Below are 576716 nucleotides of genomic sequence, written 5' to 3' on the forward strand. Positions count from 1 at the left end.
GAATCGAGAATAAATGTGTCAGTCAAATACCCCTAGTACATATAACAAAAAACAGGATACTTTCTTCCCTTACTCTGATGATAGGAAAAGTGAGAGACAAGTGCTCAATGCTGTGTGACCATGAGTGGAATTCATACATGCAGCATGTTTAGGCAGTCTATTTTTATAGATCTCGACAACCAGCAAAATATGCTTGCCACTGTGAATACACGTCTTGTGACTGGTGCTTTAAGAGAGCCCTTTACAGCAGAAAAGACCGACAAGGGGGAAGAAACAGTATAGAACACATGCCATACAATACTGAAGCAGCAGGCCAGCTGTCATGCTATTGACTGTAAGCTTTTCACTGGAGAGGAGAATGGATCTTGCTGTACAGGTACTGTCTCGGTTCATTTTTCAAGAAGCACTCCTTCTCATTCACTAAAGAACTATACAAGGTGACAGCTACTGTCTGTGAGACTGTTGAAGCCGGACAGCACAAGATGTGCTCTATAGGGCGGATGAGATTTGAGGAGCACAAACACAAAACCCAGCCATTTTAAAACATAGTGAGAAAATAAAAAAGACATATGAAGTCAATTATCATTGTATCAAATGGGTATCGCACTATGTTCAGTACATTATAGAAAGTACATCCCATATTCTGGCGAGGCTGAATATCCATGCTGCTACCAATAAATTACTGCCATGTAACATCTCATAATTAAAGGAAGTGAGTTTGGTAGGAAAAAAAAAAACGTTTTTTTATTAAGACAAGAGCAGAATATTATAATATAACATAAGACATATTTTAATATTTATATACATCATATAAATTAAACTATTTTGGAATTGCATTCATGAAGTCTTAAGATTCATAATTAGTTACTGTTGTTTAAACAATTATGTCAACCTTCTCAGGCTAATTTGTTCTACAGAAACTAGCAAAACTACTAAAACAGTTATAAAGTGAAAAAACTTCCACTTATTATTATTTAAATCTATGTAATATTTGAATGAACAAAAGTGCATTGTGTACATGATCTTGAGATTCTTGAGAAACTTTCTCCAATCCCACCAACACCAAATACTTCTTTAAGAGAATGTAGTAATAATACGGAGGTAGATACTTCTCCTTGCAAACTACAACAAACTATTTTTCCTTATTCTATAGGTTACAGCGCTACCCTGTAAAACCTCCATTAAAAACTAAATAAAAAGCATGTGCTTTACAATTCCTTTAAAACATAAAAAACAATATACTATGCTGATGACTTCCATATTTGAGCATGGCATCTGTCAGACTGTTCAGAGTTTGCAGCTGTTCAGATACAGTACATTCTTTCTAAGGCGGTTTTCAGCGTTTTTATGCCTTTTCCTCTTGGGCTTTATCTTTTCGGCCTCAGGGTCAGGTCTCCTGAATAAAGGGCAAGTGCTCCTTCCTTTGTGGAGAAAGTCTTCAATACAGGAACAGCTCTGGGTTTTTGCTCTGATGTTACGCAATATATTGGTGCTAAAGAGGAAGAATAAACCACTTTTTTAAAAAACATTAATCCTTTGAAGTTGACATTGTTCACAAAACAACAAAAACATGCATCTCCTTTTAGAGTAAGAAAAATATCACTGGGCAACAAACTATGGTAATTTTTTCTCCAAGAGAAATTTCTAATTTTGGTAGCACTTAACAATAAGGTTACAATATTAAAGTTAATTAAAGATGCTATATAAAATAAAAGTTATCTTTACTACTAGATAACACTAGTAGTATTATCTTTATAATAGTGTTATATTATATTTATGTATTTTGTTTATTTGATATTTAAATGCAGCATCTAGACCTACAGTGTGAAATAAAATAGACACATACAGTATAAATGTCATGTCAAATGTCAAAAGACATCTTCAAAAGTCAAATATCATCATGAAGGGGCTCAAATTCTACATCCTTTGTAAATGTGATGCCTGCACAATATAATAACCCCCACCCACATTTTGAGGTGAATGTATGTTTCCCAAAAGGAATTATAAGAAATATTAGAATTATAGTTGGACAAAGAAATAAGATTGAATTGCTACCAATTGCCACAAAATTCAGATGTAACACAACTAAACAATCCAGTCATCCACAGATTTCCTTCTTGTGCTGAATGTAACAATATTCTACCATGGGAAAGTGAAAACATTAAAATAGCTGATTAGAATTTAAAAAAAATATACTTGCCTTATGTTAAATAGATACACAGCTACAGTAGTAGTCAGTTTAAGGTAATAAATCAATTTGGGCAAAGCTAAGGGAAATTATTATTAATTAATTTGTTGCTTAACATATTGTGACTAATTAAAGGGATGCAGTAATACCGAGTAAGTGATATGAATTAATGCACATACTTCCAAAGCTGGAGTACTGCCAGCATTTTAATACCATTTTCACAAACATGAGGAAGTGAGTCCAAACATAACATCAGTCATCCGAGCCTCTTAATTAATGGGCAACCACATCAATGTTATTAGACTGGTTAGCGTCCAGGCACTGAATGTTAGTGAAAAACATTACATCTATAGCAGTCAAAATATTTTATGTATCGCAAACAATTTTTCCTAAAATTCCAATGGGCAAACATGCACAATCTCTGCATGTTTGTTTCCCCAAGTGTTTCCTTTAGTGGTACTTTACAGTACCTAAACATCCCTTCCGCAACTTGAAGAAGTAACTGTCCTGAATGCATTCTTCCTCTGTCATTTTTAGGCTTTTCTTGAGATCAGCCATATTGTAACATGGGATTCCCTAATCAGACATGCTGTCACCTGAATTTAAAAAAACACTGAATGGGTCATTTAAAAGTTGTGTGTACAGGAGGTGTACCATCATCAACTGAAATATACTTCTCTCTGCACAAGCTCTCAGTCTTGTAATTACATGATTTATTTAAATACTTTCCAAACCTACAACAACATTTTATCCAGAAACAGATGTACTGCACTGCTTGTTTGATCCAAGTAACTTAATGTCTTGGTTTCTACTAATGGCTTCTCAATGAGTCACCATAGTATCGATTTCTAGCCAAAATCACTATCAATCTCATGGCTTAGCTTTTCTTCAGATACAAAGAGGAAAAGAAAATCCTTGTCTCTAATGTTTTCACATGACTTCGACTCTCTGGGATAAGAAGTAACTATGGCTGAGAGCCACTGTGATCTTTGAACAGGCAGGATTCTCAGACGTGGCTACCTGTTACAGATTTCTCACAGAGAATTTGCTGCAGCTCCCTGAGGAACCAACTTTTCCACAGTTTTTTTGACACTCATACATGTTTCTCGTTTGTAAAACAATAAAATAAAATACTTACCTATATTTAGAACTTTGGTTGGTGAAATGTCTACGTGTGCCATCAATTTATACTTTTGTTTGGACAAAAAGAGTCCTTCCATATAAAAAGGATCAAATCATGTCATTTCAACTGTAAGCAACAGCACCAAGGGTAACTTCTTCTGTGTTTGCAGCAGTAAATGAAAGCACAGAGCAAACTAATTTCATGTCCCTAATGTGATCAAGAAGGAAAATTGTGTTACATGACAAGTAAAACCAACAGACTTCCTGATGCAAATACTAGTGTCAAGCAATCCGATGATATGGAAAAAAGGAATTTTCAGATGCACAGTGTGACTTCATAAATCTGACATTTCATGGACAGTTTACAGCTCTATGTTGGATTAGTAAGATCCGAATACTAATATACCCCATCGAACAATGCTGGTTTACTAGTAGTGAATGTATTTTTACAATTTAATATAAGCAAATGGACTTGTGTTTTAATTTGGTATTGTGTTGCCAAACTTAATTTGATAGAAATCTCATTTTACGTTGGTGTACTGGTGTGCCAAGGAAGAATTTTGGGTACTGTCATGATATTTTAGTTGGGTAAAAACTTTTAATTTTACATTTAATTACAAAAAATAAGGTAAGCGAAGTTTCGTAGTTGGAATTAGTAGAAAATGCAATGTGAAAGTGCAGGAGGAATTATGACAGCTACATTTTACTCCAGCTGTAACTTGCTATCATTCCTGACGTCATTTCTTATGAAGTTTATAGTACATATAGTATAAGGCTCTTAAAAGGTTATACGTACAGTCTATACCATAGGTTAACCACCCAAAAAGAAGCACATTTAATATTTTTTGAAGATTCCTAGAGACACTGTTTCCATAACATTGTCTGGTATGTGTTGTATACACCCACGTTCTATATCACCCACCTCATCTAACTAACTCAGTCTAACTTCGCACCAGAGAATGAACCTCCTCTTCTCAGTAACCATGTGCCAAACAGCAATAATGCAGTTCAGAAGGAACTCAGTTTTTTTCAGATTGTGTTAATGTCTGTTTATTACATACAGAATGTGAATCCACCATTGAATTTAGTAACTCTTTTAAAAGAACAGTGGTAATATATGCAAGTATTATGTACTGAATAGAGGTTTTTACTACAGAGCTTTTTCCAATAAATTCCCACTTCGAATTTAATTATAATGGAGTCTTTGCTATACAGATAAGGAAGCCACAAACATTTCTCAGGAAAACGCTGCTAGCAGCAGCGGAGTTAGAATATACTGTATATATGTGGGAGTGTACAGGAGATGGAGAATGACAAAAACAAGCAGAAGTTGAGGGAAAGAAAAAAGCAACATTTCAGCCTGCAGCCGGCTCCACAGCCAAGACATCATGTCTTTTTTCTGTTTCGTCTTATTTTTCAGTGTGGGACTAACCTCCACTTGACCCTTTGCAGCTTGCATGCTGACACAATTCCCCACTCCACCAACATACAGCAAGCCCGGATTTTCCTCGTCTCCTTGCCCCAGCATTCTGTTACCCAAAATAACTCCAAAATACATCAGGTTCCAGAAAGACACCGGTTTGTCCTGCCTGTTGTTCAGAACTTGCCCAGTGCCTCTCTTGGACACTAGAGGATACTGGAAACCTTTTTCTCCCTGAGGCCGTACTGATCTAATCCTGGATTCGATGTTTTCTGCTTCATAAAAAAACACAAAGATAGCTGATGTCTGTGGTGCAGTCATTGCTGAGCAGTAGTGTTCAGATACTGTATACCGTTCAGGTATGTTTATTAAAAGCAAAGTATGAAGTAAGGCATTCCGACAGTCACTGTAATCTATTTTCTGAAAGGTCACTTAACACTGTCACAAGCATTTAGCCACCCAAAGACATTTTAAAAGACACTTTTTATTAGTTAGTACAACTGTATTTTGTCAGAATTATATGTGATACAGAAAAAATGTAAACCAGGGATTGAGTATGAATACCTAAACATGAAATCAGAGATTTACCCGTAAATAAGAAAAAACACCGGTTCCCTTTCAATACACAGTGTGATCATCCTGGGTCATGAAGGGCCTTATTACTAAGCTCCAGGACCAGATTTCAGTATTTACCAGTCAGTTAAAATATATGGTTCAATATTTACAAAGTACTGCTATTTTATTTGGCTGACACTTATACAAAGTGACCTACGTTTGCACCCATTTATACAGCAGGGTATTTTACTGGAAGTAAATTTTGGGTGAAGTGCTTAGGGGTACAGCAGTGGTGTCTTAGCTGGGATTTTAACCCACATACTTGCTGTTTGTAAATCCAGAACCCTTTGCTTATGTACGTATTCTTATAAATATCATCATCAGCCCATTTCAGCCACTGTTTAATGAAGGTACATTCAAGGCTGGAATTCTGTTTCTTTATTGTGTGTGTTTTGAACACTTACCAACAACGCTGCAGTGCTCCCTGTGTCGTAGTTAAGACATTAAAAATATATTTCTGTTGTTGAAGTCAATCACACTGGAGCTTCTAATTATGTCCGGCACAATTATCAGTACTCCAAACTGATGGCTCACAAGTTCTGTTGGGCATTCTGTAGCTGATGAGAGCTGTCACTTGATACAGGAAAAATGAATGTACAGTGAGAATTCCAAGGCTATCGGGCTGTTGAAAACGATGCTGTAATGAGATCTTGCCATCATGCTAAAATGTTTTTGACAGTACTATAATCCAGTGCAGAGCTGCAAATAATCCATGATGGGTTATTCTATTATGTTTACTGACACACAGCACAGAACTAAAACCCTCAAGAGGGGAAAAGAGTTAAATAGCTGATTTATTTTTATCAAATGGTGACCTTGGGCTGGAGTTGAGAAATGTGAAAATATACATTATATGAATTTTGGAAATATTTATCTTTGAAAAAATATTAAAGTTTATTATAAGTAGTATTTATTTTAAAGAAGGTCCATTTTTTATTTAATCCCCCTCTTTTGGACATTTCCCAAAAATATATTGTATTCGTGTAACATGGAGACATTTTTAAACATTCAGCAGTGCCCAACGTACTGATTACAATCACTAAAAAATTGAGAAAGCTTCAAAAAAGTTGGACTTATATATCAGTATTAACGGAGGTGGACAATAGAAGCTCGAGCTTGGTTTAGCAAAACATGTCCAGTTGATTTGACATTACCAGCTTTGACATTGACAGGCAAAATGCTCTTTTAATTAATACAATCGGAATAATAATAATAAAGGAAGAACAGCTTTGTGGATTCTGTTCAGATGCTAATTTTGTTCAGTGCCATTCCTTGTGTGTGACAACAGCTTGTAACACTCTAATTAGAAAGAAAATCAATTAGCACACAGGCATCACAGAAAGAAGTTAAAACTTTTCTTGTTTCCTTTCGGTGTAAAAAGTTAAAGGTGGCTGTAAACTGTTTTACTTTTCACTGGAAATATCAGGTGGTAGTCAGGAGGGAGACAAAATGAAGGAATGAAGAGGAACTAAAAGTATACACAAGTTGCATACATTTTATTGCCCACTTTTTATGCCTTGTTTGTTCTTTTTAATGGGCGATGGAAATGTTAAGTGCTTACCTGAGTGAGCTGTCAGAAAGCCTTTTCCTGGTGTGTCAAAGAGAAGTCACCATATCTCTTCCTGGAGAAATGGTTTCAGACAACATAAAAATAGCTTTGGGAAAATAAGTCTATATCCAAAACTCAGCATAGATAATTACGTGGAGAAAGTGAAATTTTACAGATGAACAAATGTGACCTCATATGCCAAAAGGATTTGCAGCTGTGCATGCCCTTTCTCAGAGTACGACAGATGAGCTATGAAGACAGGTTTCTCCTGGGGAATGAGTGAAAGAAAATAAGAGAAAGAGTTTAAATTAAATTATTCTCCAAATTATCCACAGAGCCTGTCTTTGTGCCAGTTGTGAATGAGAATATGTGACCATGAAATTTTTTAATGGAAACAGTGTGTTTTCACCATTAGCCATTATTAGTAATGCAGATAAGGGGAGAAGGGAGAAATGAAAATGAATTTGTGGTGTCCTGAGTCACAAAAGGAGAAGTATGAATCAGAATTCCATAATGAATATCAATTGTGTATCTTAGATCAAACTTCAGAATTATGCATTTCCTTATATTTAAGGTTGTAAAGTTTAAAAGTAAATGTTTTTTTAACTGAGATGTGCAGAACAAAATACTTTTTCCCACAGGATACTCGTTGCCATCAATAATTACCTTCACTCCAGAACTGAAATTTTACATTTCTCTTTTTTTTCATGGAAAGCAACAAGGTCATACTAGCTAGTTCAGAATTCACTCTTTATCTCTGCCTTGAAAGAAGAGAGCTCAGTGTGGGTCAGAGTCAGAATTCCAGGAGTAATGTCCTAGTACCGAGGGAAAAAAGGCGAAGCACTGTATGTCCATTCCGAATGTATATAGTATAGGAAGAAATGTTAATGTTAAGTAAAAGCTTTGTATCTTATCTCTCACACATAGCGGTTTGTACTAGTTGTTCATGTATTTGTGTAGAGTACATTTAAGTGTAACCTGTGTAACATTTCTGTATTTTACACACAGGTAAACTTTTCCACACGTCAGAATACTGAAAGCAGAAAAAAAAAAGTATCTTGATAACTGGGAGAAAAACTAAAACTTGATGAAGAATTAGTTCCATGTAAAGTGAAAAAAAATACTTGAATTTTCCTTTTAATTTCTTCCATGTGTGTCAGCTCAGGTGGTCAAATTACAGCATTGCTGTGATGTCAGTGTAACGGAGTGTGCTAGAGAGCAGCAGCTTTGCATGCAATCTGCTAAACTTAGTCTACAGCTTTGAGGAACACAGAAGCACACGGAGCGAGGCAGGGGAGCACAGCTGATGTAAAAGCACAGTGTGAAGAGAGCAAAACGGAAACCTCTAGAATTTCAGGGGTTTCTGCTGATGACTTTGGGGATTGGAATGTTCAAACTTAATGTTTAATCAGTTTAATCTTCATCTTCGATTCCAGTCATTCAGTTGTCAATAGATGTCCATTTTAATAAGAATCTGCTGAGGAAAGCTTTTGAAAACGTCCCAGGATAAGGCCAAGATCAGCATTGCAACAAGCACAGGTACTAAAATTAGCAAAATGTCTCCTTTATGCTGTAAGCTTTTTTATTCTCCTCTAGAACAGATTCTAGTATTCAATACCTACTAGCAACTAAATGAACTTGATAGGCTGGAAGCTGTAATATTTCTCATGTTCCTGACTTTGTTGACTGTTCCCACTATGGAAATGCAAAATAACTGCCTCTCAAATGAAATATTAATGAGCAAGTTTCCATCTGCCTTTCCCATTAATTAACTTTTTTGCAGCAGGAGATGAGAAAGTATTCCACAGTAGCACGACCTTCTGTGCAGAATGCTTCTCTAATTGGCTCTAGACACTCTCCCCTAGCACCAATTTGTTTCCCCACTACTCTCTTCTTATGATTTTAGGAAGTCCTTTCATGAGCCATCTCTTTGCTGGAACTATGAGTTGGCAAGAAAAAGACACAAATGGTTGTGGCAGCCTATTTTGAGTTAAGCAAAATCAGATATTTATCAATAGGCTTATCATGGTTGGAGTATCAGCTTTGATATAGGACAACAATATTCAGTACAATAGGAGTTTCAGGGTCAGGGTCTAGAATCTATTTTATCAGAAAGATCTGATTTTAATGACAGCAAGAATAGCCTCCTCTTCTTTTCACCTTTCTCATTTTCTTGTAATGAACGTCACCTGGTTACAATTGGCATGTTTGTAGGTGACCTGTAAAGTTACCAGGAGAATGAAAGGATTGTGCTTCAACAACCAGTAGACCTTGAAAGCAGCTTTCTGAGAGATAGGAAGGGATTCTTCTTTATCAGAATCAGTCTTTTTACCTTTAAGTACAGATTGAGAGCAACCTTACTGCTTAATCGCATATTGTATAAAATAGTGTATCAAATCTTACTGCAAGCGAATCCAGAATTACCATTTTTCTGATAGGACAATGCGAGATCACACAGTGCTAGGATTACAATAGCACAACTTTGAGAAAACAATGTTTTCTCTTGCTATGGCCAGCTTGTCCTCCTGATCCGAATTCAATTCTGGGGAGCCCTCTCCACTGCTGTCAACAGGAGACAACAGCAACCGGCTCACTGCAGCTCTGCAGGAGGAGAAGCAGAACCTCCCACAGCAGTCTGTGCAGGGGCTGATCAGGTCTGTGCATCAATGCTATCAGGAAGCCATACCTGGAATTAACCTTCTAATACTGTATATCTATTTTGATAATGTCATGTGCCATATTGAAATGCACCACAATTCTTTGATTTGCTTTTTGTCAATGTTTTCTTTGATTTAAAAAAAATGTTTTCGTTTAACACATTCAATTTTCTGACGGGGTGGCCTAGTGGACCAGTGGTTGGTATTGCTGCCTTGCAGGGCTGGGGCCCTGGGTTCAGTTCCTGGGGTACTTTGTGTGTGGAGTTTGTTATCCCTGTGTTTCAGTGAGCTTCCTTCTGTTGCTTTTCTCCCACATACCAAAAGCAAACTGGTAGGTTAACTGGCTTCTGCGAAAACTTGTGTAAGTTAGAGCATGTCCATATTTGTGTCTATCTGCCCTGTGATGGACCAGTACCCTGTCCAGGCGATATTCTGCCTTGTGCTTCCCTATGACCCTGGATTGGGAGAAATGGTTAGAAAAATGGATGGATGGGAAGTTCAGCTTTTTTACTCTTTTGTGCATCAGTATATGAGGTTTGCATGTATTACACATTAGAAATCAGATATATAAATTAATTAGTTAAGTTTTCTGGGGTCTTTGAAAAAAGGGCAATGGGTAATCAAATGACTGAATAACTTATAATACTCTCTTAGTGGACTTGGAACCATTTAGCATATTCCTGGCTGTTATTAGCTTAACCTGTAATGGAATATAAATGAGCCCATATGGCTGCGATATAATCATGTTTCTTCTAAAAAAGCTCCCTGTGGTGGGTGTGCAGAAAAGCATGTGCATTCTGGAGGGCAAAGTTTTCCACATGCCTGCACACTCATTTGCATGGAGAAAGAATCCGAAGGGGCACAATACCGACATGCATCTTAATGAAAAAGGCAAGCAGACGATGCTGCATCCGCCTCAGGTTCTGTTCCCTTTGATTGACACCTAGTTCGGAGTAAAAGGCTTCTCCCGGGGGGGGGAGGCTTGTGTACAGGAATCTTGACTATGCAGGCGCAATAATCAAGAGCCTTAATTATTATTAGTCCAAGGGGATTGGCAACACATCTCTTGGGAACTGTTGCCATCTCACGCTCTCTCTTTGGTTTCCCAAAAGCAGTTAGTTTTGCTCTCATCCCTTTTCTCTCCCCCCATTTTATTTCTAGCCGGCGTAGAGGGGTAGCTGTGAAGAATGAATTCGGCACCAGCAGGCCCGAAGGAGCTGCAGACTTGAATGCTCCAGAGGTGCACAGCACTGTGTTCTCGGGAGCCAGCTCCAAATGCAGTCCAGATGTTGCCAACATCGAGCTGGAGGTTCTCAGGCGGCAGTGGAGCCACAACAGAGGGGGAAATGGATTTTTAAAATTCCACAGGCCTTCTGTTCGGTTTCCATGCTGCGGATTTCATTTCATGAACGCCGAGCGTGGTAGGTGCCAAGGAGCACTGTGGCCCCCAGAGAGTCTAAAGTGACTGCTGTCTTAAAGGGCTCCAAGGGCTTGGTCTCTGTGGGATCTCCAACATTTCAATCTAAACATGATTTTGTAGGATTTTGCTAGCTATTGTACGTTATTTAAGAATATTATTGTTTTTTTTGCCGTCTAGAATCCATATCGGTTTGTCTTATCACAGAAATGACAAAAAAGTTAGAGTAGTTTGATGTAGGCTGTTTATTTATGAGAACTGTGAGGTGACATTTTTTGCTTCTTAAAAAAACTGAATTCAAAGTGAACTGAAATCTCCCTTTGTGCCATAGTACTGTAAATGCCACATTAGTTTCGATATATATCAAGCTATCTAATAGTTATGGTTGAATTTTAGTCCTTTTTCATTCCTGTGAGATATTAAAATTCTGTACTTAATGATCCAAGAATCCAACCAAGCTGATTGGTTCCTAAGTTACCATCTACCCATATCAATTATTTTGCCTTCATGACTCTTCAAGGAGTTGTATTATAGGGTTGTTGCACCTGGAGTTGTTTTGTTTTTTTATAAATTCCTAGACTACCTTCCCTAAAGGATTATGTGAAATGGCAGATGATCTTACTCTTTAGTAACCTGTCATTCCACCTAGTAGGGGAGGCGTTGAAAGAGACTGCTGTCACGCCAACTGGAACTGAGGCAGGTCCTAACAGCTAGTCAAAGAAGGTGTTACAGCAAAAGGATGTGAGGAGGGGGTGCTTCTTAAACCACAGGAAATGTAAAGATAAACTCTTCTGTTTAGATTTTAGAAGCACTAAGGTACAAATTACTTAGTATGACTGTACGTTTACAATCAAACAGGATTTTTAAAACTTCATAAATGATATATCCTCAAAAGTAGCTCTGTGCTGTATTTTGCCCTCTATACGTAATTAGAAATTATAAAATTTTCAAAAGAATTCCAGCCTTGTTCTTCAAATGGTGTGTAATACAAATGATGGCAATTTCTGTCTTTTTTCAGGAATAAATGTTCAACTGACCATGACACAAAGTATTGTCTTAAGATTTTTCTCTCATAGTCTTCTTGGAGTTTTGCACATTTCTGAGTTATCTTCTCTGAGGTTCTTATGCTCCCCTTTATTTTTTTTACATTAAATTAGATTATTTTATTCATCTGAATCCCGTTGGCAATTTTATACAAAAGCTTCAAACAAACAGCTCAACAGTGGAAGTCTGCAAAAACTCTTCTGAAGGAGGAGGGAGTTCCACAATAATTCAAATCACATGAAGTAAATGTGTTTAACTTGTTTGTCTGCAACCATGAGATGACACTGATTATCTGTAAACCAGCTTACTACTGTAGCTGAATGTTTTACTTTCTGATAGGAACAGCATCTCAAAGAGCCAATGTCACTTCTGAAGGTTTAGAACTATTCAGGTGTAAAACTAAACTTTTTTTAAAATATTATTTTGGAATATGGAGTTTATAACAGATCTCTGGGAGAAAGATTAGATCCTAATTTTGTCCACTTCTGCTCTCCTATGTATCTATATATCTTGCCCCCTGGACTTCACCTTGCGCATCTCTCTTGCACCCCTCCCGCCGAGTTATACCCTTGCAGAAGCTCCCATGCTCATTCCTTGCAATGGGTTTGGGGTTTGGCAGCCATATCCTCGGCTAGGTGGCTTTCACCCAATACCCTCTACACATTTCACCCCTCTGTTGTTAGAAAGGTTAGGTAAAGTAATGAAAAAAATATCTAATCATTATCAGAATGTCACTCAATACTGGGAAGGTTTGTTGCATTCTGGAGCCTATTGCAAATGCACAGACTACAAGGCAGGACTTCATCCTGGATGGAGTCTCAGTCATCGCGGGGTACACACACACACACGGACGCTTTGGGGACACCAACTAGCCTATCTAGCATATCATGGTGGAGGCAACCTGATCATCAAGATCATCCAGATGTTACACTTTCAAATTCCATACCACCCTGCCACCCAACAGTGAAAAAGCTGAGAAGTGTCCCAAATATACAGTAGAAGAAGATGCCAATGGCCATTGCTGAAGTTCTCCATGTTAACTGTACTCCAACAGCCAGGCCTTAATAGTTTAGATTTTTTCCTTCTTTGAATGTTTTTTTTATGCAGACCACAATGGATCATAACAAAATCGAAATAAAAAGTTTGTCACAGGAGAAATGCAAAACAAATAACTTTTACAAAAAACTGAAAATGTCGTTGACATTGTTGAAAATGAGCATGACAATGTTCTCAGTGGTTCACAGGTAAATCTTATCACATAATAAGCTACAGACTGACCGATCATGCAGGATAACCCAGGCACTTGTGAAGATACTAATTCAATCAGAACGATGGCTTTAGGCATCCTGTTATTTTGAGATTAACCCATCACACAATTTGATACAGGAATTTGTTGGGCGAAGAATCAAATTCTGATCAGGTATAATATAATTTGCAGTACTCTAGGTCTTTCTGTAACTGATTGATTCAAGGATGTCATCTACTTTCTTGAAAGAAGCCTGGTTACAAGCTTCTACAAGTACAGTATGAGATAGCTGGGCATCTTGTTGTGAAAGAAAAGAAGTGCCTCATGTTCTCAGCTCCTGTGAAGTTTCCATCTGCGTCTTTTGGTTCACGTTTCACTGGTGTTTCAGTCCACTGTGTTGACCATGGCGAAGCTTTAGAAGACTCTGAATACTTAAAAAGGTCCCCTCATATTCCTCTGTGTTCAGGACTAAAGACATTCTGCTCTTTCAGAATGTCAGTGTAGGACATTTCTTTGAGCCCAGGAATGTATCAGGTTGCTCTCCTCTGGAGTTCAGAGCAGCAATACATTTATTGTCATGTTGTGTCCAAAATTGCACAATTTTAACATAACATCCCCTAATTTAAATTCTACCTTTTAACTTTATATCCTAACTTTTTATTTTGCCATTTTTGCTAAATTTTCTTAGAGATGTCAGCATGAGTAGCCTCTCCAAGCTCAGTGTTTTCTGAAAAACCACTGCATTTAACTACAATATAAATGTCCAGAATTGGCATTAAATCTTTTTTAAATTAAACTAATTACAGTACATTACCCCCAATTTGAGTATTTATTGATTATTTGGTCATTTATGCCCAGTAACCAGTTATAATCCAAGTACATCAAAAGCTTTCTGAAAACTTAAATATAAAGTACTATTGCTCTGTATATTCTAACAAATTAAGCAAGACTGGTGCTGAACAATTCATATTGAGTATCTCTTAGAACCTTATTGCCAAACAGAATTAGTAATACTTATTAGTCTGTATTGACTATGTTTAGTTCTGTAACCTTTTTCATGAATAGGCATTAGCGAATTTCTAGTCAGGGAGTATTACCTCTGTCTTGAGACTGCAAGAAGAATTATCAGTTGTTTCCTTAAGTGCAATTTGTTTGAACACAATCAGGCCCTGGAGATTTGTTTATCTTGAGTGTCTCCCATAACTGTAACACTTCTGCCTTGTCTATGTCTAATACTATTTAATATGGAACTTTGTCTTTCCTCAGCCTGAGGCATGTTATCTGTTCCTTCCTTAGTAAACACTTCAGTGGAATATCTTCTTAATACATGAACCATTTTCCTGTCATTATCTAAACATTTCCCTTCTTTATCTCTGAGACACTTTAATTCACCACCTTACTCTTCTTTTGCTATTGTAAAACGGAAAAAATATTGTTTTAAACTGCATTGCACTATTCCTTCTTAAGTCTCTCTTAGAAAGTCTCTATTAGAAATATCATTTTCTAATATGTGCTTGCAGTTCATTATACTCCTTTTATTTAACTGGATTTTGAATGTTTCAGAAGGAGGTTTCTTTCTCCTCATCTTCTTCCTTATTTTAACAAATCAAGTTAAATGGATTCAGCCTTTTTGCACTCTTTCTACCAGTCAAGAAAAAAAAAACCTTATATAAAGCAAATAAACACAGAAACTACATTCCTCCTTAGTACAAAGGACAAAAATGCACTTCGTACCGCTACACTACTTAGGTATCCATACTTCAGGAAAAAACATGAAGTCAGAAGACCACAGATTCCTACACTATGGAACAAAGTAAAAACTAGGCATAAGGCAACTTTAGGCCCTCAAATAATATTCATAGTCCTGTAATGCAGCAATAAGTTTAAGAATTATTTTAAAGGTAAAAAAGTTGAGTGCATACACTGGACTATAGTGTCGTATAAAATTACACTATTCTGGTGTTACCTTTATCTTTCCTATGAGACCTACAGTATAGACATCTCAAAAGTGTTCTTTTATAAATGTTCAACAGTCCCACAATGCCATGCATTTTCAATGTTTTAGTACCTTTGACTTGCGTTCTGAGTTTTGACCTATCAGTTTTCAAATGTCAAGCACAGATTTATATTTTTGCTTTCAAATAGATTAGAAACTGCTGTTTCAACACGATAACAACACAAATTCTAAACTCTTTTCAGAGCTCTGTAAGAAATGCTATTTCCTTTTTATGAATTCTGTTTAAAAAAAGCACTAAAACACTATACAGTACATTTAAACTTAAAACATGAATACCTGTATTTCAATCATAAAACTAACCATTTCCTGTAATGTAATTGGAAAAAAAAAATTCTCCAGCACACAGAAGTACAATATCTCACCATGGCTCTGATTTTAGAAAGATAGGAAGGGGTTCAATAAGGAGCGGTGACTCATGGAATTCCAGGCAAAGGTCAGAAAATGAATCAGGAAATTCGCTTGAAAGTAGAAATAATCCAAAAATATTGACGTGCTTAAAATGAATGTTTTCACATAACCATTCTTTTCAACTGGAATTTAGGGAAATCATGACTGGGGTACCCAGTAAAACTCCAAATCACCCTTGTTCTGCCACCAGTTGCCACTACTCATCCAGAACATTAGATACAGTTTTGTGGACGAGATGGATGCAGGAGGAGAATCAAGTCACTGCTGGATTACAGCAGGCCCATGGCTAGAGCAGTCCAGCATATCAGCTACCCTAAATTATGAGGTTCATGAGTCATGACATCACTGGATTAATAATTGAAGTGAATTTCCATCACTGTCTTCGGCCATAAGATACATTTTTATGTGTGTTTTATTTTTAATATGCTCAAGTATTTTATCCTATTATGGCAACTATTTTGAAGTTCAATAATGGATCTGATGGAATAAATACAAAGGATATGCCTTCTGTTCCTCCTTCAGTTAAGAAGTTAAATTTTTAGTTGAATTATTCAGAACAATACAAATTATAGTTCATTACAAATTATTTCACACCTGCATCATTGATGCAATACTAATAAACCTAGGACCCATAAAAAGAACGTCAGCATCGGTGCAACACTCATCCCGCATTTAATGAAAATCAAGATCATATGTTTCCTACAATAGTAGGACGTAGCTTTGTCATGACAGGTCAAACCGGATGGTGTGTTTATTTCCAGACCATAACCCATTCAGTGTATCAGAATCATCTGTGGGGGTTGAAATATGCTGAAAGTATTATACACCTCTTCTTTAATTCTAGTGTTCTATCTAATTGGCATCACTAGATCACTCAAATTGCTTCTTAAAGAAAAACATCCCTCTTAAATATATACAGTAGGATATATACATTTAATATACAGGATTTTCATATAAAGGATTTTGTTTTCTCTTAAACTTCTGTCGCAAGTCAGTAGTTTTTTTTAATTGATGTAACACAGTGAATAGTAAGAAGAAGGTCAACATCACTCAGTAAAGAGCACCCGGCTTTAACTTAACCATATGTGAATGCTTTTCACTTCAAAGCCCAAGTATCTACAATATAGCTTTTTTTGTCAAACACTGGTGCTCAACCCTAGTATAAATCATTGACTGAGCCAGTACATTAACATAATGCTTCACATAAAGTCTAGAAGCAGCTTTAACCATGGCAATTAACCTATTTACAATACAATAAATGTTTCCAAAACATACAGTCATTTGCTGGTGCTGAAAGCAGTCCAAAATAATAAAAATGAAGAATGTGGTTTTAATCTTCAGCAAACTAGATACTCATGCCACTTTAAAAGGAAACTTCTTGGTCGGTAAACCAAGCTTTTGGATGATATCATCTGTTTTTGTCATAGAAACAGATAATCAATGGACTTACTGTGTGTTTAAAAGCCAGGAAAGAGCAAACAGAGGAACACATCTCCTATCTCTGAACTGATACCAGCTCCTAATGTGACTCTAGTAAATCCAGAGTTGGCAGCTAAATTTGCTGTTACTCAGTGCAAACACTCCTCCCATACCAAGACTACCTTCCAATTGCCTGTAAGGAACTTTGCTGACAGAGCTAGAATTAATTCACAGATCATCCAGTGGAGCAGAAAGTAACTGAAGACTGCAAGTTCTGAAAACATTGTTCTCAAATCTTTTGTTATTCTTCAATGATAAAATTATCTTAGATTATATGTCTATCTAACCTGTTTGGGAGGCTGTTGTGCTTTTTCCCCTTTTTTTGTACGGAAGACCAACAAAACCTGCTTGCCTCCTGGAATCTCTTTAGCTTTTCCTGTGACATTGCAATACAGTTTTTGATAGTACAATCATTAAAAATAAAACAATACCATACTCAAATTCTAAAAAACAGAAAGTTAGCACTTCAGCTCCAGTGAAACTAATTATTATCATAAAGAAAACTTAAGTACACGGTATATGTTTTATTTACATAATCAAAATCTGAGAGCCAGTGTCCCAGAAATGTAACAATCCACTGTGTGAGGTAGATACTCGGCCAAAATGGCCATACCTTATCATTCTGTTAAAATGTACAATACAAAATAGGGAATAAACTGCATTGCACGTTAAAATGTTCCGTTAGCCATTGGCCATTTTGAGAAAAAAAAATTGTATATTGTAGGAGGGAGTACTTATAGATGATTTAATAAAGAACAGGATTTGTATTGGAAGATTCCATAAGCCAATCGGTTCCATTTAGTACACTATATGGCCTCAAAACGAAGCTTCTAGCATGCTGAATCACACAAACTCCTAGGTTCAGCTCTAAAGTCCAGGAATGCCCATGTGTGTGAATGCCATTAACCAGATGTGACTTGAATTTCCCAAGCAGCTGCTGTGAGTTGAGGAGCCTTGAGTCAGCTGACGTATTCCATTTTACAGCCCATGAATTGTTTGGTACGTTGCAATTGTTGGAGAGAACTGCATCACTCTTACAGAAAAAGTAGCGTCAGTTGTAGGAATCTTCGCACTCTCCGCATAGAAAATGCCTCAATTGTCCCAAAGATGTACAAGCTGGAGGAAATGGTGCAGTTTTCATCCTCCCACTGCCAGTAAGAAGATCCTGGCAGCGATGCCATTAAGTACAATTGAAATGGTGGAGGGTGGAATGAAGGTTCTGCTAATTTGTTTTTAAAGAAAATGTTTTGTTTCTCCACTTCTTTACAAATTCTACTGGACCATGGCAAATAAACTGAAAATAAAATCTGAAATGAACTGAAAATGGAAAAAAAATAAAAAAGATGTACGCTGATGGCTTAGTGTAGTTTTCCCATTGAACTTACCATAGTGTGTCGCCACAACCACCCCTGTTAATTTCAGCCTTTGTTAAGCAATAAATTCCACAGCTGTAGTGAAGCACAGCAGAAAGGGCAAGAATGCTGTGTGCAAACATTCCTCAGCCTGGTGTTCATAAACACTTTTTGGCAAACCTTGAATTACAACAAACCTGGAAGACAGTGACTAACAATGAGAAGAAGCATAATGCAGAAACCACACTCTTCAGTTGTCTGCTTGGTGTCTAATTCAAAGTGTTTTGAGACAAAGAGAAAACACACTGGCACAGTGTTTTGAGTCTGGAGGCACAGCTCTCAGAATGCCACTTTTATGAAAAGATAAACAGTTATTGTCATATTTTGTTCTAGCAGCAGTATTACAAACACTGTACATTGTTCTTCAAGGAAAGCAGAGCTCAGTCTATATTGTATTAATCTAAATACCATTGAAGATTCTGGCAGCCTCTTGAAACATTTACGTCTGTAAAACAGAAAGACAGAAAGCTGTATTAATCTTCCTTTGAATACAAAGCTTGTCCAGGCTTGTTCGGCATAACTGGTGGATCCTTTTTCCTTTACGTTTCCCTTTATTTACAAAATCACTAAGAGGATTTTTTTCTAAAAACCAACAGTGAATGATGGACCACTCTTCAACAGTAGCATAAAAACGTTTGAACAAACCTAGTGTATCCAGGAGCCCTGAGTGAGTTTGAAATTATCTAAGCACTGTAAATAGATGATTTCCTAGTTAACTGAAAAAGGTGAATTCCAGCAAAATAATAATTGAATTCAAAATATAAACTCTGCATTGTCATGCTTACAAAATGCAGCTTTGGCAACACCCTGAAAACTTCACTCTTATCCAGTCCCATCACACTATATGTTCTGTTCACAAGAGAAAGAAATTCCTTTCTTTAAAGATTAAAGGGACAAATTCTGCTGCATAACTGATTTACTAAACACCCCATGCAAAAAAAATTTAACAGATTACATTTCTTTACATGTAAGAGTTTTTTTTCCCCAATTGTTATGCAACTCTGCAAGCCATATTTAAAGTGAGTGGTTAGAAAACTTGAAATTTGCCACTGTTGGATGAGTACAACTGGAAATTAAACCATTTGCAAGTTATCTCTTAATCAGATTACAACATATGTAAATCTCAACCGTGCTAACTGTACACACCTGGACATGTGAATATGAACAGCAGGAAAAATGTGCATTTCTTCATTTACTTTTTATAGATTACCTGGCCAAAGAAATAAACATAATCATTGCACTTTCTGGTGCAGTAGTGCTTGCTTTAAACATCAAAGTTTTTGAACATCAAAAACTTCAAGGTAACTGCACCTAGAGACCCCTTTAGCACTTGATTAAGACAGAGAGACATCAGCACCTTCTGGTTTTTTTCAATCAGTAGAGAAAATTCATAAATTTCAAGACTACTGTCTTGCACACATTTCTTGGGGTTTCAACATTCCTTTAACCTTAGGCTCACTTGATTATGATCTGCTGTGGCACATTTTACAAGTCTAGTTTTTTTGTTTTGTAAATGATAAAAGTACTGTTCATTAGAAGAATAGGAGCTTGTTTCCATTCCACAATAATTTGACAAAATTCAGAAGTGCAAGTATTGTGAAATTTTTAAAGCTTTTGCTCGATTAATTTAAGTGTTATAGCAAACCAACTCTACACGGAACTGTGCGTCATCATACAGGAAGATAAAGAGGACAGATAAGAAAATACTTTAAATCTCAGCAATGAATGATGTATACTAAGCCACAGACTCAGTTTAGTTTTGTACAAAAGTGGGAATTTTTATTTTCAGAGAAATTAAAAATACGGAATATATAAACCTTCTATCGTTCTATAAATATAAAGGATTCTTTCATAGCAAAACAAATTAATGCATACCAGAGAAAAATACCATGGACATGGGTAAAGAACAGTTAATACATACTGTATCTGTTTTTAATATGAAAGACTTATCTCAGAACCATGCAGCAGAGAGTTCGACAGGAAAGGACAAATGTCTGTGCCATGGAGGCAGATGCAAAATGCTCCAAATTAAGGTTTAAAAGAAAACACATCAAAACTGATCATTCATGCCTTGCATCATATTTCATACAGCCTGGTTTGAAAATTCAGTCAGTCATTCCAAAAAATAATACTTGAGTAATAAAATATCTACTCTGGGCTTTTTTTTTTCTTTGTAGTTGCTCACGGGAAGACAAAGGGGAGTTAAAGTTTCTCCCTTAGGTCCTAATGCCTTCTTGGCTGGTGGTAACGAGACTATGCTTTTCCTATTCCATTTGTGCTTTCTACTCCTGTACGCCATACTAAGACTCCAGTAATGGTGTTGGAAAGAGTTGGAATTCATGCCACAGAAGAAAATTGATCTGGACATAATTGGAAAAACGGCACAAGAATGTTCAAATAAAAGCAAGGACTCAAAATAAATAAGACAATCTAATTTTTTTTTTAAAAAAAAGCTTCAGAGGTATTTGAAACATCTCATCTATGGAAAAGTCTAAAAAACAAACCAGACTTGATCCTTCCTACCAGCAGACTGAGATTTCCAGAGCTGGCATGATGAATGACATCTTCAAAACGGAAATGGTGCAAAATGTTTCGAAACCCTTTTGATTATTTTAACTGGAGAGTGTCGGAATCGTTTGCAACTTACTTAAATCTAAATATTTCTGTTAAATCTGACTGTATCCGAAAGAGTAAATGCTGAAAAAACAAAAATAGCCTTTTGATCAGGATAATACTTAACTCAGCTCAACTAGTGGATTCTGTTACTTGCAAGCAAGAATGATTGCTTTTAATTAGCAGAAAAAAACCCAAAATGGTATAAACTTTTGATTTTTCTTGAGGTCTTTAGGTGTCCCCTTAGTAGTCCCCCCTCAGACAATACTTCTGTGAATTTGTACCAGCAAACCCTCTACTTGCACTGCAAAGGTCCATTTTAGGTATTTCCAAATAGCTATGAAATCAAAATAAAGGCACTGATGTTCGTGTATTCAAGCCCAGCTTCCTTAATTTTGCTAAAACACGATACTCCTCATAAAATTGAGCAGCTTTGGTTTAAACGACTAAACCAGAAGTATACAGTTTACATTAAATGCATTTCATTTTTCTTCTAAAAAAAAAATGAGGGTTTCATTCTTTCATCTCACACATACATAAAGCCATACACAGAAAAGACAAACTTAATACATTACACAGGTTCAGACAGTTATAATATTTTTTAGCAATCCATTTGATTTTCAGATGCTGCTACAATTTTTCACTAAAGAATCAAAAGTTGAACCGACTTAAGAAGGGATCTCTTGTTAGGCTACTGAAAATATTCAAAAACACGGAGTTTGTGAAAAGAGGCTTCACTAAAAAAAAAGTTGAGATTCTGACTGCCTTAGACAAAATGTTGCTTTAGAAGGCATTAGGACCCAAAAAAAAGAAGCTATTTAGAAGATGTAAATCCGTTCTTAAATTCCTTGGTTCCCTAAATCCACTTTAAGTTCCCATTTAATGATCAAAAGATACAAGAAGCAGAAACCGGACTCTCAGCTCTTTGTGCACAAGTACACCAAGATCCGCTGGCAAATTATATATCCAATGCTGTAAAAATGATCCAGTACCTTTCTTCTTTTTCAAAAGTACATGTAAAAACAATCGAAAAATGAGCACATTTGTTTTTTTTTTTAAATACAAATATATACTTACAAAAATCTCACAAAAGCTATGTACATCAAAATTTTATAATATATCAAAGAGTGTCTGTCACATCTCCCGATAAGAAAAGCTATTCTTCAGTTCGTTACAAAACACGCAGGAGTTAACACTGTCCCAACGATTTCACACTGTAGTTTCCCCTTGCTTGCTGTTTGCCAGCCTCGTGTAAAATTTCCTCCAGGAATTAAGGGTTTTACCAGACCAAATCCAGAATCCTGAAGTAATGCCCACAATCAAAGTCATGAGATACTTAATCATGAAAACTGTGAAGTCAGGGGTCATCTGTGGATGATGGTATGAAGGGCAGGGTATAGCATAGGTCTTGCATGTCTGACTGACCCAGCTTTGCTCCCACTGTTCTCTGAAAGCTTGCTCGTAGAAATAGCAGGCAATGACAATGGTGGCAGGGACAGTGTAGAGGACACTAAAGATGCCTATTCTGACCATCAGCTTCTCCAGCTTCTCCGTCTTGGTGCCGTCGTGCTTCATTATCGTCCGGATTCGAAAGAGGGACACGAACCCCGCGAGAAGGAAGGAGGTGCCGATGAAAAGGTAGACAAAGAGGGGTGCCAGGACAAATCCGCGCAGGGCATCCACATTGTTGATCCCCACAAAGCAAACCCCACTCAGGACGTCCCCGTCCACCTGCCCCACCGCCAAGATCGTGATGGTTTTGATAGCTGGCACCGCCCAGGCCGCCAGGTGAAAATACTGGGAATTGGCTTCGATGGCCTCATGCCCCCACTTCATCCCTGCGGCCAAGAACCACGTCAAGGCCAGGATAACCCACCAGATGGAGCTGGCCATGCTGAAGAAGTACAGCATCATGAACAAGATAGTGCACCCCTCCTTTTTGGTGCCCTGGACTACAGTTCTGTAGCTATCGTCGAACTTGTCATTACAAACCACCTTGTCCTCCAGCAAAAACCCGGCGATGTAGGCAATGGCCACCATCGTGTAACAGCCAGACAGGAAAATGATGGGGCGCTCCGGGTAACTGAACCTCTTCATGTCCACTAAATAGGTCAGAACCGTAAACAACGTGGAGGCGCAGCACAAAACAGACCAGATGCCAATCCAGATCCTGGCAAATTTCAGCTCCTCCTGACTGAAGTACATCATCCCATTAGATTTTAACGGCTCACAAGGAGCGCCACAGTCGTCTTCCCCCAGGAAGTGGTAGTTCAGATAAGGGGGGACCTGCAGGGCTTTCGGGCAGGTAAAATGTTTCGGCGGGTGGCGGTGCTCGTTGGGGGGCTCTTCCGTCACGGCGGGCGTGGGGTTCATAGGAGTGCTCTTGTCGGACATGTTCTGTCCCACGCACAACTCGCCAGCGCCGTGGACGGGGAAGGATTCGCACGCCAGGCTGTCCGGCCACTGGAAGCCGAATTTGTTCATCAGGGCTTCACAGCCCTGCCTGGCTCTCTCGCACAGCGAGCGACACGGAGGGAGAGCCTGCTCCAGCACCGTGCACACCGGGGCGTACATGGAGCACAGGAAGAACTTCAGGTCGGGAGAACACTGAACTTTTACAAGCGGGTAGAACTGGTGCACCTCCAGCCCAGCGTCTTCTTGGTTCGTGTGCCCCAGTAAATTAGGCATGATGGTCTCGTTGTAGGCGATATCCGTACAAAGTGGGATAGTGATCGTCTGGCAAAACCCGTGCTCTGGGATCGACATGCCTCTCTCGCCGTACTGTCCATTGACCCCCCAAAGTCCCGCCACCAGAAAAGAAAACATCGGCAACAGCAGCCGACTTACTCTGCTCAAATCCATTAGGAAGCAATTACTCCCGGCCATACTCTTCTTCGCGTGTCTTTACAACAAAACTACTTCTCCGCTCCTTTGGTTGACTCTTTCCTGTTGCAGATATCCCCAAGGCAAACTTTCCGAGTCACAACAGCTGCACCTTCGCCGGGTCCCTGGGTTGAAGTATCCAGCGAGCCGACAGTTTCGTGCAGATAGCTGAAATAAAACAGACCAGCAGAGATGCAACACCCCGCACCTCTCGCAGTCCGACCATTTGTGTCAATCCTTCAGCTCTGTTCAGACCGGTTTCCAGGCGCCCCACTGTCTCTCCTGCATAAGGAAAGGAGGGAGGGACCTTGAAACAGATGGCACCCTTTAGGGACCGTGTACATTTTACAAGTTTTTTTGAGAAAAAAAAATTATTCTGCGCCTCTCGTAAAAAAGGAAATGTAAAGTCGGCCAAAAACAGCTCATACGAGATACAATACAGTACTGTTTTATTAAGAAGAAACGATTACCAGCCCCCTTATTCTTGGAAATATAGAACGGAAAATAAAATTGGTTAAACGCGTTACATTAACGCAGTTTCCCTTTTGCATTAGTTATAAACAAGAATTAGTTTGGTAGGTAAACACGGATAAAAGTTTAGACCTCTCCCCGATCCCTTTTATCCATGACAATGTTATACACTTCTAGAGTTCCTCTGTTCAATTATCAGCGATTAGCTTATCTTTAGGCCTATTGCTAATGTCATCCACAGAGCAAGATGTTCTGTTCATTTTGTTGGCCAGCGTCTCAATGATCATTGATAATTTGAATCCCTTTTAAGTAATCCTTTGTAACGTTTCCTGTCGCAAATTTACTATACGCTCACTGACCCATAACACTAAGTTTTAGGTGCAGTTAGACCTCTTGCTTTAAATGAACCACGCTATCGTTATCGAATTTGATTTTCAACTGACAATAACTAAAATTATCACATATATATTCCTCAGATCCACACTTGATATAGACTATAAAGTGGTAGGTGTTCGATGGACGAATCCTCATCAACTGAATTAACACATTTTCACCCCGTGCTTTTGATAAAGTTGTATTTCGTAATGTCAGAAAGCTTCTTCTCTATTTACGAATTCCAGTTAATTTGTTCATTTGGGAAAATGTGTTATGTGGCAGCCTGTGTGTGTGGGTGGCAATGTGTGTGCGTGTTTATAGGGGTCTTATCATCAGTTTACTAATTTAAACTCTTGATGTGCCATTTACCACTAAGCTATTCACACTGATTTCTAAAGGGTGTTCCCTGTAACTGTAACGCCTTATTTCCACCACCCCAGGGAGTGAGATGAAAGTCATTTGAAATCATCGCTGTTTGTTTCCAGGAACCCCGCAGTGCCGTGAAAGAGCTTTCGAATCCAACAACTGACAGTGCGACTTTGAATTGTGGAGTAAAATATGTACTTCACTTCTAGTTGCATTTTGAGGAGGTAAAGGTAGGAGAGTCGTGTGTTTTGTTTACGTTTTGTAGACTTCTGGCCTACAAGTGGTACAATCATTTTAAATCCATGATCCGCTGCTTCAGAACAAAACATTTTTAATAACTGCGTTAGCATGACGGTTTCTCCAAGGAGAACTGACTCAGTCCCCAGTCAGGAACGGATACAGTCCAGTAGCCCCGAACATAAAACAAAGTATTAGTCAGTTTTCACACAAAACATCAAACCTGTGGTCAAAAACAAATCCTAAATCTGATGAAAAGAGCCAACAAGTCTCCAATCTCAGACCGAGACATTGTCTATCATGCTAAATTCTTTGAACTTTACGTTGAAATCCTAACTGTTGAGCTCTGTTTTAATAGCAGATGGGAAAGGAGGTGACAATATTTCACCGGTCAGAAACATGGTGACACAAAACGTTGTCCACCCAATTCATTCAAGGACCAGAAAGTAAATCCAGATGTGTTCAGTGTACTTCAGCTTTAGTAAAAGGACTGTCCCAGATACAATTTATGTATTGTAGCACTAATAAACTCAGGGGTGGTTTCATCGATTACCTGATGACCACTAACACAAGCTTAGTTGACTTAAAAGGAAAACTAGGTAGTCCACTAGCAGTGTTAATCACGATTTATGAAAACCCACACTATCCTTTGGATACAAACTACCTGCAACGTAGACTCCATTTTTAAAGAGCAAGGATTCAGTTAGATTGTATTTAGAAACAACAAAATGGTTTAAATAACTGATAAATACAATGTAAACTTTAAAGCAATATAGAATTAATTAATATTTCATAATAAAATTGACGTGCTTCGAACGTCTTGATAATTTAAAATGCTAAAATTAACTAAAAGGTTAAATGTTTACAATTGAATAAAATAAATTGAACAATTAAACCAATAATTAACAATACTTGTTAAAATAAAGTTAACAATTGAATAACATATAAATCGACTGAAAAACTAAGGTTGCTTATTTTCATTATTGGAGAAATGTTAGTGTTACTTTTTAAAGGTCCCTTTGAGATGGTTGGATATTTCTTTAATCAGAGGTCAAAGTGAGACATTTCTAAGACAAAAAGTCAAATAGTGATGACCCCTTAACAAATTAAGGCCAATTGCTTTCCTATTGGCCACGAGGTGTGTCCATTGGCTGAAACTGCTGTGTGCGTTGATGCAGGAGTGCTGCGATTGGAAAGATCGCACTGCTATCACTTTTAGGCTAAGAGAAGTTTTGTGATTTTTCACCCCCAAAAAAAACAGCCGAGTTAAAAGAGATTCTTTGTCTGAGGTGTTGTGTCGCGTTTTGGTTGTTGACCACATATGCACATACCTTCTGATTACCATTGACACATGACTAATTCTCTCTGTCTTGGCATTTGCATTAAAGAAATAATTATTACCTCTTTGCTGCTGGGGTAGAACATTTGTTTCTTCTTCCTTGTGCTTTAAAACATAACTTCTCGGTTCACAGATACGCGGCGGAATCGATCCTGTCCATTAGTTCGTGTGGGGAGACTTCAGTTTAACACGTGGCAGATAAGTGAAATAAAGTTGAGTTAGTCCCCATTAATTCATACTCACACTGGTCACAATTAGTTCGTGGCTTATGAAAATAAGACGAGGAGATTATGCAATCTTCTTATTCCCCTTTTAATGTTACGAAATGCATTATTTACCCTGTGGTAAGTACGGAATTGTACTGCTGGATCAATGTGTGCAAATGGATATTTTAAATAATATGTACCCTTTAACGTCACGGTACTCTGGAGAATCATTGAAGTTGGTGTTTAACAGAGGGAGTAGGCTCTTGCAGAACTCGTGAGTGCTTTCCCTGAGACCTTGCAATGCAGTTAGCTTTTGTGCAATGTATTTTTTTTTATTTAGAAGTAACTGAACGTAAACAAAGGCTAATTTTAAACCAGATATTTCATTCATTCTTTTGCGCGGCCATTTCCTCTTTTGTCTGCACAATTGCTAACTCGCATTTTCATTATTGTGTTTAATCAACACTGTAGATCTAAGAAATTTTGCTCTGCCGTGAGACAAATAGTGTGTGTGTTAATATACTGTACTTGACACTGTAGAGGAAGCGATTAAACCGTCTCTCGTCATGTTGAATAAGACTACCCCATCGCCACCCCGCAGACTGGCAACTTAATGTAAAAGCAGTCATTACTGCAGTCTTAAACACAGCCCACGATGGCTCCTGAACCACGTATTTCTCTTTGTTCTGTAATTGGAAACAGGATTCAGGAAAAAAAATGATATTTTTTTACCACAAGGAGAGAAGAACTCAAAATGAAGCCAAATCCATCGAGGTAAAAGTTTTATGGGCAAAACCGCATTTTGAGTTTATCTATATTTTGTTAACGTGCGATGAACTAGGCAAACGAAACCACACCCGACTAATCTAAATTACTTCGTGCTTTTTCTTTACTTTCCATATTTTAGCAGTGAACCCCTCTGGGATTTGCTGGTTGTATCGAGACAGACTGAGAGAAAGCGTCCGGGCTCCAACTCTATGGTGTGGTGAATTGTTGGCGGATCAGCTGGTTTGGAATGTAGCAACTTGTGTTTAGAGTTTATTTTTAGGCAATACTTGTTTGTGAGCCTGGCTAGAAGTTAAGTATACAGTAGGAGCAAATAAAGCGCAGCAGTTAGGAAAGTAGTTATGCTTTCTGAAGCTTATCGCTTAAAATCTTTCATAACCAGTGCCAACCAATCTATGCATAAAACTTCTTAAACGAAAGAAAACAGTTCTAAGGAGAACAGTTCTGTTTTAAGAACATATTTGTGCTCTTATGAGATTAATATCTTTCACCAGGAAGGATTTATTTTACTGTAATAGCTGTACACACTATTTAGGAAAGTACTGTTAGGCAGAGGACACAGTTCTGACTGATGGGACTGATTCACAAGTCACAAACTGGATGTGTGTGTTGTGGGTGCCAGACCTCAGACACGGCCACTGCACCAAGCAAACAAAGGATTATTTTCCCCTCGTTAATGTTAATTTCAGACTCATACATATAACTGCCAGCATTCAAAACAAAACATTATTTTCACGTGACTCGTGTTGGAGCGCTCGAAAGAGTTTTACTGTGGAACGTGGTCTTGTAGGCGGGTAGTTCCACTGGCTCACACGAGCAGCCGATCAGACCAGGAGGTATCTTGGTTTCCAGGTGCGACTCTTTTCCTAGATGGGACACCAGTCCATCACAGACCCCACCATCAGCAGACTGCAGTCTCTGTTCAAGAAGCTGCGTGGACTGGACTATTCAGGACAACAGCCGTGTACGGTATACTACAGTGACTCGAACCCACAGCCCCCCCCCGTGAGGCTGGAGACTTACCCACAATGCTACACTGTTCTACTGTGAGTAGAGTTATTTATATCAGAAATGTTTCCACTTCATGATTTAAAGCTTGTATTATTATTATGTTTCTTTGTGGGGGAAAAAAAGATGGGGGAGGCCAGTTCTCACCTTAGGACATGAGGGATACAAACATACATACAAACATACAAACATGTATCCTACATGCATGCTACAGTATCTGAAAGAAATCCTTTGTTATCTGACCATCCATCCGTCCATCTTTGAAACTCCTTTATCAAATACTGGGTCTCAAGGGAGCCAGAGTCTATCCTGGTAAGCAGTGGGTTGGGTACATGCTGGATGGAACGCCAGTCCTGCACAGGACACACACAGACACAGACACGCACACTCGCACCGAGGCCTATTTTCCCAGAGGCCACTTGACCTAATTTTGGTCTGTGGGAGGAAACCAGAGAAGCCATTGAAACCTCACATGAGCACAGGGAGAACATACAAACTCCACACAGAGAACACCCCAGGATGCAGCAATTGCTGACCACTGCAGATTGTGGCATGATCTCTTCAAGTTCAGTTGAATAAAAATACAGACAAACTCACAGTAGTTTCAAAATAGAGCAAATTAAACCAGGATGAGTAAAAACATTTTGAGAAAACTGATATCGCCTAAAAAATGATTGGAGTCTTCTGTATGTTCAAATTTTCTTTTTAGCATTATTTTTGTTGTGAGGATGGTGTTTTTATCATGAAATTCTCTGTGAAATGCAATTTTAAAACTGTGTGAAAACGTAAATGTTCATTGTTTCTTATTTCCATATTTAAATAAATGCAGTTTAACTTCAGGGTTTATACAAATAAGCAAATAATATTTTTACTTTGCTTTCAGCGGGGTTTCTTCAGAGCAATTATAGAAATTGGTTTTTATGTTTCTCTGTTTTTTGTCTTCGTTATAAATTTTGCATTTTGCATTTTTTTGACACAGTCCTTTCAGGAAATACGAGTACCACAACCTTGCACAATTTGCAGTATTTGTAGTATCTCTGTAAGGTTCACAATGGCGACAGAAGTACTGTCACTTATTCACTCGCAGTTACTATATAGCATATATGATAAATGCATTTAAACATATATGTGTTACAATGAATATTTCGTAATAGTAAATTGCAATGTTTAAAGTAATCGAGCAAAAGTGGGCAAGATTAAATTTCTATTTTAAAATACCATTTCAGTAGTTCAGCCAAATCCTAATTAATGCAATGAAGAGACAATATGTAAAAGTTTGTATGTTTGCAAATGTATTAAAAGTCTATGAAAAGAGGCAAGGATTGAATGCTGTACTGGGGGGTTGGCTGTATCACTGCTGTGAAGGAGGAGGCCCAGATGTTGATGGGCTCTGTGTGCTTGAACCCAGTGGAGGAGCTCCAACTGGGACAGCAGAAAGGAGGACTGGGAAGGGGAAGGGGCAAGTGTGGGTCTGAAGGTACAATGTCTTGGCCGTTTGACCAGAAACAGAGCAGAGAGAGGGTGTGGAGACTGCAGAAAGAGCAGGTTACGAGATACGCAGGAACATTGAAGACATGAAAGGTAAGGTCAAGAGACACAGAGTGCAAGAAGTATCTGTTGCTGATAAGAACAAAATGCCACAAAATGTGGGAAGAGTGCAAAGGAAGTGCCAAGCAGGCAGTATATACATGTATACAGGCTCCATGGCCGAAACGTTGTGTTTTTCGCTCTTCTCTTTTCAGCCTGGAATAACCCTATTCCTTGTTCCTATATAAGGGTATGCACAGGAGAGTGCAGAAGTGTGCAAGATAAGGCATTTGGCTTTCGCTTGAATTTTGTGTTTAAAATTATACCAGAGTAGAGTGTACCCAACCAGAAGAGAATTTACTGTTTAAGTACACTCCAGAAAAGAAAGCATACTGTACGTTTTCAACATTCATTGGTTGTCCCTTGTGGTTCAGGATGATTCTCTCGTATGAACCTAAAGGTGACTGAGAAAACCAGTTCAGGAGGAGTTAACAGTTTCGGAAGATACTGTATCTATTGTCTATCTTACTGTTGTTATTTTGTTAGCTGCATTAAAATTCATAAAGCATTCTTTGGCAAACTGGGTCTCAAATTGCTAAATTTCTTTCTAGATTATTATTCCTCCATCTGGTTCGGTAAAGAGCCATAATCTCCCTGGAGTTCATATCGATGTTGCGTATTTTCATGTTTGCTTTCACCATATCTTTGAAGCTCTTCTGTCCTCTGGTGTGTTAATCGTGGATCGGAGGGAGAAGAGGACATTCTTTGGGAGGTTAGACCCTGTCATCAAAACACAGCTGGAACGGATGGTAGATGATCATTGATCAATACCTATGTGTCTGCTTGGGAAAGCTGAGGTTGGTGCATCTGTCCTGGGTAATCTGTGATGTGTAAAATCTTTCACAGTGTTGATGACACGACTTCAGTCCTTTTAATTGTCCCCTATGTATATGCAGTGACAGATATCTCCTGTGAAATTGGAAGTTTGCTGATGGAGGATTTTGGTCCTTCCAGAACAGGAGGCTTCACGTAATGATCTTGCCTGTGACAGACAGCAGAAAGATCCCACTGTAATTTCCACAGTTGTATTTTTCCCCTTTTTTGAAGATTGTCACAATTATGGCATCCTTGGAGTCATTCAGGCTCACATCTTTGTTCCAAATCTGTATGATGAGGGCGTGGAGTTGGAGGGTTATTGCATGGAGTTTGTGTTTAAAATTCCAACACCTACTGATGCTATGTTGTTCTTCATCTGCATGATAGTTTGTATCACCTCCTAAAGTGTTGGTGGAGGTACAGGCTCATCTTTAATTGGAATGGAGTTGAACACACTTTTGTTGACTGTGGATTTTGAATGAATGAGTCTTACAAATGATCCTTCTAATGAGCATTGACTCCTTCCCTTTTCCTGAGCAAATCTCTCTTGGATCTGGATCTCTGTTAATCAGACCTTACACAACCTTTGTCGCAATTTAGGAAAGCATGGATATTATTTGTGTCTGCACGATAATTTGTTGAAATCCCTTTGCATTACTGTATCTGTCCACCACAAATTCTGCCCCGAACCTTTGGGGTGACTTCTTTTGCTTGGAGTTTAGTTGCTCTGCCATATACAGAAAGCCCTGTGCTTGTGATCGATACATCAATTGATTATCTAGTCATGTGTGTCAGACCAAGTCTGGTGTTTCCTGGTATAAAATCCAAGTGTCTTTTTGCAGACATTGCAGGTGGTTTGTATCCTGAGGTTTTTCTATGTGGTGTGAACATTCCAGTTCTCGATTGAGAGCTGAGAGGCTCTAACTAATGCACTCTTGAAATGCTCTCTTTTGGTAGGATCAGTGTTATGTTGATTTTCGGGAGGCAGATTGATAGGCATACTTTAATGGATAAGATGTTTACTCCATTAGTTTCTGTCATTTGGAGATGCTGGGATTTATGTGAGTCAGAACATAAGGACATATTCTGTCAGGGCTAGTGTTTGGACCCTGAATGTTCCCAGGATGTTTTGTGCCTTTTTTCTCTTGGTCTTAACCTTTCTACATCCAAGCTGATTTGAGTTGTGATTATAGTTTCAATAATCTTACATGCAGTGCAAGTAAGATTTATCAGTCTGTAATATTAGCAAACTGCAGAAACACCCCTGGGGGGTGGGGAGGGACAATCAGGATTAGTGATGGTACTGTTGTGAGGCATTTAAGTAAAAGCAGAATCCATGCTTGTCACCCTGTTCAGTGATCATGTCTTCAATCCAGACACATCCAAGCTTAATGTCAATGAGCTGACCAGCACACCTGCTGGAATCATATTCAGTTCATGAATGCTCTTTTCTCTGTTAAATCTACATTTAAATATCACCATGCATGTCTAAAGCATCATTAATGGTCATGTTTATGCTTTCTACAGAGTAAGTAAGGCCAAACCTTACTGCAACCTGAATGTGAAATCATCAAAGCATGGAATGCCGTTGTCCAGTATCAGACTCAGATTCTGATTATGTCAACAAAGTCTTCATTCAGTGTGATCTTTACTGCCAGGGGTAGATATAACAGATATACCTGGATTGAATTTCTGACTTTTACTGAATGTCTGGTCCTCAAACAGCAAGAATGACATTTACTTGATTGATACAGTACATGAATGACATTACTTACAAATGACATACTATAGTTGTAGTATAGGGATTGTGGATTAGCACTGAAGAGAAAAATGGCAGAATGTCACAATTTCAGCATCTTTTGCTGCACAGGATATATTAAGATCATTACATATTGTATTGCAAAATCTTTCTTTTTCAGTTCACACTGGTCTCTAAAAATGAGAAAGTGGGAATCCATTGAATTAATTTCTGACAGCCTTTCAACAGGAACATATCAATAATTTAGAGTTTCTCCAGAATACTGTTTTACTGATCGTTTGTATCCCTTACACTGACGCTGTGTGGTCCTCAGTATAGTATCCTTTAGGTTTATCTACAGTATATGGTATTTACTTTTTATTGTGCTCAGTTTTTTATTTTTCCATACATGTACTGCTAACTGCATGTATTACTTCCTATGAAGGAGACATCTAAATCTAATGATACACTAATTGTTTAATTTCATTGGAAACCTATCTGTAACTAAGTACTTATTACTTTTGTAAACAAATTATGAGTACAAAATCCTAAGTATTTTCTTTCTAAATGTTCTTACTGTATTTGTTTGCCTGGTGAAGGGTACACTGCAGCATTTTTAGTAGACCTCAAGTTTTTATTTTCCAGTGCGACGTCCTGCTCATGAATATTATGCCCCGTTTGTCAGGAAGGGCTGTGATGAAGTCTGGAAATAAAGCCATATTCAGTCTTGAGGGGGTAGCTCTCCCCAGATGGATTAATGGAGGATGGGGAGAAGTGTGAAATTAAAGCAGATTTTGAAGTGACAGGCTCACAGCTGGCCGGTGATCAGGGCTCCAGAACTAACAAGACATCGGGCACTGGGGGAAGGGAGCTGTGGCTGAAGACTTCCCTGTTCCTCTGGTTCCTGTTGTGTGGAGCAAGAGACCCTAGAAAGAATATAAATGAGACAATATTTTTCAGGAGCCTGTCTGGTAGTGAGCCGTCTGTGAAAAGCTCAAATCAATTACACAGAGCTGAAACATCCTCTGGTCCCCAGTTATGATGATTTTTTATTGTTTTTTTTTATTAACTACTAGCAATCGGATTGGTAATTGGTGAGCTAAAAGGCCTACTCGTGTTTGTAACCTTTCTCATTTTCTTCTGTTCACGTTCTTGTCACCTGCCGATAAACATTCGTATTCTGACAGCAGTGTGGCAGCTTAGGAATTAGGTTCTCATTTTGGTTCAAGTATTTTTTATTTTGTTAGTAAGAAGGGTTTATGCTTGCAGTTATTTTTCCATTTTTTGTCAACTTAAACCAGGCAGTCACAGTTTAATTATCCCCCTGAGAAAATATAAATGATTTTGGCAACAGTCATTCCCCTGAAGCACAGTATCTATGAATTAAATACATACTCTAAAAGGGCTTTTTCTTGTATGTAAAATTACTACCTTGTTTATCAGTTAATAGAGGTGTACTTCATTTAGAGCACGGAGGACCTAAATAAAATGAGAACATGAGCAATAAAGTCTGGTTTGAAATGGTCTGAGGAATTAATAAACTTTATTTCAGGTAACAATAAACAACAGTTACAGAAGGACATTACATCTTCATAATAACATTACATATTGGTTGTAACAAATAATGCAACATTGATTCTATCATACTAAGCTCTAGGGAGTTTATAAAGTGACTGAATTTTGCACTGCATTTATACTTATGTTCTGCTTGTCAAACATTCATTTTCAGTGCATCATACAAAAAAAGGAACAATGCAAGTGATTTTTTTGTTAAATATTACTTTAAATGGCAGGTTCAGTGTTCAGCACAGCAGGGAAGCATGTGTATGAAAAATGCCTTTCCCAGTGTTCAGGTCTATTTTAATTAACAAGGTCAAAAATATATTTGAATTCTCTCTCCTGTTTTAGAGAGCTGGGGGACATTCATGACTCCAAATGCAATGTATTTTAAGCTTCACTATTACACTTTTATGAGGCTTTCTCCTGACAATATACAGCCTAAACAGTTTATAACAAAGGTTACAAAATGATTAAATATTCACAGATGAACATAAGTATACAAGAATAACATATTACTGACTGCACATTCCATTACATGTGTCCAATATAATAAACCCGGGAATCACAGGAGTGATGTTTTTAAAATGGTTTCTTTTAACTTGCTTATTTTCTACATTGTCCTATGCTGAGATTAAGCAATGGTAATTAATTACATGATAATTGATGGTATCATTATAACTGTCAGAGTGCTAATGTGCAATCAAACTCCCTTTTTTGTTTTTCCTTCATCACACATTCCTCACAAAGGGAAACATTTGGAAACATTCAAGTTCAAAAGAATCATAGTCGCATTAGTGCTCAGTGAATCAACGCAGGAGCCATTGAAAAAACAATTCTGTGCTCGCAGGCAGTCTAGCTGCTACCAAATATAACCAGAATGAGATACAACACACTTAAAAAGCATGCTAATATATCAAATAATTATTCAGCTGCTAATACTGCCAGAAATTGCTTTAAAACCTTAGAGCCTAGGCCCATCTTAAAGCTGTTTCCCTTATTAACACAGCTTCATATTGTGTCAATTAAACAGTTACAGGCTTCTTTCCTATGTTTGATTAAATATATGCAAGAATGGAATGCCATTAAAATGCTATGAAATTAGTTCAAGTATTTGGTATATTCTGCACTACAAAATATCAAACTGTTTCAAATATCTTTCCTGAAAGTATCACACACTATCATTTTGTGCACACAACAATAAGATTGAGTAAAGAGAACCGAGGCACAAAGTAACCTACTCTTAAACTGGAATGTTAAACATATTCGAAAGTGCATTTGTAATGGAGAAAATAAGATTCTCTAGCTTTATTTGTCCTTGTCATTATTATCATCACTATTATAATACATCAATTATGTATTAAAATAATAAGAATCATTAGATATGATTGTTACTACTACTGATGATGATAATAAGACAATTGTGCCCACAAATAAAGCCCAAAGGTTCCACCTACTGAAAAAAAGTGTTTTCACATACGTGGCATGATTATAACCATTTTTATTTTTCAATTTAAAAGAAGACCAAACCCCCCTGCAAGTTAATTTCAGCATAGATATCTATATCTGTATATTACAGGCATTTCCCCCCCTGTGGAAGAGATGGGAGTGTGAATGTGTGTTGTGTGGATCTGGGCGTCTGGCTCTGAGAGTCTGGTCATGCCGAGAGTTCCTGGAGAGTAAACTCCATGACTAAAGCTCTTTTCACACTGGCGTTCTCTGCCCAGGATGAGCTCCCCTGAGCTCCTACCTGGGTCACGACCTGGTGTCACGCAAGCCAGCGGGCCGTTTCACACTGCTTTCTGAAGAAGTGCAGTTGACCTGGCGTGACCGAAGCTGTCCTGGGTCACAATGCATCTGTGCAAAGACGCCCCAGAGCAGAGTCTGATTCGTGACACTGCTGGGTGCACTAACACGGCATTAAGCATTTCCATATTTTTTAGAAAAAAAAAACAGCATCTAGAAAAGTAATGCTGCTGTGAGAAGTTGGTGGAAGCTATTTTCTGGAAGTAAAAACAGGTCAATTAGAACTGATGACCTTTTCTTACAGGTCTGTTGTAGACACAATAGTGTAGTTAAGGGAAGTGTTGTATTAAATTTAAATACAAATGCAATGGTCCTTGATTTAAGAGAGAAGGAAGATGTCTACTTAGCTGTAGGACTGCACAAACAAGCAGCCTATTTTATTGGAGCAGCAGTTAGGTCTTGCTGGATAAATGCATGATGAATTTGTGGTACTGAAAACACAGTAAAGCAACTTCTGTGACGACATGACTGAGCTGTTGCAAGGAGCCGGGCAGCTGCCAAACACTGAGGAATTGGAGCGAGAGAAATGGCACTACAGGTTACTAGTCTGGTCAGAAATGCACGGGGAGAGAACTTCTATAAGCTGCTCAATGTCTTGTGTCTTACAGAACATTTTGCATCTCACTCTGTAAAAACAATTCTATCTAGTTTCCATTTGACAGTAATTGCATGTAAAAGTGCAACATTACAGCCAGGTCAATGTGTCTTTTACTTCCAGGTGCACATGCGTGCATTTCTTCTCACTCTTAGCTACTGTATGTCTGAGCTTGGCGACAATCTGAGTGGTCATCCTGTTTGGGGTCAGGCCTGTTCTCTTCTCAATGTGAAATAAGAGCCGCGAGTCAGACCCAGATGGGCAGGTATTAGGCAGAAGAAAACCAGTGTCAAAAGTACTTCTCTCTTTAGAAGAGGAGAGGATTGAGGTTACAGTATGTATCACTTCTAAAAATGCTTCTGATAAAAATTGAAAGACGGATCACTTTGAAATGTATAAGTATCAGAGATCCTATATATTAATTAAAATGAGCTATTTGGACGATAACATTTTTATCTTCCTCTTTCAGTACAGTTGCTTAATTTTAGTTAAACTGACAACAGACTTGGATAAATTTTCCCTTTTTCTGTTAGTACTGGCAATTTTAAATTTACAAGCAATATAATATATTGATTCAGATGGGCTTAACTGCTAACTACAGGAAGATTTATAACATTTGATCAGCCTTTGTTTTCTGACCGCAATATATGTTAAGAAAAATGCTGAAAATATAAAAGCTTACCTCCGTCATAGCACAGACCAAAAAAATGACATTTTCTTCTTCAGATGAGATGGCCCTCTCAGTTACTTGTTTTAAATTTTCTGTGCAACAACGCGATTGCTAGTGCAGATGGGTAAATGGAAATGGTGAATTTAGATATGGAGCCACTCGAGTGAAGCTAGAGTCAGATGAAGTCAGGCTCTGTTCTTGTGTGCACACAGCAGGTGTTCCTCTCCTGAATTGATGGTGAACTGATGCTTTAATGATTCCTGTCTGATTAGGTGTCAGAGAAAAAAGAAGGAAATGATCTTTCTCTGCCTATAGAAACACCACAATTCTAAATGTAATCATATCCGTGTACAATACATTAAAGCTTTGATATTGCCATAAACCTGTATACATATACACACATCAAATGTGCATATATATGGAACACACTGAAAGCAAAATTTTACAAATATTGCAAATAGAAACCCAAGTGCTACAATTTTATTTTATTTTATATTTAAACAAATACCACTGTTTGAGAACATCATATTACTTCTAAAGGGTCTATTACACCCATGGATGACAGACAGATTTCATCATGGCTGCTGTTTTCCCAAAGAACTAACTCCTAAAATTCTATTGAAATACAAAATAAATTATTATTGCCTTGATCTTATTGTACAGTGCGTTCAGAAATATTTATTAAGCCCAACATGACCAGTATGAGGTCTTTACAAAAAGAAAAAATGGCAAATGTAATGCTTTTTAGTCACAGTGGGTGGGTTCATGTAAAAGCATTACTGATTACTTTTTACTACATTAATGCACTTGCTCATAAAAAGTGGACTTAACAAAAAGGCATGTTGATATACACTATGACATCTTTTTTCAGTGAAGCTGTGAAGCTGTACATTCCTTTAAAAAGGAAGCAAACTATACAACCAGCCAATTAGAATTTTAAGGTGTACTGGAATTACACACACTGGAATTTGACGGCAAACTTCATAAAGCACGGGTGTAGGTACACAGCAGGTAATAAAGAAATCATGCCACCTAAAGTTTTCTTTTAACCAAAAAACAAAATGGGAGAACCCATTCAGGTCTTGTTTCCACATTTCATTGGTTTCTTCCATTGGCTGTTGACAGTACCGATCTGCAAAAGAAAAGAAAAACATTTGAAACTTATTTTCGCTCTAAGTTTCATTCCAACTCCTGAATGACATTTGTACGCTTGTTACTCCCTCTCACACACACACTTTAAGAAGCAAAAACCTCAATTCTTTTCCAAATAAACAGTATCAACACACAGTTTCCGGGATTCATTTGTCCTTTCCAATCTGAATATTCTAAACTGAAATATTCTAGTTAAAAGTCTATGAATAACATCCCTAATTTCCTTAAGCACAACTAGGAAAATACCACCAGGCCTTGGCTATATATTAGTTTAAAGATATCACACTAGCTGTAATAACCCAGAGTCAATAATTCTGTAATTACTCAATGCTGGTTGAGCTTATTCTATAACCTGGGGCACATTATTGACATTTTCTGTTGTAATAATATACATTAAATATTTAGTGTGCTTTCTACTTTCATCTTCTAGTGTTAATTTCATCTTCGATTTCAGATTCTACATTTCTTTCACTGTTACAGCAATGTAAAAAAAACCCAATATGAATTATTTTTAGCCTCAACTGCAATTTGTTTCTATTTCTTGTGGGAGTTATATTTCTCTTTAAATACCCAGGTAGCCCAGTGCATTGATTTTCTAGCTTGAAATAACACGATGTGCCTGAGAAACAGACAATTCACACATACAAGTGAATATTATGGCCACGATTATTAGATTTTTTTTTTATTTAAGCAAATCCACATAACTATTCCATTAGTTTTCTTGCATGCCTTCCTTCATAGGTTACCAAGACTGGTGGCGGTCAATATCTCTGAAATAATATGTGATTAAAGTAATTGTTTTTCATTTGTCTAATCAACAGCACCAATTCAAATTAATTACATCTAATGTATTTACTTTTAACACTTTTCTTTACCTTTTTATTATTACTCTGTATTCACAACATGTATGGTTGCACTGTTAAGCGCCTTGGGACAAACTTGTTGTGAAAGGCGCTGTATAAACATAAATTGAATTAAATTGAATTACCAGTAAATATAAATGCATTCTATTGCTTGCAATGCAGGCCACCTTATCCAAATGAACCTACAATGGTTCACATTCAGAAACATTGATTTTGGTATGTCTGCATTATAATGTATACTCAAATGTTCAGATTATAATAGAATATCCTTATCAATACTATGATTTAATGTTGGACTGTTAAATTATTGTTAAATAAAACAAAATCTATAAGAGAGGTCACAACATACATTATCACAGCTCATGGTTCATGGTTAACAGTGATAATAAAGTTCAATACTACCAACAGCTATGGAGTAGGTAAGATATTTTCAACACTTTTCCAGGACACATATTGGATTATCCATGGGCGATAATGTTAAAACACTTACTCCTAATACAATATTTGAGTTATTAGTCTCAGAAAGCCATCGAGCAAAGCGAAGTTTATTAGAACATTAATATCTAGGTAGGAACCAGACCATTCTGCATACATTCTAAGTTACATTCTAGATATCATGTGATGTGATGCTTCACATATTATCTGCATTAATGAGTCCCATCAAGTCTTTTGTGGTCTCCTGACACAGAAGCACAAGAAGAAACACTGCATAATACCTTCACTTCTGGGCACAGGGGCAAATTACAGGAGACCATTCAGTTCATCTAGTTTGTTTGGTTGGTTGCAAATAGCTACGCGTCTCAATTCTCGAAGGAAACCAGGGCGACAGTTTCAACAGCATGGCTTGTTAGCGTGTGCTAGTCTCCCAGAATGCTTTGTGTGTGAACTAGTTGTTAATAAGTGTGTCCTGGTCTTGAGCTCTAAATGCACTTCCCTGTACTTCCGACTTGACTGTTTGGTTTTGTTTTGAGTTTCACTGTTGGTTTTGAAGAAGCCCTATGTTCTTGAGGATTGTGCATATCTGAATATCATATCTATTCTATTTCATTTCATTCATCCTAAACTGAGTCCCTTCCCAACATACAGTACACTATTTTCCTGAAATTGTCAGCCTTTGTTTTGGACTCTGTACTGTTTCAAAGTACACTTCAAAGCATGCCATGTTATGATTGCAGTTCCCTAATGGTTCTCTTAACACTGTTGTCTTTATTCTACCTTCATTATTTGAAAAGACTAAATCAATACTGGCATCCCCTCTTGCAGGCGCTCTGGCAAACTGAGAAAAAAAATCAGTCATTAGCCCAGTCTAAAATTTCAGTTTGATTTTCCTAGGTGTTACTCATTATCTAGTAGAGATAAAACTAAAATCTCCATTGATAACCGCTTCTTTCTTCATACATACATTCCCGATATTATTAAAGTTCAAAAGTACTTTTTCCAAAAGTCACTCCATACAGATTCTTGGACTGTGAGTGCTGCTCTTCCACTCTTCTGCTTTTTTTGTCTCTTTGGAATATTACACATCCAGTAAAGTTGCATTCTTCACTGTCACTATGGCTTCCTTCTGTAGGAGATTCAAGATACTCCTGCAAAGTTATATCAAGGCTAATTATAGCTGTCCTATAAAGATACTAGCAAAGATTCAGACACACATCAGGTTAAACAAAGAAAATGTCCAGTTTTGTACACCGCCTCCTTGTGTTGCTGTTGGTATTCCTGGGTCTGTGAATTACATTTCAGCTTTAACTGTTGCTCTCAGGCACACCATCATTTTTTATTATCATTGGCACACTAGTGTTGGTCATTAAACCAACACAGTGCTTCAGATTTGATTATACTGTATAACTGTTAATTAATAAAAAAAAGAATAACTTTTGAAAAAGTCTGATGATTAAAACTTTTGAAAACCCATGAAAATGTGTCAGATAGTTGCATATAAGTTTAGCATAATTTCTTAATAAAGAAATATGCACAATGTATAAAAAATCATAAAAAATGGTAAACAGCAGTTTGTTAAATAACAATGAAAGTTTTTATTTTATTATTTAATTCCCCCCATCCATATTGGTTGCCTTAAGGCCAGTGTGGATATTACCTATAGGTTAACAAATCATTTTCTCAGCAGCCAGAGTCCAGTACATTTTATTGGCTTCTGTAAGTCATCAGCAGCTGAAGACTTTCAAAAAGTGTTAACTTGGTCCATTTAAACCACCAATTAGCTCAATTATGTAGTAAAGAGTTCAGCTGGAATACAAATCCAAAGACATTGCTTCCCTCAAGGACGAGAGCTCTGCATCTCTGAAGTAAATAACAACCGCATTATTTCCGTACAGAATATGCTGTGTCACACACACACTGTGCTGGCATTTCAATCACCCAGGCTGTGCTCAAGACAGATCTATTTTGCCTTTCTTACACTAAACCAAATTAAAAGGTTCCAAATTGTCATATCTTACACCTGCAATGATCAAGATGTGTCAGAAACATACTGTACAGTATAAATGTCAGACGTACGTAAATGAAGGCTGTATTGTGAATAAAAAGCTGCATTTGGCAGCAAATCCAACACACACTCCAACACACATCCTGGTTCAAGCTGGCCTATCATTTGCTAATTAATTTTTTTTCCTGAGGTGACCGCACTACTGAATAATGTATTTCTCTCTGCAGCGCTCTCTGACTTGAGGAAAACCTCCCAATCCTAGCCTTGGTAATCAACTCCCAATGGATGTGTGACTCAACAAGCCAAAAATCTAAAAAAGGCGCTTGTTACACAACACATTCAGTAGCGGGAGGATTTCATCTTTGACAAAGCCCGCCACTGGATCTACACTTCCGACAGTTTGTGTTGGAGAAGAAAAAACGGCAAAACAGTCAGACCAATTTCAGCCTCCTAACTTTTTTTTTAATTAACTGTGCTTTAATTCAAATAATTAATTTCATTCACACACTGTCCTGTTAATTAAAGCTACTGCATTCAAGACCTGTTGTGTCTTCCAGTGCAGTGAGAGAGTGTGTGTGTGTGCGTGTGTGAGGCGGGGAATAATTAATTTGACCATTAAATGATCTTCATTCCACCCTACGCGGCTTTTCAACTCAACATGTTTCGGCTTCGATTTTTTTCTTCCGCAAGCGCCTGACTGCGTCACGAGACGGACGGGGATAAAAAATGAAAATGAGGGCTCCCGCTGAGCAGGTGAGCGACCTGTGGGGAAGAACCCCAGCTGAGGAGGTTCTCGCACACATCAGCAGACTTAGGCCCATTGATTAGCTCATGTTAAACCCGCCACCAACTAGGCTCAGGAGACTAATTAGAGCGAGCGCTGTCTGCGTAGGCACCCCATTGACACCTAATTTGCTCAGCCTGGCCCTAAGGGGAGCCTGCATTATCTCTACAGCTGTACTTTGTATTGTGCTTTTCAGATGTATGGCATCAAGCCATTATTAGTATTCAGGGTGAAAAATGAACACACAAGTGCTGCCTAAAGTATGGACAACCTGTCAAAGCACAGAGATAACTTTTTTTTTGTTATCTGCAAGCTTGGGATGTTATCCAGAATGTTAAAGAAGGTTAGTGTTTTCCTTACGCTTAATGAATTTCACCATTTACTGCTCCGAACCTCTTTTATCACGGTGCTATTAGGAAAACACAATCTAAGCATCACAGGTCTTTTTACGGCAATGTGCCTGAAAGTCTTTTTGTCCAAAACAATAATCACTTACGATAGCTGCAGTCCATGCATGTCTAATAAAACTTGTGCAAAAGTGCAGAGATCTTTTTTCAGAAACTGACTGCTGATAAGCTCAAAACAGACAAGCTTTGATTAAAGACAAATGTTCCATGTTTGAATGGAAATTAAATCTCAGACCTATACATAGAACAAATGGTGTGAAGAGAAACCTGTTTATGTTAAGTTGTATGTGTATAAAGTGATGAGTTTACATGTGTCCCCATTGCAAGTGCAAATCCTTGGCGTTCTACTGGTTTTTAACATTTTTGCTTATTTCTGGATTGAAGGAGACAATGTTATTATTCTTCAGAAAAACACACAGCTTTGTTAACTAATTTAAATCTGAAAGACACATTTCTAGATTTAAAGGAGACAATGTAGATATAAATTTAGGCTTTTGGAGAATTAATAAGTCACACAACAGGAGTTGTTTAATTGGCTAAAGCAGAGAAGATGCCAAGTGAAAAGCACATAGAGGTCTACTGGTGGTTTCCACTGTTAAAAATGATTTACAACAGAAGTGCTTTAGGGTAGGCTGCGTTGAGCTCCAGTACAGTATCTCACACTGAGAAAGTCAACAATGGAATTTGTTGTTTCAGGGTCTGACTTAGTAAGAACAGATGTAGGGTTCCGCTCCAATGTGATCAAAGCGGACCTGTGCCTTAGCCCAGATGGAGTCCGTGGGTGGGAACTGTGGGAGGATTTTGGGGTGTGGCATATCCAATTTGGCCAGCTGGTCTCTGCAACACAATAGTAAAAGGAGAGAGGACCACAGTACTTAAACCTTGCTAAAAAGACATAATCAGGAACTAACACTTGTTCAAGGCTGTGGACTAAGAAGGGTCATCTCTGTTTTTGTGGCTCAATGAAAGGAACTTCATGGAGAGCACAGCGTAAATGACTATGGACTATGACTATTTGCATAGGTATTTTCCCATATTTCACCATATGTAGTAATATGCTTTTGAAAGCATCAACTGTTTGGAAAATAATAGCAGAAACTGAGAATGGATGGAATACTAAGTTGGCATTAATATTAAGAGGTGGTAAAATGTAAAACATGCTTGCTTGTTATTTTTTCGCAATGGTTTTATTCAATTTGAACAGAAACACGCCATTCGTATATTGCATCACACTAAAATAAATAAATTCTTGGTCAAAGGACAATAAAAACAGTCAATGTGTTGTTGAGAAAGCAAAATTCGTTTAATGATGCAACAGATCTGATTGGCATTGGCATATATAAAATGACAGTCCTTCACATAAATAATTAGTGCAATGGCCATGCATGGCTCTTAAGAGGCATACAATATTTGAATGCATTTTTTTCCCTGTAAGTTAGGTTTACATTAAATATCAGGTTTGGGGTGCTGCAGAGATAATTTGCTACAATATCAGTAATATTTTGCATTCCCTGAAAGATAAATCAGCCATTTTGACATCTTAATCAATTAAGGTTTAAATATTTACTTGATGTAGCATTATTTTTAGCTTACTTTTAGCTGTGTAAATGAACACATTTTCTGCAATAAAATGTACACTCAAACAACACACTGTGAAATAAGCTGCTGTCAATCAAAAGGGTTCAGAACAGGCTGACCAGGCCGCTTATAAGCAGTTCTGAAAAAAGAGCTATGCCTGAAATTAACTGGCAACAACATTAATTACAGGTTAAAAGGGTATAAAGAGAGCTGAACCAGCTTTGGATCTGAAAATAATAATGAAATTCAACAGCTCTATTCAAGATTTCTTTTGAGACTTAATGCACATGATACAAATGCCTGCTTCTTAAGATACATCTTCCAATATGCGATCCTTTAGATTTTAATTGTTAATTTTACAAAAGACACAGCTGTACAATGCTGATAAATACTCTTCAGAACTAGATACATTCAAGACTGTAGCAGAATTTACATTTTCAACATGGCAATTCAATTTAATAATTTGATATGGACTTATCGATTTGATCTCAGTACTGTTATTAATAGTTCAGCTCACTGCATAGCTGAGTGCACACAGCAGTAATGCCTCAACAATAACCAATATAAAAGCCTGGCCAGTCAACAACTCTCAGCTCCCTTATACCTCTTATCCTTTTCTTTCTGATTGATCAAATACCTGTCATTATTGTCGGACTTGAAGCTTTGGAGCCTTCCGTGAATACTACCTAATCTCAAAAGGAAGAACAGCACTGAAAAATTACTGCTTAAATCTGAAGGTTACAGAAGGAATAGGGAGAAAATTGGTTTATCTAACCGATCTATTGTTTTTTATGTGAAAGTGAAGAATTGATTAAAAGTGACAGGACCAGAAATATCTCTCTTTCTTTGCTTTTAAGTGTAAAACAAACAAAACATTTACTTTGGAGTTTCAATGAGGATACAGATATCTCTCCCATGACTGCAGGTACTGTAGCTGCCATCAGCTATTTACCCTCCTGTCTCTGTTAATGACTTCAACAGGGTCACTGCACGGTTACTTTCCCTTGCGGCTGAGCAGTTTTCATGTCCAACACCACCTAATGAATTTTAAAAAAGCTGTGATTAAGTGACACAACATAGTTCATCAGCCAGGGGAAAACAAACTATTTCAGTTTGCCTATTTATATGCCCTGAATACTCAGATTGACTTCACATCAAATGCAATTAAAACTATTCCATAGGATTTACTGTTTATTAAAAGTTTCCAATCAAATTAGTCTGGAATGGATCCTTATAAGCAAAAACTCTCCCAAGTTGCCATGGTTACCAAGGTCATTCCTGCTTTGTATTATTATAATAAAGTCCATATGCGTAGAAGACACAACAGATAAACATGTCTGTTGCATCTTTTCATGACATGGGTTTACTCACCACTGTGCATATTGAGGAAGCCAGTTATCATCATTTTCTGCTCATTTTATTTTTCTATTGTGTTCTATTTGTTTGGGAAAATAAAAAATAATGTTCACAAAAATCAAGTTTTGTGCGTAGTGGAAAAAGGACCATTTTCTTTTTTTATATTGTATTTTATACCTTTTGGAATAAAAATAAAATTATGTTCACAATTTATTTCTTGCAGCTTACCAGTTATTTTTTAAATCCTGCTGATAATATCACAAACCTAAAAATATCTCAGCACTTCTTCAGAATATTGTAGGTTTATCCACCTGACCTTTGAGCACACAAACACACACAGACACATAAACGCACACAGAAACACACATACACAAGCACACACATACACAAAATCATGCACACATACATATTCAGTATACAGACACACATATACAAGACACACTCAGACTCGCATACATACACAGAAACACACACACAAACATACACGCACATACTTGCACATACTGTAGAGGCACACATTTGCAACTTGCACATGGAGAAACACCATATGCAGACATGCACACACACAGACACACATGCAGATACACACGTACACAGACACACATGTCTATACAGAAAGAACACAGAAACACATTTGCACATACTGTACATATACAGTACCTGCATAATTACCCACAAGGGTGTGTATGGATAACACTTCCACATGGACTTGTGTGCACACACACACACAAAACAAGAATCAGTCAGTTCTCTTCTTGTCCTGTATCTGATTAGAGGCATCAAGGGTCCAGGCGTAGGTTCTCTACTCGTCTTTGAAAAACATTACATTGAAAGGTCAAGCCTTTTCGAAACTCAATAACATTTTCTATTTGCTCCTCCACTGGCTCTGATTGATTTGCCATGATCTTATAACAACAGTCATGGACAGATCTGGCAGGTCAGAGACCCGCTATGTGCTCTGAACGACTTTCAGTTTGTTGAAAATCTGCATGTGAGTATTTAAGATATCGTACTTTCTAACACAAGAATGCGACACAGAAGCATTAGTCAGTACTGAGGTTACTACATATGTGAAACAAAGAACATCTTTTCTGGATATGTCCTGATTATGAAAGTGAACAGCTGGACTAACTTCTAACTGTTTTTAATAAAAACCGAAATGCCCCTGCAGAAGGAATCCTGCTACGCTTTCACTCGCAAATTCCATGAAGTCAGAAACCTGTTTCATTAGAGGGTACTTGTAACATCATCAAGGAATCACAAGTACAAGGGCAAGAATTTAAGACTCTCCTGTTTATTACTAGCCCCTTAGAATCTGCCAAAAAACCTGTCTTTTGTTTACTCAACTGAATACCTAAGCTAAACAACTTATAAATCACAAAAATATGTTTAACAAGTCAAAGTTACAGCCCTTTAATTGTTTCTCAGGTAATATTTCAGTCTTGGTATCCTGGAGGAATGAATATATCCAAAAATGCATTGGCACATGTTTATTCAGTATAAAATGGACTTTTATACATGGTCTTAGAGCTAAGCCTTTCCTATTATGTGGGCTGTATAGAAATCCATTTAGTCTCTGCCTCCAGACTTGACAGCCAAAGAAAACAAAGCTATAAACGAACTTAATGAAAACACTGAGCTCTAGGCATACTTTGTAAGGATTATTTCTTAATTAAATTTCAGTTTTAATTCAGTGACTGACTAATTTGATTCAAAATATTAAAGTGAACATGAGACGTGAAAATGAAAGTGAATTTTATGGTGCCTCAAGCATTTTTTTTGATGATAAAGTAAAACCACCTCTTAAGCTGTGAATATGCATGCAATTGAAACAGTAACTTAAATACCATTTGATCTAGGATTTTGCACCGCGTATCTTTAAAATAAATTATTCAATATGGATAGGGTTAATAATTTTCTGCTGTTTTTAAAGATCCCATACAAAACCTTGTTACCCCAGAAATAGGATTAAGCTTATTCTCCAAAAGGAATCTTAAAAATTAAGCTCTAGACCTGTGTAGTGCAACAGCAGTAGCTTTTACAATACTGAGGATTAAACTGTCAGGTGGGAAAGTTATTTTAACCCATTCACTGTTCGAATCCACAGACCAAAAGGAATGTGAAATACATAGTTCATACTTCTAGCAGCAAGACCAGTAAAACAACAGACAATATTACACATGGTATGTAATCATTCTTTCAGAAAAAAATTGTCAATCACTTGTTAGTCTAAATTAAACTTGGAATGATTTGCATTCTAACTGCATTCACTACATTGAAACTAGAAACATAACCTTTACTTTAGCAGCATAACAACTAAAGTTTTAAAGTGTGTTACGAGTTAGATTTTATACAAATTCTGAGTAACTGAACATATTTTTCTTGTTTTTTTTCCACTAGTTTGGATAGCTAAATCTAAACATCAGTTGTAAACTATTCTTGGTCGTGCTTCCTAGCACTTCATACATAACAGCTGTAAAAAATAATTTGCCCCTTACACACAAGGCCGCACACAAACACACCCCATATAGAGCCGAGTGAGATCTCCAGATACATGTGTTTTCTATTTCCTAATGACCTGGCAAGTGTGCTCTTAGCTGTAAAATTTTTCTAATGTCAGCAGTTCTCTGCCTGCTATCAAAAAGTTGTATTCAAACCAGTAATCTTGGAAGAAAGCCTTCCTCTGTTTTGACGTTTTTAGTCACACATACTGTAGAACTCCTGCTGGTCTTTCAAAAATGACCTAAATTATTATTATTGTATTATTGGCAACTAGCCTTCGTTTATGATCTTCATCAGATGAAATTTCACTTTGTCTTCATCATTCCGTACAACAGAACTCATATTAACACAGTAAAGCATGGCAAATCCAATGAATTCCTGACAATACTTATCATAAACATAAGTTTATGATTGTTATGATCACACTCTCAATTTAGTACAAAATATAAGGAAGGTGGGGCACAGTGAAAATACTAATGCATTTTTACTTGAGCGTATAGTAAATCACTTTGAGGAAGTTTTATAGTAAGTCACAGCTTTACAGGAAGACTTTCGTTTTTCTTGTTTCATCACTTTCATCTGAGCAATATTTATGACACAACATGATATTATTTTGTGGTCTCTCCTAAATACCATACATACTGTTTCATCTTCCAGCAACCACATCATGGATCAAAATTAAAATTAGTTATCGGAGAAAAAAATTTCCAGTTTTAGCAGGACTGCAGTGAATTACAGCCTTGTCAAGAAACACGAGTGTAAACTTTTTCTTTCATACGTGTCTTATAATGGGTTTACTCTAATGCTGCTCCAGTCTGATGAGAGCCCAAGTAATCAATTAATCAAACAGACAAGTTTAAGCAATATGATGTCCACTAAAACCAAAGCAATTACTTTACGCATCACTGGTCTGTTACAGTCAAGAGACTGTAAAGAGTTCAGATGAATAATTTTGTTATTTAGTGCAGTAGGGTCTGTGTGCAACAGATATATTTCACAGCATTTCATGCTTTGTCAGACTGGGAGCCACACAAAGAACTGTAAATTATACATTTCTGACATATATAGACTTCCTGAGACTTTCCCCATTATCAGAGAAACAGGTAATAGAACTCTAACTATATATTATTAAGTCCTTTTGAGGAATGCAATTAATCAAGTGTCCAGTAAAGGTACAATTAAAAAGCATGTACTTTTTTACTTCCTATTGCGCAACCTTAAATCAGGGGTATGATGGGGTCTGCAAAATTGTACACATATATTTCAAGATCATAACTCAATTTACTCGCAGTCCTTGAACACAAATAAATATTTCCTGTGTACTAGAATCATTTGAACTTTTCAATCACGGATTCTGGGTTCTTTTAAGTTTTAAAGATCAAAGTACATTTTTCTCTAGAATGTTCATAAATAAAATTACACATTTACCATAATAGTTCAAAAGTATAAGGATGTGCACCACAATGTTCAAAACAGTTACTACATCTTAATAAACCTTGAACTACAAGGTTAACATTTTTTTACGATGTGTGTACAATCCAATCCAAGCATCACTAGAAATGTAGAAATTCTTTTTACTAGGTTATGACATGCATTAAGTGGCACTCATTTCTGGAACACAATATGAGCAAGGACTGTGTAGACTATTAAAATGTACAAATCTATTTGACAACATACTGTACATTGAAAACTCTACATTGAACTTTATATCACAATTCTCTTCTATAAATTTAAGTGACTTTCTTTTTAAATTAAATTGGAAATATCTATGCTGTTATTACACATCTATATTATGACACAGTCCAAATGTACACAGCTGCAATTCTGTAAAACTCCACATTGTACCCAATATGAAAGCGATCTTATCTCCTCATCACTGGTAAGGTTGCAGCATAAAACATAACACACAACATTATTTTCACTACAGTGGAAGCCTTTTCTTAATTATCTCTCCGATTTTCTTTCAACTTTTTACTGCTGTTTCAAACACGATAATAGCAGACCAGTCAAAAATGTCAAATTCAATAATGTGTACCACATTTAATTCTGTGAAGACATCTTCAAGCACATCTAATAGCGTGCACTGTAAATCCTGTTTTAAGAGTTTTAAAAGCAAGGGGTCAGCACACTCAAATAGTACTAAAAACAGTTGTTTTATTTATTTTAGACTGCGCAGTCAATAAAAATGTACTTTTCCCAATGCTGTATTTACCACATGTAACAGCTTTCCTGTCTTTTTCCAGGGCAAATGCAGTTATCGATCGAACATGCCTACAACAAATAATTATTCTGTATCACTGTGCTTCTTTAATACTTCTTGCTTTTGTTAAAACATCATATTTGAACTCTGAGTGCCTCCCGTCTTTCAAGATTTGAGCTGACCTCATCCTCTCCTCACCAAATAATTTTTTATTTGACTGTAAGGTCACAGCACAGAACTCACTAAGATCATTTTCCATGCAGTCCAGCTCACAGGATATAAGTGAACAGGTGGAATTATTTCACTGCAACAGCTGAGAACCAGAGGATTTAATTTCAAATCAATTAAACATTGTATTCCATTATGTGAATATGTAAGCTGTATACTTTACTAGCAAGATCCGGTTCTGAGTGGTTAACTCCAAGACTGTGTAGCTTCAAAAGCTGAAGCTGCCATCTATAGTTCACACTAAAGTTTTACTATGCACCTTCCAAAATTATAGGTTGAAAGAAACAGCAAAGTTTAGAGAAAGTGTGTGTGCTGTCTTAAATCTCCGATTTACTACACAACAACTGAGAGTAAAAGCAGAAAAGGGGGAAAACCTTATTTTAAATGTGATATATTTTTAAATAATTTTATTTTTTAAACATCATGTATATATCATACATAGTTTCTTTATGATAATCTTTGAAATTATATGTCATTGATGTCCACCTAATATATTTTGGTGTGGTTTTTCAAATGACATGTAAGCTTCAGACCAAAAACATAACATTACTTGAAATAATTAATGGTTCTAAATGTTTAATACGCACTTTTGAACAGAGGTCCAATGATGTTGTGACCATAGTATGCCATTTAAAAAATCCCCCTAATCCTTGTTTTTCTTCTGAAAAAGAACTAATAATTTACAGCTAATTTGCTTAGTACAACCTTCAGTGAGAGTGCCGATTCTCAGGATTCTGGACACATTTACATGTGAAAGTGTCCTGCTCTCAAACACCATCTGCTTAGACCAATGGTATAACTTATAAGACACATGCCTGCGAAAAACAGTTCCTAATTTACTATGCTCAAAGGCTAGGAGAGAATGGGAAATTACAACTTTGGTAAATTTTTAATATGTTGGCAAAAACTTGTGTTAAAGTGTTCAGGTACTGTAGAACTGGGAGAAAAACTTGTGCTTGTCACTTACAACTCAAAGGAAAAAGGTATCTGGATAATTACTTCTCTCAGCAAAATGAACCCCAGGCTACTGTGTTAGAAGCTGAGGTGCCTAGTCATCAGATTTGAGTGTTTATACATGAGCAGTGATGTGCATTACTTGGGGGAAAATAGAGAGTCAAACAGGACACCGTGTATCACAATGGCTAGAAACCGTCATTCTGAAGTTCAAGAAGTGTAGGTGGACGAACAGAACATCAAGGACAGACAACATTTAAAACAACACTTCCCGGGAAGCTTAGGGTATGTGTCAACACGCTATGACTTTGAATCTACAGGTCTACAGCTAGAAAATTAAAAGCAAGATCCTGCTGGAACAAAAGGTGCTTGTGACCTGGATTTCCCTCCCTGCGGTGTAACAGAGAAAACAAGCTCCACACTGTATATAACACAGGAACCTAGGGCGAACCGCAGGCTCCGACGCCCTCGGAGCACTATACATGCAGCTCACACACTGCATTGTCATCTGTGGAGAATCCATTAAAAAATTATATTGGAACATTAGGTGTTTCTGATCTGACAATGATTTTTTTGGACAGTCGGACCAGTAAACACCCCTCTGTAAAGTTCAGTTTCTATCCTATAGAGACAATTATGATTTTATTCATCTCATTCAGTCTCATCTCAGTCTCACTGGCATTCAGTATCGACAACATCAATAATCTCTCCTCTGCATGTCGTTTTCGATGTGTTTGGCGTTTCTGCTTTTTCCCCTGGAAGAGACTGGTGCTTAAAGATATTCTTTGCTCCTTAGATTCTACCTTCAACTCTAACATTTTGGTTTCTCAGATCTATCTGGAGTTCACGGAAACAAAGCAGGTGTCTAATAATAGAGTATTTTTGGCTCGGGTGAGGGCACTGTCAATAACATGGGTGGGGTATCCTCTGTTGATGAAAAAAGAGTGCATTTTGAGGGCTTGGTTAAGGAAGCCCATGTTGTCAAAGTAAAGTCATTGGAGCCTGAGGAACAGTAAAAAAGGGAGAGTATTTAGTATGTGTGGGATGGATGGAGCTGTACAGGAGATAGCTGTTTGAATTTGTGGGTCTACAATAGACAGACGTTGAATCAGAAGATTCTCTTTAAGTTCTATTTTCTGTAAATAGCAAATGGAATTAGGGACCAGCCCTAGGGACTGTTGTGTCTTTTCTAGAGGGTCTGGTCCTTTTCAGTTGAGCATGAAGCTTTAAACATTCATGGAGCTCCAAAATTTTTTAAACAATGAATTTGTTCATTACTACTAGATCACTTGTATCTCTAAATAGAAAACCTGAGGAAATGTTAATTATTCACAGAACAATGAGCAAGGTTTAATTGGGATGATGAATATTATTGTTAAACAGGCTGGATTGCCTCAGCAATTGAACTGTTTATATGTGAGCTTTGAAACCTTGTAAAAACCCAATGGGTAGCTTTTCTGGAGAATTCCTCAAAATTAATCCAAGGCTACAAGATTAAAGTTGAAAATCCTAATAAATTGTCAGACATCTTTCATTTCTTGTTCGATTAGAGGTGTGCTGTACTGAAAAGAGTATGGTATGGACTACTAAATAGAAAACACTGAAAGGCAGTGTTTGAAAACTAGTTCTTGGAAGCTAGTGGTCCTCACAAGAGCAACTCCCTTTTAAGTATTTTAATGCAAAAGGCATTTTGATACAGCAGCTGGCCAAGTAAAGCACACCTCCCCTGAGAACAGAGACCACCCGAGATGTGCTACCTAGGTCTTGTAAGCTTTGTCATCTTAATGGAGCATGAACAGGTAGCCTGCAGTGCTGCAGCAGGCTAGGCAGCAGCACAATGATGGAATCTGAGCAGTCCTTTACAGCCAGCCAGTGGCACAGAAAACATCGGCAGCAATTTTGCCAGCGAGTGTGAAAGTTGATAGATCAACGTCTTTAGAGTAGCAACCGATTATATAAAGAACTCTATAACAGCACAGGAACTTCACCTTTGAATTTATACCCATGTTGCACTTGATTTGAAAAACCTTAAATTTTAACAGTTCATGTTGATATGGTGAACACTTCATGTACTTTCTCGTAGTAAATTAAAAAAAGGAAAAATTTCTATTGCTTATGCCTTCCAAAATAATTCACTACAAAGTCAAGCATTGCTGAAACGAAAAATCACTGACAGAGATTTAAAAAGTCTCTTGAGAAAAGAGTTGGCGTTCTTTTCTACATATATTTTAAAAATGCATACTGTATATGGAGGAAGAGCTTGTTGTATTTGGAGTTATACATCCAGCTAAAGTCCCTTATAACTTAAGGCTTTGTTTTATGCTGCTGTTGAGTGTCTGTGTGGTTTCCTCTACACATGGCGAACAGCTGTCGATACCAAAGCAAGGACTGAAGAAGTAGTCCAGCTTCCTCTGTTCAGCTGCCCTGCAAAACCACAAGGTTTCATCAACAGCCCAGAGGTCCTGCAGAGAGGCCAGTGGGAAAGACGCAGGTCGGGGCAACTAAGACTACTCCCAGGGTCAGGAACTGTCTATCAAACAGCAGTTTAAAGCAGACTGCTCTGCACAGCAGCCCATAGCATCTGATAAGGTAGAAAGAGTGGGTGCAAACAGAGTGACTGTGTCACTAAGTGGGTGTGTATAGGGGTCTTATGTACAATATCTATTATCTGCTGTTGATTGAGAGAAGCTTGCATCTATTTAGGGAAAGATACTGCTGCAGCACGCAGTAGTCTGTGTTTTACTTGGATTTTAATATTCTGCTGTTGGACCATGAAAGTCTGAAGGAAAGGGCATGAAATAAGCATTAGAGATCCTTGTCAAACACGTTTGCAGAATGTTTCTTCTAAAACAGCACCGCTGTTTAAAACTAACAAGGGAATACTTCATGGGCCTACCTATAAACTTTCCCAGAGCATACCACACATTAAATCTTTGCCTGTAAGTAAGGGTTTTGTGATAGCCTACCAAAGCATAACTAATGTGAAAAAACATGTTCCAGACATAAAACAGAAATGAAAGATGTTAAATCTATTACAGTAACAGACTTCTTAAATACAGTGAGTTGCTTGTTAAGCAACCTAACTCTTTAAAGTGCATAAGTCATTAAACTCTAAAAAATCGCTTCCTGACATATTCATGGAAAGATTTGTTTTCTGTTTCACAGTGTAATAATACCCTTTCACCTAGAAATCTTTTTTGTCAACCTTTTGTTCGTTTTTCTGATATAACTATGGTGTTCCAAAAGTATGTCCAAATTTTTGTAGTAATTTTGATTTGATACCAAGAAAATACATTATTCCTTTTCCCAAGAAGATTAACTGAAAATACTTTGTAGGGCTATGGGACATCTTTAAGAAAAGTACACGTAGCCTGTTTGAATAGAAAGCAAGAAATCATCGCCATTGATAAATGTGACAATGACAGGTGAAGAATTGCTTGTGTACTCTGTGGCCCAGTTAACGGCATATCACCCTTTTGCAAAGGGTGAGACTTCATAAGTACGTCTTCTCAAACCTCCAAACACAAAGATGCTGACTGCATTCCACTGTTGTGAGGCCATACAGCTCACAGCACGTGCATTACAGCTGTGGGAGTGATTTGTCATTTCAGAGAAAGACCCTGTTCTCTCGGTAAGAATCGGCCAGCATGTATGTTTAAGCGTACAAGTAACAACACAGTGAAAGATACAATAGTACAGTTGAAGTACAGTAATACTTCAACTGTATTGAAGTTCTTGTATCCTTCTACAAGAATATTGTAGAAGGATTTTCAGTTCTAACTGTTTTTATAGGAAAGAAGATATAAGAACAAAACCCTGGTTCATTGCATTGGGTAGCAGTGACTAAGGGGAAGATATGACAAAGCACCAAGCACAAAAATAAATCCTTTTCTGGCACGATGGCCTTACGTGACACACTGGTTTTTCAACTACAGGTGCTGAGTAACCATGGGGAAAAAGGTATTTATTAAGTACTTTCTAACCCCAAAATATAAAAACAGTGTCGCAGTTCCCCTTTAACTAGTACGTATAGCCCATGACATGTGAAAGGTTATGCGTTTCTCGAAGGGGGATGGATCACATTAGTCTGCCAACATTTCCTCATTCTCTCCTCAGTGAGGTCAAAGGGCTTGAGGCTGTAAGCCAAAATGCCAAAAACACGCTTCTAAGTTTTAACAAAAGTCAAGCTATGCAAAACCAAAGGTTTGGGTTATGTAAGAGGTGGCAGAAAGATTTGGTATTCTTAGCTATAGAAGCTATGGTTTCCAGAAAACCTACTGACCTGCAACCACTCCAAGATGCCTTTAACCAAAAGAGAGGAATAATGTCTGAATATATTCTGATAGTTCTTTTGAAAATACAACGTTTCACTTGCTGTAAAAAACACATAAGATATGTTAATTTCTAATACACTTGTCTTTTCTATCAGCTTTTTAAGTGCAGTTTTATTAATACTTATTGAGGAAGTTTTATCATTTTGTAACTGTTTATTTCTCAAATTTTATAATAACAATAATAATAATAATAAAATAATGCTATTTTGATGTTAAAGGGTTTTGATTTTAATTTTGAAGTTAATCAATAAAATTAACACCATTGCTTACTTGGGGGTCAAGTTCCCCATACATTTAAATTGTTTTGCAAAGATTTGGGTTCTGGGTGAAATTTTTATATGATGAATGTACCTGTCCTTCTGTAGGGAAAATCTGCTTGCTCTTCTTTAATGGACCAAACTGCACCACAGTATAAGCAAATAATAACAGGAACGCTACGGCACAAACTAATAAGCTACAGTCATGTGATAGAGAAAGTACACTCTCTTTCAATTCTGTGCTTTTATATGTCAGGACATAACAAAAAATCATCTGGTCCTTACCAGGTCGTAAAATGAGGTAAATCTAACCTCATATAAACACATAACATATTCCACTTTGTCATTATTTATTTAATAAAAAATAAGCCAACATGCAGAAGCCAAAACTAAGTACATACCAAAATTCATTAGCTTGTAGAACCACCTTAAGCAGCAACAACTTGAAGTAATCATTTTCTGTATGAGTTTATCAGTCTCTCACATCGTTTTGGAGGAATTCTGACCCACTCTTCTTTACAACATTGCTTCAGTTCATTGATGTCTGAGGGCATTCGTTTATGCACAGCTCTCTTAAGCATCTCGATGGGGTTGAGGTCTGGACTTTGACCTGGCCATTCCAACACCTTGATTATTTTCTTTTTCAGCCATTCAGTTGTAGATTTGCTGGTGTGCTTGGGATCATTGTCCTGTTGCATGACCCAATTTCGGCCAAGCTTCAGCTGTTGGACAGATGGCCTCACATTTGTCTCTAGAAAACTTTGGTATAAAGTATAAAGAGGAGTTCATGGTTGACTCGATGACTGCAAGGTGCCCAGGTCCTGTGGCTGCAAGACAAGCCCAATCATCACCCCTCCACCACTGTGCTTGACGGTTGGTATGAGGTGTATGAGGTGTTTGTGGTGTTTGTGGAGTTGTGTTTGGTTTTTGCCAAACATGGCGTTGAGCATAATGACCAAACCTCACTACTTTGGTCTCGTCTGTCCGAAGGACGTTGTTCCAGAAATCTTGTGGTTTGTTCAGTTGCAACTTTGCAAACGTAAGCCGTGCTTCCATGTTCCTTTTGGAGAGAAGAACATTTCTCCTGGCTACCCTTCCATAAAGCCATACTTGCTCAGTCTTTTTCTGATCGTACGGTCATGAACTTTAACATTTTACACATTAACCGAGGCCTGTAGATCCCTGGATGTAGCTCTTTGTGATTTTTCTGAGCATTATAAGGTCTGAATTAGCTGGGATGCCCACTCCTGGGAAGATTGGTAACTGTCTTGAATGTTTTCCATTTGTAAATAATCCTTCTGATGAATTTCTGAATTCTGATGAATTTCAAATTGTTTGGAAATGGCCTTATAACCCTTCCCAGATCGATGAGAAGCAATAAGTACTTCTCTGAGTGCATTGCTGATGTCTTTTCTCCTTGGCATGGTGTTAACACACCAGAATGCTCCAAACCACCAAACAGACAAATGTTTCTGCTTTTATAGAGGTGGCCACACTTCCCGATGATCAACTAATCAAGAGCATTTGATTAGCAGCACCTGTCTGCTAATTACCTTCTTAATTACTATGGAAGCAGTAAGAGTGTAAGGGTGTAATTTTTCCCACATGGTTTCTGCATTTTGGCTTACTTTTTGTTGAATAAATAATGACATAGTGAAATCTGTTATGTGTTGTCTGTTATCTGATGCTAGATTTGTCTAATTATTGAAGTTGGTGAGAATTGTTATTTATGCCCCGATATGTAAAACCACTAAATTGAAACAGGATGTACTTTCTTTTTCACATGACTGTATATTATTCAATAACTCACTGCTGGCCCATTTCACACCTTGGAGTTCATAAGCGAGGTTTACCTCAATGCTTTCCTTCTAATTCAAGTAGGTCATGTCCACAGGGAGAAGAGAGGCAAAGGACTTCTTCTACGTGACTGTTTTCAGTAAACACAGACATAAAGTTTCAATATAATTTTTCTATCAAAGCACTGCAGCAGGAAAAAAAAAACCTTCCCGGTGCTTCAATCCAAAGATTTTGGTTTTGAAATACATATTCATTTTTTCTGAAAAAAGACCAATCATATCTGGAAATGTAAGTTAAAGGAGACACGATAAACAGCTGCAGAACAATCTAGTGAAAGCTATGTGCTTTTCAAGCAGGGGTGTCAATCCTCGTACGCTGGCTAAATTCCACTCTGGGGTTGTACAATCTGGCTTTTCTAAATTTCCCCCTTAATTGAACTAGTGAAAGGCTTTCTTATTTTTCAATTTGAACTGCTGCATAGCAGGACTGCTGGTGTAGCACCCAGGTGGGAGCTGCACTTCAGTGGTATATAAAACAGGTCCCCTACTATATGTAAAGTACTTTTAGGATCTTTTGGGATGAAGGGCACTATATCAATATACTGATTCTGTCCCTGCTATCATAGAATCATATTCTGTAAATACAAAAATAAACCTAACTGCAAGCTTGCACTGTCATCGGAGAACAGGAAACAAAGTAAACGATATACTGTACATCCATGGTGCTAATAACTAATTACACCAAATTTCACTGATTTTTTCTTCATAACACAAATGTTTTGGGTGTTGATTTATCACGTTCCATATCATTTTGCTTTGTGTCAGTGATACATAACTATCCCGTCAATCAATAAAATATATTTAATTTTTTTATTTTTTATTTATAAAATTATATGTGTATTTCAATAATATATATATATTATATTTTATATATATAATAAAATAAATCAATAAAATATATTTGGTTCAGCTACTTCCCCCAGACCTCAAAGACCAGAGAAATACTCCTTTTCTCCCTGGAGGATTTTCTGATCCCAATGGATAAACAGAGCATGTACTGCTGTTTCATTATCTACCTTTTACCTTCAGGCAAAATTCATTTCAGGCAAATCTGCATCTGTCGTAAATATCATGTCAGGTGGGCACTGACTCCCCAACAAGCAGAAGAGAACCTACATCCGTCCTTCGGATGAGACGTAAAACCGAGGTCCTGACTCTCTGTGGTCATTAAAAATCCCAGGGCATTTCTCGGAAAGAGTAGGGGTGTAACCCCAGTGTCCTGGCCAAATTTCCCCCTGGCCTTTACCAATCATGGCCTCCTAATAATCCCCCTCTATGAATTGGCTACATTACTCTGCTCTCCTCCCCACTGATAGCTGGTGTGTGGTGAGCGTTCTGGCGCACTATGGCTGCCGTCGCATCATCCAGGGGCTGCACACTGGTGGTCGTGGAGGGGAGTCCCCATTACATGTAAAGCGCTTTGAGTGGAGTGTCCAGAAAAGCGCTATATAAGTGTAAGCAATTATTAGTATTATTATTATTATTACATTTCAAGCCTTGAGATAAATCACAGTCATTGTACCTAGAAAAGTACTGGCTCAACAAAGAAGAATCTGATTCGTATTATGATATATAATTAAGCTTACACTACAGAGGTTCATCCTTCCATTTTTTAACCGCTTTATTCAATTCAGGGTTGCAGGGGAGCCGGAGCCTATCCCAGCAAGCAACAGACGCAAGGCAGGGTACACCCTGGACAGGACGCCAGTCCATCGCAAGACATAGACCCACACTCACACCAGGGCCAATGTTTGGAGAAGCCAATGAACCTACCAGTATGTCTTGGAAGTCTTTGAACTATGGGAGGAAACCCATGCAAACACAGGCAGAACAAACTCCACACGGATAGCACCCCGGGAATTGAACCCAGGTCCCCAGTGCTGCAAGGCAGGAAAGCAGACCACTGCATCATCATGGAGTCTTACCGAGTCTTTAAAAAAATACCTCAGATCTTGAAATTCTGCAGATCATGGGTCCCTATCAAACACATACATTTAATTATTTAGCAAACTTAAGCAATCTGACATGCAAGGCAGTTGTGCTGCTAGCAGTGATAAAATAAGGTGTCTGTTTTGCAGTTCATGAGGGCAATGCAAGTTCTGAGATTCTGTAAATTTCTAAATAGTCCAATAAATTTCCAAAGAGGAAACCATGTAAACCAAATTTATATAGTGTTTAAAGCAAGGCAAAAACCAAAACCGTCTAGGACTGTAAAAATGGGACTGAAAAAAGGCTATTTGTGGTATTGTGAGCTCTGTGGTGTGCAGTAGACAACTTCCTAGGAATGTCTCCAATGAGCATTAATATTTCTGCTGGGTGGCTGAAACAGTTTTTATTCTGACATGCATCAATCTCAAATATACATCAGGCATAGTTATACCTGTCTCCCACCAAAACCTTAGTTACTCAGGAGAAAATTCATTTTTTGACTGTTTACGAGTTAATTCCACTAAAACACCCAAATTATTCCAGAAATTAATTTATTTGAATGCCACTTCTCAGCAGGTACAACAGTCTGGAGGCAGTACAGATTATTGGTCAGGGCTCCGGAGATTGTGTGTTGCAAATACTGGCACGGCCACTTCTGTTGTAGCCTTTCTGCATAAACGGGTTGGGTTGCTGGTGGTAACTCTACAATGGACTAGTTTTCCATCTAGGAGATATTCACATTCTCTCTGTCCACTTCCCACTACAGAAACAGGGAAATGTTACAGCGTGATGAGGCCATAGGCAGGCGTGCGGTGTACTGTAATGACAAAGGTTTTTGGACAAATTTCCTCAAAATTTTAAAAATCATAACTAACATCACAGCACCTTCTAGAGAATTACGTTTTTGTAGTCCTGTGTACATCCCGTCCTTTGCTTTCTGATGAATTCTAGATGGAAAAATATGTCTCTCAGGAGCTCCTGCACAGAGCTTGTCACAGAAGCCAAATTATATCACTTACTCTAGTCTCTGAACAATAATTGTTGCTGGACACTGATGCTTCTGACAAAAAGGACTTTCTGCTTCAGCAAAACTGAATTTCATACTAAAAACCCAATTACTTAACAGTGGATGGAGGTACTGCCTCAGCGGTACATTTCTGTGAAACAGGATTGATGGGGAGTCTAAATCTAAATTTAGATTTTTTTATTAGAATAGCAGTACTATACTAGAAATTAGGAAAATAATTTATCTATTTAAGGTCACACGCCTAAAAAGAGTTCCAAAACTTGCATTTGATGTCAGAATTTGAGCAGCGTTTTTTCCAGACATATAATGTTCTTTACTCCAGCCTGGAATTTTATTTGTATTTACTTATAATGCTTTTAATTACTTTTCCAGTTGGCGTACGTCTTTTTTTTTTTCAAACCTTGGAGTGAAGCTAATTTAAAAAAACCCACAGGAAACCTGGGCTCAAACATCTGCTTAGTTTATATGACCGTGTTTACAGAGGTCAATGACAAGCTCAAAGGCTATAGGTTACTGTATTTCTTAAGTTGAAGTCTTTAGATATTGTAAAGTCATAAGATTAAGGTGATACGTAAGGTCTATCTCTAATGCAAATTGCAGTCACATAATATTGTAACCAGCATAACTTGGGTTTACTGATGTTGGATCTGACATATGTGCAGTATGGCGAACATCATATGTGCAGGAGCTTATCAGTGCCCTGATAATCAGAGAGAACAGAGCGCTCTTTCTGGTTAAGCTATTGTGCTGTTGAGAGCACTCAGTCTCTGGCTTCATGCAAATTTAATAATTAAAAACGGACTGAAAAATTCATAAATGAGAAAGCCAAAATAACCGGTTCAAACATTATCATTCTAATATATAACTTTGTTACAAACCAGAACTGGAGGTTCTGCAAAATTAATCAGTGCTTTTCATTCAAGTCCTAACATGTCATTTATGATTGGCTGCCAGTATAGAGTGGTTTGAAATGTTTTCCACATGGATATGGGTGTTCTTTCATTTCACATTTAGCATTAATGAAACGGTACAGAAAATGATACATCTGTTTCCCAATTGTCTTTGTGAATCCACTGATTAACTTTGATTCATCTACAGTATAGTTCTCTCACTGATTACTGTAACACTCATAACCAACCAATATCCAAACAACCTATAACAATGTTGTTCAATAATGTCCATCACATTACATCACAAAAACAACAATTAGTGACCTTAATGTTTCAAAACATCCGTTTCATACTCATAGAGTATATTGTAATTAATTAGTATAACCTCCATGCAAATTGAGCAAATTGCATTACTTCTGTGGTAAAAACAAATCACCACAATGCTCACATATTATGTAAACAGTTAAGCAAACACCATTTCAACTATAAGTAAGAAGAATGTGCGCTGGATTAAAAAGGATCAAGGTCTGATATCCAAGACTTAAACCATCTAATGGACTATTGACAACATTTAGTCTGTATATAAAGCATCTAAAATACTCAGTTTTGTATGGATATACTCTATTGCTGTGTGCAACAAATTTTTCTGGTTTTCTCAAATTTGGTGCAACCACATGCACTTTTTTGACCGATGTCAAAAGCAGGAATATCACCCCACTCTTAAATCAGATGGTTTACCCTAATGATATCTCTCACCATCGCTTCACAATTTTATTTCTGGGTAACTACAACTAAGCACAACACCTTCACTAAAAGTACACACAGCACCTTCCAGATATTGCGTCCTGTTCCTCCCCAGTCCTGTCAGTTTTCAGTTCTTTCTGAGCACTGGGTGGCTGTCAAAGCTACTAGTTTCATGTTCAGCCCCTAATTCCATTCTTCCTCTGCCATGCTGAATGCCTTCTAGATACCTGTCACACCTCCCTGGCAGCGCTGAAGTGTGATCAACAGCAACTAATCTCTTATGCTGGAGCTAGATAGCAAATAGCTCACACACCTATTATACCTCAGCTGGGTTAAAAATGCAGAAAAAAACAAGCATTGCTTGGCTGCTACCACTGAGCATTCCTGTCAATTAAAAGTGACATTTCTCACTACACTGTCCGCCTTGCGGTGTAATGGTTTTTCTCATCAGCTTCACTCTGAAAAGATGGTCTAAATGATCAAGGCAAGGACTGCTGACAAACACCCAAGCCAATATACGGTACACCCCCTTGTTATAAATGAAACGGAAAATACAGAATTTGACACAATCAATATTGTTTTATAGTTCAATAACATTTTTTTTCCAGCAGCCATCTGGTAAAATAATCACCTTGTTCAGATTCAATTCAAATTGACAGTAAAATAACATTTGAACTTCATCAAAATAGAAATAGATATTTCTACTTGTATTATGTAAGGCAATCTGTAAAATCAAACATACAAAAAACATAAGGCAATTAATGAGATATCTAGAGAAATATATCAAATTAGCCTTATCATGTCAGTAATGGTAGGCCTACAAGGAGGGTATTTGAAGACAAACATTTGTAGGTTGTAGTGCTAAAAAACAGTATCACCCAAAATAAGGCGGAAGACACAGATTTTACTCCCAAATACCCTGAAAACCGTCCTTAATATACTAACCAAAAATGTAAGACAGAAAGTTTAATAAAGGAACACCTCCACTGAATATACACCCCCTGTAGAGAGATAATCAGCACATGCTGATATAATGAGTAAATATAATCTAGAAACTGAGAAAAATCCAATTCATCCCTTCTCAAACAACTACTGTATGGTACATTAAATTCCTACATAAATACAAGGAGAATCACTATGACAAAAAGAAATGTCTCTACTCTACCTAATATAATTTTCTCCTTAAAATTTAAAGGACACATTAAGTGTTTTCAGAATGGAAGTAGGTGCTGACATATTGTATGCATGTGGCCTGTAGCAGAAAAAAAAATCACAACAGTTTATAATGCTCATGAATAACTCATATTGAATAAAAGATAAAATAATTTACAAGATGTGATGTGTATCTGGTTATACAGACCTAAGGCATGTATTATGTTGTATGTCCTCCTGTAAAAACAAATCCAAACCTAACTCTTCAAGAAGGGGAAAGCCCTGGTGGAGTATATTGCCACTGGCCGTTGAAAACACCAGCTATGTAACATCCACTGCTGCCAAGCAGAGGAAAGATCAAATGGCAGAGGAAGTCAGCTGACAAAGCAGAGAAGAGAGCAGGGAATGGTGTGGACTGAAGCACAGAGGCTTCAGACAGGGTGGGACTGAACAGCTTGCATTACCTGTTTGTGAGTGCCAGTGCCAGAAAGGTAGTAAAATACAGAATTCGCGTCTCTTAAGACTCAGAGACTGAACACTGGTCTTTACAAAGCATCAGGTGCAAAAAGACTGAGGGACTTTATTGACAGCTTGACTGCAGCAGTGCCAGGGCTCTTCATGAGTGCCAAACATCTGTAGAAAAAGCAAGCGGCACACTAAAGTTTTGACATTCAGTAATTACTGTGCAAACTTAATTGAAAGCCTTTGCGACAAAAAAAAAAGTTTGCTTAATTGTTATGTTTTAATTTACCAAGTCCTGGTATTGTTTGATGCATGTGAGAGTATTTTCCAGAGCACAGCGATTAGTGATTTGACTTTTTAGAGCTTCTCTAATGCAATCATTAAGGGTATTTTTTTCAAAGGTAATGGCAGGCGATATCAGCATATTTCAATCTAAAAATCAATCTCTTGATCCTACTCCTTTATATGATCGCAGATTGCATACATTGTATATAGCATCTCCGGTAAGAAAATGTTTTCCATTTCTTGTTTTTAATGTACAGGTTAAAAAGAGACAAATTTGTTTCTGGGTAAACACCAATAAGCCCCCTTCTGATAATATTTTTGATTAATCTTGTCATATGATTTCTTGAATGCAAGTTAGCTATCTGACTGTAATCGTTGTTTTTTCTTTATCATTAAATTACCAGCCATGCTGTTTATATCTAGATAAAACTTATATATATCATAGGTACAAGAGTGAAGGGATTACTTTTGCTGTTCTGTGTTAAAACAACACCACTCTACTTGTATACTTCAGCAGTATTTATGATGACTTCTGCAAGTCTCGAATTATCTTTAGGGTGCCATCCTATATTTTAAAGAATAAAGTTCTTAATGTATTATTTTGATCAATATATTGTATTCTTGGAGATTTTGCTGACTTTCCATTTTAACATTAGAAAGCTATGGAACAGAAACCAGAGACTCAGAGAAAGCTTGCATTGCAAAAAGTGCAAATTAAAGAAAAGTTGGACTGAAGCTGCAACTAATTCTCAAATCATTACTGACAACAGACAGACAGGCAAAGTTAAGAAATGAAACCATTTTTTACAGTTTTGAAAGAAACAGAACAAAAAATCTCGATAATTTGTTTGAGGTCACAGGACACTAAAGGAGGTCATATATTTAAATTGGAGCCCTTCAATTTAAGGTAAATGATAATAGCTTCCGCTCATTTGTGAACTTTTTTATTCCCTAAGGTAATACTGTATGCGTAGAACGTTTTTAAGCCGTGCAGGATTATTTCTGTTCAGTGTTTGTCTGAGATTCTCACTGGAGGATCTGGCCTTCACTTCAAAGAAGTGGATCAGTAAAACTCCACAGAACATCACTTGTGTAGTTTATAAAAGGTAACACAGTTTTAATCAGCTCACTGTGTGGTCAGTTTGCTCAGCCAGGGACTAAACTTGGAAGACAGACTAAGCAGAAGAGCACAAGGAGTGGTTATTTTCTGCGTAAGGGGAAGGAATTGAGCAGTTTGCCTATCAGAACGTTTTCCCAGTTTAATTTTCAGATTTTTTTACTCCGACAGCCCAGATCTCACAGAGGGTCTTGCATGGCCTCCTTTAACTCCGAGAAGCAGAAGTGAAAAGGAGCAATAGGAAGCTTATTTCAATCTTATCAGGGAGCACTACAGGCATAGTCACTGTTTTCCCCAATTGACAATCTGTCACTTGTGATTAAATACACACGGTCAACAGGTGATGGCCAATCTAAGGATCAGTCCGTCTAGAGATGCAGACAACAATATGAAGTAGTAACAGTAACAGTAGTAACAACCATAGCATGAAGGTTACATTAAATGTTTTGCACGTTTCTGACAATGAGTTGTAGGCAAGAGACGTTACATTTTCCCCATGTAAAGCATTTGATTTAGCACTCTAATGAAGATTTAGCTTAGAATCTATGATCACCCCAGAGAGCATATTGCCTAGTGTATTAATTAGCTGATTTTGTGTAAGTATAATGATCTGGTGAGTTTAATGAATTACTGGGCATGAATAACAATGAGGGAGGAGTCAGAATAAAGAAAAGCAGCCGGGAAATTTGTTGCATATTTACATATATTAAGAGATATACACAGATAAGTGTGTATAAAATATACTCCACTGTAATTTATTCTGCAGAGAATGAATGTTGGTGTCCTCTACAGGATACAATTTTGTGTCCCACATTCCTGATTTTATGTTTAACTGTAGATACAAGATGCACTCGAAGAAGACATGAGCTCCCTAAGCACGTATCGATGTATTTTAATAAGTCTAATTTCACCAGCCTTTTTTTCTGTCCTAGTTCTGATAGACTCCAGTACACTCCAGGCTTGGGTCTGTGCAACACAACAGCCACCCTATCAATGGGGTCGTCTTCTTTTCGTTTAGCCGAGATAGGAATAAATCCGCTTTCACTTTCAACGGGAAAAGAGGACATCCTGTGTAAGGCTTCCTCACATAAATAAACTTTAAATGCAGCCATGAAAAGCCTGCATATTGCTCTTTTATTATATCCACACGTTGGGGAATCTGTGAAGTGCAGAAATGTGTATAAAGTACTTAGTTCCAGCTATTCATTTGACTTTCCATCTATTCATTGTGTCCTCCCCATTACTAATTAAAACCTGCCGCTTCAAGAAGCTCTTTCTCCCCGTTTTGAAATCAGCCTCATAAATCATTTTTTCGCTCTATTTATACAGCTTATACCGTAACCTATAAGCCGCCCATCTCCGTAATCCTTTCAGCTGGGAGGATAGTTTGTGCTGTTCCCCCTCCTCTCCCAATCCTGCTCTTCAGTCTGAGGGAGATCTGCTTACACAAACAATTAAAGGATATTTCCAGTTGGAAGATCTATCCTTTAATTGTCTGACTAAGTGCAGTGTAGCAGGAAGCGCATCTAACTCTCCACAGCACGCCTCTTTGCAGGAAATGCAAAAGGACATAACTTATTCTGCCCTTTCTAGATCCTCTTAAAAGTATTACAGCATGTGAAAGTTTTGGGATAAGAACTGCTGTACAAAATGTTACATTGAAAAACAACAAGCTGGTTTAATGTATGTTTTACCCTGTACAGCACACACCCATTTGCAAAGCCTAAATGTACAAAACAGACATCATGTTATGTAGCGCACTCTGCATACTGTATGGTCATCACACTTGACATCCCCACTATGAGGCTACAGATCGCTTCATGTTGCCACAAGCACCTTTCTGCAGTAATGATTTTCATAAGACATGGATTCAGCATCACTAACCCCTTTCCCATTCTTTGCTATATGTTTTCTCACTCATATCTACAGTATGCAATGACATATTTCAGTTGACTTTATAACAATAAAACAGATAAGAACTGTAGGCACAGACTGTTTAAGGAATCATATGTAGGCATAGTCACTGTAGACAGAAAGGCTAAGGAAATGCACAGTGAATACTAACCTTTATACAGCATTTTGTAGCCCCACTGCTCTCACTTCCAGTTTAAACAACTGACAACTCTGACAGTTCTTCTCCATTATATATATACTCTACTTATTTTCTGCCTTTCTGTTGCTCTATTTTCTTTTTTTTAGACTTCTTTTTGTTAGCATGAAATCAAATGCTGATTCGTGTTGTGAACAGAGATCGTGCGAGAAAGATTTGCACATGATATTTTCAATTATTTAAATCCTGCTGCAGTAGCTGAGGGCCAGTACCATCTTCGACACACCAAAATAGGTTCAGGGGAAAGATCAGACTCCAAATCAATGAGAGATCAACCAGCATTTTATCAAGGCTACAGAAATGAACAGTGCATACTAATGAACACTGTTGGATCCCCTATGGTGTGCATGGGTAATGACAGCAATCATGTGGGGACTCTGACTGGCTGTCCATTTGGTCCGTAGTCAACGAGATTGCCGAGGCCAGGATCCTGTGTCAGTCCAACAGAGAACATCCAGATAAACCTAGGATCACCTGGGAGCACATTCACAAAGGCTGCCATGCCCTTAAAACCGAAAAGGAAACGCAACGTTTCGGCCGCGGAGCCTTCTTCAGGTGTGTTGACAGGTGTGTGTTTTCTTTCTTCTCTTTTCAGCATGGAATAAACCTACTACTTGTTCCTTTGTAGCCTACGCATGCTGACGCAGCTACCCACCTGAACTACTTAAAACTGAAAGCATCCTCTTTCATAGCATTTGTCATTGCAGATAGGATCTGCAGTTCCTTCAGACAGGCCTTACAGCAAGGGGTTAACAGCTCACTCTTGGACCTTCCCAGATTCCCCTGTCGTGCTTTAATTTTTCCGCTTTATGAATTGGAATTAGAGCAGCCAGCATGTTGTGCACAAGGTCCTTAGCCCAGATCTATTTCTCACATGCTGGGAAGAGACAATCCCTCTCACCCATGCAGCCCTGTTACCTTTTATGCTGTCTGCTCGGTAACCTTGGCAGCCAGGCTGTACACAATGCCTCATCTCCAGCAACCAGGCTTCATACCATAGAGACCACAGTGCCTTGTTAGCCAACAACCGAGCGTAAAATCAGTACACTTCAATCCCGGTGCTATGAGTCAATCTATTTTTTTCTCGTTATTCATTAAAGGTATGTACCTTAAGGGCAGCTGTGGAAATGTCTTTTTATAAATGTGTTTTTACTTCTCTCAGTCTGAGTGAGTTGCATAGGTTTTAGGAAGAAATGTCTTCATCGCACAGCTTCTGAATGCTCACCCTAGCCCCAACACCACGATTCTTGTGAATGTTTTACAAATGAGCTGCAAAATATGATACACCTATTTTATTGTAAAGATCTGCTTTACAACAACTTAGTTAATATTTGATAGGAATCCAGGCTGTACTGAAAGCCAGATCAAAATCTTAAAATTACTGTGGGGTTTTTGTAATAAATTATTCAGGGTATATTGATGCTGTACATGTTTATTAAAATAAAAATACGAGGTCAGGGTGTGCCTGACTGAAAGGTATAAACGTATGCATATGTTAATGGTAAATATGACTCTCTTACCATGTCTCCACACAGCATGCAATTCCTTCCAGTTAACATTTGATTCCATTCATTGCTTTTGACTAATACTGAATGAGAGACTCTGCAGACTCTTTCCTGCTGTAATTATATCACTCCAACCACAGCATTGTGACAACGTTGGGACCCTCTTTGATTACTCAAGCATAACAAAAGTGAATAACGTGGCTGCCGCAAGGAAAACAACACACATTCACTCCCAGCACAATGCAGGGAAGCCATTTTAATTAAACCTTATCAAGAGATGAATAATGCAAAAGTTTAATGCCCATTCCTTTTCAGCTCAGGATACAGTGTGCAGTACTCAGTCTTTGAGAAATACATTCACATATGTAAAATTCAATCAACCGAGAGGTGATACACCTGCTCCACAATGTCCTTGCTGACTAAAATGGGGAGAAGACAAGAAAAAACCTTCTACTCTGAGTGAGAATAAGTGGGATTCCTAACACTGAGGACTTCAGCAGACACAGCATAGGCGCACGGACATACTGTATTAATGAAGCATTCATTAACACCACTGAATGGGGAAAGGAGAGAGAAAGATTTGGCTTTTTTGTCAAATACAAATCCCCCGTTCAGGCTCACTTCCTCCGCTGAAATGAGTCTGTGCTCTCGTAGGCGTGAGGCTTTAGCTTCAGAAAAGCCGAGGGAACGAGAGCACCAGGAGGGTGTGGGCACAATCTGCCGGGACAGCCCCGCTAGACAGTAGGGATCACCGCAGAAAATGGAGTGACCTACAGCACGCTGACCTTCCTGGTGGGAAAAGGAACTCCGCGCTGTGCCCAACAAGCACGGCAACAAAGAAACATATTTAGACCCCAGAAATTTCTGACACGCTTCTCACAGGAAAAATGCCCTAAGAAAGAGCTGGCTACTTCCAGCTGACATAGTAGAGAAGAATAAATGTAAGCACTGAAGGTTATGCCTAGCAACAAAGAACTTAATATGAATACATTACAGAAAGCCCAGTGGACTTAAAACTCAGCATGATCTCATTTACACTGTTGTAATTCCACTGCGTTTGGCCCTACAGGCTCCTTCAATTTATAAAAAAAGATGAAAACCTTCTGCATATTAAATTTCAAGAAGTTAAGAATACGGTTTACTTTTATTAAGTTGCAGTGCTAGCTCAACATCCTTGATTGACTCTGAAATATCTACTGTATGCTAAAAAAAACAAGTTCTTCAGGAAACACAATGAAATACTGGAAGCACAGAAATGTTAGAAAATATTTATAGAAAAATATATATTTTTTCAGAACTTGTGAATAAAAAGTAATAATACAAAACCTTTTCTCTACCTCAAACTAGATATACCTCAGGAGACTGACTAATTGTATTTTGTAGCACGTTAACATAACTGTCTCCTCACATTTTATCATAATGCATAAAGTTCTTAATCCATTCTTATGAAATTATTAAGGTATGTTCTACTTTGTCAAAAGCTCTGACCTTTAAAGTTTATGTCATGCACTTGAAAATACAGTACATAATGAGGTGACCAAATATCCACACAGGGATATTTATTGTTACTTTAATAAATGTGGAGTGCAGGCTTAAAAACTTGCACCAAACTAACTCAGTAAATAGGTTTAAGAGGATAATTTCAAATCAAACCACAGACCAGGATATACAGCCCCTTCTTCTTTTAGGTCATTAGATTTGCAGAATTAAGTGGCAACATGATATTTATTGATCATGTTGATTTATTGAATGAAGCGTAAATACACAGGCAAGAAATTACCTGTGAATTTCTTCAACAGACATCTTGGCCCGCTTGTACCCTGTGATTGAGAAAAGGCTATGCTGAAAACCTTTTTTTTCAGGCCAAAATCCTTTTAAGTTGTTTCAGTAGTGCATAATAAATGACTGAAACAAAAATGTTTTAAAGAAATAAACTTGTGAGACTACAAACTATTACGTACTGCCTACTATAAAGAAAGCTATACTCAAAACTTTTTGAAAAGGCCTTTTACTTCAAGTTAAATTATTTTTTCCTCCAAACAGCCCTAAACTGAATCTAATATAATTTGGTACGTCTAACTGTTTCTTCAAGAAAAGCTTTCAAGCATTCGATGTGGATTGCGTGGTTAAATGTTATGTGAAACATTCCTCAGTAAGCATTGCTTGTAGCTTAGATTCTTGTAATTATTCTGAATTAAGTAGACCCTCTCATGGTGGTAGTTTGTCGGGGTCTTCATTGTAGTAATAATGTTTATTGCTTTTTTTTTATCTACATGTTTGCCACAGTGAAAGCCAACCTTCAAATGTTTGGCTTATGGTTAATTAAAAAAACTGATTTCTTATTACTCTGATTCAATTAATATAAAACTGTAAAATGGTTTCCAAACAATCTGCTTTTAAATCTATCAGGTAATATTCATCTATTAATTTTCTAATCACTTCATCCGATACAGGTTCATGGGTGAGCCAAAGCCTATTCTAGCAAGCAACAGGCACAAGTCAGGATACACCCTGTCCAGTCCATCACAGAGGACACACAAACATAAACACACACTCACACCAGGGCAAATTTTCCCAGAAGCCAATTAACCTACCAGTATGTCTGTGGACTGTAGGAGGAAACCAGAGCACCACTAATGCTAACCACTGCGCCACTGTGCCATCGTTATGTAATATCATTCAGAATATTTCAACTCCAGACATTACAATCTTTCTGGACTGATCTTTCATTTTGACTTCCCTATTTTTTTCTGCTTTATAACCTTAGTCTGGTTGCCTAACACCCAACAGACAGTAACTGTCTATCCGAAATAAAAATAAAATCCCAGTGCTTGCAGCTCCCAAGGACCCACGCCATCCAAGCCATTAATGGGGAGAAGTCAGTAAAACATGTCAAGTGTTTCAAACGAAAACATGAGCTAAACATTCTCGCATCATCTGAACAGCCCTGCAGTCATCATATCCTTGGACTAGATCAAGCTCTGGGTGAATACTGTGGCTTTCAGACAGAACCCTTCACTCACAATTCTGCCACACTTCATGCGCGACCAAAGCCCTGCCTGACAATACTGAAATCTCCTTTCTTGGACTAACCCCCCACCCCCCATCATTCCTCTCCCCCCAACTTTGGAAAAAAAACTATGCAAATGGTACTCCCAGTTCTCTGAAAATAGCTCTCTTTTCTGTGTCTATTTTACATCTCAAGTGGCCCATCCCACTGGCTGACAAGAAGACCAGCCTTCCAATTCAATATCCTTCACAGCCCTGACAGTTGGATACTGGGGCCTGCCACTGGTTCTAAAAAGAGCTCATTTAGTCATAATTAACTATTCCCTGCAAATTCCCAAAGGTATGGCAATTGTGCTAAAAGCTAACAAGTGATGTATTCATACCAATTGTCTTTAAAACTTTCTCCTTTTCTAGAAAGAATCACTGAAGCTCCCCCTGCTTCTTCCTGTTTGCTGACTTCCTAGTATGATTTTATGCTGAGCAGTGGAATACAGGTTAGAAAAAGAATGTATGAGTGAACCACAGAGCTCACACTTAATTGAGGAGTTATTAGAAAAGGCAGACCTTACATAACTGCGGTATTGGCTTAGTGTCACTATACATTGCTAAAATGACAGTGTGTGAAAGGTGTGAAATTAAAATAATTATGTAAAAATATTTTAGAACTCCTTTTTTTCTGACAAAATTAACCGAATACAAATGGCAAAATTTAAACTTAGAAACCAAAATGTAATAAATTGCTGTGCACAGAGGAATACTGAAGCTGATCTGAAAGTTGGCTCAAAAACAGAAGATATAATTTCTTGGAAAAATGCTGGAAAAAAATCCATAATCAGTTCTCATTAGACAGGCCCATATGTTATGAAAATGGATGTGTGGGCTGGCATTTTTATTTTAAACACGCTGTATGCATATTTCGGTATTTGTTCTGTGCAAGCTTTTTCATCCTTAATTATAAAGCCTTCCAGTTTAAAATTTCTGTCAAGCATAAAATATTAATGCCAAAGTAAAACATTTTTCCCGTCTTTTTTCAGTTCTGCAAGAAAGTAAAATATTAAACCAAATTGCTCAAATACTTACAGTCATTATTAGCAATTTTCCAAATAATGCGAAAATAATTACTATGCTTTAAACTGCTTCCAGTTCCTTTTCTACTCAGGGATTAGGCCATCTGGCTGTGTCATGATTGAAAGAACCTAATCCTCCATTAGAGCTGATCATTGTGAATATCTGCAACTGTAAGTCATGTTCCCCTCGAATAAGTTAAATCTTACTATTCATGCTTATATTAAAAGGAAAAGGAAGTCATAGGATCTGCTATTGTTCTACATTGTCCAATGACTTACCATGCTAAGGAATTACATCAATATCACTATATTAAATAATCAGTACATTACTCCACTGTATTTGTAACTAATAACTACTGCGGAATTGCAGATAAAAACAATGTGGGTATATTAAACAATCAGTACATTAAGTATTAAGTGCACAGTATGCTTAACTAATAATTCTTGTGGAACTGCAGAATAAACAACATTTTAAGTCAATTTCATCATCTTTCTCTCATCAACAATTCTAAACAGGCTTTCGCCACTGTATTTCATAGACTGATGCACATGTAACAGCTGATGTACTTCCAAATACAATAGACTGTCGACAGAGAAACAGTGAGGACAGAGGCCAGGTTATTAAAAGTAAGCTTGCTTTTCCAAACTATCTTCCCTAGCTAAACAGCATTGTCTAAAGTAAAGGAAATATGTGCACGACCGTTTAGAAAAAAAAAAGTATGAAATACTTTCAACAGTATTACTGAAATTTTTTATAGAAATCACAAAACAAAAAAGTGTAATACACGTCATACATATTAATCAAAATCCTTTGTCTTAGCCTTAAAATAACCATGGGACTAGATAAAAATAATATATTAACAGCAAATTAAAGTAGTGCCTGAGCGTAACAGGCTTTTAAAAATTTATTGTACAACCTGTACTAATGAAACAAGGGCTGTACAAGTCTATAATTACTAAGAGCAAGACACACATATTCACGCAACTGCAAAAGCTCCATAAGAAGATTATGCTAATTTAGCTCATTCATAGTCAAACCTCCTCCACACATGTCAGAAGGACGGCATTTGTCCCCTCTAGTGATAAACAAATTATACATGAAATCAATTCCTTTTCACAATAATTTTCCCTATTGGGCATTATCTTTCCTCTCCTGCTCCCTCCAGTTAAGCTCGCATCCTGTAACTTGCTAATGAGCTGGGGGACTCTTGTTTCAAAGGGCACCACCTGCCTCGAAGTCATGACACATCCCATTTCGAATGCTGCTAGCATTTTTCGACAGCTCCTGCTAACTAGCCTTCTTGACCCACAGAAAGAGGAACTCATCAGATCGAATCCTCTAACCTGTCAATCACCAGCGCAAAAGATCTTCACAGTCACTCCCAAGGCTAAAAGAAAGAAAAAATCCAGCGAGAGGGATAAGCAAAGAAAGATACAGCAAGAGAGCGAGGCCTCTTCAGCTTGCTAATGAGGATTTCTTAAAGCTTCTGAAAGCTGCTGAAAACAGTGAAAGTTGGTAGGGGAAATCAAGGCACAAATAAAAGAATTTCTCTCCTACGACTCCCCCCCCCCATCCCCCATTAAACAGTAATTGTTGAAGCATAAAATGTGCTGGATAAACAAAAGTGGAAGAAATAAAATAAACAACGAAAATTGGCCAGCCAAGCAATTTTTAAGAGTAGAAGGTTAGAAACCACATTTAAATTGCAAAAGTTTTTAGAGCGCAGGAAAGATGCTTAGTAGAAATCAGATTAACCTGATTATACAACATCTTTAATGATTTAAAACACCAGTATTTTTGTACAATCCCTTCCAATAAAGCATACACACAGTGTTTCGCAGTACACCTTAAACAATAAATGTCAAGAGTTTCTGTCACATTTTTACCAGGAATAGGAAATGACTGGAATTAGGAAAATTCAAGAGAAGCATTGTAAAGCCTGGAAAACAGAAACAGTTCATTACCAGCATAATGCTATGTCAAAATTAGGCTAGTTAATATTCAACATTTATGTTCTTCCTCTAAACAAAGCACTTTAACAAAACACTCACCTTTTAAAGTTAACTGTTAATTTAAAACTGACAGTGATACCTGCTAATTGCTTTCCCAGTCTGACCAAAGACTGGGAAAGTCTTCATTTAAAGTGATAACTGATAATTAGATAGCTGCCTGTTGTTTGTCTTTGCACTTGTGTCTATATTACACATAATTAAGGCTGTCTTAAAAAACGACATTAAGGCCGTCTTAAACTTGAGAACTACAGACCAATGCGTCTTGTTCATCTTTGAAAAAAAGTGATGCATCAAACACTTACATCGTACGAAAAATGTTTAGCGAGTCTCCGTGCACAGTATGCTGTGTTATTAGTTTTAAAAGGAGAATAACGTGTATATATATATAAAACTGCCCGGCCTATTTTGAAACAGTGTATCCAAAGCATTCAACTGCCAGGAAGAATTGGAGTGTTAGTGGTTGAGACCTGGAGTGCTGCTGTTGACCCTGTCAAAGTCTTATTGCACAGTGCTTCTGTCATAGCTCTCCGACCTCAGATGTCAGATGCTATGGCCAAGATCTTAAGAGACAGCTGACAGGGTGGGTGCATGTGGTTGTTCTTTATTTTTATTTTCTCTGCGTTTGATCATTTAAATGAATGAACACTTGCTCACCAAAAAGAGAATTAGATTTGTAGATTGAAACACACAAGTATACAGCCCCTTTGTTTTAAAAAGCCTGTGTTTTAATTATGGTACAGGTCGTTCTCGATTTTTGCTCTTGGTTTAAAGCAGCTCGAGAATATATACCATTTCTTAATCTTTTTAAAAAGCTGGCATGGGGCTGGCAAGAGGCCATCTCAGCATCTGTCAGTGTGCACCAAGCGACCAACTATCTCCCACTGTGTCACTTCTCTGAATGTATCTAGAAAATTGCTTAATTATCTTGTACCTGCTCTTTGTTTAAAATCTACAATTAAATCGACAAAACCCTAAACCAAAGCAATTTATTGGAGAGAAAAAATAGAAGTCAATTCAAACATTTGTAAACAAAGCACTGTTAATTAACATTTTAAAAAACAGAAAATAACCTTAATGTTAAAAAAAAATTAATATTGTGGACTGTTATCTACCAGACTTTAAATAAAAGCCATGTAAAGGTTCATCGAGAGTAAAGGGATGGAAGATAGTTGTGCAGTGCAGACATGTCTATGGGCAAGGAGTACAGCATTTCCTACACCACTCACCACCCACCACTAACAACAGTCTTCCCTTCATGTCACAAATATTATGAGACATTCAGTTTAAAAATTACATTAAATAAAACAATTAAAGCACACATACCCACCCCATTTACATGTATCCATATGGGGAATTCGTTTTTAACTTGCGTGTTTTTGATGGATGTGGCATTTTTACAGGAACATATCACATCTTGTATGTTTTGTGTGCAGTACAAATATAAGCAGCGATAAGCACCAAACCAGGTTTTAAATTTAAGGCAGATTTGCATAGGTGGGATAACCTATGCTCTTCCTTTTGGTTCACTTAACTCAACAGCTCTCTTATTTTTCAAAGAAAAGAATAAAAATCCAGTTTTTAGATCAGATCAGAATGCATTACAGAGTTTAATTCTTTAGAAAAACAATCCACTTTGTTTGTTTTCATATCATAAAAGGTGAGAACAGAAAAGCCCCTTCTCTACAAAGCAATTTTTCCATACAATGAAAGCTGAGATGTATACTTGTTCTGTCTTTGAAACCCAAAAGGGAATTCAAATGGAATTTTGTATCAAAGGACAAATAGAGAAGATTTAATGTCTTTTAGTTATATTACATTCTCCTATACATTCAGTTCATGTAAAAAGATGGGATATTCTCAAGTGACATCAGTTATTAACCTTTTAAATAACAAGGAGTGTTCTCAAACATTACCTGTGTAAAGAACTGCTTTATAAGTCCAATATTAAAATATATATTTTGATTTACTGGTGGTCTTGTCTGCTACTGTTGTAATGCCAGAGACGATCATGGAACCAACCAAGAAGGACTAAACCAAGGGCGCTTAAGGTCTAGAAAGAGTCTGCAAACAATAAGGCATTGCGTGGACCCCTAACTGGAAGGCTGTGCGTTCAAATTCTAAGTGGGGTACTGCTCTTGTACCTTTAAGCATAGCACTTACAATTGCTTCAGCAAGATAGCCAGGGGTATAAACAGAAGCCACATTGGTACTAAGGCAATAATATGACTAAGGTGACCACAAATACAGTATATAATGAATTATCTGTGTTGTGAGAGGTATGTTATCAAGCAATTTGACATTTTGCCAAGGAGTTAGAGTTACTTCACATTGACTTGTGTCAACAGTGAACTGTTGTTTTTATGTTTACCGGTAAAACTTTTGCAGTCATTTTTGGTGTAGCAAGTTGTAGATCTTTTTTTATCAGACACCTCCCATGCTACTCCACCGTGTCATGCTGTATCTAAGAATGTGACGAGAAACGCTTTGTGTTGTTGTTGTTGTTTTTTTGGACGTGTTGATTGTGCGAGGCCTTACATTAGCATGCCTTTGATTTGTTCTTCTCTTCGCACAGCTGGAGCCAGAGCCGAGACAGAGGTAACGACTGCTGGGGGTGCAGGGCGGACAGCTGCTGCTGACAGGGAGCGTGGCTAGAGACCAGGGGCAGCCCGCGGCTGGCACTGGCCTGGCGGAAGTCACGGGCACTGTGCTGACGACGAAGCGGGCCCCACAGGGAGGCCGGTGGGGCCGCTTGGTGCAGTGTGTGGTGCTTCAGATAAACAGCTGGCGCGCACTCCGAGTCGCTGCTCGCTTCTGGTGTTATCTCAAGAATGGCACATCTGTTTCGCACCGGGTCACACAAAACACACAGGCTGGGGAGCTCCAGTCATAGCTACCAACTAAACAAACAGCTCCAGAAACACACAGCCACCTTCAGAGAGACAAACCATTTAGCCCATTGCATTGTGCTGTTTTCTATCACTGCCAATCCAGGAAATCATAAAAAGATTAAAGCACTATATGCCCCTCAGTTTTCAGGATAATGATGTGATTCATCATTTCTGCCTGACAGCAATGTAGATCACGCATTTTTATTTAGCATTTGCGAGTGCAAGCCAGTATTCAGAAATGTTTATGATGTCCATTTGTAATCTGAGCTGTGAGTGGCTTTAGCTCTGAGCTAATGACATGTTAATTCTTAAACAAAGAGCAGCAGTACATGTAAATGCATGATTGAAAACAGTAATTCTATAGATATGACACATTAAAAGTTAAATATCACAAGGCAGGTTGTTACATTACCTGGGAAATGGCCTTTATGTAATATAATTAAATATTCCTGAAATAGCAGAATCTAAGCTAATTAAAGACAATAACACTTACGAGCTAAAAAGTTTAAAAGAGAAGATCCTTGAACCCATTTCAACTTGCATGTGTTTAAAGCAAAGTTGAAAAAGAAGCACAATAGCCCTGCCCCCCCTACACACACTTTTTTCTTCTTTAGAAAACACCAGCATCAGTTTCAACAAATGACAGTCTGAGCACCATCACAAAAGCCTTTGATTTGTTTAAGCTTTAGGAAAGTTTTCTCCTCTTTAGCGATTTCGTTTTTTGCCGGTAAAGAGTTACCAGAGCTCATGCAGCAGAATGGTCTTGAAATGAGAGCTAACCAGCCTGCACAGAATAGGACCATCTCTCCACTGCCTTCCCTCTCTCCAGCCATTGTTCAGAAGATATTGTCCTCGGTGCATTCATGCATCGTTCTAGGCTATCAGCCCACTTCAACTCAGACAGCCCTTTATGTGAGCTTTATACAGGCCCTTCTCAAAGCAGTTATACCGCACAAAGGCAGTCTACTGGGAATTTCCTGCAAACCCTATTTGGCTGCATCCCTCATATAAATAATACAATAAAACGCACACAGGTCCTGATAGACTCTATCCCATGCATTTCAAACTCCTCTACAGTTGGACATTTGGCATCCCATGGACAGAGAAGAGTATAAATATTCAATTAATTACCACCCTAAATCTATTATTTAAAATTCCTGGGAAGCACATCTTATAATGAATCATTCACTGTTGTTTTTTTTTTATTCTTGCTTCTTTCCAGTTTAGATTTTTTGCTTATTTTTGTAGAATGTACACTCTGGATGAAGAACATTCGTCCATTTCTGTCCCAGCCTCTAAAAGAATGTGATTTTTAGATTCCCTTTCTTATAAATCTTGGTTATATATCAAAGGGAACTTACTCTGAGATAACTAACAGCGTCAGGCTATTCAAAGCCTTTCATAAAAGGGTTATTTCAATATGAATGCCACAAGTCAGGACCTCCAACAGGGCATATAAAAAGTGAACAGCAAACTGACATAAAATGTCAGCACTGGGTTTACTGAAACTATAATACTGCACAAATGATAGGCTATCATTTGGGAAATGAGTTTTGCATCAATATGAAATGAAATAATGTCAATTTAATTACAAACCCAAACAATACAAGTATGAAAGCTTACAAATATGAATGGCTGGTACTGCTATTAGCAAAGTTTGTTCTGCAGTTAATTCCTACAAAAACACTTTAACATTAAAAAAAAACACAAGGCATAACACATCAAGGGCATGTTCAGGCTGGAGCATTTTCACTGGACTACTAAAAAGGCAGACTGAATACAAACTCTGAAAACACAAATAGACTAATGAATTAAAATAAAAGCAAAGGAGTTCAGAATAATTTAGCAAAGGATATATTTTTATCTAGAAAGGTTTCGATATTCTCTATTCAGAATGAAAGTTAAATAAAACAACTGATAACCTTCTATAGTTCCCAAATTCCTTAGAAGCAGTATTTTCAATTAGTTTTTTATATTTAACATGCACGTACTTCAATATTTATGGATCCTCATGAGAAACTCATTACTTATAACTGAACCAAATTCACAAAGTTATCAAAAATGACAAAATAAAACATTTTTTTTACAAGAAGTCTGTTTTCTAGCTGGTTCATTTAAATTTTATTGGACAGACATGACACAGCCAAATTAATTATGCTGCTTTACAATCATCAGGTAAATATTGAGGGTTGATCAACACATAGTTTTGATTGTTACTTTTAAAAAAATAAATCTTTATTTTCAAGACACTTGTAAGAGATTACCCTTTAAAATAAAAAGTAACCTGAGAGAAAATAATTTTGAAAAATAATCAGTTACGGTAATGTATGTAGTGTTTGTACAGTAACTGCAAAAAGAGCTACATTACTTCTGAAACATTTGCCCCCAAGTTCTTATTAATTTTACAAAGTGGAAACTTTCATAATTCTGTCAACAGCGTCTACTGTAAAAGTCACAAGCTAATAGTGTGTGGTCAAAGCTGGAAGCATTAAAAGGCATACATCTGGGACTCATGCTTTGCACCAGGTTGCAGATGCTATTCTGCGGGATTCTGTGCCATTGCTCTTGAAAAAGCTGGACAACCAAGTGCCTGTTTACAGGTCTCTTAGCCAGAACGCATCACAGCCCATTACACAGATGCTCAGTGGGCCTGAATTCTGTCTACTCTTATCTCCAAGAAATCTGAATCTTGTCTTTTCAGGATAAGCCCACAGAAGAAACTGCAAATGAGGTCCCAGGAAATGTATTGATCTGTGTGTATACAGGTTGATGTCAATGATGAGTTCTGAACCTTAAGGACTAGACAGCCCTGGCTAGATCTTCACACTTAGATCTTTCTATCAATCTTCATGAGGGGTTGTCATCTGCCGTCTCCCAGATTGTGGTTGTGACAGCTCTCACTCTGCATAAAGAACGTCTTGAGGCCTGAGCCTCAAATAACAGCTTATAGTGGAGCAAAGAAGTACAGTGATGGGCTCTGGCTCCTCCACAGTCCTGTACTGGGCGAGTCAGACAAGCAGTCAGAGGAAGACAACTGGCCCCACAGCTACTGAAGAAGGAGGCAGAGGCTTCCTGGACTCCATATCAGCTGACTGACAACCAAGGGCACATCCTAAGCTAAGAGTGTCCTGGGACTTTAGGAACGTCTCCTTTGTGTCAGAGCACTTCTCACACACTGGAGAACCAAGTGAAATGAGCCCCAGTGAGTATGGCCAGCACCCCGAGGTGTCACAAAACCCAGAGTGTATACACATAAAAGATTTATTTTAGATACAAAAGATTTGATAAATAAAAAAATATATAAGGTACTTAAATCAATAAATCAATAAACCAACTGAATGCTATTGCTATTACTATTACTATGCTGTTACTAGCAGCCACTTTAAACCAAATGTAATTCTTTAATTCAGGGATATCCAATCCTGATGCCACAGGGCTAGTCTGTCTTTAACTATTCATTCCAAACCGCTGATTTCAAGTGGACTGAACTGGACACCCCTGGTTTAAATTCAAGTCGCATTGAGTATACTTTTGTCTTAACATACAGTAAGAAAAAGTCTTTTTTTACTATATGGTAAAGTGGATACAACTGTCAAGAGTTGGCATGCTTATGCTAAGCTAAAAAAGGACAACAAAACTGCCCTAGAATCTGCATGTGCTGTTCACTCTTGTCTTATTGCTGTATTTTATGCAGCTGTGGTCACAATGTACCCTGAACTCTTCTTGCTAAAAACCCATAATCACTTTAATTAGAGCTTCTCACTGAAGCTTTTCCCTGTAAATCCTTGATTCTTACATAAACACAGTAGGAGTCCCCCTGCATAGCTTTGGTATCACATTAGACTGGGGGAGGGGTGCAGGGTCTTCATCAATACTGAAAGGGTTTCAAGGCCAGCAAATCTCTTTGTGCACCTGCCAGCAATTTAAAATTTAATCTTCACCTTAATGCAGTCATTTGAACTTCACTCAGTGCCATTATTACCGGACTCTAACACCAAAATTATTTGCAGCTGTGTGCTGAAATCTTCTGCCAGTCTTTTCACTAAAGTCAATTTATGCAAATATACCACCATTATCTACTCAATTAAAATGCTCCCCCTCCCCTTCAATAACAACTAATCTTGTAGCAAAGGGTCTGTGACCAAAATGTAATGGGCTTTCATCACTATGTTTTCCTACAATGTAATCATCATTGTATCATTATATCATTGTGTGACAAGTTTTTCAACACAGAATTTCTTTACAGCACAAACCAGAGGATTATGAATTAAACTTGTACTGCGTCCATATACTGTACAGTACCCTGTTGGTTCTCTACATAATGAAAAACACTTCACATTAGATTACAGTACATCATTGAGGTCTAGATGGAAGTTCAGCTATTACACATTAACAATGAACATTATATGAACTTTGTGCTCCTGTGTTTTGTACAGAAATGAGTATGATTCATATTGATATACTGTTATTCAGAGAGCAGATTTTCAGTGAAAGTTGTACCTGTTTCCCTGTTCTGGGAAGAGCTGCCTTGTCAGTGTCGACTGTTGGACAAGCCTTTGTCATGGCTGTTGGTCTTTCCACACACTCTGATGCTGTCTCCTGTTTCAGGCTGCAGTTTAACATGAGGGACTGTGAGGATAGAAGACACTGGGAAAACACAACAAAGACAAGAAACTTTCAGTGCGGGACTGCATTTCCACTCACCATTCTGTACATACGTCCTCTTCACATTTATACAGCTATTTTCACGTTTACTGAATACTAATTACCTGGGGGAAAACAATAGAGATAAATAGATGATTCCTTCTATTATCAAACCGTTGGGTTAAACAGCTAAATTGCCCTTTTGTGCTCCTACTGATGTTTATTACTAAATAATTTCTTTTTTGATCTCTCAAGGATCAACACAGCTATGAGCATGCTTCCACACCAGAAAGAAAATCGTCATCATTAAACCTAACGAGCATTTAGTATCTTAGAGTTCCTCTTTCACGGAATAATACATCTCTATCCAACTATACCATTGCAAACGACAATGAGAGTAAAGAGTAATTGACAGAACTTTGAATATTGGATGTTATGGGTACTGATCTCACAAATTAGATGTAATACTTTCCTAATCAAGGTCTCCATGCATGCACACGCGATATTCATATTTCATGAAGGTACTTGAGGACGCAGAAGGAGAGTGCTCTTAAGGTCAGTCAAGGTCAGGCACAGCATGCAGTCAATGGAAAAAAAAAACCTCTTAATACCAGGTCCTGTTATCAGTGAATTTTAACAACCCCCACACACTTGAAGAGCAACATTAAATACTGCTTCTTCGTCTACTCCACACACTAATCTGTATGCTGCTTCAGATAATTCCAGGAAACAAGACTCCCATACTTGCTGTATAACTAACTGGGAACTCAAAGTGAAAAAAAAAGTAAGAGGAATATAGCAAGGGTTGAAAGCCTTTTTATAAAGTATAGTGGTTTTGCTTCTGTGTTTTCACCTTTCCCCTAATGTTGTGTGAATATGATTAGTTTAATGTAAGACTATTCTTTGTAGGAATACCGTATTTTTATGAATTCCCTGTCTCACAGAAAGAGAAGAAGTGTCACAAGCGCTTCTGAGATACAGCCCTGAAAACAAGTCTCTGCAAGAGCCTGCTGCTGCTCATCTGCCAGTGTGTGCAGCAGAATCGCCTCCTTCACTGTGTGTGCCAGCTTTGCTCTGGCCACTGGAGGAAAGGTCTGCTAGCCCAGCAGGTCCCAGAAGTGACCTATGGGGACAAGACTAGGCAACGATCTGCTCAAGCAGATAATCCACTTTTCATCCACAAATGAAGACTGAGGTGAAAGGACAAAACAAATACACATTTTCCTTTGTGAGAAATCTAGCAGTACACGCTCAGCTTAACCCTTGTCTTTCTTTCTTACTTGATGCCAGAAATACAAACAAACCAGAAACCTGACTGGTCTAAATACTGTATTTATCCTTTAAGCCATTCACATCCTAAAGTAAAGGACGTCCCACTGACCCATACTGTACGTTTCACTGGTGATAACCCATATATTAAGCATTTATTACAGATAGAGACTGAGAACAATTTACACTCTGTCCTGGGATTACCTAGTAATGTGCTACAACATACTAATTACTATAAGAATCACTGCAAAATCCCAACATCTTCCCAACATGTCCAGAGCTAAAGAATTTCAAGAATTATATCATACTTATTCTTGAAGCAGGCACCGGAGTCTGTTGACTTTATTAATATATGATAAAATTGATAAATTAATAAATTATTCTGACTTCATAAACATCAGATGTCAATCCTGGACTTTAGAGTATATGATACTTTTTTAAGACTGATTTTTCGTTGCAGCACCTTGACGTAGGGCATAGATATACTCCTGTGATATACTGTACTTGAGTGTTTTAATTTGTTACTAGCTTAATACCATATATGAGAAACAAATACCTAAATAAAGGCTCATCCAGTTACAGCTCCACAGCACAAAGGGCAGCTTTAAGAAACCTGAACTGCATGCGATGCTCATCTGTAAGTAATAAAGTGTGCATGTTGCTCCTCTACTGTATCAGAACCTGTTGCATTGACTGCTGCTGTCACCCAGTCTTCAACCAGAGCCATGTCAGGAGACAAGGCTAGTAAAGGTGAATGCTGAAGGTAATACAGGTGCCTACGAATGTCAGTAGTGGCCTTGAGAAACTTAGAAATCAAATCTCGCTACAACTTTTCCCAGAACAAGCATTAGCATGTTCAGGGGCTCAAATACGTTTTAAATCAGGTATGTAGGAACTGAAGAGCAGGTTAGTATGGAAGTCTTTTATTTCCTCTGCTGAATCTGAGGGGGCACTGGCTGGGGGTTAGGTGGAGAAAGGCTTTTGGTGAGTTACAGGGTGCGCAAATATGCTCTTTGTACATTTTGTTAGTGTGCATTTCATAAAGACAAGAACACGTGCACACCCATTTATTGGAAATATTCAAAACCCAACAACTACCCAATTATTTGACCATAATGCCTAAAGGTAAAAAAGTTTATAATGACAGTAAGATTCCATAAAATCTCTGTCCATCCCAATTAGCAATGACAAATTTGCACAGAGCATACTGGAGATTCATAAATCGAATCTTTGATTAATCTATTCGTGAATTCATATTAATTTTACCACGGAAGTCAGTTGAGAACAAATTCTATTTTACAATGACAACCTGGAGATCCATTTTTGCTGCAGAGCATTTTATAAGAGCAATCTGAATGAAGTACCGTGCTCAAGGTTATCGCAATATCCAATCTGGAATTCGAACCCCTGACTCCTGCTGGTTTGACTGTCACCTTTCCTGTAGCCTTTCTTTCAATTAATCATGTTAGAATATGACCATCTCTGATTTTCCTTTAAAAAATACTTTATCATTGATGAAATGTACAACCTCACATTCATAAAATAAAGATGTCCTACTGTTGCAGACAAAAAAATAGTTTAAGTACAAGTATGGCATTTACAGGGACACATTTACTAAACAAGAAAACTAAAGACATTTTTTCATTTAAAGACATCACTATAAAATCTAATGAAACCTCTAGGAAAAATTAATATTGTTTAGCGATTGGATGACTTATGTTGTTAATTGAGAAAGTACTAACCACAAAAAAAGTTCTCAAGTATACATTTGGCTTTCAATAAAAGTGTGTATTTCATAAAAACACAAACGTTCACTTTTTTTTTCAAAGTAAGCTCAGGACTGTCCCAAAATTCTAGTATAATATTCATACAGTTGCTGTTCATTTCTGGTGTCTGAAAAAACAACACTTCAATGAACCTCTTCCTTCCAAATAAATTCTCTATTTTACAGTTTAAATACACAAAATAAACAATTACAAGTATTGAAAGGTGATGAGTGTTTTTACCTCAACTTCAGAGGAACCAGTGAGTGTGGTTACCATTGAAAAGGACAGTTTGTCCAGTTACCACGTTCCTCTCTTTATTAGTTACTAGCTTATTTTTGTTTGAAGCTAAGGACATTAGCATTCCTTGAGAGCAATGAACACCACTGTGCTTGGTAATTAGATGGTTAAGTGTAACAAATTTTGTTTCATGTCTAGTTATAATTATCTTCTTGCACCAGAAACTGTGCTCCTCCAAATCTAAATTTTACTCCAGGCATTTAGTGCAGCCTTCATTTAAAAATAAAATTATTTCATCTTTATTCTTCCCTTCAAAAGATTTTAGCTTCTGTCAGTATTTAGCAGTATGCAAAGATGTGTTTCTGCCAATGAATATCGCCTTATGGTTATGCTTGTGCAAATAACCTGCTGTGAGCTGATAAAAGGATTAATACAGGAAAAATTCTTAATCTGTGAAATTACAAATTAAATTCTCATATTAAAATTACCACCCCTGAGGTATTTTCTTTCCTGCTTTTAATTCCCCTCTGGTGTTCTGCATACATTGTGCCTGTTAATGACTCAGACAAGCTTCTCTCTGTTGGCAGTCTGCTGCAGTGTGATAATGCAGAGGCATTTACTCCACTGACAGATCTGGATTTAACCACTGACTGATAAAACTAAGTGGCAACTGTGTAATAAGCCTATATTAGCAGAGAACTGCGGGTACAGTATTCAAAATGCACTCGGCCCATGGGTTTACCGAAATCCTGGCCAGACGTAATGATGGCGTGTGATAGGATAGAGATGTCACTACTGCTGGATTGTTTCTTGCATCCTTTTCAGGAAAGTAAGACTCAGAGCCACACCGCTGGTGATGAGCGCTCATTTCTGATTATATTAAAAGCACTGTCACATTTCTGTTTTACAGTGTGCAGTTCATTTTATTTCTCCAAAAGAACTGCTCTGCCAAAGGATTTTCAATGTTCATGTTACATCACAGTTTAAATACTGACACTTCTTTATCTGCTGTTGCTGTTGTTTTCCATATTTACTGATGAGATTATTTTGCTATTAAAACGTGCCCAGCTCTTCCCCATTTGTGCAATACGTATAAGTCTTTAAAATGGACTTAATCACAAACCATCTTTTACAATTCTAAATTGCTTTGAACTTTTGAGTTCATAAAATGACAACACCTATTAAATCACTCCTGTTGCATATTCCATTGTGGCATCTTTTGTCACCAGGAACCAATATAATTTGTCACAGCAGGATTTTAGACTATATGACAGCACATCAAAGATATCCATGAATAATTGCAGTCAAAGTATCAGTTCTGGAATTGAGATTTGTGTCAACTATTACAAATCTAACCAATTACCTTGTAATATAAAACAAGGGACCCAGGTTTTCTGCTTGCTCAAATCCAGGGGGATTAAGCAGATTTTATAAACGAACATTACATTCCATTAGAGATCCTGAATGTGGCAGAAGGGATTTTTTTTCTATTTTTGTTTTGGTATTGTACAGCAATTGGTTTACTTTAACTGGGAAATTAGTAAAAATTTTAAGCAATTATGTTTTTCGAACATCACATTGAGCAAAAAGTCTAGTAATAGGGTCTTCGATGCAGTATGTTAATGAATTCAAAGCAATTCAATTCCTGAAATCTTTTCTGAAATTAAAACAATTGGAATATATTATAATAAATTAAAATGACATTATGAACACTTGACAACAATACGTTTTTTACAACCTTTTTTAGCCTAAAATGTGCACCAATGACATTCATTCATTAGAAATGAAGTCCAAAAAATGGATTTGGATGTCAGATGCATTGGTGTTTTTGTTCCCATTTTGTTGTACTGCACTGAAACAATGTTTGTTATGCTATCATATTCTTATTTTAAATATAGGCAGCTGAGAGAAATGTAAAAGAAGAAATATTCCATCTATTCATCAGAGTCAAGCAGTTACTCACGGGTTTTAAGCAAATTTCACATTCCACACAAAGTTATTACAGCTGCTTTAGCTCTAGGCAGAGCGTTCATACATTTGGTGAAATTTTATTTTATTTTGTAAATTGAAATTCTGCATCAGCAGACACCGAGATCTTGAAATTAAACAAGCTGCACAGTCCAGGCTCCAGTGGCAGCTGTTAATAAGAGTCTGTCTTTTCACTTGCTGAACAAAACCCTGGTTAACATAAATTTCCATTTCATTCCCCTCTCATGTAATGAAGAAAAAAGGCACTGACTGTCAGGTAACTCCCAGAGCCGAGGAGGCAGATCACTGAAGTATTCATGGTTCAGGGCTGCCTGTGCTGACAGCCTGTTCTTTGGGAAGCACTGGAGAAATCTGGAGGCTAGCTCCTCTGCGTGATTCACATAACCCAGTCTGAAAGAAAAGATGGACAAGACGCAACATTTTAGCAGGGCTCACATCAGGTGCCACAGTGAGCCTAGATCAAAACACAGCCATCAATTACTACGCCGAACAAGACAGACACATTAGATTGAAGGATAGGCTTTGTTTCTGCCACATATAGCACCAGAAAATGTGACAAAATAATAACAACTCACCCCCACCACCAAACTCGGGTAATTTCTTTTTTTTTTGTCCCGCTGGAACTCGTTAATTCCAAGCACACTTCAGGCAACAGTGATGAAAAATATGGCGAAATACTGCAGATTCTGCAGTTCATAACCCTTGCAGCTCCAGATGCCAAGCGACCCCGCCAAACACAATCCTTCCCAAGACCAACCTCGTTGTTGGTTGCTATTTTGGTGACATTACAGAAATGTAAGCTTTCAGTTTTCCCCACAACTCTAAATGAAACAGCAAGTACAGATGTGATGGAGACAGACACAGTCCTAAGGGCGGCACGTCTAAGGCAGAAAGATGAGACAACACACTTGCCTTTGAAAGACCAACTGGGGGTTGGTTTCCCCCCATCAGACCTGCCTTACCCCTGAGCAGGTCTGCAGGCTGGCCGGCTGTGCGGCCGCGCTGCAGTGAAGTGTCAGAGCAGTTTTCTGAAGAAGCCACATGAGGGAGTGCAATTCCACCTTGCCAGCAGATCAGGACCTTTGGAGGATTAGCTGATGACAGAAATTCGATTCTCGCTCTGCCTAATTTCTTCCTAAGTGTCATGTTATTATTACAGTTCATCTTATAGTTCTGATTAGATGCCATTATAAGACACCTTGGACAAGGATTTCTCCTAAGCAAACAAATTCTAATGGTGGTATTATTTTCCATTGAGACAGGAAGTGGCAAAGTCCCTTGAAATTCATGTTCTGTCCCTCTTCATTTGTTATTCCATTGCACTACGCTTTGCCGATTTTCAAAAGACAAAATTTAGAGAACATTTTGTGGCTCTGTGGCTCAGGATCTGTGCTTGTGGCTGGATGGTTGCCGGTTCAAATCCCGCGGCCGGCAGAGGAATCCTACTCCGTTGGGCCCCTGAGCAAGGCCCTTAACCCTAACTGCTCCAGGGGCGCCGTACAATGGCAGACCCTGCGCTCTGACCCCAAGCTTCTCTCCCTGTCTGTGTGTCTCATGGAGAGCAAGCTGGGGTATGCGAAAAGACAAATTCCTAATGCAAGAAACTGTATAGGGCTAATAAAGAAACATTATCATTAAACATTATCATTATTAGTATGGCTATCCTGTTTTGGGAAAATGGGTGAATTCAAACATTCCTACAGAACACAAAACTAAATGTATATTTCTAGCACATGGTGATTCAGATGTTTGTTGCCCAGATACAGTGGCATACAACACAATACTTCAATTCAGAAAAGGTAATTTTATATTTCAATTATATAAACTGCAGGCTGTTGAATAACATGTCAAAGCGGTGCTATATAATATTTCTATTGGGAGGTGCATATCTGATTTGTTTTTTAAATATTTTTCTAAACATGTGCTAGGATACAGAACAGATGTTCTGTTAATGAAAAGAGCTATGAGCTCAGTTAAGCCCCTTGCAATGCCCAGATGAATGCCAGACTGAAGCTCCACATGGCCACTTTGGCCCAGCAGTAAGACTCTTGCTGTCTAGTGGTCACCTCACAGCAAACAAACTGAGGAGCACACACAGAGAGAAAGCCTCATACAGTAAGGGTATAACCAAGTCCACTCCAGTACCATAACATATGTATTACAGTATATACAGTAACATGTCTGGTTAAAAGTCATAAGTAACCCTCTCTTACAGTACATGATAAATTAACTACTAGTGGTATTGAATAGGCTTAAAGAATTCAGTGCACCTCTGTACTATGCACTTTTTACTGGGCTACCGTGTAATTATATGCCTGTGTATAGACTATTCTGTACTACCCGTTGAACGTTATTGTGCTTTGTTGTGCTGTCTCTATTTATTAATATTCCATGTTTTGAAACGTACGGCGCACAATGTGTGAAAGTGTTGAGTGTTGTACTTTGCACGTCCCGAGAGAACAGTGCCAATTTACACGTACATAAGGCAAATAAACTCCTCTGTCTCAAGTTAATTAAAATAACACTGAATAATTAAAACAAACAACAGCAACCACAAACCCATAGTAATCATTCAAATAAACAACATGAATCCCTCCTTTGTGTCCATCAGATGCCTGCACTTTCTCTCTGCCTCCTTGATCAGCATGCCCCACTGTAATGAAAAGGGCAATAAAACTGTCGGTGAGCCTGTAAAGTTGTCTCCAGCCTGTCATTCCCCACGAAGCCAACATAACCAGGAGCCTTCATTACAATACAGAAGCAAGACCAGGCTGAGATGTGGATGCTGGGCAGTGGGTAGTTGTGCAGGGGCAGGGAGAGGCTCACTCACTCGCTAGATTCATCTCACGGTCCTGATCTGCTGTACAGCTAATTTGAAAATTGCACTTAACAACCTTTGGCTCAGCTTCATCCTGCTCTGCTCTTCTTCCATAGAAGATCCCGAATTGCGAATAAATGAATTTGTGAAATGTTGCAGATGTTGAGACCCTACTGCACTCTTGAGTATGGATATCTTAGAGTCCTGTGTTCTAATCACAAGAACACCCAGAGCTCCCATCTACCTTTTTCAATGCGTGATACATTTTATGACATGAGCTGTGCATTATTCTAGAACTTTGAGGAAACATTCTATCTAAAAATGATTTATATCTCCATGGAGTTCTTAAATATGCACAATAAAAGACATTAACTTTGAGAAATGACAGGAGGGGAAAGCACTGGATTCTTGTGGCACGGTTGAGATTCTTTACATATTTTGTGCAATTTGACATTTTCCAGGCTCCAGAGGGCTGGGAGGTGAGTTACACCTCGAGGATGGGTGCTACCACCTAAGTAGAAAGATCATTATCAGGCCTTACATATTTATAGTGAACATATCAGGAAGTAGCTGTGCTGAACATACCTTGAGGCAGCCCTGTGGCTGTCGGCTTTGGGGCGCTGGTTCCAGTGACATTAAAGTGACATGAATTTTTTGTATTTCCCTTCCGAAGGCTTGATAGAAACACCTGTCAATCAATGCTTTCAAAATAAGCACGTTGACTAAATGTTGAGCTTAATTCTCCAAGACATGAAGCCTGTTTGCCTTTTTATTGCTTTCCCACACTGCCTACATAAACATCCACATATCAACATAAACACCTACAGTATGTCTTTTTCATAAAGATCGTCTTCAGGATGTTTCACATCTTATTTTTATGGTTTATGTTTCTGCTACCTGCATGTAACACTCCACACTTGTCTACATTAAATGTGGTGTGCCAGGATTTTACCCATGCTTAAATTCTGTCGAAATATTTTTTTAATTGACTCATCATCTGTGACCTTTACTGGTAGTAACTGCAATCTATCATCTATTCATTTTTTAACCACTTCTTCCAATATTCATATTTTAAGTTTATATCACAGAAATTCATCCATCCATTTTCTACCCGCTTTATTCAATTCAGGGTCATGGTGGAGCCAGAGCCCATCCTGGCAAGGAACAGGTGCCAGGCGAAATTCACCCTGGATGGGATGGCGGTCCATAACAGGGCAGAAACACAGAGATGCACACACTCACACCCAGCACTGTGAGGCAGTAATGCTAACCACTGTGCCAATCAACTGCGATCTAAATACTATAGATATAAATTAATAAGTGTTCCTGATACAGATCCTGATACAGTATCATCGCAGGTGAGGTCATTCATCTCTTATCTGTACTCTCTCTTAGCTATGCTTTTTTAGGGGTTTTAATTGTGGCATTGACTTGTAATCGATTTATCTCCCCATCTGGATGATTATTTAATTGATTAATCTACCCATTTGCTCTGTTACATTAAGTTATTAACCTCATTATTTGCTGGTTCTTCTTATTACTTTGAAGTTTCGTTGCTGATATACTGTGCAAATGTGTTGCTCCAACCAGAGCTGCTGGAAACGTCCTGAGCTGTCCAATGAAAATAAGGTTGACAGGATGGGAACACTAAACTATTTCACGTTTACTTTACACACGAACATTCAGAGGTTCTATCCAGTGTTATACTCACATTTAAACATATTGTCATAGCGTGCAGGTGCAAGGAAACCTCATGAGAGAATCATATAACTAAAGCGTTTAGGCAACTGTTTTAAAAACATGAAATATTTAAAAAGGCAACCGTACTAAAACTTTGCCAGGACAGGCTTAACTCCCTCACAGTACTACCTCGAAAGAAAACAATGTTTTGAAGTTGTCTTCTTTCACCCCCCATTTCTTTCATAGTTTTAAAATGACACAATGACTTCCTCCCTCTTCTGGAACCATATTTAAGTTAAGTAGAATGTCACCTTCCTACTGCCATTGTCTTTCAAGCTCTGATACCTTCTGTATTGTGTTGTCATGCTGTGTTTTTGTGATATTGTGTAAGTCGGGACTTGCTCAAAAGCCTTCAGCATGGACCAGCTTGCAGTGCTGTATCTGTGAAGCTATTTTACTTTGTACTTTTATTTAATCACTATTTTTATTTGGAATTTACAGAAAAAAAATTGAAAGAAATACTCACAGGTCTCTTCAGGTTTCTTTAGTATTGTGAACTTTTCATTTCCAACGTTTAGCAAAGAAAGTGCAACTTGCTAAGAAAACTAAATTTAAGGAGGTCTGTTATTACCTGGCCTCTTTTATTAATAAGAAAGGAAAACAGAAGAATCACAATGAAGATGTTTTTTGTCTTTCCTGAGCAATATTCTGTGCATGACAAGGTCAGCATTCCTGCCTCATCCTGGATTGAGGTAATAATCACAGAGTCATAGTCACTGAGCATGACGATGTGAGTAATGTTCACAGTAGAACATAACCATCACAGACAGTCTCATACTGCCTACTTTCTGGTTGGGTTACTATAAAGAAAACATCATAAAGTCAAGACAAAATCAGTGCAGCTCTCCCTCCAAAGTTTGCTTTGTAGTTTTTCATCAGTCTTATCAAGCTTCTTATAGTCTCTGAACCAGGCAAACAAACAGCATAAGACCGATAACATCTCTACTGAGGCAATGAACTTCTGAACCCCTAGCATGAAAAACTACTTAAAAAATCTAAAGTTGTAAACTTGAAAAGGAATTGGGGCTTAGGCATAAAAAATAAACATGAAGTTATCCTGTACAAGCATTTTAATTCCATACTAAACAGCGCTTTGCCCAAGACCTGCCTGGGTAAACATAACATATTTTCATAGATACTGTATCATTACAGGCCAGCTTTAAAGTCAAAGACCATTCTTACTCCTTTTTCTGACCTTTATTTAGTATTACCCAGTAATCTATTTACTTTTAATTAATTTCTCCCTTCAAAGGAAATTAGGTGGAAACGACATTGTTATTTTATACAGTTTGAAAGTGTTTTCATGTGATCAGTTTAAATACAACATTAATCTGCCGTAACTTAACTGAGCATTTCATCATGTTGTTTGATGCATTTTTCATATAACTTCAGAATTTTCGAGGAAAGCATTAACAATAAGATTTATTACAATCTCTAACAGAACTGATTAAGGCTACAGATAGCACATTCCACACTGTTGCCCCAATGGGTGATTTTAAATCTTTCAATCTAACTGCAGTTATGTGTTCAGATATTCATGTTTTAACTGCCTTTTTAATGCTTTTTTTGTAGATCTGTACACAGTACAACATATGTTTATGTTGTGTGTTGTTTAGTGTGTATTGTCACTGTAATAAATATTTGTGTAATCAAGTGTGCTACAGAACAAATAATTCACATACTTCTAACTATATAGTTACCAACAGGGTATATTCTTTCCAAAATAATTTACAGGTTAGGGGTAATGATTATTTATTTTATTTACTGATTTATCTGCTCTTATATTCTTCTACTTTTATAAGCCCCATTTGTAACAATATTTTCAAACTATATACACTTTATAACACAGTCCTGCTGTAAACTACAAAAAAAAATAAAATAACATAATCAGGACAGATGGGTAATGTGCATTAAAGCAACAAGTCAGAGTGTGAAAAGAAATCGAAATGGTAAGTGCTAGCTGGCTGTTATCTTAATAGATCGAAAAACATGCTTTGAAAGACAGGAGTGTTGATTTAGTACAGTACATTCCACCCCGCTAATTCAGCTGACCTGCTTGAACTCATTCATGTTCAGCAGCTGCACAGATGTCCTTTGCTCGAGAACTACGGCAGTCAGCATCTCGACAAAGAATTGCATTCGCCATGTGAAGCAACCGGGACGTTATCAGGAACAGTGTTGACATATGCAAACTATAAGGAGAATTTCTTTTCATTTTGAATGGCAACCAGTCTCCAGTGTCCCATTTTGAGACATAAGCTAAGGGTTACTTAGATCTACCCATAAAACAATAATACAGAAAACAACACTTACATGTAATTCACCTTCAAGCCTGACAGTTACTATGTTGAGCACTGTATACTGGTAATGTCTACTCTTGTTCAAGGGTAGCTCTGGACTGGGAGATCAAATTCCATCAGATGCTTAGAAGAAGGGTCCCTAATTATAATATTAAAACATGCTCTAGAAACCTTTGAATTACTCACCTTGCAAACCCATTAAGGTATGACAGCAGTAATCTAATATTTGAACATATTTAATAAGATTATAAGAAATTTGAGATTATAAGAAAGAGATCTGACCCTAAGAATTCTGTTATTTCAAATCCTTTAGGAAGAAACAAAATACATCAGTTTTCAAACATGTTTACCCCTTATTATACATCACACAGTTTGAAATGTTAGAAGAAGAAAGTCATAAATCACATAAAAAAATATAGGTGTGTTTTTTTTATTTATGCTTTCAGGTTTTTCAGAATAACCACTGCTCACAAAAACTAGAAAATCGAGATTTTATGTGCAGTAAATTAAAAATAAGTCTAACATTAAGAGCCATTAAGAGCCGAAAAGCATTTTGCACCTCACAAAATGTTGAGAGAAAATTACAAGACAATAAAAATCTCAGAGCTACATCCGTGAAAGTTAAAAGAGGCAAAACGCTTTTATAAAACTACAGTGCTACTCTATCACACATCCTCCAGGTTTAGCAGAAAAGAAGGGTTTTTTTGAAATGCAAATTAAAAATAAGCAATAACATTTAGCGGCACCTCAAAAAAGCGAGCAATGCCATAAATGTGTCTCCAATCAGGTCTGGTTTTACACATAATTCATTTTACAGGCTTGAGCTAAATACTGTACATTGTACAAATCACCTTTTCCAGTATGAATGTTAAATGTTAAATGTTAAATGAAGAATGTCTGTTATTCCTTTTTGTGGAAGGCTTTCTGAATTTATATCATCTTCATCGAAACTTGGCACACAATGAAAGAGAAAAAATAAGCCACAGTAGTTAACATTCCACAGTGTTCTTTCTTCACATATTTATTTCCTCATAGACTGGACAGAGGCCAGAATAACAAGAAAGAAGAGAACACAGAAAAGCCAAAACGAGCTGAAATAAACCCCTGGCACGCCATGTGGTCAATTTTTGTAAGGTCTCAGTAAAGTGAACGAAAGAAGGACTGATTCTGGCTTTCAATGGTCAACTCACATATACAGAACTATTGTGGTGGACCTATGACTCCCTTTTCCATCAGTATAAAAAGACAGCTGTCTGAAGGATAATATATCTTTGGTATGAATGAATGTTTAGACCAATGAAAAACAGAAGTGAACATCAACAACAGGCCTATCCCGGAAAATCCTATTTTATCTCTGCTGCCTGTCCTGAAGACTTGCTTCTGAAAAATCAAAGCTTCACTGTAATTTAAATAAAAGCTACCAACATATACTGTAGGTCTGTTTACTGAGCTCCTAAACAGGGCCATGCTAGAATGCAGGCTGAATCCTTAGAGTGCCCCAGTGCAGTGAGACCCTGCTTAATCACTGCAGACAGTGATCATTTATCAACCTTCACCCACACATTTGTGCTGGTTGGGGCCCCACATCTGTCACATTCCAAGTGGTAATAACAATTCCCAAAACCTACTTCTTCTGTTGGCCGTCAAAGCTAACCAATTCAAATAATGGTGCTTAATTTGGAAATGCAGATTTCCTGCAAATAAAGTACAGGTCTCGTAAGAGTAAAATTCAAAGCACATTAGATCATTCCACCAAACCGTAACCTGTCAGGCTTGCACCCACGGCAAAGCTGCGAAGCGAGCTAGCGGTCGCCACGGTAGCCCGCCACGCACCTGATCTCTCAGAGCTGGTTACCTTGGAAACCACATGCCAACAGGAAATCTGCATCACCTGTGAGCAATTGTCACCCACGCTCACATTAGGTACTGTAGTGTTACTTAGGGCCTGCTGACACTGCTCGAGCACCTCAAGTCCTGATTCCGGTTTTCCCTAGCTCTGCCTGGTTCCTGTTTTCCCCAGTGATGCCTTGCTCGCATTCCTCGCCTCTGCCGTATTTTTCTACCTCCATCCTGGATCATCCCTTGGCTTGTGACCTCTCTGGTTTTACTTGGCTTCAGCTCTGCTGGCGATTACAACAACGTCTTTTGGATTTGCCCCGTGTGGTGTAGAGACTATTCTGTGCATCAGGATTTGACCCTTGCGTGCACTCTGCCTTCTCCGCTTGGCACCTATGAACGCGCAGTACCGCCCATTCTCACTGTCCGTGTGCAGCTCGGCGCAACAGCACTACTTGCATCTCCCTGCCGCTGCCAGCTGTCTCTCCCAACAACTGGGTTCATCCCACGTCTCATTGATCCGCTGCTAGTCCCCATCAGCAGCGAGATCTGACAGAAAATACAGTATATCTGCATTTAAGACATGGGTACATTTTGTCTTCCTACTAAGAAAGCAAACTGAACCCTTTAATAAGTCAAAACCTAATGTCAATAAGAAATACGTTGGACAGCTGTATGGTAAATGTGCCAGATATTATTTAATTTTGAATACTGAATTGTTTTATACAAAGCTGTATACAGCTGGTGACGTTAAAAGACTGACCCTTACGTCCTTGGATCACTGACTAGTGAGTCAAACCAATATTCTGCGCAATGCTGTGGACAATGAGCTGAAAGGTTGAAGTTTGTCTGAGATTCCTTATCTTGGCATGCACAGAAAAAAAAGTAGGAGAATTCATCACTGTCTACACTAGGGAGTGTCGTCAATCATGTAATGTGATCATTAAATGCCACTGAGCTCTGTTACATTAGAGAACTGAATTTGGAGGAAAGAGGAAGGAAATCACCCTGACCTTGAACCTCTGATCTTGCAGTGGGGAGCTATTACTTGATTTTTGAAAAACCTGAGTACTAAAAAAGAAAAATACCTTAAATGCTTTAACAAAATATATGTGAAAGAAGTAAAAACTGCCAAGCTTACAGCAATTAAGCTATTACTGCTTTATAAGTGAAATAAACACCATTTACACAAATGAAGCTGCTTATTTTATCCGCACTAGGTCTCAGGCATCTCATTTGAAAACGAATAAAAGTTCATTATACGCAGAGGTGCACTTACCTCCAAACCACTATAAATTTACTCTGCAAGAATGCTTGCCAAGTCTAAAACTGGTTAGTCAATCTTAGCTGTGGAATTTAGGAAAGAACTGTCAACTCTGGAGTCATAAAATTTACAAGAGTACAGATGAATTTCAATAACGCAAGATCTAATTACATCTTAAAAAAGCACTTATAAGTAAGCATTTAAGTAATACTTTTTGAACTCTACTTGAAGTGTGTGAATTACAGCGCTTTAATTAGACACATATCCTTTATGACCACACCCAGAAAAACACATTAATATGTTATTCTACACACAAGGGGTGACACACTTGATTTTGAAATTAACATTGTCATGGTCTGTGGTAATTCTGAATCTGCATGTACAGATTCAGAACTGATACGCCCTTGTTTTAATGTCCCTCGTCTCTCTTTGCCTCCTTGTTTAGTAGATGGTTTGTTAGTGAGCTAGATTTTCAGTCTTAACTCGTCTGCTGCTCCTTGCAACCTAATTTACCATGAAGACACCTGGGAGAGCTAAAACATTGACTGACTGAGTGGTTTACATTAAGTACTGTAGGTTTCTTTGAAAATGTAGCCACCAGGCAACTTGCTAGAGTTTACCACTGGGCATTGGACATCCAGCTTGCCACCCTTACAGAAGCATTTTCATATACGTGGTCTTACAGAGCAGCAGGAACAGAACTTGCTCTGTGTGTATGGCAATGCTGACCACATGTTGACTCAGACAGCAGCTCCATGCGAGGAGAGGGTTCTCACTTACAACGGCAGAGCGGTGGCTCTGTGGCTCAGGATCTGCGCCTGTGACTGGAAGGTTGCCGGTTCAAATCCCGCGGCCAGAGGAATCCTGCTCCGTTGGGCCCCTGAGCAAGGCCCTGAACCCCAACTGCTCCAGGGGTGCCGTATAATGGCTGACCCTGCGCTCTGACCCCCAGCTTCTCTCCTGTCTGTGTGTCTGTGTCTCCATGGAGAAAAGCTGGGGTATGCGAAAAGATGCATTCCTAATGCAAGAAATTGTATAGGGCTAATAAAGAAACTAAAAAAAAACTCAATGAATATAGCCCTAGGATGTGTTATCGATGTCGTCCAATCTGTGCTGTGGCTTCTCAACCACCCTCTGGTTATAACGTCCATCTTCTTCTTGTGCTTTTTATGCAATTGAACAATATTGATTCTATTTACTGCAGAATTTAATATTTAGTATGATATTTTTAAATTAAATTTAATATCTAAAATAAAGTTTCATATACACGTACAGTATGCAAATTTAAACACTGGAATAATTACGATTTTGTAGTTCCATTGTACTACAAAATGTCGTTGTACTAATTGGCGCTGTCTTTTATTTTTTGTTCTGATCGATTTTAACACAAGGATGAGGTCGTGACCTTGGTTAGAAGGTCGCTGTCTCGTTTTTGCATACTTCATGAGTTTCAATCCTTTCATTTTCACTCCCGAATCTACAGCTCTTCATGTGAATTTTGCAATGATGTATAACACCACTCCAGCCACAAAAGCGTATTTTAAAAAGTAAGTCATGTTCACTGGAGCTGTTTTATTAATATGAATCGATTTACACACGGAGCTGCATTAATAATGCATCGGATGGGGGTTGTAATGTATTCCCTTGTGGAAGAGCTTCCATGAAGTTTGGCCTTAATTACCGCAATGAAAAGTAAAACATCGATGCAAAGCTGCTAAAACATGCTGTTGCACTTAAGACGTCAATGAAACATCTTCTACCAATATTGCTGGTAAACATCAGCTCCTTTTTCAGAATAATGGTTCTAAAGATTAACCCGTAAACTATCAATCTTGATAAGTACTCTGTAATTAAATAAACACATTTTATCTGGCTTTTTAGGTCAAGTCACAAATGTATTACCAAGAGTCATGTCAAATTGAACTCTTCTTTAGAAAAGGGCTTTGCTCACACTGTTTTTCACACTAGAAAATGTTTCGAAGAGGCACCAAGGGGCAGGAATAAAGGGGGAAAAAACACGTTTTATTAAATAAATGAACCATAACATTGGCTTGTTCGGGCACAAATAAACATCACTTTTTGATGAAGGGACTCATTTAACAAAGATTTCTAGGGCCTTAAAATAAAGGTTTTCCACACAAAATAAATCTGGAGCTCATAACACTGCCATTGAGTCCCCAGATGAATGAAATCAATTGCAGCTTACTGAATCAAACTCCATTTGATACCTCTATAAGGACACGAGAAGCTCCAGATCCCTTTGGTTTGATTAAAGTTACTACCATACAAGGTCCTAATCTCAGTGACACACAAGTTGATCACCTCCTAGGGTTCAGCTGATGAACTGGTTTCGAATCAAAATGTTACCACGGTGATGTTATAGCTCTTTGGTCCACTTGCTCAGTGAACGTTTGTAATGTATTTTCAGCTTCCTGGTTGTTTTAACAAATATGCTCTTAAAATTGCTCAAGTTTTACCTTTAAAAGTTCATATGAAACAGCCAGGAAACTAATAAGCATCTTAAACATTTAAAGCTAAAAAACTCTTGCAAAGGTTCACCAGTGTAAATGTTAATCTACCATTCTTCCCCCAGACACACCCAATATGTTTTTCCAGGTAATCAAAACCGCTTTCCCTTTTTTCAGAGCCTTACTTAAAAACTTAACATTTTCACAGAAAATCACTGCTTTTGTAATGCATTACTGTGAGTTACTAAAAATAAGTAGTTCAATTTTTATCCTTAATGTTTCTCAAACAGTCTGCAAGCACCATCTTGTATGAATTATAAACATTGTCTTTACGACACCAAAAATGTCTTTAGGTCTCTTGCTGTGATATATAATCGATAACAGATGTATAATGGAAAGGAAGCACACTGGCCCTATTTTCCCCACTAACTCCTAATTAACTTCTTGAGTATTGATGCCCCTGACATTTGTTCATTTCCTTGTAATACAAGAAAGGGCTTACATGGCCCAAAACCATGGGTCATGTTAAAGGAAAATCCTGATCAAGGGAAATAATTATTTAATTTATAATTAAATACACATAGTAGATACTGAATTATCTATGATTTTCTCTTGTCATTCCATTATTTTAAAATGAAGTTTGTGGACCAGTTCTCACTATGAGTTTACCATTTACTTATATTTATTCAATTAACTTTTCGCCATCTTCTCAGCCACAAAACTGACACACTGGTCTTCAAATTAACATGAAAAAATCTGGACCTCTTTCAGTGCCACTCTTTGCTCCGACAGCCTGATCCCCAAGTGAGTCTTGAAATTGACAAAACCAAGAGTACAATGCAAAGAGACACAAAAGCACATCACTTCCCAGGAACTGGTTCCACAAAACTCTGTGACTTCAACCACAAAGTACAGCACTTCTGATGATGCCTGATGAGCCATTTGGGATTCAGTAAATTCTTTGCAATGAATGAAATCGTTGCATGCTTTTCTTGCACTTAAACAATAGCAGTTCATTCACAATCAATTTTAAGACTAAAACAATTACCATTACTTATGAAGACTGGCCATTACATGCCGCCCACTTGGGCCCCAAGTAGGTTTATACTTCAGGACCATTCTGGCCCAAAGTCACTGGCTTAGAAGGGGCAGCAGCAAAATGGCCAAATGGTGCAAATCTTTATGGAAACCGACACAGCGACCCCCATTGTCCATCTGTTAAAATGAAAGTCATCTCTGGCTAAGAGGTTCAACCAGGAAAATATAGGATGAGTAAAATATAGGACATCTCTACACAATGTTTCAGGTAACTGTTGTGTAACTGTATTTATTTAGTCATTTAATTCAATCAGTTTTCATTCAATTTGTCTTTATTAATTAATGGAATGAACTTCATAACAAGACACTTCAGACACTTCGCTTTATGTTCGAAAGCTTAACATAAAATGAGCAGAATTAGTACATGTAAATGATTATAATACTTACTTATTCCACGCTTGCCTAAGTTTCTTAGGACTGTATTGAGTAAACCGCTCTGCAACACAAAGAAAAAAAAAGGTCACTTTGATGCATAATATTTGATGGCTACGTTCAACCCAAACAATAAACATGTCATGTGTGAATTAAAAAAAAAATCTTCATGATGGACTTATTCGATACATTCCTATTGTCAGTTTGCTCTTAAACTTCGTATAAAAACCAATCTGTAAATGAATAAATGTAGGTATAGCTGTATTTATCTTTGTTTTCTAGTTCCCCTTTAATTGCCTTTGCTCAATGGTACAGGGAGCTTCAGTGAAGTGCAAAGTCTTTCAGATCCACTGGTCACATATGCATGTTAATTTTTCTCACTGATTTACATTCTTGGAGCACATTCTCCATGCCAGCACAGTGACAACACCACATCAATCACCACTGTATGAAAGACAGCTAACGGTTTAATAGTGGGCAGTACCAAGGCATGGCAATTAGAACTGTCTCTTCACAGCTCTAGAGACCCGGGCTCAATTGTAGCTTTAGGCATCTGTCAGTGTGAAGTCTGCATGCTCTTTTCACAGGTTCACAGGTGTGTTCGACAGGTGGTCTAGTTTCCCCTCTCCTCTCAAAACATTCTGGCTAAGTTTTGAATTGCCAGACATGATCTGTGGCCTTTGAGTCCGGGATATATTCTGGCTTGCTCCAACTCCCACCAGCACCAGCTACTGCCTGAAAATGGTGGATCATTGCTCTTCTGTGAGTAAATCTTCAGGTTCTTTGTGTTCCTAAGGTTTAGGATATCCCCTTTGTAAAATGAGCAAAAATAAAGCCAAGAAATAAATGCTTCAGCAATAACAACCTTTGGAATCCTAAGTATCTAATACTAAATACAACTGATGTGTTAAACCAGCTAAATATCAAATGTACCTACACAATTGTTAATAATTTAAAAGCACTCAGAAGCTTCTTAAAATAAATTATAGCCAGCAGTTACATCAGTCTGCAATTCACCACTGGCAGCCCACTAAAGCTCAGCATGTGTGACCTTGGTCAGTACCTGGATGGGAGACCTCCTGGGAGAGCTAAGGTTGCTGATGGAAAAGTGATAGTGGGACCAGCAGGGGGCACTCACCCTGCAGTCTGTTTGGGTCCTAATGCCCCAGTATAGGGCTGGGGATGCTATGCTGTAACAAAGGTGCCATCCTTTGGATGAGACGTAAAACTGAGGTCCTGACTCTCCCTGGTCTTTGAAAATCCCAAAGCGTTTCTCAAAAAGAGTAGGGGTGTCCTGGCCAAATTTCCCTTTGTCGTTTACCAATCATGGCCTCCTAATTATCCCCATCAATGAACTGGCTTCATTACTCTGTTCTTCCATTCAATGAGAGCTGATGTGTGGTGAGTGTACTGGTGAACTATGGCTACTGTCGCATCATCCAAATGGAGCTGCACATTGGTGGTGGTGGTGGAGGGGAGTCCCCATTACCTGTAAAGAGTTTTTAGTGGATCGTCCAGAAAAGCACTATATAAGTGTAAGGAATTATTATAATTAAAATACGAAATACAGGGTCTAAGAACAGTCATGGGTGTAACTGTGAAAATGCTAAGGTACACATATGGTTAATATTCATCATCTTAAGGATAGATAAAGGAGCGGTGGCTATGTGGCTAAGGATCTGCGCCTGTGGCTGGAAGGTTGCGAGTTCAAATCCCGCAGCCGGCAGAGGAATCCTACTCCTTTGGACCCCTGAGCAAGGCCCTTCACCCCAACTGCTCTGCTGAATAATGGCTGACCCTGTGCTCTGACCCCAAGCTTCACTCCCTGTCTGTGTGTCTCATGGAGAGCAAGCTGGGGTATGCGAAAAAAGACGAATTCCTAATGCAAGAAATTGTATAGGGCTAATAAAGTGATCTTATGTTAACAATCAGTTTTACATATATATGATTGCAACTAATGAATTGGATAAATATTCAGGTATCCAGGCAATCTTTTCAAAATCCAAGGAGCTAGCCAAATGGTTTAATAAACCTTGAAGTAATGATGCAGAGCCTGAACTGACGGCCTGGTTAATTCTCAAGTAGTTTCTAAGCAAACAGTGTCAGCTTGTGTGGCAATAGATTCACTGCCTCCAAATAAATGCTGTGCTCTGGTGTTTATTAGTTTTTCACACCTGACATCAATAGAAAGTAAATTACCCCTTCCTGGATAATAGGCCATCAAACAGGTTCTGAAAGTCAGCAAGCTCTAGAAGTCTACAGAGCCACCTGATAGCAATAAGGCACAAAGTTCATTATGCGCAAGTAAAAGAGCTACTTAGCTGACAGCCCCCTATCAAGGACATCCTCAAACCGCAGAGATCACCAGCCAAATCTACTCGTGAATTTACATTATAAGACAGCTAAAAGCTGTAGTATCTCACAATGGGAAACTAAAAGGCAGAATTTTCCGTTCTGAATGATGTGCATACTTTCTCAGCATAACAGAATGTGCATTACAAAACTGCTAAAGGCTGTAGCATTTCACAATGGGAACCAAAAAGGCAGTTTTTTTTACTGCTGAACAATATACAGACTCTCTCTTTTCATCAGCTGTTATCAGAAACACTAGAACTCCTTTGCTATTTATTTCATATTCCATGGGACTTCAAGGCAAGCACGCAGAAGTCACCAGAGTCACTGAATTGTTTCAGTAATGAGAACTGGGAAAATTGACTTTGTTGTAATTTTGTTTACTTCCCCCCTGCTGTTCTATCGATTAAAATTAGCTCCTTTGCTTTTTCTGCACAAAGCACCAGAGTCTCTCAGCCTCCCGTGAGCTTTTTTTACCTGGAGATTTATATATTTGGGAAACACATAACCCCAGCTTTCTTGCTTGAAGGAGAAGAGAATTCTTCAACAAAGTGGGCTATGCAGATTAAACAGACCCAAAAAAGGATTTATCACTAGTGATCTACACAGTCATTAATCAGTGACTCTTATCATTAACCAGCCATCAATCCGCCCATTTTCTAACTGCTCCTTCCAATTCAGGGTTGTGGGAGAGCTGGAACCTATCCCAGCAAGCAACGGGCACAAGGCAGGGTACACCCTGGATGGGACACCAGTCCATCACAGGGCACACACAGACATAAGCACAGATGCACAAACTCACACCTAGGGCCTATTTTCCTATTAACATATATATATATATTACATCATGTTTAATAGCAAAATATATCGCATGAATAAAAATAAAATCAATTTTTTCCACAGATGTTGTCTGACTTCCTTTTCCTTCAATATTGATTGAAAGAGTGTGTAACTCCTTCTTACAAAAGTAATATTGAGTACCTTACTTGAGTACCTTACCCATCTACACATCTAGATGGAAAAAATGTACTTGTGCTCTTAACTGGTTTTAAAGAGAAACTCATCAGATACAGTGGATACAGGAGAAACAACTCCTGGTTTATCCTGTTCAACACTGCCATCTGCTGTCACAAAGAATCATCACATTTCTGGTGGAGCACCACGTTTTAATTTGTGAACATTTTATTCTTTCTTACAACTGAGAAAAGTAGGCAGCATGGCACAAGTCACTGCGCTCATACTTTGAGGGCTGTGGTTCGATTCCCCGCCCTTGTCACTGCTGCTGTGTGTGTGAGTGAGCTGTCGAACCCTGGTTGCTCCAGTCCACGCAGCTGTATGAATATGGACCTTCACAGGCCTTCCCCCCAGCAATGCTGGACTCTTTGATTGCTTCATGCCTAGACCAGATTAAGCTCTTGCCCTGTGAGCCACTATATGTGGTTCAAATGGAATTATTTACCTACATTCCTAAAAAGTATTTTTCCTGACAAAAATAGTAAATTCTACTTACTTGTAAGGCCATATTCCATATAATACCAGTATGCTACTTAATATTTAGCACAAATGTACAGTATATAAATTTATACTGTATATAGGTCAAGAATACTAAAAGGGGGTAGTTGTAATAAAAATAGATATTGAGGCTGTCCTTGTATCCTAGTATAATACTGAAATCAGCTGTTGCAATTTTAAAATAGACTCTTAAATGAACTGCCTCTTCTCAAAACAGATTCAAATTACAACTTGGAAGAGTAACATTGAAAATCTGGGGCTTTCCATCAGCAGAGTGTTTTCCCTTCTAAATACACACGCGGAACAATCATAACCAATTTTTATTCAACTTTAGTAGTAAAGGGCAAATGATTTGAGTTTCACTTACTCCATCCTAGAATGTATCTGTAAACAAAGGGTTCTATTATTTTTTAATATTGAAAAAATATTAACTAATTTTACTCAGCTGAGCTGTTAATTTGAAGAAACAACAGACCGAATTTAACATCACAAATGTGTGTTCAGCAAAATCAATTGTACATAATACTCTAAATCTGCATTGGTTCTCACATTTACATCCCATTTTTATTTAAATGAAATTTAATTTTTAAAGCCTACACAGAATGAACAGGTCACTTGCTGATGCTCTCAACGTGAAACTACAGGGAAATGCAAAGGGCTACTTACCTGGCTTGAAGTGGGGTAAGGAGTGAACCCCTGGCCATGTGTCCTCTGTTGGAGTCCCCAGGACCTGTCAGAAGAAAAGATGGATTTTTAAAAGCATCTGCAATGAAGACAGACGGCCTTTGAATTTGATGTCATGATCATGTGTAATGATAAGTGCAATATCCCATCACTGCTGCATTACCTTTCTTGTATGATAACAGAACAACTCACTGGGAGATTCCCTGTCTCTTACATTTCAATTGTTATTGTTGTTTTCTTGTTTTAGTTTCTGACTTGTTTTTAACTTGAAGAATGTTTTTTTTTCTAAGCCCCCAGCTGATTCACTGTGAATCACAACAACCCTGCTGTTAAAGGGGTACATCTTAAAGTAGTTCAGCTGATTAAAGAAATCTGATGTTTTATTCGTTGATGTTGTTCTCAACGAAAGGAATCATAAAATTGCAAAACTGTGATTGAGTTACAGTAAACACAGACACACCGAGGCACAGCATAGGGGGTACTGGATTAAGCATTCAAAAACACACACAACTGACCTTTTATGACTTTTTACAAATGTATGTACTCACTAAAAGGGTGTAACTCTGCCTTACACCCTGTGCTTAAATGATAGACTCTGGGTTGCAGCAGCCCTTAATGGTTAATGGAATTAATGGTTCTCTGATAATCAATTAACCAGTCTGTCTGTGTAGCTAAATAGTAAGAGATAATATTTATTCCCATTAAAGCTCACTCATTAAAAACACACTATAACATTGAAAGGTGTACACTGCAAGACAAACATATTCAATAAGACTAGCCATTGAACTAATGGGGCGTTGGCATCGTTTCCATATTCAAAACACTTCCCAAGATGCAGATGAGCTTCTTCCAGATTTAGACATCTTGGTGCTCAAAGCATGAACTGCTCATTTATAATTTAATTAAAGCAAGGGTAGTCAATGTCTCAGTCAGCCCTGTAACTCAAAGGGCACTAAATCTCTGAAGAGATTAACCACAGACCTAAAAGACAAGCTTTGAAACCACTAACACTGCTGAGGTGGAAAGAGAGCAAAATAAGATGTCAGAGTCCCGAAGGGCCATACACAGCACCTGGCCTGCTAAACTACCTATAGAATTCCCTTTATCTGCATTCCTATAACAAAGGACCTTTTGCCCTTTGAGTACCAAAAGAGAACATTCTTCATTGAACATTGACACATTGTCACTGTTTTTTCTTCTCAAGAGTTGGAAAAGAAATTCTGAGCTGTGATCATTCTGCCCAAATTCTGCCCAAATCGGTAGAGGCTCACTCTAACACAATGGTGAAAGTCTTTGTTTTTATACACTTATACATAACAAACTTTCCCTGTTTGTAGTCAGAATGAAATTATTTACCAAATTACGAAAAACCCTATTTTTATAACACAAATCTGGATTTATTTGCACTCCATGAATATGGACTGGCCATATTGCTGATCATTTTTTTTAAATAAGATAACCTATAGAGGTAAAGCATAATTATAATTATTTTTAACATAATTTTGTGAATGCTTCTCTACTTTCAGTATTTGTGTCTTACATTAGAACTTTAGTATGGATGATGACAGAACTACCAAGAGAAGTGAACAGTAACAGTTAATATCTGTTTCAGACTCATTGACTTGGCAAGGAAGCTAGAGGGCCAATATGAAAACACTTTTGAAGAATGAGGTTAAAAAGGATATTTGGGGTTTGGGGCGTGCTCAGAGAAAAACTATAATTTGACTCAGAATCAATGAGTTCAAAAAGTAATAGATGAGACAGTCTCTGTGTGAAGCCATGAAAATTGATGAGAACTCCAGGAATGTAGCTGTATGTCTGCTGCACTGATAAGAAACCACATTGCTCAAAATAAACAATGACGGCTTCTTTGAAGCTGTAACTAATAACGTCCTTGACGTATCAAGACTCCACAATGTAATTATATCACTATCCTATGAGACAATTTACACATTTACCTGTCTTCCCAGACGAGATAGACCAAAGCTTTATATCTGAGTACAAGTAAGAAGGTTGCCACCAAGAAACAGAATGGATGAAAGTATATGTGGGTAATTCAGTTAAATGGGCTCATGTGTGGAGTCCTATGTGTGATGGTGCTCATCTGAGGAATGAAGGATGTGCTAAAATATCTCCACTATCTCAGCATATTACATTGGGGTTGTAGCATCACTCTATATCTGCCAATTCTACTTGTAAATTGTAATACTGTAATTACTTGGTAGAAATGGATACTCTGCCTTCTAGTTTGCCAGTATTCAGACTACCAAACCAACTGGGTAACGCACACATTTTTTCATGCTTCTCTAAGTTTTAATTCAGTTCTGTATGATTATCCCGACAGTGGGCACCGAGGGTCCATTTCAGAAATCACAGTTTTGAGAGTTTTACAACTTTAAATGAGAGCAAATGACTTTATGCAATTAGACATATTTTACTTCGCGACTAAAAGCAATTTAGAAACACGTGCAAATTTCCTACACACAGTAGGTTTTCATATCTCTAGAGGAAAAGGCTGAGTATGACAAACATGAAACTGGAAATTCATTGCACTAAATGTGAAATAACAATTACCCTAGCCGGATACTGATCAATTTCAATTAGCAATAATTTCTGAAATGTGCAGCAAACCAGGGCTGGCTCGGGGGCAAAGCAGCAACAAAAAAAGGGAAAAAGCCCACCCACAAAATGGTTTGCAGTCCATCACAAATACAGATTCTTGTGGCACAAAGTTCGACCTCCCTTCCATATTAAATTTAATTCCATATTATCTTTAATTCTATATTAAAGATAAAAGTGGAGCAGTGTTGGCTCCAAAGGGCAATCGGGCTACAAAATTCCAAAAGAATACAATAAATTAATGTTACACCTTTCACTTATACAGTATCATCAACAATCATGGTATCTTCCAATGACTCCCAGTTACGATGGAGGTGTAGGTATTTTGAAATTGTTAAAATGTGGTTTAGGGCCGTTTTTTGCGGCCACACCTCATTATTAAAATGATTACAAATTTTAAAGAAATATTAAAATTTCTCATTAAGAAATAAGCGACTTCTTTCCTCATAAGCCCCCACAAGGGTCTCACAAGGAGGTGTCCTTGGCTCCCTGACATACAGCTCCCCTCTGTGAGGGGATTTTGTTGTGAGTTACCCCAGGGACTCTCTGAAAACCAGTCTAAGCCTTGCTGCACCACTCTGGACATCATCCAGTTTCACCTTCAGTAACCTAGAGAGGGCAGCAGCTCCTCCACCTTCTGTCGACACAGGAAGTAAAGGTGGTAGAAATCCTGCAGGCTGCGCAGTATCAGAACTGAGTCACCTCTCAAAGTCTGAGAAGGGGGTAACTCAATTTATATCCTGTCTGGCCCAACAGGAAAATGGAAGCTGCCTATCTAACTTGCATATTGTTGGCCTGTCGAAGGGTGTCAGGGAAGGTATGGAAGGTTTTTATAAAAATATCCTTTCCAGCCACAACCAGGTCTATTGAAGCCATGGGTACACACAGATGTCACCAGTGACTGGACGTACAAGCCTTATACTTCATCTTTAAACTCCTTCACTATACAGAATGACAGCTTATCCTTCCAGAAAACCAGAAAACCTGAAGCACTCTACTTTGCACAAATCTTGGAACCAGGCTCCAACCAGGTCTGATTTGCTTCTGATGATGTCTGGTACTGTACCATTTTCACATTCTGGGTCTCAACTAGCCTCTTGGGCAGGGCCTCCCTTAGATGCAAAAGCCCAGTGATTGCCTGGAATGGAACTACCTATGAGCTGTTCTCAAACATTTTGTTTTGGCCATTCATTTATCTTCTGTATCCCATACAATAGTCCACCCACTTGTGCACAGACTGCCCTAGTTGATATTCCATATAGTAATTTTCAGGGATAAGGCAGGGTATCGCTGTAAGTACTGCTGATGGACCAGAGGGTGTCACTGCTTCTTCACAAATTCCAACTCTATGATAGTATTTAGGGTTACTATGCTATAGATGAGATAGTACTGACAACCTGGTTATTAAAGATCCCATGAATGTTTATAAGACTTGTGCTATCCTCGGTGTTTTGGCTAATTTTTTTTCACCCTTAATTCAACTGCTGAAATAATTTCTCAGATTTCCACCTGATTTTTGGTTTTAATGGGACTGCTGGTGCATGAAGGCAGATGTGCATCACCCAGGTGGCTGCTGCACTTCAGTGGTGGAAGTACTGGGTCTCCTCTGTGTAAAGCAGCTAGGGATACTTTGGGATGTAAAATCTATGCATATGCAAGGTGTCATCCTTATTTTATTTTATACTTGTGTTATGTTTCTCTGGAAATACTATTAACTGAAAACTTCTAAATCAAAGCAGATTTATTACTTTGGATTGATCAAATTCAAGGGCATCACAGTGTCACAGTGGCTAGCATTTCTGCCTCACAATTCTGGGGCCTGGGTTCAATTCTGGACTTGCGGAGGTTATATGTTCTCCCTGAGTTCGTGCAAGTTTCCGCCCATAGTCCAAAAGCATGTTGATAGGTTAATTGGTTTCTGTGTGTGCACTGCAATGGACTGACATCCAGTCCAGGCTGTACCCTGCCGTGTGCCCATTGCTTGCTATGATAAGCTCCGGCTTCCCTGTGGCGTGGAATTGGAATAAGCGGTTGGAAAATGGATGGATGTATGGATTATTAAATTCAATGGCTTTAAGTTCCTCTGTACCTTCTCAACCATCCCTTACTCATATTTGGTCTGCCATCAGCTTAATTCCCAGGGGATTCACATAAAGAATAAACTCCAAAATTAAAGCAGATATTAGCAGATAGCCCTCCTTACAATTAACTAATTTATCTGGCTGATGCCTTTATCCAAAGCCACTAACAATTTTACCCATTTATACAGTCGTGAGTTTTCCTGGAACAGTTTGGATGAAGTATCTAGTTCTTGTGCTCGGCATATAATAACCCAGAGTTCTGATTAATATTGGTCTTTCTGTGAATGCTTTATACTGCTTACAAGGGCAGGACTGTCTGTCTTTAAATCTGTCCCCTTACTTAAAACTCACTGTAAATTGCGAGGAAAGTGTACTGCTGTGAAGGTTCACAAGGTTTCACCTATCTGTAACAACGTTCTTTTAATAACAGGCTCTCCTCTCTTTTCCTAATCACATTGGCCTATAAAAAATGTGGTACATTTTAGTGAGAAATAACTTTAATGACATTGTGCTGTACATATTTCAGAATATGTAGAAGACTTATTCTCTCTGAATCTTTTAGCATGTATTTCAGTTCTTTATAATTTATAATGGAGCCTTTTTAATCTGAGAGGATATGTGAACGTTTGGCCAAGGACCTCAGCCTTTGCACTGGAATACTTGCTCATATTGTATCTGAATATTACCTGTATCGAGAGATTTGGGACTTATATGTCCTAGGAAGCACTTACAATAAATCAATAATTAAATTAGAATTAATTACAAATGATCTCTAGAAGCCTTATAATTAAATTAAAGCTGAACAAATTGTCAAAACACGTGAATATGGCTATAGACATGAAATACTTTCCAAAATAAATATCCTAAATCTCCAGAAGAGGGCAGTAGCAAACTGTACAAAAACACTGAATAGACTGGGACAGTAAAATGCATTGCTTAATAATGCATTCATCTTGTAGTTACACAAAATATATTTTATATTTATGGAGGCCTGTGTGGTTTTGGCAACATTTCACAGTGATTTCATATGTGTTCTGACAACTAGACATCTTGCTGTATGGAAGCAAGTAACTCTGGATAACTACTAATAAATAAAAAAATAAATGGCATTCAGATAAATATGGAATGAAGAAGTTCAAGTAGGCAGCTGTCTCAGCATGTGTAGGCTCCAAAGAAACAGGTAAAGGTTTATTCCATGCTGAAAGGAAAAGGAGAGACACAACGTCTGTTTTTTTCTTCACACACCTGAAGAAGGTTCCACAGCACAAAAACGCTGTGTCTCTTCTTTTCCTTTCAGCATGGAACAAACCGTTACCTGGTCCATATATATGGAATGTTACAGTACATGTATAGAACTGACTTTGTACCAGAATAACAGATTGGAAGTTGCACTTCTCATATATTCATTTCAAAACTCAATACAGTGGAAAATCCTCTGTAAATTTATTTCATTCAGCTATTGTATGTGGACACTTCAGGCAAACCCTTGTGCATTAACATTAAAGAGTTAACAAACTTTCCCATGCATTCAATGACTCCTATATTTTTCCCTCATCTCTACAGTATATACTTGTGAAGACACATACAATTTCTATTCCTCCGTGCCAGTACTTCATTATGAAAAACACTTGGCGCTGGCTACCATTTGCAAATATGTCAGCACTTCAATGTTTTTTTAAATCATCTGCAGCAGTATATCCTATATTTCAAGTGTACCTTATTTCTGCTTAACTGCCTCTTCTGCAGGGGAAAGAAAATGAAGATTTGCTGTAAGCACGAGCATGGCTTTACATATTGAAAGCGTGCTTCATTAAACATCATGTGTGTTACACATAAGGACAGAATGCTGATGATCTGGCTGACTTCCCTTTACTCCCTATGTATTCACAGGTAGACAGTTTTACACAATAAATTAAACACAAATATATAATAAGACTTATCTGCATATTGAGGTGTTGCATTTGAGATTGCTGCAGCTTGCGCTTGAAGGCAAAATGCAGAGAGGGGTGCTGAGACCGACTTTACTTAAATGGAGAACTAAGAGCATGGTCAAGATGAGGAGATTGGTTAATCACTTCACAGTCGCAACCTGAGCAGAACACAAAAGGTGATTATCCCACTCTCCTTGTCAACTCCCGGTAACCTACCAACCCCAGAGGCGGAAAACCGAAATTAGCTTTCGCTCCATTTTCCCAGTGGGAGATCATTCATGCCCTTAATTACAGCATTACACAAACACCATCGGTCAACTGTACAGTTCCGTGTGGGGAAAGCTTTATCACAGTGCCCACCGTCAGATCACCCTTGAAGGGCTGTAAGAAATTAACGACAATGTGAGCTTACTTAATACATCACAGTCTTCACCCTTTCCAAAAAAGCCCACACAGCCAAATTGGTACCACCGATGCGCGTCTCCTAGCTAGATTTTCAACTTGAAATTGCTTGCAGCACATCCGTTGGAACTTGTAATATTTTAGATGCCAGCCGCCTATCATCTTGTTGCCTTTTAATAATTGTGCCCCTTGCCATTCAAGTCGGCTCCATTGTCCATGGTTTTCAACAAACGCCCGAGTAACATATCTTTCAACATACGTGTCAGCACACACCACACATTTCAAAAGGATTTCCTCATGAGACCGTGTTCCTTTTCACTTCACTCACTCATCCATTCCATTGAGTGGCTGCACCGTATTAGGATCATAATGCCTACCAGCTTCCCCCAAACTCTTACATCCCTATCCCATTTATTAAAGCTGTACACTGGAAAGAATTTTCTCCAATTTATTCGGCCCTGCTTCAGTGAACAATAATATGCCGTGCTGAAAAAACGACCCACTGTTTACATTTCAGAAGGCGGTAGTTAATTTATTCTGGTTGTCACCAGGAACAAGGACTTTATCCTAGAAGAAGCAAAGACATAGTTAACAACATTCCAAGGTCACCTAAAGTTCTGTGTCTGGCAGTGCTCTAGTCTCAAATTTCAATAATGAGGGCTCTTTAAAATACTCAATTCACGTGATAAACAATTGGCGTTGTTTATTTTTGAAGGGGGTATATTAGTGCACTTTAAAGTCCTATTTCCTACCAGTGATGATAATTCCATGTAGTTAAATTGTCTGGAACAAAAAAGCTGCTGAAGAAAATAATACAGTGTTTAGCACAGTTGGTATAATTGCATGCTGTCTGTCTGAGGTTTGTTAAAAGGGCTCGAGACAGATGTACTGGAACCTAATATTTCTAAAGAAGACCACTGTGCTTTTCATTAGGTTAATACCAATTCCAGAACTTTGACAGGAGATCTTGTTATACTTCTTTAATTCATATGAGTAATATGCATAAATGGTCAGTTTCCCAACGGCACAATAATACTTTAGAAAATAATGTCAAAATAGCATTATAAACATAAGACACAGAGAGGACATTAGTTTAAATTACATGAATTACATCTTCTTATCACTTTTGACATACAATAGACAATTTAAATTTAATTTATTGTACATATAAGCATGCCACCCAAATCCTAAAACATTTAAAATTTAACCGTTTCTTAGTTGCAGATTTGTTGGTAACTTCCACATCCGGAGTTGTTAAGAACATCCATTTTTCTGGAATGTCAGACCTCACATTCAAGCTCATTGATCTCATCTTGGAATGTAATATCTTGATAAAACTCCCAAAATAAATTCAATTTCTTCTGAGCCTGACTGTGCATGGCTTTGAAGGACTTATTTGAAGGTCCTGTTAGACGATCATCGTTGAGGGAGTGAAAAGTCTTTGCTACAGTAATAGAGATCAGGGACTGTGCGTTATATTACACATAAACGGCTCTTGTCAAAGCCTCATTTCTTGAAATAGCATAGCAGGTTTCCAACAAAAGCCAATTTCAGACAAAGTCATCACATCACTGTAGTGATAGAAAAGGTTAAGGACATAACCTGAGTAGAAAACAAAAACCTTGCATTTTAATCTTCCCCAAAGACAAGAAACTTTCAGAATTTGCAACACTTGAAAGGGCATTTTTAAACTGTATCTTCTAGAAACAAAGGAATACTTTACTTGAGGCTGAAACACAAATATGATAATGTACTTAGAGAAAATATATATGCTCAGACAAATAGCAGGTATTGTAAACTGGGTTGCGACTAGTGTCCTTGAACATTTCTCTGTGGTCTGAGGATTCAATATTAGTCCAATATTAGTCTTACAACATTAACTCCTGTATAAACATGTCCATAACCTAGAGAAATTTACAGACCACTCAGTATTCAAATCAGGTGTGTGAACAGAGTTGTCTGATTAATTTGAAAATCAAAGGATATTGTGTGCTTAACTTAGATGGCAACAGTAACTGACCTTTCTTTCCAGAACCAAGTATAGCCAAGCAGGGGAACTATTCCAGTTCCTTAACAAATGTGTGCACAGACACAAAGCCAAATGAGTTACAGGGTCAAAAAGCCAGAGAGACTGTGCTGACAGCTATGCAAGGTTATCGCCATTCGGCTAGATGTAAACTCTGTGTGGCTGGTTTAGGTCACTGGATGTAGATCACACACTATGGCAGAAATAGCATCCATTATTGATAAAGGTGTTTAATGCCCTTTGAAGTGAAAGAAGAAAGGAGGATCAGGGAAGCATTTGAATGTCAGCTTCTTTGTACACCACTTCTGAAAAAAAGATCTGTATGCCAGCAGAAAGCCGCAATGGGGACAGGGCTACATGATTACTAGTGGCTATTACTGGAACGTGATTCACCAAGAGAAACACTGTTATTATATGAGTATTAGTCTTATTTCCTGTTGGATCTTCTTAAAGAAAAAACTTTCACACAGAAGCAAAGTGAAACTGAAAAAGGTCAATAAGAAAGAAAGTTTACAAATGAGAAGGATATTCGGCGCACAATAAGCACTCTTCATAATCTATACAGGCCATTATAATATGAACATAATACGTTTATGGGTTCTCCACTTTTTTGACACACTGGCTATCCCAAGGTGTTTAAAGCTACTTTTAATTGTTTTAGTTATCTAGTTTTATGAGAGGAATTTAGAGACAGTCAAAGAGAGTTCACAGTCAAAAGTACCGAGCCTGGCTCTGAGTCTGCTGTGATAAAACTGATTCTGTCTGTCTTTAAAAATAACAGGGTGCCAACATTCCTTTGAAGCCAAAGGTTAGCGCGTCTGGTTTGACGTAAACATGAACACATAGAGTATCTGAATGTCACTGGCCAAAATACAGTAAGTAACCAGGCTTAGAAACCAATCCTAAAACTAGTTTTGAAATGTTCTCAAAGGATGTGCGTTCTGAACAGCTCGACATTTTGAACAACTGAATAACATGTCATTGAGAGTTATCAACCCAAAATTATGAACAAGGAAAGCAATGCTCTAATCCCCGTCGCAATGTGGTACATTTTCCAATAAAGCTGGATTTACCCCCATATCTTCAGATATACAGTATAGCGGAGCGGTAGCTCTGTGGCTAAGGATCTGCACCTGTGACTGGTAGGTCCTACAAATCCTACTCCGTTGGGCCCCTGAGCAAGGCCCTTAACCCCAACTGCTCCAGGGACGCTGTACAATGGCAGACCCTGCGCTCTGACCCCAAGCTTCTCTCCCTGTCTGTGTGTCTGTGTCTCCATGGAGAAAAGCTGGGGTATGCGAAAAGACGAATTCCTAATGCAAGAAATTGTATAGGGCTAATAAAGAAACATGATTATTATTATTATTATTATTATTATTATTATTATTATTATTATTATTATTATTATTATTAGTGAAAGACTCTTGTGGAAGCCTTCATCCAGCACTGGATCGACAAGGGCTGAAGATGAGGATGATATATAGTGCATCTTCCTTCGCAACCACAGGGATTCTACTCAATAAGTCAATTACAATTTCTTTCCACGGCAGATGTCAGCTCATACCGGTAATTGCTCTAGCATTAGAGTATCACAGAGCCAGCAGGCAGCAGAAATTTAATGTTCCTTTTTATTTGGTTTCACATTTCTGCCTCCTCTAATTGCACACAAAATGCTATCCGCCCCTTCATTTCTTCAATTGTTCATCATGCCTCATTCACCTTATCAGAAATCTTGAGCATTGAGTTATTTACATACTTATTTTGCTTTTTCTTATTTAACATTGATAAATCTGCAATGAAAAAAAAAAGCCTTATCTTCAGACTGTCAAGTGAAATGCAGTTTTGCTACAGGAGAGTAATATGAAGCGAAGGGCTTATTGTCCTTTGCCTAAACAAACACACATGGTTAGCTGTTTTTCCATTGATAGACCTGTCCATATTCATATTCAATTTCCACAGGGGAATCAGCTTGGTGCCGACATGCAGATACATCTTCCCAGTCTCGGGATGACCCCAGATGACAAATTCAAATGCTCTGTTCTTCCCAGCTGAGAACACCCTATAGGCTCTGTTGGTCTTGAATCTTGTTAATAGACCAGGAGTTAATGATACAGCCTGACAGGTTCCACATGAGCTCTAATTAAAGGTACAATGCGGAAAAAATAAACAGGCGTCGCCCTACATAATCATATGGTCTTTGCACATTTAGAAAACAATACACGATGCACTGCAACTGACTACCAGAACAATAACCTGCAAGTGCATTTGTGCCAAAGCGGTGTCCTAAAGGCATACTAAAAACACGTCTGGTATTGGAATGCTAGACATTTGTATACGTGCATGCAGACGAGGCAATCTGAGGGACATTTGAGTTCCTTTACATAAGAAGGAATAAGACTAGTTTGAAGTATAGCTTTAAGGGGTTCCCTTAAATCTAATTAGGAAAAGCTGACTTCATCCCCCTCCCATAAATCATTGTCTTCCACCAGGACAAAAATGATATGTTCTGTCAATATGGCACCAGGACGGGCTTACGGCACAGGCTTTATTCATGGGTTTCTCCTCTCCTTACTCCTGTCTTCTACTAAGCTAAGCCTTATATTTGTTGACAGCAGCCTGAACTCCTTTAACTGTATTTAGAAATAACCTTCAGAGCTCCTTTTTGACGGTGGAATGCTCATTTGGAAAATAGATAGAAAAACAATGTCAAAATACAACACGTAATGTCAGGTTCTGACAGCAGAATTATATTTGGTATAGCAGTGCATCAGCCAGGAGTTTTCTTGTTTACCTATCTATTAAGCATAACCTTGCTTCTCCTTCATATCAACTTCAGTCTCCACAAAAAGAAGTTTAGACATGGATAACAACAATCAAATTTTGATAAAAAGCAAAAACAAATATTTGTCTAGCTTAGAATTTGAACTCAAAGAAAAGTATTCCAATTATAAATGTGAGCTGTTTAATGAAAATATGCACGAGACCCTTGCAGATTTCACATTGTGCAGCTTTAAAACTTGGGGACATTACACTTATTTTAGCAATTAATATCTGTTCTATACACAACCTATTTATAATACATTTGCAAACCCTTTGCTGAGTCACAAACACAAAATATTTAAAAGGCATCTGTTTGTGTGCAATAATAGTTCACATGATGTCTGACCAAATACACCTGTCTCGGTCCCTCAGTCAGGTAGTGAATTTCAAGCAAAGATTCAACCATAAAGACCAAGGAGCTCTCAAAGAGCTGATTAAAGGCACAGATCAGGAGAATGGTATAAAAACATTTCAAGACCTTCCTTATCTCTTTGAGCACAGTGAAGCCGATCGTTAAGAAGTGGAAGGCACCGAGACACTGTCTATATCAGGCTGTCCCTCCAAACTGTGTAGCTGGGTGTTGAGGAAAATGGTTAGGGATGCTAACGTGAGGCAAACAGTTTTGAGTCAGTAGCTCAATTAGCTCAATAGCTGATATGAGAGAAAAGGTCCATGAGTCAACAATATATTTTCTTCATAAAAGAGCTTGTGCTGAGCTGCAAGAAAAAGCACTTCAAATCCCACATGGGGTTTGCAACAAAGCACCTAATTTATACTCCAAACATCTGGCAAAACGTTTTGTGGTCAGACGAGATTGGAAATATCTGTTTTAATTGCGTTTTAAGTGTTACAACAAACACAAACCTAATATAGTGCGCCACACAGTTAACACCATCTCTAATGTCATGCATGGTGGTGGCAGCGTTATGTTATAGTTGTGGTTCTCAGACTGATAGATGGAACAAAGAAAACCTTAGAGGAAAACTTGCTAAAAACCTAAAAACTGAGTGAAAATTCACCTTTAAAAAGGACAATGATCCAAACCACAAGGCCATAACTTCTCTGGAATGGCTTAAGAATATGAAAGTGAAAGTGAGTCGTAAGTGATCACGTCCTGACTAGAATTTGAGGAAAGAGTTGTAAACTGTTGTCCATAAGCGATCACCATGCAACTAGAGAGACCTTGAACAAATCTGCCGAGAATACTGGCTTGCCCAAGCCTGTATGAAGCCAGTGCGCAAAGTTGGTAGAGATAAAGTCGTCTTGAGGCTGTAATTGCTGCCAAAGGTGATTCTCATAAATATTGAGTTTACAGACCTGAATGCTTGTGAAATCAACATATTTTAGTTTTTCTCCTTGGTTTTTGCTGAAGCTTATCCTTAGAAGTCTTAAGTTGGAACATTCAGGTTTTGTAAGTGTTGTGTACAGTATCTATTATTTTATAATGTCATGAAAGGGGACACCAAAGGAACGGTCTGCAAGGCAGACTGTACTGCAAATAATATTAATAATATAATAATAATATAATATAACACAGCAGACATTTCACTTATTACAGTTGTCTGTTCACTTATAAGTTTTCAAAGGCACGCACATCATATTTTATGACAATGTACAGAAACATTGCAGATGCACTGTAACACTGCTAGAAGTGGGGCATTGGAGGTATCGCGAATTAACACTTTGCTCCTGCATTCACAGTTTCAGTCGATCTTGTGATCTAGGATAGTTTTAGATTTGGCAAATTTATGGACATAAAAGAAACCTGTGTGATGCTTTAGAAGATTTCTTAATTTTTTATTCTGGTAATACATTAACAATAATGAATGAATGCATTTGTGAAAGTATAATTTAAGAGCTCACCGGCCAGGTTTGAATTAAAGAATACAGAGGTAATAAGAACCAGTTCCTTTATCCCACAACATTACAAAGAACAAACCTTTATCGTCATAGAGTAGGTTCTATATTAACTGTCATCAATGATACCAAGCACTGCTGCACACGGTAATGGCCAGTGATGACCTTTATAACCTCGAGATGGATATAGGCCAAACTTTCCAGGGTCTGACGAAAATTAATCACATATCTGGCTTGACAGCTCAATGGATTTCAAAGAACAACCATCACGGGACTAAGCAGCGTTCAACTAAACGCTGAACAATGTTAAGGATGAGGTATAGCACTATTACAAGACTAATGTTTATACATTCCTATCTGAAATATCATATAAGTATAATAATATTTTTTAATTTAGCCAAGTCAATCCATTTCTTACCTAATCCATATGTGATGCAGTTAATCTTAATAAAATTTATAAACATTTATAGGCTCATAAGAAACTGGGGTTCTTAAGATTACTTAAAATACACTGTTTCCTATAAACCACAGTACAGTACTGTATATATTTCATTCAGATATTTGAAACAAAGAATTCTTTAAGAAATTAAATTAAAAAAAAATGTAGAAATATCTTCTGCCAAGTATTTAAAACATTTTAGAACACAATCTTTGTTTACTTTTTCTTGTAAACAATTACTCACTTTATTCTATCAAAGGACATGTAAAGCAGATTCACCTGGTCTCGCGCCTAATTGATTTATTTGATTAATTTTAAAAAACCATGGAAACAAAGAGACTTTTTAGGCAGGGTCAGTCTGCAGAATCTGTTGATGGGTCCATTCCTTTTTGTGCGCCATATCACTTTCTACCATCAGATAAATGACTCTTGATCTTAGTGTAAATTATAGAAGAATATGATCTCTATGTTTCCAGACACAGCCTAAAGGCAGACAACTGTACTTCTGTCTCTCCTGGCAGTCGATCAGTGATACAGGTGTGCTCAGTGGCAGTCTGGACTGCAGGCCATCCACATGGGTCATGTTTTTTGGGGGAATTACTGAATAAGGATTTTATATTCTGCTTATGTTCTCTGCACCATAGCAGGAATCAATAAAGCCTTTATGTTCTCCATGTCTCATCTCCCAACCAGAGAATTCATAACCCCTAGGCCCGATTCTGACTACTTGCTATCTCTGTAACAGTCTGACACTTGCTAACAGATTAAGCTTTCTGCCCTGATTAAACTATTTATAAGAGAGATATACAGTATTTATCTTGCATCGAAGATATATACTAAACACTGAGATACACTTCCTTTTACCAACTGTGTATAATCAGTCTATTAAAGACAATGACAGTGAAGGTCATTTTTGAATTCACATACCTTAAGTATTTATAATCGCCCTCCTTAAATATTTATAACAGTCATTCAGGATCAAGAGGACCGCATTTGTTACATGCCTGGCATGGCATCTCTCACAATTATAGCATGACAGCATATTAAAGGAAACCCACATTCTGCACCGGAACGACTACCTGAATCGCTGACAATGAACTGCTTAACATAACTCTTGACATTGTGCTGCTGCCTCTCACCTCCTTGGACCTGCGTTCAGATTCAGGAGGAGGGCATCTTCAGTTTGCATATGTGGGTTTTCTCTAGATACCCTCCTATACGCTAAGAACAAATGAAGGTTTGCAAACACAAGGAGGTAATTCCCCCATCTAGTTTTTTTGGTTGCTATTAGTACTGAGCCGTATTGTTGAAGCCAATGCCCTGAGTTCATTCCCAAAATGGCTGGAAGAGATCAAATACGTATTACCAACCAAATGGGCTAATCGTTTGCAACCTTTCTTAAGTTCTTAAGAAACAAACAAAGAAAAGGCCATTGGGCCCATTCAGCTTATTTTTTTGGCAACCTATTTTCTACAGTTTCAATTTCAATGATAACACTTTCTGTTTCTTCTCAATTCATTCTCTGTCTGTTATAGTCTGCTTTACTGGAATTGTAACCTTTGCTTCTGACTCTGGCTGTATGGCTTCATAATATAATTCAAGTCATATCATATTATAATCACAGATGCCTCTTGGTTCTCTCACCTCTCTCTGTCATGATTGTTTCACTGTGCTAAAATGCAAATAAGAAACGTTACAAAACAGCTCATTTAGCAGCTAGGAGATACTTGGTCGAAGGATCTCATACCCATCCATTTCTCTAAAGAACCCAGTGTATAAGCTTCAACAACTTGGACTGGTAGCATGTTCCACACTCCCAAAGCCCTTCAGATACATAGGTTCCTCCTGATGTCCATTTTTAAAAGCACTTTCATATAGTTTGCACTTGTGGGGTCTGGTTCCTGTTTCACTGTTCATTCTCTGGGTCCTCTGGTTCATTCAATCCACTGGACAGACTTTAACACTGCTTTGCTGGATTTTTAATACCTCTACCAGGTCCCCTTGTGAATAGAGGTCTCCTTTAATCAAGACGAGAAAGGTTCTGTTCCTTCAACCTGTCAGTGAAGGACATTCCCTCAATTCCCAGAATGTATCCTGTTGCTTTTCTCTGGATTGATCCCATGGCAGCAGTATTGTTCCCATAATATGGTGACCAAAATTTTACACCGTATTTTAAACGAAGCTCTGCCCCTAGCCTTGTTAAAATTGCATAATGCACATCCACCACTAAATCCATACAGCTGTTCCCCCTGCTTAAGAAAGCAATCATTATCCTTGTCTACCATTTACATTTCATCCCTTCTGACATCCCTGAAGAGAATAAAATACCACAATAACCACGTCTTCCTTTACACATGCAATTCTGATATTATTATTTACTGTAAGACATTAATCAGTTTCATACTAATGTCTGTGTTTGGTGATTTGTAACATAATCCTAACCCTTTGTCCTCCGAGGTTATCTTTGATGTATAGTACAACACCTTCGGCTTTTCCATTTTTCTTGTCTCTTCAGAATGCTGCGTATGCGTTAATGTTGTATTTGTCACCATCACTCTCTGTCAGCCATGTTTCAGTGATTCCAATTTGATCATAATTGCATTCTAACGCAGTAGCTCCTATTTATTGTATTTTGCACCTAATCCTCCTGGCATTTGGATATAAACCCTTAATTACCTGCGCTTCTGACATTTTGTTTTCCCTTGGGTTTTCCTTATGGCTCTGCTCCCCTGTGCGGTATCTGCCTTGCTGCTTTTCTTTGGATTCTCCCCCCCTCTTTCTATTGCACTTTCAATCTTGTGGAATTTCTCTGCCTTTTGGTTCCCATCTCACTCAGATGTAAAACCATGCTGGTCAAGTTAAATAGCCTTGATCTCGATGCTTTTGGGAGAAGATCCAGGTTATAGAAATGCTCAATATCGATAATGGCTTACTTATAATGGATGGACAAGACTTAAAATGGAATGTAAATGATAAGTGTGTAGATATAGTATACTGTGCATGTAGAGGAAGACTAGGAGTTTAAGATTTAACATGCCTAATCATGTAAATGGAGAATTTTTTTAAATCCCAGTAAAGTGCATCATTGTTACAAAGATACAAAATACGACAGCATGCTTAAGACAGTGTAGCAGCATGACTAAAAAAAAGAAAAAGACACCAAAGCTTACCAAAAATATTCGTTCAAGTTGATCCTGAATATCCTTCATTCCTGGAAATGCAGCAACCCCTTGGATCATTTCTACAAAGATGCATCCTACTCCCCTAAAGAGGAAAAAGAACAGAGGTACAGTACGTAGGAAAGCCACGGTTACTACAAGCTTATTAACACGAATCTGCAGAGTTTGACATGGACATGTAAAAACCAAACCTGTAAAAACCGTCTCAATCCTAACTGTCAACAACCATCCTTGATTTGATGAGTTTACACTGATAATGGGAATAGAAGGGAGTTATTTTAATCATAGGTAAATCAGAAAAGCCTTGGGGCAGACAGCTCTCCATGAGGTACTGTAAAGTGATCCTATCCTGTGTTCACCTCCATACTGACTACAGCTTAACGCCATAAAGGTAGAGATTGGCATGGCCATCTTTCTGTAACGATAAATGTACATTTCAAAATTCTTATATATTTACAAGATAATATTAAACATTTTGTTTTTTTTTTACTATTCTGGAAACAGATCTAGTGGACTAGCTGTCACTCTGAAAAAATACAAAAATATTTTATTTAGCATTCATTTTTGAGTTGTTTTACTTTTGAGTAGTGTGCGCTCTCTGTGATATAGAATGACTCTCACGAATCCTGAGTCACCTCACAGAAAAAACAAAAAATACTAACTTAATTATGATGCAGGACACTGTTGAATTAGAAAATGTTTTGTGCCAAGATGTTAATATTGGCATTTCAGTGTTTGGTAATACCTGTGATTAGCAACACATTTAATAAAGCAATAACAGTATAACAGAGTCCATGGTAAGATAAATGTCTCCACAATTACAGATGTATTTTGTCTGAATGCCAAGCGAATATGTAAAAAGCTCAGCATGCTTTGCTATGCAAGAAATGATTCTGCTGAACCTGTCCCTAGGTGGTTATTAACAGGAAGGGGATTAGAAGAATTATGCTGTGTCTGTCACCTTGAATGCTATCGAAAGAATGGTATCGACTTCACTGTCACTCATCATTTAGTCTGATTACAGCTCCATTAAGCACAGAGGGACAAAATAAATCTCAATCACACAAACAAAAACCTAATTTATGAGGAATGTCTCATATTATGCTGTAGTGTTTGCACTAGAGGCACCCTTTTTTTAATGGCCCAATCCAACAAGTTTAAATAAGGAGGTTTTTTTACTGTTTAAGAACAGTAAAGGTAATTCAGCAAGGGCTGTCTATGACAGCTATTCCCATCCTGGTCACCTGTAAAGTATTCTGAAATGGTTTTAAAGTATCTATGATTCTGAGCTCATCGTGAGTGGACTTCTCAGAACTTTACACAATATCACCTGAGACAACACCTGCTCTACCTGTCTGAAAGTGTATGGATCCTGCGTATTGGTCATATCAGTCACCTTTAGGTTTATAGAAGATAATTTCACTGCCAGTGAAAGATTTTGAAATGAATGAAACTTGTTTTTTTAATGAAAGCATACCTAAAGCTAATACTATGAAATATTAATGTCTCTAACTCTCTAACGTTTTTTCTTTATTTAACTAGGTAGCTCAATTAAGAACATATACTCATTTACTGTAAAATGATGACCCAGAGACCCATTTATAGAACAGGAAAATTTTTGCTGGAGCAATCTCAACTGTACAACAGGATTTTAAGCGGCTAATGATCCTAAATATGTCTTAACATATAACATGCTTTCAAGATACAAGCCCTGAATTTGAAGCTTAAGAGATTTCTTGCGACTTCATAACCAAATATTAAACCAAACAGTGGGCATGTAGTCATTAAGTCTGCAAATAATTCAGCACTTTTATTTTTCCTATTACTGTACAGTACTTATTCTGTAAAGAATATCTTCAGAACAACTTGTTTTAAAATGCCTAAAAACTCAAATTACTGTACAGTAATTACAAATGTATGTAAATATTTGTTGTGTACTGCATGTAAATATTTGAATGTATATATTTACTTGGTATTCAAACCCAGGGCAAAAAAATACTCATCCAGCTTTCTTGGATAAAAAACTGGAGTGCAGCTTTTGAAATCAATGGTTTATACAGTAAGAGCCCTGAAATCATGTCATTTTCTTAATTACGCAAAGACTGCCAGAACCTTCCACATATGCCTCCTGCATTTTATATTCTAGAGTTGTGATAATATATCATAAGCTGGCCAAAGCAATTTAGGTCTGTAAGAAAATTAAGAATGCACTGAAAAGGAGGTGGAATTATTGAGTTTCATTGCTCTCATAATAGATGACCTGTTCTAATATAAATGACTAACACTCATACATGGAACATTGGGTTCTCAAAACTCTGTCTCCATTTCCTGCAGACATCAGTGAAGTGGTAAAGTAACCTGAAGTCCCATCCACCTGCTCCCCCATTTCCCCAGCGGTCTCTAATTGCCCCGAGTTTGATACAGCTGGGGTCCTCCACAGCAGCTGCCCCCACACTGGCGGGACCACAGACAGAGACACGGCTCATTTATCATTTGTGAAGCATCCCCAGAGCAAGGCATTTAGGATTTCCCACTGCAGAGAGCCCGAGTGAGATGGGAGGAATCCCCTCTTCGCGGTCTCAAGCCATTTTAGCTTCTTGTCACTCGTCAATCCGCAAGCTCTGCTGAAATTCATTTTCATACTTTAAAACACTGCACTTTGCAGGGGAGCCAACCATTCAATAAGACACTTGGCTCCATAAATTGTTCTTTTTTCAACGTACCAATTCATACACTACACCCTGCACGGAACTGTGCATATAACAGGACACTTAAACAAGGAGATAAGGTTTACTTGAAAGAGGGTGAGAAATACTGGTATGACTCCCCTTTAAACACTACAAAAAACCATAAAACAACACGTATGAAACCCACAAAGCAAAATAAAATTTCACAAAAGCACCGGGACCACTGTTACTAAGCTGCATCTGTAGAAAGTTCTTGTCAGCTCTCAAGTCCTTAATGGTGTTTTCCCATCATTTGCAACCTGATTTCACTCTAGCTGGAGCTGTGCTCTTCAGCTTTGGACTGAAACTATGTGTTGTTATGGACTGCAACGGAAAACGACGGGTCTGTAATAGCACTTGCAAAATTGGTCATGCAAAGGATGACTCATGTCATTATACTGTGTTGCTTAGGGCTCATGAAGGAGTTATGGTGGTGTTTTTGGCTTTATTCTAGTAAAGCGTTACCAAAAAGAATCAGAAAAAAATCATAATGGCCACTGTACTTTGTGTTACTACGCAAAAATGAAACAAAATGCTAAAACACCATCGGGTCTCTTTTAATAACCGTGAAAAATTTGGAAGCAAAGCAAGAATGCCATAGACGGATGGCCTCTCAGGCAGGTGCAGTACCTACCACATGTCCAGACAGGTGGAGTAGTCTGTGGAGCCCAGGAGCACATCTGGAGGTCTGTACCACAGAGTCACCACCTCGTTGGAGTATGTGTGGCTGGGGACGGACTTGGCTCTTGCCAGGCCTGTGAGAGAAACACCAAGAGATATGACACTACAGCGATTACTTGAACCAAGGAAATCAGCAGTAAAATATTTTCCATATTGCTCCTCATTCAAAGTTGTCTCTGTAGAACCGTACAACCAATTTGAGAGTGGCTTTGTATAGCCAGCTTGCCTTTTACCGACTTCAGAATTCAGAGCTGCATCTGCCTGTTCAGAGGTTGTGCAGTTATATAAGCCATGTTGTCATGCTTTGTCCTGCATTAGCTGTATAACCCAAGAGGTGGTGCTTCATAAATGACATATCACTGAGGGCAGTACATTGTTACTGGGAAATTATCAAACAAAATTCCATGGCACCATGTATACCACAATTATGGGATTACTTACCACAGAAAACTTCCCTTTTCACTATCTATGTTTCATGGAAATCCTTTCAGCAGTTTACTGAAAGAAGCCTAAATATAGACAGGCACTGGTCTACATTTCAAAGAACAATGAATTAAATAAGTTTGCTCTATTTTCACAAAAAAACAATACCTGCCCTGCTTGTTTCATGTGTTTTATTTTTAGTTCCCAAATAACGGTGACAGCTGATGCTCTTTATAAGAAATATCTTGCTAGGGGTTATCATTTGAAAGACACTTCCAGGTTATTTACATTTTCAATATATTCAAAAGTTTTATTTTATATGAAAAGATAAAAAATTAATAAAACTAAAACAGTTTTGTGAAACAAAACATCTCTGTGATGTGCCAGACATCCTAATAATATATTTCTGACATTACAGCAATATCCTGTATGGCTAAGATAATAATAAGATAAGATTATTAGCTTTGGATGACAACCCAAAATATGCAGCTCATGAATATTTAAGACTTTAGCATTGTGGTAAGTCCTTTTTTATCACAGTTGGAATTTTCTAATTAAAAGTGTTTTACATAAAAATACTCTTCCACCCATCTGATTGAACAGCTTATTGTGCACTTTGTAAAAAATGCAATTAACAAAACACGCACCATTTAGAGTCTAGATTGAAGATCTATGCATGAACTGAATCTAATGTAGCAATAATGTCAAATATCTTTTTGTGTACAAGTCAATCTAGTAAGTAGAGTAAATAAAAAGGAAAGAACTGACTGAGCACACGAGACTAGGTGTCAAATGGAGGCGTCACAGGTACGAGCCTGTAACATGTCACCAGCCGACAGCGACTGGGATTGATGACACAGTGACCCCAGTGAACTCCCTCTCCTCCCATCAGTGCTGAACCTCTCGTACAGGCCTTCTTCAAAACATCAGCAGCTCGAAGGTCACTGAGTCAGCCGACGCTTTCTAATATTCCATAACCATACGTGTAGTTAATAACTGAGACCTACCAAACATACTTTTCAAGATTCCCGCCAGAGTTTAGAGCAACTTCTAGCACAATTAAGGTATACTACTGAGGTACAGCTTCGGCAGTTTTCTTTTGAAGACTCTTAAGAGAAGTAATTTACGACAAATCTTTTTTTAACGGCAATATTAAAAACATTGAGTTTAAAGGCTACCAAGAGTGGAGATGATAAAGGCAAGTATTATTTATTCTATGGGATGTTTAGCAGCAAATACTAAGGGTATGTCTCAGGAGGAATGTTTGAGGTAGAAACTTAGCGTCGTTGGGTACTTGCAGAATAGTGTGTACTTTGGGTTTCGGGGTCTTTTCAAACTCATACAGTATTTACAAAGAGCGTTACGTGAAAGTGGAGACTGTATGTTCGCCCAGCTCAGTGAGAAAATAACCTTCTCTATTGATCCAGGGGCGGTTGCCATGGCTACACCACATGATAAGCTCCGTTATCTTTTAAGAAAAGGACACAGCCCACGGGCTGACATTACATCTATATAGGTATTTAAAGTCAGTTTTAAAAGATGTACAACACAACACAAAGACACCTAGCTGTGTGTAAAAGTGGATGCTTTGACCAATCCATTCCACCAATTCAAAGCCAATACTTTGTTTCCAAAGCTATATATCCACATAAAGGTCAGTGGACCTGCGGACTGAATAATATATGAGCGCGGGTCTGAGGCTCGGATTCTGGCTTATTATTTCTTGGAAAAATCAGAATACAATTTACAGTAGTTATCAAAGTGTAAAAATATTACTGGCTATTTTTTTCCATCGCTTAAAAATTGTATACGTTCGGTTTTATGTAACCTAGTGATGGGATGTCCATCAGTACAGGCAGTCATAGTTCAGAAAGTTCATAGAATGCATGCCGCCAAGCACCATTTAAGTGTTAAAACCTGTGGAAATGGAAGAGGGTTTTTTTAAAAAAGCCACTGTAATAGACAGCAAGTGGATTTGCATGCAGGCATCGGTAGCCTGAAAAAAATACAGCTTCAAGAAACTACTGTCTTTTCATTTTTCCTCTGAAAGCTAAGACCGAGTCCCAAGTGAAGGCTTTTCTTTTACCTTAAGTCATAATTATGATTTAGTCTTAGAACAAATTCAAGTTAAAAAAAAGAATACATTTATGTAAGACACAATGATATTTAATTTTCTATGTGTACTTACAAAAATAAATTCAGAAATCCATATTACTATGATTTTTAAATAATTCTGCGTACATTATCGTGCTTAATGCTTCACATTATAATGCTATATTTGGTATGATTTACATTTATTACTAGAGGACTGTGGAAACTTAATGGCCCTGCATAAAATTTATTTTTTGTATCTTCAGACATCAAGCGCATTTTGAGTTAATGAATGTTATGATACTAAAAAACATTTTACAATTCAAATTGATTTAATTATATCAGCACATAACGTGGTTTATAACAACGGATTGTGTGCACCTCTCAGGTAATTTATTTCCTGTGCAACAGAAACTGCTAAATAGAAAACTAGTCTAATCTGATAGCAGTCATACATGTAGTATTTTTTTACACTTGGTTGATTTACATTCTTCTCTCTATCTCCCTGTCAGTATTTTAATGAATTATGTTTTAAAATAAATGAAGTGTCATGAGTTGAATTTCTGTATATCATGCTTATTAAACAAAACACAGATTCATCTATCAAATTCTGTCCTTGTCAGGCTTATTACAGTTCCTAACAACCTGGCCTAATTTATTCTCTTTTCAGGGTAAACATACTTATTGAGGCAATACCCACATACAGGAAGCAGGAGGAGAGAGTGAGGAAAGGACGGAGAGAGACTTGACATTAAGAAAATACAGACACATTTTGAGACAGGAAGCCTGTCTGCTAGACATGTTGAAGAATCAGACGCTCAAGAGCACTGATGGTCTTTGAAATGGAGAAGAAACTGACCAAGGAGACACTGGTAGAATTTAGTGGAAGATCTCCAAGGCATTGGATATTCCATTGTTGATTGTCAAGGGAAACTAAAAGATAATGGCTCATAAACGTACTGGATGCAAAACGGACAGCCGAACAGTAAAACAATACTGTAAAACAATAACAACCAGGTGCATACGTATCAGAACACGAGGCGCATGAATTCATGAATGCAGATGTCTCTGAGGGTGTCTAGACGGCACCTCTGCAGCACATGGTGCAACAGAAGAACAACTGCACCCCTCAAAGTCAAACTGCATCTCTTCCAACAGCATCATTCCGTTACATACAAATGTACAGTACGGACGCTACCACACCTTCCTGCCTTTTCTGCAGTGTTTTCGCTTTATTTGAATGAATTTAAGATTTTTAGATTTCCGAGACAGGGAGGTGTGTCTTAAAAATTGGTCCAGCTCAGGGTTTTTACTGAAGGTTCCATAAGTCATACAAAATATTTCAGTCTGTCACGGTGATGTTTATGGGACTTGAGTCACTTGTACGGTCAAGGTTGATGGTACGCTAAAGCCCAACTGGTCAACTCAAGACCCCAGTCGAAAGGTTTTCTCTTTGTGTAAATGACCATCTGTTCAATAAAGGGCATTATAAGCATGAAAGAGAATGCTCTCGTCCAGTGTCTAAGCAATAAAAGGATGGCAAAAAGGGCATAACAACTTTGGTATGCTCTTGGCCTGTGTTAGGACACGGATCTAGCTGCACAGTGCAAAGATCCTCAGGTGACCCCTGTTAAACCATCCTAGAGTATCCACTTCCTGCCTGACTATGGATTCCATGCCAGGAAACAGGCTAGACACAACAGATTGGGACTGCTGGTATCCATAAGCGCTTTATAAGTTACAAATACTCTGTGATAGGTTTCCAACAATACGGCAGAGAGTCAATCAATTGCAATATAAAAGGAAATACTATTTCAAACTCCAGGCTGCTCAAATGACTGTGATAATGTATCGTTAATAACATTTTCGGGCTCATGTAAGCTGTTAGATTGATAGAATCCGGAGTGAGGTCTCCACCAACAAAGCAGGCATGGTAGGCTTGGCAAGGATTTGAGTAATGATTTTGTTCCACTGTCTCCCATGCCAATTTGTCAAGGCATGTGTCTACCCTCAAGCTGCTGCCTCTCCACCAAGAGGAGTGATTGGTACTCTTGCTCAAGAAGTCTTCAGTCACTCGTCTTTACTATGATGGCAAGGAGGTGCAATCACTATGTGGCACATGAAATCACAGCTGCCAGGGCAAAAGGGTTTTGTGTGAGAAAAGAGTGCTGGTAATGTCATGTTTGTGACAGACACACGATTAACACATGTCTCAGCAGCCACTTTTAATCTCAATTTTAGTTTTAATTGTAACAGGGTTGATAGAGATTTAATTTACGCTCTCTAGAGGCAGTTAAAAAAGTTTAACCAAGATATAATGTAAAATTATACCAAAATCTGACTTATGAAATGCATTATGAGCAGCTGGAATGAGATGTCAAATTCCTAAAACATCCACAAAATATAGTTTAAACTGCTGGTATCCTGAAACCATTCAATACATGACCAAAAATAATCTTTGATTGCTTATTTTGTCAAAATGTTTGTATCACATTTTTTTCTGAAAGAAAACATTATCTTCAATATTAACTTTATCTGCAATTAATGGGTTTGTGAGAAGTCTCAATATAAAATGGCTCATCTATTAGAAGAGCAGACAAAAATAAAGTATTCAAGTAGGGAGCTGCATCAGCATGCGTAGGCTGCAAAGGAACAGGTAACGGGTTTATTCCATGCTGAAAAGAAAAGAAAGGAAACACAACGTTTCCGCTGTGAAGCCTTCAATTCCTGCAACTTTTGCGTTTCATCATTTTCTCAAAATACCAATATAAAACCAGAAATTATTTTCAGCTTTTTTAGTCATTTAATTGCTTGTTTGTTGTTCTAAACTTTCTATAGCAGATGATGTATTCAAACACAATGACAGTTGGACTTTACGCAAAAAACAAGACCACTGTGTCACCTTTGCCCTTCTTTTTGCACATTTAAACTGAAAAACAACAAAATCGACTGATACACAGACATCTCCTGACTCTCTTGCGTTTCCCAATATTGAACTCTACTGAATTCTCCGCTAGCCTTGTGACTCAGGAGTCAAATGACCACAAAGAGCAGTGCTGTGATGCAATTCAAAGTTAGACACTGTCTGTGATTCAGCACACCTATTCACTTTTGAATCACTTTAGCTGTGCCAATAAGATTGTTTTTGTAAGCTCTTACAATAATGAGACACTACAAAATATTTCCCCATTATTTTTCAGACAATGCACTGCAGAGGGTCGACTGTGACTACCTGCCATTAAAATAGCCCACAGTAAAAGTACAAAAAAAACTGCTTGCACTATTTTTAAAGGCATCATTTAAATGACAGCGTGTATTGAAAAGAACAAACTGAAAGGAAATCTAGCGCATTTCAGTGGATTGTCTGGGATCTGTTGTGTTTAATATACTGTGTCTATTTCCTTTGTGATAGGAATGATGCGCCAGACTGATAACACAATTACTGCTCAACGCAGCTTCATCTCAAAGGAAAGAGCATGTTCCCTGTGCGCCTTCTCTCAAGTGATTAAAGGAAAGGACAGATAACGAAGATAATTGAAACCACAGTGGCAGGTAGTTTCATTGACCTCATCGTAATACTGTAGATAAAGATAACTAAACTCATACACTAAGGCAGTTGATGATACCAGGCAATATGATAGCACGTTTTTAAAGACTATTTTATGTAATGTGTAGACTAAAGTCTACCAAAATAATTGGATTTGGTTTATTACTATATGAGAAATTAGAAAATGTAATTTTTTTCTGGAATACAATAGCAAAACATGATTTGCCTATAACATACAGCACATTACTTTATTAAAAAGTGCAAATTAGTTGTATACTGTATAATTGCACCATATGAACACGACCTTACCAAAAAATTATTTAAGAATCTCTATGAATCTCAAACCAATCAAAATGTAAAGAGTGATATGGAAAAGTGATATTAAAATAAAACTACCAATGTTCATGTGATCGTGGGGAGGGCTCCGCCTTTAGAAATGGTTAGGTGTTGTCATGCATCAGTTTTTGAAAATAACACCATGGGCCATATGTTTAAAACCTTCTCAATGGTTAATCAGCATCTGGCACAAAACAAGTTTTTTTTTTTTTCAAATTAAGCAACATGGACTTGGCAGCCTGACTGCCTCATTGCTGAGAGCAGGACATCCTCTATTGAAATGCCAGACGGGCTGCAAGGCGATTAAGGACCAGCATTGTGGCACTTTGCAGTCCAAGAAGCAGCCATCCAGTATTTAAAATGTCTCTCTCTCCAGGGCCAGACGTTGTTCCCTTCACTCAGAACCAACACACAGGAGTAAAAAAAGACGTGCGGAGTGAGAAAAAAGGCTGAAAAGAAATTCATTTGGACATGTATTGTGAGTTTTGTTTTCATTTATCCTAAGAATGGAGTGCACCAGGTGCAGTACACTTCTCTGGTGGTGATGCTATTACAATTAATTTTTCCAGGGAGCCTTTGTGTGATATCGTCGAAGACACCAAGATTAATTAGTCTCTTTAACAAGAGCAGGCTCAGCCACCCACTGGTAGGAGTGTTTGCTTAATATACAGAGTAATCATGTAAAATATCAAATTTGTATTGGCAGTCAGAACTGGTATTTTGCTTTGGCAGCAACTGTATGTGGCAACCGCTTCCCAATGAAAAGAAACGATTTTCTTGCTGGCTTTTTTTTTTTTACTCATTAAAATATAAATAAAAAGACTAAAGAGCTGACACTGGACCTGTTCCAGAGCCACATTCTGAATATTAGCAGTGAATGAAGCCCCATCTCTGTTCTGCCAGTGGGAATTCTTCCCCCATCTACATCAGGCGTCTTCAGCTGTCAGAGCTTAATTTCCTCACTGCTGAAATGGCAAGGAGCTGCCACAGCTCCAAATCGAGCTCTGCAGCCACATCAACATATTCCAAAGCACAGGACCTCAGCTCATAAAGGAAACCCAGTCAGAAGTATTGTTTTTTTTCTTTAAATTTCCTTTTGACAGTTCAGTTTGCATTCGATACGCTTCATCGTTCTCGCTCACAGGCTCCAGTTCCACTTTGTAAGGATATGATGTTCGCATTAAATACTTTAAAAATATTTTTATGTTTCAAAATATTGCGAACACATGGGAATCAACAGATATGCAGACCCTGGTTTTGATTATTTATCAAGTAAGGTTAAAGTGGAGTAAGAGAGCAGTACATTCGTCATTTTTCCTCATCGCCCTGGGAGCTACCTTTCAGTATAGCGGTCTTCTCTGAGAACATCTTCTAAGAAGAGACAACGGCCAGGCCTTAGGGAATGGCCAATTTACAATCATATGAAGTACACGGAGGACAAAGAGAAAGTGAGACTTAAACAAGCAAAAAGTTGTTGCTGTGCGTATCGGCAGTCGTTCTGAACTTGTGCATCCTGTGAAGGCATTCTGCACACAACCAAAAACAATGAGAGCACCCGAACTTACCAAAGTCTGCCAGCTTCAGTTCTCCAGTGTCACTTATCAGGAGGTTCTGGGGTTTCAAGTCCCTGTGCAGAATGTACCTCTGGTGGGTGTAGGAGAGACCCCGAAGCAGCTGAAATAAAAATAACTGGAACGAGAAAAACAGAATCGCTCTCAGTATTTATATATACCAGCCAATCCAGGACTGTTTGTTTGATCTACAACATACTGAGCAAGGCACAAAAAATGTACAGAATGAACTCCAAAACAAATGACATTGACTTGATCTGCATGACATGTCTCATTTGGAATCTGTCAGAAAGATGAGGCACTCAGTTCACCGATTCAGAGAAGAATGTTAGCTCTGGAGGCTTCTGTAACTGTAGAAATGTCTAAAGTTTACACCATACTGACACAGAGCATGAGATCTTAAAACTGAGGGAAAGGAAAAGCAACAAGTGAATTCATGCTAAAAATCCTGGTTGGGAATGAGACACGTTCTGATCTCTTTTCCATCTGTTTAACCTCCAGATCTCATTAGTATTGCAGGGAATTCACTTTGAACCTAAATCAAGGTTACAAGAATCACACAGTCAATCAGAGATCAAAAGCATTTGACTCGTGGAGTCAAAAGGCTATTTCCGGTTTTACTAATGTACCATTCAATATGAACTGCTTATCTTTTATAATGATTATTAGCATGGAGGATAAATATCTATTTGTCTGTACCAAGCATACCCTTCTCGTTTCCATTCCCATTCCCTAATTCGCCTCTGCTGTCATTCTGCTGTGGGCTACATTCCCTGGATCGAGAGTAAATTGAGGAGAAAAATAGTTTTCTCCTTGGGAGAACACTGTACTCTAAGAATAACTCAAAAGTCATGTATTATAAACTATTAAGAACGCGGTAAATGGTCATCTGCAATTGTTCTCACTCTCACTTAAACCAATCAAGTGAAATGTGCCCTTAAAATAAATAACATTCAAAAATGTGTTGCTTAGTTGATGTTGGGTTAAAGGACTGGGTCATCTTTATAGTGTTGCCTCTTAATTACATTTTCTGTATGAAGTATTTTGAAATAGAAGAAACCCTTGCGACCCCTGAGAACTTTAGAACATATGTACACTTATTAGCCTGCCTGACAACTTTATTGTGTTGTTAACACTTGGTTATTTGGCGTTAGGGGCATCTGGGAAGAGACTGACTTTCTCCAGATATCGTAGCTGATCTGAACCTGTCCATCTGGCTACAGAGAATGGAAGAAAATAGCCTCCAGGCAAAATCATATCTTCTCTAATAAAGGGGCAAGAAGGGTGGAGGAAGAGCTGGGTTCTACTACCACAAACAAAATCCGACCACAGTGGGTACTGAGGGTACACATACAGTCAATAATAGCCAGTGGCACCCCAGGAACACAGGAATATAGATATCAGAGAACTAGGAACTAAGCTGGATTTTTCAAAGAAAAGAGCAGACGTCAGGAGAAAGTCAATGGCAGATTGTGTGTTTGTCTTTAAGAAATTCTAAACTAAACCGATTTATTCCAGTCATAAAAACGATTTCCTCGGGATATGGCTTTCTTTCACACATGAGACTGCTTAAAGAATGAAAATATAAAGATAAAGGGCTAAAAAAAAAACATTCACAGAAAGTTTACAGTTACACGGTTCACAAAAGGACAGTGAAGAAAAGACAGAAAAAGTTTATAGAGAGAGAAATGAGGTTCAGGTGATCATCTGTGACTGACATTCCTTTCCTAGTAGCTGTACAAGTACAGATTAGATTGTATGGTACATGTCACCAGAATCAGGTTTAAAGTTCTCTCAAATATCCTGCAGAATACTCTCACACGTCTCTGGATATTGATTCATGGTAGACAGCTTTAGGAAACCAATGGCTCATGGTTTTGCTTCCGCTTTATTTTTATAAAAGAGGCAGAAATTCTGTGTTTTCAGTCATCAGCTATCATGGCTATGACCATGCAGAAAGAAAAATATTGGAAGCAAGCAAACTATGTCATTTAAGGAAGCTGTGGGTGGCAGTTTAGTCTTAAAATAATAGCAGCGTTCTTAGTGGTTTATAGGTTTTCAACTCTCTAGATACCCTGGGCACTAAGGAAATAACACATGCACTTGAACTGAACGACACTGAGTGGCAAAAGGTTTACCAGCTTCAAAGACTTGTTTGATAAAGGCCACCTCTGCCCTTCCACCTGCTCGTCATCATTAACCAAATCCCAAAGAATTCACACAACCACTTATTTCATACCTACTTTTATCCGAATACATCACAACGCCAAAAGGCTGGACAATGCTTTTTTATCAGTTCGCTCCAGGGATAACTTTAAAAAAATCCTTAGATGTTGCTGCAATTCAGATAGCTATTACAATAGATTTGAAGGAAAAATGTATTCCACAGCTTTACTAATTATAGTTGCCATGGAGCCCTGCTAGCATTCGATTAGGATCAATTCAGCATGAAAAATGAGACCAGTAATGTAAAATTGAGTTTCCTATCTGCAACTTATACTGTTATGCGCAATCAGAAACCAAGAGATAGCGATGAATACAATTTTCTATTTAATATTGATCTTTATGACATTGTTTTATTTTCTTTCAAACAAGCCCTCTTTTTAAACAATTTCAAATAATTATTAAATGTTCTTATATCATAAGCTGGTAAAAAGATCCTAAGGAAACTTTAGATGCATATTTAAATCTTTAAGATTTTTTCTTCATCTTTTTTTCTAAAACACTTTGCAACTGCTATTGACATATGTCCCAGAAATCGTTTTGAAATGACATCATCCGAAAGAGACTAAAGCCAGTGATATCTTCAATCCAAATACCATTTTTGTAGTGTTCATTGTTATAGATATTTACATTTTGTGCCCCCTACCTGTGTATTTCCTGTTAGTAAATCTGTTTTCTAAACCTAAAGCTTTTTTCCAGTACAGGGTCAGGGGGAACCAGAGCCTATCCCAGCAAGCAACGGGTACAAGGCAGGATACATCCTGGACAGGACACCAGTACTATATCGCAGGGCAAATATAGACATACTGTATATACTTACACCAGGGCCAATTTAACAGAAGCCAATTAACCTACCAGTATGTCTTTGACCTGTGGGAGGAAACCGGAGCACCTGGAAGAAACCCACACGAACACAGAGAGAAGATAAAAACTCCATGCAGAGAGCACTGTGGGGATTGAGCCCAGGGTCCCAGCACTGCGAGGCACCAACACTAACCTCAGCTTCACCGTGCCGCCCTCCTGTTACTAAAGTAACAGATCATTTCTCTGTACAAATTGTTGAATTGTTAACATTTAGAAGTGCATTGGTTTTATGTTAAATTCCCTTTTTGGGGAAAACCATAATCATAGCCACCACGTTGAATGTTTCCAAACTGACTTTGCATGTAAGAAAAGTAAACCATAGAATAAGATTCCAAACCAGTTTTCATCCTTTTAGAACTAGAAATTCGATGTGTCAGAATGGAAATAGATCGCTCACATAAAATATACACACTCTTAGATAATTCAGAAATTCCAAAACACAGACTAGTGCAATTTTTCTCCATCTGGAAAAATGATTTATGAAAGAGCCTTCAACAGTGCACAGAAAGCCATGAGTTTCAGAGCTTATTTGTATAAGTAATCACTGTGTACATACAAGATTCACCCAAACTGTTCCTGTGCCAGACACAGTCCTGAGGTGCAGCAGGCCTGGCCTCTCTGTCAGCTCTGTCAGTAGAAATGATAGCTTCTGTTGTTTGAACAAGACATTATGAGGGTGGAAAAATACAAAACACTTGCCTGAACCAAGCTGAGAGTTTTCTTTAAAATCCCCCCCCCTTTTGTGCCAAATAAATGAAAAAAAATAATTGTAAAACCACTGTTGTTAAATTTAGTTTTCAAAAACAGAAGGAAAGAGCAAAAACACAAACTGCCAATCCATTTGTTTTGTCCATTTCATTTGCATATTATAAAAGCATAGAAACGTTTGTTGGCAATTTACAGAGATTAATATTTCAAATTAAGAATGATTAAATACGGAATAATTTTTCCATGACTTTTTAATGTGATTAATGCCGCATTCACAAAGATGTTCATGTATTTTGAACTTCACATTTACGTGTGATTGCTGCCTCTCCTTTCATGCCTATTTGGACTGGAGACCTGTCAGGAATGTACTTATACACCCAAGTGATCTTCCCAAATTGCACACAGTTCTTTATTTATATATTACAGAGTTAGAATGAGTGTTTACTACACACATGGCTTGAAATCCAAAGTCATTTCTGGAAGACAACATGGGTATCAAATCGACTGAGAACCTGGTCACATCTGTTTATCTAAAGAGGCGAGATTCTCATTTACTTGAAACCATCTGTAAAAGACAATCTTAATCTGGCGTAACATTACTCTGTCAGCAATACACCTGCTTTGTTCCTTGGACTGTAAATGAAAGATGGAAACTTGTTAAGTTGTAATCAAACTCATAGCTTTTGCATTAGCATATCCATTACAGTTAAAATCTATCTCCACGTTCCTCCTCCTGACCAGAACTTTTATTGAAGATGCCATATGTTAAAACATCCTCATCTCAGTCAAGTAAAAAGAAGTAATTGCCAAGATCCACTTAAGGGAAAACATTAAGAATACAGTACTCAGCAGAGACCCATCTATCACCAGAAAGCCACTTTTCCTGGTCATTTTCACGACAAGTCAGCGCCTTCACTAGCAGCAGTCAGGGAAGATGACTGCTCAACCTCTGGATGAGCTGTCAGTCCATCACAGGGTCACAGAGAAAGGGACAACCTAGAACAGCCAATCAAACCTGACCAGCATGACCAGTGTGACCGCGTGCAGTGGGAGGCGCCGCGGCAGGCACCGGTAAAAAGTCAACGCCCCGGTGGGCACTGGTGTGAGGTTAGCAGGGACCAAAAATAACACAAAACAGAGGTGAAAAAGAAGACAAAAAGAGGAGGCGCCGCGGCAGGCACCGGTAAAAAGTCAACGCCCCGGTGGGCACCGGTGTGAGGTTAGCAGGGACCAAAAATAACACAAAACAGAGGTGAAAAAGAAGACAAAAAGAGGGGACAAACTAACAAAAAGGCCAAAAGAAAAAGTACTGCTGTGCTGCGTTACCTCCAGGCTGGGCTTACCCTGTTTAACGGGGCCCAGCCTGGGAAAAAAAGAGCGACAAGGACGTTGGTAACAGGGTCGGTCCAGTCTGGTGAGCAGGGCGCGTACGGTAAAAACAAAACCAGAACCGAGTGCGTAACAGAAATGCGTGTGAATGCCTGCCCCACTGAAAGCGCGTGATGGGACAGGCAAAAAGAAAAATGAGAAGGAAACCTTACGGGGCTGCAACCCCCTCTGGGACTGTCAGTGAAAACTACCCCCTTCCGGGGGCGCCCTGCTCGTCCCGTCGTCCAGTGTAACTTTATAGGACCCGCCCAGCTGGGGCTCATCAGCTGGTAGCCCAAACAGCCAGGACCACAAAGGTGAGGCTCCGCCCCTCTACCAGGGCTCCGCCTCCACACTGGCCACGCCCCCGCGTAATGCCACACCAGGGCAGGCTGGAGGACACTGGACCACAAGGAAGAGGTGGCCAGTACGCATGCAGACTCCAACCAAGCACAGCTGGAGCCCTGAGAACCACCACAAAGTAAAACTCAGAAAAGGTCTTGTTCAGAAAACATTGTGTTAGTTTGTAGTCACATTTCTGCATGCACTTATTTATAAAGTTTCAAAACAGCATTTTCACTACTGCTGACAGATCCCCCTGTGTCAGGGAGAGTAGTGCGTTTGTCAGTTTCAAATTGATCTCTAAGGAATTTGTGGCTTTTGCAAGATGAACACATCTTGGCCAGCTGTAGAGAGAACTGTTCTTTGTTAAAGCTTATCAAGTGCCAATGTAATCTCTACAGTGAGACAACAGGAGCCTGGGAGGCAATGATCCACAGGGGCTTGAAATGTCTGATGAGCTACAAAACAGTAGCTAGGATGACCAGCAAACAGATTAATAGCAAGCAGTAAAAGTGGCTTTTAGAAAATGGATAGATGGTAACAAGGAATTTTCTTCTGAAACATTCCTGTATATTGCCTCACCATTTCATGCCTCACTGTATTTTACCAGGTAGCATTTCAGAAAGTGTTTGGAGCCACTCGGAAGTATAAGTAAACTACCACAGAGACAAACGTACAGTATGTAGTATGCAGATATGCAGCAGTCAGGATGGTTACGATCGAGGGACATAGAAAAGAAATGTGAAGCTAATTCTTAGGCTTTTAAAAAAGCTTACTTTTTACGAAAAGCAAAAGAAGTGTTAAAAAAGTAATTCTAGCTGGAATGAAATTGTAAACATCAGAGTAACAAAAGTTATTGTTTTAACTTGGGAGGAAAGTTACTAAATACATGACAGAGTAATCAGAAAGACCAAAAAAAACAAAAAACAGTAGCAATAACTATCACGTTATAGCCTTTCCTATACCTTACAGTCGAGAAGAAATAACTATCTGTGCATAAACAAACCAGAATGTTCATGATCCAAAATACTGAGAGTCCAGGTCAGGGTCTTTATTTCAGTTGCTTAGTCTGTGGAAAAATCTGGGTACTAGCCTGCAATATTGTGGGTTCATGTCCACATTTCAGACCAACAGCCAGGCACCACCAGTGCCACCATTGTCTAGATGGACATGGGTGACTTTCGTACATTTTTACTCTGCCCATCCCTTTAAACAGTCTCAGCCACTTAGTATGATAACAGACAGCACAGACAAGGACATTATCTCTGGAGTAGAGGAGTGAAAACAAAACTGGGCAAAGGTGCACAAAGGTTCAGGATTATGATTTGGGAGAAAAATCCCCTTTTAAACCAGACCAGTCCACCACTTACAGCCACAGCACATTCTTTACTTAGTCAGCTCCATTATCAGAACTGTGCAACTTCATTTGCTAACTAACATTTATTGGTGGTTGAAAACTTAGCTGAAACATGTGGGTACAACTAGACCATCACAAACAAGACAGAAAAAACCTGTCGGAGTGTTACGAAGGCAATGTGCTGTCTATTTTTATGAATAACCTCCGTTGTCTATAATCATTTCAAAATCAATGTACTCTTCTTTATCCATCCAGTAAGAGTAAGTTTCTCATTCAGGTAAAAGTCTTGGCTATCCTTTGTGTTTACTGTAGGTTATTAGGGAATAGGTTGTCCTTTACATACAATTTGTTTGTGAATATAGACTGAATATTTTTCCAAAAGCCCCCTATTTTTCAGGATGGCACCTATACCTTATAAATCCTACATTATACATTTGCGTTATATAAAGATTTTGATTCATGGATGCTGGGATCTGAATGCATTCCCTGCCTAAGGTGCAATGACAAAACTGTAGATGATTTCTCAAAATGGGGGTAAATTTAGCTACCTTTCCCATTCCCAAGATGCAAATCAAGATTCTCTCTTCTGTCTGTATTTTTACTAAAAATTGTTCTACTATTATAATAAATTATTCTGTCATGTACTAGTCCCTAGCCTCAGGTTTTAGTAAAATATCGATGCAAGCAGTATTCTATACAAGCAAAAATATTTCATAAAACGTATGTGTTAATGCTGTACCCTAAACACTAATACTGCTGATATCTGTAGTGTGAGAGTCTGCATTGGTAACTGGTGGCACATATGACTCTGGCCTCCTACAGTATGTACACTGAATCTCGAACTGGAACGGGAATAAGGTCCTACACTATCTGACACGATGCCTGATGAGGGACCGATATTCATTTTACACTGACATTCCGCTCTGCTGCTATCTGACAGGAAAATAAATTGACTGTATATCTCTCTTCCAACATCTACGTTTGATAGTCTCCTTTTTATAAAAAATAGGACCTTCATTCGGCAAATACAAAAATGCCAAGAAAGGAATCCACATTTCATCGGTTAACTTATGACAGAAAGAATATTAATGTGAAATGTTTTAGAGCATCGCTTATTTTTTTTGGAACTCTGTCTAAATGTAATGCAGCTCTAAGTGTCTTTATTACTTAAGGCTTATTTTTGCTTATTTTTGTTGTTTAAACATATACATTATCTAAATGCAATCATAATAAGTGCCACTCTGTATTCTCAATACATTTTTAGATATAATACAGGTATGTTCTGCAAGCAATGGATTTTATATAACAGTTATTCCACACTGCAGGGGAAAGGTTTTCTACTTACTAGCTAAATATAATAAGTCTCTTAGCCCACTTAAGATCAAAGATAAAGCAATTTCTCTCTGTCTAACAGCTTTTCTATTCACATTTTCTAGGTCATTGGTTTCCATGGCCTTTTGCTGAAAGTGCTGTAATTCAGCCTTACTTTTTTCACATTTGAGAAACCCTGTATATTTTTGTTTTCCAAACAACCTGATTTTATTTTCTTCTGTGACATGTGGACCCCTTACTCCACTAGTTAATTGGTTAACCAACTGCACGATACAGAGAACTGTGGAGTTAATTCGCCCAAGGTACTAGGTGAATTTCCCGGGACAGCTAATCACAATACCTCCCAGAAGCTGAAAGGTCTGAGCTGTGGTTTAGCAAGTCTGATTCCTTCATTTTTTTCTAGCCTGTTGAAAACTCCTGGAAGATTTGGAACAGCAATATTATTTGCATAAGTCAATTAAAGGTTTTACAATCAACTGTAACAAAAGACAGGGGTCAATAATGTTTAAGGCAAAGGTATTCCAATCATTAAATTATTTTGAAATTGTAAACTACTTTTTTATAAAAAGTGTGAGTGCATTTAAGACAGGAAATCAGTTAAGTCATCCTGGATAATGGAACATCCAACCCCTCAATTACATAATTGGTATAAAATGCTGTGCCAAAATCCTGCACTGATTTAAGACATTTGTAACTGGAGACAGATAGTCGAAACTTGGATATAAAGGGGGTAGAGCACTTTCAAAAGCACTCATTTGAAATTAAAATTAATTTTGAATGCTGGCAGTTATACAGTTTTTTCAGCTGAGTCTACATTCAGCTTTGAGGTTTACTTTTACTGTCTCATTAGAAAAATGTAAGATGTTAAAACATGAAAAATAATTCCAAAGCTCAGTTGTGTCATCGTAATACCTAGGTTGTAGGATGGTTGTAGGATGCTGGAACAAAACAAATCTACATTTGTAGGAATCTACAACACATTAAAAGTGTTTTTTTTAATCTCACGTTCCACAATTCATTAATAGTGTACATGCAAAACAACGTATTATGGGGATGACTTATAATGGTATATGGTATATGATATCATAAGATGCTGACGTTCATTAATTCATATTTTCACGGCTTACTCCTGGCGAGGGTCAGGTTGGTAACAGGCTGAGCAGGGCAGACCAGACTTGCTTTACTCCAGCAACAGCCTCCAGCTCCTCCTGGGGGATTCTCAGGTGCTCCCGGGTCAACTGAGAATTATAATCACCTCGGAGGCATCTGGGGGGCATCCTCAGCAGATGCCCGAACCACCTCAGCTGGCTCCTCTCGATTCAGAGGAGCAGTGACTCTACCCCAAGGTCCTCCCGACCTGCCAAACGTCTCACTCTTTGGTGACAGGGATCAGACAGGCAATTCGAACTTAGCTTTGGCTTACAGTTACAACAGCTGGCCAGGACAGTTTTCCACACTGCATCCTTGCAATCTTTTCCAAATTACCCACCAAGATGCTGGAACTCGCCCTGAACACTGCCGGATTAGAGCCTTTGTGAAAAGAGGATCTATTCCCTGTGACCTGTTTAGCGACCAGACATACCCAAGCTTGACTTCTGAGGGCTAGCCAACATGTCCATTTGTCATTCCCAAAGGCGAGGTATTAATGCTGATTAAGTCAATGAGGTATCGACTTAGACTTCTGCTCAAAGGTTCCAAACACTTAATTCTTCACCTGGCTTCAACCAAGCCAGATATGCTCTTATAAGTAAGATGACATTTAGATTGAAATGGAGTACATTTAAACATTATTGTAAATGATTCAGATACTGTACCATTAAACTTACCGCCTTGGGGATGAAGAAAGTTTTTTTTAAAACAGAATTCTACTGTTATAGGAACAAGTAATAGGTTTATTCCATGCTGAAAAAAAGAAGAAAGAGAACACAACGTTTCGGCCGTGGAGCCTTCTTCAGGTGTGAGTTTCTTCACACCTGAAGAAGGCTCCACAGCCGAAACGTTGTGTTCTCTTTCTTCTTTTTTTCAGCATGGAATAAACCTATTACTTGTTCCTTTGCAGCCTACACATGCTGACGCAGCTACCCACCTGAACTTCTACTGTTATAGATTATTATAATACAGTACACATACACTGTACTGTATTATAATAATTTGTAGCACAGAACATATAAACTGAATATAAATCTATGTCTCTCAGCACAGTAAGACCTCACATTATTAGCCATAATTATTATTATTGATTTTTGGGTTAAGTAGCAATGCAAAAAACAATGATGGCCCATTTAATGCGCTCAAAATGAGTTCTCACCTAGAATAATCAGCAAATTAGTTAAAACTATTAACATTTCTGTTGCAAATGTGTTGATTGTTTGTTGCTTATCTTTGAAAGAATTTACCTCACATTATTCAGCTGAATTTAAACAAACTGCAGAAAAGGAAAAAAATATTATCTATGTTAATCATGAGGAAAAAAAGGTAAAATTGTTACATAACTTGTGTTAAGCCTCATGCCTCACGCCATGCCTTTTGGACTTTTTCCAAACCTCATCCTCTCTTTCAGACAGAAAATAGTCAAATAGTCAAAAGCAGACAAGGACATTTTAAATGAGGTTGCAAGCTTCCTATAGAAATCTCAGTTATAACCTAAAATAGTCATTTAGTATAAATCTGGGCACACCTCTTTCATTTCAATTTTACTCACATACTGAACATCGGTAGCACTGTCAAAAGGGTAAACACTTAGTGCATTTTGCCTTAGTGTTCAACCAGGCCACTGCTTTTCAGCAGGTGTTATTTAACACAAATACCCATTTAAAAACGATGCTTTCAAATGCCAAAAGGAAATGTTTCAGCATCTATTGAAATGTAAAGAATGAGCTGCATCCTCAAAAGAATAATAACTTTCATCGAGCTTACAATAACAGATACAGAAAATTCTGTTAAACTTTCACAAAATAACTGTTGTGAAATGTCTAAAAATACAAAGATAGGAAAGGAACAAAAAAACTGAACAATGTTGTGGCTCATTGCTCCACATGGGTCAGCCCAAGATTATATAAGTGCCGGCTGTTTCTGCCACCTACCTTCACATTGTCTGGATGAAGACCCCCAGGGTGCTTGTCCATGTACTGGCACAGATCCGTGTGCTGAAGGAAAAAGAAGGGAAGTTTGTGTCACTTGACAGCTTGGTCTTCAGTGAACCAGTGAACTTTCTCAGAATATTGTTCAGAGAGCTGAAAAGGAATATCCTGGTCATACATCTATTCCTTTTAAGTCCATACATCCTTGTGAGGGTTGCAGTCTTTCACAGTTTGGCCTCTCCGCTCAGGGCTCGATTGCTAGCCACTGCCATGTTTCCTTTTATGTTCCTTTTTAATCAGTCAGATTTAATTCTTTAAACTGCAGACCAAGTCTATCAATTTTACCAGTTCCTACTATTTTTTTTTTGTCTTCAGGGATGATCATCATATTTGAAATCACCCGGTATTTTATTTTTATTCCCACCACCCAAAATTTGGAAGATGAAATAATAATCCTTTATCTATCCCCAATTCATCGTTTGAACGAATATACTGTATGTTCATTAGTAACAACATGAATAAGAGGCTTACAGCACTGTTTACTCTCACACATTTGTATATAGTCCATATCCACCCATTTTGAGACATTTCTCCAGAAATCTGAACTTACATTTTTATATCCTCTAAAATTAAATAGTCAGTTTGCTTTCAACTCCTTTACCAAGAAGTGGAGACAAAGACCATATACACAGTAAATTTAGAAATGCACAATAAACATTCCAAAACCAATCACTTCCAATCAAACTGCAAACCCAGAGAAAAAAACCGTATGGTTTCAATCTTGGCTGCAGGACTGTTCAGAGGTCACAACTGGCCAGTCAGAGAGTTCTGTGTTGTGCTGTACACTAAATTACCCACTTGGCCAACTGAATACCACTGAATATTCTCTAAACAAGCGTCGTCCCACAAGGTGACAACAGAAATGAAGTTTTGTTTGAACCATTGTTTAAAAAAAACAATCATAAAAAAGCTTACTAAGCAAGATCTTTTTTTTCTTTTGCTTTAATTTATTATTGGTATTAAGTTTTCGTGTGTAGAGTATTTCAGCTGTGCTCTCTATTAATCTGCCTAAAGGTGAACAGGGGTATCTGCAGTGACACAGAACAATGTGTAAGCAACTTTCACAAGGAAAACAAATTACCTGGTGCTGCTCTTTCACATTTCTATATTAAAGACTTTGTTGCTGAGGGCCAGAGAAACCCGCAAAATTCTACTGTTAGTTATATCAAGATAAATGTGCTTTTATAATGAATAATTCAAATAGATTACAGATTCTGTGCACAGGCTGTCAGTCTTACTTAGGACTGTACTGAACTATCGCTCTTCACCTGTCAATCTTTATTAACCACCAGCGAAGACAAAGAATTGATTATCTTGGTGGAAGGCTCTGTAAGTGAGCAGAAAAGTCTGAAATAAAAGATAAAAGGGAATCTCAGTCCATTAGACTGCTCATCTTTCTTTCCAGGTTCAGCTTTTAGCAACATAGTGGTTCTGTGCTGTGAATTTACTACATCACTTCAAAACTCAAGTGTAGTTGTACAGTAATTCTGAAACTACAAAATAAATGTCAGACTCAATATCTGAAGTAGAACCTTTCTGTATGTATTTATTATACAAGGTATGTTAAGGGCACTAATAAGCTCAGATATATTATTAAATGACTTTTGATTTGTTATTCCTATTTTTTTTCTGGCATGTACATGGGACACTGAACTTTTCCTCCACAGAATATGAGTTTAGGTATAATTATAATGGCAGTAACTCTGGTGTTTTGACTTTACTAAAAGTGATTAAATAATTGCAATACTATACTGTAGGTAAATTAAAATTGTGCTCAGTTTAGAATTTAGTTAACTGAAATCAAAATATTTCCAACAGTCATGTAATTTGACATCTAACATGGTATTATGGAAAGCTAAGTTACAAGCCTTATCTCACCTTATCTAGATAAGCTTTATCTTTTATCTGTTGTGAGCTTTTTTATTTGTTTAATCGTACAGACCAACAGATAATAATTAATAATAATTGCTTACACTTATCTAGCGCTTTTCTGGAAACTCCAGTCAAAGTGCTTTACAGGTAATGGGGACTCCCCTCCACCACCACCACCAGTGTGCAGCCCCACCTGGATGATGCAATGGCAGCCATAGTGCGCCAGAACGCTCACCACACATCAGTTATCAGTGGGGAGGAGAGCAGAGTAAGGAAGCCGGTTCAGAGATGGGGATTAGTAGGAGGCCATGATTGGGAAGGGCCAATGGGAAATTTGGCCAGGATGCCGGGGTTACACCCCTACTATTTTCAAGAAACACCCTGGGATTTTTATGACCACAGAGAGTCAGGACCTCGGTTTTACGTCTCATCCGAAGGACAGCGCCTGTTTACAGTGTAGTGTCCCCGTCACTATACTGGGGCATTAGGACACACACCTCTTCCAACAGCAACCTTAGTTTTTCCCAGGAGGTCTCCCATCCAGGTACTGACCAGGCTCACACCTGCTTAGGTTCAGTGGTGATATGGCTGCTCAGAGTAATATAATGCAACTCAAACTGTAAAAAGTCAAATTGCTGCATGTGTATGTATACTTTCAGTTAAGTCATATTTCAACAAATATAGTAATCATATTTGAATTGTTATTGAGAAAGCCTATATTTTGCTAGAGAAAAGAAGAAACTGCAGAAAATATGTAAATTTGTCATGTATTATTTTCATAATTTCATTTTCTAACCAAACCACTAGAGGGCTTCTCATTTTTTACACTCAGAACACTATAAATCATGCTGCACATTTATATTCCAACTTAATTATTGTTTACTTTCTTACCATAAAATAAATTGATTTGGTTTTCAAGCAGTTTTTCTATAATCGTATTGGTAAAGAAATTTGTTTCTGGAGTCAAGTCACTTCAAACCGAGTCTGACTTAAGGACAAAAATTAAATTAGGCTTTCACTGAGAAATTCCTATTAAGAAATTCAGAAACCAAGAAAGCAACACTATTATTTAATGGAAATATGCAACTTTAGCATAAGCACAATTTCAGAATAAAGCATTTTTTTCACTCTGCTTCCTTATAGAACCCTAGAGATTGAATACTATAAATGTAACATTTTGCTTAGTAAGTGCGATTAAATGTAATCTAAAAAAACAGACTAGAATCACACAATGTTATTAAAATAAAACTGCATAGAGAGCTGTTTAAGCCAATCCATTAGAAGAAGAGAACCTAAAATTATAATAAACAGGGAGGAAAGAGAATTTATATAAAAATCCGATGGGTTGTAAGAAACTGTGGGTCAGAGTTTAAAATACAAACAAGTCAAACTGGAAGACAGGACCGGAGAACAACAGTTAAGACAAAACAGCATTCAAGATAACTTTAAATTGTTAAAAGTATTAGAGAAGATACAGACCTAATAATAAAAATGCCAAGAAAACTAAATATCCTGAATGAGGTCAAAACATGCAGGAGACTGTGCCATGCATTAAACAAATTAAAAGGGAGTTCAAATTTTTATAAGTAGCTATGCATTCACTCTTACATGGACTCATATGGTTTGTATTAAATTTTCCCAATCTATTACCATGATTTTCACCATTCTTTAATACACTGTACTTGTACTTCATAAAGTACTGGGGTAAAAACACAGTACAAAGCAGGTTTAGAGGGGGAAAATATTATAAACACTAAGCAGGAAGTACAGTACACTTTCTCTAGCCCTAAATTAATGTAGGTATAAAAAAAGCTTTCTTTGATGAAAGAAATACAGATACAGAAACTGTGTTTCAGAAATTATTACTGGATTGGTAAGAGCCTGCTTCTAGACAAGAGATTTGTCAACTATGAAAAAAAACTGTCGGATAAGAGTTGTTACAGTCAACTTTCACTTACCACGTACTCAAAAACAAGTGTTAATGTTTCTTTTGTGTGGATGATGTCATGTAGCAGCACTATGTTTGTGTGTTTCAGACCTTTCAAAAGCGAAGCTGAAAAGGAAAAACAAAAGATGTCCCAGATTAATCACAATGGTCACACATTCCGTGTCTTCATAAACAATATTATCATCAACAGGATAAAAAGGGGGTTTCCCTCCTGAGTCTTCAGAATTTCCTCAGATCAGCCTTGCTGCAGTCTTACAAGAGTGATATCAAACATTTTAAAGCACTCAGACTAAATGGTGATAATGAATTCATTGGCAGGCCTTGCTGCCAATTTCTGTCTGGTTTCCAGCAGTAGCTGTTTTTCTTTCTGCTACAGTCAGCTGCTTTTCTATTAGCAGTTACTTTGACAGTAACAAATGGAAAGTGCATAACACTTTCATGCTTTCATTTGAAAACAAAATTAGCCACAGCAGCGATATACATCGTAATCAAAATCCTTTTCCTGAGATATATTAGCATCATCCTTTTCACCTTTTTATATCTTCTAATGTCACCTTCCATTACCTTGGTTAGAAACCCCAGGGATGCTTGGTAAGATGATGTTTAAATGAAAATGGCTAAATCACAAGCTTTAAACTCAAGGGTTTTCAATGGATCAGCTTGGATATTTATCTTTCTTATGTTTCTGCCAATTGAACAAAAACGTTACGCCCTCCTGACACCAGCCTTCTCTCGGTCATGGTGTAGCTCTTATCCCTTTGGTTATCTGTCCTGTATGTACCTCAGCCTTTTCACTGGTGCTATGAACTTGTAATAGCTGCTATGAAAAATAAGTCGGAATATTGTAAAATTCGTCACCAATGTACAATGGGTGAAAAAAGACATTTGAAAACCTTTTGAACACACCCTGTAACTAGGTGTATATTCACCTTAAGTACAGATGGATTAATTTACAAGTAATAGGCATGCTAAGAGTAATCCCCTTCCTTAACACATCAGGCTCTTATGTTTGATCTTGTAATTAAATCTACTGGAGATTAAAAACAAAATCAAGAAGGCGCAGTTTCACCCCAAGGGTGCAGACTAATGCATGAGAAACCTTTTTCTGATGGCCTTTCAAGTTCAGAGGCAATACAAAGGAATGTATTCCCACATCAAAAGGTTATTACGCGACAGCCTTAAAATTCATAACAAGTAATAATAAAACTGATAGATTATTTCCATTACAATTATAACAGGCAACTAATTTCTACACAGTCTTTAAAACCACAAAACAGAGTCACAGACAGAACTATATCTAAATAAGCCTGGAGAATGAGAAAATTCATTGCAACCAATGACTCCTTTCACAAAGTAAATCCTGTTTATAGTTTTACATCGGCACAGATCTCTGAGGAAAGGAAATCTATCTTGCACAGAAAAACAAAAGTGCGGTAAATGAGAACTGAGCTTCACGGTCCACTGTACCACTCTGAAATTGAGGGGAAGCCAATGATACATTTTTAGAAGCTTGGTTGGGACATAGGAGTAGCATCACTCTTTCATATGGAACCAAGACACTGGTCTCTGAAGGGTAAGACCCTGACTGGACCAGAGGCTGCAGAGTAGCACAGTGAATGACTGAGATACGCCAAGGCCTCTAGCAGCACAACAGGTTTGTTGAACAGAAAAACAGGGGAAGTGTTGAACCTAAAGTGTGAGCAGACAGTGTAAGATAAATGGCAGCAAAGTGGATGTAGTACAGTAGAAGTAAGGAAGGAAAATCACTGAAAGACAAGAACACCGTTTCTAATTGCCAAGAGGTCCACAGACATCAATTTAAACCTGGTCAACATCGGTAAGACCTCCTCTATCTGACCCTGACCAGAGAGAACCATAACTATTCAAAAGCTCCTTTTGGAAAAAAAACTAAAAAAGGAGGTTGCCAAAGGAGAAGTTCAGGAGATGCCACTATTCTAACCAAGAACATCTTAAGCATTCCTTTAATCAGGAAAACAGAATGGGGCAAACAGGAGACTATATACAGAAAGGTCATCAATTATGAGAAAATGCACACCTTTTATAAGGCAATAAATGTTGCATGGGATATTCAGTAAGAGGCTGTGTTGAAATTCTCCTTTAAAAGCATCTAAAATGACTAAGAAAAGTCATTTTTAAGTCTCTAGAAATTTTATAATCACATTTAACCCTTACAAATTTGCTTGTACTTGCCATCCATTGGAAGTCAAGAATAATATCACAATTCACCAGCATACCAACTGATTGACAGGGAACTGAACCTTTCTCATTCAGTGGTACAAATCACCCAAGAGGAAGAAAAAAATCACTTGAACTATTCCTAAGGCAAGTGTTCTATTATCTTTGCTAGCAAGTTGTGCATGAAAATTGTAATTAGTTAGCTGTCATTTAAAACTCTCCTATGGTGTCTGAAGTGCGGCCAAGTTTTTTAAGCTTGGTGCAAGTGTAAATGGGTACAAATAGGCTTTCGCGTGTTTGAAAGATTTAGATCAGAGAAAACAAAGCTTTCGAAATGACAATTATGTAATCACTAGAGAACAAATGGTTTACAAAAAATCTTATCTTGTTACAGCTTAAACTAAAAAGGGGTTTAATTTAAAACAAAAAGTACAAGAAATAATTTTGGGTGCATTTATGGTAATTTATTATTAAGCAGGCTTTTCTTACTGTGGCAAATGTGATTAACTTCAAAATTCCATGCTCTTTGCAAGGCTAAGAAAACAAAAAACAAATCTTAAATGTGCTCCCATTTGCTTCAGATTCCCGTTAGTTACATCAGGACACAGGGCGTTAATGTCAAAGTCTGACAGAAGAAAATTCACAGCCTAGGAACATCTCAGAAAACAATCTTTCTTTACTGTTTTAACTTCAGAAGCGCAGAAAATGCAGATAAAGATCAAATCACGAAAAAGAGATGCTCTTGCTAGTTCATTTAGTTTAGTTTGTAAATCTGGAGGGGGAATGTGTGATATGACTGTCAACTGTTCTTGCAACACAAGAATAAACACACACATTTACAGTGTTGTACTGTGTGTTGTTTAAGCCCTCATAATACAAACAACCTCCTATCCTCTACAGCACCAGAGTGGGAACTAACCCATTTGTCCTAAAATAATAAATCAATATAAACAGATTAAGTCCGAAACTAAAATATTTACTGCATATGCTGAATGACTTACTGTACATTCTGTTTGCTGGTCTATAATCCATCCTAGTAGAGGGTCTGCTGCAGGTTAAAATAATGAAGCTCCACAGAGAGGGGGCAGTGGGCAAAACAAGCAGGGTGAAGCTTTACAGTATTGGATTTTTCGGTTGCTTTGGTGAAAAGTGGCTGACAGGTCTGGATAATGAAGCATTTGTGTGCTCAGAGTCCTCCCCTGCTGTCCTGCTATATTAGAACCCATCTCGAGAATACTCATCTGCCTTCAACCGACGCACTGTAATTCTCTGCACGTTTCAGGCTGTGGCCATCTAGCTCAGTAATTGCTGAATTAGTTCTGTTTCAAAGTAGTTTTCTGATCTGTACACAGGGGACCGGCCTGAGACAATCCGAGTTCAATTTACAGCTGTGGATCTGTCAGATCAGAATAATTTTCTCATTTAAATTAAAACAGCAAGTTCCACTGGTAGGGGCAATGCATCTAAACTCCTCAGACTCCATGTCCCTTGAAGACCTTTGGCTGGTTGTTATTGCCATCCAAGCTCAATTAGGCCTGTTGTGGATTTGGCCTTCTTATGTGCTGGTGTACCAACAAATCAAATGCAAAGCAGAGACGTCAGAGCACAGAATTCTCGGTTGGCGTTTGGTTATTTAACCAGTTTCTCTGTTTAATTTAACTACTGCGGCAACAGTTGTGATGACAGCTCCAGAGACAGTTCTAGAGCTCATCTGGAATAAGGAGTTAAAACCAGTAGAATGGACTGAGCAAGCCGACAGAACCACACACCAAGAGCATACTAAGGGAGTACTTGAGAGCAAAAGCCAAATTCACTAACGCTAAAGATGAGAACAAATGCTTCTTTAACCTGAAAAGAGTGACTGAAATGGTTTGCTACTACGCTCAAAAGACTTCCTAGCGACAATATTGGCTATCATAAACAGTGGAAAGCATGACACTACAGAGTGCAGTAGGTGAAAATACAGTAAACGTTCAGTTTAATGGAATATTTATTTAACAGATAAGACCTGCTAAAGGGGATTTTTTTTTGTAAAACATCCAACTTTCTTAAAAATAATTAGAAAACATACAAATAATGAAACAAAGTAAAAATAATTACTATATAGGTTTCAAGAATTCCAATTGTGCCCTGTAGGAGTAGGCGAATCTTAAATTGCCCCCCCCAGGGATGAATATTCAAAGCATTTTGAACTGGATTGACTTGGTGTTTTGTATGTTGTAGCATTTATGTAGTATATTTACGATACATGAAATAAAGAGCTTATATATTTATGATAAGGCACAGAAACAATTTTCATAGACTGTGTTGATTGCATTTGTTAAATAATAAGCAAAAAAATCCATAAGCATATATCATTTATATATATATATCTTTTTCTCATACTGTTTATGTGTTTATTTGCTGAAAAGATTATCAATGTTTTAAATGGATCTTCAGCAGTAATGGACACCCTTTCCCCTATTAGTATGTTAAACAAAAATGTATGTATGTTTGTATGTTTGACAAGAAATCAAATTAACAAAATAATGTTTTGTATGTACACCTAAAAGCTTTAAATTAAGAATTTAGATCCTGTTTAGTCAACCTTGACATCTGGACTTTATGCTCTTACATGTCTGTTCACTTAATCATTTATTATCAAAGGATCAACAGCACCTGGGTTAATTAAGCATTTAAGGATCAATTCTGTACTCAGCTGTTATTGAAAGGTTCAAAGTCCAGTCCAGGCCAAGAGAGACCAGTCATGGTGAAGATCAAAACACCATGTACTATTAGGTTAAAAAATATTTGTAATTAATTAAATTACAAATACATTTACAATGTCACAAACATTTACAAGACTTTACAAATATTTATAAATAAATACAAATATAAACATTTTTTTTTTAAGTGCAGAGTTAACACTAATTTCCATTGCCAGTAAAGGACTGTATAGATGACTGGCTCAGCAAAAGTAAAAAGAATCTAATGAGGAAAGAAAAGAGCCATCAAAAAAGAACTTACAGATCTAGTGGTTGATTTTTGTTCTCTATTTCTAAAAATACTAAACCACTGGAGAAAACAGACTTGGTAATAGGTAGAAGTACTGTAGTATGTTAAACAGCAGAGTAAGGGTTCTGTCTGAAATGTGCTTTGAAAACCGATGTAGTATCACTTTTGTATCAAATGAAATGCTCCTTCTAAATGTCAAAACAATGAATGGAGGAAATAATGCTGAAAAACCCCAGTGATAATCAGACATCACTGACAAGGAAAACCTACCTTCCCTGATTGCTGTAAATGGAGTGCCTTCTTCTTCTTGGAGTCGGATAACTTTCAGTGCAACAAGCTTGCCATTCACCCTAATTGCAAGAGAAAAAAAATGTTTGCCAAAATGCATCTAGCAATACAAATCTGACAGGAATCCTTTATTTTTTAATTTGCTGAAATGTTATGGAAAGCACTGAACCCAGACTTACAGAACAGGAATATTCAATCTAATTAAATGCCATATATCAAACCTGCTGTAGTGGAAAACTAAGGAATTTACCAGAAAGTGAAATCAATGTACAATAAGTTCATTATATTGAAAATAACATCTTTTTTTTTGGCCTGTTGAAACATGAAGTCTTTCCAGACACTAATCCCTAAAGCCTCGCTCTTAATTTAGAAACAGTTCTGGAGACACAAAGAAATCAAATCAATCCCCTTAATTAAAGCAATGGAATAACAATCACTTTAACTTAAAACATTGAAGCATTCAAAAATGAAAGATTTCATAAAATAAACTGTTTTTTAATACTGTAAGAGACCTAGCATTTTGGAACAGCTAACTCCTGCAACAATATTATATGATTGTCTAAACAAACACCTATCCCTTCTTAGATATATATATATGACATTATATATGGAACAAGTAATAGGTTTATTCCATGCTGAAAAAAAGAAGAAAGAGAACTCAACGTTTCGGCCGTGGAGCCTTCTTCAGGTGTGAAGAAGGCTCCACGGCCGAAACGTTGTGTTCTCTTTCTTCTTTTTTTCAGCATGGAATAAACCTATTACTTGTTCCTTTGCAGCCTACGCATGCTGACGCAGCTACCCACCTGACATTATATATATTCAGTATTCATTATCCAGGCATAACGTAGCAAGGAGAGACAAGCCATACTCTACATGCAAAGCTGAGATGTAATCTCATGACACTTCTAGTACATTGTCATGAAGCTTTTACTGCAGTAATACTGTAAAAAGTTTTATTAGATCAAAAAAATGAATAGTAAAATATTAAGCTACTGTAGCAGCCAGAGAAACAAGAAAAAGGCCCAATAAAATAAATAATATGTGACAATATATGCCACCAGTTTACATACAGTATAGTTACTGATGTTCAATACTGCTCAAGGAAAAATAATTACAAATGACCTGGGCCTTTGCTTCATATCAATTTAAGGGCTGTTTAGTCTTTTTATTTTATTTCATTTCACACCGTTAGAGCTGTTAAAACAGGCAGGGCTGCATAAAATGTCAACTTTCAATCAGATGCAGTAGAGATAAGAAGACATTCTAGAGAAAATGTGCCTCTGTACCACCACCATTTTCTCCATCAACTGTCAGAAGACAGAGATACTGACAATAAAAATGCGAAATTATATTCTAAACCCAGCCAATGTTTAAAGAAATTGAAAACAGAAGACACTTCCATCACAACTCAAACACCCCCAAGGAGACAGTGTTGGGTATAGACCTTTGGTACTCTATAATGTAATTAGGCCTCATAATACTAACTTAAGCAAAAAAATGATTTGCCGTATGAATTACAGTATACACACTATAATAAAAGTATGAATCAATTTAAAAGGATAAGAGGTTGCTAATTTATACTGTAAAATCATATACCTGTACATGAACTGTCTGAAAAATGTCTTATTAAAAAATTATGGAACAGTTTCACAAAACTTTTTTCCATTTAGTCCGAAATTTCACATATTTACCGGGCTTTCAAAGTAAAGGTTTTAGTGCAGAAACGTCACTTACTTGCTCTTCCCCTTGTAAACTGTGGCATATGAACCTTCTCCCAGCTTCTCAAGCTTTTCATAGGAATCTGCTTTTCCAAATTTTGGGCTCGTTGGCTGCAAGCAAAGAAAGCATGTCAGTTCCCTGTGTTTGGAGCCATTACCGATGGAAAAGAAAACAAAAAGTGAGCCAAGGGACTGAGGTTCATCGATATTCCAAAAGTCAGATATCCGTGACTGACATTAATCAGATTACAAAGTGAAGTAATGCTGGCTAATGCAACTATTTGTCTTTTTGCCTAAGACCGTTGCAAGATGTATAAAACTAGGCATCATTCAACAGGCCAGATGTTATACTTTAGATAGAGGCCTGTATAACCATGTTTCTGTGACACCAGATCTAGCAATGGTATTCTGTTAAGAGAACAAAATGGAGGTTTTGTTTCATTTTTGGCTCTGATTAATTTTGCCCAGAGTGATGGACTGGGTCCAGCCAGCAGTGGTAATCTGACTTCAGAGATTCAGTGAAGGTACAAAAGTAACTTCAGTCCTTGAAGATATCCAGTCTGTGAAATGGTACAGCCACAGGATCAAAAAGCTTCATGCTGAAATGGTTTACTTAGGAACTTGTGGCAAGACAAACTCAAACCCAGTGGGTTTTATGTTCATGCAAAACTTTAAATTCAGAATTTAAAATCAGACCTGAAAGCCAATAAGACATGAAATGATACAATCTTTAAATCGCTTTAAAAGAGTGTAAGCTGACGCAATGGATAATATATTATAAAGCCATAGAATGTGGTTCAAATTAAAACAGAAAGAGGCTGTATTTCACCACCCTGGTTTAATTTCATGGCACCATAATATTAGGCTAGATGTTTTTCTATCTTCATTGCATTCTGATAGCTAGTCTTTATATAGCCAGCAGCCAAATCACCCTGCAACTCACAACTGGCAACCCACTGAAGCTCAGCAGGTGTGAGCCTGGCTAGTACCTGGATAAGAGACCTTCTGGGAAAAACTAAGGGTGCTGCTTTGCGGTGTTTGTGGGACCAGAAGGGGGCGCTCACCCTGCAATCTGTGTGGGTCCTAATGCCTCAGTATAGTGACAGGGACACTGTAGTGTAAAAAGGCACCGTCCTTCGGATGAGACATTATAAATCCCAGGGCGTTTCTCCGAAAGAGTAGGGGTATAACCCCGGCTTCCTGCCCTTACCAATCATGGCCTCCTAATAATCCCCAGCTATGAATTGGCTTCATTACTCTGCTCTCCTCCCCACTGATAGCTGATGTGTGGGGAGCGTTCTGGCGCACTATGGCTGCTGTCACATCATCCAGGAGGGGCTGCACACTGGTGGTGTGGAGGGGATCCCCATTACCTGTAAAGCTCTTTGAGTGGAATGTCCAGAAAAAGTGCTATATAAGTGTAAGCAATTATTATATTTATTAAGACCATGCTCAGGCGAGAAGAACCAGACCCATAGTCAGTAAAGGCCTCTACTGAAACCACTGCAGAACCTCTCCCATTTCTTCTAAGTGTGTTAAAATGTTGTAAAAAAAACTATATTGATAAAATGACCGTAAGCATAAAACCCAGTATTTAAAGCCAGATTTTTACCTGAACATAATCAGAACTAAAGCAGAAGAAAACGTAGAACCCTAACTACTCTTATAAAGATATTAGACACATTATTTATCACAAAATTCTACCTAAAGGCAGAATCAGAAACTAAATAAAATAAAGTCTTATGTATAACCATATTGTGTTACAGCAACACTGAGATTATAAGATTATATAAAATGGTTAGCACCTTACTGTTTATTAACCTTTCAAAGGCTTTTGATACATATAATGATAATAATGATAATTACATAATGATTCACTTAGTGCATAGTGCCTTCGGCACAACGGTGCTGATGAGTAACTAACAGGTCACAAATCATAAATAAAAAAATATGGACCTGATCTGATATCTGATCCCAAATTACTTCATTAAAGATGTGAGAAATAATAAGGGATTTAATTAACAGGGGATCACTGTGGATCATTTCTTGAATCATTAATGTGTACTGTATCAGCCAACTCAACAGGAGCAATAACAGTGCCCTTTCCACAGAACCATTAGAGAACTGCAATCTGTTCTAGACTCCATTTACAATCCTCTTATCCACTTACCACTTCCATTAAATTCCAGTTACAATAGGAATACTAACACCGCTGTCTTCTGCCACTACGATTTCTGCACCTCTGACGTCAGGGAAATCTACATCTGAGCACCTGGCATTATGTCGGATACAAATTAAATTAAAATTCCTAACAATCTTAAAGGTTGGTTTGGCAATAAAGTTGACTTTGACTTTGACTTATGTACATTTTTGGATTTCATATGGAGTCATTTATCAATCGATTGCGTCTATTCCAATCATGTTGAGCTTCTTGTACAGTACTAAGCTTCCAAGAGGCTAAGTGTTTCTTCAATTATGCTTCAAATATATCTCCAATATATCTCCAAATCTAGTATTATAAAATGCTTTGCTATAAATTCCAAACACACTGTACAACTCACCACAATTATCTGAATTATACATGTTGGTGGTTGGTCTTTTCTGGTACAGTATATTTTAGTATATTAAGTCTGTTCTGAGAAAATGTGATCCTTACCTAGAATAACATTTTATTCTTAATCACCTAATTAATTACCTAGAATTACCATGAGTTAAAAGGATGAAATTAGATATACAGTATGGTTCTGGGACTGTAGCTATTTTTTTCCCATAAAGCTCATAGTTTTTTCAGAATCTTCTAAATAAACTCTTTGAAGGCTTCAAAGAATATCTGTACATATTATTTAAACATCCAACACTTGGTTTGTGTACTACAAAAAACACAACCAAGAGAGAAATAAAAATATAGTTTGTGTCTTTCTTTTATATAACCTTCTTCTGTCTTTTGATTTTGTGAGAACGCCTGTTTCTAGGATGGTTCTACAGACCATTTACAATGTGAATTCAGCTATAAATAAAATGACAGTTTTGGAACGGGCAACTATGCTTAGTGCCACCCTACTACAGTGACAGAGTAACCAGAGAGAAAACTAAAGCTCTTGCTATTCCATCTGGAGCCCTGTGGCCTGGTGCCTTTTATCATCCCGTTTCACTACAGTAGCTATCAGTTTAACCAGGCTTTTGATACATGCAGGTGTGTAGATTTTTTAGATTTTCTTCTCCACTTAATGAGACAAGGCTTTCACATGCACCTTCAATACTATCTCAAGAGAGTATCCTGTCAAACATGTGAAATTCTCTTCTTAGAATGTGGCAAAATAGCTATTTTTGAGACTCTTTGGTTCCGATTCAATTATCATATTCTAGTCTAGGCTTGTGATGCAGTTACAGCACATTGGGAGTGTCCAACGTCAGCCTTAGTAAAATACAAATTCTGGTACTCTGTTTTGAGGCTTGTAAATAAAGGAAATATTTCATTTATTTGTCCTTCTGTTGCTACATCACAAAAAAAACAACTTGTGGGGAGGTTAAAGCAAGGAGTCCTTTATGTCTGCTTCATAGTGTAACACAGTTGCTTTCAGTCAAACTCAGCAGAAACATTCCAGACAGTCCCTGATGAATTCTCTTGTTCCCTGGCAATATGGGCTGCTATGGACAGATGGGAATTTGGAAAACAAAAGTCAGCTGCCTTCCAGTTTTTGAATCCCACAGATTTCTGCTTCCGGTTTAGGCCTTGTCTTTCCCCATGATGATATCTTCCTAGCCACTAACAAGCTTGACATCTTTACAGATCTCGTAAACAAATGTTCTGTTTCCCTTGGGGCTGTGCAGGATGTGAGGGTTAGGGCTCGCTGTAGATTGTAAGATACTGTACAGATATCTTTTAGTTTTAAGCAACTGACATATTATTTTTTCTACTCTATAAACAGAGGGTTTTTAATGTATCTTACTGAAAGCCTATCTATTCCTGTCTGTCAGAAGGGACTTCTTGATCACTTACAGCACTAGAGATCACAGGTAATAACATCATAGGTTTAAGTAAAAAACTAATGTTATATTGTAGAACTGCAGTGAATTACAGATTAAAACCACCACACGAAGAAAATAAATAGCGCATTTCTTCCTAAATAAAAAACAAATGTAGCAGCACTATTTTTCTTTAAATAATTATATGCATTGGGGAGAAAAATGGAATATGAACAGTACCACCAAAACAAATAATTACTTTACATCTGCAAAAGTTAAAGCAGATTTTGTCAAACGCAAACACAGTATTCACTGTATCTGCCTATTCTTACATCATAGCCTCTGAAAGCGTATTAAGGGACTTGAATCCTGGAATGAGCTCAGTTTCTAAACATTAACAAGGGCAGCAAGACCAATTGGATAGGACTACCGCCCTTGAATCTGGCCGCGCAGTGTGGACGGAGTCAAAGAGGAGCGTGCCAAGACTCTTCCACCATCTGTCTCTAAAGAGGAGGAAGGGCACTTGGGAGTAGGTGCTTTATACAGCTCACACCTAGAAACAGCATTATGTAGAACCGCACACTGGCAGACATAATTCTTTTTCATTAATGGAAGGAGGAAGGACTTATTTTAAAAGAGTTAAGTACTGCATAAATAGATCGTTTACTTCCCTGTGACCTTGGAAAGGGAGGTACTGGTGAGCTATGATACATGAACATTAATTATATTTTCCCTTACAATATAGAAAAAAACGGTACATCTATACTAAGTACTACGTGTACTATCTAGACAAAGTATCCTGGGCCTCTAGTACTCTGACCTTCAACGAGTTATAAGAAAACTCACAATTTGATTTCATCACTGCCTATTTGTAAAGCTGATTGTCAGTACCCAGAATGTGCAATCCTCATTTAAATGTCAAATTTTATTCGGCATAGAAATCTGTATGGCTGCACGTTTGCAGAAATGGCAAAAAATACTGGTGAATTGCCACAATGCAAAAGCTTTTTGCGTAAAGACCTTAGCAGCAAGTCATCAACAGACGCTGTCTGTCGACTTGAAAGTCGTACATTGAGTCCATCAGTCTTCATCAGACTGAGGGACATGATAACAGTGAAATACTTTTACACTCGGACTGAAGACCACAAACCAAAAGAGTGTAACACTTTTAAACTTTTGATTGTCCTTAGAATGATCATGATGTTCATCTTGTTGTATTATGGTAATGACATATTTATATTTCTAGCTTTCTGTATTATTCTACATATACAGAATTCTCCCTCGGTATGCATATTTTTGTTTATAATTCCCAGTTTCTTAATTTAATGTGCAGATTATCACCCTCACACTCTCATAAAGCACTGCCAAGAATACTGTAACTATTTTATAATAAAGGACTGTGAGTTAAGTGAATACAGTATAGGATAGCACCTCCTGCATGTTTATGAATTTGCTAAAAACTGTAATGATATAACTACAGTATAGTACTGTAAAAGAGTAGGAGTGTTAGTTTTCCTACCTATTGTTTATTCATTAGCTAATGACTTTAAGCATGTTACTCAGATAATCAGAAAAGTTATTGTTTTCAAACTTCAATACGCTTATGTGCTGTATTTAGGAGATGCCTGGCCATTTAAGGAAACATTTTTGAGTTCTGGAACGAATTAGAGATCATAACACAGAAAGTAATGGGAATTTAATTTCTGTTATATGGGTTTTCACTTTATGAGCAGTTTTCGAGGAATGAATTAAGCTCATATAATGAGAGATTACTGTATTCTACTCTGCTGTACATACAGTATGCTACAGTTAGTGCAATCTAATATGAAAAACAGATTTAATGTAATCCTCAAATATTTGAGTCAACAAGTGCAATTCATGGTTAAAGGTATCATGTTTCATGTTCTTACAGTAACACGCTATAGGAGATGGAGATTTTCAGAATGTAACCCCTTATTATTAACAAAGAAAGCATACTATTGTTTTTGTTGTCGTATTAATTATTTATGGAAAGCTGTTGATTAATTTGGTCAGAACTTTAATACATTGTGTGTTGATGCTAAAAAAATAACTAATGACCCCTGCAGTTCTGAAAGACATTTAACAAGGTTTGTGTTTTAGCAATGTTCCAAAAAGTGTTTTTTGCATGCATTACAAATATTCCTCTAAAACCTCTTCAATTAATACAGAGGATTTCAAAACACTACATAAAGCTACACCGGTATTTACACACCGTCGCACAAACTCTACACATCTTGAACAGAAGCCACAAAATGTCTTTCTCCACTAGCATGCCATGTGTTATTTGGGGAATTATGTCTTAATATCCTTATTTATTCTTGAGACTGTTCCACTGAAAGGTGCCATCACATTCTGGTTCTGGCTGGGCTGTTGATTAGATTGACTCCAGAAGTATTTACATTCATTGTTCATAAATATTTTTCAAGGTCATTTTGAATTACCAATATACTTTTAACTTATACAGAATAGGTGTTTCACACTGGGGTCTAGCCCGAAATAAATAGAAAATGATATTGATCCTGAAATGTTGCAGATACAGGAGTTATAGGGTCAAGCAGCTAGAAACTATGTAGAATCTGATTGTGTGATTAACATACTGTACCTAGAATCACCTGCAAGTCTGAATTCTCTAAATTACTGTTTGATTTACTCCAAGTGAACTTTAATGGAAAAATGCAAGTCGGAGCCGCCTGTCCCTTTGAGAGCCGAAGCAGTTCGTGTTCTCATGCATTTTTCAAAGCCATGAATCAGCTTGAGAATATGCAATTTTCTAACACAATTTGAACAATTCGCCTTCATAATCAAACTTGCACTTAAAGCACAGCACAGACTGTCCAAATGTTTTTGTGCAACAGGGAAAGGCCCGGAGAAGTCGTCAGGGCTTTCCAATGCATTATTTACTGAGCTTCTGCACTGGAATTGCTCGGATTACAAGAAAGAAGAGCAGCACTGCAGACACTGCTTTCCTTCTTAAAATGTGAATTTCCCTGTGCAATTAAGTACAGTATAGCCAGTTACAGTAAGGAGGGAAACAGTGGTGGAGGCCTATTTTCCTTTTCTGAGCTTGAAACCTGGTGAATGTCCTTTTTTAATAAAAACCGCCACGCATGCAATAACACAGCCTTCTGACGATCAGAAGGAAGAGGATTAAAAAATGCAGACAAATGACATACTACATAAATATCAGCACATTTCAGTGTAGTCCCATTTTGACATCCTAAACATTATCATTTTTATTTTAAAGTGAAGACATTCAAAATATTATTAATTCACTTCAACAAGATGTTCTATAGTACACCACCAGAGGGTTACATAAGATCTAGTTTCAATTCTATTGTTCTGGATGTGAATCCTTCTTACAGTGTATAGAGTAATATTATTGTTGATGTTAAAATAATTTGGTAAGTTTAGTTTAAAGTTTTAATTTAAAAAAAAGAAGATCATAGGAAGACTATTTTGCAATTCAGAAAACGCATCAGGATAGTTTTTGCCTTAAATATGCTGGATATGCCATTTTATTCTTTACTAGTGAATTGTTTTGCTGTTCATTAATTATTACAAAGACTGATCACATTAGTTCTTGTTTATGCCTTGTCCAGGCATCTCTCAAATATATACAGCATGATAACATAAGAAGTTATATTTGTTTAATTAAATTATGTTTTTTTTCTTTCAGAGACAAGTAGTGAGGTGATCCAGATTTCAAGACTATCAATGCTGTAATTAAATAGTGCAGTATTGCACAATTCCCCAAGCCACATAAAAGCAAGCTTATTCCTGTAATCTTTTTATTAATTCTTAACTATTCCTTGAGCTGCCCTTTCTCAGCTGCCATATCGAAGTATTTTAATATCATCTCTATTCTACATTTGAAACAAAATAACAATATAAATTAAAATAGTAGTTTTGTATAGCAGTTTCAAAAGCAGCATGCTGTATGAAAACAATGAAAAAAACATCTGTTCTCTCACATATATATATACAGTATCCCGTCAGCCTGTCAGGCTTTGCATAAAAAAGACACCATTAAGCATATGTCTTTTAGATATAGACAGTGATGATTTACAACTAATCTGATAACAAAGCAAAGCAGCAAAGTATGAAAATATATTGCTACTTTAAATTGTAATATATTATTCAATCACTAATGCAATGATTAAACAGATAGATAAAACTATCGTTCCATGAAAGAAATTTTACCTGGCCTTGAAAACGTACAGTACACAGACATGGTAAAAAACTTAAATTAGATGTGTCATTTCTGGGAAATGTTATAGACTGCCTTCTCTTTTTCCAGTAGAAATACCTCTCTTGCACCTTTTGAATTTGGAGCTACTGAGTATGACACCTGGGCATTACTTCCAATATGACTATTTTTAGTGTTTGTTTCCAGTCTTTGTTAATATCGCACTGACAAAAAAAGTAGCAGTCAGGGGTTAGATGTGAAAGCTTCATACATGAACTCATGGTTAAATAAGCACTCACAAGAATTCTCTCACATACTATAGCATCTATAGGATGCATTAATGAGTAACACATTATACCAATGGGTTTTGAGGACTGCAGCAGGTTTTAATTTAACATCTTTGTTGACCATTTTCTCTCTAAACAGATTCTTGAGGTGGCTGGATTTAGTGTTTACTAAATGAAAATAAGCGGGAGTACCCACCGAGCTTGGACTGGAATGCCGCCGGAGTTTGGGAGATTCCTTTCCTGCTGAGGAGCCTTTAAAGTTAATGCAGGCATTGTTTTCAGAATGGACCCTCTTAACCTGGTTCGTTGGCTTCTCAAAGGGGTCAAAGCTGCTCTGTGTCCTTTGAACTCTGACCTTCTTGTCCTCAGGGATGGTGTCCAGGGGTTTGATGACTGAGTCCATTCCCTGGCAGTTTCGTGTAGACATCTTTGTGACACATATCTGTCAACAGAAACACCAAGAGAGTGAATTTTAATGCATATTCAAATATGAGAACACTTGCTCATTGCCAGTGCAGGCACAATATGTATTATACCTCTTGAATATTTCTAAATGAACACGAGAAACCACTGGAAAGAGCTTCAATTAAGTTCCCCCTACAAAAATAAACACTTTACATCACTTTAATGGATAAGCAGTTACCATATCATGAAACCTACTTCCTGGTTTTAAGTAGCAATAATATTTGTAATCAGCAATTATACAGTAGCACATACCTGTCACTCCATTCTGTTGAATTATCCCTGACAATTGTAACAACTACAACCATAAACAACTCCCAACACAAACTGGGGTTGTATTGTTCTTGGGACTGCCTTCCAAGATTAAATATTTAGTAACCATTCAATCAGCAGAGAAGTTAATCCTACCCTTTCTGTGGAAGTGGAATTCTAATTACCACAATATATCCAGGTTGAGTCACCTTACTGTTCCAAACAGGTAGATAACAGGGACTAGGTTTCTTGCATTGGTTTCGGAGAAGAATGTTTCTGATTAAAATTTAATTGCATGTTCATAGACAGGCGGTTCGTTTTCATGAGTTAAGCGTACAGATCTTTAATTTATCTCAATTGCTTTTCAAAGCACTGATATGGAACTGTCGTCCTTATCTTAGCTAAAAGGAATATTCAGGAACTGCATACTAATGCTGTTATCAGTTTGTCAGAGGCACCTGACTCTTATGTGCCAGTATGTCTAATATCTTCATAAGTGGTAAAAAATTGAAATTCTGTTAGAAATAAAGTAGTACTCAACATACCATAAACCAAAGGTTTTCAAAAATGTATGTGTATACAGACTGAATGCATGCACAACATTGTTTGGTGTTTATTCTTCTGTTAGTGTTTTGACTTCAGTTTACAAACAGAAATCACCCGTGGGGAAAGAAAGACATTCACAAATTTCTTTTTCACCTTAACACCGAACATGGACCTCTTACATTCTGCTGTATGATAAGATTGCCTATATGCAAATATAAAGAATGATATCTTATTCATTCAATGCCTCTTCACCTAAAACACCTGACAGGGAAAATGCATGATTCATAAAACCCTGCCAAAACTGACAGTAACCTCACAGACAAGCATTGTACTGAATCGCTTTGCAGTCTGACTTCATATCTCAGGAATACCTTAGATGCTCTGAATGTCAAAAAGGTCACAATATAATCTGAAAGAGTAATGTTATAAAGACTGGAAAACATAATTCACAGTAATGCAATTAAACAGATGTTACTTCAACTAAAATATTGGGTTTAGTAGTTTTGTATGTATTGTTTTTAAAAAAGGTAGCCCTTTTCCACCATTTTGACCTTTTGTTTTTACTTTTTGAGTAAATAATAAGGAAACAATTAATTAAATTTCAGTAAACAGGACACAAACCAGAAGACAAAAATGACCACAGGCATTTAATCTAGAAAACCATGAACTAACATCTAAAGCACAAGATACCATACTTTGGGGTAAGGGGTATTTTCATTATGCAATAAAATTCAACTACATCCATCCCCAACAAACAATGCCAAACCTTTTGGGTCTGTTTCCTCATTGTTGTGATTTTTTTTTATAATAAACAATCCACCATGAAATCCTGTACACTACCATTTTGTATCAATGTGTAATAATGTCTACTGAATATAAAGAGGTTGCTTTACTTTATGTAATCAACTGACTGAAGCGAAACACAATACTTTTGAATCTCCAAAAGCACGAGTCCTATGAAGGCCAGAATGTACTTTATGTAGCATTTCTTAGTCAGCAATTTACATAGCAATTTGTCTGAGTCAGCACTGTGTCTCCTTACCTTGTTATGTTCACTCACACACACTGACAAACATGTGACTTAAATTTCTAACTCAATTTCTAACAACAGTGACCACACTGTATTTGTTAGCTACTCTAAACTACATTTACGGAACTACAAAAATATACTGTATATAGCAAAAATCCTCATCTGCTATAACCCATATCTGCTGCTTGTATTTAGTTTGGTTTCAAATGCATGAAATGACAGAGCATCCACTTTACCTCATCACACTGAATAATTTAAGAACTTCAGTACCTTTTGTTGGAAATGCACCACCACTACTTTTATATAAGGGGCTACAACAGGCAAAACAATGATTAGCAACCATTGAGGCTTCTAGTTATCTATGGAGAAATCATATTAGCTCAAGCTCATATTTAAAAAGCTTTGTTTACAAAGGTACACGTGTTGGAGAGGTAATAACACAGCAAAAGAATGCAGCACTTTTAAAATCAATAGTAACTTTAGTGGGGTTTGGTACTGTTGTAAATTACTACCAATTCACTTAATGGCGTGGTATCAGGGATAACTCTCTAGTCACAGTTTTATTTTCCTCCATGCACAAGAGTAAAAAAAATGTATTCATACATGTGTCTCTATAGACTGCTACTCCACTCCATCGTTATGTGGTCACTGGAGATTTCATGCATAACATAAACTGTCATAGCAGTCCTTAAAAACACTATCTCACCACATTCACCCAGGGATTTCAAACTTCAGTCAAATCAGGATGCATATTTTTCATTCCAAGCTAAGGCCCCTCTAAAGGAAAAAAAAAAGATAATTCTATTCAAACCAATGAGGTTGACACTTTGCATAAACTGCAAAAGCTTGCTTCCTTTCTTTAGTGCTTTATTGAGGATCCTTTCAAATACTGTATGGCACAAAGCAGCCTAGGCAGGCAAGCTGAGATCTCTTCACTGTCAGGTATCTTTTCCACTCTCATATCAATGGTGTATAATACAGAGGAGTCCATTAGACCTAGTGGGTTAGGCCCAGTACCTCCTGAAGATTAATGGTATCATTTAGACATATAATGCTGAACTTGTTCCTAACTGGCAGATCTTCTTACTATACGACATTTATTTTAAAAACCAACAGCACTAAAAGCTGCAGTTCTTCCTGCGATGAGTATCGTGGTAGTTCAATGCACTGGAGTGGGTCAGGATAAAGAAGCAGAGTTTGACCGTCCAGGAAGAAAGGCTTCTCCCAAAAGAAGCGAGCTTTTTAATTACTGCTTCAACTACCATTTTTAACCAGGCAAGGCTGATCAGCAGGTGGTGTGACACAGCGGAGTTCTCAACAGGTAATTAACTGAGGAGAGGAAAGAAAAACCTCAGACTACACAAGGTAAAAAAAAAACTGCCGGTAAACAATCCTATTGTCTAGCGTTTCTGTGGCATGGAATGGAATACAGAAAATAACTAAATAGTCTCTAGACCAAAAGTCGCAAGTCATTCATACCTTTCCACTTTAAGCAAGTAGAAGAAAGTGCAAACACAACCAGTGCACTGCGGCTGCTTTACACAACTAGCAATCTATATCTATATCATCACAAAAGCAACAGAAAAAAAAACTGAGGTAAAGCTTGTGTTCTATCATGTTCTATATAGAAAAGTAAAAACACCACATCATGACAGCACATTAGAACTCCAAGATTAATTACCCTGCATGGTAATCTTGGGGTCAGAAAAGTTTGCATAAATAAGGCCATTTACAAAATGTATGACAATGTGTCTTGGTAGAAATTAAGTTAAGGGGAAGGGTTACAGTACGAGGTAATTTTGAAAAATAATCCAGTTTTAGAAATAGCATTTGTCTAGGAAACATAATGCACAGCAAATATCTGTCAATTACTGTATTTATTCGGGATGCTTCACCATGCGTTTATTTTTGTTCTTTTCATTACAAAGACTTCCAAAGCATTCTGCTTATAGGAGAAGACCCACACCGGTGCAAATCCCGTGCCCTGAAGTCCTACTCCGTTGGGCCCCTGAGCAAGACCCTTAACCCCAACTTAACCCCAACAGCCGTGTACAATGGCTGACCCTGTGCTCTGACCCCAAGCTTCTCTTCCTGTCTGTGTGTCTCATGGAGTGCAAGTTGGGGTATGTGAAAAGACAAATTCCTTATGCAAGAAATTGTATGGGGCTAATAAAGTGACCTTATCTTATCATCCCCACCTGGGATATAGATAGGTGGCAGTCAATCCATGCCAGCAGCCCCAATACACAGCACACCCAGTAGAGAAGTGAGAAACTGGTTTACCAATCAAATTATGGGTAAAAATGTAGCAAGGATAAAGTGGAATTCAGCCAGGAAATCAGACTTAACACGTCTGTCTACTCTTATAAATAGCTGTGGGACCTTGACCAGGTAGTCCAGACCTCGTTTAACATCTCATCCAAAAAATGACACCTCCAACAGCACAGCGTCCCTTTTCATCACACTGGGGGCAGTGGTTTGAACTGCTGGTCCAGACTGAAGAGTGACACCTACTGGTCCTCCAAAACTTTTACAGGAGCAACGCACCCCCAAAACATTTCACTGTAAATACCTGATACTGTGTGGGTGCAGCACTCAACACCTGCAAAGAGCAGATGGTTTCACAATTATGTCTAGCAAGCAACAATAAATAAAACGTTTAAGTAACTCTTGATGCAGAGAGCTGTCTTAAATTTAATTTTGCGTTTTAAATTTAACTTAATAAAGCAATGAGCATGCCAAGCAGAGAAGAAAGTGTGCTCTGTCATGGAAAACAACCAAACTTGAAAGGCATATGTAAATGGCATCTTTCTCCTGCATAAGGCAGCACAGGTTTATAAAGCCCCACAGACCAGGCATCAAATGCAGCTCTGAGTTCTAAAGCACTTTGTGTACCTAGCTGCGACTGGGTTTGAGGGGAAAAAACAAAAATAGCTCTCATTCCCAAGACAAAGCCTACATTATTACCATTGTCCTCTCGAAAAGAATGGACAGTGGTAGAGTGTCTCTTTTCAGTGCTTTAAGACAAAATGGGAAGAGGGTTTGAGGAAGCCTACTGGGCTCTGAAGTTTGGGGCCCTGTCATGTCTCAAGCCAGTATCGCTCCTCAGTGTGAAAGTAGGGGTCTTTCCCCTGCAACACAGGTTTAACGATCTTCAGGATCATCCCACCGGATCACTAAAACTGAAGACTGGAGGACTGAGGACAACCCACCCTCAACACAAGTGGATTAGAAGCTGTTGCTTGGCTCAGGGACTCTGCAAAATTGCAAAATAAAGCAAAACCGATTATTTCAAGAGCCCTGGTTGGCAAAGTCAGAAAGGATTTCGCGATTTTACGAGAGGCTGAATCAGCAAACGGCTAGGTACAATGCGATGCTTTGTGGGCTAGAGCCTGGGTCGTGTCACTCACCGAAAGCGGCAGGGACTCTTGAAAGCAGCAGAAAGTGCACAACTGACCACAAGTCACCAAGGGTATGTTGGTATTTGTCGACCAGGGCTCTCTCAGCTTGTGGAAAATACAGTAACCTCACGGGAGATCTGGGTTTGTGGTTGGGGACAGTGAGTGACTGGTCTCTCCACTAATAAGCATTGAACCTTTGGCACAGGGCTGTTTCCTGTGCTGTGTTAAAAGACAAGTGGCTTGAAGGTGGGCAGGTTAGAGGAGTCTGCGTGCACTTCTTCATTCTCCCCTGTATGAGGTCACAGGGTCGGTAAACACACAACTGGCTTTTCCAGGTGCATAAAACACAAAAATGAAAAATTCAGAAACTGGTGATTTTCTCTTTAAATTCCCTAATCTCGAAATTGGCAATTGCTTGTCAACTTGGCTTTACTACCAAACCAGTACAAGGCTGGGACGGGGTGAGAATCATGCAATCTTTCCTCTAAATAGGCTCTTATCAGAGACATCCAACAAACTCTCTTGTCTTGCTCCCAGTGTGCCGGTGCAGGAATTAGCTCTTAGGTGTGAAGCAAGTACTGTACCACTGCAAACAAATGGTACAGAGGCCAAACTCAAGCCCAGCATGCATTGCCTGGGGGATCCCAGTTGTATGCTGTTTAAACAAAAAATTGAGCAGAATCACGTACCGTATCTTGACATTTTTTATTCAGAACAGAAAGCATCAGCATTTCATCACAGGTCCAAAGGACAGTCTGTTTCCCATTGCCTTTGTCTCTATCGCAATTTTTTACATGCTCAAGGGGAAAGATGCAGTATCTACTGTAAAGCAATCACCTCTAAATCTCAATAATCTTTACGCTGAAATATTGAATGGGGCCTATTTAAGTGGTCACTGGCGTTTGATACAGAATACATTCACCTGCCCTTAAGTGCATTCAGCTTCACCCCCAGGCACACAATTACCCTCAGAGTGATTAGTACAGAATTCTTGGCTCTGATTGCTTGAGAGGAAAAAAAAAGGTACAGTATTAATGACTAATCTGGCAGGCTTCCCCTTCTGTGCTGTTCCAGTGAGTATTATCAATCACACAGATGAATCACCCTCACACATGCTCCACTGAAGACACCTCTGCAGAACAGAATATCCATCGAGATGGCCGGAATTTTCATTTACAGAGGCAAAGCAAATTCTCTCAAGTTTTATATAACTTAACTTACAGTGAAACAGCAATGCGGTTACTGTTTCCACAGTGTAATTCACCTTTTCAACCCAAGCATGACGACAATGTAAAAAACAGAGCGGCTGACATGTACTAATAAACTAAAGTTTTTAAGTGGTAATAAATGTGCATGACTCAGACTAAATAAAGTGCCATTTAGGAGAACAAGGTAATAAACACTACATACACACATCAGTAGTTTTACAATAGAATAGCTGCGAAATGTTCTTGGAAATAAATAACTGCACATCGATACAGTTGGAATATATATATGTTCTCAATCTCCTTTTAATGTGCCATTTTTACAGAAAACGAGGGCTATCCAAAAGCTTTTTTTCACATTGCTACAAGCCAGTCATTATTTCTTAAAGCTGTTTTCAGAAAAGACACATATGTAGTCAAAAAGACTCCTACATTTGGGCATCTATGCAATTTTCACTTTACTTAATTCCACCTTTCTAAAGATCCAACAGAAACAGAAAGAACAGCCACTGCTGAGCTAGGATAAAATAACCACCGTGTACAAAAGCACAAGAGGCAGAACTTCCTGAACTGGTAAAGTGATTTAACCCAATCAAAAGGAGAAATGGAATACAATAAGACATTAGCAGTGCAATTTGATCCAAGGCGCATTAGAGCAGGATGGAATACCAACCATTAAGACAATGAAAATCAAAATGAGATGCTACAATGTTCAGGTCAGTTAGGTTTCTCTTGCAATCCAACCTTGAATCATGTCTTAACAGGGAGTAAGCACTTCTTACAAAAATAATACCTCCCCCCAAAATAGGTATTGTTGCACCTTCCCAGTCAAGATAAATTATATCTCATGTATAATGCTCCCATTTTAATTAGAATCCTTCAGCAAAGATGATAAATGTGTACTCTGTTCATCTCACAGTATATATTAGGAACTGAGTGCATTAAAAAGTTAATGGAAATTGAAAGTAAATGGAATGCATGGTAAAGAGGCAATGACTCTGATATTCCTGTGAAAACACAGAGGGTACTGTTTTTGTTCCAACTCTGTAACAAGGATCATCCATGTCAAATTCCTTATAGCTTATAAAGGGCACGTTTGATTAGGACAAGATATGCCACCTTCGTTGCTGCCATGAACCAGAGGCCTCCTGACTCAAGTATATTCCACCTACAACATAAGTCACATGAGGTTACAGCCTGAATATTCGTACTACAGAAAACACTGCTTGGTCAGCAAGATACAGACCTGAAAAGGTATTTTAGATAAAGTACGGCAAAGCGCACAAATGTCAAGTACTCATATTTTGTGTATCACAACAGAAACTGGAAGGACTTAATAGAGCTTAAATTCGAAAGCCTTGCTCTGTACTTGCTGAACACAGGACTTGAAATAATGCAAGCATTCTGATTTTTTGTTTGTTGGATCATTAAGTCTAGACAACTGAAGTATTTACTGGTCTACATTTACCACCACTTTTTAAAATTTATAGTAAAAGTAAACAATGCCTTCAAATGAAAGAAGGAAAAATTCAAACATCTGTTAACCTGATGCTCAAACCGTTCACAAATTGGAGCGCACAAGTGGAAGTGCATTTTAAGCCATGAACAGGAGGCACTTCTTTTACCCAAAGGGTTGTGGGAGTGTGGAACAAGCTGCCCATCCATGCTGTTGAAGCCAATATTGAAAGTATTCTTTAAATAAACAGCTGGATAGCTCTTGAGTGAATAAGCTACTAACTTCCAAACCAGTTGGAGGAGCTGAATGGCCTCATCTCGTTTGTTACCTTTCTTATATTCTTAAAAGAAAGAGAAAATTGACTCTGTCTTCTTATTACTGCTGTAATTCCCTTCCCTCCAGTCCAGAATATTGTGCTACTATTGGCTGAAATCCAGTATTGAACTGCAGATTGTCAGAGTAACAATACAACTCTTTCTGGATTTTTATTAAAATAAATTATGACAAAGGAGAAATCAGATATTGCGATTTGGATGAAAGATGAAGTATTTTCATTTTAATTGAATCCCTCCTTAGAGGTACAGGCCTTCTGTTCCAGGGAAAGGCCACTGCAACTGGAGATGTGTACTGAATTAAACAGCCATGTGACTCTGACCAAGATTAAAAAACTCACAGTTCATGAACTTTTCTCTGAGAGCACTAGTGTCCATCAAATCTGTGCACCTTTAACAATTAAGGAAGTTATTTTTGAGGATAAATCATATAAATAATTAATCTCTCCCTGCATGCATTTTTCTTAAATGTCTTATAGCTGCTTAGATTAATTAAGTGCTTGCTAAAAGGGTCCATGGATATTGCTCCTTGTTGTACTCAAGTGTGCTGTTTACCATTTGATTCAGTCTTGTGCACTGTGCCTATCAATTCAAGAACCCACTTCTCTGAATTTCACAAAACGTGTTTCTTTCCACAAACACACGGCACAAACATGGAACGCAGCTGTAATGAAACAGAGAAAAGGCTGCTGCACTAAATTTATTCTGCTTCAACTGCTTTAATATTCGAGGAGAAATGGACTGTCACTTTCTTCATTTTGCTACCCACCCCGAAATGGCCCACCATCTAACCCAAGAAAGAAGACTCAACCAGTGTTAACCCCCACCCATACCTTGAAAAGTCCAACACGCAAAGCTCTGCAAATACTTCTGACAGAATGATGAACCCCAGAGCAAGTTGTGACATACAGTATAAGGCTTTCACAGATGGGCAAAGTGGCCTGTCACATCCTACACTGGCTTATCCCAGAAGGCATGAAGCTGAGCGTGAGCTGAGATTACTATCTCTTCAACAGAACAATATAATAGCAAATATTAAGCCCACACATCCACATCACTAAATAAAACCTCAGCTACAACAAGAAAATCCCAGCTGAAACCAAAATATTCTCAGCACCTGTTCCGAAAGAGCGGGCAAAGAGCTTGCCTTCCAAACGGAACTCCCCTGAGAACCCAAGACCGGGTGGACCTGTGTGTAGCACATTTAACAACAGAGGTTTGTCAAGACATGTACGCCGAAACTGTAACATGTTTACAGGCGTGTGCACTGCCGAGGGAATGCTGCTCCACGAAGCATGCATTGCTCCTTTAAAACAAATCAAATCAAACTGCTCGTCTTACCTTAATGCAGTAACTGTTTGCAGGAACAGTTCACCTGTGCCTCTCAAGTGTGGATGAAATGCATTCAGGCCAGGCACTTTCAGCAAATGAACTCAAAACATCTTTCTGCCCTAGCAAGCTGAAATGGAAAGGTTATACTAAAGCAGAAGAAGAGGGAGGGGGGACTCCAAAAGACAAATCAACTGTAATCCTCTCATACACCGCTGACAAATATTGGCATACGTTTCAGACTACGGTATACGCACAAAACGCAGTACGACACACCACAGAGAAACAAGCTTGCTTTCAAGTGGGTGAAAATTAAAGAACAGGGACCATATACAAACCCTATAAGAAGATGGAATAGCCTGTGGAGTTTCAAGGAAGCTGATATAGGCTGCCTATGCAGCATCATTGCAGCCATGCGTATGCTGTCTAGGCAATTTACAGTAGTGTGGATTTTTAAAAAGATATTGATTCTCAGCACAGCACCACTCAAATGAAATATGAAACCATGGCCTGTAAAGCTCACATACATTTTATTTGGAATGAGCAACAACAATAGGATAAATCTCTCTGTGAACTGCCAAATGTAATTATAGGATTTTTAGTACTGGGGGTGCTTTTTACACATTTCAATAAACACTTAATGGTACTAAATATTACTAGTCTGCGTTTTAGTACAATCAAATCAAAATGCCAAAAAGTAAACTTCAACCTGCTGTCATAATTAATTATCTTAACTTGTTTAGTATTTCACTGAAAGAAATCTTAAAACCTTTCTTTTTGTATGGTACAAGCACTACAAGTACTTGTTTATTACTAATAATAGCAAAAGGCAGTTTACCGAACAAGCAATAGTTCAGCATTAGTCTTAGAATACAGCATTAGTCTTAGATTTCAGCCAATCGTTTATGTTCATGCATGGACAACATATACAAAGTGATTTAATTGCTCTATTAAATGCAGCATGCTACAATAAAATCATTTTTTCAAGATTTGGTGATTCACGTTTTGAGAGCATATCTCCATAAAGCAGCAGTTTGAACGGGAGGTTGACAGTAAACGCTGTTGAGTTGTCACGCTTCAGGACAGATGCCTGTCATCAGTTCTTATTTTGGTGAACACCACAACAGCGGCAGTGTCTGACATGGCAAACACAACAGGCAGCGGGTTCCACCTCACAGATAACCTTGAAGGGCTTCAGTTACCATAGGGATAGCCATTGGCTCACATGGAATCTATAAAAAACAATTATATTGCTTAACATTGGGAGATACATAAGAAAAATATGATGATTGTTTCTACTGCCTCGCTAGCAGGGAATTTGAGAGGGAAAAAAACCTCACGAATCAACAATGAAAGCCCCGAGGCTATCTTTTAACCTAAATGTGTATTATTCAAACATATATTTCCACAGAAGCATTACAAATAAATGAAACGGTGATGTCACTGCTAGCAAGATTTCTTCGTATTTAGATTCCCTCCAAAAAATGGTGAATCACAGTAATGAGGCTTTTATTTGAACAACTACCTCCACCAAATGCTGGACTGAAAAGAACCTTTTCACCATTTATTTACTTCAATGGCCAATTGCAAATAATGCCTGAAGGAGAAAAATATCAGGCATAAATAAAAAAATCTTTTTTTTTCTTGCTCACTAAATAACAGCGAAAACTCTATCCAGTGTGATTCAAATACTCCGCACACAGGAATGCACCCAGCTGCTGTGTTTAATGTTTTTATCCTACAGTGCCTTTTAAGCATGTTTGCCTATTCCTAGTGATATGTTTTCACATTTGTCTGCAGCTTTGAAATTACACAGATTATTCACAGAAAAGCTTCTCATTATACAAACAATCCCATCCTTTCATATGTTCCGTATTTATCATTTAATAATAATATAATGAAAGTGTAATTTATCAGTTACTCTAGACAACACTTCCTTAATATGGGATTTATATTTTACTATTGCCTCATTAAAAACAGAACCAATCTGGCCCCTGTTAAAGGTACCACAGTGTGTTGGTGATGCTTCTGCTTTTTAAGCCATCCCCTTCATGTTATTTTTTGTCCTAACATCATTTAACATTTAATATCCCAGCACCTAAATATTCATCATTTTAGGAGTGTCAATAGGTTTGTATTTCTAAATAGCCACACCCCCTGAGAAAATTAATAAAACAAGTGCTCAGACAAATTTTGGTACTAAGTTAACTGTCACTGCAATCACACCAGGACGTGAAAGTTGTTCACATTTGGTACTGTCTTACATTTTACACAGAGGTCATAACACCAACTGAACTATATACACCATCTGTACAGTTTAACAGGGAATTGTGACATTTAATAGGTTGTAAAAAAAGAGTATACAAACATCTAGCACAAAATTTATAGTATGTGATTCATGTTTAAAAATTCACTAAGGGTGACTGTACTTGTTTGAAGCATCCAAATATGCTTTTGTGACCCCAAAACACAGTAACTCAATTAGACTGCATGATGGACCTCCTAAATGTCACTACTGGAAGATGCTGTTCTTCAGTGTAGATTAGCTGTGAGTCTTGTCAAGAAAGAACATTTTGCATCATGCATTATTAATGGACAACATCTGACACCCTGCCAGCTTAAACTGAATACAGGAGGAATGACACAAGCAGAGTACAGCAAGCACTGTGCACAATGCAGATAGTGATGGGACAGAGACAAGATGCTTGTCTCATCCACTAACGGGAAGATATCGAGTGCAGAGCTGGCTCTGACTTTCTAGGCCATTCACCTGACTGACAGCCTTGAGTTTGTACCACTACTACATGACGTCTTTCGATCATCACCTTTGAATCCACTCATCTGCATGTCATTTATCTTTACTTACTGTATTACACAACAAGCACATTCACTGGAGAAAGATGGTGGAGTAAAATAAAGCAACATTTCCCTCACAATTCACAGTGACCCAAGGAGTTTAAGCAATTCAGCAACCCATGCTTTGACGACATTTTCATTACCATTTTTGCCACTGCTATAAGCATGCAACGATAAAATATTTTAAACTGAGAGGACAAATTAAGGCTTTTTTAGCAAATGAAGCCAAACACTACTGCTAACTGCAGCACTGCAATGGCAGCAGAGACTGAGAAGAACGAACAGATGGCAATTCAGTTTTTAATGTAGGCATCTGAGCAGAGATCTTCAAGCCTGGTACTGGAGAAGCAAAGGAGTGATTGAAAAACTTCCAATTTTAATTCCAGCTGAATAATGACCGACTGAATTAGACTGATTATTTCTTGAAGCAGTACAGGTTAATGTTTTCTCTACATATCTCTACACACAGACCGTTTAAAGTAACCCATGACAATTTAAGCCACTTTTTTTAGATAACCTACAGTACAATGAGCGCAGTGCTGTGGCTCTCTAGGACAATGATGACAGACTCCTGTTTTAAGAGGACACTCCTCATTCTGAATTATTTTCAGCTCTTAATTCAGAACTCTGAAACAATTCAGGATATTATAAAGCACTTACAAGAGCTTACATTTTCTGCTACATTGTGATTTGGAAGTATGTCACACAGTGCCAAGTGTCCTATTGAGAATATATTTGTGCACATGTAATATTGAAATCAATGGCTGTTTGCAACATCAGGTCATTCCTTGTGTATTATTTGTGCATATAAAAGCATGTATATTTCTAGTCCATATCAGAAATAGCACAACATTAGGAAAAAAGTACTAACATGAAATATCAAACACCTTCCAAAATCCATCACATTTTCTTAACACTCTATATACTCGCAATGTCTGAAAACTAGTTTACATATTAATTGAAGATTATCATTGTATCACATTATCATGTTTAAAACTATATTATGGTTAAACATTTAATAGCTACTGCCATAATTTAATTACTCACTTCTCGTGTCTAGCAAATTTTTACAACATAAAATTTGCATTATCGGTGACAAACATGGCTTCAACAAAAACTATATTTTAATCATTTGTTACTTTTTAGGTAAACTTTATAACTCTATATTACATATATTGCTGAAGCTCTGTGGTGAATGCTGGACCAGGAACCACGAATTTCAGCTTAAAGTCAGCGTGTCACCTTAATAGATGTGCGTTTGGGTAGTCTGTCATTGTGTCTTACAGAACCTGTCTGGGCTCCAGGATGTACCAATGGCTCCCTTTCTGAGAAGGCAGCACAGTGCACTGTTCAGTTCTTCAGCCCACACAGATTTTAGGTAGCACAGTCATTTTTATTCCTCTTCTACTCTTCACCTCAATTCTTCCATCTTCTGTCAATCTCAAGAAGGTCAGAGCTGGAGAATTCCTCTCAACTACTCAGCATGTCTCTCCATTACATGAAACACAAACTTGGGTCCTTTTACACAGAGACACCCTGGTGCACTTAACTCAGCTTAATCCTTTACACCCAGGTTTCCATCTTCACTTTAATCAGCACTAATCACCTTCCGTAATGAGACACTGGAGCCTGATAAACTAAGTCCAGGAATATTCTTCCCCAGTGAGTGAGTTGCAAATCACTCAGGATCTTTCTTTCAGAAATCACCACAAATCTTTAATGACAATCCTAGCAAGTTCTTCATTCTCACTCTCACACCTATTGAAACCCTCTCTGGCACAGAGACTGCACGCCTGCCAGCTGGTGTTAAAGCACAGGAGCCATAAGACTACGCCAGTGCTATCTACACTCTGTATTCCATTCCAAGATCTCAATATCCTTCTTTACTGCAGGAGCCAAGATGCGGGCTTGGGTACAACAGAACGTTCTTAAAACACACTGTGATTTGACTCCTACACACTCAACATCAGCATCTCAAGACTGGCAACTTCAGTGTTGTTGTTGAGGGTGCTGAAATCAAACCTTTGATGGAAGTTATAACCCTCAGTCTTGCTCTTGATCCTGTGTTGTTATCTGAAGCACGTAAGCACATGAAGCCACAGGTGTTACACTGCCTGTCTGATTCGGAACTACCAATACATACCTTTATTTTAATCTATATTAGACTGCTGTAATTCCTCCCTTAATAGGTTACTGTCTAAGGAAGAAAATATGTCCAGAATTCTGTGGCTCATGTGCTCAATATATCATATATTTATTTCCTCTTTATCTTACTTCTATTTGCATTAAATGAGTGTAATTGTTCTGTATGTGCCTTTCTAGAAACCCAAATTCTAGAAATATAATGAATAAATACATTATTCTTATAATGAACAACATATTTCTAGAAAAATGAATATATAATTACCAGAAATGTAATGAAAATGTATATTTCATATTTTGCACTTTTTATTGCACAGTTCTTTATTGTGTCTGTCCAAAAACCCATTCGAAAGAAACTAGACATGTTTTAGATAGCCAAAGAGAAGTGGGTTCTTGAATTGATAGGCAAAGTGCACAAGACTGAATCAAATGGTAAACAGCATACTTGAGTACAACAAGGAGTATTTTCTCACTACAGTGCATTTTTACCAGGTTTATTACACGTTTCTAAACAGCGGATCTATTTAAACCACAGGGAGAGGGCTACCAGTCCCAGGAACACAAGGCAGTGCAGTATCTCACAAAATCCATTCATGTTATCTGTTATCCTGTCAATATTGCATGCTTTGTGTACAGTACCCACAGTCCATGAAACAGACAGCTACTGTACAGTCCTAAGTCTGAAAACCTGTGAAAGAATAAGAAAGTGGATAATGTACATGTTCAGATGATTAAATGTGCCATGCAGAAATCAATACTGGCAGGCCTTAGTAATAACATCCTAAAGCACAGATGCCATGGTGTCCTCTGGGTTGTATTCTAACCTGCACTCTTGACTTTACTTTAATTAACCACTCACTTCATTGGTCTATGTGACTACTCTCCACAGGATTTTCCTCATGGATGGTTTTAAGTTGCCTATTGGGACAGGTCACCCTTAACCTGTTTCCCTCTTCTAATTAAAAATCTAACCTTTCCCTGGTCTGGCTTCATCTCTAGCTGATTAGACCATTAGATCCATGTTCATTTCTAGAAAGAAACAATTTTACATACAACTTTCATAACCTCCATATTTTAATTCAAGTGCACCTATATTCTATAACAAGACCTGTGTTGCTCCTGTTTACTAATCTCAGATTACTTGAGGACAACTGAGTCACTACTGCATTTGAGAGTATGATATTATACTGTTTGGCACCAAAAACCAAACTAGTCTGAACTGAATCATTAACAATTAATTACTGGGGACTTAAGTGAAAAAATGCAACTCTTACTGGAGATCTTTTGTTTCTCACTCATGCTAACTAAAAGAAACGCAAGTGAAATATTCAGTCAAAAAGATGTGTGAAAAGTTCTATAACAACAGTAATTAGAAAATGAAGAAAAAAGAAGCAAAAAGATACTAAAAAGCAGTCTTAATTTTTGTGTGATAATATGAGATTTACAAAATTATGCCATTTTCTATGATGTTTTCTATGAATATATAGCCCAGATGAAATACGTATTTTACTTATTTAAGACAATGGAACACAAAGACACTCCAATAGAGGTAGTTGCTGGACATGTTTGTTTATGGACTTAAAGGTCAACAAGAAGTATATCAGAGTCCAAACAAAGATAAGCAGATCAAGAGGCTCAATACCAGACTGCAAGAAGCTTATGTTATGAAGAGGAGTATAAAAAGATTGTAAAAAAAACCTTAACTACAAAACTGCACTAAGCTCATTCTATGTTTTTTTTATTTTCAGTGACCTGATAACAAACCTCAAACTTAAAAATTGTTTTGTGGAATGCCCTGAAAAAGAACAGACCTGTTTGCTGCTTTATAATTATGTATTATCCTGTAGTTTTTATTTTCTTTAATTCAGGCTTTTTACTTAAAATATACTGCATGTCTAAATATCTGTTCTTTATTCTCCAAAGTGCACCCTGCTGTTTCTTGCTGCTGCAGTGTTTCATTTGGTTGGATCAAAAGCTGTGTTAGAAATGTGGTGGTTATTTTACAGGTACTGTTCCATATTGTTTTGGAACAATCAAAAGAGCTACATTGAAAACTGGTTATTTAAGAGCTCAGTACGTAATTATTTTAGAACTACTGAAATTAAAACAGCTTTCTGAACCAGACAGCCATGGCTAGCCTACGACTTTAATGAGGTGTAGGCTAAAATCCTAATCTGAGGACTTTAAGGACAATTGAATCAAGGGAGTCAAAATAGTGTATATGGCCTGTGGGCTGGCTCCGACTAGGCCTCAGGAAATGGCAGTGCAGTAAATAAGGTACTACACTGATTTAATTCATAATTAATCAATTTATTGGTTCAATTTATTATGGAATTTTTAAATCTGCAGTAGTTTTAGAATTAAATTTATCCCCGTTTTTATATTTGCTGATTTCTAGAAAAGTGTTCTGCATTTTTTGTCACACAACATCCCTTTAAACTTGCTTTTTGCTGATTCTTTGTCCCCACTAAAAACACAAAAACTGCTATTTACAAAAGAGGGTGAGCTGCTCCTCACATGTTTAACATCAATCAGCATTGTATCAGTTTCTCAAGCAGAGTTTACAGGTGGTGCTTATCCTAAACACTTCAACCCTGCAGTTCACCAGGTGATACATCCCAGCAATATTCTTTTCAACAGAACATAGATGTACTGTGCAATGATTACAGCTATTAGATTTTAAATAATTGCAGTTAGCAATACTCAAATACATTCCATACTCAGGGGGTAATTAGCATGATTTGCATTTCAAAAGGAGGCATGTTGCTGAAAAATAAACACACTAAGCTCAACAAAGAATAGTGTGTTGTGGCTGTGCCAAGTATTTCAATGATTTCTGTATGTTTGGCATGCATTTTTGTAAATATACAGGTATGTATGGCACATTTGAAGTACATTTAAACAGAATCTGGCAATTCCTGGCAAATGAGTTTTATAACCCTGATTTAAGTCAAATGTAGCGAAACCATTATTATCAGATTTGACCACAAACAAATTCCTTTATGAACTACAGTAACATTATATTTGTGTCCTGCTTTTCACTTCTACATCACAGCTCTAGCCCGATTAGTTTACTGTGGTGCATTTGCATGGTAACCTTGCAGTTTTCCCATGGTTTGTGACATCCTAGATATCTCTATACCTTAGCACTCCTTTACCATGATTAAACCGAAATGTATTCTGCTCCTTCCACTGTACATTAAGGTCAGCCTTTATTAGTATAATCAAATTCCTGTTATCAACAGGATTAATATTTTATTAAAATTGGCTTTGTGGTTTTACCTCTTGCACTTCAGAAGGAATTAAGGGATCAGATCTACACAGACCTACAAAAGCGCAGCTGAGAAAACAGCACTGTATATATATATTTTTTTGCTGATGTGATAAAAGATTCACAGTGCACTCAGAAAATCATAGCACACTCATAAAGAGAGTGGCAAATATATTTTTGAGGGCTGCCCACTGCATACGTGTATTGTCTTAGCACATTTCTAAAAGCAATCGAGCCACACTAAACACGCAGGATGATTTACCTTTCTGGGTGTGCACAGTCTGGGCTTCCTCAAGTTTCAGCTGAGTTCTGTTTTTCTCCACCTGGTCTGCTGTGCAGTGGGGCAGCTGAATGGCTTCTGCTTGTCAGATGGGTGCAGACAGCACGTCCGTGGGGAATGAAGTGGGTCCTTTCTAATAAGTAAAGCGCTATGGGATTCTTTGAGATGGAAAGGACTGTCTAAATCATATTATTATTTAATGCTTTTTAGGACAGAACAATGCCATTCTTTAATGCTATTCTCCACTCTGTTTCTGACCTCTGACCAAAAAGTCAAACAAATAAAGACTTAAGTTTTAAAAATGTACCTTTAATGATAAAAGTGAGCATCAAGAGAAGTGTGTCACTCCATTTATGCATGTATCTCTTCAGATATATCTCTTTGTGGTGTCATTTTGGTTCACTAATCCTTCATGACTGACCATGATACACTCATGTGACTTTGACTGTTGCATTTGCGCTAATTCACAACATTAGTGAGAAAGTAATCTGGTTATAAGTGACAATGTGATTTAGTCTGTTGAATGAAGCTGAAGTGCTGCTGGTATGCTGGAGGCTGAACTAAGTCATCTTACTGTCACTGACATCAGGGGGTTCACGGGAAGCAATTTCCTAACACAGTCCATCATGATAAGTCAAGATGATCTGTTAGAGGGACTAGTAGGGGGCACTCACCCTGTGGTCTGTGTAGGTCCTAATACCCCAGCATAGTGACGGGGACAATATACTGTAAGAAGGCGCCATCCTTCGGATGAGATTAAACCAAGGTCCTGGCTCTCAATGTTCCTCAAAAACACCAAGGTGTTTCTCAAAAATAGTAGGTGTGTTACCCCAGCATCCTGGCCATATTTCGCATTGGCCTTTACCAGTCATGGCCTCCTCATATCCCCATCTATGAATTAGCTTCATCACTCTGTTCTACTGAGACCTGGTGTGTTGGGAGCGTTCTGGCACACTATGGCTGCCATCGCATTATCCAGTTGGGGCACATTGGTAATGGTGGAGGGGAGTCCATTATGTGCAAATTGCTTTGAGTGGTGTGTCCACCACTATTATGTTAGTGTAAGGAATGTATATTAGTGTAAGGAATGTATTATTATTATTATTATTATTATTATTATTATTATTATTATTATTATTATTATTTGTAGTGATTAATGGCAACTTGACAGTACGCTGTTATACTGATCAAGTCCTAGGATGTGTCAAATTGTCAATATACCTGTTACAACAAAGATTTTGCTAATTTTCTGGTAATTACAGTGAGAATCTGTTGCAAGTATAAGTGATATGTTGATGCCCAGAATATAAGCTCTGAAAGGGTTCCAGCCCTAGTTTAATTAAAAGCACATAAATCATGAGGGCCTGATGTATTATATATGTGATTGTGTGAGAAAACTCAGTTCAATGGTAATAAACACAGCTGAAATACACTTGTATATGAAATATATTTTCCTCTTCAAGCAATCAGAAATCCTTATACAAACCTTTCATGTGGCCTACACAGCACCATAAGAAGAAGAAAACTAGAACAATTCTAAAAAAAAGTTATGTGGAGTGCTTTAAATTCCTGCAACACTTGAACTAGATTTAACTGCCAGATCTAGTTGAGGTTTTCTATCTGTTCCTTTTTTGTATTTGCTTCTGAAGATCTATAAAACATTTTGCAGCACACTTTGTAGGACAAACGTTAAAAAAAGATACCAGTCATTTCAAAATAGACCAGAAATGCAGAAGAACCTCCACAAGGGATAAGGAGCACTGGGAGATAAGAGGTTAAGCCTCTTTTTTTTCTTAGAATATTCAGAAATATCTCCTGAGTGTTTTATCAGAGAAATGCATGAGATTACAGTGGATTCATAAGGGAAATGGATTAGAAAAGACCTCTGTTATCACTCATATTTTTTTTGGAGCTGCATGCCACCAGATCCCTTTTGTTGCTGTCCCTCTTAACTCTGAGGGGCCTGACTCACATCACAGGCTCATGAATGTTAAAGGCCTTTAGGATTTGTCAAATGGCAACAATAAAATCAGGTAGCCCATCTTATCAAGTGTTGATAGTGAAAGAGTCTCTAGACACTCTGGTAAAGGAACTAAAATGTTGCTGTTGACAGGCAGGTCAAAACAAGGGAACTATATTTCTGAAAAGATTTTTACAATTTGTTTAATGACTCCTTTTGCACCACACATGTTTATCTTTTTAACAGTTTGCCATGGCGTTCCTCGATGTGTGCTTGACAGAGCCTGGTTAACAGGAGTGAGTACTATCAATTTTATATCACAAAGCATGCAATATTTAATGCACCTCTAAGAACATCACAATTCTCAGCTTTTGTGGGTTAAAGAGTGATGGAGAGCAATCACAGAAACATCATGGTTATCAACTACACTGATAGCCCTTGACATCTGTTCTGTCAAGTGAAAGGTGCTTATTCTAAAGTCTCGATTATGTCAGCTCTTTTAGTCACCCACCAATCAGATACAAAAAAAAACCTTGTACTTGATAGATTTCTATTGTTGTTTCATCCCTCTACCCAAAGGGAACTCATCATTGAGCACTTTTATGATCGGCACATGCATCAAAGTTATGATCTCACATTCATAGACTGGCCTGGATTGGGACATAAACAATAATAAGATCTTCATACAACACAGAAGGATCAACAAATGCTCCTGAAACATACATGGTTCTACCAGATTCTGAACACATTCCTTTAGATTGGTCATGTCTATACAGACTCTACAATAAGAAGCGTAACTGTTTTGCACAAAAATATTTTAACAACCTCTAACCTCTAATCTTTGTATAGATTTTCAAAAAATGGACTGTGACACACCTAGGCGGTGCATTCTGGTAGTAATAAGAATCTTATTTTTATCAGCAGGAAGAAATGTTTCAAGAGTCACTCTGCAAATGAAAGAAATATTTTACTCTTTCTTGTTGAGAAATTCTTTGAGATTCCTTTCTATTTGAGGTTTCACCATATAAGGATGTTGTTCTTCAAAAGGCAAATGTTAGGAACTGTAGCAGACAAACCACAAAACCCCATTTTCTACCTATTTCTGGCAAATACTAAGGTCAAAGCAGGCAGTGTCCAGAGAGAATACGACACACCAGTAAACAGAGAATAGTCCAGATCTTCCCAGGCAGATGTGAGCTGTATTTTTTTTTTACTTTATGATTTGTGATGACAGTCAGATTAGTACCTTTAAAACATTTCCATGAGAACTGGACCGTCCATAAGTGGAATGTGATTCATGTGCTGAATAGTTCTGGAGGTGGACATATTGTTTTTTCGAGGGAGATAAAGAGATGCCATAATCTTACACTTCATAGGGCACAAAAGTCTTAGGCTCGCTCTTTTTATTTTTTCTTAATTCATTTCCCTTTTCCTCAATTCTTAACTGATAAAACACATAAGCACTCTACAGTACATTTATGTACAATAGTGATATACATCCAAAATAGGTACTGTATGTACACTTTATTTTGCATTTGACCACTTGATTTTGTAGGAACAATCACAAATAAACCTTACATTGGCGTTTTTATGGTTTAAAAACACTACAGAGGTATTTAACTTAACTGAATAAATCAAGACATAGGTGATGCTGACTGTAAAAAAATCACTTTAGATTATTTTAAAATGAAAGTTACAGCATGTCTCAAGGAAAGAACTAGACTGTATATCAAGCATTCTATGTTTTCTCTGCAGAAGCATGAGGTGTGATGCAGTCATGCAGTTTTGATTGACTCTTTCAGAGACTACACAAATATCTAACTGGAAAGACCTTAAGTGAATCTGATCCATGTCAGCAATGTCCTGTTTGAGTCCTATGGTTGTTTAGCGGAAATCGGTCTCCTAACATCCATGTAGCTACCAATCTCCCTCCTGCAGTAAAACCTTTCTGTAAAAAACTAGAAAATGTTGCTACAACCCACGCTGTGTTCTACTGCATTATGGATCTCACACAGCATCTGTGTTTTCAGATATAGTATCTAGGGTGTCTCTATATCTTTCCATAGATCACTTTGATGAATGCTTCTGTGCTGGAACAAAATGAGACAAAGTTGATCCTATTAAACTAAACATAGAGTTATTCTTTAAACAATGCTGTTTACTCACATAAAGCAGATGAATGCAGAAGACCTTTAAAAATATCCCAAGGATCACCATTTGCATTATTAATGCCGTCATGGAAACTAAAGTGGGTCACAGTTAAAGGTTGCTACTTCTGTGCCATTCGTAGATTATTTTATTTTTTAATTTCTTTAATAAATCATGTGTTGTTCACATAAATGTAGAAATGTCGCAGGCTAATATATTTTAGAAATCACTGTAAATTAGACTTTTATACCCAAACTCTCTGTCTTCAGCAACTAGACGTAAACAAAAACATTCTGACAAAAAACTATGAATTTATAACTTAAAATTAAGAACCTGCATAAAGATAGGAAGATCATATATTTTATGTTTGCTTTTTAAGGTACGCTTCAGAAGTGCACAGATTAATGCTACTGACTTTTTACATTTGTTTTGTAGAAAATAATCTGATATATTAAAAAAAGAAGACCAAAACATGATTAATTGGGTGGCAGCAAAGTACAGGAATTTGATGTTTGTTGTGTTGCATGCCAAGGCAGTTCAAGCTGATGTAAAGAGAAATACCAAGTCAAGGTAAGCCAGAAAAGGGAGAACACAGAAACACAAACTAAAATCAAGAGTCTGGTTTCCAGACAACAACACTAAAATGTTATTTTTGCACCACACGAACTCCAGAACCATGGAAATCAATGTGCCAGGATCTTACCAGTAGCTTTGACCATCTGTATCACTCAGTTTTAAGCCCTTCTTGCAGTTCTTTGCTGTATCAATTTTAAAGTATCAGCTTTTTAATCACATAAGAAGAACTTTTCATTCAGATGTGTTTCAAGAGAAAGGTCAGATTGTTGCCCTTCAGAACACATCAGCTGAACAAAAGGTCAGTCAGACAGCAAATTCCTTAACAGCACACACAACCTTCTCAAAACTGAATTTGAGTAGTTCACTGACTTTAAAAAAAACCATGATATTTACTTTTTTTTACTCAGTATTTGCTAAGAGATGTACATCAATTTATGATGTGTATATTCTCAAAGGAGCAGGGTGCACCCCTATCAGATACGTCAGGTTACATGTATGATGGAAATTTTACAGCTCTTCAGATATCTCTGTTTGGAACTGAAATTAACTTATATTGGAAGAGGGCTAGAGAGGTAAATGAAAATGTGAGACACAGCAGCAAAATATATTTTTGAATGCAAATATTTAACATTTTACAATTTCTATCTGAGAGGACTCATCTCAAACAGTAACACTCCAAATCATTTATCCAAACATGCAATTTCACTTGAAGTACAAATGTTCACATTAATTCGTTAACCCATTGGTAAAGTTTATATTGTATGTACATCACATCCACACAGTCTATTAGGAAAACCAGAGCTCCCACTTTGATTTGGAAAGCTCCTTTTGAACAAGGTTTAAGTCTCATGGAAATTCTACATTATTGTCACATTTCATTCCCACAGCGAGAGTCTTCTTATAACATGGTCTTATTTAATCAATTCCAACAATCAGACTATCTTCCTATAAGAGTAAATTGTATAAAATCCATCAGCAGTTATTCACTATTTAAAGCGCTTTGAGTGGAGTGTCCAGAAAAGCGCTATATAAGTGTAAGCAATTATAATTATTAATTTACTATTACCTATTTCAAGTAGCTATACTATAACACCACCACTGAGCAAAGCTACTGAAAATGGCACACAATAATGCCCGGGCTCCCATTCTCACATTATTACAGCCATAATCTAACAAGATTGCAGCACTAATTAAAAGGTCATGGAAGGCTTTTTTAACTGAATCGCCAACTACTGAATGTAACAATTAAAATGTGCATTATGGTCATTAAGAATTGTGTTTAATATAACATTTTTGTAGGTATCTCTGAAATTAGTTTAGTATTCAGTACTCAACAATATATTTAGTATCTGAATATATTTAGTATTCAGACAAACAATATACTATTTAAATGAAAAAAAAAACTGTAACTAGACTATTTAGCAAATTAACATGCATACTGTACAACACAAGAATGTCTAAAACACCTACAATCTGTGTGTTTTATTAACACTGTTTTATTAATACTGAAACACAACCACCAAATTAAATCACGACACTATATTGTCAATGATGGTGAAAATTATTTTCCAGAGTGGATAATGAGAATGACATAAGAAAGTACTTTCTTTGGTCTTGTATTTGAATGGATGTCAAATACCCACACAGCAATACTCACCCACGTAAAGGCAGCAAGTTTGAAAACCTTTACTGCTCTCACATAAATTTGGCTTTTATGGTTCAAGTCAGAAAAGGGTTCTAATTATTAAAATTACTGTGGTATGAAATAATGACAAAGCACAGGCTAGGCTACTTACAATTACAGATACAGTACATGGCTTCAATTCCACAGTTTTTTTTTTTTAAAGAATGCCCTGAGAGTTGATCTCAACATTCAGATCTAATAGCTTCTGCAAACAGCAGAGAACATTTTTGTTGTTAAATGTTAGAATGTTAGAATCATAAAAGCAATGTTATATGCTTCATATAACATTGAATTCAGAACTATGAAAAGGATAACACTGTGGAGGGAATTATATATACAGTAATGTACAAATATGATACCAAAGAGAGTAGCACTATTTTAAAAACTGTCTTCTGGAAGGGATTTAACAGAAGGGATGTAATTTCATTTATGATTTATGATCTATTTCTCAAACCTGTATTATCTAAGCAATGAGTATTTTTACTTGTGCATGAAAAATTATTGTGAAGGATTACAACATATAACACATGTAAACAGAACAGCTTAAGAACATGAATGGCCCCACAGGAACTGAGTAGAGGATGCTGTGCCTTTAACACAGCCTAGGTCTGTAAAGGTCATATTTGCAAATTAGGGCGCAATACTTATTTGTAAGATATGATTTATTTTGTAAATTGACTATTAAGCTCCATATAGCCATAACAATCAAAGTATCATGCTCATCCTTCCAGAATCATAAAAGTAATAATGCAATGCTTTTAATTCTATGTACTATAATTTCACTTCCATGTTGTCTGTGTAGAACATTCCTTTAAAGACATTGTCTTCTGGTTTGACTCAGTGCTCATGCATCAGGTGTGATGTGCATAAGAGGTGTACCTTTCAGTGTCGGATTATGAGAGTAGTAGCCTGTCTCTCCACAGCTCTGAGAATCTAATTCTCCCTTCTCTAGACAGCAGGTGCCTGAAAGACCCGTAAGCCTAGGGGTCACATCATTTTCAGAAAGGCATCCACAAATTCACAGCTTCCAGAAGTCCTTATTCCCTGTAGCTCTTCCCAGCCCAGGCAAGGGGGTGGGGTCCTGTGTGCACAGAGATGCTCCTCAATTGGCCAGCACAAAGAGCAGAGCACCCTACTGCTTGGCCATATTTGGTTATTCAGAGTCTTTCACGTGGAAGCATTCCATTAAAGGGATACCATGAATACTCTTACTGTTTACTATGACAGGGCTCGCATTAATTTATCAATGGTATTTTCCATTGTTACTACTTCACGCTATCTTTATTTAAATTTACAACCAAGGCAGGTTGCTGTTTCTTTAACTAACCTATTAATCTACTATAAATGACCTAAAGACTAAATTAACATAAGGCAGCATGTTTCCTGGGTGCTGGGAACTGTACTTGAAGCTTGCATTTTTTTTAAAAAGCTCTACAGAAAACTTTCTTGTCATGCCTTTGATGTCTTGAAAAGAAAAGTCTGCATAAGAACATATGAAAAAATATAAGAAAGGTTACCAACAAGAGGAGATCATTCAGCCCATCCTGCTAGTTGGACAATTAACAGCTAATTGATGCGAAGATTTCATCCAGCATCAGTCTGTAACAGCTCAGCCAACTATCTCCTTCCAGAACAGCTTCAGATCAGTCCAACATGTGTTCCATGACTCTCGTTCACCCACCAGGTTGGCTTTGTCACTGCTTTTGAGGTCTTAGATCAGATTCCCAGTGGAAACTAGTATGAAGTGCTTTTATAATTGCAAACAGGAGTTACTTCTTTACCTCAAGAGTTACAGCAGTATGAAACAAGGTACAAAGCCATGCTGAAGCCTGACTTCCAGGCTTTTCTTTTCAAAAAAGTGGATGGGATCCTTGAAACAGCAAGTGCCCAGCACCCAAACAAGCCAGATGGGGCAAATGATCTCCTCTTGCTTGCAAACTTTATATCCTTATGAAATGACCTCATTTAACGGTAACCTCATTCTGTTTTGATTTAACTGTTAAATTGAGGGCCACCAATGCATCTATCCCTCTATATCACAGCAAAGTAGTTCTTCCTCAGTTTATTTTTTCTGCACACTAAGAACTTACATAACCATCCTAAATTATTGGATAACCGCCAGCTAGAATCTGCAATTAATGATAATAATTGACAGTTTTTGTGTTTACTTAGCACTTTGTCATATAGTTTTTTAAAAACATGAGGGGACTCATTTAATTCAGAAGCCAAGTACCAACCTATGTTACATAAGACAGTCATTACTATACAGTAGAAATTACTTGCTGAATTAAGGAGGAAGACCAGGTTGTGTAGCCCCACACTGAAGTTTAGCCCAGACCCAGAGGTTAACACCATTGAAAAGAGTGCCTCCAAGTGGTCTAACAACATCTGCTCACAGCACAAAAGAGAACTCTGTTGAATAAGTTTCCTTATCTTTTCAACCTCATCTTTTCAATATAAGAAATGTAAGCTAATGTAAGATAGTACAGCGTTACAGAACTACAGTCAGCCCTGTTTTACACTGTAAACAACAATTAAAAAAGCAATGCATGACTGTGCATTTATTGTTTCTACCGCTTAATTGACTGTTTTGCCTTACCAGTCTCCCAGTGATGAGCAACCCCAGCCTTGTATAATTTCATATTAAAGATATGACAGTTTTGTGTAGGAGCAAATTTGTATCGGTTACTACACTGTATGCTTCCTTACAATTTATTTTCAGTCCTCAGCATCTGTCTAAAGTCTAAATGGGGGAAAATACATTTACAAATAACGCTCTCAAATGACAGAACATGTTGTTTCCATGCATCCAAGTCACAAGGAAATAAAGAGGAAGGCCTTGTCTCCAAAAACTCTGTCTGTTCAGGGAGACCACCCGGGAGGTGGTAAGGGAGTAAACCCATTCAACAGATTTCTCTTTTCTGAAAGAGGATTGCTAGTGGCAGCGGATTCTCCTGTGTACTGGCAGTGGGTTTGTTTTATTCTGAAGGCCTAGGCACAGCAGCCTGGGGAATACAGACAGCATCCGCTGAGTCTCAGAGCAACAAAGAGAACAGGGTTCAGACTGTGTGTGAAGTTCCTCATCAAACCCTTGAGTTTGCCAGCGGGGCCTAGCAGTGCATGAAGTGCAGTCCGCTCTAGAGAGCCTCAGCGCTGTCACACAAAAAGAAGTGTTGCTTCTAAAGGGATTCGGCAGAAAGGGAGGATGAGCAAATCTTGTGAAGGTGAGTTCACTTCTGTGATAGGAAGAGTAAGGGATACTTTCCATACAAAGTCTGGTACTGGTGGGCTTTGATGAGAAACGCATTATAAACTCATTATACATGTATATACATATTAATTACATATATGTTAACCTAATATGGAATTACCCGCTGTTTAAAGACTCAGCTCTTCAGTCAGGAGTGAGATTCACATTCCTGTTGGGAATAAATGAGAAACACGGACATACAGCTCCGACACGCCCCGCCTGCAGACTCACTCAGTATTTGACACCCTGAAAGCTCAACAACGCTTACAAGCTCTGAAACGGCTGATGGGAGAGTCACCACCAAGCGGAAGAGTGGTGCATCTTTTGCCGACATCAGGGCAAGCCTGATGATCACATGAACACACTGGCTGACTAACTTTAGTGACTTTCTGCTAATTGCACCTGGCCACATCGGGAAGAATCACAGTAACTATCAGATAGTGACATGAAAACATTTTCATGCTTTTAGTGTTTTACCGCAGTACAGTATAATCAACATCCTTTAGAGATATTTATGGTTGTATATCAGGGTTTTCCCATGCTGCAATGCAGTAAACCACAGTTAAAAGCATAGGAGACCACAGCACCACAGCAATACTGTGATACAACCAGAGCAAAAAATGATATGGTAAATATATCAGATTAAATTTTAATAACAAAACAATGCTCAACACGGAGAGATACATTTTGCATTAGGAGCAAACATTTGCTTATTTTATTTTGTTGTCTGATGCTCCTTCAATATCAGCAGGGAAACAAATACAAACACTACAGTACATACAGTATAAACTCTTTCATTGCAACTAGATCAATTTGATTTAAAAGATGGTTCTCATAACATTGCTGTCCTTTTATTGCTGAAAACATTATTATTTCCTTTTCATGTCTGAAAAGGAATTTCAAATTTTTCACTGAAAACCACATTCATATTTCTGTATGGATACCTGCTACAAGGGGATACAAAATGCCCAAAGATCAAGAACACGAAAGGAAAAAGGCCGATTTAGTTTTTTTTCTTTCTAACAATTCCACCACACTGCACAGGAATAGGCTTAGCAAAGGCCTGAAAATCTGTCAGATCTCATTAAACAACTCATTAATCACATTGCATGCAAAAAAAATATGTGATGAATACCCAGGGTACAAAAAGGCATCTTACTTTCATCTAATGCATCAATTATGCTGCCATCACATGGAAAAAGGGGAGCCTGCGTGTATTGGCACTAGCTTGTCAAAATACAAAGGATCAGGTTGCGCCATGCAAGCAATTTAAAGTTGAAGCCACTTTTAAAAGAAATGGAAATGGACTGTATGGTCAATGCATTAATGCAATACCAGCTCAGCAGTGTTTAAATACATACTGAATTTAATTTAGTCAGGCCTGAGGAAACTTACAAAACAAAGGAGTCCATCTCTTTCACACTTTCTAACAAACAATATATTTTATATTATGACAGCAGACAGTTTTTAATTACTTTAACAACTTATGAAAATATCTTAAACTGAGCAAGAATATAAGAATTTCATTCACTGCCAACAGATACTTTCTTAATATCCTCTAAATTAGCATTGTGTTAATAACTAGCATCTTATCTTTTCAATATAAGAAACGCAAGCTAATGTAAGACATTACAATATTATAGACCTACAGAGACAGCCCTGTTTGTCACTGTAAACAACAGAATTGAAAAAGCAATGTATTACTTATTGTTTCTACTGCCAGATTGAATCTGGCAAAATTTATTCAAACAACAAATTACATTACGCATAAGAATTCATTTAGAAATGAATCATGCAGTTCTCACACCCCACAAGAGCAGTAGGATTAAATGTTTATTTAAAAGACTGACAAACAATGTGTTTGTCTTTACAAAAACATTTATGTGTATTTCCCTGATTCATCAAAAAATATGTCCTAGGAATGGACATATTTAAGATTTCTATACTAAAAGACATTCAAACCTCAACAAATGGAAAGGAGTCCATTATTTAGTGCCTCTCAGTATACATTCCCCTGGACTTTATCAACATTTAACCTCACTTAAAAATGTAAAGCACATATAGATAATACAATAGCATGTTGCACAGACACATTTTCTATGAACGTTTAACTGTTGTCATAGTTTTGCTGTCATAGTTTTAACTACAGAAAAGCTATGGTAGAGCCAAGGTTAATATCACAAGCTTCTAAGGTAATTTTACATGGCAAACTTTTGTAGTGAATATTATACCTATGCACATAGAGCAGTATAAACTAATACAAAAGCACAAATGAGAAAATGACCTTACATGGCACTATAAAATCTTTATTTATTTCTAACAGCGTCCAAGACGTAGCAGGGTCACATTGACTTGTCTCCCCCGAAGGTGTATCAATAAATTATTCACTCTCCCGTGTTATCTGTCTTACATTAGTTTCATCTTTATCAATACTGCCTGAGGTGATAGGCATCTACTGTTTCTATTGTTGTCAGTCTATCCTATAAAGCCTATAAACCTGCTTGAAGAGCACATCATAGCAAACTGCTCACGGTAGCTCTTCTTAATAGAGCAGCCTGCTTTTAAACAGCAGTGATTAGAAATTATGTGACCAATGAACAAGGAATAAAGAAAATGTCAAAGAGTTTAAAAAAAGAAAACCTATATTTTACTCATGTGAGGATGCCCTTAATCTGTTTCCTAAAGGAAACCAGTGTACAGTGTTTTACAGTATATCTAACAACAGGGATGGGTAGCTTGACAAGGGTCACAAAATATATTAATTGACAATAGCACAAACTTTTACAAATTTCGAATTAAGTGTAAAATCATGAACTCTGTGAATGTACTGTATGGTTGCAGTGTTGTTGCAGACAGACGGGAAACTGTTGGTCTTGACATGGGCGAGAGTGACCGTTAACTGGTTGTCAGGTTGCTCTTTTTTGCAATACTTAAAAATAGTGTAATAAAAATTCATCTAGTAGCAAAATTTGATTGGTGTAAACAATGTTTACAATGTAATAGGACCACTTTCGCATCATCTGAAATTTTGTTGCCTCATCCTGAATCGCAGACAATGACGGCAATGTGGCGCTGTGCATACATTGAAACTTAGTCTCTTTTGTGTTGTAAATTGAAGGTTGTCCACTTTGCTGTGCACGTGGTAGTTTCATTGTGGTTTGAAATGCAATCATCATTGCGGATTCTTTAACTTACCAGCATGCGTTTTGACTGCAGGAGGACACAGGAGCACCTGGAGGAAACCCACACGAACTTTGGGCAGAACTTACAAACTCCATGCAGACAGCACCACAGGTCCAGAGTTGAACCCGGGGCCCCTGTACTGCGAGGCAGAAATGCTGACCCCTGCGCCACCCTTCAGCCCAAGTTCAATTCTATTCCTCAGAAAAATAATTGCAGAGTTCCAAAATCCTTTCCTTTATTCCGACAATATCAGCCTGTTTTACTAAACCCAAAGGGCTAGCAGGAAAAGCCACTCAGACTGACAACAACACAAGTTTCACAATTTCCAGAAATATTCTGTGGTAAACAGTACTTTAGTCTGAAAATTCAGCTCCTGGGAAAAAAACAAACAAAAGTGTTTTCCGTCACGACCTTTTCGGTTCCTGGATTGTTTTCACAGTCTCAGGTGTAACTGAGACCCATTTCCTTACAAGTCCTGTTCCCTCAAAGCAAAACTAAATGGAGGAATACTGCACGTGAGAACACAAAGCCCCTGTGCACAAGACCCAGAAGGGCTTAGAGGTCAATCCCAATCAACAGGAGGAAATAAAGTCATGGCAAAATCGGGGTCTTGCAGGTGACATGCAGATGCACTGCAGTGCGTCATGACATAAAACAAAAAGTAGCTCAGTTTGCATTCCATTTAGAAGTATGGCAGATGTCTACCTATAATAAATCAGCAGCAACAAAATGTATCATTCTTGCAGATGGATTCTACCCAGCTTTATTGTTTGTAACAAACCGAACATGAATACTCCCTGCAGAAATTCCCATGAGGTACATTAGGATATAAAGACTTAGTAGTGTATGAATGCAAGCCTTGAGAAAATTCTTTAAATAGTGAGCTCATTCAATTTGCCATATTTTATTTCTCACTAGAAGTGGACATACAGTAAGACCTTGAATATCAATGCATCCTCTGTAGCTCCATGTTTTCCGAACAGCTGAGCTGATCTCTAGTCCATTTTCAGCAGTTAATGAGCTCGTGTTCCATGGGGGCTATTGCAGTTAAATCCTTTGTACACAGCCCTTGATTCACACTGCACCGAATACCAATGTGTCAGGCTGGTGTGCAAGCAAGGCTAAGATTATATCACAGATCCCACACGCCAGCTGCTCTACTGTGATCCCAACTGTCTTAGATACAAAAACAGTCAAGATAGTTGAGGTTCTGACATTTACTCTGAGCCAGGCTTAGTGTAGTGTCATCTCCAGTGACTGATTTTCAGCATTGCACTTAAGGCATATGAAAGAAAAAATGTTTCAGAGCTGTGCATGACTAATACGTGTTGGTTTACCAACAATAGAAATGTTAACAATACTAAAAACACATATTTATTCTTTTTTTCTCAGTTTATTTGATCTCCAGAACTTGAAAATATTTTTGTTTTATTGAAAGCCCTGTAGCACTTCAAATAAAATGCAAGATGGACTGACATGTTATTAGCTTGGCAAAGAAAGACTATTGTTCTCTGACTCACACGTGATGCTTTGAAATAAAAAAGGGGTCTGTTTATTCCACTATTTTCAACTGTTGACAGAAAATATATACATTTGAAAATGTCAGCATTTATTTCATGAGGGCTGGTAATGAAATTCTAGTCCATCAGGTGAAGGATGCACAATTATAATAAAAGCATTCTGACGGAGTCTGACAGGGTTTTGAAATAATGCAAAATAAGGCACTCTATCAGTACCTGTGTGTCTGATTAGATCTGCATATTGAATGCGATGTGAGACAGCTCACAATGGTGAAAATTAATATGGCATTGTCTTATATTTTTAAAACACTGTAATATCATTTTATTGCTATTAATTTAACAAAAAAATCACATATGCAACTCCTTTATTCTTCTTGTAGATGGGATAGAATGTTCTCAACAAAGCATATTAACACATAAGGGACACAAACCATTTCCTGCCACAGCTCAGTAAAAACCCTGCTGTATATCACTGACTATGTTACAATGGTATTTCTCATTTAAACTTGCCAAACACACCCCGGGTGGTATCTGTTGACTGGCGTTGCAAACTACTTTATTAGACAGTCAGCTGAGTCGTGGATTATACTGTATAAGACAACAATAGAGCTAAAGCATTAATAATATTCCTGAAGCCATATTAACACATATTTAGGTAATTTGACCTGAGCTGAGGTATTCTCTGTGCAAAAATGACTACTACTCTTCTGACTACAAACATCTTCTAAACTGTCTTTTTAACATAATTCAAGACCTCTGAGCTCTTTCCATAGTACACTGCTATTAAAGCAAAAACCGGAAAATCAATACCCCTAGCTTTGGACAAAGGGAAATTTGTAAAAGCAAGCCTTTTTTTTCTTAGCTCAACTCTTAACAAGCTCAATCAGCTCATCACTGGCTTAATGGGACCAATCTAACAGCTTCTTCCAACTCTTCAGGTGCTCGTGCCTTGAAGAGACCAAGAAACCCTCCAAGACACAACAGCCTTAGATCTGCAAGACAGCCCACCATGTCAATGCACATCCATCTATCAGCAGTGTGTCAAGTACCAGAACTCAGACCTGACGTGATGGGCAAGTCTATGAACAGGGAACACATCCCACATCAGGAAGGGAAAAAAAAACCTTCATAATTACCCTGTTCAAATGGAGAACACCAAAACCCCAGAGGTTTCCTGTTTATAAACAGCCAGTAAAGACCCCTGGATTCTTTTACCACTGAATCATTCAAACGAACAGCATTTGAAATTCAATTAGGCAGCCCAGCTGGCCCTGCTCCATTACCACTGAGAGAGGCAGCAGAAGGCAAAAGACTGACCCCTCCAGGGGTGAATAGTTACCCATGAGCAAGGCTCTGAGGACAGAGATTAGCACAGCAGTATCGCAAGGCTAGGCTCTGTGTGAGTGTAGATTTCCGAGAGGCAAAGACACCGCGAAAATAGTAAAGCCTGAAGGATGCAGGTACTGCTTTGGTAACCATGATCCATGCATTTTCTCTCTCTTAACCTGAGAGGCACCACACATTCTGAAACAGTTGTGCTGCAGTAGCAGCTATGGTGATGGATGCTGTATATTCTTCAGGCTAGTACAGTGAAATCAGATTGCCCATAAAGATAAGGAAGAGTTTCAGCTTACGACACTGCCCAGTTGAGAAAATAAACAGCTTTGCAAATCAATAAATGCAACCTAACATGCTGGACATTAACTTTTAACATTCTGTACCAAATTACTGAACTTTTATCTGTTTCCCCTTGTAGTAAGATGTGTAAAAAACCTTCATGCTGGATTTACTAAGGGAAAACTGAGGAAAATGAAGTTGTATTGTAATAAAGAAAAAAGTGCTGACCACAGTGTTTCAGTGACCACAGTGATCACACTCCATTTTCTTTTTAACATTTCATTATCAGTGTTGTCTTTTATGCTTTACAAAGAGTAAAGGTCATTTTTCCCAATTACTGTGAGCAAATAAATGTGGAAGTGCATTTTGTAAGTTGGTTAAACCCATTCCCATTTGTGTTAGTTTAAAATAAATGTTACAGAATCACAAACCCCCAGTATAATCAGCCTTTCTTCATTTTAATTTTCAAAGCTGGGCCAGGAAGTAGCCACCAGCTCTTCTCTGTGCCCTTGCAACAAGTAAGCACCCACATGTAGAACTTGCAAGACATGTCTGTTAAACCACAAGGTCAAGAGTCTGAACTACTATGTACATCTTGATTTAAGCTTCAATCTTAACTTGTTTTTCCACATACTTCCACAAAAATAAACCAAATATATTTTACACATATACCTTTATTAAATAAAGACACAATTTCAACATACAAATGTCATTTACGGCCACCTCCTTAAAGATGATTTCTACACAGCAGGAAATAACTCCTTTCCTTTTTAAATTCTTCACATATTTTCCTGCGAAGCTCACAATTATCCATTTATAACAAATGAGCCAATCACTTGTTTCCCATTTCACACAACTCTTCTAAAAGACCGCACACTTGACTGATACAAAGCAGACATTACATACAGTACAGCAAGAATATAAGCATGTCTAAAACAGCACTGTGAAATCTTTCTTCTTACTAACGTACAAAGTTACTAGTATTCTGAAAATATTCGGGCAGGCTCTTTCCTCTTAAAAGTTTCTTCAGTGCTTTTTTAATTTAATGTTTTAAAAGCAGGACTTGATGCCAGACATGCTTGAGCAATTATCAATGCAAAAAGAGAACACGGTTTCAGATGGCATCCAGGACCAATTTGATGAACAAGGTATTAAGGTTTCAGCACAAACACTAAGAAGAAGACAGAGGAGAAGGGACTGAATGGTTAAAAGGAAATCCTTCATCGGCTGGTGATCCTTTTAGTATTCTGATTCTGGCTTAGGAAGGGGCGTCTGGAATAAGCTATCAAGCCAGTGGATACCCTGGGATTGTTCAAGAAATGGCTGGGAGAGATCCTCAGATCAATTAACTACTAGACATCAAACAAGCAAGATGAGCAAAACTGCTTTTGTTTGCAAAATCTCTGTCCATGCAGTGTGTGTAGCTAAGCATTTTTTGAACCTGTACTGAACATAAATCTATAACATTGAATAAAACCTAAAAAATGTTAAATCACCACCTCAATCGCAACATTTTTGTACTTACCTACAAAGGAAGAGGGGAACTCAGTGAGCACTGATGAGCTGTTCAAAAATCCTATAGAAAAGAGCACTAAATATGGGATGAACACTCTTTAGAAACCAATGTACTTCTTGCATGATGTCTAGAAGTGAAGATTGCTAAACCACAGAGATTTGTTTTCTTAGGTCTACAATTTCCTTTTCTTAAACCTTGGAAGAGTTTAAAGAAGTATGTCAATTAGAGAATCCTCCTAAAGTAAACTAAAGGTATGGCTTTGTTACTCATTATTTCTGGCCACTAGCAGCATTAACCTTCCTCTTAAGTGCTTGTAGTGTTATATAATTAAAATACTGCGCCCCTCTTCTATTATTGCCTGCCAATTATTCACTCTTCTGTCCGAGCCAGCCACAGAAGAGTGATCTAAGAGCACAGTCCAAGAATGATGTAAATGTAATGCACCAGATACTGATCTTGGACAAGCGTTATCATGCGAGAGACAGTAAGCGGGTATGGTGAGAAAAGAGCAGCTTTTATCAGTGTACGCAGCATTTCAACCGGTTCAACTCAGACAGTGCTGCTTATTAAAGGTGGCGTTTTTCCAGGAGTGCACAAATACGAATGTCAGAACTGCACGCGCTGTACAGGACTGGTTAGAAAAGTCACTTGACTTAGCTTGTTCATAACAATGTGAGCAAAAATAGACAAATGAAGTCTGACAGGTGACAATATCGGAGAATACTAAAAAGAAAAGAAAGCACATAGGTTACATTTTGTGGTCACAGGTCACATTACTGTGTTGCAGCAGGCCAACAAGGCAGCAACTGGACCTCGATGTAGTCAAACTCCATCCTACTGAAACAGCATACCTAAGTGTGCAGAATTTAACATACCACACACACATACATATATATACACATGTATGTATAAAACTGTTTTTCCCCTGAGTTACTTTATGGCACACTTAAAAGGAAATTAATCATATCAGTCTCTTCAACTACATTTTTAATGTCAAGAAACTGCTGCATCCAACTTTTGGTATGCAGACATTAAAATACCCTTCTCAGTCTTCATGCGTAGTCAGTTTATGTAAAAAGTTCAGGAATCATGGACATCCTAATAACCCCATCATGCAAGACGGACATGAAGCTGAATGTTACAAACAATGAGGTAAGGCTATCCTAGGCAAAAGCTATTAGGCACAGAGAAAGAACCCTATATGTATTATAATTACAATGTAAATACATACATGCGTTACTATTAGAAATCTGCTTTTTTATGGTAAGGGTCACAAAAAAAACAGATTCTATTCTGGATGCACAGAGTGCAGGACAGGGCTACACCCTGTGTGGTACGCATGTCCATTTGTGAAATTACTGCAATCCAATATGCCTTCAAAACATGGAAGAATTGCTACACTCATAATTCGCAGCATGCATCCCATTAATCTGATAGACCATCAATGTTTTTAATAAAACAGTTTAAAAATTGGAATTATTCTCTCCCTTTAGAGGCATGAAAACAAGTGGTGCACAATGTTCCATTAGCAGTTCACAACCAATCTGTCTTTCTCTTGGTTAACTCTGAAGGGGATTCAGTTAAACAAGTGCATTTTTTGTGAAGATTTCCATGGATATACAGGATATTTTAAAACAACTAAAAACTGCAAAATAAAATATCTTACTGGTCGGATTGCCATTTTCATTACAAGGTCTAGGTGGTTATTAAAGTGCAATATTTGGACCAAGGCTTCATGCTGCATTTGGGAACCACCCACAGCTCAGTAGCAATGTCAGAAGCAGAAGAAACACTTTAGCAAATTCATTGCGATTCTGACACCACAGCAGTGCAAAGTGATAGTCTCATTTCAACAACCAGCTTGTTCAGTTCATTGCCGCCACGTCTTGCAGATACAGGTGTTGAAAAAAGGAACAAAAACCTGCAATAGTAATGTGAAGTATGGCTTCAAAGACTATAGTCTTATAAAATACAATAGCTTTTTTATTCACTTACAAATTGATTTCAGTGACCACAGGGTCTCTTGTTTATCTAATTAACTTTCCAATATGGAAATAACTTCACACGAAAGAAACCGATTCTACAGCTTACTGTATCATCACTCTTTACATAATTACGTATTTTAGGGAAAGTTGCAGAGTGAACGATTTCGAGCTCTGTGGACAAGGACAGGCAGCACTGGCCTTTCCGGGAGTCCAGAGAAGTGGGTCCAGTTCATCAATTTTACAGGAATCTGTCGAGTTCATGGAAGCACAAGGATGTTTATGTCCAGTGACTGGTCAGAACATTGTTGGGATTAGCACTTTCATTTCTTCATTGCAAGCCACCTGAAACTTAATCTCCCATGAAATACACTATTACTTTTGGATAGGTGGACACCAACAGAAAGTAGCAGAACTGCCTCCTGCAGAGTCCAGATGAATCAACCACATGAGTGGCTATTTCTTCACATACCAGCACGTTCTGATGGTCCAGTGGCCTAAAGCCTATATTTCATATATATCCCGGATTCACAGATAACCACCATTTGAGAGGAGACACCATAGAAAATACATTCTGGAAGACAAAGATTTGGCTCTCTCTCTCTTGCCTTGAATCCTATTCTGCTGTCTTCTGAACACTTGACAATGTCATGCTACACTGGCAGTTTGTCTGAATCTGGTCTCCAGCTTGGTCCTTTGCTCAGAATAAAGTGTGTACATTGCCAGCAAAATATAAATATATAACTTCCCAAGAATTCTACTGCATATGTGTATATATCTAATATACCAATGTAAACAGGAAGATTTTTTTTTCAGGTACCCTTCGTAGGAAGTTATTTAGGAAAAAGAAAAACAAACCAGAAAATATGAAGAAGATGTACAAATCGTTGGAGTGATTTGTGCTGAATAAGAAAATACTTATGCCATGTGATCCTATTTGATTAGTAATTAACTGAGACTAAGTCACAAAAACATTGTGAGTCCACTGAGAACAAAAATATGATGTGCTACATATGCTATATAAGTATTTTTAAAATTAAAAGAACAATTTTAAAGAAATATAAGTAAGAATGCAATTATACAAAATGTATAAATAAATGGCTAATGCACTAATAAAGTATTACTTTGTAACATACTTTAAGACCTGTTTTTCTCTATGTTTTGTTCACTTTTATAAAATATATTTCATATTTCTGTCTACAAGATGGCATTATTTGCATCTTTGTGACAGAAGCAAGCCTCTCAGGTTAGCTTAGAAATAGGTTTGCAAACACTGACAAAGATACATAGACTGTTAAGTATCTTTAATAACAAAATCAATAGCACTATGCCACAATGTCAATAACTAATTAAGCAGAATTGTAGGTTATTTGGCAGAGATATGCTAAATACAGCAAATGTCTTTATATCTGTAGCAGCCACCTTAAAAAAACTGCTACTAAGCTAAAAATCTCAACTCTCCTACAACGTCTGCACCTTTTTTAAACATACAAATACTACTTCCTTGTGCGAGTAAATTAAACTAAAATGGAAAATGAATACGAAAAGTACAGAATATGCAAAACGTTTTAATTAAATGGAGTAGCAAAGGTTAAGAAATAACCTAGGTGAGTTGTGAGTCTTAGAGTTAAATAATAAAATACCCACTCGGGCCAAGAAATGCAACACGTCTGTATGTTTTATGTGTGAACAGTTTGGTGGTTGAGAAATTAAAATTAAATGGCTTAAAGATAAGGATAGTAAACTACTAACACAAACTTTACTATTTATCTGCAGTTTGAATGAATTCCAGAGCCCAAAACACTGCATCCAAAATGTATACTCTTTAAACTAACTTTATACTAAAACAGTTCTGGGAAAGCAAGACTGTTTTCACAGAATAAACTCCTGCAGGAGTCCCGAGATTCCAGGCTTTACCTGATGAATCTTAAAAGGGCAAATAAATATCTCTATAAATATGAAAACTACAACTCCTTGCCATGAATGTGAGTCTCACCACTACCTAGAGTCTGGGAGTTTTTAGTTTATCAATGAGAAATCCTAGGGAGGATGTCTCCCACTCCATAACTTTCTCACTCCAATTTGTCTGTGCTTTTTTCCCTGCGATACCTTTGCTTTTGTCTTTTTAATCCTTTTAAAACACAGTGTTGGTCACATAATCTTGGCTGGTCTGCTCCAGAGGGTTCCAGTCTTGAAAGTTGTCAAACATCTGTAGTCTCCACTCAACTGGAGGCAGCCTATCTGATCAGATATCCCCAAGCTGTGAACAAGCCCTGTTAACATCTTACCACCTCTATCTAGCAATTCAAATTACACTGGCTAGGGGAGACAAATAAAAATAATATCATTATGGAAAAAAGCACTGTAATCATTTACTCACTGTGAATTGGCAATATATATAACAGTAAAAAGAAAGATAAACAAAAGCACAGTAAAATCAATCAATAACAGAGAGTTAAACTAATTTCTACAACAAAAGCTGAATACAAAAGATTGGTCTTTAAGCAAGTTTTAGAAATTTCACCAGTCACATAGTCTCTAATGGATTTGGGCAATGAAAACTACCAGTGTGGACATACATACAGTACCTCACACTTAACAATATTATGTGAGAAAATGGTTATTCATGGCATTTTAAAAAACTTCTTTCAACACCAGTTATATGGCCTATCAGTATCAAGAATTTCCCCTTAAGAAAAACAAAACAATACCTTGACATTGCATTTCGGTTTTTGTGTTTTAGTTTTTGATCATAAGAAAATGCAATGAGAAGCTGTATGACTGAAAATGTGAAAAAAGCCTTCAAGATACAAAATAAGATGAGATGACATTCCTTAGGTCTACAGAACAGTTTTGAAACAATTCCAATAATATAACCACACATTCTAACACAAAAACAAATCTGCCACTGCTTTAATTAAATTAGTCGAAGCCATTTGTTCAAGGTAAAGAAATATATAAACAATTTCACTATCAAACTGGCATGCACCTACATCAATGTGTGAAGTAGTCAGCAGGTAGCAGTGATGAATAATATGCTGTCTAAATTGCTGCAAAATGATGGAAACTCCTAGGCACAGCCAAACAGCATTCTGAGGTAGGATCTCGATTACAGGTAACTCAACAGAAAAAAGACCTTACTCTTACCTTCTAAAACAACACAAATTTCAAAAGCAAGACTTTTTGCCCTTTTGATTGAAATACACTTTGTACTACATAGTGTTTAATGAGTTTTTTGTGCTTCATATTCAACAATTCCATACATTCTCTTCGTTTCCAATACTAATTTAATCTGATTTGATGTCTGCATATAACAAAGGAAACTTTTTGCATGAAAACTAGCACACAGATATAGAAATGGTTTTGCAGGAAAATGACCCACAGGAGAGTGATCTATTCTCCAACAGCATTGAATTCAACTCTGATGTTTAAGAACTATGATTTTAGGCCTATCAATATTGAAATAATACTTATCCCAATAAGAAGCTGAAGATTTTAGTTTGATAAAACATCCTAAGCTAGAAGATAAAGTTGGAATATTTAATGGTACTTTAAATATAACTTGTGTTGTTGCGGGGGTTTTTTTCATAAATAATGATAATACACTTACCTCATCAAAGTTGCTGTCATCTTTCTTGAATGCTTGAAAAGAAAAATGGAAATCAGCATAAGTGCATAAGTTAAAGTACTGCAAAAACAGCATCTTACCAAACTATTCCATTTACTGAATGTGTATTGTGCAGATGTAGATAACTACATTCCTTTACAATAAACATTTTAGATCTTACCAAGGCCTGTAACACATTGCCGTGTTTTGATTATTTGACCCCTGAAAAAAGCCATCAATATTATTCACAAAAGGCAACTGCAGTGAATATATCTGGTAACAAATATTCCTCAAAATTAAAAATGAATTATAGCACAGCTTTGAAAATTAAAGTAAGACAATTTGATCCTTGAATGTTAATTGTAATGCTATCTTTCCATGGAAGTACAATAAATTTTAGTAGCTACATTTGCCAAATGAAGCTAAGATTCAGATTTAACACTGCTAATGTTTAAATCTTGTAAGGTTTCATGATGTTTCGCAAGGCTGAAATTGCAACATTGGTAAGACTCTTATAGGTATAGCTGTTATTATTATTTTGTAAATTAATCTGTTCAGCTGAGTTTGGAATTGCAAGTTCTCTGTGCAGTAACAATAATGTGACACATTCACGATTACAAAAATGCATTGAGCTGAAACCGGTTTAAAAATTCTCAGATGTCACAAAGGGATTATAAAAATATATGGGTGAATTTTTTGAAGCATTGTCAAGATGTGTCGATAGTCTTCATTATGGTATTCGGTCATTATACAGTAGGTGTATGGACTACAAAACAATCATCCTGCCATACAGAATATTAAAAATGTAAGGAAATCTTGGAAAAAATAACAGAAATATGTTTTGGCTACTGTGAAGCTCTAAAATCTATACAAGTCCAAAACTCTAAAATTTAAATAAATCCAAAATTATATACATATAAATAAACACAGTAGTGTTAGTGTGCCAGCTCTAATGGCCTTTTTAAATAATATGACTGGTGCTGGTCCATAATGTGCAGGAACCCATTAGTGTTTGTGAGGGTTTCATTCAAGCCAGCGTTTATTTGTTGCCATTATTTTATACTACAGGACAATCAATACTCCTGTTAACTGAACCATGAAATTGTACTCTCTTTATAAAGCATATCACAGACACCTTCAGCTTAAAGGAAAAGCTAATTGCTCATCTCCAAAAGAATAACAATTTATTATGACAACGCTCTCTTGATGAAGGTAATACACCCGGAATCATTGATATTGGAAAAACTTCAATATTGTTAACAGCGTTTCAAAAAAGTGTGAAGACTGCTTTATCTTTATATGTTAAATAAATCAAAATGGCCAAATAATCTACAGTAAGGACCTTCCCAACACACGGCAAATAAGCTAAGAGCATAACAAGAAGAATTATTTTGTTAATGATTAACAGGGGTTTTAACCACATCGCTCATTGTTTTCATAAACCAACTCAAAATACTATAAACATTGCATTGTTGTGCAGTATGAAATATAGTCTCCTCCACAATTTTGTTAAATGTTTTGGTATAACAATCATCTTTTGTATAATAATGTGCAAAGAGATACTATTGGCTTTTAATTTGTTTATGCGCGTATTCTATGATAAAGTTGTAATGCCACATGTTTATAGATCTCAGAGAGATGCTCCATTTAGTGTAAATTAGGTTTTCTTTATTAGCAATGTTCATTTTCTGAGAAACTTCTTATTGTAACAAATGCAAAAATATTTATTCATCCAAAGTCTTACTCCTTGACTTACAACCAAAACATACAGATGCCAGCTCTCCCTTAAAATCAATTAAAAAAAACATTTCATAATGAATAAGCTGTCAGCCTCAACATTCCAAAGTGATGGAGCTACCACAAAAGACATCCAAAAACATGTCACCAGTTAGATCTGTTAACACAAGGATAAATCAGAGGAACAAGAAAAAGAATTACATTCTGTATACAAAATCCAGAATTCTCATATTTTTATTTTCGAATGCAAAAGTTCAAATACACTGCCCCGAGAGCCATAAACAGTATTCATACTGTTGTCTTGTCTTTGCTGATGGTTCCTAAGAGAGAGAGATCATCATGTTATAAAACTCATAATAAAAACATCGGAAACTAAACAGTTGCATAATAAATTATACAGGTAGTAATTTTGTAAAAAAAAAAAAAGATACTTGCATTCTTTTCAGTCCTGCTAGAGTTTGCATCCCTTTTTATTTTAAAAACTTTATGCACAATCAGACCAATCCAGGAAGAAAGAACTGCCTCACATTCTCTCAAAACAATATCGTAAGAACGTTTCAGTGTGTACAGGGCTTATAAAACAATTACTATTTCTAAAAAACTCAGAAAGACGATCATTTTTGCTGTTATTGTTTTTAGTTCTTCCCATGATCTTAAAATGCAGCATTGTAATTGCTGTATACTACTACTGTGTGTTTTACCACATTGTTAATTCTGCCATTAATAATTCACTGCAGCCTTGGACCTAGGTAAACCTCTCTACAACATACTTCATATCCTGGGAATACAATGCAAATGGAAATTTCTTTTAATATTTCATACCAATTGTAAGCATGACCCATGTCTAGTGTACATTCAATTTGCATTGCAGTGAATATTCTTAGAGGTCTTGTATCAGGGCTACACCTCATATTTCTCCCCGAGTTCGATGTATTTTTCAGTAATGATCATTGCTAGGCGCTCTCCGTGCCAATAAAAAGATACAAAAATCACGTTTTATTAAACTGTTGCCTATTTTAATGTTTAATGATGGAGATATCACGTGTACATTAAAGCGTAATGACACAGACATTGGACATGAAATGCAGAGTAAAAGCAACGTGCCAAATATTGTCCCCTGTCGTTCTCTAGCTAAAGTAACATGTTTTGATTTTCCAAAACTCAAAACGGTCACAAATCTCGATGTGAATGTCGTCTCATGACGACTGTAAACGGCAGCTGATAATGAAAGAAAAGAGTGACTTTAGGTTCGTGCACCATTCGTGGCTACAGACAACGGGAGAACAAGACTGGGGTTTACTGAGTTTGAATTTCTAAATTAAGCGCTTCAATCAGCAAGTACAAATCCAACAACAGTTAACTGCAATTAGACAACAACTAGACTTCACTTCACTAGGGACAAACTCGTGTACAGTATCCCTACAAGGCGTCCCCATTAAACAACACTGTGCGGTTTAAGATTTTCAGAACAATGACGTAATGCTCTTTGTTTTATCTTCCACGTGAAACTGACACTAAATCGGTGCGCAGAGGCATTAATTCCCAGTGTTGCAAGAACCCAATTGCTTCGTGCCACGGCGTGTGTGCAAAAACAAATTTCTGCGACACCAAGCGCACACCGGTGTTCATGCAAAACGCGCCGCTAATGGTGATTTCAACTGGACTTTTACAAGCTAGGTTCATGTATTGTACTCCCCCAGGACAGAATTTGTTTCTCCCGCCCCCCCAAAAACATTCTGCTAATCCTTAGAAACCCCGCGGTTCTGCTTTCGAGCATTTCTTCTGTGTTCGTCTGTGAAATTATAGTTCATTGGGGAATCTTATCTGGGATAAGAAGCTGCAGCTCGGGTGCTTTAAGAGCATAGCCAGGTCTACTGCGGCCAATGGCCACCTCGTTATCAATGAGCTCAGGTTACCAGGTTTTGCTAATCGTGACGCCCGGTGTCCTCTGCAGCTGTACCTAGCATAAAAGCTGGTCAAAGGTATCTCTGAACTACTCTTCACGCTTGTTGGGATCCTTAAAGGTGTTTAACATTTTTGTTAAAAGCGAGAAAGGGGTCCTGTTGATTCCCAGCTGAGCGTTTTGTTGTCGGTTTGAAACTTTTACAATTTTTCAGCGCGCTACCACGGGCAAATGATGGTCATTCCGTTAATGCACACAGGTGACAAAGCACAGTACCTAAAGAAGACATCCACAGTCTCCCATTTAAAAAAAAATAAATAAGCTGGTGTATAAAAGCCTGAGAGGTACTGTATCTGCCCAGACGTCAGCTACAAACTGATACCCCTTTACGGAATGAAGGTATCTAAACTATTTACGGTCCACAGACCCGGTTGCATCGGACCTGCATTGTGCGGTAGTGCGGAGAATTTCAGTAACGCAAATGATAAGTGTTTTATCAACCTCTTTCTCAGTTTTAATTCAAGGAATGTCCTACAAAGAGCCCTCATTGTACTCAAGACAATCGCTAAAAGATACGAGCCAGGACCCTAACAATACTTTGCTGAACAAAAAAAAAACCAGGCAGGCGACTCTACTTACTTATTCGGTTGAAACTCTCCGACAAAGTTCTTCGTAACTTTTTCATTTTGCCGATTTTTTCAGCGGGCTGCGAGGCTGGCATGAAGTCACACATTTCGATTCCCGGTTGGACCGGAGTCGGTAAAAGAAAAGGTCCAACACCAGAGATCCTGGGAAGAAAAGTCGTCGGGGGCAAAGAGGAATCGAGCAAGCGGCGTCTCCGCTTTTGCTATGCTGTCAAACCCAGGAAATGTGCTCTGCGAGAAGCTCCCGTTTTCAAAGAGGCATTTTCTTGCGCTAGTTTTTTTTTTTCTTTCAGGTTTTTGCACTTGCGAACTTCATTTCTTGAGGCAGAGCATCACTGCTGGCGATTTAAAAGAACTGAAACTTTACAACGTGCCCAAGAAAGGATGTGCTTTTTTAAAAAAAAAAACACGTCTTCCGCAGGTCTGTGTCAATTTCTCACTCTCTTTGCTTTCACTGTTTTTCTCTCAGTCTGGATGTCATTTTCGGGATTCTCTTTTCGGGAGGGGGAGTAAAAGAGGGGAAAAATCCCACCTCTGCCAGCCCATGATTGGTCAACTGCAGTCAATCTGGGTTGTGATACACTATCGGTCCCTTCAATCAGAAAGTAACGACTGTAAGGTCAGTCATCGCTCCGATTCGAGCTGCGTGCTTTAAACCCACAAAGTTTCTTACAGGGTTTTTAGACGAGAAAAAAAATGCGTCCCTTAATAATAATTGCAGGACACTTTGCATCGTCTCTTTATGTTTCTCTTTTTGTTTGTGTTTTGATTATACTTTGAAATAACAGTGAAAGGCTTTAATCTTTATAAAACTATTAGTAATGCTGTATATTAATGTTGAGCGAACGAGCTTTGGTCACTTACAAATCCGGGTTTTCTATCAAAGAAGGCCAGTTGTACATTTGCAAATAAAAGTTTCAGCTCTTTTATCAGCCTCTAGTTCCATCCCGCATTCCAGCACGCCCAGGGTACTTTTCAAGTGGGTTTATATTAAGTAATTTTATTTCATGCATTGTAGTCTGTATAAATAATCATTAAAGTTGGAATTGTGACAATACAGAAATTTAGTTTCGGTATTTATGGAATTGCAGCATCTTTAAATATGAAATACACGAGAAGAAATGAAGGGTTTCATAGTCTAATTTTACTTTTATACTAAATATGAATCTTAATCTGACGGTCTTGCACGAACCGTGTTAAAAGTCTTGTGTGCCTATACAGTAGATAACATCACTTTATTATTAACCCTTTACAATGTCTTGCAAGATCTTATTTTAAGGACATATTTTAAATTTAGACAATGGGGGTTGGGATTTGAAAAGTTAGTGGTTTTAAAATGGATTATAAACTTAATGTATTACGTTTAACATTGCTTATTATTGATTCTAAACATTTAGGTGACAGGTTGGCTGTAAAATGTAATTTCTTATTCTTTAATTTGCTCTGAAATGATGATAGTGCTAAAACCGTAGCTCTGTACTCTAATGAGTCCTCATTCTTTGCTTGCAAAGAACGACTTTCATTTAAAAATCACATCTCTCCCCTTGTTTGAAGTCTTTACAAGGGCCCTTCATGCTGGAAAAAAAGAACCGGGAGATGAAATAAAGGTCATCTTCACAGCCCCTCATAAAGAAGAGCACCTTTCCAATCGCCTGTCATTCTGAATTACACCAGAACCTGTGATGCATAATGTGCGGTTCATCATTTTCTTTACCTTCCTTTTACTAGATGATATGTGAGCAAAGTGAAATTTGGTACAACTTTCCATAGCAGGGAGGTAAAAAAAGGATAACATACAGTACCAACTCTTTACATATGAAAGGTCTTTCACAAGCAGTGCTGGTAATACACTGGCACCTTGAGGTGTCTCCTGTCTGTTGTCCATGTCTTAGTTTCATTAAGGCAGATGGGAATCACAACTGCTTGATACAGCAGGGGTTGAGCTTGGTTTAGCTGAGGACACAGTCTGGGAGCAGTTGCGTGTACATGCAGCCAAAGGCTGAATTTGCATATTTGTGGCGATGTTGATCCTCTTAATCGATATCAGCCGGTCTGATGTTCCCCAAGTTCAAGTCACAGGAAATGCTACGTGTTCAACAGAGTCTCCTAGCAAATCTAAATTGCCAGGGCTGTAGGCTTCTTATTCTCTGTTCTGAAACAGTCGCAGGAGGTTAAATTCCCTACCTTACAGTAATTTAACTTTTATTAAGGAATATTAAAAGAAATGTTAGGGTTGACTCCTGTCATAACATCAGTGGCGCTTGTACAGTAATTCACAAATCAGAATAATTGCTCATGCTCAGGCATGCATCATTGTCAGGCATGTCTCCTACCGTATCTTCCAAACTATTATCATCTTGAAACAGGTGGAGAACAATGATTAATTTCTGCATTAATGGCTTCAATCTCTTTAATATGATCTTCCAAAGTGCTTCTGAGTTGAAAGAGTCAAAGGATGCCATGAATAGAGTTTGTTTTGTCCTCAACATTGTCCTGTAGCATGTAAGCACTGAAGATCATGTCAGTTGTGCCTCTTAGTCGACTGCACCTACAATGGGATTCTGGGAGAAGCTCTTCAGTAAGCGAAAGGAGACAAATCTGGAGGGTTCTCGCAATGAGACAGCAAGCTGATTTCCATTGTCAGGTGTGTAGCCTGTCCTCCAAACTATCATCATCAAGGCATCCTACAGGGTCACTGGGGCTTTTCTCATCATCCTCGATCCACAGCACAAAGGCTTGGGACTCTGCTGTGAGCACCTCCCACTGCTTGAAGGCTTTGGCAAGGTCTGCATCAGCTCCAAAAGTCTTTTTGTTCTTCATCCACTTAATCAACTTCCTTCCTGCATTAAGGCTCATCTCGACAAAGTCTTGACTGAGGAGGCACTCAAAACACTTCTTGTAATGTGCATTAACAACTTCTTTCTCCTTGATGACAATTTTTTCTGTTCTTAGGTCTCGAGGGGGCTTGTGCCTGAGTGCTCAGACCACACAGTAAATGGTTTTGGCAAAAAGTCACACGTATTATGTACACCATGTTTCTTCATGTCATGGATCACTCTTTTAACCTCTATCTTGACTCACTAGTGATTGCTTTTTTTTTTGGACTTGCTGTCATTCTTCTGCTAATGTATTATATAGAAATGGCAACATCATAAATCTTTGGTTTGGAGCTTGACATTATAATATGTAAACAAAAGTCTTTCAGTAGAACGTTTTTGTTGTCATGACTGTAGGTGAGTTCACAGTCATAGGAGAGCCCTTGCTGGTAAAGGAGGCTTAATTTATTCCACTCACTGCCTTAAATAGAGTCCTCACGGGAGGTTGTGCAAATCACTGTGCTGCTGAGTTTCACATCACATTCTCATCACACTGCAGAGCATCTCCACATATTTGCAATATAAAACTTTGGGGCCTTGGGATACAATATTCACATTTTGGATAATGTATTAGCTTTAGATGTGCTGTACAGTAATCAAACTCTACCTCGTAATTCCATGTCTTGGTAGTACTGCATGTCTCCGAGTATTGTTTTCATAGCTGTGTTCAGCCTGTGTGGTTTTAAATAAGAAAACCAATTGATAAACAGCAGTGTACTTCAACTGGCACATACAATGCCTTCCAGATATATTCATACCCCAGATGAAATTTTATGAAGTCTTATAGACAGATTATCATGAAAAGTCAGATGTTTTGACATGCTTGTCAGCATTGTGAAAAAAAGTTAAGATCATTCTGAGAAAATATCCATGCCCATTGTGAAATGTGGGGTCTGTTATGTTTTGTGATTGTTTTGTATTTACAGGCCCTGGAATCATGAACTCCAACATGTCCCAAGATATTTGATAACACCTGTTTCCTTCTGTCAACAAATAGGCATTCTAGCATGACAATGATCCAAGGCATACATCTAAATCAACAAAGAAATCTTTAACTGAATGCAAAATAAATGTTCTCAGCTGGCCATTGCAATCTCACACATCAATTTAATAGAACATGATGGTCTGAACTCAAGAAAGCAGTTTAGCAACGGGAGCCAAAGTGTCTGAAGGAATAAGAGCAATTCTTCCTTAAATAATGGTAAAAAATCCCCCGTCAGAAATGCCAGAGGCTCACACACCTACTAGAGGTGTAATCCCTGCCAGAGGAGGATTTACAAAATACTTAGGTGAAAATATATATGATCCTTGTGTTTTCTGGACATTTATCTAGGACAAATATGACTTTGCTCTGTACAATGATATTAAGACTACATTAAGAATTTTTTTTACTTTTTCCAGAAAGAGACATTATCCTAGCCATAAATCTTTACTATATGATACATTATATATACACACCGTATGATGTATTTTTTCTTCCTATTCCACTGAATGAATAGGTGGACATGAATAAATCAGGAGGACACTATGTATGGGTTTGAGAGATTAGGTGGTTCTTTATGTTTGGTATTTAAAATGATATTGGGGCTTGCCTGCATTGCTAGTGGTAATCCAGCTGTTTACAAATACCAGCCTGAAAGTCTACCTCCTCATGCAGATGCAGCACAACCAAACTGATTACAGACCATGTGTTCAACAGAATTACATTGCCAGGGCAAAGATGGCTCACAAATTTCAATGAGAATTTCTAAGACTTTTTTGGCATACAGTATGTTAAAAGACTAAGCAATGGGCTGTTTTTGCCATCCACCAATTTTGACACTGAGCACAAATTGAAACTTTTAACCAAACTATGTGGATAAATGCATGCTGCAGGGCAGCGCAGGCACTGTACATTGATGTCTTGTTTATAGAACAGAAATGGGTTAGCTAAGACCTTAACAGCTACTGCCAAGTTGGGTGCAATACGATTGTCTTCACTTAGGGCTGTTGTACTCCTTAGGAGGACTAGGGCAACCTATGAATAATAATAATAATAATAATAATAATAATAATAATAATAATAATAATAATAATAATAATATTAGGGCAACCTATTATCCTATATGAGTCTGGGAACAACAGCTATGAGGGTCATAATTGGAACAGCAAGCTCATTTAATTGCTAACTGGTAATTGATCTGAAAATCCCATCCAGCGATTTTGAGAAAGAAGCCAGAGCATCAACTTTGACAACTCATACAGTATGGCTGCGTTACTTGTTCCACACTCCCACAAGCCTTTGTGTAAAGATGTTCTTCCCACAATCAATCAACCAATCAAGGTTTATTTATCAATGCATAAGCAGTACAGAATACGATTGTCTTGTGTTGTCGGCAATGAAATGCATTGTCTGCGAGCTCGTTAAGAGCTCAAGCTTGAATAAGACTTTTGGTGAAACTGCAGATAACGTCAGCTGAATGAATGTTACCTGAACAATGTGAAGTGAACTAGCAGCAGCCTCACTGAACAAACTTTTATTCCTTTTGTAAGTATACAGTAGCTAATCAAATTACCTGTATACCACTACTGTAAAATACAAGCATTGCTAACAAATGGCATATGTCTATAGAACCAAAAGAAATCAAATAACATTACCATATTATTACACATAACACTTTGTTTGATCTTCCAGACGATTTTCTAGAAATGCAATAATCCCCCACTCCCCACCTTCTCTCTAAAACTTTCGCTCATAATTGAAATAAATTGTTTTTGTTTCAGACATTTCCTTCCTGCAGATTTCAGGGTTGATTACACTGTAGCACAAAAGAGCTCAAGTGATGTAGGGGCATGCTGAATTGAATAAGGTTCTTATTGGAAGCACTCCCATTATAATCTGGAGCAGTTCTAAAACAGTTTCCTGCTCTGCTAATTCAAAGTCCTTTCCTTTAAAAACATACAGCACACTGTGTGTATGTGGGTGGAGAACACATATAAGTGAACTCATTAGACGTCTCCGGTATTAAGATATGGGAATCAATTTTATTTTGTGTTCTATGCTACACGGATCTGGTACTGAGCTCTGAGATGCTTGATTTATTTTTGTTGAGTATGACTTTGGAGATAGAGTAAGTTTATAACTTTCTGCTATCTTATTTGAATGTATTAGTGTAAGCACCTGGAACTAAGCCAGCCTCGCTAACAGCTTTTTGTCTGTGTCAAATTAGGAAACAAAACACAATGAAACAACTTCCAAAAAGCACTGAAGTTTATGCAACACCAATGTGCACTTTTTTAATCTTCTTTTTTAAATTAAGGTTTTAATTCCAACCTGTTTTTTATCATTCCGAATGTTTAAACCTTATGTTATTTATGCTTGAATGGATAGTCTAATTTACACAAATACAGTACAAAGTGAGTGGGGAGGAAGAAGAAAACAATCAGAAAATTAAAAAAAGAATAAGGAAATGTCCTTTTGTTTTAAGACTTTGTTTATTACTTATTGCCAGTATGATGCAATATATTTGTATTTCTTTCCTCCTGCACAGACTTAAAATGAAAGTGCTGCCCACATAGTTAATTTTGAACAGCAGTGACATAATGGCATCTGGCTCTGTGGCCAAGGATCTGCGCCTGTGGCTGGAAGGTCCTACAAATCCTACTCCGTTGGGCCCCTGAGCAAGGCCCTCAACCCCAACTGCTCCAGGGGTGCCGTATAAATGGCCGTCCCTGCGCTCTGACCCCAAGCTTCTCTCCCTGTCTGTGTGTCTCATGGAGAACAAGTTGGGGTATGTGAAAAAAGACAAATTCCTAATACAAGAAATTGTATATGGCCAATCAAGTGATCTTATATATACAGTATTATTGGACTTTTTGCTCTGTCAGCTATTTCACACAAATTTTATGATGCTTTAGTTTCTCCCCACCTCACTGACACCACTTTTAATTACAGTGTGCTTAAATGTTGTTTTAATCTGAAGATCAATGTATACATTTGAAACTGTCACCATGACATGACCGGGAATTGTCAGGTCTACGGTATCAATGATATTAGCATCACCCATGGCAAGATTCTCCACAATTTCCAGACTTTGTGGGATGAGGATGGGAAAATCTGGAGAATTTTAAAAATATACATGTCTGGGAGCATACATCTTCATATACTTGTATTCACTGTAAGGTTTAAGTAAAATCAATTATGTAGGACTCTTCACCAGTCTTTTCAAGTATAAACCATAAAAAAAAATAGCTATACCAGCCTACTAACGTATTAATGATGAATTAAAACAGACGTTATAGCTACATCTATACGGTTGATAATTAAGCAAACAGGTTTGCGTAAGTGAGGTGAATCCCAGACTGAAACAGAATTTCCAGCTGCCTTCAGCCTCAGTGTGGTGAACTGAAGGTCAAGTGGATCTTGACTCTGGGAATAAATTTTAAGGAAGAATTTTACTATTTTAAATTCTAACATTTTCAAATACATCTCGGCATTACACGTACCTGAAAACCTCAGTCGAAGTGCATTTTGGGAAAAGGTATCTACCCAGTTCACTTTCTTTATTAGACGCTTTTACAGTGGCCTGTGTATGGAAATGGAAACAGAGCAGGATTTTGACTGATATAAAATCATTAAAGAAGCACAGAGAGACCCACAAGTCATTCAGGGTCAAGGGAGCTGAGCAGAGGTTGAGAAATGAAGTGATAAATGGTAATTCACCTGCTATTAGATTGCCTCAAGGTAAGATTTCTTCATTATGCCACTGAAATTGGGATTTTACCAAACTGAAATGAAAAATCAAAAAGCTTCTTTCTTCACAATCACTATGGTGTACTTTTATATAACAGAAGCATCATTCCATATAACTGTGCAGCTATACAATAAGAAATTCCAAACAATTTCATCAGGAGCTTAGTACTGCAGGTTTTTTTTTTACTCTTTAGCTGCTGGCAGCTAATTTGCTTTGATGTTTCTTATTGTCTTCATTGCAAAGCTACAGTATTTCACACAGCCTTGCCAGACCTGACATTTTGTCTGCATTAACACATTTAACACACAACACAGGCAGACTTTGAATTCTGATTGAATATATTCTGCATGACTAATATTCTTGTAAAATGTCCGTGATGTTTTGTTACATTTACATTGAAATGCCTAACCAGCTACCTAAATCGCTCTATCGCTTTCGTAACAATAACGTTCTTAAAGCAAAACCTGAAAGCCAAATTGTAACACGCTTAGAAATAATTTCCATTGCATTTAATTTATAGGACTGGTCAATAGATTTTGAAGTTTTAGATCTACTAAATATATTTTCTAATCAATTCCGCGGCACAATATTAATAAGAAAATCTGCAATGCCCTTTCCTTAATCAAATCTTCGTTTTGACACTCACTCTAGACATCAATGAGGCAGACATTTCTGACCTTGCCATCAAAAGCTCCTACACGGAAGAGGAATGGAGCCAAGCACCCAGTGCTCTGTCAAGGTTGTCCCAACAGTGCTCAATTCATGAATACATCAGAGATCAGCAACTGTAGATGTATTGTTGCTCAAGGCTTACATGCTGAAAGGCAGTCTGGCGCATGTCAGTTCAGCAAGGGGGCCTTTGATTTATGATTTTGTAAGAAACAAATGTTCTTTTATTATTACTCTAGGTAAAAACAAGATGGGGGGAAACATTTTAGAAAGCAATGGTTTCACAAAACTCATGAGAAAAGCTGTCAGGTGCAAACTGCATTATTCTAAAATTTGAAGCATGATAAAATACTGATAAACTACTGAGCATCATGTGCCATAATTGTTTTAATATATGCAATTTATATTCTGTGTATAAGTTCCATAAACACTGAAAGAATACCAAAGCTTTTTATGTAGTGAAAAAAGAACCTTTATTAGAAATCAATTTTTTCAGCCCAGGTTTATACAGCATTATCTTACATTGACACAACAAGCGATTCATTTACAGAACAAAAAATAAAACAAAACAAGGAGCTAACAGGATGTCAAAATGAAATTTTTCGAGAACCTAAATTCAAAATGTTCATAAGCAAAACTTTTAACTCATTCTGTGGGGCTTAAAAATACACGCACTGTAAATAGTGAGTACTGTATTATCTCGTTAACTTTACCGATTCTTAATTTTAGATTAGCAATGGTTTTCAGCAGTGCAGTCAGAAAAAAAAGTGATTGTGTTTTCAAATGCACATGAAAATACACTTAGATCATAACAAGAAATAAACAGATCGTAACTCTAGCAATCTCTTGGAAATGATATAACTACTAGTACAATATGCAGTAACACAGAGGATAAGTCATGTAACAAAGAAAACAGCCACAGAAACATTTGCCAATGCCCCCCCTTCCTGCAAAGCAATGCACCTTGAATGCTGTATACTTCACTCGTTTTCAAACCGGCTGTATGGGTGGTCAGAGTCAGGAACAAGCCCTAGGAGAAAAAAAAAACATCTTATGTATGTAGGCAAAGTAAACAGTCTTGCAGTGTTTGCAATATAAATGCTTCAACCAAATTAAAATATCAAATCCCAGTATCATGCTAAGAATCAATTCCCCCACAGCTTTGCACATCACAGCTTTGAACAAAACAGTAATTCTAGTAGTGTCTAAAAGGTACACAGATAACTTTATTAATGAAAAGTACATTGAAAAATTGTTATAATTAGATATTAAGTGCTACCTCCTGAGAATAACATTTTCTCATTTAAAATATATACATATATTGGATTCAGCAGATGATTATTGTTTATCTTTAGATGAATAAAAACACAAAACAGTTCTCTAAGTAATTTTCATGCCAAGAAACCCAGTACAGCACATGCATCTGTGAAAGGAGTAAAAATATCCTTTAAGGTATCCTCTGATATTTTACAGATTCAGCAACTGAAGACATTCAATTTGAAATATTCTCAACACTTATGAATTTCATTTGCTATGTTATGCCCTGTGGTACAAACAAAATGAGGTTTTCTTTCTGCCCTTCCTTATCCTACGCTTCAGCTCAAATCCACAAGCTTGTCCCGGCCAACGTGAACTGATAGCCAAAGACAATCATTCCCAGTCCTGTCTTGGTCACCCGTTTGTTGGTGGTCCTGCCACAGAAAACATGTAAATCCAGCGGGATTATGCTACAGTCCATTTCTACCATGTGTGATGGTAAAGGAATCCTTTTTTACTTGAGATACTGATGAGTGTTTTTGAGGTTGAAGCAAAATAATCATTTAACTGTCTTATGAAAAATATTTCACATTGAACAGCGGTTATCAGCTTGTTACCTAAAGTTATACCAATCCAACTTGAAGTTATTTTTTTTGTTTTTCAACTCCAATGGAAACAAAACAAAAAGGACAATTTTCTGCTTTAGGAGTTTAAATTGTCGACAATTTAAAGATTTTGAAATAGCATTTTTTGGTTTGTTTATCTGAAATACTCGTGTCCAATTATAGATATGTCCATTACATGGTATTTTTCAGCTTACAACATGCACATCTGTGAATACTTTCATTAAACATGATGGATCTATCTTCAAAACAGATGATACAGTGTTGGTTAAAAGACCCACTTTAAAACTAAAAATAAATCACTATCTTTTATAAATAAAATATATCAGGAAAGCAAACTAGCAGCTCTTAAATCACAGTGTTTACATACAACACTAAGTCATTTTCCAATTGCAAAATAATGAAGTGATTCTGGGAACACAAGGAGCAATAGCCATAAAATTCCTGCAGTCAGGAATAAACCACAGTCTCCATGGATTCCCCGAGGACAATGTGGCAGATTCTGACACCTGCACAGCATTATAAATGTGTAATTACCATTTAAACAGACTGGAGCTGGCCAATGAGAGGAATTTAAAAGCAAATTCTATAGAGCCACCCTGAGGCTGACATTCAAGACAGGTTCATTTCAATCTGCATAGCCAAGTCAACAAAGTCATGCCGCTGAACTGTTCTGCCACTTTACACTGTAAGGCATTTCTAAGCCCTGCAGAGAAAAGGGAGATAAACCACACATTTTACTCAATCATTTCATCATCTTTTTTGAAAGACGAATGAGCAGAAAGTTATTTTTGTATGCTTTATTGATCACTAGATCCACAGACATCAGAAACCTATAACCCTGCAACTGTGTATGCAAAATGTTCAGAAAAAAGAAGAATCTTCTGTTTTTAGCATTGGAAAGTTTTTTTCCCCATCACTGACAGTGTTTTAAAAAGCAATAATGAAATATAGATGTTCTTGCTTCTACTATTTCACTCATAATACTAACGGTGATTCACAGATTTTAAGGTTCAGCCATTTATTTAAAGGTAAACAGGCGAGGAGGTCCTTATAACAGATATAACCATCGAATTTCTAAACAGTAATGCAGGATAACTGATTCAATTTCAATCAGAAAATAAAAAAAAATCTCAATTGTATTATGTGACTTTCATTTGAAGTTAGCTTCTTTGTAAAATGTTAAACGGTCATTATGCCATTTATGCATTATAAAGTTTTGGCATGGGCAGACATATTTGCCTTGATTTGGTTGACATATAGCAATGACATCAGCTCTGATTTAGGCCTGTTGCCAAAGATGTCTTCTCATGGAGTCCAAGCTGTAGAAAGGTCAGAAAGCAACTCAGGAGGATTGATGAAGGGCAGAGCACTTCGACTGTCACAAAATGCACCACTGCAGGGGCTAAACATGGGAGCTGACTCTTATTTGCAACTAAAATCACAATTTAAGAAGTGAAATACCTAATTTTGTAAAGTCTTCCCAATGAACTATAAAGTACAACAATTTATAAGCTGATCACAAAATAAACATAGTAGAATCATTTCAGGTGTTACTGTGTGATGAGCAATGTAATAAGGGAAAATAATCATGTAATAAGGGTGCTGTCATTCTATTGAAAAAAGTATTGACTCGTGTTTAAGAGTAACCTTTAAAGAGTAAACTGCAGGACTAACCCTAAGAATTTCAATTTCAGAAAGCCTTAATCAAACATATTTGTTTGATTAAGCCACTGGTACATACCATACTTTTTACGGATTTCATCATGCCTAGATTTTCTTTCTGCCTTCCTGCAAAAAAAAAAAAAAAAAAACTTTTCAGTTTTGATTAAAACACAAATAATGAACAACACAACAGGTACAGCAACAGCAGAGAAAACAAGATCATTAAAAACTGCTTCCAATCAGGAACAAATACCACATCTGAATGTATTTCCCAATGCAGTGCCACTAAGAGACCAAAGTGACACTTCTACCCTATGATGTAGCTTACAAAAACAGGCTTGTTTAATTCTATTGATTCAAATGGTAGCAGAAACATGATTTTTGAAACTGAATAAGCAGAGATTAACAAAAGAAAGAAGATATAACACAATGTGCTGCATCAGCATATCAAATCACATTGTTCGTCTGGAAGAAATGTAAGGTCCCCTTAAATCCTTACAAGGCTTCTTTCTGCAGTTATTTAATAATACCATGAGATCACTTCTGAAGATGTATGCAAGTATCACAAAATCTGTATTTGAAAACAAAGTACTGTCAAGTCAGGCAGATGAAAACCATTCTATAGTTCTGTAGGCAATGATATTTATTAATTTAAGGAGTCTGGCTTTCATTTTTAAATTATTTGATAATGTGAACATAATGTGTTCCTTTTGACACAAGATGAAAAAAATCTCCTAGAGATGTTTTATTGATGATGGGGGAGGGGTACAAATTCAAAAGGCCCTGAAACACAGATCTTAAGTAAATTAAAGATCAGAAGATTAAAATGAAGTGATAGTCTGCAATACAGCTGGGTGCAAATGTAAAACCACATGGGCAAAGAGGCCTGATTCCAGGCATCATGTAACTCTGAATCAACCTTAAAAAAACAAAATGGAAAAACCATAGGGAATGTTTTTTTTACTTACAGCAAATACACATTCCCACAAATCGCAGCAGCATGGACTGCTCTATTTGTATTACAGTAGTGGAATTGAGATTGCTACAGAATAAGAATTCATAGAGTATCACATTTCTTTAAATTAAGATAGAAGTTTTATTAAAGGCTCATTTTTTCACATTAGTAAAAAACGTTTATCACAATTTCCTTTTCTGTAAATTGAATTGTCTAACTAGGCTGCAATTATTGCCCAAATTTAATAATAATTAAAGCATATTTTATACTTTATTGCATGTGGAGTTTTGCAATGTACCATTTTAACATGCTTTTTAATTGTTGTTTCAAAACAACCTACAACACTTTTTTTATATCTATGGTGGTTTAGACTAAAGTCTTGTCTTATTTGAGATCATACCATTGTACAGATCAAATACTGGATTTTGCCCATCTAGAAGATGATTCTTACAGTTTCAGTCTTACAAATGCATAATAATGCACTAAATGACTGTGAAATTTGGAGGTCAACTGAAGTGTTAATAACGTTCCTAGAAGTACAGCTCTAAAGATTAAAATCAGAGTGTATTTGTCAATGTGCACAGTCTGGAATACTGTACTAAGAATGCTATTACATGTAGGAACAGTGAATACTCATGGCAGTAATAAAGTCACTGATTGTCTATTCACTAATGTACATGTAAAACATTTTTCTTCTTATTTCAAACACTCATCTTGAGACAATGTAAGGAAACTGAACAGTCTGACCTAAACTCTCAACACTAACACCTGACGTGCAGAAACAGCAATAGTAACTATGCGTTACTGCTGTAAATGCATATGTATCTATCAGATGACCAGGAATACTTATTACTAGTTCTAAAGAAGTCTTATTGAAAGGCCGCAAATTAAACCTAATATTATGATTTCACTATAAAACTTAAAGTAATATAATGATTGGGTGTCAACATTTTAACTTCATACAATGAAATATTTGTGTACCATTGAAATTTTATTTTTCCCAACAGTTAGAAAAAGTAATTAAATCTAGCTCTTTATCCACTTTTTCAGTCAGTCTGAATTCTAGTTTTAGAATTGACACTTCCTGACAGTGAATGCATCGATGTTAGGATTCTTTTCAGTTTTTCATTTGATCTGTTCACTTTGTGTTATTTTTTTTTGTGATGCAATTTTAGTGATAGCACATAAGTTGAATGGAACCAAGGAATATGGATTTCAGTTCATGTACTTTATAAATTTGTTTTCTGCTTCATCCATATCAATGGTCTATGAACATACAACACATAACGCATTAAAAGCACGATGCGATGGGATCACAATTTCCATCTTTGTAGTCTTACTCATGTTGAAAACATCATTTTATACTTCTGCAACCTTTCCTTCCATACTCTAGAAATGAGAAATGCCGACTTTTCCAATATTTCAGATATTCAGTGCTTTCTACAAAATGCAGGACTTGAATAAAGTTATCTGCCGAAAGGCTAGCAGCCCTGGGCATGTCTGGAAACGGTATTTCCTTATTCGGTATGAAGATATATGACCGATTCAGTATAATTGTGATTGCCGTCACCTACTGGCAACTACAAAATAACCCTGTGGATATTATAACGACCTTCTTCAGAAATGCACTGGCACATTTAATTAAGACTGAATCATTAGCTTAATGCAAATACATGGAGATATTAATGTCTGATTAATAGGGCTATGGACAGAATTCAAGTTATAATTACATGCAAAGCATTTGCTGAACAAAACATGAAAAATGAATACTCTCCAGCTCCAATGATAGAAATATATATGCAAATGAAGCTACTGTAACAGTTCTCATGTCATTTAACCCTGCCTAATGCTCTGAAATCTATGCATTACTGGAATTAAACGGAGTGGATCTCATTTTAATGTGGCTTCTTTCTGCCCATGCCGTGTCCTTATGTGAACTCCTCCAATGTTTTTTCATTTAAACCAAGTGCCTTCTGCTAGAGCCAGGGGGGTTCTGCTCAGTTTAAAAGCTGAGTGGAGGGCCCCAGAAGGGGGAATTACTTACCCTTATTGGATATCTAATGGTAGAACATTTAAAAAAAGCTACATTGAAACTACATTGAAAAAGACATTGTATCTGTAGACTTGGTTAACCGATCCTTACAATGAAATACAAATGAAATAAGGTCACCTTTGTTAAAAAAGGGAAATGTATTTTATTTAAATAGAATATTAATATAGTCACAGTATCCCTTTTAGCCAAGTGAGAAAATAAAATACAGATTTAAGCAGTAAGATGCTGAGCTCCTTGGTATATAACATTGGGTTTTCTTGTCTGTCCAGAACAGGTGTCTGCTTTCTACAGAATTACAGGTTTCAAATAAGCCATGCACATCACATTTAGTTATCTGTACTGTGACTGACCACATTCTGGAATTAGAAAAAAATATATATTATCTCATGCAGCCAGTATTAAAACAACTTAATAAGCTAAACATTACTTTTAAATCCCTTTTCTCCGTGTGTTGCATGAGCAATATTATGCCTAAATGTTCAACAAATGGTGCCTATGTTTTCCATAACTTTAATGGGTTCTGATTTCTCAATTCCTTAATGAAAAACAGTTGGGAAGTTTGGAGACACGCAGTTCAGAAACACTGCAATGCCTATTAATTCCAAAACATCAATATCAACTGGTTCCACCATGAGCCACCAGATTATTAAAGGGAAACTTATTATCTTAGTTCTTAATTGGGTCTTGCCCTTCATTGAAAAGCTATTCATAGCCACTAGTAACTGATGTTCATATTAACCTGTTTCAGCAACATATTTAACTCTATTAATAGCAAAGGAAATATTAACGCTTGTATAAATGTTACTGAAAAAATTAAATAGCAAAACCTGATCTAAAGAACTTCTTTTGTCAGCATGTATTGTTTTAAAATGCCGAAATTGTTTCAAAACTGAACTGTGCCCCCACTTTCTTGCGATTCCCTTTGTATTAAAATATATAGTCTCGATTCGGTCTGTAGGAAGGAAGATCAACCATGTTAACAAATCGGGATTTTGAACATTTAAAAAAAAAATCACAGATTTCAATACAAACCTTTTGATTTAAAATATGTTTTAAATGCAAACACTTTTGGATTTGATAATCAACTGATTTTAATTCATCCTATTATTTAGTTAGTATCCAATTACATTTTTGGATTATTTGCTTGACTACTATAATTGACACATATTTAGCAACGGTAGTTACTTTACGGTTTTATACGATTATTGATTTTTTTTACCAAGGAAAGTTTAATAAACTTAAGGAAACAATAGTGAACTAGGAAAATATCCAGAAATACTTTTGAGAAGTATCCATATTTCAAAAATAGTATTATACATAGTTATGGCTCATTAAAATATTTTTAAAAGAGTTTCCACTGTTCCATATTCAAATAGCATTTCTATGCCACTGGTATACATATTAGCCTTTCTGTGCAAGTGTTCATTGGGTTCTGCACAGTGCACAAGGCCCAGCCTCCAGCTGCCATAGTTATGTTAATCATGTCTCATTTCGATATAAAACGGGGCTCTGCATCTTTTATGCTTTTGTCTCCTGCTTTACACACACTAATTGATTCCTGATTCTGTTAAAAAAATGTAACTTCCCACGTTAAGGTATGCATCCTATAAAAACTGTTATTGTTGAAAATGAAATATTTTGTTAAATTCTCTTATATTGTTATATGGGCAAATATTATTCACAACTGAATGGGAGTAAAGGGGGTAGGGAAGTGCATCCGAGTTAGGAAGTGCACAGATTTCTAACCTCAGTTTTTCAATAGCGTCAATGAATCAGGTGACAGCTACAGTCCTACAGTAGGTCAATTCTTGCTGGCCCAAGTCCTGACTTTTCGGGGCCATCTCGAGGCACTGAAAATACACAATGTGCCCCAGCATCCCGAAGGACTTTCTGTTTATCACTTAAGCAGCATTTCATGCATTTTTAAAATGAACAGAAATCATACCTATGACTACTGAGGTACAGGCAAGGGATTCACTTGTGTCCCCCAAGATCTACTCTCTACCCCCCCAGATCTACTGCCTACAGATCTACCCCCAGATGTCTGTTAAATCACAGACACCACTTCGCAGTGACGAGTCAAGAGCCACTTCAAGGGCTCGTTTCAATTCAGCTCAGACACCGGGGACCCGCTCCAGGAATCTCTGACTTGCGTAGCTCATCTGCTCTCTGGGCATACGTTTAGTGGTTAACCCAGTTGTGAGTCTCTCTCTCAAAACACAATCCCTACATTGGCCACCGCTGCCACACCAGCATCCCTCCTGCATGACCGCTTCAATTGAACTACAACAGCATTTAATATTCAGATGTTTTCAAAATGAAGCTGTAAAATCATGACAGCAAAATTACATTTATATAACCCTAATGCTCTAAAAGTTGTAATTAGTCAGTTAGAAACACTGTCGGCTGCACTGATCCTTGGATACTGGGCTCCAGAATGTACAAAAAAAGCCACAGTGCAGAAATGACCTCATCCCAACCTCAACTGTGTAACCAGAAAACAGCAGTGGAAAATATTCCCCAAGCTAAATGTCAGGGGACAAACACTGCAGACATCAATAATCTCCCAGTCCTTTCAGTTCCCTAAAAATATTCTGTCTTGCACATTTTTATGTGCAAAAAGTAAGAACTTCAGAGATCTCTAAAAATGCTATTATGTTACGATTCTCGTGCAGTTTTTTTTTCTTAAGTGGCTTCCTGACCAGGTTAATGGAGGCACACCCGCCGGGTCTAAAACAAAAATAATACTTTGCTGCTTCTTCTTCTCCGGCCTCCATAAGTTCCACCACGAACATGGAAAAAAGCCGAGTCCAAGACAACGCAAGATTAATACTTCCTCTGCAATTCCAGTTTCAAAACCATACGCACCGCTCTTCGGAGCGCTGCCGGATTTCCTCCCGCCTTCGGGACAATCTTTCCTCATCTCTGTCCAACCTAGAGAAAAGAATTAAAATAATTACTCGGACTTAAAGTCGGTCGCTTTGGAGTACAAACTTCAAATGTTTTAATATGGAATGGAACAAAGCCCATTCTTAAACTTATCTACAGTTAAGCTCACCTTATGACTATATTCATATAAGACATGTTACCGATGAGTATTTAAACTCTCTGTCATCTAAAAAGTGCAAATTAGAAATTAAAAGTGTAAGTTAATATGCATAACTACAGTATAATGACTTTAAATGCCCGTTTGATGAACGACCTGTGCAAGGGGTTAGCTTTCTCTCAGTCCTAGAGATTGCTTGGTCATATTTTAGGATCTATCTGGTCCTAATTATGTGACACTGTTTGGGGTAAAGGCTTTATTAGGGTCTAAGAGTTAGTGCAGTGTGGGAGATGCAAAACAGGCAAAGCGTTAGAGATAAAGGCTGGAATTTTCCAAGCTTTAAAGCCACAGTGTCATTCAGCATGTCTTCCTCTAAAGATCAAATTCAATTCTGACTTCAGAATCTGATAAGATAACTAATCCACAGAAAAGTGTTCTGGTAATTTCAATAAAAGTAATTTGAATAAAAAACAGCAAATTTAAGCAACACTTTCTACATCTTATTCCTTACAAATCAAGGCTAGACTTATTCTTTAGTGTCAGGATGATGGCCATCTGCTACGTTTTAGACATTTTCCATCAGCTGAACATTTTTTTTCCCAACAAAGCTAGTATTTTCAGACCATTTCTAACTCTTTCTACCACACTGCTTTAAAATTCACAAAATATATTCATTTATTATATTTAAATACACCACAAATACTAACAATAGATCCCAAAACAAAGATGATAAGATTCTTAACCTGTGGCTTGTACAATCTTGTAAAATTAAAAATGTATGGCAGTTGTATGTCTTATTTGACATATTGTAGTATCTAATACTAGAAAACCTTATATATAATGAATAGCCTACCTGTATATATAACTAATGGATAAATGATAATATAGTATGCATGTTCAATGCAGCATTTTCTTTGTTATGTAGCCCTCATGCAATAATTTGTTATTATTTTAGCTTCTTCCAAACTACTGTGTATTAGTCAGGTATAAGCAAAAAGGCTAAGTAAAGACAGGGAAACAAGAGATTTTCCCTGCATGAAATGGTCTATAAGACAGCTATTATTTCTGGGAATAATGCGTGCAGCACTTCTTTTCCGAGTTCCACAAAGCACTGCATATTCATAGCACCCTCACTGGCAGGGTCTGTAAAGGCTATAGGAGACGTATCTTCACACAGCTCGATTGTAAGTCCACTGAATGCTCACAAAAGAAAGCTTCTATCAACGTGTTCCTGGAGAGCTGATTTGCTTTGGGAGCACAATCATGGAACCAGCCACAACCAGAATGTTTGGAGAAAGGAAATTACCCTGAAGAGCTAGTCCTGCAGCAACACCAGCAGCAGCAGACAGTAATACTTAACAAAATGGTTCCACCCACCACAGCCATGGCAATAATGAGGGCTTCAAAATTCACTGAAAGAACAAAACAAGGAGAGTGTGATAAGGCAATACAGAGGGAAAATGCTTGATAATACCTATTTTTATTTACTCACAAAGAAGCAAAATTGTGAGAAATACACTGAGCAATTCACAGTAAATTGTCTGCTGCCCACATAGAAATAACCACTTTTTCAATGCAATACCACCACCTACTGGCCACTTTGTTACACACAAAACAAATTCAACTGCAGAAGAGATCAGTCACAAAACAACACACTCATTCCTCTGCTATACTATATGGACCTAATAGTTAAGTGCATCCTAAAACAAGCATAAAAAATAAAGAGAATAAAGAAGAACATAAATGTCTCTAATTCTTTAACAAAAAAGTTCACTAAATGCCTTTGGACTATTTATGTCTAGACGATAGCCTCAATATCCACCTTAGTATGCCTTCAGTCCTTGTAGACCTAGCACTCCAATTAAGCCATCAGCAGGCATTCTGCTGCCATGCACTTCTAATCAAAATCATCCACTGGGGATTCTTAAATTCAGGGTAAAATCTGAAATTGCACATATGCGTGACTCGAAATAGGGTCTTTCAAAATACTTACCCCAGCACACCCCCCATCGGGCCTGAGACAGGCTGCACAATGACGCGGGAGGAAGTAGATTTTTGACAGGGTAATCTAAGCAGGTATTGTTGGTGTAGCACCACAGGCACTGTAGAAAGAAAATCACAATTCAAAAAAGGAAGAAAAAAGCCCAACAACTGCCAGTCTGAGTATATAAAAGATTGGCCCACTCCTATTATAGATATTACAAAGAACTTGAGGTGGTGAAGGACCCTTAGCGATAATCTCAAAATAAACACCACTGAATCACTTTTCCTAATAAAATGAATTGGAACATATTCATATACACACACATTACAAAATCAAGTAGTTCAGGTGGGTAGCTGCATCAGCATGCGTAGGTTGCAAAGGGACAAGTAATGTAAGTAATTCCATGCTGGAATGTGAAGAAAAGAAACCAAGTTTTGGCTGTGGAGCCACACCTGAAGAAAGCCACACTTTTCAGCATGGAATAAACCATTACTTGCTCCTTTACAAAATCAAGTGTACACATCTGAATGTATTTAAACATTTTTCTAGACTGGGTTTAACATACCCTACTGCCAATAAAATCTAGTTTAAAATATACGTAAAAGAGATAAGGCTGAAGAGTCTAACAATAATATTTAAGGAAAAACGTGTTTTACATTATACTTGTCATTACAATGTTTTAGACATTTGAGACCACAGCTGCCCTCTTGTGGTGAAACTCATGCACAAAGGAAAACGATTTAAGAAAATGGGAGATTTTAAAAAGTTTGCAAAATATTTTCTTCCTTATCCTACCTTGTTACAGTTTCAAATATTCTGAATTTACAAATCAAATAATGCAACTATTAGTTTACATATGTGTAATTTAACACTGTTGTCTGTTTGATGAAAGCTATCACACAACAAAAGATAAAAAACAAATACCAGCATTTATTTTCTCTCCTCATAGTTACCAAATGTAACTATTTTATCTTCACATTTTTCTGCTACTGTTTCAGTTTGCAGGGTAGGAAGTGTTCTGCTCTCAGATATTCAAAAACTATTATAAATACATTGCTTTTCTGCAAATTGTTCATTTATTTTTGTGAATTAAAATACTTTTGCACCTCTCAAAACATTTCAGCTTTATGACACAAAAGAGTTTTTAAACTAACATGTTACTCTGCGTATCACTTGTCAGTAAATTTCCTGTGCTATTTTTATAAGAAAAGCAGGTCAAGATTATAACTGATGAGAAAGCAACTTGTTCAAAGTGTTTACTTGTTCTTCACCAAACGTGCATGAGCACAGCTAAAATAATAATATTAAATTGTATAAAATGCATATATTCTATTTTCTAGAATATCTTCCAAGCATTCAAATTTCAATCACAGCAGATCCAGTGGCCTGTTACTTCAATAGAAATAATTGCAATGCTGATGTCCCTGCAGTTTGTTAAATCGGTTTTAGAGAAAACTTCTCTTGGTAGGAAAAAATGAAAGAGAGCTGATCTTTACACTGGAGGCTTTGGAAACTCCTGAAATGAGCATTCCACTCTGACATCATAAAGGCATTACCTGCAGAAGTTTTGAGGAAGAAGATTACTGCTCTGTGGTTATATAGCAGAACTTGGCACTGAGCCTATTGACAGAAATGACATCACCCTCTTGAGAGAATGATGCTATGTGAACTCTGAGCCCCTGAGCAGCAAGATTTAATTTTGACAGAGTCAAAACAGAACTGCACTTATCAGTTACATTCCTTTATAATTTGTGGAAGAAGACATTTTATCCAAACCAAATGATCACTTTACTTATCACTTAAACCTCCTGCATAATATAAAAAAAACTTCCTTTTCTTTTTCAACCTTTACCAGCTGCTACATACAGTAACTCCTTTCTCCCATGAAAAAGTCTAAACAGTTCCCAATCACTACACAGCAGTTTATACCAAGCTGCAATTAGTGGCAATGATCAAATCACTTTCAAACTGGTAACAAACTTAACTGGTATGTCTTTTTAAAATTAACATGACACACGCTACAACTGGTACTGAAAGGATGATGATTTGTTACATAACGAAACATTAATAAATGTCTAATGTAACTTACCGAAACATTCTTTAAGCATTCTTCACAGGATTTCTGAGAAAATGTAGAGCAAGCTGGAATTAAAAATGGAAAACCATTTGATAAGAGCTGGTATGGTTTTGCTGTGTATAGGTATACACACTGTACAAAGAAAACTGCTATAGCTATGATGATATATAATCCTGAGCCCTGGACAATACAAACACCACAGACAATCCAAACAAAACATGAAAAAATCTATATGAATTACATGAGAAATGATGAAACAAAAGATATGGAGCAAATGAGTTTTAAAAATCACTGCAAGAAAGAGGGAGCTTCGCGGCAATGGGCTGAATACACAATGATACTGTCACTGGACAAGGAGTCTGGATTACATTTCCAAAGACAAAGACAAAACTAATTCAGGTGTGTAGCTGCGTCAGCATGCGTAGGCTGCAAAGGAACAAGTAATAGGTTTATTCCATGCTGAAAAAAAGAAGAAGAAGTAAAGAAGGCTCCTGAAGGCACCTGAAGAAGGCTCCACGGCCGAAACGTTGTGTTCTCTTTCTTCTTTTCTTCTTCTTTTTTTCAGCATGGAATAAACCTATTACTTGTTCCAAAGACAAAACTAGACAGCCTCTCAGGAATCAAGTAATGTGCAGGAGCAAGACAGACAGAAAATCAAACAGAAACAAGAAATACCTTGAATTATATGTAATTGCATACACCGCAAATTAAAAATCAACTAATCTGTCAGCATCACGCTATTGCTTTATATAATTATGTGAGGAAATGTCTAAAAAGGTTTAATTGCACCTCCCAGTACTCCATTCTTTAAGGAAAAAGAGCGGCCGTTCGTTTCAGCGGTTCTTCAGCTGTCCCTTCTCCTGCCACTAGAGGGCGCCACAATGGCCACAAGCCCAGAGGACACAACAGCTGCACTAGTATTGAAATTAAACCAGACTTCCTTGGGAATGGTAGTGTAGAACGTTTCGGAATTTAAACCTTTTCTCAAAAAATGTATAAAACACAACACAGTAAAGTGGCAGGATATGGACATGGACAGAGAGATATAAAACCAGGAGGAGAAGGACAGAGCCATGAGAAGACTCCTCCTGAGGCAGAACACAACCAGGCAAGTTGAGCCCTGAAGAAGGCATATCAAGGCTTTAGGCACGTGTCCGCTCTCTCGTGTTGACTTCAAAATCCTCATGCTCTACAGTACGTCTCTTCATGGCTTGGCACCTCAGCACCTGTCTGACCGATTCCTACTGATTGTGGTATCCTGCTTGTCCCCCAAGCTCGCTAACCTTCAGTGGGCGACAGAGCCTTCTCTCGCTGCGCCCCAGAAGCTCTGGAATTCTGTCCCTAAGGATATCAGATTCACCTTTCCAGAAGTGCTTTCAAATCCAGACTCAAAGCCTTCTTCTTCAGGAAGGCTTCATCGGTTGTCTGCATTCTAAACCCTGTTCTTAATTGTGCTAATTTTGCTACCTTTTCTCCTTGTTACATTTTTTCCCCCTTACTGTGAAGTGCTTTGAGAAGTTACTTCTATGATTCTTACTATTATTATTGTGGAAATATATAAACAGTTTATATTCTTTTTGAGGTATCTACCAGAGGAAAGAAATCCCTTACGTGTTCAGTGACGAGCTATTTAAAATGGTTTCAGTTTGCTTAGAATCCTCGAGGGACTGATTTAGTCCTGTGTGAGGCCTTTCATAAACAGGTTCCTCCTTGAGTTTTGTTTCCTTATTCTGTAGAAGGAAGGGCCCTCAAGGACAAAGAAGGTTCAGTACAGCTTCTCAGAAGAACAAAATACAAAAGAATGTTATGAATTATAGGACACAATTTGGCCCATCTAGCCTGTTAGTTAATTAGTAAAAACTGAGAATCTTATCTAGCTCTTTTCCAAGCTACGATGCATCAGACATTAAATCAAGGTCCAAATTAAAAAGAGGAGTTCTCTGGATTTTTTGACTTAATTGGGCTGCTCTAATGGCCTCAATGAGTGCAATGAACATCACTGTTTGTCTTAATACCGAAGTCTGCGTGGTACAGTCTTGCCCTGTCACGTGAAAGTGATGAATCTGGTGGAAAAACAAAGCTATGCAAACTACCATGAATCACATGAGATCACTGCATCTGCCACAACATGCCACACCACCTACTTGACTGCACATTCAGTCACTGTAAATGCAAACAGGTAAAGTGATACACTGCCTCTGGAGAGGAATACCTACCTTGGAGCTGCAAGTAGCAAGCGGCTGCCAACTCTTATTGTCGTACTACTGTGCTTCAAATAGCGACGAACAGCCAGAAAGCAGATTTAAACCGAATCACACAAAGTAGTGTACGTAGATTAAAGTACTTAACAAAAACAATGGCTCTTTGTTATCCTTGTTCCTCCTCCCCGTTCAATATGGGTACTAAAGAGTACATCGACCCTATCACGTCCGCGAAACCAACTCTTCTGATGTGCTGAGCGAGTATTTTTTTCAGCTTTGTTAGTAATAGGAGCCTACATAGATAGGGGTTATTCAGCCCCTGCAGTACAGTAGCACTTTACACAGCTGCTGAAAGCAACCCCGTCACCTGATTTTGACTCGGAGTAATTTCAAATCCCAGGGAGCACTTCAGTACTGTAGTATCAGAAGGAAATGCCAGTTACAACAGGTGAATAAAATAAACGCTACCGGTATGGTGCACTAGTCTAAACTGCATTAACTCGTAAAGAAATGAGCAATAGTATCCACATTTACAAAAGCAATAAAACCGCCAGAGAGACGGGATAAACTTACGCCTATGTGGTGGTGGAGGGTCCGCCATCGAGCTCTCCGCCGCAGAGAAACGGAAACAGCTCACGAAAAATAAACAAACCGAAGCTGCGATCTGTAACTTCCTCTGATAGCGCATTGTCCCTTCTTATTCTGGACGATGTTGCATTGGTTCTACACAATTGTCCCCGGCAGTCAGAAACTGATATATCTTTCAAAAGCCAAAGGTCGCTTGATACCCCCAACTGCAGACGCCGAGATTCGCCACTTTCGCACAGAAGTTCCTGGTCGGTCCCCGGGGGGCTGGCAACTGCGCATGCGCCGTCAGCCTGGGCCGTGCACCGCAGGCGGATGACCGGGCAGGCGACGCTGTGTTGTACAGTCCTGGGGTGGAGGCGATTGCCGTGGTCCGGTTTGCACAAAGTTGCAAGTCTTCCCCTCCTCGTTTCAAAATAGGAAAATGACATTTTGCGGCAGGTTGGAGTGCAGAGGTTGATCGGACCTCTAGATATCGGGGTGCAGAGGTAAATCGGACCAAGTGAATCTTATTCTAAAAAGAAGTTCCTTTATTGTGGAAGAGTACTTGTAATAATATATTTTCCGCTATGGATGGAGAAGAGAGCTCCGAGAGCGATTAAGTATTGCCCCGATGTACTATTTCCTATCCTGATTTACAGGGCATCCTGAAGCAGTAGAGCACCGCAGCTTAAGACATCACAGAGTTCAATGTTGTTGCATCCTCAGACTGCTGGGTTTAATTATACTGTAGGTATGAATGTATAATACAAACAAAATCATAGTATAGGAAGGACAAATGATTTAAAAAACTTAGTTATTTGTTCTGTTACGTGTTTTAAAGCGTGGTTGCAGGCACACGCCCTATTTTTTTAGAGCGGTATCCTTACAAATTGAAATGTACATAGCACTGTCTATTACGGAGCACAATGCTTTACAGGACCACAGGTAATCTACTATTTCATTACTGTACTGTATTTTCGGCATTCTCAAATGCACTTCGCTTTGGAGAAAGTTTTTCATTGACAGAGACATAAGGAAACTAAAATGTATAGTAAATACGCCACAAACCCCTGTAAAATTAAAAAAAAATATAGACTCGGAAAACAAATCACAAAAATGTCTCAAGCACCGAACTTTACATTGCCAGCAGCCGCTATATCACCCCACAGCTCAGCAGTCCCAAGATGGGAGCCCTCCTGGGAAAGCTAAGGGTGCTGCTGGAAGAGGTGTTAGTGGGACCAGCAGGGGGCGCTCACCCTGCGGTCTGTGTGGGTCCTAATGCCCCAGTATAGTGACGGGGACAGCATACTGTAAAAAAGGCGCCGTCCTTCAGATGAGACGTAGAACCGAGATCCTGACTCTCTGTGGTCTTTAAAAATCCAAGGCCGTTTCTGGAAAGGAGTAAGGTTATAACTCTGGTGTCCTGGCCAAATTTCCCCCTGGCCTTTACCAATAATGGCCTCTTAATAATCCCCATCTATGACCTGGCTTCATCATTGTGTTCTCCACTGATAGCTGGTGTGTGAGGCGTACTGGCGCACTATGGCTACCGTCGGATCATCGACAAATGGGGACTACTCATTGGTGGTGGTGGAGGGGAGTCCCCATTACTTGTAAAGCGCTTTGAGTGGAGTTTCCACTTATGCTCTATAAGTATGAGGATGATGATGATGATGATGATGATTAAAGATTGAGTTACACCATAAAGTTTGTTACGCATCCTGTCGCTGAATGTATGCGTTACCCCTGATTCAGCGTAAATCAATGCTAGAATTTTACTTGATCGAATGGCTTGAACTACAATGTCCCCAGCTGAGTGATGTCTCGGTGCTATGAAGGAGGTTAGGTGTTCAATCGGAAAGTACCCGCTGTGAAATTAGTATGACCACGGGCGCACAAGAGCAGCCGGCCGCATTGCTGAATCCAAATGCCTAATGAGATCTATATTTTAGGGCTTAGGGGATATCATGATCATCAATATCATTAAGAAAGGTTGCTGATGAAAGTTTCAAAGGGAATTCTTTGAAGATTAGTTGGTCGCAAGCTCATTTGGTTTTATGGTATATTTTGTTAGTGTATGCTGTGCTTAAATCATTATAGTGCATTCTGGCGGGTTCATGATAATGTTAATTGGGACCGAAAATAAATCCATTATGCTGTTTTCTAAAATCTATACTAAAGCATTAAGAGAAAAAATAAAACCCCTAGTGTTTTAATCCCCGCCCGGTCCCTGTGTTCATCTTGATAAATATAACGTTTTTTTAATGTCGGGATTTATGGATTTACATTGATCTAGTCGAAAAGTAAAAGTAAATGCATTTATACGGGGGAATTTAATTATATGAAGCACAGAAATAATCGAAACACCCCTTTTGAACTATAGATACCTTCAAACCTAAGCTTTCTGTGTAAATGAGGTATTCGTACAAACTTTAAAGTGTGTGGCCAGTAAAAACTCGTTATTCCCATCGCGTTTTACAACTCAATAGGAACTAATGTGTACTGGTGAAGTGTGCAGTCAGGAAAGTTAAAAATGATGTACGGGAGAACTCACGTGTTTTAAAGCTTACTGTACCAGCCCGATGAGCACGTTTTGTGCAGCGGTGTTTGAATAACGCTTATCACGAAAAATCAGGTTTGTCTTTTCCGAAAACTCGTACCGCAATGTTAAAGTTTTGTATTTGCTAAAACAGAACGACTGCTGTACCATTTCTACTAAAATATCGGGGTTTCGAGCAACAGTTATTATTTTAAAGCGTTTTAAAGAAGTTGTTCAATTTTTCCGGTTGTGAAACCATTTCTGTGTGTATTAACTATTACGTCAGTTTCACTATTAGCAATATCAGACATCTTTATGCAATGCATAAAATATAAAGTGGATTTTTTAAAATCAAGCAAGTGTGCATCTAAATGTAGTAATTATTGATTAATATATATGTACATTATTGATTATTTCGACGAGTTTATATTAAATGCTAGCATTTAACAATTAAAATAATGCAGTGAATCGTGTATAATTATCCCATGTAGTCAGAGTTTATGGACCTTTTCATATTTTACATTATAATAATGTCTTGTTTGCATTTAATACATTTTATAACTTGTAAACTCAAAAATGTCAAACTCTTCAGTGACATGAAATGACCACGGATTTTGATAAAGGTATTTTTCGTTTCTTGAAGGGAATAATGGAGGAGCAAAAGACCAATGAGACTTCAGAGGAGAAAGCTTCGGTAATAAGGAATAGCGACAAAGGCATCGCGGCCATTAAGGCTCTGTAAGTACGCTAACTGAAACATTTAAGTTATACATTAACTATGTCATATTCCCTGTTCTTTAGGCGGCGCGGGTTTGTTCAAGATTTCCTGAATGGTTCGGGAAGTCCGTAATAAAGTCTTGAGCATAGCTCAGTCTTTTAAAGTTATTTTAGGAACAGATTATTTCAATTTCCATTTTCAGGTGTCCTGCATATGTAAACTAATTTTTTGTAACTAAAACACTAAAGATAGGATGTATCTAATAGTAGAGTACATTTTTTAGTGCGCTTAATCCTAAAGGATTCCATAGTTCTAGTGTTGCACCTTTTAAACATGAGTACATATACAGTATATGTTCAACTATATGCTAATAAAAATGCAAATCCCAAAAAGTACAGTTTTCAGATAGTGCACAAACAATTAATGACATTTTATGTTTTGGAAATTTTTGTCTTTTTTTAATAGGCCTTTATTATGTCTATACTATAGATATTTTACTAATATACTAATTTAACAGAATATTCCTTAAATAGAAAATGAGTAGCTTAATGAGTCTCTTAATGCAGCAGTTGCTCAGTGCAGCGCATCTCCTGGAATTAGGTACCGACTGTGTTGAAAGTTAAAGGAGCAAGCAGTGTTTAAACTTCTGTTTAAACTTCTACCTTTTATTCATGATGTGAACTGCCTTTGATGCTAAATGTATCCCCCAGCTTTCTTGTTATCTTAATCTAATTATTAAAACTAAACCAATACATTATTGAATGATTAACAATAAATTAGTGTTGAATTGCTGTGCGCTATGAAAGCAATAATTTCTAATGCAGTGGCTTATTGTGTTAGACGTGGAAGTATCAGAAAGCAGTCAATTGGAATTCACAATACATAGATGTAGCAGTTTTGTCATTACAGTCTGAACATTTGGATTAGGATCCTTGAGTTCAAATATCTCACAACTTTAATAGGCTTCACCCCATTCTATATAAATTAAATTTGAGAACTAAGTTTTGAAACATTTCGAACTTTAGGATTCTCCTGCTTACTTAAAAGGCACCGAATACTCTAGGTTATATTAAGGGTTTTCATTCATAGTCCTATGCAGAGTTTGAGATCTCCTGGTTTATGCCTTGTTATGTCTACCAAAGACTAGGCCCCACACACTGGGAGATCGAACCTTCTTGTTTGCAGCATCAGTCTGTGGAGAGCGCTGACTAAATCAGTTGGAGACAGCAACTGGTGCCATTTTGAATACGCGCTTAAAGACCTACTTACCTTTTCACTAAAATTGACTTTGCAATTTGGTTTTATTGGGCCAGTTCACAGTCTGTTTATTTTCTCATCACGTCGATGTATTTTACTTGCATTTTCTATTGTACAGCATGTTTATTTATAAAACGCTACACACCACTTATTATATCTAGGTACAGCACAACCAAAGAGAAGTTCCATGAGTGTATAGACTCCGGGTGGAAAGGTGAAAAAAGGGCCTTTGATGCAAAGGACCCAGAAGGGGCGAGTGAAGAGGCGAGAGGAGATCAGGCTGAGGAACCGCAGACCAAGAAGGTGAAGCTGGAAGAAGGAGGGAAGGATCAAGGAAAGAAGAAAGCAAGGGGGCAGTTTAAGAGCAGGCCTCATGTGAAGCCCCAAAGCTACGACGATAAGAAGCTGTGCCCCTCAATCGTTCAGGTATGTTGTGGTGTGTGCCAGAGATACTGGAGGAGAACCACATGGGAATGCAGTCGCACGGGCTTAAAATTGTCACTTTGTGCATATAGAATGTTAACTTCAGTAGTCTGAAATGTTTTGTTGTTTTACCTTGCAAAACACTTGAGTAGACTGCTAGTTCAGTGACAAATGTGAAAACGGTCAGGCCACTCTAGTGGGAAATCATGAATGTACAGGGTTTGTGGAAAGTCTACACTTCTTTTCCACAGCAACGCATTTTGTGGTCTAACAGCCTGACATCTTTGACCTTTATTTACACATTGTAACACACTCCTCCAAGTGAAAAACATACTGCTTAAGTGTTAGGAAGGCATTTACAAATGAAAATGTAGAAAATGGGTTGATGTTTCCTGAATGTCAATAACTGCATAACTTTTTATATTCCAGCTTATACTGTTCTGTATAACAACTTGTACTGGACAGAAGTCAAACTGAGCAATATTGTTATACTATATTCAAAAAGAATCAGCTTCTAATAGAACATCTATTATTGTCTCTCATAATCTGTTGAAGTGTTGAAGTGATCTTGTCAGATCAGTGTGATTTGAATGGTGTTTTACATCTTGATTTTTTTTTAACTAAATACATGAGAAAACATGAGACTCTGCAGGAAATTTAGTTCTAAGTCATTTAATAATTATGTTCAGTATAACAGTATTAAGCAGGGTTTTAGGTAAAACATATATAAACATGCATATTGGGAGTATAATGTTTATTCCATGCTGAAAGGACAAGAAAAGAAATATGTTTCAGCTATGGAGTCTTCTTCAGGTGTCACATGAACTGTTGCTTCTCTTTTCTTTTCCTTACAACATGGAATAAACCTTTACCTGTTCCTTTGCATTCTGCGCATGCTGACACAGGTACCTACTTGAACATCTAAGTATGATGTTAATGTATATGTTGTGTTTTTTTTAAGGAATGCGCCAGTAAGTGCTTCTATGGAGACAAATGCAAATTTTTCCACAATATTTCTGAGTACATGGCACTGAAGCCCGCAGATATCGGAGAACGCTGCTACATTTTTGACACCTTTGGGAAGTGTCGCTATGGCCTGACCTGCAGGTTTGCCAAGGCTCATATTGGAGAGAACTTCAAGAACCTGGTGAACCAAGAGCTGCTGGATAAGATGGAGGGACGCTCCGCGGTCAGAAACAACCTCAATAAAGACTTGCAACACCGCTTGCGGAAAAAGCAGGTTTCCTTCAAGGCATCCGAAGCTTATCTCAGGGAAATGAACAGGAAGAATCAGCAGAGGAGCACTGCCCAGATGGATGTGGGAAGCAAGCCAGTGGCTAGCGGCAATGCCACCAAGACAGAAGAGCTTTCTGAAGCAGTGGGCAGAAGCACTGCAGCAGATGTCCCAAAAGAAGAAGGAAATGTAGAAACACTAACAGCGGTAAAAGAGGTAGAAACCAACACAGAAGCAGAGGGAATCTCCTCTTCTGTGGAAACAGTTGGTTTGAATGTTTCCGTAGACTCCAAAGAACAAGAACACCACGGAGAAAAGACTCCTGTTAAAACTCTTGGTGTGGTAACTGATGCTGACATTGTAAGACTTCGACCCTGTGAAAAGAAACAAGTAAGTTGTCTTGGCACCAGCTGATTGGTAGACTTCAGCTTTCAAGGGACATCTATCTTTCTGCTTTCTGCTTGCTTCATTGAAAAATTGCAGAAATATTGCAAAATGAGGTCCGACAACTGTTTCCCAGTGTCTACAGTGGAAGATTAAGTGATAATGCTCCATGTTATAATATTTGCAGGTCTTTGAACGCGATTAATTCAAGATCCTCATGTCCAAGTAGACAAGCCAAGTGAATAGGAGAGAAGTGTAAAAGGGAAACAGATTTGATTATACAAAGTCAAGTGTTAAATATGTTGAAGTGAAGAAAGTTTTGTTTCTTAAAAAACAATTTACACAGGGCACAGAAAAATATGAAAATAAGGATTTGTTCAGGAAGGATTTGTTCATCTAGGTTGTTTAAACCACCTTCTCAAAATTCTTCAAATAAATAGCTAGGAAGAAATGGAACACATTTTTTCTTTGAATGTCTCACTCTCCTGGCCTAACTAATCACCACCTCAAGACTAAGTTAAACCAGACCTTTAATGAGGGAGTCTGGAGTAAAATTCTGTCCATTTAAAGAAGTAATTTTTATGGATTTACTACTGTATGTCATCATACAGATAACATGTAAAGCACAGCAATTGCCATTCTGTCGTTGTTCATGCTTTTAGCTGATGCTTTTATCCAAAAAATTCATTTATACTTTTGGGTATCATAGTGGAGCAGCAGGTGTGAAGTACCTTGCTTCCATTTAATGTTATTCTTATCCCAGATTTCGGTCCATTCCCGGTTTTTAATATATGATGACGGAGTGCAATTTTGATAGCGTGGGCAGATGAAATTCGTGGCACAAGCTGCATTCTCTGCTGCTGCTATGGTCTCATTTATGCTACTTGAATGATCATTTTAGCCACAGTATTGGTAGTGTTGCAGCTGCATTTCACTGTGCACCTGTCTGAGGATCACATCCTCGGGAATATAATGTGCTTAAGAATATACTTCATAAAGTGAGCTTGCATGCACCGATGCATGCACAGCGTCGGTTTAAGTAATGTTTGCTTGTGATGCTGCCCTTCACATTTTTTAAAGTATCTTGATCTGTATCTTTGAGATTATTCACCAGATATGCACTGTACACTATATACAGTGAAATTGTGGGGTGATTGAAAGTGATAGAGACAGTTTAGACATATGCAAAATGTTACATATGACATTTATAACTATGAAAGAAGCAGATTTGTCTTATCTTGCGATAAGAAGGTGTGCTTTTAACCTTTACTTCCACTGTGCTGGCAAGAAAAACTCAAAAGTGTTAAAGCTGAAGTGCAGAAATAAAAGTAACTATTTGTTTGACATAAAATCTAAAAAGTCATCTCCAGTATTTTAAATATTTTGAAGAACACTTATTCTGAGTTGTCAAATATTGCAATCATAAATTAAAAATGATAAATGTTCTACATATCCATTTCGGAATGCAAAATGAAAACATTTTCATGAAACGTAATTTGTCACATTTTATTGATATAAGCAAAAGCTACCCACATTTCTATTGAAGAAATATTTTAACTAATTTACAGTATCATGTAAATTTTTGTTTTGCTAGGTGGACTTCAGAGACAAGCTGTACCTCGCCCCTTTAACAACGGTAAGTATAAAAATGAACAGCAGACCTTCCCTTTTTCTTGCAATATATAATATCAAAATTACTTAAACAGTGGACCTACAATTACATGACAGTAACGGAGTCAATTGGAATTTCATGCTCTTTTGTTTTTGGAAATTCTAGTGTGGGAATCTTCCTTTCCGTCGAATATGCAAACGTTTCGGTGCCGACATCACCTGTGGAGAAATGGCTGTGTGCACTAACCTGCTGCAGGGCCAGACGTCCGAGTGGGCTCTTCTGAAGAGACACGAGAGTGAAGATCTGTTTGGGGTGCAGGTCAGTTCAAAATTCATTCCTGTCACCTGGTCTTTGGCAACAGAAGAATGAGTCCTGCGAAAGCAGGAGTAGTTTACCTTTTCTTACAAAATTCGGCGTGCCCAGATTTTAAATACTGCCTTCTGAAATCTTAAATGTGCTTTCTTTTAATGTCAAATTCATATTTCTTAATTTTGGAGTATTTCTTATTTGCTTTACGCTTATCAAGACTTAAGAGTGCAAATGTCACGCCCTCCACTAATCGGAAACGCCTTCATTCTTATTCCACTTCAGTCCCAGGTAATTCCAGAAAACGCCATTACTCCAACTAATTAACCAGTTACAACACTGCCCTTATCACCTAACTTTCTGTTTGTGTTTTCAAAACATGGTACAGAATAACATGGTTGAGCTTTTTTTCTTAAGGCGTGAAGGTGTTTAGAACCGAGTGTGTTTTATATAAAGTATTGGAATTTTGCTCATTACAGTTGGAGGGAAGCTTTCCTGACACCATGACCAAGTGTGCAGAGCTGCTCAATAAAAACATCGAGGTGGATTTTGTGGATATCAACTCGGGCTGTCCTATTGACCTTGTGTACAATAAGGTAAAGCAGTCTTTGTTGAACAGATATGGAAACGTGAGAAAGCAAGTTAGGTGATGAATTCAACTCATCTGCTTCTATTTCTCTATGTTCCCCATAGCCAGTGCGCTAGTAGGAACAGACCCTCTCCCTAACCCCCCTCTCAAATCCCCTTGAACCCTCCACTGGAAAAAGATAATTTGGAGTAGCTAATCAAAGCTAACCTGCATGTCTTTGGGAAGTGGGAGGAAACCAGAGCATCAGGTAAAAATCCACAAAAGATTGTGCAGAGTCTACTGAGACGTGATCCCCAAGCTGGAATCAAACCCTGGACCCTGGAGTTGTGAGGCATTAGAGATGTGCTTGTTGCCTATAATAATTTAAAGCTCTTACATTTTTTCCAAGTTACAAGAGACCACATTTAACTTTATCTTGTGACTCTTAAATACTTACTTAAAAATAATTAAGATTACATAGTGTGTAAGTTGTGTCTATGACAAGTTCTTCAACGGTGGTAGAATGTCTGATATTTTAAAAGAATTCACTAGGAGGTGAATTTGGTGCTTTGCAAATTTATCTTTCAATTTCTCGAACAAGGGAGGTGGCTGTGGACTGATGACTCGCACAAAGAAATTTGAGCAAATTGTAAGAGGAATGAACTCGGTAAGTAAAATTTATTAAACAATATTGTTCTGTTTTCATGCTATATTAAGGTCTGGGAAAAACTGATAAAATACTGTACCAATATTTGTATGGCTTCAAAATATGTTCTTGAAGTTGATTTACTATGATGCAGTCAATTATAAGTAATCACAGGGAAACTATCCTTTGAACTCTTAAATAATAGAATAATATTACAGTAGTGCTCAACTTCAACTGTCAGTGAATTTACAAAAATTGATCTGTATTTATTGGGATTATTTAGCTGATGGCTTCTATCCCAAGGATAAATGTTTAGAACAATTACTGAATAGGACAAGTGTACATAGTGCAAGAGTTAGTGTAGAATTATACAATTAGCATTCAACATTAGTGCAGTAAGTTACAGAGATTGTGACACTGCGATAGCAAAGGAGAGATGGGCATATAATATTATACATTTTTGAGGAGCAAACCTGATCTTGTCTCGGGATAACTCGTTTTCACTTTGTGGAGCTTTGACAGTACTAACAACATTAAGTGAAGGTAAAGTGCAAAGCTTTTGTTTCATTGTCTTTCAGGTTCTAGATGTCCCTTTGACAGTTAAAATACGGACGGGTGTTCAAGAAAAAAACAGCATTGCTCACAAACTCATACCGGACCTGAAGAGCTGGGGGGTATCTCTGATTACAGTAAGTCGAGTCACTGAATTAGCATGCTGTTTTTGGTTTGTCTTTGTGTGGATCTTCACTCATTCTGTCTCTCGCTCTTTTTGTCCAGCTTCACGGCAGATCCCGTGAACAGCGCTACACAAAAGTAGCGGACTGGAATTACATCAGCACTTGCTCTAAACTGGCAAGCCCTGTCCCTCTTTTCGGTAAGCAGAATATCCTTTTATTTCATGTGGCACCCTTATTTTTATTTGTGTGTGTAAGTGGAAAGGACTAGTTTGTCAGATCACAGATCTTTACTATGTTTTACCTTTAATGTCAACACATTTTATTACTTTTTGCTTTTGGAAACTGTCTGGATTCATCATCCATCACTCAGCCAGTTGATCTTTATTGATTATACACTTGTAGTGTAGTTACTATTTTAAGAAAATGTTAAGCATATCCCTCAATGTTCTTTATCGTCCAGTACTTAAATGTTTGCATGTGTACATTGTGCTTTGCATGTGGTCGTCATACAAACCAGTTTAGTCTCTGAGCTTGTGACTGGAGTGTAGGAGTTCTGTGACCCGACCATGGCAGGGTTGGTACACTTGGCATTTCTGGTAGGAAATGTACTTGGAATTTCCAGGGTTACGTTGTTGTTCGTTGGGGTTGCTGTTCTCAGTATCTTCTGGGACTCCAGTGTCCAATGTTTTTCAATCCCACCGAGTTCCTAAATGCAAGCTAATTGATTTAAAAATTTCTAGGCATTTTAAAAATTTGCTTTGTGTCGTTAATGGCCTCAATGAAATAAATAGTTGGGATCAACCATATAGCAATTTCTGAGTTTTAGGAAACAGTGACACTCACTGTTTGAGTGCTTGATACATTGTCATTCCCACTGTGTCTGTTATCATAAATCGAACATTGAGAATAAGGGAGAAAACTTTTTTTTGTTCTTTAAAATTTAGAACTTCTGACTCCAGTTAATTCTGTTATACATGCCTGATGTGGAATAACCTGTTGTGTGTGTTTCACATCTCACATCTCACATCCCTCACCAACAGGACCACATGCCTGCAAGCCTCAGGAGTTAATCAGCCAACGGTTTAGTGCCATTTGGGCAATCGTGGTCACAGTCAGCTAGTATCATGAAACCGGGATTTTAGAGCATCGTTATGGCTTGAGCCACTCGGACGGCATACGTGTAGCCTTTGTGGTGAACCTGAAGTAGGGTATGTTTGAAATCCAAGTGCACAATAGAACAATTACACAAACGGATCAGCTCATGAATTAAAAGCCTGAATTAACAGTTCACTTGTAAGGAAAATGAGCAGGCACAGGGGCCCACGGGGAACTGCTGCCTTGGATGATCTTTACCTTAAGTTATCCTTGGCTTGACAGAGATATAATGATTTTTCATGTAATAAGGAATTGAATTTCCACGCAGGAAATGGAGACATACTGTCTTATGAAGATGCAATGAAAGCCAGGGAAACAGGAGTGTCTGGAATAATGATTGCAAGGTAAAAACAATACATTGGAATGTATAAGATCTGTGTGATGGATTATAGATATGAATTGGTAAAACCATATTGTAATGATATTCAGAGTTTGCACTGAATTAATATTTAATGTGTAATAGATACAGGTTGTTAAGTGATACTGCAGCCTGCATAATGCTTAATCTGAATTTATAAGACTTTGAAAATATTCTGTAGTTTCAAAATAGTATTTTCTCTCTCAGTAATTCAGATTTATGATAAAGGACCAGGATGTATCCTTGGGAGAAAACCATGCTCATATGTTGTGTTTCATTCTCAGAATGATTATGAATACTTTGAGATTTCAGCAATGAAGTAGTTGACTTGTAGTTTAAACCACGTTTACTCTACAAATCCAAAGGAGCAATACACTAAAAATGTTAAAGTGGAAACCTGAATCAAGTTACATTTTAGAAAGTAGTTACAGTTATATTAACTGGGTATTTGATCTCTTTCAGAGTTAAGAAAAATATTTATGTGTTGGCATCCAGGCTTCGAGTAATCTTTACATTCATATACACAAGGAAATAATTTTCATTCCTTCTACAGAGGTGCTCTTATTAAGCCTTGGATTTTCACTGAAATAAAAGAGCAGCGACACTGGGATATTTCGTCAAGTGAACGGTTTGAAATCCTGAAAGATTTTACAAATTTTGGCCTGGAGCAGTGGGGCTCTGACACCCAGGGTGTGGAGAAGACCAGGACCTTCCTTCTCGAGTGGCTGTCCTTCCTGTGCAGGTAGAAACACTGTCAGAAGCAAACCTGTTCTTGCAGCTATACCTTGCCTGACTAAGCAGTGAAAAGAAATGAAATAACCACTATATGGAGCAATTGAATGTGAAATGCAGTCATCATACTGTTCACCTTACAGGGAGAAGGAGGATTCACACTGGAATTTGAATACGATTACTGTGGTCTCCTGAAAACAGCGTAGGGTGTTACAAAGACTACACTGTATTGTATGTCTCCACTTCATGAAAACATGGAAGCTTTTCATGTCAATATAATAGAGGGAAAGCAGTTATCTGTGTCAAAAGTAGAATGCAGATGAGGTGTGTGTCTCACGAGGCCACGCAGGCGTGTAATTAACACCCATTGTTTGTTTTTGTTATGATTAAACTAGTGAATATTAGCCAAAAACCACTTTCCGTTTTGTGGTTTTGCTTACTAAATTCTTATGCTTTATTCCTGTCTTTGATTTCTGTATGTTACTCTGTGTGAACAATTGACATCTGAAAACCAAATTCCTTTAAATATTCAAGCCTAATTTACAGTTTTTACTTAAGGGTAAACGTTCCTGAGAGTATTAGGTTGGATTGTTTTTGTATTCTTGCTCGTAGATATATCCCTGTTGGACTCTTGGAGCGTGTCCCACAAAAGATCAATGAGAGACCCCCCTACTACGTAGGTAGGGATTACTTGGAAACCGTGATGGCCAGCCAACATGTGGGCGACTGGATCAAAATAAGGTGAGAAATGCTTTTTTCTTCTCCTTTAAATTCTCTTCAGTGTCAAAAGAACCTTCTGTTGCCAAACAACTGGGTATCTTAAAAGCTAGAAGGTTAAGTGACAACTATTTAAAACAACAAATGAAGCTTAAAAGCGAACTTTGTAAGAGAAGCTGAATAAAAAGCCTTTTTGGAAGTGTTAAAGGAGTATTAAGTGATTAAAGACCAACATAGATCATATACCGACAAGGTAGTACTTGATACTTAATTTTAGATAGATAATACTTTATTAATCCCGTAGGGAAATTGATTAAATTGATTTTTGAAATCGATTTTTGTTAATTTTACCTTTCAGAAACATCTACCTATAGACTTTCCAAGCTTTATTTTTTGCCTATATTCACCTTTTTTCCATTCTATGTATTCCACAGATGTATTTTTTTAGGCTTGCCTGTAATCTTGAAAATGAGACTGGTTGTTAAATAACAAAGACACATACACCAGTGGATGAGAAAATTAAATCTTTCTTTTTCTTCACACAGTGAAATGTTGCTTGGACCAGTGCCCACCAATTTTACCTTTCTGCCAAAACATAAAGCAAATGCCTACAAGTGAAACTTGCAAAGGAACTGGCTTAACTGAAATTTTGAAGCATTGGAGATATTGAATGGATTTTATGGTGGCCAGTGGTTTCTTAAGAAGAACAAATATTTAAAACTTGGTCCATCTTGCCAATTAGGTAGTTAATCCGAGGCATTTATCCAGTATTGGCCTCAACAACATGGCTGGGTAGCTTCTTTTAAATATGTATTAAGAGTCAGAAGAAACTTTACCATGCTGTGCATGAATGTTTTGAGAAAAATAAAGGTTATGGATATTGGTTAAATGATTTTGGTGTCATTTGGATTAATTGTTCTTGACTGACTGATACATTCAGGTGACTCATTGTTGCATAAACACTAAATCAGCTCATTAGTAAGAACCGTTAGAGCAAAGGCGATGAGGCGATTTAACCCAGTGATTATAGAGTATGGTGAAAATCAAAGCAAACATGCAGAAGGTAATCAATGTGTGTGCTACTCATCAGCAGCGGAGCCACCTCCTCTTTAGTGATGCATCAAGGTTGTGTGTAGACCAACATTGGTAAGTATACAGTATCACAGATGTGCAATGTGTTTGTGATCTACAGGTCCATCAACAGGGAGGTTGAAGTGTGAGGGTCTGGACAAGAACGTTTATGTGCTACAGAACTATAGAGACAAGAATGGAACGGTTAATCTTTAATATGTTACCAGACTTTAGCCCACTGAACATTTGTGGGATGAATTTGGACTGAATGTGAAAATTAGAACAGTGAACAGGCACATGATCGTCCAGGCTCTACAAGAGGAATCTCATGTATTGCAGATGTACAGCTGGTGTTGCTTCCTCACACGGTGTTAGCTTGTGACTTTCACAGTAGACATAAGTGACCTACTACCTAAAATGTCTGTACCTGCTACATTTTTTCCGCAATAAGTTTGTAAATTAGTTACAATTATAAGTGGCTTCTTTTATGGTCAGTATATTATGGAGTGTGTATACTGTGCACTTAAGATGACTCTGCATACAGAGCTTTGCAAGAGTATCCACACCTTAGGTCCCATTTTGTTAAATTTCAAATGATGGGTACACTTGAAAAGTAAACATATTTAATCAGAAATTGAATGCTTAAACTGAACACCTTCATGAGAGAAAAGGATTTGGCTTTAACATTTTGGTTATTGATTTTATTTTATGGTGTTTTTTGATCATCATAATTAAAATTGTTCCATTTGAGTGTTAAACATTCTGACAAATTATATTGCCTTAGTCTTGCCACCAGGTGGTGCACATTTCACACTGAAAGCTACCAAAGCGCCACAGGTTCTTTTAACAAAAAACATTCTTTATGAGGTTTGTATTTAAGCTCTATAGCATTTTGCACAAATCCTAAAAAAGTAATACATTTTCACAATCTACATTTACACAGTTTATATTTCCATGTGCATTGAATTAGATCACCAGTTAAGGGGAGGCAGAAAACAACATAGTTTATGTAGAATATTACACCACATGATAGTATTATTTTGAAAAAGACGTGGACATTTCAAATGCTGAAACTAGGGGTTTCTTCCAGGGCAGAATGCAGGTGACTACTTGCGTGAATGATGGATGTTGTCCAGATAAACCTTCAGAGTGCAGATGCATTATCTTATATTTTGTCTCATAGGTAAGATTTGAACCAGGTCAGGTTTAAAAAAACATCTTCACTGTTTATGCAAAGGTGACACATTATTGCTGCTTCAGAACATTTTGGGGGAAAAATGACACATTTTTGCCCTCTCCAACAGATTTTGTTGACTTAATGTGCTGCCTGGTTTGGCACACAGACACTTTTAGGTAGACACTTTTTATGATACATAAATCTCTTCACCACACTGTCCTGCTCTTGGATATTTTAAATCCCTTGACCATCAACTACAGAACTGTTTTATTTAGTGCCTTTTGTAACCATGTCTGTCGAGGTGCAATATAATGGCTAAATCACAGAAAGAAATGGGAAAATGTTAAGGCTTATATTTTTAAACATGGTTATCTTTGATAAGGAAGGGTTCTATCAAACATGATGTAGAATGTTTTCTTCCTTATCTGTGAAGGACTGAAAAAACTTAAAAGATTAACTCCTGAATCATTCATACAATTTGTTTTTTTTTTTCCAAAGTAGAAATAAAATATGATCTCGTATAATGAGCTACAGGTGTTAAGCTTCCTATGTAAGAAAAACACTGCCAGACAGAATGAAACATTCAGTTTCTTCCCAGCTTGAAGAAGGTGGCATACTCTGACAAAGCCTAAGCCTACCATAAAGAGACCCAATGTAATTGTCTGGGGAAAAGACTAGATATAGGAACAGGTTTGTAAAATATGCCTCATAAAATTTGATTTTGCTTAACCACTTTTTTTGAAAATTAGTTCTCTGCTGTTAACACACAAATACTTTACCAAATACTGAAATGCCTTTTAGTTGGAAACCAAAGCAAAAATAAAAAAAATCACAATGGCACCCTAAGGGTAGGTTTAAATTGACTCCAACGAGACTTGTAGTGGATATAGTCACTATGCAGACTATTCAGTGCACCCACTACAGCAGGAAAACCAATCGCATCACGCAACAACTGAGTAACGTCCTCTCCTCCCCTCTGGAGTAAAACTAGATTGGCTATGTTTACACAGATATCACCGTGAATCTAGTAGTAGAAAAAAACACTATCATCCTGCTAGTAACACATACTGTATCTGTGGTGAAGGCAAGTTTTGTCGTGGCTGAAGAAATAGCTAAATCAGGGAGACCATTCTGTGAGGGCGATTTTCTAAAGTGGTGCCTGTTAGAAGTCAGTGAAGTAGTGTGTCCGGAGACAGGGTCTGCTTTTGCAAACATCGGTCTCAGTAGATATACGATGGCTACTCGAGTGGACGAGATTGCTAATGATATACAGGGGTGGCTTTAAGAGAAAGCGACCAAATTTATTGCATATTCACTTACCGTTCAGGATTTTATGCCAAGATTAGACTTTCTTGCATCAAAGAAAAGAGCTCAGGTTTCTGGCTTGGCAAAGCAACAGTAGACTAAGTTTGTAATGTAGACATATCCTTATTTGTGTTTGTTTGTTTTTATTTCACTTCATGTATTAATTTCAATTAATTTTATTCTTTAATAGTGGAATACTGAAGCAATATTTTGTTTGGATAGGCTACATTCACTTGCATACAGTATGTGGAAAAATGTATAATAAAACTCTATAATCAGTATTTATCTGCATGTGTGGCCCCTGACATGATTAAATGTTTTTAGTTCCCCCCCCAAAAAAAAAAATGTGTTTGACACCCCTGACCTAGATAGCTGTGCATTATTTAACAAATAAAGGACAGAGAACTACATTTAAATTTGTTACTAAAGTTTCCAAACACTTTCTGTGCGTCCATGGACACTGTACTAAGCGTCAGTACCGGGGTGGTACAAGAAAAACGTGTTTCCTGGTTTAGAAGGTTGCCTGGAGATGACTTGGTATTGTGGAGTGCAATCATACACTGACCCTCACTGTTGTGTGGGATGGGTTCTGTTTGATTTTTGTTCTTCAGCTTTTCTCTTTGAGGGGACCGAAGCAACCAGATCTCAGGCTTAGAAACATGTTTGTTTAGCTTCTACCTTATAATTGTAAGAAAAATTCCAGGGACCTGTAGAAGGTTACCACAGTGAAATCACTGGGCAAATGCAGTTGAATTGCAGTGAAGTGAGAGGACCGAATACCTGTCACATACAGTATTTCTGTTATTGCCTTTGACATTTATAGTTCAAACTGATTTTTGGGAACTGCTTACCCTTTTCATATTATAGAAATGGATTGACATTTGCTAAATGCTGATTTATTGCATGATCTTACCTTTACATTGGAGTTTTTGAAATGAAGACCCAATTTCCACCTGTTGACAGGCATTTCTATGAATCACTTTCAGCTCAAGATTAAAGACTTCGGCAAAATTAGATAACTACAGGGCAACATTGTAGTGAACCCATATTTATCTATTATCTCAAGAGTACATATAAACTGGTAAAACATTATTTAACAAATGGGAAGCCTGATATTTGGGCATGTTATATTTTTATATTTTTTGTAGTCCTGGATGCTCACCATTCCTGCTTACTACAATATCTTTATTGCCTGATGTCTTGTACTTTTGTTCTGCAATATTGTGCAACTTTACATGCTCCATTGGCTTCATTTTAACAGAAAACTTGCATTACATTTTGCTTGCAATCATTTATGCAGTAGCATATAGCACAATGTAATTTCTTGCAGGTATATACAATGTGACTTTACTGTATATATAATATGAAAGTTGCCCTGCTAACAGTAGGGAGAAGTTAGAATTAGATGTTACTTTATACAGTAAACATGTTTTAGATGTTTAAAATACAGACACTGTATTGTCAAATTGACATCAAGTGGAGAATCTCCACTGAAATGGTTCTTTTTAGATATAAGCAGTGCTATGGAGACTTCTATAGTAAACTGCTTGACAATTCATGTGGACTGACTTAAATACACACAGTATACACAGATTTAAATGCAGTCATTGCCCATGTAGGGGTAATCTGACCACCTGAATGTTTTTGATACCTCTAAAATATCTGAAGTGGAAATCCTGATCTGTTAAGCTGTGATGATTATTATTAATACCCTTTGTACAGATGAGATGGAGTAAGGAAGAATGAGTATTGGTCTATATAATTCCTACATTTCTTTATATATACAGATCTGTACCATTAAAAACGTGTGCTTCCATTATTTTCAAAAGTTAAATACATTTCATTTATAACACGACAAGAAGGAAGTCGAGCACAAAGGATTAGCCAGGAACCTGTGCATTTGGTATTTCAATATAAGGCTATTTTATACTAACTGGCATTACTGATGTTGTAACACATACATCCCAAACATTTAAAGAAATAATCCTTCAGGGGAATGAAAGGATATTGCAAAGAGGATGAACCTGTAAACAAATTATACATTAAATTTGTATTTTCTTTAATTTTTTTCCATGACATAATTTGCTTTGGGATAAGACTGCCACACATGAAAGCTTAGAAACTGATCACTGAACAGCTGTGATGACTAAAGTCTTAAAACAAAATTCGATTTGCACTCCTGGGATAAACCATTATAATATCCTCTTAACAACGGTCATAACTAATATACATTTTCACTTAAGCAGCAAACGGAATCCTATAACCTTCCATTTCCAATTAAAATCGGAAGGAACATTAAAGGAAACTAAGTGACGGTATTTTAAGCTTTCCGATTCCAACTTCTTAAATTGCAGTTGTTGCACAGTGTAATTTTATTTTGGTTTTTGATGCATACATTTAACATGTTTGTATATAATCTGAATTTCGGTCATTTTCAGGTTTCAGGTTCTTGACATTTTCATCAAAAAGTTGCAATAAAATAAACATTATTCTTAGGTAAGCGATCCATGTTCAAAACAACATTTAACAGAAATGAACACTGTGACCATTTGTGCAGAGTAATTTATTGCACATGGAATAAATTATGATTTTATTCACATGGGTTGTAATAAATTTGAACAAGTATTTAACTTCATATAGTTGGCATACAATGATTTTAAATTAACTGCATTTTTTTATTCAGTTTATTAAATGATGCAGAAATTTAGAGTGAAATTCAGAAGCAGCTATGCAGGTAACAAGAAACTATGGTTGTCAAAGTATAAAAAAAATAAATCTGGCAATAGAAAAAAAAATGTGCTAATTAAACGCTTCTTTTCAAACTATAAAAACATGGAATGTAAAGAAAAACTGGATGTCTTCCTGTCTTGTCAGATGGTCATGGTAGACTGGATGAACTGAAAAAGAAAAAAAAATATGTTTAATATTTACATATATAGACATTTCTACTCTACACTTTTAACAGGTAATTAACCTCTGATCCACGGCCTGCTGAACCTCCATTAAAGTACATGAAAGATGATTCTTCCAGATCTTTAAGCAGAGAATGAGAAAGGAGTATGCTGACAAGACTTATCTGCGGCTCACCCATGGTGTGGGGAAGCCAATCATGTCAGTCTGGCTGAAGACACGGGATGCAGTCTGGGTAATTAGGCAGTCACGGTTTAGGGTCTGTGAAAACTAAGTCAGTTTTGTTCTAGGGGGTGTTCTACATGGCTGCACAAGCTGTCAGCGTAAAGCCAGGTACTCCAGTCCTCCGAGCTCGAACACAGAAACAAGGTGTAAGAACCAAGGCATCGCCACCCCTTCATTGTAAAAGGGTTCTATATACACCTGTCAGGATAATATTAAACACCCTTACATATTTGTCAGAATCCCCCCCCAAAAGATTTAATATGATTTTATCAGTATATAAATGTTGAGTCTTCGGGGCATTTGTGAAAGATTTGTAAATGTTATTTTTGAGGCTCTGGAGACTTCTTCGTGAAGGGAGGAGATCATTCGCTGCCAAAAACGTGGAATAAACTTAACACTTCAGATTCCCTTACAGCTTTTCATCCGGAATGAAAGGGGTGCATATTTGTTTTGATGCTGCAAACCAATATTCTTTTTAAAGTGGTGTACAATTCTTTGTATAATCTTGCATTCACAATCTTTGAAGAATATTTTAGCCATTAGTTATTTTTCTGACTTCACTAAATGTAAAGATTTTTCCATTCTTTCCTACTTTTAATACACCAATTTCTATAAATCTGGAATTTCCAAGTACTTAATCAACTGAGCAGCAACCCACATACATGCAAAGGAGAGATCCGAAGATTGCATTTTTTTTTTTGGTTGGTCTATCTTAATTGCAATCCCACAGTGTCCGTGACAGAGCAATAGCATCAGTAAAACTATAACCTTACAGTGCCTGGTCAGTTATAGCAGCACACTTCCAGTTAGGTATTATATACAGTATTGATTAAGAGGTACAGAGGGAAGTAAAGATTTTCTCTTTGTTCGCAATGAAAAGACTAAATGTCTTATCCCTATATCTTTTAATTTATCCTTTCATTTTAAGTGGACGTCCACTTTCACTTTTCCCACAACTTTTAGGTGGAATTTACTTAAAATGAAAGGACAAATTAAAAGATAAAGCGATAAAGATTACTTTAATAGGCTAAGGCACATGCATCTGGATCAGTATGTGCACAGAGAAAGTTGCTGATGCCTTGGTGCCATTGTGTATTTGCTGACATGCAGGAGAAGCAGGTTTAATACTCACGTCATCATATGAAAAACTGGCCACACCCTGCTGACTTTGATCCCTTCTTCTAAACACATCTGTACGGAAAGACAGAAGATGTATATTAATTAAACTGTTTCTTGAATTCATTATCAGCATTTTTCTAGAGTACAATACTTTCCCCCAGTGAACACTATCCATACCCAAGAACTAAAGATGACCATGTGGTCGAAATTCTAAGTATACTCCCTAAATGAAAAGTGTGAGTGAACGAATCAGCAACAAGAAATCAAATTAGATTCTGATCAAATCGGATAAATTAAAAGGAACAAGAACAACAAACAAGAACAAAAAAAATCAAATGACTCAATCTAAATATTATATCTGAACCAAATTCCACTAAAAGACTGTTTCCCATCTTTGGCATGTGATAAATCCTTAACTGCTACAAAGCTTTTAAGATAGCATTCTAAAAGCTTCTAATTTTGTATAAGCATACTTGTAATCTAACACAGCATAAATTTACAAAAGATTGATATGTGAATATCAGTTCATTAATTTCACTATTCTGCTTTAAACATGAATTTTGACTGACAAGCCACTCAGAGAAACTTTATATCTGCCAATACCTTCAGTACTTTAGAGAGTTAAGGTATTGTTTTTTAGTTCTCAATACATTTAATAGATGGGCTTGTTTTGAGAGTCACAAAAGACATTATAGATTAGTAAAGACTTCAGACTTGCAAAGACAAAAATAACATACATACCAGTCAGAGCTCTAATTTTTACGCAGCAAGCCACATAATCATCAAAAGTAATCTTCCCCTGGGTACTGCAACGTTTTACAATTGCAGTCATAGCCTGAGGACTTAGTCTATAACCTGCAGAGATGTAAAATAAACAGAATTTCAGACATTAAGCATCGGATGTATCAAGAGTACCATATCTTTCAAGCAGATGCTGGGAAAAGCTACAGGTCTTGTGCATTTGTGTTTTCAACACAAATAAAAAAAAATAAAGCTGAACAGTTAATGTTGAAATACATATAAATAAAAGTTACTTTTTATTTGTTGAAAATTTAGCTAACTCTAATCCATCCTTCTAAACAAGTATGTAAGGTATCAGAACAGAAATTATATTACATTTCTGGAAATCGAAAAGCTTTTTCCACAGGCTAGGAAAATAATGCAAAGTGCTATCTAAAATTTCTCAATCTTTTTTTTTTAATACATCTACGGTGACGTGGAAATGAAAGGCACAGAACTGTAAAACTGAATAACAGCCTTCATTAATGGGATATCACTAAATTGATGCTGGATTTTAAAAAGGGACTTTTCCCAAATGGGGCCAATACTACTTCTCATCTTTATTAATTCACTTGTGTTTTTGCCTGTCACTGAAGAATTACAGAGCTGCAGCTGTTTGGCAACAGTCTGCAGGCAAAACTGTCATACTACCCACAATCTCCGTGAAATCTACTTCAACAACCCAAAACAAATGTGAAAACTTGGAGAAATAAGCATTGGGTTCCTTAATACTAACATTCCCACTATTTAATATTTGAATAATTATTGAACACGCATGCTTTTCAAGAAATCAAGATTAATTGTGAGTAAGTGTCACTAAAGTGGGATTCCAGTGCCAAGTGATCACTAATAAACCATATTCTCTACTATTATGTTTATAATCATTTCTGTATTTGCATTATTTTTAGGAATTATATTTATTATTGTAATGTTAGGATACAAAGAAAATGTCTTAATTGCTTCAAGGTGACAGGTAAGCATTTCGTATTCAGGCATGTTGGTACGGGACGTTATCAAAAAAACGTTTATGAGCTGACAGAACCTGGCGATTTGTAGGTTGAAAAGAATTCTATCTTCACCATAGAAATTCAATATGGACCCCAACATACCACTCGTGTTGAACAACATTGCAATGCCATGGTTCTGCAGAATCTTCTACGGCCACATGCATACCAGCGGAGTGCAATTATCAAGGTAGCATCTTACAGCAGTGTGCATCAAAGTTTTTTATTTTATCAGAAAATGTACCTTTTAATTCAACCCTAACATGCATGTTTCTTAGAACAGCCCCTCTCTCAATCTTTTCCAAAGCCATTCACTACTATCAAATCTGTGAATGTAGGGTGTATGGTTGTTTTTGTCCGTGTAATCACTATATAATATGTAACTCTTAACTAGCAGAATATTCCTGTTGGAGCCCAACATGTCCAGCCGAATGACTTTTGTTAGGATAAGCAGAAAAAGCACAAAAGTACTCCCTTGATATAGAAATGTATTTCTAAGAATACATTAGCACTGGAATAAATTTCGTGACTAAGCAGAAGATACCTACCCATGGAAGCAACTGCTTGTTGCATTTCTGTGTGGTCTATAGTCCCACTCCGATCTCTGTCCATGCTCATGAAGTGCTGTTTCCAGGCATGCAGTATGCTCCACAGCTCCTTGAATTCATTGAAGCCCATCGTACATGACATGTCTCTCTATACTAAAATTAAGGATAAATTCAACAATGACCTGTGTTCAGTAAACTCAGCTAAATCTTATATCACTAAATACGATCACACTGGACTTTCCCTTAAAACAATTTTATGAAAGCTTCCCTCAACTAATTTTTACGATTCATCAGGTAATGCTGTACTTAAGGTTCTCCTGCACACTTAATGAATGTAATGTAAATGAATAATGTAGAATTCAAAACACAAGCCAAAGTATTTTTTGGTCAACATAAGACATGAAAACAGCAACAGAAAAATATTACTTTTCACTTATGAATCAAATCAATGGCTTGAACATGGGAATCAGCACTTCCACGCGTGTACCTTAATTACAGCAAAAGGAAATACAGCAAATCAGTCTTAATACTCGGCAATTGTATTCACAGCATATCAACAATAAAAACATCTCCCAAAGATGTTTGTAGAGATGATTCTCAAGTTGTAATTAAACAATTATAGTATGATTAATAAGAACCAATGGTAATGGCCATTAAGGCAGGTACCACTTACAGTGGATATAAAAAATCTACACACCCTTATTGAAATTGCAGGCTTTTGTGATATTAAGCCAGAAATCAAGATAAATCATGTCAGACATTTTTCCATCTTTAATGTGACCTTGCAACCAACAAAATTCAAGAGAAAAACAAATAGATAATTATGAAAAATAATTAAATATGGACTATGGAATATTAATATAGTACATTTAATACTATTAAATATGGACTTGCCTTTACATCATAAGAGTAGGCTAGAATGGTTAAATAATGCCTCTAAGCATATCAAAAGGCTTTGACTATTGAAAATGGAAAATGAAGACTAACATGCAAGACTCCTAAAAATCTTTTATTTCTATCAATTTTTTTCACACCCATGTTTGCCCCTTTTAAGAAACTCTTACTCTACACAGGCCTGTATGTTTACTTGTGCAGAAAGGATACATCCAACATGCTGATCATTAGCCTACAAGTCTCCAGGTTGAATGCTGCCAAAATAAAATGAAAAATTAGGTTACAAATGTGAACTCACTAAAAGGTAATACTGACCATACTCTATTTATATCAATATTTATAATGTCATCCTTTCTAATTTACATTGCAAAGTGGATTATTTTTGCATCATACAAATCTACGAACCTCTGAATGTTTTAAGCTCCAATTCAGCGCACTTATGTTCTACATTACATACAAGGGTAACAGATATAAAAATAATAAACAAAGGTAAAACAATAGCCTTCTCCCCTTTCTCACACTAAGCAATATGTCAGTCTGTGTCGTCCTGTTGGAACCTCTCAGGGAGATCCAGATCAGGAGAGTTACTTATTTTGGCATATTCTTTTTACTGTTATTCATACCAAGTAATCAATTTGCTCCTGAAACTGGTCCAAACAGACCAGAAATGTCCTTTATTTATTGCAATACACTAGGATACATATCATATTTACATTAAGAAACTATTTTGTCACCTTTTCGATTTATAGATGAAATTGGTGTTGCAAGACTATGTACTAAGTGCTGCTTTTCACTCACAGTGGATTTCCATGAGAAACAATACACTGAAGGTAAATAGGACTCCACCTAACAGAAACTGAGATGTAAAAAGGGTTAGAAACTTACGTTTGTAGCCACCAGAAAAGTTTGCCTGAGTGAGGCATCTTTGGAGCTCTTCTGCATCGATTTGACCATCCTAAAAATCAAAACATGAAAATAACATTTGAACTCACTAATCTATCTTTAGAGACAACTACCACTGCAATCCTTCCTTATACCTAGAGAAAAAAAAAATAATATCCTTATTTGAATTAGGCGGATTGGCTCTGTGGCTCAGGATCTGCGCCTGAGGCTGGTTCGTATCCCGCGGCCGGCAGAGGAATCCTACTCCGTTGGGCCCTTCAGCAAGGCCCTTCACCCCAACTGCTCCAGGGGCGCCTACAAATGGCTGCCCCGGCACTCTGACCCCAAGCTTCTCTCTCCCCATCTGTGTGTCTCATAGAGAGAAAGTTGAGGTATGTGAAAAGACAAATTCCTAATACAAGAAATTGTATATGGCCAATAAAGTGATCTCTCTATTGGCTTAATCTCCCTAGTTGAAAGAACGACAACCTGACCATAAGAATGACCCCCCCCCACACACACACACTTTTCTTATGCGGAATGAGCCAGGGAACTGCTATAGTGGGTTGGTAGGAACAATGTGAAACAAAACACGCAAGTGAGTGATAAAGAAAGATGACATTGATACTAAATAGGCAAAAGTGGTCAGGGTGAGGGTCTGACTCCCTCCTGCGGGATTTCAGTTATACTGCAAAACTGTTGTTAACACAATGTTGAAGATTTCCTCAAAAACATGCACCTCATATATACTGACAGATCTAATTAAGAACACTTGGATTGTGTTAAGAAACATCTGCAGTATTCTTTATTATTTAGTATAGACCTGGATCAAATTGCATGTTTGACCTACCTTTTAATTGAAAATCGCAAACCTGGTTACGCTTGGATTTCTTGTTTCTGACCAATAAATGAAAAACCACTGAATGTCAATGAAGCTGCAATAGGCGGTTATGTAAAATGTCTCCCCCCATCTATGATGCTATTTTTAAAAAGGAAGAATATTCAAAATTGAACCCCTTTATAATCAAGCAAAATAACAAATATCCTATTATGATCCTTAAATAAATTGACAAGTTAAACTTTTACATTTCTGAATACGAAAAATATATGACTGGAATGGATCTGATGGGGGGGGGGGGGGAGGACAGTCAAACAAATCGCAAAGGAAGTCTGGTAGCTGCCTGACTCATGTGGGGTGAAAGGAAGACTGTGAAATGCTCTTACCTGGCCTGCCACAGCAGAGAAATAACCAAAAAGAGGGTCCTGTGCCTGACCAGGGAATCCTCCATAGCCAGGGGCACCAGGGGCACCACCATACTGGGGAGACACAGAAGGAGAGGCACTCCATCATCACTGCAGCGGACAGTACGTACTCTCTACAACACAGACGTCCTCCCCATTGAACCTGTAAGCCCTTTCATTATATTAAACTGCAGAAGCATAGATGGCTCAAAACAGAAACCTGTCAGCCAAGGGACTTTACCCTGTTTACCTTCTGAGTTACTTTAAGAAAAAAAAAGAGCCATGTTGAATGGAGACCATAAAAAGCATTCTGAATTCCCTCAAGGGGCAATGTTGTTTAAGAAAATGTCATATAAGATCAGATCAGAGTTAAGATCACTTTATTAGCCATATACAATTTCTTGCATGAGGAATTTGTCTTTTCGCATACCCCAGCTTCCATGAGACACACAGACAGGAAGAGAAGCTTGGGGTCAGAGCGCAGGGTCTGCCATTGTACGGTGCCCCTGGAGCAATTCAGGTTAAGGGCCTTGCCCAGGGGCCCAACAGAGTAGGATTCCTTTGCTGGCCGCAGGATACAAATCGGCAACCTTCCAGCCACAGGCGCAGATCCTTAGCCACAGAGCCACCTCTCCGCTCATTGTGTACATTTCATGAGTTACTGACAAAATATTTTGAGAAAGCCTTTTTTAAATCTCTTCTAGTTTAAGTTACTCTTGCATTGTAAGAGATGTATGACTCATCAAATACTGCGGGTATTTGAAAGTAAAACACTGATCAAAAAGCACCACACTCAAGTAGAATGCTCTGACATTAATCAGTGAGTGTACCACTGTATCCTGTATGCAGTGTTAGAATTTCTGAATTATGAGGGACACAATAAGTCACTATTTTATTTTTAACAGTGTTTCAGTGTGTGTTATACATTTTAGAGGTTCAAGCGGGCAGCTGCTTTTGTTTGCAAGTAGGCTAACTCCAAAATAAAAACAGGAAAAAAATGTTTCAACTGCTGAATCTTCTTTAGGAGTCATCTAAAGAAAGAACATCAACATCTTCAGATCACACCTAAAGAACACTGAAGTGCATTTTCTTGCTTTCCACTTGCCAATGTGGAATTAACTGCAAAGTTTGTCTCGTAGGTGCATATTTGCATTGCTGGTGTCCAGAAATCCTCGTTATAGTCACAGAACCACCTTTTGCTTAGCAGAAAATGGTGGATGTTAGGCCACAATACTTTTGTTATTTTTTGTCAAACCAAAGGCAGTTTGTCCTACAATAAATATCCATTAAATCACCCAAGGGAAGACTAGAGAATGACATCCCCCCGTCATTAAAATCAAAATGCACTTTCACCTCACAGCAGCTAAACACCAAAGATAAATTCAAGTGTTACATTTTTTTGCTACAAAACCACCAGCAAACATCACTGAGAAAATCAAGGCCTACATGTTTCAGACAGAAACTGATCCATATACACAAAAAAGTCTAAGTGAGAATTTCCATGTTGAGGACCTGATGCAAAACTGAAAGATAACTGCTGGATTTTTAATAGGCAGTTTCTATAAATCCAGATGTTATATTAAATCTTAACTCAATTAGCCACATAAGAGATTTGAAGCATTAAGCAAAAGCGGTACGAACTGCATGTACTCAATTCAGGCCCACGCAGGGCAGAACATGTTTATGCTGTAGCTAGAGACAACACCCACTCCTTTGTTCTGGAAATGACGTACCGTTTCTCTGGGAGAGGGAGGGAATGAAAGGAAAAACATAGCTATCATAGAGACAGCAGTACGTAATGCACAGTGCTTTTTCCCTATTTATTTTACAAAAACACTGATTTTAGGCAAACATACTCATCGCCCTCTTGGTGTAGATATTTATCTTTATTAAAAGGTAAAAAAAACTAGCAGAAAATTCCCCCCATCTGGCCCAAAATTATTAATCATATTTGTACAAAAGACTATAATTGTGAATGTTGTAAACTACATGTCTAACCTGTAGAAAAGAATACTGTCTCAAATGTCTATGTCAAATGGTATAAATAAATATGCAGCAATACACATTTTAAATGACCCTGGGATTAGTTATCACTAGTTTCTAATGCTTAATGCTTGAGGAATTGATGAATAAACAAAACTGATGAATGGCATTTAACTCAGCAGCTAAGCCGTGAAGTGAAAAGTGGATCAATATATACTGGAATTAAAAGTGTTTTTAACAGGGAAAAAGAACTGACCAAAGCTATGTTTAAAGGACAAAACAATGGCAGAAAAACATTCATATTATAATACTATAAATAACACAATAAAAATTAAATGAAGATTGAGAAATCAGTTACATTCAGTTTCAACTGTTACCAGTTGTTTTCCTTCCCTTTTCTATGCTGTTTCTGTTTAATATGTCGGTCCTACCTACAAGTTCTTCAAACACTAAAACTACGGGTATCCTTTTGATCTTGGCAAGTTTAAACAATTTTATTTGAGTTGCTATCAGGTGTACATTTACTTAGACTGTGTATTTCATTAAGAAAAAACACATAACTGCACTAGGCCTATATTCAATACATGAACAAATATACAGTACTGTTAGACTTGGAAAACATCACAGTAAGATTCCTTTCTGTTTGAGAGCTACAGGATCTTGTCCAAGTGTTGCATAATGCAGAAAAAATGTTTTATCATTATGTAACTTACCCTCTATCTGAGCAAATTTCCTCAAATTACAAGCATACTACATTTCACAGCTCAAATATAGTAAATCCTCAGATGGATTAAAAAAAAATCTCTGCAATCCACCCCCCCCCACGGAAAAATACAAACATTTTAACAAATGCAAATCAATTCAAAGCAAGTTTCACTACTTTTTCTTTTTACAGACAGATGGTCAGTAGTGTAGCTGACTCCAAACACAAGCCAATCCAACCATCTGCATCCATGATTGATAGAATTACACTGGACTGAGTCGTGTGGGGAGAGCAATCATGATTCAGTTCCAACCACCCAGCTCCCCAACTAAACTGCTCCTGGAAGAAATCTTTTTTTGTTGTTGTTGTCCTGAGCCGTTTGAATCATAGACAATAAATACCTACTTAGGATACACCCCCAGTGGGGGATAATGCAGGATTACTGTGGGAACAACAAAAAGGTGGGAAGAAGGCTGCTCTATCAGGGATATTGAAAGCAAAAAAAAAAAGAGAGGCTTAAGCTAAGAGCTCAGCTAAACAATATTCTAGCAACCCGAGTACCCAAATGAATTTAGGGTGTCTAAGTGCTTGTGTAAAAGATGCTGATCCAACAAACTGGTTTAAGACTTATTTCACAGCACTATTTTAGGCAACAAAAAAAAAAAAGATTTTTATATTTGGAGGATGTTTTTATTTTAAAGAGTTTCTGCGGCTTTCGTTTCATAAACAGGATTTGAGTCGCTACGTGTTACGTCTCTAAACGGTGTGAAATAAATTGTTTGTGCACCTAGGTGGTTCTGTACACGGCAGAGTGAGTTCATTCAGAGCAAATTAAAAGATCACCAAGCGATGTGGCAAATGCCTTTGCTTCTCAGAAATATCCAGAAACCAGGAGCTGGGCAGGTAGCCTGTGGCGATCCTGGAGATGCAGAGGACTGCCATCGGGTTGGGAAATGTCTTTGGGGTTTGGGATTATTGTGGAGGTATCGACTATCCATCTGGCATCATTTTATCTTTGTGCTCTGTAATTTGTCCCCGTTAATTTTTTTCATTGATGTGGGAGTCAAGCAGGATTAGCAAGACAACGCCTTTTCTTTAGCATGTTTTAGATAACCGAGTTGATGTTAAGATGTACGGTGTAACAGTCTTAATGATAAGCTTATAGAAAGCATATGCTCCTTTTTAGTTATGTGCTTCTCAATGGCACAATACCTGCATTCATTTTCTAACTGCTTCTTCCTAGTCAGGGTCATGGGAGCGCACCCCAGCAAGCACTGGGTGCAAGGATACACCCCGGACGGGACACCAGTCCGTCGCAGGACAGACACAGGCATGCCACAACACGATTCTAGCTTTACTGGTACTGCACATATGCTGCCAGTCAAAGGCTTTGGGTGTGTGTACTTTAAATTGAGGAAACCCACACAAGCAACTGTAACTACTATGACTCCGGGACGACAGCAACACCGGACCCCTTTCAGTAAGGATAAAAAACACACACAGGTCTAAAAATGTTTTATTTATTTATTTTGTTGTCTTTTGTTTTATAACTATTCTGATGTCTGTTTTTGCTCGTCTTGGGCTGGACTGCTGTAACACATCAGTTTCCCTACGGGATTAATAAAGTATTATCTATCTATCTTATGCCTGATCTTCAAGAAACCGTTGTGACCAGTGGCGGATTTCCCATTAGGCACTGTGGGCATAGCGCTTAGGGCCTACGACATTTTTGGGGCCTACGAAGCAAAAACGAGCTGAAACAACACGCTTTTGGGATCGACTGTGATCCAAATCAATAATCCTACGCTATCTAGCGGCTATTCTAGAAACTAGAAGTATCGAAGTGATGGTCGCTCGACTCGCTCCATCAATCACGTGTTTTAGCATTAGAAGAGTTTAAAGCGCATCATGTCCATCGATGTAGTTTCATATGGCGTTTTCCCCTCGTTTTCCACATTTCGGAGTGAAAGTGCCTAGGGCCTACGAACACCAAAATCCGGCCCTGGCTGTGGCATGGGCCCTCTTTCATCTATGATTACTGCTCTGTAGCAAGCCGTTTTCAGATAGTACCGCATGACACAAAGGAGCCGAGAACGACATTTTGGGAGGGATGTAACTGCAATCTTTCCTGACGTCATTTACTATAGAAAAGCAGAAATACTGCGCTGTACTGGAAGTCTTTTCTGCTCCACCTGGCGTGCTGCCCTTGGTTCGCACTGTAGTCGACAGGGGGGTCTCGGCCTCTTCTTACTGTCAGGAGGCGAAATTTACAACGACGAAGCCCTCAAAACACTTTTTTTTTTTAATACATTCAGTTTTGGGTGTTACTCCTGGCATGATGTAAATTAAGAAATTCCTGTCCTGACCTATCTTCTTACAGACTACTAACCCAAGATCGGCCAGCTTCAGCTTCAAAGAAACATATAATCCTCCAAGCGCTGAATTTCAAGTCGTTAGCAAAGCTACTCCCAGGATAAAGAATGCATAGAAAGAGAAAGTACGAAACTCTGATCATTTTCTTTTCACGAAGACGAATTCTTGCTACATCACATCATTACATGTTCAAATAATATTATGTGCACGCACGCAACTTACCCCTCCACCATATCCGCCAGGTGCTCCCGGATAGCCTGCGTAAGACATTTTTGTACAGTACAATAACTAACGAGAAAATAAACGTTGTTAGAGACAAGCAGCTGCTAATTGCTCATTCCCACTGCTAGAGGCAGGTGTGGTATCAGTGCGAGTAGGACTGTTCTACTGACCGTACGCATCGGGGGTGAAGACAAACATCGTATTTGGCAGCGTTATGGAAAGAGTGCCGTCTGGTGTTATAGGAAAAAGCATCTTAAAACACTGTGAATTAAGTGAAATGCACTGTGTATTACATTTGTTTGTTTGGTTTCATTTTATTCGTAAAGGAGTTAATACAATGGTACAACCCAGTATCACTTCCTGTTATGAAAACACGATTATTCCGGAATTTAAGCTAGGGGGGGAGGAGGATACTAATGACGAAGAAATTAAATTTGAATTACGATACCCGCGGCGATACAAAAAATGAACTTTTGTAGCAGGGGTTTTGAATGGATGTAATTATTTGTTGCAGGAATAATGGCACTTCTCTTATTTTCAATGTGTTAATTTACTCCCTTGTGTCTCCTTCCGGGTGATGATTTAAATAAAGAAAACCTCTTTAAAGAAAATAATCAACCGTGCTACTGGAAATCTTGGACTGGGTTTTTTCCTTGTTTGTTAATGTATTTAGACTGATTCGTAAATTTCATTTTGTCAAATGAAAATAAAATTCTCAATTTTAAAATGTCGACAGCAGTGCTTCTCTAGAAATGTGAAACCACGCCTTTCTCGTCCCGAGTCCTAACCAAAACGCCAGGCGTAAAATGGTATTTATTACCAGTATATGTTTGTTGTACTTTGTACATTCCAGATAATTAAAACATATTCTGCTGGGGCTGGGATTTAAAGAATTTTATGTTGCAGTTAATTTGATTTTAGGTGATTTGTCCAATACATTACGCCAATACGTCGTTTAGATGTTATTTCATTTGGTAGACCCTGCAGGTCTCCGTGACAGGGTGAGGAGCTCGGCGGTAGCTCCTACTGGAGTAGCGTCGCTGCTCCCCTGGATCGAGAGAAGCCAGTTGAGGTAGTTTGGACATCTGGTGAGGATGCTTCCTGGCTTCTCCCAGTGGGTCTGGAGCAGACCCAGCACACTCTAGAGGGGCTGTATCTCCTGGGAATCCTCCAGGATTTGCTGGAGACTCTTGCTGGGGAAAGGGAAGTCTGGTCTGCCCTGCTAAGCCTGTTACCACTGCAACCCTGAGCAGGAATGAGCAGTTAGAAAATGGATGGATAGATCCTGTTAAATAAAATTTGCAAAACATATTGCTCTTCACACAACACAGGGTTACAGGGTTAAATGTGGTCCTGTTATAAAATCCTGGAGTTTTTCCCCAAAATCTGGATGAGATCCATGGATCAAATAGCTGCTAACAGCAAAATAAGCAAAATGGGTTTAATGGCCTTCTGTCATTTGCAGCCATGTTCTTAGACTCTTCCTTCCCCAGTCAGATCGGTGTGACGGTGATGCTCCTATTTTATGGTTATGATTCGCAAAATATTTCCGACCTGAGGAGGGTTTCTGTGATGGGGGAGCAAGGAGAGATATTTTGAATGTTTTTCTGTGTTTCTGTTCTTTTTAGAAAGATACAAAACGCAATCACAAACAAATCTTGACAAAACAGCTGTATTGTTATTGACAGTTAAATTTCTTTAATTCTTAAATTTTAGTATAGTTTGCAACTTACATTTTAGAAGTACAGTATTTATACAAAATATGGGCTGTTTTACAGGTGGATGTATATAAAATCATAAAATCCAAGATATTTTTATATTGTTTCAAATGTCACTTTATCTTTTCTAGTGCCTTCTCAAAAGCAGAATATTATTAACATATATGAAAGGATTTTAAACTACTATGTATACCAATTCATTCTTTCAGGTGTCCCAGATGAAACAATAAGTAACAGGTTTAAAAAAACATCATAGCAATAGTTTCTTAATGATTTTCAATATATTTAATTTAATTTTACATGTTTATTATGCCAAAAATGCATAACGATATCCAGCAGTTCATCATTTCTAAAAGTAGTCATCCATCCATCTTCTACCTTTCCAATTCAGGGTCATGGGAGAGCCAGAGACTATCCCAGCAAGCAAGCAGGCACAAACAAAATAAGGACAAGGCAGGATATACTCGGGACAAGACACTAGTCCGTTGCAGGGCAGACAGATGCAAATACAGACATGCACACATCCATACCAGGACTGGTTTTCCCAGACACCAATTAACATGCCAGTATGTTCTTAGACTGTTAGTACTTCTAACCACTGCATCACCATGCCAACCTCAAAGAATGGTCGATTTATGAATAATTTTGTTTTCTGTAGCTTGGATTACATTGAAACATTTTATAACTGAGAAGTACTTTCACTTGCATGTATCATGTATGCCACTGTTAGCTGATGAACTTGTTAGAGTGTGATTTCATGAGCAGCTCTGATGTGCTTTTCAAAAATATGAAGGCTCATGTCCTCTTTCTACACTTTCTGTTCTGTTATTCTCAGGAAATAAAAAGACTGAAGTGTGAGCCTGTGATTTTGCACAGGCAAACGTGATGTATGCATGCGTAAAAAGAAACCTGCTTGTGCAGTTTCAGTCACACTGCAATGATGCTGACATAGACATACTGATGCTATCTGAAGGCAGTGTGCGTGACTGGAATGCACCATGTATGTCTTCCCTTAGTTTGAACACAAGAATTTAAATAGAAAAACAACTATGACTTTTCTGTCATGAAAGCATTCTTATTTTTTTTTTAAATATGTCATAGCCAAATCATACAGTACCTTTACCCTGCCCAACGATTACCTTAATTCTGCGTTTGTGCTCTAAAGCCTGTGTCTGTAGTATTTATATTTTTTTAAACTAAATACGTATTAAGTTTTTGGAAGTTGCTACAAAAAAAACCTTTCTTTTATCTATTTATTGAGTTCTAGCGTGACTTGTGTTTTTCTGTCCCGTTAAATGGTTCTTTTCACAGTGGTACACATAATCCGTAAGGCTATTGTATACAGGTGCCATTTTCCCAAATGATGCCTGCGTTTAAAGCTTGCATTCAACATTGATGTGATTTTCAAGAAAATGAATGAACAAATTTGCAAAATGTTCAATATTTAGCTGTACAATAGTGGTACAATTACAAAGACGTGAGGATGAAGTTGCTCATTATTTAGCAGGCATCGATAAACATTCAAATAACATTCAGCTTACCCACACATTGCATATTTAACATTACAAAAAGTCTTATTGAATGTGTACTTAATAACACCTGGGATAGAATGCTGAAGAGAGAAAAAACTCAGTGGCCTTCAGTGAATAATGAAACATATCCTGCCGAGATATGAAAACTCTCTGAATCCCTGAACTGCAGGTAAATGGGTACTCTGTGCCTGAAGACATAAAGCATTTCTTTAGAACAGATTTGCCCTTGAATCGTGTTTCAGTCATTTTAAGTTTCTTTAGAGTTACCAGTGTTAAACAGATTTTTCTTTACATTGGCCTTGCTTCAGGCTTTCTTTGCATCTTGTAAACTGCCAAAACGTATCCCATGAAATACCAAACCAGAAACCATTAAAACCATTATGAAATCAATTTCCCTACAAGAAAAAAAGAGATCTGATCTTTCCATTAAATAGAACAGGAAAGACCTTATTTAGTTAAAATAATTTCAATGCCTAATCTGTCACACCCCTGTGTCATCCTGGGTGGGGATATGCTAAAACTAAAACATGATAGAAAAGCACCCAGTTAATACTGTTTTTGCTGTTACATGATCTAAAAGACAGTAAAGACACCTACAGTGGCATTTCAGTTCCATACAGGTAAACACAATGCTGAATATAATGTACAACAAAAATAAAAAGAAAATACTATAACATAGAAAATATACCTAATTGTAAGCCATTTCCATTATAACTGCTTTAAATGTTAATGTATTCTAAATGCTTAAAAAAACAAACTTTGGTAAAGGAAACAGAATCATCCCTCTAATATTAGAGCAATATTAAAGTATTTTATTGAAGGCCAGTCTTTAGCCTTTCTGCAACAAATACAGTTTCCATGTTTTTCTTATTTCCCTTTTCCTGACAATATAATATGAATGATGAATACCTTTCACCATACAGAACAGTAACTCTGCACAGTGGGTTATCTTATTACTGTCCTTTAGAAGATTGATTAGTAGGGTATTTGCAAATCTATTCTACATTTAGGGCTTTTAAGGATGGTAGATGTCACTGGACTCATGTGAGTACAAAATACCACAATGTGTCACAGTGTTATTATCAGCTAAGGTGAATCAATTGCTAACCACGAAGAGATGCCCATTAATGTGGGTAGTGGCACTCCAATAAATCTTAAGGTATTATTTCTCATTACAGAAAACACTCAAAGATTACATCAGTTTTAGATTAAATCAAAGTATCAAACAGTAAAATTGGTACAGTTTAGGGGAGAAACCAGAAAGGCAAGGTTCAGTGTGTGATGAAATAGTAGCTTAGAAGTACTGTACCTAGCTGAGCCAGCAGAGAGAGCCCTTGCTATAGAAACAGAGGCAAAAGATCATTTCTAAGAATACTGTAATTTGAGGATGAATTGGGATATTGTATTTTGTAAAAGACTTATCACAACAAAGGCCACAACTAGAGAATAAACTAAAAATAATTCAGCTAAGAAAACATTGTAGTTTAGCCTTGCAATGAGAGTGTACAATAGTTACATTTAGGCAAAGGAAAAAGGCTACATTTATGAGCACAAATATTACATTAGATTCAGCAAGGTCTGATATGCTCCAAAGATAAAATTCCTTACATTTCGCATTGATTAAAGTGGCAGACTAATGTTAGTCCTGTTTGTTCACCCTGAGATTTGATGTCTGAAATGTACAGGGGCCTACTTAAAACACTTTGGGCTGTTGAACCCAATTGCTTATAATTTTTCTGTACAACAGTGCCTTCTTGATTGCATTAAGAGCCATGTCCTTTTGGTATTTGGTCCTGGGGTGCATGTCTGAGTCACAATGCCCCTGTTCTCTTCTGTCAATGCTTATGATTATTCTGTGATTAATTTAAGAATTGTATGAAACACTTCAATGGTGTCAGGTCACTTGGACAGAAAGGACGGACAGTATGTACTTTGTGTCTGTGTACAGGTGCATATGTACTGTTGTTGGCACTGTGCTCTGGAATAGTGAGGTTCAGATGTAGTGCATGGGGAGCTATGGGGCAGTGAGGGCTCTTCTTTGTGGAGAAAGGGCTAAGCTGAAGTGAGTAGTGGCAGGAGCTGTAATGGTTCAAGAACGTCAGGAACCTAGGGTGGGGTATTAATAAGGAAGTCCACTCCCTGGTCAGGACATCTCTCATTTGTTACTGCAGAGAGACTTGGTGGCATTGTAACTGTTGTTACATCCGATCCCATTTCCTGTTGTAAAATAAAGGCTGCACGCCCATATTCTAAAAGTCTAGGACTAAAATTTCTATTGTCTCAATCGTCAGGACCCACATGAGTGCTATGCTGGAATCCAAAAGTTTATGTTCTGTGTCAGAAAACATGCTGTCTTTGCCACATCTGGTCTGACGTGTGGCTGCTAGTGAAGTATCCATTAAGATGCTTGTCTGACCTGCAGTAGGAAAATTCTGTAGCCCAGATAGAAAGACTAGTCCACCAGTAGGACTAATTCTGGTAGGAATTGATCTTACAGTGATCTACCTTTCAACATGTGTCAGATTGTAACCTTAATAAAATAACTTTTAGAAAACAGCATTTATTTAATTAGTAACATTCTGTTCCTTACATGTACTGTAAGAAATTTCAAGACATTACACATATTCACCTTTTCCTGTCAGTATTCAGTGCCATTTCTCTGTTTATCCTAAATAATGGCATTTAAGAAGTCGTGGGGTTGAATCAAACAATTAGCACATGTCTCACAGCACATGGTGGATGAAAACACTTCTGAATGATTTTTAACGTAAGGCACTAACACTCTTCACTAAGCCTATATTTGTGTGAGGCTATGTGTGATCAAGGACGATATGTGATCCACAGAAAAGACACATAACCAATTCTAACACATCTGTTATTCTCCTCGATGCATTGAAATATCAATGTCAAAAGCAATCTTCTGTTCAGTGCTTTAGCAGAGGGGCTTAGTTATGTCTTGAGACAGAGCCTTTTGTACTGAACAGCCTTAGAAATCTAACATTACTTAATGTAATATTCCTCCAGAAAAAGAGATATACGGTACATGACACTGTGCTTGAATTGTTTAGGGAGGAGTTGTATTTAACACGTGTATTTTAAAACTTTTATTTATAACTTACAGTCCAGCCTACCCCCAGCAATAAATGATTGTAACATTTAAAGTCAGAAAGGATAAGAAGCATTACTATTATTTATTTAGTTTAAAGGAATTCTACAGAAAATTTTAATAGGCATCCAGGAATTATTTATACATTGACTTTAAGGTGATTAACATTGTGGTGACACTAAAGAATTAAAACTTATATAACCAATTAAAATTTCATATGTCCCATATCTTCTGCTTCAGTTAAAGTTTAGAATCCATGTAAAGCAAAGGTTTTATCCTCAGAGAGGTAAATGATGTGATAGTCCAAATTTACAAAGAACAAGCAGAACATTGCACTAAAAATAGGAAAAGGTAGAGATGCTGTATTTTAACTGTCAATTTGAAAATTAGATTAGTGTCAAAGAGCTTAATAAAACAAAACGTCTATTACTGTCCAAATGTGTTTTACATCTAAATTAATTTATATAATGGTGAAAATCCCAAAATATATAAATAGTTAGATAATGTAAATATATTAGTCATAAATAATATATAAATCATTGTCTAGCATTTGTCATCTACTGTATATCAGGGATGTCTGCAGTCTAGGAGGGCCTGAAGGTTTCTGGTTTTATTTCCACTTGTGCCCTTAATTAATTTCCTAATTTGATCTATCTTCACCCTTGCAGCAGCTCCATGGCTTATTCCTCAAGAATGGAAGAGGAGGGGAGGAGTTTTTCTTTTGTCAGCCTTGACTTTACTGTCAGGCCAGAATTTCTTAAATATGAATTTCTGAAAATATGAAATGGACAGATTTTAATCCCATGGTCAATAAAAACAAGTAAGTGCAAAAAGTAAAAACAGTATTAAGAAAGGATGTCTTGCAATATTATGTCTGTATTCAAAATGTTTCTGAAATACAGAAAAACATGGCTGTGTGGAGCTGATTTACTCTTCGGTTGTGTTGCTCCTGTTCACTTCCAAAAGTTTACTTTGGAAAGTTGAATTATTCTATCGGTTAAGGAGCTGCCCTGTACAGCGTTTCCATTTTCAGGCACTCTCTTATTGGTTCTTTGTGCCCTGCGCACAAGCACGAGTACAGGGCCAGTATCACCTCTTTTTGGTGAGAGGTTGCCGTGTTTCATCAATCATAAACTAGTTAACAACAATTTGAAACCTTATGGTCACTGGAGCTGTCGTACACTCAAGCCACCTGCAGGACATTTTAGAGGAGGGATAGAAGTGCCAGGAATATGGGCCCATAAACCACTGGTAGGTCGGTACCTTTTGGCGCTTTTTACATTCCAATTTAAAGAGTACAGACTACAGACTGCTCCTGAATGTACTCCTTGTTCACCAACCTGCTTGTGACCTGTTCCACAGTCCGCAAGTCTTGCCTTTCTTTCGTTCACTGGGACATTCTCACCTGTATTTCTTAAGCACATTGAAAATGCAAAAGGTTGTGAGGGTGAATGTGCTTCAGGCCTTGTTCTGGGATACTGCCATTGTTTGCCACCTGAAATGACCTTTTTTGCTTTGCTCTGAAGTACCGTGGTGTTAGTTATCCCGTCTGCTAAAGTTTTGCAAGCTTGCAATATACTATAATGAGTGTAGTTTAACCATTTATGGTAATGGTATTTTTAGTCACTCCGTATTATACCTTGTGTGTGAGAAAGGGATTTACACCCTCTTTCTAGACATGCCATTTTATTTTAGTCATTCCCTTCCTGTGATGTGAGGATTTATGCTTTGTGCGAACTGCTTCATATTTTCACACCAATAGTGATGAAACCATCTTAGAATTTCTAGACTAAGTGTAACAGTCTTCATCAAAGTTATATTGCTGCTGTCTTCTTCACTCTTTTCGATCCTTTGCCAATATTTTAAAAGGGTGTTGATCTTTAGTTCTTCATCCTATCCTACTGCTATCAATCCTCTTTTGTTTTTTTCCAATTAAAAGTTTAAGTAAAGTTACAGGATGAATGAGACAAAGCCATTTAACCCATCCGTAGGTATATTATCAAATACACCAGCAAACAAAAAAACATCAGTCAAAAGCCTCACTAAAAAAACAAGCATAAAAAGCATTTGGTATTTTAATATTTCTAGTAACATTCGACAAAAAATAAACTTTGACTTGATTTTTTAATTTTAAAATATATCATAGAAAATAGATAAATAATAGTGTTGATACAGTACATACAGTACGCACGCCAAGAGTGTTTTGCATGTAAATACAAATAATGGATCACAGTGCCCCTTGTAATACTGAAGCCAGCACTACTGCACATGAAAAGGTAGAGTTTATACCGGAAACAACACAGATCATTAGGACAGAGCTCATGGCCTCGGTAGTGCTATACAGTCTAGAAAGTATGTGACTACCCCACTGGACTGGATATGTGTCCACAGTATGGATTACCCCCTAGTGCTGATTTCCACTTATACAGCTGGATGGATTGTAGCAGCTGGGATAAAATACCTCGCTCGGCACAGAGAGGGCAAATGAGATTTTCCAACAGGGTAAAATCGGACAAACAATGAAGGAGGGTAACTTTTCCCTATTATTTAAAGAGGGGCCGGCTCTTAAAAACCTAGGGGCTAATTATGATGCTATGCATGGAAGTAAAGATACTGTCCAAGCTCCTGGCAAGCAAGTTAAGGACAGCCCTGCCCCACATAACAAAATGTGACTAGACATGTGGGGTGGAGAGGTGATCCGTCCACTGGAAATTACAGCTCACTTGGGACACAATCGCCTGGGCAAAAGACAATAGAAATATGCCCACATGCCCACAATAGAGCTTCAGTTTCAGAGAGTTTTAGCCAAGATATTGCACTTTGAAGTCTGCAATAGAGTCAACATTGGGGAGTTTATAAGAACTGGACTAAGATAGGAATGTCCAGGAGCAGGACAGAAAAACCTCTCATTATATGGATAAAACAACACTGTTCCTGTGCTCAGACAGGAGCCTGAAGAGAGCTTTGTGGGACATGGACCAATTCTCCCAGGCCTCAGGCTCCAAGCTCAATGGGTAGAAGTCCAAACAGATTCTCTGGACCCCTGAAGGACAGGAACATGGCCCCAGATGGTCTGAATCCTCAGCAGAGCTCCTCAAGATACCGAGGGTTTTGTTTTAGGACCATAACAATTAACCAAAAAACTGAATAGGGAAAATTGCCAATGAAATTGGAGTTATGGCTGAGGAAAACAGTCACTATCCTTCGCAGGAAAGATGATGGTATTGAACACACAAACTTCCTCTGGCTTTGGTGTTCCTGGCTGTGGTGTACCCACTACCAGCCAGATTCAAACAAGCTTTACAGGTAAACATCTTCGTTTGTGTCACGGACGTCCAAAGGGACTAACCGTGGGGAGCAGGAGAGCGGAAAAAGATCCATATGCATAGCGGCGAGACGGGAAAAAGGCCCGGGCTTATTAGTGCAAAGAGTTCAGGAATGCCGTATAGAAACCTATGCCCTCAGGGAGCGGACGTGGGGCGCCCTGGTGCTAGGCGGGTCTCAGGACATCCGAACGTCAATGCTGGGCGAGGACAGAGTGCAAGACCCGGAAATATATAGCCCAAGGGAAAGAGAGGGACAGGAAGGACAGCAGACTGGAAACTAGGGACAGGACAGAGAAGGAGCGCCCTCTGGCTGCAGAGGGCATGACAGTTTGCGGAGGAAGGTATTAGTACATCACCAGTAATCGGTCAGTTAAAAAATGGAGGGAGAGATATACCCCATTTCCCCCTGAAGCTGGACTACATCTTCTTCTGCAACATCTGCCGGGCACCACAGAGCCCAGTCAAGCATTAGAACACTTTGTCAGGCTGTGGTTCTTTATACCAATGAGACATCTGATCTAGTGATCAAACACTTGATCAAAGGCAGAGAAACTACCAGGACCACACACTCACATTGTCAAGTAGCACTAAAAACATCAGACCACCTGACAGCCAGGACTGTGCAACGACCAATAAGTTTTGTATTATGAAGATAAAGATGAATTGGTCACCGGAGAGTTTCCAGAGAATCCTGGCAAAGAACTCAACCAAAGGAACTGGACAACAAGCTGAGGGACTGGTTGGGAGTCTACAAAACACTTGCAACAAGACAGGTCCTCTACAAGCACTCACTAACTAAACTCCCATACTGCCCCTGGGGCTCTTGCTCAGCTGAGGAAGCACAGGGGCATGTTTTCTGGGGGTGCCCTTTTGCCAAAGAAGTGGGGGAGTTAGCATAGCGCTAACTTACAAAACATAATGATAGGTAGACAAGGAATACCCTCATGCTAGATAACATGGAGTGGGGAGTCAGGAGGTGGAGGGAAAATTCCTTGTAGACTTAAGTAAAATTATTTGCAAGTGGGGATTTTCCACTGCAAAATAAGGTTAGAAAGGACTGGGGGCCCTATAATCCACCCTGTTTGAAGTGGCTCCTGTGAACGATCAGATGTTAATAGTTTCAGGATGAAAACAAGTGGAAAAGGACATACCAGTGGGTAAACAGAATCCACAAACAATAGACCCCTGTACTGCAAACAAAACAGCAAATGATGCAGGAAGCCAGGGAACACTGTTCTTCATGACATGACATGAACTCTTGAACTCTTTTCATGTAAAGAGAAAGACTTTGTGAAATGACACAGCACATAACGCAAAAACACTTTTTACATAATTTAGAGTGATAATAAAATTTACTTTGCTGAAAAAGGGTACAACAGCAGTGTCTGCAGTGGGGACACAAACCTACAACCTGTTATGACTCTGAAGGCTCAGTCAATGTGCTGTGCCACTCCCTCACCCCAACATAAATGTGACATTACTGGACAGCCATATTGGACATGTGAGATTAAGAACGTGAAAGGTTTTGTTTTAATCTTAAAAAACTGAAATTCTAATCTCCCAAAGTAAATTCCATTAAAACTGTACTTAATGGCTTGTAGAAACAGGAGAAAATGCAGTGAAATCTAATTGTCTGATGAAAGGGCACTCCATGTGCTGTACAGTATGTATCAGCCAGTCGGCTAATTATTCGTCATGTGCTAGCTGCCTCAAAAATTTCAAAGTGAGAAGTTAGTTATACCGTTCAGTGAAGAAAAAGAGAAAGGGTTGTAGAGGCAAAATCACTCCTCAGAGCTGTCTTACTTTCAGTACATAAAGAAAAAACCTTTCAAGGTTTAAAGGCCAAGACATTCAATAAAGTTACTTCTTTTGAGGCAATTAGGGTCCCTTTGTAAGCTACTGTCTGTGTTTAATATTAGCCTCAGTGACCTATTTCCTCCTTCAGCAAAATTACACTTCTTTTATATTCGTATTTTTTAATGGATTTCCGTATTTTATCTGACAGTATAAAAGGTTGATAAAGGTGTATTTTTTGATATGTCGAGAATAACATCTGACAGAAAATAAATTGCATTTTATTAATCCTTTTAGCAAGCTGTTCAGAAAGACAGGGACTCCAACACCAGCAATGCCATGACACTTGACAAAGGGTAATAAAAATGACCACTGCGTTTTTCAACTTTCCAGAAAATAGCTTGGTGTGAGGTACTGAATACTGGTGAAAGCACTTCAGACTTGTAAAGCTTTTAAAGTAAGACAACCTGCAATGCTTTGTGCAACAGGGATTCAGAACAGAAAATTGCTTAAATTGTAAATTTCAACTGTAAATATAGTAAAAACTATTAATTTTTAGTAAGTTCATTCTTTATTCTTAAGGACAGATTACACAAATACACAGAATAAAGTGAATGAAGAAGCTACAATACACCTCATTGTGCACTTTTAATGCAAGTCATTTCGTTATTTCGGAAGCTACTGTTCCCTTAAAAAGGGATACTTGAATCCAAAACATTTGCATTAACTACGAAAACCACACTGTACCAAGTTTGTGTTTTTCATCAGTGCAAAAGCTTTGCATCTATTTAGTTCACAAAGGGCGTAGGTGCTTTCATCTGCAATCTTGTACTATAGGTCACCCCATCAGACACTAGTAAGAACAGCAAGAGAAAACCAGGCGTTAATTAAGGTAGTGGGGGGAGTAGGGTAATTTAACATTATGGTCTTAGATTGGCAGATATCAGACCTGAAAAGAATGCAAATCTGTGTTTGTACAGTATGTGCAGTATTGGAACATCTTGTCAAACTGCTAATGACACACATTAAATAAGACAGTACACACAGAAGATACCTGCCAGTACAACAGAATCATCAGAATATGCCCCCAGTATTTTGTCCATTTACTTTAGAAAATAAGCAAGAGTGCAAAGGAATATGAACTCCTTTCATTAGAGTCTGGTAATTAGGGTATCTACGCTTGAATTTACAAAAATTCTCAGTGTTCCTGACCCACTGTTATGGTAACATATGTGCCTTATCAGAAAACATTTTTTTCTATAAGCTTTTTAAGGGAACAGTAGCTTCCGAAATAACGAAATGACTTGCATTAAAAGTGCACAATGAGGTGGGTAATGAGTATTTGTATTTAATTCTTGGATGCAAATCAACTTAAGAATAAGTAATTGTGTGAAACAAGTCAGTAATTTAAAGACAAAACAGCCAAAATAGATACAATTATATGAATTATTTATAAAATATATTTTGTATTAATAGATTTGTAATTTATATAAAATTATATTTATAAAAAAATAATGGAAATCCTTTCCATATGGGTATAAACACTTCCTTTATTAGTTTAACTTCATAATTGCCTCCCATTCGTATGTAAAAGTGTAATAAAAAAACTATGATCCTTATAATAGAATTAAATATATTCTAATATTATGAATTAAAATGGGTGTAAAACAATAATACAGGGTCTTGTTAAACTTCCTTACTGATACATGAAGAAGGTGGCAGAAATCAGGAATGTAATGCATATGTCCTGTACTAAAGCCTCAAGGGAATGCTTAAGCAGTCATACATGTAGTCCAGTATGAGCCAAGAAGCACTGTTGCTCTGTGCGTGCCTTCTGGGGAAAGATGTTTTTGTTTTCATTAGGCAAAAATGTCAGATAAAATAATCAATTCTACAGGTAGGCTGGAATGGAATCTAGTCTTGGATAAAAAAGTTACTGACCAGTATTATTTTATCCATACATGACTATTAAATATGAAAAGACATTTCCATTAGTTATTGGTCTTGCAAACTGTTTGTTTATATTGCTTTATTTTTTGTCTATTATTTCATATTGGAAGAATTTAGAATTTAGTGGCTGTAAATTGTTAATAATATGGTGCTTGGCCAAGCAAATGTATTGTGTGTTTCTAGCCCCAGAGACCTCTCTCCACCCTCTTGCAGAAAAATGCTTTCTAGTTTCCTCTCTTGGACTAGTACTGGCTGTAGTTTTGAAGGGAGAATTTATTCAGGCTTTTGAAACTTGAGCATTTTGACCTAATCACGAGTAATAAAAGTAGTTAGGTGAAAGATCATGCTGGGTCTGACATTTACTCTTTTTCCTCTTTCTTGAAGTTGAACTAATTAAAGCAAGACTAAAATATCACCTAGCAGAGACCCACTTACTCACAGTCCATGCTACTTTATGACTGGTTATTATTTTGAACACACAGCAGAAGGATCCATAATATCACTGATGGACAGATTTTATGAAAAAGACTTTTCTACATGTTCTGGTCAAAGACATGACCCTATGTATAATGAATACATTAATAGTATTTTTCAAATAATGTTAATTAATTTCTTAAGCAGATGGAAATGCTCTTCAAAACTGAAAACAATGCCTGAAGTAGAGTGAATGGATATGTACTATAACAGTGAACTGATTAAAAGATTATTAGGGATGTTTTAATTTAATGGAATTTTAACATTTTCATTATAATAATTAATTGCTTAGACTTATATAGCGCTTTTCTGGACACTCCACTCAAAGCACTTTAAAGTACAGGTAATGGGGACTCCCCTCCACCACTACCAGTGTGTAGCCCCACCTGGGATGCATTTCCTTCAAGTACAAAAATTAATTTTATTAATTCATAATGAATTAGGGGCAAGGCTGAATAAAATCTGTGACAGGGCAGATTACATTTTTAAGAAGGATAACTACATTATTACATTGATGTTATGCCATGATTACATTCAGTGCTGAGACTTTGCACAAGGATTACACAATTAATAATTCTACAATCTCTTAGTAAGACCTCATTTAGAATATTGTGTACTTTTTCAATCACCATATCACAAAAATGTATTGCCTCTCTGGAATTATCCCATAGAGGAGAGATAAAATACATGCCGAAATGTAAGAGATCATCCTGCAGTGCCAGTGAATCTTTTTAATCATGAAAAGAGAAGAATTTAAGGGGAGCCAATTTAAGTATTGAAAAACCTTAAAGTCAGCCAGTGGACCTCTAAATAATCAACAAAGAAACAATAATCAGATGATATACAGTAAATGGAAACTAAGAGGAATTTATTCTAAAAATGAGAACAAGGTGTAGTTTTACCAAAGGGTTGGGGGTGTCTGGAACACAGATTAATTCATTTTCAAACGAACAAGCAGAAGCATTTGGGGCATGTGTGGATCATTTAAAAAATACTATTATCCTAAAGTGTGAACTTCTTATTCCTTCTGCATGATTAGGCTCTGAATACATTTTTCCCTCAGAGAAAATCTTACATGAAGAATAGGTTACATAAGGTTATGCCTCTTCAGCTGTAATGTGGATAATATAAATAAAACTCAATGAAAAGCACAGATGTTTGTTGGATTGTCCTGTATGCTAGCTCATCTGAACATAATTCTGGCAATATGTGCTGCTCTTAACAGATCTGTCAGATAGATGCCCCTTTCCATTCGCTGACATGTGCCAAGTGTTCCTGTTGAGCTAAAAAAATAATCTTGGGTCGTGTGAGGTGGGCCTTCAAATCACTTCAAATGGAAAAAATCCTTCATCCATGGCAGCTCATACCCGGCTGTCAGGAGTTTGATAGACTAATAACACAAGCGTCTCTGTTGCTTCACCAATGTTCACCATCTTCTTCTGGATCTGTCTTCACACACCTCAACAAAATATCTGAGAGCTCCATTGCATCACAAATGTTGGTGCTGTCACTGCTGATGAAGGGAGAGGGCCAGGCTGACTCCATGCCTCCATGCAGCATTAATGACTCCCAGCTTTTGCCTGATACTGTTTGCCAGTTAGTGTGAAAATCCTCCTTCTAGAAAGTAACTTGACACCCAGAAATTCAATATGCAGCTTCATACTTTTCAATAGTGTCATTAGCTCAAACATTTTGCTGGCTGCAGTCCTTCAAATGATTATTGAAAAAATAGATTTAAAGTCATGGCAAATTCAACTACTACTGCAGGGTTGCATGAAACATTTCTGGACCATTAGTCTAGTCTAGTCATTTTTTTGTCCTGTACAAGATGTTAATGTCATGACAATGAGAGAAATCTAAAATGATTTGTGATGTCTTTGCAACTTTTTAGGAGAGGATCACTACACAGTATGGCATTTCCAGTTCAATAAACTCTCAAAGCTTCAGATAAACTACAATTCCTGACCCAAATAATTTTAAAGATGGATTGGACATTTAAGAATATTAATTTTAGTGGGTTAAACTATGTGCACCTTAACTGGCCTCAAATGACAAAAAACAATTATAGAATTTGCACTAACATAATATGAATTTGTGTCATTGTTATTGTTTTCAGAATCAACAGAACTACAGGCTATTGATATTGACAAGAATATAAAAACAATATCAAAGGCTGTGGTAGATTCTTCACAATTATCTAACCACCCTGTGTGTCCTTTTACAACAGTAGAAGCCTTTAATGGCTTCGAGTGGCAGTTTAGCTGATAAAAAGTGACCTCTAGGACTGGTCTCATATTTGTGTCCCCTTAGTTAAACTTTATGGAGAGAGTGTTAGTGTGCTGCCTTCCATAGGATAGGCTGGAGGAAGTTAAACCAATTGTCCACCTAAATTAAATGCCCTCGTCTGTGAAGCAGGGGGCAGAGCATTGTGTCATCCAGGGCAGCAACAGTAGACTGTTCCTCCCCTGGATGAACTGGCCTCCGTATGGATACCTGCCTTTGGTGATTTGAACTCTATCTCCTTTGCCTCTGAGTCATAGGCTGCCAAAACCTCTCCCTCAACACCAGGGTCACTTGGAATGCAGGCATGGGCCTTTTCCAGCTGGGCCATTTCCACCTGGTTTTGAGACTCAGCTATCTTCGATCTCCAACCCAGCTCTGGTCGCTTCACACTTTTCTGAGGTGGCTCCAGCATAACTTCAGGTGCAACAAAAAGGCTTCTTATCAGCTTCTTCAAGGGGGTTCTAGTAGGGGCAGTGTTTCTCTGCTGTGTTGCTTGAGCTTTCTAGTAGAATTCCTGTACCACTTCTCTGGGCTATTAAAATCTAAGGGAAAATTATGTCAAGAGCCTCCCTCATCTCCCTTTGCCATTGCCTCTGCTGCTGTTGTTTTGACAGTCTGAGCAGAAATTAACTTCTCTTGACACTTCCTTTTAGCATACAGTAGTGATTCTATAATTTTTCTAAGTGTTCCGACAACACATCAAGGATCTGGATCTTTTGTCGCTCAATTTGTTCTTTCAGTTGGATATTTTCCCCTCCAGTAATGTCTTAGCTGAGTTGGGGACTGCAGTACCTTTAGCTTGAACACCTGGTTCTTCACTTTTGCCTCTGTGCTGAGCATCCTGTACTGAAATGCAGGAAACAAACATTTCCTGCTTGTCCTTTGCCATCTCGTTTCTCTTCTGAGACTCAGGCAGGAAACCACCTCCTGCTTGGTCTTGAGGCTGCTGCTCTGAGACATTTTCAGCTCATGGCTCATCTCTTTCAATTGCTTTTGAACTGAACATTTGCTTTGTGTCTCACATGTTGCCACCTTGAACTCCAGCCTCTCTGCTGTTCATTAGTCACAGGTCAATTTGGTGCCCTCTTGGCATAGTTTTCAGAGCTCTGCTTCTTGCTAGCTAGCCCTCTGTTTTGCATTTTTTGAGAAAGGAGTCTCAAATAGGTGCATTTTCTGACTGTGGAACATCCCTCAGAAGGTCCAGCTGGTTTTCCAGCAGCTGCAGTTGCTCCTGCAAGTGCCAGGCTGGCCCTGGCAGACAGCTGCTGAATCTAGGTTAATTGGTCCTGGCAAAGCCCTTCAGGACAAGTGATTTCATGGTCATGCAAGGTCAGCTAATCTGGAGGCTGGGCTTCTGGGACCAGCATCAGATCTGGTACTTTCTTGTTTGGCTCTCTTTCCTTATTTCCCCCTAGAGACTCTCACTAAGTGGAGATCAGTATACTCGGGGGTTGATCTGTGCTTTCCTACTGCCTCTTCCTACTGGCGATTGATCCCCAACATGCAGTTCTACCCGTTCTTCCTACTCTTCCCAGAGCTGGAGACTTCTGGCCAATGCAAGGAGTCCAGGATAGGAGTAATGTGATCACTTGCACTAGACCTGGTCAGGATTCTGGCTGCCGAATTTTGGACATACTGCAGTTTGTTCAATGTAGATTTAGATACCTCTGCGAGCAGAGCATTACAGTAGTCATTTCGGGAAAACACAAATGTGTTGATAAGCTTTTCAGCCACAGTCAGTGATGACATAGGGCGTAGTCTAGCGATATTTCTGAGGTGATAGGGTCCAGGGCCGAGTACCAATCAACAGTGTGGGCCATGCCAGTCCCTCCTGGCGGGTCAAGGAACCTGAGCGCAGTAGAAGAGCAAGTATACATTTTCCATCTCAGAAAAGATGTTCTTTATAAGCATAGAGTGACATAATAAACAACCTCTACTGAAGAATAATGACATTTTGGCATCAAAACCCTTATTCTGACTGTAGCCTGAACCATATCCTCAAATCTAATCCTGCAGTTATTTGTAGAAGGTAGCTTGTTCCATATGCTATACTTTATAAACGTATTACCGGCTGTTTTATTATCCATTTGTAGAGTGTAATTTTGCAACCCCTAAACTAAAGTGTGACCCAATTTTCACTCTGTCGCTCAGCTTGCCTTACGGATAATATGTGAAGCTGTTAGTGTCCCTTGGAGCTGAATTATTTGTAAGCCGTGCTGGCTGCAGCATTGACAGCGCTCCTGGCCTGTGGGGTGTTGTGTTGCTTCTCTGCAGTCTTTTGCTTGCCTGACATTTTTTTTCACATCTAAAGTGTCTTTTTCCAAAGAATCTTGATGGTACTTTGCTACCAATTTTCAGTTTCTCACTTGTTAATCCATGTTTCAATAGCTAGGCAAATGCCTCCTCTTTGTATATTATATTATTGTTTTAAGAGCAGAAAAACGCCTCAAAATGGTTCCTACTACCACCACACATTAGTGGCAGTGTCTTAATTTAAACAATTTGTCGAATCTGCTATCTCTCCTGTACTATTCTGTTTGCATATTTTATCCTATATACATAATAGGCATGAAACCCATGACCCTGTCCTGCCTTGGTGGCGGTCCTTGTGTGGCCTCTCCTCTTCCGTCTTGTTCCTAGGGTGGACACTGGGGTGACGTGCATGTTCAGGAAATACAGTCAAGAACCAACATGTATCAGGTCTGTATCTTGAGACAAAGCTGGAACCCCACAGCTTGATGTACTGTATAGTTGCCAAGCAGTTACAAACTGCATGTCTCGCCATGGGCGAGTGCAAGAGTGACTGAGACTTGTGACGTAAAAGCGTCCCTTCCTGCTCACTAGTCACTGTAAACAAAAAGGGAAACATGGTCTTTTTGGCTTTCTAAATTCATGCAGAGATTTTAAATAATACCCGACTGTTGAGCATGTGGTTCTGCAGAACAGATTGCTTGCACACAAAACAGAGGATGGGATCAGCAGAAAGTCGAACAGTTTCCTTTTCCAAGAGATATACAACTAGCCAAGAGATGGGTAATAAACATGGGCACTGGTGCTGGTCCCATCAACAAGTTTCTCAATGAGATTTAGCACAGTGTGTGAGCAAGTAAGTACAGGTTGTGCAGCAGACATTTCATCACAGAAATGTTCCAACGTGATCTGCACGCGGAGTTAACAAGTAAGTACTATTTGTTGTCATAACTGTCTTGAAATCGATATGTTGAATTCAAATCAATTACACTCTTTCAAATTGGCAGTCCAGATAAAATATTTAAAAACATGTTACTTTGTATGTGTCAGTTTCCTAACATTATGTGTAAATTAATATTTCAAAATGGGCCTAAATTGATTGGTCAAAAGCATGAGATTTATTGCAACAGAAACAGATTGTTTTCAAATATTGTTAATTTGGGATAGGACATGTATATTGAAATTGTCTCTTCTTTGGAGTTTACATGATTATAAAGCGTGACAGTTCATAATATGAAGCTGAAATATTGAAATACGTTTTGGATACTGAACCATAACATGAGCTCAAACCAGGTGCCATTCCTACCATTTTTACCCATTAAAACCAGCCGATGACAAGAGAACACAGTGAGAGGGTGATATCAGAAAAGTACAAAAAAATACACCTTCACGATTTAAGTGATCCTTTTTATCTTACTTATGTGTAAGACCTCAGTTAAGATGTGCAATACATACGGTTTTACAACTAAGAGCGATATTTCTAACAGATTAAAAGAGATGTATTCGCAAGAGTACTTGTTTGCAATGTAATTGTTACGCCACGGCCCCAGAGGAATCAACATTCCACCTCACATTCCAACACTGTTCCAATTAGCCCATTTACCCCTGCCTATTTAATGTTGCTTCATGCTCTCCACTGTTCTCAGTATTAGGGTTCTTCCTGGCTAGAGCTACATCGATTCTCGCAATTATTTACCACTTGGTTTTTGGCATCCTGATCCTGGCTTTGTTTTTCGACTATGTCTCCCGGTTTGGGTTTTGGGACTTTGATTCTCGTTCTGGTTTCGGCTCTCAGCTTCCACACGGTTTACGGCTTCGCTTCTGGTTTGTACTTTTGCACCGGCTTGTCTGCCTTCGGCTTTCGGACCTCGGATTGTTCTATTAACTACGCCTCTGGAGATCACCCTGGTTTTCTGTATAGGGTCCTCACTACTAATTCCTAACAGTAATAGGGTCATGTTCATGTCACCAAATATTTTGTTGCCTTGTTCTGAATCACAGACAATGGAGGTTTTACACTTTACTGTGTACTTTGTGCTTCAATTCGGGTTTGAAATAAAGTCACCAATGCTGATTCTTTATAATCTCAAAATTTAAATACTGTATAGCGATGCAATTCCCCTTTAAAGAGCAGACCAGTAACACAGCATGACACAAGCTTCTACTGTAGCTTCTAGTGTCGTAATCCAGGTTTTTGGCAACAGCTACATGGTGGTCGAGTAAAAATGAAGTCCAGAGTTCCTCCTAGGCACCAGAGAGAGATAAGAAAAAGAAGAAGATGGGTGAAAAAGGGAGAGACGTTGGATTTGATGTTTTAGAGGAAGCCTGACAAGATGCAGGGTGAGAATAATAGCAGAGAAACACAAGACTGCTTGTGATAGTCAAGACAAGAGAGTAACAGAGCCAGACAGCATGAGCTTAAATACATATAAATAAAAAGTGCTAAAAGAGAAATAAGACAAGAAAGACAATACCCAGACGAAGGAAAGCCACGTGTGATACAGTCAATGGGAGTGAAGTAATCATTTTGTGTAGGAGCAGAAGTTGTTGTCATAAATTTAAATTCCCAGTGCCTTGCGTGTGTGTAACTCCTGCGCACTATCCTCAAACGTGTGTTGTAATGTCTATGTATACAGCACAACAATTCGGTCAGGACAGCCAGAGTGGCAAGCAGTTGAAGAATTAAGAGTGAAACTTGCATAAATATTGCCACTTGATGCATATTGGCAAGATGTAGACTGTATCCTGTTGTAGGACATCCAAATGCTCCAAGGGAGATTAAAGCCTTGTTTTTGAGAAGTAAGGCTGGAGCCAGTTTGTTTTTCCCAGAGATGTATTCTGTCCAAAGCATTCCTCAAGGATTTGTCAGTGAGATGGAGTGCTGAATTTGTGCCCAAGGAGGTTCCAAAAAAACAGAGGTTAGTGAGACCCTGAACGTCTCTGTGACTGAGTAATCAGTTCAACACAACCAAAAAAAAAACAAAAAAACAAATAAAACTGATACCTTTATTTCATCAAGCATCAACTGATTATTCAGGTTCATTTAACTTTTTACATTTGATTTTTTTTTCTTTTGCAGTTTTGTAGAAATTTCTTATGGCGCTGCCTGATGAGAAAAAACATTTTCTAAATATTTACATAGAATATTTATTATAGTACATATTTAGAGTTGCGATTTTTCATTTTTAGTCAGGATTTTCAACTAGGTGTTCTAAGTAATGGATTTCTGGACTGAAATATATAAACAGTTCTATTTAGCACACAGTGTGTGTTTGTTCTCTAGGTGAAAGTAATACATTTTAAAGGAAATTATTTTGACAAAATATTACTTAGAGTCAAGAATGCGATACATGCCTTGAGATTAAGCATTTTCAAATGGATTGGAAATGGAACCTAATAACAGACTTATGTAATCAACCCACTTTATGCCAAAATAAAACTTTGTAACTACTGTCATTGAGTCGAAAGGTTGCTTGTGTGGTCACCTACACTCATAATGTAAAACACATGGGCACACTTTGTGAATGCTGGGTGTTAAGGTGTTCTTGCACAGAAAATTGTTGGCTCTCAAAGCATGAATACATTGTGGATGGAAAATTACATAGTAATGACAAACAGTTAAGAAATATTTTTGCTTTTTCCACAGACAGAATTAAATATTTTAAATATTTAGACATAGTTTTCAGTGCAAGAAATATTTCACCTCAATTTTATAAATTCAAACTGTTCAATTGACAATGAACATTAGGACTGCGAAGAAATATTCCAGGTTTGATGTTCGACGTACAAGGGCTGTACACTCTTGTACATCTCATTAAAAAACATAGACGATAGTAGGTGTACTATGGAATTTTTCTTTTCTGTGTGTTCTTTTTACTATTTATTTAGCTTTTTTATTAACATAATAAACGAATTAATAAGTATTGAAAGCAAACCACAATGCAATTATTTACTGTATATGTACATAAATGTTGCTATGTCAAAATATTAAAAATCAGTTATTTAGATTCAGAGTTCAGTAGTTGAACCATGTTTGTTGTTGCAGTTAGTGATTGACCAGTAGTAAGTCCACTAACAACCATACTTTTTGCTGGGTTGGCAATGGCTATAGCAATACTATGCTAAGGAAAATTTCTGGTCTGCTACTACTTGAGAGTCCTCATTAATAATGGGTTAATCAAGTGCTAGACCGTTACCACTAATTGGGCCACTATTACAAAAAATATAGAAATAGTGTAAAACTTGGTACGGCAATGTATGTATGCAAAAAAATCTGATGTTAGTAACAGAAATGTAATGATAACAGACTCATTTATAGAGGAACACCTTACAGAGCATAAGAAATGAAGACATGATCTTAAAAAGAATTTAACAGAACTTCATAACAGGTAGTAGTTTAGATACATTATGTACAGTATGTGTTCCATAATATTAGAAAAAAACATCATTAGTAAATATGCAAACTTGCAAACTAACATTGGAGAGGATCTACAAATCCACTCTGGACAGGTGTTTTCATGATACATAACATGCAAGTTTCAAATGAAAATCACCCCTGGACTTTCTTGCAGAAGATATGAACTGTGAAAAAAATCCATCTTAGCAAGTGAATGTGATGCTCATAACCCCAAAGAAATGACAAAAGCTGACAAACAGAAACCTTTGTTTCTCCAAGCTGTGCAGGAGAATTCAGCCTGAATTCAAATCAGCTACTATACAACATTAAAATACTGCAATTAGAGAGAGCAACATTTAATTCATGGCTATGTTTGTTCTACCTATCACAGCTGCCTAAAAACAAAATTAGAAATCAGATACACTGTAGGAAAGTTCCCCTTTGCATCAATTGAAGATCAGATTTAAAAACACTCCATGCAAACTGGAACAATGCCTCTCAGGTGAATAGTGTATTTTTGCTAGCACAATTAGAGGCCTAGAACTGTTTTTTCATCTGTTTTGTAAAATGTAGTTGTTACATAATGTGTTATTTATGCTAGTCTTTATGTGGCTCTAACACAGTAATACCTTTTTTACAGGAATCACCCACACACAGCAGCACACATAACATAGGAATCAAGGAATAGTTTTCTTCTGTATTTTCATTATTCTTTAGTCCCAAAATATAAACTTTACTTTTGTCATTGGTAGAAGAGTTTTTATGATGCTAGAATGTGAAGGTTTTATTACTACTTGCACATTAAAGTATTACTGAAGTACTGTACACCAACAAGGTGAGTACTTGTAGACATATTCATTTTGAATCATACATTATATACATTATGGCATACAGTAAATATAAAAACCATTGCATTGACCAGCTGACTGTCAAGTAAAAACACTTCTGCATGTAAACATGTCTTTTTCCAGACAAATGGAAATGAAAGAGATGTCTTATCCTTCTTATTTTGTGTTCTGATGTTTCTATAGCAAAAATAAGTAATGAAAAAATGTACAAAGGCCATATACTTTATATCCTGTGGTTAATAATCTGTGTGGCACTGTCTGATATAAACTAATGATATTTTACTCATTCCTGAAATGTTTTTATTAGCATTCCTAAAAAAAAGTTTCTTCTCAAAACATATACCAGTGTAACATGTCTTGCCAATATTAAGTGCCAATATCTATTAATTTACATGCATCTTTATGTTTATTAATACACCAACTAGTGAGTGCTAACAGCAGGCTATTCGATGCCTTTGTAAGTGAAAGTATGCTTTTATCAAGCGCTTTGTGTTGTGATAAATGAATGATGGACTCTAAGCTTCCCAGTCTGAAGACAATTGACAGATAAACAAAGAGGAACCACAGTGATCAAGATGGACAGTTGGAAAATTGGGGACATTCATTCTGTTTCGTCTCTCCATATAATTTGTCTTTCTGTCAGGTGGTTTAAATCCTCATGATATCGTGTCAGCATCTGGGAAGCATACATATATATAAGACGTCACTGAGGAGCGTGGAGTATTCCAGATGTATTTTTCATGACACTGCATCTGCAGCATTAATCAGGTATGTGTTGCACAGGCATCCCACCATGAAATACATCATGACAGTACTCTAGAAGCTGCCAAACATTTATTAATGCTTCAAGATTACTTTATCGGCAGTGTCATTATTGTCAAGCTCTCTGATTTATCAGCTTCTGGGTAAAAGCCTTCCCTCACCCATGCCCTCTCAGGGTTTTTCAGGAGTTCCTTCCTTAATATATTCCCTGGCAAATGTCTTGCCTAGCCATGGTTTTACATTTTCAAGGATTTAGTTTTCTTCCAAAAACTGAGAGGGTTCCAGTAGCTGTTTGTAAATGCTAAAGACGTGCCCTCTCTCACTTTAGGTGTGTTGCTTCATATTTATTCAGACACCGTATGCTTTTAAATTAAGAGTCTGTTGTTTTCAAAATGAATGTTAATTTTTGTATTGATGTGCCTGCAACACAATAACCAAGGCAGACCAAATAATCTACCAAGGTCTGAGCTTAAAAAATATATTCTTCAATTAGACTTATAGCATCTTCTTCATGTTTTTAAAAAATAGATTATGTGTTAAGTAAGTTTTCCTTTTTGCAAATCTTAATTGCAACAAATTCAGATTCTCAGTTATAGTATTTATCTCCCGACAATCTATGACATGATGGTTTTTGAACATAATCATCCCAGTTTTAACAAATGCTATGTTTTATGCATATTGAAACACATGGTCAGAATTTTTTTCCCCCGAAGTATTACTGAGAATCACCATCTACAACTATATGAAATCATCTACTAATTGAGTAGGCAGTTTATCGTACAGTACATACCCCAAAACCTATGAGCAATATCGACCAGAAAGCCTCTTCTCATCAATAATCTTTCTAGTATTCAATTCTCAGTCCTCTGTCTGCCAGCACTTAGTTTTTATTTGTGTCCTCTGGTCATGACTTAATTGTTTAGATTGAAGTAGTGTTCTGGGATGATATTGTCAATTCCTTTCAGGATTTTCAGTCAAGAATCTCCAGAGTTTTTTTTTTAAATCTTATCTGTCTTAGAAACAGCTCTCAGAACTGGGAGTAGTAGGTTTCTGATTGTCCCTCTCAGGAAATACATTTCCAAGCTGAAAGTCTCATAGCTTCTATTCACCATTTCTGGACTTTTTCCAACAGGAGTAATATGTTTTCTGTAGTGAGATGACTAGAGCTGGAAACACCATTCTAGATAAAACTGTAGTAGTTCAAAATCCATTTTTACCACCCTCATTTACTATACATAAAAAAATCTGCAGGTACTTTTAAATGTTTATGTGTACAATTATATATTTCCTTGTAAATTACAGTCAGAAACACACTGATTCATTCTGGCAGGTATCATTAACATAGTAATTTAATAGAATTTACTAAAGAGCCTTACAGTGCCTTGCGAAAGTATTCGGCCCCCTTGAACTTTTCAACCTTTTGCCACATTTCAGGCTTCAAACATAAAGATATAAATTTTTTATTTTATGTGAAGAATCACCAACAAGTGGGACACAATTGTGAAGTGGAACGAAATCTATTGGATTTTTGAAACTTTTTTAACTAATAAAAAAATGAAAAGTGGGGCGTGCAAAATTATTCGGCCCCCTTGCGTTAATACTTTGTAGAGCCACCTTTTGCTGCGATTACAGCTGCAAGTCGCTTGGGGTATGTCTCTATCAGTTTTGCACATCGAGAGACTGAAATTCTTGCCCATTCTTCCTTGCAAAACAGCTCGAGCTCAGTGAGGTTGGATGGAGAGCGTTTGTGAACAGCAGTTTTCAGCTCTTTCCACAGATTCTCGATTGGATTCAGGTCTGGACTTTGACTTGGCCATTCAAACACCTGGATACGTTTATTTGTGAACCATTCCTTTGTAGATTTTGCTGTATGTTTGGGATCATTGTCTTGTTGGAAGATAAATCTCCGTCCCAGTTTCAGGTCTTTTGCAGACTCCAACAGGTTTTCATCCAGAATGGTCCTGTATTTGGCTGCATCCATCTTCCCCTCAATTTTAACCATCTTCCCTGTCCCTGCTGAAGAAAAGCAGGCCCAAACCATGATGCTGCCACCACCATGTTTGACAGTGGGGATGGTGTGTTGAGGGTGATGAGCTGTGTTGCTTTTACGCCAAACATATCGTTTTGCATTGTGGCCAAAAAGTTCGATTTTGGTTTCATCTGACCAGAGCACCTTCTTCCACATGTTTGGGGTGTCTCCCAGGTGGCTTGTGGCAAACTTTAGACGAGACTTTTTATGGATATCTTTGAGAAATGGTTTTCTTCTTGCCACTCTTCCATAAAGGCCAGATTTGTGCAGTGTAAGACTGATTGTTGTCCTATGGACAGACTCTCCCACCTCAGCTGTAGTTCTCTGCAGTTCATCCAGAGTGATCATGGGCCTTTTGGCTGCATCTCTGATCAGTCTTCTCCTTGTCTGAGCTGAAAGTTTAGAGGGACGGCCAGGTCTTGGTAGATTTGCAGTGGTCTGATACTCCTTCCATTTCAAGATGATCGCTTGCACAGTGCTCCTTGGGATGTTTGAAGCTTGGGAAATCTTTTTGTATCCAAATCCGGCTTTAAACTTCTCCACAACAGTATTACGGACCTGCCTGGTGTGTTCCTTGGTCTTCATGATGCTCTCTGCGCTTTCAACAGAACCTTGAGACTATCACAGAGCAGGTGCATTTATACAGAGACTTGATTACACACAGGTGGATTCTATTTATCACCATCAGTCATTTAGGACAACATTGGATCATTCAGAGATCCTCGCTGAACTTCTGGAGTGAGTTTGCTGCACTGAAAGTAAAGGGGCCGAATAATTTTGCACGCCCCACTTTTCATTTTTTTATTAGTTAAAAAAGTTTCAAAAATCCAATGGATTTCGTTCCACTTCACAATTGTGTCCCACTTGTTGGTGATTCTTCACATAAAATAAAAAATTTATATCTTTATGTTTGAAGCCTGAAATGTGGCAAAAGGTTGAAAAGTTCAAGGGGGCCGAATACTTTCGCAAGGCACTGTATATACAATGGTACCCAAAAAGACAATGAAGTAAGCTTTAAAATTTTAGTTTCCCTTTTAAGGTACATCATAAGTCAACATATAAAGGTGCAGTAATAATCACTACATTATTTAAAAGGAAGTAACTTAAATTATAGCTATTCAGCAATATACCAAATATATAATTATTTTTCTATCAAATAATTGATAAATATATTTTGAATCTGCAGTTTTCCTCCATGCAAATTATTATGTTGTATCAGAAAGCAGATTTAGTTTAAATCATTTTAATGAGCAAGCATCAGAGGCAAATTCAGCGTTTGTTTTTGATCCTCGGCTTGTCTTTTAGATGCTAGATTTATCCATGACCAGACATGGTATTGGATCAGCATTTTCCACCTTTCCCCCTTTTTGTAATGTGCGTACAGTACATTGAATACAGTATTTATGGATGATTATTTTTTTTAGTCATGTAATCGATGATGATCAATGAAGCATCTTAACAATACCATTTCTTTTTATGTGTTTTTTCTTAATATAAGTGAGAATTTGGAAAAAAGTGCATCATGTCCTAAGAATCCTGAGAAGAGGTGATAAAATTGGATAAATCTGGGCTTGCTTTTGTTCTGATTATTTTTTCCTGCCTTTGCTGCTTATTTAATCTTTAAACACATTTCATATGGGCACAAGGTAAGCCCAGGAATTTCTTCCTGGAGGTTTTTATCTTGTGACTCTTCTGAACATATCACATCAGAAACCTTCCTCTAAGGTAAGCTTCTCTGTGATCACATTAAATGACTCTAAGCACAGCGGCAATGGCAACAGACTGAAGGGCTTTTGAACATTAAGAAAGTTAGAAGATTGTGGCTATAGTATATTGTTCATGAATTCAGAATAAAACAGGCAATAACAAATCTTAAACCATTTATGCAATGTTACAAGAAGAAAAATATAAAAATGTAGCTTGTGTTCAATGTTGGAATGCTGAAAGCATGTGGTTGTGAATACTGTATAAAAGCTCAGCAAACTATGGGTTATTTCCTGTCTCTAGATATGATATTTTATGTATTTATGAACTCACGTGAGCCTCTGAAGAATGTGCTTCTGTTTAGCTTGCCTAATACATGTTTATCACATGACTAGCCTCACTGTCAAATATCTAATTCATGACACAAATTATCAGTTACAAAAGAGATCACTTCAGATATTACTGGATTATAGTGCCATGATGGCACCTTGTAGATTTACATATTGTAGCAAAGCTGTGGGCTCACCAGAAACTGAATTTATGCTCAAAGCACACCACTTGGGTTGGTCACGTTGGAGAAGCAGCATGGAGTGCACCCTGTGAATTCCTGGGCCACAGAGCAGCATCCCACTATTAACACCAATGTAGCACTTAAACATGTTATGGATCCTTCAGAAACCAACTTTTTTCACAAGCTGCTTCTGCTTGATTGATTTATTTAAAGAGATTAAAAGACTCACTCTGTCCCTGGCAACTGAAGCCACCAACACAGCAAAAGCCACATCCCCAACTCTCACTTCCACAGCTGCTCACACCCAGACGCACCAAGAAACTGCTGGAGTACCATATAAGTGAGGATGGCAGCTTTACTCACGACAGGGTTACAAATGGGGGACCCTAAATGGGGAGATGAACTGGGGGAAGAAACAACAACACAAAGGGGGAAATACAACACTCTCAATCCTTTCAAAGCAGCTACCTGGGGCAGGTGCAGCTTATGTAATACAGTATACAGTACTTGTCTGCATTAGCCACCCAAGGCTTCTAGGTGTCACTGTATAAACTACACTGTGTTATACATGTATACACGCTGACTGTATGCTGGCAGGCTCTATGCAAGAAACAGTAGCAAGATTGAGGTTATTTAGCTGATCTTTCTGTTTTAAAATCTGAACTTTCTTAGCATGTAACCTTTGCTATATTGCTTTCTTTTTGTTTCGAAAGACTGAAGAATACAACTTTTACTATCACAAAGATGGCAGAAAACGCACATAGCTCTCAAAAAATCTAAAAGGTTAGAGAAAACGCATAATCTGCCTTTCAGTTCTTCAGACTGTGTTATGTGCAAAATAGATTTCTAAAAGATTTTAAACATTATGCTGTATGATTGTTAGCAAAAGGAGCTGATGTGCTTTAAAATCAGTTATTAAGGGAGTAGATAAATATTTAAATCAGTTATCCTAATATACTGTATGCATACTAGTATATACTAGTAGGGACTAGTATATGCATTGAAATCAGTCACCTGGGGCATTGGATTGGGATTTAAAATCACAATTTCCACCATATTGAGTAAAGACTATGGTCTATGACATAGTATAAACAAATTGCCTACTGGCAGATGTACTCTAATTAAAAAAAAAACTAAGCATGGGATTTTCAGTTTTCTGGTAGTGGGTGCAGAGCAGGTAGAATAATTAATTAGGTCCAGAATTAAAACCTCTTGAGTGCATGTTCACAAAGCTCTCAGATCGGAATCATCAGCCATTGTTGTTTAAGACTTTGACAAAACAGAGCCAAGTGTGGACATTGTGTTCTGATGCTAAGGACGTTCATTGCCTGACTTTATTCTATGATCAGAAATTACACTTGTTAGGCTAATGTACAAAGTGCCTCTCTTGGGCAAGGCATGTTTCCAGATTTCTGAGTTAAATCTGATGACTGATCTGACCTAAAATGGCCAGGATACTCCACACAGTTGTTTCCATGAGAAAGTTGTGTTTCCACATTTATATGGTCAATCACTCAGAAGGTGACATGTAAACTACACAGGATACGAACAAAACAAGGAAGCTAAGATGTAAGCAATTAATGTACATGTATAGGGTGAAGAGGAACAGGGTCTTTGAAGGTAAAGGTTGATGCTGAGGCAGTAAGAGATTCAATACATCTAGAGATTGTATCTTGTGTATGAAAAAAAATGAAACCCAGCACCTAAAGGACAGAACACACCTGTTTTAAAATGACCCACTTCCCATTCAGCTTGTTTTTCCTTCAAGTGCTAACAAGATGGTTGAAATGGAAGGAAAACATGATATAAGAAGATTAAGCCAGTTAATAATTTATACATACAGTACAAAAAGCCTGACAGGAAGAGGAATCTCCTCCAGATGAAAGAATCTCTCTGATAATGACTTGCCTGTCCTTCAAGTGAAGAAGGGCAAACAGTGAAATGAGTTGTGAGGGCAGTGCTCAAAGGTAAAAAACGAAGTTAGAGTTAAACCTGTTATACTCAGCATACTTTTAAGGCGTTCTTGAGTATGCAAAGATTAAAGAGTTAAAATTATACTTTTTATTTCCAGTTACTTTTTAAAATTATTTTTCACAAGGCTCTGCTTAAATATTAGTCAGCGGTTTACAATGTTCTACCTGTATGAGGAATTTATTCTGGCGTACTTGGTGCTGCAAAAACATTCTACATATCCCATAAACAGACCAGAATAATATATGTCATTAAGACAGTGCACATCCTGCAGGACTAGGAATTCTGGTTAAGCAAGAAGACTGCCCTAGGAAACTGTTCAAATACTGGGTGGTTCTGGTTTTAATGGACCAGTAGGGTCTTCCTGAGGGAAGTTTGTGGAGCAGGTGGTAGCCTGGGTGGGGGGAGTCATCAGCAATCTTTTCTGCCTGCTTCTTTGCTCTCTTTAGGAAAATACTTGAAAACTTTTCAGATGTTCAAGGAATTTTACTTGTAATTTCAGTTATTATGGGGTTAAGGTTACATACCAAAAATGTGCCTGTTCACATTATTTTTACAGTCTGTGCCCTGCGTGTTTTAAATAATGTGTGCTTTTCTTCCTTTTCATGTTTCAGGGCTTTCAAGGTGTATAAATAAATTACCCTTGTGTGCTGCAGTAAACCACAACCTTTCACATCAAGAAGAAATTTAGTTTTTAAAGCAGCTTGGAATTAAAGTTATGGCAGGAATGATCAGATTTGAAGGGACAGACCACATATCTGATTATTTTCAGGAAAAGGGCACTGATGTGGAAAAGCATCACATCAGAGTAAATGGACCCTGATCAAGTTTTAATCATTCAGGCGGAAGTGACATCGCTCTAAATATCCACACCTGAGACCATGACTTCAGGCCCCGTCTCTTGGCTGAACATTTGAATGAATTCTTATCATGTCCCTTTATACAGGATAATTGTAAGTGGTATAAGCATCTAGTTGATTTTATACCTTAAAAAATAAGTCCGTCTTTCATGGGTATATTTGATTTAAAAAAAAATAGATCAGTGAAATAGGCTCCAAATGTTTTCCATTTTTATTTCAGCCAGTTGTGTTAAAGATATTTGTCACCAAATCGTGTAGCTGCATGCAGATCAAGAAAAAGACAGAAATAACATTGGCTTTCTGTCTAAGGCAGTATCTTATTGTTTCAGCATAATTTCACCCTAGAATTATATAGCACAATAAAGCCACCCTCAGAAAAGTGCTGTAAATTACACTTTCCAGATTTCTCCTACCACACACGTTACCCCTTTTGCTTCTGCTGTCTCTGGTAATGAAGACGGCAGTCCTTTCATTTCTTCTTTTAGTAATCTCTCAAATTTATTCACTTCCCTCAACATAGCACCATTCTTTTTCCTTCACACCCACTCTAATCAACAGCCAGCCTCCCCCGCTTTTGCCCCTAACAATAATGTTACTCCTGCAGTATCTTGGCTCAGCTCTGACATACATGTACAGTGGTGTGAAAAAGTGTTTGCCCCCTTTCTGATTTCTTATTTTTTTGCATGTTTGTCACACTGAAATGTTTCACAAAACACAAAATGCGGTTTTTAAATTAAGGTTTTTATTATTAAGGGAAAAAAATCCAAACCTACATGGCCCTGTGTGAAAAAGTGATTGCCCCCCTGTTAAAACATAAATCAACTGTGGTTTATCACATCTTTGGAAAGCTGAGTTCAATTTCTCTAGCCACACCCAGGCCTGATTACTGCCACACCTGTTCTCAATCAAGAAATCACTTAAATAGGACCTGCCTGACAAAGTGAAGTAGACCAAAAGATCCTCAAAAGCTAGACATCATGCTGCGATCCAAAGAAATTCAGGAACAAATGAGAAACAGAGGAATTGAGATTTATCAGTCTGGAAAAGGTTATAAAGCCATTTCTAAAGCTTTAGGACTCCAGCGAACCACAGTGAGAGCCATTATCCACAAATGGCGAAAACATGGAACAGTGGTGAACCTTCCCAGGAATGGAAAAATTGGAAATTAGGAAAATTACCCCAAGAGCGCAGCGACGACTCATCTAAGAGGTCACAAAAAACCGCACAACAACATCCAAAGAACTGCAGGCTTCACTTGCCTCAGTTAAGGTCAGTGTTCATGACTCCACCATAAGAAAGAGACTGGGCAAAAATGGCCTGCATGGCAGAGTTCCAAGACGAAAACCACTGCTGAGCAAAAAGAACATAAAGGCTCGTCTCGGTTTTGCCAGAAAACATCTTGATGATCCCCAAGACTTTTGGGAAAATACTCTGTGGACTGACAAGACAAAAGTTTAACTTTTTGGAAGGTGTGTGTCCCATTACATCTGGCGTAAAAGTAACACAGCATTTCAGAAAAGGAACATCATACCAACAGTAAAATATGGTGGTGGTAGTGTGATGGTCTGGGGCTGTTTTGCTGCTTCAGGACCTGGAAGACTTGCTGTGGTAAATGGAACCATGAATTCTGCTGTCTACCAAAAAATCCTGAAGGAGAATGTCCGGCCATCTGTTCGTGACCTCAAGCTGAAGCGCACATGGGTTCTGCAGCAGGACAATGATCCAAAACACACCAGCAAGTTCACCTCTGAATGGCTTAAGAAAAACAAAATGAAGACTTTGGAGTCGCCTAGTCAAAGTCCCGACCTGAATCCGATTGAGATGTTGTGGCATGACCTTAAAAAAGCGGTTAAGGCTCAAAAACCCTCCAATGTGGCTGAATTACAACAATTGATGATCAAAGATGAGTGGGCCAAAATTCCTCCACAGTGCTGTAAAAGACTCATTGCCAGTTATCACAAACGCTTGACTGCAGTTGTTGCTGTTAAGGGTGGCCCAACCAGTTATTAGGTTTAGGGGGTAATCACTTTTTCACACAGAGCCATGTAGGTTTGGATTTTGTTTTTTCCCTTAATAATAAAAACCTTCATTTAAAAACTGCATTTTGTGTTTACTTGTATATATGGAATATATACAATATACTGTATGTTCCATGCATATGCAGCCGACTAAAAAATATAAATGCATGATGCGAAACATCAACCTTGAAGAGGCTTCTTATATGAACGACTTACTGTAGGTGTTTATGTTGACACATTGTTCACATATTCTATACCTTGTGTAGCAGCGTTATATAGAACGCAACTATAGCAACTATAAGAACCTCATTTAGGATAGTGTAGTTCATTTTGATCGTCACAACACAAAAAGATATTGCTGCTCTGAATCAGTCCAGAGGAGAGAAACCACATCCATTCCTGGGGATTCCCTTTTATTTTTTAACATGTGATGGAATCTGATTCAGCCTTTCTAAATTCTCAAAGGCATTGTCAAAGTCAACTCAACGCACCTCTTCATAATCATCAGTAAAAGATGAACCAGGGAACAGAAACGGAAACTAGGGGGAAGTTCGCTAAAAATTGAGACCAGCTGGCACACTTTTACAGTACAGATTGTGGGTATCTGGAACAGGCAACCCAGCTATGTTGCTAAACTGAAACCCTGTTTAAGATACAGCTGGATGAGATTCTTAGATCGATTAGCTACTAATAGTGAAATTGGAAGCTTGGGGCAAATGGTCTTTTTTCATTTGCAACTATTCTAATGTTAGAAAGTTGAAAACAATTTACAAACACAACACAGGAACAACTGTTCTTCATCTCCCATTATATGTATTTAATTCCTACAGTATAAATATAATAAAATAAGAAATAATAATTGGAAAATACAGTGTGCTGGTCATGGAAAATGGTTTCGTTCCATATCTCTTGTTGAGTATCATAGTATTTGCTTTTCTGCCTCAGAATCTCCACAGGTTATCTCTTAAAATACCCTCTGTGTGTTTGCACATTGTGCTTCAGACTTTGTCCTGTGTCTCCCATCTCTGGTTTGTTCTTCCTCTATTAGCTTTAATGAGTTACCAGCAACTTAATGCAGTAAACAAGATTCCTGCTTCCTATCTAATTTATAGCAAGTTTTGTATTCAGGCTGCATTCGTCTGTTGGAAAGAGCCGTGTGCTTTCTGTGTTTTTGCAATGCCTACCAAGAATAAGCAGCTTCCTGATAATGGATGGAAATATTGAAGATCACAACAGAATATTATAGCAAATTAAGGCATGTATGAATAATAAAAAAACATGTGGCACTCATTTTAATAACTAGGAACGAGACAAAGTATTCTGAGGAAAACATGACATACAGAGATGTGTTTTAATATGTACTGTGAAACAGAAATATAAATTACTAAGAACCAACACTACAAATTAATACTAAGAATTACAAGTTATTCAAAAAATGTCCTTACTATATATTATTATTTAACTCTGTTTACCACATGGTATGCTAGTGTTAGAAATTCCTGAATGTTTCTGACATTTGTCCTCTGATTTTCCCTCACAGAAAGCATCAGAACCCCCTACATGTTCCTTGATTTGCCATCCAGCTCCAGCTCATGCCCTTCATCCAGAGACAAAGATGAGTAGAGATCTCATACAGCTGCTGCCTTCATCTGCTACAACATCCATTAAAAAAATTCCGGTGGCACACCTGTCATCTGTTCTGCCATGAGATTTGGTTGCCAGAACCCCATTTTCAGTGCACAAAGGATGCAGGAATCCTAACATACAGCATGCAGGAGTTCTGAACTTAGCCCTGCAGATGCTCACCCTACATTACTTGTTGTCCCAGGTTCCATGGCAAGAACAATAATAAACAAATAATTACGAATAGTATGGAACAAGGTGGTTCCCTGTTCATGAAAACAGATTGGAGCTGTCATATTTGGCATCCTCGGCAGCAATAGGAAATGTATTTGATTTGTTTGATGCCCCTAAATATAGACTTTGGGTAACATAGTAGAGATTCTGTTGTGATGCCCTGACGAGCTCCAGTGCTCCTGCATCAGCACCCTCAATTGCCACAGCGCATTCCACACGTGCAAGGAGCTCGTACTTTTTAACTGTGATACGACTGAGGTCAGGGGTTTCTGTGATCAGCCAGGTTTCGAGCTGATTTTAAAATCCTGCTGAAGTTCAAGGTTCCGCATGTCTGGGCTCCTCCAGTATCTAGCCGAGACTTTATCTGCTTACTCCCCTGCACGTGACCTTTGCTCACCTGTTTTTGGATCGTTGTGCACTCCCACTTTCCATTTAGACTCTCGTGGTGACAGGTCCTGTTGTTGCTGTGCCTCAAAACCTTGGAGCACCAACCCCAAAAGAAATTTGGTGAGTCATCTACTTTTAGTCTAGGCTTAAAACTGTCTCTCTCAGGGAGGCATTTTTGTGATTATTTTATCTTTCATGTCTATACTACTAGTACTTGAGAACCCCCCAATCACTGCCTTACTTTTCCTGTGGTAAGATGAGCTCTGAGGTGGACTTGGGCCCACCAATCCTCCCACTGTGTTTGTGCCCAGCTGTGTACAATGCCACCTCTGTACGGTGAGCATGCGCTTCAGGTACCCACAGTAGCTACCGGTAACTCCTCCAATTCTGCAAAGTTTGTGGTGCAGCAGAAATCAGCAGGTTGTGGCTCAAGGCCATGGATATTCCATTTACAATATAAGCATGGTTGCAAACAAGAGGAGACCATTCAGCGTATCTACTGTAGATCATTTGGTAGTTAGTACCTAAGTTATTCAAGAATATTGCCATAACCCTTTGGGTAGAAAAGAGACTCCTGTTCTCAGTTTTAAATGCACTTCCTCCTAGTTTTCCACTTGTGCCATGTGGTTCGTGGTTCAATGCTCATTGTGAAGAAATCCACTGTGTTGATACTGTCAGTGCCTTTGAGGATTTTGATTACTTGTAACAGGAGGTGTTCAAGTATTTGACAGTTTACAGATGAAGTCTCCCTGGATGTTTTTCCACCAGAAAGCCAATCATCCTGCAAACCCTACACTGCAATGGCCTCATACGGCTATCTGTTCTTGTCTATTTATGAAGTATGTTTTTAACCCAGCCAAACCATAAAAAAAGTATTCAGTTCATTTATAGATCATAAATAAATATTGTACATAAAGATAAGGATAAAATATGAATAATATTACTAATAATACTAAATGCGGAAAACTAAATACAGTTTGCAATACCAGTTTAAAAAAACTACAATAGAATTTTAATTAAAAAACATTATTTCTAATTTTATTTTATGCTTGTACAGTATGTAAGGTACTGTAGGCTAGTCCTAATACATGTATTTTCAACTGAAATAGACAAGACAAAGCTAAATTGTTTTAAACAGCAATCAACAAAAATTCTTCCTACTGCTAGATACTTCCTGTTTGTACAACACCAATCTGCATATCCAGTAGTTATATTCTTAATGCGTGAGTACTTTAGGGTTCATTTCTACAAAAGTGCATTAATCTATTAGTGATACAGGGCACAATAATGTACTTAAAATAAGTGAAGGGCTTTGTAAAGCACACTTGACATTAAAACTGAAGTGGAGTGTTTAATCAGGCCTCTTTCCATGGGGCTGGTGGTAGTAGCAACAGGAACTGCTCTGGTAAAATACTGTAGCTCTGAATAAGACACCTGTGACCCTGCAACTGTGTATATTAGCTCAGATGAGATGTGTTTAAAAATAGACATTAGAGTTTTAAATGATGATACTTTGTATAGAAAGGTGTAACCCGAGAAGATATATTTTTCATTGAAATAACTTTCTATTTAATTTTCTCTTTTGAGGGAAATGCAACAATAAATGCTAAGCTAGAAGCACAAAGGGAAAAACTACACATTCTGAAATGACTTTCTGAAGTTTCTTCTGAAGTAACTTTAACTAAGTCAGGAGGACTGGGAAAGGTAAAGATCTATCTAGCTTCATGGGTTTATGTGCTATGAGTATATCATATTGAACTCTTTGGAGCCTCAATAGAATATTCAGAACTGTAGGTTTTTTATCTTTTATATGTGAAGCTTTACTTAAAATGCATTTGTATAAGTGGCTCATGGTGATTCGTAAGCTGTAAAGACTATAACAGTAATTAATTTCTTACTGTAATTTGCCATTGCTTTGAGTCACATATTTTCAGTTTTGAAATCTGCATGTATAGTTACAAATGGTTTTTTAGGCTATTAACAAGTGGCTTTCACGGATGGTTTGTTAACCACAATGTTCTCCTTCAACAGATAAAAGTTGCAGTGTTTCAAATTCCTGTTTTATTGTTGTCAGTTTGAATCTGGTCAGCACCTTGAAAAGTGAGAATCTTACTTTGGTCTCTTGCAAAAATCTAGTTTATAATGACATGCAACGTTTCCTCTTCAATGTTATTCTTTTTTCGTGTTCATTACATGTCTCTGGGGTGACACTGTGGCATGATGCTCTGCAGTATTACCAGTGCTGAGCCAGGTAAGCTCTTTGGGCCATGTATTCATTTGCAGATGTTGGCACATTCATAGTGGTCTCAGGGGTTTTCCCCCTTTTTTCCAGCTTTCTTCCACCTTCCTTCCAGCACAGAGGCATGCTGGCCTGGTTAGTACTGTAGGTGTCACTGAAATGCCCCTTTTGTGCTTTTCCTTGCCCGTGTATTTGTGGACTGTGGAAGATTGGTGTTCCATATGAGGCGTGCCCTCGTCTTACCTATCGTTTCTGGGACAGTTTCTGGATTGCCATAGTTTTTTTTTACCAGGAATAAGTGATATTTCTGATTAAGCCTTGATTAATTTTTACTCTTCACTTTCTTGTATGTAACAAACCATGAAAGAAAAATCAGGTAATAAAAATAAGCTAAAATAAACATTAGTAATAAGTAGGAGATCCAATGATTGAGTAATATTATGAATGGCACAGCTGGGAGGCATTTAATGTATAAACTATGTTAGCTTGGTAAAATGAGATTGAGGAACACATTTCTGACCTTGTTTGTAAAAGTGATTCAAAATATATATTATTAAATGCTTTATTAATATATTCAAGACCTTTTTAAAGCCTTTAAAAATGAATACTGTATATCTCACTATGATATAAAATGTTTCAATAGTGCATTCTGTTGTAAACCAAAATGTGAACACAGTGCTATTTCTCAGTTGATATCAGAACTTGTCATTTTATTACTATTCACACTTCCATGCTTTTTATTTCTGTTCATTTTTGTTATGTTTAACAGTGGCAAAAAGGCCATCCTGAGGTAATACAAGGAGATTCAATATCAATTTACAAACAGTATTTATTTGCATCAAGCCAGAGATCAATTAATTTGTCCTGTTATCCAGGCGGGTTAAGCAGATTTATTAAGAGAGAGAAATTAAATTAAAATGAAATACTCTATTGCCTGCAGTTATAGTGAACAGCAATCATTTTTTTTACTCATATTAATTGGAATGTCTCACTGAAACATAACTTAATTGACTTAATTTGACGGTATGCATTTGCTACAATTATCAGGATTCTTTTCAAGTTGTTGTTCAGTGAAAAATATAATATTTCTTCTTGCTTTTTTAGTGTCAGACTATATTAGGAGCAGCCTCTGTTTCATGAAATGGAAGCTAACTACTTTATTTTATATACTTTTATATATTATATACTGCAGAGAGTGAGATTTTGCTTTAGTTTTTTTTCCTGACTTGAGAGTGGAACTGTATACCTGATATCACACCATGTGGAAATTGGTTTAATTTTAGTGGCATTATCCAAGCGCATCATTTCATAGTGTTAAGACTAAAAAAAAACCTCCGGCTGTCTTTGCTGTGGTGTCGACATTGGCTGATGTGACAAGTGAATTAAAGCAGTTCACACAACGAAGGAAAACAGAGAGGATTATAAAAGTATGGAGACAGGAGATGCGAAGAAAAATTGAGAATTGTTATTCTCCTTGACTGTAATTGTCTCCAGTTTGGCTAACCAAAACAAGCAGAGCCTTATAAATCTTTCTTTTTATTCATATCTTCTTTTTGTTTGTTAACACAGATGGGATACAAAACAATTGCAAGCTGTTGAAATACAGTACAACTCAGTTATGTAAAAGAGAGAATATTCCATGTCCTGTTGACCAAAAGTAAACAGTGCAGTTTCTTCTTATCTCATTTATCACAACATGTTATCACGTTTATTAATATTAAAAGGTCCTGGGATCAATTCCTAATTTGAACAGTTATCTGTGGATTGAGTGTGTTTTTGCCTCTGTTCTTTTCACTTCCCCTGGCATACAGGTTATGTTTGACTGACTATTCTTAAAAGGGAACTGCAAAGCTATTTTTATACCTTGGAGTTAGAAAGAATCAGCATTGATGACTGCATTTCAAACCACAATAAAAGTAAAATGTACACAGTAACTTGTAACATCTCCAATTGACACCACAAAATGAAGTTTCCAGGTATGTGCAGCTGTGATCGTCGCAGTCCCGCGCGGGGTCGTGCCCTCCGCCACCCGTTCCGTCCCGCGCACCTGGGGCGCGAACCCGGGTCTCCGGCGTAATGCAACAGGGCATCAACCGCGTGAGCTAAAGGAGAGCTCCCCGGGCCCAGGCAGCTGAGGACCCTGCTATGCGCAGTGAGGGCGATGACGTCACCACACCAGCTCCACTACACAGCAAATATTCTGTGATTCAGACCAGGACATGATGCAGCCCTATTACATTGTAAATTCATCTCCTTTAATCCAATAGAAATATTGCTCTTGACTTCAAGAGGGATTTGCTGATAAATGGAACTGCACAACCTGTATTTATTCGCACATACATTGCATTGCATTAGTCATTATGGTGACTAGTGAGCAGAAAGGGCCACAATACCTCACAATTCTTGCAAAGTCTCACTCTCGTCTTTGGCAAGACCAGTGCTTTTAAAGTTGGAAATTTCATCTTGTGATGTAAATCTGGTTTGAGAAATGTGGACTGCAGTTTCCCTAACTGCCTGTTTAGAGTGGGTAGGGTTTGAGGAATAGTCCTGCTTTTTCCTGCTTTCCAGGGATTTGTTAATAGTACAGCCAGTACTGACTATAAGATTACAAAGTAACAGAACCAAATAAGAATGATGGAGGAAATGGTTTTCCTCTTTGTTGCCTTTCTGATGTTTTTTGATATTTTGAAGATATGATATAAGATTACAAAGTAACAGAAACAAATAAGAATGATGGAGGAAATGGTTTTCCTCTTTGTGGCCTTTCTGATGTTTTTTGATATTTTGAAGATATGATATTTCTATAAGAAAGAGCATAGCGTACATGTTTTTAAAAAATACATTTTTATACGTGCACATGCTTAACGCAAGAAGTACGATTTTCTACTGTAATACTGTGCAGTCTCTATAAGCTGTATAAAATATTTCCTTTCTGAGGTACTGAAAAAGCAAATGTTTTAATAGTGGCCAGTTCAACAGTAAACATGAAAAAGCTGTAACGTGTACATACACAACATAGCTGCACATTTTCACTAATTTGAGTTTTAGGATCCAAGATAGACTGTATCAATTGTAAAGGCAGGATTCAGAAAACGCTCAGCAGTAATTCATAGAATAAGAGTTTTTCTGTTCTTGGAGTCCGTGATGTTTGGCACTTTGACTGATCTCCTCTCCCAGCCCTGCCGAATTCTTGTGACCACTCTGTCCACACAGGGCGTTATCAGAATGAATTTGAGGACCAGCACAGTGCACGGCACAATCAGGGAGAGCATATAGGCTGGAGGGAGATACCATGGGTAAGAGGAAGGCTTCAGGAACTTGGTCCAGCCATAGAGAATGGTGTGAGCCGTGCACAGCAACAATGTCATGTGGCCTAGTTTGGACTGTGAAAACAAACAAAAAATAAACACGCCGTTTGAAGTTGAAGTTGTAACCACAGACATTTAAAAACACCCATCAATGTAGAACTGTTAGCATTTATGATTTATAGTTTGATAATGTTACTAAGCAGCCCTGTGTTGGTTGGGGGTCTTACCTCTCAAAATTCAGGTTCCTACACACATCATGATAATTTTTGAAAGGTTAATGATTTTTAAATCACATTTTTGATGAACACCGTAAAAATACAAAATTACAATTCATATTTATATTTTCTTAAATTAAAGGAATGTGCTTCAGTTTACAAATTTTCCAGTGTTCATAAAAATAACTGCACTAAAAAAATACAGCTTGTTCACTTCTCTCACCAATTCCATTTCTTCAGTGTCTTTTTGCTTGTTAACACCCTTATGTGATTGAAAAATTAAAATTAATAACTCGTTGTAAAAATTATGGAAAATTACTATTACCATTATATACTTAATGGTAATCTAACTAATTTATTTGAAATTAGTTAGATTACTAGTCTAATTTAATACAAACAAATCAGTGCCTCAGCATGCATGTGATGGTTGCTCCTGTATCTGTAATATTGTTTTGCAGAAACACAGTTATTCTCTCTAGTCTTTCTTGTGCATCCCTTTGAATGTGCATCATTGGGCAGAATAATACTCTGACAATAAAATAAATAAAGGGGATCAGAAACAAAAGTAGATCAGTTGGTGAACATTTTAAATCTTTGTCACATTAGCACACGGAATGTTTTGCACTGTGATACTGTACCTGAACAAAGCGAAACTCTCTCCAGTTGACTGCATTACTGACGGAAGGAAGAGACGTTATTCCTAGCAGGACATAGAGACCAAATCCCAGAATACCACAGGAAAGATATGAATCACCGTACCAGGCCCAAGTATTATCAAATATGTCCGTTTTGTTTTCCTTAATCTGAAAAAAGAAAAGTCATTCTGATGAGCAGAGTAAACAGTATGAAAATGTACATGTATACATTATCTTTTATCACTAAGAGAGAATTATGAATTTAATTTTAAAACTATGGATCAATACAAAGGTCTGCACAGGAATGATCTGCCCTCTGCATTTAATATCTTTCAATCAACGCAAGTTATCTTCTGGTCCTCGTCCAGCGAAAGTTTCCCACGTGTTCAGAGGGAGAGCATGCAAATTCCAAGATAAGGCGATCTTATCTTCTTTTCTACTACAAAAATTCCCGATGCATTTATTCTTTTTAGACACAGCTACCACAGAAAAAAGAAAGAGGTTTTCTCAACGATCACATGTTGATTTGTTCCTACCTGAGAAGCGGTGTAGAGTGTTATGCGGTATCTCACATAGTATCTTATGGGGATGATTAATGTATACAGCACATGAAGTAAGGCAAAGGCCAAGGCCACCAGACCAAGCTGCTTTCGACAGAGCATCCATTTGTCCAGCCAGTTTGGAAATCTCTTGTACTTTGTGCCATTGTAAAGCTGTAAGAATCCTGCAATCACGCCTGGCAGGTAGCACAGAGCCAGCATGTTCAAGGACACAATCGGAAAAACCCGGTTGGTGAGGGAAATCATGATCCGGAATGAGTTGTCTTTTCCTTTAGTGACACGAGTATAGACGACATCTCTTATGACACAGTATATGAACAAGCCTGCAGTAAGGCCTGTGGCAATGTAGATGGGGATTCTCCATAGTGGAAAGAGGTGCAGGGGGAAGTCTTCAATTTCCTTGGCAGCCAGGAGAGATCCTTTGTCTAGGGCCGTGAGACCGAGGCTGCGGGCAATGTCACTAACCAAGTGCTTGGCTTCATCATCATCTCCACAAATTAACACCTGCATGAGGAAGGACATGACACGATATTGCATTGTACTTAGGAGTCTTTCAACAGCCCACCTGGTTAAGGCATAGCTGTTTAGTGTGCAAGGTTGCCAACATGATCACAGGTCTGCTGATAGAGCAGGCTTAGAAATCTTTGCATAGGATCTAGGAAAGAAGGAAGCTGAGAGAGTTTCCCCCACAGACAGAACAAACAAAACTTGTCACCATAGCAATATAAGGTGATAAACTGATCAACTCAACATTGCTGCGGCAATACAAGATGATTAACTGATTGACTCCAGATATTAGTAGGCTTGATAGGGTTAAAGATTTAAAAATATGATTCAATTGAGAAGAATTAGTGATCTACACTACTTTCAGCAAAAATGATAAAGACAAAAACCATTTGAATGTATAATTGTCATACCAAATATCAGAAAATCTGAATCTGTATGGTGAAATAAGACAAGAAAGCAAAACAAACACCAGCATGTACTATAACAATAAGTCACAGTGCTTTTGCTCTTGTGTCTCCGCTGGAGGTTGTCTGGGGCTAATTACTACCAGTTTCGAGGAAGCAGTTGCTCTTTTTTCAGTCCGGCGGTTCCTCTTGGATTCCCACAAGAAAGAAATGGTAGAAAAATATGAAGTGAAGTCACTTTTAATGTGTTGCATTTACACCTCTGCAAATGAAAACAGATGGTGGTGTCACCTTTGTCAATTAGACGGCCTGGGCAGCAGAAGTCATTGCAATTTGAGCATAAAGAGCTGTGACCAATGAACCAATTGGCAAGAGCTTTTTGTTCAAGGGTGAAGATTTTCTTTTCATGCTTGGATTTTGCCATCAACTAAAACATAAACCCAATATTCAGCAGTGGTAGGAAAAAAGAAATATGTGCTTGGTTGTATCAAGATACATTGCTCCCATCATGGCTGGTAACCACTGGGCTACCACTGCTTCACTCATTTATTATCTTTACCTTTCAATGGCGCATATGGGAGGTTGGCCTTACTATTTTCTCTCTTCATGATCTCTGCTTCACTGCTATACTGCTATTCACCTGCATTCTGAAAACTAAGATATTGGTTAAGATAAGATCAGATAAGATCACTTTATTAGCCATATACAATTTCTTGTATTATGAATTTGTCTTTTCACATACCCCAACGTGCTCTCCATGAGACACACAGAAAGGGAGAGAAGCCTGGGGTCAGATTGCAGGGTCAGCCATTTATCTGACACCCCTAGAGCAGCTGGGGTTAAGGGCCTTGCTCAGGGGCCTAATGGAGTAGAATTTCTCTGCCAGCCACGGGATACTAACTGGCAGCCTTCCAGCCACAGGCACAGATCCTTAGCCACAGAGCCACCGCACCGTCCCTGGGTCAAGACTTAAATGCTGCTATGCTGTTAATCCTACTGCAGCCAAAACATGTGTGCATTTTTTTAAAAAGCTGACATCAGCCAAGTTAATGTGCTTCTTTTAGATTTTAAACCATTAATTACTAAGAAAAATCTGTGCAAATAGGTGAACAGCAGCCTCTATTATACTGTTCTCCTGACCCAAATTTGATATGAAATGATGCAAAGTAAAACTGAATAGAAAAAGATTATTGCTACAGTTAAAAGTGAAGCATACCTGCATGGGAGCCAAAACTGAGCAAACTGTTCTAAATAAGAACATGAGAAGGGTTACAAACTAAAGGAGACTATTAGGCACATCTTGCTCAATGGGCTGCTAAATGTTCTAAGAATTCTAACTACCACTTTCTTGTTAATTACTTGTTTCTGTCTTTTTGCTCACTTGTCATGATTACTGTTTGCCTGTTTGTGTGTTATTGGAGACTCGCGAATTCACTGTACGTTTGTGGGAATGAGGAGAAACCTGTGGCATGCTGTTCAGGAGTCTTGGGTCTCCTTGATATGCTATGCCCCGATGAGTGCTGCCTTATTTTTCAGATTCCAGACAAGCACTTGTAAATAACAAGTACATTTTGTTATGTCACCTGTGTAAATTGATGCTGCTATCAATAAATATAAGATTTATATTTATTGATAGCAACATAAGCTGAAATCTACTTCCATTCTCTATTGTAGAAGTAATAACCGGGCAAACTGTAGTGCTTAGCAAAGAAATATGCGAATCTACAGTCCTTAGTGTGATTTTACTGCTTAGGTTTGAACTCAAAAACGGCAAAAGAAGCAATACTTATGTATTACCTCTAGCACATGGTAAAGAAAGCTGGCTATCTGACCTTCCATTATTTGCCTAAAGACCAAGTAATTTTATTCCATCTGCACAAAGTCATGGCATTAGCTGTCAATAATGACAATAATGCATGTAGGGGAAGAATCCAAACAGAACTAGTCTGTCACTATCTAAGCACAATCAGCTAATGTAAATACAATCTATTGACAAGCCTAAGGCCTCCCTTCTTAGAGTAATAACCCCAGATCTGTGATATTATATTCAGAATCCTCATTATGCCTGGGTCTTCAGTGAAAGACCTGCTGTCCCTTGCATAAAGTTATAGGAACAGCTGGCACGCTTACAGTAAAATACAAATGCAGGTTTGCAACTTTTTGGGGGGGGAGTCTGAGTGCCATGCTATTTTGAAAACTTTGCTGTTCTTTTAGCTTATAATTGTACCAGAAGTGCTTGGAAAAAAATCAGCCTAACTACTGCCTGAAATGAAGTATTGTGAAGTGCGTCAGCAAGTACTAATGGAAGGTCTGATACACTAATTAAAAAAGGATGTCAAATGTATGAGGATCTTGACGGGCTGTTGCTGATATTTTTTTTCAAGTGGAAACATGACAACAATTGACATAAACATGACTGCCTGGGGATATCAACACCAGCGTCCTTTGATAAGCTTATAAAGGGATGCCACACTAACATCATTACAAACAGCTTGCTTCTTAAGAAAGAAAAAAATATATACTGAATTAGCATTCAAGGCTGAGGAGAGGCAATTCTTCAATGACAGTGCAGGTAATTCTTCTATGACAATGTACTCTGTAATGAGTTTTTATTTTCTCATGTTAAACAGCAGCTCATCTCAAGGGGCCCTGGTACCACCTGCAGACAGCCGATTCTCAAGGCAGTGTAAACCCTTGCAGTTATTTTGTAAAATAAGCTGCTGTTTGTCTTTGTGCAACTTAATGATACTGTCTTAAGGTGGTACAGTGCACTGTATGTCGCTTGCTAGCAATCTAGAAGAGTATTCAAAACATTAAAGGAATAAAACACCTGCAGCACTAATTATTCTAAGTGACACCATGCAATTTGCAGTTTTGTTTCTTGATATATTTAATTTAGACATAAATCTTAAAATACTTCAAACATTACTTTGTTCTCTAACAACTATAATATACCAAAATAGTCTTGGTTATGTCAGAGACAAACATCACGCATGGTGTTTTTATGAAATCTTTCATTACTAAGATCACTTTATTGGCCATATACAATTTCTTGTATTTCTTGTCTTTTTTCGCATACCCCAACTTGCTCTCCATGAGACACACAGACAGGAAGAGAAGCTTGGGGTCAGAGCACAGGGTCAGCCATTTATACGGTGCCCCTGGAGTAGTTGGGGTGAAGGGCCTTGCTCAGGGGCCCAACAGAGTAGGATTCCTCTGTCAGCCACGGGATACAAACCTGCAACCTTCCATCCACAGGCGCAGATCCTTAGCCACAGAGCTAACGCACCGCTCAACAGTTTATGGGATAAAACACTACCTGTCGGTTTGCATCCAACCCTCCAGACTGTAGGGCCCAAGCTGAGACTGTGTTGAATGCCTTAACCACATTGGCTGCCGGAACCAGCCTTTTCAAGTGTTCTGCATTGGACTCGGGGTACTGGTTTTTCTTCAGGTTGTTGCTTACGTCCACAAGCACTTTTCCAGAAAGTTCTTCAGAAAACTCGCTGAGGAATTCGTAGTTTTCTCGATGCACAGCTATGAAAATGACCCTGGACATCTGTGCTGCATCCACATGGTTCAACACCTGAGCTCCTTTGGGAAGCAAGCTGGAATTTTCTGGGTGGCGGCTTCCAAATACTACAGCATACCCTGCCTGCAGTAAACGCAGCCCCAGTGATCGACCAAAGTCACCAGTTCCAAAAATACACACAGTTCCAAGTTGATGATGGGTTCCTGGACTGAGTGGGGTCATGCTGATGGAGTTGTTCGTCATGCCTGCAAAAGAATCGAGCGCACAAGAGGATGTGGAAGGACCAGGCGTACTCAGTGGTGATTTTTTACAGTTATACCCGATTCAAAGGGAGCAAATCAGCTGTTGAACGTGGATCACAAAATGTGTCTGCTCTTCTTGCATATTACCTAGAAAGGAGGAAGGACTAGGAAAGACTTAAATGGTTTTTATTTCTAAAATATGTGACTTTAATTTATATTGGGACTGTTGTTTTTTCAGTTATAGTTTATGTATCTGTAATGCATGCATGCACAGATGAATATACTGTTTATTATTTTTCTTGTTCTTCTTATTTTGTTATTAAAAGGACTGATGGGGAAAAAAAGATATTTAAAAACAAACTCAAAGCCTTTTTGTGTATTAATAGATTTGCACAAATCTTCACACACCACTGCTAGTGGTTATATTAGTCAAAAAATAAAATACCATTAAATCTATATCATATGGATATATTCCTGGGATACCCAGAATAGAATAGTACTGTTTCTGTATTTTTATTTACTTTTTAACTTAGTTAACTTCCAGGAAATGATTACACTGTATATATTACTTAACCAAGGCTGATATAAGAAGATAGTTTTACAGTTTTACTAACTGAAGAATATACATTTTGCAATATTTAACATGCTGGTGATTCCACAAGTGTCCAGGATGGGTTATGATCTACAGTACATAAAAGTGTCACTTGAACAGGAAAAGAGATATATTGTAATGTAATTACAAAATATAGGGAAGGATATTTGGTAAGGGAAATTGCTCTAACGATTTGCTTAAAAGATTTACTACCACAATGCGTAAAAATAGAAAAAAACATCAATGCATAATAAAGTAGGCAAAATGAAAAGGAGCAACAAAAAAGTATTATATAATGGTTCAAAATGCAAAACAATTTCTTTTAGTGCCTCCTAAAGTACTGTTTCATTCACATATACATTTTGAGATTCAATAGAAAAGATACAAAGGAAGAAATAAATTGTTTAAAGATTAATAGTATCTTTAGGGTCTCTTTTAACTAGAGACACTAGCATAATAGTGCAGCTTCAAAATCTTTGTCAGAAAAGCACACTGTCATTCACTCCTGGAATGGTCTTTCAACCATAAGGGTTGGTCAAAAATATATTATGCTCTGTAAAACCCAAGGATTTACAATACAGTTGCAGCAACTACTACAGTATGTTTACATGGTGTTCCATTAAATCCTGATGTAAACATTGTCCAGTAAAGAGTGCACAAATAATCAGTACAGCGTATGTGATAAAAACTGGCATGACAAAAATGGAAGGTAAAATGTTCTTTTCACAATTAAAAGACTACTGTATGTCTGTGCCTAAAATGATGTATCACACCAACTACAAAAGTTGCACCATATTGGAAATAAATCTCAAACTTTGAGAAACTTCTACAATGTTAGATCATATCAGGTTATATGTGTTTTCTAAGGTCTGAAAGATACAGAGAAGCACGGTCAATCTCAGATGTACTTTGGTTTCACGCTTGTGTCAGTTAAATATACACGTAGCTGGAAAGGCACCAGAGTGCAAAGGAATGGGTGCACTTAAAAGGACTGTGAAATCCTAATACAGTACATTCCTGTTTGTTACTTGTACCAAAGTAAGGCAATATAACAAGTGCAAAACTGTTTTCAACAGTGATATCAGTGCAGACACATGCATGTCTATTATTTCATGATTATTTTAATAATGAAATAAACTGCCCCACCCTTCTAAGTATCTCCTAACAAGGCAAATGTGTGATCTCCAGGGAGATGTCGAGTGCAAATGATTGTCTCCACATTCCCATGCCAGCTCATCAATTAGTGTCTCCCTGGAGACAACACACCTTACTTATTTAGAGATAAAAAATTCTGTATTATCTGAAACGAGTTATTTAGTCTGCTAAAAGCTTGAATATATCTGTAGTGTACTGGAGGGGTTTTGTAACTATTGCAAATATCTGTTGGATTTTTCTGACAGAAATTAAGCTAGTTTCAACATGAAATATTATTGTTTATTTTTCAATGCCATTATTAGACAACATTGTTATTCACTTATTAATCAATTCACTCCTTAATGTGAATTTATTCAATATTTTATTTGGAATATTTTAGGCACATGTCTTGTTTTTAAAACTCAATCGTTGGTCAAAATGACTGTTCTACAACTTTATTTTCAAGGACACAAGTACGGGGAAGTTTTGACATGTGTTGAGTTATATTCTTTTGAGCTTGCAAAGGCCTTCACACGTAAATGCAGTTTATATTTGAGAGCTTGTATCAGACTTGGCTGACAAGAACAAACGTCACATCTCTCCTCCTCCAGTTTTGCTATTGCTAATGTCATTCATATTTAGAAGTAAGTCTCTGTCTCCAGGAGAGAACATCATGGAAACTGAATAAATAGCAAATTCCTTTCCTTTTATATTTAGAGTTAGCCATTGTTGGAAACTTTTAATTTACACAGGAAGAAAACACAACACATGTGAGAAGAAACACAAGGACGATGTTAAAATAATGTTTTAAAATGTAGTTAAGTGGTTTAATTTAGAAAGATTAGGTTCTGGCTGGTCCAGAATGTTGTGTGGAAGATGATCAGGACTGAATGTGCAGAAACCGATACAGTAGCAACACACTCTGTTTTCTGAAACAGAAGGACTTAAATACAGCTTTTTAGGCTATGTGTACTATGTATTGGATGTGTTAACTTGTTTTGTTAAGAAAATGTACATTAGTCCGATTTTGAAAGCAGAAAATAAACGTTATTATAGTAACCTAATTTTATTTTTTACTGAACATATTATCCTGACAGATTATGCACACAAAACAATGTTTTGCTGATAAAGTTTTGTAGTAGTGCACTAACAAAATATAGATAATATGGTGTTAATTCTTCTTACATCATTGAATTTCAATAAATTATCCTCATAATTTTCCCACCAATGTATATACCTGTACATAGCTTATTCTCTCTGTTGATAATTTCCAACACTGTTTCTAAATATTTCCGTTTCTCAACCAACAGTAATATTAATACAACATAGTCTAAAAGCAGCAAATGGAAAGTGAGTAAGAACTAGTAAACAAATTCAAATCCAAAAGAGGTAAATATCATGGTCAAGCTGAATATTTAATGTTAGTACTGGAGATCATTAACTGAAGCAGAGTTATGTATAGTATATATATGTATCATAATCAATGGATAAAGACTTACTTTCCAATTAAGAAATTCTCCTGGAGAATTGTGATATTCTTCAAACAGTCTTCTCATTCGATACTGACAGAATAAAAAGTTCTCAGATGTGAGTCAACACAGTAACGTCGTCTGCACTGGAACACTGTTATTTAAATCTGAGATTTGTCCTGCCTCTCTCTGGAGGACTGCCTACTGGAAGGGTTCCAGAGTTGCATGTGTAAACCAGGAAATTCCCAGTGATCCTCAGGGCTAACGCACTGTCCCAAACAAACTGAAAAAACAGATTTTTATTACTTTTAGCCAGTAGTTTCTAAGCCAGAACGAAACAACAAAATAGAACTCCTGCACTCTTGTGTAAACACATGTCTTTATTCTTAAATTTTGATGAGGTTGGTTAAATTTGTGATGTGAGTTGCACTGAAAGGTGAAAAAAGATATCAGGGAGAAAGAAAGGAAGATTGCAATGCAAGGTTAATTAATACAGGTTTTTCAGCATTGCCACAGCAAGAAAGCAGTAAATGCCTGTGTAGTAATAGGGGGAAACATACAGATGATGAAAGGGAAAGGGCTGATGTAATAAATGAATATTTCACTCAGGTGTTTACCAAGGAATAAATCAACAAGCCTCAGGTCAAGGAAAGACAAAATTTCACATTAACAGCATTAGCATAGAAGAGGCAGAAGTGTTACAGATACTCAAAGCGCTTATGATAAACAAATCTCTAGGGCCTGTTGTTATTCTACCAATTGTACCTAAGGAAACGAGATGTTATTCACAGGCCTTTAACAAAACGCTCCCTAAAGTCAGTCAAGACACCCTCTCCAGAAAGGAAAATTGTTAATGTACTATCCATCCACATAAATGGTGACAAAATTGAGTAATTCTGCACAAATAAGTCAACTTCCATTAGGCCTAAAGGCTATGGAAATGATCATTATAAATGTAAGGATTGTATATATGGAAATAAGTACTGAGAGAATAGTCAATATGGATGTAGAATAAGCAGGTCTTACTTAACTATGTTAAAGCTCTTTGAACAAGTAACAGCAGCAAGGGACACTAACAGAGCATACAATATCATATTTTTTAAAATATTCCGAAGGCTTTTAAAAAAGGTCCCCATAAAGATGAATTCTAAAAATATAGACGTTCATAATAATGTGTTTCTTCCTATAGAAAGCAGTTGAAACGCGTAGAAAAAAGAGTATGGAAAGCACACACATTAGCGTAATGTAATTAGAGGGAGTACCGCATGGTCTTTATGAGAACCACAGCTCTCCCTAATTTATACCAGTCTTATACTGTAGATTCTGGTGTAGTTAGTAAACTAGTGAACTTTGCAGATGATACCAAGATAGGAGGATTAGCAAACACTGTGGAGACTGAAATGGAAATTCATATAATTATCTAATATGTAAGACAAATAAAGAGAATCCAATCCAAGCATCGCTGAAATCAATAAACGGAAAGCAAACAAATACATAAAATTGGTTTATATGGCCTTCCCTTTTTTTCTTAACTTTTTTTGTAAGCATGGATACACTAACTGCAGCCCATTTGTGATCTGGCTTTCTGATCTTTGTCTCTCAAATTATTTCCCTTCCAATTTGGAACTGAAAATATTTCCCTTCCAGAAGGAACCAGACAATTATTTTTCCATTCCACATGACGCAGAAACTTCAGGAGAGTTGAAGTGTCACATGTTCATCCTGCAGACAGGTACAGCACACTGCCAAGATCTTATGTTATTCTAAGACCATTTAGGAGCCTCCCATGTCCTATTCCTCTTTTAGTTCTTGTTTGTGAATAGGAATGCCTAGTATTCTTTAGGGTGGGGAGGGGCTCAGCACAGCTCAGAACTGAATACAGGCAAAGGTTGCTCTTTCTGAACTGCTGGGCCTTTTTGTGGAGGGGCAAGTGTTACAGAAGCCTACTCCAGGGCTCTAAGTTTCTGTCAGCCTGATCTTCAGGTTAAATGAATTTCATCAGTGAAAATAATAGTAAGTAGTAAGTCTACCTTAAAAGAGTAAAAGCTTGTGGCCCTGTAGAATAATTAATTGTTCCCACATAAATAGTTTTATTACAGTATATAAATTAGGTGATAAAGAATCCAAGCAGGGTTCTTGTCAAGGATGAGGGCAAATTATCAGATCTACAAACCACTGGTTGAAAAAGTGATAATCTCACTGATGGGCTGCAAAAACATTTCTTTGCTGCTGATGACTTCATGATGCCTTTTCAAGATTATAATCTTTAAGACACCTGTAAACGTGAATGTCATCCCCAGATGCTTTTCATTAAAGTCTTAGAAGCACCTTTTAAATGACAGAATTACTTCTTAACATCACTGTCTATTTCCATTAAGTATGGTAATCATCACACCAAAATGATGTGTTTCACACTGTGTTTGTAATTACCTGCAATTATTCTCGGTGACTTTGCTGCATTACTATGCTGGTCAAAAACCACTGTTGCCTGTGACATCATTCCCAGTGGTATCCTATTTATTTGTTACATTCTGTCTGTTTGCCTGGAAATCTCAGTGTAGCTGGATAGAATTGAAAATTATTTTAGATTGCAAAGTTTTATGTAACAATTTGATCAACTTTATTTTATTTAGTGCTCTTAAAGGCAGCTTCTCAAAGCGCTTTAAAGAATGACAACAACGATAAAAAATACACAAGATGTGCACAATGAGAATACACGGTTATTGTTACGGCGTTACGAGTCAAAGAAGGGCGAGGAGGGAGGGTAGTCGATGGGAACAAGCTGGAAAGGGATCCGAGAGCACAAGATGTTGAAGGTTGTCAGTAACGAGAGCTCAGGAGGTGACAAGATTCCTAATACCAAGCAGTGAAGAAGGTGAGCAGGGGGTTTAAGTAGTGAGGAAAGGGGTGTGGTACGGTAATTGGGTAATGGGAGTTAATTAGGCCCAGCTGCGCTCGTAACAGTTATAGGAGACAGTAGATGGTGGTACTAAATACAGCAGGAGCAGAGGAGTAAAGACCAGAACCAGTTAAGTAAAGGCTCTTCTAAAAAAGAAGGTTTTGAGTACTGTATAAAAACCTACCACTACTATTTTTTATTTACTATGTTTGATGAAATGTCACCATTATCCATTAGGAAACTTACAAATATACAAAAATTATAATAATGTTTAAATGCAAGTACCACCAGGTGTTTATCACATTTGTTGCTTTCCTTCAGTTTTATGAACCTGTTTCTCCTTCATCAGCTTTGAAAGATGAAAAAATGAACTGCAAGGAGTAGAAGAATGAATGGTAATACATAGAAGACATGAGCAGCAGGAAAGAAAAACCCCATCAGTCCTTGATGCTATATGAGCATACTTCTGGTGGAGTCACGATGTTGTTATAATGGCCAGTGTGCCGGGTTGCTCTTCTTGAAAAGTGTGTTACTTCAGCCAAGGTTCAGTTAGGGCTGTAGGCTGGTGTTTTACAATTCTGGGAATATGCAGCTCTTATTTACAGAAAAGATAAAGGGGCTATGAGCAGTATTTGGATTCTGATAACTTATCTGGTTCTTATACAAGTTTAGCATAGCTCTTGTAGTCAGTATTTCAAAAATCAAACCTGTTTTATTTGAATGGACTGGGTTCCATACACTTAGAATGTTTTTCTTAGTTTTCAGGTCTATTAAGGTCTATTATAAGTCAAAAAGTTTGGGGTTTGCAGTCAAACCTTTATTTGATCCTTCTCTTAAGAACAACTCAGATGTACAATTGAATGCATTATACAACATTTTGATCTAGGTTGGGAAAGCATTGACACATAAATGTGCAGAATAATTTTACTAGCATTTGTATTGACATAGGATCTGGGTGAAAATACACAGTGTGGTGACTAATTATTTTGTCCATAAAATCATTTTAGATTCGTAAATAGAGTCAGATTACAAACACATAATATTTAATAAGTATCTTGACTTTCATGTACACCAGCAAAACGGTCTTGCTACGAGAACTTAATTTCTAATCTGCACACATCTATTAAGTGTTAGACAATACATTGTCTATTTTTAGTTACATGTAATTGCACAATAATGGGAAGCATTCTTGTAAGGTATTCAAATTATTTTTTAAAGTCAAACTGTGTATGCCGTCCTATGTTTCAGCAATTTGGTGACGAAATGCATCACCACTAAGGTATATTATACCAGCCAGAAAACCAAACATAGGAAAATCATAGGAATTTTAGGATTATAATGGATGTAAACAATGGTTTGATAGTTCAGCAGCTCTGTTAAACTAAAAGTTCGTCCAGCGGTTTCTTAAAAGTACTCAGAGTTCAGACCTCAACCACCTGGCTGGAAATCCTGTTCTACATCTCTGTGTGTAAAGAAAAGGTTCCTTTGGTCTCTCCTAACTGAATTTCTTTTTAGTTTCCAACTGGGAAACCTTATGTTCTTGTTTCATTACTGAGTGTGAACTACTCCCCTGGGTTATCTCTAGAGCCTTTAGATCATATGTACATGAATCAAATCTTCCCCTTAATCTCCTTTGTTCTCGACTGAGGACATTTAGCTCCCATAACCTGTCTATATTTCACGATACCCTGAGGCCAGAATTCATTCCTATTCTTCTTCGTTCTAAGGTTAAAATATCTGTAGAGGTATGGTGATCAAAACTAAACACCATATTCTAAAGTAGGTCTGACAAGTGCATTGTAAAAAAATAAACGTTTTCCCTGGATTCACACGTGGTTTCACACATTTTTATGTATACCCCAGCCCTACACATTTCTCTATTGATTTTTTGTGACTGATACGCTAAAAACAAAATGTATTGCTTTATGTGTTCTCTTATCCAAGCTGGCATGAGGCTGATCCAAGCTGGCATGAGGTTGTCTTTCATCACAGCAGACAATAGCAAAGTTTTGTTTCTAGGGATAACAGTCTGTTTGACAGTTTAATGTAATTAATTTATGAAAACAGGTGATTGGCACCTGTGAATGAATTCCGCTGATATTGTAAAATACAATCAATTACCTAAAATATTACAATATAATTCAATTAACTAATCCATGTTTTCAAGCTTGTAACAGCTATTATAAGTTTTTTTTTGTGCCATGTACTGTAATACAGAAGTTTAAGCCAACTGACTACCACTACATCTAAGACGATTGCTGGTTTCACAGTTCCTCAATGATCACTGTGTAGACTAGTTTGCCTCAAGATATGTAATGTTTTAGGTAGGCTTTCCTCCATGAAGAAACCAAACAGTTTGTTTGTTGTCTTCATGGAGGGAGGCCCACTGAAATGGCATGGAACATGAGGTACAGTACATATCAGATTTTACAGAGACGAGCTGCTAAGGAATTTTAAAAAAGAAATCTAAAAGTGTAGGTACATGTTTGCCTTGTGTTTATTCAGGTAGTATGTTCTTTTTGATATGAGTTCGGTTGGTACACCGAGAGAGACTTTCTTTTTGTCACATTCATAAACCCCTCCTCTTAAGGATGCTCCAGCCCTTCCTTGTTTTCTACTCATCTCCCGCACCTGCTCCCTGTTTCAACTCCCTTTTCAGTCCTCCTTAAAAGCCAGGCGCTCACTCTATTCCGGGCTCTGCTCTGGTTTCCGTACCAGGCGAGTCCGGGACTTGGAAGCGTCTGGTCCCGTCAAGTTTTTAGTTCCTATTCCTGCAGGTTCCGAACCGGTTCCCGCTTTTATTTTGTTCGTCTTGGATGGACCGCCCGGTTTTGGATTTTCACCTTCTCTTGGATTCTCCCTTGGACTTATTCCTGGACTGTTTGCCTCGGCCACACCTCCCCCGAACACCAGCGCACCATGGACACGCCCCCTGTTTCCATTCCCGACTCCCGCACGCTTTTTCCCCGTGTTTTCCCCACTCATCCCCGGATCGTGTCGTCTGCAGAGGGTCCGGAAAGAACACCTTCGTTTGGCTTTTTTTTGGCAGTTTTGCCTTCTTACATACACCAAGATGTCTACCGACTGCCATTTCATTCTTGTTGATACCCATCTAGGCATCTTTTTATGCCACTTAACTTATTGCAAATAAGATTATTTTTCTGTAAAGTCAAATTGCTTCTGACTTAGGAAGCATTCCGCCAAATGAATTGAAACTCAAACCTACTTCAGATGTGCATTTCCAAGGTTATAAAGATACATTTGTTCCCCACACTGGTTCATCATGTGCTTGGCATGTTACAGAAGATGACATCACACCCTTGTTATAGCACTGAATTCACCTGCAGCAGAATCCACTGTTTGTGTATTGTTCTACTACTGTTCAAAACTTGGTCCAGCTACTGTACCTAGCATTTCCTAACATACAGTAAAGTAATATATTCTTGGTAGGAAGCCTGAAAACCTGCATGCAGTTTTTTAGTTTTTATTGCAGAATTATCACTGTTTGCTGAATTGCATGCATCAGAAGTTAGAAGTTAGAAGTTAGCCTGAAACGTGTGAAGTCTAATCATGAATAGTTGCAGGTACAGCACAACAAATCCTGCCTAAATGTTTTGAACCTGGCTCCTCACTATTCTTGCTGCTAAATATATATTCTGTAAAGAGTTCATGCTGATACAGGAATGCTTTAATGAGTTCACGCATGAAGGATTAGTCTGAATGGAAATTAAGCCCCTGGAAATAACCCCATTACATGATAAATCTTGAATTATATTTAATATGATTATACCCTAACCTAATGGCTTTACTACCATGGCATCATATACATTTCCAATATTCACTCACAGTTTTGTTTATTCAAACAGAAAGAAGCTGGCATCTGCTGCTTAAATCAAGAGAACCTGATGTTCTTTCAGCAAACATTCCACAACTGTGAGAGAAATATTGCACAATCAGGAAATTCCCAGATTTTATTCTGCATTAGTATTTCACAACACTTCAGTATAAGGTTTTTTTTCTGGAATTATTTTACATTGTCTGTGTTGCCTACAACAACTTCTTTATATTTTTTTAGAAAAATATTCAAATCTAAAGTAAGTTGTTCAGGACCTGCTCCAGTTATATACAATGTGCACGTACAGTATGTAAGAATTTTCATTTCCATTTCACATCAGTGATGAATTTTGTGGCAAACATACTGTATCTCTTACACAAACATTTAGAGAACTCTCATATCATTTCAATTACAGAAATTGGCAAGGGTGGATTTGACTTTGTATCCTTTCATAACTAAAGAAAAAATCCTAGAATATTCATTATTCCCAAATCTATAGTACAAACATCAGATGTTTCTAAACGTTTCAAACTTTACTTTTCTTTATACCTCAGTGAGTACATAATGTTAAGAAAATGAAAGAACCAGTCAGTTAGGTTTATGTTCAGAGCACAATATTATTCTACTTACTGTCCTTTTTTAAAGTTGAGATATTTGAATCTTAAATGCCTCACACATACAGTATGTACTGTATATGCATGTAGTTTTAAATATTATTTTTTCCCCCAGGAAACTCATCCATTTGCCATTTTGCAGACTGTTTTTTTGTATTTTTACAAGCTGAAGCAAAAATGCACCACGCACCCTTGTCTTTAACATAGAATAATATTTTGTCTGTACCTGAACCCACTCCTTACATAAATTAATTAATCAAACTGAATGCTCCACTGCATGGAGGCTTCTTATGTTTAACTGTTTTATAATATTACCATAGCCAGCTGAGCAGAGACAGCAGCAACCAATATAAACATGAACTGTGACTTAAGAAAGAAGGAGGGAACTGGGGTGTGCAGCTGATGGAAAGTATTCTTTCTTACAGTAACGTCAAAATCTGAAAAACTCCTAAAAATCATAAAGAAATCGAACCAAAGAAGATCTTACTATATAACTGCCATCTCTGCACTGCATCTGCTAACCAGAGGTCTGCATGGAATTTTAATCAAAATGTAATAAAGCCAAAGACTGCAAATGTTCTTTCCAAAACTATTTTGGGGCATGTGTTTGGGTTCAAAATTTCTTACTGTCTAGAAACTCCATGGAAAAAAACTGAATGGCCTGATCTTGGTGTTGTGCCCAGGTCCTGTTAACCTGATTATATTTCTCCTGCTCTTCACCACTGTATCCCAAAAGAAGACAACATTGTATGCATAAACCTAGAACATAGCTTACAGAATTAGTCTTGAGCATTTTAATGTGCAAAAATAAAATCTCTGTTCTATTTTAATGAGAATCCTAAACTAATTCATGGAGTTCCTGTAATGCTATGTGCCATTGTTTGCTTTCAACCCTGAAAGAATAATCTTTTGTTTTTTTTTTTAAATTAGAAAAGCATGGATCCATAAAGCTGTCTGGATTAATTAGAGTACAGAAACTGGGAATTTGGCACAGTAAACAAAAAAATCCTGCCATTTGTATAATTTCGAAAAATTGGAAATGCATGTTTGTGTGTAGGTTCATAGAAAAGGGCAGCTCTGATCCCAGCACAAGGACTCAAACTCTATAAAACCTGATGGATTAATTTGTTAATGATTTGGCATCATGTTTCTATGTTGTATAATATATAAATATTACATATTAACTTGAGCAAATATCTTGATATTCACTTCTACGCAGAATAAGATTTAACAGGAAGACTGGAGAGTACTGTTGCAACAATTATATAGTTGTACTACTTTCAATCTTTCATAATCTATACTGAACAAAATTGATGTATAACAGTTATTCATCATAATTTTGAAAAATGGTAAATCAGGATAACAAAGCATCTCGCCAAAAGAACACACCTTGTTATACATTTAAATAATACTATAGAAGGTATTTAGTAGTTAATTATGGTTGAGAAAATTGGAATATTTTGTGACATTAACTTCCTAACTACCCAGTGCTTAATGTGTAGCCTGGGATGCATTCCAAGAACATGACAAAAATGGAAAATAGTGTTGTATTCCTTTTGATTTAATTCAGTGCAATGACAGTTAACAAGCCAGAATACTTACAGAGACACATATCGTAAAAGTGTGTTACATGACTATCAGAAATGTAAGACACATCTAGCTGATTACACAGCTGTAATTTATAGATGATTTTGCAGATTAACAAGTGCAAAATGATTTGAATGCTGTAATTAGAAATCCAGTTTCCAAGCAAAAACTTGCATCACTTTCTGACATTAGTCCAAACTCAGTCTTATTGCAGCCAAAAATACTTAATAACTATAGAAAATTGTGGGATGGTTGAAAAGGGTAAAGCTTATTTATAATCTGTATTGATGAGAGTTGTAGTTATTTTATGTGTTACACAGGGGTTGTAAAATTGCTTAGTATATATTAATTTACTGTATACAATCATTGGTAAAACTATATGAAATCTAGTTCTATTATGTTTCAGGTTACTGTATAATCCTCAATATTTTGAAATAGAGAAGAATTTTGCTTTTGTGCTTTGTATATCCTTTTTCATAATAAGATGAACACTATATTTTGGGATCACAGGTAAAATGCACTAATAGTCTTGAAGGATAGAGTGTTTGGGGTCTAAAAGCTCATCTTTCTCAGCTGTTTTTAAAAGAAGTAGATGTTTTGGCTTCAGGAACACGTCTAGGTAGCCTGATGCAGACTAATACAAACCTTTGTGTAATGAAGTGTCTGCCTTTTTAGTTTTGATGTACTTCAATTTAGTCTATGTCCTCAAGTTGTCATGTTTCACTGCTGATTCTGAAGATGTCCAGAAGTTTTAATTGAGCAATGTTTAAATAATTGAATTCAATTCTGTATTTTCTGTTTTTTACTAATATTATGTTCAGTTCAGTTCTTTCAGCCCATCACTATAGTATACCTGGGTGTTATATCTGGTTGCTCTTCTGTAGACTGATTCTTGCACAGTATGATTTTGTTATACTGTGACCAAAACGTAACACAAAGCATGGGTTTTTTTATGAGCGTATTGATCAATTTCAACATCCACTAATTAAAAATTCTATGCTGTTAACTATATCATAAAATTCTGTTGGCATTTTCTGCATTCCTTTTCATGATTGTTCTGTCAGCAGTCTTAAAGTTTCTTCAGACTCAGTGTTTCCTGTTTTATATTAATGTTTTATGATATTTCTGCTGCCTGTATTTAATACTCGGCACGTGTTTACATAAAACATTATCTGCCAGATGCTTTCCAGTCTATATCTAATCTATATTGATCTATATCTTTTTAAATTATCTTTGTAGCTTCTACAACATTTTTTAATCCTGCTGTTTTGGTACCATCAGTGAACTTGATTTGTTGTGTCTGTTAAAAAAAAACTAGAAAGAACAGTGGTCCTAGTACATGTCCATGTGGTACACGGTTACATACAGTACATGTCCCCAATTTGAGCATTCATCCCTTTTTTGTTATGTCATGCAATTCCTTTAGAAAGGGTCCTTCTTGCCCTGCATGACCTTTCACTGTCAAACCAATGAAAACAATATGTGTTCAATACCTTATTCCCATTAAAAAGCATACTGGCTTTTTCTAGCTATTTCTTGTTAAAGTGAGGTTCTCAAGGTGAGTGTGGTGATCATTTAAGATATGGATATTTTCACAGGTAAACGAGTGAATTAAAAGCAAGATATTCACACCGCCATCTTCATTGTGATTTTGTTTTGTGTATAAAATGTATGTTTTATTTGTATTTATTATTAGATCCTCAGAATATAAACAACTATATGAGAAAAATGATTCCTCATTTGGGAGAAAGACTGTAACAGTGCTGGTGTAATGGAGTTTTCTCATGTGCCGTAGATAGGCAGCATTGCATGTGACCTGGGCTGGATTCCTCAAGCGGGACTCAGACCTATGATTTCTACTTGATTTCAGTGAGCTTTGCTTCAGTGGATCACAGATACTATACACATTATAGCATCATCGCCTCAGGTCTCAGAAACTGGCCAGGGGTGTGCCTGTGACGGGATGAAGAAACCCAGGGTGTTGGTGGACCAATAGGGGGCACTCTTCACCCTGAACTAGAATTGCCTGGATTTTCTTTCCTGGGTCTGCTATTATTATCAAATGTTTCCGCGGTAAAAGTGTAAAACGCCTTTACTTTGCTTGAAGGAGACAAACATGGAAGTAAACTGAGTTCCTTTTTCTTAAACCTATTTCTCTCAACTTTATGACCTTATTAAATTTCCTGTTTGTCAGTTTAGTCATCTACTCACTTAGTTAGTAAGGGAATCCTTTGAATAAAATATTTAGAAGTGAATCTCTTATGAATACCACTTTTTCTGTCAATGTTTTTTTATACTTTTAGATTCCTTTAACGTCTCTGCTGGTCTCTTTAAAGCTATTGATACGGGTTGTCTGCTCTTATTTCTCTTTGATGGTTCTAAATGCTTTTTTTGTTTTTGTTTTTTTTGCCAAAAAAACTGTTATCATTTACTTTGTTCAGCTGCCTTTTCTGCTTCTTATCAATTCCTTTATGTTGTTTTTTTTGTTTCAGTAGATAGCCAAGATTAGTATTCAGCATTGACTACTGTATGTGGTAAATATCTGAGTCATCTCAGGTCACTGTTTACCTGTATCACTCAAAGGAATAACCCAGAAATAACCATTTTCCAAAATAGTTTAACCTATCCTTAACCTCATTGATTCTTGAGAAAGTGGGAATTCCAGAATGTCACTCAGCCAATCAAGAATAAATAGTCAAGAATATTACTCTCGATCTTTTCTGATTTTCCTTTTTTACAACTTCTTTTACAGTCTCTCCAATGTGTCACCTGGATATTTTCATGAATTTTGTTTCAAAGTTGCTTGCTTTTGTCCAATGCCACTTCTGTAAACACCCAAACGACCCGTTTAATCCCAATAAGTTATGTGTTATTTACCAGTCAGACCACTCCAGACACCTGCTGTCCCAATTTAATCTTGCATGTCAAATGTATCAGGTATCTTTTCAGTTCTTTCTGCTCTAAAATTATTTTTGTCAGGATGTGTCAACTAAATTATTAACCTCTGCTACTTATTTTAATAATACAACGTATTCATTGTAAAAGTTCTCAAAAATGAAATTAACATTTTTACTGATAGCTGCATTTTGTAAGAATGGCCAGCATGTTGGGTGAACATTTTTATTCACTGATGTGTTTTTTCATACTCACATCATGTGAAAAAAAAATGTTTTTTCAAATTGGCTTTTTTATGCAGTCTTTATCTACCTTTATTCACCTGAATGGGCCTCAGAAACATACCCTACCTAGATTTACAGTAACTGTTACACATTTTTTCCCTGTCTCATTTTTTCCCACTTGAGAAAGAAATACTTATGACCTGTCTCCCCAAGCAGTGCTATGATATTGACTCCCTAGATGAAATTCCGTCAGTCCCAGCAGTTGACTTGATTTGCAATAAAGTTCCTTCTGTCATTGTGGGGCTTCCTCCTGGCACAAGGTAACTTTTTGTGAACCCTCAAATTAGATAAAAGCTTCAATACTTCTGATAAATGAGGTCACTGATCAAGCTTCAGAGCACAGAAAATGATATACCTTTGTTCACTCTTTTTCCATCAAGCCATATTGAAGTGAGAGATGTACACTGGGGTTTTTAACTTCAGGCTCTCACCATGTGGGCTGTTATGAAACAGTACGTGACTTGCTTTGACTTACCATATAATCACCACGCCCCAGAAAATACATTATGTATATCTGTATCTTTTCAGCGTTTCAACATTTAATGAGATGTTATGCATGCATTTACTTTTCCTCATATTCCTCATATTTCACTAACCCCTCCTTTTCCAATATGCTCAAAAAACACAAATTTCAAAATAAAAAATTACAAAATAATTGGGTTGTGGGGAAGCAATTAACCAACTTGCCAAGAGTAAAAAAACAACATGATATAGTGTGTAAATCTTGCATCTTCTTTAACGAGTGCTTTTTTGGGCTATGTTAATGTATTTTCAAGTCCTGTTTTATGCAACAATGGGACATTTTGATAGATTTCTGTGACCATGTTTTTTCTTATAAAGGTATATTGTTCAGTGATAAATAATTAAGGCATCCATGGAAAGAAAAAAAAGAAATATAGTACATTTTTCCTACCGGGGAGTCTCCAGGCGTTCAACTGCAAATCACATAAAATACTCCAGATGCATTCACCAGGCAACGTCTTCAGTTTGAAACTGTGACTGGGTCTCATTCATGCAGATTAAGTATTAGCTAAATAAAGAGTTCCTTTATTGGAACTTTATTGGAGAGCCTTCGTGTTTTCACTTGCACCAGTCTCACAAATTCCTTGCCTGAACAGATTATGGTTTTTAAAGACTGGATCTTTAGTCACCTATAAAGGTTGAAAGACAGGTTCTTCAGGACCAGGTCAGAAAACACTCACAAAACTATCCATGAACATGGTTATTTAAAACATACAGTATATCCATAAGAGATAGCAAGTAAAGAACCCTTTACTGTGCCCCCTAATGGAATGTGGGAAACAAGTGGAGCTACCCTGACAGCTCAAACAGCTGGAATATGACTAAATCAAGGTGGAATTAAAAGATTTAAGGAACAATATCAGCCATAAAAGTAGATTAGCCTGGACAGAAGAACAAAAAATGTAAACACATTGAAATGGGTAAAGGTGTAGTGGTAAGGCAGCAGTCTGTGAATTAGGCCTGAGGTATCAATCCCATAAAAGGGAAATAAAAGGGAAGGCTTTTCTATCTTATTTTTTCTTTAAAATCACCCATTACTTTTTGTTATATGCACACGATCTGGAAGAGCTGTTTGCGTGATGTTTTGCAATAAGAGCCCATTTCCCAAGAAACCAGAGACCGAAGAGGTGCAGGCAGAGTCCTCTGTCCTTCCTACAGTACCTTGTCTTTAAAAATGTCACAGGTGACTGATGTGTTCTTCACCAGGAGGTCTGGATGTCTGCAAGTACCCAGGAGACCCATACTTCACTATTGGCAGAGTGTCAGTTCTTGAGGAATCTTGGCCACAGTCACATGATCCCCTCGAACCCATGATCACAGTGCGCAACTGGAGCTCATGTGAGAGTGCTTGCCCTTCTATATGGAAGCCATATACCACTTACATTCATTTTCATACTGCTCTGTATTTGTTACTTGTGCATAGTTTGTTGAAATCCACAAGGATTTAGATCGTATCCACAAGGATAGCTGGAAAGGCAGTTACTGTAATCCTGTGTCCCATTTGGATTTGAAAAATCATGGTCTCAGGATTTGTGTCATTGGCCGAGGTTGGCAATCTGTTTTTGTGTGCGGACCTGATGATGAGTTACATGGTCGGGAACAGCCCAAAATCCCACAACTAAGTTATCAAATTATATGTTTGTGCGAGTCTTGAACAAGCTGCTTAGGTCATGTCATGTCATTTGCCAAACCACTTCATACCATAGGGTGTCGCGGGAAGCTGGAGCCTGCAAGGCAAGCAACGAGCTCAAGGCAGGGAAGCTGCTTAGGTATGTTGTTGAAACCGGTAACTTGGCTGCCTTCAGAAAAGCAAACCACCTACTGTAGGTGTCTTCTCTTTTTTGTATTTAATCTGCATAAACTGTATGTCTGGAAATGTTACACGTTCCACTCATGCACTTGTTCTAATGTAATGCCTTGTGATAGACAAAAATGCCTTTTTGTCCAACACAACACAAAAATTGCTTTTTAGTCCAACAAGAAAGACTAATTTTTCTGCCAAATATTTGTCTGCTATTTCAGTGAGTGTATAAGAGCTGTGGTTAAAAGTGTGTATGTATTGGTTTTTTATTAGACATTACGTTTGATTATTATTCATTCATTCTGGTGTCAGCAGAAACAGTTAGGCACAGTTCAAAGGCTGTTGCTGTAAGTCTCTTTGTTACTAGAGTGACTCTGTTTTTCTATGGGCTGAAATCCAAATCTTTATCGCACTGGAACTTCCAACACAAAGAATTAAGATATAGTAATTAACTTGGATTTAAAGTACGTTGACAGGATTTATTACTGTGATTGCAAAAAGTCTTCTCAGTTCAGGTTTCAGTTTCTAAATCATGCCCTTTTGTAATGATTCAGTATGTTGGATTGCTCATGAAACACATTAAATACTTATGAAGTCCTGCCTCACCACCTCATCATTTGCAGCAATTTATCAGTTTGAATATGGTTACTTTTACTGTTTTAGAATATAAAAAAAGCTGTAAAGAACAAATGTTTATATATCATGCTTTTTTTAAAGTGTTAAATCCCACATGCATAAGTATAACCATTAAAAAGTTGCAAATTAAAAAAAAAATTAAAATACTAAACTTTTTTTAATTTTTATTCCATTTCTGCTATAGGTGTTTATTTGTTATAGGTAAAATAAAATAGGGCAGAATTGTTTAAATGGATGTTTTTTAATCCAAAATAATTATATTACCTTAATTAGAGAAATGTTCAAGAATGAAGTGTGTTGAAATTCAGTTTGAGGAATTTGTTTTTGTTTTTTTTTCTCAATGAGAAATATATTTCAGCTACATAACTGAGGGAATGCAGCCTATGCAATTGGACTGACAAACAGAAAAAGCCATCATTACTGAAACAACACATCAGTGTTGCCTGTGGGGTGCTGTGGTCTCACTTTATATGACCTACTTACAGAGTGTTAGTGAGTTAATACTCATATATTCTGTGATGTTACAGAGAAAAATTCATTTGTGTTAAAAGCATTTTCTTGTGGAGTGTGTCTGATAAAATACTTCAGTACCAAATTACTCCTGGAAAATCCCTAGTGCCAGTTCTGATTTATTTTCAAATACTGAAGACGCATTTCTAGTATTGCTTAATAATTCTCCCTACCAGTGTGTTTTCCACATAGACCTTTTCATTATTTTAGTGATGTCCCGAGGGCACCGGCGCTAAACAGATCATTTGTAATTCTGAAATTATGTAACTACATTTTACTATTAATATATTTGAACACAAGAAAGGTTGCGAAGGAGGAGAGACACTCAGACCATCTTGCTCATTTGGTTGCTATTATTCATCAAAGAATTTTCAATTTTAGGGAATTATCTTCAAATCCCTGACAGTTTGTTTCTAACCCCAACAATCCTTTCTGTAAAGACGTGCTTCTTCTTATTTTATTGCTTGCATTTCAACACAAATAAAACCAAACCTGTATGGTAATATACTGGCAATATACATGCTGGCAGATTCAGTGTATACCTGCACACCTTGCCTTGTATTGATATGATTATTAACCACAAATGCAATCAACTAACCAAAGGAACTTCATCTTAAACTGTTCTTCTCACGACAATGTACTGTCCTATTTATAAAAAATTAAAAATATACCCACAGACAACATGTAGCAAAGAAAGGGATGTTTACAAAGCACAAAGCAAAAAGAAAATGTAGCCTGTGTTGTTTGGAAAAGAAATGGAGAGATTGGGTTCTGGAGACCACAAAAAGCCTGAAAAAGCCTTGGTGACCTGAATACATTGAGATTTTATATTTTCAGGGCCTGCTTAAATATGATACAAGAAGTAGCACTGAATGATAATAGTTGATCCAAGTCCTTTTAAAATGGAAAATTCGACTGTGAAAACACTTTCAAAACATTTTGTACATATTACTAATATATGAAAAATGTCTATAAGATATAACTCATCAGTGCTAAAACAGCACATTGGATAGAATTAAAAAACTCGAATTAAAGACATGGGTTATGAACTGAATTGAATTTTAATTCCTCTTTCATGTGTGTCCTGAACCTCATTACACATTCTTTAATGAATGGAACTTATTTTCTTTTCCACAGCCTAAGCCAGTCATTTCTTGATTAAGAACATGTGGCTTTAAATCCCCATTTTTAAACAAGAAAATTTTACAGTGCTCTCCTTTAGACTTTACTGTCACCGTAATACTACTTTTAATACTTTTTGCATTTTTAAAATAAAAATAAAGGTACTTAACTACTTGTTTCAAACTTTCATTAAAATGGCTTGTCTTTACGGTTATTTATCAGAATTTTGGAAGGAGGTCTAAATCTTTTTTTGCACTTCGCTCTCCTATGTATAAATACTCATTGGCTGCAAAGAACTCTGCGCACATCTTTTTTAGCTCCACTCCTTCCACCCTAACTTCATCCTTGCAGCTGCCTCCCTGGTTCATTCCTCATAAGTAAGAGGAGTTGTACCAGCCAAACGAGTAAATGGCAAAGTATTAATTGGGTTTTCCCTTTCCATTCATAAACTTGTTTCTTTGTTATTAGAATTTGATCAAACTACTGTACTGTAATATTCACTACCATACTTTATGTTTCACAGAAGAAAGGTATCTTTTAATATGTATTTTTAGTGACCTGAATTTAACATTTCCCAGGACTGTTTCACCTTAGACTTAGAAACATGACAATGTGAATGTAAGAGCAGCCCATTTTTCCAGAGTCAAGTATATGTTACTGGCAAAGTATGAAATTAGGTATAGTGTGCATGTACTAGGTATTCTATACAATGCCTAAACATCCTAGGCATTTTATGTAATGCCGGCTTTGTTTTTGCCTGTTCGTGAAACGAGAGTTGTTTCACCCACACCCTCCATTTTGGTTTATTTCTAGCATACATGGAGCATATGTCGCTTACCTGCACATGTGCAGTGCTAATATTGTTATGTACCCTTAAGTCTGTGATGTTCAAAATGGAGAAAGAAACAACTATTGATCACATCTCTGCAATGAAAGAATGGTTTTATATTAAATTATTTGAAACACAATAATTCGTCATCATGGTTATTGTTACAAATGTATTGTTGTATCATAAACAGTGTTTTCCTTGTGGATGAATGTTATCACCGCTTAGTAGCCGAAGTGGTAAATGCTAACAGTGCATGGAAGAAGGAACCTCAGCACTACTGCTTACTGAACAAGTTCAATATTATGGCTGTAGAACAGAAAAATAAGAGCATCGAGTTGATCAAGGAAGGATCTGATGCAGTCCCAGCATACTGCCACCAGACAGCCCCTAAACCTCTAGTGCCTTCCTTATCCACTCAGAGGAGGCTATATCAACCAGACATTATTAACCAACCTCGCCGTGCCAAGTAGTTTTCCATCACTACGCCTCCCCACCCCAAGCCTACTTAAATCCTGCTCTCAGTCCTAACTTTGCTCAGTATTGGTTACAACCTCGTGAGCTCCACATCACATCCTCCACTATATTTCCAACCCCTTGTTGGAAATTTGGATTTTGGCCTGTCTTTTGACCTTGATTTCTGGATCTTGTCTTTGGAGTTTTAGGCTTAGTCTCTCTCCTGGATTTTGGACCTTTTGCTAGTTTATAGATCTCGGCCCCGGATTTTCCGAATTTTTCGGCTTGCTGATTTATCTTGATCTTGTTACCCAAATAGGGTCCATTACTTTGTCAATTGAGCGGGTCCCCAGCCTAACAGGATCAAGCCACGTGCTGTGGCTATAATTTTAGTGAGAATGAGGAGGAGGAAGAAGGATTCAGGTTACACATTTTGTTGCTTGTTGTGTACAATCTGAGTTGTTCGAGTTCCTGTTCCGGAGGTTGAGAGAGGTAGAAGATATACTCACAATGTTTTGGCCTTCATCATGGGTGTTTGAAGTGATGGGTTTCATAAGTTGTGTAATTATTTTAATTTTTCAATGCTTTTGTAATCATTTCAATTCTTTAATACAGTATATTAATATATTATTTCATTATATTTCATTCATATGATGACAACAAACAACATTATTTACATATTTAAATTAATATTGAGTCATTCAATATTAAAAAGCCACATATTTTGCTTTCTGATACTTAGGTTAATCTTGGTGGTCCATATAATGCCTAGGAATGTTATGTAATGCCTAGTCAAAGGAGTGAACATAATCTGAAAATACATTTTTTTCATAGTTTTCAGAATATTCTCAAGGATTTTACAGAATGGTTAGGAATTTTACACATTGCCTGTTTTTTATACTTTTCTAATAACACAAATAGTCTTTTCCTTGTTTTTCCTTCTGGAACATTGGAAAATATAAGAAAAAATAATTTTCTCCTTTAAGAATGCATCCTATTTGAGATGTTTACAGATATACTGTACAGATATTTACATATCGAGCTAGACAGATATTGCTTATTGACTCCTAAATGCTAGACATAAATACATTTGCAGCTTCAATGCCAAACACTATTTGAAGAAATGATCAATGAAGTCTGTAAACTGGCATTTTGTCAGGTGTAATTAAAAAATGTTTTCTTCCTCATAAAATCGAAGATGTTCAGAATTTTGTAGTGTCAGGCATTTCCTCCTGTTACAGTGTTTGTTTGGAAACAGATATCCCAGAATGAAAGAATAGTTTAAAATCTTTCCTTCATGGTCCAAACTCAATAATCTTATAAGCCCTTGCATAATCTAATTCATAATTAGACGAAACAGCACATTTCATCTGCAGAACCTTCATGTTGTATTTTGTTTTCTTATCATTGAGTTTGGAATTAACCTCAGCCTGTTCTATTGTATCCCACAGTCCAGTGCAGCTCCCCACTCTAATCAATCCGTCCATCTGTGTACTTGCAATATTTCAACTTAATTACATAAAACATGTGCTTGATGAATGAAGTAGACTTCTTCCAGGACTGAGAATTATGAGCTACGATCACAGACATGAAAAATTGTGCCTACAGCAGTAGGCAACAGCGGAGAAGAGCCTTGATTGAGGACTTTGACATTTTTAAAGGAACAAATAATGCTGTCCCCTGCAATTTTTCAAACTCATAGCATAGAGAATACATACATTTGGTCCCGAAAGGACCAAAACTTCATCCCAATTTGCAGTGCCTAAATCCAAAAATGTCACTCAATGGCAGCGGTCTGTTTACTTGAGGCCTGTGGCATCCATATAAAGACAATACTGTTTACAAACCAAGCACTGGTCCAAGGCTTGACCAAACAAAATTCTTTACATAATACTGGCCTTACTAGAATATTTAGAATCAATTAAAATTGAAGTAACTTTTAAATTTACAGGGAGGTGTCAAAAAGCTAACGTTGATTTTCACAGAAATTGCTCAGACTTCCACATTGTCCTTTTTGTTGCCCTGGTCTTCTACTTTTTATTTCATACTAGACCCAGTGGTCATTGTTAGTTATTTTAACGGCAAGCAAAACATGTTTTGAATATGATTTTTTGATAAGTGATAGGAAAAAAAGGCAAAAATATATTTTAAAGCAATATATTTTTGGGAGTACAAAAAAAGATCTAAAAAAAACGGAGATCTGCATACTTTTTAAAAACGGCATGATGATTAGTTTCAGGGGTGATGTAAAGCAGATCTGCCATTCTCACTTTATACTGTAAGTACAAGAACTTGTTTCTGAAGAACACAGAAAAACATACTAAAGACAATTTCATCCATTGGATCTCAAAACAGCAGCAAACCTCCAACGTATTCAGGAAACATAAGGCACATGGTGAGATGACAAACTGGAAGATGTGGAACGCCAGTCCGTAGCAGGGCACACACTCACGATCATGCAGCGCCAATTTAGAGGCACTAATTAACCTAGTCAGCATGTGGTTGGCAGGTGGGAGGAAACTGGAGCACCCAGAGAAAACATCCACTAAGAAGGAGCACTACTATGGAATCGAATGCAAAACCCAGTGCCAAGCACTGCTACTGTGCCACCCATTTCATTCAAACATATACTTACAGTGAGAAGCATTAAACATGCGGTAAATTGTCTTTTTTTTTGCTGAGTTACGGTTGAGTATTGGAACGAACAGCATTTGATGTGTTTTTAATATAAAAGATCAAAGAATGACCACACTTCTATTAGCTGCCTTAATGTTTCAGGTATTTTTGGAGCCAGGAAGCCAACAGCTACTGCAATTACACAAATTACATAATTCAGAGCTCCTATAACCCATAGTTCAATTGAGTTTATTATGACGGGCTCCTTTCACTTCATGTTGTAAAAATGTACCTCCCCACCTATAATTACAAATTCAAATTAGCTTCAGAAAGAGAAAGCAGCCATCTGTGACCATCAGGTGTGTGAGGAATATTAATTATATTCTTTAATTGAAATTTCATTCCTGATCCAGACACAACTATGAATCCTTTAAATAGAAAATCTGATTTTTCTATGACTCCCAACACATATGGTACATTCAGGATTTTGAGTCTCATTTATTCCTTATCTTATCATGACACCATTTTATTCCTGTGCACAACATACAGTGAAACTGTATGGATGCACCATATACAATATATGCAATGTATTCAAGATGTGAAAAAGTGCTTCGGTCTGAACTCTATAGAAAACAGATCTACTTGTACAAGCAGTTGTACAGACTATGGTTTGTATTGTTTTTCAGTGCAGAACCATTGATTGTTAGAGATCCACATTTTTATAGTTATTGAGAAGTTTCACCATAATCTCTCAAAATTCTATGCAAATGTCTGCCCATCGAAATGCTGACATTTAAATTTAAATACTAACAATCTAGGTAAAGTAGCAGATTAGGAAAGCGGTGAGTGCTACGGAATTTTAAAGTTGTGGGAGTTGTTGGTTGTAGGAGTTGTTCAAGATACTGCACTTGTATCCTTTGCTCAGAGCGTCACTCAGATCTCTCCAGTAAAATACCCAGCTGTTTAAATGGCTGCAAATGCAACTCACTTTGCAGAAAAGCATCAGCCAAATAAATTACTCCTAGAGCTGGTTTCCATAGAAAATTGTGTCTTTAAAATTCCCTTACAATGAATGACGGGCTAATAATACCGTCCTGTTTTGAAAGTCTCATTCTTTAGATGAAGGGTTTAATATCAATTTCATGAACTAAGGTTAATTGTTCATTTTGAAAGATCTAAACCCATTTTTTTTCTTGCAGGACTTGGATTTTATTGGAACCCATTTCAAAAGCGTAGGAAAGGAATGTCTTGTTGACCTTTCAAAAAGCTAGATGGCATAATTAGCCTTACAAAGCATTTAAACCTCACAATTCAGAAGAAACTTTCAATCACCTCTTGAGATATATCACTGCATCTAACCTGAGGCTAAATAGATGCTGACTTAATATGTAGAAAATTATGAAAGTTTTTTTTCCAGAAATGTCTCTTGCCAATCTGAGCTCTCAAAGTTGGCACTGTATCATTATCAGCTGATGGCTGACAGCTTGACTTGCTGAGGATTCTTAAAAGAATGTACACTTTTATCTGAACTGCAAAAGGATTCAGTCCTAAATTGCTAAACCTTTTTTTGTAAAAGTACTGATGATCAAAATAAGATTTTTTCAATGTTTTAGGTGTCTTCATTATATTAACTCACTTCCTTTTAAAGATTAAATCTTAATTCAAGGGGAGAAGCAGGGGTGAGTAAAGTAGAGAAAAGAGCACCTAGACCGCACTGGGGGGAACCCAGGTGGACGACTGGTTTAGCTGACTCGACAGCCTCCGGGGCAGGAAAATCGGAGAGTCGGTAGAGAGGCAGTGCCTCACGACTGGGAGCTAGGCCCCTCAGGGGTAGGGGAGGAAGAGGAAGACTCCCTTGACTCACTGAGGGTCACTTTGAGAGGCGCTGCCTCATGACCAGGCACTGACCGTAGGAATCGCTTTAAGAGGTGCTACCCGAGGGATTGGGAATGAAGAGAAAGCTGCTCAAGAAGGAAGTGAAAGAAGTCCCCTGTCTCGCTGAGAGTCGCCCTGAAGCGCTGCCTCTTAACTGGGATGAACCCTCAGGGGACCGAGGGAAGGAGAATTAGTAAGTTAGTGTTCCCGAGAATAATGTGGCCAAGGGGTTCCCTCTGGCTTGCTCTTGAGAAGTTAGCTTCACTGACCCTCCAAAGATTGACCTTGGCCCATCACTTTCCCTCCTAACACCCCTGAGGAGAAACAAAGTGTGTGCCAATACATAATTAAAACAAACAAGAGAAAAGAACAGGAGAGGAAGGTGAAGAGGCTGCAGTATTTGTGAGCCTGACCGCACAGTGTAGAGGAAAAAAAAAACCCCTACATGCCAATTCAGAGGAAAACCTCTGGTGGCCCCAGCGGAACAGTCGCCCCCACTCCATGCATACTAGCAATAGATAATGAGTAAAGGTGGACTGCAGAGGAAGACAACTGGCCCGTTGTTTATATAAATTGAATATCCAGGATGGCTCGGGCAGTGGAGGTGGCAGCTCCAATTCTGAAGAAACGAGAAGAGTACACTGAGGGTTGAGACCAGAGTTGGAGATTGAAACTCATAGCTGAGGAGAAAACATGTACAGTATCTGGGTACTGAAGTATCCACAACGAAGCGTATCAGACTAGCAAAAATGAAAGGCTGAGATACAAGTCAGGTCACTGAATTCTAGAAACGGAATACAGACAAACTGGTGAATTACGGCTCTCGGAATCTGGGGCAGTCAAAAACACATTGCATCAAGAAGAGCTTCCTTGAAGGGGTAAAATGGCTCAGTTAATGATTATATCTGTGTCTTGTAAGTATCACTACAAGTGATAGTAGGCAAGTACTTGCAAGTACTGTAGGCAAGTGAATATTCTCTACAGTTTGTAAGAAAGATAATATTATTAAAATTTCTGTTTGCAATCTCAGAAGGGTTTAGACTTTTACTACTCCTTTTACCTCTATTTCTATTACTACTAAGTGACCATATAATGATTTTAAGTTTTTTCTTGGAATTAACTAATTTCAAGGCATTACCAAATCATTATCTGAAAGCAACAGGAAATGAGTTGAAAGAGAGACTGAAGGCCAGGCCACCAGCAACGAATGAACTTCAAAACTAAGCATTCATAACCAATATTTTTTAGCAGATTTTTTTCTGACTTCCTTTACAGCTGATAAAAAATATAGCTAAGGGTAGACAGTTATATAGCTAAAAGAATATTTGAATCCACGATCAAGCATCTATTATCAGCCTTATTCTTTTTTATCCTTGTTAATGATTCCATGTTATATTATAATCTTTATTATAAGCCTTTCAGTATATACCGTTATGTATAACTATATCCTTGGTTAGACACCAGTCCATTATGGAGCATTACCTGTGACATTTTAAAGGTATCACTTATCCTAACTACCACCTGCAGTCTCTAGCAGATGGGAGTAAAGTAGAGCCCCAGCTAATACCCCCAAGAACACAAGGAGTACCTGCAAACTCAATCAAACCTAGAACCTTAAAAACCATGGGGCAATATTGCCAGCCACTGCACTTTTGTTTTCCCTGTACTGTACAGTATGTCACGCCCTCTGCAGCCAGAGTGCGCTCCTTCTCTGTCCTGTCTCTCATTTCCAGTTCTTTGCTGTCCTTCTGCTGTTTCTCTCTCTCTGGGACTATATATTTCCGGGTCTTTCAGTCTGCCTTCGCTCAGCATTGACGTTCGGATGTCCTGAAACCCGCCTAGCATCAGGTCGCCCCACGTCCGCTTCCTGAGGGCATAGGTTTCTAAACGGCATTCCCCGAACAGCTGAGCCCGGGCTAATCCCCATCTCGCTGCCACACATAGGGTCTTTTCACTCTCCTACCATTCTACGGTTCGTCCCTTCCGACATCCGTGACAATGTAATTCCTGTAATGGTGCAGTAAAACTCACTTTATAAATATTTTTAACAACATATCTGATTCTAAAACCGTTTCATTGAGAGTTATGTAAAAGTTTGTATTTTCACAACAGTTTTTCCATACACCGGACAATTTATTGAACGATACTGACTCCTATGTTTCTGATATTAAACTGCCTATTTTGATTACAAATGGAGCACACACGGGGACGTAACAACCATCCACTTCTTTTAAGTCAGGGGAACTTCCAGAGTGTGCCTTAGTTGCTTATTCCAGACTCCTTTATCCATTAATGTAAGCAAAGGCTTCCTCTTCAAGCCTGAAACCACTTCCTTACAGTTCTGCTTATGTTCTCTTGTTGGTGTTTTGCTGTTGATGTTGAAGAAGAAGTCCAAATGGGTTTGCCATTTGTTGACTCCACTAAAAAATGAAAGATATTCAGCAGACTCAGTTTAATTCAATTCAGATTTTAAGGGAATGTTTTAACATTTTGATTTTTTTGGATGTTGAAATGAAAATATCATGAAACATCAACATTCCTTCTAACCTTGCATTTGAAATACATAACAAGATACCCTGCAATTGTCTTGACCTATGAATCAACCTGTGAAATATAATTGAGTTTTGGGTGAATTAATGTTATCTCTCCAGATAAAACTAAACATTATCACGAGAAGGTAGAACAGTTATGGAGTTTTCATGCAACCAGTGTCAGAATGCTGCTATCAAGGCTCAGTTGTGACAGCTTCCCAGAAAGAAGAAATGTTGACTCAGAAATGTTAACATACACCTAATTTATGAAGTAATGTATTAAGCAATGTTTGGTAAAAACAATATCTGTTTCACCATCATACAGGCAGAATCATTGTGTTCTGAAGGCTTACATTTTCTTTAACAATTCTTTTGCTAGCAAGACAAATGTTTCAGGCTTATGTAGCAGCCTTCACCTGTTTTTCACCCTTAGCTTTATTAGTTAGCAGTAACAAATACTGCTGATATGACACAGGAATCGACTACCATTAATTAATACAGATTCTATGGTTCTCAAGAATAGAGCAAGAATGCTGACCCGTTCAAGACTAGAAGAAGAAAATGACGAATGTGAAAATTAATTATTTACTTTTTTAAGTTAAAGTTAATCATTTGGAAAGGCAACAAAGGAGTGTCAGGTGGACCTGGTGTGACCTGAAGGCAGCAGGTCAAACCCTAATCTTGCCCTCTTTCTCGTACCTAAGTATAAATACCACGCTTCTTGCTGACTCACTTGTGTGTTGCGTTTTTGCATCCCTCCCTCAACTGATCTTTCCCCTTACAGCAGCTCCTGGCTCATCCTTCATCAAAGGGAAAGGATATTGACTGCCCTTTTTCTGATGAAGGGGTTGTCATTCTCCTCAGCCAGGTGATTTAGCCCAATAAAGCTCACTGTTAGAATCACACTTAATGTGGGTTTGACATATCATTAGGAAAAGAAAATACTATGTGCATTACATCTATTCACAATCAATGAACCGCTATCCATTCGATAAATTTGATCTTTCACATTTATTTTGTGAGTCTTGTGCCTATGACCTACTGTACACGCATTTTTTTAAGGTGCTGATGTACCTTTGCTCTAGGTGAAGCATGAGATGATTTTACTGTATGCTAAATAATTGGTCTAATTTTAAGTGTTTGATGGACATGGGTATAAATGATTGGTGCGAATTTCAAAAGATTTGTCATTATTAAATTAAAAACATAAAAACTTCCTAAATCTCTGATTTACTTTGTAAGTACAGTACATTATTTTCATTAATTTATATTGTTAATTAATGCAACCTTAAACAAACTTGAGGCCGTGGGAGCCTTGAGAGCTCAATCAGCTCTTTTAGGCCAACATTTTTTTTCTCTGTCATCGGAATGTGAATTGCATGGTTAAGGCAGAAAATACAGCTGTAATAACACAACAATAAATTAAAGCCAAATGGCATAATTTGTCTCTCAGAAAATAAGGAACAGAACTAAGGGTTTCCAAGGCTGGTTTCTCTAAAAGTTACCTCACATTAGACCTATTCATATAGCTACTACTAGTACTTCTTTGCTGTTAGATGATTATGAAAAGTTTGGATGACTCCAAAAATAATGGGATGAAGCAGACATGGCGAGTTTGAAGTGACAACAAGCTTTATTGAACAAAATTAGCATCTGGCTTCTCTTTTAGAATGCCATTGGAGTGACTCTTGGGCTGCTCACATCTTCTACAGCAGCTGAATGAAAGTAGCATGCTGCACGTGCCAACCAAATGCAAAAACCATTTGCAATGACAAAACCCACCCACCACTACACTCCAGTCAATTACACGGCGAGAGTTTTAATGACAGTCCAGGTCAGGAGTTGGTTAAGTGATCCATCTGACTAGAACCACAGAGAGCAGTATCTACTTATTTGGCTTACACACTTGAGTGACTAGGAAATGAATCATGATCATGTGCAAGTTTTAACCCTACACCATATTTGTATATTAATCCAAAGTCACTACTTGGATTAAAAGTATGGAATTTGTATATTATATATTTAGAGTGCTCAAGTTGCAGGGGATGATGTTGTAATGGCAGCAAAGTCCTGACTACCGTGACCACAGGCAGAATGTAATTGCAGAGTCCTAGTAGCTGTCATTACAAATTCTGTTTCATTACTGGCAATGTGCATTTCTATGTAAGTAACATTACTGAAAAAAGACAGCACTGACAGTGAAATTTAAGTCTACAATTTAAATGTTAGGTATGGAGTGGCTTTTTGAAGTGCTTTATGTGGTAAAGCACAAGCATGTGTGAAGTATTAATGTTTTTCTTGACAGGTACTTTTAGAAAAACGTGGTGTTTCCTGTGCATTTCGTATTGTAACTTTACTGATAAGAAATTAAATCTATTCATTAATATACTTTCCAGTCTGGCATCCAGATTCAGAAATGGAGAATTCAGAAGTAAAGTTTAAAAAGCTTCTACTGAACAAATTCCTGTTTAGTCTTGGATTGTAACTTGAACACCAAGACGTTTTGTGCCTTCATTGGTAGAGCACATTAAAGGCTCACATGAAATATATATATACTGTATCAGTCACAAAAAGATGAGTTGCAATATATAATATTTATTTATTAATATGTTGTAAATTCTACTTTTGGTAAAGTTCCATTTAATTAAAACTGGGATTTTGTAGCTCTGAATAGGTTTAAAACTGGTTGATCAAATCTATTCTCTCCACATTCTCTCCACCTTCATATCTTAAAGAATGCTTTTATGTTTCTATAGGAATTGGTGAAAATAAATTACTTTAGGCACAAGGACTTCTCTTAAATGATAAGAGATAACTGTTCACATATCTTACTTAATGTAAGTATAAAAATACAGTAGTGTTTCATAGCAGTTATAACCTGAGCACAGAGAGGAAATGTACAGTATGTATTTCAAGTTTAATATAGCCCCTGCTGAACTCTAGAAAGTAGAACAACAAAGTGACTCAGTTCACCTTCAATTTCTGCCACTTGTCATTCCTGTCATGGACTACAATGAGAGCCCTCCCTCACTGACAGATTTTATGAAAAAGACTACTAAAAGCACAGTGTGAAACCCAGAAAGAAATATTTATGATACTTTGCACTGATTCTGTGATGATCTGTGCAATGTATTTGAATTTTTCTTCTAGGCAATCCTGGGAGATATAATTATGTGGAAAAAGCTATGTGTTTTAGAATTTAATTACTGTATATATACAGTTATGCGGTAAAGTGTCCAGAATTGGCTAATGGCCTTTCATTATTATCCTAATGTGAATTTAACATGTATTATTAGCAAATAGTCACTACAGATACCAAGTATTTAGTTTATGTGTTTCAGTTCAAGGCCCATGTAACACATATTGTGTCTGTCATGAAAGAAAAACAGTTATCATGATGGACATACAAGAAGTGAGACATCAATACCTGTGTGATAATAACTCCAGTTGTGGCCTTGAAATTGAAAGAGTCCACTGAACAAATACACTACTCATTTATTAATTTGAGACACATCTGTTTTCCTATTTTAATTTTACCTAAAACTGTGGCCTATACTGAGAGACATATGAGGAAGTGAGACCATTGTGAGGTTAGTATGTGTGTTTGGGTACAACCCTGAAACTGAACACTCAACCAAAGCAAAAATATTAATTAGGGCAGAAATTAAGAATGAGATGATCACAACAGGGAAACTTATCAAACTCATAATTCATTTGCATTACGTATATATTGCAGTTTAGTTGTGATTTTGTTTTATTTTAATTATGACAGCTACACTTACAAGGATAAATATACAATTTATAATAGAAATTACATAAACCAGAAATATAATATTGTTGAAAACCTGAATTCATAAATGTGACTATCAGATGAAAGTAGAATTAGAAGCATAAAAAAGAAGCATACCAGAGTATAATTAGTTTACAATTCCTTTTTGCTGTTCAAACTAATTTAGAGATGTCTCTAATGGCACAACATGGGTAACAAATCACAGCATGGTATCATCTGCTATGAGGCTAGGCTTCCATCAAGCTTGATAACATCACTGATTAGATTTATTGTAAAAAAGATAAGAGGGAGGTGGTAAGGAGGATCTTGTGAGATTGCATGATAGGGAGACAATCATGGATCTAAAGTAACATGCCATTCAGACAACAAATTTAACTGTAAGCAGGAGTCAGGCATATTACGACTATATTATCAACTGAGATTTCAAAACTGAATCATGTGCCTGCCATTCAAAGTATATTTTGCTTGTTGTAAAAATAGGGTGGTTGAAGGAAGAAGAATATACAGTAAGGAGAAAATATGATAGATAATATTATCATTACATGGAAATATGGAAAGTAACACACATTTAAATTATTCTGACTGAATAACTAGAAATTGTTTCCAGACATGATCCTGCATTTCTTAATCATTATAGTCAGAGATAAACAGAAGCATCCACTTTCTTCTAAACAGGGAATTCTAATATATGTACAGCAATACTCAAAATATATACTACATATTAGCAAACAATAATTTTCAAATGTAAAGAAACAATTTTATTTAAATTGATGAGCAAAATGAGTAGCCTCTTTTTTGTGGAATTTTGATTGTATAATATTTTTACAGTTTTACAGATAGTTTGCTTGCATCTTTTCTATGGTTACAAAGCTCTGCCTGTGTCACTATTGAAGGGATGTTGGTCAGAAAGTATTCCAAACCCCCTGAAATCACAAGCCTTGATTTGCTCTGATGGCCTTCTCTGATACAAGAATGTCTGGCCCCTTGTAGTTGACATACTGTATATGGAAGTGTAGCGGAGCTAGTTCGGACACGGTGACGTCATCGCCCTGCCTGGGCTGAGGGAGGTCTCCTTTAGCTCATGCAGCTGGTTCCCTGTTGCATTACCCCGGAGACCCGGGTCCGCGCCCCAGGTGTTGTGGGACGAAACGGGTGGCGGAGGGCACGAGTCCGCGCGGGAACAGCGACGGTCACAGAGGCACAAAGCTAAGACTGAACAGGCAGATAAACAGAGGAAGGAATACGCTCTGCACAAGGAGCTAATGGATGCATCTGCCCCGTTATTTTCATTAAGTCCATTGAGAACAAATTCTCATTTACATCACTGAACTGGAGGCTCATTTATACCGCGGGGCCAGTTTGAGTGAGTACATGCTTAGGGGTACAAGAAAAATGTATTACACTTGGGATTTGAACCCGCAAGCCACCAGTCTAGAGCCCTAACCACTGCGCCACAGCATAGCCATAACCAAGCCTTTTAAACTGCGCTTTGTCAGGTAAAGGGAAATTGCCAGTCTTATATCTGCAGTGGCTCCATTGCCACGAGGGAAAGGGAAGCAGCTTGGATATCTAATGCCAAGTGTAAGAGGGATGAGAAGTCTGCGGTTACTGTAAATTCTTACAGGAACTGGGTTTGTTATGGCGACATTCTTGCAATCTCAGGGATTACGAAGTGCATGAAATGAGAAAGAGACCAGACATGTTTGCTAAAATGAAATCGGAACAAGCCAGCTCAGATTTTCCACTTAAAAATTGATCAATTCTGTGGGGGATTTCACAGTATTTATTTCATCTCACCCAAGTCTTAGCATTGCAAACAGGATGCATATGTCATGTCAGGGTTATCCCAGGGTACATTAAAGCTGCATTACAAAATAAAGGTGAAGCTAGTCAAAAGAATCATTTTATGAGTAACATGCTTTAAATCTGACCAATACAGAGCTGTGATAGTTAGATCAGCTTCCCAGGGGATTGTAGGAGAGAGAACTGAAAGGGCTTGTGGAGCTCTTCTGCATAATATATGAATTTCCTTTTCATGTGGGCTCATGTGGGACATTAGTGAGCTTTAAAAGTCAATTGAGTTTCCATCAAACCCACATCAGCTGTCATAACTTCTGACAGTAAAAGCTCATTTTTTGCACCATTTTATTTCCTTTTCAAAAGTGGTATTATTTTACTGAAGGCATGCATTCAGCTGTAACTGTACACCCACCCAGCTCAGCACTGCAAAACACTCACTAACTAGATGACTGGTCCAGAAAATCTTGTTACTTTATTTATAGTGTGTCATTGTCTTTGAATATTCTAGTTTCAACTCTCAAACCCCTCTTTCATAGTGATGAAGACCACAGCCTTAAATAGCAGCAAGACTTAAAAGGATTTGATATGTTAACAGTTTTCATTTTGATTTAGTGTTAAGACCGATCATCACCTGTTTTATTTTGCGCAAGGTTTTTCAGTGTATCCTCCTCATGTATTTCTGCTATTTAACATTAGAGGTCAGACTTTAGCTGTACAAATTTAAAATGATATCTTTGGGATAGTGAATCTGTAATTGCACACACCACACACCTAGTAAATAAGAACATTCTGTCACAATGAATGAAATTATAAACATTTCTCAATGACCATCTCTCACTGAAAAAAACATTAGAATTAAGAGAACCATTATGAAAATCAGCATATATTATACAATGCTGTTTCTGTTCTCATTCACACCCCTACCGCCATTTTATGGAAGGACGTAATGATTTTGTTTGCCGTGAGTTAAGATTTAGGAAAAATGCAAAAGATACATTTTTTAATTGTTCAGGTTTAATGATATATAATACATGTTGTATTATCTTGCCATAAATGGGACAAGAAACCTGAAAACAAAGTAAAGAAAAAATGTTTTAATTACCCACGATGTTTTATTGGGTGTGTGTTATGAAGCTAGTCTTTGTTTAAACTCAGTGATTTCAATATAAACCTAACATTACTGGTGCCAGTCCAACAGTTGCTTTCAATTTCCAAAACTCCATTTAATAACAGTGTATTGACAGTCCTGTGGTACTAATCCTACTACTAAAGGCAATAGTATACCTATTCATCCATTCATCTAACTGCTTCATTTAGCTCAGGGTCACTAGGGTGTTGGAGACTATTTCAGCAAGCAACTGGAGCAGGCAATAGTATAGTAACATGCAATTACGTTTTGCATGGCTCCTCTATAAAGCTAAAATGCTATGTTTTATACTAAACTTATTCAAATACACATCTGACATTACATTACCGGAATGTATTTTGAGAAATCTTCATTTGACAAAAATGTCTTCGCTCCTTTTTAATGTACAAATGAAAATTAAAAAGTTATTTAGGGAATAATTTACTCATTGGCACCACTTTTTATAAATAATCCAAAATTATTTCTAAAAATATCCAATTTTTTCACATATAAATTGCAGAAATATTTTGATGGCTCTAACAGGAGCAGAAACTCAATTTATGAGACTGTGAAAAAACCCCACTTTATTCTACATGTATTTTGCATAGCATATTTGTTCTTTAGACAAAGAACAGTCTTAATGATTTGTATTTAATAGGCACCAAAAGGGGAACTTGAACTTCAGAGTTTCATAACTGCTTCACAATTGTAATCATTTAAGCATTGTTTTGTCATGAACAGGCTATATTTAAAAAAAAAAACAGGTGCAGAAAAAAATTGATATTAATTAATGCAGCCTACTTACAAAATCAAATGTTCTGCAGACTGTAAAACATAAGAGCCATTTTGAATTGTTCCATTGTCTATGTACCGTACCTTACTGAAGGTACTTAGGATGTTTCTTAAATAGTATTTAATAAAATTCTATTTCTAACTTCCATCTGAGAGTAATACGTTTTTATTTTTTATGATAGAGCACATATAAATAACATATCTTGGCAACATTAGTGTTTATTTTGAATGTAATGCTCTCTTTTTTAAGAAACAAAAATAAGTGGAGAACAAGAGAGTAATGTTTTTCAGTTTAGTCAAATTCTTCTCATGGCTTTTAAAATAGATTATAATTCCTGTCACCTTCAAATCATTTCACTTCACAGTTGAATGAGAAAGAAACAATACCTATAAATTCAATGAGAAATCTTGTATAAATTATTATAGAAGTTTATTATCCCTCTTACAGTTTACCCCATTCCTAATGATTCTTATGTTACAAGAATGTATTTGTAGTTATATAAGGTATTGAGGAGTTTTATATTTGTCACATGAACAGTCTTAAGTTTAAAACACATTTTCTCTAAAGTTCAGCCCTGTTCTTACTTAAAGTTGCCCGTGAAGCTTGCATTTAAGCAGACTGGCATACATATCTTTTCATCTTTTTGTGTGGAGTTCCTCTAATCCCTTTTTACAATATATAGGATTAAAAAATGGAGTACAATTCCACGTTTTCCTTGAACGCACAGAGAATGGAATGTTGGATGGTCTTATTATGTACTGTGTAGGTAAAAGTAACATATTTTGCACCAACCATATATTAGTTTACTTGTAGAAAATGTTCTACTGAGATTAAAGAACACTCAAACACTGATGTGATACTATACATGAGAAACCTGGATTAAATCAGAATTTTGACTCACACGTGAAACACGTTTTCCTTTTCTCTAGCTACAAGAATTATAATAATAATAATTGCTTATACTTATATAGCAGTTTTCTGGACACTCCACTCAAAGCGCTTTACAGGTAATGGGGACTCCCCTCCACCACCACCAATGTGCAGCATCCACCTGCACATTGGTAAAAGAAGAGTCCCTCAGTCAAACAGAAAGCTGACAAAAAACAGCATGTGCTTATCTGTCACAGTTTTTCGAATATTTTATCAGGGTACACTAAAATAACTATATAACAGATAGAAACGCATTTGCCAAACTCTGCTCATTATAATTCTCTGTTGGCAATCTCTTTAGTGTAACTATAAATAAACAGCAGAGTCTACACAATTGCAAAGTGCAACTGTTTCCACAATCATGTCTGGTCTTATGAGATGAGTCCACAAAACATTGACATATTATATCTTGGAGTACCAGCTAGAGCATGGATCATAGTTGTTTAGAAATTAGCTGACAAATAAGAATGAGTGGCACTCTCTTAACAGTGTTAAGTGTCTTAACTGAATCGGAAGATTATCAAAGTGTGGCTTTTGCACTGAAATCCTTGAAAAGACATAGAGTCTGATTTAACAAAAACTGAGCAAACTCTGTTGAGCTCTTGGTTTAGCTGCGTTTGACTGAAAATGTTCCAACTGACTTAGATAATCTGCTGCAAAGCCCAGCAACATGAAATCAGTTTATCTTTGAAAACAGTGTAAAATAAAATGATGATATCCTGTGGGTACTCTCAATAGCTCTTATTAATATACAGAAATAGTATAGTATTTTGTAATTAAGAATGGTGAAAAACGAAAGGAGACCACTTCACCCGTCTAGTCTGTCTGGTAGTGAGTAGTAAATTGATTTGAAGATCTCATTCAGTCTAATTTCTTGAAAGAAGCCAGGTTATGGGCTTTAACAGCATGGCCAGGAAGCTTGGTCCATACTCCTACAGTCCATAGTCCTTTGGGTAAAGATTCAGTTCCTTCAGCTTGTAAGTATAGGGTATTCGCTTACTGAATTGATTTCAGAGCAGCAAAATATTTTCTGTAATGTAGTGATGACAACTGTACACAATATTCTAAATGAAGCCTTTCTAGTGGGTTACAATTTTAACATCCCCTGATTTTAATTCTACAGTTATAACAATATATCCTAGCATTCTGTCTTCATAATTACTTCCATTCCTTCCCCACATTGTCTAGAATATGTAAATAATGTGTCAACATAAACACCTTGTCATGTTGTTCCCTTTTGCAGCTACTATCATACGGTGGAGCTACAGTATATAGATCCACCAAAGCTCTATAGTGCACTTGCAAGTGATATAATATATATAAGAAATTTCACTTTTGCCATACAAAAGTTCCTCATGTATAACATTTTATATATGAGGAAAGCATACCTATATATATGCTTTGAAATACAGTATCATGGTATAGGATTACCATTTCCAGGAGCAGACAGAACACATGAGGAAGGACATGACATTGTCTACAACAGCACATACAGAGAAGCATGAGCAGTTGTTGTACAGGTAGAATTTAAAACAATTATCCTGCTTAATTTCATGTATCCAGAAAACTGGCATTGCATGATGATGATTCCTGTCTTACTGGAAATGAAATTTCACGGTGATTAATTTCAGGTGTAGGTGTTCAGGCAAAAGCTCTTGAGGAAGTCTGCATTTTTAATGAAATCTTTTCTTGTACAACACACAAAGAAGAACTGTGTCACAGACAAGATGTAATATTTAGTACAATTACTGCTGACAGCAGATTCTTGCCACTTTAAATATCTGTTCTTTATAAAAAAGTGTTTTAAAACCTTGCAAATGCTAATGAAAACAGATTGCTCTTTCTTTCAATGTAAATCATTTAAGAAAGATGGCACTGCGGAACAATTTCTTTCAGAACATGGTCTGTGAAATATGATAACAATAACCAAAGATAATCTTTTCTTTATTCTTGTTTTTATGCACTAAATAATCTATTACTCTTTCCTTATGACATCAAAACGATTTCTGCATTTTGCTATTTTTATATTTAGATTATTTAAAGATCCTGCTATCAGCTATGAATTGATTTCATTACTGTGTTCTCTCTCCCACTGAGAGCTGATGTGTGGTGAGCATACTGACACACTTTGGCTGCCGTTGCATCATTCAGGCTGTTGCTACACACTTGTGGTAGTGGCAGGGAGTCCCCATTGTAAGGAACTCTGTTGTTGTGGTATCTGATTATTAAGGTTTCAAAACATCAAATAAAGTCAACACTGCATTTTTCTACATTGTGGAAATGCAAGTATTCTGGTGCCTAAATCTGGCTTGTTGTGCACATACATTATATGTACTAAATAAATGTTCTAAAAGCAAACAATGACTTCAGCCTTTAATGGGATAACATTTAAATAAAGCATATGTCGCTGTTGTGTTAGAGAATATTCCTTAAGGATGTTCACAAACCAGTAAAAAACACAAAATGCCCATTTTGCATTAGAACTTATATTTTCAAATATCTCTTCATTGTGAAAAGCCTGCATCAGTGAAAAATGCAAAATAGCTCATTATCTAGATAAGGAATTTGAATACTAAGTGAAATAGGTCCAACTGAAAACTGAAGTTTTTGAGCAAGAGCAAGAGCAGGAGATTCAACTAAAGATAGGCTTCCGCTGACCAGACAGCGGTAATATCTGTGATGTCAGTCTAGAAATAGTCTTTCTTCACTTACAATCCTATGAGAGGTAATCTGTAATAAGACAGTCAAATGCATTGGTTCATAGCAACCAGCTGCATCCCTAAGGAACACATGTATACTTTAATCTTTCTGACAGAAGAAAGAGTAGAGAATAAAGCAAGATTTTTTTATCTTTCTGATATGAGACTCTTGAATTAAAACATTTTCAAATAGAGAGTATAGTAGAGATCTGAAGATTATAAACAGAATGAAATATCTAGTTTTGGAGTCCTTACATTTCTAAATTGTGGCAAGGATAGAACCAGTGAAATGAATCATGAATATTTGATGAGTAAGTGTTTTGTTACTGAAAGTGCTGAAAGGTTTAAAGTAGAAATTGTGATTTTACAACCCAAAATATCCAAAGAATTGCATGTACAACACAACCATTGTAGGAAAGTGCATCAGGGTAATTCATCACTATTATTCATTAAGTACCAAGGTCTGCCATTATAGGAGGAAACACCACAATGAGTGTATTCCAGCTTTTCCACAGTCATTTTCTTCCTGGATGTGTCAATATATATACATTTTTGGATATTTTAGAATAAAAGTTTCACATTGTTTCTTAACCCTGGTTGTGGTACTGTAGTTGTGCATACTAATTACTAGAGTGTGAACATAATTGAACTATTCTCCTATCCTACAGTATCATCCCTAAGCTTTCTTAACTACGACATCCATATATACTGTACTGCATCAGAAAGCTGCTTATTCCTGATACTATAAGCAGTAGCCTAGAACCATAGAAAACACAGGGTAATGGGGTTCAGATTTGTTATTGAAGGCAGTGGGTCCAAATGCCAGGTGAGACACTACTGTTGTACCTGAGCAATGATCTTCACCTGAATCGTTCCAGCAAATACCCAGCTGTCCAAATGGGTGCAAATGGAGGCCTTTTGAATAAAATAACTTCATCTTGGAGAGGATGTTAGTCCATCGCAGGGCACACTTTGGGGTTTTGCTCTGTCAATCCTATTTCATAAGTTTGTCATTCACTGAATAAAAAAACAGCACTTTCATGATTTGTGCTTCTTAAACTTTCCAAAGACAAAAATTAAATGCGATGCCGGTGTTTGTGCAAAATATTTAGGTCAAATGTGATAGGTATAACGACAAAAAAGCAAACAATCAGCCTTTGTATGAACAATATAGTCAAACCGCACATTGTGCTTAGAGATACTACAGTTCCCAAACTGATATTAAAAATGCTGCTCAATCTGCAAAAACAATTAATTACAGAATAAAATGTGCACTAGGTGCCGTACAAAATTTCACATAAAATACTTATTTGAATTGAAGAAAACATTGTAATATACTGTAGCTCAGTGGTAAAAGTGCTGGGTAAAATTAATTTTAACAGTGTGATACATTACTATTGGCCCAACTCTTTTGTGTCTTTATTTCACCTAGTTGCTCCTGAATTCTTAGTGTACAGAATATTAAATACAGTATAGGTTCACATTGTGTCGTATGAGGAATGGACATATTATAAAGGATTTTTTTTTAAACACAAAAAACTTTCCAATTGTCTTAAGAAACTAACAATCATTTGGTGCAAAAAAAAGTCGACATGGGTGCTTGAGATATTCTGAAATTAAATGTTACTTTAATGTTCTATGACAGCAATTTATGAAATATTGTCTTCCATTTATGCTCCATCTAGCTGTGCAAAACGAGTTCCGCTTACAGACAAAAGCAATTTTCTTCATCTCTTGCATTACTTTAGATACTGCAGGGTATAAATTATCCTCAATCAGTTTTGGCACTACAGTATGCTTGCTGTTTAGATAAAGCTTTTCTTAGACGTTTATTGCAAAATGATACCTTCTGAAGTTCACGACTCAAAGGAATCGAATCTGGAAAATCTCGAGGCACCTGTTCATGGCTCTTCTCAAGTACTACAGAATAATTATCTTTCACCATGATAATAGCAATTTCACCTTAAAGTCTATTTTCGAAGAGTAAATTAAATTCTGCCACCATAAATTGAGAGAGGAATAATAATGTTTATGCTTTTTGAGCACCCTTTTCACACTCTGTCCTTAAATAGAGGTAAAAAAGCTGTAGTCACAGGAGGAAACAAGAAAGAGTCACTGCATAGAGGAATTCTCCCCTGTAGTGAGGTAATGATGTTCAGAATTGGTTACCTAATTTTCAAGGCTATCCACCTAGTAGGTAAATGAACAATAAACCCACTCTTTGGGTTACTTTTTTTTCATTCTGTTGATGCATGTTTTTGCACATCTGATGTTGTTTTTGCACAGTACCTGTTACCTTTTTGTTGTTTTGCACATTGCCTGTTGTTGTTTTTGCACACTGCCTGTTGTCTCCGTCTTTCTTTTATTATACAATTGTATTGTTGTTGTTTTTTATTTGTACTACGTATCATCTGAGAGCTAGCTAAATAGCATTACGTTATAACATATACCTGTATATGAGTATAATTACAATAAACTTGAACTTGAACTTGAACTTTAGGGGTCTGTTCTGCAAATCTTTATGGAACCTGGAGTTGTTGCAACTTGGAAGTAAGATTTTCTTTGCAGTTACCCCAACACAAAGAGATAATTACCCTTCATGATGTTGCAGCAATCCTTATTTTCCCTAGCTGTGCTGGCCAGTAAGGATGGAGGAATAGCATAGGTTTATTGTCCTTTATTGGTTAACAGGTACGTTATGTGTGCTGATGACAGAGGGGAGTAGAAAGCAGGAGAGAGAGTGTAACAGCAGTTCGACATGAGGTGGAGAGAGAAACGAGAGGTACTTCCCCGGTCTATACATAGAAAAAAGAAATAACAATGAATAAAAAAAAACCATGATTAGGATAATTAAACATCAAATACAACATACATAAAAAAATACATGTGTATGCTATGTTTAGTGTTTAATTATTTCTGCATTTATAAATAAATTAGAAACACACTATATTTAACAACCCTATTCTCCACCGCTCAGTCATTAAACACAAAATGAAATACACAGTTAATAATAAAAATAACACAATGAGGTGTGTGCGTATCTGGCATGAGTTCAATACAGGCTTCCCACATCTTTCGGTGTAAAAGCGAGAGATAATATGCAGAGTTTGCCACGTGTGAGTGAAAACAAAGTGCGGCTGTGTGGAAAACAGAGCCCTGGTTGATGCTGGTGATGACCACATAATACTCCGAAATATTCATCCGTGTTACGTCCCAGTGTGTGGCCCATTCGTGTTTTTGTTGCTGTGCTCAATACTTCCTGATTTTGATTGTTTTCCCTCCCCCATTGGTCCATCATTACACCATTGTTTCCATATTACGTCATCTTTCGCTTAACTCTAGACCAATCAGAACTCAGCTTATTCAGTATAGAACTTGGAGGTTATCAGAATGAAGTCGTTTGACTTCTGTTTTGCTCGTCTCCTTGTACTTTCGTTTGTTTGTGTTATCGCCATGACCTTGCCCTAACTTGTTAGCAATCTCTGTGTTCCTTTGTACCCTATTCCTTGTGTCTTCTCTCGTCTTCCCTTATTTGTATTTGTGTGAACTTTTGTGTAGAGGGTTACTTTAGGTTGTTGGGTACATTGTGCACACGTAGTTGGCCTTTGTATTAGTAACACTAGTTAGGACGGGTGAGTGCCCTTTGACTTGTATGGGTTTTGTGTAGTCAGTGAAGGCTAGCTAGGGCGTTCGAAGACGCTGAAGACCGAGTGTTTCAGGTTTTCTTTTGTAGTTAAGACAGCTTCCCCTCACTTTATTAGCCACTAAAATGAAGAACTGTTCAGAACTACACAGCTGTATGCAAGTAATAGTACAAGACTGTAGCGCCCTTGTCAGGCAGTGAAGGGGCATGGAGCAGACAAGCAGCACCTGGGAGAGCATGCTGGGATAGATGGGAACTTGTCTGGGATAGTTGGGAATTATAAGACACACTGCTAACTCCTGGGATCCGGGGGGATGAACAGGAGATTGTGTACATGGTATGTGAGTGCACGTGTGTGGCTGTCCCTTGCTTCCCCATCCACGTTTATGACGTCGGGTTCCCACCCTGAACGGTCTGGCCTCTGTCCCCTTCACCTGTTACCATCGAATGTTTTTGTAGTTTGGTAGGTATTTTAGGGTTAGGAAAACAATCCTCGGTACCTACTTGGTCAGATTGAGAGAGCAATTACCTTCTTAAATACTCTTTTAATAAAGTAGAGATTGCATGATTTGTGAGAGTATGTACTTATGGTAAGAGGTCTAATATAAATAACATATTTTGGTAAAAAGAAAGGATTGTGAAACAATACCATTTTAATTAGTAAAAGAGCATTTTAGTTCCTTTTCTTTTGTGTGTGTATTGTCCGTGCTACTATATTATTTGCATCGCAATACACTATATTAATGCTGTAGTATAGTAAAGAACCTGCACTTTAAGAAACACATATTCAAAGGTGTTAGAAATTTTAATTTGAAACAATTATTTTCAATGATGTTTTTGAGTTATAAACCGAATGGGTGTTGGAATTTCCTGTTTGAACTGTTAATTCATCTGACTTCTTGCGAGTACTCATCGAGAGCTTTCAATTGTTCACACATAAACTGTGATTTTGTGAAACTATACCTGAAACTGATGTGGTTGAGATGGTTAACCCAGTTGGTAAAGGCACCTAGGAAGGAAGATGTGGTTATTGATATAGTCTTTGCAAACAACCAAGACACAATTAAATGAGAAGACACTGTATACTGTAACTGAACTACCAAGAAATTATGTGCATAATACTGTATAGTTACTTTTAATTTAAGCTTTAACTCTTTAAATCCTGAGTCTAAAATAAATGATTATTTATATTGTAAAAGCAGAATGTAAAGGAATGAAGCAGAACTTAAGTGGTGAACTGGAAACAGAAGAAATAAGTTTGTTTCATAAATATAATGTAAAAAGTTCAAAACAAATGATTCTTTACACCAAATATGTCAGTCTAGGAGAATAGGACCTAAAAGGATGGAAAAGGGTGCAGCTGAGCTACAGGCATGGCTGAGAGTTAACAGATAATGGATTTACAAAAATGATTTTACCTCTAGGCCACAACCGCAAACATCGGTGACTTCTAAAACTCGAATCTCAAGTCTTGAAAGGATGTTAAAAATAATTGCACGTTCTGTTCTAAATGTTAGACATCAGAAGCAAATTTTAGAATATGCCACAGTTAGAGAGCTTAAATCAATTAGCCTGTTACTAAGAACGTGACTAGAACAGCAACAGGAAGATACAGGGGTCCCTTTGAACCAGGAATGGTAGACAATGGGGGATTACTATTGGCGTGCCAGTTCCAGCTATTTTTGCCTTTAAGACCTTACTTGAACTTATGCATTTTTACTGAGTTCAGTAAAACTCTTAAGTCTAACAATTAGGCTCTACTGTGTATAATCTTCAGAGTGCTTTCAGTAAAAAAAAAGTAATGGCTTTTTATCTGTTCTCCGTTGCATTTAATGTCTTCATATTGTGATCTCCAACACAGACACGCGCTACAGACATAAAAAGAAAAACAACAGTGCTTTACATTTTCCACTGGGGTTTAAAAAATACATATTAAATTCCTCTCAGTCCAAATCTCATGGTTACAATTAGGATGTTGAGGTTTAAAAACTTTTAGGATAAATGAGATGAGCTAAATTCATCCAATGATAATTGGCCTCTGAAAGGCCAACAGCTCCTTTTAAATCGACATCACTCGGTTAACCGTCCAGTTTATCATTTAAGAGCATCAGTGTGTTCAAAAGAGAAGTGTGGGTTCAGAGAAGGTCTTGACAAACTTACAGTACATGGAACAGCAAGATCTGGCACATCCCTAGAGTATAAGGAGATTTAAAAGTTACAGTAAATGTGCTCAATGAATTGTTCACACAGAAGAAAAATTACATGACCAGTGTTGTAGAAGGAGCTCTGAAAGCATTGGCCAATTTTAGCAATACTGATACTGAGGATCTTCAGAGGCTAGGTGGGTTTTAAACCAAAGCATCTAACACCCTCAGAGTCTAGTGGTATTTTTCCACTTGCAGTTTAGGAAATGAGTGATGTTCTTCACATGCCCTTAGCTTGGATTTTTCAAATCTCATTTTATATAGGAGCTACACCCAAAGATCCCGCACTTTATAAAAAGGAGGAGAGCTAGGTGAACGGGAAAAGTGTGAACCAGGCAATCCTACATTTGTTACTGGTAAAGTTGTGGGAACGACAGAAATAAAATAAGGTAAATAAAACAACGGCATTTGAAGGAGTGGTCTAGATGGATTTAGAAAGTGAAGGTTTTGTTCAACTAACATACTGGAATTATTAAGCCCATCGCACGATAGTTAGATTTCCCAAAAATTTCAAATCAAAAGCCATAGTAATTCCAGATATTGAACAGTGCCCTCAAAAGGATGAGAGAGCAAAGGCAAAACTGTTATTTGTGCTTTACAGTCAAGTCACTTGTATTTATACAGTAGTTCTGAGATTAATATGAGTAATAAGTAGGGTACATGTTTTTGTGTAATTCCATGCATACGTTTGATCATATTACAATAAAACGTAACATTCATTTAAAGTAAAAGTATTGGGACGCATTCACTTTAAAGTGAATTTCACATTTCGGAAAAATAATTAAATTGACCTTTTAAGAAGCAAATTACATTTGCTTTTTAAATCATGCTGCATTTTGTATTAAAGTATGAGACATTCAACCATGTTTTTATACATACAGTAGATCTAGAACATGAGAAAGGTTATAAATGAATTGGCCATTTAGAGATAGTAGTAAATTGGCTTCCTCTTTCATCCTCCCTCAAAATAAATCAACACTGAATTCTTATTATTTCAAAGGTAGCTGAATCAGCCATTTCTGGAACATTTGAAACTTTGAAATGAATAAATAGTTTGCAGCTATTTCTGTGGTTAGATAAACAGGAGTAATGATCAGATCCCATCTTTTTTATTCTAAATTCAACAGCCCAGGCATCTAATATGACCTGCAAAATTGTATAACATTTCCCTAATCCCTCCATTTAACTTATCTGTCTCCTGCAGAGGCATTTCTCTGAAATTTATCTGACTTTTTAGTGCCAATTAGATCATCTCCTACTTTCCGTGATACCTAATGCCATTGAGAAGAATTTATTTAAAAATATGAATACTGCTGTTACATCTTTATTATCAAAGATCCTGCACTTTCTGCAAACTATCATCTAATCTCTTTGATTTGCTTGATGACAAACTGTTTGCTAAGGGCCCATACTGAGACTTATATAACCATGTTAGTACACCACTGTAATAATCTAGCTCCAGGGAGCATCACTCAGTCATGATGCAGGGTTGAGATATTGAGGTTATTTATTAAAGAAATATTGAGAAACTGTAAGGTGACCAGTGTTAAGGTTGATGTAAAAGTGCAGTTCAAAAGAAAAAAAGTTTCTTTTTAAAAAAAAACATTTACATCTTAGATAATAAGGCTCCGAGTAAGGACTATGAATATGCTAAAAGGAAAAAAAAGATAGAGGCATGAAGCAGCCAGAATAGCTTTAGGTACAAGACTCAGTCCAGCAAAGGCTTATGATCCATCTGCCCTAGCCTAGTACAGCCTGAACTCATATACTGTAGGCTTCAAACCTCACACACTGGCATACACTACATTTAGGCAAAAACTATGTTTTTGTACGATATAATTATATATTAAAGAATCTGACAAGAATATATATAACAAACCTAGAAATTACAAAGAAAATGCAACTGAAAAATCCCTAAAGAATAAATAACAATACTCATAGCTTAGAGAAAAGTTTCAGAGTTACAGTAAGTCAAAATCAGACTGACCTCCCTGGGGTATAAACTCTATATCCCAACTCTGGGTCCCCCTGATGTGAAAGGCAAGACTCCATAATCCCAGACAGAGTCAGAATCTGTAACACCAGATAGACTGAGGCAAATGGGCAAATAGGACAAGAGACATGATGATGAGATCACAGTACATAGTATAAAAACAGACAACATGAAATGGTACGAAGGAACACAGGTGAGTATAAGTATGTACGCCTTTAAGGCAGTGTGTACCATCTATCCTTTACCTCAGAAGAGGTCATGAGGTGAAGCCAGAGTTTGTCTGCATCACAACCACAATCAGACAGGCTTTCAGAGATCAGAGAGGGCCATGTATTTGATAATGTTTCCTACTATACCTCCTATACCACATTTCAGGTGTGGCTGCAGACCCTTCCCTTTGTCCTGAAAATACAGTGTGTATGATTGACTTGAGCATTAAAATCTATGGCATATACAATATCTCTTACCTCTCTGCCTGCTTGCTTGAATGTTTGTATTTTTATGATTCTTTTTTTAAGGCCTGGGACAGAATGCATACTACAATTTCTATATTTATAATGAAAGGTAAGTGATGACATATTCTCCATTCTTCAGAGTGGAAGGTGCCCGGCTAGACTTAGAATTTTATTTCTACTGATTTGTTTTGCTGTTCGGTTTAATCCTGACATTTTTGTGTCTTGACATCCACTTGAAGAGCGTCTTCCCTGGCCATGCAGTCTTCGAGATTTAGTACTGTAAATACTGGAGCAACCATCTGAGACTTGTTGTACATTGTGTATTTGGTGCACAAATTATGCACTTAATTACAGCTTGGTGTTTGGTGGAAAGATTCACGTGATCCCAGAAAAAATGGCATTTCCACTCCCCTCTTTTCAGTAGTCATCAAGTCTCTCTCCGTTCCTCAATGCATACCTGTAATGTGCCCTGGGGAGGAGGTGGTGAAGTTGCCTGTTTACCCAGTATAAACTCTGCTGTGCCTCCTCTGTTTATGTTTCTCTGTTAGAGGATTCATATAAGCCTTTAGCAGCTGTTACCATTTAAAGGTGGGATTTCCATATTAGAGATGAAGTTCCCGGGAGAACATTTGGGACAATATAAGTTTGGCTTGAAAAAGATCTGCTCATCCAATATGATTCATTTAAATGTTTTAAGAAAGAAGGGGTGTTTAGGATTCTTTGTAGATGCTGTCGCATGAAACATTTGCCTACCGTGTTGTTTATACTCTATCCATGAGGCACCTTTGAACTATTTTTACAGACTTCCATTGTGTGTGGAGATTATTTTACATCTGAAGTCATCTGCCATTTGGAGATACCAGCGATGGAGGTAGTAGCGGGGGTGTTTTCACATATATTGTACAGGTTTTGTTTACTAATGATAATACATGTTAACAAGTGTTAAGACCCCAAATGTCTAGGGGTTAGAGGGGCATAACATTTAGGATGGGATTGGATGCAGGTGGGTTTCTGGTGTGGTACTGGTGCGTATTTACAGGACACAAGAACACACAGGGAAAAGGCATTTGAGCGGTGCCAAAGTAAAGAAAAAAAAAGGCCCTACTAATACAGTGATGATCAAAAGTTGCCACCAAGCATAATTGAATCTCATTTAAATGCCACAGCTTTGATTAATGGTCTTGATTGTTTCCCACTCATGCCTTTAGGTTTGGGGAACATATCAAAATCCGATGTCCAGAGAGGCTCAGATATGGATCGTGGAAATGCTCAATTGACACCCCAGGTAGGGTTAGGGTTAGCATTCACCCTCTACTTAGACAATTTGTAACCTCAGTGCTGGACTTTGGGACCCGTTCCAGGTTTAGGATGTGTGGTTTAGTCCTATCTAAACATTTTTTTTTCAGAAACTCTGTGGGGCCTGGGTGGGACGGTGCACTGCGCAGTGCTTCTATCCCGAAACTGAGTCGGTGGGATCAAAAGTTGCCTCCAAGCATTATTGAATCTCATTAGATTCCCAGAGTTTTGATCAATGATCTTGATTGTTTACTATTCATACTTTTTGGTTTGGGGAACATTTCAAAATCCAATGTCCCATTGTTTTTATAATTCCCTCTAGATGCTTTGGTTTTCTCCCACCGTCCAGAGACATACTAGTAGGCTTATAGGATTCTGAGAAATCTTGGCCTAATGGGAGTGTGTGTGTCTGTGTTTGCCCTGCGCTGGACTGGTATCCCATCCAGGGCAAAGAGTCTTGTGCTTTTTGACTGCCAGGATAGGCTCTGGATATCCTGCAACCCTGTATTGGATAAAGATGTTAACAAATGGATCAATGGGTACAATCAGTTTTAGACTTAGCTTTGACTTGTTTACTGTTTCTTAGCTTAGTTTTGGTGTTATGAAGACGTTATTAATTAACCTAATTAAAATATAGCCAAAACTACAAGGCTTGCACATGCACACTTGTACCCCAAACCTATTTTCATTTGACATGTTGTTCTGGTAGTCTCTAAAAATCACAGCACTTGAGAAAACAATGTCATATAACCCAAGGCACAAGTTAAAAACAGTTTCAGAAAACTGGCAATTTCCTCAATAGGTTACACATGGCCAAATCATATTTATCATTCCTTGACATCCGAGAACTGTGTAAGAGGGATATAACCTGGCAATCTCTTATCTGTTTGTCTTCTTTATCTGAGCAAAGAAATACTCATAAAAAAGTTCCTGAAATGAAGTCTTGATGCATTACAGCTTGCACATAGTCCTTTCTGATATAATTCTGGGAAGCAGAAAATAAGCTGCCAAGCCACAATTCATTTAAGCAATTTCTGTCAGTTTTCACTCAGTAAGTCCAGGGAGTCATTGACTCCAGTCCAGGCTTCTAGATGATTATGTCACACGGCCTATCAATACTGCCATGGTTTTGTATCTGACATGGGAGAAAAACATATTCTGCCAGAAGAAAAGCAGAAATACCCAGATATAAAAGAAAAATGCATTTAAATTGATGATTAACCCCAGAATATCCAGAACCACATACAGTATCTGTAGTATTTTATTTTCCAGTCAATAAATATTTATAATGCAAGTAAAAATAAATAATTGGCAACATACATTGTATACAATAAATAAAATATGTGTGTACTGTAAATATTAAAGCTTTGATTTAAGTCTGAAATATACTTAATATATCAATTTCATTTCGGTTTAATTCCTGAGTACTTACTGTATGTAGCAGTTCAACAACCCATTAAACTACTGCCATAGCACTAACATGCTTCCATTATAACAGTTTAATAATGTTGTGAAAAGTATGTAACTGGCTGTATTGTGAAGTAGTTAATTAATGTTTTATTTAATCAAGAGATATACAATAAAAGTCTAAAAGCGGAAACTGCTCTGAGTACATGCTGCAGTGTAAAAAGTTTTATTTGACTTCTAGATAATAAAATGCAGTCTCTGTAGTTTTATTGTTTTTCCCAGAACATTTATTGGCTTTATGGTTTTCCTTTCCATCCTTTCCATGTTATCTGTCACTTAAAGCATTAGTGATAAGCCACTGGCATTTCAAACTAATTGGACTTGATGATATTAAACCCTGAATTACCCCAAGATGCTTTTTACATCTCAATGCACATGGACTGACATGGTTGCCGATTTGCTGAACTTTAGGTTCATGTAGTATCTTAATGGATTTGTAGGCCATGCTGCAATGTCACTCTGGAGATCACATGCAAAGATGCACTGCACATGCACTGTAAATTAGCAAAAGAAAAGTTTGATCTGTAATGACTCCCACACTGCAGAAAATGCCCCATTTATAAACCATGCTTCGCGTTTTCTTTATATTGGAGCTGCAAATACAGAACAGTTGTGTGCCTGTATATGTTATGACCTTCATGGACTGCAAGATTTGCAAGAGGCTTACCTGCCATAAACTGAATAGATTTCGGTGTTTAACCAAGGATAACATGATACAAAACAGCAATGCTTAAATGCAGCCTTTTGTTATATAGTTAGAATGCAGTATTACATTCAAATGAGCAGATGACATTGCTTTACTCTGACACATGACCGTAAATGAAAAGGATTTAATATGTTTTCTTTTTTATTTAAATGTCTATTCTGAACAGATTGCAGGTGTTCAGTTATTAAAAGCAGTGGAACGAATGACTCCCAGGATCAATCAGAAGCTGGCTGAATGCTAAGATTCGCTTCCTTGACCTTCACTTTATGTATTTTTAGTAAGTGCAACTGGTGTACCAATAAAAATCACACTTCAAACCTTATTGAAGTTATAACCTGGGGATTTTTCTTTCATTGCCTTCATCTACACAAAGGCTGTAATGAAATTCCAAGGTAGTGCAAACGTAAAGCCTTTCAGGGCCACAACAGAATTAAATTCTTTAGCTCAAATCTAGTCTCTTATCAGGTGGGATTGAGTAAAGCCCCACAAAGCTCCATGCTATGATGCTGAAATCCACAGGATGTGAACAAAGGGCTGGGCACAAATTATCTAGATATCCACAAGCTGGGCAACAAATAGCTTGAGCATGGATCCTTTGATTCTGCTAGGTCAGCGGTAGATTCAGAAGAATCAGAAGAGCCTTGCATAGAGAAGAAAGGGCCTGATTCAGCAGTTCATCAAGGTGTTTAGTCATTCTTAATAGGTTCCTCCCTGTATGCATTGCTGAGCCTCAGGACGTCTTATTAGAATGTTCTAGTACTGATCGGTTACACCTCACTAACATCACTACCTTTATCAAACAGCAGTGGGTGACTCTACAGCTGGTCTTTTCTAAATCATGTCCTTTTGAAGATCACCTTCCCATTTCGAGCAGAAAAGCCTTTTCACGCAAAGTTAAAAATGAAATGTTGCGCAGTTTAAGGTTGAATCTGGCTTTATACAGTAGCTGGTGATAATGCTTTAAATTTAGGCTTTGCACACCACTATGGTCACCACATTTGATAGTACAAAACTTTCCCTCATTTATTTTAAAATGAAAAACATTTAACAATCTAAAATGACAGTGCTCCAGATACACTAACAAACGCATCAGTTTTTGAATAATGTCAGTTTAAGTGAGAATGACAAAAGAAACTGATGTTCACTCACAAGTGACAAAATAATTGATTTTCATAATTCATAATGCTCCCATAATTACCCATGTATGTACAAAAAAGTACCAGATATATTGTCACACTTCAGTTTATTGGTTGTAGAATTATAGTTTATATATGGATAATGAGCCAACTGTTCAAACAATTTTGTAGAATGATATGCTATATGGAACAAACCTGCTTCTGCAAATAATTCTACAGTTAAGGATGTGGTCTAGGATATGGTGAGGATTAGGGTTTTGTTACTTTTTCATATTTATGACACTATTAACATTCAGTTTATAAAATATTAATTTATACATGGCTTTTACAAATACTAATCTAAAGTGTTGCTAAATATCCTAACTGGTAATTTCATAAATAGTAAATATGATAAGAGCAATAACAAAGATTACAAAAAGAAAGGAGTACATTCAGCCCTTCTTGCCCATTCGGTTGGCGGTAGTTAAAAGTTGTTATCCTACTTCTGTTTTTATCGCAACAATTCTACACAAAAACTCTTGATAAGCCTGCGAATGATTTGTTGATGACTGTTTTTTTTGTTCTTTCTTGTCCTGCTAGACATCTGAGCTGACTTTAATCTTTTCAGCAAGATCGTGTGATCAACAGGTTCCGAGACAGTTGTTGGTATTACCACACTGCATTTTCACATAGATATGACTGTTGTGGTGCTTTTCAACTGGAAACAAGAGGCCTTGTTCATTCTGCTTCCTTTATTTACCCCAAGGGCTTGGTGGGCTGGTAGGAATATGCTCGTGATGTTTAAACCATTTTTTGACATTATAATTCAGAGAAATGTCAAAAGTTGAATTGCTCAGTGGTCAGGGGTCAGGGCACTCAGGGATGGTTTCTTTTTTGCTCTGCTCCTGTATCCACACAGCTTTCTGAAGCACAGACATACTGTATTTTGCTCTCTGTTCCATTAAACCATTTATATGGGTTGAAGGTGGGTATGATGCATGGTGCTTACACCAAATTATAGTTTTTTTAATGTATATTTTTTATATATACTGTATGCATGTGATGGGGGCCATGACAGCTCAGACGGCAAGGGCATCTAGTTCCTGACTAGCAATGGAGCTTGCGCTAATTCCTTCCAGACAGCTCCCAGGTCCACTTAGCCTGGTTTCCAAATGAGTACCAGGGGGTTAATCCTTCCGGGGGTGATAGACTGGCCGGAGCGTGATGCTGACCGCATCACCTCCATCTCCAGTGTCAGATGGTTGAGAAAAATGGTGGCCCCTGCCCCCCTTTCCCCATGGGCCTTTATGGCCTGAAAAGGGACCCAACTTCCTATGTACTGTATCTGGTGAAAGGTCTTGAAGGTTATTAGAATGCTACTTTTGGTGTCAATGACATCAATTGGATAAGGATCCCCACAGAGGCTGTACCTAGTTTAATAGCAGCAGAAGTGAGCTACAACTTTGTCTTGGAACAGCAGGAAATGTTCAGGTGAATTACTTGGTGGTGAATGTGAGGCCAACAAACACTAACCCTTTTCTGGCTAATGATCCTGTTTTTGTTTAGTCTGATCAGTTGTTTCTTTTGCAGCCTTTTCAAAAGAATTTATTTTTTTTAAAACAACAACCATAGACTCTCCTGCAAGGGTAGGATTAGAAAGAGTACCAAAACCCTTTCATTCATTGTTGCCAGAAAGTGTACAGACATCTACATCTATAACAGTGGAAACCTGTTCCATCTTTCCAGTTTTAATATAACATTTCTCTCACAGTCTGAAGGTGTCCATGGTACTACACATATGAGCTGCTGCTAACAATCTCAGTTGACTTTGACACAGACCTTAACATGTCCTTTGATCCTTTAAGTAGACGTCAATAAGAGCAGATTTGTTTCAAACCACACAGAAAAGGTTAGTCTCAAAGTTTTACAAGGAGGGCGCATTTCATTTCTCGTTAGATCCCCAAGTCTTGAACTCTGTTAGTTGGAAAAGGACTTCTCTTTTAACCCTTGACATGCCTTGACCCACTCACAACAATGTTACCCTTTCATGTTGGCTGTGTTGTTGACTTGCCCTTGTTGGAATCTGAGCTGCATAGAAAAAATTGACCTAATGGGCTCTGTGCCTTATTAAATCAATAACCTAGAGAAAATTGAAAATCCAACTCCATCCTATAGACTACACTATAACACAGAACCTGTAGTTACTCCACAATGCCCAAGCAGATTCTGCTCAATACTTGGAAGTACAGAAAAAGGAAAGTCACACAGATTGCAGCAAACTGCCAGGACTTAGAGGCTTACAGTTCTCCTGTCTCCCTGTATTTTATAACAGACAGCATCCGGAGCCTTATCAAATAAACAACACTGACTTCATCGTGGGCAGGGGTCAGAACCGTTCCAATCAATATCATTTTTTGAGAAAAAAAAACTTCAGTTTTTCCACAGGGCTACAGCATAATGGGCAACCTTTTTATATTATGGGGTGGATTTTTGGTTTCGTTGGCTTTGCTGGAAAAACTCTTCTTTCAAAGTTTGTTTTCAGCTGACAACTGGGAATTTAAGAAAAAATACTTTTACTGCCTTATTGGTATCTTCCAGCAAGGACAGCGAGTCTATGCATGGACAAGTTGATGATCCCTGACTGTGGGTCGGGAATAGGTTCCACAGAAGGAAACAAAAAGACACTAAATTCCAAAATTGTGTTTAGATAACTTAGTTGTGTAATTTCATGTTTTGAAAATATATAAATATATTTTTATACTTAACATTTCTGCTATCCTTGAGCCTGAGGGCCAATCCTAAGCATTTTATAAGTAGATTTACAAAGATACGTGGAAAAACAGTTAACCTTTTAATGTTACTACTCTGATGAGTTCAATAAAGTCTCTCCCAGCTACAGTGTGGCTCTGCAGGACCTACAGTGTCAACTGTGGGGTTTGGGGTACAATAACTGTCTCCAGCTCTGGTTTTAGAGAGCTATGGAGTCTGGTTGTTATTCTCGGGTTATTATTCCTCTCAGATGATTTTAAACCAATGACTAGCTTGACATAGTCATGTCTGCTGCTGGTCCTGAAGGGTCAGTGCGTCTGTCAGATTTCATTCCTAGATTTCATTAAAGAACCATCTCCTGAAGAGCTGGGAAAAACCCACCAAGTACGCCAACAATGAGCTGGATAATGTCATTAAGAATTGAGTTGGAACACAATCCTATTGACACTAAAGCGCTCCAGGACCTGGATTAGAACACTGCATTAGAAGTTTAGCTGCAGGAAAAGGATGCTTGTGAAGCATCTTTTTAACTTTTTCATTCAGTAATATTGCAGTTATTCATGAGAGCATGGACAAGTAAATATTCAGTGAAACCTTTTTTTTCTTCATAACCTATTTTATTCGCATGCTCTTACATTTTAAGTTTCATACTTTCTATTAGACTACTGTTTCTATTGTTTTTTTATTTTGTTTCCAGTCTTGAAAATACAACAGATACAACAGATCTTAATAAAACCATGTGACATTCAAACAAGTACATTTTTGCTCTGTTATTATAGTTTCTGAAGAGTTTGTAGTTGCCGATGGTGAAGATAACTAAATCATGATGTGGATCAAGAGAGGCTGCCTGTAATTTAGTTTAGATAAGGTTGCCCTTTGTGTATCTCTTTATCTGCAACCTGAGATCCACTGCTTTACCTATTAATTGGCATAACTCTTCCAAACCATTACAACATTTATAGGAAATGAATGGATGTTAGATTTCTCACATGGTGCAAAGTGATTGAGCCAGTTATGAAATCCCAATGGGAGAACATAACAAAGGTTGCAAATGGGTTGAGGCCATTTGACCTATCTAGTGCATCTGGTTTAATATAAGAAAATTCAATACCATTGAAAGTGAAGATTAGAGGACAGTCCTACTCAATTTTAGAAGTTGCAATAATGCTGGATGTCTTATCTCAACAGAGCGTGTTAAACCTGTGTCTTGTCCATTCTCCAAAAATGGGATTCTGCTTATCTTGGATTACTGTTTTCTTTTTCATCTCTTTTTTTCTAACAAAAATCAGTCACCTACTCAATGTGAGATCAATGTGCAAGATCAAGATCAACACAAAAAACACAGTGCCACACAATTCTTTTGGGACATGCTGTGCCTCCAGCAGTATGATTTATCAGCTTGTGGACTTGCAGTGAGATAGTGATCTTGTGCATTTATGGAAATCTTTTGAATAGATAAGAGGAAGAAAGAGAGAAAATATACCTAAATTGGGAAATAGAAGAATTATACTAGGATTGGAGTTACTTCGATCAATGAGCAATCAATGATCAATGAGCCTTCCTGAAGGTACTTTAGCCTTCTCTAGAAACCTCAGTGTAAGGATTTTGTTTGCTACTAAAGAATTCAAATCAAAATATGTAATACAGAAGACATATTCAAATGTTCTGTAGGGGATACTTGGTGCCTGTTTTTTGTATTTCAACTATCCTTTTAATTTCTGTGTTGTCAGGGTTTTGACACTCACAATATGTTTTATTTTGTTGAAAATAAATCATATTTATATAGCATTTTAGTGTTGCAGTGACAGAAGTATTTTTTCCCTCTAGTTTCACTAATGTCATTCTCTACAAACAAAAACAACAAAAAGTATTGCGTTTGCAGGAACATATTTAATTTGGAATTGTGTTGTATTCATTTTCTTTCTTAAGACTGTCCAATAATTTAAAACAGAATATTGCTTTAATGTCCTGAAAAAAAGTTCAATACATTTTTTTAATCAAACCAAAATTTATTTTGTGATCTTCCTATGATCCTATTAGCCCATATGGTTAACTGCAGCTACATACTTTTACATAAATTGATTTTGATCATTGTTAATCTATGAAAGCACATGGCTTGGACACTATGTTTCATTTAAGAAATGATGTAAGAATTTTTGAAGCATGACTAAAAGTAGATTTTAAACTCTGACTTTGCTCTTGGCATAACGTGTATAAAAGAACTCAATAAAAGCATTCTATCTAGAGATCACTATAATGAACTGATGAACTATAATTCAAGGTTGTCTTTGATCCTTTCAGCAGTCTGAGTCTGCGAAATTCAAACAGGGGAAGGTGAAGAACTTGTTAATATACACTGAATGGTTCACCAATTTTCTGAATCTCCAATATAGAAAGCACAAAGCAGCAGGTTCTCTCAGTCAAGTGGTGACTTTATAAGAGGCCTCATGATTAATAAGCTCCTCGTTAGGTTATTTATAAATTGAGCTTACAAAAGTTGCTTTTTGAAGAATGAACTTCTGTGCCTTAAAACAATCTTTTAAAACTGATCAGTAAACAATGGATAGCATGAAGATGTTATTTGAAGTAAAATGCCCTACTGTGCTGGCCTAGGAAAAGTGAGTTTGTAGCTTCCCTGATAAAGCCTCTGTGTGATTTCCTCTTTCCCAGACAGACTATTAGTTTTAGAATCTTTAGAAAGGTCAGCGAGTCTCTGGAGTTGTTATTACTTTCCCTATTTGACATTTATTGATCTCATTACTTTTATACTCATATTTCAGGAATTTTTGTAACCCTTTCTTGAATGACAGAATGGCTGTTGTGCAGACAAGATGCTTTTAATTAAAATCAGCTCTGTGCACGTCACTCACTGTACACTCCCCGGAAACAATATGTTTAAATATACTGTATAAACCGCTTTATCTTTTAGTGCTAATAAATTGTCCTCATTGTAATTATGTAGGAACACTGCAGTAAATTTCCACTACATTTACATTTAGATTGCAAACTCTTCTATTGCTATCAATTCAGAAAAAAATCTGTCTTCTGAATGCATTGTTTTATCATGATGTGGAATCTGTATGGCCATTTATTGTGGTTTAATTTTCTTATCATACATCTTCACACCATAGGAGTGTGATAATAAATAGAAGTAGCAATTGTTCTCCTTACATCCACCACTTAATACAACCTCTCAATAAAACATAAACTAAAATACCCTGCAACCCTCACCAGGGCAAGGTGACTTAAATGAAGGAATGGAAGGAAATTTCCTGTCTATAACTTAAAAGAATTATTTCTGATTTTTTGCTATGACAAAAGTGCATTTTTGTTTTCTTTCTTCCAAAATCTGACAACACACTAACTAGTAAAATAATATTACATTCAGGACTGTTCAGCTTTGACTCCTCTTAAAAGACCTCTCAAATTATGTTATATCAGCAAACCAAGTACTACTGTACTTAACTGTTCAAAAGTGGCTTAGGTTACTGAGACTGCGTGTATGTTAAGGTATTCTTGTAGGGAGATTACTTTAATCTCTTTGTAGCTTTGATATCGAGAAATGTCTTGGAGGATGTTTGGTATTAAAACAGAAGAAATGACATGAAGCTATGCAATAATAATTCTTGAAGTAAGTGTGATTTTACAATAAAAAGAAAATATATGCCCAATGACTCAATTTAAAAATTTATTGCATTTTAAAGCCTATTGAAGATGTAAGAAACCAGAGGCAGGAAACGGCAAATAATAGATACAACTTCAGCAGTATTTGCTTTCCATTTTATACTGAAAAGTTTCCTCTTACAATGATGCCACCACAAGCAAGTTTGTACAAAAAACAAAATATGGAGAATTAATTCAGGCTAGTCAGAAGAAGCATGCGGTATTTCACAAAGAAACTGGAATAAAAATATAGGAAGACATAAGCAGAGCAAATTTAGCTGATACTGGAGAAATGTGATGACTTTCTGATTGAAACTTAAAACATATTTAGCTCAGGGTTGCATATCTTTTAGCAAGCTATTTCAATCTAAAAAAATCATTTTAAACTCATTTTAAAACAACCCTTTAAAATATATACAGTATATGTTTAAATCTATCTATGACTTTACATTCAGAAAGCTGAGGGGCCTAGAAAATACAGAAAAATCTGACTACTGCAGCTAACTTTGACTTTCCATGTACAAAAAGCATCTGGATTACTGCAGAAGTCTCTTTGGAAGGTTCCACCCCACTCATGCATTGTGAAATGACATGTTTCTCTTTACTGCAAGTTGAAAGTCACTCATTCTAAGCAAAAAGAAAGATGCAGGCCCTGACCATGTAAGCCCTGCTGTGCTCAGCCATTGTGCCTCTCAGCAACGATAATTCCAGTACCAAAGTCGTCCAAACCAAGTTGTCTCAATGATTATAGACCTGTTTCCCTAACATCTGTGGTTATGAAGGCATTTTAGCGTATTGCCCGGGCCCACCTTAAGTCCTGCACTTCCTCACGGCTGGACCCACTCCAATTTGCCTACTGTGCCTATAGGTCTGTGGAAAACGCCATCAACCTGGCCCTCTGCTATACACTACAACACCTAGAGACACCAAACACCTATGCACGCATTCTGTTCATAGACTTCAGCTCTGCTTTCAAAACTATTAATCCTCTTAAACTTTTCAATAAACTAATCGATATGGGCATCAACCCTGCCATGTGCTACTGGCTGCTGGATTTCCTGCAATGCAGACGTCAGTCAGTCAAGGTGAATGAGTTTACTTCCCATCCTCTGACCATCAACACAGCCGCAAGGCTGTGTACTCTCCCCGCTTCTCTTCTCCTTGTTCACAAACAGCTTCACATCACATCACAGTACTGTCAAAATCCACAAATACACAGATGGCACCACCATCATCGGGCTCATTACTGAAAACAATGAAGCACAATATCGTCTGGAAGTAGATAGAGCTGGCACTTGGTGTGCTAACAATGACCTACAACTTAACACATCCAAAACCTCTGAGGTCTTTTTCTGGGCACCTGTATCTGTAGCTCTCTAAAACGGCACATCAACACAGACCATCTCATCATGAAGGCACATCAGAGATTGTACTTCTTCAGACAATTAAGAAAGTTTTAAGTCAGTCAATACCTCCTTGTCCGATTGTACACAGACATTATAAAGAGCATTCTGTCATCTTCTATCTCCGTGTGATACGGAAGCACGGACATCCTAACAAGGAAAATACTTCAATGCATTTTACGAAGGCCTTGAAGGTCACTGGCACTGCTCTCTCCTCAGTCGAATCCTTGTCCACCCAACGTACCACCATAAGTACTAACAAGATAATTGTGGATCCATCTCACCCCACATACAACTTATTTCAGCTGCTCCCCTCAGGTAGATGTTTCAGATCACTGACATCCAAAACGTCAGTGGTTTCAAGAACAGCTTCTTCCCAACTGCTGCTAGACTAGTCATGTGCCCCCAACCATCAAAAACTTAGTATTGTGCTTCATGACCTGTATCAAATTTAAATTGCTCTGATTTGTCTGTGTTTACATTTGTATGTCTGTGTTTACATTGCAGGGCATCAACTCTGCATTTTTTTTTTGCATATTCCATTATAGAGTGGATTTTTATGTTCTGTATTGTGTACTGTCTCTTGTCGTCCTGTATTGTAATAATCTGTATTGTAAATTGTGCATTCTGGTCCTGTATTTATATTCTGTATGTTATTGTCACAGGTCAAATGTCTGTAGCAAAGCTGTACCAACAACAATTTCCACCGGCCTTGGTCATGTGGCAATAAACTTTTTTCAGGGTCTTTTGGTTCTTCTCCTGCTGTTTAGAGAGAAATATAACTATTACTTTTATATTTCATTCTAAACAAGATTATGAAACATCCTGAAACAGGTGATTATCTATCAATTTTGCATCCTTCATTTGTAGATTGTAAATGGAACACAATAACAATCAACAGCTGGGCTCAATTTAGAATTTATGATTTAATGGAGTCCTCCTATATTAGAATTGAATGATATTAACATCTGACTATGATTATGTGAGTATATGCCAGGGTGTGATTTGCTGTTCAGGAAAGAGCACAGGCTCCTTAGTAACGTCTATAGCTGCCACATAAAATGAAGGCCAAAACAACAACAACACCAGCATGGCCAAGACAAGCCTAACCTACACTGACAACTCCCAGTTAGGGTGAATCCAGTCTATAGTTGCTGAATGCCTTGACTATTTGTTGTGATGAGGCTCCTGACAGTGAACAGCCTTTTTGTTTAACATTGGACGTCAATTGCTTTCGTTCCTTTTAAAAAATGGGAGGTACTGTAAATTGATCTATTTAAAGAGTACATAAGTGAGGTATCCACAAAAAGGAAGATATCAAGAATAGTATTAGAACAGAAGAGGCAGAAGTGTTACTGATACCAGAAGCACATAAGATAAACTTTGGCCAAGTCCAAAGTCCAAGGCCTCATAGTTTCCTACCAATTGGACTTAAAGGAACAAGAGGTTGTGTTATTCACAGCTCATTAACAAAACAATTCCAATCACTCCAGACTAGGGTAATGCCCATTCACTGGAAACTTGATTATGAAGCACCTATCCATAAAAAGATGGCAAAATCCAACTGAGTGATTACAGACTAACGAATTCTTTTTTTATTACATGTAAGGATGACACAATGGTTTGCATTGCTCACATTGCTGGGCCCCTCTGACCCTGAATTGGATAAACCCATTAGAAATGGATGGATGTACTGTAAGATGTAAGGATAGGCAATTAATGAGATGTAAGTTAGATGACCACATTTCTGACAGTATGAGTCTAGGAGATAGTCAACAAGGATTAGGAAAATATAAATCTTGCTAAGCTAATATGTTAAAATTCTTCGAACAGGAAACCACAGTAATGGATACAAAAGATTATGTGATATGTTTATATTTTGGAACATTTCTCACATATGATTAATTTTCATGGAGTAGGTGGTAAACAATCAAAGGAATGTTTGCACCTGGATTAAGGTACATGGATACAAAACAGAAAGTCCACATAAAGGGTGTGGCAGACCCAAGGATATGTCTTAAATTGTTTATAGCAGTTCTCCTTCTAATTTGTATCAATGATCTAGATCCTGGTATAATCCAAAAACTAGTCAACTTTTATAAATGATACCACAGGAGAATCTGCAAACACTAAAGAACTTGCAAGGAAAATTGAAAAAGATAAAGACTGAATTCAAAGCTGGGAGAACATCTGGCAGATGACATTTATTGTAGATAAGTGCTGAATGTTGTGCGCAGGTAGCAGAAACTAACTAGACATTAAAAATGTCAGATGCTGAGCTTGAAGAATCTACTTGTGAAAAAGTCTTTTTAATTTTTTAGTCTATGTGGGGAAGGAGACAAAGGGCAAATAGTGTTAAGATATATAGTCTAAAGTATACTGTAGCATTTCAATCTACCCTTTAAAATAGGGATGTTAAAATAGTAAGACCATATTTGGAATGTTTTGTTCAATTTTGGTCCACATGATATAAAACATGCTGTTTATTGCTTCACTGTTAAAGAGAAGAGCACTCCCAAGCTCAAAGTAACATCCTACTGTGACTGGCTAAAAGAATAGAATATTTTTACTCTCAAACTTAGAAATGGATCAAGAGACCCGATTCAAACATTCATAATTCATAAAGTATTTATAAAGTCAACCCAGTGGACTTCAGAATCAACAGTGAAACATGAAACAGCGGACAAAAGTGGAAACCACAGTGAAAAGCATTTATACCATAAAATAGGAGGCACTTTGTTATACAGTTTTGTGGGAGTCTGGAACAAACAACTCAGGCACATTGTTGAAGCTGACATTATGCCTTCCTCCATGAAGTGACTTAAATGAGGTTCTTGGATGAATTAGCTTCTAAAAACCGAACATGCAAGATGGACCACACGTCTTCCTCTTGTTTTTAGAAGGACTAGTAACACCAAGCAGAAGCAAGAACTGCACATCAAAGAGATCGCACACAAGAGGCAATGAAATAAGTGAGCAATTAAATAATGGGGAAATTTGATTAAATTTACTACCCCTTTAGGCTTGTGTTGTTAATTAGACAGAGTGGTTTGTTGTTTCCGTAACTTTGGGAGTATGAATGGTCCTGTGGTACCTTTTGTCCTAATGCATAAGATCAGAAGACCAAAGAAGAAAAGCAAAGAAACACACTTTTCACTACCTTAATTAATGAATCATCTTTATTGATTAAAAAGAGCTTAAATGCCTTGGAAAAAATAGATTTTTCCAGCTCATAGGGTCTTTTTCAAAGCCTGAAAGCAATTCTCCTCTCTTCTGGTATATTTCATGGGTATATCTAGTATGTAATTGTCTCTGCAGTTTTTTTTAAATCCTTCATTTATAGACTCATATGAAATATTCATAATTATCCAGTAGGAAAGCAAATGCTTTACACAAATTTGAAGGAATTCAAAGATAAAACAGTACAATCCACTTCATATCTGAAACCTTTAGTTTGAGAGTTTGTAATTGCACAGATTGAAAAGAAGTTATCTTCCAAAGTAGCAAGTCTAAATTGTTTCGTCTCTTACTTGGATAAAGCTTTTCTATCACCCATGCTTGAGCAAGCATGATAATACTATGTTGCTATTCCACAACAGCATAAGTGACATATTTTCACTGAACTGTAGTTCTCTTTTGCTTCAAATGTTTTTTTTATCTCCATAACTACCGATGAAACACTGACAGGTCAACTTTCAAAGCATTTTGTTCCATTGTAAAAATTTGATCCACCTTATTCTGTCTTTTAGTAGAGAACATTTTATGATATACCATGATGCACTGGAGAAAATAAAGGTGTTTTTTTTTTTATTCCAAAAGTGTGTTTAAACGAAAAACATGATTTTCCCCACCTGTTTTAACTCCCGTTTAAATGGCATTATCATGTGCTGTTAATGCTTACATATGCATACCTTAGTAACCATTAAGTGTATTAGCATATGTAATTAAAAGGATTTTAAGACTTCAGGCACATTATTATTTGTGTGTATTCTTAACGGTTGGTCTTATTTTTAAATATTGCTTTATGAACAAAATCACAACTAACTACAGCAGAATGACAACAAAGTAATTAGGCTTAACTCCAAAGACAAGGTTTATTTTCTTGAAGATAAGTTGGCAGGGACAAGGGGCTTTGCTCAGCAATGTATATACCCAAGAGCTTGTGGCATGGACAACATATTTCCTTTGTGAGCTCTGGGATTTGCTGTCCTGGTATCATGAGAAAGTGAGCTCAGCAGCCTGAGATACTGCTTGAAAATTGAAATGGGAAAAGGAATTACAGGAGCTCTGAAAGAGTATGTAGTGAGGCAGAGACCTTTATTAAGTTATTTTCAAGGTAAATTAAAAAACTTTTCATTTTTATAGATAAAAAGTTACTTTTCTTAAAGCAGCAAAAATAAATGTCTCCCAGTGTAGTTCCTGTACAGTATGACAAGTCATTTCTTCCCCATATTACAGACTATATCAATCACAAAAAGTCTCTTTGATAGTCTTGCCATTTTGTATAGAATATAATTTACTATAAAGCGACAGCCATTATTCTCTTACCTTCCTATACTATGTACCACCTGCATGACACTTTATTTTTCAGTATATTAAGTGCCCTTCTTTTTCTATTATGTTGTTCTGATTCCAAGAAGGACTGAGAGAACTCCTTCCACCTATGTATTTCCTGGTCTCTTATCTTACACACATACCTTCTTACACATCATACACTCTTGATCTTTTGTTTGTCCTGCACACACTGTACATTAAACAATGGAGTATTCCCTCCATTTCACTCCACAATATCCACATCATCCAATATATGCTGTGCCTACCAATTCTTTTTCCTTCACTAATGCTCTTCTTGCTTCTCACTTTTGTCACAATAACGCTCTTCAATCTCACTCTTAAGTTCTTTCACCTATTATATCTTCACAAGGATGATCCTGTTTGGCCAGAGACACTTCTCTACAACAAACTCTGGTGTCTGGTTAAAGGTTTAAGGTTTCTTTCTCCCACCAAAAGTACTCATCTACTAATCTTTTCATCAATTTCCCTACGGGATTAATAAAGTATTATCTATCTATCTTTTTGCAAGATATTGTATGCAGACCATGCAACCTTGTCAGGCGCTCATCCAGGTGCCAACATCATCCAAAAGCCCTGATGCTGCAAGCCATTCCTGTTCCTCAGGAATGCATTTCTTCACCTATTCTTCAAGCCATCCCAATTCACCAGATCCCACAGGTCTGTTACCCAGCCTAATCCATTCTTATTAAGAAAGAATAGCAATAGAATCCTGACTCTTTCTCCTTCCCAGCTCTTTCTACCCAGACACAGACTGAATTCCTTGCTTCACTGGCCTTGTAAGCTTCCCGACTACTCAGAATTATGGCCAATTCCAGAAAAGGCATAACCTTACAGCTCTGTAGTTTCTGGATTTGAACCCAGACCCTCTCCAACCACAGCGTAGTCTGGGGATTTGAACCCACACCCTCGACGATCACAGACCAGCACACTACACAAAAAGCCATGGCGTAGCGTATCTTTTCCAGTTCGTGGTACTCCATTTCTTCCAAGCGCTCTAAACTCAGGCAGCGCAACTGCGTTCTGAAACAAAAACATTAATCTTATCTAAAATTTCATACAAAAGACCCTATTTTGTCCAATCATTTGAATTTTCTTATGCAAAAATGAAACATTCTGAGATTTGTTTTATTTTTCCATATTAAGTTCTTTACTGCATTTCAGTACTTGACTGAAAGAACACTCCATCCAAGGTAACACAAACTTTAAAAAAATATATGAAAATGTCACATGATGTAGACAGTTAAATTGCATGTTACTATTGTATTTAGATTGTTAGAAAATTTATTATGTTGTAAGGCCTGTTTGTGTCTAGGCCTGCGATGACGTCTTGGAGGGAAATGCTGCTCCTCCAGTGAGAGCATAAAAAAATAAGAAAGGTTACAAATGAGACGAGCTAGCCCCTCTGGTATTTAATACAATGATCTCATCCAGCACTTTCTTGAAAGAAGCTAGAGTTTTGGATGAAACAACATATGGTTGGGAATCACATTCCACAACTCTTTGCGTATAAAAAAGTGCCTCCTGTCCTCAATTTTAAATGCATTTCCACTCGTATCCTCTAGTTCATGTTTCAAAACGCCTGGATTTTTTCAGTCTGCTGAAAACTGATGTCGCCAGTGCAGGGACTTTGAATACGAGTAACAGGTTCCCTTCTAGTCTTCCCAGTTCAGGATTTTAAAGTTTTTTCTGTCTATCTTTCTTTCATTTTTTGCTCTCTATTAGTGTTGGGCATTCTTTTAAGTCCCGGAATCCGTTTGGATGCTTTTCTCTACAGCGATTTGAGAGCAGCAATATCTATTTTGGAATGTGGTGAACAAAATCGAACACATTATTCTAAATGGGGCCTAACCTCCACGTTATAGAATTTTCACATTATACCCCTTGATTTGAATTAATCACTCTTACTGTATATCCTAACATTTTGCTTTATTTTTAATTTTTCCCTCAGTTTATATGATGTGTAAATGATCTGTCAGCATAAACACCCAATGTTTTTTCATATGTTGCCTCGCATAGTGCCACGAATCTCCCTCACGCAGGCAAGCGCTCTCGCTTTCCCACGAGCACTCCCCGTGCCAAACGTGCACACGTCAATCAGTCCTCTACTTAAACCCTCACCTCTGCCCTGGTCATTGCTCACGATTGAGATTCTCTCCCGGAGCTTCCCTACGAACTACGCCTTTGCCTTTCGACGACTTCTCTCCCGGACCTCGACCCCGCTTTTCCGACTCATGCTTTCGCCGCTCGATTTAGTACAGTACCTACGCCTGTTTTACGCTCTCTCGGTTCCTGACCCCAGCCTGTCTCTTCGTTTACGCCTCCGCCTGCCGATTCCACACCGGCGCCTCTTCTACGCCTCACCGGACCCTGACCCCAGCCTGTTTCCTCGACTACGCCTTCGCCTGCCGATTCTGTGCCTACGCCTCTACAACGCCTTCCCGGACTCGAACCCCAGCCTGTTTACTCCGACTACGCCTACGCCTAGCGCCAACCCTACCAAGGGCACCGCATTGGATCTCCATCCTCCGCAGTCAGTCCTTGCGTGACACATAGCTTAGTATTTGCCATTTTTGTATTTATAGTTCACTCAATGCTAGACAATTGCAGTAAAACCCTGCAGTTTTTACATTAACTGTTTCCTATCAGGTGTTCATCTAGTCTTGAATTTGATATATTATTGATATATAGTATACTGAATTTAATTTGGTGCCTCTATAGTGTTTGCTGATTCATCTATTTTAGTATGTTCTACAATCTTGACTACTTTACTAACTACACCATCTAGAAAACTCATATAAATTAGGATGAGCAGTGGTCCTAGTACAGTCCCTGTGGTATTCCACTAATTACATCTCCCCTCTTTGAGCATTCACCCCATATCTGTACTCTCTCTTTTCTACTTATTAACCAATTCTCAATCCAAACACACATTTCCCTGAATGCCTACCACTTGTAAATGGAGAATTAATCTTTCATGAGGAACTTTATTAAAAGGCTTGTAAAAATATAAATACAACATATTATATGCTCAGTGTGCATCCATTACTGTTATTACTTGTTCAAAGATATCTAACAATTTGGTTAGGCAAGCTCTGCTTTTTCTATATCCATGTAGACTATTCCCTGGAAAATAATTTCCATAGAGATAATCCTCTAGTTTAGTTGTCATGTAAAGTAAGCCAGACATATTGATGTATAAGTACTTGAGTCACTTTTGTCACTTTTTTTTAGTGCACAGGCACTATAGTAGAAATTCTCCAGTTCATGTGCATTATGAACATAAGAAACATTATGAATGAGAAGAGATCATTTGGCCAGTCTAGTTTGTGTGTTAGTTAGTAGTTAATTAGTAGTTAATTAGGATGTAAATAAACAATTGGCTATAAAATGAAAGACACCACAACGTGATCAGTAGAAAAGAACTTCAATGATAAATAAAGGATTTGGGGCTAATTTTGCTCTGTCGTCGAGTCATGTAATAATGGTTACAATGACCCCAGTGAAGTGTATTTCATGCGCAGAGTTTTAGGAAAAGTAATATTCAAGTGTTAATACTGCCCTTTCATCTGTTGCTGATCGGGTGATCAAAGTCATTCAAAATGCAGATTTCCCAGTTTTGAATCTTTTTGATTACCGGGGGGATACAATATGCAGCCAACTGACAAAAGGAAGCACTTTTTTAACAAAATAGAGATGGAAGAGTCTTGAGTCAACTATCCTTAAATGTTGCTGAAGCTAGTACATGAACCCGCCTTCCCGCCAAGAAATGGCAGGATGGGATCCTCTCAGATCTATCACCTAACAAGGTTGACAGGCAGAATGACCTCTTATTCTTATTTGTAACCTTATTTATAAATCTTATGTTCTTAAAGTGCTAGACACAAATGTATTAGACAGAAACTGTATTGGTCAAATTCAATAAAGTTCAGGAATGTAACCTTACATTACTCCTGAACAGTATACCTGTCCCAGAAAAAAATATAAAAGCCAAAATGAAAAAAATAACACTAAATTGAAAATTCACAGAAAGATAAATTCTAACATCTGTCATCATCACAACGTTATATACTGTACTCCAAGTTGGCTCAGTGCATATACTGTACAGTATGCATGCATTATCATATACAGACTGTACAGTCGTCTAATATAACAGACAAAATATACATGAAAAACAATAAATAGTTTTGTACAGTTATGTTTCTAAGGCTGTTAAAATGTCAGTTTGCTTAATTCCCACAATTCATAGCATTTTAATATATATTTTTATATATATTGTGCTGTTATGTACTATAATAAACATAGGACTATTATGACAGAGATGAGTTACTGTATGTGAGTTATGTGATAACAGTCCATCATAAAACTGTGCAAAGCGTCCCTCACGAATTAAATAGCTGCTTTTTTACCAGACAAAAGATTTAAAAAGTCCCTTTCAATATATCAGTATTAGCTGTACATATCAGTATTAGCTGGGTGATATACAGTACATAACGATATACAGTACGTGGGTTCCTGAAACCCACAAGTAAAACGTGGAGAGAAAGTGAGCTGTGATTTAATGTAAAGCCTTCTGTAAAGCCTACTTTTGTGCGGAGGTATGTGTGAGTAGAAATGAAAATTACTGATAACAGGCAATAACAAGATAAGGCAGTAAAAACAGTTAGAAGTACAGCATAATTACCGAAAAGCTGATTAGTTGTTACAAGGCATGGAGCAAATTATAAAAAAACACACATCGGTAACGTGTAGTTAGGGGAAATGACACAATATATCACAAAAAGCATTTTTATACTGTATTCAGAAACCGTTGAATGGCTCAGAAATATTATAGTAGTTTATCTGTGTAACGCGAGTTAAATTCTTAACAGAGATGTACCTGTACATCTCCTTTATTGTCTGGTTAAACAGAGATGCTACAGTAGCTGTTGAGCTATACTGTAGTAGAGCTTCACTCGTCTGTAAAATAATGTGAGTGCCACTGGACTGTTTTCTAAAAAGGATGTTTGTTCAACATTAGTGAGTACTAAATGTTATTGATCTTCGGCTTTTCCTTTTTTTAAAAAAAAAAGTATTTAATCCTATTTTTTCCCTTCCCCCCTTCACTCTGCCAGTGAAAAATTATACTATTTACAGTACATATTTACATATGTAATTAATTCGTGTTTAATATGTTTTCTTTTTTCGTATTATATCTGTAAATTATTATTAAGGAGTCGGTAATTCTATTATTAGACTGGTGTATTTCTCATAAACCCCGAGATCATCTCAGAATAGCTCGTACCTTTATTTTGTATGAGAGCACAAACTGCAGTCTTTTATTATGTGTGTGAGTACAGAGGTAAAAAGTAAGTTTTTGATTACCAGTTGAACTATTGCGAGAGAAGTGGTGCCTCATAAACGCCTCTAGTAAATTCATCTGGTTGGACACAGAATTACTGTATATTAGCATATATTCGGTGCCATTTTCATGTAAACGATACTGATATTTATGAACATTCAAACATGGGATGGACTGGCGGAGAAAAACACATATTTATTCCGCTGACACGTTTCTAGGCCATGGACGTTGATATAAACTCAATGCCTTCGGAGCTCAGTTTTGAATAATAATAATAATAATAATAATAATAATAATAATAATAATAATAATAATAATAATAATAATAATAATAATAATTACTTGCCTCATTTTGGTAAGAATATACAAAATGCAAACGATGGAATTATTATGGCTCAAAATAAGGTGTGGATTTAATTGCATTCTTGTCTTTATTAAGGACTGCAGATGATCAAGACTAACGAGGGAGTTATGTTCTTTACTGTTCATTCATTACCCTTGTGTGTTATAAACAATAATAACATTCCCCGCTATGACTTTTAGCGGTTTTGCTAGAAAAGTAAAGCTACTGAACATAAAAAAAGATGCAAAACGAATTACCTGGTATTTAAAAACACACAAAACACAAGTGACAGAGCAAAGAATATACAGTCCCCCATTGTTGTAAAATAATGCCTTTCATTTCTCAAATAGCACGTAGAAGTCAAAGCACTTAGAATAGGAACTTCAAACAGGTGACCATTCTGTTTGAACAGAACCGCTAACAGCCTTTACTGCTACTAAGGCAGCTTTCTTGACTTTCCCTTATGAAGTCTCTCCTACAGTTCTCCTCTGTGAGAGGCAGACGGGTTTGGTATGGAACACGTGTACATTTAAAAGACTTGGCTTTTGCAATTTCATCAGTTTTCTGAAAGACTGAATTTCTTGAATTTAAAGCAGGTGTTTTTCTCACAAACCCTGAGATCATCTCATAATAGCTCATACCTTTATTTTGTGAAGTCTATCCACGGGCAATTGCTTCTAGCTTCCCCCCAGAGAGAACACTCACATACAATATACTGTTTGACAAGAGAATGCCACCCACGTATTTTAATATCCAAATTTCCCTTCAGCTGGAACGTAAAAACAATAAGATTGAAATGAATGTGTTTATGCTTTCATTTCTAAGTGACAGTATTTAGGATATTTGTGAATTCATTTTAATTATTATTTTTTGTCCAGGACAAATTGAGCTGGGTAGCCTTACGATATCTGTTGAGCGAACTTTAATTTGAACATTCAGTTTCATAATGAAATGCTTAGTTCGAAATAACTCTCTTTTTCGTGTTTAAAGCAACATCATTAAATAGAGAAAAAAAAAGTTTTTTGAACGGACCGCGTTCCAATGAAAATAAGCCTTGTCCTTCAGCTTCACAGCGCTGGGGACAAACTTTCATGTTTGCGAGCTAGAGAAGGTAACACAGTGTCGGTGATTGATCTAGACAGCATCGCATAGAAGCATCCAATAAAACAAAACAACCGTGTTTTCGATGCTTGGAGTGATTTAGTTTTAGCGCTGAGCAAAACCTTTTCGCTTTTTATTTTCCGTAGTGTGCTCCCTAGTGGTGCTGTTTACAGCCAACGAGAAAATCCAGTTAAACGCGCAATACCGAGGAGCAAGGCAGCGGGGATGATAAAGTGTTATCCTTGTTTCCTGCTTTTATACCCTGTTTGGAGGCTGGATTGATGACTTTCACAAATCCATCTGGGAGCTGCGGTTGATGCCTTGAACAACCAACGACTCACAGAGGTTGGGCTAAATTAGAAGCACGCAGGTACAGTACACCTCTGATGAGACTCGTTGGAAACTACGACGAGACAGAAAATAGCCGGCTCCTGGACATCAAGCGCACGGACTCCCAAGCTTAGGAAGCGACAAGGTAAACGCACACAGACAATTAAAGACCTCTAAAAAGTGGGACATTAACCATGTGCAGATGAAGCTGCCTCTCCTAAACTCCAGTTGAAGGCATCAATCTGGGAATAAATACCTGGACAGCCAAGGGCTTAGAAATCGCTTAGAGAAGCTTTGTTTTTTGAACTCTTTAAGAGATAGTTTGCTGTTTCTGCAGAAAACATACCATTTGTCACCGTTGGATCTACCTGCATTTAAAAGATGGTGTTTTTCTTGTAATATCTGTATTTGTGCCGCTACCTAGTCAGTGGTGTCCGGTGACAAGACCTGAAAAACGACGTCCCACGGCCATTGACAAATCACACAGACTGCTTATACGTTGCATATACATATATTTCACTCTGACTGCATGCTCAGCTGGTCTGTCAGATCCAGTGCTAACATCCCCGTCGACTGTGTGTATATGGGGAAGAGAGGGGAAAGGATTTGCGTATTAATTTTTAGCTCCACGGACAGCATTATGGCAAACGCAAAGATTTCCTGCTGACTGTTTCTTCGAATCGTATTAGCTTTTGCTGCATGTCCAACTGTTAAGGTGGTTAAGTGCTTTCAGCGAAACACAGAGCTGAAAACAGCTGTTTCTTTGGAGAAAGGCTTCATGCTTACTCCGCTGAGCGAAACTGCCGCTACCACCGAGTCCTCCTGGCTGGTGAGTAACCCTCGCTTGCTTCCAATCTCTACATATGGGAGACACTGGACCGTATGGCGTGCTATTACCTTGTCATCAGCTCCACACACCTCAGCAATGGCCATTTCCGAAGCATTAAGGGAGTTTTCAGAGGTCCCCTCTGCAAGACTGCGGGGAGTGAATCACTGGTAATGTAAATTTGTTTCTTCCATGACTTTCTTTCTTTTCTGTTAATGCATGCACCTGACAATGCACTTGCATGTATACTGTATATACTGTACAGTGTAACGCGTAAGGTTATACGATAACAAGAGATATAATTGCAGCACTTAAGTTTTCTTTCTTGTGACCTCTAGAATTTAGTAAAGGTTTTTTTTTAAGTGGCGGTATACTCAAACGTGGTTATCATTCTATTAATTGGTGCCGTGTTGCTATCCTAACGCTGACCGTCCAGCATAACAACTGTTTTTTAATTCATGATGTAATTACAAAACAATGCTATTTTGAGAATGAACAAGATAAGCTTTTTAAATACAGGCTGCACCCCCACGTACTCCTGGTGTTGTTGTTGTTTTTTTGTCATTGTAATGGTCATTTTTAAGGTATAGCAAAATATGTACTAGAGAATTGTTGTGCTCATTATAAACATGCAGCCAAATGTACGCAGACCTTTATTAGAGTTTTTAAGTTTGAAGTTTTTCATTGTGCAGTGTTCATTTACAGGTTGTCCAGCATTGATCTGTAGAGGTATTTCATGTAGAATATAAGTGTTTAAAATTTGACATAAGAAATAGTTGTGGATTTTGTGCCTTTATATAGCGAAACCCCTAGGACACAAGAACTTACAGTAAACCTGTAGTTTTCTCTAAGACCAACAGAGAGTTCTGTTTTCGTGTGTACAGTATATTTGTATATGTAGGAGCGGATACGTTCAGTAAATAAAAAGAGGAAAAGTCCTTTCTTATAAGGAAAACCACAACTACTGTGTATAACACAGTTGTAATATATGTGTAATTCAGGCTTTCTATCTTCATACATTGAAGGTGTTGCATTTTAGCTAAAAGACCAGTGTGTAATTGGCCTGTATTTAAAACTATTCAATCGTGTGCTGGTATTAGCGTTCATTTAGGATAAAGCAACGAAGCACACGTGTTTGCATTTCAGGGATACTGACATTTACAATATCAAAATAGTTTTCCCTTTGGTGAGAAACACTATCAATAGTAGTTCTCAAGGTTGCTCAGACTAGTCGTATTTATTATTTAACATCCATGGTTGCATAATTCCATATTTGAAATGCTCTGTGTTCACTGAGCATGAAATGCAATATGAATTTGTATGTGCTTTCACAATTGGCAACACTGTTGAACATTTTAAACATCTTTATCAAATTTCATGGTTCTGCAAGCAGGACTTGTGCAAATTGGGTTTCTTTGTGCTGTTTATTTAGGTTAATTATTTGAAATGGAATTCCTTGGTTATTGATTGATAACATTGTGTTTAATGGTCTGAAATAAGTAAGTTCATTGGTGCTTTTGCTTTCTGACATTTATAGCACTTCAGGCGCAAACGATACATCATGGCCAATATTTGACTGCACTGAAGAATTGGATTTTATAGGCTAGGCTGAAAAAAATGATTTGGACAAATGGAAGGCGTTTATATCTTGTGATATTTATAAATGTGGATCTTCTGCTTAGCTAATAAATTGTGATGCAACACATTTAAAGCATCATATACAGTACATTACAAAATAAGACAATGATATCTCTTACATGAACTTCTGAAGTTTAGCAGCCTCTGCTATAGTCTCACATTTATATTATATATAAATTTAGCTCCTTAATAAAGCATTTTCTAGAAATTCTAAATGATGTATTTGGAAGAACAGTTTTAATTACAAAATACATCGGGTATATTTTGTTCTAAATGCCAAGGTGTAATTTGTTATTTATGTTATTTATAATAAAATATTGATTGGAAAAGACTGTATGACCCCCTCCCCAACTCACACAATAACTTTCTGTGAAGTTCTGCTGCCGAAGAACAAGCTATGCATCTTAATCTGGAGTACCCTACTCTGTCTGCAGTTAATGATTTATGGATGGTTGCTCTGTTAGGATTTGCCTTTACAGTTTGGGACACAGTATAACTTTAGTGTCCTGCTGCCTTTTCATATAGCATTTAATCACTGCTGCACCATGTGCACATAGCTATTCTATGGGCATTGTCCACCACCAGAGGGCTCCTACCACCTGTACCTTGCCTGTATTGTGTTGGACCACATGTTGCAAGAATAAAGCACAGGATCTGACTGGCATTTCTGTCCTGCTCGTTTAGTACTGCTTCTTCCCTCCTTGTTAGACTGTGAGCTGCTCTTTTTATTCTTCGTACAGAATGCCATAAAAACACAGCAAATGCGATAATGCCTAGAATGGGAGCTCCCACTGTAAAAGGAGAGTGGAGATAAATGAACGAGGCCTGAAAGAGGAAAAAGCCTCTGACTGCTGTGTCAGTTTTTTGGTATTGAAAAACTGAATCCAGTGGTGTTTCTTTCCATAAGAACGACAACTACAAATTAGTGAGAATGAAGTACATTTGAAGGATTTTCCAGTCTCCAACCAATGACAGAGAAGAGGACTGAAACCCATGGTTTTCATGAATCAAAAAACGCTACAATAAAAAATGTTCTAACATTCTGTAACACCTTATAGTACAAACGTCAGCCGTTACTTTTTCAGCTCCAATGTAAACTGTTTCAAAGGGATACAGATCTATCCCAGAAGAATGTATGCGTTTTTTTCCCCCCTTTGGTTTTTTATTTTGTATTTGAGTCTTTGGGCTTGTAGGTAACACAAAATTATATATTCATGAATTTATTAATTTATTATATCATTTAGCAGATCACCAACACATTCTGTAGCTTATTAAGGAACAGAAATGCAGAATGGGTTGTCTTTTTAAAGAAATGCAGAATCATCTGTGTCTTTTGTTGACATATTTAATTTAATTTTTTTTTTACAAATCAATCCATTTCTGTGATTGTAATGGGCTTTGATACAGGAGTTAAAAAGCAGGGGCCCAGTATGCTGCATATAAAAGGTTTGCTTTTTCATTAGATTGAGTGTTGTTTTTCTAAATGTGGCAGTACAAGAAATCACATTACAAAATATGAAACATTCATTAAAAAGGAGGCAGCATGAAAAAAAAATCTCCATCTGCTTCTTTTGCATTTTTCAAAGCTGCATATTCTTTCTAATTTGAATTATTCTAAAATGTTGGCCAAATAAAGGTCCCTTTGAAATTGACTGTCAGACAACATTGGTTGACATAAAAAAACATGAGCAATAAAAGCTTTGCAACATTTCACAGCTTCTTTTTTTAAATCACTGTCAAATGGGAGATGAAAATACGCTTTTCACCCCAAAAGACTGAGAGCTGGGATAAAGAACAGAGGCAATACATTAAGCGGGGAATTATTTATGTCATAGTTCTTATAAATATTGCATTACAGCAGGCTGCATTCATTAGTCATCAATATTTAGAGAGGTGAGTATTTTTTGTTATTTCTGCATATTGGAATTTAGTATTTAGTATTTTATAAAAGGTATCAAAGAAGATCATGCTTAAAGTGTAATATAAGCATGTGTGGGCAAAGAGAAGCTTTCAAAAGGAAAAATTTAGTAACAGAGACAAAAAGATACTTTTATCAGAATGCACACTTAAGTTAAAGGACTGCTGTGATTAATACCAATGAGTTCTCTTAGTAGCAGTCTAGGTACATTACCCGGGCTGAATTGAGAAGCAGTTTCATTATGTTCATGTCAGTAGCAATGCTTAACAGTATTCTCTTCAAACGGGGCTGAAGTGGTGGTTCTGGCACAGCCCAAGTAAATACAGTGAAATACTTGGTGGCAGTGGCATTCTGCATAACATGTCTTCTGTATATTTTGTGTCATGCTTTTTTAAGCTGTAAGTACGTTATTTCCTAATGAATGAAGACTGGCAATGTAGAGTGAAATGTATTTCATTTTGAAGCCTTCTTGTGGCAAAAGTAGTATGTTAGGTGTTAAACATAGCCATTGCTGACTGTTACTGTAGCTCTTTTTGGTAACTTTGTTCTTGTCAGCCTGCACAATCTGCTGGAGCAGTTCATTGCTGAAGCTTGGGGCCTTCTTCAGGATCTTCAATCACAATTATTCCTCTTGACTAGTGGGCCTTGCAGGAATTATCTTAGGAGCAGCTCCACAGTTACTGTTCCTTAGCGGCCATAAACATGGGGTAATTATGTAACATTTACTGTGAAAAATACTTTATCTTCACTTTGAGCTAATTCACCTGCTTTCTGCTTCATTGGCATAAATACCAAGACAATAATATCCAGATACTAGTTTATTCTATATTATTAGTGGAAACATGATCATATAAGTTTGTCAGGTAACAAAGTACTTCAGAGGCAGACAGATTTCTATAAATCATTTGTAAATACAATTACACAATAAATTATCAAATATTAATTACACTCAGATTCAGGGATTCCAATTAAAGCATAGATGTTTATGATGATTGTTAGATTTCTTTTCTTTTACAACTGTTTGCAAAACCTTGAAGAAAGAATGCAATGCTTTATATAAAAAAGTAATACAAATCTGATTATTGATCCAGTGGTGTAAGACAAGGAAAATAAAAAAAAATAAAATTTCTAAGCTTAATTAAAAAACTGGGTCTATGTTACTCCTTTGAAGGGTTATCACAACTATGATAGATATTTTTTCTTAAACATGTCGAGTAGGGTTGCATTGCTAATAAAAAAGTAGATGTATTATGTGAACAACTAAATACATTGATATTTATACCATGTTTTATTTAAAAACTGTTTTTTTCTGTGTTTCTAGTATTATTTATTTTAGTGGGTTTTTCAGAGCAGGAAAATATGTGTGGCAAACTTATTAATATGTAGAAGTACTTGATATGGACTTACAATATATCACTAACCTCTATGACCAATTTCAGTTTGAAGACTTGCGTTGGCTGTACACTGAAAATAAAACTGAATGATACAACACCATGCATAAAAACCATATAGCAAAATAAAATTTCACATGAACACACCAGGACCACAGTTAATGAGCTGCATGTGCAGAAAGCCCTTGGCAGCTCTCGAGTCCTTAATGTTTTTTTCTCATTATTTTCACCAGACTCTTTCTACACAGAGTTCTGCTCTTAGCTTTCAGCTTTGGCTTTTATGTCTCATTATGAACCATTCTGAATAGCTGCATGCCTGTAAACTCATTTGCACAAATGGTTTTAAAGGATGATGCATGTTGCCGTGTTGTGTAGTGTTTATGAAGAAGTTATGATGGTGCATTAGCTCCGTTCAAGTCAAGTGCAACTGTTGTAAATAACTTCTACTTGTATTAGTAAAGTGCTTTACTTTATCTACTCTGGTTTATCTCATAAGTACTCTAACAAAAAAACACTGTTACACACATGCACGTCAGAACTTTTTTTTTTTCTTTTAAGTGTGAAAATAATTTTGTATATGCAGTATAAATGAATTTGTTTTTGTACTTTTGGGAATCATGGGTGCAGTTTGTTTTCTAACTCTAAAATGTACAGTAGTTGTCATGGTGCTAGGAAAGTCTGAAAGCTTTGATTCCCCATTTTGTTTTTAGCAATCATAATAAATCCATGAGAAAAGTCTGAAGAATTGAGCAAAGAAATGGCTGTTCCTTTCCTTCAACAATAGATTTGTGTTCTGTTTTGACCCATATGTTGCATGCTGGCCACATTTTATTCTTTGCATTGAAGTGTTCATATGTCGGCAGCAATATACAGGTAAATGTTTCTCATTTGTGATCTCAGCATTAATGGTTATCAATAGTGGCATGTTGCTGAATCAGCTGGAATGCTGTCAGGGAAACATTAAGGGATAAAACCAGGCTGAATTTAACATTCAAAGCAAACTCAGGCTTCTACCTGTCCTTAGAGGTTGGCTGTCTGGAACCCTTTGTATTAACCCTGAGATTGATGTATTGAAGGATCACCGATCACTGAATAAGATACCACTGACAACTCTTTCAAGATATTCTGTTCTACCAGTAGGGTTTCTTGTTAAGGCTTATTGTAGAACAGTCAGACCAACTCTGCTTCGATTGTAGGACAAAGCTCAATATACAGACAGTACCATCAGCATTGTCTAAGACAGACCTTTTTATCTTACGTTTTTTTTAGCTGTAAAGTTGTTCTATAAGTAAAATGGACTTGAAGTCTTTTTGCCTTTATGTTAAATAATAGACAGTCTACATACTTCCTTTACCCGTTTACATGAAATGCAGCTCCATGAGCTACAATACACATACTGTAATGAATCGGGTTCGAAAAGGTACTGCCTGAACACCGGCAGAGCGCTTCCATGGTCAGGGCGTGAGCGGTGTGCCGGTGTGTAGTGGTCTGGAAGGCCGATCCTTCCTTATTCTACGAGAGGCTCGAATATTAAAATGACCAATAATCATTCAGCAACTGTTTCACAAATGCTCCAGTTCTAAGCTTGAACGCCGGCCGCGAACGCGTGGGGATCTTAAAGCGCAGCCCTGATTAGTCTCAGGTGTGGTAGCGGCGCATTCCCACACGCCGCGGAGTGGTAAAAACATAAACACACACTAACAAACGTTTTGGTGATTTTTTTTAGTTGAAGAAAAATATATTGATGACATTTTGAGATTGTAAATATATATGATGTTACATATGATATAACAATCTACAAGTTTTTAATACAATTGAGATCTTTCTAATATATTTTGCTTAGCAAGACAGGCAACAGTCTCATTTTACAAAATAAATAAAGGCATTTTTCTAACCATAATAAGTTCTGAATAAGGACCAGTGATAGATGGAAGCATGCATTATCTAGTGATTGCCAAGGACTTTTACATTCTTGTGAATATGCACATCATGAACATACAGTACATCTATCTCAGGGCTATTATCATTGACTTAGTAGTTATCTTGTGCTCAAACAAATGAAAGGAAACATTAACAGTGTCAGTGCTTATGGTATCTATTTATGAGCAGCAGCGTACATCCAGTTTAATTTGACATTTCTTCTTTTCAGTCTTTTACAATACCCTCATTTAGACCAGCAGTTCCACGTATAGGTCAATTTGAATATTTTAATTGGTTAAGAAGTGATTTAAAGGTAAGTCTGATGATTGTGTTGAATGACCTATAAAATCTGTTTAACCTGGTTATTGACCCATTACTGCTGTACACAGATGGGCTACTTTTTCTGTGGCTGAATCCTGATAATGGTGTTGAGTAAGCAGATGAATTTCATAAATTAAGCTCCACTGTAGTGTGGCCTTCCCTTTCTCCGATTTCTTTCTGTCTTTTCATATGGAGTTTTCAGTATTACTCTGGCATTGTGTTCTTTTATAGAAGAGTGGAAAATGGCAAAAAAAATTGTAATATCCAGAACAGATATTCCTGGAAAGAACCTAACATAAACAGGAGTTCTATAGCCTTTGTTTCTTTCTTTTTTAAACATTTACTTCAAAGTCACGTTATCCTGGAGCAAAATGTTGTGGTCACTCTTTTTTTCTTAACGTTCTGTTTCCTGATCTGCATTACTGGATCCCTTGACCAAAAGACAGCATGTGGAAGCCAAAATGAGCTGTCTGCTCTTCAGACCTTAGAGAACGAGATAAAAGGTTCTACAACCCACTGTGTCAACCCAGCTGGGTTGGCTTTGAACTAAACAAAGCAGAACACATTTGTTTATTTCAATACCGTGTCTGTGGGTAAGTTTGTAATGAGCTGTGTGAAGATGAGTTAACAGAGGTGAAACTGCCCAGGCATGATATTTGAGAGATCTCAAACAAGTTTAGCTTCTAATTAAATGCTTTCTCACAGAATGGATTTACTGAGAGACGCAGGTGTTTCACAGTACAGTATTAAATAAACATTTTGGTTCAACATCTGTCTTATTGAGGACTCGTTTAACATAAAAACAACTTTTTACACTTTATAATTATCTGAATCTATCTGGAGTATATATATGTGTAAATATCTGTATACATTTTATAAAATTAAAGCCAACCATTTACTTCTTTCAAAGTAATATTAATGAAGTTCTATAGAGGAATCAGTTTTCTGTTTTTCATACAGTATTTAGTGTCTGCCATGCTGTGGCATTATTGGCACAGTATCTTAATAATTTTCAGTTTTGTCTCACTATTAGGAAAGTCTTTATTCCTTTAAAAAAATATTCCATAATCTACATTTTTCTCTAACTCTTAGATTTGTTTTCTTAATTTTCTAGTCTGTTGGTTAACACTTCCTTTCAGAAAGTTTCGGGAGAAATTTAATTTGACCTAAAAAGCTTTTAAAACAATCCTATCACGTTTCATAGCGTAGCCTAAACATTTTAATGTTTCAAGCAAGGGATCAGCTGACATGTTAATTTGGGTTTGATTACAATATATACCGTAAGCATATGATATCATGGGGAATTCTAATATGAACATTGTTAAAGTATTTCCGAACAGGTTTCAGAAACCTGCTCTGGGCATTTGAAAATATGATACTGTGATGGATCAAACAAAAGGATATTAGGTTTGGAACAAGCTTTTCAGCCATGTTTCTGGAGCCAGTTCCCTGGAATGTTTAGAAACGTTTCTGGATGAGATGAGTACAAACAACCAGCTGAGCAATATGAGCTGAATGGGCCTTTTCTCATTTGTAACTTTTCTTTTTTTAGGTAATTCTTTCTGTTTTTCATATTCTCCTAAATGTAAACTGAGCCTACACCAGAATTCACTGTGCACTAACAATTCATTACTTAAAGTAAAAACCTTGAGAGAAATCCAGGTTTGCTTTATACTTGCCCTGTACATTCAATACAATTTAGATTAAAGAAAGATGGACTAAATAATATACAGTATGTGACGGAAGAGTGCCTATTATTATATATCAAGCTATTTTGTCTGTATTATTTAGCAGGCTAATGGATAGTTTAAGAAGTGATCATTTCTGTGTCCTCAAATAACGGTCTATCTAGAAAGGTTGAAATCAATACGAATGATTCAATAAGAAGAGATATTCAGGTAATGGCTGTTTTACGTCTTGAATCAGCACACTCACTGCTCTTCGATGTGCCTTCTGTGGGGCACACTGCAGGCCTTCCTCATCATAGGCAGGAAGTTCAAGTGAGGACAGAGCACATTCTACCCTCTAGTTCTGAAATGTTCTTGTTTTGATTAATAAGAGTAGCCAGAGCTTAAATGTGGTATTATTCTGTTTTAAGCTATTTCCAGATTTTTTTATCATTTTATTTTTCTAAACATATTTCATGTTTAATTAAAAAAAAGAGGGGAACACTCGAATGTAGAGCTACAGTAAAACACTCTCAGGTTTCATCCCACTTGATCAGGTATTCCTGAACAATCATTGCCTGGAGTGGACAAGACCCATCATTGCACAGTCAGTAACACACGTAGGAATCAGGGCTCCTGTCATATGAAACACATTTGTAGCAAGAGTACAGTTTGAATTATTTGTTCTTAGTTACGTTTACAGCAGCAAAAGATCTTCACATTTCAAATCTGACCCAATAGGCCATAAATCACACAAAGTGAGTTGTGCCTTATTCAAGGCAAATACCTTGCAGTACAAGACTGAAAGCACTTGGTAGCTCTCTCTCTGCACACCAGTCGACTTCAGGCCTACAGACAATGGGACAATTCAACCAGTCAGACTTGGTCAGCATGTTGTTTGGGAGGTGAGAGGAAACAAGAGCACGTGGTGAACATCCACTTGATCTGGGGGAACGTTCAAACTCCACTCAGTCAGGTAACCAAGACTGGAAACTTTAAAGACTGTGAGTTGGCAGCACTTACTCCCATGCCACCCTTCATATGTCATTGTGTGAGGATGATCTGCTGTGGTATTACAGTATCTGTCTGCGGTGTCTTTAAAACAGTATTATTCAAGGAATGTATTCTAAATTCTTTGGCATTGACAAATTGATATTTTTATATAAAACTATCGAAACAGAAAACCTTGAATTAAGAGGTTCATTCACCTCAACCTTTTCCGCTATTGGTACCAGAAGAAACTTCACAGAAGCTGTAGAGGAAAATTGCAACCTCCTGTTCAGAACAGTGATTGCAATTGATCTCAACGTCAAAATTGGCAAGGTTTTGGTCTCATTATATCTTTACGCTCCACATGAATTTTTTTAAGAGCTGTATTACTAGACCTACTGGAGATTAAAAAGCATGCTGTCACCACAGTGGGGTATATTTTTGAAAAAAAAACATCCTTTATCTTATTGTAATAGTTTATACCGCTGAATCACCAGACTGCAAAATACTGAATTACAGTATTTTGGGCTCGAGCAGTTATACCTAAAAGACAATGAGCATATCACAGGTGTGGATATTGAAAGGCTTCAATTCATTGGCCTAGTTTGGAGGAGCACGGCATCATTAATACAATGATCAGTGATTGACATCAGTAAGGTAATGATCTGTTCTTCTGGACAATATTAGGAATACTGTAAGTAAGGGAAAAACAAAAATTGTAACAGTCTTTTGAGATACAGTATGGGACAATAAAAATGTGAAACCAGGAACTGAATATTCAACCAGGGGATTTGTGTATTTGCTTAAATATTTAGGGATTTAATGACATCCCAGGTAAATTATTTAGAGATTTTGTTAAATCCCTCATTTCACTTTCCTAATGTAACATTGCATACAGGACTTATATTTATTGTTTATATGAATCAATATCTTCTTTATTAAGCATTAATCATTTTGCTTCTTATATTTTGGTGTTTAGCATCTCTCATTTGTTAAAGGGGCATTATTAAAAATGAGTTAAATAATTGAAATACCAGCAGCTCTTAATGCTTTTGAGATCTACTGAAAATTTTGAATCTTGCTTCACAACTCCCGTAGCAGGCCCCTTGACATTCCCGTAGCTTGAGGCTGTGCAAGTGAGTTGTACCTGAGTCACAATACGAGTGTTAACAAACCACATATTCTTGTAAATGAACACTGCTAATACAAAACCTGGGAATTGCAGCACTTAACTTACAATACAAATGTGAGAGTTCTTTTATGATATTATTTGGTAGCACTGAGCTATTGAGATTTGCAGAGAGGAAGTATAGAAGAGTTTCAGTCTCATTAAATTAGAAGAGGCAAGATATTTCAACACGAGAGGTTAAATTTTGACATTCAAAAAGTTGTCTTACAGCACGTTATTGGCTTGTGCTTATGGAGTGGTTAGAATGTACTGTTTAATATTTTTTCTTCCCCCAAATGCAGTACCAAATATGACGAAAATTAAAATTGAAAGTTAATTATTATCTGATTTATCTGGTTTCAAAGCAGCAACATAAGGATAGAAGATCCTACCAACCATGATAGGATCAAGCTACTGTAGACAGGAACAACTTCAATGAACTTTTCCATTCTTCACTGTAGTAAGGTTTAATTAAAAAAAAAAACAGCAGAATATCCACTGCCTTTTTTAAATGCATGTTATTTATTTTATTGGGGTGACATCGATATTGCTCAACACGAGTCTTCTGCCAGGTGAGTTTTATTGATAGAGAATGAGCTGTGGCTATGCTTTTGATGCCCATCCATTTGCAATATTTTTAATATGAAAGGTCAAAGAGAAGCTAAAGCTATGCTTAACTGGTATAAGACCTAGAAAGCTCTATTGGTGGTATAAATTAATATTTAGTACATTGTTGTGTACGGTTTTGTTTGCTCCATTTTTTGTTTATGTACGTAGTATTTGTTCAGATATGAGAGTGCCTCTTTCCTTTAGTGTGTGCGTGGTGCATTGTGTGATTGCACAGTAGCTCGATTATTCCTTCAGTCACGATTCTGCTTTTTCAGGGATTTGAAGGCTGCAGCACATGAAAAACTGAGTGCTGAAAAATATTTTATTTGGTTTGGAAGAAGTTTTTTTTAAGTTAAATACTTTGCAGTTATGTTTGATTTCTACTCTGATCATTTTCAGTTTCACATTAATACCTACTGTATGTAATTGCTTATTAGTTATGGCAGAAAGAGATGGAAAATTGTGTTCTTTAATTTAATTTGTGTATTTTATGAATATATATCTTCACAAAAAAGTAAGGAGAGTAGAATTAGATTATGTACATCCCAGAACTGAGTGAAGGTAATTTTAAAATTACTTTATTAAAATATTGATTAAATTGAGATAACACTGAATCAGCCATTTCTTACTTTGCGTGTTGAAAAATGTTATCACATAACATTAAACCGTATGTTTGTTTTTGCAGGATATTTCTAAATATCATCATTTGGCACAGTTGTGTACAATTAAATTAATTGTTCAACAAACTAAAATCAACTGTGCTCTAAAAACTAAACCTTAGAAACTATTAGTTTCGAAACTTTAAAACTAGTCTTTAAAACTATTAAAGACTATAGTTGTGCGTTTTTTTGAGCATGTTAACAAAACTGATACCAGAGTAATAGAGGTAATTGTTAATCACCCAGATTACGTATCTTTTGAATTAAAAATGTATATGTTTTACATATACATATGCTTTGATATGGCCAAAATTAGTGCTCTATGCATTTGTGATATTTTTCATTTAAAAATTAATTTTATTTTGCCCTTTTCTTTCAGTCAGTTTTTGACAGGATTTGACAATATTGTGATACAGGATGCTTTAAAATTTAAAACCCAATTAAGACAGCTACAGGCAATAACTTTAAAAATGCAATTAAAAAGGATGGTCGCATGGCATGTAAATTAGAATGTAGTGAGAGCTGTCAGAACAAAATTAGAGGCAATTCTGAAAATGGAAGAAGAGAGAGAAGTGTAATGATTTGTGTAGGTGTAAAATAAGTGTCTCAGAAATTTTAAATAGAAGTAAAACATTTCTCATTTATGGGAGTTACAATGATTATTGGCCCAGATTTACAAAGCTGAATTGATTGTTGTATCCATTATGCAGTCACAAAAATGTAATTATATAAGATATGAAATACAGTATAATAAGTCATTCTAAATATCCTGTTGAGGTCAACTATCAATAATGCTTAAAATAATGAGAAATAATTAGAACTATTTTGTATAGGGCATGTAAAGGTGGCTTTCTCAAAATGCTTTGCAAAGTAGCTTTTGAATTTTACATGTTAATAATCAGTCTAAAACATGTCTTGTCAGGCCAAAACTTTGTAAAAAGATCTGTTTCTCTGTTAATATTTACTAGTGAAGAAGAGCAGGTGTAGTGAAGATGTTAGTGTTGTGATATTTGTATACTGATGCTTTTACACCAGCGTTTTGTGCATTGTTCTGTTTGTGCTCTTTTTGTGTGATATGCTTCATGGGATTTGGTCTGGTGTGTACAAGGCTTTTAAGAGGTGGAATTCCACTTTTTTCTGTATTCTGATAAAACAATAATACAATATTCACTTATCAATAAACAACTCAGGCAAACAGGAGGGAAATCATCTTTCCATATCCACTGATACATGTCTGAAATGACCTTATGTCATGTCATACATATTTAGCACATGAGTAATGATGCTCATCCTGGTTACAACCCAAGCTACACATATGACTAAAATTCAGTTTATGGCTCTGGGGCTGCTGACAAGCTGCTGAATGGAGTGAAACCATTCCAGTGAAAATTGCAGGCATGCAGCTGAAAACATTCACTTATTAACCTTTAGAATAGTAAGATACAATCTTTGTCCAGGTTATCTCAATAAATTGGTCATGTGTTAAATGGGGATGCAATTGTGTACAAATTACTAATGAGCTTGTCGAAGATGTTTACTTGTGATGTTGAGAATAAAGCTGAAAGCTTCAATAAACTAAATCTGCTGTAGAGCTGCGACACAAGGCCTCTGTTTCTGATTTTCTTCCATAATTGCTAAATCTTGGATAGACTATCCATCCAGGGTAAATGAATTAAAGAGTGATTAATGACTGCTAAAGACTAATTGGGTAGCAAACCATGGTTGGAAGAGTTTCTATATGAAGTGTGTTCTTAAATTAACATCTGGGTGATGAGACTTATATTGCCTGAACTGGATGATCACAGATTCTACTTTAATGTCACAAAAGCTAAAGGATTAAAAAGAATTTGGCTTTCTCTGTTTAAATCAATGCATCTAACTAGGAGACAGGTGGAGGCAGTCCTTTTCTAAAAATACAGTGTCACGTAAATTAATTTAATTAATTTCAGAGAGGAGGAGGTTTTGCAGACTGTTTAAATGACCTAGTTGTTTATACGGTAGTTAACAGTATTAATTAGGTTAATATTAGTCCTGGGTTTGTGATAATTATCATCTATGAAACCAGTGGAAGAAATACTTTAAAATCCTGTAAATCTATTTGTAGTCTTCAAATAATTATCTGACATTAACCATGATTATACATGCTACTATTGAATGATTTCATTAATTTTCAGAAGTATGACTTTTGTGCTTTGCCATGCTGTTATAATTACATTATAATATTATGACATGATTAGACATTTTTAAGTAAGACACATTATTCAATCTGCAGCTCAGTCTGCAGTGTGATGTTTTTTTTTCCGTTTAATCTGGAATATCAATACATCTTGAGGGCACTGTATGTACAATTAAATCTTTCCAAATGGTATACTTTATATGGGAAAAAATGAACTTCGATATATTGGTTTTCTTTGCTTTCATGGAAGGCTGACTGTAGATACAGTACTACAGTAGCCTGCAGCTGCAGAAATTGCATACCTTGTATTTGACCAGACTCACTATTTTTGCACCATGGGGTTCTTTAGCAAACTATAAATACCAAATATATTGTTTAACGTTGGCACGTGTGATAGAATGATGTAATCCAGTGCATATGATCGCTGTGGAGTAATGCCTTTGAACCCCCTTACTCTTTGAAGTGGGTTTTTCTTAATTGCAAGGCATCAACCCTGTGACAACTCTATTGAGAAGCTCTTAAAAATGCAGTACCACATGTGGAAACAGGCTAGTAAGTTATGGGGGTTATTCGCCGTATAAGCTTTAGTGATGGCCGGATGCAGTTTAGTTCCAAACCCAAAACCTCAACAGCTGTGAAGGAAAAGTGCCTGTTTCTTCTGTGGATCAGCATAATAAAGCAAATCGGGATAAGCGCATCATTAGTTTGAGAAATGCTTGTCACATTATTCCATCTGTACACATCTGATTCCACATTTTAAACCCCCAATTTTATTTACATGTTTTTTTTTTAAATCTAAAACTGTTCTCCTGTCAAGAAACAATCATTTGCTTTATTTTCCAGGTGTTGGGGGTCCTTCTACATTTGATAAATGACAAATGCGTTTTTACTTTTTTTTTGCTATTCCATTACCTTTTAAATGTTAGATTCTGCTGCTGCCACAGCTAAAAAGCTAGAAAATAAAGAATTTGATTTGTCTGATGAGAAAAATTCTTGCTTTCACCTCAAGGATCTTCCCCAAAATGCATAATATAGGTATATATAAGTACATATTAAACAGTTTTAGACTGCTCGGAACAACCTCTTGCAGGGTTAAAAGGACACAGGTATAAAAAGTGAAGTAGCTCTTACATTTATTCACTCAGATGCATATTGCTTAGGGGGATGGTGGGTGTTGACTAAATAATGAAAATTCTTATTTGAAAGAGCTTAGGCTAAGCTGATGCATTAAAAAGTCAGAAAGCTTTGCATAAAAAATGGATAGTTCATGTCGTGTCAGTTTGCATTATATTATAATATATTCATTTAAAATAGTAGGCAGATTTTAGTTTTTTTTGCCTTTTCTCATTGACCAAATAATATCTGGTGTACCAATATTGAGAACCACGTGCCCTCAAAGACATCTATTGAGCGAGTCTCCTTCATAATTGTAATCCATTCGGATTGAGTACGTGATGTTGGCCACTAGCATCTGTTAGAGACGTACGCCAGTTACATGGTTAAGAAGCTAATGAAGCCTAGAAGGAAAAAAATGTCAAAGGCAGCTCAGCACACTCTCAGCATGTTGGAAGTCTTTCTTAGCTAGTTCTCATTTCTCTTACTGATCTGTTGTGGAGTGGATCTGCTGATGTATAGTGGTTTCTGCTGTTGCTCTATAAATGTAACATTTGGAACAAATAAAGGTTTATTCCATGCTGAAAAGAGAGGAAAAAAACACAACATGTCAGCTGTGGAGCCTTCTTCAGGTGTGTAACATTTTTATAAATGTAACATTATTATAATAAATGAAATATAATAATAAATTTAACATTATTGAAATACAATTATAATTTCTTACATCTCATTCACCGCATTTCTTTACTGTTCTTGCATTCTGTAGCTCGGTTTTTAATGTAACTTCTCTATCTTCCACAGCACAGTCACATTGGCTAGGTATTGCACACATCAACCAGGCTCAAGAGTCGTTTTTACTGCCGCACACAACAACAAAAAAGTCACTCCAGTGTACTGCTGATTGTACTTGGTCTTCTTCCAGTACTGTATGTGTTTTCCAGAGTTAAGGTGTTCTACAAAACACAGAAACAAGAAATGAGACAATTGAATGTCCGAAGTGGATTGTTGGGCACATACTCTGCACAAGAGACAACACCAGACACACATTCTATACTGAAGGTCAAGTTAGAAGACACCCTTTTACAGGTCAATCAGAAAGAGCTGAATTTTTCAATATGATAATCCTTTTGATACAATTTGATTTTAAAATATAAGAACATAATAACAAAGGATACAAACCCGAGAAGGACATGTAGCCCTCGTTTTTGTTGCTAGGAGCTAATTGATCCTAGGATCTCATCCATGCATTCCTTGAAAGAAGGCAGGTTACTGGCTTCATTAATTCAAGTGACGGTGTACCACCATTTATGTGCATTTTAATTCATTGGCAAATAGACAGCTCAGGAGAGTGGTTTCTCACCACTATACTCTCACTACTTTAGTGGAATATTATGGTAAATATTCCTTGAGACTGACATCTTTAAGTGATTCTTAGAATATCTACTGTATATTTGTATAAACATTGATATACCTGAAGAATTATTCTTCAATTGTGCTTTAGAATGACAGGAACATAGGCAAAACACTACAAAGGAGAAATAAATAAACAAACCTGGGGCCCAGCACTTGTCCTATAAGAACTACTATGTACTGTGTTGTACATAAGATGAGTCAGCAGCTATGCTTATTATCTAAGTAGGAAATACAGTTTATTGCAATTCATAATTTAATGTCTATGTGAGGATGTTTCTTGTTGCCTGCAGAGCATCCTTAGGTGATATACTGCTGAATATTATATAAAGGGTTCAAATATAAATGTGGTGTTATGCTAAGACTAACTCTTAAAGAAAATCCGTTGTGACTTTCTAAAAATATGAATTACAGCTGTATACAAATGCTGAATTAAAAAAAGAAAGGGGCATATGTTTTAGATCCAGGATAGATCATATTGAATCTTATTGAATCTACAGTAGGTTTACATATTGAATGCCATGAAAGAGAATTTTGCCATTTATATTAACACAATTTAAAACAAAATCTTGAGAAGGTCTACTGAAGATATACAGTACAGCCCTTGATCAAGAGGAAACAATAAACCCCATCTTTACTAATTGATAGTAAAGTCATTTTTATTAGCCTTTTCTCCATTCCGTGAGTCTGCATCTGTAATTAGGGCTTGGCAGCCCTTTACCAGCTACAGTATGTGGAATGGATTCCTCTATTTTGTAAGTTTTCTATCTTCACAGAAGTAAAGTGAACCATGCTTTCTGCAAAACAGATTAAAGGAATTTAATTCAACAGGGTGGGAGAAAATACTGATCTTTGAGGGTGTCCATTTATCTGTTGTTCCTATGTACAGTACTTGCATCCTGTCCAGGGTGAACTCAGATCTGTCTGTAGCTCAGCAGTGTTAGGATTATTTTTGTTGCCCAGGAGGAGGGCACTCGACAGCTTCAGTACTAGACTGGAATGCCAGACTGTATCATAGCCTGCTGTTAGGTCGAGGAACATGGAACACAGCAGCACCTGTCTTCCGGTTTTTCTGAAAGCCATTTTTAGTGAAGGTGTTGAGGACCAGTACCTGCAGCACAACCTAAATGAATGTCCAATCCACAGACTCATTGCAGGAGTACACACCCTCAACACAGCTGGACCAGAAGCTTGGCTAAGCGACTTTGCATTCACTAAATAAATTATGTTCAAGAAACGCACTTTTCTTAATGACAAAGCAAACCGGGCAACAAGTATGGCAGGTGTTTTGTCCTTGGCCAAATTTGTGTTGTGCTTCAGAAATGTTCCAGTAACCTGGAAACCACACTAAAGAATAGAGTATACATAACAGTCTTAAGATATTAATTCATTTTGAATATTTGGCAGAGTACTTTGCAGAGTATTTGAGAGTAATTTTGTCTGTTTCTTTTTATTTCTGTAAGGTCTGCTGGAAATAGTAATGAAGCAACATGTTTTCTTGAAATAAATCTCAAGGCAGGCAGATAAACACAGGCAAGCAACTGCATGAGTGCACAACATGCTGTTTGCAGCATGCAGCAGAGACAGGCTGGTGTAGTTAAGGAGAGCACAGGCAGGCATGGACCAAACAAACAGTCCAGACCCATAACCAGAGACAAGCAAAGTTAAAGCAAGAGTCACAGTGCAAAGCTTCAGAGAAGAATCCAGATAACTAAGTCAGAGTATAGCTGGGTCCAGAATCCAAGGAAGAGACAGTGAGAACTCAGAACTCAGGGCAATGCTTGAGACATACAGTAGCAAACTCTATGACACAGTTGCAGAGCACTGCGAGATCATGGCTTATGTAGTCTCGAACCACCTGAGGAGAGCATGGTGGTAACTGCCTGCAGGTGGTACAAGACTCCAGTTGAATTAATTACCACAGTAATCGGCGCCAAATGGCAGGTAGCCAGCTACCGTGTAAATACTAGTTTGCCCCATTGCTCATCCGCGGTGATGAGCATGACAACTGTGCACTCAGTCCACTCCAGCAATTCAAGTCTGGTGTGAGGACTTACAACATTTATAAGTTAAGACAAGGCACAAAGATGGTAAATCAGAATACTGTATTTCTGCTTTCCAAATGAGCTGTCACTTTTTACTTCTTGAATAGTTAGTTATTTCTAATGATGTGGGAGCCAGGATACATGAGCAGGAAAGCCTCCTGAATTCTTTGCTTTAATTTTGTTAATAAGAATCAAACAAACTAAGCTTATCAAAATAAATAGTTGTGTTTCAAAGTAGCTGTGCAACTAATCAGGCATTTGATTTACAGAGCATTTGAAGATGATTAAAAGCCAATGAAATTATCTTTCACTAACAACCAAAGACGTGATCTACTAACAAGATAAACCATTCCTAATTCATTTTTCAGTGCACTGCACCATCAGCCTCACGGTGAAGTGAATAGTACTGTTTGAAGTCAACAGTTTAAAAAGCTGCAGGAAAATGTTTGATGTTACTACTGCACATTCCTGCTTTCAGGACAGCTTCAGGGAAGCTAGATTTTTTAACTTAAAATTTTAGAATATTATTTTTTATTAATTACAATACAGATGTGCTAATTGAAGATCTTTATGACTATATTAATAGTATGCAAGTATATTTCTATATTCGCATGAACTACTGCCCACTTTTGTGTAGATATTATGCTCTGAGACCTAATGGCCTTGTCCTGTGTTGAGAATTGTAATTATAATCAAGTTGTAATTTTCAAGCTGTATGTTACATTTAATATCCCAAAGGATTCTTTGGAATTTGCCAAGTATGTTTTCAGTTTTTTATCCATTATTTCAGAGTAGTGAGCTATTCATTGTGACTTTTGGCTGCAGTCTGTCACAGAGATACAGACAACAGTCATTTTTCAGGATATCGAATATCAATCTTCTTCCTTCATGCTAGCCTTCAAGCATTTGTTGACAGAATGTCCCTCTGTAGATCTGCACACCGAAGTGTAGGCTGAGCTCCGTGATCACGGGTTCAGGCCTGACAATTGACTGAGCTAATATGGATTAGCTTGTGTGCTTTGTTTTCAGAAGAAGAGCAAGTATTGTCCCAGATGGCATCTCAGTCAGGGTTACCATCCAGCTTGAATAGTTCCATGCCCCATTATAAAGGTAACTGGGAGGGAATTGGAGACTGGAGACGAGACTCGTGGAGAAAAGACAAAACCCCTTGGAGTTACTGCTGAAACAGTGAGATCAATCACTGGCTGAGGAGGTACAGTAGATTACTGTATGGAGGGTGTTGATTATGTGGTGTAAAAAGGAAATTATAAATGATGCAAAATTATAAGTGTATGACTCATAGAAAGCACAGCTTTTTCACGGGCTCCTTCCAACCACAACAGTAAGGAAATCCATCCTAGTGCTGGTTTTGTAATTTGTATTTGGTCAACTATTTAATTTAATGTGGATCACAATGTATGAAAATGTTTTTCGCAAATACAGGCATGTTGTCAAATGCACTGTTTGTGCCAACTTGTGGAGCTGTCTATTTTCTAACCACTTCTTCCAATTAGGGGTCACGAACCTATCCCAGGAGGCATTGGGAATAAGGCAGGTTACACCCTGGATGCTCATCTAATGCCATCACAGGGCAGACACACACATAAAAACATACACGCACACACCTGGGGCCAGTTTTCCCAGAAGCAAATTACCCTACCATTATGTTTTCAGAGTGTTGGAGTAAAATGGGAGAGAACATACAAAACCCACACAGTTAGCACCCCAGGTCCAGAATTGAACCCAGACCCCCTGCGCTATAATACAGTCATGCTGACCACTGCACCAACATGCTTCCAGTTTGGGGCTGTATCAGTTGTAATTGTCACATTAATAGTTATATAAATTGTCACGCTGCATGAACATGTTATATGGAGCTTTGCCCATCTTTCATACTGCACAAGGCATTCAGCCTGCAAGTTTTTGTTGTTGTCTTTTTACCTGTATATTTTAAATATTTAAATGTTATTTAATATTTAAATATAATTATTATTATATAAAAAACAGATGCATTACAGTTCTTGCTGTCATCTACTCATTTATTTGAATGGATTGTTTCAAATAACTCCCATTATATTCAATGCCATATGCATAATAAAGGAACTGTCTTTTTTCACAAAACCTGATCTTCACCACTCACGATCTGTATTATCTAACTGTAAAAGGTTAATAAGAGGGCATTAAACAATTATTAATACATTAATCACCACTTGATTATGGAAATAATGTATCATAGCTAGTTGACTGCATTGAATTAAGGGCACTCTAAACTGTTCAGATAATTTTCTTTCATACTTTAAAATTCAAAGAGCAAATTAGAAAACTACCAAAAGCTACAGTATGATGAACAACAAAGGAATGTAAGAGTCTGTTTCTTATTGCATGCGTTGCATAATTTCCAATTCATTGTAAGCAATGGAAATTAGAATCTTCCCAATCATAAATATATTTTCTGTTTGTCCTTATTTAAATGGAATAATTCATTCATCTAAAAAATAAAATTAGTTGTTCTTGTTTTGAAGTTTGCTGTATGCTTAAAAAACAGCAATTTTTGGTTCTGTTCCCTGGTTACTCACTCATTAAATGAGCTATATCATATGCCCCCTGTGTATGATAATGAAAGCGATATAATAATTATTTTTTGATACCCTGAACCTAGCAAAAGCAAATTGGGAATATATAAAGCTTAATTGCAGATTCAGTTGCATTTTGAGTTAGTCTTGTGTAAAATCACTCTGCATAAAGTGTGTGATTGCTCACATAACCTAATGTGCTACAGTTTAAATCCCAGTCTGTCAGTGTAATATCCTTTTAGTTAAGACAAAAGGTCAGTAAAGAAGCTTGAAAAATGTGTTTGGGGGGGCGGGAATAGGTAGGTAAACAGTTTTGCACAGTTAAAATTTTGATTATGAAAAACTTTGCTCAATTTTATTACAATCGTTTAAAGAAAACATTTTCATGAGTGCATATATCAGATTATTTTCTGTTTACACAACATAATGCCAATTTGTGCAGCATTTTTAAAACATAATTTCACTAATTAAAACAGCTAAAGAATTGTCCTAACAAAGTCACATGACCCAATTTTGTGTTTTTGTTCTGGTGAAAGTGCGAGTAATTTGTTGAAAGTGGTACTTTGATTAACAATCGTCACTAAAACAGGGTTATGGGATTAAAATGCATGAGTGAGGGGGCCAAATCATGGGAGACAACTCTAACAGACAATGTAGTTATAATATGCGACCCTCCATACAACAGATATGACTTCAAGTTGCCAGCAGGTATAGCTATGATATATTATACTGCCTAACACAGGGGAGCTTAAGGTCTGATCTATTCATCCATCTATGGCAGGTGAATTCAAGACAGAAGAAACTGCCATGAGAGCAGAACCAGAAAAAACCTTTTACTGCTTCTCACAGCTACTCAAAGGCAAACAAACCGCTCCTGTAAGTCTGTTAAAATTAATCCAGATGTCTTGGGAATGGTTGCATATCCTACTGAAAAATGGAGCTGGAGGTACACTAGTATCTGTTCTGACTTTTTATTGCCTTCATCAGCAATCTCTGAGGGAGACAAGCATAGTAATTTGTCATCTCCCTCACTGAGTGTTTTGTTTTTGGAACCTGTATAATTGTTTCTGTAATTTTAGGCTGGGCTTGAAGGATAAAAGTTTTGAAGGAATCTTATTGGCTTCTGATCCGTCTTCTTTTTAACATCTGTTCTTCTGTTGTCCTCCCATTTTATTCTTATTTTTAAATACTGTGCAAAAGCATAGGTTATACTTAACGACACATATATATCAAAACTGTAAATATAATTATAAATATAAAGCTGTAAATATAAATATAAAGAGAATAGTGTGCTTAGACCTTCTGTTTTAACTCATCTAGCTGTCCTGGACAGAGATCAGCCATGTCACAGCCTCCCAAGAGTTACCACCGATGCAGATATTGAACACTGAGCTAAGGTTGAGTCAGTTTGGGTGCAGTTTCTTAGGAACCAAGAAGAACATGAATGAGAACAAATTAAAACGTGTATGATGGTGACCTACGCATGTTTGAGCAAGTGGATTTGGACTGGTGTCAAGACTATTGGCTAGCAGTCGTAGCAGGACCGACTAAGCTTGAGATTGTAATGTTGTGGTGGGCAGCAGAAGATGCTGGGGCTACCACAAGAGTAGATTCACATGGAAAACAGAAGAGAGCTACTGCTTGCTGACATCTAGCTGGAGGATAAGAACATATTTCAAGCTAAAGCTCTGGAAAGAGAAAGAATATCAGCTGCGGGAGAGGGAAGGATAGAGGGTTGACACCCACCGGATGGACTCCAACTGAAAAAAAGGAGGGTAAATCTGGTGGTACTGTAGGTTGAACACATTGCTGTAGTTGCCTAGAACTGTGCTAGGGACAGCATGGCGGTGAAAGAGGAAGACTGGAGCTGTGTGCAGACTGGTGCAGACCTACATCATGTCACGATCGTCATCCCTCCTTTTAAGGGCACTCCGACCCTTTCGTATTTTAGTTGATTATGTGCACCTGCCCCCTGTTTTGTCTCTCATTATTTAAGCCTGGCACTCTCGCTATTCCTGACTTAGCATTGGAAGATGGACGCAACAAGGCTTGCCTATTCCCTGGGCTCGCAGGTAGCCCGTGGGCAGGCCTTATTTCCCGGCATCCTGACCGTCTGAGCCCGGGGCTCGGAGCGCCTGGCCTCATTACTCTTTTTTAACTCCTTGTTCCTGTTCCGGATCCCGTTCCGGATTTTAACTTTGTCTTGGATGGATCCCCCGGTTCCTGGACTCTGGATTGCGCCCCGGTTTCCCCCTTTAGACTGTCTGGATTGTTAGCCTTTGCCCCGTCACGTTAAAACATTGTGAATGTGAATGTGTTTTGAGTTTTCATCTAAAGTTGGATAACAAGCGTAATAAATGTAATGTTTAATTGGAAAATTGTTCTATATGATTTGTACCATTGACTACTATGTCAGTGTACTTATGGTTGTTGATTTTTTTATTGGATGTTATTATTTATTATATATTATTATTTCATTATATATTTATTATTGTTTTTGCTATATATTATTTATTTTTAAGATGGGTTTTCTGTGGATTCAGATAGTTATTTACAACCTTTGCCTTGAATGTACTGTTGGGTTGGTCACATAAAAAGTTGTTATAATAAATTTCCACGACTAATCTGTCATTTTTCTGATTGCTCTTAAGTCAAGTGGTTCACAAAACTGGTCAGAACAGAGATGAGGTCAATGTCTTCCCTGACATGGGAGCTGCTTCCTGTTTAGCACTTCTGCAACCTTGATAAGGTGACATTGTGATTGAAGGTGTGGGCAAGAAATAAAATCACAGGTCATTTAGTGTGTCACCTAGAAGAAGATTTGTTTTTATTTAACGTACTATCAATTTGGCATTAATAAACTCAGTCTAAAACATTTTAAATGTTGCCTCAATAGTTGTAAATGGGTGTTCTCTCAAAGTAATATTTGTACAGTTGTTAATATGGTTGAATTGTTTTTAGCTCTCTAACATACTCTCACGTGTTACAGTTAATTCAATTAAGTTACTTATTACTGTTTATTATATAAAATGTTTCACCCTTTTATGTTTAAAAAAATAGTATAGGACTGCTTAATTGGCTCTTAAGGAAGTCCCCTTTAACATCTGAATGTTTACTGAAATTATTCTTTAAGGGAACGTAATGAAAAGGGAGAAAAAAGCAGTATGGCATTTTGCGCTAGTCAAGGCCATAGATTACTCCACATTGATTAAAAGATAAGATTCATGAAGAGGTTGTAGGCTTGGTATTGCCTCTGGCTGTAAATTCACAGTACAGTATATCAATACATCTTTACTTTTACTGCTGTCCATAAATTACACACTGTCCATGTATCAACGGAGATATGACTCTACAGAAGAAAAAGTAACAGTTTTGTTCTTCCCTTTGTGTTACACTGTTTTGTGCAAACTGCATTTCTACATATCTCATTTAATGTAGTCAGATCATATAGAAAGGAAGGATAATAATGTTTTCTTTGTGGGTACTGCCCTTTCTAGAACGTCAGGTATGACAGTTATCTAATTTAGTTAACAATTTAGTAACCTTCACTACATTTCTTTACCCCAAGAGATACAAGAGTGTGGAAAAAAGTACCCAGCCATGTTTTTGAAGATGACACCCTGGATTCTTTCAATAAATGGGTGTATGAGATCCTCTGACCAATTAGTTACTAACTACCAAAGCAAACTAGAAGTTCCATTTATTTATAACCTTTTTTACATTCTTAAATAGGTGTTTTCTTACTTTTAAAATGCCTAGTGAACTAAGAACTACATTTTTAGCCTTTTCTGAATAATAAGATATTTGTTGTGAGGAGTCTTGTAATCAGATTTAATTAATGACTCCTAAGACTTGCTATCCAGATCCTCTACATGTTAGTTTTGGCTATGGTGCTTTAGACATCAGACTGAAGAATATCATTTGGAGAATTCCTGCACTGCCTCTAATCGTAAATGCCTTTTGATGCACTGTGAATAGAAATCTGATTATAGTCAAATTTACTTCTTATTTTTTGGGGCACATGATTAATCAGACTACAGGTAATCTTTGCTTTGCCTGTGTCTGAACAGTGGAATGAAATGTAAATCTTGTTTGCATTACCATCCAGCTGACTGCTGTGAAGTGGAAAAAAAAACAATCTCTGTGGGAAATTGCAGGATGCTTCCCTGCTCGTGTGGTAGCATAGAAATAGCTTTCTGTGATCCATCATTATAAAACCCTTTATGAATCAACTTTGACCTCAGTTTCATGCAGACCTGCTGTAATTCCATATTGTATCCTAGCAATTTGAAAACATCAGAAAGATTGAACCAGACATGCAACAAACAAGATACTCTGAATGCTAAAGAGATTACCTAGTGAATTAAACTCCATTCTGGTGTTCACGCTGTTCTCCTTTATTATCTTATTTGCTAGCATTTTGCAGGGAGCTTCTCACTTCATCACGTTTAGAAGCTTGCTCACAGAGTAGAACATTTGAAATGGTTCATACTGACTGTGATCACAGAGACATGACATCAATGCAGATCTCCTCTTTAATAATTCAGCATCACAAGGATACTGTTGACCGACTGTCCTGACATAGAAAAAAAAACATTGAATATACTGTATTTTTCTGGTTGAAATAAATCAATCAGGTATCAAGAGCTGGAATCACATGTGGACGAAAAGGAAAACTCAAGTCACTGTGATAGTTCATAATATCCTAACAGTTCAGGTGGGTAGCTGCGTCAGCATGGGTAGGCCGTGAAGGAAAGAGTAATAGGTTTATTCCTTGTTGAAAAGAGAAGAAAGAAAACACAACATTTCGGCCTTGGTGCTTTCTTCAGGTGTGAAGTAGGCTCCACGGCCGAAACGTTTATATCCTAACAGTTACTTTTCCTATGCAAAATTCTCCAGTTGAATTCTCCAGGCAAAGTATTTGCAAGATCATGGAAGAGTAAAAATTAATAACTTCAATGAATGTTAATAATGAAAACACTTCTTTCAAAATTATAACAAGTTTTTTTTTAATTATACCAGCATTATACTAACTGTCCTTAATTAATCTACAACTTATGTTTGTTGCAGTGGCTTGTAAAACTCAATGTAAACCAAAAGCTTTCTCTTTAACCTCGCTCTCATACAAATAAAAGAAAACACCCAAACTTTTTTGCAAACTAAACAACTATACCCATATAATACCGGTGTGACTCAGTTGCTGATTTTTATTTTTCATTTTTTAAGTTAAAAAGGATACAAAGGCAGGCTGAAGTAAAAAGAAAGAGAATTCTTTCAACCAAACTTCTCTCACACCGACATAATCAGTTTCTTTTCAGTTTTTCGAACTTTATGATCATGGGTTGCTTTGTCTTCTGCAGAGGATGGGCTTCAGGAGATGTATTGTTACTGTTATGGTTAATAGTGTTATTGTTTGGTTCACTAGGGAACCTAGTGTCATGATTGTAGTCCCTCCCCCTTAAGGACGCTCCGGCTCTTTCACTTTGGACTTGATTTTCTACACCTCCAGCCTCCTTCCAGCCCACCTTAAAAGCCAGATGCCCACTCTGTTCCGGGCTCTGCATTTGTTCCCATACCAAGCGAATCCGGGATCTGAGCGTCTGGTCCCGTTCCCCCTTTCCCCCCCCCACCCTCCCCCACCGGATCCCGCTCTGGTTTTTAATCCTGTTTGTCCTATTCTCAGATGGACCGCCCAGCTTTGGATCTTTTGCCTTCCTCTTGGATTTCCCTTTGGACTCTGATTTGGATTGTTTGCCCCTGATTCACCCACCTGAACACCTGCGCAGCATGGATACACCACCTGTTTACATTTCTGACTCCTACATGCTTTTTCATCACTCATCCCCGGATTGTGTCGTCTGCATAGGGTCCGGAAAGAATGCTTCGTTACACCTAGAATATAGATACAGTGATTATGACTTTATAAATACACTTTGAAACATCAAGGAGATGTTATGGAGATGTTATGGCTACCCAGAACACATATACCATATGTAATATTTGCCTATTGGTTACCTCTTGTGTTTCCATTTTTCTTGTGCATTTGGAATGATTTACAAATATACCGCTGCTCTCTGATTATCACAATATCAAGCAGTGACCTGTAGCACATGAGCCTTTATGAGAGAAAAAATCATTTGTGTATCTGCAAACTGTAACGAAAGCGTTCTTTCTGGACCCTGTGCAGACGACACGATCCGGGGATGAGTGAGGAAAACACGGGGAAAAAAGCTTGCGGGAGTTGGGAATGAAAACAGGGGGCGTGTCCATGGTGCGCTGGTGTTCAGGGGAGGTGTGGCCGAGGTAAACAATCCAGAGCTGAGTCCAAAAGAGGAATCCAAGACGGGGCAAAAGTCCAAAGCCAGGCAATCCATCCAAGACAGACGAGATTTAAACAAGAACCGGGTCAGGACCGGCAGAGACAGAAACAGAAACTAAAACCTTGACAGGACCAAGCGCTTCCAGGTCCGGGTACGGGAACCAGAGCAGAGCCCAGAAGAGAGTGAGCACCTGGCTTTTATAGGACGAGGGGCAGGAACCGGAGGCAGGTGCAGGGAATGAGTACTAAACAAGGAAGGGCTGGAGCGTCCAGAGGAGGGGTTAACGATCGTGACACAAATGTTATACAGCAGTACAGTTATTGAAATAAACTAATATCAGCTTGTAAGCGATTGAATCCTGAAGAGGCAGGATTTGGAAACGAGAGCTTTTGGGATTTTTGTATCTGTTTTAATCCATATGCCTAGTAACATTGGATAAGGCGTTATGCCAAAATGGTCAGATATAAGGGGGTATTCTTCTTGCATGAGTGAATTGAAATAATATTTTATACTTCTTAATCTATACCAAAGACTGAAAATTATGACAGCACATGTATGAACTTATTATAGCATTATATATTAGAGTATTGTGTTTAAATCATAAGTATATTTTTATTACACTTCGTTACAGTATAGTTTCATTATACAATTTGACATGTATTATCTGATCTCTGGTAAATATAGAGTATAAAGATTAAAGAGTTAATGAATACCCCATAGTGTTGATAGAAAACACTACTTGCCATTCAGTAGCTTGGTTAGATACTAATTAAGACACAGACAGAATATATTTGGCATAGCTCACCTGGCTGAGGGTATTTGGCTGCCTCACTGTAAAGATCAGGCTGCCCAGACTCCCCTGAAATACCGAGGAATGAGCCAGGGAGCTGCTGCAGGGGTGTGGATGTGGTGAAAGATGGGGTATGAGAGAGACCCACTTTGGGAAGTTGAGGGTGTGAGAATTAAATGCACAGGCAAGTGAAAGTGTTCTAGATTAGGATCCAATCTTCCTCACTAATTTCAGTTATAAATTTGTTATAATTCCAACAGTTGTTTCAATTTCTCCAAATTTAATCTTAACATAGTTTAACACAATGTAACACAATTTTGATCTTTTAATTGACAGACCATCAACTGGCGAATATTACAGAATTTTATAACAGGTCAAAGTGTTCAATGTGGGAACTTTTTCAAAAATGCTTCAGACAGCAACAGTAAAATAAATGTCTGTATGCTGCATTTCAGAATTTATATTCATACAAACATACACCCACACATGGTAGCAGTGATTGCAGTGCCCATCACATTCAGAAGTGAGTTTAAAAATAGCTTTACTGCAGCAGATGTGTGCTAATTAAGTTTCTTTTATTCTCAAAGTGACATTTTTTATAAATGCAAGTTTTTTTAAGTCATAAAATTTCAATATAGCAGTATTCAGAAAAAAAAACAAATCTCAGTGGCGATGATTGTTTAATTATTTCTTTTCTCTGCTTATTTTATCACAACTACTGCCTTAAATGACCACTGGGGCTGAATTTCTCCTGTTATTTACAGTGAATGTTCAAAACCAGTATCCTTTTTTTGCCTGTCTGTGTATGTATTATTTTCATTTGTATAGTTACAGTATCTCAGGCTCCCATCTCCATTTTAAAATGATACCTTTAGTACTTTTTTAAGACTTGTGTAAAACACTAAAATTTTTAAGGCATTTGAAATCCATTATACCATCTTTACCTGCCCCGCAGGGGAGGATTAGCCTTTACTAAATTCCCGGTAATCCTAGAGCACAGTGACAATGAGAAAGTGTGGATTTCCATTATTTAACATTAACTCATCTGTTCAGACATCCCACCAAAAGTGTTCTTCTTGGATCAGTTATGAATGCTAAACTCTGGATTGTTCACGTTTATAATACAAAGAAACATTTATATGGGTACATTGCCTCTGAGTAGTGGAAAAAAATAAAATATGTGGAGATGTAAGGAAGTTAATTGGTTCTGTGTGACAGTCAACTCTAGCTGTATGACCAAATACTTTGGAAGGTCCATTACTGTCACAATAGGCACTTTTTACAAAAGGGATGTACCATTACGTGCTTAACTCTCTTTTTTTACTAAGACAGATCTTCTCTTGTTTACAGCTGGTAAACAAGTAGGCAGGTCTGAACTCTGACTTATTCAGGTCCACATTTGTATCCTGAGCCAGATCTTCCAGATCGGATGACAGTCACTGTGCTACTGAGACAATCATAATCGTTGTAGCTTGCTACAGGCTACAGGCTGTGGGATACTATTATTAAAGTAACTCCGTTTTGAGCCACAAAAATAAAAAATAAAAATGAAAAAAACTTCACATTTACCTTGTTTGTTGACAGGCAAGTTCTGACCTGGGTGACAAGTCAGTGATGTGTAAAGTGACTTACATGGTACTTATAAAATGTAATGCTGTCGGTTAGGCCCTAACCACATTATTTTATCAGTGCAAGCAGTTCACTAAGGACTTGTTTGAATGTCTTCAGACGATCTATGAAATATTAATGAGATGGTTTCCCCACTCATTTGCTGCCAGGGCCTTAATCTTATTCTGTTCTTTGCAGGTGCTTTGGGCTGAACAGCTTCCAAGCAGCTGCATAAGTAGATGTAGTCTGCAAATTATTCAGCCATACAATTTTGTGGTTCTGAATTGTCAGTTTATCTATTGTTGCATCCTTGCCGTCTTTATCGCTCCTTGTAGTGGCTCTGTAAAGATAATTAAATCTAATTTATTTCTGCTTAGCCTACATCTCAAAGAATAGGAGAAAAAAAAAGGATTGCATATATCACTAGTTTGTTGTGAGAGATGTTTGTGAATCTCAGATTTATGGAAGAATTTAAAGAAATAAGTTGTTAATGTGCATTCACTCTGTCAGAGAATGTCACTTTAAAATTATCTTAAGGAAGTAGGTGTATTTTGGTTGGATTTTCATGTTGCTTTCCTATAATACATAGCAATATGGATAATAAGAAAACTCAAACTTATTTTAAACTGCTGAATGGATTAGTTTCCCATGTGAGTTTTAAAAATATACATTGTGTTTTATAATCTGATTGATTGTTATACAGTATAAAGAGATATATTTAATGGAATTATGTCTGCAGTTGTACTTTAGAGTATTTAATTTGGTCTGTTATATTCTTTGCTTACACAATACACCTATAGTTTGTAGTTACAGTTTAAGTTATCATGTTTGCAGATAACAAGCAGCTCCAATGATTACATGATACGAAACAGAAAGACATCAAGGAAGAAGATAAAGTAAAGCAGTGTGTTCAGAATATAGCAGGACAATACAGGACATATGTAAACTCTTTAACCCTTATTCAATGTGTGACATTCCTCTTAAAGTAACATACTGTACATACTGTATATATAAAAAACATGGAAAAATATGTAACATAAAATTGCACAGTAAGAAAGATCATTTTTGCCAGCAAACAATTGTATTATTTCATGTAGTTTATGCACAAAAAGTTGAAGCTTCATTGACTACACTAAGCATATATAACAAGTCTAGATTTTTGACATATACTATTATTTTACAATACTTATTTTTATGAGTATGCGTATCTTCCTTGGAAATTGTTTCAACTTCATCAAAGCTCTATACCTAATGTTGTGTAGGGAAGTAACCTACTGTTTTCTTATACCTTTCGAAACAAGAGTATTGCATTGGACTTGGTATATCTGAATAGTGTCTGTACAACTCGTACCTTGCTATGAATGAATCTTGGTGTATATTTGCTGACAGCTGTGGTGAAAGTGAAAGTAGTAGCTACAGTAAATGCCAGATGCACATTCAGTCTACATATAATATTTCTCAGTAGGAATGAGTTGTTTGAGGTATCTTCAATTACTCCCATAGATCATATGATGCATTGAGTATGTTTTTGATGTGCAGACCTATAGGCTTTCCTTATTTAGAGAGCTGCTCTGACAATTTTATAATTCAACTGCCTGATAGACAGGGAAAAGATTGTATTTCCATGGCTCAGGATTCTGTGATCAGATAAGCCTTCCAAACTGAATGGAGAACCAGGGTCTTGATATTCAAAATGCCCAAGTGCTTAAATTCCAATGAGTATATAAACTGAGATGTCAAATGCATGTGACTAACTCAGTACTTACTGTACAAAGGCAGACCACCAATTGGAGAAAACAATTTTAGGGAAGGTGAAAGGTAAAATGATGATTGCATATTGACACAGCAAAAGTCCATCATGTTGAGCTTTAAAGAGACTCAGAATTACATTTAGGGAACGGGGCTGCATTTTTCAGATTTGTGGAATTGGCCAAATTGCTCCTGGCAAGGTTTGTCAGTGTTGCTTATAATTAAATTGAGTTTTGTATGAGGACCAAAGAATGTCCCCATTTTCTAAGAGTGTAGGCTTACCTGTAGATGATTTAGTTGTGTTTTAAGGTGGGTGAATGTTTGCCTGAAAGTTACATGCAGTTGTTTTTGGCTTCGGAACTGATTCCAGTTCTACATGGCAATATTAGTTTGTGTCACTGCATGTGTTTTGTCAAATAAATCCTCGTCTTTTAAGTTATTTCTTGTTTATTTACCAAAGGGATCATGGGAAATGAAACGAGTCACATGACCTCACTCTGTATTCCCTGACTAGAGGGGGATGTTTTATTATTAACTTTCATACAGTAGTATGCTTGTTCTGAAGCTGACATGTGACAGATGAAGAGATAACCACAACAGCTATTAATATGCCTCCCTTTTACATAACAGGATACAATTATATAATTAGAAAATGCATTTGTGTTAGTATACTTGGTGTCATATTGTTTGGATCATTTAAACTACTTTTTACTTTGTGATTAAATCTGTACTTCATATGCACGAACTTAAAACAAATTACCTGGTGCCCTGAGAGAATTATTTGCTGTCAGTAATGACTGAATTTCTAATCAATGTTTACTGCATGTAAAAGTGAGAAAAGGAAATTGAAAAACAGCTTTGCCTTTACTCTTCAATATTATTCTGTTTTACTGGTTTAGAAAGAGATGCATTTATCCTCTGAATGAATTTGACTAATGAGGCCTCCACACATTCCCATGTAATAAATAAATGAACAAAAATAATTAAGGATAAAAGTAAATAATTCATTAATAAGAAAAGAGGATATTTTAAAATTAGGAGACATGCAGTTTCCAGATCAGCTAGTTGGGGAATGTTTCATGCTTTTGTTTGAATGAATGATGTTGAGGGGTTAATAAAGGGATCCTGTGATTTTAATTTTAATTTTAATTATCAAGCTTTTCCTAAGAAGCACTGAAATGTAGCAAACCTACACTGGAGTAACTGCATTATGCATAGTCCTGCCTTGTATTTTATATAAGAAGTGTTTGTTAGCATGCTGTTCATTACAATTGCAATAACCACAGAGGGTGTTCCACAGAGCCATATTTTTATGAAACAACCCCACTGAGAAACTTGGGTGAGTTCCGAAAGTTCTAGCTCTGCTGCAGATTGGTTTCAGTGCCTAATATTTGAAACAAATAAGACATGTGCTGAGATTGCTATCCTTTAATAAGACACTGGAGTTCCAGTGGTAAGAGTCTTAACTAGAAAAATGAGTCTTCTGTGAGTCTCAGAGTGCCTGGCTATTGACTATTTGGAGGCCTAACATACTTTATGTAGCACCACAAAATTTCCATTACCAGTGGATAGAGGTTTAACAAGCCTCTTTGTACTTTATAGTGTTAGAAACACCTAATAAAAACATCTTAAAATCGTATTGTTTTTTTACGGCTGGTGTCATGCTTATTTTTAATGACAGCTTCACATGAAATTTTAAAATGCTTCCCTTGTCATACATTACCAGCATCACATACAATTCAGGTGGGATGTGTTGTCCTGAGGTAGAAGGCATGGCCTTATATACTGTACAGTACATGTTCTGTTGGCCCTGCATGTCTCTTCTAATTGGAGAAGGACTCACTTCTTGTTCTTCTGTGACTGTGTTTAGACTGAAATGGCTTGTGCTGCAAGATTCAGCCTTCTTAAGCATATGCAATTCTATTTGTGATAGCGTTTATATACAGTATGTGCAAAATAGTGTAATATATAATAAAAGGAATTAATAATGCATTGAAAACTACTGTAGTCTGCAACATGACCGCAACTTCATTGTGTGGTCTTGTAACACTAGGCAGTGACCTTTGAGTCTATGTGTCCTGCACCTATGCTGTGCAGACCTATGTGTCCTGCACAGCACTCATTGCAAAGGCTGATGGAATATATATATACACATCAATATATTTAAAAAACTGATGTCACGATTCAGTGATTATTGTGCTGTCAATTGCAGTGTCCTTTCCTTCATCATGCTTCCAGGAAAGGGTACTTACTGTACATTCTCATGTTCATCATTTGTCAAGGATGGGAAGAATCTCAATTGAAATCACTTTTAAAAGCTTCTTCCATTTATTAAAATTGCTTCTAAACATTACAACCTTGAAAAGTGTTAACACTGAAGGATTGGTACCCTGCCTTACCGAGAGTGAGTACCAGATTTACTGTTGTAGCTTTTGTGGCATCTGAAGTCAATTTAATTTTAATAAAGCACTGCCGATTCTCTTTGCAGACGGTGCATTGAAATGAAAGCACATTTTTCGCTTGGTATAAGCCTGGTCATAGTAATATGTTACTTATTTAATACTATTATTTATAGGTTTGTATAATGATTTTTAACTTTTCACATTTGCAGAGGTTATACATCTGAAACCAAACAATGTTGCAGTATGGGCCCAAGACAATGAATATGTTGGATTGATTGGCCTGTGGTATCACACGGATCACATCAGTGAGTGTGGGGCCTTTACAGCTGTTTCAAAGAGACTTATTTACATACAAGATACAGACTGCTCAGAAGTTTATTGACACTCATTAAACTTTTTTTTTTCGTTTCACCATTGTTCTGGTGTGATGTACATTCAGGAGTCTTAGAGCCACATACCTTTTACATTAGGCTCAGTCATTAAGAGTGAAGCCAGCTGACTTTTTGAGTTATTATACAGTTTGATTGAAAATAGCTTTATTGCTCAAAATATCACAGTGTGCAGATTTTGACAGTCATTCTTGCATATATTTTCCACTGGTCATATCTTGAAATGCAATGTCTAACTGTACCTATTGCGTATTGTAGTTCCATATTGGTCATTAGAGTGTAGCCAGCTGTGTTTTTGACTTATTATAAAGTTTAATTGAAAATAGCTTTATTGTTCATACAGTGCAGATTAAGACAATCATTTTTGTATATATTTTCCACTGGTCGTATCTTGAAGTGTAATGTCTAACTGTAACTATTCCATATTGTAGCCTCCCTGTGAGATCAGCTCCCACAAGCAGGCAGTAGCAGTCTAAACCATTTCTTTTGATTGATTCTGCTCTTTTCTGAAAATTGGAACCTGCAGTTGTACCAGCTCAGCTACGTGCTGTGTAATTGGGGTGAATGTGCTTTTCCAAGCAGCCCCTGTGATCTGCAGGTATGCTGGATTTTAATATGCCTTCTGTGGGATTCTCGGCTCAACACAAGTGCTGGAAATAAACAAGTAGCACATGAAATGGGCTTGATTTCAGTTGTCAGTGAGAAGCGATGTGGAGGCATGCCCAGGTCAAGTAGTGCTGAAGTGATGCATTAGATTGGAGAAAAGAATTCAATCAGCTTGAGAGGAATCAAAGAGTGTAAAGATTCTGTACAAATCCTCTGTGTTCAGGTAATACACAGAGAAAATGTGGTTTAGGCAGATTTTTGGAGTTTCCTGATGGTGTTATCATGTACCAAGTATAAAATAAAGGATCTTTTCACAGTGCATTTTCTTAAACTTAGAAAAAGCACAGAACAACAAACAGAAACCCCCAATAACAGTCTCAGTATTGGCAGATGGGAATACAATGTTTGGTAGGAACGTGTAATGTAACGGGAGCATTATTTTAACAATCTGAAATATTTGGCTTTACAGCTCCACTAAGAATGTGATGACGTAAGTCTCCATCACTCCAGAGTCCAGTTGATTTAAAAGATTGAAATGTTTCAGTTAATCCAATTATGTCTAGGAAAGTGCACTGGAAGCAGTAATCTGTATGGGAACCTTTAGCAGAAAATATTATATATATCTAGCAAGAAAGACTGAGTGCTTTGTTACTGCTGAAATATGTATGTTAATTAACTGCCACCCAGTATTTTAAAAAAACAAGTCCATTTCCAGGTGTTGCTATACTGCTTTTTAACCTATTTTTGGTATTCAGCAGTTTCTTATACACCATACAGCTTGTATTTATCTGCACCTAGTCAGAGCAACATGAAACAAATACTGTATACATTAGAATTAAATATGCATATACAGTATGAACCCACATTGTTCACTGTTTAATTGCTTGAATTGGCATTGTCTCTTCCAACAACAACAGAGGTAAATCTCACTTTATTACCTGTAACATCAACAAACTGCTACTCTCATTGACTACACTCAGGGGAGTCATGTCAACCCAAGAATATAGTTCTGTAAACTCACGGATTTTTGATTACATCACCTAGAAGAGGCAACACGTGACAACGATGTGTTGATTGCTCAATGAGATCTGTATTTGCTTTATTTTCAGTATATGTGGTGTTTTTTGTATTTAAATGAATGGTTTATGGTGACTTTTCTGCACACCGAAATGTACAGTAGGTGCTAACATTCTGCAGACCATGTTTTTATATTACAAAAATAACTCAGATCAATGGTGTTGTGAAGTCAACAGATGTGCACAATTATGAATTCAGTGTTGGCTACCAAAAGAAACAGATGACAGCGTTGCTCACGATTAGGAAAAATCCAGTGGATTTAAGTTTCTTTTATTATAAGCAATTTGCTTGATCCATATCACCTCTCATAACAAGCAAATAAACTCCAGGCTCCAGAAGTAGGCTCTAGCTTGTTTAAACCTCAGGAAGTCTATTTTCAGAAAAGGCATTTCAAACTATTTTTACATTATCTGTGATAACAATATTGCTAAAATTAATAAACATACTGAAATGAATCTTAAAGTGATTAATCTTGTTTTGCGACTGATGTGTCAATGATCTACAGTATTCACCAATTCTAAATAAAAAAAATATAGAAAACTGTGTCACTGTCCCTTAACCCAAGAAATATGTTTTGTTCACCTGTCTTTGAGCTGTCTGTTTAAATGTAAAAATGTCCTTCAAAACGTTGAACATCTACAGTATCTTCAAATGTTAAGGCCCAATTTAGCAAAAATAAATCTCCCTTATCAAATGCAGTTGTTCTGAAATATTTTGTTCTAGTAAATGTGCAGGTTTTTATCAGTTCTTGTGCCTTAGTCATTTGAACTTTATCAGTTCAGCAGTTTTAAAGAGCACTTTCAAAATTATTATAAACAAATCTTCATGTTAAGGACAGACTGACCAGATGTTTGCGGATGCATGCACCATTCCATCTGTCATGCTGTTATTAGTGTTGGTGTGAGAAAAATAAATGAAATATTGGGATTTGTATAAACTAGTTAAAGTTAAAGAATTACACTTTTAATCATGTTGGGTTTCATTTTACAGGACCTATTGCTTGGCTGCCTTATACATCAAATATTTATGCCTCTGCATCCAGTGTGATAAATCATTAACCAGGAAGCAAGAATTGAGAATTCTCAATCTTATTCCAATGGTGGCAGACATTATCATATATTACATGGTAATGTTTCATACAAATTACCTGAAAAGGTTGCTTAAGTGCAGTGTATAAAACACATGAAATTTACACCATGTGAAGCGTAGTTTAATGAAAAAATTTGATGGTGCTGAACATATTGTGTATTTTAGATGGAATGCAATGTACCAGTTTTTATTTTTATTTTTAACGGCTACATACATCTTCCTGATGTAAATGTGGAAAGATTCCTGGTCGATAGTTACACAGTTACCAGGGATTATCTAAGACTGGCTTTATTGAACTCCTGCATTCTTAAGCTATTCGTGAAAAAAATGTTGCTTATACCACGGTCAATATCATTTAGCATACAGTACATTAACGTATATAAAAAAAAAATGTGACAAAATAACATTTCCATAATACACCATTTCATGAGATATGTTTGACTTGCTTTATGAAGACTGTATTGTTGAGGTGTGGCATATAAATGTAAGACAGTTTGAGAAGGAGGAGGCCACCCAACATCTTTGGCTTGCTTGGTATTAGTTTTCATTCCTGGAATATGTTCATTCAAGATCTTCAGGCACTGGCGGTGAATGGGCTCCCCGGCCAGCAGTGGGGTTCTGCTAGAATCAACTTACTTTTTTTCTACAAAGAAATAGAGCAGGGTGATGGAGGAGCAGCCTGTGGTGAACCTGTGGTGAAAAAATGGCTTTCTTTCGTCTGAAGCCAGAATTGTTTCCTTTCGGCAGCCTGTGGTGAACTGACGAAAGGAAACAATTCTGGCTTCAGACAAAAGAAAGCCATTTTCCCACTCTGTGAAAATGTGAAAAATGCACACTTGCTTACCGATTTACTGTAAATGTAACAAGCAGATTGTCAGTTATCGCCAGATTTTTACAGTATGTTTTGTATTTTTTAGGCAGCATTTAACACAAAAATATTTGTGTATCAATTATAACAAGAATGTTAGTGTGTGTGAGGGTGGTTACTTATTATTTACAGTACATTTTGTACCAATAGTCTTTAGCCTATTCTTTCCACTCACCACCAGGAGTGTCTGACTGTTTTCAAGCCCAGGGGACACAGTGAGTAGGAGGGGGAATAGAGAGAAACACCAGCATGTTACCAGCAGGATTCTTTGTTGTTGTTTTTTTAATCCGATTGGAATTTCAGTGAAATTGAATGTAATTCCTACTGTCATTTAAATTATTTTTTTAGAATTCTAGTACTGTGAAGAAGAATTACGTGCATACAAGCCTGTACAGAAATATTATTTTCAATTCCAAAGCATAGCCCTATTCTGGACCCTTGTTACGTTCATAAATGACAGTTGCAGCCCCTGATGTAAAGTGTCACGAAAATATCTTGTAATTTTAATTTTTTGCACTTTATAATTCTGCTTAAGTATTAATAAGTGCAATAAGTTACCTAGCTGTAGATGGATGAAAGGAAATCTGTTAATGCATACTGTACATAATATTCAGAATAAAGGGAATTACTTTTCATATTCTTGCATTTTGCTACTGTATATCGCAGTTATTTTAATAATGGTATGTTGAATGTGGAGGTACCGTATATAAATATGAAAATAATTTATGTTTCACATGAACGTTTTCAGATTTGCCCTACATCTCATACCAGTGTACACCCTGTCCATCACCACTCTAGGGAAAACACTGAAGATTGACAGTCAACCAAGGCAGTTTAGATTCAGAAATATAGTACACAGCTGTTTGTCTAAAGTAGGTTGCATAGATTATGATGTGTGGGGGGCAGATTAAATCTGGATGGGATGGGATTGATTTAGAAAAGGTCCATGATGTCATCGAGAGACATTGCAGTGTTATGCACATATCTGAATGAATAATCACTTTAGACCAAATGTTTCTGTACTGTATATGTGTTTTTTGGGTTGTGGGAAATTTACCCAGACTACATTCGCATTTGATTATGATTTTATGTTGTGGCCAAAATAAAATCATACTTAGAAGATGGACCGAGATGTCCGAGATGGACAGGTTAGTACAATTAGCAAAGCAAAGCTTTAAAAAACCTGCTTTTAAGGAGGATTCCAAATTCCCTGCCAGCTCGATTAAATTGGAATTTCCAATCTATACGCTGCTGCTTGGAATAAAATCCCACATATGATTTGGGGATTAAAGAATGATACAAAGCAAAATCAAGACATCATTTAATTTCTGTTACGAAAGTTCCTAGAAGGGATTTCCATCAAAATGCCTTGATGGAAAAGTATTCAATTCTAATAATATTTAATAATAATAATAATAATAATAATAATAATAATAATAAAAAGCAGGCTGATGATGATTCTGATGTTGATTATAACTATAGTTAACACAATTGACTGTATGTTCAATATCATTCTTTGATGAAAGAAAAATAAAAAGTTTTGTGTCACAGGGAAAGAAAAGAACACATTGATCACTGTTACTTATAGTGGATTGAGTAATCAAATGACTTTTCTGTACACTTTCTTTTGTCCATTGCTATTGTTTGAAGGTGAAATTATAAATTTGGTGGCGTAGATTAGTTGATTATTAGTCTCCATTTTGATCTTCATTTATATACAGTAGGCCTTAATGCAGTGAAATGTAACTACTTGCAATTAGTATGCATGTATAACTAATACAAACATATGTTAAGACCCCTTAAAATAGTTTTATTCATTCAGATTTATTAAGCCCATTTAAAAAGAACTTTCTGATGTGTGTCAGTCTCTCAAACTATTTACAGCTTTCATGAAGGTTCTTGCATTGTTGACCTCTTTCTGTGTGTTGCACATTTTACAAGCTCTTTGATTCAAGTACCAGAGCCTAATCAACCACTGACGCTTGTTAGAAGTCTCTCTGGCTGGCAGAAAAAAAAATCAGGACTGGGTAAACTTTGGATGACTTTTAATCTAGACAAGTGCAGAGCTTCACATGCAGATTGCAGAAACAGATTCCAAAGAAAAAGGTGGTAACAAGGCTGGCAAAAGGCTAAGGCTAAAAGCAATATAAAAGGCAAAGGAAATGCTAGGACACATTGCAAAAAGTATACAGTTTAATTTAGGGAAACCAGAGGGCTCAAGCGGAATCTATAGGAAAGAGTTTTTTAAAACTGAACTGGAGACACGTTTTACTCAAAGGACTGAGGAAGTCATATTGACCCCTAGCCCAGGCCATTCTGTTGTTTAATTTCTGTAATCTGTGCCACCCACAAATGGATTAAACAACATAAATCTCTATTTTTGCAGACAGGCAATTGCACTGGAAGTTGATTTAGGTATTCAACATCCTGGCACACACACTGTAGGATTTGAATTCACTTGTAGATCAATATGGTACTCGCAACCACACAAGCAAGATGGGCTTGTATAGTCTCTTATCATTTGTAACCTTTATATTACTGTTTGTTTATTTGGCTGACACTTCTGTCTAACACATCCAAAGTGCCTTACAGGGGTTTGCAATGACCTATTTTTCTTATTATATTCATGCTACGGAAGCCAAGTGTGGAGCAGTCAGGATAAGGCAACCTTGTGAAGCAGTTGTGTTCAGTAGCATTTAGGGCTGTTAAAACCACAGCCCTCCTATATGGAACACAGAACTCTTTTATCCTTTTGGATGAACTTTCAATATCAGACAGACTCCCAAAGAAAAGTGTATTTATCAGAGTCTGAATCATCTTTAAAGTGAAATCTCTTTTCACTTTAAAACAAATGGGTGTCAACTGTTTGGATTAATGTGATATTAAAACACTTTATTTGATTCAAGTACATTTAAGCTTTGAATCACTTCATTTTGGTTTGTGTATTTAAAGTAACAGAGAAATAGTAAGTGATTAAATCACAATTTCAAATAGTTATGGTTTTGACAGATGGCCTAGGCACCCCCTCCCAGTATTCAAATAGAAAGTTAGAAACATGAGTCATGAACGTTTTCATAGATCTAATAATTGACTAATTTTAGTGCCTGCCTGATGCATATCTGAGAGATTGGTAAAAATAATTCAGACGTGTGTGAAAATTACCTTTACAAATACTCAACAAAACATAAAAGAAACTTTGTATATTCACTGTATGATAATCATAAAAAGTAAAAAAAGTAGCAATACAGCAATTCTGTGATAATATGTCCTTAATTTATTTAGGCAGAATATGTTCTGATCTGGCATACTGTATGTTAATCTCGATGTAAGGAAGCTTTGAAATCATGCTTAAAGAAATATACAGTTGATAGCTTAACTGTTATAAGAGGAACTAAAAACTAATGGGGAAGTAGTAACAATGCATTATGTTAAATCCATTGTTAATGTTGAAATGATACAGTATCTTTGAGTTTTAACCCATAGTGCTACAGTATTAATTTTTATGTTTTACTGTTTATATCTTTGATCTTGTTTTAAAAAAAGTGGTAAGGCAACAATATCAGCTTTAACAAGTGGGGCACCATTTTGATACAGCATGTTGTTTAGCACAGTGAGTTCTGATTTAAATCACAGCAATCGCAAGTAGCATTTTCATGACTCTACCCTGGCAGATGCAAGCCCTCTTGCTCAATGGCCTGCTCAAACATCAAGTAAAACTGTTGTAAAGCAAAGTTACATTTTTCAATGCACAATGAGGGGTGGGTTATTAATGGAAATATTTAGCACAGCCCAGGCTGGAAAACATGCTGCATTTGCATTTGATGACAGTACTGCTCTCAGAAGACGTATAAATAATTTCTAGTAAAGAGGAGTTTTATACAGCAGCACAACTGTAAAGAGCGTAATGCATCATCTTTCATCGCTCACTGGAGACAGCTGAAAACCTTATACCAGGCATAGTAATTGTGGTACTAGCCCACAGGCAATCAAGCCTTGTATAAGATAGACCAGGCTAGGGTGCACAGTGTGAGAGTTATTTCATAGAACATGTGGAACACAATAGGTTACTATTTCTTCCTGTGAAATCGTAACATTTGCTCTCATCACTCTGTGATGAAAGAAAGATAAGAATGTGAATAAGGAGAATCTCATCCTCTGCCTGACAGCTAACAGGAAAAGACAAATATCGGTAATGACGATTTTCTGCTTCACCTAAGGAAGGCTGTATGAATTATGTAAACCAGCAAAAGGCCGGAAATGTTTAGTCCCACAGTTTGTGTGCCTAATAAGGATAGATGAAATAAACAACAGTTGCAGAGAAAGTGGAGGTTTAATCATTTGTTTATAATGATCCTACAAGCTCCTAATCAAAACATCACTTCAAAACTCAGTGTCCAAGAGTAGGCCTGTAACATATCATTTATTATTGTTTTAAACTTGGAGAAACAGACATTCCTCAGTTCTAGCAATACCATTAGAGATTAGTATGGTCAAACATCAGCTTAATCTTCTGGAAGGGCTCAATCACTGTTAAAAATAAGGATCAGATTGAACACATAAATCCTGAGCCATTGACACCTGTAACAAATGTTTGCAATGACCCTGTTCCCAACATTCAGAACAATACTGAACATGTATTGTATTGTACCACTGTGTAACTCACTGTGAAGAAGCCGAGACATTAAACTTGTTGCCTGGAATTTTCATCCAATAAAATAACAAGAGCTCTGTAACACTGCAAGTACTATAAGATGCCCTGAACAATATCATTTTCAAAAACGTTCGTAACACTATTTACCGATGTAGAAGGCATTCCAATTGATTCATGCCAAAATTTCCTCTTGGCATTTGCACAGCCAGCGTGTACTTATCTCTATTGATCGGAACACAAACAAGGTGTTTCTGTGAGTTGTGAGAACAAAATGTGGGTATTGGTGTTTTAGAGGGTATTCATGACTGCTCTTTAATGACACTGGTAATTCAGCACTTTGATGTCTATGCATCTGTTGACTTTTAGCAGCTTTAACACCACTACTTCTTTATTTAAGCTTACAAGACATATCCAAGGGTATGTTTTTACTTAATTAGAAATGTACATGCAAAAAACTGCTGCAGAATAATGAACTAGAACTAACCCTCTTTGTTATGGAAAGTAGAATGCTACAGTATTCAAAATTGCGATTAATACATTTTAGAATTAGAAAGTAAACATGAATTTGGACTTTATGGGTCAAAAATGTTCTTTGTTATTGTGAGGATTAAGTTTTCAATTTGAAGATTTCTTTAACTGACATGAATAGTGCATTAGAATTTTTGTGTCTGAACTCAAATCAGCAGGGATCAGACTTTTAATCATACTTTGTTAAATTATGTAAAGGCACTCACATATTTATGTGAATATAATAATGAATAAAATTAAGAATTTACTCTGCAATTGACAGGAGACAGGAGTAGCATGTATGAAGTAAAGTTGATAAAGTCTTATCGAAAAAGACCTGCAGCTGTAATTGCTGCTACATCAGCAATAGAAGAATTACTTTTATCAACTCAGGGTGGTGAATACTGATGCAATCAATATATTTTAGTTTTGTTTTTTTCTTCACAGTTTTAAATGACTTAACTTTTTGCACCCATAAAAATGTTCAGTTTGACATTCTAATTTTGATTAAAAATATCAACTTAAAAATATGTACAGTATACAGTATATCATTTTTAACTCAACAAAATAATTGGAATAAATTGGAATATTTGGAATCTGCTGTATATAGTATGTGAATACTGCATTTGTATTTAGAAAGCCCCTTACCATAATCAAACAAGAGATAATGGGACCAAACCGTAACTTACTTTTATAAGAGAAATATCAGACTAAAAGGTTTGTCATCTGTAAAGGAAGACTATTTTTTATCTATACGGTATACTACATGCCAAAAAAACAGATTTCCATCGTGTGCAATGTGAAAAAACAAAAATAAGTTTAAAGTTATAGCAGCTTGTATTCTTTCTTTGTGTATTAAAAATGGATATTCTAATTCAGTCTGAACAACATGTTATACAAGAAATTGCGGCACAGCTACAGAAAGAACCAATTGGTATCGTACATCTTTTACATTTCAAACAACACTCCTTTAAACTGAGCTCCTTCTAGAAGTGTTTGTTTTAAGCAAATGAAGGGTCATGACCAAATGAGTAAGCATTTTTTACGTAAGCTATATACACTTTCAATCCTGGGTTGATGTGGTTAAAGCAGTGTATTATAAAGACAGAGCAAAAGGCACACATGGGAAAAACCAGTACACATACTGTACATCTATGGGGCTGTTTTTCAGAGAAGTGGAGAGCTGTGACAAACAGTGCACTAAGAGGCTGTTATAAGGGGGTCCCAAGAGAGATGAGTCCCTGATAGAGGCATTTTTTATCTGTGATTGAAATATGAGGGCATCATTCGGTTATTGGTAATAGCTCCAGGTTCCAGGTATTATGGGTCAAAAGTGTTTAAAAAAGTGAAAAGGGTGAAAGAGAAATGCCGATGCAAACAAAATTAGCCCAGACCCTCTGCCTTTCCTCCACTTGCTCTCATTAGCTGAGTGCTTAACATGGAAATGATAACAACCATCCCCTTTTCTTCCTAATATTTCACTGAGCTTAGTTTTTTCTTTTAGATTTTTGTGCCTTTTCTTAAAAAAAGCATTTTCTTTTCAGAAAAAAGCACTGTAAGAGGTATTGTTTTAATAGGTGTGCATGTAATGTCAATTGGATTTTATCCTAGGTAATACAGTATGTGACAAAAGTTCTCATCGGAAAGAATACAGCTATTGCCTATGAGTAAAGCTCCTATCTTTCCAACAAGAACTTGTTACTCAAATCTGCTGTAACAAAAGCCAATAGTGACATGAAACAGGGCTCAAAAGAGATTCTGCATTGTACCTGTATAATTCCCATGTCATTCTGTACACACTGACTTCTTAAAGGATGGGTAGGTGAGTCTGTTCTGTCAGTCTTGTGCACGCAGGTGGAGCATCTTGTATGCTTCCTTGGATTCAGAGCAAGCAATAGTCAATCCACAGCACGAGGAATATCACCTTGACAGAAAACTGGTGTTTTAAACAATCAGTCACTTAGATGTGCTGTAAAAAGCAGACATTCAATGCAAGTGAACTCTTTTTTGCATTTTAGCACAAAGGCTGTAGATGACCCCAGAAAGCTTTAAATAAATAATTAAATAAATAAATTTAAATAAAAACATCCATGGGTGCTAGACCCTAGCACAGAACAATGAAACCCACAACTATACTGTATACTGTATACTGTATCTCCAGTCCAGACATAGAGAAAAATAAAATGGATTCTAAACATTGCCTTGAAGATGTGCATTGAAAGTGTACATGTGGGTAATCAATAAGTTAATGTGGTAATTTGAGGGTTAATGTGCTTTATGAAGGAAAACTGAATAGTCACCAGATAATCTAACATAAGGTCATGGGTTTTATGTTGTTTAAATGATTGAAGCATTTTAAAAACCAGTGAGACTTGCAGCAGTGAAAGTGAAGAATGATAAAGGAATATATAGGAAAACAGTCTTCTAGCCACAAACCTAATCAAGATTGGGATGAGCCGTATAACCGCTGTAAGTACAGGGAGAGGAAAGCCTATGTATTGTACAGCAAATTGACCTTAACTACACACCTCATAAAGACAAATTACAAAATGAAATCAAAGCCCTTGATTCACATGGGTAAATGGGAAAGAAAAAGGTAGCTTTCACATTCGTTCATAGATTTACTCAGTCATAAAATGACTTCTTTTGTAACATGGTAAAATAAATCCTGATAGCACTGTGAAGAAAAATTAGATAAAAGTAAATGACATATTGAGCCCATAAAAACTGATAAAGTGCTGACAGTGCCTCAGGCTATCTGTGCAAACAGCAGACTTAACCTGTGCATCAGCTTTATCTGCTGCTATTTTCACTGGGTCACTGAAGGCATTCTCTGTTCCTTAAAAGTAATTTTTGGTCAGACGAGATAAGCAGAGAAATCTTTTCCAATATTTATGATAGTTTCTGACACGAAGTCATACATTGATTAGTCTGTGGTCAGGTCTAGAGAGCAAGATACTTCATTCCTGAATAAACTTAAGAGTTTATGCAGGCCTGGGAATTTGAGCAGATTTCCCTCCTGTCTCTGAGATGAGAAAAATGCAGCAAGCTATCATCTCCCTCTATCGCATTAAGTTCAAAATAAATATTTTAACGTATAAATAATCTCAGAAACTAATTCACAAAAATGAAAGTCTAGGAATGGAAACAAAAATAGCAAGATGAAAGACAATCCTTTCCTTATAAATTATTTTGAGCGGTAAAACAGATGCTTATCGGGTATTGTATATTCTCCAGAGCCTCTTATCTATTGTTATTAAACGAAACGGTTGATAAAGGTTTGGTCATTCAGCTCAAACAGTAAAACTACTGTAGGTGTGGGAAAATGAAAAATCACTACAATGTATCATGCTTTGAAATGTGTTCGTAGGCAATCTGACACAAAAGCTGTTGTGATATTCCATCTGTTTTTTTGTGGGTGGTTGTTTTTTAAATAGATTGCATTTTGTTTTCACATGACTTCATATTGATGGCTGTAACATCACTTAAAAGCATCTGAATTAGGACCACTGCTTTTGGAATTTGTGTCAGTGATTTAGCTTCTGGTATACAGTGGTTAGCACACTAGTCAAGTTTGCAGATGAAACCAAGTTATGCAGAAGATGAGTAAATAGGGCAAACGTTGAAAAGGAAATGACCAAAAAGAATTAGACAAAATTCAAGAGCAGGCTGTCCTCCAGACAACATTCCATGTGGGCAAGTCCAAAGTGTTACATGCAGACATCAAAAACAAACTAAAATATAAGATGGGAAACAGAGAGCTACTTTTAAGCTACTTATGAAAAAGACGTAGGTGTTTATGTTGAGGTGTCATTTAGATCTTCCAGAAAATGTGGGGAAGGTATAAAAATGACAAACAATATTAAGATATTTAGGTAAAAGTGTAGAATTTAAGTCATCAGATGTTATATAAAATAGTACAATACACTAGTAAGAGATCATTTCATATATTCTATACTATTTTGGTCACTATGCTACAAAAATATTACAACCCTAGATGAAGTCAAAAGAAGAGCACATAGAAATTATACAATGCACATTGGGAGGTAATGGAGAACAAAGGCACTTTTTTACACAATGTGTTGTGGGAATCCAGGAACAAGCAACCTAGCTACTGTATGTTGAAGCTGAAAACCTGGTTGATAAGCAGCTGGATGAGATTCTCATATCAATTATCTACTACTGTAGCAATCAAACAAACATGATGGGCTGATGGGCTCCCACTTGTTTATAACCTTCTCATGCAAGATAGCAGCATATTTTTAGATAACTGAGTCTCATTTTTTTAAACCGGTGTTGTAGGACTGTGCATAAATTCCTGTCACATCCCTGCCTTTATATTATCAGTATGTAGAATGTATGAGCCATAATCTTTAGAGTAGAAATAATTATTGTACTATTTTTTTGTGTATATTGTACAGTTACTGATTTGTCAGGATTTACTTTACTATAATTTTTACTTTTGTTTTACATTATATATATCAAAGTAAAGCTTTGTGGTAGGCTTGTGTCTACATGTTATACAGCTTAGTACTTAACATGCTTAGATAAGTCTTAAAGTGAGATGTGACGAGCTGATGCGGCAACTGTTTGGGACAAAAAGCTGATGCAATAGGGTGAATGCATGAATGCACATTTCATGTAGAAAATTAGCAATGTGCTCAGTTATAATGCTGAAATCCAGGGCTCTATTTGTGTCACTGTCAGCTCCTCACAGTCTGGAAACAAGGAGATAATGTGACTTAAATCCACTGAACTAAATTTACAAGTTTCTTAAATAAGTATTATGTATATTTTATGTGCATGCATGTGTGTCTAATGCTGCTTATGCAAATCAGAATGTGAATCCTTTTTTATCTTCATTTTCCCACAGTGTAAATGTGTATACCAAAGCTAATTTCTATTGGTTAGGTTATGCAAGATGCTTGCAGCTATCAGATTTACTGTGAATATGTTACTTCAATAAGAATTTGCTGTAGAGACTAGATTTATCAGAATCTCAGTTACAAACATTGAGACATAAGAAGTCAGATGCAGAGGAAGCCTTTTGGCCCATCTTGCTCATTTGCTTGTTGAAAGATTAATAATTAAAATTGAACACAATTAAGGGGAAAAATTGGCAAGCATATCTACAAAATTGATGTGCCAAGTGCTGAAACTGCATGTACTGTATTTTGAGTAAAATACAGAACAGTGCATACAAGGCATTGCAGAAACAAAGAGAATAACTATCTGCTGAATATGGGCGAAAGGCAAGTCACTGGCTTGATTGAATAGTAGGAGGTAAATGGAAAACTGCCAGACACCTTGCATGAACTATAGGCAACAGATGGATGAAGATGAAGCACAGAGTGACAACTAAAAGTAAGACTGGATGATAGAATTAAGCTGGAAAAACATGACGAAGACGTGTGATTGCAATGTCAGGGGGTTTTAACACACTGTGGTTCAAATATGGAAAAATCAGCAAACTGAAGGTCTGGGAAACATTGTATCTATGGCAAGTATTTACTGTTCTATTAATATACATTATCTAATGGGTTAAGGCACAAAGCAGGTGTGGTGACCTGTGAATGGTTTCACCTGCAATCTGCTCTTTTTGCATACCCCAACTTGCTCTCCATGAGACACACAGACAAGGAGAGAAGCTTGGGGTCAGACATTTATATGGCACCCCTGGAGCAGCTGGGGTTAAGGGCCTTGCTCAGGAGCCCAACAGAGTAGGATTCCTCTGCCAGCCACAGGATTCGAACCAGCAACCTTCCAGCCACAGGCACAGCTCTTAAGGCACAGAGCCACTGCACCGCCCTCACTGCAGCTGAGTCACTTCACAGCCACTGGAGTGAGGGGCTGAAGGGTGGAAAAGATGAAGGAAATTGCAACCAAGGAGGACAGACACCAGAGGAGAAACAAAACAAAATTAGGTGTCTGGGCATGTGACCCAGGCAACTTTTTGGTGCGTTCGGTTCCTTTCTTTTCATCTTCTAACTTGTTTTGTCTTATTCCTTTCTTTTGCCCAGCCCTGCTTTTCCTCTGCTCTTTGGCGTTCCTGGCAGGCGCTGCTGCTGTTTCATCTGATTCGTTTCTCGGATGGCTTCTGCTTCTCAGCCAATTACTCTTTGGCATTCTGTTTTTTTCCATTATTACTGATTGTTAATAGAATGCCAGATATCACCCCCCCATCAGTGTTCATCACTCTGCTTTCTTATTTGACTGCCTCTTAGTTAACTTGAGCTACCCAAGTTGGTCACAGAGAATACACTGATATCTGATGGCTTAGTTTTCAAACACCATTTGAAGCTTTTGTTACAGTACATTATGTTGTCTACTGTTCCTAATTTACATTACAGCTGCTAATATTTCATTTAGTAACTTTCATTAGCTACATTCAGTCTACTTACTGAACCAAAATGAAGCACATCTGCTTCCCTCTCTACAGTACTATTCTATTCTGTGCTATGACCTTTAAATGAACTGTTTTAATCAGGGGTTTTAGGATCAGGGCATTATTCATTATGAACACACCACTGACAGTTATTAATAAAAAATGTTACTTAAATTTTAGGAATTCCATATGAAACTCACACTTTCTGGCTAGTGCTACAGTATGTTGTACTGTTCTGAGATTGTATTAAAGTAAACAATAGTGTGAAAGAAATACATCATATGTTATGTTTGCTCAGTATTTTATATGAAGCTTTGATTCTGAACCTGATTTTCCAGTTGCATTTTCTTTATAATTAGGATTTTCTACTGACGTTTAATGCTACCAAGCTCTGATTCATCCTATATTTAAGTGGATATCCATTGCATATCAGTTCATTGCCCTCAGATAAGCTTTGTTTGCCACATATAATATATAAATGATTTAATTTAATTTGGATTATAATTTGTAGATGCCTTATTTTCAGAGCTGAGTGATCAAACGTTTCAGCAAGCAATGAACTTTATTATCTACAAAAAAGATGCTCATATCATTCAATTGTGGAATTTGCATCATAAACATCTCTCTACCAATGAAGAGTTTCTCCTTCAAAACATACACATCCCTGGTCTCCAGATCTGTATTCTTCTTGCTATGCTTACATCCAACATTTCTCTCTCTTACAGAAAAAGTCAAGGATGAATGTGCCCTTAAAGCAAGCTTATACTGTATGTGAGTCCTACCGACTCTGACTTTAATTTCTTTAACAGAATTTCAAAATGGTTTTGTGTGGTTTATATACGGACATGCAAAATAAATGTAAGAAAATATTTGTATTGGCCATATACAATTTCTTGTATTAGGAATTAGTCTTTTTCGCATACCCCAACTTGCTCTCCATGAGACACACAGAAAGGGAGAGAAGCTTGGGGTCAGAGCGCAGGGTCAGCCATTTATACAGCACTCCTGGAGCAGTTGGCTCAATGGAGTAGGATTCCTCTGCCGGCCACGGGATACAAACTGGCAACCTTCCAGCCAAAGGCACAGATCCTTAGCCACAGAGCCACCGCACTGCCCCAAATGGAATACCTACAGTAGGTTTAATGAATTTAAATCAAATATTCTAAGCGTCCTTACTGAGATTCAAGTATGAAAGATGTGCTATCAAAATGAGGCCATTAAAAATGTAGAATCAGGAATAGCCTCTGTATTCTTTAACACAGTTGTGGCAGTAATCTGATCAGACCTTGGATAGGCTACTGTGGGCTGTTCCTGTGCGAATCCACCACTGTTCCTGTACAGCTGCAGTCTGGTAGAGTATTTTTGTGTGTACGGGTCATTTCACTGGAGATTCGGGCCTAGAAATCTGTAAAGCTGCTTTGTGTAAAAATAAAACTGAATTGAATTTCTTGTTGATGATACTGGTGAGCTATTTCCAAAGATGGTCTATTGGAATCATCGCAGGAGAAAAGACTGGCCATGACCTTGAGATTGTTTTCTTAAAGTTGTGTCATTGCACACCTAGTTCTATGTGGTCTGGCATTGTCCTGCTAGAAAATCAACATTTCTGGGGTGGCTTGCAGAAACTTAATGTATCTCAGAGTATTAGCTCTTTTATTATTAGTACTTTTATTTACATACTGTATGATGTGTTCTGATGTCAAAAGAGAATCCTACTCACATTATCACACATCTACTGCCCTATCAGTTGATCTGAGGAAGACAACACTGTATAATATTCACTACATCTCCATACACATTTTCAGTCAGGCCTGCTAAGGGCAAAATGGCATTCATCTGTGTATATAACACTTTACCACCTTCTGTGCTTCCACTTCAGATGTTTTTTTCAAACCCCCAGAAAATTGAGATTTAATCTCTCAGCTGTTGAGGTGTTACCCCTGGATAACCTCTGAATGTGCAGATCATTTTCATGGATTCTGCATGCTGCAGTCATTTGGTTTATATGTGGGTTATTTCTTCTTGGAATTTCTTACGTTGTAGCCACTGCAGTCTGCTGGCAGATCAGATAAATGTGACGTTTGTTGAAATGGAGTATCTTGTTCTTTGGGCAGTTCCTCTCACAGACAGTCTGACTTGAGTTATGCTGACAGCAATTAGGAGATCTTTGTTACTGAAGCACAACACAGTTGTCCTGTCTGCTCAGTCTTTGTTATATAAATAATAATATGCATGTGCCAAATTAGGTATCTGACTGTTGAAATGAAAATGTCATTGATAATGATAATCAGGAAAAGAAACTTAAGGCCAGATACTCATACCAATTCAGAGTCAATCAAAACAAAACGAAGTACAGTACCTCTCATCTCTCACTTTGTTGTTCCCTCCCCATGCCTCCTCTCCACCTTAAAGCTGTTGCTTGTCTCTAGAGGTAGTTCTTGGCGTCCTGCCTGAGGTGTTTCCTGACTGCAATGCATGTTGTGTAACTCGATTTCAAAATGATTCTATTCAGAAAAATTCAATCAGCTTGTTCTGGACAGTTTGGGTGATTGTGTTTTAACACATCTCCTTATGTTGACTCCTCTCCTGTTTTGCAGGGTTAAATTATTGAAAACAAATTGACTGTTGTTCCACTAAGTAGCCAGTAGTGTCAGGGAACAGGACACTTGCTTAACTGCATTGCACAGGTTGGCAATCTCATCCAGCAACACAGAAAGATATTATTTTTTTCTTGTGTGTTTTTTGGGGAAATTGGATTCACTGGCAGATGAAATGCTTGTAAAATAATTGAGCCAAAAGTAAAAGCCTCATAAATGTCTGCCTACGTTAAGAACCATGTCATTTTAATGGTATTTTTCAAAATGAAGCATTGTTTACTATTGAACACTTCTTGGCTTTATCTAACACTAAAACATCAAAGTCAAGCGGGTACTCTTTAGTTGATTAAATTTATAATTAGGATGATAAGCATCCCGAAGCTTAAAGGTTTACTTGAAGATTTACTTAGAGGTTTAGTTTTCTAAACACTCATTCTCACAGGGCTTTGTGTTACTGTAGGTTGTGCTTTGTGCTTGCTTTTCAGTATTCTTACTTAGGAATTAAAATTTAAACAATGAATTTAAAACACTTTTGCCCATTATCAGGTATCCCTTTGTATTTCTATTTTCATTTCAAGAATTGTTCTTATATAATTTTAGAAATTACAAATGGAAAAACTTTAAAATTTAAAAAATGCAGAATTAATCTCATCCAGCTGAATGTAGTTATGGAGTTGTTCCTGACTTTATCTCCATTAAAATACGTATCGACAAAGCATAAAGGAAGGTACAGTATGCAGAAATCTGCTCAGCAGGAAACTGAGTGATTCAAAACTTCTTGTAAAAGTTAACAAACTTGAGTGTTGAATTGGATTTGGAAGTACTGTCCTTGCCATCTTGCCTAATGCCTGAATTCTACAGTATATAACAATAAATAAAGAAATTCACAAGCATGCAATGTCCTCTAAATGCACTGGGACAACAAAATCAATCCTTATTTTAGCTTTACAGTCAAGCAAGTTGTATTTGTGATTAAGAGATTCATATAAAAGATAAGTACAATATAATATGTATTTTATATTTGGGTAAGCCTGTTGTGACAGAGGAGCCTGTCACGGGGTACAAGTAGATGGGAAATACACTATTCATTAACCTTCTGTTGATCGATTGCTAGATAAGTTCCTGAGGGTGCACACTCAGGGCTTGACTAGTAACTGCTATTACTTCATTTCACATACTTAAACACAGGTATTGTGGTGTGAATGGAGAAGGCTCTCAAAATGGAAGATACTCACTGTTTGTTGTTGGTACTTCTGGGGTGGGTCAGCCTATGGTGGCCTCAGAAGGCCAAACCTAACCCCAGTTCCCAGAGAGGGGAGTGTTATTGTTTGTATTGTTTATTTTCTGTATTATTTATTTGAACCAGGATCACAAGAACTGTGTTATTAAGTAATGTGATGTTCTTTTGTTAGAAAGGAATTTATTATGAATGTATAATTTGTTAAATTATTATTGTAGTAAAGTGATGTAAATATAAATAATTACAAGTAATAGTCCATCAGATGGGTCTACCCCATTTTCCTAAGTTGTAGGAGTCACCCAGCTGTTATAGTTTTGGTGCCAGAAAGCAAAGGAGAAAACCGTGAAGAACCGGGGAGCTTGAGGTCAGTTGAGGGGGGCTAGCGTGAGAATGAGAGGTCGGATCAGTAGTGTAATGTTCTGTACCAGCAAAGTTCACTTTAATATATAGTTCATTGTTCCACACCCGCCTCCGTGTCATTTTTTGCTTCATGTGAAGATACAATATTTTTGAATTGGAGAAATGGTTTGTTCCAGAGGTGGAGGGGCTTTTATGCTGTTTAGGGGGGGGGTTGTTGTTGTTGAGTCAGGTAGTGTGACTTAAATCAGAGAGAAAGCAATAAGGAAATGAGGATTTGTCTTTATGTGAAGAATTATTTTTGTTCCTTTTTGGGGTTTTGTTTTTCTGGTGTGGGGGACTGGGAGCACTGTAAATGAACTGCACTTATTTTACTTGAGTGCTATGCAGTGGAGCCATTCTTTTATAAAACAGGCCTACTCTGGCCTTCCTCAGGCCATTGTGTGACACCTGTATTTGCATTTCATTATGTTAGAAAAACATACATTTGTATTCATCCCTGTGCTTTCAAGTGTTCAAGTGAGTTAGTATTAGGTCACCTTATCTTTAAAGACCTTTCACAGTGTAAAAGTCAGTATATCCCTTGTATATCCCTTTGAAGAAATAACTCAAAGATGTCTGCAATCCAAACTCTTTGTGCAATTATTTGAGATGCCTTGCTGAATTCAATTTGAGGTTGTGCCTATTATTGGAGTGTTCTGATTTCAGTTTTTCTTTCAGCATGTTAAATGCATGCACAATTGGATTTAAATCTGGAGAACTGGCCAGTCTTAAGATTTAATATTTTCTCTAGATTCCTTGGTTGCACTGACTGTACATTTTGGGTCATAGTTAGGCTGCATAGTGAAGTGCAGTCCAATACATTCAAAAAAATATAGAATATGCTGGATGAAGTCATCATGTCAGCAATCAAGAACAGATTCATTAAGCAAACAAATAAGTAAAAAACAACGCTGATCCCTTAGTATTATTTTCTATCGTATTTGTAGAGGAAAAACAAAAAAGAACAAAACAATTCACTTAAAAAGACACTAATTGGCCAGGTAATAAGAGGTCATAACAAAAATGATACCTACTGTAGTATATCTTAGGCTAACCATTTTGGTAACTCTTCCTGTATTTCCTCTCTGTATTGTTCCAGCCTAGCATGAAGGATCCATTGCAGTAATTACAGTTAAGAAATAAGGGTGTTCCTCACCTTCTGAAATTTTTGTAAAGTAGGATGGATTTGTTTCTGACCCGATAACATAACAGCCTCTGCAGCATTTAACAAGTTGTTTATCACAGTAGGGCTTTCATCACACAGTAAACACTAAATATTGCAATCACAAAATTCTGAGTGGTTACTGTATCGTTGTTTTGCCCATGTTTGATAAAGGAGCTACATGCCTTATTTTGTTGGTTAAGATAACATCTATAAAAACTGTACAAAAAACAACATCAACAATGTAGACAAAAGACCAGTCATCTTCAATATTTAGTCTCCGAGATATAAATAAATCTTAAATTGACAGATATTTTACATCAGGTGACAGTACATGTATAAAGTACTCTTGGCCATGAGACAAAGACAACCGTATCATAACAGGTTATCTCCAGGCAAACCTCACTTAAGAATCAGTTTATATATACACAGTACTGTATATTCAAGCCATGCTTTTTCGGAACCATTTAAATTAGAGTTCTGTAATGCTGTATTCTTTTTAACCCAGCTTATCAGATTTCACTGCCACAGTAAAATACAGTAAGAAACAAATTGCTTGATGGTATGGTAAATATCAGTATCTTGGAAATGAGATGAAAGTAGATAAAAAAGCTGAAGACTCAATTCAAAATATCAACCCTTCAGAACCCACTTTCAATCCTCGATATCTTTATTTCATGAAGTCATTTTTGTCTTGATGTAATTTGATGATGGTGAAAATTGATTTAGCTTGTATTACCCCTTGACAAGCTGTAATAGTCATGACAATTATAGAATTTTTCTTCAATTTGAGTGGCAGTTTATGACAGAAAAGCAATATTGGGCATAACTGGGATGGCATAACTAAATGCAGTTTGAGCTGGAAAAAATAGATGGAGAACAGGAACATCTCAGTTCTCTGGCTTTTCAATTTCTATTAAAAGGAAAATAAAGTAGGACAAGTAAATTAAACATGCTCTGAGAATATCATGATCACAATGCGGTCTCATAATAGATAGCTTAACCAAGAAACTTTTCTGTTTTGAATTTTGAAAATGAAATTTTGGATAAAATGCCTTTGCTCTAAATAAACAAAATCAGAGCGCTTATTGTGTTTATCTGCAGAGGCCTATTTATAGTGTGGATCTTTGACAGATATAGATATAGCCAAAACACAGGGAAAGATAAAAATAGTGTATTATTTACCACATAAGCATATTTTTTGTTGTTGGCGTTATATTTTAATTTCACTCTCAATGTTAAAAGTCAGGAAAGGTATTTCTTGGGTCAAAAATGTTGCTTTCAAATACTTCAGTCATTGTTAGAATAATATCTGTAACCCATTATGTATTGTGACAGGACCCGGGGCAGAGCTGGCTAAAGGGGCTAGTTTTGGGCACTATTTCTTGTTAGCCTTTTGTCCTTTGAAAGCTTTTCCAAGAACAACTGCTATCCTCCTAGGAAATGAGCTTTTGATTTCATGTCGCATGTACCATTTGATTTGGTTGGGGAAGTTGCAGTGATAGACTGCACAAATGAAATCCGACTGGTTAATAATAAAGCACTTTCTTGGGTATTACTCAAGGGCCGATGAGTAGTTTTTAGTTTGGATTTGGTCACCCACGCACAACAATCAGTCTCTAAAGCTATCTTTGTACCTGTGAATGCTGCTGAGTTTAAAGCTGTTTAGGTGGTGGAACTCACAGAATTCTGTCACATTCAGCTGCTCTTTTTATCCTCTTCTATGCAAGAGCACTCATCAAAACCCTCAAATGAATCAGAGTAACATTTCTAAAACCTAAGAGTCATTGCTGAAGAAAATTTGCTGTGGGCTGAGAATGATCATTACAGTGGCGTAGAACGTACAGATCACTTAGTTGTTATGAATATATTTTGACTAAAATAATGAGGAGCTATTCTTTATGACTTTTGTTGCATAAATACTCATTTTGTTTGGACTGAAACGTTTAGGGGTTGAAAAGTCTTTTAATCATAAAGCACAATTGTTTATGTAAAAAAAATCCTACATGAAATGAAAATGAAATATTGTTCAAACATAGGCTTGACCTGAGCAAATAGAACCAATTTCTAGAAAGGAATTGTTTTATGTTGGCATTTTACATGACAGTCCCAATATACTGTATGAATATGGATAATTTTTTTTTGTAGCGCTACCTGTTTATGCAAGACAGAAACTTTGAGCTGCTGAATAGCACTGACCCCTGCTCTTGGAAAAGAGTCTGTACGAGGTAGTTTCAAGAAGTGGATTTCTGGGAATGCTTTAGCAGGAGTTGTTGGATGGTCAATGTCTTGGCTCGCCTTAGTGTGGTTATGTGAGTCGTTAGGACTGTGCCACCTGGTGATCTAAGAAGTTACTGTATAACTTCAAGACTCAGCAAAAGGCATTTCTACTATTCTACTTTTACTGCATTTCACACGTATACAATTCTCTTCCATAACTTGGCCAGTAACCAAATATATCTTACAGGGTATGTGTCATCTGTCTTGAACCAATCCATGGGAAGATGTCTCTGCTAACCCATCTCCTGAGATTTGTTAATACCGACAATCAATCTTCTGCACACAATGTGAGCATTGTCCTTCCTTAAGGCAAAGGCCAGCATGTATTAACTCAGTGCTGTATTAAGTATTAACTCGGAGGGTTATGTGTATTTTCGCAAACAGAACAGGTGTTCTTACAAACACATCTATTTACTTATATTCCTCTACAGTGGCAGTGCATCCCACCACAACGTTGCATATGTTACTGAGAAGTCAGTAGATAAATGTGATCATCTGATCACAGATTTTTTTCTATTTGTATGGGAATGGCTACAGTGCATTTTATACTAGCAAGTAAGATTAAAACAGTTAGGAGCAAATGTGAATGAACTCCCTCCTCACCCACACATTGCCTGCTTTGTGTCCTCCCACTGAATTGTGAATGAGATGTGTGATCATGACTGTGTACCTTGGGTCCCCTCTCATCAGTCTCCTGTCCTGAAGGCGCGGAGTCATGCTGCCACTAGAACTGTGATACCCTGTCAGAGGGTGCTGGGGCAGTATTCGTTTTCTCCCTGAAAGACCCCTCCAGTATAACTGATAACCATATTTTTCCTTTCTTGAAAATGTCTTAGTTCTCGCACTGACACAGGGCTTCCTTTCCACTAGCTGTCTTCCAGGAGCTATTCCTTCCTACCTCCAGTTGTTGCCTTTTACCAAGGCAACACAAGATTTCCTAGCTGCTGCCACTTTTTTAATTAGGGAATTAATGCCTTACGTGGCATTTTCATTTTCACTGAGCCAGCCCTCAAACCCCTCTGGAATTTGTAAACCTTAAACCTTCCCCTCTCAGGAACTGTGCCCTGGTCTCTGCTCTCCCTTTTACTTCTTCAACCTTCAACCTGCCCGGGTGACCCTGTTGGGCCAGGGATGTTTCTCAATGACCAGCACTGGTACAGTACATCTGGCACAGCAGCACTCGGGTTTGCCGTTGTCTCCTTCTCAAACTGGACTGTTCAGTTTTTACTTCTTCAACCACCAGCCACAAACAACCTGTTCCTGCTAACCTCTTGGGAATGTACAGTACCATCACTCCTAACCAAGGAGTAAACATGGGTAGAGTGAACCATGTTTCGTCCTTTCTGACTTCTCTTTCGGTCTTAGCCAAAATCTAACCAACAGAGTTTAACCTATTTAAAGAAAATCCTTGTTGTAAACAGCTGCAGCAGAATGCTCTGCTTCCAGCTCATATAAATGCCTGCAGTCAACCTGTGTATAAATACCCACTTTCTCTTTAAATCATTCAAACATTAAAGCTGCTCTCTAGACACCTGAAACAACAAAGACCACTCAGGGCAAGATCTTCTGACTATATTAAACCACTAAACATAGTGTTGAACTATATACAGCAACAATTGCAAACCGATTCTCATTAATAATGCTGCTGCAAAGCTGATGAATTCTGACAATACTGAGAATGTGTTATGTCTCTCTAAGGGATGGTGAAAGCAGGCTCATGTCAAGGGACTGCTTTTGCAAGCTAAACAAGATGTTGTTGGTTGTGATTAGGAGTACTGTTTCTCTGCTTTTAGTGTGATAATGATAAGTATATCAGAAAAACATTGTTCCTACAGGTATTCTCCATACCTAAAGCTTTAGTCTGTATTCGTGCTCTCTGGTATGCCCTGGAATGTGTCACGTTTTTGTCACTTTTGTTCAAGATATAGATTGATTACACAAAAATGGATTCTATATTTAAGTGATATTTACATGTATGCCTTAATACAAATGTCAGTGCTAAATTAGAATATCTTTAGGCCTGTGGACATCATGTCCTGAAATAGCAGCTAACTTATTATGCATCCACTCATCCACTATGCATTCAGTTACCTTGAAGGCTTTTTGCTAAAGTTGAAAGAACCCTGCCTTTGTTTTCGGGCACTTCTTCATCCTTGGGACTCATAATACTTTGTTCACAGTAAATACGGTGTTCTCTTTCATGTATAATAGTGTACGTCTTACGTTCTCCACAGGTGAAGATAGTTAGACCTCAGTAAATTGATCTTACTCTGAAACACCCTCAGGCTTCCGCCTCATATTGAACAAAGCAGCCAAATCACAGCTGGCAGGGATCGAGTAAAGAGTGGGCATTTACGGTAAAGTGTGTCAAATACAGTACAAAGTAGTCTTCCACTGAAGCATTGTATTGCAAATACACCCTGGCAAAAGACCATACAGAAAGTGAAAGAAACCCCACCCCAAAAACTGTATGGTAACACAAAACAGCATATTAAATAAAAAGCACAGTTTGAAGTTTCTACATTTATAACTGATACTAGTACCAGTTTAACTAACGTTGTTGGAAGTCATTCTTTCAGTCACTACTCAAAGCTCATCACCACAGGCGAGGGTGGAGATGTGGATTGCCCGGAAAACTAAGAGCTCTGTCTGACAGCTCAGCTCGCGCTTCACCGCCATGGTTCAGTTCAGCCATCCAAACTACTGCAGCCTCTGTACCAATCCACTGGTCAATCTCAGAATCCCCTCTACCCTCACTTGTAAGCAAGACCCCCAGGATTCTTAAACTCCCTCTGCTGGAGAGAGCAATCCACTCTCCAGTGCCCCAGAGATTATGGTCATATGAGGCTAGGAGAACATCATCCATAAATAACAGAGATGTAGACCTCAGGTCCCCAGACACTCCAAAATTAGATAGTTCATTATTGGACACAGTTTTACGATGCCTGCTATCAAGTGGGCCACATTCCTCTTTATTTACACATGGGCCCAAGCTGCTTGGTCCGGCACAGAAAAAATATTTAAAATTGTAAAATCACTGATTTCTAAGTGAAATAACACATCTTGCTGCTACACATTGGTTTCCTCCCACAGTCCAAAGACTTCCTGCTCTGGTATGAGTATGTGCATGTTTGTGTCTCCACGTGACACACATGACACAATACATGTGATGGACTAGCGAGTCAGCCAGGGTGTGTTTATTGTGTATTGGATATCATTATTGTAATGTTTAGACTGTTATTGTTTTTAAGAGAATAAACTCCGACTAAAGGATTTTTCCAAGTTAGTGGACAGCTCACTTCTGGTATCGATTTTTATAGGCTGGAGCAGCATGTGCTCAGGTGCCATAACCGTTCCAATACTCATTTATTGTGTTTTTAATGTCTCTCAGTATTATTATAGTCACATAAATTACAAAGCCATCTGCAAAATCCAACCATTAATAAAATGCACATGAATTTTTGAAAATCGTATTTTTTTATTACGAAAAAGAAATGGTTGTTTCAAAAAGAAATCATGATCAGATCCTGTACAGAAAAGCAAGGTACCTTACCCATCTCAGTCCGTTATACTGTTGTGTTTAATCTAACCATCTTTGTCAGATTGTTATAGTTTCATTTATCAAACAATATATTTGTATGTCGGAACGAAAATATGAAATATTGAAGACAGCTCAACCTTGTGAATTTTCAGCGGGTTTAGCTACAGATTATAATTATATCTAATTTATCAAGTTCACATCCCTAAAGTGTAGGGAAACTAAAATGACAAAAAATGCTATAACATATCACAGATGTTTAATTTTCAAAAACTGGGAGGCCTCCAAGTTTACATTTTTTCTCATGTGTTTCTTCACATGAGTTTTTTGAAAGCACATGCACAATCTTTGATGCAAAATATTTTGAGTTTCAAGGAAATAAAAGGGAAATGAAACCATCTGTTTACACATTAACTTTCAAACCGTACACAGTACACAATCCGTTGCATTCCAAAGAACACTATAATAAGGTATGATTTTCTCATATGAAATATTTGAACTTGTCATGCTTAAATTGAATTTGAAACATATTTTGCATATTTTATAAGCGTTAATTAATATTTAATTTAATAGGATTAAAATATATTGTAGTTTTATACATTCTTTGTAAACGTTTTTACTATAGTGAAAACTGTTAACACACTATTGCATAATGTGACTGTATACATTGGGAATATGAAATGAGAAACAGGAAAAGACCTTATTTTAGAAGTGGAATTGTGATGGATGAGGGAAAAAGGTTTTGTGTTTGGTAGAAACCTGAAGGTAGATTATGTTTTTATACTGAAGGTAAAGCCTGTTGATTAAAGTAACTGATATATTGTTTTTGATTTGAGTGTGGAATTCCCAAACTTTCCTCAGGTCAGTAGGTTTCTATTTTGAAACAATATTTAGTGACATTTATGAAGAACCACTATTGTTTGGGGAAACAAAACACTAGATTACTTACAGTATGCTTTAAAGCTTTGTGGAGCAAAATGTGTTTAATGTGTAGATGTGGGTTACTGAGGTTAACTCAAATGCTGTGGAGTACATCCCAGTGCTAAAGACCAAGGTTAAGTTTGTAATCATTTGGAAATGAAGAAGTGTGGATTCTATGCTCAAATATGACATCATGGCAAGTTACACTGGCTCCGGAGAGTTGGAATGGACTTGTAAAAATAATGGAACAGAAATTCACTCCGACTCCATATTATAACATTTTAACATGTTTCATCTTTGAAATAACATCCAATAAAACTGTGTAGCGGGTATCCTGTACATTTAAAATTAATTCAAATCTTTCAAGGGATTGACTTCATAAGTGCATTTATTATTACAGAATGAAATACTTTCTCTCTCACAGTAGGAAGATTAATTTATCAACAAGAGGGAAGTGAGAAAGAAATGAAACACATTTTGACTGTGAAGCCTTCTTCATGCGTGAGGGAGAGAGGTAAACGAGCAGATAAATAAAGCACAGGAGAACAAAACAGAGAGCAGCAAAGAAGAGGGGGGAGCAGGGAGCCAATGGCCATGGAATGAGTGGTATAAGAATGAGGGTCCAAATTCAGGAAGAACAGAAGGAGAGGCGTGAAACAAAATCTGCAAATGAACAGAGAGGATTTGAAGGAGATGAGTCTGCAGCTGACAGAAGGGGGAAGGTATAACCGATGTTTCAGGATAATTTTGGTTTCGGATGTCTTTCTGGAACAGGAGTTCTAAATCCCATCTGTCAGGACGCAGGCTGAGAGATCAGAAGTATCATGGCCATTAGAGGTGAAATTAGAGGTGAAACAGCATTGACATGTTCCCTGAAATGTTCTGCCAAAGTTCTTCCTGTCTCACTAATGTGAAATGCAAAATGTCACTTGGGTGACCTGCATTGTCCAGAGGTGCATTTAATGGGCATGGTATTGGATACTTATATGCAGGTGATGCAGTGGGTTCTGTTGCAGGGGAAAGTGCCTTGCTCAGATTAGGTGGTCGGTGATAAGGACAGTCGGGAAAGAGGGCACCAGTGTTCAGGTTACTGTGGGATGGAAGTTGTCATTTATGGTCCTGGGAATAGAAAGGATGTTAGAGTGGTAAGGAAGCATCACTGGAATGTGGTTGTTAGTCCAGGGTGTTCCTGTTTGAGTTGATGAGGGGACTGTCGATAACATGTTTTGGGTGTCCCCTGTCAATGAAAAAAAAGAGTGCGTTGTGAGGGCATGGTTGAGAAAGTCTACAGTGTGTTGTCACTGCATAGTTGTCAGAGCCTGAGTGACTGTGAAAAAGGGAGGGGGTTTTTAGTATGCCAAGGAACAGGAAATATCCGTGAATCAGTGGGTTTGTGATAAACAGAGGTTGAAAGTCATATACTGTATATTCTCATATTCAATTAAAATGAATTTTATGTCTGTTCAATAAAATGTCAGCATGCCAATTACACAAAGTGTCCTTTTTTTTATCTGATAGGTTTTTGAATTGGTTGTAACTATTGGTGGTTTCCTTAGAGGGTCAGTTTATTTTTAAAATGCTAAGACAAAGGGACCGACAGACAGGCCTTTTTGTCCTTATCTTTCAACAGCAATCTCATCCCTACGTCTCATGTAAGCTCTGTATAAATTCAGCCTGATCTGTACATCAGAGTGTTCTCTAGTAAAAAGGATCAGGATAGAGCGGTACTTTACTCTTGAGACATCAACCAGGTGAGTCCATGACAAGGACATGATGATATTGAAAAAGCGCTAAAAAGGAGGAAACATTTTGACCTTGTTTAATTTGCGTGTGAGTGATTCTTATGCACATTCAAAATTCTGAGGAAAAAACACAACCGTTCAAGCGGACAGCAGACTGTTAGGCTTGTTGTTTCAGAGGTTTGTGAGCATAAAATCAAAGAAACATTTTACACTCTAAAATTCCACTGCAAATGGACTGGTTCTGGATTCTTTTTGGAGAAGTGAACCAGGAACCTGTCACATTAATGCCACCTTAGTTACTTCTATTTGTTTTAAAACATTTCAAAACTTTTTTCCATTATACTACAATATGCATCAGGGTAAAAATAAATAGGATTTTTTTCTTTTCAAATTGCTAAATGTAATAATCCCTGAATGTAACTGTTCAAGTGTTAAAGAGTTAAAATACATTCTAGGTTTATCCCTACCTAAAGGTGCAGTCTAATAAAATTATAAATTTTGTGTTTATTAATTTTTATGAATGAAATCGTTGAACTCCAAATGACTTGCCAATATTAAAAATGTTTGATACTCAAACTAATGATATTGTTACTGCTATTGGAAGTGACTATTGAAGTGTCTTTAAGAGTCTTGGTACAGTATAATGATTAACAATGGTTACAGTTAACTTATTAACTGTAATACGTTTTAGCTTATCCCACTTGGTTAAGGGGTAGCTTCCTGGCTACAGGGTGAACCCCCTTCAGACAGAAGAGTTTACTAAGGAGCAGCTGCAAAGGTGGAGATAAGGTGGAGGCAGGATGCGTGTGACAAAATGTATGAAGAAGCATTCGTGAGAAAACATATATCAAAAGTCAGTAATGATTGTGATTAAAACAGATTTGCTGAGGGTGCCATTATCCTTCCTGATCATTATTAAGCAAAATATTTTCAATTTATTTCTAATTTTTCCATAAAAGAAACACCATATTTTTGTAGCCTAACTGAGTTGAACACCGTTCGTTCCAGATCTTATCTGCTGAGCTAGCCTATGCATTTGTTACTTCTTTCAAGGGTCAATGAAATAGTCACTTTGAAAAGTGTCTCTTAATTACCCACTTCCTGACAAACTAGCCTAATTCTTGAAGGGTTAATTATGAGGGTTTCAAGTAATGACATACAACTTTAGACGTCTTTATTTTGTCATTATTATAATGATCTCTGGCTGTGAAATAAAGAGTGGGTCGCCTGTATTATCTCGTTAGTCTCTAGGTACACCTAGCTGTTGTGTCTCAAAAAAATCTGATGCGAGTGAATCATAGTGGCATCAATAAAGAGGCAGCCGCACACTAACGGTCTTCATTACATGTGGTATAATATTGTTCTACAGACTGTACGCTAATCCATAGTAAATAAGTCATTAGAAAATGTTCTACTTTGCTGATGGAGCCTGCTTCTCACTATTTTGAAAGCTCCACTGCACGTAAATCTGTACCACTGTTGGTTTGCTTCCACTCTTTTCCTATAGATAATCTGCTGCATATATCTAATATACATCTAATGTGGATTAGATCAGCCCTATAAAAATGTTCTCAACAGCAATGGATTTGTCCAGTTTCCTCAGAGTCCTTTTGCATTACTTCAGTAGGCTGGAATTACGCCAGGAGGCCAAAACTACCAGAAAAGGATGCCTTATTTTTGTGCTTTGTGTCAAATCTGTATTATTGTATGTCATTGCAATCTACTGTCATTTTAATTGTCTTTCTTCTCCAGCGCTCTCACTTCATAATGTCCTTCACCGAGTGTTAATAGGTAGTTGATAAAATTGCTCATTACAAAAGCAGGACGTTTGCTGCTACCTTTTTGAAGTACTTCTAAGATTTGATGGAATTCATTAGTTCCCTTAACACTGGACGTCCTCTATCTTTTGCAGAGAACAAAAGGTGACAGGGCATACATAACAGTAGGTGTTAATTCAGGTGCGCCAGGGTGAGTCTGACCCCTATACTTGTTTGTACGGTGTGTGATCTACAAGAATGATTGCCCAGGATTTTACCTCTCTATTGTTTCCTGACAAAAGTTTGCCACAAGACAGATGGTAGCTGAGCTGCTCGGATTCCAGGAAGACATTACCTCAGCAGGGATTAGAATATTATTGATGCTCTGCTCAATCTCAAACAATGAGCGGAGCCTACCTCACCAACACTCACCAGAGGAATGCTGCGCTGGAGTCCACTGAAGGATGTATTGAGAATTTGATATTTTTATACATTTTTTAACCACTGAAGCTACTCAGCACATTTATAGAAAAGCATACCCCACAGCTACTGAACATTTATTTTGATCATAACAACAAAAAAAGAACCTGTACTGTAGAATACCATCATTTAAGTATCACATTATTGGTTGTTTTATGTAAATCCTTAATTAAATGTGCAATCATGCTGTCAAAATACCTAGTGAACAAAGCTCTAAGATTCTTTACCATTCTGCAAGAGAAAGGATGATAGTTTGTATCTCTTATTTATAAAAAATGCTCATCTCTGTTTTAAATTAAATATCTGTAGCTCCACTTTTTCCCAGGTAAAAAAGAAACTTTGTAAGAACTAAGAAAACTGTTAGATAATGATCTCCAAAACTAAGCTTACCACAAAGAAGCAAATATGACAAGAAGGTCTTTCCAATTTTAACTGAAAGAGTAGAAAAAAAACAACCTTTTAAACATCTTATCAAGATACAAAATATCGAGGTACAAAAATGTAAGGTAAAGGAAGATATTCTTAAATTGATTATGCTATTCAGTTGTTGACTAGATGCATGCAAAGCTGATATTTAAAGTTGTGGAACTTCATTCAGAACATCTTTTATTATGTGCGCCTACAAAATTATGTTTCATCTCTAAATTGGATTGTAATTTCATTACAGTTTTATGATTGTAGATCTCTAAATATCTCTACTCAAAATATCCTTTATATCTAATTTTGGCACACCCTGTTTTTATAAATCACCTCAGTGTTTTTTTTTCCTTTTGTCTCCTGTTATTTCAGGACTCCCTGCAAGTTCTAGTCTTTTACATTAAACAATTATAGTTAAGCGATTACAGAACTACTTGGAAGTGACAATTATTTTATATGAATACATGAATTTAGATGCACGTGAGAAAATTAACTTGGATGAAAAGAAATCCACCCCATCTTATTAAAAGCTACATGACAGCAGGAACACTATTAAATATGCTTTTCTTGCTTCTATAATGATTTAATTCAGTAATGTTTTTGATTAATACCTGCCTTGCTTGTAGTGCGTTTTACAGTCATTTAAAAAAGCATCATTTAAAAAAGCAAGCCAGGAGGTCTGTTGAAAAGATTTTGTGGTATGCTGAATGGTTTTTTAATAGTGTTCTGTTCAGATACAAATCACAAAGAATCTACACAAGGAGCAGTAGTGTACCTTAAGGAATGAAAGGCACACAATTCTTCTCAACTCAACCTCTATTTTGAAGTACAGTATTAGATCAAAGCCCAGTGTAAGTGAATGAGGAAGATGGGGAAAAGAGGCAGGAAATATATTAAATATGCAAGTTGCAGAAAGGTAGAATGTGCAGAAATCTAGTGTACTGTACATAGGCAGAAGAGGAAAATAAAATTTTATCAGCATTTTTTCAACTGTTCCCTGAAGGAAGGGCAGCCAGAGGTTGTTGTCAGCTGTTCCATCAGTTTGAACTGATTTGTCCTGCTTTCCCTGGCCTTTTCATCTTGATTGCTGCTTTCAGTAGCCAATTTAGGTTATCGATCTGCCAATCAGAAGTCTCATTCCTTAAATTCTCCAGACACGTAATCAAACAATTAGAATCCTATTAGAAAGGTATATGTGAAATCTAGGACATTTACAAAACAATCAGGAAGAGATGGGAGTTGTGCCTGTGTTGTTGGCTTGCTACCCTTCTTAAAGACAAAGGTAAACATTTAGCCTTTATAAAATTAGACAATAAAAATATGGTTTTCTCACCTATACAAATTTGGAATTTCCAGTTACTGATCAGCTCAACTTGTCTCTGTGACCCCTATATCAAGAACAGAGAAAACAGGGACAGTGAACATCATGAGCACTCTCTTCAGTCATATCCATTATCAAACTCACATACCATTCGATGAGCTGTGAGCTCATCACAGTACATAGTGTCTTACAGTAGATTTTGCAATAAACGGACTAAGGGTGCATCTCCCACTGATGACATGGAAAGGCCAAAGATACCCAGCAAGTTCAACAGTGTACTACAATGTAGAAAGCACAGGATACCCTCAGTATCTGAAGTCCACCACATTCACACTGCTACCTGGGGAATCCTGGTCAGAGCTTGAGGATGACAGCTGGGGCTGGACTGGAAATGCAAGGTCTTTCGGGTTTAACATGAACATGAATTCTGACTGAACTGTGTTTACTGGCAGAGACACACAGAAGCCCCTCTGGATTTTAAGTGCTGGTTTTTGCAAAAGGGTGATAAAAAATCAAATGTACAACAGAGATAAATATAGAAAGTAGAATTTTATGGGAAATATTTAAGAGTCTACAGCCTCACCGTTACAATTCCTTCATCCGCCAAACAAGAAATGTTCTTTGCTTCAAGATTCTTATTAATTTTAAATGCATTTCAGTATCAGAATTTTGAGATGATCAAACCATTAATAATGCGTAAAACAAAATTCAGGATTGAGCAGTAAATTAGAAATATGTTTCCCCAGAAACACTAAATCTGATTAAGAAAATAGGACTAACTATACAATACTACAATGTGATGTGTTTATTTTTACATGAAGAAATGTCAGTACTTGGTTAATTCTACCTTGTATGAATGATGTTCAGATTTTTTGCTTTTCTCTTTTATGAAAAAAGGAAGTGTGAACTTCACAGAATTGGACTATGCTGAGGGGTTATAATTGGTTTGCTTTTGTCTCCTTATTTTGCATTTCAAGGATGGATGAGATATAACACCATTAGTGGGAAACTGAGAAACATTAAAGCATTTTTTTATTTAGGTTTATATGTGGTTATGATGTTCTTATGAAATATATTTTGTTCTAAGTGTACATGAAGTTTCATCACCCTGGTTCAATTGATGTTTTTAGCCAGACATCCCTAAATGCAACAAAATAGTTTCTTTGTACTGTATTTCTGAGGTGTTATTCATTAAGATAACTTTTGTTGAAGTTGTGATACTTGATCCTAAGACTGTTGTTATTTAGTCTCCATTCTATTGTTTTGTTTTTTTCTTGATTTTCTTGTCTGGAACTTCGTCTCTCTTTCTATTGGAGGAATGAAGTGAAGCAAAGCCTCAATGTTATGAAACTACCCCAGGGAATCCAGTCAAATATACTGATTCTCTGTGGCCAAGCTGCACAGATAAAAAGACTCAGCTGCATATTATTACAACACTCCAGCACCACCACAAAATAACATAATTGTCATTCAAGAGGGAAAGGATCTTTTGTTTTCTTTTTTCATACTTGGCATGATATCCTGGTATCAAACAGGACTGATTATAACTTGTATACTGTAGTTCAAATAAATAATAATAATAAAAACTTCATGTTTCTCCTTTGAGAAATCGTGCTTGTTTACTTCCTTAATATTGAGTTTTGTAATTCACCTTGTGCCGTGTCATCATGCCTGATTGCTGCTGAAATGACTAGGCTGAGAGCTCAGAGTCGCAGGGTACGGCCCTGGCTTATTACAGCAGCTGTGCAAAAAGACTAATTATTGAACACTTTCCCATGTTTGGCATGTAAGCTTACCACATAATAAGGAAGAATGGTATTCGTGTAGCTCGTGTAGAATGGTATTTTATAAATAATATAATAATATAAATGCTATATGGACTGTATATACTGTAAGTAAACATTACAATTAGAAGCCCATTCTATTTATAATAAATGTTTCAGTATATACTGTGAAACTAATAAATGTTTTCACTGATGGGGTTTTCGTTGCACAAATGTGAAGTGACTTGACTGAGGTTGTTGGAGTTAAGCTGTTATCTTGCAAAAAATTCTGGTCATCTTGCCAGAATTGTTTGCATACATATTACATTGCTTTACATGACTTGAAATATGGCACCATATGTTATTTAATGTGACATCTTCAATCATATTCTTCAGAGAATTAATAATCCAAATGAACCTTGCTTAACATTCCTGTGAAAAGGTGGTACAGTAGTATCAGATATTTCTCAGGATCAAAACTCGAAGCACTAGACTGATGTGACCGAATTCTACTTCCTTCAGAATTCTCTGAGAATTGTGTTTCCTTATCTGATACCCTGGAGTAGTCAGAATGCCTCAGAATGCTTCAGTTCAGCTTTCGTAGATAGGGATTGCTGCAGATTTTTAAAACTGTTTCGAAAAGTGTCAGTCACAAGTATTGTCACCGAGCTGGTGCATCTAAGCAGCTTCATTGCAGAATCCAATTAAGACAGGCAATACAGCTACAGCCGTGCTGTGTGTTTTAAAAATAATGTATGTCTGCAGTACATAATATTTTGCATGGATGTCATACAGTATAGCCAAATACTGCATATGCATGTATTTTTATATATTAACATACAGTATACAAGATGTGTCACACAGACGAGCATGTAGCAAGTAAGCCTACCAGACAGTGCCAATGTTAGATGAAAAGAGTGTTTCACTTTGCAGTAGCTTATGACATGAACACTTGCAATACCGTGTGTGTGCAAACTTTCAAGTAATTAAACAACTTGTTCACGAAATATTTTTCCTATTTTTCAGCAGGTGTTTTAAAATAACAAAGCCTGTGGTTTACAGTGTACTCACTGTATAAATAGCACGTGAAACAAAACATTGAAAAACAAGCTATTTGTGTTAGATGTGATGTAAATTGTAACTCAAACTTCAGACACACTTAAAACCCAAAGGTTTATTACAGGAATCGGTTATTAAGACAGTGGATAAGGTGAAGTAGTGTAGTGGAGCTAGTTCGGACACGGTGACATAATCACCCCTTCTTGCATGTACTGTAGCAGGGACCTTAGCCACCTTGGCCGGGGGAGGTCTCCTTTAGCTCATGTGGCTGGTTCCCTGTTGCGTTATGCCGGAGACCCGGGTTCGGGCCCCAGGTGCTGCGGGACGAACCGGCAGGGTGCAGCAGCGGAGGGCACGAGACCACGCGGAACCGCGACGGTCACGCTAGCGGTGAGGCCTTTGACTCTGAGCTCCCCCTTGTTCTCCCAAGCACTCCTCAAAGGCAGGCAGGAAGTCCTTCCTTATTAGTCTTCCAAAGAGGTCTGGCAAGACGGGGATTTGCATTCGGAGGAGACCCTCTTTAGCCCACCAGTGGTTCTTCTGCACAATCTCTCTCACCCTACTGGGTGAAGCCCAACAGTTGTCATTCTGTAAAGAAGCCACCTTTAAAATAATAAAATAGTAAAATCTTTTTATTATTTTGTTTTTTTATTATTAACAGCATGCTTCAGTCCCCAGTGCCCATGACATCACACACACACACACACACACAGGGAACATGAATGACAAGAGGAAACAGGACATGGGGTCGTTAAATATGATAAAGTCCAGATCTCAGGCTCTGTGAGCAGTTACATCATCATAAGTAGTGTGGGAATGCTAACCCTAACCCTAGCTGGGGTTTCAACAGAGCAACCCTACATTCTGTCTCTGAAGCCCTCCAGTCATCAGAGTAGGCCAGTGTAGGGTTTGGCATACTCTGGCATTAAATATGGACTCCAGTTATTCATCTAGTTGCAAGATAAATGGCAAAATGTTACTTAGTAGAACACGTTTTCTTACAAATTTTGATCTGACTCAGTTTTGGAATACAATCGGTGATCGCTGCAATATACTGTACACCATAGTCTGACAAAAGTCTCTGAAAAAAATAGGAGCAAATTTTCACTGGTCCTAAAGTTTCCTTGGCCCCCAAAATCCAGCACTGGGCATAAATAATGTCTACGTAGTGTGGGAATGCTAACTCTAACCTTAACTGGGGTTTCAACAGAGTAATCCTGCAATCTGTCTCTGAAGCTCTCTAGTCATCTGATTTGAAAATATTAGACCAAAACATACGACTGTAAAACAATCAAAACCATTCAGAAAGCTCTTTGAAATTGATCGAGTTCAATAATGTGTCTTCTTTAGGTGAATTTTCAAGCAGCTGAGAAATGCTGTAAATATGGTATTGAAATGAGTGTGCATTTCAGTCCAGAGCAGGGTTTGGAGTACAAGAACCATCAAATGTCGACTGCAAAACAGTCTAAAACATTGCAATATACAACATACGGTATGTCAATTTACTGTATTAGCGGTAGTGTGTCTCAGTCAACATTTTGTTAATATTTGCAGTCATATGTTTTTATATTCAACATAATACTGTAATCCTTGGTTTAACAGAATAATAAGGGTGTCCATTAAATCAGAAGAAAAACACGATTACCTGAAAATGAGATGTATATTCAAAATCTTTTGACAACACAGTCAACATTGTTCTGTGCTTTTTTTAACATTCATTTGCAAGCTCTTTATTTCATGTGTCATAAGTACAATATATTGTATAAAACTCAGTAAAGCATACTCTCACTGGAACACATTATTCATCATGCACAACTGACCTTCCCCTATAGGGCATCGTTGATATTCCTGAAATTTAAACCTATGTAGTGTTAATTTTTGCCCTGTTAATTTTTTTCCGAGTTGGGACGCCTGTAAGTAAGAAGAGGGTTAATGAGGGTTAATTATCTGGGAAGAGACGGTTACAGGTTATTGAAAGACGAGGTTACGGTTCATATGGAAACCCCCTGGCCGCGCTCTTCCACAAACACCCAACGCAAGCTTTTCGCCTACCATTATTCTGGCCAAATGCATTTCTGATTTTACAGAAAAAATTCCCCTTTAGCAGATTTTTCACATTAAACCTGCAGTCTGTTTAAGTGAATTCTGTTTAACAGAAGGTTTACTGTATTTAAAATGAAGGAAATTTAGAACCCTGCCATATTAAAATAAGCACCCGGAACAAAATGGATTTGCCCTGTTTTCTCTCAACAGTTCCTCACCTGTGATGTGTAAATGTGTAAGACATACACATACACATCTGAATTAGTCTCTGCATGACACAGAAGGCCAAGCTGCCAGACCAGAAGAATGCATTAGCTTCATTGTTCTCTGCTCTTTTCTTAGTCAGTTCTTCTGAGCCACTGTTCCACGCGGGAGAATTAAAGATAAAAGGCTTGAGCAGAAGCAAGAAAGCAAAAATGTCTAACATCTTGATCTATGTTATTCAGATAGAAATCAAGATTATGGATCTAGCTAAGCTTTTCTGATCAATTTAACACCCAATTAAGATTTAAAAGCATACTATCATTCCAAAATAGACAAGAATAATGAAACTCAGTCAAACCAGCATTTTGAGCTGTTACTTAGGAAACATGAGGTTTTAGTTTTTTGTCATTTTTTCCATATTGAAATGCGTCAAAAATTGTCTTTTGGAAATTGGTCGATCTCTGGAATGTACAGTAGTTAAGATTGGTATGTTATTATTACAAGAAATTCCAAACGAGGTAACTATTAAATAAATTAGTGTGATTTTGCTGATGAACTAATCAAGGACATTAACAACAATAATGAAAACACAAACAATGAATTTTGATTATGCCACACAATTGTATTTTACCTTATTCTATGTTTTTTTTTCTCCAAATATAATGTTATCACGTCAAAATGTCATTAATACTGTCATCCTGTTTAGCATTTGAGCTAAGAAGCCAATAAACAGATTTTGAATCAAAACATTACTAGGTTGTATTTCTATAACTATTTTACCTACAGTATCTACAACAGATGTCAAATGAGAGACATAAGAAATATACTGAATAAGAAGTCAGTAGTCTATTTATTATCCTATAGATGTGATGTGTGATCAACTGCATTAGATGATTTCAGTTATGATTATGCTGCTATTGAAATTCATTTTTTGTATTGTATTTCTTATTCAGAGATACTTCCATTACCATCACTATAGTATTAAGAAATATAGGATCATGATCTCACAAATTATTGTAACTCTACAAATTGGACAAACATTCCCAAAAGACAAATACTTTTGAAATTAAGTTAAAAATGAAAATCCTGTAATTGAATGTTTGTTTTCCAACACTTTTCTGAATTCCACAAATGTCAGCAAATGCTAAAACTACATTAATTAATTCAATTAATTAACTAGCTAATTAAAAATGTAAGGCTGTTATCTCTAACAAATACAAAAAACAACAAATACTTCAGCATTCTAAATTATGTTTAACAGTGAAAGGTGTTACACAAAATTAATAACCTAAAATAAGATTATTTAATTTGATCAAATTTTAAAATGTTTTATCTCTCAAATACACATTTTTTCTGTGGGAGCACTAACAGTAACTTAACAATTCACATTCCTGTTAGTAACTGGAAACAAAGAATACAGTTTAGTTTAACTGTAATTCTATGGTGTGGACCAAAAAAAATTAACTGCTTTCACACCTGAAAAAAGATAACTCTGAACCCATCTAATTCAGATGGGCACAATAACGAGGGCACAATCCAATATCCAAAAACCAGGAGGTCCATCCAAGATGAAGACAAGAATAAAAACAAAGAATGGGGACAAGGATCCAGGAACAAGGAAGTTAAAAATGGAGTCACGAGGCCAGGCGCTCCGAGACCAGACTCAGCTGGGTCAGGATGCTGATAAGATACCTATGCCTTCAAGCCACGGACATAGGGTGACTTGATGGTAGGTGGGCCTCTGGGCGTTCGTCTTCCAATGCAGGGCCAGGAGTAGCGAGAGCACCCGGCTTAAATAAGGAGGGACAAACAGAGGGCAGGTGCACATGATCAACTAAAATACGTAAGGGCCAGAGCGGATTCCGATTGTGACAGGAGGAAGGTCATATAATATAGAATGGTACAAAATATGAAGACATATTCAGTGATTTAATCACACTTTCATTAATATTACCACACGCAAAGTGTTTCCATAGATTCAGGATTAGTTTATAGAAGATTAAAAGGATGATGCAAGGGAAGGTCAATGTGAATTGTGACTGCACAACTGCTGTATTGCAGCCACAATGGTGGTAAAATCTCCAATAATGAGGACCTCCTGTTATTACAAAAAAGAGCGGCAGATGACATACTGTAGATTGGGCTAACGCGGCTTCCTGTGCTACCATCAGACTGGCACTCCATCATCATTAAACTGTGAAAATTACTTTGAAAAGTGTGAAATGGAAGAACACAGGGGTCAGGAAAAGCAAGAGAAACCAACATGAATATGAGATGTTAAGATTTTGCCTTGTGCTTGGGCAGGTCCGCATAATTTACACCTTCATTTCGAAAGTGCAAACTATTGCAGGACTAACTAATCAAAGGCACACGCCGATGTGGGTGGGGTAAGCACCTAAAATAAGCAAGGTCAAGAGACTGATTTGGGAAATTGTCTTTAAATTCTCTCATGATCCTAGTCTTCCTAGAATTACCAGAAACAGCTCAAGAGTTTGCTGAAATAGTTTCACAATGTGTTGGAGTGTAGCGCTCTAGAATGATGCATATCAACTCAAGGTTAAAACATATCTCTTATACAGTTATAGTGGCATGAACAGTGCATTATTAATACAGTCATTAGCTGGATACAAATGTGGTAATATGAAATTGAAGTACTGTAAACCTTTGACCAGGTCAGTTCTTGATCTGTAACATATTTGTTGAACAGTGGATGAAAGTCTTTCTGCCTCGTCAGGCTTTGTGGATGAGGAAACTCATGTAATACAAGTTCAGCTAGGAACACCCGTGATATTCTTTTTTTGTATTTTTTCACCACTTTGCACATCTGTAGAGAGCTCTGTTTGCTAATTTACTGTACATATGATATATGTTGTTACTGCTTTTGTTGGCACTAGTTCAAATTACATCTTGTTGATCTGCCACAAGACAAGATATAGACAGACATAGCCTACATAGAGGCAACCAGTCACCTTCGTTATTATTTTGTGTTTGCCATATATAATGATATTAGTTAAAAGTTATTATGTGCAGAAGTGAAAACTGCTTAGATATGCACTGATAAAATAAAGAAAGGCAGGCCCTAAAGAATTACACCAGTATGATACAGGTTACTGGACTATGTTGTTGAAGCTGATACTTTGGCTTCCTTCAAGAAACAACTGAAAGAGATCCTGGGATCAATTATTTACTAACGGCCAAAACCGGTGAGATGGCCCAAATGGCTTCTGTGGTCTGTAACCTTATACCGTTAACTCCACATTAAACTGAGCATGGCGCTTTGGACAAGTCAGACCACAAGGCACACTCTTCAGCAGCTGCTGGGGATGCATATTGTTTGCTCCACTTGCCTCTCCAGTGGTGCCAGCTGTGCCGTTGGTGTTGCCCTTCCCCAGTTCCTGACGCAGACCCGGGCTGCATTGTCACGTTTGCTTTGGTTCTCTGGTGAAGGTCCTGCTGCTTTTTCCTGACCTGTGCTGCAGTCCTCCTGGTCACACTGGAATGCATTGACCCTCTCCAGCACAAGGGACTGTATAGAGCTTTGAGAGCCAAATTTGTGGTGGCATTTCCAAAGAGTTCTCTTTCCTGCTGTGTTACTTTTGCCACAAGGACTGTGGGCAAACGAGCACTGCATTTCTGCTTTCATGTGGCTTAATGACCGTACTGGCTTTCCTGTGTCATTGTAAATAGGTTTGTTATAATCTCCACACTGTTCTACTGGTCAGATCTACAACCTCACCTCAGGAATGTAAAAGTGGCCACTAAATAGCCCCATGATTTGCATTATCATATTTGTGGCTCCTAAACTACTGTATATGAGTTGAACAATTATCATGGCTATTAAGCTAGCACACAGCACTGTGCAAGATAATTGTCTTGACCCTAGGCAGTTTGGATTTTGCAGCTTAATTTGTTTTGCGCTGCACCTAACCTGACATCACCCCCTAAATATATCTTCAAGGAAATGCCTTTACATGTAAATGCAATCAATTTCTAGTTTACTGGATTCATATTAGAGGTTTAATTATTCCCCTTCAGTTATCATTTAATGAGTTCTTGTATATATTGGGTGATCACCAGGTTATACTATACTTGCTTTGAACATTATTAATTGCCTTGATTGCGTGCAGTAAGTTCCAGTTTGTTTAGAGCAGATCTAATGTAGAGAAGCTGATTGTCATTTCTGAAAATGGATCTTGAAGCAAAAATTGAAGCGAGGAAGTAAATTTATTTCACATCCCTCAAAGGATGTGGAAAAAATACATTTTGCTTTTAAACTTGTCACATGATTGTTAACAAATTGTGTGATGTGTAAAGTCCTCTGATGTTTTTACAGTTTGGCACACAAATGACTATTTTACAAAATAGAGAACTATCCACCCTGAATGGTTCTGAAGAAGGAAATCAAACGATTGTATAATATGAAGAGTTTTAGGTACTAGAGACTGATCAGATTAAGAGTAAGACATTATTTGTCATTTAAAATTACATTTTGCATAAAAGATTTCCAGAAAACTAGAAACAAACTACAAAAGGTAGTAAGATGCCAGAGGAAGGATCCATGTGCTTTGGGTTAGTTATTTTTTGTAGTAACTACTTGATGTTGTCATAATCTCATTTGGTTCACATAAATGGCATCTTGTAAGGGAATAAATTGAAGAAAATGAGGCAACATTATTTTTGCTTATCACTTAAACCTGTAATGTGATTATTGAAATTTCATTACAGTAAAAATCTTGCTAAAACATTAACAGAGTGACACAAAGCTTTCATGCTACAGAGCAAAATCTGCTCAATTTTGTGGAAGGCACTGAAACAGTTTCTTGAGATGAAAGTGGCAGTACCTGGCTAGATATCTTTTTTTCCACTTAATTACAACATTTATTATTTTAGTTGGTCTTTATATAAAAGTGGAGTTTATTTGAAAAGCAAAACCAAAATGTCAGGCTTTTTTCAGTGAAAGAAGAAAATAAAAGATAAATGGATAAATCAGTATTATCTATAGTTATTTTAATAAGATGTACAGTATTGCATTTCTCACATCTTCCCAATGAAAAATTGCAGCAACTGTTAAACTTACAGTACAACTGTTGAGATTCCAGAGTAACTCAAGCACTAAAGACACACAACAATCATTAATAGCCCATGTCTAGCCTGTACCATTAGATGAGAGTAACATGTATCCCAAGTGGCACAACCCTGGGGTTGGCAGGTTTACATCTGACAGACTTGCTGGGCAGCAGTGACCCCTGTGACTTGCTGGACACTTGGGACCTTGTAGTGCTGTCAGTAAGTGCTGTGGGTGCTGTAGGGCTTGTGTTGTGAATAGAGAGAGAATGACTGACAGTGTATTCTTTATAGGAAAGTGTGATCAGCCATTGCCTCCCTGCCTGTAGTGGTACAACTGTCAATCAGCCATTTCTTGAAGGAACAAACAGCCCCATCGTGTTAGTAGAGCCCATTCCCAGAATTCCTTCAAAGAACGGTTTTGCAAGATCCTTAGATAAATAATATGCTTGCAACCAAATGAGCAAAATGGGCTGGTTGGCTTCCTTTCATTTGTAAGCTTATGTTATAAAAGTGCGTTCTAAAACTAAAATGTCAAATGTAACTGAAATATCCATAATGTAGTTACTATTGTCTTACATTATTATTATTTCTCTAAAACCGAATGGAAATGGATGATCTAGAGAATACAAGGGAATTGGGGGATTTTTTGAGGATGTTTTTTTTGCCATTTATCCTTATATTACATGTATGTCCTGTATTCAGCTTGGAAATTGGATGTGATTCCCCAGTGGTGGTGTCACACAGAGAGGATGGAGTCAGTTAGCTGATTCTTAGCCGGCTGTGAAACATTGACTCCTGTCACTGGCCAGGCGCCTGTGAGGCTGATACCTGATCGCTGGCATTTCCGTTCGGGGTTTTCAACATGAAAAAAACAACTTCCTGAAGGCTGCGTGTGAGTGACTTCAGATGTCCTAGGTCAAAACCAAAGTGAAGTCAATTGGCAAACTGGCACAAATGCCAATTACTATTTTCGATATATATACAGTAGGCTTCCTGTTTTATACAACCTAATTTTTAATTAGCCTCTGTTTACATTGGCATGTTTTTAAAATATTAACACTAACACTGAGAAGTAACAAATATTATTGTCTTTTTTATTTCAGTAGTTTCATTTAGCTTAATTTAAGCCGCTTTTGTCTCAAAACTCCTGACAGATGTTTCACCACTTTAAGTTTAAAGGTGCCTGGATCTGGAAGATGTTATACAGTACTTTGCACACAGTTAAACTGTATACCCTACAAGTAGAACAATTGAAGTAGGCTTCATGACAGAAAGGATTTTTCTTTCTGCAATTTCAGTGTGGAATTAATCCTTGTTCCTTTGCAGCCAATTCACGCTGACAAAGGGGTACAAAGCAACACCATATGATTTCTAGTTGCTTACCAATATTTGACCATCCAACACTTTTAAACATAACACAGATTGCGTTGTGGTTTATTTACTTTCTGACATTATGCTGCTGCACTGTTCCTGTCTTGAATCAGAACATGGTCATTTAACTTTGAACTACAATTGGAACTGAGCAGAGCAAGGTACTGATGGGTACAGCTGACAACAAAGTTAGAATATACTGAATCTAAAACTGGAAAAAGTATGCACATTTTCTGTATGCTCCCACTTTATCCTGAACTGTGGCAGTGTTTTTTTTTTCAAGTACGCCACATTTCAATGGGGATAAAATACCACAATTAAAGAGAAGACAGTAGCGGTTTGGGACCGTTGGAAACTGATCTGACATAAACAGCAACGCTTTATTTATTTTAGCAGGAAACAACCCCAGAGAAAATAGTCTGATTTCCAGTGCACCTCCAGAGGGAATGCTGCATGTGTGTTATGTAGTGATAGAACGATTATTTTGAAGGTTTGCTGCAGGCAGACTCTCCAAATACCTCAGGAATATTATGAAAGGATGAAAAGCACCAACCTAGTGACTGAAAGGACAAAAAGTATACAGTATGTTCCTGAAACCTTCATGATTGTGTGACTTCTGTTGGTACTATTCCTTTATAGAATACTGCAATTTCATGAAGTAGTTCCTGAAGAACTCTGAAAGTTATTTTAAAAGATCGAGTGTTCTACATTCTAAAGTTGGTTTTTGTTTTATGTTAGAATTCCTCTCTATATCAAACATTGGGAATACTGTGTCTTGCAAAAGTATTCAGACACTTCCTATGGTGTTCGATTTAGTGAAATTATTTAATGTTTCATGCACATTTTTTTCACCTATAAGACTTTTTTTTTCCAATACCTGAAAGTTCAAATTGAAGACTTCTAAGGTTAAGATAAGTTATAGTAATTGTCAGCAAAATGTAAAAAGAAGAAACTGAAATATGCTAATTGCATGAATGTTCAGAACTACAGTATGAACTACATACAGTATTTGGTTTGTTCATTCTCCTGCTGAAAGCCAGTTTGCACTATTCATTTTACATTTAGACCAAAATGTTCCAATTCTGTCTCATCTGACCAAAAAACAAATTTTGCCATAAAACTTTTTTTATTTTTCTCACAGGCCATGATTCACAGACTCCAAACCTGACCACTGAACTCTTATGGGTAGCTTTTTCCCTTATAGTGGCATCCCTAAGAAGTTTGTCCATGCTCAGCTCCTCAGTTTGGAGGGAAAGTCTGATCTAGGCAGTCTGGGTAATATGATCCACCTTCCATTTCTTATTGACTGAGTATACTGCGCTCACATGGAAATTCAGAGGTTTAACTTTTTTGTATTGCTCTCCAGATCTGTGCTCAAAGCTGTTCACCTGCTCTGTGCGTTATCCCTGTCTTGCTTTGAAAGCTCCTTAGTCTACTTTTGTTGAGTCTTCTCCTGAAAGTTGTCAGAGGCCACTCAGCTAAATGTGTGGCTCATTAAGGTACATTTGTGTACCTTAACTATTTTTGATGTGCCACAGTAAAGAGTTTGAATACTTATGCAATCACAACATTTCAATTTTTCTTTAATATTTGCTACATTTTTTTTTTGCTTTGAATGTGCGGAGTATGTTGTGTATATAAAAAAAATATGAATTGTTACTTCAAAGTGTCATGACTACAAGCTTGGTTTTAAGCAATAAAAAGTGTAAACTGTGCAAGGACATGAATATTTTTGCAAGACACTGTACATGCAGAGCTGTTCTGCCTGTGCGGGTTTGTTAAACTCTAAATTTCATGAATGAACAGTCTTAATAATTTTCTGTATTTACCTTAGCTATTGTTTTGTCTTCGCACCCAGAAACTGTTTTTTGCTTTTACCGCAATGTCATCTAAAACAGCCTCATTCTACCAAATAACTTGAACTGAAAAAAAATTGGTGCTTTTTATAAGTCTGTTTCAAATATCACAGAGAAAAAATGAATGTAGGGTCATAATGTTTGCAAAAACAGGTAAATACTTTTTATGTATATCTCTTTAATGAATTCCTCATTCACACTTACAATATCCCCACTAACAAAAAAGCAACAAAATCTCTTTGCCCCTCTTTCACTTTGAGGTAATTCATCGATATTCAATGCATTTGATTGCATCCTTGAATTAAAAATCCCTAATTTCATTAATTAAGTTTGTAATTTAATTCTCAAATAATTATCCACCTCCCTAAGTATATTCAGTAGCAGGGATAATTTCGTTACTGTTACAGTTAATTAGGAGTGCTATTATGACACTAATAAAAATGCACAGAAGGCAGTCCTGTAAGCATTCTCTCTTTAAAAGAAGTATCATGAAATGCTAAAATAATTAGAGTCACCTAGGACCCCACTAATACAAAGGAAACACTCTGCTTAGTCCCTGATATTAATGTTCTTCATAGAGCACAAAATAAAATAGACAGTGACAGCTGTTAATCGACAAGGTAAGTAATAATCCTTTGATTACAGTAGCTAAAGGCTGTCCTTTAATGGATTTTACTTGTCACTTTTAATTCTTTTTAATCTTTGTCTGCATTTCATTAAAACGGCTTTATCATCCTGATGGCCCTCATGTTGGTATTCTGATTGTGTTAATGGGTTATCTACATACCACAGAGATTGAATAGGAAATACAATAGAGTCATATTTATGTTCTCTGAAATACCTTATTCAAAGTTGATTGCTTTGCCAATCAGCTTTCCTGCCTTTACATCGTATATTAAGGCCGGATCTCAGAATTCCCCCCCCCGCCTCCACCCAACTCTGTTCCGCTCTGCGCTGGAAACCCAAAGCACAGCTCGGCCCCTCTAATCTGCTAGCAGTTAATCCAGCTGAAAAATACAACAGACCATGGGCTGAGTGTTCACTGCCAGGCTGTTTCCAGTCTCTACTTTCATCCCATGGCAGATCTGACCTGGTTAGAGGCTACAGACCTGTGGATATTCCCAACAGATGATACAGGTAGAGTGATATTATTCAGAAATTATGCAAGTTATTCAGAATTTAGCACCGCAAGACGTCAGCTAGAGCTGTGTCTGTGTTTTAAGTCTGAAGGGGTCGAAAGGGTGAGGACACTGTCACCACTAAGGCAGAATAATCTACAGTATGTGAGCTCAGCAGAGAATCAACAAAATCATAGCCTCTATATTCAGTGTTAATACAAATAGTAGTATGCATACTGTAGTATTTTGATTTCATTGTTTATTCTGCAGTCATTTGTTTTTACTGAGGGAAAAAAAAGTCTTGTGTGGACAGTATGTTTATTGCTCTGACAGTGGTTGAAGCACTTAATGACTTCAGTTTTAAGAGTAATCTTATTATAAATTAAACTCAACATCATTTTGCCTGTTCAAATGTAGCCCTTTGAATACAGAGTTTGTGTTTAATCATTGGTAGATATCAGCAAACAAGTGTGACATGCAACTACTGTAATTGAAGCCTAATTTTCCACCAGTAATTATACTGTAGTAGTATTACAGTTCTTCGTATTGCTGTCAGTGGTGCTGAAGTAATACACTTCATTGCTATTTCACCTGATTAGTCTCAGTCTTTAATAGTCTCAGTTGATGTCAATGCTTTACTGAAAGCAGTCATGTATTGGTGATACGTTGAGTCTTAAGGTCAATGGAAACTGTTAAAATTAATTATTTGGAATCACATTAAAATTACCTTGTTCTCCTGAATGTTATTTTAGGTAAGCTTGAAGCATTCTATGTTTTTACTTTTAAATTTTCAAATTATACATGGTTGGATTGGATTACAGTTTCAAAAACAACTTCTTGTAGAGTAATTCGATTAATTGCCTTTGCTAGAAAGAACTTGGTAACCCTGTAAGGTTAAGGTGCAATCACTGTGCTAATGTGTCATCATCATCATCATCAATAATAATAATACTAATAATAATAATAATAATAATAATAATAATAATAATAATAATAAGGTCTCCTATTTTCATAGCAAGAGTAGCTGCAGTGGACAACACATTTAATGTTAAAGCATCATTTTCCATTTACTTTTAAATTTTACTTATGCCTGATGAATATTAGTTAATTTATTCGGAGCGATATGAAGTATGAGGCAGGTTTTTACATTATGATTTTCTACAAAGCAAGACATACAGTATAATAAACATGTTGATGTGTCTCAAAACAACAAAACCAATGAGTCGAGCTAAAGAATAAGGGAACAAGGAAATACAGTTTCACAATTGGCTCTGCTCCATAAAGATGTGTCAAAAGAGCAATGCAGAAACGTGAACAGATGAAACAAAGTTTGAACTCTATAAGCAAGCAATATCTGAAAAGAAGGCACAATAGGAAGAATACTGTACAGTGAATACATTATGTTGTAGAGCTGATAACATAAAAGGTACATTTGTAAAGAAAAAAATATTCCTTTCTTCAATAAGATGCAATATCCTCAGAAAGGTGACTTTTTGGTGGTGTATTATTTTCTAATCACAAAATACTCTGATCCCCCCAGGTGTGTCATATCAAGTTCAGCAAATGTTACAGAGATTGATAAGACAGTGAAAAAGCAGGAGTGCAGTCAGCACAGTGATCAATTACAGAAAATTAGATGGCAATTCTATGTCAGAGTTGCTGCAAGTGTTACTTTAATCTAGGGGGTATTCGAAGAGTAGAGTTCGTGGTAGAAAGCCAGCGTAACAAATCTTCTATTTAATCTCTTGGGGCAATATGGGGAAGCAATAAAAAGGCAAACAGATAGTTAGCATATATAGTAGATAATAGGTAGAGTAAAAGTCAGGGGATGTGATATTAAAATGGAACAATGCACTAATACAATTTCATTAAGAATTCAGTGTACACTTTTAATTACCAAGATATAACAAAAATATTGCTCCTCTGGAATCAATTCAGAGAAGAGCGATCAGAGAAATTCCAGAGATCAGAAACAGTCTTTACTGACATGGTAAAAGAACATCATTCCTAAAGACTCCTGCAGAATTAACATGTGAAATCTGAACAGTCACATTTAAGACTGTAGACAGGAAGCAGAATGCAAAGGGTTGTGGAAGTACGGCACAAGTTGTCCTGTCATGTTGTTTTTACCCAGCATCCTCCAAGAAATGACTGGATTAGATCCTTGGATCATTTATCTACAGAAAAAAAAACACAAATCAGTTAAACAGGGCAAATGGCATCCTCTCATTTGAAACCATTCTCATCCTCTTATTTTGTTTTGAGCAGATTGATGTATTTTCCTATAAACCAGCAGATTAAACTGGTGTTTCTGTTCTGAAGTATTTTTCCAAGTAAGAGGTGTCCTGTCCATGACGTTGCAATTCTCCAGTACATTTATGTGACTTACAGTTTTGTATATTTCTGTAAGGAACTTGAAAGAAGAACATAATTAAAATCCAGATCTGCTTTTATTACGTGCTGCAAACATTATACATATGAAATATGAGATATGCCTGTCAGTTTAGCAACAATACTTTGAAAAGGCATCCTATTCATTTGCACATTGTTATTATGCACATTTGCACGGTACAAAATGGGATGCATAAAAAATAACTGATACTATAGTTAAAGCTATGTTTGTCTCTCCAGGAGAGGTCAAGGGTAGGATTCAGAATATGTCTGTAGGTGAACTGCTGGAGGTGATCTTTGAAATAGTAGGAAAATTGCTAAACCTAATAATTGGCTTCTTCCCTTTCGAGTTGGTGCAGATAATCAATATCTGTAATCACGTTTACAATGTAGTGGCTGCTCTGAAGTCATAAAGGGAATAAGATGAATATCAAGACCCTTCTTCCTCTGGTGTTGCTGGACAGAGTTTCTTGAGCAGTGTGACATCTATGACCCACAGCTTCAGTCTCTGGCATGCTGAAGCTGAAATGCAGCTTGGAGCTAAAAAATAACAGAACAATTGCTGACTTAAATCAGTCCCAGGGTCCCTGAATTAATTGTACCAGATGGCCTAATGTCATTAAAGACTACCTCCATTGAGACAGGTATTTTCATTTAATTAAAAACTCAATTAACATAACATAACCTTATGGAAGTTTCAGATGCTACTTTCAATGAAAAGATAGCAAATATTGCTACATCAGTTTTTTACAAGGTTCTAGCCACTGTATGAAGCTCCCAAAACTTACTGTGTGATTAGCAATGTACTGTATGGATAAGCTATGCATGTTTTACAGTCTGTTTAAATTATAGTTTCAGTATTACAGTTTGCACAGTATGCAGAAAATAGTACAGAATTGAAACTGAAATAGAACCAGCCAAAGTATATTAGAGTGCCATTGACTTATTCAGTCCAAACAGTAGCAGACTGAATAGGTCAATGTCACTCTCACATAAACTGTGTAGCAAGGAGATGTTTATTTGTTGCGGTTCTTTGGGAAACAATAAATAAAATAAAACACACCAAACATAATAATAAAGAATCTAGTGAATTGTAAAGACTAGAATCATCTCAGATAGCAATGTCAGATGGCATTCATATGGTTTAACATCGCACAAGACTGTAACTCTGGGTAGAAATCACAGGCAGGGTGGTTTTAGTAACATTTTGTTTATTCACATTAAAAAAATAAGAAGATAGGAGCTGGAAAATTGAGCTAAGGAAAGGCAGCACAATATTTTCATTTTCTGTGCATAATAAAGTACTAGACATTTTTGACCCCATTCAGAAGTGTCATCCTTGAGAAATAGGCAGTTCTTTGTAAACAACACCAATTGTCTTTTCAATTGGAATATTAACCTTTGACCTCTTTAGAAAACCTAAAACAAGCTACTAGAATAACATTCTCCATTCATATTTGTCAAAATGCAAGTGATGCCTGATGCCACTGAACCACGAATAAAAAACAGCTTTTTTGACTCTAGCCTTTTCCCTGAGTGGCCTGAATAAGTGTGGAAATCTCCACCAGAGAGAAAGCATAGCTAAATGGACACGGTTATAAACACACTTTCACATTCTTTAAAATTTAAAATTGCATTTTCACCAACCAGAGCTTTCAGTCTGGGAAAAATAGTAGCCTAGAGGGAACTCAAGCATGGAGAGCCAATGCCTCAGAACTGTTACTTTCTTATATGACAGCAAATTGACAAACTAGTACATACTTTTATTCAGAACCAAGATGTGAAGAAGTCCTTTTATTAAGGATAGAGTGTAGTTCATTTCTTTGATTGCATTTCCATTATGAAAAAATAAAATGTTTATGTGATCTTATTTTCTTACTGTCCCTTTGAAAATTAGACAAGCATAAATCTGAGTGGGAGAACTAACAATATAACATGAAACATATTTCAGAGTCACAGCAGCATTGATCATGTTTGTCATCCTAGAAAAATCATAACACAACTGGGCTTATAGAACTGCTGTACAAAAGATTTCAGCCTGGCTTTTAACAGATGGCCAGATGTCAGAAATAAATGCGTATTTATCGTACACTAGATTTAATATACAGAACCTGGTATTGCAATTACATGAAAGGCTTTAAACAAAATTGCATTGCACATTATGTATAAATTCTTACAACTAAATATGATTCTTCAGAAGTCATGCCATAGTGTTCTGATTTAACGAATACAAATTTTAAACTGTAGAATTTTTTCTTTCTGCAACAACAGGGGACACCACCTCAGTTGCTTGTGCAATGGTGCTGGAGAAATTCTCTTTGCAGGAATAACCTCAGGAAAAATGACATATTCGACAGCTCTGTACAGTTTGTCTAGATACAAAAAGCAAAATGTCATTGTTATTATATTGTAGTACCCTCTGATAGCCAAATCTGGATATCTAGTCATGAATGAATTAATTTCTTGTAGGAATGACCCTGTATGTATAGTACTAATCCTACTAACATGCTATATGGATTGGCAGTACTAAGAAATGGAGTGCTGAAATAAATTAATATTTAACCTGCAAACATAAGAGACAGTCAATGTCATGCCACATCAGCAGTCTCCAGAATGTCCATATCCAGAAGTTTCAAACAGCAAGTAATTTATTTTATTTTTAAAGTAAAACCATGACACATTTTAATGTCATTTCCTTAATCATTTCTGCTTCAGTATAAAGTGCCCTCCAAATGTTTAGTTGTTTTATATAAAAAGAGTAAAATCATCTTAATGTACAATAATTTAATTTTTGGTCATTTCTTTCATTTATTTGATTATATTTAAACAAAAGCAGACATGGGTTCAACTTAGGGTTTTCAAAAAAATTGGACCACACTCATTATAAGTAAATGTCAAGGTATGAAGGTTTATATTTAGTTGAATATCCTTTGTAAATCCTATAAATCACCAGACATACTGTATGCTACAGCACAATCGATGTAATGTAGGAAATATTTATGGGACGTATATGTCAGAGCCCAGAAAGTAGGAAATTAAGATTTTTAAAATGTCAGTCAAAGTTCATACTGTACAGGATTCCCAAGTGGCTCAGGTGGTTAAGGCAATCATTCAAGTGTAGGTTGATCTCTATGATCCACGGATCACAGCCTTAGGCCTGGGTCATGTCACTAGCCAGCACAATGCAGGGGTTCCCCAAATAGTGGAACACAACTGGCTGTGGGTAGAATTAGTAAGACAGACCTCTTTCAGTTCTCAGTGATACAGCAACACTACTGCTGTTCGCTGGGTGCTTGCAGGCTTGTTGTGTTGTAGCTGAGGAACGTACTGTAACCCCCCTCCAGTTGGTGCTGAACCTGCAGATCTCTCACGACAACGAGAGGGTCAGAGGTGGGCATGACAGAGGAGTCTACCTACGCTTCCTCATGTTTCCCAGTGTGTGACCACAGGGTTCATAGCCCTTCCAACTGAGGTATTTTTATAACAAAATATGGGTACACATTGTTATAAAATAGGTACAGTATACCACAAAAAAGAAAAGTTGGTCATTCTAAATATAAAAGAAAAACATAAGTATATTTTACTCCATATTTACCTCCTATTTCTAAGGTTGGGACTAAATGGGTGGGAAAGCTAAAAGTATCAGTCTTAATGAGAGGGGTACACTTTTCCAGTAGACTTTGCATTCATGCTGGATACCTCTTCAAAGTTACACAGGCCATCCTTGTTTGTGATACGTATAGTTCAACCAAAGTTCATGAAACTAAAAGAACCTACACTATGCTTGAGGTAGAACTCCTGAAAAGTGTATTGAAACAAAGAAGCTTAACCAAATGTTGAGCAAAATGCCGTATGTTTTCACAGTACCAATGAAAAGGAGCGGAACAGTAAATTTACTCCATAACCATATATTCAAATTTATACCATGTATAATTCAAATAGAGTTGCTCCGCGTCTCCCTTGAAAAAACTGCAGCACTGTTGCATTCCCTGGAGGACACTGCTTATGTTTAATGAATAAACTGGGCACATCCGTTTCCACCTGCATTCAATACATTAATAGGGAAATTAAGACAGGGCAGATTGGTCCAATGATTTTTCCCTAGATAAAAAAAAACACAGCATTTTACCCTTGGGTTTCAGATTAAATCCGTATCATGTCAGAAGGAACAGGATTCAATACTGTTTATTGGCAACTCTTGGCCTGTGGGAAATTAAATTCCTCTGCCTGTTTCATAATAGACATCCATTTCAGAAAGCACAACCTCAGATGGCCATAATGCATTATGCTGCCCTGTTCCAGATCAGAAAACGAGTACTGTGAAGGTAAAATGATTGAGCAGCCAGCTGCTGTATTAAGGACTTAGAAAGAGGTGTTACACTATACGAACAATGAAGCTCTCTGTAGTTACAAATCAACATGGCTAAGACTTCTTTTGTACACATGGTGGCATTTTATTTAACACTTGCATTCCTATTACAAGGAAATATTTATATTACAAAGTTAAACAACTGGAGAGTAGTCCAGAAACACAGGATACGAGGCTGGACTTAAACGTGGATAGCCAGTAATTTGCAGGGCAGGGAACACCAATAGGGACAATTTAGAAACACCAATTAAATAAGCCAGTACATCCAGAGAAAACCCATACCACTGTGGCAATAGGCAAACTGAACAGCGGTGTTGCCCAGGGCCGCCTGCAGCCCCGAGCCTCAGAGCTGTGAGGCAGCAGTGCTCTCTGTGCCTCTCCCCTGTGCTGCCATGTACAGTATATAATATATAAAAATCTTACATATTTAGATGGCATTACTTCATCCACTGCAGCTTTATGCCAAAAAAGCAGGCTTTCAATAGAATAGAATACAAAAAAAACGTATTATTTTTTAAATGTTTTACCGAACAATTCCAGATCATTTGAACTTCTATAATTTTTTTTTCTGCAAGTAAAGGCGCATGCATTTATTCCCTCTCTATACGACGAGCAGTCTGTAGAGTCACTGTGGCAGGAGACACTTGGGTGGGGAGCCTGGGGCAACTTTTGAGCCATGAATATTTCAGTATCTCAGCAAGCTAAGGCAATTGTAATTCATGAATAAAAGGAATACCAGCCTCTGCAGGAAATATGGCATACTTCCAGTCAGCTTAGGAGATTGTGTGTGTCTAAGGATAATTAGGACGAAAATGTGAAAAAGAAGCTATGCTTATACTGTATCTGACATTATTTCTGAGATCATGAAAAAATACCACCTGTTCCAATTGTACATGGATCATCTAGTGTGAGTGAAATGCCTCTTAAGATTTACTTGAATGGCCTCCGGGGACATAGTTGAACATTATTAGATGGAATATCAATATTGCTTCAGTATAGACCAACATTTTTAAACTGTCTGCTGTTAGTACAGTATGTGCTTAAGAAACATAAAGAGCTTGTAAGTAGAATGTAGCATTGCCCATTACTTTGTTTATACTGTGGATTGCTCAAGAGGTCCATGGTTGCTGGTGTTATTACTGCAGTCTAGAGAGATCTATGCTGTGATAAAAAGAATAACATTGTCAACAGTCAATATTACATAAGACATAGGATTTCTTGGGGAAAAGGTTGTACTCAGGAGCAGGGCAATTCAATTGAATGGAATTGTGTCCACTGTTACTGACAGGTAGATTAAAAGAGAGGTGTCACACCATACGGCAGGTTATATAACTGACTGCAGATATTTCAAATCATGTTGATGGATGTGCCAGGCATTGCCAATGGTTATTAATACATTGCAGAAAAGATACTGTGTCCACAGTGTAGATCACACTATCTTTACTTTCCTTTTTTAATCTTACCCTGTTAATTAAAGTCATTTTCATTCTGCTTAACTTGCTTATTTACCACTCTGACATTTTCACTTTAATCAAAGCAATGCAAAAAACAAAGTATATCATTGATATATGTTTGAAAAGGGATCCAGCACTTTTGTAAGTGTGAAAGTCTGGAGTTGGTGTGACTTTAGATACAGATAGTCATGACATGTTTTGTTGTGAATGAATTGAGCTATTCTCATGTGCAAAAATGCAGTTGGTGAATGTGTACGATCAAGCCTGTATAATGTACTGAATCACCTGTACATGATTGTCACGATTGTAGTCCCTCCTCCTTAAGGGCGTTCCAGCTCTTTCACTTCGGACCTAATTCTGTGCACCTGCCCCTTGTTCTAGCCTCCTTCCCGTCCCCCTTAAAAGCCAGACACTCAGTCAGTTCGGGGCTCTGCATCTGATTCCCATATCGTGTGAGCCCGGGACCTGTATTCGCCTGGCTCCGTCCTGTTTTTACTAATTTCCTAACACTTTTTAAACAGATTTGTTAAATATTAAGTATTACAGTATATTAATCAAAAACATTGCTTCTGCTGTGTAACTTTGCTACATGGTTAATTTTGAATTTTAAAAAATCTGTAATTTGTTTAAAATTTCAGCAAAGAACTATGTCATTATTTCATTTAAAAATAATGCAGTTTTTTGTAATTGCCAGAATTATTAAAGATTTTAACAGAACACAAATTTAATAAAAACAGCACATACTCTGTATTTGGTATTTGAATTGAGTTAAAAATTTCAAAATACCTTGGTAAGTATACACACATATTCAGAAAAATTTGAAAAGACTTGATTTAAATGAGTGCGAGATCAGCAAAAGATGATTAATGAAAATGGAGAATGAAGGCTTTCTGCTAGAGAAATTGAGCAAGCAAAGTAGTCCTTAGAAAACAGAATAATGTCTCTTTGAGGGACAGAACACTTCCTGAAAGACAGTGAGTAACCTTGCTGCTCCAGGGAATTTCTAAAACCCTTGCCTCCTCAATGTTATGATCTTGTGCCTGAATGTTCTTTTATATATAAAGACACACTGATTCTTCTATCTTTCCTGTCTCTTCAGAACACTGTGAATCCACTAATGTTGGATTCTTCACCATCATTATCTGTAAACCATGTTTTCTGACTCAAATTACATCAAAATTGCATACTAGTACAGTGTTTTTTTTTTATTTCTAATATTTTTGTGCCTAATGCTTTTGCTATTTTCTTACATTTAATCGCCTGGCTCATTGACATTTTTTTCCCTGGGGCTCTTTTTTACTCTGCTCCCTGTGTACAGTGTATGGTTTGCAGCTTTCTTTGGATTCTTCCTCCTTCCATTCTAATTTAAATGGTTCTGAGGTGCTCTGCAGATCCTGGCCCCAAGCCTGCTTGTAGCATTTGTCATAGAAGGGTTTCCAGTAGCCAAGGAGGGTGACACTTTCTTCTTAGCACACCATGTTGTTTATGGATGAACATTTGCAGTTGTTCACCTTTGCAAGGTGCAGGATCCCCGAATAAGATGCAGTTTGGCCCTGCACGACAGTTTTTTGTTTTCAAAGGCCTTTGAATTTCTTTCATATGGAAAGCGCGCTGTTCATGCCAATGTTGTTTGTCCCAACATGATGAACAACAACTGCCAGAATTTTGATAGGTGACAGACAATGTGAGAGTGTTCTGTGGGCCATGGAACCTCAGAAGTGGCAGCAGAAAGAGAGCTGGGAAGTATTTTATTCAGTGAAAAATGCCAATTTCCCCTTGACAGACCTGACAAACAACTAACTTTTTATTTTAACAGTCTGTCACAGTTATTGTTTTGTCCTGTAAATTTGTTCACATTTTTTTTTAGATTTCTTTCACATTTACACTATGTTGAAAATATTTGATCATGTACTTTAGCAGGATATGTGTTGCATTTCTTTTGTACATTTGTATACCGTTTTCTGAATAGGAATGGCAGTGATAATGATTATTTCTATATTATGTCATTAGTCCTTAATACTCCAAAACTGGTTCTTGGTGAGATGCCTCATTACACCCAAACAGCAGTTCTGGCTTTGGTGTTTTTACTGTTGTTTTAGTGAATTATTTTCTTTTCTTCACCGGAAGACATGAGAATGAAAATAGATATTTTATTTACAAGGGAAGGCCAGAAGAAGAGCAGTTATAATTTTTGATAAACTTTTGTATCAGAACAACTTGTGTACCAGAATCAATTATCTAGTTTCTTTTCCAAGGAAAAAAAATCCTATGCAAAACCACAGAGGGGAACCCTATAAAACATCGTTTTCCATGTTAGCATTATAAAGTGACATTTATAAGCTGTTTCAGCCGTTAACGTGAACAGTGGGTTAAAGAAGTCAAACTTTATTGACCACAATTGATGTGATGTGGAGCCATGTTCTCCCTGTCAGATAGAATGAGGCAAGGTTGAAACGTCTTCTTGGGATGGTGCTGCCTCTAGTCTTCCATTTATTGCACGGCCTTTCTGTAAATAAATACAGCCGTGATGAGTTCACAGGATTAATTACTACCCCTGGGGGAATCATGAAACAGCATCAAACTGTAATCAGCTGCATGAGTTGTTGTCTCAGTGAAGCCTTGGGACACTATCCCTTCACTAGTAATGCTCATTAACATCATGGTAATGTATTCCCAGTTAGAAATCATAATAGAATTAGCAGCCCTTTTCCCATGTTTATTCTTCTGAGTGAAAAACACAGAAAAATGCTCCTTTTTATCATGCGTGTGCTGCCACTGCTTCTGCAGCACTCATAGTTTAACTTGTGAAGAAAGGATTCTTGTGAATTTTAATGAATTCATTACAGATGATGAACAATAATGCCCTCATTTATTTTTAAACATGTAAGAACTTTGAAAGACATAAAAAGCTCTGGCATTTATTTTTATAGCCAACTGTGCAACAGTTTATTTAGACACCCTTTTCCTTTTATGAGAGTTATTAACAAAGACTTTTATGCCCTTCAACAAAGAGCAGGAATCACTGCTTCATAATACAGATCAGAGAACGATACCCAGACGGCTTTATAGCAGTTCCCAGAGGAATAGAGCTTTAAGATGTGAGTATGCTGAGCTTTATGAGCCTGGGTTGTGTGTGATGAGGGATGGTCACATAAGAAGGTAAAATCTCTAAGCCACCAACACACAAGAACAATCCAAATGAAGTGATTTGTCATTCCTGAGAGAAAAAGCATGACTGGTCAATTTCAGAAGGCACTTCTGTTTCCACTGGAAATTTTGAATTGTGTTTTGGATTAAGAGTTGTTTTAAATGATTATTATACCACAAAAATGTCACTGTATAAGTGTACAGTAATAATAGAGTTATAAACAAAGCATAAAGTAAATCAGTGAATATATCTTGATAATAATTATTTTTGTTACAGAAATCTCTAAATGTAGAACATAAGAAGAGTTAAAAACAAGAATGAGTCATTTAGGTAGTTAATTAACTGTCAATATCATATTTTCTAGCAGTCTAGCAGTTTTTTATTTTCTCAGAAGGGCAATATTAGATTAAATGATCGACAACCTTTAAAATGTGGACTAGCAGAGGCTAACAGGCAGTGGATTTTTGAAGTATCTTATATTTATGTTATTACAAATATTTTATCATCACAAAAAGTCATCATAGAAATGAAAAATGACAGCAAAACAAAAACACCCGACAATCTTCAAGTTGTATCCACAGACCTTTAAACAGGTGATGTATTTAAAATTTAAATTTCTTCTTCAGGTGTATGAACAAGATTCCATTGAAATCAAAACACTAAAAAATAAAGCTGTCAGGAAGGTCATTTTAAATTGAGATGTATATAATATCTATCTGTAACATTCCACGTATTAGTCCTGTGTGGATAAAGCTGTCAAAAAACAGACATGTAAAATATTAAAAGTAGCAACACTCTTGTAACCATTTACAGCAGTTCTTCAAGAGAAGAACATTTTATAAAAAAAAACATTTATTATTATTTTTTACTATACATTTAAGTTATTATTTATTATATTATTAAATATATTTGATCACATATTTATTTTAATACAAGGAATACAAAACATTTTGTAAAGAGTTTCAGAAGGAACTTCATAAAAGGCATCATGAAAGCTTACAGAGGCTTTCATGATTACATATGGTAATGTGCATGTTTTCTGCTTAACAGTAGTACAACACAAATTTCATAATTCACAAAATATTCTTACAGAGTAATGTGCAACGTGTATAAGACCGTCATGTGGATTGGACCCAAAATGTCTTCCAGCCAAAATTACCTCGTGGTTGGAATGGAAGCCTGTGTTTCCTCTTGCTGGGTGTGGTGTGTTCTCTAAATGCTTTTGAAATACTATCGCATAATTAACGGATTAAATAAATCTTATAACTCGTCCCTTGATGTAGTTGTGACAGCCAAAGAGCCAAAATAAAATAATTAAGTAGTTAACATCTGCTGTTTCGCATATAAAAGATACAGTAAGCTTAAATAAGGTAGCCTACATCACACATACTGTACACTGCTCCTAGATGCCCCATGTTCTTTACTTTACTTTACGTTAAGGGCAGTAGACATAATGCTATGTTCTTGTCCCTCATTAGACCTCCTATAGGAGGGGGTAATTACTTTAGGGTCTGTTGGACTCTCCCCAAAGGCCCTGTGAGCATTGGCCCATGCTTTGCAGTTAGTTAAATTGTCACTGTTGGAAGTACTGGATGCATTAGATACAGTACTGTGCAACACCATAAAATCTGTCTTGCGTGCAAGAAGCAGAATATTCTTCTAGAGTTGGGATTGTCTTGTTGACTAAAACAAATTGGAATTAATCAGTGCAGGCTGGGTAGGATAGGATGGGAAAATGTAAACAACCATAAAAAATAATTCTTTCTGTGCTGGTTAGGTATAAAATTGCTTAACAACTGAACTGCACGGGCATTGACAAGCAAAGGCACAGTATAGAAATCCAGCCTGTCTTTTAATTGTTTCAGAAATAATGGCATCTCAGTCAAAAGGCAGGGTCATTCCAGGGCCTGGCTGCTGTTAGTGGCTTGAGAACGTCTTTGGTACCATTGATGTGCTTTTGATTTGATGGTGAATGGCTTACTTGATTCAGAATATAGGAACGTCCTGAAGAAAGTACAGGTACCTGTAAATCCAGGTCATTGCCAGATCTGGTTATGCAAACAAGCTGGAGAAGGATGCGGAAATCAGAAACTGGTTTAACTCAGTCTTTTGACCAAACACAACTTATATAGAATGCAGAGATATGGGAAAATTTTGCCAAACACAAGTCCACATTTGAAATGAAAGGTTCAAGATTCATAGGTTTGTCCTATTTGTTTTTCCCTTTTTTCACTAAGAATTAACATGAGCCTTCCCACCCCTGAAGAAAAAAAGGCAAAAACAAGATCAATAAAGAGCTGTACTGCTGACAGTAAAGAGTGATTTAAAGGAGATCAACATTTCTTGGCCTGATCCCGCTGATTTAACCTGCTAAGATTGGGGTGAGCTTTGGGATGCAACGGGTGCTATTGGTGACATTGCTGGAAGGAGGGAGTGTCTCACATTATTTTGGGACTCTCCTTTCATTGAATGTTCCTAAAGAACATTCAGCATCCTTTCAAAACATTCACATTTGAATCCTTTCAGAAAACGTCCATTGATACAGACTGAGGTCATTGGACTATAAAAACAGGAGCATGTGTAATTTGAGAAATATTAAAGCCGTTTTTTTTTTTCATTTATTCAGGTTCAGGTCCACATCATCAACTGCCTTTAATGCTGGCATACATGATCTAATAATTATTAAAAGAATATACTGTAGAAGAAAAAATAAAATCTAACTAAAGTAACACTAGTGTACTCAAGTCAAATTGACCCTGACTTAATTTATTTTAACATTGGCCTTAATTCAAACCAGCCAAGGTAAAATAATTGTCGGTGTATTATGGTCCAACAAGCTGAGCTGTGAGCATCAACAATAGTACACTAGTTTGAAGCACACATAGATTAATGATCTCGATTCAGGTGGGAATCTCACAATTTGCGTTTAGTATGCAGAGATGATGCTTGTGTACACTTCAAGAAGCATACACTCAATAGATATGTATATATTTGTATATAGAGACAAATAAATTATTGTCTTCATATTTTAGGTGGGCATTAAAGAGTTTTCCAGTATAATAATAATAATAATAATAATAATCATAATAATATTATTATTAATAATAATAATAATAATAATAATAATGTAATTTAAGATATCATTTATGAGTGTGAATCAGGAGAATGTTTTCTTCCAAAGGTTTTCTTTATTTTAATTGTAAGATGAAGGACTGAGACAGCCACTGAAGCTTATTAAATACCATGAACTATTCAGTCAGTGATTGCTTTGGTTTCTCTTTTGTATGGACTATTGAAAGTAGAAAAGAAACTGATGTAGCATTTCAAGGAAAAAGAAGAAATGTATTTAATTGTCAACATTTCACATGATGGCTGGACTTCACAGTCTGAAAGATTAATAATTAATCCGCAATTTACCAATCATTTCCTCTCCTTTATTCCTTCAGGATTATGCTGAAAAGGAGAAAGCCATAGCAAAGGCTCTGGAAGATTTGAAGGCTAATTTTTACTGTGAATTATGTGACAAGCAGTACCTCAAGCACCAGGAGTTTGACAACCACATAAATTCCTATGACCACGCTCACAAGCAGGTAAGTGTGGGAGCTCATCCTCTTAATTGACACCCCACAATTTACGTGCAAGGGGAAGAGAGATGGGTTTGGGGGTGGCAGGGTGACAGCAGGAACTGAGCAGCCGCTAACTGGCAGGAGCTATGTGTTAGGGTTGCTGTCTCTGGTGGAATCTTTAATTAAACATTGTGTTTCACAGTTCATTCCCACCTGGGAAGATTAGCATTTTATCACTTTCACAAGATCACTATTCGTCATCAAGAAATGTGAATCAAGAAAAGTCTCAGATGTTGAATATGGCATTAAACGATTCCTGTCATCACTGTAGATAAGCTGGTGTTATATATATATTGTTTTCAAAGTAGGAGTTATTTTAATAATACTTTATGTATTTCTTTGCTCAGATCTGTGGCAATCTTGTTAACCACATTACAGAGCAATGTGTACATATTACACTTGCTCTTTTTCCACCAGTCTTTATCAAATCAAATACATCTCCTTTATTAAATTCCTGTGTCACTTTGATCAAATTAAAGAACAACTTCACCATGGTGAGGAGTTTTGCAAAACAGAGATGAATCTATTATAAATATATCAAAAGTGAAGTTACTTGTGACTCATAAGCGTTGATTGAATTTTAAGCCTGTCCTGGGTATGTCTGATTGTACTGAATGAAGTGGAATTGAGACAATATTGATGCAAGGTGCAGTTTCTGCAGCACACTGTATAATCTGTGACAAATAGATGTCGCAGTGCAGCATAAGCCCAGACCTCAAAGTATGTAATTGCTCCTGATGGAAAATAAATAAATCAGCTATTATTTCACATTTTTGGACAACCCAATCTTTAAAAATAAAACATTAAATACTTCAATGTTAACATATTGCTGTGTTCTTTTTTTCATCTGCTGTATTTGATGTCCTTTAACATGACCAATCAATTGTCACTTGTGTTTAAAAGTGAAAAATCCTTATGGCATCAAATGTTGCCTACCATTAATTAGCTCTAGGGAAAACATTGATAATTGTAATCTCTAGCTGTTTATTAACCAGGTGATGCTAAATTTAGTGCTCCATTCTAGTTCATGGTGAAAATTAATGTACCGACAGTACATTTCTCTTGTCTTGGAATGTGAATTTCACACCAGCCATAAATCTTTAAAGTTGAAAACATTGCCACTGTTAGATGTATAGTGCACAGAAAAGGCTGCATTTAGTTCTTACCAAGACATACAGTACGTATTGCTTCAAAGCTTAGAAATGCCATGCTTTTGGCATGTACAGTATGAAATCTCCTTTCGTTCACAATGAGATGAATTTAATCACTCTGCCTCTGCCGGCCTTCCATGATAATGGACATCTTACAAGCACCAAGAAAATTCCCTGAATTGTTCTGGTAATACTTTCTACTGGACATTTTTCCATGATAACAAAAAGAAGGAAGCTATAACAGCCATAAGGGGTAAATGGCCTCCTCTTTTTTGTGACCTTTCTAATTAAATTTAATGATGATTAATTGTGTTTATGTGGTACTAAGATCCAAAAGCACATTATACTGTATTAAGGAGGTGACTCATATTACTGTATCTACTACTAGGAGAACTCAGTACAATCCTTATAGACTGAAGGACAGCCCTGGAGGATTGGAACAGCTAAATAAAAAAAAATCCATTAACGACATCTGAAAATTGCTGTGTTATATTTTGAATTGTTGATTTTTCTAAATGTTTAACATATATAACAGTAAAAATGAGCTGATTGTTTTAGTTTTACAGTTTTATGAACATCCGATATGATTATTCAGTATTATGGATAATAAGTTATAAAGAGGAAGAGAAATGTTTGATCTTTATTAAAACAAAACTATTTCCAAATATCTTTTTTCTTGTGTTCTCCTTCTGTAGGTGCTTTGAAATAGACACAGCAGGTTTTTTTTTTATCATTTGAATAGATGCAATCAAGCTTACGGTTAATAAGCTTCACCCAAAGGTTTATGGGGGTGTGGGACAAGCTAACCAGCCATTCTGCTGAAATTGATAGCCTGGCTTCTTTCAACCAATGAGTGGATGGACCAATTAGCTATTCACTACCGAGAAAACTACTGTAGATGGTCCAAACGTCCTCCTCTCCTTTGATACTGTATGTTCTTATGAGCCTTAATTTAGCCTGTTCCTAAGACAGCGACAAGTTAAATGAATAGGCCTAAAGTGGTTTTGACATCTTGATTAGTATTTCTGTTCCTGTTTGTACATTTACTGTTTAGGTTTGTCATTTCTTTTTTCACTTATGACTTTACCGTGCCATGACCATTGCACCTCAAGTAGGGGTGTTAGGCATGTGGCAGCGAAATAATGACAATAATGAATATTCGGAATTTTACACAGAATGTGATTACATTAGTGAATTCTTAAATTACATGCTTGAGTCACTAGCAGAAAATAGACAGAACAGAGTTGTCTGCTGCAATTTTATTTATTATTCTCTAGAGGTAGTTGTCACTAACGTTCTCTTCATTAAATGTGCTTTCCTTGTTAATTATGTGATGATTGCAGTAAATGATAACACCATTCTGAATTATATTCTCAATGAAATTAATTGTCCTAACAAACACGCAAATCTTAAACTGAGCATATTAGGCCTAATTATTCTAAATTTACATTAATTTATATTGTTTTATTAACAATTTCCTGTTATTCAGTTAAAATATTATCCCGTGAATTGTTTTCATGCGCCTGTTAATAAGATCATCTGCTAGATATTTCTTTTTAATTTTAGCTTAATTTAACAGTTTTCATAACCACAAAATTCAAGATTTCAAGTTACAAACTCACAAGCTCTCCTCATCCGAAAGTCAAGAGACTGTTTGAAGGGGAGAGAGAATGTGAAACGTTCAGATAGTTGAATTATGCCTTCATTTAAACATCTCAGGGTTGTGATATCCCACCTTTGCGCAGAAAATCTAGGGAAATAATTTCCTGTGTGGAAGATGCTACAATATGTCTTCTTAAACTTGTGCTCCAGCATACTGAGGAAAATAAGACTCATGCTAGGTTTCTATATGTGAGATTTCCTTCAGCATTTAATTGTATTCAACCTTATTCACTGGCAACTAAGTTATTGTTTAATTTTTATTAAACTTTATTTTAATCTTGTCATCTGGATTACGGTTTTCCTTCCAGATAGAACTCAGTGGGTTAGAGTCAATAAGGTTTTGTCTAATCAGCTGTATTCTTCCACTGGTCCCCCATAGGATGTGTTCTGTCTCCCTTACTCTTTGTTGTGCATACCAATGATTGTAATAGTTAGCTGATGAGGGTTCATATCATGTTACTGACCAGGGCAAATCGGGGCTTGGACTATGGCTGATTATACTTTTAAAATGAGCATTAGTTAAAAGAATGTTAGATCTTCACATGACGTTTAATGAAAATTACTTGGTGAGTTCAGTGAGGTCTTCAGGTGTAAGCAACCAACATATAGAACATTCTGTTGGTCTTTGTTATTTACTAAAACTCAGAAGTCCATTTTTATTCTATACACATTGATGCTTTTTAGAAAACACAATGTTCTTAGACAAAAACACAAGCAATTGTCGATTGTTAGATTGATTTATTCTGTAACTGAGTAGTGAAAACAAGTACTGTACATCACTGCACCCTGAGCTCCTCTGCATCATGGTCTTAAGCTCATCAGCTGTTGTTAAGGATCAATGATGATGTCCTCTGTGCTCTGAGGAAAGCACAGTAAATCAACACATGAGCTGACTTCTGTAGTTACATGACTTGCCCTGACTGGTCTCACAGATCATTGACACCAAAGAACTTGTCTTTTGTTTTAGATCTTTGTTGTTAAATATGTTGTGAGAAGGCATGGCTGTCTCTTGATGGCCAAAATGTTTAGTGAACATGATTATTTTTTTCTTTTAGGCTTAAAATATGTTATGTAATGTACAAATACTGTTTTATTTATTATTTTCCAGATGAGCTATGTCTAAAATGTTACTTTGCTGGTGAGTTATCTTGCTTTGCACAGTTAGAAGCTCTAATGCTCTAATGCAAAATGGCATGCTGATCATCTTTGTACATAGGCAAAATGATGTCATATTTAGCTCATGGTGGATGAATGCAGTTAAGTATTTTACAGAGCAAGTACTGAATATTTGCTTATCTTCATTGTGCATCTGTGCGTTTCTTATATTTTCATTTTAATAATATCCTCCTATTTATATAGTTTAAACCTCAATACACAGTAGATTGGTGACTTAGGATGTGGGAAGACTCAGTTTATTATAAAAGAATTTTGCTGCTTAATCTTTTGAAATCTGAAGAAACCAACTGTCTGGATCTCTACATGGTAAAAATAGCAATATGAGTTTTTCAGAAATGTGTGTTGTAAAATAAATATAAATGTAAAACATAAATAACATATACAAAATGTCTATTATAATAAACACAATTATGAATAATAAATATACAATGTGTTCAATACCTGTCCAGTATATGGAAGTTATTAACTGAAGTTCAGGAGGCATAACAACTTTCAGTTATAAGTACACATCAGTCACACACAGCCATAACTAATCACCTTCATTATGAAATTATCTACATATACTAAACTCAAATGCCTCCTTTTGAATTTGTCAAAAGCAATCCTCTGCCCTACCTCAACATTGCAGCTGACCCTTGGTTTAAGGGGTTCAACCCCTCTTGACCTATAGCCAGGAAGCTATCCGTTAAGCAAAATCTCACCAAGTACTCCCAAAAGTTACAAAACATTCTACTCTTAAATGCTGTTGTCCCCAGTGACATGTTGTATAAAACACTGTATGCAGATAAAAGTCTCCAGAACATACTGTATAACTGTTTGCCCTGACATATCTTGTACTAAAGAAATATACGTCACGAATGTTGGCGTTGTAAAATACTACAAGTCTGGAAAAGTTTGAATGCTGTAAAATTCTGAAATGTTGCACAAATATAAAATCTCTAGTTGTCATATCCTGTCCAAACAAAGTGCATTTGAAAGAATGTTTCCTTAGCCCAGCATTTCCTTAAATCTTGGTTTCTTAATACAGTTTCTTTATGGTTTCTTTATTAAATATAACTTTTTTTTATATTCCCTAACAATATTATCAGATTATTAAATAGCTAACTAAACTAGGTTGTAAATAAATACTGAAATGGAATTAAATTTAAGTAGATTGAGGGAGTATTTAGAAACAGTAATTGAGGTGAATAACAGCTTCTCTTCACAAGATGTGAATCTCAATATCCTAATAAAGACTGCTCTTTTTTAGATATACTTAACATCTGTGTGATAGCCTAAAGATTTATACAGCGATTTTAGATATTTTATGTAGTTAATCTGCTAGTGAAAGAACAGATTGGGCAGAAGGATTATCAGGATATTTGTCCTTTTTTAGTTAAAAGAGCTGTTGGAGAATAAAAGAGAACTCAACTTAATTAGAGTTTAATTAATTTTAGCTATGCCCCCATACAATATGACTAAAATTATATTATAAAAAGGTAGATTAATTTGGCAATTTATTAACCTTTCAAATAGAAAATGCCATACAAGATAATTTAATTAATATTTAACTGAAAATATTTCTCTAAAATGTTCTCCTTCAGTGGGATTATGTTTTAGGGAATTATTGAGGGACTCAACAATCATTTTAACTGTTTATGGCCTGATTTTCTTTTTGAATCAATTATGAAGTACTCATATACACCTCTTTCAATATAAATACTATTCAAAAAATGTTCATTGCTGTACAATAACATTTACAGGCAGGCATGGGAGCGATGAGTGAGGTACATTCATAGAATAATGATTCAGCTACAAACAATGAGTCAAACGTTTAGTGAAAAAATATTTCATCATATGTGGCGAAATTCAAAAAAGCAGTTATTTTTTCATTCAAGCATTTGAATATGGCTGAGATTCTTTTAAAAATTCTGATGTTTTATAATGGCACACTGTTCACATGTAGCTCTTTGGGAACCAAACTCTAGTCTTTCCCATCTCAATTCTGTGGACCAATGTCTGACATTAATATGTCTCGCCAGCCCAGTATCCCAGATTGAGAGTTCAAAGAATATTTTCTACTGGGCTGAAAAATGTTACACTTCTTTATTTAAGTTTATCTTTAGTGTGTTTGTGTGTTCAGGATTGTTATTGTGATGAAATGTAGATGCTCCACCAAATGATTATTCAACACCTTATTTGGAATAAAATGATTAAGCAGGTCTCTCAATAATTGAAACCATGTGTTTATACTGTATAATATCTATAACTAGTGTGGCAGACCCTGGTTCAAGATATCTAAAATCTATGAGATTTAAAGATTACCCATAAATACTTTAAACTGTAAAAATTATTTTAGAAATTTTCACAGGACATGAGACATCAGTTTTGATCAGTTTAGTAAACTAATTGATTCAGTGAAATCAGTCTTGATCCTTTGAGAACAACCGAGCTTTTCATTTCATGTAATCTCTTAACATCTTAATTGCACAGATTACCTACTTAAGTGGTCAAAACAAAAGTGTTCCAAGTGTTAAGAGATTGATGATTTAGTGATGACTAAAATGACCCAGTGATGACCCATAAAACCAGGACCAAAGATTGCCAACTGACTCAGAGACATAGAGAAGCAGTAGTTAAGGGAGCTATTTGCTAGGGGGAAAAGACACTTGAGCTCGCTAAGAAAGGATCCAATTAAAAATTCGACTTCAGTACAAATAGTGACTTTTGTGAAAGACTTCATATTTTGGTTAAACATAATACAAATACAGGTACTTTAGTAATTCATTAGACATCAATTATGAAAAGATAGTTTTCAACAGATAAGTGAATATAATATATATACAGTATATGTGTGTCAATATAAACACATACAGTAGATGAGATAAAAAGAGACATAATTTAAAGGAAATGTAGAAATGTGTCCAATTCAGGTACTAATTTTCTGTGTCATAGTTTTACATACTGTACTGTATGAAATAAACATTCACCGATCTAGGTCCCCTTTTATTTTTAAACTTCCAAACGCTCTGCAACTGGTTTTAAGGTAATAATATTAGACCCACATACACAGGAATTATGACATCCTCCAGTCTGATACTATTTTCTTCAATTTCCTTCGGGAAACATCTTCATTAAACTTCAGTTTAGTTTCTTTAAGCTCATTTTCAGACCTGCTGTGACAGTAATTGCATATACAGTACTTCTTGCTTTCCTCAATGCAACTCTGGGTTTGGGGCAAACATGTCATCCTCAGATTACTGTATATGTGATTTAAATAGTTTACATTAATCTTCAAAGCCTTTTGTTCATAAACCTTGGTCTTATAATGAATTCCAATCCAGCAGTAAAGAGCTATTTTGGAGATATTTTATGCCCTTGACAGACATTATTTTGGATGTTGATTTGAGTGCTGTCCTTGTGAAGGCTTATTGATCATGTTCCCTTCTTGTGATCTGTGATGATTAGATTCATGGAGGTAGTTTCGATGCTTTTGTTCCTTCATATATACAGAACAGAATATGAATTACAATACTTTCTTATAATCGATGAATCCTACACATATAGTATAGCTAGTGAAAATGTTTTTTCTTAATTTGTCACTATTATTGACTGTTTGATGCCACAGATATAGAACATAAAAGCCAAATGCTACCATCAGAATATCATTATTTAAAAAAAAAACATACAGTACTAAGTATCTCCAGTGTGTTTTTATTTGACTTGGCTGGTTTTACTGCAATATACAATGTGGTGTGATTGCTCCGAAACAGCGTGGTGTTCTCCTAATTTAATAGAAATCAAATTTCCTCAGAACATTTTATTTCTTTAGGGAATATCTTCTTCTAGACTAAATCTAAACAGAAGCAAAATGGTTTTTCTTCATGAAAAAGTCTGAAGTAATAATTCTATGAAGTGAGTAGGGAGACAGACGTCACTTTAAGAGTATGCAAAAGAGGCTCTTAGGGCCTTGTAAATTGCAATCTATTTTTGTTCTTAAAGCTACAGAGTGCAATTTGCTGCAGAGAATACATTTATATGATAGGAGCATTTTCCAAGTGAGTTATTTGTCTATCTCAATATTATTTGAATTTGAAACAATGTCTTATAATTTCCTGTTTCTCCTTAAATTACAGCTGTGAATATAATGAAATAGCTTTAACTCTTATCCACTTGTCAGGCTGAGAAGGATTTTCACTGAAAGCATTTATTGTCTATTGCCCTTGTCAAGCCTCCTGGGCCCACTGGTGCAGCTGTGGTCCTACATATATTACTACCTGACAAGTATAGATAAAGACAAGAATAGATGTGCATTAAATAGGAGATCTGAAAGAAAAAAAGTTATTTTGTACCATTACTTATTTACCAAGGGGTAAACATACAGATTGAACCCTATATTAATATAGTATACAACTCATTTTATCTGAAATTAATTGTGTTACTCACTTAGGGGATGACAGACACAAAATCAAAATACTGTCTGTTATCCCTTAGATATCACTTTGATCCGTAAGTAATCTGTAAGTACAGTATAACTATAAAGATATTACACATTTTTAGGAAAACCTAATTGGATAAGAAGCAGAATTTGTCAAACAAAAATCAGATTAACATAGATAAACTGAAACAGGAATTGGTTACGTTTATATTAATGTGGTTGGTAAAAGTCTAAAAACCTTATAGTTGAATTGAATTTTATCTCCAGACTTCAATAAGGTGCCCATTCAAAGAAAGAAAAGTTAACTATGTCACATGGGATTTATATTGCTGAAAGCATTTCTTTTATGTTGTTTTTCCCTTGTCTGGAGCTGCTACTGTATATTTATATACCGGTTGATTTTTTAAATTAATATCAGTTAGTTCAAAAGAATACGCTGAAGTGAACAAAACATTTTTGTGGCCTTTTTGCAAAGAGACTACATACCTTTAGCTAAGAACAGATTTTAAAATACATGGGTAAGGATGTAGCCTGTACATCGCTATTCAGTCTTTATGGATTCCAAATATGAATTTAAAGATTTATTTCCCCATATAGAGGTGGCAGACAGGCGCAGTGGGAAGAATCGCTGGGCCCCTGGGTTTAATTCCTGGGATACTATCTGCACAAAGTCTTTATTTTCCCTGTGTTCAAATAGGTTTCCTACTGGTGCTCCGGTTTGCTCCTACAGTGCAAAGACACACCGGCATAATTGGATTCTGAAAAAAGTGGCCCTGGTTTGTAGATGTGTGCGTGTTGTGTCTGTGTGTGCCCTTCACTGGTGTCTCCTGCCTTTCGGCTGTTGCTTGCTGGGATATTTCTTCAAACCCATCTATAGAAGGGCTCCTTTGTTTTTTTTTAATTAACGCTGCATACTGTAGGTCAGATGTTAGTTAACAGAGATATTTAAAAGGTTGTTATAGGGCTGAGACATTTATAAAGTAATTTAGAGTAATACAAATCTGCTAATCTGGGCTAAATCACACGAGGACATGGTTAGTTTCAACTGTCAAATCCCATTTCACACAGCCTCTTCAGGCTCTGAGAAGATCTAATATTCCTTTGATTGGGGGGTTAAGACCTGAAAATGCTGGTAGCATCCATTTCACTAATTGATGAAAGGCGAGAATTCTGTCAGTTAAAATCGGAAGAGGGAAGGAAATCTGGCTCCAAATAACAAGGATAAGACAGAAAATGTGTAAAAAATAAAGAACAAAAAAGCTAGAAATGAGCAAACCATAAGTGGACCCCTCTCTTCCTTGCATTCATCGTACTGCGTCCCACCTCCTCGCCATCTCTACTCTTGCAGCTACCTCTTGGTTAACTCCTTGAGCCAGGGGTTTGACCACCAGCCAGGCCAAGGCTAAGCTTCTCATGCCCGTATTATCAGTACATGTTCCTCAACGTGCAGTATTGTCTTATTGGGTGATGTAATTCCTCATGAATCTGTAATGGACAGTATAATCTCGAACGTATTTGGTTTTATGGTTTGGAGTGTGTCATAACAAGTTGATTTTATTTTCAGTTATGTGAAAGCACTTGTTCCCCTAACACTGAGCTGACAAAGGTGTTTCCAGTGCATAATTATGTGCATAATTGTCTACAAACACATGAAATAGATCATGTTAAATGCAGCCTTCAATTGGCAGATGTCTTAATGCTGACGCATCAAATGCAGCTACACTACGTTAGGTGAAGTATACTGGTTAATGGTCTGTTTAATCAACTTTAATTTACATAGACTTCTCTAGACAAAACATAGTTTATATTTTTCAGCTGTGGTGAAGGTATTGTAAATTGTGAACTCAAATACTGCACATATCTGCAAATAGCTTATGGGGCAAGTACAGTTCTGACACTTCCAGGATTCAGTCCTTGCAGCTCACAGGCACACCGCTAGACAGCACCTCTCCCTAGACAGCAGTGAACTACACTGTCTAGGTCTTTAGGAGATTACATTACTATAACAGGCTCAAATGTGCCCTGTTACATTTAGCTATAATACTGTTTATTCTACACTTTCATATAGCACAAAAACCATTCAAGGATAGGTAGATTTTAACACTTAGAACAATATTCAGTTTTTCCAGCAAGGCTTGGAATGTGATAGAAAAACTGTGCTTAGTGTGAAAATCCGGTTAACTGATGTATTACTTCAAGAGCATGGAGAGGGCGGACCCACGGCAAGAACTGGTCAAAAATCAACTCCCCCAACTGAGGGACAGAAGCACCAGTGGGAGGCTAGCAGGTACCGAAAATAACACAAAAAAAGGTGGAAAACGAGAACAAAAAGCAAAAAGAAATGTGTGCCTCTGTGCGTTACAACATCCAGGCCGGGCTTTCTCGATTTAACAGGGTCCAGCCTTGGATTGTCACGATATTAGTTCCCCCTCCTTAAGGGTGCTCCAGCCCTTTTACTTAAGACTTTATTCTCGGCACCTGTTTCCCATTCCCAGCCCACCTTAAAAGCCAGGCGCTGACGCTCATCCGGGCTCTGCATCTGATTTCCGTGCCGTGCGAGTCCGGGACCTGGAAGCGCCTGGTCCCGTTAAGGTTTTAACCTCGGTTCCCGTTCCTGTTCCCCGCCCGCCGGTTCCGACCCGCATTCGTGGTTTTTTAATTCTTGCTCTGATGGATCTTCTGGTTTTGGACTTACCCTTGTGTTTTGGATACTCTCTAAGGACTACTCTTTTGGAATGTTCTCTTGGCCACACCTCCCCCGTGCACCAGCGCACCTTGGACACGCCCCCCTGTCTTCAGCCCCGTATTCCTGCATGACGTTTCCCTAGTGTCGTCCGCATAGGGTCCGGAAAAAACTGTTTGTTACATGGATAAAGACGCCACTCGGTGGTGGGGACCAGACTGGACCCCGCTTACAGGGCAAGAGCTGGCAGCGCAAGGCCAAAACGAGATAAGACCTTAACGTGTGAGAAGGTCAGTGGTAAAGATACGTGACGGGAAAAGCAAAAAGAAGAATAACACAGCCTTACGCGGGTACAGTCTCCTCCTGAGCTGCCAGAGAAATGGTCCTCCCCTTCCGGGGGTGTCCAGTGTGCTTTTATAGAGCCTTCACAGCTGTGGCTCATCCTCAAGCAGCCAGAACAGCTGGACTACTGAGGCAAGGCATCGCCCTTCATCTGGGGCTCCGCCTCCACACTAAACACACCCCTGCGGAACGCCACATGTAGTTCAGTGTTTAGACCATGACAGGTTACGCTATGTGTAAAAGTTTTAAGACCTTTGCTTTTCTTCTTGCTCTGTTTAAGGTTGGTCCTCCACAGAATGATGGTGTCTTTAATATGCCTTGAGGAAAAAGTGATGCTACAGTATGCATAGCTCACCATTGTTTGAGATTTTACCATCTAGAAGACAATTCAAAAGGGAATCCTCTCCTTTGTGTGCATTGTCATTATTTTAGTTTTACCCCCATCAGGTTTGAAAATCTTTGTTTCACAAGCATGTACTGTACATTTCACAGATCCTTACTCACATAGGATTTTTCGAGGATGTTGTTCTCTAGGATTAACAGTTGCTTCCTTTAAGTGTGTTTATTGAAACCCAAAATTATTCATTAATTGCTTTCATTTGCATCATAATTTGCATCGCAAATGATCCCAAAGTGGTCGCTTTTCATTCAACACTGCAGTGCAAGATCAACTGGCTGACACATTGCAACTACTATGCAACGACCACCGCAGGAGAAGTGAAAAATTAGTTCAACAGTTGAATTAAGGGGAAGATTTACCTAAATTAGATTGTACAAGCTCAAAGTGGCATTTAAACAAGACATTGTAATAAAAACTGCTGCTTTTATTCTTTATGTGGAAATGCAAAAATTAGGGGATCGTAAATAAGGCATATATTTTAAAAAGGCAGGATGATTGATTAACTTGTTAGAGTACTTTGAACAAGAAGCAACAGTTATGGACACATGCAGGGCATTTGATACCGTGGTTTAGATCTTCAATAGGTTTTAGATAAGATTTCTCATAAAAGATTTATTCTCAAATTACAGGCAACAGACATTCTGGGGAAATACATGGGAAAGAATGAATTATGAACTGGCCAATGGATAGAAAGCAAGATAAGGGATGAATCCTCAAACTGAGATGGTGCAATTAGTGGAGTACCACAAGGCTTAGTGCCAGAACCAATATGCTTCCTAAATTAAATCAATTAATCAATTATCAATCTAGATTCAGGTATAGCCTGTAAACTAGTCACGTTTGCTGAGATATACAGTATAAACTACTGATACAAAATGGGAAACACTGAGTTTGAAGAGGAGCCTCAACAGGCTATAAAAAACTATATAATGTGGGAAAGGAGTTAAAAAACAAAATGTTAGTAGGATATATAACAAAAATGTAGAAATTATATCAAGGGATGCTATGATAAAATTGTTCAATGTACTTTTAAGATCTCATTTAGAATATTATGTATAATTGTGTACAATTTTATTATCTTGTTACAAAAATGTCATTGCTAATCTGAAATCAATCCAGAGAAGTGCAACATTACCATGACCTACTGTCTTATACTGCTAGTTGCTGAAAGCCTAGAAAAACTGAACTTTTTTAGTTTAAAACAGAGAAGACTACAAGGGAACCTTGTATAAATATTCACTGAAAAAGTCAACCCAGTAGATGTCTTTACATTCAATAGTGAAATATGAGCCAGAGGACTCTGGAAACAACAGTACATGTACAGTTAGTAAATTTAAAACTGAGAACAGGAAATGTCTATGAATCTGTCGAATCTGAAAGCATCAGGAAGGTCATTATAGTCCTGTGTAGAATGAGTGCTGCCCATGTTAGTGTTACTAAGATAAGATAAAATAGTATCTTAGTTCCATATGACATTAAGATTAAAAATGAGAACACAAGTATCCAGATCCCTTGGGGAGTCATTTCTGTCAGCAGTACTAAAACCTAGTCAACACCTGGTTAGTCAATATTATTTACTTAAATGAATCTGCTTACACAGGAACATGATTTTCTAATCAGTTAATAGATCTTTGTTACAGCTGTAAAAATAGGAAAATAGTTTAGTCTTTAAATCAGAACATTTCATTTTCACCTTCCCGCAGAGTAGATTTGGAAGAGTGTTTTTGTTCTTACCCTAGAATTTTAAATGTCAGGTCCCAGTAAATATGTTTATTGGTGAGATGGGACTGATGAGAGTGCAGAGGCAATTTCAACTAGCCTGAAGCTCTCTCCCAGTGTGTTTTTGAACATATTTGCTAGCATTTGTGCCGTTTTAGTTTGTGTCAAAGGCAGAGTTCTTGTGTTTAAAAAGACAGGTTTCAGTTAATAAAAAATTCAGGAACTGTGTCAGATAAAAATGACATAATTTCTATTTTGAAATAACTCATGTTCACACTTATGTTGAATTGAACTGAGTGTGAAAAATCCCCATCCATCACCTCCTTCAGAAAGAGTCACCCACCATTCAAAAGAGTTTCTGTGAAATAAAAAATTATACTTGAGCATTTGTCTTCTTAAATATATACATTATATTTAATTTAATAATATAACAGTTATCTGTTACCAAGTGATAAGCACACAAATAGTTCATGTTGAATGTATATCAAGTACATTACAATCTCAGTGTATAATATACGGTATATCCTGACCAAGCTACTGTTATTTAGTAGCTACTGTAATTCAATACAGATTTTTCTCTTCCTGTGAATAAGACATTGTTTTATTACAAAACATAATGTTTTGCAAGAACTGCTTAGTCTATTTGTGTTAACTGTTATCAAATTACTGTTATTTAGTTGTCTCTCTTTCATATACAGTACATAAATATCATATGTTTAAATGTGATTAGGCATATGTTCATACTGTACAATACCTTGCAAAAGTATTCAGTTTTCACATATTTTTTTGCAATCTACACATTCAAAGCATAAAACTCTGTGAGAGAGTTAGTACGAAAGAAAATGGAAATAATGATAGTATAAGTTATCAAACCCTTTGCAACAGTAAACAGTAAGTCTGAAAATCAGTTGTGTGATTGCAGTGCTACAGTATGGCTCCCGTACCAGTCAGTGTGCATGTTTAAGATCTCGGAAGGCACTGGCAAACAAAGGGAACCATATGTAGCTTGTTACAGTGTGGATAACTGTTTTAATTTTTATCTTGCCCATTCAAGACCATTTAGTTAAAGAAATGCCCTTTTGACATTCATTTGGAAGTGCTTAGTGTGGTGTGGAAGCATTCCTTGGATCTCACAGAACAGGAGGTAGTCTTGTTGTCACATACAGTATAATCCATGTGAGTGGAATCCATCCTTGTCAGCCTGTTCTTGGATCACATTGTGCTCTTACATAAATCAAGCTTTACCTTATTGGGCTTAATCTCTCTATATACTGTATGTTGGAATCAGATGACTTAACATTCAAACCCCTTAAGGCACCTCTGAGACATAATTGGAGGAAAGCTGGGACTCCAGCAGAGCTCGAGAGTGTGGAGAGTTCATAAGAGTGTCAAATGCCCTCTGTTTAGGTCAGTGAGTGCAATGTGGTTGTTACTGCTAAGGACGGGCATACCTTCTTATGCAGCTGTTCCTTTTTATAAGTCATATAATTTCATTCTCTATTAAATGTGTCATTTATATCATTCTGTATAATTGGTATCTAGGGAAAATGAAGATGTGTGAATACAACAATAAAATTATTGTAATCATAACAATTTTTGTAAATGACTGACTTAAGATAATACTGTGGATTACTGTTGAAAAATAGAACAGCAGAATGAACCTACAGTAAGTTATGCATGTCATTCTTTTAGCTGGGCAATACAGTATGTACAATAAAGTATGATACAGTAGTATAGGTGGTAGCTCAGACGGCAAGGGCTTCTAGCTCCTGACTGGAAAGTCCCGGGTTCAATTCCTGCTAGGGGCAAGCGATGGAGCTTGCTCTAATTCCTTCCAGACGGCTCCCAGGTCCACTCAGCCTGCTTTCCAAATGAGTACCGACCGGGGTTAATCCTTCTGGGGGTAATAGGCCAGCCGGAGTGTGATGCGGCCCACATCACCTCCACCTCCAGTGTTGGATGGTCAAGAAAAATGTCCTTTGCCCCCCATTCCCCATGGGCCTTTACCGCCTGAAAAGGGGACCTTACCTATCTACAGTGTCTGCCAGATTTATTCATACCCCAGTTGAAATAGGAACAAAACATAGCAGAATGAGTTATAGTTAGGATAATGTGCCTCACTTAAAATTCCAATAATGATATACTTTATTCATAATAGCATTTTACAGTACAAAGTCATAAGCGCTATAAATAATTGTAAACTATGTTATCAGGGGATTGAATGAATTTGAGGTCACTGTACTGTATGTGTTACATTATTTATACTGTAATTAGATCTATCATAGATCTGGTAGTAACTGAGTGTGCATGTGTGCATCTGTGCATTTGTGCTTTTATTAATATGTATAATCTGTAAATTCTATGATTTATACCTTTAAAGGTACTGTATAAATCTCTTAAAGTTCTTAAGATGAAGCATTATTACTTAAATCTCAATAACCTAACCATTCTTCTTTTACTTGTTGTATCCAAAAGGTATGTGTCATATTTTGTTTATACATTGTGGAGCTTGATTTTGAATGTTTAATAAATATTGACATTGTTCTGTATAAAGAGGAACAGCTGTAGCTTAAAATGCAGAGCACAGAAGTTGTTTGGCTCTTAAGTGTCACTCCAGCCTGTGTGTTAACACCAGGCAGTGGAACCCTGCAAAGATACAGGCTCAGAACTGTTCCTCATTAAACAGACACACTTGATTATTCATTAAGTGTTCTTTCTTTCTGTGCTGTGTGAAAAACAATGGCCAGACAAATTGTCCAGATCTCAGCCTCAGGAAACTGAAGTACTGTATAAGTAATGCTTTGGATGACCCTGCAACATTTCATGATGCTAAAAAAAATAACAATCACCCATTTAAAAATACAAATATGTGGTCATAGATGTATCACTACATGTTTGTTCTTGGTTGGTAAGTTGCTTTTACAGTGCTGTGCATTGTTTGTATTATTTCTACTTTTTTCTTTCTTTTTTATGGACATGTCATTTTCAGCTGATGTACTCTTCAAAAACATGCTTCTAATTTTTGGAGTGCAGTTCAAAGTGTGAGTTCCTTTAAAATAGCGCAAATAGCTGTATTCTTGTATGTTTGTGCCCTCCCATTCTCTTGACACCTGCGTCATTAGTCCTTTTTTTAAAAAAACAATTGCGCTGCACAGCTGGATGTTCTGTTCATAGTGCTGGTGTGTTTGCTTTTCTGACTGCCATTCCAGTTGTCAAAGTAGTGAAATGGCAATGTTATTCACTGCCTGCTTCCTGCAGAACCAGATTGCTTTTTCGCTTGTGTCTTTGACAGGTTAGAAACGACACTGCTGTACTTCCTGTACACTTTCTTGAAGCAATGCAGTGACAGCTGAGTTATGGCAGGTGTCAACTGTGGACAAGGCTTTGCAAACATATTTTTCTCTCCCTCTTCACCTAATGACACTCTGACAATAATGGCTTCTGCAGTGGTCAGGAGAGTAGGCAGAATGTAGTTACAAGCATACAGATCCCATGCATTTTGTCCTTCATAGTGACGTGATTTCAAATACAACATCTGAAAAAAGTAGCTGAGCCAACATGGAAGAAATGTGTATATACAGTGTACAGTGTGTGTACATGTTAAAAGGATACCTTAAGGAGCTAGGTAGGATTTAAGCCCTTAAGCACAAAAAGCAATAGTTTAGTACAGATGCACAGAACATTTCATGTTTTTATTTTGATATTCAGTGAGGAGCTTTGTGAAAAAAACAAAACAACAAAGTTAACATACAGTATGTTAAATCATTCTATGTATCACATTATCAAATATTACATGCAGGTTGCAAGAATAGAAAAGGCTTTTCAGCAAAAACATAGGAGAAAACACTACGCAGGTCAAATGCAGTTTGTAACTCTGGAGGAAGGTCAAACACTAACCTTGCCCACTTTCACTCACCTCCGTAAAAATATCATGATTCCAGAGCACCCACTCACACATTATCATTATTGTCCACCTCATTATCACCCTTGCAGCAGCTCCCTGCCTCATTCCTCACAAAACGAGGTGGGGTTCAATCAGCCTCGTGTTCAGCCTCCAATTCCCTTAATTGGATGTATGGAGCCAATAAAGCAAGCTATTTAAAATTATGCATCTACTCCTTCTTAATTAGCATTTGGCCAGATAAATGAATTTATATTTAACAAAGAGGAATGAAGCAGAAAAATATAATTGATGGTTACTACCAACATGAGAGTGTGTATGACAATAACAATCATTTGAATCAGATTTTCTCTGTTCATTTTTGAATAGATGGTGAATGCTCCCCACCCCTCCTCCATTAATGCTTTCAACAGAAGGGTGCTCTTCCATCTGTGTCATTTCATTAAAAGCATAATTAATCTGAACACCACAATCCAAATTCAAATTGGAAGGCATGTCCGATTAAACTGATTTGTAAATGTGGAATTTAAATGATAACAACACGTAAGATTACAAATTGCTGGACTAATTGCATGCTGGTCTTCTAATGCATTGATTTCTGATAGTGAATAATTTCCAGTGTCACAGCCCTTCCTTATTGTTTGGCTGCAGAGGCTGAAGGAGTTGAAGCAGAGAGAGTTTGCTCGCAACGTCGCCTCGAAGTCCTGGAAAGATGAGAAGAAACAGGAGAGAGCTCTCAGAAGGTTACATCAGCTTGCAGAACTCCGGAAGCAATCGGAATGGTTAGTCCTCTCAGTTATGCAGCTGTCACACGGTGCTGTATCTCTTCGGCTATGAGACTGGGCTCAGATTGTATTTGTTTGAACAAGCTGAGAAATATGTTCTTGAAATATTTCATTTTTTTATGTACAGGTTGGATAACAGAAAATTCTTTTTTTTTTCCTTAACAATCCCCCGGAATATAATTTTTTTTTCACATATTATTGTTCAATAAATTGAATATTAAGCTAATTATTGAGTTTTGTTAGATTTTTAATGTTGACACAATGTAGATTTTTAATGTTAATGTTCGGCTTGATTTGTTTCAAATCATGAGACTTTATATTCTGTGCTTGAAAAATATCTTACATATACAGTAGATTACACATTAGCAATCTAGTACACTAATCTAGTGCACTCTTTGGGTAGCACATAGCACATGGAGTGACACATGTTGCTCATTTGCAATTAAGGAGACCCAGATGTTTAAACCTGTAGAATTTCCTGCAACACGTGTTCCTGCAAATAAAGGTTTTGTTTTGGCTTCTTTCAGCAGCAGGAGTTAGACCCAGATACATCCCTGATTAAATATTGTGTTCTTCCTTTATTCTTATTCTGTTGTAGATAATAACATAATTTTAATAAATGTGTAATTCACATTAGAAGAAAACAGAAGAGCTCCTTCTTAAACTCATTATGTGAAAAGACACAATTGCAATTTTAATTAAATTATTAAATTCTCATTATGTATATGTTGGTTGAGAAAATAAAATAGGACATTTTTATTGCTGTGTTCTACAGCACAAGAATAATAAATGTATTCGCTACAGTGGCAGTTCAGCGTAAGTGGGCGAATCAGAATTTAATGAACTGTAACTGACATGTGCATTGTATTCAGTGTTATTTTAGATTACTAACCACAGTGGATCATACAATAGTTTAAAAGCAGGCTATTGATGAATGACTCAATGTGGTAGGCTCCAATTGACTTTATTATTTCTATACTCTCACATAGACAGGACTCACTGAAAGGCCAAGTCGAATAATGATTATCCTGAAAAATCTGCTTATAGTTCATTATACAAAAAGCTGATAATTAAAAGGTCAAGTGAAACATGTAATTTTGTTAAATATGTGGTAAACGTGAAAAACGATAGTTGGTAAACTGTGTACTTAATACCAATGAAAGATATTTGATGTTTATGATTAATCATTTCCCTCCTGTAGACAATGAAGGGAAACAATAAAAAAAGGCCAGCAAAAGATAGGATACTTGGGATAATTCAAATCATGGGATGCCATATTAAAACTGTACAATGGTTTAGTCAGACTTCATTTAGAACATTGTGTACAAATCTGTTCACCTTTGCTGCTGTAATGGTAAAACGACTCTCATGACAATACAGAGAATGTTCTATTTTGTTCAGCTCAACTGGCATTCACCCAGCAAGCTTCACTTGGAGAGATTACTGCTCAGTAAAAAAAAACTTAAAGTTTTACAATGCAATGAAGCTACTGCAGGAGATAGCTATAGAAATCAGGTTTTCAGCCGCTTACATACAGTCTCTGGGTAGATAAGGGGATGAGGCACATATTCAGGAATTTTTCAGCCTCTTTGACCTTGGTTCTCTGACTAATGTTTTGATACCCAAGAACACTTGTTCCTGCTGTCTACGTACTGTATAGTACTCCTTCATTCTTTCCCACTCAAGAACCACATAGTGCAGTTCAGCCCTCTGGCTGCTCTGCCTTGCTGGGCCCTGTCAGTGCTCCAGAATAGGTCCAAAGCTGTACAACCAGGTATATTAATGGGATTAAGTGAATATTTGCCCATAATAACTTATTTTGTGCCTATTTATACGGACACAATTGCATTACTCAAGCAATCATGGTGAAATACAGTACCTTGCAACCATGATACACTAGAGTCATTTTGACTATTACAGAAGCAATATGTTACTCCATGAGTTAAAGAGTTTGTTGGACACAGGTGATAAGGCGATTTAGTTGGTTGAATGTCAAAACAAGAAAACCAAGAAAGAAATACATAGAAAGGAACAAATATGCTCCAATTATCATTAAAATAATAAAGTAGATTTGTGCCATTTACATGTTGGAGCAACGCTTTAGATGCAACCTTTGTACAGCATGTCATAGATATACTGCTTGTATGTCTTTCAAAAGTGGCGATACACACCATTATCCTGTGATTTTCACAGTAATTCATAACATTCATGACGTGCTATTAGAATAATGAATTTTTCCTGTTCAAATGTAATAGAAAAGATTGCATACTTTTTTGCTGATAACTCTGAATTTCTTGTAGCTAAAGCAATTTATTTTGATGCTCAGGATAGGTTTAATATTATAGCATGTGTTTATGTCTTTACTGTATCTGGAGAAACAGGCTTGTTGATTTACACAGTATTTTCTAAAAAAAAACTTTTTTGTGCACAGCACAGCTGCAACATTCCGAAGATCCCTTGAGGGACAAGAGTTGCTACAGTGTGATTACAGGTCGTCAACAATTAAAATCCAGTCTGTGCCACAAGCAAATGAATAGGTTGTTCCTGTGGTGCTTCTATATTTCCACATTTCACCTTCAGTGTTGCTCAATTATATTGCTTGTCCTTTACACCTTCTTTAAAGGTTCTAAAACTTCATGCTTCTTTTTATCCACAGTGGTCCTGGAAGTGGCCCAAAGTTCAGGGCCACAACAGTCACAGCTGAGGTCCAACAACAAGAAAAAGGCATCTCTGAGAAGGACTACGGAAATGGAAATCACTACATCTTTCTTTCCCATGAAGACAATGCCCCAAACAAAGCACCCAAACGTTCGCAAGACCTGCTTGTCACTAAAGAAAGGCTTCACATCCGAAATACCCAATTTGGCTTAAATTCAGCTTCAGATTACAGCAACCAAAGGGCTGGTGTCTCATTTTGCTTCTCTAAAAAGGCCCAGCTGAAGCTTGAGTCCTCTGCATCAGTTTTCAGTGACAACACAGAAGAATCCAACGACAGAGAAAATCCTCCAACACATAAAGTGAAGCAAACTCTTGAAACATTAAGATCTCCTAATCCTTTACCTGGAAATACTACACTAGATATTATGGAGGAAAGACATACAGAATATCAAACGGACAAAAAAATGCAAGAGAGCAAGGACAACTGCCTTGAATTCAACCAAATTTCTTCAGCACATAGTACAACTGATGACCAGTGTTTTCCATTAACAGTACCCTCAGGCTCGCTTGAGAACTCTGCTTTGGACAAAGAACTGAGAGAGTCGAGCTTAGGATCTCAATCAGAAACAGAAAGTAATGAACTGAATAAGACAAACTGTTTTGCTGTGAGTGATATCAGTCTCAAAGGTGGGCAGGCTGAGAGAGATTCAAGGCAAATGCAAAGAAAAACTCTTATACAAGAGACTATTCAAATGGAAAAAGGCACAGAAATTGTCTATGATACAGTCACAGTCAAAACCGAGGACTCTCAAAACAATGCCATGGAGGCAGATGATACATATTGTGTGGAAAATGTATATGGGGGTTGTGATGAACTGAATAAGAAAGTAGGTCCCTTCCTAAATGTTCTTAACAAAGATGGGTCAACTATGTTGAAATGGCCATCAGAGCTTTTACTTTATACAAAAACGGAGCCCTACATTTCATATAGTTGTAATCCTCTGTACTTTGATTTTAAGCACTCCAAAAACAGACAGAATGCTCATGATGACGTGCAGAATTCAAGTACAGAGATATGTCAGTTGATCGTAACTGCTGATGAAAACAATGATAGAGAGAATGACCACAGCAACTTGGATTCTATAGAGCTACAAACCCCGGGTCACCCAGAAAATAAATTTAATAACCAAACCAAGCCAAAGAGTACAAAACATTACAAAGCATGCAAAACTCCCAATCTTAAATTAGAAGCAGACAATACATCAAGCTCTAGTTGTAAGCACAATGTAAATTCCCAGTTGGAGCCTGAAGCATGCATAGAGTCTACATGGCTTAACATGTCACTAAGCAAAGGTGTGAGCACAAAAAGATATAGATTAGGAAAGCAATCTTTAAAGGATGAAACTTCAAATGATAGTGACCTAATAGATCAAAGTCAAAGAAATATAAAGCACTTGCTTCCCACAGTACTGGGTAAAAATCAAAAGCAAACATTTCTTAATATCAGTGGTAAAAATTATAGCGAAGAAACCTCTCCAGATCACATTGATTTAAAGGCAAACAATGATCATTTAAAATGCAACTTAAATGTTGGAGTTTGTGAAAGGAAAGGTTCCACTAAGTCTTCTAGTGAGAAGTCTGGCTCTTGGTGCAGCTTTTCAGATTTGGATACTGATACTGAGGGTGGATCCTATCGATCTGAAAGATGTTCATCCTCGTGTGGGTCATCTTACAAGTCATCATCAAAAAGAGACACTAGCTACTCCAGAACACATGGCAGCACTTCAAGCTGTAGCAAAACCTTTTCCAGCTACAGATCAAGTGATGACAGCTCCAGTGGTGACACAGCTCACTGCTCAGCAAGAGAACATGATTCCCATCAGGATTACAAGAGTGCCCACCGTCATAAAAAGAGGAAATACTCCACGTCGTCTGAGGATTCAAGTGAGATTGGCATTAACTTTAGCCACAGCATGAGCAGCAATCGAAAAAGAAACAGGAGGCAGTGGGCAATTTGTAGACGAAGCAGAAGTTCCTACAGTAGTAGCACTTCAGATCAAAGTACAGATCAACACAGTTGTTCTCGCCTGCGGTACAGCTCCAGCAGAAAGAGGCATCATTCTGATAAATCTAGATCTAAATCCAGACATTCAGGCAGTAAAAGCAGATCCATTGATATGCAATCAAATAGAGAGAGAGTCAGCTTCTTCTCTAGAGATCAAATGTGTTCTTTTGATTTTGAATCAAGCAACAGCATGGAGGTAGCAAAAGACATTGGAATCCAATCTAGATGTCAAACCAGCTATACTGCAGTGAGTGATAGTAGAAAGCATGCAAGAACTTCTCCAAATGCCAGTACTGTTGAGCAGTTTGTAAAAAAATCTCCAGACAATAATGATAAAAACATTATAGGCAAAAAACACAACAGTACGTCATCATTACCATTAATAGGAAAGCTTCCTGCTGTCAAAAGAAATGTTAAGAGAGAGGAGAATAACAAATTGAAAAGTAGTAACCGTGAAGCAGCAACTAACAGAACTCCTGTTGACCCCCAAGAATTTCAGAGTCCACTCCCAAATGCTGAGGGCAAATCTATATCAATGCAGAGCAAAAATCCGAAGTCAGATACACTACAGACTGAGAGGCAACTACAAGACCCTAAAGGAAGAGAGGAACTTGATGCAATGCCTCGGGCTTTTTCATCAGAGGCATGTGTTTTTTCCATTTTTTCAACAGAAAAGGAGAGCATCATGTTGCCAGACCCTGGTCAGAACTATCCCCAGGGGCAGTGGCCAAAAGAGTCAGCTTTTCAGGCTGGTACCCATTATGCCGAGGAAAAACAGGCTCAGATGGAAGAGCCCTCAAAATGTGTTTCACCCCCTCTGACTGAGCAGCCCATAACCTTCACTCCCGATGAAATTGATAAATACAGGTTGCTGCAGCTCCAGGCTCAGCAGCATATGCAGCAGCAGCTGCTCGGGAAGCACGTGAAGCTGCTCCCAGCTCATTCAGAGGTGCCGGGCTTCAGCCCCGTGCCAGCGTTTCAGTCCGTCCCCCTACCCCAACCAGGCCCCCTTCCCAGCATTCAGCACACGCTGCTGCAGCAGCGTGCGGTGGCATCCTTCGCTTCTGCCCTGAACCATCATCCTAGTCATCAGCCCCTGACTCACATTCACCCTGTGCCTCAGCCGCACTTTGCACCCATTTCTCTCTCTCCAATTGCCCCAGCTCTTTTCCCTGCCCACCCAGCTGCTCTATTGGCAGGCCACCCTTTTCATTTCATCCCGGCGTCTACCTTCCACCCAACCCATCTGGCCCTCCATCCTGTGCCACACAGCTCCCTCCTCCCCGCCTTACTGACTCCCAGCTCTGCTATGGCTGCAGCTGCAGCTTCAGGTCTCCATCTGCACCCCTTATTTCACCCGCTGTTCCCCGCACAGGACCTGCAGCACCACTCGGGCCCTAGCAGTTAAAGTCCTTGCACACTATGAACACAGTACATTAGAAACAGTAACAGAGATAGAGGTCAGTTATACTGCAGTAATTCCTGTGTTGAACTGGTAGTGTTTGACCCCGGACAACCCCATACAGGTTTGAGGTGTCAGTTGACTCCAGTCTTTGAGTCTGGAAGGCAAAATATTCCCTGTGCTTTTTGGTATACTTTCAAATGAAATCTACACACGACGTACAACTTCTTTCCAAAGGAGTAAGGTTTCCTGTGTATTACAGATGTGTGTCGTCTCACAGAGACCTAGTGAAATATTAGAATTAGCACTAGGAAAGGATGTCTGAAGGATCTTGATGTTTAACCTGGCCAAGTTAGTCTTCCCGATTTGTGAAGGTTTAAACAATTAATATTTTCAATGGGACTGAGCCCCGGCTGGAAGAAAACGCCTTCCCAGATAAATTTAAAAATCTCAAATGTTTTAAGTTTTTTTTACACTCATAATCTGTGAGCATATACAGTAGTATTGGACTTTCTTGAATGGCAAAGTATAAAATGTACATATACTGTACACTATATTTTTCCAGGATAGGAAATATACAGTGTTATCATTGTTAGGCTTGGCATTGGTAAGATCAGTGTGCAAGAGCCAGGTTAGAGGGGAGAAGACTGAGTCGAAGGATTCTGGCTTAGCAGCAGGTCTTAGCAGCCACGTTCAAAGTGTGTGGTTGTGATCAGGGTGGGGATAGTTCAGACTTTTAACACAGCATGCAACTTTACAATTGTCTTTTAAATTGAATGTAATAAGTTTATACTTAGCCGTTTACAGTACAATTATCATTTTATTAGACAATATGTAAAAATTGCTACATTTTATACTTCAATGTCAAATGCCACTGAGCAGTCAGCAAGTTATCAAAATTGCACTGACTATATCATATGATATGCTGCTTTTTAGGCACTCCCATGTAGGGGAATGTAGAATAATGCAATAATATTTTTTCCAATATATTTAAAGTCCTTCAATACCTTGAACTGTATTTATGTACTATGTACTGTACTTTGTAATGTAAATACAAATATTGCTGAGGTGAGGTGCACAACACTGTAAAATATTCTGTATCATACCCTTTAAATATACTTTTTGTTTACTGTTATTTTTTGCAGAGTTTTGTTAGTACCTAACATTAAAGTGTATGTAAAATAATGTGATAGAAAAGTATTAAAGATGAATGTTATAAAAAGAACAAGACATGATCCTTTGCCGCTTTGGTTCAAATGTGTGGGAGTGAATGTCTTTATAGGTGGAGACGGAGAACATTCTTATGAAATGTTGCAGGCACTTGCTGCTCACTCTGAGGGGTTTCGTATTGTTGAGCTCTTGATCTCACTTACATTAATACAAATAAAACGCAGAACAGCACCTAGTGTATAGAGACACAGAAAGGAAGAAAAATGGGCTGACATCCAGAATTATTTAGCCATTATTATGTTAGGATATTTGTAATCTGTGAAAACGGATTATAAAGACTGACATCTTAAAGAGCAAACACCATAAACCTATCATGACACTACTATTTAAGTTACCTTCTAGGAGAAAGTACAGGTAGATACATTGAATGCTCCTTATTATTAAACAAGTGCTGTGTAACTGCTGTTTAGTGGATTCAAAGATTACACAAAACCTAGTAGTACTGTTTTCTTTTCTCTGGTTCTTGTTTTGTTTCCTTTCCACGAATTTCAGTATGTGCACAGATATCCTGGAAAAGCCAAGACACCAGCATAGCTTTGCTCAGTCGTGGCCAGATGGGTCTGTACAAGCTTGGTCGAGCACCCAATCTCCAACAGTGTGGGTTAGCCAGCCATGTCAACCATATGCCAACTCCAGCTCGACCATCCATGTCTCTCAGTTTGTTTTTTATAAGTATACGTGTTCTGTTTTTTACTGTTTTGTATTTTTTGCATTATGATTTTCATGTGCAATTAAGATCTAGAAACTGAAATGTGGAAAAGAGATTCATACCACGTGTGTTTCAGACAATTTGCTTACCGTGTCTGAATGGCAAAGCTTACACCCACCCTCAATATGAGGGTGAAAAAAAACAGCTTTGTCCATGTGGAAATTACATTTCTGTAATGGAAAATGATTTAAGGCGTTTCCAAGGATTAATTGTTTTCTTTTTTTTTTTCCTTAGATGCTGCAATTTGTTGATTGGCAATCAGAGGATTTAATTGAGATCTTAGAAGTTTTTAATATTTTTTCTTGTATGACTCCTACATATAACAGAAGCCCCACTGCCCTCAATTTTCCAGCTTAATTAAAAACTAATGATTGGAACTGAAATGCTGTACTAAAATAAGAGGTAATCAGATGTAGGCATTTGTCCTTCCTATAGCTCAGTGGTCTGTATCAACACTTGTTTCCGACTTTTCTGACTGCTAGAATTAAAAAAAAGAACGGCAATAGCAGTTTGATAACAGTTTTTAGTCTTTGATTATTTCTTTAATTGTATAAAGTTGCAGACTATTCTGCCTATCTGACTAGTTTGACTTATATATTGTTCCCGGGAAAAATATGTTTACAGTGTTAATCAGCATCAAGCAACATAACATCTTTGCCAGAAAAAGGGATGCTAATTCACATATATCTAAAATTCCTAATTTGTTACATACTGATTAATTCTATGTAATACTTTGGCCCAAAACAATCTTAATAATCCAGCATGTCCTGTGAAAGCTATATATATGTTTTTGCAAAGACATGATAAATGGTATTTTTTTATTTGGAATCATTAGTACTCTGTTTTATACACATCACTGTATCAACACTATATGAATGTTAACTATGAATGCTGTCCTGCTATAAACCCAGTTTTCTGAAAAGCCATTCACCCTTTGACATGAGAATTTCCACTGCAATTTACTGTACAGGAGAGTAAGTGCCTATTGGTGGTCCTGTGTTTCTTGTTGACAACACTACAGTCATATAAGTGCCCAGCTAGATCCAGGGGTTGCTATAATGGTGGAAAACTGGCCAACTCAGACACAAACAACCTCAATTGACTAGCTACATGTCACTGCAGAAGTATCCTGATCAGTCAGCGACTGACATAAAAAAGACATAGCTTTACCCAAAGTTGTGAGAATATGGAACAAGCTAACAAGCCATGCTGTTGAAGTCAATACACTGGTTTCCTTCAAGTACTATAACTGCTGGATGAGATCCTTGGACAAATTAATCAATTAATTGCAATTAAAATGAGCTAGATGGGACTAATGGCCTCCTCTCATTTCTAACCCTTCTTATATTCTTATAGCCATGGTGATGTCTATATCATGGGGCTCATTCTATATGCTGAGCCCATGCTGAGGGAACCCCAGTTGGTTAGTTTGTTTGTTTTTTTAATTAGCCTATTAACACCCGTAAATGCTGAATCAAAAAGAGAATATTAAAGACACATACTGCAAAGATTAATGAGTTTTATTCTCAGTTTTACATGCTGCATTCCATTCTGTCATTAGTCACGTCACCCACGCATTACAAAACATCTGCTTCAGCCACAGAAAAAGTGCACAGGTGTCCTCTAATAGAAATATAAGCCAACAAAAAAATCTTCTAAGCTGCAATTTAAGTATTGTCTCCTTCACCGATCATTTGAGAAATTATTTTTGGCCTTAGTAGCATCACATCCCTTCGAATAGCTGTCATTTGTCTAGAAAGATTATTGGATTTTCAATTCAGAATTAATTTTCAACATGTTCTTGCAACATTTACAAACTAAAATAAAAAAGACAAGGTGTAATTAATTCCTTTAAACCCCAGACAAATCCTACATAAGTTTGCATTTTATGAAAATCTCCCTGGGGCATCATTTATTCTGGAAACCCCCTTACTTGAGTCCTGGATTCCATCCATATCTAACCACTTGTCAGCTTCCTGTTAAGAAATGGATTTGTTTCAAATAGAAATCCATAAAGCCTTGATACTCGGCAAGAACCTATTTTAACTTTGTCACATAACCCTTCCAGGTCTCATCAGACACAGTTCTTGTCAGTCTGCTTATAAGCTGACTGGTACCACAGTCTTATCAGATGGAGTGGTTACTTACCATCTTGATAACTTACAGTAGAAACAACCACCCAACAATCCAATGTGCTGTTCCTGTTGCCATTCCAATTCCAATTAATTCATCTCTGCCTCCTCCCAAAACCGCACACACCTCTTGGCTGCATTAGACAGAGGATGCAGATATTACAGTATCATGCAGCCCAGTGCTTGACTGGCACTGATGTGGAACTTTTAGGCTAGTTCCCTCAAGAGATGAGGCCAAAAACCAAACAATGTTGTAGACTGCATACTGTAAGTGTCCTGTTGCTTAATCACAATGTGTGCTTTGTGGCTTGAACGTGTGGGATCTCAACCCAAAATAATTCTCTGTACTCTCTCATCTCCCTCATCTAATTATTTAAGTTAGCTTCAACCCAACCTAAAACAGCAGTCTGATAAATGAGTATTTGAATAGCATACTGTACATGATATATATACTTGTACTACAGAAAACCAAGTGGGGGACTGCATCAGCACCCAACTTGCAAAGGAGCAAGTTACAGTAATTGTAATGGCTGTAATATGCTGAAAAGTAAAAAGAAGAAACACATTTCAGCTGCAGAGCCATCTTCAGGTGTGAGCCTTATGTTGTGTTTCTTAATTTCTTCTACATTTTAGAAAGGAATTAACCTCTACTCGGTCCTATGCTTACTATTGTGTTAACATAGAGTGATTGTGTTCTATATTGTTGTATTATTTAAATCTGATAATTTAATGATAATTACAATATCTTTCAGAGTATTACTTCAATACAAATGATTTTGAATATTTGTGTTTATTTTATTCTTGAATACCCTGCAAAGTGGGAAAAGTAGTGAAAAGTGCCATCATGAATGTTTTAGTAATTATTGTTAGTGTGTTTGTTTGTTGTCTATTCATTATAAATATACTGATGCAAAAATCAACTCAGATACACTTTAAATCTAATGTATTTAAATATTTTAAACATAAAAATGGACACAACACCTGTGAACAAAATATAGAACAAGTATCATATACAGTATCTTCAATATTAAACATTGGAAGCTGTCAAAATAAAAACATTACCAAGTTAGTATTAGGTGTGGCCTACTGGAGCATGAACACAATCATGATATATTAATAATAATAATAATAATAATAATTGCTTACACTTATATAGCGCTTTTCTGGACACTCCACTCAAAGCGCTTTACAGGTAATGGGGACTCCCCTCCACCACCACCAATGTGCGGCATCCACCTGGATGATGCGACGGCAGCCATAGTGCGCCAGAACGCTCACCACACATCAGCTATTAGTGGGGAGGAGAACAGAGTGATGTAGCCAATTCATAGAGGGGGATTATTAGGAGGCCATGATGGTAAGGGCCAGTTGGAAATTTGGCCAGGACACCGGGGTTACACCCCTACTCTTTTCGAGAAGCGCCCTGGGATTTTTAATGACCACAGAGAGTCAGGACCTCGGTTCTACTGGGATTTTTAATGACCACAGAGAGTCAGGACCTCGGTTTTACGTCTCATCCGAAGGACGCCTGTTTACAGTATAGTGTCCCCGTCACTATTCTGGGGCATTAGGACCCACATGGACCGCAGGGTGAGCACCCCCTGCTGGCCCCACTAACACCTCTTCCAGCAGCAACCTTAGTTTTTCCCAGGAGGTCTCCCATCCAGGTACTGACCAGGCTTACACCTGCTGAGCTTCAGTGGGTTGCCAGTTGTGAGTTGCAGGGCGATATGGCTGCTGGCAATATATTGATGTGTGGACCTGATCAGCCTCTGGACAGACTGCTGTGGGATGCTCCTCCAATCTTCCAGTGCAGCTGTACCCAGCTTGCAAATATTTTGGATTTCAGTGTTCTCCCATTTATGACATTTGCAGCTTGGTTCCACAAATGATCTACTGGACTCAACCTAGGAATGAAAGCTTCTCACTGCAGGACTTTGACATTGTTTTTTCCGAGTTTTGACTTTGTAATCCTAGCACTGGGTGGTCTTGCAGTCTCCTATTGAAAAACTGACACTGCCAGATTGGCTTGCGATAATGCAGAAACTGTTGCCTCAAGAACTATGTCAATGTATTGCTGAGTTGTAAAACTGCCCTTAATCTGCACCAAAGGTGTTCTTGTATTAAAGGATTTTCCTCCTTATTGCATCACATTTCCAACATCCCAACACTTAACTTACATTCACACAAAGCCAAGCCTACAGTATTTGGTTCATAGCCAAATCATTTATAGTAAGCAATGTAAATAATTTTCTAGTAAGCAGCAGTTTATCGAGAAAATTGCATATGGTTAATTCTGTTGCACACACCAGACATTAAAAACAATGGATCAACTAATATTTTTTATTTACAGTTTGAAAACAATGCTTATATTATCAACATAAGAGAGAAAATTACCAATAGACACTTGTTTACAATTAATTAAGAATGCATGAATACATTTCTGATGTTGTGTATGATTTAAGCATTTTAATGAATCAAGTGAGAGAAACACTTTAAGATTCAAAAACGTAAATTTATAGGGATGGGGGAAACCAAATATTCACAGGGGAGATTAAAATAAACAGTCTTTACTCTGACTGAAAGTAGTTCAAAATAAAAGCTACTTAGAGCAGCCAAAGCTGAAAACTTTGTGAGTGAAGAATTGATAACAGCCATTAAGGCAAAACAGACAACATCAATATAAGGCTCAGAGTCAAAGGATTATTTACACTTCTCATATGCTAAAATCCATAATATCACTGGATTTCAAGTAAATTTAAGAAGGACATTTAAAAAAATAATTGGTTTGCCAGCTATAAACTACAAACAGTTTAGGGGATAGGGATGTAAACTGGTAAGGGCTACAATCAAGGCTTGAGACCTCCAGTGTCAAATGCTTACTGTACATGCTCATGCTCTAAATACTAGTTGTTCTGTTCAATTTAGGGGTGCACTTTCATGTCAAAACCACAGAACTCAAGATCAAAGAAATTATTTTAAATTTAAATTTTATAATTTCACTAAGGATCTGTGCCTGTGGCTGGAAGGTTGCCGGTTCAAATCCCACGGCCAGCAGAGGAATGCTACTCCACTGGGCCCCTGAGCAAGGCCCTTAACCCCAGCTGCTCCAGGGATGCTGTACAATGGTTGACCCTGCGCTCTGACCCCAAGCTTCTCTCCCTGTCTGTCTCTCATGGAAAGCAAGCTGGGGTATGCAAAAAGATTCATTCCTAATGCAAGAAATTGTATATGGCTAATGCAGTTATCTCATCTTATTTATACTGTGATATAAAAGATTCAGTTTAATCTTTAGAAAAGTATTATGTAACATGGGTTAAAGCCATATTACTAAAGAATATCATATGCAGAGGAAATGCCAAAGTTCTTCAGAGCTTTGAGCAAGAAATTCAAAAATCATATCACTCTTAAAATCTTCATGTGAGATTCAGGCTAGATTAATAATGCATAATCTTGCCATCTATCAAAACCTTCTTTTCACCAAATGAATTTCAAGTGTTATTTGCTCATACATTTGCTAACACATATTAGACAATTTGTTGACTCTTGCTTCACAGTGTGCCTATTTACTCAGGGTCACCATGACACAGTGAGGCGTCATTAACATTTGAAACCCACCCAATAACCTTCACAAACACTGTGTGCCAATTATACTGTCTCTGTACTTCCATAAGTAATTCAGACAAAATTAGGACTATTCATGGAAGTGATTCAAGGCTTTTGTGAGTTAGAACCCATGAGAATGCAAAGGTCAGCACAAATTTCCTTAAAAAATCCTTTCAAAGGAGCGACCTTTGTGTTCAACTCACATGGATGGAAATGTTTCATTACAGCCACATGACCCCCCTGAAGACCACAGACGTTGACATTTACTCTCAAGTCCAATACTGCGTCCTTGAGGAATTAGGAATTGATGGCATAAATGCACCCAATAATGAGAATTTGTGTTCCTTACAATCACATAATGCAGGTTGAACTATAATATTTGGATATATATAAGAGTTAAAATGCTACAAATTAAATTAAATCTACAAATCTACAAATCTAAAAATAACAATATTTGTTAAAATAATTTCTTTAGTTGGTTTCCACATAATCAATTAACAAAACATAACATAACAAACAAACTATACTGTAGTGGGCGCTGTCTTTTGGATGAGACGTTAAACTGAGGTCCTGACTCTCAGTGGTCATTAAAGATCCCCGGGCATTTCTCAATAAGAGTAAGGAGTTATCCCGATGTCCAGGCCAAATTTCCCACCTCGGCCTTTACCGTGGCCACCAAATTGTCCCCATGTATGATTGGCTTGCACTTGCCCTGCGATGGACCAGTGTGTAACCTGCCTTGCGCTTGTTTCTTGCCAGGTAGGCTCCCGCTTCCCGCGACACCGTATAGTATAAAGCAGTTTGGTAAATTACATTACATGACATTTGTAAGACATTATATACAAAATAATGGTTTTCAGATGTGCAGGTGATTGTGGTGATGTTTACATGTTACTGCACCTGTAACCAGGAGTGAGAATGTTCCAAACAAAACACCACACCAGGTGCAACCTGGGTAATTAGGACAGGAATGCAAATGCCCTCAGCTGACACTTTAGTGTCCACCAGTTTACAATGTCATGAAGTCAAGATACATTCAGATGGGTTCAGCTCATGACATAAGAATGGCCAGGGAATCATGTACTGTATCACCAAAATGAGCAAGATTGAGGAATCATCAGGATCAGCATTGTCCTGCATCCTCAACTGGCACTGGGGCACCTGGACATCGCCACAGGTAGCTGGATGGAACGAAGGACCCAAGCACCCACGCCTACCATACACATGTTAGCTTGGTCCCGAATAACCAGCTTAGAGCAACATCTCATGCTCGGGCATGAAGAGATTCCAACAGAAACTGGCCAAGTGCAAACTGGGCACAATGTTGTGCTCAGTTACAAGTCACAGTTCAATCTGTTCCAGCAAGATGGTAGGCAGAGCACATTGCAGACATGGGAAGAGGACCCATCCACAATAGTCCTCTGCAAGTAGAGGTGTGATGCTAATGGCTGTAACACATTATGGATGGAGATGCCAGTGTTATTGATGGCTCTTTGACTGTTTAACACTATAGAGATGAGAGAAATATTCTTGCCCTGCACATGGTACCAACGTTTGCAGAAAATGTACTCTTACTTCAAGCATGGCCACGTGTCACACATATCTTTCAGCCTTTGCCTTAATGGCACACTTTGACATGAACTCAACAGAGCACCTCTGGGACACACTGGACTGGGGTGTGCATCATGAGAGGCATACAGTACAAGGAGCACTTCTTGCTGAGTGGAATATGATTTCCCAGAGAGAAATAAATGCTCTTGCAATGTAAGTGTCAGATCACCTGTGATCAGTGCTAGCAGAAAATGGAGGACACAAGATATATTGACCTTGCTTGGTGAAAAAATTGATCCTACTGGTGTTGAACCTTCTTTCATTTCATTATGGGTTTGAACATTAATATGTCATAAATGCCCAGACATTATGTGCACTCTATTTTTTTGCCTCAGATCTATTTGGATTTTGTTCTTGATTTTTACAGTTTAATGCCAACATCAGCTATTGCATTTTTAATGCCACTCAGTGTATATAGTATATATATATCATATGATGTGTGCGCACATTTATTTTTTCAATCAACTACACAGTTATTGGGGAGTGACATGCAAGCTGATCTCAATTGCCTGCTGTATGATAACATTGAAACTGTACCCTAAAGAGTGACTTGATACTCCTTGCTTATTCAGTGCAGTGTCCCACCTTCAATTTGTTTCATTTGTGTTGAAACTGAACTACTAAGTACATTATGGAAAGGCCAGAGCCAATAAACAACAAAGAATTGTATTCACTTTTAATAGGGTCTGTAACTTCTCATTTGCTATAAAAAGCAATAGACCTGAAGACATCTTTACGTTGCCATGGATTGTATCCCCTTTATTGGCCCAAGGGACTTTGGGTGAACAAAAGGCTCTCTCAACTTGGTTTATTAATGTAGTGGTACAGTGGCAACTACTCAGTCCCTGAAACCTTCAAAAACCAACCCATTAGTCAGGCCCCCTGGTGCCGACCAATTCAGATGAAACTGATTAACATCTAGTTAAACCGTGTTCTGCTAGGAAAGACTGCACCATGAAAGGATTTGAAATATTCTTATTTAATATTAACATAAATTATCTCCTTCTGCTAACCACTTTAATAATACCAGTTTTTCCCCAGAGTTTAGCAAATTACATAATTAATTTCACCTTAACTGGCCTCTTATATTTATTGTAACCAGCAGTAGAATTTTAACTTTACATACACAACTTTCCAGAGAAAGTTGAAATAGTATCAGAAGCATAAATCCTACAGTAAATTCACAATAGTGTTGTACCATCTTTTTTTTTGATAATGCATGTCTTTGCTTTCTGAGCAGTCCTTTGTTGCACTTTCCCTTGAGGCGTTTATTCTTTTTGATTAAAAACCATTTTTATCTGAAATCTCTAAACACGTCTTGTTTCTGCCTTTCTTTTTAAGGCTCCTAGGTATTGCAAAGCACTCTGGGATGCTGTACCAGAGGTCAATAAAAGACCACTGATTGCAGCCCGGCTGCAAGTAGCTCAAAGACAAACCCTTCCCCTTTGTCCAATCCTATTACACTTCTGCATGTCCCAGTATTATATATTTATCACATACTTACAGTAATTGCTCTTTTTTTTCCGTTTCATACGACCTCCACTTTTCTGCAGCCTCTACCACCATGTGACAGATTCTTTTCCTTCAGAGGAAGCAACTGGAAGATCTCTGCCTTCCTGTACTTAATCTCAACATCTCGTCATCAAAGAACACACTGTAGACCAGGAAAGGATATGAAGGAATCCTAAACTCTCCTTTCAACTTCATCAATTCATCATGATTTCCTGTTTTTTTTTAAAGAAATGTCTTGGAATTATAGAACAACGAAGGAGAAAATGCATGGGGAAATGCTTAGTACTCCTGAAGTCACATTATAGGACAATCACTTACAGTATGTATACAATCAACAATTAAAACACCTTAGTGTCACTTAAGGATTGCGTATAATCATTTATGAATGCATACCAAGCAAGCTATTAACAGTCACATACTGTATGTATCAGTTACAATATATATATATACAGTATATAGAGAGAAAATGATTTGAACATGTTAACAAAAATGCAATTAATTGGTAGAAGCTAAATAGAGATTAGTTATCAAGGCACCGGCTAAAATCGTTTACTTTCCAAATTATAAATTCATTATCTCAGAAATTTCTGAAACAAGTCTCCAGAGCTCCATCTCCAAAAGCAGTTTATCTGTCGAAGCCTGCAAGTCAAAATAAAAGACCACATTTTAGTGACCGGTTACTAATGACAGGACCAAAGGTGGGTGGACACTAGACAGCCTGTGACACGCCTTCCTGGATTAATGATTCATGTTTGGAAGGAGGGGATCGCACCACTGTGCACTAATTTCTCGCTGGAATTCATATTGATTTTTATCCCATCATTAGCTGCTCATATTTCCTCCTGTTTATGCACAGAACCTCCAGTGGAGCAGTTCTTCTGCACCAGATGTTTCACCTTAATTGAATATGTTATTTTGATATGGAAATGCGATTCAGAAAACAACCTACAAAGAGCAGATTTCTACGGTGCTGTCAGTGCTGTTGTGAGCTTCAAAAAAATCTTATATACCTAAATACCTAAAAAAAATATACCCTAATGTGATGGATACAGTTAATGCTCCATGAGTTTCTGAGAAAGCTAGATAAAAACTTAAATTGTGAAAGTATTACTAATGTTCAGGAAAAAAAAATAACTACTAAAAGCAATGATCTTATCTACTTACTATTTAGAACATGATATCTCTGGACCAATCAAAATGTGATTAATAGTTTGTGCTCTAAATCAGCAACAAAACCTAGCAGATTCTATACAGCTCAAACTCAAGCACCTTTAAAATGACAGTTAAGATGCCCCGCTAACTTTTTGCCAACTCTAAAGATCGATTTTTGCCTGTTTAAGAAATATACAAATAGAATATGTATACAATGTGTAAAATGGGATTTTTAGGAGAGTTTTATTCCCCTAGGTCTTTAAAGAAACATTCAGAATTACCAAGAACCAGTCTTTTGTAAATCAGGTGATGCTTTGCACTGTGAGGCTGTGACAGGAGTTTCAGTCCCGGTTCTGATTGCATATGCTACATGCAATTTCTTTGGCTTTTGATTGCAGATCTACTGTGGATTCTTGTGCTTTTTTCAGGAGTGATAGTCTCCCCTTTGCCTAAACTGCTCATAAATGCTTGATAAAAAATATACTTTTATTTATAAATGAATGTAAGGACAGGACAGGAAAGTTCTATTTAAGTGCACATGTATTTGTATTTACTCTGTGAAACAGTTTGTGAGTCAACAGTCTATATATGAAAAAAATCTGAACATTTCGATTTGTGATCAAGTAAATTTACTTCACTTACAATTTGCGATGAAGTATTTCAACCTAACGATCCACAAAAAAGCTAATTTGATCATTTTTGTCTATTCCAGTTAACACTTGCCTGCATTTACTATAAATGAACTAAAATGGTCCAAAATAAATTGGACATGAAACAATGCTGTGTAATATATGTTTTTTCCTGATGGTTTACTATAAACAAAAATGAACTAATATAGGCTTTTCTTCTCTGTGATTAATATTTCTAATTTGTAAGAACAGATGGAATATTTCTCCCAAATCTCGGGCCTGCTATTTGATCTGTATTACAAAGGTCTTTGTTTTAATAATAAATGTGTTTCATAAGATTATGCCTTTCTTCCAGGCTGATAAGTTTATTGGTATAAAGTAAAGGAACACTGAATTATATTACACCCACTAAACTGAAGAAAGCCATCTCTGGTCATTGTGATTCTAATTGATTTCAATACAGGCAGTGATTTTCCTGCACTTCAATTTCACTTAGGGACACCCAGTGCCCTTTCAAAAGGCATTAACTGCAGAAAGAACATGAATTTAATATTAATAAATTAGCATTAGAGATGCTTAGTGCTCCTTCAAGTAAAATAAGCATGGCACAAAAAAAACAGAATTCGGAATGAAATATGAAAATTAAGTTTTTTTTAATTACATACTGTACATTTCTGTTTTGAGTCGTACACTGTATTATAAGTTTAGGAATGTTCAGTTCTGCATATGTTTGTACCACTCAAGCTTGCAAAAGTAGGAGTTCTTAACATAAACAACATAGATTAGATTAGAAATGGATGATATTTGCAGTAGTAAAATGCTCCTTGTTGCTGATGGCTTGGTGTGTGTAAAAGCAGCATGCAGTCCCAAAACAATTATCATTTATCCGTTCTAGCAAAGCTCCTTATTGTTGGAAATTGTAACGAACAGTTCTTTCCGGACCCTATGCGGACGACACAATCCGAAGAAGTGGGGAAACACTGGGGAAACGTCATGCAGGAATACGGGGCTGAAGACAGGGGGGCGTGTCCAAGGTGCGCTGGTGCACGGGGGAGGTGTGGCCGAGGCGAACAATCCAAAAGAGTAGTCCTTACAGACTATCCAAAACACAAGGGTAAGTCCAAAACCAGGAGATCCATCAAAACAAGGAATTAAAACCAGAGGCCGGGTCAGAACCGGCGGACAGGGAACAGGAACGGGAACCGAGATTAAAACCATAACGGGACCAGGCGCTTCCAGGTCCCGGACTCGCACGATACGGAAATCAGATGCAGAGCCTGGATGAGCGTCAGCGCCTGGCTTTTAAGGTGGGCTGGGAATAGGAATCAGGTGCACAAGAATAAAGTCTTAAGTGAAAGGGCTGGAGCACCCTTAAGGAGGGGGGACTATAATCGTGACAGAAATGTTCAAGACAACTCACTGAACCATCACAGAACCACCGGGCACACTGTGCTACAGCTTGAATGGGACCCTGATCCATTGCAGGGTCCACAAACACATAATCAGACAGGAACAATTTACAGAAATCAGCTTACCTAGCCAGCATTTACCTACAGTATTTGGAAGGCTTGAGGAAACCAAAACACGTGGAGAAAACTCAAGGTCCCAAGAGCTGCAGATTTAGCAGACACACCTTCCTACGTGTCCATGCCATAATCCATGTAATTTAATGTTTGTTCTGCAGAATTTCAAATATAATTAATGGCTTTCAACTGTATACGGAATTCTAAGAAATTTCTAAATAATTTACTGCCTGTTTAGGGGCTACATAATGTCTTATTATGTACTGTACCGTACAATATGTTCATCCCTTCAGTTTACCCTTTGTGTCGTATTTTTAACACTGTCACAAAAACTAACATGGACTGCTATACTTCAGTCATTCTTTACGGCATTTATATCAGATCCTTCATTGCTTTTTAAATGCCAGCATGGTATTAAACCACTGAGGAAGAAAATAAGTCACCTGCTGTATACAGCACAGACAACGTTGTGTTCTACTGGCATTTGAAATATTCATATGGTGTTATCTTTAAGCATGCTCTGCTGTGCTATCAGGCACAAACACAGGCAGGAAAGATAAGAAATACATCATTTCCACTTGGGTCTCAGTACTAAAGCACCCCAGCATACCGTTAGAAATTATTTTAATATTAAATTACTTGCATGACCTTTATAATAAACAAACATCTGGAAGTGTAAGCTTTAAATATCCTCTTTAAAATGTGTCTTTTTTGTTGCACTAGCCAGTTCATAAGTTATTTTGAACACTTTCACTAAAACTTCACATATTGTATCAAATAACTTACGTGTATTTATTGTTCATAATGATTCTTGGACTTGTAAACATTAAAATAGAACATCTTCTAGGAATCTGTAAGATTTTATTATGCTGTAAATGTACAGCAGCAGAGACAGACAGCTCTGGGCTTTAGACACTGTGCGAATTTAAAGAAAAATAAAGGAACTCGGGTAACAGGGTTTTCGAACAGATTTACACAATGAAGAGTGTAATTCCACCTTTGTTTTTATAAGAAAACCATTTAAAAAGAATAGCTGGAACTTCCAACAATTTCCACCATGTGGTGTCGAAGGCATGTGATTTAGTATGTTAAATAAGTTTGCACACATTTGAGAGGAAATTAAATTAAAAAAATGGATATGGCTTGGAAATGAAATTGAGGATTATCAATAATCCACATATAGACAGGCAGTTCCCTGCTGCGCCCACTGCTTTCTCACCACAAGTTATATGAGTAATAGATTTAATTAGACTGCTAAATGTCTTTCAGCACAATTATGCTGTAGTGCAAGGCAAGAGTGGATTGGGCCCTAAAACCAAAGAACTATAAACATTAGGAGCTTGTCGTATACATTTATCTAACCCAAAAATTGATATTCAATAAATTGCCCTGTTAGCCTGAAGTGCAATATTTTAATTTCTGTTACAAACAAAGAAGTCAAAAACATAGGTCATGTAAAGGATGAGAATGCAGTGAGCTACTGGTACCATGTACGTTATTTATGGCTGAAGTATTATTTGAAGGTCTCATTTACTCCATGTCTCTGGTTTCTTTCTAGCAACAAGGACTCAGGACAGCTGACATATTGATGAAAGTTACTTGCTTCTCATTTAATTACACTAGTGCTTTATCTTTTGTAACAACAAACATTTGTCTAATTTAAATTCTGTTAAGCCATTGTATCTGTTGCTTTTTAAATAGATTGGTTGCTTTCCATTTTGTGTTGAACTAGAAGTTTCAGTGGGTTGTCAAGAGGAAATTGCCTGCGATGGCCAGCAGTGTCTCTCTGGGCTTAAACACAGTGTGAATTACAGAGAAAATAAAGGAACTCAGGTAACAGCATTTGAACAGATTTGCACAATGATGAAGGTTGCCAAAGATGACCTTTATTGGCATTCCAGGGGCTTAAAGGGATGTCCTACATTCAGGGCCATATTATCAAATAGTCATATTAGGCACCATGAAAAACATTTTGGCTGTGTTTTTATTTTATTTGTATGATAAAAGCTATTAAAAGCTCTCTACTTAAATAAGTATATACAGTAAGTACACAATAAAGATTGGCGATCCAAAAATATTAAAGATAATTTTGATACCCATCGACCCATAGAAATCGATACACCCATAAAATACGTGCACCAGTGTGCCTATGAAACAAGTGCCTGAGGCCTCCTACGTGGACATTAATCTGGCCCTGCCTGTGCTGACAGACTTTTAAGTCTTGAACAGAGAAGACTAAAAGGGAATTTGAACCAAGTATTCAAAATCCTCAAAGGCTGAGAATGTCAACCCAGTGGACCTTTTAAAAGGCAACAATGAAGCACAAACCAGAGGACACAAATGGGAAAAATCTTTAAATCAAGAACAGGAGGCACATATTTTGGTAAATGGTTGTTGGAGTGTGGGCCAGGATACCCAGCCACGTTGTTGAAGCTGATCGCCTGGCTTTTTTTCAGAAACAGCTGGATTAAATCTTTGGATCAATCTGCTTCTAACAACTGTAGATGAGCCTGAATTCTCCTGTTCTTAGTTCTCCCAGCGGACACTGACAAAAATAATCGGAGATTTCTAAGACAACAAATACTGCATATTTCACCATGTGAGAACAGACAGTGCCTTTATTTCCATAAGAAAGCACCCCTCACACCATCCTGTAGAAGCTAGCATCCAAATAACTCGTGTTTCTGTGCCCCACGTATGCAGGCGTAGGTACAAATCCACCCATTAGGAACAAAATAATTTAGCAGAAGTGGTCAAATGATTTTGATTTGACTTTCTGTTTTAAGGTAGGACTCATGTTATGTTATGGAACAAGTAGAGGTTCATTCCATGCTGAAAAGAGAAGGGAAGAAAAAAAGTGTTTCGGCTATGGAGTCTTCTTTGGATGTCACACATTATTTTCTTCTCTTTTCAGCATGGAATAAACCTTTATTTGTTCCTTTGCAGCCTACACATGCTGATGCAGCTACCTACTCAAACTATTTATTTTATGGCTGGGGATTGCATTTATGTATAAAAAGTTGTGCCCTACCCTTTTCTGGAGAAAAGTGCTGAATAATTTTAAAGGTAATGTGAGATACTGTATCCCTGCTCAATAAGTGGGAAACCCACACAACAAGAAGAGGAAATTTAGCAATTCCAAGACCGAGAATGTGGGTGGGATTTCTTCTAAAAATGACTGTTGTTTGATGCGCAAAGTCAATTATTTTCTACAACAGTTTGTAGAAAAATTATAATCGTGAAAGCTTTTCTGGTTTTACAGAACATGCAATGCAAACTTAAGCATTCCTTCTTTATAAACAAAGATCTGAATTAAATTTAGTTGTAGTATCTCTGTAAAAACACCATTCCCTCAGATTTTTCAATTAATTATTATATATTGATAACTCATCTATGAAAATTCAGAATGGATTATACAAGCTCATTTCCTACACCTTACTTCAATGAGTGTAATTTCAGCTTTTACACATCATAACTAGATTTTGTTGTCTGTTTCATTTCTCGGTGTATTACAGGAATACCCAAGCCTAGGGGGGACTATTTGAAGCTGGGGTGCAATGACAGGTGTCCGAAAGACCCTGTCATTTAATAAAGCTATCTAATCTAATGGATTCTTTGGGTCCTCTGTTATTAGAGAGGGTTGCCAAACCATCTTTAGTAAACAGAGTGGGCAATCTCAAATTTCTTTTTTTATTGTTTTGCAAGTGCAGGTTTGCATGGTTTTTTTTTCTTGGGCCCCAGTATCATGATTTATTAGTGTCACAGTCTTGTCCTTCAAACGTTTAGAGGCGCAGATGGAATGCAACAATAATGATGGCACAGCCACAATTGCAAAGAAGTGTAAGGAATTATGAGGAACTGTGTTCATTTTGAAGTATAAATCAAAAGATTAGATCACTTTTTGTCCATATATAATTTATTGTATTAGGAATTTGTCTTTTCGCATACCCCAACTTGCTCTCTATGAGACACCCCAAGCTTCTCTTGGCGCAGGGTCAGACATTTATACGGCGCCCCTGGAGCAGTTGGGGTTAAGGGCCTTGCACAGGGGCTCAACAGAGTAGGATTCCTCTGCTGGCCGCAGGATACAAACCAGCAACCTTCTAGTCAGAGACACAGATCCTTAACCATAGAGCCACCACACATTCTCCCAAATAATAATTAAAAACACCTTTCACAGTGAGTACACAATAAAACAATTAACATATTATTAACAAAAATAAAATGTCATTACTCCTTTTATGTAAAGAAACACACACACACACACACACACACACACACACACACACACACACACACACACACACACACAATGGTATCTTCTTAAAAAATCGATCCACGCATGCACAACCCCGGAACAGGCACTACTAAGCCAGCCCCTGTTGCCATGCCAAAGTTTGGGTCCTACAGGTTGCAAATAAATCATTTTATCGGGTAATTAAAAACTGGGTAATTATTTGAAACACGTGAGTTCAACACCGATTTAGTTCATTTCACTTATACAACAAAGAAAAACGCGTCTTTGGTTTGAGTTAATGTTTAATTTTTACCATGAGCGAACAACCTTACTTATCTCTGTGTGTGAATCCACAGAGCAAGCAAAGCTATCCACGGAATTCCAGACTAGGTGAAGTTTATTTACGTTTGAAACCAGATTTATCACCCTTGTTTGAATAGTGAAATGTTTGCGTATGTGTGTCCATGTGGATACTTCACGAGTGCTGGGTGATCTGAAAACGCAATCTCCAGACATAATTAGGGATTATTATGTGGGTTTATTGGGTGGGATGCTACTATTGTATACTTGAGCAAAGTACAGTATTTCACTTACTGTAGATACAGTACACGGCTATATAATGGGTGCTCTTCAGGTCATTGGTGCTATTGAGAAAATTGACTTTAGCTGACTTATTTATAGGATTTATAGTAATAACCTTTTCCAAAGGCATATTTTCCAGGTTATGGCTTTTTAGTTTCAATGCCTACCCTGTGGAACTCCTTGTTGGTTATGCCAATGTATGCTTCATTATAACATTGAATTCATGGGTATACTGTAAATGACACATCAAAAACATGCCAGTGTTCTTTAAACAGGATGACACCACTAACACCTTAGAAATACTGTACAGCCCATCTTTTCTAAGAACTGGCATGATAATCTGATACGTTTTCTCCAAGAAACCTCTGTCTATGCAATATGCTTCATCAGTAAAGACTTTGTTTTCTCCATGTTTGTGACGTGCCGTTCTCGGGATCCAAAGCATTCACTACAGTATATATTTAATGCAATTAAATATAATGCAACTCATTTTCAAATGTAGCATGAGATTTCAACATGCTATCTACAATTTCTACACGTTTATCCTTTTTTGTCATAGTTATGCTGTTGTTCTTTATTCAATTCCCCAGCTGTAGCAATAGCAGATCAATTAGAATAACACTTTTGTTATGCAGTTTTCTTAAATAGTAAAAAAAAATATCTGCAGTTTATGCAAAATTGATAAATTCACTGATAAATCAAAACTATATAAATCACTCATGCTATCAATAAAGGCATATTCACTTACTTGGGTGTTCTGCAGCTAAAACAACGGACTTGGGATTGTCTTGGCAATAAATAACGCTAAAGCTATTGGCCACATTCACATACAGCTGCATGCAGTTAGAATAATGAACCACAGTGGAAACAGCCAAGAATTTTTAATACATTGAAAACTACTTTTTATTTAAGAGAGGGTTTAAAAATGTATAAATTGCTGACCTATTAAAAAAGCCATGCTTTATTTTAGAAAAATATTAGTCAATACAAGTATACTGCCGTCTCTAGAAAAGCTGATGATGTCTTTAGATCCAATTTCTGCCTTGGCTCTTTTTGACAAACAGTTTTTAATCCAGCTTTCTCTTTATACATCATTAAACCGGAGAACTCATTTACTCCAGAAACTGCCTAATCATTGGAATGAGGATTTAGGGTAATAAATCAGGTGTCATGAATCAATTTCATTTTTTTAATGTGTTCCTCTTCAAGCAGTTGTTTTGAATTTAAAACTGGCAAATGCAGACAGAAAGCAATGCCACACAAATGAAACAATGTATTATGTAATATCCTGTTGTCTGAAAGGGACTGAGTAAAACCTTTTTCTAAAAATTAAGAAATAGAATATAATCAATTAACCTATCTGAGTCTGGTTCTACAGTATGTATTATATTTGCAGATTGCATTTAAATGAAAGATTTGGGTTCTCATCATTAATATTTGTAGAAATAAATAACTTTTCCAGTTAGTTTTTAAAGAGAAAGATGCTTCACATCAACAGTATATCAAAGGTAGTTTGAAGGAAATTGTCACTGGTAAGTTAGGTTTGCTATTGATCCATTATGAAAAATCCATGTTAGTAATGGAAAATGTAACAAAAAACATCTATTTGCTTGCAGTGCACTCAGGCTAGTGTTTCAATTTGAAATAAACTGGAGATTGTTTTCTGGACTCTCATTAATCTTTTCACAAGACTAAATTCACTTATGTTAACAGTGCAGTATGAAATTGAGTTTATATAATGAGTGGAACAATTCGTTAAAATTATCTGCAGTGCTGTTTAAATCCTTATGAGAAGATTTTTCTTCTCTGTCATTTTTTTAAACATCTTGTTTCAGCGACATAAGAGTAACACTAATTTTTAGCTGAATAGAAAATAATTCACATTAGGCTTTACAGTTCATCAGAATATTTCCAAAGGACACTGACTACGGTATAACTAGCAATATGCGGCACAAAAATCAGAAATAAGCACTTTCTACAAGATTCAGGTAATTATAAGCTGATATGAGCAAAATCTCTGCATCTCCCTGGCATTGTATAACATCAGGAAGTTGCATACTGTATGTGTCCTGGTTTTATTTAAATGAGCTCCCTGGCTTATACAGTATGTCACCCAACCAATTTTATTGACTGATTAATAAAATTCTGCCATTTAAGTAAAATATGTGCTGCACTTCATCATTGGATGGAGTGGTTCCCTTCCTACTGTACTACTGTATATGTAAAGCTATTTGATATATTTTTATATGGACACATTTTCATTTTGAAATAAAACCTCTATGGTCCCCCATCCAGCACCATTGATCCAAGCACCTTCAAGAGATCAAGACTAGGGTCATCCAGTGAGTACAGGAAATATTCCTGTTTAGATTCATGAATAATGAGGGAGACTGGTTTTTCCAGAAGTTTACCACCTTTTGACAGTTCCAATGTATGTTAAAATGTGCCCATATCCCAAATATTTTTCCAGGGGATAACTTCATCTGCAACATTGAAGTCACTAGTCCAGATAGTAGCCTTTGCTAAGTATTTACATGAAATCCACAATACAATTGTATAAGTATCGGGAGACAAACTCATAGGAAGGTCAAGCTCATTCTTCAGGGATAGCCATAGAAACATTTCACATACAGTATGTACAGTACAAAATGAAAGAGGAGCTAAGAAGCCTGCACTGAGTTTGCAGTAAACGCATTCCTCTTTAATAGATATCTGCTAGAATGTCCATCTCTGTGTTGCATTACTCCAATGTTGGGGGAAAAAGATGGAGAATTGACTGGAAGAGGTTGGTGATTGTGGAAAATAACTGTGATAACATGCCTGTGAAACTTTTCTACATAACACCAAATGGGGCCAAGTGTTTTGAAATCTTCTGGGATAAATGCAATATAGTATTATTATTAATAATAATAAAAGATTAGCCTCAGGTTTTTCTGGATAGTAAAGCTAAAGACAAACATTCATTTTGCTGTTAATCAACAATAACCTGTCTGTTATGGTAACTATGGGCAGTCTAGAAGCCAGTTTTCCAAAATCAGTAAAGTATACAAAACCATTAATGTCCATACTTTATTGTCTTAGGAATATGTTTTTGAAGAAATACCAACTTTCAGGATGCAGTCGAGTCTAGCAGTATAAGTTATTCTGGAAGATAATTAAAAAAAAACTTCATTGATATTTGAGTGAAAATATGTTTTTTATTGGATTACATAATTACCTAAAGGTGGGCATTTGTTTCAGACTCTAATTATCATTTTGGTCCTGTTTTTTCCTAAACATTAGCAAAAACTGGGGAGGCTATACAATAAATGAAAAACATATCGTGGGGGATTTTGAGCCCAATACAGCTTTTATCTATGATTATATCATTATTAGTACTACTACAACAAAATACACACCAGTGCCTAGAAAATTATAAATAAGTATATTTTGTTCAAAATGCAGCTCACATATACTCAAATTATCACTCTTTGTCACTGTAATTAAATCTGACAACTGAAAATAGTCTCTTCAGCTAGGGAAGACTGTTAGATATTGTTCATGTTCTTTCTGCAGATTGGAATCCTTAGAGTGAGCAAGTGTTGGTCTCTAATTAGGTTCTTTATTATTCTTGCCTCTGCAGTAGCAGTAATGGAAAGGAAACATGAAGCTGCTGTCTGATGCCTTTCTTTTACTGGAGAGAAGCAGAGATTCTTTCTGTGCACACAACCCCTTGACCATAGACTGGCACTTGAGATGTATATATATATATTTAGAACTGATAAATACTGACTATGCTCTTGACTAGAAAAATATATTTTGTAATAAAATGTAATATGAATCTACCATTGCTACAGTATGTGAATATTATTTGTACTGATTCAGACTAATCACAAAAGCTCTGGGAGCTACCTTTAAGAATCAAGAAATATGTATAAATTTAAAGCAGCTCATGTAGCTCTAATTACAATAGCAAAAATTTGAATGTCATGGTGCTGTTGGCAACAATTGCATGCGGGAGGCATTTTTTCAGATTTCGAAACAATGGCTACAAGATGCTCCATCTCAGTGAGCCCAACTGAAGAATGGAAGTCTGTTATAAAAGAAGTGGAGTGCAATTTGGACCACTAGGAGTTCTTCTTCCTAAGCAGTAGTAGTAGTTTCGGTCCAGTACAAAACTTCACAGAATAGACTTAGTCGTCAATTAAAGTTTATTTATCAAATGCACAACAATACAGCATGCAGCAGTAATTGCTGGCAATGAAATGGCCTTTCTGCGAGCTCACCGGGGGAAAATAAAAAATAAGAATCTCAAGATTAAAAGTTACAGAATATGGTTACATAATAATAGTGCAATAAAAATTGAATTAAAAAATGACTCTTTTTGAATTAAAACTATGACTCTCTTTTAACTCTATAATTGTGTTTAACTATCTTGATGGCTTTTCTGTGGTCGTATCTGGATTTTTTTACATCCATCCATTTTGCCAGAATTGAAAGCGTCTGTCCTAGCTTTAAGCTTAGCACCTATTTCGCCATTTACCCACGGTTTTTGATTTGGGTATGTGCGGACAATAATCCTGGGGGCCACATCTTCAATACATTTATTGATTTAGCCAGTTACATAATTCGCATACAGATTGATATTACGTATTTCCAGCAGCTTCACGGAAAATCTGCCAGTCAGTGTTAGCAAAACAGTGACTTAATATAAAATCCGATTCATCCGATTTGCGCTGAATGGTTCTTAACGCTGGCCTCTCCTGTTTAAGCTTCTAACTTGTAAACTGGAAGCAGAATGGAGGTGTGATTGGATTTGCCGAAAGGAGGTCGGGGGAGGGCTTTGTAACCATCCCGGAAGGGAGTGTAAACCTCATCCAATGTGTTTGTTCCGCGCGTCGGGCGCACTGTCGAAATCTCCCGCAATGATAAAGGGTTTGTATTCTCGTGTCTGTTAAGGTGTCCATGTAATTCATCCAATGCCCTTGTTGTATTTGCCTGTGGGGAATATACACCACTGTGAGAACTACCGACTTGAACCCCCTCGGTAGATAGAGAGGGCGACATTTTATTGTCAGGTGTTCAAGGTGCGGAGAGCGTGACGCCGAAATAATCTCCACGTCTGTGCATCAGGAGTTTTTTATCTTCAAGCATACCCTGCCGCCCTTGTTTTTACCCGAATCTGTTGTTCTGTCCTGGCGGTGAATAGAAAATCCTCCCGTGAGGATAGCAGAGTCCGGAACAGATGGGTCAAGCCAGGTTTCGATCAACGCCAGCACATTGCCGTTCTTGATGTCCCGTTGAAAAGCAAGCCTTGCTCTCAGTTCATCCAGCTTATTGTCCAGTGACTGAACATTAACAAGAAGTATACTCGGGAGTGGGAGACGATTGCTGTGCTGCCTCAATCTGATCAGAACACCGGCTGTTTACCCCTCTTCCTACGATGCCCTCTTTTTCCAGGTACAGGTAAGGGTAAGACGCCACAGTCCAGATAGTCGACAGTTAATATTGGTGCAAATTTGACTGTGCCAATAGTCGATTTTATGTCCATAAGTGTTTGTCGGTCATATCTAATCACCGAGCAAACAGCATGTGCAGTTAGCAGTACAAAATCAACATAAAATAAAGAAATAAACAGGAAGGAATGGGAGCTCGCAGGGTGGCAGCCCTCCCCGTTGGCACCATTAGTTACAGTAACTGTACCTAGTATTTGTAGTAGAGTGCTGTAGGAGGAAAGGTTGATTAGGACTCACTTTTAGCATGGAGCATGCTACTGTTCCAGTCTGCACCAGCCCTGCTGAATACTGGCATTTGTAGTGGGGCAAGCATGAAAGACTGAATGAGCAGATATATTGGCAGATGAAAAATACGTTCAAGAAACATGGACTGACAAAACAAAAAAAGAATATTTAAATGGCGCCGGGCTAGTATAGTTTAATGAAATTCAGCCCTTTTCATAATTCATGAACAGATACAGAGTACTGTTATTGTTATTGTTTGTGCATTTCCTTGGTTCTTCATGAAATAAGCAGTGATGCAGGTCTTCGGTGTGTATATCTTCTTTTCTTCCCATGCGTCGCCTTTTCCAAGCTAGGTCTTCCCTTGATGGTTGTTGACCTGCAGCACCTTGCCTTGGGAGCTCATTTGCACCTCTCTGAAGGTGGCTGCCTTTGGGACAGGAGAGGGTCCCTGAGCGCAATCCTTTGCTTAATCCTTGAAGCATTTTGACTCATCACCTGCTGCTTTACCTGTGCTGGTATGGCAAGTATAGAAACAACCAATCATGCAGTGTGGTTTTCTAAAACTTCACAGACATTTGTTATGGATTCTTTTTGAAACAATACATTTTTAAAGTTTAGACAGAATAATTGCATAAACCACATTGTACATTTTTTTCAAACAAATGGACTAACTTTCAACCTTATCAGAAGTACCCTACTTTACTGACATAAATTACAGTTTTTATGTTTCATTTTCAATATCCCCTTTTATTGTGAGTTTGGCTTTTGCTAAATGCAAAAAATATTTCCATAGGGTATGAAAACTTTTCTGCAGACAGCTCTGCGTACATGCAGTACATGTACCATGTATGAAGTACAGTATCTACCCAGATGTCAAACACTGGGAATGGAGGTGTTCTGTTTTGCAGTATACTGGTACACTATTATGACCTAATTCATTGGCAAAGTTACATAAGCAGTGTGAAGTCATGAGAGATTGCAAATGTGCTGTAAAATATTTTAATTGAAGGTATCTAAAAGAAGAAAAGGCTTTACTGAAGAAAAAATAGCTTTTAATTATAGCACACAGAACCTACTCTTCCCAATGCCTAATTTATGCAATTTTCTTTAAAGAAAACGATGCATTATTGAGATACTGTCACAGTGCTGTAAACCATTAGATAGGTGTCACTATGGGGCCAGACATTTCACCCAGAAAGGGTAATTATCTCTATCAGGAGGGCAAACCCATTAGGAAATCTGTTTAGCCCACAAATGAATTTGCTGCTTTAACACCCACAGCACCATATACTGCAGAAAGGATTAGATTGCATGATTTTTACATTGAGTTCACTATTGTTTTTTTCCTTATGTGATCATAAAAGTGCCTACATTTATCACATCATACATCACTGAGACACTAACCCTACTGTACTGACAGTTCTTTCCAGACCCTATGCGGACGACACAATCTGAAGCAGTGGGGAAACACTAGGAAAAAGTCATGCAGGGATACGGGGTTGAAAACAGGGGGGGCGTGTCCAAAGTGCATGGGGAAGGTGTGGCCGAGGCAAACAATCCAAAAGTAATCCATAGAGGGAATCCAAAAACACAAGAATAAGTCCATAGCCAGGTGATCCATCCAAACAAGGAATTAAAACCATGAACCTGGTCGGAACCGGCGGACAGGGAACGGGAACAGAGATTAAAACCTTAACAGGACCAGGCGCTTCCAGGTCCCGGACTCGCACGGTGCGGAAACCAGATGCAGAGCCAGGATGAACGTCAGCACCTGGCTTTTAAGGTGGGCTGGGAAAAGGGGTCAGGTGCACAGAATTAAGTCTAAAGTGAAAGGGCTGGAGCACCCTTAAGGAGGGGGGACTATAATCGTAATTTTGAAGATTTCATGGAAGTTCTTAGCTGAAGTTCTGGAGGGATAATGACAGACAATCTAGTCTCACCCAGCTGTTTAAAATCACAATAATTACTGACTTTCCTGTATATACAGTATAACTCTTGCACACACCTTTTTTCGCATTCATTACATAGACCACTTGAAATAACAGTCAGGAAAGAGAAAACAAGACCAAGCAAAAGAAAAATCTGATTCTTGTTTCACATTTGCCACACATTTTTCACATTAATTTGATACATGAACTGTGCTTCAAACACTAGACAGGAAAGAGAAAACAAAACCTGAACGAAAGAGAAAATCCGATACTGAGGACAATGCCTTTTTGTTGCATTCATTCAATATGTGAACCTTGTTCCAAACAAGAAGCAGCAAAGTGAAAATAAGAACAAAAAAGTGTTACTTTTTGAGCATTCATTTCAGATTTGTATACAAGCAGGAAAGTGGAAACAAGACAAACAATGAAAGAAAATATGCTACTTATCTCACATTCGCCTCATGCATGCGTGGACAAGGCTTTTCAGAATTTCAAACTACACACCTTCCTCCTTTGTTCTCTTTAATTTAATTTTGACTCTTTGTTCCTGTGCTCTCTTCTGCTTCTGTTCCCTGGCTTCCAACTTATTCTGAGTTCCTATCTCTCAGTCTCTGTTGCCATCTCCATGTCCCCGAATCTGTCTGGCTTTATACAATTTACACTATCTCCAGTGTACAATTCAGCCCCGGGTTCCTTCCTCTGAACTCCTGCTGCTCCTGACATAAGCTCCTCAGCTCTGGTCTATCTGGTGTCCTACCCCTGGCTTGGTCAGCAGGCGTCCTACAATATGTGTCTGGCTTCTCCTTTAACATAATATCTGTATTTTCATTTTCAGTTGCTCTTTCTGCATTATTGGTTTTGAGGTTCACTTGTTTCTTTTTTTATGGGTCAAGCATCTTTGTTAGGAGGGGCCAGTAGGCTACCTCTTAACCCAAATTAATTAAGCCAAACATTCACAAAGCATCTGACGTGGATGCCATTATTCCTCATAAACGTTGGTAAATTAATAGCCTGTTGTGCTGTAAATGAGCTCAGACAGCTGTTGAAGTTAAGTTCGGTCTTTCAGATGCTTCTTTTTGCTGTAACTCTTGAGCAAAATGACAATTTACTGGACAATAGCATGGGGAAAAATATTTCACAGGAACTAAGAGTAAGAAATTTACAGAACAAACAAAAAACACACACAAACATTTCAATCAGCATCTCCTTTTTTTGAAAATGTTTAATTTGGCACTGTTACGACCCCAAGTGTCTAGGGGTAAAGGGGTGTAACATTTAGGATAATTCTTTTGGAAGCAGGTGGGTTTTGGTGAGGGACTAGGAAGCGTGATAACAAGGGTAAGGAACTAGAGTGGTGCCAAAGAAAAGAAAATAACAAACAAAATGGAGCTGGCTAGGACAGTGAGGGAAAGCTAATCTGACTACAAAAGAAAACCCGAAACACACGGTCTTCGGCATCTTCAACACCCTAGCTAACCTGCACTGACTACCCAAAACCATACAAGACAAATGGCACTCACCCGTACTAAACTAGTGTTCTAATACAAAATCAACTAAGTGTGTAAAGTGTACCCAACAACCTTAACTAACCTTATATACAAAAGTTCACACAAAAGCACAAGTGAACCAGGAATACAAATAAGGGAAAACAAGAGTAATCAATAGGAGCAGGGTACAAAAGAACACGTTACACTGGGTCAAGGTAATGGCAAAACAAGGATGAACACACAAACAAACGAAAATACAAAGAAACTAACAAAAAACCAACAAGACAACAAAGCCGAAGCTATACGAAAATACACACACAAAGCAAAACAAACCAACAAACGAAGCCGAAGCAATAACCAGAAGCGACGCGATAACCAGAACCAAACTGGACCGAAGTCAAACGAAAGGCCATCCTTGCTGAAAACCTCCATGTTATATGCTGAATAAGATGTGTTCTGATTGGCTGAGAGCTAATTGATGATGATGTCATACTGAAAGTGTGGTGTAATGCTGGGCCAATGGGGAAGGGAGAACAATCAAGAGTTAGCAGTGTGGAACATAGAAAAAACACACACTGGGACGTAACAGGCACGTTGAGCTTTTACTAATCATTTATTTAGAGTAATATACAGCCTAACTAGTGTTTTTTTTTTTACTGTAGTGTGACAGATTTCCATTGTAATCCTTCTCAGAGACTATGTTAACCGAAAATGGCTTTTGGAATCTATTTCTGTTCACACACGGGGGAAGACTGAAATTCTTACATTAAATATTGTAACTTTGTCAAAGCAAGGGACTTTTTTAGTCCTTTGATCCCTTTGTGTGCTTTGTTTACCTGACATGTGTTGAGAACAAAAGAAAGAAACTAGTGTTCAATTTAAAGGATGCAAAGCAAGTAAACAGGTGTTCTGAACAATCAATTGAGAAACCTGGAAGAAGATAAAAGGGACAGGTGGAGACAGAGAAAAACTCCTGGAAAAAGATAGTGCAGTTACCCAGGACTTTGAAAGATTTAATAACCAATCCAACTAGAAATCCGCCCACACTCCCGACGCAGCAAGTTTTACCCTGTTTGAAACTTTCTTATACTTGGATGTTGTTCTCACTTGACTGACCTTTTAAAAAAACACAGCGGATCACAAAGAAAAGAAGAATCAATGCATTACGAGAAAAAGAATAGGTATTTTTAACATTTCTTCCTAAGACAGGACTTGAATAAAATTTCACTCCATTTCAATTGTAAACATCTTTTGAACTGGGAATCTTTTGATTTCACTAGTTTTATCCTGACTGATAAGATTTCAAAAAGTTATTGTATAACATAGTATTTTTCAAAAAGTTAATATAATCCCAAGGGTTAAACCAGAAATAATATGTTTTAAAACAGTTTTGTACAGTAAAACTAGCATGTCCATGAGTATTACAGATGCAAGGTCTGGAATTAATTTGAAGTGTTTTGGACCTGGAAGAGAGTATTTAGCAAGATACTATTTAATATATTCCTAATGTGAGTGACACAAAGAAGGAAAATAAATAATCTCTTTGGATAACAGAAATTTAGGTCTTGAGGATCTTTGAGGCCTTTTGGATCTCATATTTAGTTTGATAACAAGGCTATACAGGGAGCACTCCATTCATCCTTCCTCTTTCATTTTGTCTGATGGACAATTTCATTTTAATTTTTTCTCAGGAATTATGTTTCTAAAATAGTTTTAATATTAAGGTCTCTATTATTTGCCTATTTCTACATCTGAAAACACACTCAGAAAAGGTAGTTAACAGGGAATTGTTACGAATATGATTGGACTGAATGCAGCTGATGTAAACATAGCTCTATAGTCAATAGATAAGAACATAAATTGCAAAAAAGATGAGGCCACTCAGTCTATCATGAATATTAATTATAATTTTAAAATTCTCCAACTGTATGCTGTAGGCATTCAAGGTTATTCATTTTACCCCTTTATTGTGTATTGGATTAAGCATTGGATAATAGACAGGAAACAGCAGGGAGGGAAGTTCTCAAACCGAGGTAATATAATTAGTGGAGTACCACAGGGAACTGCACTAGGATCAGTGGTCTTCCTAATTTGTATCAATTATCTAGAGTCTGGCATATCTGTCACGGAAGCCGGGTGGCTAGCCGTGGAGAGAGACCGAAGGAGCCTATGCGTAGCGTCAGGAATGGAGCAAACACACGGGTTCGGTCGGGGCTCAAGGTATCGGGCGGAGTCAGGCGACCTAGTGAGGCGAGCCTCTTGACAACCGATCCCAATGCCGAGCGAGGAGGATAGGGAGACCCGGAAATATAAAGCCCCAGACAACAAGACACGCCAGAAAAACAAGTAAAGCACATGGAAACTAGGAACAGGACAGAGCAGGAGTGCCCTCTAGATGTGGAGGGCGTGACAACATCGAGTCAAATTTGCAGATCACACCAAACTAGGAGGAGTATCAGATACTTTAGGAACAGCAAAATAAATTCAAAAAGGCCTATATCGAATTCAGGAAGTGCAAAGCTCCTGGCAGGTGACATTAAATATAGACCAGAGCAGCTATTTAAAAGGTACAGTAGTGGTCAGCTGTTTTAAAGGCTGAGAGTTCAGCAATAATTAGGACAGTAAGGCAGAGTGAGCACTGTAAATAACAGAGAGAAGAACAGGTCATTGGGAATGTGCAAGATAGGAGCCACACTAGAACAAAGAGCTCTTGTTGAATACGGCAGACAGCTGGTGATGAATGATCTCGGACAGAAGAGTTACAGTATGAAGGATTTTAGAGAGAAGGAGAGATCTGCGGGATGAAGAGGTGAGGAAACAAAATCTAGATAATTGGATCTGATCTCTGAAATCCTTTGATTTTGTATTTGAAATCCATCAGAAAATCACCACAGAGCACAATATTATTGACCAAAGAAGAAATAGCAGGAAGAATGAATGATGGGACACTGAGGTAAATATCAGAGAGAAAAGTTAGAGATACTGGAAGGAAAAAACTAAGAGTTGTACCAGAAAGTAAAAGTCTAGAAAGCCATTGGACCGGTTATCTTTCCTTTTCATCAGGCGTCAAACTTTGCCAGTCGCTCAACAGAGATTCAAGAGTCAGACCTGAAGAGAAATGGCCAGATCAAGACAGAATATGACAGGACAGAAAAGAGAAAAAAAAAACAGTAGAGTTTACCAGGAGCTAAGAGAAATATTCAGCAGGGTTAAGAGTGGATGGAATGTGGGAATTGAATGTACAGTGTAGAAGTTGAAGATAGAAGAAGTGTTATGGCAAACTGTGATAGAGGACGTGGGCATAGAGAGACGGGGAACATGTTTAGCAGCCCACTTGCTGTCACAGTACAATCTGAACAAAGGTAAAGTGGATATAATTAATTTAAAAGTGGATATTTTCCACATTTGTTGTTCTTAATATTATTAAAAGCATTGGATAATCTTTTCTTGTATAATGTTTACAAAAGCAAGGATTCTAACTTTTTTTTATTCTACAACAATGCAAGAAATGTTCTGCTAAACAGACTCTGTTGCTAAAATAGCACATACACAAAAAGGTGAATATTGAATTAGATTAAATTTTTATGGCTGCTATGTGCATCGGAGAACTAGTGTGACTTTCATAAAGATGGGAAATTAACATGGCTTACAAAAAGCAGATAGTAGATTGTTGTCAACTTGCCTCTTTGTATTAGTTTGAAATGTTAAATGCAAAATTGTGAACCATTTAAAATAAATGCTTTACATCAAATGATTGTTAAAGTGTGAATTGAAAGGAACAGCTGCACAATACCTAAAAAAAATATCCTACAATTTTCCAGTGAATTCTTCCTTCACAATCCATTGTTGCATTTCTTGAAGCTTCAAAATGCTGGCTTTTGCCCAAAAAATATTTCTTCCCCACTAGATGACTGACCCCTCAGAGAAAGCTCTCGGGCAATGTACTTTACAGGGCACTGTTTCACATTTACATAAGCAATGCAGAATTTCTTTTTTCCCGAAAGCTCCAAGGTCATATAAGAATACACTACACAAAGAGTGATTTAAAAACACATTTGCTGGCTATCTGAGAGTCAGTAGCAACAGAATCTGTAATAAGAGCAAATAAAGGGCCTAGAAATGTTTTGCTTAGAACAGTGTTCTGTGGATCCATTTTAAAATCTGATGACAAAGCCTCATTTGTGGGTAGCATAATACTGTAACAAAATTTGGTTTTGTGGAATATCTGGAGACTAGCACAACAACTGGCTAGGTAATATGCATTGTGCAGCGGTTTCTTTTTTTTCCCAAGCCTTGCTTAATTAACTAAATTATTCAGGGGGACACTGATTCCTCACTGCACATTTTCATTTAGCAGGTATTCATTTTTAATTTGGTAGGTATTTCAGATTTTATTTTAATCATGCTGATGCCTTCTGAGGGCTGACCTAATTAACTTTATAATTAACTATTTGATGAACATTGCTCGTACATTCAGGTTTATGAAAGCGATTTGGGCTCACTAGATTTATTAATTCTCAGTCCCAATCATACATTTGTTGTGATGACATGAACCCTCTAATCTTTTAATCCTAAATTATACTTTCTTCTTCAAGATATAATTAAGTCCTAATATTTGGATTAATTAGAGGCCCCATCTCTTGAGGCAACATAGAAAAAAAAACCTTATTGAAAATAAACCCTGCTGTATTAAGGAACAGGTAATGTGCCACTTCTGTTTGAATTAACATGTTTGCTTGTCCATAATTTTTCTATGGGATTGTGTTCACCCAAAGCTAAAAAAAACAGCATTCTTTGAACTAGACAAAGAATGGGTGTTATAAGTCAAATAAAAAGCCATCACCGATGTGATCTAAATAAAACGTACCCCCTTATTTTATGCAGCAGAGCCGGTGCTGGTGTTAAGAAGAAGAAAACAAAAAAAAATGACTCCTTTTAATTCTAATAATCTAAAATATTTCATAAATGCGCTTAATCATTTAAGAATATTTTGTGTTTCAAACAGTACATTCATGATGGAATACTTGAGTCTGAGATGGATACTTGACAAAACCTCATTTTGTTTGCAGAAATTGTACAATGTGCTAGTTAGAATTATATACTGTATATATTTTTATAATTCTGGTCACAGTGTTACCAAAAAAGAAATCTGGAATCAGGCCAGAGAAGAGCAACCAGACACACTCCTGACAGGCGAAAAGAAATTAATCCTTTTTAGTCTTGAACAGAGCAGACTGCATGGGGACCTGATTCAAGTATTAAAAATTCTCAAAGGCATCGACAAAGTCAACTCAATGGACTGCTCCAGAATCTGCAGTGAAGCTTGAACCAGAGACCATAAGTGTAAACTATGGGGAAGTGCAATTTAAAACTGAGAACAGGGGGCACCTTTTACAGAAAGGAATGTGGTTATTAGGAACAAAAAGGAATGTGCTACTAGGAACAAGCCACCTAGTCCTGTTGGTGAAGCTGGATGAGATCCTTGGATCACCTTAACTCCTAGCAACTAAATTAGATAGATGTGCTGAATGGCCTGCTATGTGCAGAAACTGAAGCAAAGACAAAGCTAAAAGCGTGCAGAGATATTCTATGAGAGTTTCTTCTTCAAAGAAAGAAGGAAAGTTTAGTGTCAGGGCTGGGGTTAATTTGCAAGTCATTCACCATCTGTAGCTGGGTGTTTGGGAGTGTTGAATCAGCATAGTGCAGTATTTGGCAGAAATGCCTGGGAAATATCCAGCTGGAGAGTCAGCAGTAACACCTGTGGCTGACCAGTTGCCTGAGGACCAAAATGTACCAGGAGATTAGTCATTTAATCTGTTCTTCTTTTCTAATTTTGCACTGACTAGGATAGATGAATGAATGGACAATGCAGTGCTTTCTGACACAATGTCTTCAATTCCTACATGTTACAATGTTATAATGGGATAGCTGACCTGAAAAATCAAAAGTGCTGATCAGAATTGAAAAAAAGAAGGAATAATATAAGTGATAGACTTCTAACTAAAAACATCTTACCAGAATAATTCAGAGAGTCTTAGTCTATTTTCTTTTCCCAGGAAATAAAAGTTCAAGAAGCGTTAACCTCACACAGAAAAAGGCAGGTAAACACACCGTAAGGACGTTGCAGAAGTATTCAGATGTATTATAATACATCTGAATGTATTGCAAACGTATTCATAACCTTCCTAAAATGTCCCATTTTGTTAAATTCCAAAATGATGCATACACATTTTTTAAGGTTAATATTTTAATCAGAACTGGAAAGTGCAAACAGAAGACCTCTGAAATACATTGATTGCATAAGCATTCAGACCTATAAATTCAATATTCAGTGGATGCACCTTCGGGAGCAATTACAGCTGCAAGTCGTTTTGGGTAAGTCTGTCAACTTGGCACACCAGCTTGGTGCTCACTGGGACTCTCTTTCAAATCTAGACTCAAAACCTTCTTTCGAAGAGGCTTTAATTTACTGCTTCTGTTTTTTAGCCCTCTGCTTCTACTGTATTCAGTACCCCCAGCTACTGTGTCTCTTCATTGTGCATACAGTATGTTGTATTTTTTTTAAATTATCGTTCTGTAAAGCGCTTTCAGAGGCCACCTTTAAAACCGCTCTATAAAATAAAGTTTATTATAATTCCTCTTGGCAGATTTGCTCAAGGTCTCTGAAGTTGCTTGCAAATCACTTATAGCCAGTATTTTACTCCTCTTTTTACAGATCCTTAAGAGAATTCAAGTGAAGACTTCAATTGGAGCCCCCAAGGATATTCACTTTCTTACTCTTAAACCACGCCAGTGCAACAATTTCCTTGTGCTTTAGTTCATCCTCCTGTCTTAAAGTTAATTTTCATTCCACTTGTTGGAATGAAACAATCTGAAGTAAGTTTTCCTCTAACATTTGGTAGAACTCTGCTCCATCCATTTCCTCTCAGTCTTTGCAAGCTTGCAAGTCTCTGCTGATGACATGGATCCACATAACATAATGAGCCACTATTGATAGTAAAGGTGGTGTCGACCTGGGTGATGCACTGTGTTGTTTAATTGATGTGTTTTCACTAGATGTAGCATTTTGTATTTAGACCGAAATGTTCCAATTTTTGTTTCATTCCATCACTAAACAACTTTTGCCACATGTTTGCAGTAAAACTTTAGTGCTTTGTTGCACTCTGCCTTAGAGGCTAGCTTTGTGGAATGTACTACTGTATATGTGACATTGTTGACTCATTGGCAATTTCTCCCATCTCAGCCATATACTGTAACTCTGTAGTTCTTTCAAAGTTGTTGCTGGCCTCACAGTTGCCGCTAATCAGTTTCCTGCTTGCCTGGCTGCTCAATTTGGAGGGAGGGACTGATCTAGGTAATCTCTGGGTGGTAATTACACCTTCCATTTCTTGATTGAGCTGACAGTGCTCACAGGGATATTCAGAGACTTTGACATTTTTGTACACCCTCTCCTCATCTGTGCTTTTCAATGAGATGATCCCTGGCTTGCTTTGAAAGCTCCTTGTTTTTCATGGTTGAATCTTTCCTTGAAATTCACTACATGACCAAGGATCCTCACAGAGACAGGTGTGTTTATTCAGAAATCATGAGCTATAATTGTGTGACTTATTATGGTAATTTTGTACACCTTCAGAATTGTACATTAATTTAGTTTTTCCACTGCAAAGGGTTCAAGTGCTTATGCAACTATGACTTCATAATTTTTTTTCACATAAATGAGCTATTTACTTCATTTGTTTTCTGCTTTGAATGTTTGGAGTAGGATGTGTATCCAACAAGTACTTCAAAGTATCATGACTGCGAGCTCTACAGCAACAAAATGGGAAAACAGCAATGCTCTAAATAATTTTTCATGGCAATATAGAAGCCACCTACACTTCCTAAATATTACATATCTCACAAAGAAATAGTGTTTGTCATTTTGAAATGTCCTTTCCAAAAAAGAAAGGAAAAGGAGTGTAAGTGAAGCTCTTAAAGGCACCTGCCAAGATTTGATCTGGGTCGCTTGCAGGCTCTGAGCACACAGAGCACCTGTTCCTAGACAGAGGATAACTCCCCCACACCAGAGGACCAGGCCCTCTGGTACAGAAGAATTCTACACAATACCAGCAACTTGTGTGGCTCTATTCTGCCTCTGCCAGGGTTCAATCATAGTCGCTAGCAGGCCCAGAGCCACACTGTGTCACAGGTTCTCTGCCTCCAGAGTTGAGAGAGGGGTGAAGACACATCTGCAACTGGTTCAGTCCATGGGCCCTATTATAGTTATTCATAGATGTTTATGATTTTTTTGTCAGCTTGCAAAAAGTAACTGTAAGTTTTAATGTTTAAAAAAAGTAGTGTATTGCTGAATTCACAAGTGTTTCTCCAAATGACCTATATCTGAAAGACATTAGTCTGGAAGTCTGTTTAAATTAGTTTAGTTTTGATTTGAAATAAGAACAGCAGCAATTTCCTGTTCATTATACTTCTGTCATTGTGAATTAGGTACAGTAATTGAATCCCAATAAAAACAATGAATGCATTATTTTTGGTATTATTGTGCTTCTGTGATTAAAATGTACTTTTGGTGTTATTAAATACATTGAATATATCTTGCAAGGGAAAAGTATGACAAACATTTTGATGAAATAAGAGTGAAACATACAATAGTTTGATATATGTACAGTATTGTCAAAAATTGACTCATCTTCATAGTATTTAAAGTTATTTTTACTGTGCAACCAGAAGAATCTACATAATCTACATTTAAGTTTCAAAAACAATTTCATTAATCACCAGTTTTGTGCTGAAAACAATTCTATAATGTTATTAATTTTAAGAATTGCCATCTGAACCATACATACAGTGAACGTGACACAGGCAAGGCATAATGAAATAAAAGTATACATTATACTTTACTGATAAACCGGCAATGTGGGGGAAAAAAAGATAAAATGTTTAGTGTTTTGTGGCATGTCCTAGCATGGTCAACATTAGCAGGATTCAGAGTGTTACACAAAAGAAAACAGTAAGTACGCAGGCAAGCCATACGGTATGTCATCTAAGTGCCCTTTCCTGTACTGTAGACTGCTGTGTATGTCATTGTTCTCTTGTCAGCAGGTCCCCTTCTGGATTGGCATTATCCTCTTTCCCTCAGTATAAATGAAACAGTTATACCTCGATTCATTTAATATACTGGTAATAAAGAACAATTAAACAAATTTAAACTACCCTATTTGGAAGAGAAAACCTTTATTTGAATACAGCATTTCTCAAAAGTATTTATGTTAAAATAAACTCCTTAGCAAACTTGCTCCACAATATAATCACTAGCAGTTTTCTTGAGTATTAAAGAAGCTATTGTGTGTAATTCATAAAACTTTAATGGCCATTATAGGAAGACGGTTACATGCATTGCCTTAGGTCAAATGGAGATAAAGCGTCTAAAAGAATTTACAATCTTCGTCCACACCAGTATATTTTTTGACAGACATGATATGCAAATGAGAGTGATAAACCACTAGGTTCCACCTTATACAGTAATTGCACGGTTCTAATTAGAATTTATGCAGCTACCGTACACCATATTTAGGTTATTATAGTATAGTCTTGCTTTACAAAGAAGCAAACAGCAGAACTGGCATTAGAAACATGGGTAGAATAGGGAATGGATGGAGAGAAATGTAATGCATAGTGATGTGCAAGGGACATACTGTATATTTATTTTGATAACTGCAGGTTTAGGTTTGTTTCTTCTTGTTATAGTTTTGTATTCCCTAGAGTATGTTCTTTGATTGTTATTATCTCTCTCTGTACCTATGTTATTATACAGAATACAAAAATACTTCTGAAAAGATTCTTAAGGTCTAAATGAGAGGAATGAAAATGACTGGATTAGTGTATTTAGATTTGGAGTGCAATGCTTCCACCCACAATATTCAGAGCATCATGTGCCAAAGACACTTCTACAGCCAGCCTTGAAAACCCTATTCATAGGCTATCTCAGCTAGAGCAGTTTATTAGAACAGCAAATAATCAGAAATGCATCTGGAATCATTCAGAACCTACATAACAGTATATGCACCAGGTCTCGAATATAATACTGAAAAGATAATACTAATATAATACTGAAATTCAGAGAAATTATAAAAAAGGTTGATTCTCGTTTTTTGAAAGGTCTGCATAAGCTTTGCAGCTATTCTACTGCACAGTGGTTCACAGCAGACCAGAACCACACACATCCTCACACTCACCATAAAGTGATACAGACGTCTCTTTCTCATGACCCATAACATCTTGTACTCCCCCGAGAGTGGGGAGAGGTGCATCATCCTTTGATGCCCTAGTTCAAACTCCATACACCGATGCGTCACATGCAATAACAGGTGCAAAAATGTGAACAGATCACCTAGATCTACAACAGAACAGAACAAATCTACTACCAGTGGCAAACCCTTAGCGGATGCTCACCTTTACCTCAGTCTCACTGTGGCCAGTCCTGTGTCTTCCTCGGCCCCCGCAGGATCCCAGTCATAGCTGTCCTAGGTCCAGGATGACAGCCTAGAATAGTCTTCCTTCCCATCTTCCCATCATGCGAAAGAGCATGATGTTTTCAACATTCCCAAGTACCAGAGTGGCACTCCAGAGCTCTATAACCATCCAGATATAAGAGCACATGCTGTTTTGAACGTCATAGTAGCAATCTGAGTTCCAGTCCCTTAACAACAATTCAACAGTACTTGGAAACTTCTCAAAATGCAAAACAATGGTGGGTAAAATCTCCTTTGCTGGCTTAAGCTTGTCTTCCAGTGTAAGGGGATCAGAATCATCCAGGGTCACACTTTCGGCTCCTGGTTCAGAAGACAGCAGGTCAGTTCCTTGTCTCCTGGACATGGGAGAAATTCCTCTCTGCTGCAAAGTAGACAGCATCCAGGTCCTTGTAGGCTCCTGCCATCTATCATCAAAGGGCTCACTTGATGTCAACCAGATATAATCCTGTTGCCTCCCTCAGGAAGACGTTACCAATTTATGAAAACCAGAACCACTCAGTATTTGAACAGCTTCTTTTCTTGGCCTGTCTTTTTGCTTAACCAGATTTCCTCGTTGTATGGGCACTGTCTTAATGATGTCCTTTAGTATTGTTTGTGTATGGTATACTGTAAGTAGAATGTTTTGCAGTGCATGTTTGAGAATACATTTCTTGTACATAAAATATACTTGGTGAATAAAGGTTGATTCTGATTTAAAAAGATAACATTGTGAATATAAGCTCCAAATGCAAGGCTCAGTAGTTGGACTGATTGCAGGTCCATCAATAATCAAACTAAGTCTGACAAAGGTGACAAGGAGAGCCAACCATATTTCTGGCAAAGGTCAGGGCGATTCACAGCCTAACCCATAAACAGAGGGCAGAGGGGAGACACACATACAGTATGCACATACTGTAGGGACAATTCAGAAACATTGAATAACATGATCAGCATGTCTTTATAAAATGAGAGGAAACCATAGGACCCAAAGAAAACCCATGCAGACATGAGAAGAACATGCAAAATCCACACACAAGGCTGTCCAACCTTGAATTGAACCCAGGAAAAGAACTGGGGGGTGGTAGTGCTAACTAAGCCATCATAGTCATTTACTTTCATTATTTGATTTTGAAACAACATCCAAAGAAAATGGGTAACTTGGATTTCCTCACTCTTTGAACATCATGTTGACTTAAAAATTATTTAAATGCTTTGATTGGCTTTTATTTAATCCAAAACAATTTGATGAATAAATGAATAAAGAAATTATATATACTGTCCCCCTCTGGATGTAAGCACATTTACATTTACAAGTATTTTCAGAATGTTAAGCACATGTTGGTCTAAAGTAAATCACTTGGGGAAGAAAAATATTTTGGGGAAAAAATATCTTGACACTTTTCACTACCTAAGTTTTTTTTTCCCATTAGAAAATCTGCTATCCTCTTAATGCAAAACCCATTTCAAATGCCTTAATTAAATAAAATAAATTCACCACTATGTCCAGGAGACATTCATAAATTTGAGGGCTGTGTACTCTTAACAAATCACTTTCTATGGCAACTAAACTACCGTGGTGGTAATTTAATTGTCTTTTACAAAGGGCAAGAGTAACACATTAAGTGTTGCAATCGGGAGAGAAAATGTGAAACGTGTGCACAGCTGGAGGTCTTTTTCCACTCACATGGTACCTTCCTTCATGCCTTAATATTACTGAGGGACTGGAGTGCTCTGAGTCTGGTAATACTGTACATTGATAATGGGTTTGCTCTCTGTTGCTAAAGTAGACAGTGACCTTACTAGTATGACACACTTGTCTAAATTATCAATTTGTTTAGCGTTTATTATTGAGGATGAGATTGCTCTTGAAATTGTGTCCGTTCTTTATTTAGAGCCACCGTTTTTTTTTATGGACACAGAATAATGTATGAACCCACACACAGGGCAAACGATGGCGAACGAGGGCAAACACACAGACTCCTACAACCTTCCCAGGAGACCCAGGCAGATGTCTTTCAGCAGATCACAGACAGGAAGTTCAAAGCCAGTTGGAGGAGAGATGTGTCCCTCAAGATCCGTTCCGCAAGCCAACAAGCTTCCAGGTGACTGCAAGGGGTCCCTGTGTGAGAGACATCTGACTGACTGATCTCCACCTGCTTGGGAAGTCCAGGTAACTCTCACTGGCTGAAGACTTACTGTAAGAAAATCCAACCAGTGACTTGAGCTCAGCCTGTGCCAGGACATACTGTAAATGAGAGTTCCATCTGTTCTTGTCACGGACGTCCAAAGGGACTAACCGTTGGGAGCAGGAGAGCGGAAAAAGACCCATATGCGTAGCGGCGAGACAGGAAAAAGACCCGGGCTCATTAGTGCAAAGAGTTCAGGAATGCCGTATAGAAACCTATGCCCTCAGGGAGCGGATGTAGGGCGCCCTGATGCTAGGCGTGTCTCAGGACATCCGAACGTCAATGCTGAGCGAGGACAGAGTGAAAGACCCGGAAATATATAGCCCAAGGGAAAGAGAGGGACCGGAAGGACAGCAGACCGTAAACTAGGGACAGGACAGAAAAGGAGCGCCCTCTGGCTGCAGAGGGTGTGACAGTTCTAGACCAGATTAACCATGTTTTTCATGCTCAGATATTAAAAAAATTCAGAGTAATTTCAAATAAGGAATAGTTATTAATCATTTGCAACAGCAGGAAGGTGATGAATCTTATGAAATCTACTTTTTACTTTGGGCAGTGAATTCCAAAGACATTTTTTCTAAACATTAGCTCCTCACCCTTTCTGAAATTATCTGTCCTGTTCAAGAGATAGAAAGAAAAACTTTCAATCTTGTAAGGTTAATTTCCCTGTTATTCTGATCACCTCCAACAGACCAACGGGAACGTGCGACTCATTTAGCATGTGTATTTAATTCAGCTAACTTATAATAACCCAAGCAAAACACATTGACAGCCTTTGTTTACCAATATTGGAAAGCATAACTAATTTCTACCGGTAACTCTTTACTATGGGAATTGCAACATCATTTCCACATTCTAAAATCCTTATTTCTAATCATGCAGTTCTTTAAGCGTGGCAGCCCTATATTGGGGGTACAGCAGTGTTGTTCCCATTTCATCGAAAAAAAATGAAAAATACAGTAGATGTTGTGCAATATTACTGATGGAGAGCCATCCTGACTGTACCCTTCGTTTGTATTGTCAAACTGGTTTAGTGTGTGATACCCAGAACACTGGATAACATCTTGCATTCCTGAACCACACTAAATTGATAGCAGTGCTGTTGCCTTTGCTCTGAGTTATTTTAGGATTACGGGAAGAAGGGAAATCAGGCTTGATGTAGTGATAAAAACACATCAATTGCCCCAGCTGGAAAGACAGTTTAAGCACATTATTGGCAAGTTGCTGGCCTGGAAACAGAGGATCAGAAATCTTCCCCTTTGAGCAGTGAGGTAATTTAAAGCCTATTACAACTATGGAAACGATGGAAAGAACACAAGAAACAGCATGACAGAAAACCCAATTATACGATTTTTTTTTCTATTCCATTCCATTGAAGCCTTATCTATGTAATATACTGTATATATTATTTTGTTTGATGTGGTATTTGTTCATCAGTTTTTCTAACTCCCTTAGTGCAGTCAGGTGAGAAAAAAAAGAAACTGCAGAACTGTAGATAAAAGCAAAAAAAATGTAATTTATGTATAATCTCTGTAAACAAGCTTAGTAAGTATTATAATTTGGGAAACAAGATGTAGGGATGAATAAAAGTATTGTGGGACAGGGCTAGAATTACATTTTTTCAATATTAGGCTACAATATAAACAATGATCACCTAAATACCATGATCATTAATATTTTTGTAGAGTGATAGTTAATTATATTTATGTGAGTTTAACCTTATATACTGTACAGTTACAGAACTTTAAGAAAGTTAGAAGTCAGTGTTCATTTTAGATACTCTATACTACATTAATTGCATTTATTAAAGTAAATAGATTACGTTACCAGAAATAATCTAGTGTAGGTGAAAGTATACCTTTTCTACCTTTTTTCTCCATTTTCAGTTAGATCAGTAGTTTTTTATTAAAAAATAAATTTTGTTAATTCCCCTTTAAAACTAACGTTTGACATACTGTATAACAGATATATTGAACAATATCTTGTGGAAACAGCTAAAAGAATAAAATGATAACAAGAATGGCATGGCACTATTATTTTCTATCCTTGAGGAGTTAAATCACAGCTTCAGTAGTGATTTATAATTCTTAAACAAAGATAAAGCCTGAAGATTCATCTCCATTTCAGAGAAGTCAGCATCCAAACGTCACTTTCTGATACTCTTATCCAGCACAACTTAATAATGTATTAGGATCAATACGATATCTTTAAAAACAATTACACAGTACACTGAAATTGATCATGTGCCTTTGATCTTTAGGTCAGGACCTTTCTCAAGTTTTTGGGATCAGCAAAGTAAAGAAAGCTTTAAAGAACTGCGATTTCATTATTTTCAGAAGGTTATTTTAACCTTACTGTACAGTACGAAGTGGTTCCTTCAATATGTTATTTGGAGCCTATAAGAAATGTTGCCTTCCATGGATTGTTCAATTGCTATCAGAATGATAGCTTTTCCTTAAATAAAAGCAAAGTAGTAATTATCAAAAATACAGACCAGAATTTTCGATGACTGAATTCGTAATGCAGATTTCCATGTGAGATTAACGGATTTATTAAGGAAAAATTTTAGTTTTAAAACATCAAATAGACAGTCTCTGTCAAGGTGAATGAAGACATTTTGATTCTATGAAGCATACTCATCTGGTGTTCTGCTCTTGATCCCAGCTGTTAACCTACCCCTGTGGATCTTTGCTTGTGACAGCGAGGAAATTGGTAATTAGAACCTGTTCTGGCCAAGAAACAAAGCACTCAGGAATCAGATTTGTTACTGCATGCCCTGCTTGCTTGAAGGAGACTCTTTCAGAAACTATCCTTGACAGTAGTGGATTTCTGTAACATAAAAGGGTAGCAATAACTGACTTTTAATCTGCTTTTAGAACATGCAAACAGTTGACAATACTTTTTTGGGACGCCTGGTCCTGTATCTCCCTCCTAGAGACATAGCAGGCTCTTTATACTGTACTTCTCCGGAATGTACGGCATTCTCAGATAATCCAATTTGTGAACCTTTTCAATTTTAATACAGCCCCCAAACTCAGCATGTAAAAATGCTGAGATGGCCATATTTGGACCACACGAAAGTCAAAAGGTTAATTGATTCTATCAATTATTGCACTATTCCATTGAACGTTGAACATTCTAATATTTTTTTTGTAGCTAAAATGCTTAACATAGCAAATTTGGAGTCAAGTATCAGTTTCTATCGAGACTGATAGGTGAGTCACAGATTATGGAATAACATTGGTTTCACTGACCTCATACAGTGTTAATTATATGTATGTTCCCTAACACTTTCACAATTTTTTTACATTGTATTTTAATATTTGGTTTTCATATTAAAATACTTCTGTCTTAATTTCTTGTCCCCCCTGAAATCTGCGGAATAACTATGAATCCTTCAACAAATCAGTAAAAGGCTTTTATGGAGGACAGGTTGAGCATTTTCCTGACTGGGTTATCATTACCTGGCAGAGATTTACCAAGGTAAGGCTGAGATTATGTGAGCAGGGTTATGCTGCATTCCAGGAAACAGCAGCTCTATTGACTTACTAGGCACAGGCAGGCATGCAGTGCTGTCACTGAGAACTAACTCTCCTGTTAGGCACTATGGATCTCACAAAGTGTCATATGATGAATGACTCTGCAGCTGGGCAGGTGAAGAAACGTGTTCACAAGTCTCATTCTCTCCTGAGTGGGAACAGAAAAGAATCAAATTTTAAAAATCTTCCCGTGTATAGTAACTCCTCAAATCATGTTTTCTGATGTCTTACTTCCATAGACATAGTCTCTAACTCCAACAACTCTTCCCCTAGATTTTGTGTTTAAAATAATGCAAACAGAATAATGTAAGCAGACTGAGGTAGTTCAAATAGGTAGCTGTGTCAGCATGCATAGGGTACAAAGAAACAAGTAAGGGTTTATTCCATGCTGAAAAGAGGAGAAACAAAGGCTCTGCAGACAAAATGCTGTTTCTTTTCTTCTCTTTTCAGCATGGAATAAATCTTTACTTGTTTCTAATGTAGGCAGAGATGTTTTTGCTCACAGTGCTTTTACAGTAATTTAAAAAAATTAGATGTGATATGTAAGTTTCAAGCTGCAAATGTTACTATACTACAGCTTTGGACAGCATATGATATTATATGTTGGTTATTAATAGAACTGTTGTTCAGTTTCACTTTGTATAATGTAGCATGGTATGAAGTGTTCTACCTCATTACCCCTGGTATTGGTACTGAGCCCAAATTCTCTATGGCTTTGATACTTTCTTATTAAATTCAACAACATTACACATAGACTGGTGTAACAATAATTATAAAATCACCTTATTTATTTTTTTTAAAAAGGACAGGATTTAACTACATTGAACAGGGGTAATCAATCACTGTTTCATTCCATGTAGTGTGTTATGTTGCTTTAAAGGAAAATTAATGTTTTTCATGGTGGCACCTGCCGTAATGATCTTGATCAGGTGTCACAAGCCCAGATCCTGGAGAATACCACCCCCTGTTAGTCTTATAGCTCACCCTCAATCACCTGTTTTTAAAGATGAAGAACACTTGGAAGTTATTGATTTATTAAGGAGTCAAATTATTCGATTAACTCTGGACTTTAAGAGCCTTCTGATTTTTGTGCCAAATGATTTCTCGGTTTTTAACAAATCACAAATTTAAGGACTTTGGAAATTGACAATTTCAGTGGTTATCTACAAAGCCTGCTGAATTGGGTCAGGGGTGCAGACATCTGTTCATAATTAAGTGAGATCATAACAAAAGGTTTTTTTTTTCTTTTAAATCTTCCATATGGTTCTTGCAGGTGGTAAAAATGTGTTGAGTTCATGAAACTTTGATAGGTTCCACAATGTTGAGTGACCCTCAGAGAGCAATGAGTAATTATGTATGCACACACCAATTTTCATGCACACAATTGACTTTCTAAAGCATGTAGCCAGCTGTGCTAATGTCCTCTAAGTTCCTAGAGGTTCCAGGATGTTTCCATTACCTCAGTTTCAGGACAACGGATGAAGTCTGTGATTTAATCATTAGTAATGAAGGTACCCAGGAACGTGAAACTGTTTACCATCTCAACAGCCACCCCATTGATGTGAATAAGGGTATGGTCCCCACTCTGCTTTCTAAAATCGATGACCAGTTCTTTGGTTTTGCTGATGTTGAGGAAGAGATTATTGTCAAGGCACCACTCCACCAGGTTTTTGACCTCATCCCTGTAGTCTGTCTCATTATTAACGGTGACTCGGCCAGTGATGGTAATGTCATCACATTGGCAGATTCGTAGATGGAGATGGAGCTCTGTCTGACCACACAATCGTGGGTAAACAAGAAAACAGCAGGGGGTTAAGCTGAGAGCTCTGAGGGGCACCTATTTTGATGGCCCGCATGGAAGAAAGCATTCTATTGACCCTCACAGTCTGCGGTCTGCCAAACAACATGCAATACTTGCTCTTAAAGTAAGAGTGAATGTAAGAGAAGGAGTGTCCCAAAAGTTTGAATTATACTATACAGTATGTGTTTGTAGGAATTGTTTAAAATGGCTAAAAACAGAAAATAGGAGACTGTTTTGTATCTTACAAAATGTATTAAATATACTGTAAACAATGCTAGATGTAAATAGGAAGGTCCAAGGAAGGTCACAAAATATTGTATTGCTTTTATTCTGGTATGCAATTGAGCTGATTTTAAGGCCTATACATTTCTACAATAGTTTCAACTTTTTTAATTCTTCAGTTTTACAGATTAACCTTTAATATAACTAAATTGTTTATCTAATCACCTAAATTACCTAATGTATGTTCTTAGCGATGGACTTTGCAGTCCTGTCTAGGGTATTTTCTGTCTTGCACCCGTTGTCTGCCAAGCTGGGCTCTGGCTCACTGTGATGCAATATTGGACTAAGCAGCTATTTTCAGATGGATGAATGGGTGAAATTACTTGCTGCAAGTGAACTGGACATAGTCCCAGCTGTATCATTTTCACTGTTGTCTGACCAATGCTTGGCTTGTGAGATCAATGATTTAAATGATGATTGAAAATAGATGGAATATTGATGAAGATACAACTACTGAAAATGAAGAAGTTACTATTTATATTAAGCAATAATATTCTGTGGAATTGAATTGACACTAACCCTGGCACTGCTTAGCTTTGTTACTTCAAGGTTGAGGGACTGCATTGGAAATGGGCTTCCTTGATAAGCAGCATATCATCCTGAGTCTGTGACACAAACCAGGACATTGAAAATCTGATGAAATGCAGAAATCACACATCCGAAAGATGACCGACATGTGAGGAAGGATATACTACACCTGCTTTACCCTTCCTGTGAACCACCACGTTAACCTGGATGCTAAATGCATGATGAATCTAGGCTGTGACTCCTGATTCTGGAGCAATGGAATGGCATCAGTTTTATAGTGCGATGTCTACCCTCGGTGTCCTGTAGACCCACAAATGTTTATAAAATGTCTTTACAGGGATAAACTGTTTGCAGTCCCTGGCCTCATGAATCTGGATTCCTCTGTTCCAGTTTGTAAGCAATATCCTACCATCATCACCATTCTTTGAGGTTCCATTCCTGGTCAAAATGTGTTTATATCTTGAACAGCCATTTCTTCTGACCCACTTAACTTTGACAAATCAGACCTCAGACTTCATGCTGAACTTTAGAGATGTGTTGCCATTCTCCTCAGTCAGAAGTGTTACAGTACCCCATTAACGTTTTATATTCCAATCAAACCTTTCTAGTGTCTCAAACAGGACTCCACCAAACTACTTAACATACAATATGAGTGACAAGGAGGAAGCCAATAATGAAAAAATCTCAGCTCCTGCATGTTTGTGAGAAGTCACATCATCATCCCATCACATCAATTTCAGGGTCTTGGTGGCCCAGTTTTTTATAGAAGCCAATTAACCTACAAGCACGTCCTTGGACTGCTTGAGGAAACTGAGGCTCCCATAGGAAACACGCACAAACAAAGGGAGAACTTACAGTATGTGTGTCACACTACAGTAGGTTGGCAGGTAGACATGGGTGAAGTTAACTCAGACCGAAACTTTAAAATTCTGTCACTGTTTGGAATGTGATACTGCAAAGGGTTTAGTTATATGGGACAAAACTTGTCCACATGCAAAGTGTTATACCTGGTACAAACCCATTACGGTACATAACCCAGCCAAAACCATCCCAACTCTCAAGCACATTGGAGGCAACATTATGTTATAATGTTGCTCTCACTAGCAGTGACCACGAAGCTTGCTAAGATTCATGGGAAAATAAATTGAACAAAGGGAAGGAAAGGAGAGCCTGCTACAGAAAATCTGTGAGGACTTCAAAGTTGCATCAAAAATCCCAAAGCAACTTCGTGGAGCTTGAGCCAGTTTGCAAAGACGATTGGACAAAATCTGCACCAGAGTGGCATGCAACCGGAGACTTTAAGACTCATCTAGAAAAACTCACAGCTGTAGTTACTCTCAAGGATGTTTTTTTGCTGACATCTAATTTATTTCACTCATAAATGTGTTCAGTTTGAGCATTCAAATCTTGATTAAAAATGTTCAGTTAATACAATGTGTATACTGTATGTCATGTGCAGTGCAACACATAGGGACATCTTTGGAAGGGTTGTGGAGGTATGTGAGGGAATATACTGTGTATATGGACAACTGGATTGTTTGGTTCAGCTGTCCCTGGGAGGCTTCTGTAGGGAGAAGCCATTCCAATGCTTGATAATCAGGTGTAGTCACTCAGTGAAATTGAGATTGACAGGCCTCAATTGAGTACACCTGTTTAAAGAGCTGATGAGAGGCACCTGGATTAAACTGGAAGGAACAGGGAAGAAGAGTCTCTTTTAGATGAAAAGGCCAGAGAAGAGAAACTGATGGACAAGTAAGTAAAAAACGTTTAGTTAAATTATTATTCTTTAGAGATTTGGAATTAGTTCAACCTCTTGTATAGTTAGGGAAAACGTTTCTAGAAAAGTATAGGAAGGATTTAATACAGCTTATGTTTTTGTTTAGCTTATTTTGGTTTAAAGAAAAGAATTGCTGATAAAATTAACTTTCCAGCATAACTTTAAATAAACAAGCAGTTTTTTGATTGGCCATCAGACAAGGGTGTGAATACATTTTCATGATGGATGAAAGAAATATCAAGTCTTTTTGGTCCAGTGAATTAAGGTAATTCATCATGTTTTGGAGTATACTGCAGATCTGTACTTATTATTTTTCCATTTTCTCACTGCCCCGCATTATTTGAACTTTGACCTCAACCTTAAAGGTTCCTCTTCAACATGATGAATGCGTCTGAACACTCAAAAACCACCTTCAAAGTGCAGGTGGAGGCTGGGAAGGAGGATATTCCAAACACAAAGCAAGAAAGATTATCTGAGCTGCCATCCCCCTTCTTTTCTGTTTGTTTATTATGTTGCAAGTTATAATTTTAGAAGTGATACTAAGTGTTCACTTTTCTGGTTTTATAAGTACCAAAACATGTCCAACCAAAAAAAAGTAAATTAAGTTGTGAAATAAAACACTTTCTTTACTGTTTCTTTTCTCCTGTCTACAGTGTCACTTTAGCTAACTGACTTTTTCGGCACCTGCATTAATAAAATACACCCACAGTACATGCCTAGGACACCACTAGCATACAACTCCAGCTGCATTGACCGAACCTGCATGAGCCTAGCTCAGTATTAGAAGAGGAACAGCACTGGAGCCCAATCATTATCAGCAAGTTTGACTTCTCAAAGCTGTGAAACGTCTCGTCCCAGCCTGCCTTGCTCCACATTACTGATACCTTGTGCGAAGTAACTAACTATCCCACATGATGACTTTTTATGTCAAGCATCACCAATGTCATGCCCGAGCATTATAATGTATTAGTATCATTGTTTAATTATTGAAATACATACATTGTTATGAACACAATCAATTCATTGTGGCACTACTAGTGTTGCTAATGGTCACAACTGAAAATCATATATTGACCTGTGTTTTTTTTGCTGAAGGCAATTAGATGGTAAAAAATGTTAGGTGAAGAAACCTGGATTCTTATCATTCAACCCACACACTCTGTGCTAGTCAACTTTTTATGTTCAGCTGCTGTCACAGTTCATTTAATGAAAGTATGGCGATCATGTCATGTGAATAAATAAAATGAAATCTGAATAATTTTTAAAGTTCGAAATAGTCTTACCCTTGTTTCAGCTATCTGCCAGATATATCAGCTACCATTGCAAAGGACTGCTACAGGTGTGAAGAAGGGAAAGTTGTTTTCAGGCGCTTTTCAATAGATTGATTGATTCATTTCAGCAGGATTAAAGCCTAAAGATAAATGTCACATTCAAGAGAGGCTCTGGGCAGCTGGGAAGGCAAATAAAAAGTCACTGAAAAGCCATACAAGGAAAAACCAATAAAGCTGTATAATGATGTAATGAATACTGCATTAAAATGCAAAAATTACTACCCTACAGCAAGCATATTCAATCAGTGTGTTGGCTTAAAAGACCATGAATAAAATATAAATAATTTCATAGTATAATTTCAAAATTTCTATAACGTTATTATTTGTTGCTTATACATACTGTATTTGTATACTGCTCACTGTTTACTGTAACAGGGCTCTAGTTGTACTGTATAATGATCAGGTAACGGTGATGTCTCTCCCCCGAGAGCGCAGGAGTGTTTGGATTGCCCAGATGAGAAGCATGCCTTGACTGCCTAGCAGTTTGCTGTTCATCATGCCACAATCCCTGGGTGCTCACAGGTGTTCCTGAGATGCGAGCTAGAATTGGATAGAGATTGAGATGTTCTGCATCCACTGCATGGCAAAATAGTCTGCAATGAACTGTTCAGTTGCATAAGTTAAACAAACATACAGTAAATAAATGCAGCTGCCCAGTCTCTTAGAGAAATAAAAACAACTAAACTTTCATTTTAATCCCCGTTCTTAGAAAAAAAACATAATATGCATGAAAAACTCTGAGAAGAATGAACTCTGATGTGGACGATGTGATGTCACCCATTCATTATCAGAAAGCCACCGATTACAGGTAGCAAAACAAAGCCTGTCCTTCAAGCATAGGGCACAAGGCCGGGGAAGCCAGTTTACCTCAGAGTATAGACATGACCAATTTACAGATGCCAGTTTTTGGGATCTGGGAAGAAACTTCAGAACCTGGAGAAAACCCACACGAGCACAAGCAGAAATAAACCTCAGGATCCAGGAGCTGTGAGGCAGCTTTGCTCGGGGGCTCTCTTCACAGCTTTAATTACAAAACAAATTGTAAAATAAGTTAAAAAGAAGTCAAATGATGACATAATTTACCATGGCACCATGGTATTGATTTAAGATGTTTTCACAGCCTCCCTGACTTTAGAGTATGTTTTACAGTAATTCTGACACTGCAAATGCTTTTAAAGGAGCATTATTTAATGCTTACCTCTTGACCAACAAGGTATTACTGTTAAATTAATTCATTACTTAGAAATGCCTGGACTTTTTATTTTTAACGAAAACTTATAATCAAAATTACGTTTCCTGACACCTTTGTTAAGAGAAAACCCCAAGCCTCTTGGAAGGGCTGTGGGCTGGTAATTGTGCACAGACTCTTTTACTGTTCCAGTTTTTAAATCAATCGATTACATGGTATTAAATCTCATTTCTAAGTTGTCTCTAGTATCTTCCGCATACATATAGTCTGTGTTTTTTGAAGAGTTTTATGCCATCGCTAGTGCTTGAGATATTAATTTTAGGAGATGTAATGTTTACTGACCTCACTGCTCTTATCTGGCAGAATTCTGTGTGAACTATTCTTCTGGATTGTTTTGGATTTACTGAGCATGCAAACATGCCAAGTCATGACAAATGCACTGTTACGGTCAGGACATCTAGCCATTTGTTTTGATCTGGGGATTCCACCAACCTAAACTCGTTATTAAGCTTTGCAACATCAGGTCTGTTTTCCCAATCCGTTTTAAGTTCTCATTAATCTTCTAAAAATTAAAGGCACCAAGACTCGAGGACACCATAATGCCTTGCAATTACACCCTTTATTGTATTTTAGATTGCTAGGCTCCAGATAATGATATTATATAGTACATCACTCCTCTTGGTACAACAAATCTCGCTCGATGTAACTCATCTACGTAAACCTGCATGTTGATAAGGGTCACAGGCCTGTCTGTTATTTTACTTGCCTTCAAGCAACACCAGCAATCCTACAGTAATGCAGAGATTGTCACCAGGTCTGCTGTTTTAGGTAAACTAATTGGAAAAGGCAAGAACAATGTTACAACTGTTTTATCGACAGTTCCTCAACACTTAAATCAATCTGAGAGCAGCACTCTAGAAGAGTCTGTGCGATTGTTTTTTTTAATTTGTTTGATCTGAAATAAATAACAACTAGAGTAATTGTACCTGTAAACTTAATACATCTCGCCTTACAGAGGTCCATGCTTTCTTTACTTAATTACTTTACTTGCTTGTCTCCGTACTTCCTTATTTATATTACTTTACTTACAGTACATGCTTTACTTACTGACTTACTTTACACACAGAACTAACCTCCTTAATTCCTTACTTAATTTACTTACTGACTTTTCTTACTGTACCTTACTTACTTTGCTTACTTAGTTTACTTACTTTCTTTATATACTGTAGATAGATACTTTATTGTCCGCTACTGTGGGCATTTGTCTTTGGCTCCTCCCATAAAAGTACAAAAACACAAGCAAAACATACAGTACAAGACACATAAAATCACACAAATGATAATAACAGTACACAATATGTACTGTAAATACATAGATAAGTAAATACTGTAAATAAATTACTCACTTGCTTACTTTCTTTACATATTTACTTTACTTACTTTCTTACTTACTATACTTAGCTACTTTCTTTGCTTACTTTACCGAGATACCAGCTATCTGTAATAATCACTAAAATGAAACCCACCAGATGTTCCTTGGATCTTGTTCTCATGTCCCTGCTGTGTTGCAAATTTTGCAATTCTCTGTATCACTGTATTGCATGTTATAAATGGATAATTTAAGTCTGCAATTTTTCCCTGAGCTATTAAACTTCCAATTGTTACCACCCTGTTAAAAAAACAGAATTTAGACTCCAGCCTGCTCAGTGATAATCAACTGATATTTAATGTATTGTTTTGGGAAAGGTTAAGGAATAGGCTGTTTCTGTTCATTTAGAGTTACAGTACTTAAAAATAAGCCTTATGGGTTTCTCCAGTCTCAATTCCAATCCTTGCCTAGGTCAGAAACACCTGCATCTCCAAAAATAACACTCAGCAGTACAGTTAGTACTGATGAGTGCTATTGTTTATCTTTTATTGTTGTGGTAGACCTTAATGCTACTTTTAACAGTGTTGATCAAAACAACATACTGTAGAGCATGCTGAAAAGATTAGAGAACTTGTAAGTAACACTGGAAGTTCTTTAGTATTGCTTTAAACAAGATTTCATGGATCGAAAATAATTTGTTCAAATATGTCATTGCTCCTCCTCAGCAATAATGGCCATACATCTAACTTTCCCTCAGGCTGTTTTTGGTCCAATTCACTTTAGCATTGTATGTTACTACTGGGTCAAATTTGTGGATACTACATCAGTTTTAATTTCTACAGTATGTGTTTATGCTGAAAACATCCAAACTTTCTGTGTGTTCACATGAAATCTAACATTAATCAAGCATCATCTGCCTTGTCACACTGCTTATATGGTGTTGAAAAATGGATGCAACATAACATTTTACATCTGAACCATGAGAGTACCAGCTCTTATGTTGACTGGCTTTCCTTACCAACTCCTCAAATGTTACATTTAATTAGGTTTCTGATGATCCTAGAATCAGTCTAAGTAATGATGCATGCAATGTTTGCAGTGTGGGGGTGTCTTTCATCTTCCTAACATTACAAATATCCATACAGATCCTGAGATGAGATTTGGATTTGGAGGAAGGCATAGTGGTTCGCAGCAGGTGTATGCTGTAGTAGTTCAGGTGGGTAGCTGCGTCAGCATGTGCAGGCTGCAAAGGAACAAGTAATAGGTAGTAATAGGTTTATTCCATGCTTCTTCAGGCCGAAACGTTGTGTTTTCTTTCCTCTCTTTTATAAAATATATTGTAACGAATACGCCCCTGCGCATTACAGGGATCTTGGCCGCCCGGGCTTCTTTAGCTCAGCTGGCAAGACACCAATTGAGTGACACCGGAGACCCGGGTTTGCGCCAGTGTGGTGAGGGACAAACTGGGGAGGGAGCGGCGAGGGCACAAGCCCGAGAACCCAAATCCGTTACAATATTCAAACATGTTCTTCAGAAGTTGGAGCAAGCTCAGGACTCATCTACTTAGATTCTAAACAAAAATAAAATGCATGAATGCTATGCATGCAGCTCTCAGTGCCTCTGCAAGGATTGGACCCCTGGTGCAGCAGGCTCTGAGCACACACAGAGCTATTCCTTAAAACATAAGACCGCTCCCCCAAGCCAAAAGACTGGTTTAACTGTGTAGATTTTGGAGACATTCAGTGTCATTACTTTCTTAGATAGTACAGTAGTCATGCACTGAGCATATCACCTGTTATACTGTAGCAGTATTACTGGGTCACCTTTAAGGGTATAAATGGTTTGCCTCCTGACTATCACAGTCAGCAGATAACACCCTACACAACTACTTATTATTATTACATCACAGAGTCATCCATTTGTTTTTTTATTGTTCTAAGAATAATTATACTGACAGCAATTACAGTATTTCTATAAATTGCAGTGATATCACATTATCCTGTTCTGCCTATTATTCATTATCCTGTTGATTTTTTTTTATCACAGTACACATGAGATTTACCTATTGTTAAACAATAGTACTGCACAATGATGGACTGCTTCAGTAGGCTGGAAACTGGACACCAACATTAGTCTTTTTAAGTGCCATTAACTTGCCCAATTTCACTAATGACTTAAAAGATCAATTAAAAAATAGGATGGGGATGAATTGAAACGCTTGTAAAAAAATCCCTGTGTGGTCAGAAAAATAGCCTGTGGTTTTATCTGCCTCTTGATGGAGCAAGGTCAAACCTTTTTAACTATTTTAGGCTGCCACAGTCTCTCTGGCTCTTCATTAATCACTAGTTTCTGCATGCGGGAAGAGTATCTTGACTCACAAGTAGGGAAAACGGTGTTCTCTGTCTCTTCCAGGAATTAACTGCTGAGGCTTGGGAACACTGGACCACAGACAAGTGTCAGCAAATATAGCATTTCTGCCTCTAAGACTGTTAGGGTGACATTAGCACTCTTTTCAGTATTCGCTAAAATATTTTAACTACACATCCAGAGTCATTTTAGCTGACCTGTAAATGGACACCAAGATCAATCTCACAGCAAATACATACTGTACGAATGTAGAAAGCCACGATGACTGAAACTACTAAGAAATGGAATTAAATTCAGATGGATGCTTACTCCATAGGCACTGCTGGTGCATAATGATTGCTGTATGAGGTTCAGGAGGTGGGTGCTGCGCTTTACTATTGAGTGAAACAAGTCTTCTCCTACATCAGAAATACAGATCCACCACAAGAACACACACAGGTATGTACACATACACTTCTGCAGCACAGTGCAGACAAGAACCACAGCAAGCAGAAAAAAAATAGAAGGTCTTTATGTCCTCTCATACTATAACTTCAGTCAACCCAAAGTTCCTATGTCCTGAGTACAGTATATTCATGTCAAAAGCAGGCCTGTCCTCACCGCCACCAAAATGGGTTGTTTACATCCCAAACATTCACCAAAATTGGCAGACCTATATTTCAAGAAAAAATAAGCCTTTTTGTTCCAAGAAAAAAGATCTCCCAAGGATTAATTTAGTTGTTTTAAACAGGGAAATTAGCCAAAACAAATCTCTACAGTCATTCTGTTTGTTTAATGCATATGCTAGTCCATCAATAACAAAACAATGTAGACCTTGTTTCCATAATACCAGAACATTGAGCATTCTGTGCTTCTGCTTTATTAAAGATTTTGGCTAGTTCTCAAGCTAGCTAGTGATGGGTCATTCATCTGGAACACACACATGAAAAGAGTTTGTAATTATTCCGTCTTAAGAATTCTGTTTTTGACAGCCCTGTGGAAATTCAGCTGGCAGTATTCCACTTGGTTTCACAGCAATAGAATCAGGCTGTCCGATAAAGCAACTGCTTGCACTGAAAGTACTTAATACCCCTGCCGGAAGGAAAGGGCTTACTGGGAGTTGAGATCATTACTATACTGTACTATTATAAAAATATGAAATTACAGTTCAAAATCTTACAGGTGAAAGATGCTTGCTTCTGTATATCCGACTCTTTGTGTGATGTTGGTGTAAATTAAAAGGCACAGTGGCAGAAAGACATAAAGACATCTATGTGACTCTTTACCAGCTACAGTAATTCCTAGTTCTTCTATGCTAGGGCCTGCTTTATGTTAAGGTAGTGTCTATAAACATGTTATTAATATTTTATACATGAAAAGAATACCAGATTGGTGGTGCTGTGATTAGCATGACTGCCCTGCAGCTCTGGGGCCCTGGGCTTGGTTCTTAACCTACGGTAGGGGGTTATGTGTGGAGTTTTTTTTCTCCCTGTGGTCGTATGGGTCTCCTCCCACATACAGTGCTGTTAAGTTAATTGGCCCTGGTGTGTCTGTGTCCGTCTGCCCTGCAATGGACTGGTGTCCCCTCTAGGGTGTATCCTGCGCCATTTTGCTTTCACCTTTTTCTCCGGACCCCCCACGACACTGAATTGGATGAAAGGTTAACAAAATGGATGGAATTCTGCTGAGAGAACAGCTCGTGGGTTTTGTTTCCCCACTGTGGACACTGTTGTGCTGCCCTTGGACAAGATACTCCGACTCTATTGTCTGTGTCATTGGGGTGGGGGTAAAAGTTAAGTTGAAAAAATTAACCTTTCCATTAGCTTCAAAATGTCACATATGTATACCTATAATGGCTTTATAAGTACTGTAGAATGTTTATTTTTTTGTTAGTGCTCTATTAAATGGATATAAAATATATTTATTATTTGCGACCAAACACATACATTCACAGTTACCATTTGACCTGTATGAAGATATGTTGCAACTAAGTTATCTGTGATGTGTACAGTAAAATGAGTCATTACTGCACCAAATGGGGATTTTTTTTTCTTCTCACACTGATCCCAAGCAAACGTATTTTTTTTATTTCAGATGATATTAAGAAGGGAGAACTGACAACTTATGCATTGCTGCATGACAATAGTTATCACCTAAAGCAAATCAAACTTGCCTAACAAACCAGATGGTCCTAAAAAAGATTAAACAAGACTTGGAAAAATATGAAAACAGCTACTTGAAACAGGGAGCTGCAAACTTAATAAAGGAGCCACACAGAATGTTTTGGTAGCACTTAAAAATGTGCTACAAAACGACAACATTAGTATCACATCAACAGGATTGTTAGAGTGCAAAAACTAAAGAAAATTCTAGTAAACTTACACTTTAAATTTTATTTTAAATTCTGGAAAGTAAACATCATAAACTTTATTTTATGCAGTGTTTTTAAAAGTAAAGTGTTTTAGAATACATATAAAACAAATACATAAAAGCACATTACACAACATACAATTAAAGAAAATTACAGAGCCAAAAAGTAGATGCAGAAAGATAAAACAATCACAAGGTTTTCCAAAAAAGATGGTTTAAGGGCTAGAGTTAAAAGCATATCCAAAAAGGATCCTGTTAGCCATAGATTGTTGATGACCAGTCTGAACATATGGTAAACCAGAATCGGCTTTGTGCAGTTCATGTGGAGTAAATAAATAAAAATCTGGTGTTGAGCAAATATAGTAGCATTACCTTTATTTTGGAATAGACAAAAACAGCATTTGGACATTACCCTTGAATCCCTTAATAGAGATGACTTATGATTTGGACAGTGTACTAAACTAAAAGAAATTGTCTCACTCTCCGGGCGTGTCGAAGCCGGGGCCTGGAGGCTGAACCCGAAGGCTTGGCTGGGCATGCCCATGTGTCCGAGGCTCTGGCAGCCTGACTCCGGCTACTCGAAGGCCAAGAGGACAGCTTATTCACCCTGTGGGTGCGGAGGCGATAGAGACGCCTGTCTGCCTTTGCACAGCTGGTCATGTGCCTTGACTTTAACCAGAGGAAACAGACACGTAGATCACCCCTGACTTTGCTCACAGAGCAGAGTGGGGTCTCGGGCTCGGAGTGCTTCCAGTACTGGATTCTGAAACATTATTGCATAGCAAGGTGGTACAGGAAATCCAGCACTGCAACTTTGCTCTTTCCTTGAATTTGAGGCTTGTAGAAAGCAGTCTACGTTATGTTTCAGAAACACACTGTCCTGTCCCAGGTCCTGACAGCAATTGCATAGGACTGAGTAAAAATGTTATTTCTGTTTAAGGAGTGATGTTATTTTAAATGAGATTTAAAAAAAAAAAAATTTGATTATCCGTGCTTATGCAGTAAAAATGGAAGAATCTTTCATGCTTTTATTTTTTATTTTCTATTTTTTTTTACCTTGGCTTCATTTATACCTTTCTAAAGGTATTTAAATATTAATATTTGAGAACTGTGGATGTCTTTTTTCCTCTATTTGTATGTATATTTGTGTCATTTAATTTAAAAACTAAGAAAAATAAATTGTATAGTATCTCTTTCCAGTTTTGAAAAGTGATCAATTTTATTCAAAAAAATGCTTAAAAAAAGCAGGCTATTGTGTATTTATAATGTTACTATTAAATTAAATTCAATTAAATGTCCCTATACTGTGTGAACACAGTGAGAGCTGTGTCTGAATTCTTGGCATTAAGTCGAATTTGTTTCCCAGACTCCGTCAGGGCGGTTAATTGGCTTCTGGGAAAATTGGCCCTGGGTGAGAGTGTATGTGTGTGTGTCTTTGTGGCTGAGTGCCTACCCTGTGATGGACTGGTGTCACATCCAGGCTGTGCCCTGCCTTCCACCCATTTCTTACTGAGACACTGTACAGTATGTACAGTACCAGCTCCACTGCAATACTGACCTGGAAGAAGAGCTTTAAAATGGATGTGTGGATGGATGAATGGGCCTGACATTTTAATTTTTGTTGTGTTCCTCACTAATTCTGTGAATGTGACCATAAACATAAAAAACTACTGGCGCTGTGTGTGATTTCTGCTATGCATGGGAACTCAGATCCCGAATGTTTCTGTTTAGCTTCACTGGGATTTATGAATAAGCAGAGAGAACAAGAACATTTTTAAAATATTTTGTTGTTGTTGTTCTGGAATTTTGGACCCTTATGCTGATGATTACAGAATTGAGAGGCAGGCAGATCAAAGCGTATAATATTGTAAAGTGGGCTATTCGAATTATTGCCATCGATTTTACGACCATTTAAAACTGCATTACATGATTAAAAATATTGAATATTTTCTCCTCCTCCTGGCACATTTGGAAAACAATTGTGACATAATTAGATTTCATTTGGAAAAAAAGCTATTAATTATGCAGCTTTAAAGAAGGGGAAAGTGAAAAGATACTGATGAATAATTCAGAGGTTTTATTTGGGCTTCTACCTTACTGTCTGTGTTGTGGCTACAGGCAGGTTCATTCTGTGGCTCTTGCTTTTCAGTTTTTTTTTTTTGCGAGTTTGAACAATAAAATAATTTATTTTAAATTAATTTATTATTTAATTATAATGTATTCTGTTTAAGTTCCAATCTGTCTTCTGTCATTTAGCCTTAACATATTCAGACACTAAGAACGTCCAAAGAGCTTGAAAAACAGATCAGGAGTGGCAATTCAAGCTCTTTTCCAGTACTTGGGAAATTACATGCCTCCAAAAATATTCTGTTTCCCGAAGTGCAGAATATAATTTAGGTAATGCAGCTCTACTTTTAAATATTACTGACAAATAATATTAATTAAAAAATAAATCATCTTCTGAAATGCTTATTCTATAACAATGAAGGGGAGAGTGGGCTAAAATATTGTAACGCAACGGGGGTTCAGGCAGGCACCCTTGCCACATTAGGTCAGCCCCCCACCATCGGGGGCTCGAACCCAGGACTCCCGCATCTCTCTGCAGTGACCCAGCCCAGTAGCTGTGGTCCTGCTATCACAGGGAAGGGCGGTGACGTCACCTGCTCTGGTACGCCGGCTCTTACACAGTGCCTGTCGGCCGTAAGCGTTACAATATATCTCTGGATTATGAACTTCCCCACACATATGTCTTTTCTTCACTCAAATGATGCCCAACGAACATGTTAACATAACTTGGTTTTGTGAGAAGCATTTTAAGAAGAGTATGACATATTGTGCATTTTACACTTTATTAACATGTGATCACTTTACAATGGCCTGTCATGAATTCTTACACAATAAGCACGGAGACATCACAAAGTGAAATAATTGTACCCCCAATGAAGCAGGAACAAAAGAAAAACATTATAGGGTGGCACAGTGGGTAGCATTGCTTCCTGGCTGCTCTGAGGGCCTGGGTTCAATTCCTAGGGTGCTAGTTTGTGTCTGTGTGTGCCCGAGATGGATTGGAGCCCCCCTTACAAGAGGATGTATCCTGCCTTTCGCCTGTTTCCTGTCAGGATAGACTCTGACTCCTCCTTGATGCAGTATTGGGTAAAGTGGTTAGAAAATGTTTGGATGGATGAAAAACAGATACATTTATGTTTTTTGTTGACTATAATCTGAATAACACTCGGAACAAAGTGATTTTGTATAATTAAAATAAGTATGGAAAACATTAGAGTTTCATTTATCACACTCCATGTGATTATTTATTTTGTAAATCAGCCTCTGGCATGGATTTCTCTGGTGTGCTATATACTGTAGTTCATCTTGGGGGAACTTCTGAGCATTCCTTCAGGAAGAACTGCTCTAGTCCTTTCAATTTGTGAGTTCGTACCACAGCTGATAAACTGGATTGAGGCATGGAGATTGAGATCGCCACAATATTTTGTGGAAAAAAAACAACATTCAATAATCAGATGCTTTGTGAATGTTTATTAATTATTTAAGTGTGATAAGTTTAAAGGTTAAGGGGTGACCTCCTGGCCAGCAACATTAACAGGAGAAGCAGCAGGGATAGTACACAGGTAATAGAAAAGAAACTTAAGCCAGATTGTGAAGAGGGACTGTTACGAAAAACAGACACAGTGGGGCAAAATTTAATGGAAGGTAGTGACAACTCAGTGACAACCCAGCCCCCTCAACTGAACTGCCCCACCCCCTGAGTTCAGACAAAAGCAATTTTTAACACTTTCGCTTACTTAACTTGCACCCTAAAAATAGTTGTACTTCGTCAATGGTCAGATAACTACACTAACCCATTATTACGATCCTGTTTGCTTAGGTGGACCGATTCCTTTCGGTAGTTTATCCTTATACTTACGATTGTTATATAACCAGGACTGTAGTTATATAATCTGTGCTTTCTGTTGGTTTTGCAACTATTATTTCTTAATGATTCAGAACCTCGTTACTGTGGATGTAGCTGCAAAAATGAACGCATATGGTATCTTATGGTCATATGGTCGTTCCACGCAATAATAATCGTGGGAGGGCTGATGAACGTGAAACTGTACTTCATGGCTAAATTCCAGACTGCTTGTAGTTATCTTCTGTCATGAAACACTAATCAGTGGCATGACTGCAAGATTTCACCTGAAAAAATCACCTATTCCCTCAGATTTTCAGACGCCCCCCTACAGATTTTTCCCCTGGCACCAGCCCTGGGTGAACAGACATTTTGTTTTCCTTCTTTCTTGGTTGTTTAGTTTTAACATGTTTGTTTTATTCTGTAGTATGACACACTACATGTTCAATTATGCACAAAACAAAATTAATTTAGAATATATTTATTTTTTTATTTTTTTAGCACAGTCCACATACTGTATACTGCAGAATATAGACCAATAATGCATCAGAAGAATGTGAGACAAGTGGTATATTTTTCTCTCTCATTATGCTTGTTTTCTCCTTATTTGTTGTTTGGAGCATAATCCAAGTAATCTTGCAACAAAAATGTTAAAAGAGGTTAGTGCAAAAGATGCACATATACAGATGCAGCCATTCAAAATGAGTGGAGTACGCTGCGGTAAAACGCGGCGGGGGTGTCGCATCAAAACGCATCATAACGCGTCATACCGTAAAATACCGCAGTTATGAAAATAGTATCCTGAATCACCACCAGGTGGAGCTAATAAAGCTTAACCTCTCATGTACAGCATTTGAGCTGTCGCCAGAAAACGCATGGTAATTATAGTGATTTAAAACAGTTGGGTGAGATCGACGTTGTCTGTTATTATCCCTCCAAACTTCAGTAAAAAAAAACTTTTTTTTCAATCTGGATGTGTATGTTTGATCATGGTCGTGCTGGAATGTCCGATGTTGGATGAGCTTGAGCTTCAAACTAGATGTTTAGCCAAATTGCCCCTATCTTGATAAGGGCTCCAGAAACTGTAGATGCAAAACAGCCTCAAAACACGATAGACCTCCCCTCCATAGTTTGCAGTGAGTGTTTCCTTAACATGAGCTTCACCTTCTTTTATGCCAAACTTAATGATGACAAGCATGTCCAAAAAGATATAGTTTTACACATCTGAATTGCTCATTTATGTGGTGTTTCTTCAGAAGAGGCTTATTCCTTGCAACCTGACCATAAAGGCCACACTCATGTACAGTATGAGATGTCGAATCATAATTTTTAACACATCCTGAAAAAGGTATCTGTGCCTGGAGATCTCAAACTTATGCTTTTAGCTTAACATGTGCCTTCCAAATCAATTTTTTATAACCCACAGTAGCCAGATACACTTGTGATATCTTCATGACACGGATGTCACTGTACCAGTAGTTTTTTTTTATCTTTATAATGGAGACTACAGTGGTAAGTAGTAAATTCACAATTTTGTGGATACTTTTCTAACCATCTCTTAACTTGTGGATGTCAATGGCCAATGCTACTTATACATGCTACTGCAGGAAAATGCACTTCCAAAGAGCAGAACTGTAGATTTGTTTGTGTTTAATTTTATTTAATGGGATCAAAGTATGACAACTATGGCTATGTGCTTTGCAAATCTATTTTGATTTCACACATGACACATCATCCAGTCTACAGCTATCATTCTGTATTATTTTTGTTTCCATTTTATTAGGACTGTGAATAAATCTGCAGGGCACAGTATGTTTGAGTTTTGTTGAGTGTATTTTACTACTGCTATAAAAATTTCTAGGCTTTGGCCATTTTTATATTGACTCCTTGACTCACAACAATGAGATCAATGCTGTAGAGAATTCACTATAAAAAACAAAAGCTTTTTACTTTTTAATGCAAAAATCAAACAGATGTGTCAAATTTTGGAGCCTAGCGATTTTATGGAGATTTAATGAAAGCTATGCATTTTAACAAAGAGAAATATTGCTTTCTATGAAACCTTGTCTTTTATTTTTTGTGTCATCGATTCTGAGTATGAAAAAGAAAAAGAACATTACACTACAACATTACCAATGACTAGACACTGATTCACCCTAGAGACTAAGAGAGTGTGTAATAATTTATAAACTCCAAACCACTGATTGAGAACACTGCTCTGTTTTCAGTAAATGGAAGCACTTCTGAGACACTAAAGATAAGAAATTCCCTCAATACTAACCCTCACTTTAAGCTTAAGAATCAGGTCTTTTGATACATTGCTCCATATCAACTTAGTCATGGTAAAAAAACTTATTGTGTAAGAAGGACTAGACAGAAGCACAGAAATTCTTAGTCAAAATGACAGTATCAATAGATATATCCAGTATATTTACTAAATGCAAAATACAAAGACATACTTCAATTTCTAGTAATTTTAGAAACATTACAGCTAAATCAAATTACTCTGCACAAGAATATTGAATTAAAAAATATTAGTACAGAGAAATGTCTGTGAAGCAAGTGCCTTAACAAGCAATGTATTATTACATTACATGGTACATTTTAGGTGGAAAAAAACATTTTTTTTAAATGTTAGACACATTAGGAGGCAAAGAGATAAAGGTAGAGTAGACTGTGCTTATTGTTGCCAAACACCAAAGCTAAGCAAGCTACTGTCAGAAGTTTAAAATGAAAAGATGCTATCTGAGGAGAAAAAGGCAGGATCCATTTAATGATTTGGCACATCAACCTTTTTGTTCCTGACAACATTAAAAAGGAATCATTAATCTTTTAATCATTATGACATTTTTATGAGATCATAAAGTAGACAGTTCCTAATGTCAGACTCTGTCTTTTGTTTTTGAATATCATGACATCATTTCATAGGCAGGAATATTTGAAAAAAGAAATTGTCCCTGCTAACATTCCACAAATTTATGTTTCATTTATCTACAGAGTATGTGCATTCACATAGAACCACATAGATGACTTTAACTTCAACATTCTCCATATAACTGAATTAGAGACAAATTACTCAAGACATTCCTTCCTAATAATATTTAATGATTAATAGTAAGCGATGAGTATAATTTACAATTACATCTGCATGCAAGCTTCAGGTGTATCACCTTTTATTTCTGCCCACTAAGCCTGACTTGTCTCCCTGAGTATACTGACTATACACATGCAGACATCTTCTTTTTCCCTCATCCCACAGCATTTCTGTAGGGTTTGAGATCAGAAAAAGGGACAGTCAGAACATCAAGTTCAAAACCTCTTGTCTTTCTGCTTGATTGAAATAATTTAATTTTAATCTGGTTGTGTGTTTAGTGTCACTGATGTGCTGAAGAGCAAACACTTCACCTAGAAGATGCCTTCTCGAGGGCATTGCAACGGATAGATAGGGTAAGGTCAAGTCTGAACACACAGCGAAAGTGTATTTCATTTCAGACAATGTTTTAAAGCCTTTTACCTGCCATTTATTTGATTTACATTTTAGTCAGCTATCAAATGTGTTATGAGCTGCTCAAGCTGATGAGTATACAGTCACAGGTTGCCTAAAGCTCTTGTGGAACTAAAAATGTAGAAAGACAGTGAAGGGTTAAGATCAATATTAGATTAATTTTGAAGTGCTGAGAACAGCATCCTCCAAGACAGTCCTGTCTTGTGCCATCTGACCTATCATTATCATTAAACTATTATCTTCTTTACTTTTCAGATACCTCTTTTAAACCTTAGTGTCTTGAAGATTTTTTAGTGGCAGAGTTGCAAAATAATGCATTGAACAGCAGTTCCCCTCATCTTGAATGGCTTATCTTTACTTTGCTCTTCAGGAACCAGGTGTACTACTCAGTATTTAAAACATCTTTCACAAAGTGTTGTAGATGCACGATATTGAAGTAATGTTTCTTTTTGTGCATCACAAAATCAATTCAGTGTAGGTTAGAAGTACTCATGCAATTTCAATTTGTTGTTTTCCAACAGTGTATCAAACATAATAAGTGCCACATCAGTGACAAGCACAAGGGTTTAGCCAAAAAAATATTTTCACATCTTTTCGATATCAAATCTCACTTTGTGATCCTATCGAACACTTAGAGCTTCCTGACTCTGTGCTTATGTTGACATAAATGTAACAAAAAAGAGATGTCTCTTGTTGATTGACAAAGGAATGCTGCTTTTTATTATTTTTTACAAACGTTCAAAAAGAACAATACATTGAGTTTCTTGAAAGGAGATTGCATTTTACTAAAATTAGCGTGGTATTTCAAAGATTTTCAGGTATTTATTTTAAAAACATAATGCAATAATCATTCCATTTATTTCACTTATTTACTTGCTTCATTTGAAAATACTTTTTAAAAAGATTATCAAAGAGACAGGAAAGTAGAGACTGGATATTAAATATCGCAGTGCATTCAAACATTTTTTCTTGATTATTGCAGTCACATTTATATCCTTGAGCTATTGAAGTTACATAAGTGACTTGATTGAGTCATCTATGTGATAAGAAATGTTCTAACTAAATGATATCCCATTCAAGTAATGGAGAACAGGAAGAATTAAAAAAAAAGTATTCCCAATTCATTAGCCTAATTAATTTTATTATTTATTCATATTATTGGTATTGATATTGGTGTTGATAGGTGTTATCATTCATGTTATTCCCTTTTTAAAAAGTATAGCATTATTATTAATAATCATACGATATGTTTGAATCATGGGAATGACCATACATTTAGAATCTTTAAAGTCAGCATTGATCTAGTTTACTGGATGCCATT

General features: G+C 37.2%; 7 protein-coding genes and 2 long non-coding RNA genes across 15 annotated transcripts; 4 read left to right on the forward strand and 5 right to left on the reverse strand.

Moving 5' to 3' along the window:
- Positions 1-265: 265 nt before the first annotated feature.
- On the forward strand, positions 266-11123 carry LOC107078679 (uncharacterized). Its single transcript, XR_011190873.1, has 2 exons — positions 266-376; positions 10713-11123. It is a non-coding gene; the product is annotated as an uncharacterized lncRNA (long non-coding RNA).
- Positions 11124-20479: 9356 nt separating this feature from the next.
- On the reverse strand, positions 20480-24338 carry fzd1 (frizzled class receptor 1). The gene has a single exon (XM_006636011.3). The coding sequence runs from the start codon at positions 24071-24073 to the stop codon at positions 22397-22399; it is 1677 nt and encodes a 558-aa protein (XP_006636074.2). The 5' UTR covers positions 24074-24338; the 3' UTR covers positions 20480-22396.
- A 3303-nt stretch (positions 24339-27641) lies between these two features.
- On the forward strand, positions 27642-42612 carry LOC107078698 (uncharacterized). 2 transcript variants are annotated; one of them, XR_001479665.2, is made up of 3 exons: positions 27642-27838; positions 28703-28896; positions 42313-42612. It is a non-coding gene; the product is annotated as an uncharacterized lncRNA (long non-coding RNA). The 2 variants fall into 2 exon arrangements; XR_001479663.2 differs by lacking the exon at positions 42313-42612 and adding an exon at positions 31097-31350.
- cdk14 (cyclin dependent kinase 14) lies at positions 34526-213029 on the reverse strand. 2 transcript variants are annotated; one of them, XM_006636009.3, is made up of 15 exons: positions 212512-213029; positions 208236-208267; positions 166824-167069; positions 158184-158278; positions 156432-156511; positions 150982-151076; positions 147095-147157; positions 135812-135935; positions 127803-127923; positions 124434-124527; positions 107071-107134; positions 102556-102604; positions 88895-89034; positions 83240-83386; positions 34526-38759 (listed from the first exon to the last, which is right to left on the reverse strand). In XM_006636009.3, the coding sequence occupies exons 1-14, from the start codon at positions 212603-212605 to the stop codon at positions 83271-83273; spliced, it is 1413 nt and encodes a 470-aa protein (XP_006636072.1). In that variant the 5' UTR covers positions 212606-213029; the 3' UTR covers positions 34526-38759; positions 83240-83270. The 2 variants fall into 2 exon arrangements, with proteins under 2 accessions (XP_006636072.1, XP_015213492.1); XM_015358006.2 differs by lacking the exons at positions 208236-208267; positions 212512-213029 and adding an exon at positions 176653-176812.
- An 8213-nt stretch (positions 213030-221242) lies between these two features.
- On the reverse strand, positions 221243-237519 carry LOC102685874 (pituitary tumor-transforming gene 1 protein-interacting protein). Its single transcript, XM_015358106.2, has 7 exons — positions 237229-237519; positions 234467-234519; positions 232387-232495; positions 231700-231805; positions 230216-230281; positions 224419-224465; positions 221243-221824 (listed from the first exon to the last, which is right to left on the reverse strand). The coding sequence occupies exons 1-7, from the start codon at positions 237341-237343 to the stop codon at positions 221775-221777; spliced, it is 546 nt and encodes a 181-aa protein (XP_015213592.1). The 5' UTR covers positions 237344-237519; the 3' UTR covers positions 221243-221774.
- A 58-nt stretch (positions 237520-237577) lies between these two features.
- On the forward strand, positions 237578-251440 carry dus3l (dihydrouridine synthase 3-like (S. cerevisiae)). Of its 2 annotated transcripts, none has more exons than XM_015358104.2 (14): positions 237578-237728; positions 240405-240499; positions 241898-242162; positions 243121-243783; positions 245372-245413; positions 245555-245707; positions 246175-246291; positions 246865-246930; positions 247488-247598; positions 247687-247783; positions 249010-249085; positions 249653-249841; positions 250444-250572; positions 251094-251440. In XM_015358104.2, the coding sequence occupies exons 2-14, from the start codon at positions 240411-240413 to the stop codon at positions 251164-251166; spliced, it is 2070 nt and encodes a 689-aa protein (XP_015213590.2). In that variant the 5' UTR covers positions 237578-237728; positions 240405-240410; the 3' UTR covers positions 251167-251440. The 2 variants fall into 2 exon arrangements, with proteins under 2 accessions (XP_015213590.2, XP_006636210.2); XM_006636147.3 differs by lacking the exon at positions 237578-237728 and adding an exon at positions 239772-239857.
- Positions 251441-256643: 5203 nt separating this feature from the next.
- Positions 256644-269143, reverse strand: sri (sorcin). 2 transcript variants are annotated; one of them, XM_006636008.3, is made up of 8 exons: positions 268987-269143; positions 263688-263780; positions 262467-262536; positions 261792-261835; positions 260688-260835; positions 259097-259210; positions 258369-258427; positions 256644-256998 (listed from the first exon to the last, which is right to left on the reverse strand). In XM_006636008.3, exons 1-8 carry the CDS (start codon positions 269032-269034, stop codon positions 256972-256974), a joined length of 603 nt encoding a protein of 200 aa, XP_006636071.1. In that variant the 5' UTR covers positions 269035-269143; the 3' UTR covers positions 256644-256971. The 2 variants fall into 2 exon arrangements, with proteins under 2 accessions (XP_006636071.1, XP_015213715.1); XM_015358229.2 differs by lacking the exon at positions 263688-263780.
- Positions 269144-308519: 39376 nt separating this feature from the next.
- Positions 308520-319722, reverse strand: steap4 (STEAP family member 4). Its single transcript, XM_006636146.3, has 5 exons — positions 319630-319722; positions 315950-316407; positions 311696-312223; positions 311163-311327; positions 308520-310384 (listed from the first exon to the last, which is right to left on the reverse strand). Exons 2-5 carry the CDS (start codon positions 316403-316405, stop codon positions 310109-310111), a joined length of 1425 nt encoding a protein of 474 aa, XP_006636209.2. The 5' UTR covers positions 316406-316407; positions 319630-319722; the 3' UTR covers positions 308520-310108.
- A 68194-nt stretch (positions 319723-387916) lies between these two features.
- On the forward strand, positions 387917-513397 carry LOC102685259 (zinc finger protein 804A). Of its 3 annotated transcripts, none has more exons than XM_069194787.1 (4): positions 387917-389143; positions 486156-486299; positions 502875-502926; positions 504438-504481. In XM_069194787.1, the coding sequence occupies exons 1-3, from the start codon at positions 389030-389032 to the stop codon at positions 502902-502904; spliced, it is 288 nt and encodes a 95-aa protein (XP_069050888.1). In that variant the 5' UTR covers positions 387917-389029; the 3' UTR covers positions 502905-502926; positions 504438-504481. The 3 variants fall into 3 exon arrangements, with proteins under 3 accessions (XP_069050888.1, XP_015213712.1, XP_015213713.1); XM_015358226.2 differs by lacking the exon at positions 502875-502926 and adding an exon at positions 507228-513397 and having other exon boundaries at positions 387938-389143; positions 504438-504568; XM_015358227.2 differs by lacking the exons at positions 387917-389143; positions 502875-502926 and adding exons at positions 471253-471366; positions 507228-513397 and having other exon boundaries at positions 504438-504568.
- The last annotated feature ends 63319 nt before the right edge of the window (positions 513398-576716 follow it).

Source organism: Lepisosteus oculatus, chromosome 10, assembly GCF_040954835.1.
Source record: "Lepisosteus oculatus isolate fLepOcu1 chromosome 10, fLepOcu1.hap2, whole genome shotgun sequence".
Classification (NCBI taxonomy): Eukaryota; Metazoa; Chordata; class Actinopteri; order Semionotiformes; family Lepisosteidae; genus Lepisosteus; species Lepisosteus oculatus.

What these genes read in the sequence shown, in the direction of transcription:
- fzd1 (XM_006636011.3), bottom strand. Translation starts at nt 24,073, where the DNA reads ATGGCCGGGAGTAATTGCTTCCTAATGGATTTGAGCAGAGTAAGTCGG.
- cdk14 (XM_006636009.3), bottom strand. Translation starts at nt 212,605, where the DNA reads ATGTGTGACTTCATGCCAGCCTCGCAGCCCGCTGAAAAAATCGGCAAA. An exon ending in GGCATTCCAGTCCAAGCTCG is followed by an intron (nt 158,279 to 166,823) that starts GTGGGTACTCCC and finishes CTTTGCTTGCAG; the next exon opens with CCAACGAGCCCAAAATTTGG. An exon ending in AACTTGAACGAATATTTTTG is followed by an intron (nt 107,135 to 124,433) that starts GTAAGCTTTGGT and finishes TTCTTCTGACAG; the next exon opens with GTCCTGGGGACTCCAACAGA.
- LOC102685874 (XM_015358106.2), bottom strand. Translation starts at nt 237,343, where the DNA reads ATGCGCTATCAGAGGAAGTTACAGATCGCAGCTTCGGTTTGTTTATTT. An exon ending in TGCAGGACTAGCTCTTCAGG is followed by an intron (nt 230,282 to 231,699) that starts GTAATTTCCTTT and finishes TCTTTTCTCTAG; the next exon opens with GTTGGACAGAGATGAGGAAA. An exon ending in TGAAATCCGTAAAAAGTATG is followed by an intron (nt 221,825 to 224,418) that starts GTATGTACCAGT and finishes TTTTTCTCCTAG; the next exon opens with GGCTTGTTCCTGACTCTGAC.
- dus3l (XM_015358104.2), top strand. Translation starts at nt 240,411, where the DNA reads ATGGAGGAGCAAAAGACCAATGAGACTTCAGAGGAGAAAGCTTCGGTA. An exon ending in TTGTAAGAGGAATGAACTCG is followed by an intron (nt 246,931 to 247,487) that starts GTAAGTAAAATT and finishes ATTGTCTTTCAG; the next exon opens with GTTCTAGATGTCCCTTTGAC. An exon ending in TCTGGAATAATGATTGCAAG is followed by an intron (nt 249,086 to 249,652) that starts GTAAAAACAATA and finishes TTCCTTCTACAG; the next exon opens with AGGTGCTCTTATTAAGCCTT.
- sri (XM_006636008.3), bottom strand. Translation starts at nt 269,034, where the DNA reads ATGTCTTACGCAGGCTATCCGGGAGCACCTGGCGGATATGGTGGAGGG. An exon ending in TCTCTGCTGTGGCAGGCCAG is followed by an intron (nt 262,537 to 263,687) that starts GTAAGAGCATTT and finishes TTTGATTTTTAG; the next exon opens with GATGGTCAAATCGATGCAGA. An exon ending in ACAAGCAGTTGCTTCCATGG is followed by an intron (nt 259,211 to 260,687) that starts GTAGGTATCTTC and finishes ACATCTCTGCAG; the next exon opens with GTTATAGACTAAGTCCTCAG.
- steap4 (XM_006636146.3), bottom strand. Translation starts at nt 316,405, where the DNA reads ATGACGAACAACTCCATCAGCATGACCCCACTCAGTCCAGGAACCCAT. An exon ending in GGTTGGATGCAAACCGACAG is followed by an intron (nt 312,224 to 315,949) that starts GTAGTGTTTTAT and finishes TTCCTCATGCAG; the next exon opens with GTGTTAATTTGTGGAGATGA. An exon ending in CACTCTACACCGCTTCTCAG is followed by an intron (nt 311,328 to 311,695) that starts GTAGGAACAAAT and finishes TTCTTTTTTCAG; the next exon opens with ATTAAGGAAAACAAAACGGA.
- LOC102685259 (XM_015358226.2), top strand. Translation starts at nt 389,030, where the DNA reads ATGGCGTGCTATTACCTTGTCATCAGCTCCACACACCTCAGCAATGGC. An exon ending in CTGCGGGGAGTGAATCACTG is followed by an intron (nt 389,144 to 486,155) that starts GTAATGTAAATT and finishes TTATTCCTTCAG; the next exon opens with GATTATGCTGAAAAGGAGAA. An exon ending in ATGACCACGCTCACAAGCAG is followed by an intron (nt 486,300 to 504,437) that starts GTAAGTGTGGGA and finishes GTTTGGCTGCAG; the next exon opens with AGGCTGAAGGAGTTGAAGCA.